Here is a 562,186-nt window from a genome sequence, read left to right as displayed (position 1 = left end):
GCCAGCTCACCACCCCCTTTTTTCAGACCGATATCACGACCAGTAAAGTATTCACTCTTTGAATCACTGCTAGAGTACCGATACCTCCAGTACTTTTGACATATAAAATTTGATATTTTAAAATGTTGAACCTCCCGTGTCCTGATTCTGGTTTTGTCTGGATTACATTTGGTTTTGTTTCCTTAGGCATCTTTTTTGCCTCCACCTGTTCTTGTCATCCGGGTCCCTTGTGTTAACAATCAGCTCCCTCAACCCTTTGTGTCTTGTCCACGTGTTGCTTGTCTGGTCAGTTTGCTCGTATTTTATTTCCCTGTTTTATGTCAGTCTTGTTCAGATCGTTTTGTCATGTTGCGTGATGGTAGTGGACCCACAAAAAAAGCAGGGAGGGAGGAGAAACAGGGTGTACTGCGCAAAACATATTCAACACAAATACTTACATGGGAACACTGGAAAAACTAAATCCAAAACACAAAGTCCTGAAAAGGCCAATAAATAAAAGAAACAAAGAAACAAAAACCTATGACAAAAGGACAAAACAATGTGACAGCAACAAAAACCAAAAAACACGACAGTAACACAAAACAGCGATCCGACCAAGACTGACAGAAACCAGGAAAATGCAAGCAAACTGACGACAAACAAGGAACCTCAGGACAAGACACATCGGGGTATGGGAGCTGATTGGTTAACACAAGGGACCCGAATGACAAGAAGAGTTGGGGACAAAAAAAAAGACAAACGAGGAAGCAAAACCACATGTAATCTCAACAAAATCAGATTCACGGGCACCTGGTGTTACGTGTAATTCCACTTTGCCTGCACTATTAGTTCATTAGTCTTTGAGTTGCCTGTTGGGGGTCAAGCCGCCTTCAGTCAATCAGTGTGGTGAAAAAGTTGACGATGGCATTTGATCGATGCACGGATCAATACCCGTAATTATCGCTTCATTTAAGAACTGCCACCGGGCTGGCTTTCCCGCAGCTCATTCGGAGTCCGTTATTCAGGAAGAGAAGGAGACGATGTGTCAATCCCTGACCCCCTCCTGTCTCCTTTCACTTTATCCTCCTCCCCCTGCACGTCACCATGACAACAGCCGCGGATGGTTCGACACGAGTAGAGGAGGAGGAAAGAGGGAGGTTGGGGGTGGGGGGGGGGGGCATGCGGATCTTAGACAGGTGTTGCTGCGCTTTGCGGATCGTCCGAGCGAGGTGCTCTTTAGGCAGCATGGAACCCGAGAGGACACCCGCACAACCCCGCAGTAGTTTGACACGCGCGCGGCCAGTTTGCCGTTCGACTTAAGGAATTTCGTTAGGCGGGAAAACACCGGATCGTCGCAATGGTGCACCACTCAGGCTCCATCCAGTCGTTCAAGCAGCAGAAAGGTGGGTTGCAAGTGCGGCCAATGCACGTCCTTTGCTGCTGGATTTCTCAGCTTTTGGAGACTTTTCTCCTCTTGCTCAGTACTTCATTTTTTATCATATCAACTTGTAGGCTAAAACATAAAGGACTCTGTGGCTTCAAAATCTTGTAGTCTCTAATCAAGACCCTTTCTCAACCACACTAGTTTTGTCTATAATATATTATTGCACGAATGCCCGAGGTGTACTGCAGGACAAGCATATTGAGAACATTTGGCGTGCTGTAGACTCAGAAAACGCACGACCTTTACGCACAATCCAATCAGTGCAAACAAAAGCATAATCCTGAGCTCACCGCTGGAAATTACAGGGGCACAAATTATTGTGATTATTTCTTTTTTTGGATAAAGAATTTAAGTTTTACTATCCCATGCCTATCAAATTCCTTTCTTCAAGATGCTGCATAAGTTTTTTCTACAAGAAAAGGATTTAAACAATGAACGACAAAAAACATCCTGGAAGGTTAATTTTACTCATTATTTATCAATCTAAACCTACATTTTATCTAATTTCTGTTGGATTTTCAATATGTAATGCTTGTAAAGTCTCCTAGCCAATCATAATGTTTCAAATATCACAAATGCATCATTGTGAAATCATAAGGGATGCTTTGGAGCAACAATTCAGACGAAAGTGACCTATAAAGGTCTCAATTGGAGATGTCAGTGCTTTGTTAGGAGTGAAAGAACATCCTGAACAGGAGTAAAAAAAAAGTTTGAATTGACGTGCACTCTCAGGCATAATATGCTAAAAGGTCAGTCCCATTTTTTGCTTTCTTTCATATAAGATGCTGTGTTCTTCCAGCCACACACTGGTTGTGACATTTCTCAAGCTTTTACAACAGGCTGTTAAAAGGCATGCGGTCAAATGGGAACTGCATTGTTTCAATGTATAGATTGACTCTGAATATGTTTATGGTTGCAGCAGGACCACACAAGACCTTACTCAGATGTTTTTTTAAATATGCATCTTCATAGATACTGCCTGACTTTTGTAATTTGGAACCATGTGAAAATTTAAACACGGGGAAAATCTTGCAATATTAACAAATGCATGAACTGGAGGATTTAGACCAATATTTTATTTGGTCCATGTGCAACCTTTCCACACAAAGTATATCACTGTAGTAGTCTTTGCAAATATCCTCCACGCAAACAAACACCTCCTTACTGTTACACAAATTAGTTTTCAATTTGTCATTCTCCATAGTAAAGTTTAGCTTTGGAAAGCAAGGTGTCGTGACATGAATATCTGAATATTTTTATGTCACATTAGAAAGGCAGTATAGATGATGCGGAAAGCTGACTTGAACTTTCACCTTCCACTCAATAGTTGAGTGACTGCTAAGTGCCCGATTAAAAATCTATGACAAAATAATTTCAGCTCACATCTAAGTAGCCATCAGACGGCATACCGTACTCGCATGGAAGCCTAAACATCATCACTCCAGGGCATTAAAAGGCTTACACGTGGAAATTATTTTGCTTAGAGATCCCTTCTATATTAGATCCCTATCATTACTTGGTCATTAAAATCTGAAACTATCCAAGGGTGGAAAAGCATCTCGCGAGTGCTATATATCTCTGCCTTTTTGTGGAACAGTGAAAAAGACAGTCGTGAGGTTGAACATTAAATAGGAATATCCTGAAGTGATTACCTTGATCCTGCAATTATTTTTTGAATTACCTCCATATGAACACAAACATGACGCACAGTCGTCTGCTATTGCCTGTTCATATTTCAGTGGATTTCAACCTTGAGGCATGTGAATCACAAACTCAGATTTCGTAACAACGTCAGCATTTTCACAGACATTTGCTATCTACTTGGTTATGCCAAGCACTGTGCTGGTCAACGCCATCGTGATTAGCAACAAAACCTACGCAGTACCAGCCGGATTGGGCCGAATTGTTCTTTATCAGAGCTCTGATCTCTGATTATTTTTTATCTATTTGCTCAGGAAGCTCTGACATATCATCCTACGCATATGAAATCACCCAATTTATTTGGAATTATATCAATGATGGCAGCACGTTGGATGATTGGTCAGATAATCTGCTTCACATTTCTGTGATTTGGGATTCAAATATTGTGTCTGTTTGAATGTCTTCCTGTGTAGTGTTTGAATGTTTTCCTTGTGCTTGTGTGGGATTTTCAGTTCACTGAATTTTCTGAATTGACCATAGGTGGGAATGTGGATGTTAATGGTTGTTTGTCGGATTAGATTGTTGTGTAACAACTCTCATGGAACTAATTAAATAAACTCTTTCACACCCGGAGAAAACACCACATGCAAACTCCACACGGAGTTTCCGGAGACGGAATCAAACCTGCCACCTCTTGTTATTCAGTAGCTCCTCAACTAAGAAATCATACACAGTAGTCCTTTATTAGTATAAAAACATTAGTGTGTGTGTGTGTGTGTGTGTGTGTGTGTGTGTGTGTGTGTGCGAAACTTCATTTGCACAGTCTGGAGTTGGCCACCTGTTATGTTATGCAAGCAGCAGATGCTTTTGTAGATGTAGACTTTGGGTTGAGGACAATTTAGGTTGAGGACGCTAGCTACTGTTGCACATCTAGCTCATTTGTGTTTATATTAGATGAACGGGTCTGTCGACATTTTTTGTCAACAATGAGTCTGTTTTTTTTTTTTTTCATTTTGTGAACAAATAATCAGTTTCCACACTTTGCAGCTTTAAGTAGCCACAACTCATAAATGCTCTTTGGAACCTTAAAAAAAATTGTGAATCCTCTTTATTTCCATCTACAAGCCATGTGAAGTCATACAAAACACAATCAGCACGGTTATGAAAAGACGACACGGTGCTGAAGAGATTTGGAAAGAAGGAGAACGTTTAAATCAGCTCCAATGATGCAATTCAGAGGTTGTGCCAGGATTGTCTCATACGTTCGAGACCGCAGCTAAAAAGTGACATCTGCTCTGAGGCGCGCTCACGGTCACCCTGCACGTGGACAGCAGACGAAATCTGCCATCTAGGACCTGAGGAAATTGCCTCTGTTCTCCGGGGAGGCTCTTGACTATTTCCCTTGTGACCCACAGGACTTCACCTTTGAATAAGGTCGCCATTGTTGTAATAGTTGGGCCAATGTTAAACCAACTTCCAAGCTCTCTTGTCTCCACGTCTGATGTTCATCGCGGTGCAATTTTGGAGACAAATGGCTCTTAGGGCAGTTTGGTCAGTGTGGATCTGGGCATGCTGAACATCCTCTTCACAGTGAAAACTTTCCTGAAAGGTAGTTTGGAACAGAATGATGAGCAAACAGATTGATAAAGAGCTCAAATAATACAATACCCTCATGGCAAAGATGAGATGCTTCCCAAATTGTCAGTTTGAGACACACTTCTGAAATAAATTTCCTCAAATTACAATATTACAAAAACTGGCTCCATACTGTACAGTTGCCAAACCTAGCACACTTTCTCTACAAGCACTAAGCTTAGAGGTAGAGACCGTGGTGAAAGCACTGGACAGGGTGATCATGATTGAATTTATTTTAGGCTCAATATGAGCTACAAAGACACTCTAAAAAGTCTGCCGCTGCAAGCTAATGAAGAGAATGGAATTTAAAAAAAACAAACTTAAGGGATGTCACATATTGCTGTTTCTAGCAAGAATTCTTATTGTTTATCAAGTTGTCCAAGTTGTTCATGGGAATTGCATTTAACCCACACATTAGTATTTTACGCTCTGCTTGTATCTATTGACCGTTAAATTTCATGAATTTTTCTCAAGTCTTAAGGTCTGTGATGATATCATTCTCAGATAGTCAAGATGAGATAAATACATTTATTTGTGTCATTTGCAATGCACGTTGATGTTCTATCAACCTTGTTAAGCCAAAACAAGGTAAGGAAAAATAAACTAAATTAAGGAAAGATAATTCTTTTAGATTTGTGCCATTCACAATACAGCAGCAAAGGGATTGTACAATTTTGTGGGGAAGTTGAGATATAGCAAAGAAATGCTAGCTCATTTAATTGCTAGCAAATTAACAGTGCTTTCATTAGAGGTGCTGCTGATGTTGTTGTTGTTGTGGTGTTGTGATTGTGTTTGTCCCCTCAATTCACATTTGAAAATATTTAGTCAGTGTCAGTCATGCCTCAGGTATGGTTGGCTTGTAAATTATTTTATGCTGAGTGGTGAGTAGACTAGAAAGTATCCAACACTATTTTAAAATTATTTGTATTTTATGTAGTACATTACTGCCCTTGTGAGTTACAACTTTCAGAGGAAAATGATGCATTTGGGTTCAGTCCTATTGGTTGTATCATCAGTTTGCCGTGCACTTGTGTAGTGCAAATCAGTCCATCTCTGCCACCCTTTATATGGTCTGCAAAATTAAGTGATTTGTGCTGATTATTCTCGGCTTAGGTACTGATCCTATTGATCTTCATGAATCCACGTCTATCTGTGAACTTTAATGCAGACCTGACAAGAGGATGAGACACACGCCCTCTCATTGCTTTGAAAACAGTTTTACACAAGTGAGCCTTGTAGCCTCACTCGAGTCTCGCCTGCAAACACACTGCAGCAGTTGCTTTGGTACACCTTTTCTGAGACTGCGTGTGTGTGTGTGTTTTATCTTTTATTGCCTGCTGTTTACAGCTGGGACCGTGTTTATTCTTGTTTGATGTATTTATGATGGCAATAAGATGGTAATCACCTTGGTTGTTAGCTCGCCTTGGGACATTTCTGCTCATGGTTTAGTGGGTCTCCAGCAGCAACTTTAGTGTTCTGCCTCAAACTTTTAGTGTTGTTTCATAGAAGTTTGCTGCTTTCAGGCTATTTTCTCCAAAGATGCACCACATCCAGTGGACATAAAAAGTCTACACACCCCTGTTTGCATGCCAGGTTTTTGTGATATTCAAAACGTAACCTATAACCCGTACAAAAGGGGAAGCAACTGAGATGATGTTGCACAAGTGTGCACGCCCGCTTAGAATTGGTGATGTGGCTGTGTTCAGAATTAACATATCACATTTAAACTCAACTTAAATAGGAGTCAGCGCCTGCCTGCCACCATGCCCTTGATTAACCCCAAATTTAGTTCAGGTGTTCTAGTAGGCTTTTCATGACTTATTTTGTTTTTTCATAGAAGCCTGAAGTTTTTGTGCGAACACTGACAGCTGTTTGGAACTGTTCCTAGTTCACTCCTCCTTGACTAAGGCCTAAAGCAAAACTGATGATGATCATGATCATGATGCTGCCACCACCTTGTTTCACTGTGGGTATGCTGTTCTTTTGGTGATGTTGTGTTTGCCCCGAATATAGCCATTGGAAGCATGGTGAAAAAGTTGTTGCTTGGTTTCATGGACTTTAGCACAGTTTCCCACATACATTCGGGTGAATTCAGTGGGGGGGGTTTTCTTTGTAAGACATGGCTGGCTTCCATCTTACCACCCTATCACCATTGCTCAGACATGCGAAGAAGACTGGAGATTGTTGTCACAGCTCATTCAGTGTTGCTGTCAGCCTCTTGGCAGCCGAATCAGTTTTCATCTCATCTTTTCATAAACTTTGAAGTTCATGTAATGTCACTGTTCTGCCATATATTCTGCACTTGATGACTATCTTCACTGTGTTTGTTTTGACGGTACATTTAATGCATTTGATTGCAGTCTTCTTGTGACTAATTACAGTCCCGTATTTTCACCACTAAAAGGCGCATTGGATTATAGGGCGCACCGCACTATAAGACGCAATCTACAATGCATCCACCAGATAGAGCTGGTTGGAAACGCCAACAGAACGATCAAATGTCAGTAAAACATATTCAATAAAGCAGCGACACAGTTCACTTAACCAACAGCAAGTTAGAACATTGACTCATTAACGTTGAACTCTCTTGCCGCTGCTCTATTTCCGTATTCAACTGCGTAACCAATCGCCTTAAGTTTGAACTCTGTATTGTCAGCATGTCTCGAGCAAGGAGACATTTTGGGGTTGAAATATTACTATAATGACCATACACAAGGCGCATCGGATTTTAAGGTGGTGCTGTGAGCTTTTAAGAAAATTTAAGAAGGCTATTAGGTGCGCCTTTTAGTGCGGAGAATACGGTATTTGAAACAGTGAGATTCTATGATGTTGTGAACGCTCTGCAGACCATGGCTTGTGCAGGAAGATGTGACTTACAGAAATGTTTGGAATAGCCAACTTTAACAGCTGATCTTTATTTGGGGTTAATCAGAGGCACTGAGTTGTGTGCTGACTCCCATTTAACATAACTTTGTATGTAATGTTAATTCTGAATACAGCCATATCTCCATTTGAAAGAGGGTGTGCACACTTCAGGGCGAAAACATTATTTCTGTTGGTTATTTTTACTCCTCCCCCCCCCCCCCCCAAATATATATATTTTTTGGATTGAGTTGTAGGCTACAGGTTATAGCTCCCATTAATGGTGGGAAAAGTGTTGAATTGATGTTCTCATTGTTCTCTCTTTTTTTTAAATATTACAAAAACCTGGCATTTGAACAGGGGTTTGTAGATGTTTTACATTCACTGTAGATAGAAGCCCAGAACAATAGTTCCACGTTTGAGTACATTTCATTGAGTACAAATCTTGCTGATGATGTCATCCTGTCTCAGAAGTTAATGACAGATGGTCTCACTTATTTTCAATTTAATGAAAGCAAGCATCTCAAATCAAGTACCGGTACTTTGAATCAGAAGAATTGGTGCCAACATGTAACGCACCCCTCTTTCACCTTTCATGCAGCCCACCACTCTGAGTCTAAATGATTTTGGCTTGGTAGTTTTTGTTAGATTTTGCTGAACAACAGGCATGAGTAAAGGATCCTTTCAGGGGATCTGAAATGCACTCAGGCAGGCAGAGCTGTCCATCTAATGTTTTTATGATGCACGCTTAGTTGAAAGCTGAGACACTAAAAGTGCTCTGAGCTCAACAGAGATGAATAATTAAAAGCATAGACACTGAGGCATGATGGGAAGCATCCCACTGACCTGAATTCTCTGTTTGTACTTTATCTGTGCAGATAATATCTTGATGCTTAATGCTTCAAACGGGAATGGTAGAACAATAAGACTCAGAGTTCCAGGCCTCTTAGCGTCTTAATTTAATGTTTACAACATTTTTGTGCTTCTGGTTGCTTTCTGAATGCTTGCAATTTTAATATAAAATCGAGAAATCACTCAAATAGGATTAGGGATCATATATATATATATATATATATATTTTTTTTTTTATGGCAGAAATGATCAACAAGACCATAAAGTAGATACAAGGCTCCCTTAGTTTATTTGAATGCCTCCTCATGAAAATATGCAGCAAAGCATATTCACAATGTTTATTCCTATATATTGTCATCCCTGTGCCTAAAAAATAATCCTTTTAATCTCACATTACAAGACTGACATGCGCAGGCTGCATAGAGAAGATCCAAATCCCAGATCACGACCTTCGTTCAGCTCCCCCTCGAATGAGTGTGAGTGGATTTTTTTTTTAATTTTTTTTTTAATCGCAGCGCATAAACTTGTGTTGCCATGTGCTGGTTGTGAGGTGTTGCTTCTTGCATTATTTTTATTGTTGTCTTGTATTCCTGCGTTTTCAGCTTGTCCTCCTTCTGGTACTGAAATCACTAAACACACATGGAGTCAAAGCACAAGATTAATTGAGCCAGCCCACAGTGAGATTAAACACTGTGTTTCACATTTCAAGAACCTTTTAAAATATTTTTTCTCAATGCACTCAATGTACACCGGTAACTCCATTTACTTTTCTGAGGTTGGGAGCAAAAATGAAAAACATTTCGACATTTCAAGCTCTTAAAATACAGTAGAGTGCTATTTTTCTTATCAAGATATTTTACACTTTTTTGTTGTTGTTTTTATTGTGGGACTGGAACTGAGTAATATCATTTCCATTCATTTCAATGGGTCACAGAACAATTTAAAGTTGTAGGTAAAGGCAGTCATGTTCATAGGTTGTGTGTGTTTGTGTGCGTGTTCGTGTGTGCTTATACATTTTTTACAACCCCAATAGCCGACGATGACTTTGTTATTTCCACAAGTTCTAGAATTTCCATGGAATCAATTTCACACAACAACAAACCTGTCCAATGTGTGGACCTATTTTTGACTTTGAGAATCCTTTTGGGATCACTGAGCCTCACCTTTGCAAGGCCATTAACTGGGCTCAGCTCTAATGTGTCATCTCAGACATAGAGAGCCTTGCAGAATATTCCAGCACCCGGAGCACATTTTATTGCAGCCTGCTGGGTGTATGTATGTGTTTATTGTGTGGGAGTTGCATGGAAATGAAGTCAGCACAATTCTCTGTTCCAGAATTGTGTGTCCAACATGCACGCTTGTAATCTTCGGGCCAATACTGAGGCACAAGTTACAAGATGGATCTTTTTGTTTTCCATTCAGAGTAACCAGGAGGCCATAAAGCAGGCTATTGCCGCATTTGTGTCTTTCTCACCAGGCCATTGCACATGTAAAGTAATTGCTGATATAGTTGTTACAATATGACTCTTTAACGAATGAGAGTTTAACAACCCGAAGCTCAGCAGTGATTTCAAATTGCGCAGATAATGAAAATGGAGAACCAATTAAACATTTGGAAGTGAACTGTGATAATGTGATGCCACCTTTCCTCAAGCAGCAACATTTATTCACTCAATTGTAGAGAGTACAAAGCTTAAAAAATGTGTTAATTCTTAAGAAGAGGCCTTGAATTGTCCAAATACTCATGAATGGGTGGAGCTCTGTTGCTCTGTCCCGATCGAAGTGTAACTTGCTTTGTTTGGTTTTTTTTATTCATGAAGTCTTCACTATGTGGTCAAAGGCATCCAAAAGTAATCCTCCTGGGGTTTTTTTCTTTAAATGTTCATCATGAAGTTTTTGTCAGAAGCTCCCAGTTTTCCTCATTCCACATCAGTGCGCTGCAGAGAAAATAATGAGCAGATCAGCGGGCCCCTGGGTCCTTGCGCTCAACATCTTAACCAAACTCCTTTCTCATGCCCCACCACTGGGGAATCCCACTGAGATCAGTAGCATCATCATTCAGCTTGTGGCTGCGGCAACGTCCCTGCATTGATTGCAGAGTGTATCAATGCATCTATCTGTGCAAGGTCACACAGAAAATTCCATGTCGGAGGTAAAACAATGTCGTGTTCCCATTATGAAGAGAGAGCTCAGTCTCATGAATAGATGCGTCAGGTGGCATACTGCCTTAACGGAAATGTTTTGGTTTCAGTGCGCCACTTTCCATTGCTGGACCTCCATTATGGTGATGAGCCTTTACACATTCCTGCTATTCATCTTTGCCCTTCAGTCTTGTTTAACAATCTTGTCATGTCACACTTAGTGCACTTGTGTAGCCACGCTGACATTGGAAATGACCTTAGCTGGTATTAATGTTATTAGAATTCTGTGAAGCCGACTTAACCACTATTAACATTGTGTATGTATGGAGTTCATTTTTGTGGGCCATCTACCTCTTTTATCTTGACATATTGAGCCGAGTGATTTGATGTCAGAGGAATGCTGATGCTTTCAATGTACCGCCTCCATGAAGGACGGATTCAACGTCATCATCACTTTTACAGTAGCTTATAAATGGATGCGGGGCATCTTTCCATCCCCCAACCCCCCCCCCCCCCCCTTCACTTCATTCCATTTTATCCTGGAAGAATTCTCTTCCAGGATTTTTCATCTTTGTGTTGTATCAGGGTGGACAATTGAAATGCTGAAGGGTGCCACAATTTTTCATGGTTATCATCATCACGTAACGGGACACATAGGACATATGACAAAAATGCTATTTTCGAAACAGAAAAAATAGGTGCTAAATACGTACTGTTAATATATTTTATTTTCATCATACATTTGTCAATGCATGTATAGATGAACTACTGCTCCAACCCAATAACAAAAGGTTTGAAGCAAACAGCAAAATAACCTCATATTGATATGATTTTTATCTTATTTTATTCCCCAGTGCAAATGGCTGTCTTGCATGCAAAGATGATGCAAAACAACACAATAGCAAGCCAACGTTCAATGCAAATCATTCCAAATCTGCAAAAATAAAATTAAGTCTCCTCATGTTCTGTATAGAGCAGTATAAGACCCGGTGTAAACTCAACTAAACTATGTATGCCACCTAGTGGTGATTGGCAATATTACAACTTAAAACTGCAGTCGATCTATATTCGCAGTTCGGCGTCTGCAAAATCGCAGTTTTTCTTCCGTCCCCCCCCCCCACCCCCAATATTTTTAATGTGGTTGTTTTGTTTTTTTCATTTGAGTTGAGGTTGTTACTGGCAACCAGTCCAAGTTGTACCCCACCACTCATTCAAAGTCTGCTGGGATACACTCCTGTTTAGCCATGACCCTAATGAGGAAAAAAGCCAAAGGAGAAGGTTGCATGGATTGATATTCAGGGTCAAACTTTACTGCAAAAGTTGCATTGAGAATATCTCCACATTGCAAATTGTTCTTTCGGAACACTGAACCCCCCAACCAGGGTCAAGCAATCTTAAATTAGATGTATCAGCATGCACGCCTTCATAGCTACTGCCCTCCTGCATTATGCATACACTTGAGCAATAATATACTGGTGCTATTCACCGAGAAAGCAAGAAAAATGTTGAACTCCATCACGCAATGACTTTCCTTCTCTGGCCTCTGCTCACAGCCCCTATACAGAAGTTTGTGATTTAGTTTTTCCAAAATCCTTTGTATATTGTCATCAAACAAACTGTATTGAAAACATAACCACTTTGGTGTGACAAGTTTTTCAGTGTGCATTGCGTACTGTATGATAAAATATGTAAATGAGCATTTAAGTGTTTCTGTATTTGCGCGTATGATTTATATGTCGTACAGAAGTCATTTTTGTATTTGCCGATGAAGCCCTTTGATTCATTCAAACATCGGACTTCTCAGCCGCAGTGGCCATTCGACATGCGACTGATATGTGTAATATAAGCCAACAGCCTTGCAATTCTCTTTTTATAGCCCTTCATTTTTTAGTGCCTGTTAACACTGGCAAAAAGTCATCATTCTTATTTATGTTTACTATTTGGGTTGTAGTAGCTCTGTTCAAAGGAATTACGTTGAAAAGTATTCCAAATGTTCCACCAGACTTTTACAGGTTAGAATTGTGCCAAATTTATGACACGTTCGACGGGTAGTGCAATTTAACGCAATTTTTACCTTAGACCAGGGGTGTCAAACTCATTTCACATTGTGGGCCACATACGTCCTCAGTAGATGTCAAGTAGGCTGGACCATTAAAATTATACAATTCTCTGCTATAAATAACCAAAGTAATATGTCTTTCCTTTGTTTTGGTGTAAAGAAGCACAAAAACACTAGGAAAATGTTGAAATGTAACGAACATATCTTTTACAAAACGTGTCATGAAGCACCTTAGATTTCCTTAGACAAATGTGCAATTTACTTTTAGCATGCACATATATGCATTGCAACTGGTCCCACTGATTGTACAAAGGCACAAAACTTTTACAAGTAATTGGTATTGAAAAATATAGTAATGCACTTAAAGATTAAGCTAGATTTGTAAAGAAAGGAATTTTTAAACCATTTGCTGTACACATATGCATATAAAATCAAAATTTAATCCCTGCCTACACCTTACAAAGTAAGGAGAGTGCTCTTAAATGTGTAAAGAATAAAGTATTCACATGTCCTTGATCCCGTCTGCTCTGTTGGGTCTGTCTCAGTGACAGACTGAGACCGCTGTTGTCTTCTTCTCTGATCAAAACAATGTTATCTTTTACTCTGATCAAAACAATATGCCCCCTGCAGGATACTGCATGAATTGCACCTTATTAAAAATATTCATTCCGTGACTTTTATGAATTTTGTCCCTTTTAAATTATCCCACGGGCCTGATTGAACCTCCTTGGGGGCCAGTTACGGCCTGCGGGCCGTATATTTGACACATCTGCCTTTGACCAAAGCCGAAATTATTATTTTTAAAGGAAGAAATGGGAGCAGATGACTTTAGATTGTCCAAGTGAATTGAAGGTTCTTCCAGAAGGGAAAGAATCAAATGATGTCAGTTTTCATCCAAGGCAATTTAGAGTAAGAGCACTTAAGAGTCATCCAGCTACAAATGGCTCTTCTTGTCTTCACACCGATGCTTGGGCACTCTTATTTTTGATTTAGCAAAGATTTACTGCCCACATTTGTTCACTGAGATGGATGAGCGCTCTTAACATAATCCCCGATGAAATTGTTTGAGCACTCTCAAAAAGTGGAGCCTTCCCCCCGCCCCCCTAATAAAATGCTTGACTCATGCTATGAGAAGACACGCACCACCCACTAAAAATAACTCGACCATCACGATCAGTATTAGAAAACCTTTGTTTCATTTGCCACACTTGCTTGGTAGAATTTTGTCACGTACCTATGGATAATTAAATGTAATCTTTCCGTGCATACTTTTGGAATGTGGGAGCAAGTCGTTGTCGATGAAGAAAACACGACAGTTTCAAGTTCAAATTGTATTGTATTGTTTACATTCACGTCAGGTTCCTTCCATTAAAAGTCCCCTCTCGGCTTTTCCAGGCATGCACACCAGCATCAGCGAGATCCTGAAGGAGAAAAGCCTGAAGCCATCCCGCCGCAGTCTGCCCTGCCTGGCCCAGAGTCAGACCCATCCCATCAACCTCAACCACTTCCTGTCTGTACCTCTGAGCCCGGAGCCCAAAGCCCAAGTGGAGGTTCTGAGTCAGAGCATCAGCACCTCCTGCAGCCTCCTGCCACCACAGACAGGTCAGTCTCATCACAGACAGGAATTACATCACCAGTCTGCATCACCATGTGTATGTGTGTATGTGCTGTAAACACTTGCATATTCACACCGAAAGATATGTTTACAGCATTGTAACAAGATTACAGTATGTCGCAAGTTAGTTAGCGGAATATCCACCATCTCTGATAATGTTCGCCAATCACACTCCACTCACGATTTTCCCATCCACCATTTTCAACACTTGATGGCCTTATTGGTATCCAAACACTTCAGCCTTAAAAATGGGTCCTTGTTAGAAGCATCTGTGAAGTGCAGTTTTACGATTGTTGACTTCTACTACCTGCAATTAACTCAGTTGCATCAGGTCCGTGACAAATATAATTAAAGGTTTTTATGCCTAATATAGTGTTGTGCCTGGGTGGCATGGTGTCGAGTGGTTAGCGCATCGACCTCACAGTGCAGAGGTTGTGGGTTCGATCCCGGCTCCGGCCTTCTTGTGTGGGGTTTGCATGTTCTCCCCGGGCTTGTGTGGGTTTTCTCCGGGTACTCCAGTTTCCTCCCACATTCCAAATACATGCATGGCAGGCTGATTGAATGCTCTAAATTGTCCCTAGGTGTGAGTGTGAGCGCGGATGGTTGTTCGTCGCTGTGTGCCCTGCGATTGGCTGGCAACCGGTTCAGGATGTCCCCCGCCTACTGCCCGAAGACGGCTGGGCTAGGCTCCAGCAACCCCCGTGACTTATGTGAGGATAAAGCGGATCAGAAAATGGATAGCATTGTGCCATCATTGCCTCAATACTTGTCTTATGCATACTGTGCGGCTGGCAGGACTGCAGACAACACAAGAAAAAGAAGAAAAAGACAATGCTGCAATGTAATGTGCAGCTTCAAGTTCATAAAGTGGTCCTGCACACCACCGTGTAGAAATATTCCTTTCTGAAAGGAGTCTTTCATTTGTTTCAGTGTGCATTTCTCCCTCAGCACAGTGACTGGTTAAGTTTAGAAAAAAAATTAATAATTGCTCCAAGACGTTACATGCCAGTATGCGCAAGATTCATTAACATAAAATGTCTGCATTGCGCATTGTAGTTTTGTGTGTCTGCTGTTTTTCCTCCCTGAAAAAAATCGTACCTAATTTTTCATCAACTAAAATTGATATTAAAACTAATAAAAACTCGATTAAAACAAAGCAAAAAAATAATACAAAAAAAGAAACACACCCGAAAAAACAGAATTTGAAAAGTAACAGTCAAAGCGAAAAAAAAAAAAAACTATCATGAGAAATCCCCAACTATTATATCCCTTCCTTGCATCAGATGTTTTGCAGATTCATTTATTGCCTTTTGTGTGTGCCTGTGTCCAGCAGAGGATGACAAGGATGAATACACAGAAGAGTCCGAGGCAACTGCTTGTGAAACCAGAATAGACGGGTCACTTCTGCCTCGAAAGCCCAGCACACGGGCTAAGCTCGAGGCCCGCACAGATTCCGTCAAGGTAACGTGTCCTCAGGTATCTGCATTCACGATGATAAACCCAAAAGCTGTTTCACCACTGTCTCATTACTTTTTAGCATTGCAAGCTCATTTTGATGATCTGATTGATTTGCAGGACAGGAATCCGTCAGATGCATCTGGACTCTTCTTTCGTGATGGGAAAAAGCGCATTGACTACATCCTGGTTTATAAGAAGTCCAGTCCACTGGTGGAGAAAAGGTGTACCTTTGAGAAGAATTTACGTGCTCAGGGTTTAATGCTGGAAAAGGAGGTGACAACCACTCTCAAAGATGAAAAAGAGGCAAAAAATACTCAGATTTACCACAATTTTTTTCCACATTAAGCCAACACTTCTGTATTTTCTCTGACTCTCAAAGCCTTCCTTGACGAACAATGACATCATGTTTGTCAAAGTCCACACTCCCTGGGACACACTTTGCAAGTATGCAGAGCAGATGAACATCCGGATGCCTTTCAGGTAACACAACAAGGGATTTGATTGCAGTGCATATTTTCTTTCACTGGCTGGAAGCTTCTTTAATGTACCTCTCTTTTTTCCTGTGGAAGGAAAAAATCCCACTTTACAGACTGGAAAAGCAAAACCTTGGGCAGGTAAGTCTTTCTTGCATCGGACTGGCGGCTGAATGGTTAAATGGCAATTAAAAAAATAGGCAAGTGTTGAAGAGACGCAGTAAATTGGGTTTTCTTTTCAGCATTGTAATGACAACATCAGCATACAAAGTGTTGAGAAAAGCCTTCCAAAATGCATCTGAGAATCAGGGATGAAATGCATTGTTATTTTGTCTTAACAATGATAGTGAATCAGACTGTCGAACAATGTCAAACACTGCCGAGAGGGACATGTCAAAAGTCCTTTTCATAGAACAATATTATCAGTCATCCACGGTGACGACGATTTTCCATTAAACTATCTAAAATCTTTCCATCAAACACCGACGAGTGGCAAGGGCTTATTTGCATACTATTTTTAGAAGGATGCAGTCGCGCTTTGAAGTGATGTTCAAGTGATGTCCAAGCTCCGCAACATGACTCCAAATTTCTCTGTCTTATCTCTCTGCAAGCAGACAGAAGCATTGCTGTGACAAGTCAACAGTGACGAGTTTTGTTTGGTTGGGTAAAACATTCCAATTTGAAAAAGAATGCATAACCTGAAAAATTGCAAAGATTTCATTTTGGTATCTGACATTACAGTGGAATTTCAAGTGGATTTATTCTATATTTTGGGCCATATCACTGGAAAATTGTCAAATTTATACTGAACTTTTCGTATAATTTCGCAAAGCCTCGCTGGGGTATGAATTTGCAGCATGAGGAATGATGGCCATTCGCTTTGGCTCACAGTCTTTTTCCAAAGCTGTTGCACTTAAACGAAAACTCAGACGTAAATATGTCTCTCAGTGTTTACAAATGGTCTGTCACTAACTCACTTCCCTGTAAGGCTAAACAAATGGACCATGTGCAGGAGGTGGCAACTTGCTGCATCCGTATCAATATTTGTATCTGAGTACCTGCTTTCTTCATAGCAGACATTAAGCTCGCGTTCACAAAGTCCTCATTTATATTCATCTAATCAATACCAGGGTGGCAGCATCGTTAAGTCATTTTACAACGCCTGAAGTTGAATGTGAGGTGGCTCAGAAGATTGCAATATGAGTCTGGACTCCCAAATGAAATCAGTTATGGACGGTGGAATGTCATAGAACCAAGAGGATGATAGGGCGTCCCTGATAGTGACATGTATTAATCACAACTGCCATAAGGTGTGTCATGAAAATAAATGGCTATATCAAATATTATTTGCAAGTCTTTTCATCGTAAGCTATGCTAGGCTTGCAAAGGTGGCCTGGCCTCTTCGCTATCAGGGGAAGTGTCAAACCAGAGATGGTCGCTTTACCCTATTTTGCCAGTCCGTCCGCGTCCTGGGTACCCTTCCGTCATCGTCCCTCCGTCCTTATTCATATCCAAATCGTCCTCCGTCCTCGTCCTTTTTAAAGCGCTTCCCCTCCAGTACGCCCCCCCCCCCCACCTCAGAAAAACAAAAAGCGTCCGTGCATGATGCAGTGGGAAAGAGGCAAGAGGCTGTAGGTAGCAATTGATACCCTACAGACGAGACAGCACTTACTTTGCTCCATACATTCGCGTAGCACTGCTGATCCCATCTTGAATGGCGCCTGTTGCGACAACCGCAAGCAAATATTATCATAGACAACATTTACATTACATATACAAAGATGCCGTCTTGAGTACGTCGATGCCGCAGTCGCATTGGATGTGGCAAAGTGAAGCAAACCGTCCCAGGGAAGGAATACCCATCCCAAAACATACGACACAAACTGATGTAACTCAGTCGACTGTTGCAACTAAGATATTTTTTTGTTTGTTTGTTTTTTGCAGAGCAGAAAGAATATTTGCCTCTCAGGATTCTTGTTTGCTACCACTTGTGTTTGAAAATTAGGTGTTGAAAGGGGTATAATTAATGGTTAATTTCATTCGCCTGTGCATGGCATTTAGCCCTGTGTGTTAGCATCCGGCTAGAGGATTTTCATAAAACAAAGGTTTGAGTAATTACATAACGTGATGACTGATTATGACTATGTTTAGTTTCGAAGAAGTTATACCATCATTCTATCAGTGTAGGTCAAATCAATACACTAGTTTCAAGGTCATGTTTACCGGCTCTATTGGCAGTTCATTTTTCTTGAAGTAAGTTATCCTCATTTCACTACTTCTTTTCCCTTTTGTTTTTTTTATACAATTTTTTTGCAGTGTATCTGTCGTGTAAATTGAGCTGTCAGGGCATGCCGGTGCTAAAGTGAAAGTTAATGATCCGCTTTATAATGTCCAAGTAGACAATCTTCACGTTAATCTGTGCCGTTAATCCCGTCCTGCTGTGCTCCATCTGCGCAGCCGCTTTCATCTGAGATGTCGTCAGATCAAGAGCTGGCTTCCCAGAAATCCTATGAAGCTGGACAAGGAGGCGCTGCCTGACCTGGAGGAGACCGACTGCTACACCGCCCCCTTCAGTCGAGCACGCATGCATCAGTAATACATTCCTTCTTTCAAATGATCATTCTAACTCATGAATACTCAATTCTTTTGCTGTCATCGAGAAGAACAGTATTCGTTAGCCATTTGGACTGCTTTCTCTTTCTCCCATCTTCCTGATTCAAAGCAGCACTCGTGTCACTCACCAATTTATCGCGACTGCATTCTCCTCAACAGACACTGACAGCAGTGCTACCGCAATTGGCGAGTGTTTCTGAGTCTTGCTCTGGTTGGCTATGCACAATCATTGTCATCGTCAATAAGCTTAAATTATATATTTTTTAATGGGATGGTGGGCCTGGGGGGTTGTTTTGTTTTTCCATCTTACTGCGCATGTATATGTACAATACAATACAATACAATAAGATGGACTTGTCCATTGCATGTGAAGATATCAGGAACACCCGAATTGATCATGATGGGTCCTCGCGTGGTGGGATGCCTCCAAGTGGCGCGAGGGGGGAACGCCGGGGCTCTTGGGCCCCAGTTGCGGCTAAATGCCCACCAGCCGGCGGGGGAGGAGGTGGGGCCTCACCGGAAGGTGAGGCGCCCAGGGCTCACCCCGCTGGAACGGAGGGAAGTGGGAGTAGCCGCCCCACAACCCTCCTTAAACAAAAATCAGGCGAGGGCCCTTCCGGGGCCCGCACTGAGTGTGAACCTCGCGGGGCACCAGCGAGAGTCGTACCGGGTGTGGGACCCGGGAGGGGGGGCAAGTCCCTGACGGGGGCCGATTGCCCAGGAAGGAAGGATCATGATGGGTTAAGCATTAGGCTTGCCAACTAGTAAGTCCACCCATTGAATTTTTTAGGGTTGTTGTGTATAAACAACGAATTAACCACATGCTGGCAGCGTGAAATTAGTTGACAATGGCCTCAGTTTGGATAATATTTGAATATTTCTCCAGTGACCGGTAATTAACGAATGGCAATTTTTTTTTTCCACCCAGCTTCACTATCAACAATAGAGAGGCATTCTTCTCCAACTCGACCAGAAGCAGAATCGTCCACCATGTCCTGCAACGCACTAAATATGAGGATGGAAAGTTGAAAATGGGTATGACGCCAACATTAATTTTGGTATTCACCGGCTTAAAATCAACACCAAGCATATGCAGCTTTAACAAATGCATTCAGCAACATATATTTTATTCTTTTCTGTTTTCTCTTATTGAATTTCTCTTATTCTGCCTGTGTTAAAGTCAATGAAACCACAAGACAGCTCCTAGGTGTGATTAATACTTAATGAAATCTTGATCGTGGTGCACCCTTGTGCATTGGGATTGTAATTTTGGTGTGACTTTATTTACAACACCATTTAAAACAAAATTGAGGGTTGGCTCCACTGATATTTAGTCAATATATCTTGTCATAAGCCTGCTGATGTCCGCTGTTATAAGGAAGTATTGTCAGTTTTACGAGCCCAATCCAGACCAATCACCATCGAGCGTCTTTTGGCAGTTTTTCAGGGTCACTCAGCATTTACCGTACTAGATGTACTGGGCACATTAGGTTCACCACTGATATTCTGCTTTTAGATATTTAATTAAAAATGCTGTTCAATAATGTGGAGCCATATGTCTTTATGACAAAAATGAATTATTGTTGTCCTATCACAAGCCGCTGTACTGATTATTGAGCAGTGGTTCTGAACCTTGTTAGAGGTACCGAACCCAACCAGTTTATATGCAGATTCACGGAACACTTTATTAGTGAAAAATTAAAATCAGTTTTGTTTTGTTTTTACAAATTCAAGACATTAAAAAACGCATTTATTAAAAAATGAAAAAAAAACATAAAATTTCAAGACATAAGTATATGTTTTTTTAAACTGCACAAAATGAACCAGCCAGTGATGGCCAAGCGGGCGCGTCATAACTAATTGACATGTTGAGTCGGATGTACCTTATCCTCCATGGCACTCGAACCCCTGAGTGTGATTCACTGAACCCCGAGGGTTCGATCGAACGCAGGTTAAGAACCACTGTTATAGAGGAATGCCTTTCTTGTGTGACAGCCAAAAAAGGCTTCGTCAATGAAGAGTTTCAACGGTTGCTACATGATTATTTAAAAAAAAGTCAATCCAATCTCCAATGAGGCAGGCAGGCCTTCCTCTTGATTTTGCTTGCTTTCCATCGAGGGAGGAACGCACACCGCATCAATGTGATTCACATAGTACAGTATCCTGAAATGTCCTATTTATTTCTGGATTTTACAATATGCATAAATGATGGCACGGCATCAAATAAAACCAGCGGCTAGCGGGTTATTCTCAAGTGCAGACAGCTGTTTAAAATTCATCTTGTTTAAACGCCTCTCATGCAAGTTTAAGACTTGCATATGCTAATAAATTGTTCCTGTAGAGGAGTAGCATTGTTTAAATACACAGCAGAGGCTCATTGTTTGACTGATTTCGACTGTAATCTGCAGGTATCAACCGCTTATTGGGCAACAACACATACGAGGCTGCCTTTCCTCCACACGAGGTAAGAAGTTTCGAATTTGTGCTGAAGAGTGTTACAAACTCCTGCTTATCTGTTCTGCTTTCTCATCAGGGTGGATACAAGAGCAGACATCCCATTAAGACGCATGGTGCCCAGAACCACAGGCACCTGCTTTATGAACGCTGGGCTCGCTGGGGGATCTGGTACAAGTACCAGCCTCTGGACCTCATCAGGTACTCTGCTTTTGGATGAGGTGACTCTTAGTTTCCCGCGCCTGAGATTGTGTGTCCTAATTATGAGGCGCAGCTTGGCTTTGAATACATTGAAGAAGTGAGAGACAAAGAGTAACCTAGTTTGCCTGCGTGCCCTGCTTCGTAGGATTTAATCGGTTGTGTGAATGCTTAGGCATTTACCAAACGCTGCAGGTTTTGAAAGTGCTTCAGTAAACTCCTGCAAAGTGGCATGAGAATGACACCTTGCCATCTGCATTAACCACACAAAACAAGAGTGCTTTCCTCACAGCCTTCCTCCTCCACAAAGTAATTCATGAGTTGGATTAAAAGCACAGTTGCCAAAAACAGAACAGTACCTCTTACTGCACACATGTCACAGAGAGAAGTCGGCAAAAAAGTCTGACGTGACAGCTAGCGTGGGGACTTGGACATTGCAGTGGTATGGCTGCTTTACTAGAGTGCCTCATTGACACAGCGACGAAAATCCCTGCAACCATGGGATATATTAAAGCCACTGGAGGCTTTAAGTGATATATTTTAGTTGGTCAAGCACGTAGAAATGTGGAGGAATAAGAAAAAGTTGTGTTCAATTCAATTCAATTCAAGATGCTACACAAACTAACATCCATTTTTCCAGGTCGTAGAGGATTTGATTGAAAGTTGACAACCTTTCACTCTAACAGCAGTGTACCCTGATTTTAAAGAATCAGTAGCTAGTTCACATTTAAAAACATAATAAACCAGCACAAACCTTTAGAAAATCGATGAGCAGCACGCGAATCCTCATTATTGGTTCTCATCACTGCATCGTATTGCACAACACATCCTCCTCACATCGCAGCTTCACTCTTAATAATCATACTCGATGACCCACTGTTGTAATAGCAGGCACTCTCTTCTCTTCTCTGCCGCTGTCAGGCGTTACTTTGGAGAGAAAATCGGTCTTTACTTTGCGTGGTTGGGTTGGTACACCGGCATGTTGATCCCCGCTGCTCTGGTTGGCGTGTTTGTCTTCCTCTACGGCCTCTTCACTATGGACTCCAGCCAAGTCAGGTCAGGTGACATCGCCTGGGGTTACTCCAGTGAGTGTGCACAGAGTTCATATGTTATGGTATTAAACTGAACTAACTACTTGTCCCTTCAGCAAAGAAATTTGTGAAGCGACCACAATCACGATGTGTCCAATGTGTGAGGAAACCTGCAAGCCGTGGAGGCTGAGTGACAGCTGTGTCTATGCAAAGGTCTGCTATTTTGTCTTCACGTGTCTTTGTTGAGTGACAATTTTAAAATGACATCGATGAAAATACAGTTGGCTCCCACCATGTGCACGTTACAGTGAATGTGCAAAGCCTTCACATTGCTTTTTCTATCATTTGCTGTTCTGTGACATTGTTTCTAAAGGGATTGCATTAACACACCATATAGCATAAGTGCAATTGATCTATTTATTCATTTAGGTGAGGGGCGAGGTTTTTCAAAATGTATTCAGACTAAATAACTAATAATGTGAATACTTACGGCGAGCCCAGTAAGCAATGTGGCAAAATGCCAAGGCCACTGTGGCCTCCGGGGGTGCCACAACATTGAGAAAATACATATACATATTATTAATTACAGTATACTCATACTAGTTATTACTATTAATGCCTAAAATGGAAAAATCAATGCCAAACTAATATCCACTAAGGATATTTATCATGAGAAGTGTAAATTGAGTGACATGTTATCTTGTGCATTAAAGACAATGCCATTCAGTTTAGAATGTTCGTTTCTGTAAACTGACGATGGGAGGATGTCATATTTAAAAAAATCTCGCCTGGGTGCCACGTTGGGTCGAGTTCAGGCATGACTTTAGGCCTGCACTGAAGGTGTGCGTCTGTCTCCAACCGCCCACTTGGACAGACCCAGTGTCTAGCCGGGGTCTGTTTTTCACTAATGTGAGACTGCCACGCCCGACACGAACTGGCCCTCTTATTTACCTTAATTGAGAAAAGAGAAATAAATCAATATGATGCATTGCAAAGAACCGTGCTATTCAGATCATTGGCAGGGCATTGCTCAGGAAGCAACAAAGAAATTAAAACTCTTCCATGACAGCATAATAAAACATGAGCATTATTATAAATGTGTTTACGCAGCCCTTCTATTAAATGTCGTTAAATGGCGTCGGATTAATGTGTCCAGTGAGTGTAAATATTAATATTGCTTGACAAGCCTGCGTGTGTGATGGAAACCTCTTTTGTGTGTCAAGGTGACCCATCTGTTTGACAATGGTGGCACTGTTTTCTTCGCTATCTTCATGGCTATTTGGGGTAGGTCCATGCTGTTTTTTTTTTTTTTTACATTCTCAGAATGTTCACTTTTTGGAATTCAATGATGCCAGTTCTCATACATTCACTGTATATCCACAATCTGCAGTGTAAATATGATCTATTTTCATTTACTCAGTATCCATATGATAATGACAACGGTATATTGCAGCTTTCCCAGCTATATCGTCATTGTGTTGTGAATTCTGAATGTTACTGCAGCTTCTGACCCTCATCCATATTTCTGCCAATGTGAAAAATAATAACCTGTTCCCAGAGGAACACTTGGCACATAGTGTTCTATGTTTGGGCTAAAGGAAGGCAGTCGAGTGCTGGAGAGCCCAGAGAGGTTCCGGCTTGCTGACTGCGGTCCCAGAATTCAGCATGCAGGCTTTTAGCAGGGTAGACCAACCTAGCCAGTATTGTTCCACATAGTGCACTTGAGGTCTGCTGTGTGTGTGTTTGTGTGTGTGTGTGCGTGTGTGTGTGTGGGTGTGTGTGTGTGTATAGGTGTGTATGTCTGTCTGTCTGTAAAACATTGTTTTCCCCAGGGAGACCAGTGTAGTGTGCTTTTGTGTCTCTTTAAAAAGTGGGTCAAGTTATATTAGACTTCAACATCTATAACAGCCGTCAAAGTTATTGCTTTGCATGCTTTTGTGCTTTTGAAGCCAACGTCGTTATGACACATGCTGGCTATGTCCGTAAGTACCCCTGAACGATCTAATGAAATCAAAACCTATGTGCAAAAATAACAGCACTCCATTTTGACTGACACTATAAGAGATTGAGACAGAGAGAGAGAGAGAGAGAAAGAGAGAGAGAGAGAGAGAGAGAGAGAGAGAGAGAGAGAGAGAGAGAGAGAGATAGATAGATAGATAGATAGATAGATAGATAGATAGATAGAACAAGAGGTTGTTCAAGGTTAATCAGGGGCACTGTAAATTTTGGCAGGTGTGCACTGACTCACATTTAACATGAATTTTATACCCAGTTATAAGAGAATGTGCACACTTGTGCAACCAAAAAAAATCCCAGTTAATTTGTAGTCTTCATCACATTAGTGAAGGAAAAAGTTTTGAAGTAATTTATCTTGGTGTCATTTTTTTTTTTATTACAAAAACCTTTGTTGATGGGTGTGTGGACTTTTCATAGGTCGGTATCAACGTATCAACAAACTTCAGTTGTCACGAACCAATTATTTTTGAACCTTTGTAAAGTGTAGCAATGCAACTGTCATTACACATTATGAGCAATTTCTTGCAATAACAAATGTTAAATGAATACCTCTCTGAGAGTCAAAAACATTGTTATTTTTGTAGAGGCGGGTGACGTTTCCCAACAACTCTTGCTTTGGATGTCATTGGAATGTGATAGAGTACCCCGTATTGCGGCTGCTGTGATTAAAAGCCCTAAATCACTAATCATTTCCCTTTTAAAGCCTTTGTCTTTCCGGGTGTGTCCTGACTAATCCATACCCCGACAGAAACATAGACATCATCACCGGTTTAGTGTGCTCGTACTATCACAATAGAGCATCGGAACAAAAGCAGCAGAGCCTCCATACGGAATTGTACCCATTGACCGTTTGAAAGTAAAAATGGATCTTTTTCCATCAAAGGAGATTTAGGATGAAACACTGGATGTTTTCTTCAGACAAACGACTGAAGAAATGTGAGCTGGAGGCTGTAATGAGCATCAGTAATGACTGCTTTGTGTTTGCGATGTTCCCTTTGATTCTGCCTGTAATTAGCAGTCAGGCTTGTGTTGTACCTCAAAGCTGATCAATAATGTGATGGATCCCCACAGCGACTGTCTTCTTGGAGTTCTGGAAGCGGAGGAGGGCTGAACTGACTTATGACTGGGATCTCATTGACTGGGAGGAGGAAGAGGTAGGTCAGCAAGAGCCTCAAATATAGATCCCCCTCGCGCCTTGCGGTTGCCTTTTATGATTTCGTCTTCATTTTTTTGTGCCGTGCCTCGTCTAAATATGACACCGCCATTGTGCTCTGCTAAAAGCATCTGCAGTTCAATAGTTCATAACCGGAATGTGTGTCATTCATCAGGAGGAGCTGCGGCCTCAATTTGAAGCCAAATATTCCAGAGTGGAGCGAGTCAATCCCATATCTGGCAAGCCCGAGCCTTTCCAGCCCCTCTCAGACAAACTCAGCCGGCTCATGGTGTCTGTGTCCGGAATCTTCTTCATGGTAAACCCTTTGATCCCTCAATAAGCTGCCCATTGGGGCTTTTCGACTGAACAGTGATTGTGTTATTTAATCTGTGTGCTGCTACTGAAGTGATCTGATGTGCCAGCTGTGGCATTACATCACCCTCTGCTGGACAAAATTTCATGGCACAACAGAATAAGAACCTTGATGTACAATCAATTGTACTTTACGCTATTCACAGGGCGCGATGTGTTTGTTTCTTGAGATCTTGTAGCCAACTTCACTTTGTGTAACAGATTCTATTTGTCAATTTTCGATTCAACAAATGTGGTGCGAGGGTGTTGCTTGTGAAATTGAGCTCAGCGTTCCCAAAACTGTCGTTAGTCACAGTTACTTTGTGATTTAACAAGGGGGCGGGGCAATTACTTTTTCACATTGGGACTGGTAGTTTTGGAATTTTTTTTAAATTAGCTTTATTAAATTAAATTGTCATTTAGAAACGGAATTTTAACAGATTTTTGATACATTTAGGTTCGTAAATTTTTTGCGCTGCCAAATTTGAAAGAATCTCCTGTTTTTTTTAATTTTGAAGCCATCTCCTTTTCTGTAAATGAAGATCAGCTCCAAATATCTGTTATCAGCCTCGGTATCCGCCCTGAAAAATGTAATGGGTTCATTGCTAATTTTAATAGCACTAACAGCCTATGATAATGTTCTCTGCTTAGATTTCGCTGGTCCTGACAGCCGTGTTCGCAGTGGTAGTTTTCCGTCTCATTGCCATGGAGAAGTTTGCATCCTTCAACTGGCATTTTGTGAAGAAGAACTGGCAGTTCGCCACCTCTGGCACCGGTGTCTGCATCAACTTCATGATCATCATGTCGCTCAACGTGGTAGGTGTCCAGACAGGCGCATCATCTGCTATGTTGACATATCGAAGGCCAGTGAATGTTCCGTGAAACGTTGATTTTATTCCCGTTTATTCCCGGAAATGTCACATCTGTGGCCAGAAAGTCTTGTTTTTGTGTGTCATTGCTGATTCTCCCCTTGCTGATGTTTGTCAGGTGTATGAAAAGGTGGCCTATCTGCTGACAAATCTAGGTGAGCACAACACACTTGCTAACAACTCTTGTCCCAGATTGTTGACAAGCCTTTATCCCCCCCCCCCTTGTCCACACCCTGTTATTCCCCCCCACAGAGCATCCAAGGACAGAGTCTGAATGGGAGAACAGTTTTGCTCTCAAAATGTTCCTCTTCCAATTTGTTAACTTGAACAGTTCCACGTTCTACATTGCATTCTTTCTGGGAAGGTAGGCCCGTTGCCATGAATCACGTTTCCTGTTTTTACAGTGGAGAAATGTTTCCAAATCCTATGTGTGTAGATCTTCCAGAACGCCCTTGCTTTCCCTTCTCAACGTATAGCTATACAAACAAAAATATTAAAGACCTCACGCTAGTGTTTGCATACGGCCGCACCTTTCCAGTGGAAAGTCCAAAAAAATGTTTCCGTTGGATGGACACTTGTGTAAATCTTCTGCATTTGACATGGTTCATGGGAATGCATGCTAATAGATGGGATTCATGCAAAAAAAAGGTATTTTATGTATGAAGTGGCGCCGTGACTGAGTGGTTAGCACGTTTGCCTCACAGGTTTAAGGGTCGGAGGTTTGAATCCAAGCTTCCACCTGTTGCCATTCATACAACAGAATAAATCAAGGCTTGCCGTAGTATGTCAGCTTCGTGGTTCCATTGTTGTGGCCCATATTTCACACCAAGTCAATTTGTGTGTTAAGGCAAGATCATCCAGATTTCCTATTCAGTCTTTTTGTGATGCTTTTGATTTAGTGGTGTGCCGTGAGATTCTTTTTTTTTTTTTTTTTTTAATGGCTCCATAAAGGTTGGGAAACATTGCCTTAGTACGCACATGAGCAGTAGGTTCAATATAATACACTGTGAGGTCCTGACTGGCATTGTAATCCACCATTCATTTTATACCTTGACATTTCGGTTGGAAAATGGAATTCCTTTATTTGATGTCACGCATATTTGCAAAGCCTCGAAATGTTTCAATCAAAGCTTTCATTTGACATAATTGAGTCTCTCCCACCCACGAGTTCATTAGTATTCCTCTAATTGAATTTCTCAGCTAATGTTGCCGGTCTTGATCTGTTTAGGTTCGCTGGCAGGCCTGGAAAATACAATAAACTCTTTAATCGGTGGCGACTGGAGGAGGTGAGTGCATGCATGCATCATCTTAAGTGGGTGATTATTTGTGCTGTGATTCAGCCCCCCCCCCCCCCACATGACTTCTGCTTTTTAATGATATCCTTGCATTGCATGGTCTGATTTGATTTGACAAAAAAAAAAAAATAAATCATCCATCCATTAGATAAGTGCCTAATTAAAATGATGAGGTCCCCCCCCCCCCCGTGATTTGAAATCATTTGGAATGCAAGGCATGAAACGGTAATATAATCAAATTTATTTCATTTATTTAATTATTATTCTTGTTTAAGTGTCACCCCAGTGGCTGCTTGATTGATCTGTGCCTGCAAATGGGTGTCATCATGTTTTTCAAACAAATCTGGAATAACTTCATGGAACTTGGTTATCCGTAAGTACCGGTAATATTTTTAATGTCATGATGTTTTGTTTTGTTTTTTTATTCTGATTTTTATTCAATTAATTGTACATCCTGATAGTCAAGTGTATGGTTTTAACCGTTGCACTGTTTTGCTGCATTGTCAAGATCTACCGGTAGTTGTTGCTGGGTTGAATCACTGCGTTTACCTGTCGTTACGTCAGTTTGCTGCAGAACTGGTGGTCCCGTAGGAAGATGAAGAAAGGCGGTGGCACCGCGGGGCAGAATGTGGAGAATAAAAGTCAGCTACCTCAATGGGACAGAGACTGGAATCTGCAGCCTATGAACGCGCACGGCCTTGTGGACGAGTACCTTGAAATGGGTGAATCATTGTACTTGTGCAACCGTGTTGTCATCAGTATTGATCTGGATGGAACAAATCCATATGGATTCAATACGTTTGTGTTACATAGTCAATGGATATCAATGTGAAATGCTCTTCCTGCATAGGTTTGCATGGGAACGCAATCTTTTTGGCCCCTACTAATCAACCATAGAACAATTTACATTGAAGCTGCTAAACCATTACAGTTTAAAAATGCGATCGAGCTATTAATTGAACATCACTTTTATTATTGCACACTTAAAACTGCTGGTTTAAAAGTAACTCAAATTGGGTGACTCATAGCTAACCCAGCACTGGGTCCAAAAGGGACATAGCCAATGCTGAATTATTTATACCCAGCACGTTGGGTTAAGGGCGGCCCGATTGGCCAGTGGTTAGCGCATCGACCTCACAGTGCAGAAGCACCGGGTTCAATTCAAGCTCCGGCTTCCATGTGTGGAGTTTGCATCTTCTCCCCGGGCCTGCGGGGGTTTTCTCCGGGTACTCCGGTTTCCTCTCACATTCCAAAAACATGCATGGCAGGCTGATTGAGCACTCTAAATTGTGCCTAGGTATGAGTGTGAGCGTGGATGGCTGTTCGTCTGTGTGTGCCCTGCAATTGGCTACCAATTCAGGGTGTACCCCGCCTATTGCCCGAAGACAGCTGGAATAGGCTCCAGCACCCACCGATAAACGGATCGGAAAATGGATGGATGGACGCCGGGTTAAGAATTTGACCCATGAAGTTGGGTCAGGATTTTAACCCAACAAGGGCTAAAAAAAATAAATTAAAAAAAAAAGGAAAAATGGGATAGTAGGTTATCAGTATTTCCATGGTTAAAAATCAACACAAATTTTTTACTATTTTCTATGAAGAAGACGCAACTTTCCCCCTGCCAGCTGTCGCCACAGCGAGTCACACTATTTGCACCGGATGCCCCTCCTCACACAGCCCACCCATGACCAGGATTTGAACCCAATCTTCATGCCATAAATCCGCGGTTTTATCCACTCAGCATTTTTGAAGAATGTTATTAAATTTACGTCAGTGCACACAAACTCCAAAATAGGGACCTGCTTCTGCTCTACAGCCAGCCCAAATCCAATCTTCAACCCAATCTGCCGAGTCAAAATTGCTAGCCCAAACTCGGGTAATAGTAACCCAATCTTCTCATAATCCGCAGTTAACCAGCGAGTGAGTTAGGAAAACGTTTTTTTTAGGTTGTATCACAATTATAGAAGAACCACATAAGAGCATGCAACTGTGCCGTGTTCATTATTTTCAAAAATAATTTTGATCTATTCACATGACAAAAATGTGAAATAACGTCATGAAATACATCATGCTCGCGAGTGTGACCATCGCTATGCGGACACGTTTGGCTTGTCAAACTCGGCTGGAACAGTTTTACTTTGACCAATCCATCAGAGGATGTTATTGTGGGCGAGCTAGCTGGCACATATGTGGCGAATTTCACATCTAAATGGTTAAAGAAACAGTCTTTTTGCCAATTTGTGAGTTAAATTGGCCTGTGGCCTTGAGAGGGGTTAGCTTGACTTGGCAGCAGATGTGGATGCAGTGCACGCAAAGAGAAATGCAACAAAATGAAGAGAATGGAATAGAATAGGCAAGTTCTCGGGACACATATTGGATTTGGAATTCAGCTTGTAAATGTGAGTCAGTGTTTCTGATAGACCAGCAAACAAGGCCAACTGGCCTTGATGAGAAAAAAAAAGGCATGCAGACACAGAAGAAGACAATTTACTCAGAAAAGCATCCTGTAAAAAGTCAATTTCCCAAAAGAATTGCTGCTCTATTAAATACAATATGAAATCAAAGTATTGTTTCCTCTCAGTCCTCCAGTTTGGCTTCACCACCATCTTTGTCGCCGCGTTCCCGTTGGCTCCGCTCCTGGCTCTGCTCAACAACATCATCGAGATCCGTCTCGACGCCTACAAGTTTGTCACCCAGTGGAGGAGACCCATGCCTGCCCGGGCCACAGATATCGGTGAGCTCGATCGCTGACTACCACTTTATTCGAAAAGCAATCATAAAGAACAATTCACAGTTTTGTAAATATACGCTGTTTGATGTCTGTGTTGCCCCCGGCATTTAAAATATTTATGACGTACCTTTCAGGTATCTGGCACGGGATCCTCGAAGGTATCGGCGTGCTCGCTGTCATCACCAACGCCTTTGTCATCGCCATCACCTCAGACTACATCCCTCGTTTTGTATATGCCTTCAAATACGGCCCCTGCATGGACAGGGCGTACCGCCACGATGATGAGTAGGATTTAAAAAAAAAAAAAGGATGTGAACCATAACCCAGCACTGTGACTGAACTTCAGGTGTGCTCAATGTCTCCTTTGGCCGTGTAGGTGTTTGCGAGGCTACATGAACAGCAGCCTGTCTGTGTTTGACATGAGCGTGCTGAAGAACAGCAGTGAGTCGGAATACTGCTGGTACCGAGACTACAGAGCTCCGCCCTGGAGCGAGGTGCCCTACGAGTTCACTCTGCAGTTCTGGCACGTCCTGGCTGCCAGACTGGCCTTCATCATTGTCTTTGAGGTATGGCGACTCTTCGTTTTCAGTTCAAGTCCATGTAAAGGGAAAATAAATAGCTCTTCTAAATCCGACAAACGACCGAGAACATTGTGAACAACCCTCACAAATGATTGGGCAAACGATATCTCCATCCAGGCATCCATTTTCTAAACCGCGTATCGTCACATGGGTCGCGGGCGCGCCGGAGAGCTATCCCGGCTGTCTTTGGGCAGTAGACGGGATACACCTTAAACCACACGCATTCAAATGAAATGCTCATTCGTGTAGACACCCGAGCTCGGAGTGTTGGCTTTCCATGCTCGTTACGTTCTGCACTGAAAAAAACAACAACTTGATTTTCGGTTGCACGGGATTAAGATAACACATATGATTTGTTTATTTTTGCGGAAAACACGCGAAGCTTACATTGGTACGCCACATTTTAATCACGTGCACATTCAAGTCAAGTCAATCCAAAGTATTTTTTTTTCCAGTGAACTGGGATGATGAGTGTGACCTCATATTGGTGAATGCTTTCCTCAGCACCTGGTGTTTGGCATCAAATCCTTCATTGCGTACCTCATTCCGGACATGCCCAAGGACCTTTGTGACCGGATGCGCAGGGAGAAGTACCTCATGCAGGAGATGATGTACGAGGCGGAGCTGGAGCACCTGCAGAAGGAGCGCAAGAAGAACGGACTGCGTTATCACCACGAGTGGCCTTAACTTTTTAAACCCTCACCTGTACACCCCCCCCCCACCCCCCAGCCCCCTTAAAAACGACATCCAGCCCTCCACGCCTGCCTGTTTAACCTTCAGCAGATTCACCAAAGACTACACATATGACACCCCCACCACTCTAAAGCTGCTTCACCCTGAACACTCCCTCCCTCGCCATCTGTTGCAGAGTTGGCGCCACCCTCGTGTTCCACCACCCTCCTCGGTCCATCGCCTGGCTTCCTGCGGCAGCTTCTTCCCACCTCAATCTCCCCACCCCCCTTCTGCTGTGTGTCATGGCCTCACTACCATCTGTAATGTTTACTATGCAGATGAAGGGCTGCAAGCGGTTCCCTTCGTCAGCCATCTTGCTCTCTCTCTCTCTCTCTCTCTCTTTGTGGCAGCTAGCACCTCGTCTGCTTGGACTCGCCGCATGTTTTTCCTTTTCTCGCCGAGCATCAGCAGAACCGCGATGGTTCGCGCTCATTTTCCAAATAGAACGGACGACGTTCCTGCAAAAGTGACTGTGCATATCGCCCTCAAAGCATGCTGAATACTCTTTGTGGCAAGATGTAAAGCAACAACACTCATCATGGAGAAATGTCCACGGCAGCCTAGAAAGTGCATGGTCGTGTTGTTGTTGTATCCCTTCTCGGTGCCTGGTTTGTGTGAGCTGTGGGCGTGCGTTTGTTTGTTGTACTACTGTTGAGCTTGACTGCCTTGAGTTCGCCGGATGTGAACTTTTCGCGATATGATTGTGCCTCCAGTTGTACGCCGACATCACTTGTGCCTGTTTGTGCTGCACATTCGCTTTCAAAGTGCAACGCGTCCTCTCTCCGACTCTTAACTTGCTCTGTTGAAGAAACTTTTAGACGCTCCCGAGCGAGTTTGTTTTGGACGTGACTCACACGCACTTAGGTACCCACTGCGGGTCTAATGGCTCTAAAACAACAGTGTCTGTTGATACATAGCTCCTATTATGAGCGACGTATGCACGACGGAGCTGCAAATCTGCTTTCCCCCACTTTCTACGCTCATGGCCTGTTTTTCATTTGTTATTGGAAGGGCTGGAGCATGGTTGAAACTTGGATGGTTTAGACATACCTGTGGCTTGGATGTTCACTGCACAAAGAACATCGATCCACTGTTGCTCCATCACGAAAAGAAAAGGGAAAAAAAGCACTTACACATTCATTCTCGAGCAAAGAATCTCAGCCAGCCGCGGTTTTAGCTCCGCTGTGACGCTAATTGTTCTAAAAGTTTCGAAATTTGGTCGCTCCAAAAAATAGTCGCCTGTCAACGTCTTGACCAATGCGCAACGACTTGGGAAAGAGGAGTGACACATTTTGAGGCAAAACCACAAGCAGTCAAATTACAAACCAAAATATACTGTCTAATTTCCAGTTAGAATACTGTATGTCTTTATACAAACATTTATATGTACAAAGCAAAACGGTCAACAAAATAACTAGGTCACGATGTTAATTGCTTTGCTGGTCAATTTCTCTTGCACAACTTCAGTTCCGGTGAGGGTTTTCGTCAACGGTGACTAAAACGTGACGAGACGTCTGTGAGTTGACGAGACGAGACTGGACAAAAATCTTCGTGGGTAGTCTGCCCGATGATCACAATGCTGCTGTTCATCGGAAGATAAGTTACAAGTTCTTTTGTGTGTGCGTGTGTGTGTCTGCGTATTTTTTGTTGTGCTCATTGAATATCGAATGCAAATCATGACGTTTTTGCGACTTTTTTGTTTTAATCTGTCGGAAAAACATTTATATTGCAGATGCAAGAACTAACTCTAGGCAAGTCCAAAATATTATTGTTGCTTTGAACCCTTTTTCTTTTCTCTTGTTATTTCAAGTAATAGGTAATCATTTTCTATTTTGACTGGAAATGAGATAAGTATGCATGTTCGGGTTTTGACTTTTACCTCAAAGTGTGTATTGACAGCTGCATTGGAGCCGAAACCCCAACAGACGTGATATTTTGAAGACAGATGGCCCACAATTTCCAAAATAAATGTTACATTTACACAAAGCAAACGAGGGACAAAAAGAAAACCAATACTGGTTCACAGCCCTTGGGAAAGAGATTTTGTACTGTTCATTTGTTTCTGTCAAGTAATCGAATGAAGTTGTCGTTCTATGTGTGGATAGGGTTCATAATGTCTTTATTAAAGTTCCTGGGGTTATTTTTTTTGGTTTGGTTTATTTATTTTTTTGTTGCTTTTTTGCTACTTGCACTCACCCACAGATGTCCTGTCTGCATTTCTCAGGTGTCCTCTGAATGTTTGCTGATGATCAACTTTTCATATTTTCCACAATGGTCCGTATGCTATGATGCACCCACCTCAGTCTTGTTTAGTTTTTTTTGTTTGTTTGTTCTTTGGGGGGGGGGGGGGTGTTATAAGGTAATCTTCATCATATTCCTTCTGACATTGAACGTCCATTCCAAAAACAAAAAAAAGGAACAACAAAAGATATTGCTTTCATGCTATTCTATCAGATAATTTCATTTTAAATCCCCCCCCCCCCCCCCCCCCCCACTAGAGAGAGACTCTAATCTTGAGGAAGCTAGTCCAGGTTCCCTGCTATGTGAAGATTGAAAATCTATGCATGTTGTAATCCTTGTACAGTCCAGTTTGCATGATTTCGTGCCTCCTTTGGGCAGCTCTAACATCAGTTAGTTTGTCTTTAAAAACATATCACAAACACAACATTTTTTCAACACCGAGGGTTTTGGAAAGCCCAGACAAGACTCATGTTTGATGGAGGCAGTGAATTTTATACAGGGCCGCTATTTTCTAGATCAAAAAACAAACACATGAACAGTTATTAAATCAAAGGTAAGTTTTACAAATCTAACCCGCCCCCCCTCCCCCTCCTAACTGTCATGGATGAGCTCCTTCACACAAGTATGACGCCTGCACAGTGAAAAGAACGGTGTTCCTAATGCCTCCTACTGCTGTTGGCAATAGCACAAAGCGAGTGTTGTAATGATTACTGAGAGCTTGACATTGCACTCTGAAAACTTTTGAGTGGAATTTACTTGAGAAGTGGATGCAGAGACACAGAAGTGTTAGCCCATGCATTTGGATGAGCGGTAGGATGTGACATGAGTGTATTCGTAACATGGTTTACTTTGTTCTTGTTTACATGTAAAAAAATAAATAAATATATATATACTGTATTGAAATGTATAAAAACAATGTAACATAAGGTAATTTGGATATCACTCTTTTCTGTAATAAACCATTGATTGTATCTTTTAAATTGAAATCTGGTGTGTTTATTGCTGTGTTCGTGTTGCTGATGCTGTGGGTGTCATTCATTCATTCATTTTGTGATCCGGCTACAAGGGTCGCGGGGGTGCTGGAGCTTCTCCCAGCTGTATTCGGGCAGTAGGCAGGGGGACACCCTGAACTGGTTGCCAGCCAATCGCAGGGCAAACATAGACGAACAGCCACTCACGCTCACAATCACACCTAGGGACAATTTCGAGTGCTCAATCAGCCTGCCATGCATGTTTTCGGAATGTGGAGTACCCGGAAAAACCCACGCAGGGAGAACATGCAAACTCAACACAGGAAGGCCGGAGCTGGGATCGAACCCAGGACCTCTGCACTGTGAGGTCGACGCACTAACCACTGGACCGCCGGGCAGTCCTTGCCTAACATGTATGCGGAAAAAAAAAAATCTGGATCGTGAGTGAGAGGTAATCCTGAACGAAGTGCCTCTCATACGTTCCCTACGGTTTGGTATCAATACACTAATACCGATACTGTATTGGTAGAAATCGTTTTTGCCCGATGTCTGAGTGTATGCCGTGAAAAATGTTGACATTTTCATTGGATTTGCTGAAGGCCCACAAGAACGAAGCCATTTAATAACCAAAATTATGCAAGAGGTGTGCATCTATAGAAGTGGTACAAATTGGTGTTGATCAAAACGAATTTTCTTCGGCTTTAGCTGAGGTGGTTGTCCCACCGACTGACGTTCTAGTAGTGCTATTCAGTGCTGCGTCTGCACAAAGATTTTGCGGATTATGTTTTATGGAGCAAAGTGATTTATTCCTTTGCTCCCTCTGCAATTATAAACCAATATTCCACTTTCTCCCCCCATATGTATGAGACCCTGTCGAAATCTTGTTTTTCTACGGCAAAACTACTCCTTGAGAAGGAATAATAGCTTTTCCGCTGTTGTTTTGAAATCCTGAAAAAAAATCTGCTGACATTTCTTGCATCTTGCAACAACGCGTTTTATTTACTTGCAAAGTTACTGTGTGTTCATGCAACAAAAAATCAGTTTACCTGCTGGCACAAAAAGACACTTCAGGGTCGTAAATGAAATCTTATCCTCTAGCTCATCCAGAGCAGCAAAAGTAGTTTGCCACAGGGAAAATGTAATCCTTTAAAGACTTTTCCATTTGAAAATGACAACCTGGACTAAAGCGAGCATGGAAATGAAGACAGACTTTAAGAACTTAAATCCACACTGTTACTGCAAAACCCAAAGATAATCTCCTACATGTCCATTAGACTCTAACAAAATTAGACGGTGACTACTGGGCTGGAAAATGGTGTATGATGTGTCTGCAAGTGTGATTGATGCCTCTTTTCACATAAAGCAGCAATTTGGAATTGCTGTACACAAATCCTGATTTAAAAATAGATAAATAACATCTACAGAGCAAAGTCCAGTTTTAACGTTTACGGGACAGACGACTTGTGTCACAGTGTGGTGTAACACACAAACATATTTAGTAGACATACTTTTAAAAGTTATAAGACTGTGTCAAGAAACACTTGAAGATACTTCTTCATGAGATTGAGAAGATTTGTCCAAAATGTGACTTTCTAAACATTTAGAATCCAGTTTAGTTCAGAAACTGTCAAACAAAGCTTTAGCGCATTGATCTATTAGAATTGACCCAACCAATCACGGCGCACCTGTTTTGTTGAGTTCGGTCATGTGACATTTGCAATCTGAGCCGTGATTGGTCGTCGCCAGTGCCCTGAGCAACTGTGATGTCATTTTCACAAAATGACAAAATGGCCGCCCCCTGCCATGGATGGAACCGATGGATTTTGCTGCTTAATTCATATTCCACAAACACAATGATAATCAGAATACCGTGTTGAGACCAACGGCGCCGCATCGAACATATTATGGTAAAGAACATTTTTAACTTTAACAGCTCTATGAGCATTTTTTCCCCCCATAAAAGCAGAGCTTTTCAAGCAGTCACGGCGGGATCCTGTTGGTGATTTTGAGTTTTCCAGCAGGTTGTAACTTTCCGCATGGCTATAAATGTACTTCATATGTGGGCCATGTTTTATCCATCAACGCTATTGTAAATTGTCCGAATTTTTCTCATTCTTCATAGCTGTAAGCCCATGTCACACACCGCTTTCCCTTTCATGCACCGACAAAGTTGTGAGGTCATGGTCGCCGGGAACGGATTATGATTGATACTACAGTACACGTATGGCACACATAAAGAGAGCAACTTAGCGGGAGAGCCCACGGCTATAAATCCAGCAAAAAGTCAAACATGAAAAGGCCGAGACGGTAGGAATGACCAATATGGGAGACAAGAGTCACAATGCTCGATTCTCTATCTCATCAAAAGGAACCGTTCCAGCGAATGCCTTTATTGCTCCGTAATGCTGAAATATGTTTCACATTAACGCATCCAATGTCTTCACCGACAAGGGAAACTCAATGAAATTTAATTAAAAGTTTCAAATAACATCACTCTTGGAACGACCCCTCCAATTAGACATGCTGATTTTGTCAACACAGCACAATGAAGACCCTGAGGTTGCTCTCAATTTCGAAAATGAAGTGTATGCCAAGAAGGGAAAACTTGTACAAACAAACCAAAAACAACTGGCTTGTAAATGTTGACAAGATGCTATTACCGAGTCAAGAAATTCATTGAGGACTATAACTTTAGTTATGACAGGCTTTAGGCGGCTTTTTTTGCTACATTTATTCCAGAAGACCAAGTCGCCTCCAAAATGGAAAGAGGGACAATATGCACTGGGGGCCGTACAAACTCACACTAAATGTGGTGAGTCTCTGGAGCTGTCCCAGTACTTGTCCAGTTTTATTAGAACTGGATATTGGTGAGTGTTTGGGGCCGACAAGCCTTTCTCTGCTGGCCTCAGCACTAACAGGAGCACTGACCTACATTTCCAAGCCAAAGTCTCATATTTGTTCGATGAAATTGTATTCAGGGGCAGTCAGGTCATTCAAACATAAACACAAAAGAGTTTCTTTCACCTTGTGCTGTGTGATTCAGTAATATTTGTCAGTTTTAGGATAAAGAATATATGCCTGTGAATATTGTCTTTCGACATACATGCGTTGCTGCACTGTTTTTGTTTTTTTGTTTGCTAATACAGTCAAACCTCGGTTTTCGTCCATAATCCGTTCCAGAAGGCTGTTTGAAAACCGAAATTGTTCGAAAACCGAAACCGCGCTCTTTTTAAAATAAAAATGTTTCCTGAACACGTCTGCTCACAATGGAAAGCAACACGAGGAAGCGTCACTTCCTCGCCTACCCGAGGAAGGGTCACTTCCTCGTGTAAGGAAGGTGAGAGGAGTCAAATGGTGCATTCAAGTGCACTCAGTTTGTTCGAGAACCGAAATTTGTTCGTCATCCGAGGCATAAAAAACTCGAAATTTTTGGTCGAGAACCGAGACGTTCGAAAACCGAGGTTTGACCGTACTATGCGATAGACCGTCTATGGCACTTCCCATCATGTGTTAGCATTAAGCTCTAAAAATACACAATGAGTATTTCTCTCTTTTGAAGTGTAGTTTGGCAGTAAATCTCAACTGGGAGTGGCATAAACAGCTTGAAGCCTCATTTTTTGAAAATTGGTTCAGGATGCCAAACTGCTGCTTGTGAAGTTCTGCTTGATTTCCATCTCCTCCCGATGTACGTGACGCATTTCTGTGCTGTGATCGAGCTCTTGATATCGTATTGATGGTGGTATTAAGAGGTGGATTAAGGCCCAGCTACCAATTGCAGCACCCGCCGCTGGAACTGGACAATGTTTCTTCATTAAAAGAAAAGCGACGAGCAACACTGCAGGCTTTTATTGATGGAGCGCATGCGCCGAGCGCTTACGAGGTCATGGTTTCTGCGAGCACCTTGGCAGGATGGATGTTGTTCACACGGCATAGAAATAAAGCACAGCTTAGCGAGGTAATCATGGAGGCCGCTGTGGTCGTAAGTATAAATCTCGCGGAGTCACAGAGGGCGAAGGAGTCAGAATTCAAGTCCACAATTCATCGTAGGGTTCAGCTTGTGTGTGTGGGGGTGGGGGGTCATAGTATTTGGACCAATACTGTTGTGTTTGGCCCCAGAAAACACTGGTTTGTTATTGTACTTTAAGAATGTAGCATCCAGCTAATAGCTCATTTAAATCAGAACAAATTTTAAAAACAATGTCAGTCTGAAGTAAACCAGTGTGGATGAAAAGTATTGCAACAGCAATTTTATCGGACCGGATCAACACCACTGAAGACTTTTCTGGGTGGAAAGCATCTCCTCACTGGTCTGGCTTCTGTTTACTTTATTCTGAAGTGCGTGCCCTTTCCCCAAATAGTTTCTATTCGCCTTTTCCCAGACATTTGTGAAGCAAGCCATCTGGCAGCTTCAGGTAAGAAAAATACTCAACACTTGGGTCAAATGTTTCACACCAATGACACATAACAGCGCAAACCATAAACTACCAGTACTGTGCATTTTCACCTCATTATTTTTGCAAAGCAGCTCTGTGGTTTCGAGGGAGAAATGAGGCTCACTTATGGGATGTTGTAAGGACCTAAGGATGAACAAAGGTGAATTGCCGCATGTGTGCGAGTGGTTTATTTTATGATATAAAGATACATTATAAGCAGTCGAACTGTTTAAATGATCTGCTTTTTGCAGCCACATTCAATAAATATGCACATTTGTGCACTTGTTTTTGACTGTGTGGGTAGGCAGACAAAGGGAGTGTTTCAGAATTCCGCGAAAAAGTACAACAAGATGAGTGTTGAATCACGACAGGGGAGCGACACCAGTATAATAAATATGTCTTTTGAGAAATGTGCACCCAGTCCTTCACTGGACTCCTCGGAGTGCACAATACACAACAGTAAATCTGTTTACTTCAGTATTCCCTCTAAAATTTCACTCACAAGTTCTCCTCTACCTTGCAAAATCAGTGTTAAATCTCAACTCATTTGCTGTTGTCCTAGCCCTGACTATGTCTAAATACTGATGCAGCAAAAAAATCCAAATCGATTTTGTTGAATTTGATCCGGGCACCGGCAGACATAATCTGAGCTCTGTGAATATTTGTGCTGGATGTCAAAAGTCTTTCATTCCTATATATGTGAACTCTGAATCCTTGTGCTATATATTTTTTAATCATCCCACTTTGTGACATGACTACGGGAAATGTGTTTGTGTGTGTGTGGGGGGGGGGGGGGGGGTTGCACACACGAATAAGGGTAGGAACGTTCTCAAAGGCCCACTTCATGACGCAGATGTGCATCCTCCCTGTGGAGGGTCTAGTGAGCAACTAGCATGCTAATATAAAGAGAACGAAAGGATTCGCTTTGAGTGGCAATGATCAAGATCAGCTGTGGTCACTCCCACAGCGGCGCAGCACGCCCTCTCACAGATTTGCCATCCTGTGCTCGTCTAGAGGCCATGCCCTGCGCAGGATTTATGCTGATCACTATCTGTGAGTTCAGAGGCATAATTACTTTGGGCATGCATTATGGCAGTGTAAGTGTTTGGAAAAAAATACATGGACGGGAACTACATCAAAATAGGTTCTTAGTCATACTATTTGTGGATGAAAAACAGATGCATCAGATATCTGACTGCAGTCTAAACAGAGCGATTCGATCCACTTTGTTGAAATGTGCAATAATCAATTGGGTATACCCAAACAACACACATATATCAAATCTAAAAGCTCTGAGGTACACTGGCACTAAATAAAACAATAGGCAGCCATTTCTGTGCTGGTGTTTACCTGCATATTGGGAATGCGCATGCAGGTTGTTTCAAGTGTGCAGTAAACGTGACCCCTAATATATCAGATCTGCGTCACTTGAAAGCCAATACGAGCCAGTATTTTTTTTAAATCAAAATTAGAATTTACATTGCAGTGTAAATCCAGCCAACTACTCTGTGTAAACACAACATTTAACGGTGAGCAGACTGTGTGGAAGGGTTAAGATAATGGATTGTGAATTCTGTCCAAATCAAATCATTGTTGACATGTAACAAGCACGAGGTCGCCTGTGAGTCAGAGGCGCGACTCCCACACAGCCTGCACCATCCTAGTCCTTCACCGGCGAGGAAAACCCTTCACCGCCGGCTGAAAGGTATCTGTCTCACAACAGTTTAAACACACATACACACAATATTAGGTATTAGATGATCAACAAAAACATCGCCCGCAACCTCACTGTGAATACACCAAATTCTGGCTCCTGTCCTTGTGCCGAAAGGCACTTTATTTATTCAGATGACACTAATGACGGTTGCCAAAGTCAGTGACAGTATTTATTCATCCACGCGTTTTCTGTAGCTCTTGGCCACAGTACGGTGAACTGGAGCCGAGCCCAGCTGTCTTTCGGTGAGATATTCAGATTCGTATTTTGAACAATTTAAAGCTAACATGTATGTTTTTGCAAGGCAAGGTGAAGCTGGAGTACCCAAGAAAATCCCGCAGTTGAGATACAGTAAGTACTCACACTCTGTAGTTTCAGTGTGTTAAAGAGAAAAATTGACTAGACCAGCGGCCCCCAACCACTGGTCCGCGGGTCATTTGGTGCCGAGCCACACAGAAAGAATAAATAACTTACATTCCTTCCGTTTTATTCATTTTGGAATCTGAAAGATTTTTTTATTTTGAAAACCGGATTCTATGTTATATCAGTCTACAGTATGCCACTCTTGACGCAGGTGAATGCGCGCTTCTCGGCCACTTGATGGGTTACCGCATAAAAAACAAACGTCCGAAAAAAGTTTTTTCGGGAAGGGGAAAAGGTGCCGCCAGGAGACAGAAGAGAAGCCTACGACTTTCAAGAAAGAGAAGGCCACATTTAATCGACAGTATCAGGAGTTCTATTTCAAATACGGCTTTATCTCAACAGGTGATTCACACACACCAAGCCTACTCTGCATAATAAGCAGCAATGGTGAGTCGTATTTTTCATGCACTTTTTATTTGCGGCGTATTTTATTTTGAAGGCACATTTAAACGTTACCATAGCGACCAGAGAATGTTGCGGCCAAATAGGATGTTCCTCATGTCATGATTTGTGTTTATTCTTGTGTTTCGAAAATACCACACTTTTCATGCAGGTCATATCATATTAAATTGATGTATCTATCCGCCCTTAAAGGCCGGTCCCTGAAAATATTGTCTGACATGAAATCGGTCCGTGGGGCAAAAAAGTTTGGGGACCTCTGGACTAGACTAGCAAAAGTGCTGATTATACTCTTTTTTATATATATATACACAGTATATATATACATATGTGAGGTGCGCCAGTGCTTTAAGGCGCACCTCACTCCGTATGCATCACTCCGTTTTACACATACAGTAAGTTAAAGTAAAAAGTAGAAATGAGTTTTACTGGAATAAACTTCTCCACACACAAAGTAGTCCCCTCTTTCACATTTATAGTGCTCGTACTGAGACGGAAACAAGCTAGCTACCGTTGGTTCAGTCTTTTGTACTATCAAAACATTGTCTTTCCATAGCTTTGCTAATGTTGCAAACTTGTTCACTCAAAAACTGTCACACTAGCTCACGATAAAAACTGGGAAAAAAAAATACACCTTCCCCTTTTTTTCATGTTCTGCTCATTTCCTTTTCATTTGAAGGCCCACTTCCTGTCAGCCATTTCTTGGGCCTCAGTTTGACATGACGGTTTTCACCTGTCCCCTTCTATGTTTAAGCAGCTCTGCTCAGATAGGTACTTATTGTTGCAGTACTCTACAGCATTTTGGAATTGGACTTTGGCCGACTTGTTTTCGCACCCTGTCGGTTTATCCAGCCTCTGCTTCTGTTTGCCACCAGACTGGATTTGTAAATCCCTCACTGACTTGGATTTGGATTGGCGTCTACTAGTTTTCCCCCCTGGCAAATCAGCAAGCACCACGGTACAAATCCCTGTCTGCCTCTCGTGTCACCTGCAGTTCTCCTCAGCCTTTGCCCGAGTGCCTCCTTGCCCTGTGCCAAACTGTTTCAAAGGACCTTTATCATCTTGTCGTTCCATCAGACGCACCTGTGCTGTCCTCATCTCAGCCATAGAGCCTGAAAATGTAAGTAGTCTCTTTTGACAAAGCAGTAGAAAGTGCCAATATCTGTTTTTAATTCTAAGGAATGAAAAATGTAAAAAGCCATCGGAATACCCCGGTAAAGTACAGACACCTGAGAAATCGACTTCAAGTATTTGTACTGGAAAATTAGTGCAAGTATGGGCAGGACATGCAAACTTCACACAGTGGCTGAGAAACAAACTCAGCACAGCTTTACTGTAAGGCAAATGTGCCTACCACTAGGGAACTGAGAGTGTTTGATGTTATTTTCAAAAGTTGTCCTCGACAACTACTACCCAACCAGTGTTTACTGATGACAAACCTGTAACTATAAGAAAGCATCTTATACGAAATGAACGCGCTTAAAAAGTGAATCAGTCCAAGTATTTCACCCAGTTCATGCAGTTTCAAAGTGCTATATCAAAGCTCCGACAAGACTGATTAGCCAAAAATCTCCTCTCTGCTTGACTAAACTTTATTTATTTTTTCTCGAGCTTATTACTTTTGAACTCCAGCCACCGACATTGCTGTTTTTGCTGCTCACTTGGGAGCCTACACTGGCGGCTGCCTTCAGGCCCAAAGCAAACAAACCCTGAAAAAAAAAAAAAAACCTCTCGTTAAAGACTACAGTTAACGGAAGATTGTTGTCACTCTCTAGCTTTTACAACCTGTGTCTTTACGCAGTGACTAAAGGGCAAAAAAAAAAAAAAAAAAAACACATGGCCGTATTCCATGATGTAATTGAACACATGTGGTCCAATGACTCGGCCTACTGACACGCTGACATGAAACACTCTCACTCTCTGCTTCCTACCCTGACAAGTTCAAACGCTGTTCAAACCAAGTATCTACAAGTTCATCGGCTGAACTTTATTAAATAATTGCATGTTTAGCCTTTGTTTCCTGGCTGGTTCTTTATTTTCATCCACTTCTTTTTTGAGTCTTTGGCCCTGTTTTTTTTTCCCCCCGACCGCTTTGTCAAAGGAAAGCTTTGCCGTTCTCGTGGGTGTTTTCATGTCCTCCTTCTCATTCAGTCATCCTCTTGCATCCTGACCCATTTGTTGTTGTCACGCACAAAATAACAAGAGAAGCTGAGGTTTCAGCACTGTGTGGCTCCTCAGTTATGGGGGAGAAAATCTCAAAGTTGACACTTGCAGTTTGTCAGTGAGAAATATGTTTGACATTATGGAAGTCCGGGAGGAAGGATATGGAAGAAAAAAAGTCATAGAATAATGTGGGATTCTTTTCTCAGGGGTAAGCAGTGGTTGAACTTGGATATGATGTCTTGAATGTCCATTTCCCTGTGGGTGGTCTCTTTTCATTCAGGCTTTTTTTTTCCCTTGCTGATTTCTGTTCTGATGTTATTGCTCCTGTCAGCAGTGCCTTAGACCGGAAAAAATATCAACCTAACTCATACCATATCCATCCAGTTTCATTGAGATTGTGGGCGAGGCAGTTTTGTAATGCATGACGTTAGCACAATGCATCAGGTCTCAATTTCGTGAATATCAAAGAATTAACCCTGCACATTTTTTTTGGTTTTGTTTTTTTGTCTTATTGCACCACTGAACGACGCTGAGTTCATTCAGCTTAAGTCCTTTTCATCTGATGTCTCTCCAGTCACTTCAAGTGTGCCCCAGGGCTCTGTGCTGGGGCTCCTGCTCTTTATCATCTACTGACTCCATTTTCCTGAATACAGAAAGGATAATGGATTAACTCTGCATTGCCGTTTTTGTTGGGGGGGGGGGGGGGGGGGTTTGCCTTAAGGTTTTCACGTTTGTGGTCGGAATCTGTACTTTGACCTTCTTTTTTAGTGTTTACATGTGCTCCCTATGTTTTTGTGCGGTTTCTCCAGGAACTCCGGCTTCTTCCCTCTTCCCAAAAACATGAATGTTGGGTTGATTGAATATCCTCATATGTGACTGTGTGATTGCAAATGGATGTCAGTCAATTAGAAGAGGGATTCAGCTCGCCCATAACCCCTAATGAGACCAAGCACTATAGTTAATGAAGGAACCAAACTTCTAGGGCAACTTAAAGCAATGGTATGAGTTAGCATTGAGCTTAGAATGTTGAAAGCAGAAAAAAACTGCCAAAGCCACAAAATTAATCTTGGCATAATTCATTGGTTGATCTTACCCATTTACTGTACTTATCTACTCGCACAGTAAGTGTTATTTCACTTTTCATTACAGTATTATTTCCTATGGGGAAACTGGTTGTACAGTGAATCCCAGCAATGCCTGTCCTGGACCTTTCAGGTTCAACAGTCAAATGCTGCACGCAAGACTGATAGCAGCACAAAGCCAACGGCATGGACTATTATTACTGGCTTTGTGTTCAAAGCTGACCATATGTTTCCACTTGTTGCTGACATGTATGACCACCCTGTGCTGATGTAATTATCCAGGCCAGGATATGCAGCAGATTGGATCATCACCCCCGGGGTGTGTCTATGATATAATCATGAGATAGAGTCACTGGGGTGCCACTCTTGCTTTTGTGGTAGGCCCGTGGTGGTGATCCACTTTAATTAAAGCCATCCTCAACACCGTTTAAAAACTGCTCCTGTGTGAACGTAACCCGACGGAGAGTTTCTTCTGAATGTGTTGATTCTGAATGAATGTGAAGAGTGAAATGAATGCTTCTAAGCCTTTTCTCCGCCACATTTTAGACATTAAGTCATAAAGTTATATGACACTTAAGAGGGAATTTATAATGCTTCTGCTTAATGTTTCTTTTTGGGCCCATGTACTAGTCAATAAATTGGTATCATGCACTTAGCCAATTTTATAACTAAATGTCATTTATTTTTCAGTACTGAGCACATATTGTAAATTGTGAATTAAGTTTGCCATCATGCTGCTTATTTCAGAATAATCCAATTTGGGTAGACTTCAAAGACAGCTGGGATATGCTCTAGCACGCCAGCGACCCTCATTTGGATAAGCGGTTCAGATAATGGCGGAATGAATGGCTTGTTTTGAGGTTACTGTGCACATGTTCAAACTAAAGATTGCAATCAATCAGTTAATCTATTTTTTTTTCTAATTCCCAACCTCACATCGGTGTGCCTTGAGAGATCATCGGTGTGTATTGGGAAAAATTATCCAATTTCACTTAATTGGTCAAAGAATGATTATTCACTTACTGCCCAAAAGACAGTAGTCAATTAGTGAGTTAAATGAGATGCTTATTTTAGTATAACGCATAGACAGTACAGCCTACTTTTGTGACTTTTTTTTTATAGTGTGGCGTGAGCTTATTCCACTGTAAATTGCTCGCATGTGCCTTGGCTCAAAAAAGGCTGCAAAACACTGATGTAATCAACAACCAACCCTTTCTGTAAATCAAAATTGCTCATTATTACCTTCGGAAAGTGATTATTTTGACGATGTATGAAGTTTTGCATTGCGCAAATGGTCATAACATGCTGAGTGTGCGAGTGAGTAGCAGCTTTGTGTGGTCAGCATGATGACCAGGGCCGACAAGGGGCCCCAGCTCAGTTTTACCATGCTGTGCCTTTAGGTGGGGAATGGGGGAAGCAGGGGGAGGCTGTGTAACATGAGCCCTGATGAAAACTCTGCGCCTGATCCCACTCCCAGCGCACATGCTGGGTTGTGGAGAGGAGGCGCACGATGAATCCTCTGTTGCTCATCGTGCTCACAAGTCTGCCCCTGAGCGCGGCGGTCTATGACGGACCTCTGCAAGCCGAGATCTCCAACGGCACTTTCCATCACTTCTACGTCCCGGACGGCGACTACGATGACACAGAAGACCCTGAAAAGTGCCAGATGGTCTTCAGATTCTCGGACGGTTCCCCGTGTTCCGTGGCCGAGGAGGAGAGTGACGCGCTGGTGCGGGAGGAGCTGATCCTCGCCCGGCTTCAGGCGGAGGACTCGGCGCGGCTACTAGAGAGCATCGGGCGGGTGGTAGCCAACGACCTGGACGGAGAGGACACCTACGGCCGCTTCCTCCGGAGAGAGATATCCCAGATCACAGAGGCTTTCTCCGGTGTGGACAAATCTCTGGAGGAGCTGGAGGTGAAGTTCAAGCAGAGCCAAGAGAGCGAGCTGAAGGAGGAACAACAACTGAGCGGCTTCGTGCTCAAGCAAGTGGGGGACGTCAGAGACGGCCTGAGGGACACGAAGGACATCTCGCTGGGGCTGAGGGACAAACAGGAACTTCTGTCTCTCATCGTTCGCAGCCACGGGAGTAGATTGAGTCACCTTAAAACACAATATCTTAATCCAGGATCATAGTCCCTTCATATCATTGGGAAGCATTCGTCTGTAAAGTTTTTGGAGATGTGTCATTCAATCGGACCAGCACGCGTATCAGCGCATTCCTCTGAGCCAAGGGGCAGGCTAAGGAAATCAGTGGTGTATATTGATTTCCGCAAGTTGTAAAGGCCCAGGGGGTCGTAAGAATCAGTACATTGTTAAGTTTTTATATGGACAAAGCTCTCAGTCCCATTTAAAATAACATTGAGTACAAGGCAACTGGCCTTTAATATTTCCGCATCTCTTTACGACACTCGAGCACAATCTGAGCTTTCTTGGCATGCTTCTCTGATGAATGGACATGTCATCAACAGTGCATGGTTTTCTTGAATGTACTTTATTTTTAGCATCCCAAAAGACAAGTGAGATCTATGGGGTTATAAAGATGCTCAATACAGGTCATAAAAATAAAAAAAACTATCTACTAGACTTTAACTGACATTTGCACCACCTCTATATAATATTTTTTTTGAAGTAAATTAATATGTCTGAAGCTAATTTTAATATAAATACTCCTCCATTGTCTTTTGCATGAACCCGCAAAGCTATAGAACTTTATTTTGTGTTATTTAGTTTTTCCGAAAGCAGTGGCAGACTTGAGTGTCCCTTCAAGTGGTCCATCTTAATTGCCATCTGGGTCCCGTCACTGCCTCCCAGCTCCATCTGGAAGCATTTCACTTTGATGATAAAATACTTTTATCGGAAGGAAAACGCTCTTTGGAGTCCATTTGTAACAGTGTGGGGTTTGTGTAAAATTATGATGATTATTATGTGCATTTTGTGAAGAACTGACTTTAAATTCCCAAAGCTCAAATGTCTTCCTCTATGGTGTTACGCAATATCAGGTGTTGGGAAAGTAATGTGTGACTTTTGTAGACTAAACACGATGCCATTAAATGTATATTGCAGAGGTATCTCCTGTATTCTATATTGAAACATATATTTGTTAATAAAAACGTAAGCTCACAGTGACTTTCCAAACCGCACGTATTTTTGGTCAATATGTCGGTGCTTAAACACATCGCATGCCTGCCAATGACTGTAATTGGTCATATATTTTCTGTCGCTGTCTGTTCCTGTCCGCAAAAGGCGCACAGCAATAAATGTGCCTGAGATGTTTTTTTTAGGGGGGCCAGATGTGCTGCCCGCCAATGGGCTTCAACTGGGTGTGATTTCCTCTGTCTGGTTTCCCTCACACTCCAGCTTCCCCTCTGGGACCCCTTTTTGAAAACAGCTCTGTTTAATACAGCAGCGCACCAATGTAGGCAAGGAGCACTGTCCGAAGAGGCAGGAGCTCAGCGTGCACAGAAACCTTATATGTCTACAAGGCATCGGAAATTTCAGGGGAGCAGCCCATGGTTCTGTTTTCACTAGGTTGCGGGAAAAAAAATCCACTGTGTATGTTAAACCTATAGAGGCTCACAAAAGCAACAAGGCTTTTTTTTTTTTTGTAGGGCGGAAGGGGAGGGGACATTAATTCTTCCGACAGAAGCATACTTTTTTTGGGGGGTGGATGGGATGGTTTGGAGCGAGGAGGCCTGCTGTTAAAAGAATGTATTCTCCACACTGACTTATTAAAAGCACAAACAAAGGCAGGTCAGGAATGTGATTCTGGTTCAGAGCTGACCTGAAACACTGAGTCCTCTCAGATGCGTACACAAGACTGACGTACTCGATGGAGCCATACTATTAGTCTATTAAATTAAGAATCTGATCTCTTCATGTTACCGGGCCACTTTGGGCAATTTTGTTCTTTTCAGGAACAGTTTTGGGAAGACGGCCCTTTGTCAGTGCAAAAAATCTAAGTGTATACATTCTCAAAACCGCTGGGCCAAAAGCAGGGGTGGGTAGAGTGGCCAAAAATTGTACTCAAGTAAGAGTACTGTTACTTTGGAATAATATGACTCAGTGAGACTCCAAATAATTCCTTGAGGAAGGGTAAATATGCAGTCAGTGGGGAAAAAAAACCTACTGGTAATTTCACTTGGAAACATATTTCAATATTCTGTGACCAAGACATTTAAAACATTCACAACAATACATGCATTGTGTCCAACAGAAGAAATATTTGCCTTATTCACCAAAATGACTGAATAACGAAACTTTCTCTTGACCAAGTTTATTCAGTACCTATGTTTTATGGTACCGAAGTTGCACTGCAAGCAAAGTGTGTGTGGGTGTGTGCAGGAGAGAGCCTACAGCATGTACACCAAAAGATGCCCAGTTGACAGTTTGGCTACGTAAGACCATAAAACTGTGAGCATATGTCAATCCAAAACAAGGAGCAACAATAGAAATATCTACAACCTACCTTGCAGAGGTTATTCCCCCAAAAATGGAAGTTGTTATCGCAGCAAAGGGGATCAGATTTTCACTTCCTGTCAGTGTCGAGGCCAGCTCTTCTGATAGATTTGTGATAGTGGGGTTTATTTTTGGAGATGGTGCATCTGCTCTAGTGTGCGACTGGCATGCCGCATTCATCGGGAATGAAAGGAGCCGCCTTGAGTTCCCATAATTGAAGTCAGCGGTGACCGCTCCCACGGCGGCGCAGCCCTCCCTCTGGCAGAGCCGCCAACCTGCGCTTCTCTGCAAAATTACCAAGATCGGGTGTTAACCGCCTCAAGAAGTTACGATATCCAGTGTGTCTGCATGCTATAAGTGCTTGCGCCATTCTCAATTTTTTACCTTATGCTTCTGTTCCTTCTTATACACTGTGCTCGATGAGGTTAAACGCGATAGTAATTGGATGTCTAAATACATTATTTCAAGGGTTTTATCAAGGCAAACGTTTTCATGAGCGCTATCGGGGTGGTGTAGAGGTTCACATAGCTGACTCTCCTGCTGCCTTTTGCGCTAATAAATCAGCCAGGATAGGCTCCAGCACTTGAACCGGATGTGCTCTGTAGATTAGATGAATCTGATGACTTGCTCTGATTGAAGCATAAAAAAGTGCTTCGACACGACTATTTTTAAAAGTACTTGTACACTACCATGGTTATCTGCCAGCTACAGTTCGTAAGCACTTTGCACTTTTTATGTGCAGGGAGGCAATAAAATTAGAAACTCAAATGCTCAAGGTGTAAATGAAGTGATAAGACCTCAGACAGAATTTACGATGTGATAATGATCTGTCTGATGATGATTTGCATCTGAGGAGGGTTCAGTTTAAAGCAATGAAACACAGTGATGAGAATCATTCCTTCACTTACAACAGGAACTCTTTTGGTATTATTAAATCATGCTATATGAAACAAAATACTCTTTAGGAGTTTGGATGAATCACTTTGGCATAAACATACTTTTTGGCTTTCATTCATCCGTTTATTCGTCTTTTTTCTATTGTCTTAATTGGAATGACAGGTGAACTGAAACCAAGATTTAAGATGCATAGGAAATCAAAATATTACGAGGGACTCGCCGTTGTGACCCGTAACAGAGGAAAATGTTGGTACCTCTACTTACGAACGTCTTTTCATACGAAATTTTCAAGTTATGAAACGTCTCAACAGGAAAATATTGCCTCTTGTTACGAAATAAGTGTCAAGATACGAAAGGTAAAAATACAGTATGGCCTGCAATCGCAGCTCCGAATTTTCCTGAATGCAACATAATTAGAGCTGCTCTGCCATTGGCTATTACCGAGCATCATCCTGGCATCCCATTGGCTAAGAGGGACCTCTACCGAATGTGTCTGTGTGTGTAGATAGATAGATAGATAGATAGATAGATAGATAGGTGTCTATGCAGCTACTCGTCATTTGCCCCGCGGGCCATGAGATGTTCCGATAGTTTTACGTAATTTTGAATCACCCACAAAAAGTGTTCACCAGTCGGGTGATCGCTCACTATGCTGATGTTGGCCTTGGACATTTTCGAAGGATTGTTAAAAGCCGACAAAATCAAAAGTCCTTGGATCAGTTCTTGACAAAACGCCAGGCAAAAAACACTTCTGAGAGAGAACTAAAGAGGGCAAAAAATGACGAGGACACAGTTAAAAGTTCAATGATCATCATTTTTATTCTTTACTCTATTTTTTGTTTTTTACATTATGCACAACTGTCATTTATTGCGCAATAATCTAATTGTAACATGTATTTGTTACATATTTTGATAGATTTGTATGCTTTAGGAAACATTTAGTTCAGATTTTTTGTAGAGAGGCATAACCTCTCTACTTACAAATTTTTCTAGTTAAGAAATTTCTTCCAGAACCAATTAATTTCGTAAGTAGAGGTACCACTGTAATATTTTTAAAGACGGCTAAATTGATAACGTGGTGAGCCAATTGTTAGTAGCTTTAACTCATCAATATGGTTCGTTTTTACCCCTTGTAGGCTCAAAATCTTGATCCAAGATGCTGGGTCGAACCCTTAATCCAATGCGCTGGGTATAAATAACACCGCTATGTCACCCAATTTGGGCTACTTTTGACCCAGTTGTACAAGTGAAAAAATACTTCTGCATGTGGTGTTGTACAGTTGTGCACCACCAAAATGCCTGAGGCCGTTTGTGATTTGGCCCTAACAGTTCTGATGCCTTGTTCTTGTGCTGCCTTGGATTTACTGCTACAAACAAGAAAATTTGCTGCCAACAGTTGCACCTTCATCTCAGAACAACACACAACAGAAAAAGTGGCTCATTCTAAGATGTAATTTATACTGGAATCTTACGACAGCGTGACTGCACTTTTAATGTGAATATGGTTTCGATGTACACAATTAAGGAGTCCGTTCTGTGGTTGCAGCTGCAAATAATCACTTAAAGATTTTAAATCTGCTTTCAGTCGCATAGTTGTAAGGCGGAGAAGATTGGGGCAAAGAATTCTCAGGAAAGCAGTAAAGTCAGCATTTGGATTTAATGTTAATCTCCGGTCAACATTGTGGACAAGTCGTTCCAGTTTTGTAACTGGTGTGCATCTCGTCAGTTATATACATGCAAGTGTCTGGTATGTGTTGCTCTGTTCCATGTTTTGATTAAGACTGCCAATAGAGAAGCAGAAGTGCATTGTGTCACTTTACTACCTCCGCCAGTTTCAGTTTTTTGAGGTCAATACAGAAGAGCTATCTCCTTTAAAAAAAAAAAAGTAATACCTCATTGAATTTAGCCATAGTTAAATCTACTTTTAGTCGAGGTATTTGTTGATTCATTAATAGTTTTTGTCACAAAAGGCACAGACACAAATATTTCTAAACCAATGGATGAAGGACAAGTATGCTCTTTTCTTCAAAAAATGGAATATGCTCACTGGATAGCCACAATAATAAACAAACATATTGTCAGAGAATCCATATTAGACAGTAGTGAAAGTGAGCATTTTTATCATCTTTGCCAAATATTTGATACAGTTGTGCTGGTGTGTGCGCCAGTATGTGCTCCACACAGAATGTTTTGCATGGCTGTTTTATTTTTGAAAAATACTCAGATGGTGAAGACAACCTCAAGAACAACAAAAACACATCAGTCAGACGCAGTTTGGACTTAATGTGCCCTATTTTCCCCTTGAATAAACACAAATACATTGGCATACATACGGTTAAAAAGGTACATGTACATAACTTGTGTTGAATGATGCATAATGATACGCGGTTGCCCTTTCAAATGTGACGTACATATCATATGTTTTCATATTTAATACAGTTTCCGGGTTGTGCTATTCTCTTTCTTTAGTTAGATGTTGGTTGGGTGTTAAGAAATGTGCTGAACTACAGTACTGTCCTCTTGGAGAGCAAGCAATAACACCGATCGGCTCGTCATGAGAGGGGTCATCTTCTGTCCAATATCCACCCCACCCCCCACCCCTACCCCCTGTGTTCTTGTGCTTTCTTTGTGCCACGATGCACACTGCAGAATTCCTGCACTGTCCTGGATGCAGGTCATCGTGTTGTCCGTTTCGGGTTAGCGTGGGCCCATCACACGCAGCCGTTCTCCTGCCGCGGCTTCTGGGCCACGGGGGTGTGCGGTGGGTAAAGGGAGGGGGCGAGTGTGCACAGGAACCCGGCCAGCAGAGTCAGTCCCAGTCCGCCCCACGCGCAGAACATAGACCAGCCATAGCCGTGGCTGATGTCCTCCGGTATTCCAAACATGTAGCGAGGGTAACGCGACAGTTCAAAGTTGATTCCCGCCACACATGTGCAGAGAGAGATGATGCAGCATGTTCCTGTCCACAGGAAGTGAAACACGTGACAGATTTTAAATAATTTTCCACTGTAAAATGAATGGAGTGCGATGCGTTCGGGAACTCTCAGGGCATATTCGTCAAACTCCCTCAAAGAAACACAACAATGAAAAACACACATAACACTTTCTTTCATTTTTATATATATATATATATATAAAACATCATCATAACAACAACCATCTTATTAATTTAATAGTAAGCTTTAAGTTTAATCGTAATCTTCGTGATCGTCGTAAAGTTTTCCACATAACAGCTAGCTAGCGCAAATCAGCTGCTAGCTAGCTTCAGGCTAAAGTTATCTGTTGTGCTAACATTTAATTCATGAGCTAATGTTTGTTAGCAGCTGTTAGGTTGCCAACATGCAAGATATTTTGGGCTGGTGAGCGTCAAATGTAAACGAATACAAAGACCATACTTTCTATGTGCGAAACGCAAACCATTTTGAAGCTGAGTGAAGAGGGAAAGTCTCTCAGAGCTTTAGCTCAAGCACTGAGCAGAGCCAATACAACAACTTGGAATGTCCTGGAAAAGAAAGAAACTACTGATGTACTGAGCACCGGACATCATACAGGTTGTCCAAGGGTATTACCAGCAATTGATCACAGAAACATTGTGAGAGCTGTGAAGAAACACCCAAAGACAACAGTCAGTGACATCATTGTTCACCTCCGCCCGGCAGGGTTGAAGGTATCACAATCTACTTCGAGAGAAGAAATACACAGGCCTAACCACAAGATGCAATACACTTATCGGTTACCAGCAGAACCAATCGGAAGGCCAGACTGAATTTTGCAACGAATGAGAGAGATGAGCAACAACGGTTTTGGAACAAAGCTTTTTATGGGCTGATGAAACCAAGATGAACCTCTACAAAATTGATAGAAAGGCCAAAGTATGAGGAAACACTGCTTGTGATCCAAAACACACAAGCTCATCCTTTAAGCATGGTGGGGGCAATGTCATGGCTTGGGCATGGATGGCTGCTTCTGGAATGGGCTCACTAGTCTTTAATGATGATGTAACTCATGAATTCTAGAATTCTGAAGTCTACAAAACCATTTTGTCTGGCAATTTAGAGAAAAATACAGTGCATCCAAACTAACCAGGAGAAGCTTCATCATGCAGCAACAAAATGACCCAAAACACACTGCCAACACAACAAAGGACTTCAGGGGAGAAAAGGACTGGCCAAGTTAATCACCGGCATCAGAGCATGCATTTCACCTCCTGAAGAGGAGACTCTGTGGTGAAAAGCCTCTGAAGGAGGCTGCACTAAAGGCCAGGAAAAAGCATTTCAAATGAAGAAAGTAACAGTTTGGTGAAGTCAGTGGGCCACCAAATATTAAATGTTACTCGCTTTATGTTCATATTAATAATGTCATTTCCAATACCTCTGTTCAATACTCCTGTGCTGTATAGGTAATATAAGTGTTATCTATTTTTTCTGTCTAATGCACTAGTGGTTTGAATTCCTGCCTCGCAGTCTTGGGTTCCAATCTTGCCTTGTTGGGCTATTTTCACCCTGAAAAAGACTTAAGCAAATCAGTTTCAGCTATTGGGCCGCATATAGGCTCGGTCAGACACTACAAATTATTTTTTTATGACAATTATTTTCGTGGGATGCTGTGAGGTTTTTCCAACGTAAAAAACGCACTCGGTGGCTGTTTTTGTTTTTGTGGGGAGGCCAGTGCTTGGATCCCTTTGAGTTTACTGCCCCCGTGAGGTCATTTAGGGTACTACGCTTACCTCCCATGAGGAAGAGCAGTCCGGCAACATACTGCATGAGATCATGTGCCTTCCAACAGCCCAGCACGCCAATGGTCCAGCCAAACAGGATAATGGATATGGCCATGCCGATAAAACTCACCGTCATCCTCTGGAGATCTGCAATAGAAGATCGAGCGCCGCTATTGACTGTTGTTGTTGCTGCTGATGCTGCTGCTGGTTTATTTTCCAGCACGTTTATGAGAAACGAAAGACTCACGTAGCGCGTGCCACTCATCCTGCCTGATCGTCTTGGTCAGGTTGATTGGCACGTTTCTGGGCAATGCCGATGAAGAGTAGTAGTATTTGATTGGCGTGCAACGTGCAACCAATCCTGTGGAAGCAAACCACACAAAAGAGAGAGGGGGTGTCACATAACATCCTTTACAAGATACGAGGAGGATGTACCCCCTCCCCCCCGTCCCTAAAAAAAAAACTTTCATCACCCACCCATCCATGGACGGTGGATGAGCCACCCACAGCAAGATGGAGAAGCGTATTGTTAAACACGCCAAGGCTTATGTGAATGCGCGTTGTTGTTATTTCATGTGGACCTGCGATTTATATTGGATTGCGCAATACGTTTATACGCATTTGACACGCTCGCACTCGCGCACATACACAAATATGACTACAGTAGCATACCTTTAAAGATTAAATCCTCCGTCTCCAGGTCAAATCCCATCCGGTGACACTTCCTCCACAGTCCGATGACGGTGGAGTTGAAATGCCGATTGCACAGCGACTCCATCGCGGAGGCTGGAGGCGCAAGGTGCCGCCGATTCCGCAGCCTCGGCATCCTCGCCTCCGACCCGGCGCTCGCTTTGGGAAGCATGCGCAGCGGGAGGTTGTTGTTTGAGATGTAGATGTAGCCCGGGTCGGTCCGCTTGTTTGAGTAATTCTTGCAGCGCTCGCGGTGCCTCCTGGCGTCTGTCTCGTACCAGTTGTCGGTGCCGATGGCCACAGCGATGAGGCCGAGGGCGCACAAGGCTAGGACGAGACCCGCCGCGGTTAAAGTCCTCATCGCAGCCATGTTCCTTCCATGCGGCTGCCGTGTTGAGAAATCCCCTCCGCCAGACAGGGGGGCCTCCTCAGGGAGTCCTGGTCAGGTAGGCAGCGAGCATCGCCGCATTGAGGATGGAGACGTGGAGGCCCGGATGCGATGTTTTGGTTGTCTGCTTCAGCCAGTCAAGCTCTTTCTCGCCCGGAGACTGGATTGGTCCCTGCAAAAATACAGTAAATACATACAAGAATACACCACTGGATGGCGCCAAAAATAACATATTGGCGTTCTCACAAACAGACGACAGTACAGTAGATTTGGTCGGTGTTTCTTTTCATGAACCACAGCCAGGAACGTATTTTACATTCAAAAGCAGAAAAAAGGTTACAAAAATATGTGGTGTCACAAAGATACAGAGGTAATCGGCCGATGAGTGGAACAGCATTTACATTACATTATTATTTCCGTCACTTTCCCTTCTTTGTTGGCATAGTTGGATGAACAGAGAAACACAAAATAAATGAGAACATCTGGACCACTTTGGTGGAATTGGATCATAACGGCACTTGTGCCGCAACAGTTCTTTTACAATGGCTGGATTCGACACTTAATGACACAATTTTGCTCAAGGGTGACGTTTGATTTTTTTTTTTTCAATGGACACACAGGCCAGGTAAGGTTAAAATTTGCAGAATAGTTCTGTTGTCATGATCTATTTTTGTTGTTTAGATTACATTATTTTTGTTTCATGTTATGTCTTGTTTCCCGTGTGCCTTTTTTTACGTTTTGCTTCTTAGGTTTTGTTGTCCCTTGTGTGAACCAATCAGCTCATGCGCAGTCCAAAAACAGTAAATCCAAAATGCTCAACTTGCTTAAAAATGAGAGTATGCCAACATTGTTAAATAATAATCATGATCATTTGTTAAAGTGATTTTTGAACAAATAAACAGAATGACCATCCATCATGAATGCAACCTCCAACGGTAGGCCCCCAAAACAAAAACAAGTTCCTTTTATTTTTATTGTTGTTTTGTTTCAATTCAATCCATCAACAGAGTGGAACAAACGTTTGGTTTTGTACATGTAGAAAGTGATCGAATGATGTATAGTTTAGAACATGTCTGTTTTCTTGTCATTTCTGTTACGTTGAATGAGAGACTATGAATGGATATTTTACATACAGAAAGCCCCCCTCCCCCCTCCACACACACACGCACAAACCTAAATATGTTAGAATGATGGAAGAGTGTGCACGGTTGTCTGTCTTTTTGTGTCAGTTCTGTGATTGACAGGCAATCAATCCAGATTGCTCCCTGCCGACATCAAGTGAGATTGGCTTCAGGCTATGGACAAGTAGTTTTGGATAATGACAGTAGAGCAATCCTTCATTTTTCAAGGACTATCCATCCATCATCCCCACACTTAGTCTGTTCATGGTCACGAGGAAGCTAAGATCCGTACAAATGTTTTTGAAATGTATCGGGAAGGAAAGCACGTGAGCGCAGGGAGAACATCTACAGCGTAAACTCCACACAAGAAGAAACGACTCGCCATAGATTCAAACACAGCACATAGCGTGACCTGTTGAGGCTCCAGTGCCTAAAGCCATCACTCCACATCAGCCAGTTCTAGTTTCCGTATTTTGGACTGGAATGGGTTTTCACCCAATCTCTTGATACCATACCAGGTGTGTGGATTCAATAACTGACTGAGCATGTGCGTCAAAGAAAGAAGACTAAGGGTGAGCAAAGCTAACTGCATCATTTGCTATGAGCTAAGAGGCACATGTATCAGTGCCCAGTGTACAAAAGCAGTACCGAGTGAAAGTGAAGAGTAAACAGATGCATTTAAAAATGGCCACAGATACAGACATTAAAGTCAAAGTGAAGACTTGCTCCTTCACTGAATGTGTTGATATAATGGAAAATACAACCGACGCAACCTTTTCAGCGAGTTTCATTCTCATGTTCAAAACTTCCTCATCTAAAACTATAATTCCAAACTAAAAGAGGAACAAACCTAATTCCAAACTTCGCTTTTTGTTTCATTGTCTACCAGTACACAAATAATACATCCTATTTAGTACTTTTTTTTTGGTGTTGATAGAAGAGAGAAAGAGATACTGAAATATGAATCATGATGAAGTGGACATACATGTAAATACTTGAGATATGTTGCTAAATTAGCCGCCGGTGGGGAAGCAGAGGTGGACATTTGAATTAGACAATTGGCTGTTGAGACCGTGGGCATGTGAGGTCACTCTCGGTTCCTGTTTGTCTGCTCAAGTTACTGTGTGCATGTCACATTGTCACGGAGGCAGCAGAAGACAAAGTTATCATTTATGAACTGCTTCAATAGTCAAATGATACACAATGGAAGGCTTTGTCATACCACCTGTAAGTGTTTATTCTTTTGTCGTTCTCTGTCCACACGCGTGCGGGAAACGGCTATTTCAGCTGTTCATTGCCTTTGCAGCGCACGAGGACTTTGTCTTTTTTTTTTGTATATAAGACTTGAGAATGTTATACATTATATACTGTAGGTAGGTAGGTTCTGTTCCATTCAGGCTTCAGAGACAGCTTTTTTGAAACTTTACATTGCTGTGTTATACATTTTGTCTGTATATTTCAGATAACACTTTTCAAGGCTTCGGAATGGATGCGAAATTCACATACAGTACGAGCAAAACTGCTGTATTTACACAGTTTGTAACACATGTAGTGCAAGCGGAGGTCACCACATGGCAGGCACATACTGTATGTTTGGTCATTGCAGCACTGATGAAACTACTTTCTATCTACGATCAATCTAATGAAGATTTTTTTGCACAATTGCATACTTCCTCTCACCAAAGGCCTCTGAGGAAATTATTCAAAGTGAGTCAGAGAGTTATCGAGCTCCGGCGGAGTTGTACCCTTACCTCACTAACGTGGGGGACGTTTATGAAGGTAAGACGATGATTTGAGACGATCGTCGCATGGCTCCGAGCCAAATGTGTGCTGATTCTTAGACTACAGATGGAGTTACCACTCAGAGCATATCCAGCCTGCAGACTTTGACCATTTTCCGTCGAGTCATTTAACAGAGCTTCAGTGTCTGGCTCCAGCACAAATTCAACCTTACTGTTACAGCGCTGACGGTCATCTTCACCTGGAGCCACCTCTCTCGTGTCTGCCACAAGTGAGGCCTGTTTTTTTTAATTGTCATTAGACTGTAGGTGCCGTTGTTTCCATTGTTTTTTGCTTTTTTGAATTATTATTATTATTATACTGGTCCAGGATCTGCATGGATGTGAACTGGAGATTTTACCTTTTCCGAGATTAGATTGTGTTGGCCAAAAGGCTTTGCAGTTTAGTTCAGTATCGTCCATCAAGCGGGTTTCGCAACATTTATTGAGCCAAGGCGTCCATTTTACAATAGAAAAATCTCACAGCATACCACCAAACACAAAGTATAAATGCCGAAATGATGACATCACCTCGATTTCCTCACAAATTGACATAATCAGTGAAAAAAGCGGACTTTTCGGCGGCCACTGCTTATTCTGTAGGACACACACTTGGTAATATATTTGAGTTTTCAGGCATGCGTAGTCCCCGAAAAACTCGATAGAGAATAACAATTAAAAAGTAGGGCCCAATTAATTGGCCATTCAATTTAAACGGTTGGTGTTAACGATTAAAATCGGCAAAAATCGGGGGGGGTTCTTTTTCTTTTTCTTTCTTTTTTTTTTTTACACATTACAACATCAGAAGATAAAGATAATGGCATTCCAACAAGGCTAGTAAAAATATATATTGGTTGAGCCCTAATAAAAACACTGATTCCAGGGCCATTGCATTGTCTGGTGTTCGGACTCTACAAAGAGAGAGAAAAAAAAATCTATATATATATATACAATTTTGTTAATCACTGAATTTTTAATATTAGCTTAGTTCAAGATGTGATTCATGCAGTGTGGGTGAGTGTATTTGATGACAGACCACTGCGTCAACATGACATTGCTGCTATTTTCACTCTCACATGACGCATTTACCCTATGAAATCTTGATAAGATGAAAGCACTCACACTAGGCTTTGCTACAAAAAAAAAAAGTTTGACTAAAGGAAAAAAAAGGTCCCACAGAGATTGCTGATTGAGTGAAATATTTTCCGGGAATGTTGAGCTAGCCTGATGGACATAAAAAAATATTGTCAATTGTTTCAAACTGACATTTGTGTCAAGGAAAACCACCAAATGAGATGTCATTTACTTACATCCTCTTTTTGCATGACTAAACAAACTCACAATTGGCCTATACTTCTTTGTATGAACCTACAACATGTTTACATTTTGTCTTGAAGATTCCAAACTACACTTCTTCACTGTACTATCAGTACCAAAGCCCAGTCTCGTCTGTCCAGTACTATTCTGAAGAGGAACAAAGAGGTGTCAGCCCCCCACTTGAGGTATCAGAAAGTGAGGACGCGTCTGAATACCACAATCTGCCCTCCATCAAGAGAGACACAAGTGAGGATCATACTCAGAAATTTTCACCGGCTCACCTGTTTTCTGGGGTTGGTCGGTCACACGTCATGCTCACGATACAGTACTGTCAATTTCAGCAGCCAGCAGGGGGCGGTACTGCATAAAATATCAGCATCCTTCGATGGAATATTAATCAGAATATCGTGTTTAGCCTAATGAGGGCACATAGAATTTATTGTATAGAAAAATGTGACTTGACTTTAAACGAAAGAAATTCAATAGTTCCTAAATGTGTGTCATCGTATTAATAATTAATCCATCATTGCACCGTAGATGCCAAGAGGAAAATCCGCTTGTATCAATTTCTCTTGGACTTGTTGAGAAGCGGCGACATGAGTGATTCCATCTGGTGGGTGGACCAGGAAAAGGGCATTTTCCAGTTCTCCACTAAACACAAAGAAGCCCTGGCCAGTCACTGGGGAGTCCAAAAAGGAAATCGCAAAAAAATGACCTACCAAAAAATGGCTCGTGCTCTGAGGAACTATGGTAAAACCGGTGAGATTCAAAAGGTGAAAAAGAAGCTGACTTACCAGTTCAGTGAAGAAGTTCTGAGGAACCTCTATTCACAACAGTACTGTAACTAATGAAGAAAATACCTCATGGAGAGTATAAAACAACGTTGTTTTATGGAGAATATAAAACAAAGTTGTTTTATACTCTCCATAAAACAACGTTGTTTTGTGGAAAACAACTGGAAAACAAAGTCGTTTTATACTCTCCATGAGGTATTGTGCGGTTTGCAATTTCATTACTATTTATTTGCTTCCTGTGCGACATTTGCTACATTTTCCAAATCGTTTAATTTCATCATTTGACGCCAGGGGACAAATAATGTAAATACATGAGTTTTGTGGCTCCAATCAATAAAGTTTTTAACCTTCATACATCAAGGGGGTCATGTGGTGGGCTGGTGTTCCTTGAAAATAAAGTTTGAGTGAAGATGCCTTTGAAAACAAAATAAAATGGATTGCAACCATGTATAACCATCCATTTATTTTCTCCAGCATTTTTTTTCTCATGAGGGTCACGGTGGAGCTGGAGCTTTTCCCAGCTGACTGTGGGTACACCCTGAATTTGTCGCTAGCTATTTACAGGCCACATATCAGCAAACAAACCGGAAGCAACTCATCAATGTGCATTGCAGTCAAGAGTGCACACGCACGCGGGCCCACACGCGCACACACACGCGCGCGCGCGCGCACACGCACACACACGATCAGATATTTAGTTCAATTTCATATTTACATGTATGTGTATGCTGTACGTATGTGTAACATACAGCACAGATGAAATTTCTTCCCTACATGCTGATATATTTAAAATAAACAAAATAAAGATTACATTCTTACTTAAACATTTAAACATGTAACACGTGAACTGAGGGCGGAAGTCTTTTGGAATGACGTCATCGTTCTCAGCCAATCAGAGTGCACGCGTCCTGTCGTGGCAAATTTCAAACATCAACTGGAATCGATAAACGAGCTGGTAGCCAAAAGGAGACGGTGGCCGATACCCACACTTACGAAAAGTGCTGCGGTTTGACACGAAATTACACGGTGTGGACGTTAGTTTTTGGGAATAGTCTGCTTTGGTAACATGAGAGTGAGGTAGGTATCTCATCTGTAATTAGTTCAAGTGCTGTCGTAGCAAAAGTAGCGAGTTGGGCCTTTTTATTTGACGACCGTATTGGGCTAACCTTGAGCCAATGTCGCTAATGGGCCCTCGTTAATGCTCGTGATTTTGAATCAAAATTCTTATTACAGCTCGGCTACCGCATCGTCAACATCGCGTCAATAGCTCATTGGTGTTAGCTTCGCCGTATAGTAGCGCTTTGTTCGCAACCTTTAGTGAGCCAAAGCACGTATTCGACACTCGAAAAATCTAACGGCACAACCAAACAAAAGTGTCACAAAAAAATAATAAATACATTAGTTTATGATGAGCTTGTCTCGATTTACTCGGTAAATCTGAGCCTGTTTAGTCGAACATCCCTCTATTATTCTGTTGTATGACTGGCAACATGTTTTAGTTTTTTCAAGTCAAAGAAATAACCGTCAAAGAATGTCAACATATAAGCAGGATCAGTGAAAATATAAGACAAACCAGCAAATGACAAAACGCAGAGTTAAAATAAAACATTCAAAGGAAATGGCGATTAGAAGCAACTTGCCACTTGCATGAGAAACACTCTGTTTGTCTACTTGTCTTGCAGTGAAGTCCATGCTGCGGAGTCTGTTGCCTACCTCAACAGAGCTCTGGGCAAGTTACGGGATATATGGGAAGAAATGGGAATTTCAGAGGATCAACGCCTCCAGAGAACTAATGTGGTTCACAGGCACATCAAAGTAAAATCACTGCAATAAGTGCTTGACAGTTTCTCTCGGTAGTTGATGGCTGACTGACTCTGTCTCTTTGTCTGCTATGTCTGGATTTTCATGTGCACTGCAGGGTATGCTGGACTTAATGATAGTTGAAGAAGAGGAGCTCAAAAAGCGAGTCATGAAAAACATTGAATCCTACCGCAAAGAACTTCATCTACTGTGCAGTGAACTTCAGATGCCCCCCTCTGAGGTACGTTATGATTGGTGGATTTTGTTTTGTTTGTTTGTTTGTTTGTTTATTGAACATAAAACATATATACAGTAATAATTTGACAGAAAATAAGGTAGATAAAAAAAGTAAAAAAAGAAATCAATCTTCATTCAACACAGTTATTATGTTCAAGGGAGTAGGAAGAAGTAAAAAACGTATCTAGTCCTACCCCGTTATGTGATTGTATCTAATAAATCATTTTTATATCAATCAGAAAAGAAAAAAGTAAGAAGAAAGAAGTCTCCATTAAGGCTCATACTTTACCCTTAACCGTGATATTTTTACAACTTTTGGTTTGTATCGGGATTATATACTTCCACACCTTGACACTCTTGTGTCAATTTTCTCTTGTATTCATAATGGATATTTATATACCTTTCTCTATTTATCAACTTAGTTCTGATTTATCAGTATATTTAATGTTTTGAATTTATCATTTTAACTCTGATTGATGTAGGTTGTTTGTACTATTTTTTTGAATTTGTTTTTGAACTCAGCAAGCGATTTACTCATTTTCAGGTCCGTTTCGAGATTATTCCACAGATTAACACCTTTGATAGATACACTTCTTTGCTTGATGTTTGTTCTTGTTTTGAGTTTTTTGAATAAGTTGGTACCTCTTAAATCATAGCTGCTTTCTCGAATTTCGAAAAACTTCTGAATGTTTTGGCAGAGCAGGTTATTGTGTGCTTTGTACATTAATTGGGCAATTTTAAAGTCAACCAGGTCATAAAATTTCATCGTATTTAATTTGATAAATAGTGGATTTGTGGGTTCCGTATATTTTGATCTATTAATAATTCGAATTGCTTTTTTTTGTAGGTTGAGAATAGGGAGTGTGTTTGTTTTGCAGGCATTTCCCCATATTTCCACACAGTAGGTCATATATGGTAATAATAATGAAGTGTATAATGTGTACAAAGATCTCTTATTTAGCACTTCCTTGGTTTTGTAGAGGATCCCTACGGTTTTGGCTATTTTTCTTTTTACGTTATCGATATGTGGCTTCCAACATAGTTTTGAGTCTATTACTAATCCGAGAAACTTGGTTTCATATGCTCTTTCTATCTCAATTGAGTTTACCATAATTTTAGCTTGGTGTTTGATTGGTCTTGTGCCAAAAACAATTAACTTCGATTTTTTCAGGTTAAGTGACAATTTATTTCTGTCGAACCAGTTTTTTAATTTGTTTAATTCGTTTTCTACGGTTGTCAGGAGCTGTTTCAGATTTATTCCAGAACAGTAGAAAGTTGTATCATCAGCAAATAGGACACATTTAAATTGTTTTGAGACCTTGCAGATATCATTTATATATAAGATGAATAGTTTTGGACCAAGCACTGACCCCTGAGGAACTCCGTGAGTGATTTTCAGTTGATTCGTTTTTTTATTGTTGAGTTGCACGTACTGATATCTGTTTTCTAAATAACTTTTTATCCATTTATAAGATACACCTCTAATGCCATATCTTTCTAGTTTTTTCAATAATATACTGTGATCTATTGTGTCAAAAGCTTTTTTTAGATCTAGGAAAACCCCAACAGTAAATTCTTTGTTGTCTATATTAGTGGCTATTGCTTCCACAAACTCCATAACTGCCATTGAGGTGGTCCGTTTTTCCCTGAAGCTATATTGATTCTCACTTAACAGCGCATGCTTTTGTATAAAGCTATCAAGTCTGCGAGAAAATAGTTTTTCTAATATTTTTGAAAATTGTGGTAGTAGTGATATTGGTCTATAATTTGTAAACCGATGTCTTTCTCCACTTTTATAGATTGGAATAACTTTAGCAATTTTCATTTTTGATGGAAAGATACCAGCTTTGAATGACAGGTTGCATATGTGCGTGAAAGGTCGCACTACATATTCTATAATCTGCTTTATTATTGTCATGTCAATATTAAAGCAATCAGTTGACTTTTTATTTTTAAAAGTTTTTATAATATTTGATACTTCTTCTTGTTTTACAGCAGTAAGGAACATCGTGGAGGAGTTTTTTTCTACATATCTATCTATTTCAAACAAGTTTGTTGGATCAGTAATTTGTTTTGCTAGGTTACTGCCGATGTTGACAAAATACTCATTAAATTCAGTTGCTATTTCTGCAGTTTTTTCCAAAATAGTATTTTTGCCTTTGATAAAATACTCTGGATAATCCATTTTTTTAGGACTATTTCTGATTACTTGGTTAAGTATCTTCCATATTTCTTGTGTGTTACTTTTATTCTGCTCTAATAGTGCATGGTAATGATCTCTTTTACTGGTTCTTATAATATTTACTAGTTTATTTTTATAGGTCTTATATTTTTTTCTGCTTCTTCAGTTCTCAATTTTAAAAACAATTTATATAAATTGTTTTTCTTTTTACATGCGTTTTCTATGCCTTTCGTTATCCATGGCTTACTTGGGTCTTTATACTTTTTGGAGACTTTAGTTAATGGAAAATGTTTATCATATAAGGAGATTATGGTAGACTGAAATACTTCAAACGCTGTATTTGGGTCTTCGTTTGAGTAGACCTCGGTCCAGTTTTGTTTTTCTAGGTCTTGCTTAAAGGCGTCGGTGGAGCGTTGGGTTCTTAGTCTTATTTCTGTTATGTGAGTTGTTGACTTAGCTTTTCTATCAAAATAATTATGAAAAACTGCAAAAACAGGTAGGTGGTCACTTATGTCATTAATGAGAAGTCCACTTTCCATTTTATGGTCAATCTTATTTATAAATATGTTATCTATTAATGTGGCCGTGTCAACTGTTATTCTGCTAGGTTTCAGGATTACTGGGAAAAAGCTGTTGCTGTACATAGTATTTATGAAGTCGGTTGTTTTTTTGTGTCCATTTGGGTTTAATAAGTCAATGTTAAAGTCACCACATATTATTCGTGTTTTCTTATCGTTGTTGTAACTGAGCATATCTGTTAGTTTTTTATTGAATGTGTCAATACATGATCCTGGTGTCCTATAGATGCAACTTATGATGATATTTGATGCCTTTTTATTATGTATTTCAATGGTTAGACATTCCATTAGGTTTTCTATTGTGTTTGTCAATCTCTCGATTTTACTGCATTTAAGTGCTTTGTCTACATATATTGCAACCCCCCCTCCTTTTTTGTTTTCCCTATTAGTTGCAAACATTTCATAACCTTCTATTTGCATTTCAGTTGTTTTATCTTCATCAAGCCAAGTTTCTGATATGGCAATTATTTTAAATTTATTGAATTTAGTCAGGTATTCTTTGATTTTTGTGAAGTTTTTATAGAGACTTCTACTGTTTAAGTGTATTACTGAAAGTGCATTTTCCAATTTTATATTAGTGTTGAATTGTTCATCCAGGTAATAGTCAGAGTTTGTTACCCTTTGTTTGTTCTGGAAGAAGTTGTTGTCTGGGTCCAAATTGTTCTCGGGATCGAATGGCTTATAGTCAATATCTTCAAAGGGTTGGAAGTCCATGTTTTTGGGATGTGAATTTCCCGCTCCCACGCGGTCGTCGTTGATTCCCTCGCTGTCGTCGCTCGCTCTCTCGCCGTCATCACTGGCTCCCTCGCGGTTGCTGGCTGGACGTCTCCTGGGTCCCTCGTGGTCGCTGGCTCCCTTGCGGTCGTCGCCGACTCCCTCACGCTCGCTGGCTGGCTGCCTCCTGGCTCCCTCAGGCTCGCTGTCTCCCGGCTCCCTCGCGATTTCAAAACATATCAATGTTTCCTCGCAATCACAACATGCATATTGGATTTCAATTGAGCCAGAGCTCTATCTAGTGGGCACACAGCGACAAAACAGCATTTGCTCTTTAATGTATCAACATTTCAACAGCAAAACTCCATCAGTTTGTGATTATTTTGGAGAGAGCTTATATCTGACTTTAAATTCAGCTGACTGATTAGTTATCAGTTGAACCCTAAGAATTAATGTTCTGTTTGTGGGTGTGTGTGGAGGAGGAAGAGGGCTGCACTATGTTGCAGCTGGAGAAGAACAACCGCACTCGTCTGGAGCAGATGAAAGAGCAGAAGAGGCAAAGAATGGACAACCTCAAAAGTCTTGTCGGCAAAGACCGCGAACTATGTGACATCATGTGCACCACCCCCTTCAGCATCGACCGCGAGTCAGTTCCATCCCTGAAGCAACTAGATGACTACCGTGCCCATGTTGATGCCCTCACCGAGGAAAAGGTGTCGATATTTTATTTTTTCAATTAATGGTTTGCTCGCACTTTTTTTTACTGGGCTTTTGTTTTCAGGACCGTCGTCACGAAGAATTTGTGAGTGTCAAGAAGGAGATAATCGCATGCATGGATGATCTGGAGCGTCAGGCTGAGACTGCTTTTGAAAAGGACGTGATGTACGAGAACGAGGAGGCCTTCTGTCTCTCCACTGACAACATCGGCGCGCTGAAACAACTCCTTAGCCAGGTGACTTCATTCGATCTGGATAAATTGGCCCATCAATGTCTTACATCATAACACCGGTGACCGTAACCTGTACCAGCTGCGAGAGCGCAAGGTGGAGAATGAGGTGCTGTGCACAGCGCTTCGCACTAAAGCTCGGGAACTGTGGGACAGGCTGAAGATCCCCCTGCAGGAGAGAGAGAATTTGTCCGAGCACATGATCAAGTCCAAGAAGAGCAACATTGAAGCAGTAAGAAATTGTAATCCATTAAAAAGAATGTCACCCTGCGGCAATGTGTCATATATACAATATATTTATGCTTGTATTCATTGGCTCTAGCTCCAGGCTGAGGTCCAGCGTCTTGAACTGCTCAAACTCCAGAGTATGAAAAGTGTCATAGAGGCCGTCAGGAATGAGATCTCGCTTTACTGGGAAACGTGCTTCTACAGTCAAGAACAGCGCCAGGCTTTTCTTCATTATCATGACGGTAACTAGATTTCCTTTGCTGGCGCAATCTTTCCTGCAACTATGCAATAAACACGTAGATATGCATGATAAAAGATATGGGGAGAGATGGAGTCGCTATGCATGCACGCTTATAGGCCACAATAATAGGCACACATGGACGATGTCATGTCAAGTGGATAGCTGGGTCACACGTTCCATCTGTACAATAATTCCCCCACTTTTCAAAGGGAATTGGGACGGAGCACTGCCGCGGATAATGCGAACTGCTGCCGCCGCATCCCAAATAAATAGTCTTATAATTGCCTATATGAAACTGTAAATCTGCCATAAGCTATGATCCCCAAACACTTAACTGGTCATGTTCTTTGAAACTCGTGCTCCTGGCTGCCTTACTAGCAGCGGGCACGGACCATCTCGGCCGCCTGGACGGCGTCCGTCTGTGACACGGAGCCCCATGTCTGGCTGGTTAAGAAGCTGATCTCGTTCAGCGAAGCTGGTCTGTTTAGCCGCCAAGCTGCATGCAGCGTTGTTAGCCACGGGAGCTAGCAGGAGCTAATATCCATGGCTGCCTCCCTGCCGACATGGAGTCTAGCAAAACCTTAGCGTTGCTAAATGTCTGGAATCTATGCCCGGTCTCTACCCAAATTCAAAATGCACTTTTTTCCTGTTGTATCACTTCTGATTCTTTTTTTGGGGGGGGTGAATTGTAGTGCTGACACATATTACATACAATTCTATTATTTCAGTGCCAATGTTCAGGCCTTCCAAGTGTCCCTTTTAATATGAGTGCCAAAGTATTAGGAAACACCTCCAAGTGTCTGTCAGTGCAATTCAAGCTACAACCACAATAATTGTGAAATGACATTGTCGATCAAAAAGAGAGGTGCCATTCCTTTTGTGTGCCTAATAGTTTCCGGTGGGTGGAGCAATTGTCAGTGTGTGTTTGTGCATGCAGAGGACTTCACCGAGGAGCTTCTCAACCTGCACGAGGCAGAAGTCAACACTTTGAAGAGCTACTTTGAAGACCATAAAGAACTGTTTGAAGGCGTCACAAAATGGCAGGAGAACTGGGCCGTGTATTTGGAACTGGAAGTGAGTACATCGCATATTTGGAAGGACTGTCGACATCTTTTGGGTGATGGTTGTTCATGTGGATGTCATTTCTCATTTCAGAGGAAAGCTAATGATATGTCCAGATTCAACAACAGAGGTGGGAACCTTTTGAAGGAGGAGAAGCAGCGAAGTGACCTGCAGAAAAGTTTGCCCAAGGTACTGTGTAAAAGTAGAACAAGTACAGATGCTTGGGGAAAAGTAGCAGAACTGATTCAACTCCTGCAAAAGTTAAACGCCTGAAATGTACTCGAGTCCAAAACTATAGATGATTTTTTCCCCATTATGAGACCACAATGGGTCTTGTTTTATGTCGAGAGGGAAGAAATTTCATCTGTGCTGTATGTTACACATACATACAGCACATTTGACAATAAAGTTGCATTCAATTAAATTCAAACAAGATCTCAACCGTGGGTGACTTTACCTCTCGCAACAGAGTAATGAGTTTGACGGCCTCAATGTACATGTTTTGTCAAATCAAATATTTCTGACTATTTTCTGTCGCCAGCTTGAAAAGACTCTGAAGGCCCAAATAGATTCTTGGGAGCAAGAGCAAGGCAAAGAGTTCTTTGTCAATGGACAGAAGTTTCTGGATTATGTGCAGCAGCAGTGGGAGCAGCACCACAGCGAGAAGGAGAAAGAGAAAATGGAACGGGTATGCGAAAGCTTGAACCAAACGTTTTGTCAAATCTTCATCGGCATGCGTTGTTTGTTTAATTTTTGTCATTTCTTTTTTCAGCAACTGAAGAAGAGTAGACAGACTCAGGAGGACATGTTGTACGGAACTGCTGTGAGGACGCCATCCAAAAGACGCATCGTCGGAAACGGCACGCCAGGCAAACAAAGAAAGGTCACTTTGTATTTCTGGCATGAATGATTGCGGTTAAGTGGAACCCAAAAAAAAATAAAAAAATGTATTGCTCTTATGTTTTCTGCAGATGGGAACGTCGACCATCTCCACGCCAGTCAGCTTCCTCGGTTCAGGCTTTGGGGGAACTATGTGCCAGTCTTCCATACAGAGGCCACCTCTGTCTGCCAGTAAGGTACGGTTCATTGCGGTTTGCTGTCACGTGACACAAGTTCTGCGCTGTGTTTGTGTACAACAGTCCTTTCAACTTGTAGGGTCTTGGCCTGCGAACCCCCGGGCACTCAAAGGTCACCCGCGCACTTGAGCGCAACAAGGAAAACCTTCCCCGAAATACTCCATGTGGTGCACTCAGGTCTCAGGATACTCAAGATTGCACCTTTAATGCCGTCGCTGGCTCCTATTCGGAATTTGCGGTAAATGCAGTTTAACATGTTGGTTTTGCACGTAACCGACACCTGTTATATGGTGGCAATGCTGGGACCCTAAATGGAAAAAACACTATTTCCCTTCAAGTTATGTTTCATAGTAGGGTTGGATGATAATGGACAAAATAATTATAACAATTATTTTGAATGAGATTTAAATCACGATTATTTAACCAATGAATTGGTTTCGAAACATTGCATACTTCAATTACTCAATTCTTTTTGTCCAGTATAAAAATGACCGTGTCAATTTCATGTGAAATTCAAGCCTCTTGAATTTCCATTCTGCTACATCCGCACCTTTTGATGCCTTGCATCTTTGCATTCGTTGAAGTCTTGAATTAGCATGAACTTATCTCTTTATCGTGGTTATTTTATCTTGCGTTATTTCCACAAGTCCTGGGACTTACTGAGCTCGACCTGAGATATCGGCTGTTCCTACGCCTGTTGACCTCTCGGGGGCAGTATTGTGCCGCTCAAGGATGGAGTATACGCGTAATGAGAACAGTGCGTTGCGATTGAATTGTTTGGGGGGGGGGGTTGGTCGCCCCCCCCCCCACACACACACAGATGGAGGAGTATTTCTACCTATGATTAGTGTTAGTTTACGCGTGTGTGTTTCCACTGAGTTTGTGTGTGAATAAAGAAATATTCCCATAGTCTATGCTAATTTCCCGTTGGGGATTGAATTGACCTTAGCATTAGCGCTCGCCATATTTTAAAAAGAAAGCATGTTTTGTATCTAAATACACAATATGGGCAATCATTTCTGTTGTTTAGTTTTACAGTCAACTCCGACTAGGTGTCGTTAATCGGTGTAATCACACTCAAGGGTAGCAGAATTACATGCTACAACCTTGTTAGTAAGCAACATTGGCAACTTGTAAACACATCAAGCGGTTCTGTGCATTACAATCCCTCCCGCCAACGAATATTTTTAAAGATCGGCAGCACTCCACATCAAAACCACGGTTTAAATTTCGATTAATCATCCAGCCCTACTTCAAAGTACTGCTGAAGTGTCAACGTAACACTCAACAAGCAAACTAGTTAATTGTCAGTGGTTGTTTTCTCCATATGTTGTCCTTCCGGTTGTGGCATTAAATAATGCTTCATTTATATTTAAATGAATCCAAACGTTCTCAAAAAGCACCAACTCATTTCTACCAACTTATTCTGAATAGGATGTCACGGTGTTGTCAGAAAAACATTTCATGCATGCTCCTGTTTACAAGAACTGAATGAACTTTGCTCTTTTGTCTCAGCGGGACTTGTCCAAGGCTTCCAAATCGAATGTGAAGTCCGGCCTGCTCAACTCTACTGTCAGTCAACAGTGACCAAAGTCTTCCAGCTCTGCTGTATGTGTGGAGAAACTTTTCTAATGCATTTTTTCCCCCCCAAACCAAAAATGTTAAATGCTTTCCAAATATACGAACATTTGGATTCTTCATTTTTACTCAGGCTTATTTCATTGTCACTCCTGGGGCGACGGTGTGTATTTTTGTGGCAGGTCAATGTGTGTGTGCACATGTATTGGCTTTTTAGTGTCCTTTTTTTATGCATTCCCTTTTTTTGTCACTTCACCTTTCTCAAATCTTTCTGTAAATAAATGTTTAAACTTACTTACGTCTTACTGTTTATTATGTTTTTTTTATAGCATCAGAGGTTTCAAATCTGGTCATCTCAGATGTTATAGTTCTCTACATCAGAAGTGTCAAACTTTTTTTTTTTTTTAAATCACAGGACACATCATAGTTATGACTGAAACATACATTACAGTAAATTTAAAATCACCCCATTGCACAATTACGTACACGATAGATGGCTGAATAGTTTTGGAATCAAAAGTCAAGGGAGTTTTTTTCATTTGACATTAACCAGGGATTTGTTCCACCCCCACCCCAAAAAAAAATCTAAATTACTTCAATGTAAAGACAAATTCAAAGCCAAATCAAACCTTCAGTCCGACACCAGTTGCCTACGTGTTCCGTTCAAGTCATGCGGGTCATGAGTTCTTCAAGAGCCCTTTCCCGATGATTTTCATGAACAAGCAGCACTTCTTTGATTGCGCTTTGTTGGAAGCCCATCTCGTTGAACTGAGTCAGGAGGAGCAGGAACTCGGCAGCCTGAAATCGGAATCGCAACCGTGACTGTCGGATCATTCCGGTTTTGTATTCACTGAAGGGATAAAAACCCAAGAGGGAAGCACCTTGCTCTCACAATTCTGGAACATCTCCAAGGCTTCCTCCACTTGAGCTTCATCGTAGCCCAACTCGCACAGATGATTGCAGGCTGTCAGGTATTTTAAGAGCTGTTAAAAGAGTGCTTTGTGTTTAATTCGGGGCTGTGAATGGAGTAGACATAACAAGCAGGGCCCAATCGATATGGATTTTTTTTTTTTTTAAGGCCGATGCCAATTATGATATTTGTCAGGAAAGCATTGATAGTTGATTAACCGGCCAATTATTTTCGAAAACATAATTTATAAATGGACTTATTTTTTGGTCCCCTAACACAGCAACAAAGAGAGAGTTTACTGGCAGAACATTTGACTGTTTTCCTCTTCTTTGTCCTGTATAATTTTTTCTAATTTACAACAGGGTCTTTTTCAAGGAACAAAAACAGACAAAAAAGTATCAAGTGATGAATTGGTATTTACGTACAATATGCAACACGTACAGATTCAATGCATGTCTATGAATACAAAGATGCAGTCTTTCCGTGTCATGTGGACACTATTGAGCAAGGTTAGATTACTTTTGGGATTTTCCTTATTTTGATTTCATTTTGACTTTTTGTTTTGAAAAGGCACTTAATTTTAATTCGTTTTCAAAGCAGATTTGTTAGTTTTTATTTTTTCAAAATTGCAGGGTTTCGTTTTTCTTTGTAAAAACCGAAGTATTTGTTGAGTGTTTTGTGTAGTAAAGTAAAGTAAACAATTTGCAAACAGCTGTTTCACCTTCCTTGGTCTGTCTGGGCATACAGAAATAAAATAAATATATGAATAAAAATTTCAAATGAACCTCGAAAGCTTATGTATGACAAAAATTCACACGGATTAAAAGAAAGGACACTTTCACTATTACTGTAGTTGTAGTTAATCATTGTAGGATGTAGTTTGTTAGTTTTAGTTCTTTTATAAGTATTTACGTTTTTTTTATTTTAAGTGCATGATTTTTTGAAATTTTCAATTTCCGTTGTCGTTCCAAGTTTTTGTTCACTTTAAGAATCTTGCTATTGAGAGCCAATCCAAGTGCCGTGTACAGTATTTATAGTCCACTTTGACAAAGCAACATTTTATGAACACCGATTTACAGAACAAATTTGCTGCAGCGACGACGGCGAGATATATTCTACCTTGTCTGGACTGTTGTATCCGGTCTTCTGCAGAGCCAAGATCGCCGTACGTAACGGGTACCCGTTGTCAGTGACGGCCTCCAGCAACTCCCTCTCTTCTTGGCTGAGAGCGGACAGGAGCTCCGTGGCTGAATCAAGGAAACCTCCGGTCCTGAAGGCCTGATGAGCATCCACATGAAGATGAACAATTACTTACACAACAATTACCACAACGCCGAGTGGTACCGAGGTATCTGAGATCTTATTTGCTTGCTTTTATGACTGAAGTACAGTTGAGAGTCTGTACGATTACCGTTTTGGCCCGAATATAAGACAGTGTTTATTGCATTGAAATAAGACTGAAAAAGTGGGGGTCGTTCTTATATTCGGGGTCTAGACAGTATACCCATTTACGACGTTAGATGGCGCCAGATATCAATGAAGCGAATGCTGAACTTGACTCCCCAGGCCAAAGTGAACCCCTGCCACGAAGAATAAAAATAAAAATAGCGGTAGCACGAAGAAGAAAAATAAAAAATAGCGGTAAGAAGGAAAAGAGAAGAAAATAATAGAAGAGATAACAGAAAATGGAGAAACGTAGTGACAATCTGGAGAAAAGTGGGTCAAAGATCGGCCAGGTTAACCGGCAGCTGAGGAGAAGTTATGATGTAATTTACATTTCAAAAACCATAAGCCATTCATTGACGAATGTGATTGCCCTTTAGATTTGATTGAGGCAAAATAACATGCTTTTTCTCTCAAATATATTGTTATAATCATTTGTTTCAGATGTACTGTAATTATTCTGTATAAAAATTAATTTGGTGTTCAAAAAGTATTTTTTTAAACTTGAGTCTTGAAAAAGAGGGGGTCGTCTTATAATCAGGGCCATCTTATATTCGGGCCAATACGGTAATACATTCACCTCTGTCCAGGAGTTGAATCAGTACTTCTATGAGAGCCACAGTCGTACCTTTGCCACGTCTTCAGGTAAGAGCGATTTTCGGAGGGAGGGTAAAAGAAGCCCACCTTTTGCCTGCGGTTTTTGATGACGGGGCCAGCGGAGGAGGGTCGTTGCTGCTGCAGCCTTCCAGGATGCGCCCCGGCTGATGAATTGTTTTGGGGGTGCAATCTGCCCATAGCACTCTGTGCACGCTGCCTCTTCATGGTGCCGCTGCGCTCAGCAGATGCCAAGGCACCTCTGTGACTATTCGCTGACAACTCGGCCCGGCGGCACAGAGCGGGAAGACCGAGGTGCACGTCTTTGACCCTGGAGGGGGCGGTGCTGCGGGGCCGCTCTCGACCAGCGGTGTGCTCCTGAGAACTGTCTTCAGGGGACGAGCCTTCGTTGTCCTCGCAGTAGCCGTCTTCTTCGCCCGAGTCGGATCTGTGGAAGCCGTGCGAGCATTGGTGCGACCAGTGGATGTCCGACGAGTTCAAGCTGCGACTGCGGCGACAAGGTTTGGAGGAGGTCCAAGGGTCGTTGGGCCCGTGAGGGGCTCGGCGGCGCTCATGAGGACTGCAGATCATCAGCCAGTAGGGAGGACAGGATGGAGCCTGGTCGGCGGGATGCTGGCCTGTTAATATTAGCTTCTCCAGATTGAAGCAGTACTGCACAAGGAAAACGTTGAAACATCGTCACCACAAAGCAAAAAGAGGGATACAGTTTTTAAAGTGATACCAGTTTTACCTTCTGTGTGTGTGTGTGTGTGTGTGTGTGTGTGCGCGTGTGTTTGTGTATATATATAGTCTGTTGGTCAGTGACACTAAAATAACTCTCTGCAGGTGTCAATCAAACGTGAGCACTATTCTATTTGAGGCGGTTATTGCGAATGTAAAATGGCTCGGGTATGCCCGGGAGCGAGACATGACCTGAGTTTCCTGCATTATCCGAAGACAGTCGGGCACAGAGATGTCAGGAGGCGTCATCAAGCACACATCCTGCCCCAGTGAACCCAGTGGCGTTCCAAATGGGATATCTTCCAGAGTGCTCATCGGCTCCCTCCAAAAATGTGAATTTTGGTCAGAACTGTGTTGGTGGAAAAACACAAATATGGGGACATTCTTGTGTGTACAAGGTCAATGTTTCAAAGTAGAGTTTTAAACTACCCAGTCAGCAAAGGCATCTGGCCCGAATTCGGCATGAAGCTGGCACAGCTGGCCTTGAGTCGGCACTGGCATAATGCATGTGGGCCGAACACGGCCCAGGAGCGGCAAAGGAGGCACTGGCTTGACTCTGGCAAACCAGATGAGGGCCAGTTGTGGAGTGAAGTATTTGGGCCAGAAATCAATTTACAACTCCGGCCCGTACATGGCCAGCCAGTATTGAGCCACCCTATAATGCAGTTTCAGATTTATTTTTTCAACACACAGCCTTGTTTTACAATTGCACACCGATGCGGAATTCCATTCATCACACACACACACACACACACACACACACACACACACACGCGCGCGAGGTTAAATCAGGCCCACAGGATAATTTAAAAATGAAAAAATGCATAAATATTTTTAGTAAGTTGCAATTTATTGAGTATCCGCTAGGGGACACTGTTTTGACCAGAGAAGAAGACAACAGAAGCCTCAGTCCATCACTGATACAGACCCATGTCAGCAGACGCTATCAATAGCACTCTCACATTTAATAGCACTCTCCTTAGTTTGTAAGGTGTAGGCAGGGATTACATTTAGATTTTACATGCACGTGTAAATGGTTTAAAACTTCCTTTCTTTATAAATCTTGTTTAATCAGAAAGTGCATTACTATATTTTTCAATCCCAATTACTTGTTGAAGTTTGTACAATCAATGGGATCAGTTGCAATGCATATATGTGAATGATAAAAGTAAATTGCACATTTGTTGAAAGAAATGTAAGGTGCTTCATGAAATGTTTTGTAAAAGACATGTTCATTAAATTTCAACATTTTCCAAATGTTCTTGTGCTTTGCCAAAACAAAGGAAAGACATATTGTTTTGGTTGTTTATAGCAAAGTATGGAATCATTTTAATGGTCCGGCCCACTTGACATCTACCGAGGCCGTATGTGGCCCACCATGTGAAATGAGTTTGACACCAGTGATGTATAGTAAGAAGTTTTTAGCCGAAAAAAACAACCATGTACAGAAAGGCATTTTAGCCGAAAAAAACGACCATGTGTAGTAAGGCGTTTTTAGCCGAAAACCCCCCCGACCATGTAAAGTAAGGTGTATTTTGGCCAAAACAAAAAAAGGACCATGTATAGTAGGGCGTTTTTCGACCAAAAAAAGACCATGTACAGTATTAGTAAGGCGTTTCAGCCGAAAAAAAAGACCATGTATAGTAAGGCGTTTTTCGACGATAAAAATGACTATGTATAGTAAGGTGTTTTGAGCCGGAAAAAAAACGACCATGTATAGTAAGGCGTTCTTAGACGAAAAAAAACGACCACGTATAGTAAGGTGTTTTTAGACGAAAAAAATGACCATGTATAGTTAGGCGTTTTTAGCCGAAAAAAACGACCATGTATAGTAGGGCGTTTTTCGACCAAAAAAAGACCATGTACAGTATAAGTAAGGCGTTTCAGCCGAAAAAAATGACCATGTATAGTAAGGCGTTTTTCGACGAAAGAAATGACCATGTATAGTAAGGTGTTTTGAGCCAAATAAAACGACCATGTATAGTAAGGCGTTTTTCGACGATAAAAATGACCATGTATAGTAAGGTGTTTTGAGCCCAAAAAAAAACGACCATGTATAGTAAGGCGTTTTTAGACGAAAAAAAACGACCACATATAGTAAGGTGTTTTTAGACGAAAAAAATGACCATGTATATATAGTAAGGCGTTTTTAGCCGAAAAAAAGGACGATAAATAGTAAGGCGTTTTTATCCGAAAGAAAACGACCATGTAAAGTAAGGCGTTTTTAGACCAAAAAAACAACCATGTATAGTAAGGCGTTTTTAGCCGAAAAAAGGGACCATGTTTAGTAAGGCATTTTAACTCGGGGAAAAAAAACGACCATGTGTAGTAAGGCGTTTTTAGCCGAAAAAAAGGACCATAAATAGGAAGGCATTTTAACCCGAAAAAAAACAACCATGTATAGGAGGGCATTTTAAGCCGAAAAAAAACCTACCATGTATAGGAAGGAGTTTTTAGCGGAAAAAAAAAAAACGACCATGCATAGGAAGGCGTTTTTAGCCAAAAAAAACAAACATGTATAGTAAGGCTTTTCAAATCCCCAAAAAACGACCATGTAGAGTAAGGCGTTTTTAGACAAAAAAAACCACCATGTATAGTAAGGCGTTTTTCGACAAAAATACGACCATGTATAGCAAGGCGTTTTTAGACAAAAAAAACGACCATGTATAGTAAGGCGTTTTTTGACGAAAAAAATGACCATGTATAGTAAGGTGTTTTTAGACCAAAAAACGACCATGTATAGTAAGGCGTTTTTAGCCGAAAAAAAGGACCATAAATAGGAAGGCGTTTTTAGCCGAAAAAAAAAAACGACCATGTATAGTAAGGCGTTTTTAGCCGAAAAAAAGGACCATGTTTAGTAAGGCATTTTAACTTGAAAAAAACCGACCATGTGTAGTAAGGCGTTTTTAGCCGAAAAAAACGACCATGTACGGTAAGGCATTTTTAGACCAAAAAAAGACCATGTATAGTAAGGCGTTTTTAGCCGAAAAAAAGGACCATAAATAGGAAGGCGTTTTTAGCCGAAAAAAAACGACCATGTTTATTAGTAAGGCATTTTTAGCCGAAAAAAAAACGACCATGTATCGTAAAGCATTTTAACCTGAAAAAAACAACCATGTATAGGAGGGCATTTTAAGCCGAAAAAAAACGACCATGTATAGGAAGGCGTTTTTCGCCGGAAAAAAACCCCCGACCATGGATAGGAAGGCGTTTTTAGCAAAAAAAAACAATCATGTATAGTAAGGCTTTTTTAGCCGAAAAAAAAAACCGACCATGGATAGGAAGGCGTTTTTAGCAAAAAAAAACCGATCATGTATAGTAAGGCTTTTTAACCACAAAAAAACGACGATGTAGAGTAAGGCGTTTTTAGCCGAAAAAAAAAGGCCATGTATTGTAAGGTGTTTTAACCCAAAAAAACGACCATGTACAGTAAGGCGTTTTTCGACAAAAATACGACCATGTATAGCAAGGCGTTTTTAGACCAAAAAAAGGACCATGTATAGTAAGGCATTTTTAGACAAAAAAAACTATCATGTATAGTAAGGCATTTTTCGACGAAAAAAATGACCATGTATAGTAAGGTGTTTTTAGCCCAAAAAAACAACCATTTACAGAAAGGTGTTTTTAGCCAAAAAGAACAACCATGTATAATAAGGCGTTTTTAGCCGAAAAAAACGACCATGTGTAGTAAGGTGTTTTTAGCCGAAAAAAACCCCCGACCATGTATAGTAAGGTGTTTTTAGCCAAAACAAAAAAAACGACCATATATAAAAAGGCGTTTTTAGACGAAAAAAACGACCATGTATAGTAAGGTGTTTTGAGCCGACAAAACCGACCATGTATAGTAAGGTGTTTTTAGCCGAAAAAAAGGACCATAAATAGTAAGGCGTTTTTCGCCGAAAAAAATGACCATGTATAGTAAGGTGTTTTTAACCAAAAAAAACCACCACGTATAGTAAGGTGTTTTTAGCCGAAAAAAACAACCACGTATAGAAAGCCGTTTTTAGCCGAAAAAAATGACTATGTATAGTAAGACGTTTTTAGCCGAAAAAAACGACCATGTATAGTAAGGCATTTCAACTAAAAAAAAAAACCGATCATGTATAGTAAGGCGTTTTTCGACGAAAATAACGACCATGTATAGCAAGGCGTTTTTAGACGAAAAAAAATGACCATGTATAGTAAGGCGTTTTTAGACGAAAAAAAATGACCATGTATAGTAAGGCGTTTTTAGACGAAAATAGCGACCATGTATAGCAAGGCGTTTTTAGACGAAAAAAAAACGACCATGTATAGTAAGGCGTTTTTAGCCGAAAAAAACGACCATGTGCACTTTGGCGTTTTTAGCCGTAAAAAAAACCCTGATAACACTTTACTATACATGGTCCTTTTTTTCCGATAAAAACGCCTTACAATACATTGTCGGGTTTTTTTCGGCTAAAAACGCCTTACGACACGTGGTCGTGATTTTTGGCTAAAAACGGCGAACTAGACATGTTCGTTTTTTTTTGTGTTAAAACGCCTTATTGTACATGGTCGTTTTTTTTGGGCTAAAAAGGCCTTACTAAACATAGTGGGGGGGTTTTCGACTAAAAAGGCCTTACTACACATGGTCGTTTTTTTCGGCTAAAAACGCCTTACGACACATGGTCATGATTTGTGGCTAAAAACGGCTGACTATATTCATGGTCGTTTTTTTTTCCGGCTAAAAACGCCTTACTATATACTTTACATGGTCATCTTTTTCGGCTAAAAACGCCTTACTATACATGGTTGTTTTTTTTCGGCTAAAAACGCCTTTCTATACATGGTTGTATTTTTTCGTGGAAAAACCTCTTACTATCCATGGTCGTTTTTTTTCGTCTAAAAACGCCTTACTATACATGGTCATTTTTTTCGGCTAAAAACGCCTGACTATACGTGGTTGTTTTTTTTGTCTAAAAACGCCTTCCTATACATGGTTGTTTTTTCGTTTAAAAACGCCTTACGATACATGGTCCTTTTTTCCCCGCTAAAAACGCCTTACTATTCATGGTCGTTTTTTTTCGGCGAAAAACCCCTTACTATACATGGTCGTTTTTTTTTCCGCTAAAAACGCCTTCCTATACATAGTCGTTTTTTTCGAGTTAAAATGCCTTACTATACATGGTCATTTTTTTCAGCTAAAAACGCCTTCCTATACATGGTCATTTTTTTCGAGTTAAAATGCCTTACTATACATGGTCGTTTTTTTTCGGCTCAAAACACCTTACTATACGTGGTCGTTTTTTTCGAGTTAAAATGCCTTACTATACATGATCATTTTTTTCGGCTAAAATCGCTTTACTATACATGGTTGTTCTTTTCGTCTAAAACGCCTTACTATACATGGTCGTTTTTTTCGGCTAAAAACACCTTACTATTCATGGTCGTTTTTTTTCGGCCAAAAACGCCTTACTATACATGGTCTTTTTTTTTTCGTTGAAAAACACCTTATTATACATGGTGTTTTTTTACGTCTAAAAACGCATTACTATACATGGTCGTTTTTTTTTCCAGCTAAAAACGGCTTACTATACATGGTCGTTTTTTTCGGCTAAAAAACGCCTTACTATACATGGTCGTTTTTTTCGGCTAAAAACACCTTACTATTCATGGTCGTTTTTTTTCGTCGAAAAACGCCTTACTACACATGGTCGTTTTTTTTCGGCCAAAAACGCCTTACTATACATGGTCTTTTTTTTTCGTTGAAAAACACCTTATTATACATGGTGTTTTTTTACGTCTAAAAACGCATTACTATACATGGTCGTTTTTTTTTTCAGCTAAAAACGCATTACTATACATGGTCGTTTTTTTTTTCCAGCTAAAAACGCCTTACTATACATGGTCGTTTTTTTCGGCTAAAAACACCTTACATGGTCGTTGTTTTTTTTGTTAAAACGCCTTACTATTCATGGTCGTATTTTTTGGCTAAAAACACCTTACTATTCATGGTCGTTTTTTTCGTCGAAAAACGCCTTACTACACATGGTCGTTTTTTTCGGCTAAAAACGCCTGACTATACATGGTCGTTTTTTTCGGCTAAAAACACCTGCTCGTTCGCGACCGACACATCACTTGTGAAAATGTAGGTGATTGAACAGTCAGAGGTGCTGCCAAAAAGAACCCTTTCTGCACTGAAATACAATTAAATTAATTTTGTTTCCGTTTGCTGCAATTCAAACCGGATACTTCATACTTGACCATAAAGTTAATTTAAAACTTAGTACCTCAATTCAAAAACAAAATCTGACATTGAAAAAAAACGTCGTTTTGTATTTGTAAGGCTGAATATGAAAATAAACAGAATTTAATTTTCAGTGTGGATCAAATACAGTTTCAAAGAAAAAAAAGTATCGTTTCAAATTCAGATTGTACAATTCAGATTCAGTTATTCAATATGATTCAGAGTAAAATATACAAATCCATCCATTATCTGAGACACTGACATTCAATTCACGTAATTCAAATTCAGTATAAACTATTTAAAAGTTATTCACGTTTAGTTTTTGGTGGCAAATATTCCGCCCCACAGCGTCACACCTAGTTTAGTTTTGGTTGTAAAGTGTCCTAGAGTGTCTTGAAAGACGCTTATAAATGAAATGTATTATTATTATTATTATTATAAGAAATTTCAGGGGTTATTTTTACTGACCATTCATTGTTCATGACATGTACAAATGTTTGTTTTCCTAACACACTGTCCATTCTTGTTTTCTTACAGTTCTTACAGCCGCTGTGAGACCTAACAGCCTAACATCTTGGGCCTCAAACCAGGAAATTGATGTCACATTTAAAAGATGGCTACATCTGGCTCCTGATCGGGGTGGTGACAGGAAGGAGAGCATGAGAAGAAAAGAGGACATGGAGAGCGCAACAATTTGATGGACAGAAAAATACCGTTCAAGAGTAAACTGTATCCCAATTTGGACTTTGTGTTCACTGTTAAATAAAGAAAAGTGCATTTTTACAGTGTATGTGGAGTTATATGTGAGGTTCACAAATTATGACAATAAACATTTTTATAACAGTCGTTTTTGAGACTTTTTTTTTTATGTGGGTCAAATATGGCTCATGAAAGATGTGGCTTAGTTGAGGTTGAATTCAGGCTGATATCAGGAACCTGTTCTGGCCCAGCGTCGGGCCGGAGTAGGGCCAGATATGGTTTTACAATGCGGCTCAGATCTGGGCCGAATGCGGCCCACATCATGGATGCCAGACGTGGGCCACTGCAGGACCGTCATTCGTTGAGGTATGTGGGCCGAGTGTAATGCCCCAGAGCTGGGCCAGACCAATTTTGCTGACTGGGTAGGGTTAGGGTTTTAAACTAATTAAGGGTTACAACGTACGGTTTTAATTTGAATTTCAAAATAGGGTTTTAAACTTGGGCTAGGCTAGGGTTTCAACGTAGTTTTAAATCAGGGTTAGGGTTTAAAATTCGTTTTTTTTTAACTGGTTTTGGGGTTTCAAATTAGGGTTTTCAACTGAGGTTGGAGTTTCAAATTAAGGTTTTTAACTTGGGTTTGGGTTTCAAAGTAGGGTTTAAAACTCGGGTTAGTGCTTAAAAATAAGGTTTTAAACTCGGATTCGTTTTTCAAAGTCGCCTTTTTAAACTCGGGTTTGGGTTTATGTTTGCTTTTCAGCACTTACCTCCGTCAGGTGTTTTGGCCTCAAACGGGATGAAGACGAACTGGCGAGTGTGTTCAGTGACTGGCGAACACCGGCGTGGTCACGTGGTCTAAACCTGACTAAACCGCATTAGCGCAGAGCTTGTTTACCAAATAACGTCACACAAAATTTGAAATCACGACCAGAAGGCTGAATGAGAGGTGTTTTTTTTCTTTTGTATAATAATTCCAAATATGGAAATTAGAATAAAAAGGGGCAGATACTCGCTCCACTATTGCACAGTAAAAGAGTTATTATTCGTTCACTTGTTACTTCTAACATTATTGCACAATCACACTTCCATTATGCATATTCAAAGCCGTTTTAAAATGGTACTGTGGTTGTTTTGATACAGATTTGAAGGTGGATTAAGGTTATATTTGAGGGAGAAAAACAAGGACACCACTTTCCGCAGATTAACAGATTACATCAAGGTGCCAACACACAAACGGAACACAATCTTCTGTCTGTCTGCCACACGCACAAGGTGAACCGTTGGAGCCCTGACATTTATGATCGCCTAACAACCACTAGCAAAAGCACTGACTTTCAATTCCATCCGAAATTATTATATTTAATCGCTCTACTTTATTTTCTTTAAAGGGTTTCCCATGGCGGTAGTGCTTCCAACAGGCTAGTGCATGTGGTTGTTATTTTTTTTTGTCCAACGATATTTCAGTATGCTGCCATTTCAATCTATTGTGCCCAAGGCTTTCAGAATCAGCAATGTCACCTTAAATATATTATTCATTCATTCATCTTCCGAACCGCTTGATCCTCACTAGGGTCGCGGGGGGGGGGTGCTGGAGCCTATCCCAGCTGTCTCCGGGCAGTAGGCGGGGGACACCCTGAATCGGTTGCCAGCCAATCGCAGGGCACACACAGACGAACAACCATCCACGGTCACGCTCACACCTCGGGACAATTTAGAGTGTTCAATCAGCCTGCCACGCATGTCTTTGGAATGTGGGAGGAAACCGGAGCACCCGGAGAAAACCCACACAGGCCCGGGGAGAACATGCAAACTCTACACAGGGAGGACGGAGCTGGAATCGAACCCGGTACCTCTGCACTGTGAAGCAGACGAAACCACTGGACTACCGGGCCACCCCTTAAATATATTAGTAATTTTTAAAGTTAATTTCGAATAGCCTGAATTTTTTTTTAAAAAAGTATATTTATTGTTTGGCCACATGACAGTCACATGCTGTTGATTTTGCATCGTAGACTATCAATTGTATCTATCTTTCTCTAAATGTGATGTATTAATGGTGTCATTAAAAGGATTAAATCCACACTTAAGACCCAGCCAAGTATCAAATTCACAGCCTGCCACAAATCAAACAGACACGAGAGGCTAAAGTGTATACAGATACATTTTATTTAAATTTTGAACAATGACATTGTATGTGGTGGGGTTCACAATGATGTTGTGTAACAGACAACAAAGAGAAAACGGTTTGGAAAAAAGAAAAAAAAGAAACTAGAAAACAGGGTCTAGTTTAATGATGCCAGAGCACATTTTAGACGTATAAGCAGTGTGGTTCAGTTGAAGAGCATCTTAATGAAAGACCACTCGATAGCAACAGAATATGACGTCACTAAAAGGTGGAGCAAAGAGAGACATAAAAATAACTATAAAGTCCTTTCGGGATATGTCCTTTCCAACTTTTTTTTTTGTGTGATGGAAAATCCAGATGACGTCAAGAGAAATAAACACATAAAACTTTAAATGTCATTGACTTACAGCCAGTTTGCTGAACAGCCCTTGAGTCTGAGATCAACACGTGTACGGACATACAGTATATTGTCTAAAAAGCGGGCTGAACACCAAACATGAACTCATAACCATTGTGGCTGCTTAAAAGCTCCCCATCACTTCTTGCGGGCTGTTTGTCGAGTTGCTCGTGTGACGTTTGCTTCACGCCTTGCACTCTTTTGCAAGGTTATCAAAATCGGTTTCCACATTACTGCCAAAAGCAGAGCGGCACATTGACAGCCGGACCATTTTGACAATGGTGGTAAAGGGGATATCGTCAAATGATTGACGTGTTTATGGAATATCAAGCCCTCTTGATAGAGGGCATCACTTGACATGCCCCTTCCTTTCATTCTTCTCATTTTTTTTTGGGGGGGGGGGGAGTATCTATTTGTTTTGCTTCCCTTGTACATGGCCCGTCAGTCACAAGAGAAACAAACAAAATTACCTTGCTAGAAACGCGCTCTCACAAATAAAAAAACGGATTATCTTTATATAGATAAAATGTTAACAATCACCAGAGATTGAAATAATAATATAAAGGTCCAACCTGCAAGTGCGCTGCGAGGCACGGACGCACCCATACAGACACACGCACACACAAAAACAGACAGACAGGACCCCAGGTTGTTACACTACTTGTTCATGATGACATAATTGTCAGGCACAAGCACCTTCATTATCCCCAATAAAATGTCCATATTTTTGTTTTGTGGGGCCTCAAAGAAAACCCCGAGCTGGTATCACAAAGGGCAGTAACAAACTGTCTTTAGGTGAAATGGATGACGTGGTTCAGTTGTTTGCGGCGTCCGCCTGTCGCGGCCAGTTCTCCTCGTCGATGCCAGAATCGTAGTCCTCTTCTGCCTGCTCCTTGGCCGGAGTCCTGCAACACACGTGAAGAGCCCGTTTTAGGTTTACGACATGCATTTAAAAAAAAATAATTATACTAATTGTATTGTAAGACTCTCAGAATCAGAATCATCTTTATTGGCCAAGTATGTAGAACACACAAGGAATTTGTCTCCAGTATAACTCCCATTCTTGTGACGCTAGCAGTGGGGAAAATACGCTGTAGAGAACGGTCAATCACTGCGAGATGACCGTCGCAACATTTCCAGTGAACACCTTCACACATGGAAAGAGACGCTGACCTGATGTATCTGGGCTGCGTCTTCCCTTGGACGACTTCTTTGTTCAACTCGACACCCATGATGTCAGAGTGCGGCACCTCAAACATTGGCTCCAGGAGGAGCTTTTCCTGTGGTGGAAAATAAAGAGGTTTTGAGTCAGGTGGGGGATTCGGTATTTTTATCTCCATTAGCAGTGCAATTATGGACTTTTCATTAATTTTTTTAAAGAGCTGATCACCCTAAAACTGATTCAGCATTATGAAACAACAAAATGTGTATGTGAGGTGCCGGTATTGTTTTTGTCCACTTGGGGTGACCATCCGCCATGAGTTAGTTTGGCTTTGCAATAGACACATTGCAGCCTACATTGAAAGTGTGACGTGATCAACTTCATAATTCCATCCTGCTTTTGATTATGCTTATTTCTATGAAAATAAAAGTCCCTTCATAAAATGTGGAGAAAGTAAAAACAACTCTCGGCCCATGCCCAAATTCTACACAAAACAATAATGAAATGGAATTGTTCACAGACAAACAAGTCTGAAGAAAAACGACGGAAACTCTTGACACACAAAATGCAGCATTACACACCATAATTGATCTGAGCCCACGAGCTCCAGTTTTTCTCTCCAGAGCCATGCGAGCGATGGCCTTCAAGGCATCTTGGGTCACGTTGAGTTCACACTGAAATCAAAAAGAATAGTTTTTGTTTGTTTAACACTTGGAAAAACATAACTAATCCTCCCAAAGCTGCTTCTTCCTTACTTTATCCATGCCGAAGAGCGCTTGGTACTGAGGCACCACAGCATTGCGCGGCTCCGTCAAGATACGGACGAGTGTTTCTTCATCCAGGCTGTGGAGCGGAACCACTACGGGAAGACGGCCTACAAACTCCGGGATCATTCCAAATTCAATCAGGTCTCTGGCTTCCACGTGCTTCAGCAGACGGTCCTTTTCCTCAATCTCGGCCACCGTGTCCGTCTCGCCGCTGGTGTTGGCCAAGTCTGCTGCAGCTGCTGCACGGCGACCTTTGCCCAGATTGGATGGGGTTCCAAAGCCTAAATACTGCAAGGAATGACAACGATAAAAGCAAATGCAAACAAGACCGCGTACGTCTGTGGACGGGCGTGTAAGAATTACCTTCTCGTTTTTTCTTCTGCTTATGATTCTATCAAGTCCATTAAAGGCACCGGAGGCAACAAACAGGATGTTAGTTGTGTCCACCTGCACCATCTCTCCTCGCAGCTTTCGGGAGTTTTTCTCAGGAACGTTGACAATTGTACCTTCTAAGAGTTTAAGCAACCCCTGACAGGAAGACAAAAAAAAAAAAAAAAAAAAAAGCCAAGTCAGCAAAAAAGACGGGCTGCTTCTTAATGTATGAGACACATTTAACATTAATGCGTGGTTCTTTGCATTTATTTTAGCACACTCCTAACGCATAGGACCACATTGATGTATATTTGATATTATTCAGTGAAATGCAGACTCATTTAGTGAACCTATTTGTTGGGTAGAAGAGGACCTTGAATAATAATATTTTATAGTAAATCACAATTGCACCCCCCACCCCAAAAAGAAAAAAAAAAACAACCATACACATTCAGCCCTACAACTACTCTTGCAGAGCTGCACTTGAATTTCTTACCTGCTGGACTCCTTCTCCTCCCACATCCCTCAGTTGATGGATGCCAGGCACACTGCCGATCTTGTCCACCTCATCCAGAAACACAATACCTGCACAGACAACCAACTTGGTCAACCGGTGTGTCTTTTTCTCAAAACTCCACTCGCGCGCATTGTATTTTCTGTAATAAGCCACGGTTGCTACCTGAACTTTTCATTTCATGGTGTAACTCACAAAACTAACCACTCTGGCCAAAACATTAGGAACACCTCCAAAGTCTTCCAGTGATTCTAAGTTGCTGAGGTGGTGAACTGCACAGCATCATACTGAGAACCGTTTGTCGTATTTTCCTCTAATGCAAATGAGACCGAAAGAATGTGTCTAGTGCGGCTGAGGCAGTGGTGTTAAACGCCATCGTTAAAGCAAGAAAAGAAATCTCACGCACCGCAGAACAGTCCGCAATCCAGTACTATGTAACTTTTAGAAGGACATCGATGCATTTACAGCACACGGGCTTTAATTACAGCTACAGCTTCGATATTACTTGAAACTCAATCAGGTTGTGGGCAGAGGGGTGTTGAAAAGTATACCTCCCCCGCCCCTTTTCCCCAGCCCGACCCACCTTGCTGCGCTTTCTCCACAGAGTAGTTGGCGTCCTGCAGCAGCTTGGCAATAACCGACTCGATGTCTTCTCCCACGTAACCGGCTTGAGTGAGAGTGGTGCAGTCGCATATCGCAAAGGGGACATCCAGGCAGCGAGCCAGCGTCTGTGCCAACAACGTTTTCCCTGTGAAAATACCGACCGGCAACATTTGTACGTTGAAGTTCTATTTCACGAGATTGTTGACTGCTGTGAAACATGACAAGCGGAGGAGCACTGCAAGTTGTGAAAATGTGGTACCTGAGCCAGTCGGACCAAGAAGTATGATGTTGCTCTTCTCCAGTTTAATGTCGGCATGTGTGGAGTCCAGGACCTCCCCGCCCCTTCGCTCTTGAGGCGCCTGCTGGCTGCTCTGCTGCTGCATGGAGGCTCCCAAAGCGTTGCCGTGGGGGCTGATCCCTGCGATCTGCAGCAACTCTGCAACCACAAAAACAAAAAACAAACAAAACAACATAGTGGTTACATTGAATGACAGATTGATTCCATTTCTGAGAAGAAATTTCACAGACGACAACAAGCGGCGAGGAGATTTCCAGTTAGCCCCGAAGCGGACTTCCAAGACAGCAAACACTGAAACGGCTCATTTCTTCAGTCGTTCAATATGAGCACTCATATAAAGTAGACCGAGACTCGAAATAAACCTGGCCGAGTCCGTGCCAGCGCGGATGTGTCGAGTGAGCGGTGCAGGAGTGTAAATAGCAAAGTGCAGATGTGAATGTAGGTCAGTGGGATACTTGATATTTTTTGTCTGCAGAGTATCTGGCACAGTTTTGAAATCTGGTGCGAGGGCGGTCAAGGCACAAAGCGCATGGCCAGCTGGCATAGAATTCGACACTGTTAGACGTGGGCTGCTAGCACACGCTCACTTGGATGTACAACTGAAACCGAAGGTTTCGCCATGCTTCTTGATCAGATGTACGTGATGTTGTGTATTTATTTTATTGGGAAAGAATGACTCTTCCAAATGATTTGTGTTTTTCTTCATGTGCTTTAGTGTGGTCAATGTATGTTATTTTAATACGTTTGTAAGCTACTTTTGCTTCGAAATGTCGTTAACTGTTGTGTTTGTGAATGCTTTTAGCTGCTGTGTCTTTACTTGTGTGAAGCACATTGAGTTGCCTCGTGTATGAAATGTTCTACACAAGTCAAAAAGCTTTGCCTTTTAAAAGTCCAGGTGTACAAATAAAATTCCTGTCCTCTAATCACCCCCTTACCTCTAATAAATCACATCTACTTTTTGCAACGTAAATTACATTTCCCAGCCAGTAATATGGAAATACCGTATGATGTCTGTGTAATGCATTGTACACTAATATTTGTTGTGAGGGACGTGCGTCTGCAACTGTCCGATGTTATCATCGTTTACATTTTACAAGTGCTCCGTTTAATCTTTTTGAGACAATGTTTGAAAGTTTCATAACACTTTTGTGTTACTCCCTGCCGCCCCTAAGATGTCCCCACAGAAGAATGATTTATTGTCATGATAAAGGGATAGCAAAATCAATATTAATCCGTGATTGGACAGAGATGCCGAAAAAGAATCAGGTCTGTAAGATTTTGGCATTTGTCCAATATATGGCAACGAAACAGCAAAACAATCAAATAAAAGCTATGTGCTGGACAGGAATGATGATGGCGGCCTGATCACTTACTTGTGAATCTGTATTCATCCTCTCGTCTTCTCATCTCTAGCTCTACAAGGAGAGGATCAAAGTGCTCACATCAATATGATCATTACCACTACACACGTTAGCAACACAGCGCCTACGATGCAGTTCAGACTATGTTACGTCATTATTGAACAAATGCCAAATTATACAGCCTCAACGAGGGAAGCAAAAATTACGCAACCGCCGCGATCACTTCGCCATTTTTACAAGTAGGCGGCAGTCAACTCTGCCCTTTCCGCAAAGCAACTAGTTCAAGTGAAACCTACCTCTTCAATTTCAGATACAGTAAGCTTTGCGTTCCTTAAATATCAACCCAGCAAAGGAAACATAACATTGGCAAGAATGCAGTACTGACCCCGAGGTGTCAGAGAGGGTTGCTTTTCCACCTCCACCTGCTGGCGACTGCCAGCGGGGATATTGTTGTAGATTCGCTTGTAGTGATTGTACACAGCCACGGCCAGCACCTTCTTAGCAAAGGACTGGCCCACGACATACTTGTCAAGGTAAGCGTATATCTGAGGGGTGAGGGGGGAATAATAAATTAGCATGAATGTATAATGGAATAAATCATGAGGATGGAATTGCCCTTATTTCATTCATTTGGTTTGCTTGTCACCTTCTTGGGGGGAGGGGGAGGTTTCTGTGCAAAAGCCAGTTTGACAGCTTCCGCAGCAGACTCGGGCTCCTTGTTTAGTCCCTTCTTGGAGTCCGTCTCAGACAATACCACAAAAAAGTGGTGGCATTTTTCACATTTGACGAATCGTGTTGATGCTAATAAATAAAAAAAAAAGACACCCAGACACACAGCGAATTAGACAAAAACAATATGACAAATGAAAATATGGCTCGAATATTGTAAAAGTAAAATAAATAAATACATCTATATCTTCATATCTATTTTTCAATGAAATGACTCAAAAGTGAGCAATAAAAGAAAAAATTCGATACTGAGCAGCTACAAAATTATGGGCGCAATCTAATTCGATTCAATCAATATAATATGAGATTTTCATTGACATCTTCACTTCTTAGTTTAACAATAGGTTCATAGTGCATTACATTTTAGCACAGGGGCTGTAATGTATGTCAAATCCTAAAAAGCATGCTTGCGGTTAGTGAGGTTGTCAGCCATGTCTTTTTACTTTTAATTGGAATGCTTTGAGGTCAGACCCCGGAAATTCACCGAGTATATTTATCCTATTTCCAAGAAGTCTGGAATGGAGCAACAGGTCATTGCCACAAGCTGAAATCACTTGCATACAGGTTATGCAATTACAGCAGAGCTCAAATACTGCAAATACACACCGATATTCCAAGTGTAATTCAAACTAGCGTCAATCATTATTTTACGGATCAGGTTAGAGAAATGTCTTTCTCCGAGCGGCTTCCTCCACGCAAGCCAATTTATGCTAGTGCCATGTTTACTCACAAACAAAGGTCTCCACGTGTGTGCAGGGGTCTCCACATTTGGGGCAACGGAGCTGGCTCCCTCCTTTGCCGGATCCTCCGGAACCCGAGGCCCTCTTCGCCTCACTGATGCTTTTCTGTGTAGACACGATATTGTGGTACTGTACATAACCACCCTCACCAACCATGTACAGAGCAGACGGCCATTACAAATAATATACGAGAAGGGATTCCAAAAGATTACCTTTCCACCATCGCTGCCGGTGTCCTTTGTGGTGCCATCCTTGGAGGCAAAGCAGATGGCAGTCTCAGAAAATGATCTCACCCACACGTGGGGCAGTAGATGAGCGTCCCTTGAACCATTACGACTCAGAGAATAAAACTGCAAGCGTGAGCAGGACAATCCTAGAGTGGAGATAGCAACAGACCCTTCGACTCAAAAGGTGCAATAAAAGGCAAAAGTCAACTTCTCCAAAATCTACAAAAAAGAGAAAAAAAAAGAAGGAAAAAGAAAGCCGTGATGGCCAGCCAAAGATTTCAAAAAAGAAAAAAAGCTACATTGAAACAGACTCTCCCAGCTGCTTCACATGCAGCCAAATCAATAAGAAATGCCATTATGCGTGTTCATCCACGGTTAGTTTCCTTCCATGAAAAATTATTGTTTCAATTTTCTAAGGAGAAATGATTTAATCTGAAGGTCATATTTTTCCCAAACTGCTACAATTCAATTCAGTGGACCCAAGGCGAGTCTGTAACTTCGCCAAATTAGTGACCAATCTCATGTGTTGAAAAGGCCTTGCTCATGCTGATGATGCCACGACAATGGCGCAACAAGCCTGATTTTTGAAAAACGATGATTTCAGAAATGCAAGGATTCTGCCTGATGCCAGCGATCGGTTTCAGATAAAATTATATTTATGGGCAATATCTGAAACTGCAAATTTTAATTTTATATTTTAGTCTTATTTTACATTCATGCTCATTTCAAAACGTATGTGACTTGCGAATTGGTCAACATTTGAGTAGTGTATTGTACTGAAGACTTAAGTAAATATTTGAGGGATTTTTTTTTCTTGAGTCTTTCTATTCTTAAATAACAGTAATCTTACTCGAGTACAATTTTGGGCTACTCAAGCAACCTATGGCCTTGGCCCAAAAGTAGGGTAACTGAATTAGACGATGACGGTGCAGCAACGAATGTCTGCCCGTGGCGTTACGGGGTACACGTCGTCAAAGTCATAATGTGTTTCGTTCTACAAATCATAAATAGAATAGAAATTACCTTGTGGCATTTGATTTCAATCGGTTTGCGTGTCAAACGCGTTACTTCAAGAAATACAGTGCGTTTTAGGCCGCTTGACATGTCAAAACAAACTGCCCTCTCTGTTATTAGCTTGAGACCTACTTTCCTCCTCCAACTTAGCAAAACAACAATTTCATGCAGCTTCAGCATTCCTTACCTCGATGAGCTGTATTCAGGAACAACCTTGCAGCCGAGCTACATGGGCAGGACATAACTCCTTTTTAATGTTAAAATCCTGAAAGCACATTTGTAGGCACAAAGTGGTTAAATGAACATTTTGCTGTCATCGGATCGATGGCGTGCAAAGCTAAAGCATTTCATAACTACGGCGTCACGGTTAGCATTAGCACATCAGGTCACTGGCAATAAAGACTGCAATGTACGTAGTTTGTCATTTCAACAACGTGGAAAACACTGACTGACTGGGATATGATTTTTAAATGTTGTCGTATACCGACATCTAGAATAAAGAGGCAAAAATATCGACACATAAACAACGCAGGAAGGCTAGGTTATGTCAGCAGGAGGTAACTAACATATGTTAGGCCTCAGCCAGCGTCACATTTGTCCCTCATCAAACGACTGTCTTGGAGAGGAAATCTGGCACAGTGACAGCTTTAAAAAATGACTGAACTATGCAATTTCGCAAAAAAATAACTAATGTAGCAGCACTGAAAGCCATTTCTGGTTCTACTCACGAGGAATGACGAAACCAGCTGTAGTCTTGACAGCTCCCTTGTTTGAAAAGAAATTGCTTAAATTCTCAATCGTTCACTGTGACAGGTCCACCTATGTCGACATACTAATATCGCAGTACCGATCGCGTGGAATGGAAAGCGTCGGCTTGTTGGGGCCACTGCTTCCCAGGTATGATGTAAGCGAGGTTATGAAGTAGGTCGGTTGCCCCGACTGCGACTGGCTAGCGAGATAGCTAACTAGCAAGCTCGCCTTCTTGCTTGCGCGTCGCAGCGATTTCGCTACGTAGAAAAATGACATGGAGTCTTGCGTATCCACTCTGTTTCAGATCTGCCGTGCTTGCTCAACACTCTGGAAGGAGGTGCTCTTCTTCGAGAGAGAAGCCAAATTTGACGAGATGTGTTTATGTGGTGGTTTTTATGCTCTGACGCTAGAGGGAGACAACGTCTAAATTTACGACACCACGAGGAGCCCCGTCATTGGTCCGAGCATCTGCCAATCATATTCTTGAAATCATGCATTTCCCCGCCTTCTTATGTCACCGGTCTCGACAATGGTCGACGTGTATGACTTTCTTCAGAACGTCAGACCGCGGTCATGTTTTTATTTCTAAAATAGATGTTCATAATTTAACTGTGTGTGTGTGTGCGTTTGTGTGTGTGTGTGTGTGACATTGTGCGGACATAATTATGTAAGATGTCAATAAATACATGATGTGACGAAGTTGTTTAAAAAATGTTTTTTAGACTTACTTCTTACAAACTATGATTTATGGGTTAAAACTAAATTCAAACGAGCGCGAGGGTACGTCAGTAGCAGAAGTTGATTACTTCGTGTTTATTTATAGGATTTGCATATTCATGTCCTATAATTTCCGTTTGGTTTTGATTAGTAGAAAGGATTGTTAAGAAGTTCCCTTCTTTAAAAAAGAGCTTTCAAAACTGCTGCCATTTCATCATAACGACAATTAGGTCTAAATGTTTACTTCCAGTTGCAGTGTGGTATTTCCCCAAGTGAATATTAATGATGCCATGCTCAGAGTTTTTTTCTGTGTACTTTATTATTATAATTAGTCTAAGTACAAATATTGACATGAATGCCACAGACACATTTGCTGACTTGAGTCAGGTGCCAAATGTAGATTTGGTGAGCCTACGTTGATTTGAATACATTTTTTCTCTGATTTCGATGCTTTTGAATACCAAAATATGCATTTTGATTTTGCGATTTATGGTTTGGAATGTTCCGGCTGACTTGTTTATATTCTCAAGATTAGCGCAACTAATAAAATTGTTCTTGGAAAAATGCCATGCCATTTAACCGTGTCCGCTTGAGTGCGTCAGTAAATGGTTGACAGAAAGGTACTGTGAACTTAAATTCACAATCACAAGCAAGAGAACAAGAGAACATCTATTTGAGTGTATTATTCAAGGTGACCAGTCCAAGATGTTCCCTTGCCCCAAGTCATCTGGGATAGGCTCCAGCTCCCCGTGCCCCAGACAGGATAAGCATTACTTACATACGACGAATAGAGGGCGCTGGCAACACATGCCACCCCTCGACCATATTCTAAACTTCTTATTTTAACTGTTTCTTTTTACGTTCTCACTATATATATATAAAATTGCTGCAGAACAACACTGAGTGTTCCAATCCTGTCACCTTCTACGACAACAAGCAAAGGAGGTTTTGGGGCCAACTTGGCAACGTTGGAAAACGCTGCAATGTGTTGATCAAGATCATGTATTCATGGTCACTGAGCTTAAATGATGTCTCCAACATCCACATTAATTCTCTTTTCCATTTTTCTACTTTACAATTTCAGCTATTATTTTCTGTCCTCCCTATGCAGTAACAGCAGCATGGACTGACGTATTACTCATTATTCTCATTTATTCTCCTTTTTGGAACAGTTAAATCCTCGCTCCCTTTGACACGGGTCAGTCTGACCCAGCTAATTAAGTTCCCCTTGAAAAGACTCCTCACTCCAAAGATTTGGGAAGCAGGCTTTCTTCCTTTCTTCCTTTCAAACAAAACGTAATATGCAGCAAGGCCACGTGAAGACAAATTGAAGAGCTTCGCTTTTTCATCCTTATTAATAAAAACACTTCTTTGGCGGGGTGGGGTGAGTTCTTTTTGAGGTTGTTTTGTGTCTCAGATGTGCTCTGCTCACTGCCCTGAACGCGTTGTGGTACTCAAGATGCCAAACTGCATGTGTTTCTAGGCAACAAGGAAGAAACTGAAAGCCTTTTAAAAAATAAATAAATAAAATAAAGGATTTAGTAACTCTGAAGGCATAGTGATTTATTTTGCTGGAGAGAGGAGCTCATCTTATAAAACAAGTGAAGGAAGCACTGCATCCCCTCAGACGGCACACCAACGTGGCAGCAGCATCAGTGGAGCGCAAAGGTGAGCAATGCAACTTAAATGAGAATTGTTTTATGAACTATATTGCGTTAAAGAAAAACAGTATAAAATGGCTTTTTTTTTAAAATTTACAGAGTGTGTTTTTTTTACTGTGTTATCTAGGAACACAAATTTAGACTTGTAAATTGTGACTATTAAAACTGCCGTTTGTTTTTTTTTTCCCTAAAATGTGATTTTATAAGTGAATGCCCTTTCATTGGCTGGCAACCGCGTTCAGGGTGTCACCCGCCTACTGCCCGAAGACAGCTGGGATAGGCTCCAGCACGCCCCGCGCCCCTTGTGAGGATGAATGTATTAGAAAATGGATGGAAAGATGGATGGATGTATATTTGAAGGGAAACATAAAGCATGCAACACAAAAACAAAACAAGGGCATAATTGTGCAGTTTAAATGATATGGGCTGACCCCAGTATGTTTTTTTTTCATCAATACATTATTATTGAACTATAGATTGACTCTAAAATTAACGATGTTCACTAGTTTGAAATTGCTGACATTTCTCAGCTTTGATGACAGGTCGTGTGATGTACTGTAAATCAGTCCTTCTCAAAGTTTTTACCATAGACCACCCCAAAAAAACACCTTAGCCTTCAAAGTTCCACAATCATGACCAACATTAAAATACAGCAGTCTAGTAGGCCTAGGTGTTCTTAAAAATGACAGTTTATTCATAAAAAGCATATTGGCAGGGGAAGTCAAGTAAAAAAAAAATCTATCCAATAATGTTAGTTCTAGTGACTCATCAAAACACGCTATTCTGATTAATATTGCAAATGTGACATTTGAATAAAGCAAAAAAAATCCACTTGTTATTATCCATCGCAGTGGGCCATCGCATTTTGCCATTTTCTCATGACTGAAAATGACAAAGGTGCCTTAGGTCTTAGCTTTCCACTGTCACATGACTGCTTAATTAATATTCCACAAAGCATCATTCAGAATGTCGTGTTTACACTAGTGGGGCCCCGTAGAACTTATAATTGGAAACAACTTTTATGACTTGATTTCCCCTTTTCTTGCATGTCACTAAAACATTCTCAACAGTTTAACTATTAATACTGCACGAAAATATAAGAGGGGAAACGATATTAAATAACGAACAATGAAAACATACTGCACATCAAAGTTTAAAATAAATTGTACCGGTACCGACATAAATGTTAAGTTCTCATAAAGAGTAAATTAAAAGCTAAACAACTGCACTGTATTTTAACAGTGATTCTAGTCGCTGTTTGTTGCTCTGTGGCCAAAACATTAGGTACCATCATGTCACTCCTGGAGGTTCTCACCAACAGCCACACGGTGGCTTACCCGGTGTCGGACGCTGTTGCTTTACTGCTTCTTCTTCTGTTGCTGCTGCTCCTCACTGCCTGGGAATGGACACATTGGTCAAACATACCAGGTAATGTCAATGTGCACTATGAGGAACATCATGTAAGTCATTGTGCACACCTCACAATCAGTTCAACAATGAATCCAAGTATGAATTACAGTAATCCTTTGCCTTCGCAGGGGTTACATTCCAAACCACCCACATGGTAGAGGGAAATTCGCAATATGAAACTATCCTCTTCCTGGGGCGTTTTTATCGCATTTAGGGAAATTCATTTTCTCCGTCTTTGAACACGCTTTTAAATTAAAAAAAAAAACAAATTTTAACAGAATACATTGCGAGAGAGTTGGTGAAACATTAAAATATTGTACAATGTATCAGTGTCCCGATCCTTCAATATGATTACATTTAACAAATCTCTTTTCTTCCGGTAAAAACAAACTTAGTTTCCCATCTCACAATACACAGCAACAATCATACCCCGAATTTTAGATTATAAATTTATCCCAGAGCTGGCTTTTTCTGTAGGAGCGAAAGGCAGGATTGAAAAAAATGATACAGCCACATTTAACAACCCTCAGCAAAAAGGCTGATCTGAAATACTTCCTTTTTTCATTCTTTTTCTGTCAAATTTACAGTGTGCCACCATCTAGCGGTAGAGAGTGGAATTACACCCAAAATAAATGTGCCAGGGAAAAAATCCTTTTAAACTATGCAAAAAAAAACACACACACAAAAAAAAAAACACAAACCCCAAACAACCTTTTGGAGGGAGAGATTACTGTATTCATATTTAGGGGATGTTCTTTTCACTATTCACATAATTGTGACCATGACAAGCACTATAGAAAGTTAAATCCGATGCAATTTTCCTCTCTTCCTTCAGGTCCGTCCTTTATGGCAGGACTCGGTCCGTATCTTTCCTATACTCGGTTTATCTGGACCGGCATTGGAACAGCGAGCAACTACTACAACAACAAATACGGCAGCATTGTGCGGGTGTGGATCGACAGCGAGGAGACCCTCATCATCAGCAGGCAAAGCCCCTCTAAGGTCAAACAGCTTTTTGCATGATGGCGTCATCAGTTACGCTTCTCTTGCAGGTCCTCTGCCATCTTTCATGTCCTGAGGAGCGCCCACTACGTGGCCAGATTTGGAAGTAAAAAAGGCTTGGAGTGTATTGGGATGGAAGGGAGGGGAATCATTTTTAACAGTGATGTGGAACTCTGGAAAAAAGTCAGAACTTATTTTTTGAAAGGTGAGGAATTCTTTGTGTGTGCGTCAAATTGGTTTTGTATACTTGAACTCAATAAAAAATGCTGTCAATGTGTTTGAGGAGAAACATTATCACAAACATAAATGAATAGAGGTGGCACGGAGCACAACTGATTAGCATTTCTGGCTCACAGTGCAGAGGTTGTGGGTTTGAATCCGGTGCCAGCCTTTGCATATTCATCCCGTGCCTGGGTGGGGGTTTTTTCCGGGTACTCCGGTTTCTTCCCACATTCCAAAAACATGCATAGCAGGTTAATGGAAGACTCTAAATTGTCCTTAGGGGCGATTGTGAGCGTAAAAGTTTGTTTGTCCAATTGTGCCCTGTGAATGAAACTATATTTAAAAAAAACTTTATGTGACTGAAAAAAGTACAGTACAGACATTTTTTTTAAAATCAACATCAAAAAGCATTGAGGGGCAAACTAAGCTATCTCTGATTAACATTTTCAGTTGACAAGTGTTATCCTCATACGGTTGTATATACCGGTACATAAAATTCAATGTAAGCATATGAAAAAAAAATCCTACTTAACATGTTTGAGCTTGTATGTCTTACACATTTTATGAATTGCCAGCCCTGACAGGACCCGGTCTTAAGAGGACAGCGTCCATCTGCGTGAGTTCCACAGCAGAACATTTGGATCACCTCCAGGACATGACAGACACCTCGGGACACGTGGACACTCTCAATCTGCTGAGAGCCATCGTGGTGGATATCTCCAACAAACTTTTCCTCAGGGTGCCTCTCAACGGTCAGATGAGACTATGCAGTCCTTCTTCAGAGTTTGATTGTCAAACTGCCAATACAAATGATCTTTGTGTATTTCAGAGAGGGACTTGCTGATGAAAATTCAAAACTATTTCAAGACTTGGCAAGCGGTTCTGATTAAGCCGGATATATTCTTCAAAATTGGATGGCTCTATGATAAACATAAAAAAGCAGCGTAAGATGAGCTCACACAACAACAACAAAAAAGAACAATCATATCTTGTGTGATACATAGAGCAGACTATCCTTTGAGGAATAGGAAATATTGACTCCGACTGTACTCATGATCATGCGCTTGACAGTTGTTTTGTTCCATCAACCAGCCAGGAGCTTCAAGACGCAATGGAGATGCTTCTTGACTTGAAAAGAAAGACTCTTCAAGAATCCGAGAAGCTGGATGACGAGCTGGATTTTGCAACGGAGCTTATCTTTGCTCAGGTGACTTATCACCTGTTCAATTGTCAGTGTCACATTTTTTTTTACAATTTATTGAACATCAAAAATTACTCCTATTTTATCTTTTTTTTTTTTTAAAAAAAAAGAACACTGACCCAATCTGATTGGAATGAACAGAACCAGGGGGAACTCTCTGGCGACGACGTGAGGCAATGTGTGCTGGAGATGGTGATCGCCGCTCCCGATACTCTCTCCATCAGCCTCTTCTTCATGCTGATGCTGCTCAAACACAATCCAGACACCGAGCACAGCCTGGTAGAGGAGATGGACGCCGTCATCAGTATGTTGTTTTATATATATACACACACACACACTCATATATATAGTGCTATTTGCAGGCCAGCAAATAGCAAAAATCGCTCACAAATAGCACTGTATAATATTATACAGTGCTATTTTCTCGTAAAAAACACACACATATTATAAAATTATTTATATGGGGGTGGGCGAGGGTTGGACTGATTTATTGGATCAGAGCCATTGTGCGTATGGTTGTCCCGATCCAATCACATGATCAGAAAACGGGGCTGATACACGTGATTTTCAGATGATGGGGATTGACTAAAAAAGATTGGATTTGTATATTTACTTCATTCCCAAAGTCAGGAATAAAAGTTTTTTTTATGTGATATGAATCACTGCTGACTTATAGCCTTTTAAAAAGGTATTATGTTGAGATATGAGCAGACAAGGCCTTCACCACTGCTATTGATGGATAACATGTAAAAATGAAATCCTTCACACTTTACCATTGCTGATGCAGGCGAAAGTGGAGCAGAAAATGTGGATTACGCACGTCTGAAAGTGCTGGAGATTTTCATCAATGAGTCGTTGAGGTACCATCCGGTGGTTGACTTCACCATGCGCAAAGCTCTGGAAGATGACGACATTGAAGGCATCAGCGTTAAAAAAGGAACAAACATCATTCTCAACATCGGTCTCATGCACAAGACGGAATTTTTCCCCAAACCCAAAGAATTCAACCTGCACAATTTTGACAAAACGGTCAGTCCGCCGGTACTCTATTCGAAAACGCATCATGGTTGAACCTCAACATAACGTCTCTTCTTTTACAAGGTTCCCAAACGGTTCTTCCAGCCGTTCGGATGCGGGCCTCGCTCCTGCGTGGGCAAGCACATTGCCATGGTGATGATGAAGGCCATCCTGGTTACACTCCTGTCTCGTTTCAGCGTGTGTCCGCGCCAAGGTTGCACCGTCAACAGCATCAAGCAGACCAACGACCTGTCGCAGCAGCCAGTGGAAGACGAGCACAGCCTGGCCATGCGCTTCACCCCGCGAGCAACCCAACATGAATACGCTCTTCACACTGACACTGTCGGCTCAGACTACTTGCTTTCAGCGTCTGGAAAAAGGTGCTAAATGTGTACCTTCTAATGGCTTGTCACTGAGGCATTTTAGGACACTTACAATTTGTAATCGTACACCTTTAGCAACAAAGCGTACTATCTAGATCAGGGATTAAAACAGTTTACTTACCGCACCTGATCAGTTTTAAATTGTAATAACCACTAGATGGCACACATCACTTGGTAGCACCTTTACCTGTTCATCTCCAGTAGAGAAGAAGAATGTCGAAGTTTGAATTAGCCATGATTGATTTTGCATCATAATGGAATCACTCAAGTTAAAGGAGACTTAACACAGAGCGCGCATTCATTGCTTACGGTGGCAGTGAGTGAACTCAACACGACTCACTTTACAACAAGCAGCAGTTTGGCAGATAAAAGAACACATCTTTTTTATAAAATGGCTTCAAATTCTTTTGTTACTCCAAGCTGAAGTTTACCGGCAAACTAAACACAGAACGAGAATTACACCACGTGTATCCAAAACAACCACATAAGTGCCTTTAAATCCGCTAGTTTAATGCTAATGCAATACTGACAGCAGATATTTTTTTATCCTTTGCGAAAAACATTACTGCAGTAACGAAATACTCGCAGTAGTTGTGTGAATCTTGGCTGTGACAGTATTGTACTGCCCCCCGGTGGCAAAGTTGCGCACACCAGAAGGAGCTGCAGTGAATTAATCCTGATGCACCAACTGTTGACTTCTTTCCATTCTATTTAATGATTTTACTGCATGTTTTTACTAAGTATAATATTCTAGAGTGCCATTTTCCTTTCCCATTAAAAGCACTTCAAAATGTTTGTTGTTTTTTTTGTGTCTTCTTTTTTTGGTGAGGCTAGAACAGACGACTGGAATTTCCTTTTATTTCAATGGGGAAAGATGATCTGAGATACAATGGGTTTTGTACAAACTCGTATTTCAAGGCACCCACCTACTGGAAATAGATAGACATTTGATATCAGATAGCACGAAATAAACAATAAAATCTCTTTAGGATTTCTTTAAATGTATTGTCTAATATTACAAATCAAATTTGGTTTAACACTTTCCCCTCGTTAATTTATTACAATCTAACAGAAATAATCCCATTTGTCATGTGACATCAGTGACATGAAAAATAGGTTTGAAATGTGACTGATTTTGTCCAATTTGTTTTTCTCATTCCTGTCTAGCATTACTATTCACATTTGTGTTAACTGAAACACAAAATGTATGACATGATCATTAATAATCAATATTTGCATGTACACACCATTCATGTGCAGAATGAAATAATGATGATGTCATCAGAATTATGGTGCACTTGATGAATTTATTGAAGTTATCGTATTTGCATCAGGCACTCTGGAATCTGAACTTCTACTTCCCTCTGTACCACGGGCACAAGCCAAACACGTCATCCTTGGCTTTAGAACATAAGGCTTCGGGTTTAAGGTTTGCTTTAGACACACTAAAATGCTTCACAAGTGACAACAAAACCAAAAAAATAAAATATTTTCTCTCAATTTGTACTAAATTAAAAAGGCTGACTGAATCTATTCATTCAAATTGAACTACCGGTAATTAATAAAGACTTTCAGTTAAGATAAAAAACCAATAAATATGTTTCTTCAACAATGCTTAAATACAAAAATATAAGAATTGCTCTTATCCACCTCTCACTCAATGACGACCGGCAAGGTGAGTGCGTAGATTAAAACAAGACATGGCATGAAAGGAAAATAAACACATCAGAGAAAGTTATCATCACTACATTTGAGACAAAACGTCAGCTTCATCTGAATCAGTTTGTCACGGCTTTACAACTTCAGCAATGGTGTCCTCAGTTGAAGAAATTGAACAAAGTGTAGAATTTTCCCTTCAAATGCTGCAACACATTTTAAGACCCACACAGCAAATTCCAAACAATGCTCCAGCAGTTTTGGTAAGCCAATACAAGCCCTTTCTTTCCTTTTCAATAATTCAGCATGGATGGATTCACCATTTTAAGACTCTTTTGTTGTCGTTATTGTGATGGTTCAATTCTTTGGATCCAGATCTTGAGCAAGTGATCAATTTAACTACTGTAAAAGGTTGGGGGGGGGGCGATCATATTTAACTAACGTGCAGTTGTTGGCCACATCATTAGGTACACTAGCATTCTCATGAGATACAACAGTTTGCAGTCTGCAACATGCTGAGGACTGTTTCTAGTACCGGTATTTTGCCCTCATGTATCTCGGTAATCATGTATTAGAATTGAAAGATTCTTATTTCTGTTATGAAGGAGTACCTAACGTTATGACCAGAAAGTTAATGATGGAGGTAATAATCATTGTAATAGAGATACCAGCCATTAAATACTCCCTTTTTGTTCTCTGCTGTTGTCAGAGGTGGCAAATCCAGATCCAGAAAGTAAAAACTCTGCCACAGTTTGGCTCCCAGAGCTCGTTTACTTGCCGGTTGAGTAAATGGCTAAGGCCAAACTGTGGCAGGGTTTTTACTTTCTGGACTTGTATTTGCTACCTCTTGCAGTTGTCCTGTGGTTCAGAGCTGACGCAGCTCAGTGGTGTCAATGGTTCAAACTTCCTGTAATGCTCTCTGACAGTGATAAAGCAGGCAGTCGGGCAGGTCTGGAACCGGAGAGCGCAACCATACGGCCAAAGTGCCACCATGCACCCGGCAGTGCATCAAACATGGCTGGTCACGGAGGAGCCGGCAAGCTACAATTCCTTCCATTCCTGTATGGGGCAAAACAAACAAACAAAAGGGTCTTATTGGAAGCAAAAAGGAATATTAAGATGTAAAAAGCTTGTCAAATGGAGCAATATATCTTTTGTAATATGGCGCTTTCACAACAGCTGCAGCTGTAACAAAGCAACTTGACAGAACACTTAACATGAAATCAAATCCGGTAATATAACACAACACATGGACAGTGATGCAATCGTAACCACTATTCCAGCACTTTTTGTTTGAAGCATTTATAGATGAAAGAGGAGAGAATCAAAGTGTCCTTTCACCAATGGGTCAGAGACATCACGCTCAAAACGTGCATGACGTCCCACACGTCTGCTACAAGCGAAGTTTAAAAGTAAAACAAGAAGCTGCAGTGTCCATTGTTGAATAAAGACGTTGGTTCACTTCTGCTGTCCCATGTAAACCCGCTTCATTTCCAAGCGCCGGCTCTCGATTCCAAATACCAATCCGCTCCTCTCTATTCATGCTCAGCATCCATTCAGCCGCACCAACGCAGACTGTCCAACAGTCGAATGTCCTGGCCAAAACGTGTCCACACGATGTACAACAAACACCATATGACAAAACAACAACAAAAGCAGAGCTCTTGGAGACAGGTCAACTACAGCGCCATTTTCAAAGGAACAGTATCCAATGTTACATTTTTGGGGAGGGGCAGGGGATCAGAATGACAGTAAGAGACTTAAGTAGTCACTTCACTAGTAATGATGACCCATCAGACGTAACACTGAATAGTGTCGTTACCTATGATGGCCACCACATGAAGGTGAAGTTTCCTCTCCAGCACATCCAACGTCGCTCTCAAAGAATCCTGGACGTCTGCTACGAGCGTCAGGTTCTGCTTTGTATCGTGCGAGAAGGCCAGCCACATGGTGCCGTACTCCTCCGTGGACAACTCCAAAGGCCTGAGCACAAAACGAATGAGTCTGACGAAGACAAGCAAATATTCACACTATGACGCACGGTAAAAAATGTTTCACCTGATGAAGGAGGGAAGCGGCAGTTTGTAAGAGAAGTGGGTTGTCTGAGGAGTTCTGTCAGGCATGTTGAAAGAAACCAGGCCGGATACTTCAAGATGAACTGAAGGCCTCTTGGCAGTCAAGGAGTACTGACACACTTCGACGTGGTGGCACCTCAACTCTTCTACTAGACTTTCAGAGAGACAGGACACCTGGGGGAAAAATATATATATTAAACTTTGATAAACTTTTAGCACAATGGATTCCAATGCAATGAAGAAGAAAAAAAAAGAGCACGGCTGAGCAAAAGCTGTTCCAGCCTTACAAAAAAAAACAAAAAAAAAAACAAGTAGAACAGCACTTTATATTGAACTACGTATATAAAAAAATATTATCATAAGACTTCAATAGAATGTAGAGACAGTTTGGGCTTCATGATGAAGTCATTGCAGCCCCTTCCGGTGTGCGTCGGGGGTCTAATAATACAGAAATAATAGTTTCACTCAACTACTGTGACTCAGTAATCGGCATGAATCATTTTCCACAGAGGATGAAGTACAGTGTATATATCTGTGAGTACTGTTATGTCTGTCTACATGTGTTGCGGCACTAGTTGAGTTCAAATATCCCTTCTTTAAAGCGTTATAACACGGCGATAACACAGAGACGTTATTCGTCAATTCTGTGTTAGCATTAAGCGAGTGTATTTAACTTATCCGGTTATTTAAGCTAGACAATGTGCAATTCCTTTGTTTTAGAAATATCTCCATTACCACAAACGGTTTTGGGAGAAAATTCACATATTTAAAATTGTCTCTTCACAAAGAATACTCAAGCTCCAAGGTGGATATTTTATATTTTCCAGCAGTCTTGAATATCAAAGTTTCATCCTAAATGTTGGGATGTATTAAGGAGAGTCAATTTCTAATTTACCTCAACATCTCCTGAGTCCACCTGCATAATGAACTGCTGTACATCAGAGTTGGAGGAGTTGGAAATAAAAACAAGCAGCACCAAAGTGTCGTCTTTGTGTACATGGCAGGCGGAGAGATCTACGCCGTGGCTGGAACACAGAGGAGTGAATTTGGAGTGGTTCGCTCCGATGCAGTCAGAAGGGAGATAAGAGGTGAGACACAAGTCTTTCATTCCCGCTGGTTCTTCCGTCTCACAAGATCCAGCAACGGTTAAACGGTTGTCCTTGATGAGACTGGGCTCAGGTCCCTGCACGTCGCACTCTGTGAACTCGCCCTCGGCGGCGCAGGTACCATTAGCCGCCGCGGAGCCCTGAGAACTTTCAGTCATCTGCGTACATGAGGGTAAGGACCTCTTTGGGTCCATGTTGGAGTTACACAGCAGGTTATCGACGCTGTTGGGAGGAGGAATGATAGAGTTGGATGTCTGCTTGCTGATCTCTGAGGAGGAGACCGGATCTTTAGCCTTTTTCCTCAACCTCTGATGTTTTGGCTCAGACTTTCCCATCTGTTTGGCGACAAAGAGTCATGAATAAAAAGTAGGGCTGAACATCAAATTCAAACCGACATCGCAATGTACTTGAGTGTAGTTTTCAAATTGGGAGGTGGAGGGGGGGGGGGGGGGAGTAGACATAGTACAAAGTAGGAATAGTAAAGGAAAAAAAACCTCCCAAAAATATTTTAAAAATATTGATGCAGGGGCCCATTGTAAATGTCGATAGGGAAGCATCATTTCTTTTTTTTTTTAATATTATTTTATAAGATCTGCGCTATATCATACGGAGCCTAAACCAGCGAAATGAAGTTGCTGTGTTTCTCTGCTCACCAAGGACGAAGATGTTTGGGAGCCCAGGCCGACAAACAATGAAGATGCCAGCTGCTGTTTTTCTTGATCCGCGACTGGCGGTGGGGTAGGATTCTGTCTGATGCCGACTTCCTCGATCTGGTCGGCTGAATGGACGGGACTGGGCACTTCAACCGCCGCAGATTCCCTCTGGGCCAGGTAGCCGTCCCTCCCCCACACTCGCTTCACTTTATCCAGCTTTAGAGTTGTACTAAGGTAGAGAGAAGACATCGCATTGATGCTTGTACTGATGCTACGTTAAATTTTGTCTTTTTGCATCTGCAATCCTTTTCTATGCTCTTTTTTTCTCTTTCAGACAATAGATTGATAACGGTAGATGGATGTCCCACATTGAGTCTTGGTTCTGTTCAAGGTTTGGTATTTTGATTTTCTCAAGAGCTCTCTTAAGTGCACTTTGGTTGGTGTTCAAACCGTAATGCTTTGTAGAAATCAAATGTGTTGTTTAAAAACTGTATCATCTGTAAAGTGCCTTGAAAGGTGTATCTGAGACATATAAAGATCAATTAAAAGAGGAATTTAAAAAGAAGGAAACATTTGAACGCAAAGGAGATGAGTTTTACAAACCCCGCTTTGTGTGAGTGGTCGGTACTGTCACCTGACAGACCAGAGCTCATTGAGGGCAAGGTGGGGGACTGTCTGCCGTCTAAGCTGCTCAAGGACATGCTGACAGGTAGCGACAGGCTGTAGGGCTCCATGCTGACAGCTGACGAAGGAATCAGAACGACGATATTCAGAACATGTCACATTGTCAATATGGGTTCAAGTTTGACCGAACCCTTTGCCTGAGCGAGTTCTTCCTGACGTTGGTGTGGAGACTTATAAGGAGCGGCACCAGCAGCCAGCGCTTCAGACACATACTCATCCAAAAATGACAAAGATGAATCAACCTGGTAACCCAGAAACCAAATTCAATGGTACACAACAACTGAAGTACTGGATCGCTGCGATATGATCACCAATTCCAAAATTACGAAATGTTACCTCCAGAGGCTCCGTGAAGGCATCTCGAGGTAGCACCCTGGCCCACAACTCAGGATTCAAGTGGAGGTTCTGTAGTTCCTGAGCCCTTTGCCTCAGCACTGTGTCCATGGAGCTGCAAAATGTTTCGGAAACTCCCTGAAGCACAGACATGGCCGCCTCGCCCTCACAGAGCTTCGTCATTGCCAAGAGGACCCAGCTCTTCGTTTCACTGCTGGCCTGCTTCAAGTCCAAAACATTGGCCAGAAGTCTCACAACAGTGGCAGGTTCCAGATCATCTCTCAAATGAGAATATTCTCCAAGGACCTGAAACACAAACACAAAACTGTTAGGATTTCTAACAATACTGTGGCCAGGTATACTGGAACTGTGACTGCTTGGTGACAATGAGGGCATGGGCAAAAAGAAGTTCATCACTCTTCAACATGTGCAACGTTCCTGCAGCTGCAGTTGCATGATGGCCATCTTAGAAATCGCACTCACCCAGCTGATGACCTGGAGGAAACGCTGAGGCAGCTTCTCAGGCTCTCCCTGTAGCAGTGACACATAGGAATCCACTGCAAATAGCCTCAACATCCTGTCTTGTTCCCCATCATCAAACCCTGGATCATTAGAAGACAGACACATTTGGGATGATGCAATAAAAAGAGAGGAAAATACTACAATAACACAAAAAGCTGTGTCACCTTCTGAGATCAGTTTGAGGAAGTTGTTGGGGATGTCGGGCTGCATCAAGTCTCCACCCAGTGAGAAGACAGTGTTCATTGTGGCAATGAACCACTTGTTGTCAGGTGCATATGTAGAATTTTTCATCGGAAAAATCAATGAAACCAACCGCAGGTATTTTTTTTCAACAGAGCCATTTTACCTGTCTAGCTAACTTATGACCTTAAAAGTAAAATTGCCGAAATTATTTTTGCATGTTTTGGGAAAATGAGAACAAACACAACCAGTTCAACAAACAAGTTCAGTTGCCTCGATTCAACCATTGACCTGGATGACTAAGAATCTATGCAAAAGATTAAAATTAAATAAATAAATAAACAAACATTTTATTGATTGATCCAATGACAGTAAGTTAAAAATGACTTGGGCAACTACATTCACCCAAAATGAAAAGCGTCCGTAAATTTACAGTAAAAGTAATGGTACATAAATATCAAAACGGTTTCAGATTCAGATTTGAGGTACAGTCATACCTCGTTTTTCGACCATAATCCGTTCCAGAAGGCTGTTCGAAAACTGAAACCACGCTCTTTAAAAAAAAAAAAAATCTTTATTGAACACGTCTGCTCACAATTGAACGCTACACGAGGAAGCGTCACTTCCTCGTGTAAGGAAGGCGAGAGGAGTCAAGTGGCGCATTCAAGTGCGCTCAGTTTGGTCAAGAACTGATTTTCGGTCGTAATCCGAGGCATAAAAAAACTCAAAATCTTTGGTCGAAAAACGATTTGGTCGAGAACAGAGACGTTCGAAAACCGCGGTTTGACTGTAATTGCAAACAATAATATTTCCTGCTTCCATCCACACCAACAAAGGATATTTTTCAGCCACTTCTGCCACCTTCCCCATCAGGTCAATGGTCGTGTAGTCGTCTTTACTGGCGCGCAGAAACTCCAGCAATTTCTCCACAATGACAGTGACATTCTTGCCGTTTGTGATCCGAAAGAGCAACTCCAGTGTCTGCGTGCAGACGAGAGAGGATATAAGGAGCTGAGAAAATCCAGATTATGAACCAGCGTCTGTCTCACCTCACGCTTGATGATGAGGTCGGGATGATCAAGGCATTCAATGATGGTCATCTGATGCTGCAGGGCCAGTTTAGGATCCTGCTGGACCACGTAGGTGAGCGCTTTCAAGCCTGCAGCCCCACCAAAACATTTTCTTTGGTCGACAGACTTATTTAAAAAAATAAAAATACCCTGCAGGTTGCCTACCTATATATTTCAGGTTAATCTTTGGCGACAGAATAAAGTTACCAATACATTTTGCAGCTTTTTCCAGGAGTTCATCCTTAGGATGAATTGTGTAAATACATTTCACACACTCGTACAATATTGCTGGGGAAAGATCAAAGAGGATGATGAAAGTGAAATTAGAAGTAGATGAAGCAACATTGAGAAACCCCATTATGATTTCGAATGTGTCACACCATAAGTGATGTTGTGGTTCATCTCGGCTCGTCGTAAAGACTCGTCAAGGACTTCGTACATTATCTCACTTGTGCTGTGTCGCACACACACAAAAAATAAAAATAAGTCAAAGGATGCTCAAATCCATTGAGACTCGGATTACTTACCTCTGGTCATCTTTCCCAAGCAAGGATAGAATCCTGAGTAGCTGGATTTGAAGCCAAGGAGAAGGAACACTATGATAGTTGTAATCCATTGGCAGTTTTCCACCCACCACTTGTTTCAAAATGGTGACAAAACTGCCTGTCAAGTCCTTGTAACGTTCTGGATTCTCCTAAATGAGGCAAAACAAACAAAAGGATAACAGATGTTGAGATAAATCAAACTAAAATATGTGTATTTTGTTTTATCATGTCACAGTCAAAGTTTTAACAACATAAGCAATGATGAAATACAAAAAAATAAAAATAAAAAAAGTACTTTGATCATCTGTAAGTAGATGTGCAGTGAGGCCGTCATAACACCCGGATCCTTGTCACACAAAGCTTTGCGAAACTTGTTGTGGATGTGCTGAACTTGATTGGGTGCAATTAGGTAAAATTTGTACAGTGCCAGGACTGCTTTTCGTCGAATGATTTCTCTGTACAAAAAAAACCCAAAAACGTTATCAGAAACGTAAATATGTCCAGACATGTTGGTTTTTATGACCAAATCTCACACAAACGTACCCCGACAAAAATTACGACTGAGATCTGATACAAGAGCCATGTTGGTTTATGGTCAGTGGATGCAAAAATGAAACCTAAAAAAATAAGCATTTCTTACTTCGGGTGAGTGAGCTTCTCTTCCACTAGAGAGAGGATCGCAGGTATCATATCTTTGGGGAACAACTGGCTAACAATAGTGAGGGCCATGCACACTTCAATGAGGTTTGTGCTCTGGAGATCCTGAATGCAGAGAGGGCATGGAAATCACTAATTCCATATTAAAACAAAAAATATCTTTATTTAAAACAAACCACAACACAACCAACCTTTAAGACGGTATTTACAAGGAGGAGGAGGAGCTCGTGACTTTCATTAAGAAACAAGGCCACGGTGAGGTAACCTGGAAATGACAGACAAAATATTTTTGAGGAAAAGCCAGCAAAAATGCAGTGACACCTTTACCCTGATTTCAAACCATTTGGAATACAACCCAAAATGTCTGGAATGTCGAAAGAATTAGCTCCACAGGTGGGGAATTGGAATTCCCCAATTACATTATTTTGCAGCTGAATCAGAGTCACTCCGCCGACAGAAGAAAAAAAAGAGAGCATCCAAACTGTTTCAACTGTCCCAATTTTTATTATTGGGAGAAAGGTATGCTCTAACTCAATGCAAATGACAACAATGATGAGTGAGGTATTACTTTTTTTTCCCTTTAAATAACGTGCACACAAACACACATACCAACTCTCTTGTCCAACGCGGTGCCTTGTTGAGCCAGCTTTATGGCATGAATGTAACAGAAGGAAGCCTTATAGCCCAACATTTCACAGTAGATGGCTCGCACCATGAGCTCCTTCATCTGCCTCTGATGCATGACACCAAAATTCAACATTACAGTTGAGCTCTTATTGTGCATGGGCAAAGAACAGATTTCATGACGCTAACCATGGATGTGTTAGGGGACGACACTTGATCTTTAATTGCGGCCAGTTCTTGTTGAATCAGCTTCTCTTCCTCCTGAACAGGATGAAAATATGGAGAAAAAAATTGTACTTTCCAAAATTCCAAATTATGTACCAGTATTACAATATAGCACTCGTAAAAAATAGTTTTATTAAAACAGTAGATCTGTAATCTCATAGCAGAATTTTTTTTCTCCGAAAAAATGAATTTGTCATCACAACACTCGTTCTTTTTCTCAAAAATAGTCAATTTTATTCCTCATGCATTTAACTGGCATTAAGATGATGAGGTGGTCAAATGTCTCTCCTGTAAGGGGATCCTGGACCCAAAGTTTGACAATGCTTTAACTAACCAATTTTAATCAACTGAGCCACTCAACATGTCTACATACATGGCAGAACTGATGCAGATATTTGACCTTATAGTAAGTTGAGCACGTTAATGTCTATTTGACTAGCTGTAATATAGTAAAGTTTTGGCGGATGACAAACTCACATGCTTGGATGTTAACTCTGTGATTCCTCTGATGAGGCTTGCCAATTTGGAGGTGGAAGATAGTTTGGCAGCGCCCGGTTGAGAGTCGAAAGACAGCAGGCTCGGCAGAGCTGTCAGGGTTTTCTCCACTACGTCGCTCATTTTGGCCCGCTCTGGAGCTGGCTTACTTTTTAAACGAATCGTTGAGGGGGGCGTCTATCCATCTCCGCCACGTTGTAACACACAGGCGGACAATAATACGCGTGAAATGCTTTAAAATAGCACGGGAAGAAAAATCCTAAAACCGCGGGCGGCCATTGTTGTGATTCCGGTAGGTCACTTCCGCTTTTTTGTGAAAACTTTATTGAGAACATGCAAATGACAAACAAATAAAAGATCACACCCCAGTGATATTCAAACGCAGTTTATTATTATGATAATTATGATAATATCTGATAAACAAGCAATTTATAACTGTACACTAAACTACAATAAAATAATTACAGTTAATGTGAAATTACAGCCTTTGGACAACTGCATGGAAATTAGTACATTCCATTCATTAGAATTTCGATTTCTAGTGTGGACCACACATATGTGACTGGATATGCACATTGATTGAGCCTCGATGGCTTACACGTGTAGAAACATAAAATTCATGGTGATGAAGAGAAACTTAATATGCCATAACTTCTCATTTTACTGTGCTTATTTCAAAAATATTGGCAGCTTAACTTTTTTTAATATTGAAAGATGCTTTCTGTGGGAACAGGTTATTCGACATTGATTCGCTTTCTTGCACGTCTACGACACTGTACTGTGTATTCATCAGCATTAGGCATACCAATAAAATCTTGGTAAAACAATTACCGGTAATAATTTACAAACAACGCCCTTTATGTGGCACATACAACACATCACTTCATTGTGTCACTTCTATCCTAGAATGCTATTCACTACAAGTGTTTTGTTTTGTTTTTTTCACCAAATACATTTCAACACTTTTTGTTGTCTATCTTAGGTCCTTCTGTGCAGTTTTATCCAATCATTTGGCTTAATTGTTCAGAGTGATATGTTAATCTAACCTGGCTGTGAGACTAAAGTACAAACAATGCTTTTGATATGTACAACCACAAAGCAAGTGTCCATTTCTGTGATTGTACACGAGCAAACAGAAAGGTCTTTGTGTCCGCAGGGCTTCTCGTCTGTCTGACTTTATTTCATCTGTGTCCAAGCCCTCAAGCCCAGATCTGAAACCAACAGCGCCGCCGGTTATAAAAGGAATTTGAGCAACGACAACACAAAAATACATGACGAGGGTCCTTTTCTTACCCGAAGAGTGTGGTCCCATGAGCCCGTGCAGAAGGCCGTCCCATCCGGGGACACCCGCAATGTGCTGACACGGTTCTCGTGTCCAAACAGAATTGACACCCGTGTTCCTTTGAGAACATCCCAGACATTAATGGTGTAGTCGTTGTAGCCACCAAAAAGAAGTCGGCCTAGGGGAAGCACACACACAAATAATTTTATCTTCAAGAGGCATTTGCTTTATGTACTTTGTACAAGCTAAATATAATTAGAAACAAAACTCACCACTAAGAGAGAAATCAACACTGGATACGCCGAATATGATGCTCTCTTTGGAATAGATTGCTACTTCTCTGTCTGCTCTTAAGTCATACAGGCGGCACTATAACAAAAGTGCCAATGTTTGAACAGGGCATCATGGCTAATAGGAATAATTGTGTAGGTGCATCACGATACATTCAAATATCATGGAATAATGCACATTGCAGTCAAAGTAAATACTCATATTACCTGGTTTCATTAAAAACATGAGAAAATACTTTTCAGATGATCATTTCCTATCCCAATTCTGTTGGGGTTCACAGGACGCAGGTAAATACGTTTTCTCGTTAGGATGAGAATTTATTTTTTTTCTCTCCATGTCACTTTAGGGGCTCAGTAAGATAGTGATCAAACCATCATATAATAATACTTACTGTGGCATCATCTGAGCCAGACGCAAATGCATCTCCGCTGGGATAGTAACTGTTTAGAGAGCCAGTGAGAGAGAGATGATATATTATCCAATATAATCGAACATAACGACATAATCTAATTGTATTCCAATGCGTTTGTGACTCACCGCACGCTGTTGATGTCAGATTCATGAGTTTCAAAGGACTGGATGCACTGTCCTGAACGCATGTCCCACACATTGGCCTTCTTATCGCAGCCCTACCAAAACAATGGCAGAAGGACCATGTTCAAAATAATGTCACATTATAATTTCATATCAATAACCAGTTCAGTCAAAACCACGAGAAGGCATGAAGATACTCTCTCACCCCTGAGACAAAAGTGTTCCCGGTCTCGGAGGGCGCCAAATCCAGGCACAGCACGTCTGCCGCATGGCCATGGAAACTCTGCAACAACTGGCCGCTCTCGACATCCCATAATGCACACGTCCCGTCCCCGCTGGAAGTTAGGATCTTCGAGACAAAGAGATGATGGACAATTATAACAGGGGTGAAATGTCGATGAGCTATAAATGGACGGCCTGCTTTGTTTGCGTAAAACGCCAAATGACCTGGACATGAACCCCCAATTGGCTGTATTGAATTATTAAACAAGTGAGAAAGCTTGACTGCCCGGAGCATAAAAGGCATTAACAACAACACACAAATGAGTTGAGTACAATAGTGCTGGCCTAAACACGATCAGAAGCACAGATTTACAATTTACATGAAATCGTCAGAATCTATTGGTGATGGAAATGGTCAGACCACTGAAGGCCCAGGTCGAAACACCCTTGCCCACCGATGGCTTTTACAGTATACTGGCAAGTCCGAATTTAGCAGCAAGAACAGCAACCAAACGGCTAGTCAGTCCCCCAACCAAATTTGCAGGTCCCCCAGAACAAAGACTGAATTGTTGTATGCTCTTTTTGGATGTGTTGCTGCTCCGTGTCTGTTAAAATAGCAGGTGTTTGAAGGCTAATGATTAGCATCACGTAAATGCTAATGCTTCAGACGATCATGTTAGCATTAAGATAGCGTAAACCACAGTAAACATCAAGTGGGAGGCGCATAAATAGAATTAGCTGGAGAACTAAGCGAGCAAAATAGTCATATAATTCTCACCTGCATGTCCGAGTTGGTGAAGCTACAAGCGGACAAGTAGTTTGTGTGCATGGCGACCGACTTTTTCTTTGCAGCCAGGTTCTCGTTTTTGTCCAGAGACAGAGGATACACTGAACATTTGTTGTCCAGGCCACTGGGATGGAACACAGAAGCAATTAAATACAAAATGAACTACAATAGTAGAAAATGTTTTTTAATATAATAATAAAAGTTGAAATCATGCATGGAGCGTGACGTTTTGCAGCCGAATTGGCGGCTGAAAACACTGAATATTTGATGCCGAATGTGGAATCTTTGAAGCTGAAAAGTGTACATTGAATACTTTGATGGTAATAAAATTAGGAATTTCACTGTTAGTACCGTATTTTCCACACTCAAAGGCGCACTGGATTATGAGGCGCACCTTCAATGAATGGCCTATTTTGTAATTTTTTTCGTATATTGGATCCACCGCATTATAAGGCGCAATCTACAATGCATCCACTAGATGAAGCTACGCTCAAGGAAATGCCAACAGAACACTACACTATACTACACCCTGATTTATATAGCGACGATCAGATGTCAGTAAAACATATTTAATAAAGCAGCGACACAGTTCGCTTAACCAACAGCAAGTTATAACATTGACTCGTTAACGTTGAACTCTCTTGCCTGCTCTATTTCCGTGGTCAACTGCGAAACCGATTGCCTTAAGTTTGAACTGTGCGTTGTAAGCATGTCTCGAGCAAGGAGCCATTTTGGGGATGACATATTACCGTAATGACCGTACACAAGGCGCATCGGATTTTAAGGCGCAGTGAGCTTTTAAGAGAATGGAAAGCTTTTAAGTGCGCCTTTTAGTGCGGAAAATACGGTAATACAGATTCAGAATATAATGGCACATTTAGAATACTTCTATACTGCATTAATTTTTAACATTTGTATCCAGATTTATCCCAACATTGAATAGGTTGTTGTGCATGTGTTTCACAAAAGCAAGCGCCTGCTATCTAATGACAACAAAAAACAGAGCCAAGTTGACGTGGCACTCACCCACAAGCTACAGCGCAGCCGGACGGGGCATAGGCGCAGGCCATGACCCAGGTGCAAGGCATCGTCACGGCATGCTCCTGATCCACATCAAAACAAACAAAGCTGCTTCAGAGAGGGACAGCAATCGGATCTTTTGAGTGGATGACTCCAAGAGAACAATCAACTACAACATGAAACCCTGCTTGGTACTCTTGGCCCACATGCTGGAACTACTCGCAATTTTAGAAGAGGTTTTAGACTCTGTGAAATACGCTTGTGCTTCTATTTTCTTCCTTTCATAACTTTGCTGCTATAAATTGGGGATTTCTCCGTTGTGAGACGAATAAAGGTTTTATTATTCTTATTATTCTTAAATTTAAGATGAATTAATTTTTTAAAAATTTACAAAATAAAGCAACACGTATTGTTGTTGTTGTTGTTTTTTGTGAGAGAACAGTTTCCATTGATCATATACACATAAAACATATCCACATTAGAATATTAAACGTTAGCATTTATATCTCTGTCAACTTCTTTCTTGTTTGGATTTGGTTTTCTTTTGCTTTTTGTTTGGACCTGGATGCAATTCAAGAATACATGGTAAAGTGGTTCATGTGGTACTATTGTTAGATATGTATTTTTTTTTTTTACCCCTATCACTGTATACTGTACTGCCCAAGCATTGTGGATGATGCATTTTCACACACGCATTACACAAATAAACATGATCAATGACAAAGCGAGACTGAAGAAAATGTATGCGGGTGTCGCATAGCACTCCACTACCGGTTATGGCATCATCTTTTCGATAAAACCAATCGATATTTACTGTATTTGGAAAGCACTTTTCTTCCAAACACTGCATCACTGAATAATTCTATTTCAAAGGCTTGAGAGCCAAAGAGCTGTTCAGGACAGCCGTTAAGGACGTCCATAGTGTTGAGCGCAGCACAAATAGGTCTTTATGTTTTATTCAGGGCGGCACGTTAAAAAGACGAGTAGTTACCGGTACCTTGTTGGTAGTGAAGGCATCCCACACGATCACTTTTCCGTCCTGCATGTTTAGAAAAAAAGCAGACAAGGTTTATGATCAATTAATATCAACTATATATAGCAATATACTCTATGCTTGTCACTGTCTGTCCCAGTATGTTCACATTTTTATTGAGCCAGAGGAAAGACGAAGTATTTTAAAGAAATGGAATCTCAACACACCACAAAACTAAATGCACCAATAGGTGGATACTGAGCTGGTGATGTTGTTTCAATTTACAAACAAATTTACTTAGTGTGTGCACGTGCTATGAATTATTCTGTCTAACAGTCGACCTCACAGTGCGGCTCCACCCTCCCTGTGTGGAGTTTGCATGTTCTCCCCGGGCCTGTGTGGGTTTTTACCGGGTACTCCAGTTTCCTCCCACATTCCAAAAACATGCATGGCAGGCGGATTGAACACTCAAAAAATTGTCCTTAGGTGTGACTGTGAGCGTGGATGGTTGTTCGTCTCTGTGTGCCATGCGATCGGCTGGCAACCGATATAGGGTGTCCCCCGCCTACTGCCCGGAGACGACTGGAATAGGCTCCAGCACCCCCGACTCCCCGACCCTTGTGAGGATAAAGCTGATCGGAAAATGGATGAATGGGAACCGGTGAAAGACACAGGTTAAGTATTACTTGTGCCATCTAGTGGAAGAACATTGAAATGTTCTGTCTGTCACATACGCTACTGGAAAAATTAGATGAACAAAAATGTATTTTTTTGCGAGTAAAATCATCTGTGGTGAGAAGTAATGAAGTAAAAATACTTTGTGATGGTATTTAAGCACTTTTTTTTAACTGTTACGTTCCACACGTACAATTGAAATCAGATATACGTAACTTCTAATCTTTACTTTGTCAAATAGGATAGTTACTTTTTTTCAGCTTCCACGAATGATGACAAGCTGTCAACAGATACAAACGGAGCGAGGTAAACTTAGGTTGAGATTGGGATTGTTTTTTTTTACTTGGGGTTCAATAAGACTGCCAAAACAGAGACAATGGCGACATCGAGAACCAGAGAGCATATCACGACAATGGCCCGAGAGATTCAGAGAATTTTTGGATGTTGTCAGGTGCAAGAATTATTGATGGGCAACATGTGTTTTGTGCCAGCCTAACAACCACTAGCATATGGCATTCAAAAATGCTGTATAATATTAAAAAACACAAATATGTTCAGTGATTTATTTCAGTTGTGATAGCATTAGCTAATTTAGCATTTGTTGTACGTCAATTTACGGTGTTAGCAAAGACATGCGAACATGTTTGGATCGCATCATGGACAGAATTAATGCTCGTTGGCTCCTGTGTTAAAATTGTGCTTAGTTATTTAAATTGGTTATGGAAGCGTACTGCTGACACACCAGAAAAAAGTTCACTATCACGTTATCATGTGAAACTTAACACATTAACACATGTTGTTAACACACATGTTGTGTTGAACCTGACAAGTTACCAACATTAAAACATGACACTTATCAGGTTATAATGTGAAACTTATCACATTTAAACTTGAAATATATACAGTATAACTAATCACGTTTTAACGTGAAATCCATCACATAACGTAATACTGAACTTATACTGTATCTTTCCTGGTCCGGCAGCAATACATTTCCGTATTGGTCAATGTGTAAAACAGAAAAAAAATTGTTTCGTTTGTACCTAAGAACAATAATAATAATAATGATTATTATTATAATAATGTGTCAAATTTATATGCACAACCAGACACACAAAGCGCTCACAGTACTTACATTATTCATGCACTCATGTATTCACACTCTGGTGACAGTAAACTACATTGCTTTGCCACATCTGCTCCAAGGGAGGCTGGCGGAAGTGTGGCTGCCAGAGTGCACCTACGGCGCCTTCGACCAGCACCACACATTCACACCCGAGTATACACAAGTGTGAGTGGTGAAGTGCTCAAGGACACAACAGTACCTGACTCGGAGAGAGTGGGAATCAAACAGTGGACAATCCGGTTACTGCATGACCTGCTCTTAACTCTGAGTCAGTACCATTGTGGAGTATGTACGAATTTACTTTTACTTAAGGTAAGTAAAGGAGACGAATAAGTACTTCTAGTGTTCCCAGTGGGTTGTTTTTTTTAGCCAAGTATCTGTAGTTGTACTAAAGTACAGTTAGTGAGTACTTGTGCCACTTCTTGGCCCAATTATGCAAAACTGGAAAATTCTTTGCAGCAATTCTGATGATCTATCAGTGCAAATGAGCAGCACAGGCGAGTGTGTGTGTGTGTGTGTTTTTGAGTGACCTGTGAAGAGCTGACGATCCTCCTCTTGTCCTTACACCAGTCCATGCACAGAACTTTGTTGCCATGTCCTTTCAGAGTTCTTCGCGTCTTCATGACAAACTGGCCCAGGCCCTCCACCTTCTCGGCCACTTGATGCACTGAACACACACACATTCACACCGATTGTGTATTACAGCAAATCTACTACAGTACTGATTATCATCCAGTGTAGGATTAAACCTGCGTTAGGCCTGAATCTAATGGATGAGTGCATTGCCTAATCTTTTTTTTTTTTTTTTTTGCTCGAACCAGCCCATGTCCTCAAAAAGCATCTCCCATGCAACGTGATGTAATCCAAATACATGTTTTGATATCTTCCTCTCTAACGTTGAGGTTGTTGCTACGCTGCAGATGGGATGTTTGGATGCTACGAGAGTGTCATGCAGATGCATGGAAGCACAGAGCTCGACAAATAGGGAAGCAGCAAAAACAAACCGAGCCTGTTCAATGTCAGGACACGCCGAGCCCAAGTGAAGAAAATACCGCTCACTGACTTTGTATGTAAAAAACGACTACGCTGGTGTTTTAGATGCAGAAAAACAAACATCCGCTCTGATTTGTCGGCGCTCGGGTGAATGGCGAGCGGCCTCTCCATTTTCCGTACTCACGCTCGACGTCGTGCAGCTTGGCTCTTTCCTCCTCCAGCTTCGACTTGAGCGACTCCGACTCGGTTTTCAGATGCACCAGAGTCTCGTTAAGCTGTACCTCCTGTGTCGCCATTTCAAGGAGCAGAGGGGATCTCATATATTTATACTTTATGCGGGGCCGCGATGGGCAGCGAAAAGGCTTAAAGCAGTAGCGCGCGCACACACACACACACACACACACACACACGCACAAAGCTAACAGCTGATGCTGTTCTCGTGACGTCACCGCGCCAAGACGCTACACGGTACTGTGGTCCAATCTCCAGGATGAGGAGAAGGAGGTCGGGGAAGGATGCTGTAGTTAACAGAAGGAACGGAGAGAGGAGGAAAAAGAGGGATGGAAGCTCCCGCAAGGATGCATTCTCAACAGCTGAATGAAATCCAAGATGGGTTAAATGTCCTTCTTGAGCACTCCGTAATGTTCCATGACGCTTCAGGTACACAACTACAATGTAATGCAGTGCGAAACCAGGGAATGTATGCAATTTTTTTCCGTCAGAGATTAAAGTAAAATTTTCTTCCCCCCCCCCCCCCTGCCCTCACCGATTCTGAATCTGCCCTCATAAAGTTTTCATTTTCATCCTCATCATCGTCATCATAATGAAAAATTGGGTAGGGTTAAATGGAAACGTCCAAAAATGGTGGAGGTCATATTTGGAGGAAAGAAATAATTTGTGATATGATGGGAAGTTTCGAATCTGATCGGATGGCCATGACATGTGGGGTCCCTCAAGAGTCAATCCTTGGAGCCCCTTTGTTCCGTCTTGCTTCAAAATGCCAGGCTGGATGTCGTGCTATGCACGTAGCTATACTTATCAACAAAAAAAGGAAAGCTTTTTTTTTTTAATCAGTGTCAAAAACACATTTAGGGATACATAAAATTTGATGTTGACCGGTGCAATTGATCATTTACATTATTATTAAGAGTACAGTCTTGTCATATTTGTTGGAATCATTTAGCTACTTTCCCCCTAATATTGGTCATTAATTTTATTCTCATTTTATTTCGTTAAGTAATTACTTGATTTGGATACTGTAAATACTATGGTGCCTCAAGATACAAGTGGTATAACATCAGCAAATGGAATGTAACAAATTCAACAGTTTTGGCTTATATTCAATGAAGGTTGTGCTGCTCTTTCAGGTGTGTACACACATTGGCCACCTGGGGACAGTATAATACAGGCATAAAGACACACGTGAAGATGAGTTTCACAATTGATTCAGTATGCTGCAGTAGTATTTGTCATTTTTCGCAAAAGATAAATAATATACCGGTACTGTATGCCAGTGCATAGTGTTATATTGTCTGCTTATATATGCTGCTCCGCCATTTAGGATCAAATATACGCTTATAGGGTTGACATTGTTTGTTATTCGTAATTATCATTTTGATACAACTCAGATAGGACAACTGGATCTCATTTGACTGTGCTGATGTGCTTCTGTTTCATGCTGTCATCTATATGCAAAGTCTTGTAACATGCAGAGAATTGATTTATAATAAATCCATTAAGAATCATATCCAGTAAATTGCATATTACTGAGAGACAAATATTGCACTTTCAAAGAATATGCATCAAAATACTTGCAGAGAGACTGGAAGAGTCTCAGATGTCGGCATAGAAGTGGACGTTCTTCGAACTTTATCGGTCAATTACTGAATCAAACACCTGCTGTGAATTTTGCGATTCAGCTCCTTGTCTGAGAACAGCAAGTTGTGCAAAAATTCTGAAACATTTCAACAGGTGGATTTAAAACATTGAGAGAAGGTCAAATTAGGTTCACCCGTACAAGTGATATTTCAGGTTCATCCTTAAATTGCATCCAAAGTCCAATTTTGTGTCTCAATTTTTTTGTGATTAGTATATACTGTATTTCCTACGATACAAACAGATGACAAATATCCAGAAGCCATGTGATTAAAGGTTCGGCCTAGGAATACAAAGTTGAAAGTCTCTCTGGGTCAGATCCATCCATCCATTTTCTGATTCGCTGGGTGCTGGAGCGTATCCTCGCCGTCTTCCAGCAGTAGGCGGGGACACCCTGAATCAGTTGTCAGCCAAACGCAGGGCACACAGAGACAATCAACCATCTATGCTCACACCTCAGGGGAATTTAGAGTGTTCAATCAGACTGCCATGCATGTTTTTGGAATGTGGGAGGAAACCGGAGTACCCGGAGAAAACCCACGCAGGCCCGGGGAGAACATGCAAACTCCACACAGGAAGGCCGAAGCCAGGATCAACCCCACAACCTCTGTACTGTCAGGTCGATGCGCTAAACACTCGACCACCGGGCCGCCCTTGGTCAGATCATGGTTAGGAATTCCAGGTGAAGGCTACTGGGAACCTGCAGCAGCTCCAAAGCCTGTGAGGACGCGCAGAAAGGAAACGTAACCGGGAAACGATAATGTGCATCCGTCATCAGCTGTGCAGCGCCGTCGTGATCTTGTCGAAGTGACTGTAACAAGGAGAACATTCAGACTTTTCAGATCCAGCATCCAGGACGTGACATCAGTTGTTTTAAAGTCACTAGATGGGAGCCCACCTGAACTTTGCGCACAAATGATGAAGCCACCCTCTTCTCAAAAAGGTCGACGGGTGTGTATGAATTCAGAATCTTGACGATCTGTGAGAAAATATTCAATTGACTCATTTGAGTTTGACAAACTTGAACAGAAATGGATGGTATACCTGAACTGTGTTGAGCTCAGTGCATTTCTCTGTGATGGCCTTAGCGTCGTCATCTGTGGACTTGCTGACTTGCAGCAGCCAGGCGGCCTCGATCAACGGCTTCAGAGTGTCGATAAAATGACAACTCTGGAAGTCTTTCTCCTGAAGCCACTCTTCCAGGTAGCTGATGTTGCATCTGGAAGAGCACAATTGCTGTCACGCTTACAGTAGTTGGTGGACACAGCACCCTGTTCTTGTGAGAATTTTTAAAACCTGACTTACAACACATATTTATTCCTTAGCTATAAACACACATTCAGATTTGTTCTTTCAGATTCTGTAATTTGTTTTTTTACTCTTTTATTGTTTCCAAATATCCATCCATCCATCCATCCATCCATTTTCTGATCCGCTTATCTTCACGCCGCAGGGCGTGCTGGAGCCTATCCCAGCTGTCTTCGGGCAGTAGGCGGGGGAAACCCTGAACCAGTTGCCAGCCAATCGCAGGGCACACAGAGACGAACAACCATCCGCGCTCACACTCACACCCAGGGGCAATTTTGAGTCTTCAATCAGCCTGTCATGAATGTTTTTGGAATGTGGGAGGAAACCGGAGTACCCGGAGAAAACCGACACAGGCACGGGGAGAACATGCAAACTCCACACAGGGAGGCTGGAGCTGGAATTGAACCCGGTACCTCTGCACTGTGAGGTCGACGCGCTAACCACTGACCCAACAAGCCGCCCGTTTCCAAATATTATTATGTTAGTTTGTCGTATGTTTGTTTGGTTTTGATGTACTGCATTTTGTTTCAAGGGTGTTTTTTTTCAAGTGCTCTATAAATAAACTGAAGTTGTGTTAGTGTAGATATTATTATATAAATAATAAATTATACATGGAAATAAAATTGAAAGCCTATCAGCGGAAATGAGGCACATTTCCCCCCCCCCCCCCCCCCATTTGCAGCCTTTGCAATTTGATAATTGCATTCCACTCTATTGCGATGTGGATTTGAATTTGATTACTTGCTCAGCCCAAGTTTACAAAGTGTGATGCAGCATTTCTGCGTTGTTTGTGGAGAGTCTTGTGGTAGCAGAGCTTTGAGCATGTGAACGCCGCAGTGCATGGACAAACATCCAGTTCATTTAAGATCGTGATTAACATCCATCCATCCATCCATTTTCCGAACCGCTTGATCCTCACTAGGGTCGCGGGGGGTGCTGGAGCCTATCCCAGCCATCTCCGGGCAGTAGGCGGGGGACACCCTGAATCAGTTGCCAGCCAATCGCAGGGCACACAGAGACGAACAACCATCCACGCCCACACTCACACCTAGGGACAATTTAGAGCGACCAATCAGCCTGCCATGCATGTTTTTGGAATGTGGGAGGAAACCGGAGCACCCGGAGAAAACCCACGCAGGCCCGGGGAGAACATGCAAACTCCACACAGGGAGGCCGGAGCTGGAAGCCGACGCGCTAACCACTGGACTACCGGGCCGCCCCTCGTTACATTTCACACAAATTTCCTGCACATACACAAACACAAACCTGATTTGCATTCCTTTTCTGCAGGAACACATGTCTTTTCGCAGTAGCAGGTTATTGAGGGTGGTCGCCCCGATGTGGAAGAGCAGTTGCTTGACCACCTGTTTAATGAGATGCGGCTCGGTGCCGTGCTGTGTCATGTTGCTGTAGAAGTGAGAGAGTCGCTGAATGATGAAGGAGATGGTGTAGGTCTCCGTGTCGTCGTTGTTTTTGCGAGAACGTTTAATGAAGCCCCTTAGTTTCATGCTGGAAATGCCCTGTAAGCTTTCATGCTCCAACATACCGGGCACTGCGGGGAGAAGCACAGTTAGTCGTACGAATTAATAAACAATTTTGTTTTTGTTTTGTTTTGTTGTTTTGCTTTGTCAGATACCAATCGCAGGGGTGAGAGCTCTTTCCATGGCGGCGATAAACTGGTGGTAGATGCAGATGGCCAAGTCGCTGACAACCTGCTGATGGTCTGACAAATCAAAGTTCTGCAAGCAGTTGTTCACCTGACGGGCGGTACTGTGCTTGCTGAACTCCTTTTGTGAATGACAGAATATGAGATATGAGGTATGAGGTGAAACAGATCTGCAGTTATCTGTAATACGGTTGACAAAAAGTGTTCCTTTACCACTTCTCCGCTGTATTGCTTAAGACAGTTGAGCAACTGGTACATGTTGGACAGCCAGAAGGACAATAAGGCCAAGTCATTCTGGTGAGTCTGAAATGGGAACATTCAGTTTATACTTTTATTCATTGGCTTCTCCATAGTAAGTCTAGCATCATGACAATACAGCACACAATATGTTGTCCAACAACTGTAAGGGAAAGCTAAAATTGTGCAATGAATCTAGAAACACATATTTGACAGAGTAGATCAGAATTGAAAAGAGCACACTTCAAACTCACCATGGTGACCTTTTTGACAGCACTAATAGTCGCATTCATAAAAGACCGGAGTTTGTCTTCGTTGTTCATGTAGTCAGCATGGCGTATGCACATGAAGAGAATGTAAGCTGGCAAAACAGGAATCATGTTGACCGCCACACCTTTGGGCTTCAGGTCTGCGAGAGACAAGAATGAATGACGGGTGACAAATGAATGAAAAAGAAAATCTGCACATTGTTACGGTCCAGTTTTTGGTTGGTTTGCCACAGTCAATCGGACTTTTGTGTGTCTTAGTAACGAAATGAAAATCTTGTCTCTTGTTTTTCGATGCTGATGTTATTTTTCTGACAGGACTTCCAGGTACCACTATTCACATGACATCACCGTGTTTATTTCTGCTATGTCAATATAGCGATGCAATTCATAAATGCATCTGTCTCTTATAGATGATTCATAAAAAATAATCCTGAATCTGGATCTCTTCAATGCTTGACTTTTACACATAAATAAAGAAAAAGAAAATACCTAAAATAAGGTTTTGAATGAGTCGAGGTTCATCCTGTGGGTTGTACTCCAACATTCCAAGATAGTGTTTGGGAACAGGTGAAGATGTTTTCTGGGCTGTGTGACACAAGAGATCATTGAAACCACAGTTGACCTGACTGTATTTATTCTACATGAAACCTGTAAACGAGAGGCAGGGTACCTTTTTGTGCTGTTTCAAGGCTTATCATTTGATTCTCTAATTGTTTAATGACTCTTTCCTTCTGGTCAAGTTGCTCCTCAAAGTCCTTTAAGAAAAGCAGAGCTTGAGGTACACTGGCCGGTACTGTAACCCGTCAGGTTTAACATCTAGTTACGTACCAAATTTCTAGAAGATAACTCGGCGGCTTCTAGTCTCAGTCGGATCTTGGCATCTCTCTCCATCTGCAGTTGCCTGCTCAGGTGATCAGTCTCCTCTTGAAGGTCTTTTATTTGACCTTGAAGAGTCGTCTTTGCCTCCTCCAGCACCTGAGTTTGATCCTCAAAGTTCCTGGAAGGAATCAAAAGAACGAAGTCAAGGATAGTGACAGGATGATCGAAACATCCGACTCCAATCTGAATATTTCACCTGCACTTTGAACTCTCTTCTTCCACCTTCTTTTGAAGAGTATTTTTAATCTCATCTGCTTTTTCTTGAAAAGTGCAACAAAAAAAAGTGAACAAAGTTACAAGCAAAAGCAAAATGTTCAATTCAAACAACCACTAGCCAGAATTAAACTCACCCTCTAACTCTTTTCTCTGCTCTTCTACAAGAACCTCACACTCATGTTTTTGTCTTTGCAGCTCTGAAATCTGAACTTTCAGCTCAGGTATTACCTGACAACATACAGATCAAGTGACCAAAAGACGACACAAAAATGATTTTGCATTCAATATATAATAATCTCAAAAGAACACTCAAACTTACGGCGTTTTCGCTGCTCAGCCGGATCACCTCTTGGCGAATGTTCTCATTCATGTTATTTTTCTCCGTAAAAAAAGTTTGCAGGCTGCTGTTCTCATTTTGAAGGTAATCCACTTTCAGTCTCAAGCCTTCTATTTGAGTCTCATAGATTTCCTTCTGCTCCTTGCGGTGGTTCTCCAGCGTTCTACCAAAAATAATGTCAAACAGGTCACACTGAGTACACCTTTTTTTCCTCACAGTGGCCATGTGGAAGGATGATGACTGTGGCAGTCACTAAACAGACCTGGTAGCTTTCTCGAGACCATTAAAGGCAGCCAGAAGGTCTTCAGCTTCATATGTCTTCTCAGAATAATCTGCAGTTATCCTTCAGGAGCACAATAACAGACAATTCAATGACATTATCCCAAAAAAAAACCAACCAAAAAAAAAAGAGAAAAAGGGAGAATTTAAATAATCAATTACCCCAGAAGCACCTCTTCTTTAACAACGCTTCCTGAGAGTACTTTTGAAATATCGTGCAGTTTAGCTGAAAAACAAACATTAGAATCACAACAATGCTGCATTTGTTTTGAATTCGAGATCTTGAAATATCAGCGATACCTCTCGCTTCTTCAGACTGCTGCTTCATCTTTCGGTCTATGGTTTGCTTTTGATTCTGGAGGTTGCTGAGGTCCCTGCGGAGCTCAGGAATGACCTTGACGTGCTTGGTGAGCTGGGCCACTTGATCCTGCAGGTCGGCGCTCATTTGTTCGCTGTCTTCCAACTTCATCTTAAGACTGACTCTCTCGTCCTTCAGCCTCCTGAGCTCTTCTTTCAGGATTGCCAGCTCCTTCTCGTGTTCCTCTCTCTGGATGTCAAGGTTGTTCTCAGCGATTCTGAAGAGAGGAAATCCCATTAGTCCTTAATTACTACTGCAACATATTACGAAAGGGTTTTTTGTTATCCTACTTTCGAAGCCTTGCTTGATTTTCTTTCTCTTCCAGTAGAGTCATCTTTATTTGATCAAACTTTTCTGTTGGACAATGTCAAATATTTGATACAAATACATAAAAGGATAGACTGTGTGGAATAGATGGACCCTTCGTACCTTGATGCTGTTTAGCGGAAGCTTCAAACGTTTTCTCCATGGTCTGTTTTTTAATGATTAACCCATCAACTTCACTTTGAAGATCAGTCAATTTCTGTAGCGCAAAGACAAGATGAATGATTTAAAGAGCAGAAAATTAAAATTGCGGCAGACATCATTGAGGAGCGCCCATTGACTAGCTTGCGCTTTTATGATGTTTTACCCCATTTACGTCAGGCATCTTAGCTCAGATACAAGTCAGTTTCCGCGTAGCTATAGAACAAGTTTTACAAAATCAGTTGTGAATTCCAGCCAGCGCGATGCTGAGAAGGATTCACCAACTAACCAGAGCTTGCTTGATCAACTACTATGGTTGGATAATTATCGAAAAGCTATTTATATTGATATCCTGGCACATCCACATTTAATAGGTGCTTCTTCATAGCGTCACGTGTTACTTTGCTGACATAATTTTATCAATATGACAGACAAAGTCCTTTTACTTCAACTGCCTAAGTTTGGGGAACTTCAGCCTTGGCTGGCACTCTGGGATAGCACCACTGATCTAACACAGTGTTACTATGTGGTTTTGGTACATTACATGTTTGTGTTTCACCTTTTGAACAGTGAGAGGCTCAGACCAGGCTCTGCTTTTACCACACTAAATTCGGACGTAAAGCCAGGCGACGTCAAGTACCCCGAAAGGTTCAGCCAAGGCCATAAGAAATTGGCTGCACCAGCAGGCTATATTTCACTCAGTCGCTTTTTCTTCAGTGCCTACAAATGCAGTGCTTTTGCAACTCCCAAATGAGGTCTTTAAATGCAAGTCAACTGAAATATTGTGAGGAATGAGGAATTTGCAGACACAAATGCTGCCCTTGCAAAAACCGATGCCGACCTGTAGATTCTAACACTCTTAAATTTGCTGTTGGGGCTGCCTAAAATAAATGTGTTGACATCACTTAGCAGCAACTTGCTTTCAGTTTACCATCAGGTATGAACTTGTAGGTAGGGTTGGACCTCGCCAACCGCCATTTTCGTTTCCTTCCAAAAACTGCAGAAGCTTTCATGCATTTCTGACTGCATGACAGATTGAAGTCATGATGCCAACAAGCACAAGTAGTAAGTAGCCGAGTGACTGGGCTGGAAGTGTATCAGTGTATTTATGGCTGGTAGACAGATGCTTGCGGAGCAAACTTCTGATGGAGGCTTTGCAGGAATGCAGTCAAGGTTCCGGTGACGACCCCGTTCCATCAGTCCTACTGAATGCAGGCGCAAGCTATTAATGCAGTCCATCGTTTATCACATCCTGGCAGGAAGTAGTCTCAGTTGTTAGTGCCACTTGTCCAGCACAGACTTTAAAAGGATGCTCAGCAAGCAGGGGTGATGTTGTTGTGTTATATTATTTTGTCATTTTATGTTAACTGTTCTTTTGATGGCGGCGTGGGCACCCGCAGCGGCTCCTCTTGTTGTCTTGTTATCTGGTTTCATCTGTGCTGTATGTTGCACATACAGCGCATTTGACAATAAAGTTGGACTTGACTTGATAAGGCTCCCTTGAATCTTGCGTGGTCTTGCACTTCACCAAAAGAGAACCTCCAGTCTTTGTTTGTGGTCATTGTCGAAAGGATAGGTGGCAAATACTTGGATTTCGGGTTGCCTGTCCCTGGTTGGGATGTCCGTCTTCTTTCTCAGAGGAGCTTGGTCATTCTCCTCAGAACAGTTGTCTTTGATTTTCACACAGGATGAGCCATTATGGGTGCTTCATTCACCCATGTTCGTACTTGATATTTGCATTGCTTGTATTTTTTGCTGTTTTGGATTGATGATTGCAGACACAATGTGCACAAAGGATTTGTGGACTGTGGGGCGCACACTGCAATGCTTTTGGCGTTAACATTGACGGTATATCGGTATTTAAAATGTAGTGGAATATGTTGAGTACTAACTGTTACTTTTTTGATTGCTTGTAGAAGGCTGAAGAAAAAAGCTCTAAAGATTTTAGGGATCTAGGCCAAATCCGATGTTGTCCAGTCACATTGAGTCTACAATCAAAACTGACTGACCAGAGAAGCATCTTCTTTGGCTTTCTTCTCTCTTGCTGCCAACGATGCCTTCTGGATAGCTGATTTTTCCAGCTGTGTCTCCAGAGCATGCAGCCTGTCCATGGCTTGTGAATGGGAGTTGGCCAAACTCGTCAGTCTTTCCACCAAACCGCAGTTCTCTTTACTCTGGGATTAAGGATCAGGGATTAGGTTACGTCTTCTCCAAGGGCTGGACGATGGGCCGTGAGACGACATTTACCTGCTCCTCATTCTTCTTTCGGAGCTGCTGTACCCTGAAGGACAGTTGAACCTGATGCACCAGTTGACGCATGGCTTTAAAACGTCGCCGAGCCAGCCATGCTCTGGCGTACTTCTGCAGCACCAACGCCTTGCGTGCTTCCACAAGCTGAGCGAAGACGATGATGCCGTTTAACGCCTAAGTTCGATTCCGTGGCTTGACAAATACTGCCAAGTAGGCTAAAGTTACAGACCTGGGAATAGGATTTACGGGCCAGCCAACCTCGTGTGAAAGCTTGGATGGTGATGATGGCCAAGCGTACCGTTTGATAGCTCTTCTGTATGCGGAAGCCTCTCCAGTACCTTTGAATGACCACTGCTGACCAGCCCTGCTTCAGGTTTGCTGCGCTCACCGCTTTACTGTGGTTTCACAAACGAAACAACACAAATTGTGTGGATATTTGACCTCAGAAACTCAAGATTTTGAGCCATTGCTGAAAGCTACTCACCGTACAGTCCTCTTGCCACGGACGTACTGTTGAATCAGGATGGCTGCCTGCCTCAAGCGTTGGTATTTCCTTCTCTGGTTCCACCCACGGACGTATTTCTGAATGGTAATGCAAGCCGCTCTCAGTCGGTCCAGACGCAGCTTTTCTAAATATGCGACTTGACCAGCTCGAAGGAAGATCTTTGTGCGACCAAACTTGTACTGGTTTGGGTCCTGAAAACAGAGCCGTGGAGAAAACACAACAAAGTGGTCAAGAGAGACATTTGTCAATTTGTCAATAGAGACAGAAACAACGAAGCCACCTGAATCAACCTCTGAAGCACATATTTGCATGTCTGTGTCTTGTCATCGAGGCTGGACTCCTCATTGGTCATTAGGACATTGTAGCGGCTGTAAAACTCAAAGTAGGTCCACCTGAAAACCAAACATATTTGCGTTGGATTCGGTGACATTTTGTCATTTACTGATATCTACCGGTAGTCAAAGCACCTTGAAGGGTAACTTTGGGCACTGATACGAATTGTTTCAAGCACTCCACAGGCCCGCAGCTGTTGCACCACCCTCCCGGAATCGTATCTGAAAATAAAAAATCACTTGCTCAAAAAAAAAAAAAAAAAGCTTCTAACTAGGAAATAGAGCTTTACTTATGTAAGTATTTACAAGTACTTACTCAAATGGCAGCTTTTCATCATTTGGCTTAATACAACGCACATAGTGAGGGGTCGTAGCATTCAGTGTCTCCATCAGCAGCGAGAGAGAGCTGCAGAACTACAATCACAATGTGTCAGCATAGACACAAAAACATGACCCAAACTACTAAGTCAACTTTGACATGTCTACCTTATCTCCAACTGAGGCCCTCAGCTGTTTATTGGCTGATTTCACACCAGGCTTGGCCGGCTTCACTTTGATACCTTTCATGTTCGGAACACTCTGCCCCTCCTCTTGAAAAAATTTGGCCAGAAAGGCGAACTGATGATAGGGACGAGAAGAAGAGAAATATGTTAGTCTGAGAAAAACAAAGGTTGCACTCTAAGATTTGTTGTTGATACGTACAGTATTCTTACGTTCATAAAACTTTGTTTACCTTACTGGCTTTCAAAACATCTACCAGTTCTTCATAAAGAGTATCTCGGTTCTTCTCAAGAAAACCTTTGCACTGATACTCCACCTGTTAAGCGGCAAGATGAAAGAAAAATAAATCATGGTACACTACACTCCTTTGATGAGTGTAGTGTACCAAATGTGTCCTATTTGGACACAACTCTTGATTAATTAATCAGGAATTTGACGAGTTATCTTGTGAATCTTAATTCTTTACCAAGACATTTGGGAAAAATGTATCCCTCCAATGTGTTTGGAAGACTTTGCGCAAGTTGCCTTTTGGCCCGAACACGACTGTATGCCAGTTCACAAAGCAAAGTCCATCAAGATATTCCTGAATGAATTTGGCGAGGAAGTACCCTCTCTCACCCTTTTTACAATAATTCTAATGCTCATCGTGTGGTGCAATAGGTGTGGATGTGTTCTGTACCTTGTCTGCAAAGTGTTGAATGATAAAGGTCTCATTTGACAGCTTAGGCAACTCAAACAAAGGATTGCTGTTCAGATAGTTGGACAGTTTTTGGAGCCAACTTTGATCGGTGCCTTGAGGAAACTAAAGAAAATAGCATATTTGTATTTGAGGACCAGTGATTGAAAAACTAAGCACCCATTAATCGTAGTGACTGAAAAGTCTTTTGTACCAAACACTCTTCATCAAGCAAGTCCAGGATTCCCATTTTGGCTTCAATCAAGTCAATGACTGGCTGATTGTCATAGAAATCTATTAACGTCCATGGAATGTCTTCTTTCATGTACTCCTCTTGTTCCAGTTTGAACACATGCTGGATAGAAAAAGAAAAACATGAATAGGTCCTCCATCAAGAGGAGTGTATCGGGTTTTGTGCTAGTTTGGGTGATACAAACCAAGTTAAACTGCTGCTGAAGCTTTTCATTGGCATAGTTGATACAAAACTGCTCAAAGCTGTTGATGTCAAACGTCTCAAAGCTGAGGAGCACATAATGAAAGTTGAGATGAAGAAATCATCAAAAGATAGAAAATCAGAAGAACGCTTTTTTCCCCCCTTACCCATAAATGTCCAGCACCCCTATGAAAGCATGTTGCTTCCCTGGGACCTGCAGTGCTTTGTTGATCCTGTTAATAACGCAGTTAAACAAATGAGCATAGGTTCGTTTGGCGAGAGCATCTCTGGAATTCACTGCACGGTCTTTGGGCAACGGTTTCACCACCGTCTCGGCCACCAGGACAAGCCTCCGATTGCACAGCCAACGCACTAAGTCGTCTGCACGCACAGCCAACAACTCACAGACGATGTGCAGATGTGAATCGCTGTTCTGAAAGTCAATAAAAAAGACAACAATTGTAAAACAGTTCACATCATTAGGTACACCCTCACAAACTGATCCAATGGAGAACAACATATACATTTTCAAAGATGATAAGCATGAATACAATTTTTAATTTGAATGCCATTTTGCTTATTGTAGTGGTTGTAGTTTAACAACTACTGTACAGAGGAGTAGTGGCCAAGGTTTAGAATTTTTAGAAATCCTTTTTTGAATTATGTGTGGCATTGGCTGACCAGTCTTAGTTGCGCTTACATCGGTGATTATACTGACCAATAGTAAAACGTGGGTGGGGGGTAGGATTGAAATGATATACAGGACAAACACAGTACATCAATAATAAAATGTTGAGTGTTGATTTTTGTGAAGAAAAAAGACACAGTACAAAATGAGTTCTTGCACTTAATGTCAGTTTCTTGTTCAGCAGTTTTGTGTGATCCTTTAATGGTATTTTTTTTCTAATACAGGCGAGCCCTTTCCACGGTGGGGGGATGGTATGTGGCTATTTTGGTGTTTACTTCAAACCCATTGTTGTTGGGTTAGGGTAGTAGATCTTTGATACATACCCTCAAAAATGTGCTATCAAAAATGATATGCAGTATCTTAAGAGAATGTATCTGGACATATACATGTATGTAAAACAGCATTGTTGTCGAACATCTGGTTAGGAAGTGCGTGGTCCTATGTGGACCCTCCGGAGCACTGGTGAAAAATTGTGGCCCCCTCCAGCATTTAAGTTGTCCAACCCTAGTCAAGGCCTACTAAAAGTAACTAAAATAAAACCAGGTTACTGGTCACTGTGTTTACCGTGAAAGTGCCATGTGGTTTCTTATTTTCGGTTAAAAAAGAAATTGTAGTGCAACAAACAAAACCACTTCAAAATATAAAATTACTTAAATAGTTGGCAATTAAAATCTCTCTTTAACGGTTAAAATCCAAAGCGCGCATATTTGTGAAGGCAGATTTCCAGCTTTTAATACAACTCTTGCGTTGGATTGTGCGGGTGTACCTTAATGTTGTCGCCGCGGTAAGGCCTAAAAAACAAACAAGACTCACAGAAATGGACGACCGATCATCCCCGGAGCTCTTAATTTCCACATTTCCCAGATGGAGAATGGCTGCAAGAACTTTGAAAACATCAGACTGAAAGTCCTCCTTCAGCCCTAAACAACCACAAAGAGGTCGTGTGAATATTATGCAGCACTGTTGTGCACTAATAAATTTGACTCCATCGAAAGCATGCTTTACCCAAAAGTGAAAAGGTCTGCTGAGTCTCCTCCATGCCTTTCCTGTCATCCACACCTTCAATTATGATATCGCCACCCATGCCTGTGTAGTGGAACTCATCTGCACTCACTGCAGAAAAAAACAAAAACAAAACCTAAACATTACATATATGGACAAACGTACAAAACTTAGAGATTCTGTCTCAAACCTTCACAAACGTACTCAGTTTCAGTGCCTTGAACTGTGGCAGATGCGCACAGGCGCACAGTTGGTAAAATATGTGATAGTTCCGCTCAGACTCAGCCTGAAAGCAACAACGTCACATATGTGAGACAGTAGGAGGATAATTAACCAGAATATCCAGTTGTTTACCTGGAAAACAACTCTGGATTTCTCCAACAGGTAAGTCCTCATGTTTGCACCAATTATTCGATACCTATTGTCAAAACTGATCTCAGTGAATTTCCCAAAACGGCTGCTGTTGTCGTTCCTGATCGTCTTTGCGTTCCCAATGGCCTGAGAGAAAGTCAAGCAAGTTTGATATATCAGCCATCATCACCGTGACATTGACTGAACATGACCAAAGCGTTTGTTACCTCTGTTATGGGATTGGATGCCAGAACCTTGTCTTCAACTTGGGTCTTGCTGCCAGATTTGCTGACAACAGCAAAATACCTCATAGCATACCGAGCGGACACTGTTTTACCAGCTCCAGACTCTCCACTGATGATGATGGATTGGTTCTTGTGGTTTCTGGTCAAGACAACAAAGAACTGTGAGAAAAAAAAAAACAATAATAATAACAATTTATATACATATATATATATACATATATATATATATATATATATATATATATATATATATGATCTGCAAACTTAGTTTTCATTGGCCTGTGTTTAATAACAATTTCAGTTTTTAATAATGGCTATGTATTCTTTCATAGTGGATCTCGACAGATGAATACATCCACATAAAAGTTGACCAGTTTCATATACTGTATTTACTTAAGGGCAACCAACACTCCACCATGTGTAAAACTCTTAAGACCCATTAAATTTGTTGTACCAATACGATAATCAATGTAACTGAGTGGAGAAGTGTGGCAAGAGTATCAGTAGTGGGGGAAAAAAAAACATACATTAAATACAAACAACATTTAAAACAATATAATCAAACAGATACAACCTGGTTAAACTTTTATGCACAGTACATTTTGTACTCTTCAAGCACAGTATAATTCAGTTGTATTTAACTTTTTACAGTAGAGCTATATGTAATGTGAATATTTTTACAAATATTTAAGTACAGTTTTTAATTACATTTTAAATGCAATAGTTTTCAGCCCATATCTCAGAGTTGTTAGGTGAGGACAATAGGGGTGTTCACACGGCACACATCTGCATCAGTGCTGCACATCTGCATCGGTGTAAGATATATCGCAACAAAATACGTAGGGTATTTTGTTGCGATATATCTTACACTGGTGCAAATTTTGTGGGGCGTTCACACGTAAGCAACACATTCAATACCCGTATGTAATCAACTCTTCTCATGTGTCGTAGCGAGTCTACCCCCGTAGCGTTCACACGTCCTATTTTATATCGGTGCTGCCCCGCAAACGAGCATTTACTCCGGAGTAAATTTTTAAACCACCTCCTTGAGCAGGGTTAAATTTGCTCCGATTTAAGCTGTTTTCAGGGGCTACACCGGTGTAACTTTGTACGCGTGAACACTCTATGGGTGCAGCCTCGGTGCTGCACCGGAGTAAAAGTTGCCGTGTGAACACCCCTAATTTGCAAGAAACATGAAGTCGACACATGATATGCCTTTGCGGGATATATAAAATGATGTTGTGGGCCGGATCTGGTCCCCGGGGCTTGGGTTTCACACCGGTGCTCTATTTAGATTCTCATGAAAAGTAATGTAATTTTTTTTTTGGGTGGGGGGTCTTGTTTTGTCATGTTATTCCATATTTTGCCAAGTTAGTTGATAACACATTTTGTTAAAATTCCTCGTCTGTGCTCTTGTTCACCTGGCCAGCTGTTTGTAAGCCTCCTCTGCCACTGCAAATATATGAGGATCCATGTTGCCCATGTTCTGACCAGAGTATGCGTGAATGATTGCATCTCCGTAGATATGAAGCTGCTTGTAGGGATTCAACGCCACCAGGATGATGCCTGCAGAGGGGAGACAAGACAAGCCAGGTGAAAACGACACCTCAGAGCTAACACAAGTGAAACAAAGCATTCCTTCTGCGCCTACCACAGTAGGTGTAGATGATTCTGGATTCCAGAAAGCGCACTTTAAGGTTGTGCAGGACAGCAGGTTCATGGAGGTAGCTGAGCGCAGTGAGATCATTCTCCCCAACTAAGATGTCCGGGTTGCGAAGAGGAGGGAGTTCTGGTGGCGACGAGTCAACGATGTACTTGTGCTCCTTTGAGAAAGAGATAAAGTTCATGTATGTGTCTAGTTATGTTATTCAACAACATGTGTTTATGAATGTTGTCAATTTCACTTACTGTGCTATTTTCCAGTAGCAGTTGTAAACAATCATCTCCATAATGGAAATCTCTCAGGATCTCTGCTGATTTCCACACATGTTCAGCATCTGGAATCCACACTCTGTTGTACTAGAGTGTAAATGCAAAGTTACACCTTAAAACATTTGTAACATGTCGATATTTCCCACTTTAAAGATTTTCCCTTTACTTGCACTTGCATAAGACTGAAAATAACATATTGGTTGTTGTGTGACAGTATATATACAGTGATAGTTAATTTGCCAGAGCATTTTTGCTTTCCAAAATGATTTACAAAGTAACCATATGTCTTTTTAGTAGTATTATAAACACATAATTTGCGACATGGCGTAATAATTTGTAGTTTTTTCTTACCCGCGTGTATAGCTGAATCAACGCCATGTTTTAGCGTTATTGTTGTAAACCCTAATGTCGAAAAAAATGTTTTCATCATCTAAATTGCACTTCCGAAGTGCCCGACATTTTTTGGTCCCTGGGTTAACTCAACTATTACAAAAAAAAAATCATAATTTAAGGTAGGAACGAAATAGCATGTCCGGTTGGCTTGTCAAAATAAGTGGAGAACTAATTTGATTTCATGTAAAATTGTTTTTCCTCCATTGGATTTATCAGCGTGCAATCGTATTTAATCGGCGTTCAATTCATGAATGGATTTTAAGTGTGGAATGGTTAGCAACTGAAATATTCTATTTGGCAATGCTTAATTTGTCTAATTTTATTTTGAAAAAGCAGAGTTTTACACCGCTGGGTAGTATCTTCTCCTCCTTGCTAGCTTGATTTTGCCTGCGGGAGCCTCTCACCTGTTGCTTCTGTGACATAAGACTCCACCCACCTGTCTTGTGACGCGCGCTCGTTTGTTCAAGGATCCAAAGCGAAAGAATCCGGATACAAATACCATAAAAGCTTCTTGGGAGATTAACAGAAAGTAACAGGAAGTTTAATTCAATTCACACGGGGACAAAAAGTACCTTCACGTGACCATATTGTAGTACCAAATGGCGATTTGTTTTCTATTTTTATGTATTTTCTTGTGTAAAGTTGGCTTAATAAATAATATGCTACAAACTTGAGAGATTTTGGTTTGAAGATTCAAAAAAAATTTTTTTCTCGTGTTTGGCCATAGACAAGCAGATCAGTTTTGGACTGTACGAACCTGTCTGATAACATTTGTCATGTTCATTTCCTGAATGAATGAGCCGATTTATAAAGTAATGCTTGTAATGACATAAATAAAAATGACAGCATGAGAACGACAATCATCAGAATGTCAGACAGACTTTTTTAAAAAACTTTTATATATTTAATAACTGGTTGTCATATTCAACATTTCAATTACAGTACTTTATGTTCAACCCTTTACAAAATTATGTAGTATCAATAATTATATTATTTCTCTTGTTTATTCACTAAACATATACTGCTAAGTCCCCAGAACATATTTCCTGAAACTGACTTTTTATATTTACTTGGCACGTGAATACAAAAGTTAGGTACAAATTGAAAACCACACATGATAAACAGCAAATCACTGTCAAAGGCTGGCTCTATATACGGTTGAGGAAATCCAAATTTAGGCTAGCAGGGATCTGGATGGTCTCCAGCGCCACAGAGGAGGGTGAGAAAGAAAGCGTGACAGAAAAGATTTTCTTGGCATCCATCATCAGTGTGGACGACTCCTCTCTGTCTTTCAAGATGTCCTATAAAGGTCCAAAAATGAACAGGTTAATAATTTGAGGACCATAAAAGAGCACAACACTTTTGCACACGTTTGGGTCACAGCAACTCACTTTAATGGTTGCGATGAATGTGGTTGTCACGCGCTCTTCAAACTCGATCACTGGTGTATAAAGTGTCAGCACTTTCACAATCTGTGAGGAAAAACACATGATGATCAAAACAATAGTGACGTATCACATTAAAAACATGGACTGATGAGGGACCTGTGCAGTCGTGAGGCCCGTGCACATGTTGCAAATAGCCTGAGCGTCGGCCTCAGTCTTCTTCTTGACCTGCAGCAACTGTGCGGCTTGTACGAGAGGTTCCAACATTTCTTTGGCGCCACAGTCGGCCATTTCCCTCTCCGCCAACCATTCCTCCAACTGCCACACATTGTACCTGAACACAGAGGCAACCAGGAAACAGATCAGGGTGTGTTCCACTGTGCACACATAAAAAGGTCAGACATTAATTGCAAACTATTGTCTATTTTGTGACCAGGTGGGTAGAGTAACCAAAAATAGTCCTTAAGTAGAAGTACAAAAACAACTCAAGTAGTCCTCCAAATAATTACTTGAGTGGGAGTAGAAAAAGAATTGCGTGAAAAAGAGCAAGGACAAGTGTTATGAAATGCTTTGCAAAATCCAACTTCACAGCCAGGGCTTTGGTCTGGCCTGGCCTCTTCAGAGAGCCTCATTGTTCATGAGTACACGCATTCCTCACAGAAATAAAGAAGAGCGACAACCTGGTAGTATATATTGAATACATGGATATATTTTTGTGGTGAAAACATGTAGTTATGTGTAGACATAAGAAAGTTGCTCAATGAGGAAGAATCAATTCTTCCAGATTATACAAGGGGTATTTGATTTGAGAGTTGAGCAGGGCGTAGCTTCAGCGCATTCAGTTGAAACTCCCACAGCGCAGCATTTGAAATCTATGAGAACATCTAGACCATTTCTAATTTTAAAGACTCATTTTACGTACCGATAATAATAGCTTTTCCTTTTTTTAAAAATCATTACTATTTTGGCACGGTTGTTGACACACATCTCTGTGGTGTGTCGAATTTTGAAAAAGGAACATGAATTACTCTTTGTGCATGTTTGTTTATGTTTAGTCCAAGTCATTAAGCCATGAAGGTTAACTTTTATTCCATACCCTGGGAAAGTAAACCGTACAATGGCATCTACAATCACAATTTCTCTCATCTGAGCATCCAGTCTTATTTGTGCATGTCTATCTCATGAGTGTATAGTTGAATTCTCTATTGTCCCTGAGAAATACAGTGTCAGCTTGGCTCTCCAATGTTTTATTGTGAAAATGTCAGCAGATAAAAGCAACGGGTCGCTACCTGATCTGCAGCCCTTTGCTCCATGAGCACATGTCCTTCCTGAGTAGCAGGTGGTTCAGGGTGACAGCACAAATGATGTAGAACTGCTGCCGGACCACCTGTTTAATGAGGCCAGAGTCCATCCCATGTTGCATCATGGTGGTGTGCCAGAGTCCAAGTTGCTGCAGGAGGACTTCCACCGTAACCGCGTCTTCCTCTGGGGAACCCGAGCTCTTTTTCCTCAGACCTGTTGGCTTGGAGCCCAGAACCCCCTGGATTGCCTCATGCTCCAACATGCTTGAAACTGCACATGTCAAACACGGTCAGACGGCTTCGGATAAATGCATACATGCATGTGGGATCCTTCACCTCACCTATGAGGGGCTGCAGGGTGTCCTCCATGCTTTTGATGAGCTGGCGGTAAATATGGATAGCTAGGTCTGCAAACACATTCTGGTACTCCGTCAGTTCAAAGTTGGTCAGGCAATGCTCGTTCTGCTTCGCAGTGTTATACGTCTTGAACGTCTGCAAAAGGGGTTTTGCAGAAATAGTCAAATGTGTTTTTCGGTGGAACTCAGCCGCCTCATAATGGACTCGTGCTTACTTCGTCTCCACTATACTGCTTCAGACAGTGAATTAGTCGACTCGTGTTGGATAACCAGAAAGACAACATGGCAAAATCCTTTCCTCGCTTCTATAGAAACAACACCAACAATAAAATATACAATCACTGGTGTCACATACAGGCAACAGCACAATTTCCCAAAAGGGTCTAATTACCGTATACACTTCTCACAAAAAGATAAGGGTGTTGGATGAAATTTTAGGCCGAACACAAAATGTGTCTTAATTTGACCTTCTCTAAACCTTCGAATGTAAATTCACAACAGCAACTTCTGTGCCTTTGTCTCACAATTTCAATGTTGATGCTGAAGATGTATCTGAAGACATTAATGTAACAATATCACAATCATATTGTAGGTATGTAAATTGAACTGCATTATACTTAGAGGTTACCATGCACATACAGCATTTTTCCAACAGATGGTCAAAAGTGAGCAATATTTTCTTTGTATTCTCTCTCTCTCTCTCATATACTGTATATCAGCCGACTAAATCGGCCAGCCCATTTTTTTGTTTTGTTTTTAATTAATCGGAATTTTATTTTGCCAAATATCCGGTACGCATCAACCTCAGAAAATCCAAACATGTTGGGCCTTGTTTTTACAGAATGAGTAAAATGCACACTTTCTTGAAAAAAAAGATTCACCTTTCTTGTAATGAGCAATCAGTTCTGGAGCTAATAAGGTCCTGCATCATAGCACATGCGTACTTAATGACGCGGACATTAATTTTTGATTATACTGAACCTTAATGACTCCTTTGATGCTGCAGAGCACAGAATTGAGCAGTGTGCTGGCTCGCTGATCGTCGTTAACCCTGTCAGCGTATCGCAGGCACATGAAGATGATGTAAGCAGGAAGGCCAGGAAGGAAGCTGACAGCGACACCACGGGCCTTCTGGTCTGAAATGAAAAGTTCCGGGCAGCACCATTAGGCACGGCACTTTCACATTCAGGCATTTCTACATGTTGCATGAAACAATCATGGACTCATGTAAGAAAAGTTTGCCATACCTAAAACCAAACTTTTAACAAGGCGGCTCTCTTCACCCTCTTTGTACTCCAACATTCCCTGGTACTCTCTCTCCTTGCGAGGTATGCTCACTGCTTTGGCAGAAGAATTTGTCTCAAGGGACGTTTTCCTTTGTTGAGCTTGAAAGGAACATGAAGAATCAGTGAATATACTGTTGACAGAGAGTATAGAACAGTGAAGCACCTGACGGCTTTAAGTTTTTACTCCCCATGTTTACGTTAAGTGTAAACTTTATTCCCCAAGAGCCCCCATGCACCCCCTGCAGTGGTATGGAATGTAAAATGGGTGCCTTGGCTCAATAAAAACACCAGCTCCACTACATACTGTTGTGCCCTATATAATAGCGAGATGGCCATTTTGCCGTGTGAATGTGTAGTGAGCGGAAGTTATCCCACAAATGCATCTTGAAAAGTAGTAAACAAACTACAGTAACTAGAAAAGCGATAGCAATACATCCCGTGACGCAAGGCGGCGACTAGCGTGAAAATATCTTGAATGCACTTAGAGCAACACATCACAACTCGGATGGAAATCGAGTGCTTTGTTTGAATGAATTTTTTGTAAGATTTTTTTTTTCAACATTTATGAAGGAGGATCCAAAGGTACATTATAATAATGTGACATCAACGAAATAACTGCACGCCTGAGTGGCAATCCAAAACTGATGAGTCAACTATGCAGTGCACTGTAACAGCCCGTGGCTTTCAGTTTGACAGGATTACCTTGAAACTCTTCTACTCTTTTCATGTAGAGCTGAAGGTCTTTTTTCAAATTGACAATAGTCTTGTCTTGTTTGTCCTGTTGCTCCATGAGCTCCTGCAAATATGTAGACATACTGGATTAGAGACAGGATAAACACAACTTCCATACACACCCAAGTGTAAAACCAAAGGACGGGAGAAATACAAATATTTATAAATAGGTTTACTTTTGAGATACTTTTTTTTTTCCTGTTTGGATCACAAACTGGCCGTAGCATTAGGTAGCCTTAACTACAAATCTGGCAGTAATAATGTTATAGATTGCGATTGTCCAACACTACACAGCGTTGTTAAAAAAAGAAAAACAGGTGGATATCTGTATATTTTAGAAATGTTTCACAGGTAGATGTACACTGTTAATTGTATTTTCCTAATATGAATAAATTACGTTGCGATTGTCCACAACTCTGTTTTTCTAATTTAACAAGCTTTATTATTTTAAGTAGAGTTGTACAACTTCAGTTTATGATATTGTGGTTACCTTATCGAGTCTCATGTGGGGCATTTCTGTACTGTTGCAAACTGCAACAATGCAATTAATGTTTAAAAACAGTTAAATCAAAACTGAACGTTATTTTCTTTCAAGAAACTGTAATATTTTTGATAGAGCTTTTAATTTGGATATGATTTAATAGTGTCTGCATGCTATTATTGTCTGTGTTATTAATTACACCACCATAAAAGGGATCATGACAGATCTGTCAAGAGCCAGAGGCTATACACACCAGATTTTCGTGGGTGAGACGGGTAATTTCGAGCTCCAGTCCCGCTTCAATGCGAGCGTCTTCAGGCAGGAGCAAAGTCTGAGCAAAAAGCTTCTCCTGCTGCTCCTTTTCTTGCTTGAGCGTGTTCACCTCCATCTGCAGTTTCTCATAACTTTCACTGTGCTGCCTTTGCAGCTTCTGCATTTGGCACTCCAGAAGCCTGGGATTTCAAGTCATAGCATCTAGTTACAGGGGCTGGATTTGCACTGCTTCAAGTGGCAATTCTGTTTTTTTTGTGGTACAAATTCAGATACAGGTATACGCCATGGCAGCCTAAATTGGGGGAGGGGGGGCTGAATGGAATCTGCTATCTACAGATTGGATTGAGGCCTCTTCCAGATATGGCATCGGATATCTGCCAACGCGAGTGCAGTGTAAATGCACCAAATGACTATATCTCGTCAACGCCAACTTGACATCAACAGAGTACACCGTTTGATAGTCAAATATATAACCCAGACAACACAAAAATACTAAAAACACCCACAGTTAATCTAAAATACAACAAAAGCACAGACAAATAAATATTGCGAAACATGCAAAATTAGATATGGGCCAATCATTGCATAAGCAAAATATTTCAACATAATTCAGGGGTGTTTTAACAGGGTCCGACCAGGATACCTAAACGGTATGTTTTAATATGTGCGAAAATCAGACGTTTCAGTATTAAATCAGCCCAGCAGTATAAATCCAGCCATGACGCATTAAGTACTTTGTAGTTCGATCAAATTAAACAACAACACCAAAAACACCTGTTGGTCTCCTTCACGCCTTCGTAAGCCAGCCACAGTTCTCCATCCTCATTCAGTGTATGGATGTCAGTGGACCTGCCAGGTAAAAACCATAAAAGACACTTGTTTACTAACATTTAAATGAAGATTAGGAGGTCTAGGTTTTTACCTGTCAATGTCTTGAAATGAGGGAACATCACTAAGGTCTAAATTCACCCCCTCTCCGAGCGCAGAGTCCTGCATGGGCAGTTGATAGAAAATATTAGCCCAATAGGAAAACTAATGAAGGAAATAACCAATATGTCAATTGTAGCATTTCAATCTGACCTTGTATTTCAAAGCCTCTTGGCGTACTATGTGTGACTGGAGAAGAAGCACTTCCTCTTTTCGCAATTCCAGCTCTTCGTTAGAAGAGTTGAGTTGCTCCAGCAATACGTTGTATGTGGTGGAGCCCACAGCAGGGGGCATCAGCTCGCTGTTCTCACTGGTTAAGGACTTGCGCAGTTCACTCAAGTCCTGCTTCAACTTCTTATTTTCAGACTGCAGCTCTTGGCGCTAATTGAAATTGTTTCATTGACAAAATGCAGGAAATTATACAGTATATACTGTAACTGTGCTTCTATTCTGATTATTATTATCATTATTTTAACCTTATGTTACGAATGTTGATAGTATAACTATTTGTGTATGACATTCCTTATTTGGGACAGTTATTCAGTGTTGTACCTTAAGCGTTTCCAAATCCAGTTCTGCTCTGCCAACAGTTATCTCCTCCTCCGAATCCTTCATTCAGAAATGACCAACAATAAAAATAGCTACTACACAGATGAAGGCATCACGTGACTAAAAGTGTTGAGAACATGCCTTGGCTTCTTCCTCGCTGGTTTCCTTCTCATCTAACTGCTGCTGTAGAAATTGTTTGTCCCTCTCTAGTTCTCTAACTCTTCTCTGGAGCTTGAGAATGAGTGGGAGGTCTACAGTAGAGGGAGTCTCATCCTATAATAACAGAGAAATCAACAATGCAGCCCAAGTAGACGTCGGCCATTGGCCATCTCCACACTTCAGGCTGGCATTGGGCTAAAAAAAAAATTCAGCTCGTTTATTTATTAACAATGTGACTAAATAAACAAAGGTAAAATTGAAAACCATGATGGGTTACAGATAATGTTTTGGATTTTTTTTGTCATGTTCAGTACATTACCGCTTTGTGAACTGAGCTGTACTGTCCATTGGTAGAGCCAATCATTGGACTGCATTCAGGCAAGTTACTGTCATAGCTCGAGTCCGGCCTTTTGCTTGGACTCTGTCAGGGGAAAAAAAAGTAGACAAAGCTGACTAAATTCGGTCCATCGTGAGAAACAAAACGCTCACAGAACATAAAAGAAAAAGCTGCCTCACAAGCCTATGTTCCAGTTCCTCCTTCAGGTCTTTATGCAGCTCCTGTAGGTGCAGGTGTTCACTCAGCAGGTTTTGGTACCGGGAGCGCTCTTCAGTTAACTCTCTCTGTAGTTTTTCAGTGCTTTCCACCTGGGCGTTAATTTCTGAGAACAACAGTTTTATTGTTTTTGGTCATTTAGAAACAATGAAACTTGAATTTGCATTTTACCTGTCAACTGTTCTTTTTGTTCCAGGATGAGCTTGTTAAGATTTTCCTTTTCATCAGTCAGCAAACCATTCTTCATATTAAGCTCCTCTACCACCTGAGCACATTGAGTCTCGTTAATAACGGCAACACAGGAGACAATAATGGGAAAATATATAAAGAAATAAAATCATAATAAGAACTTGTTCAATTGTTTTTGTTGTAAAACTCAGTGTCCCTGTTAAATGAACTTTAATGGCAAGCTAAAAATGTTGCTGATTTGTGAAATCCTCAGGCAACATTATTTCATTTCCATTTCTTATTCATTATTTTCGTAGTAGTAGTCATGTATTGCTGTTGTTAAGCATGCAAGCCGGGTTAAATATTAAGAAATATTAAGGAAACACATGCAATTTTTTTTTCCTTCCAACAAAACCGTATCAAAGTCATAGCAGCAGTACACAGCAGACTCAACATTGACATTTGGGTACACAAACGACGACATAACATCCATGAAGACAAACTACTAAAATAAGAGAAAAGGAGGACGCTCGCCTCTTGTGTCTGCTTCTTGTAGACGCTGTTCTGATCTTCCAGCACTTCCTTTTCACTACGAGTGCTCTCGAGCTCACGCTGAAGAAAGGTGAGCTGCTCCATTAGTGAAGGGAGCCTTTCTGCCTTGGCTTTGGCCTTCTGCTCGGATCTCTGAAGGTTTTCTATCTCTCTGCAGTGTTGCTCTCTCTCCATATCTCGGGTCTTGGTCGCGGCATTTAGTCTCTCGCTGAGCTCTCTGACGTCTTTGTGCTGCGGGGGCATGCAAACACATGGTGTGCATGTGATGCGACAACGCCCGGCTACAATGTTTTAAGGCAAGCTGGCTCGGTTTTTCTAATGGTCCAACATCCATACTTCACACATATTTAACATTCAGGGTGGTAACACAAGGAAATGAGACATTATGGCAGCTACTGCGAGTACTAACACGAAAATCAATCCATTTCTTTATTCCTAATTTCATGCACTTAATTGAATTAGTATGAGTAATTTCTGCAAATTCCAACATGCAATTGGATAAATTAGTCTTATACAAAGGACATGATACAGACAGAGGAAGACGAAGGTTAAGATACCATCTCACTTCCGTAGAACTGCTGAGGCGCCTTTGAGCAAGGCATTAAAAACATGACACTCCTTGTACATTTCCTCGATCACTCTGTGATTGTTACATGAAGCACGTCATAAAGGCTGAAAAGTGAACTTTAAAATTGTTCTTCTCCCATAGTTACCATCATGGGTCTAGCTCAAGGTTCACATGAGATACTACATAATACCAACATACCCAGCAACACAATTCTCTCACCTGCGCATCTAGCTTGTGTTGCAACTGCATAATTTTGTTCTCCATGCCAACGTTGAGATTCTTGAGACGCTCCACTGAGCGCGCCTCAACTTTGAGCTTCTTTAATTCCCTTTTGGCCAGTAGGCGTCGCACACAGCACTGCAGCAGGATGACATTTGCTCGAGTACGTCGATAACGCTGCCTGGCTAGCCAGCCTTTCACCCACTTTTGGATGACCAAAGCCTTTTGGTCGTACAAAATCTGTGAAGAGATCAATATTGGATCATCAATGCAAGATTAAAAAAAAATGAGGAGCAGTTTTTGCAGGGTGATCTCAGTGCCCTGAAGCAAGGGTTTTATTAAACAACAAAAATAGAGCAATAGAACGGGGAGGTTGAACATAGGTAGGGCTGCAGTGATCCAATATTCCAGGATTCTGTTGAAAATTCTATAGCATTGGGAAAGAGAGGTGGGGGGGGGGGGGGGCACAACTTTTTCAACACGTGAGCTAATTATGAAATGACCAAGTCTAAATGATCGACCTTGTTAACTTCAAAATTATACTTGGAATTCTTTAGATGTACAATATGTACTGGTGTCCCTTCCACAATTGAGTGAAGCCATACTGCACAATACAACTTGCGTGCGCACACTTCCCAATTCACATCCGTCATGGTGGAATGGTACAGGGACTTCTTCATGTTTTTAATCAATGGCCAGGCCTGAACATGTGCCCGAGCATGCCGCCCGCTCCCGTTTGGCCAGCCCACTCTGCAGCCAGCCTGAGATGCCGCACCACGGAACTGATCGCAAATTACAAAAAAATAAACAAATAAAAACTCTCACTTTCCATGGAAATAAATACTTGGCTTAGTTGGTCCCCGAATCATTTTTATAATTTGTTACTAAGTTTAGTGTGGACAAAACAAAATACAGAGTTTTGCCAGTGAGGGCCCTTGTGTGCGCATGCAACAGGCGTATGACAGGCTGCCCTGCTTGTCAATCAAGTGACACATTTTACATCAGTTGATAGTGAAAGTGTCCTTTTGGGGTTTTTTTCTTTTTTTTAGCTCATTCACTGCATATGACAGGCAGCTATATAAATAGCACAAAATTGGGAGGGGTGGCTGTGATTGAGTTAATCCCACGCATTCGACTGACACTCCCTTCGCAAGCTACTGGTCGCGATTGGCATAATGGGGCAATTTCCAACAAATGTATCCATTTAAACTTTGCATTTATTGTATCAAAAACAGAAGCCCTTAAGAAAACAGCTTTTGTGGAACTTGACTTCAGCAGCTAGCATTTTATCACACAACATAATATTGTAAGTTCATGGCTTTACGCTTGAGCTTAGACCAGCTAACTCGGAACAAGAAAAAATATTTATACTAGTACATGGTTTGTAAGTGTTCAAACAATTGAAGAAACCTTGAGGGGAAACAGTTGGCATGATAAACTAACTCTTAAATATTGGCTCATGTTCTCATCTATTTCAGTTAGTCTTTAGATGATTAGAAGGATTCGTGGACTCTATCTTGTCTGACATACACACAGTGTGATTAGCGGTTTGTGCATCCATGAAGAATGCAGCTAGGAGCCACGAGAACTAATGTGTTTTGCACAACACATTGACATTACATATGTCGCGGTAATGTGCTTCAGTTCAGCGCAAAGACAGACTCACAAATGAGCGTGGCTTATTCCCCAGTTATGCGGGACCTACTGGGGCTGCCATGCTCCCCACCTCCCGAGTATCGCACAGAGAGTAAAACTCTTGGGTCATGGAAGCCACTGATAATTTTTTTTTTTTTTAATATTCGAAACAACCATAACATGTTAAAGGTTTAACGAGTTAGCATTCAGTGATTTCCGTAACATTTGGGCTCCGTGTTTTGCCACAAAAAATCTTGGCGCATTCGCAGTGTTGAGTTTCATTGTTTGTTTGAGGTATAGAATGTGAATTTTCACTCGCATACTGTGATGCAAAACTCGTTATTCCGACCCTTGTAAATGAATCCACATAAAGGAGAAGCGCAAGACACTTCAGCAAAGGGAATTAAAAATGAATAGGACTTCTGGTTGGTCTCTCCTTTGCAGTGATAACACCTTTTACTTTTCTGGGAAGACAAAATATTTTGGAGCGTCTGAAGCAATTTTTCAGATCACAGTTGTTGGATGCGAGTTCCTGAATTTACACTAATATGAGCCTCAACTGCCAATTCGCATCATATTTTGAAGAAGATATGTCAATAAAGCTCAGTTAGAAATAATGGTTGCTGACATTACCTTATAGTACAGCTTTCTGGCTGCATACGCCCTGAAGAAGGACTGAATGACAACGGATGCAGAGCGCAGCTTTTGGCATCGTCTTCTGGCCGCCCACATTCGGACATTACGTTGAATGACAACAGCTGCTTTTGTCCTCCGCAGAAAGCGAACATAACTGGAGGGGGTGGGGTGGGGGGGGGCATTTGTAATGTTAGTGGTCAAATGTATTCTCCTACTGTTCACGAACCTGTCTGCTCACCAGCGTGCCTGATGACCCCGCACATGTCTTTGAATAGTGACGGCAGACTGCTTCATCCTCAGGAATTTTTTACGTGCCAGCCAACAGCGGATTGTCTTCTGGATGCTGACACAAGCTCTTCGTAACTGTTCAGATCGCAGCTTTTCCAAGTAGGCCACCTGGCCAGCTCTGAAGAAGATCTTGTTTTTACCACACTGATACAGATTCTGGTCCTGACAACAAAATCACAATGGAACATAATCAATATCGACATACTGTAGTTACGACTGAGGTTCTGCCTATAATTCATACCTCGATGAGCTTTTTTAGGAGATTTTGGCAGGTCTGTTTTACATCAGAAAGCACATCCTTTTGCTTCATAAGGACCCGGTAACGACAGAAGAATTCCTGATAGGTCCATCTGCAACATTCACAAACTTACAATATGTTTAACATGAATATATAAACATTTAGTGGGGTGTATTCAACATCTCTTGTCTCATTTTCACAGAGGCGCCCGCGGAGATGCTACCTTGAAGGGAATCCAGCTGCCGAGATCCGTATCGTTTCTAAGATGCCACACGCTCGCAGCTGCTGGACTGCCCTCACAGGGTCCAAGCTTTATTAAATAGAACATGTTAAATCAAACCAGAGAGTGAGGAGAGTAAAATCATCGCCTTCTCCTTTACCTGAATGGCACTTTATGGTCATTTGGTTTAATGCACCGTACATAGTGAGGAGTCGTAGCATTCAGCGTGTCCATCAGCAAATGTAGGGACTGTCGAAACTGTAACAGAGGTGATGACCATGAAATAAAATCAAAAGACTGACAAATATTACAGGTGGCCACGATAAATATTGTATTTTACCTAACAAAAAGCAACCACTTTAGAAATGTTTCATAAACAAGTTTTGTTTTGTTGTTTGTTATACTCGTGAAAGACAGTAAAAGAGAGACTGCGAATGTGCTTTATTATTACTAGTAAAGTTAAAATTGTAGTGATCACCTGTTTCTGATCTCACCTGCAGCCCCACAGTCTTCTTATTAGCTCTCTGTGACTGACCAGATCTCCCCGTCATGCTGGTGGCGGGTCTGTTGGTGGAGCTTGTTGCCTTTTCATTTCCCACAAACAGTTTCAGCAAGAAATCAAACTGAGAACAAGTGAGAAGTCGTTTATGTCAGTGGCCACCAGGCGGCAATGTTTTGATTAAAAGTACAAGGTGAAGTGTGCATTATTTCCTCCAAAAGAGCTGGCACAACAATTCCAGGGTGTGTGCACATAATAACATCAAGTATGAGTTTCCAACTGGATTCTAAGTTGAATGGGTACTGACAATGACTTCCTTTAAATAACATCCATTATGACTGTAAAAGGAAATTCTTCTATTGTTCCGTACGGGGTTTATTTTGTGTGTTCTGTTGCATTATTGTTATTTTGTGTGTTCTGTCAAGCGCTTTGTGACACCTGCAGCTGTTGTGAAAGTGCTCTACAAATCAAAAAGTATTGTATGGTAACGCGGTGGTCACAAATTTCACCTTGCTCTTCTGTAACACGTGTATTTGCTCTTCATTGACGGTGTCCTTGTTTTTCTCCAGGAAACCGTCACACTGGTACTCCACCTATGGCAAAAAGTGATGGTGGGGAAAAAATGAGCAAAGGTCATAATCATCATGCTGCTGAAGCTGGGTGACAGAACTGTGTTGCTAATACAGTACAACCGATGGTGAAAAGAAGTACAAGTTGTTGGCATTGGCATTAAAACTGAAGGTAATTCTTTCTTCACACACACTTTGCATGAGAACATATGAGTCATCCGTGCTTCCATTTCAACACTGTTTGTTCTGCAAGGGGAAATGATGCACTGCGTGGAAAACATTTTATAATGACGTGAGATTCTGTTAAGGTGGCAAAAATATGCATGGATGAGAACTGGCCAGGACTTAAAGTGCTTTTCAAAAAGAAAAATAAATTCATTCAACTTTGTTTAGATATGAAAACTTAAGCATTAGCTACCTTATCCGCAAAGTGGTGAACGACGAAAGCTCTGTTCGATAACCTCGGTTTGTCAAAGTGAGCGTTCTGCTTCAACAGGTTGTTGTACATTTTCTGACACCACGTGTCATCGGAGCCTTGCGGCATCTAAGGAAACAGGAAGAAGTGACCCATTAGCTCACCCTGCCTTTTATTCAAAATAACATGTAGGCTCAGCCAGTGGAAAGTTGTGGTAAACACTTTCAGCTTGAATGAGGTAAATTTAGGCTCGACCGGAACATTCCTACGAAAAAAATGACTCTAAAAAGCACAGAACAACAAATTAGAATCTAAAGATGTGCAATTGAGATATTGTTAAATTGCTGCCAAATGTGCTCATCAAATTACAGATGGAACTTGATTTTGCATTAAACATGTAATTTAAGATTCTGCATAAGCTAAGCAAATTCTCAAAAGAAATCTCCCATTATAAAAGAAGAGGATTCATATTTTAATTGCAATGTGTGGATTCTCACCAAATTATTACTGCTAATCATTGAAAAACAAACCAAACAAAACAAAACAATGATACTATGCGTCATGTAATACAGAAAACAAGCAAACAAAAAGATGACAAGACACACTGCAATAATCTCCCTGGCGGAGGTAAAGAGCAGCATTTTACTTTGCACTCCTCATCCAGAAGGTCGAGGATGCCCAATTTTGCCTCGATGAGATTGATGCACGGCTGGTTGTCGTAGAAGTCAATCAGGGTCCATGGAATCTCCTCCTTCATGTACTCTTCTTGTTCCAGTTTGAAGACATGCTGTAGGCATAAATAGTGACAGTGCTTCACACGCAAGGTTATTATTAGAAAATACAGCGTATAGAACAATAAAGGTACCAGGTTGAATTGCTGTTGGAGTTTCTCATTGGCATAGTTGATACAAAACTGTTCAAAGCTATTGGTATCAAATGTTTCAAACCTGGGGAAAGAATAAATGGAAAAATGAAAATAAAAGGACAAAGTTCTATTGCCAAAACAAGATGATGACAACATACCCATAAATGTCCAGAACACCAATGAATGAGTGTTGTTTAACTGCTGATTTGAGCACATTATTGATACAGCCAACAATCCAGCTGAAGAGCCGAGCATAAATGTGCTTGGCGAGTGCGTCTCGGCCATTGACCGCATTCGTCTTGGAGACGCCTTTGACGTATGTTTCTGTGGTTGTCTGGAGTTTCCTGTGGCAGAGCCAGTGGGCCATTTCTTCACAGGGCACCCCCATCAAGTCACAGAACACCACCAAGTGAAAATTGTCTGGCTGAAAATACACAAGGTAAAAACAGAAGCAACCTAAAAGCAGTGATGGGCGAGTACCGAAATTTGTAAGCTTATAAACTAAATTAATTTGGGTGGTATGGTGACTTTCTCCATTACGGTAGTTCATGCATATACTTAAATTTACACATCTTCCTACTTTCATTGACTTGAAAACTGCATGTTGCTATTATTTACGACATTCATAAGGTATTTCCCCATTGCGGGACAAATAAAGGATATCTTATATTTTTCCTGTTTAATGCAGTCCAGGCAACATCGTGCTTACTTGTACTATACAAAATGCTAGACTCAACTGTTGCCCACTTTTTAATAATTGTATGTCCCTTTATTTTGTAATATGAAATTTATTTTTCCTCTCGAGAATTGAATTTTATCTTTCAGCTATTAGATTTTTTTTTCTCATTTTGAGTATCGCATGTAAAAAAAAAATAAAAAAATTTAAAAGTCATTATCAGCTGATATAAAATACACTGTGTTCAGTTTTTCAGCCCAGCCCTATTTTCCAACTTCAGTATGATAGTTAACATTTAACTGTATTATTTTGCACTTCAGTTTATTTGGAACAAAGACTAAACAGAGATGTCCGTTTTATTTTACACTTCAGAGTGACTGTTGTATCCTTTTTGTCAGAAATAAACAAAAGGTGTTTCCTTAAAATGATTTGTCATTGGTTTAGTAGAAATTTGATGGATCAAAGTACTCAACAGTTCAGCACTCATACTGGTATCGGTTTGGAATAAAAAGTGGTATCGAACATCCCGACCTAAAAGAAAATCCCCCTTGTAACTTACCGGTACTTGAAACGAACTTACCGAAATGCTGCTTCTGTCACCGGAATGATCCTTAACATCCACATTGCTAAGATGAAGAATAGCTGCCAGAATCTGGTAGATTTCCATCTGATGGCTTTCACCGATTCCTAAAAAAGACAGCGGAAACGTGTACATAACACTGCACCAATAATCTTTTTTGGTACAGAAACACTGTCAGAAAGGTAAACAAAATCAGAATACTGTAATTGGTTACAGTAATGCTAAATTTTGGTGTGTGCAAATTGCCAGATCAAACTTTTAACCATTGGATTAAATTTGAAATGTATAAAAAAAATTTTAAAAAAGATAAATTTTGAAAGGAAACATTTTAACAGATTTGTAGCCATCACACACACAAAATGTTAAGACTCACCTAATAGTGAAAAAGCTCTCCTTGTGCTGCACATATCTTTGACATCATCCACTCCATCAATAACTGGATAATGACCCTGGTTAGTGTAGTGGAAATCATCTGCATCACCTTGATGCCGCAGACAAATCAGTCATAAACATCGATACAATGACGAGCTTTTTAAGGAACCATTTCAAATACTAATCAAGTTACGATGTTTCTAAATTTACAACACTTACCTAATTTGAAGTCTTTAAACTCTGGTAAATGTGAGGAGGCGCACAGCTGATAAAATATATGATAGTTCCTTTCTTCATGGGCCTGAAGGTAAAGCAGACATGCATATTTCCTTATTCACGTCGCAGAAAAGAGAAAATGTAGGTTAGGGGTATAGGGGGTAATGCTTATGTCATGATCAACATGAAAAGTACCTGAAAAACAACTCTTGATTTTTCCAATAAATATGTCCTCATGTGAGCTCCGATGATACGATGCTTCTTATCAAACCCGATCTCAATGTACTTCCCGAAGCGGCTGCTATTGTCATTCCTCGTCGTTTTGGCATTCCCAAGAGCCTAAAAGTATTACACTGAAGCCTCTAAATAACATTTACGACTGGACACGACAACACATTTCATTAGTCAAGCTTGCAACGTATACAGAAAGGCTCTTATTGGATCTCATTGTATGACTGTCAAAATGTAACTAACAGAATATGACAATAATCAATATACATGTATGTATTGTGCAGTGTTGAACATCACCTCTATGATGGGATTGGAGGCCAGGACTCTCTCCTCGATATCAGCCTCACCAGAGGAGCCGCTGACCGTAGCAAAGTAACGCATGGCATACTTAGCAGAGACGGTTTTGCCAGCTCCTGACTCTCCACTCACTATTATGGATTGGTTCTGTTGGTCTCTGCATAAAGATATGAGACATAATGAGTATGAAGAAGATGAATGACCACCATCTCGGTTGGTCCTGAGTCTACAGATTCTATTTGAAGAACACCTGGCCATCTGTTTGTAAGCTTCCTCAGCCACTGCAAATATGTGGGGGTCCATGTCGGCCATGTCCTGCCCATGGTAGGCATGGATGATGTCAGCTTCATAGATGGACAGACTCTCATATGGATTAACGGCAACAAGAACAATGCCTAGAGAATGCAGAAAAGATCTCAGTGTAGATGACAATTAGCATTCAAGCTACAAAATATGGCTCACTGCCTGGAAGGTCAATGGGAATTCTCTATAATAGGTGAAATGTGTTTTTAAATAAAATAAATAAAGTTTGGCAATGTGTGACCTTGGGCCTGCAGTGCCTCACATCAAACATCATGACAGAATTCCTCAAACGCAAACGCAGGCCCACACGCATACCCACTTGTAACAATGGGAAAATTGTGACCTCTGCTGTTCTTATTGAGAAATCGTGTTTAGGCTCCACATATTGCATCATCTTTTATTAAATCACAAACATAGCGCAATTGTCCAGAACAAAGCAGATTAGCCTCTCCCCTAAAGATATATTATCATAAAAAGTGAGAAAACGGAAAACAAATTAAGGAGAGTGTGGATGTTTGAGAGGCCAGTGGCAATGATCGCTCTACACATTGACTGCACTTATGGCAATTCAGGGACAGAGACTGTTAACCTTTCGCTTTTTAGCCACAGGTACGTATGACAGAAATATAGCTTTGTATGACAGTGGGCCCCGCATACTTGTGTTTCAGCACACATGGATTTACATACTAACATTTTTTAAAAATATTTTTAAATGTTTTTGGGTTCTTTGTTTTTGGGGAGTGTTTTGTTTTGGGGGTTTTTCCCCACATTTCTTGTGGAAAACACATAATGAATGTTTATCAGATTGCTTTAGCTTGTGTGCGTGTTCCTTTAAGAGCGACCTGCACCAAAATAATTGTCATCATACGCCTCAAGTCAGAGCGTACAGTGAGCAGGACTCCAAAGTCTACAGTGACAGCGATAGTGCGAGTGAGTCAAGATGACGCTCATTACCACAGTATGTGTAAATCAGCTTGGAGTCGATGAAGCGCACTTTGATGTTGTGTAAGACGGCCGGTTCATTAAGGTAGCTGAGAGCCGTGAGGTCATTTTCCCCCACCAGGATGTTGGGGTTCCTTAGAGGTGGAAGGTTGTTTGTATGAGGATCTACTTTATATTCCAACTCCTACAAACACACAAGAGACTGTTAGGAGCAAATCAGGATTGAAAACAGTGGCCAAAGAAATATTAAACACTACAAGAGAGGGTGATTTACAAGTACCATGCAACTGTCTTGTGCAAGATAAGTTTGCCTTAAGTCACTCCACCTGCATGCCTCAACTTGGCCCAAATTCCTTCAATCACTGTGTTCATCCATTTCTGCCTTTCTCGAGTGGTGCATACATTGTTTTTACACTTTGTTCATTACTCTCACAGTTGAGTGTACGGTTCTGTGAAAAGGTATTTGCCCCCTTCCCGATTTCTGTGTTGTTTATCACACACAAAAGGTTTCACAGTTCATCATATCAAATTTAATCGCGCAGGCACAACCCAAGGAAATTCCCAAGGGAGCAAATACTTTTTCAGAGCACTGCATATAGAGAAAATTTCTGTGACTTACAGTGCCATCATCCAGGAGGAGAAATAATGTCTTGGTGGCAGTCGCATAATCTTTGACTAGCTTTGCTGACTTCCACACTTCCACGGGGTCCGGGAGCCATACACGGGCATTCTGGTGGGTAAGTATGGGAGAAACCAATTCACAAGCATTCAACCTTAATTCCAGTTACAAAGTATTGTACAAAAACAGCCAATACCAGAATGGGCGGTCAAATCACAAACAAGAGATGGCAAAAGTATTCACACCCTGTACAGATATGAGTTAAAAACAAAGAATACGGTAGGTTGAAATCAGAAGTCCTGATTTAATTTCTGTACTTGAAAAAAGGTTTTTCAAAACATTAGAAGTATACATAAGCACAAGTGATTTTTATTTTCAAAAAATACCAAATTTGCTCAACTTCCTTGCACACGAATGTGTTGCATAGCTTTGCTCAAATTGTGAACCGACTTGAGTAGCAAAAAATGCTGTATTAGATCCTGAGATTGAACTAAAAATCCACCTTGTGGTTTTCAGTTCATACCATTTTCTAGGCTAGAAATTTGAAGCAATCAAATGAAATGCAGTAATTATGGCAGTAATTGTGTGCCTTCTTGCGTCGCATGACGACATATACTCACACCGCTATGCAAATTAAAATGGCTTAAAAAAAATAAACGGAACCCCGAAACAACGCATCGTAGATTTCAATGAGTGAAAAAAAATCATAATCATGACATAGTGGAATGCATTGAGAACAAAACAACATACGCATGATTCAACTCAAAATCATCGTGCCATGCAGGTCTGAATTCAGAATCATAATCACAATGCTCTCCCAGACCTCGATCAGAGAATCAGTCAACTCCTGAACATTCTGCAAATGTGGCATTGGTGGATGGAACGTAATGATGTCCCAGTTGTTCTTAATTGGATTCAGGTCTAGGGAACATGGCAGACCATTCTATAACATCAGTGTCTTCATAATGTAGGAACTTCTTATACACTCGAGCCACATGAGATTGAGCAATGTACCCAGGGCCCTCATTATCAGCATATGACTGAGGACTCTCTTCTGGTACCTAATGGTAGTCGGGGTACCGCTGGATAACACATGGAGACCAGTGCGCACTGACGTGCCATCCTGGATGAGCTGCACCACCTGAGCAACTTCTGTGAGTTGTTGACACTGTCTCATAATACCTCTCGAGATGAGAGAACTAGCAAAATGCAAAAGTTAGCAAAATAACTAAATAAATTAATCGGCCAGAAAGGATGAGGACAGGGAAAAGGTCTGCGGTGACCACCTGCAGAACCATTTCTTTGTAGTTTTCTTCCAAACTGTCTCCCATTTTCAGATGTTGGAAACATAACAGGTGAAAGTGATTCACAATCGATGGCTGCCGAACTGCCGACTCGCTGACATTCCCATTAGTGTAATTGAGAGATTGATTCATTGTGTTCTTTAAATGTTCCCTTCGTTTTCTTGATCGTTTTTAGCTGTTAGTGCGCCGTTCGTAACCTCGAAGCACAAATTATGTCAGAACCGTCGTAACCAAAGGACCTCAATGGATTAAGCGCTTGAAACGAGTACAGTCACTTCGAGTATAACGTTCCGGTGGCGTTATTTTAAGTGCCCCGACAGATAAAAATAAAACGAAGTAGAATTTAATATCTACGTATGCGTATAACGTGGGGGTTAAAGGAAAGTACAGATGGTGAGAGAAGACAGTTGACTGATAAATTTAGAAATGAAAGCTTACCTTGGTGTACAGCTCTGAACCCGCCATGACGAGTTGTGAAACTTAAAAGCAAACCCAGCAAAACTTCGTCTCCGAGCAGCACAGCAGCCTCCACTTGTCGAGACACAGTCACCGCAGCCACCACCTTGCCTTTACTTCAAAGTAAATGGAAGCGTGTGGGGCGGTCTGAAAGTGAGATTGTGGCGCTGACAGCAGTGTGGTTGAAATGTATCCATTTAAAATAACATACTATTAAAACGTATTCAATATTTTTTTAAATCCCGACAGTGTAGCTTGAAGTCATGTCGAACAAACTGTTGACAGTCAAGTCACAGTTGGTCAAATTACCTCCATGCATCTTAAAGTTTGAAATTAGCGTCCAATACTGGAAGGCATAAATTCCACTATCGGGAAAATAAAGACACGATTTCACGCAAGTACGGTCAGATCATGGTCGTGGAATTCAATATTAATGCCTCCTAATCTGAATTTGAGGCTAAAACGCAGGTTAACAACGTTGCATATTGAGGAAAGGAAAAAAAAATATCACGTGAGCGCCCCTTGGTGGCGAACCAGGGAACTCAAAACCAAGAGGCCATAGAAATCTAACAAAAATAAACTTGAACGTCATACAATTTTTCCTACATTACAGTAAAATATTTTTACTACATTTTACTGACATCCTACACTTAAATAAACACACCTAGATTGGACTTCTACCTAAATTGTGCATCCAGTACATCACCCGTATTGACTGTCAAGTACAAAAACAGCCAAAAGGAATATTATGCAAAATTTATTTTATTTACACAACAAATGGCACAGTGTGTTTGCACATACACACCCCACTCCACATACAGTACATAGTTTATTAGTTTCCTTCCTTAAAATCCTAAACCATTCAAGTGCAACAGTGACATGACTCTTCTGGCAGCAAATATTGCTCAAGAAAAACAGTATACTTCAATTAAGGCCATTTCAAGAGGTTGGATGATGAGCCCGTTCTTCAAGTCTTCGGAGACCACTGTCAGAAACCCATTAAAACACAACTGTATGCAATCAGACCTGACATTATACACCGAGGTGTGAGAAGATTTGATGCATCAATAGAACAAAGGGATGACTCCATGTGAGCATTTTTCCTTAAAAGGTTAAACCGAGGGACATATCCAAATGCAAAAATGACTATTTTACCCAATATTAAGTCACTGGCTTCTTAGCAAGAGTTTCGGCAACAAAATTATTTTTGTCAATAACAAACAAGGCTCTACACACTGCTTTCCTCCTGCACCCTGTATTTTTCAAAAGTGAAATATTATACCAAAATGAGGTAGCACTAATTTTTAAGTGTGAAATCGCATGCAAGCAAGTAATGGTTCTTCTTTAAGAGCATTTTAGAATTCCAACTTGCTGGATCTGACTTTTAAATTCCTTTCTCACATGTTTGGTTTGAACTTTGAAAAGAACACACAGAAGTGAAAAGAGAGCAGAAGGTAGGTAGGTGGGTTTGACTCAGTGGTGGGAATGGTAACAAAGCCCTGAACAGCAGAGCAATCAGCCAGCCAGTTTGCTTGCCACAATAGAAGTCTTTCTCTGAGGCAAATCCTGAGGCGTTGGGATGTGACCGCCAGTGATCTCGGACTTCTCAGACAGGGCTGATGGCAACTGCTTATTCTTCATTTTGGCCTTGGCCATGTTGTAGTCGCCAGAATCAAAATACTTTGGCTGGGTGAACAAAAATCAAGACTCAATATATTGATTAAATAAGATAGGGGTTCAACCATGATACCAACCCCTTTCTGAAGTCTTTTTCTCAGGAAATCCGATCCCCCGGGTTTGGCTCCAAGACCGGCGTACCTGGCCTTTAATTTGGCCTCTTCTGTTTTCTCTGGACTAATAACCGTATCATCCATTTCCTGTCGAAACAACGTACAGTCATACTTCTACACAGTTGGCAATATGGTGACCATTGGTCATAGTTTTTTTTTTTTTTTAACATAAAACGACGTTTGGCTTCACAACATTTAGCGTATACTCTGTTCCTTGGCAAATAAAAGCCCACAAAATTGAACCGTTAGATGTAAAGGTGACGTCAATTCTGACAAGGAGCCTCAATTGTTTCATACTCAAAAGAAACTGGATACATTGCACGAGGCAACCCATTTTACCAGCCAAACACATTCAACGTGTAGCGCTTACTTTCACGTTTCGAGCACAATTGGAAATCTCAGTATATAAATTGGAAGTGTGTTGTCACGGTGTTGAGGTTTGCACTTTTACTGGAAGTAAAAATGACTAACTTGGTGATAGCATCCCTTCGATTACACTGGCCGAGAGAAGCTAAATGCTAACTAGCCTAGTGCAAACCACTAACCCCTGAACAAGATTTTTTATGCTAGCCAAGTTAAGATCTTCTTCACACACATAAAAAAAGAGACAATTCACCCGTTCTTCCAACGTCCTCGTTCCTTCAGCCTCATCGGACATTTTACTCTTATTTAAGACGTGGCCTGCTGTTCAAAAACCCAGACAGACGTCCGACCCGGAGTGGGATGAAGTGTCCCTTCACAAGCAGCAGCAGCAGAGATACAAGTAGCTTTATGTGCTGTGGGCTGCTAAATTGCGCAATCGAGCCCGGATACTCCACTGACCCGAGTGGGCCCGAATCGACGCCTTTTATCTCGTCTTCCCGACTTCCGTTGTTTACATTGGACATTCTGATAACCTGTACAATTCTGCAAAACTGTCACCTTTGTCTTCAAGGTAGTTGTGGAGTTTATACTGTACTATTATGATTAATCGTCATCTGCGGAAGCCTTCCCTTCAAAAATATGCGCAATTGTACGCAGTACTGCATTCTTTATTTACATAAACTATTCACAAAGTAAGGGATCTTCGGCTTTCGAGTGGAATGAACCTCAAGTGCACGATAACCGCTGTAGGTGAACTTCATATGGCCTTCTCAAACGTTTTCAAGCACATGTCCAGTTGTTCAATGTTTCACTGGTTTTTACACAAATTGCAGTTTCAAAACACGAGCTGAATTGAAAAATTCAGGTTTTGTCAAGGACGTCAATATCTATGACTTTCTAGGAATTTCCCAGTCTTTCTGTATCTCTATTGCAACCTTACCTGATGATGACATTCTAAATTCAGTGACCAATTCTATTCAACAATTGTTAGGTGTCATCATGGACTGATGGATGTAAAAATATGAACATTATGATGAAGATTACTTTTTAAATATAAATTCAAAAACTGCATTTTTTTTTTTAGTGAAAAGTGTTTATTCTGTCATCTGTTGTCTTTTCTGCAGTAATGCAAGTCATTATATGAACACACACACAAAGGCCTCTGCAGAGGTCTTAAGTGGCAACCAGCTAGCGTACAGCACCAAATCCATTGCGAGTCCGTCGTGAAGAATTTATTGTGTAGATGTGCTGGTTACCAAACCACAGGAGAGTCTACTGAAAATTCGGTCAAAGTAAATGCCACACAAAACCAACACATTTAAATGTCCTCATCTCCCATGTCCACATCCTCTTGTAATTTCTGCACCATTTTCTCTTCCATTTGTTTGGGTTTTCCTGTAACAACAAACAAAAGATTTGTCTCCATTTTACTACACGTAACTTTCAGGAGTGACTCTAGGTTTTATTTTAAAAAAAATAAAAATCAAACAGCTTTCAACACTACGTCCGAATATGTACCTGCATGTGGTGCTTTGATGAGGTGAATATTCTTCTTCACTTCCTTGATGGCCTCTTCCTTCTCCAACTCTTTGCCCTTCTTTAATCTGCAAAATGGAGACCAAACAATTCTATCCAAATCTACCATATTTATTCAATAGAAATAGTAGTTGGATAAGAACAAGAGGAAAAAAACAGACAGAAAGAGCTGACATTGAAGAAACTGCCCACCTGTTCATGATAAATCTTGCTTGCCGTTTCAGTTTAATTTCTTCCACCTTCTTCATTGCTTTCACTGCAAAAATGACACACACTTGTCAATTTGAGCAAACAATAGACAAAACACTGTTGCTAAATGAAAAAAAAAAAGATTAAAAAAATGAAAAGCATGGTCATTTTTCTGTTTTTCTTAGTAGCACAGTCCAGTGTAAACAATCAACAGCACATCTGTACAATCTCATGTGATTTTACAGGAAAGCTGTATAAACAAATAACATGGCCATTATTTAGATAAATTTTCCCTTTGTAAGTCATTCAATTGCACAGAAGTAATTAAGTACCGGTAAGCTTGATCTAGTCAGTTATTTTATTTTACCGGTACGGTAGTTATTTTTCCTCCACATATTTGTAACAGGTACTTTAGTCAATTGTGAATGTGTTTAGCCTCTTTTGCATGTTCTCACCAACTCAGAATTTCTTCCCACAAACAATTTGTACCATACCTGTCTTATCCCACATCTCCCGGTTATATTTAACAGGAATATTTCTGCGTTTCTCGAACTCCAAAGAGTTATCCTGAAAGACAAACAATGAATGATGATAGAATCATGCAAAACTCATACAGCATATTTTGAAATATTTTTTACTTACCACTGTCAATTCCTTTCCAGCTGCCTTTCGGAATGCTTTGGTCCATCTGGTCTTTCTGGGGTTACGCTTCTTCTTGAAATTCTTATGGCATTTTGATTTGCAGAACCTGAATGTCTACAATTGTGTGCGGGAAGATAGTCAGAAAAACAAACTGCACTAAAATAACAATTTTGAAAAAAAATCGCATAAAATCCTAAGTGAAACCAATCTCCTGATTCCATAAGCAAATAATACATTTACTTAAAAACAGCAATACAAGGAACTTCGATTGATAAAAATAACAAGAAATTATTGAGAATTTGTTGTTACACACTCTATAGATTGAAATATCATAGAAAACATTTATTTTAGTGGGTCAAATAAAGTGACGCTCTCATAATCTTTATTTGTTCCATAGTCTTTTCATGTGGACGATAATAGTTTACAGCTGATGAAAACCCAAAGTTGACAGCTCAAAAAAATTGAACATTAGATTATATTAATCACTTTGGTCGTCCTTCCTCGAGCTCACACGGCTCCAACTGCCCCAGTATAGTTCAGTTGTATTTAACGTTTTCATAAAATTACATTTCCATTAAAATTTTAAACTTCATATATTCTGTCTCATTTTGATGAACATCTTGGCCGACCACGCCACTGTATTTTAACAGTCATGATGTTGATGCTTGGATAGCCAAGTATTTTTTGAGTGAGTACTTCGTGCCGTGTACAGCGGGACCTCAGTTTACGACGGTGTTGCGTTTCTATGGCTACGATGTAACTAGGATGTGTCCGTAGTCGGAGCGCCGTTTGTTATCTAAAAGCATTATATTAATTTTTCTTTTTAGGCTGTCAGTGTGGATTCCACGTGTCAACCACTGGGTGGCGCACTATCTCCATGTAAAAGGCCAAAACTGAAGAGCCTGCGCGAGTTAAATCCCTGGGTCCGTTCACGACTAATCAAAAGTAACCCGCGGCAAGCGCAAACCATAACTACTCACATGCACGCACACCTAAGAAAAACGTCAACGTAAAGACATGCTCGAGTCCATCTCCTCGGCGTCATTTTTTTAAAACAGCCACTCGAATTCCACGTGAGCACGTTAGATTCGGGTTTAGTATTGGCCGGCCACATGACGGGCCAACAGGACGTTCGATTGGCAAATTACTTGACTATTGACGAACAAAAGTATATCATACCTTGCAGTCATTTCGTACAAACATAACTCCATGTCCTGGGTACACCGGACCCGAGCAGAAATAACACTTTTCGATGCGCATCTTCACAGCAAAGCTGCTGCGTTCTACGCGTGACAACAACAAGGCCGGACGTTCAGCTCGACTTCCGCTTTGGTGAGCACTGAAAGTGTGACTTCAAAATATACTGCCCCCCGCTGTCCATACACCTAAATAGTTGACAAGTCAAATTATGTCATATCATGAAAATACAACAAATGCAAATATTTTTATGTAAAATATTTAAACATCCTGTATTTGTTTTTGTTTTTGGGGGTTTGGGGTGGTCCTGGAAGTCCGAAAAATGTTCATCAAGAATACAACATAGTTTATTAACTATGAAGGGGGTGAGGGCAATCAAAAATCACAGGGGTCTCAAACTCACGGCCCGGGGGCCATTCGCAGCCCACGGGAAAATTTAAGATTAAGATTAAGATATCCTTTATTTGTCCCGCAATGGGGAAATTACAGTCAGAATTCAGAAAGGAAACAACTGGGCAGGGAGAGGGAAAAAAAACCCCACGGGAAACCAAAAATCACCTGTGAAGTCCGGTTGTTGAGTGGTTAGCGCGTCGACCTCACAGTGGAGAGGTGCCGGGTTCAATTGCAGCTCCGGCCACCCTGTGTGGAGTTGGAGTCTATCTCAAAAGTCTTTGGGCAAAAGAAATGTTACACACAGCACTGGTTACAATGAATAACACTTGAGGAAACCTTTTCTTGCTCATCATGATGAATTTAAGTTCACGTTAACTTTGCTCTCAAAAGAGTTACTAACTCACTCAAGCAGACAATGAAACAGCAAGGTGGTTTTCCAAGAACAATTTTATTTATCATTCATTTGCGACAATGTTGAGAGTATCAAAAAGTCGGTTGCAACATTCCACCCCATAAAATACTTTGCTTTGTTGCACTCTTTGGGCTAAAATAAGTATTTTGGTATTCAAAAGCATGGAAATAAGAGAAAACATAATTTAAAATGACAATCAAGACTACTCACTATAAATCTACATTTGGCACCTGAGTCAAGTCGGCAAATTTGTCTGTGGCATTCATGTCAACATTTGTAATTATAGTAATGAACACAGAAACACTGAGCACGACATCAGCAATGTTAACTTGGGGAAATACCACAATGAAAATGGAGCATGTAATTACCAATATTTAAACGACCATCTAAAATGAAAAATTGTAACCAAATTCTCATTTAGGTGAAATCAGATCAGTACAAAAAAAATAAAAAATTAAGAACTTCGTAAAATGCCTTTCTACTAATCAAAACCGATTATAGCATATTTAAATTCAAATTATGTAAATGAACCCAAAGAAAATCACTAAATTAGAGACTTAAAGCTTCTTTGGTTAAGATAATTTGTATTACAACATATCAAAATTGATTATGTTGCTCTTCACACACATTGGGCTTCCATTTTGATAGTCAGAATCCACACCGGGACAGCAATATCACGGAGGCATTGATAACAATTCCCAATACATCACATGGGGTGAGGTTGCTGTGGAAGGTCAACGTTAAATGATGTACGCCCAAGGAATAAATACCATCATCTATCACTGACAAGACACACAGGATCAATCGATCGTGTCCACCTCATATTGCCGAGGATCAACTGAATGAAAAGCCACACCCAAGTGAGGAAGCAGACAACTCTTTGGATAATAGCATCGGCGTCACCGCTGCACTTAGCATTGGTCTCAAAGGCAAATGGAACACAAGCCACGGGGACTTGCGCTAAAGCTTTCACCAGACTAAAAGTTTACACCGAGAAAAGCATTCAAACCATTCGGAGAATTTTACATCAATGGCACGTAACAGTATTTTTGGCAAAGACACCCTTCATGTACATGGACCATATTTTTGGTTGTCTATTCTGACCAACTCTTTGGATACTAATGTTCCTGTCTTTGGAACAAGTATGGAAGGCCCTTTCAGTGTTAAGGCCGTGTTAAAGCTTTGAGTTCAGTACATTGAAAATGTCCAGCATCTCATACAACACAAATAGTTTGACAATATCTAATGCACTTGTTTTTTCTGTTCCAATGCACAAAAAACGTTGGTGGGGTGGGGACAACCAATGGGAACGAAAAGCTCTTTCAACCGCCAAAATCTGAACAAGATGTGGTTTCAAACACGGTTTGGAGGTAGCCATGGAGAGACAAAAACTGAGGTAGACAATCAAGCTCCAGTGGAAAAACAAATTAAATATGACCAAATGTATCACAGCACATTCTTGAAAACATTCATCATGGGTGAGCTTTGGTTTAGGACAGATAATGTCACAAAGACCAACAGGTAGAATGTTAAAAAAAAGAAAACAAAAGAATATGTTGGAACCAACATTTACACCAAATCCTGAGGTAGATCTGAAGAAAATGCTCATTTCCTCCTTCACAGCAGCTGACTTCCTGTTCTTTTGTGCCACAGGAAATAAGCAGAGGGCTCAAACCAGGAAGCAAACGAGGTAGAAACGGTCATTCTTGGAGCCGGTTGATAAATGGAGTGCTAGCTGCGGTCCGAGGCGCAGCGTGACCGAGCGGTGTCCAGCGCTGAGAGATGGTAGCAAACGTATTTCTCGTTTTCCACTTGCAAAGATGGCTTTGGCTCAGCTACAGCTGCATCATGAGGTTGCTCGAAAGATTTGGGTCCAGAGCTTTGGCTGGTCGACGGATTGCTGATCTCCTCATTGCTTTCCTCGGTGGAGTAGTGTCCCGAGTCTCCCGTCCCTTGGCTGCTCTCACTGCTTTGCGAGCTCTCAGTGGGAAAAGGTCCGAAGATGATCTCACGAGATGATGGAGGCAGAGGCGCAGCGCCTAAATGCTCCTCATACCGCAGAATGGTTTTGCCAGTCTCATACAAGCGGACCCTCCCCTCAACCTTCAGACAAGAACAAATAGACCTCAAATTAAAAACTTTTTTGTAAGACGGAAAGTGATGAAGTCACATTACATCAATCTCTGTTGGTGTGTTGACATCCTTGTTGAAGAGAGGCCACCTCTTGCTTTGATTTTTAGGCATGACAGGACCAGCAGTATTTATTCCCATATTAGATCCACCCTGAAACACATGAATGTACATTATAATTCTGCTTTTGAAATAACAACATATTTCAATGCTTTTTGTTGTTCCTCGTCTCACTTTGGCATCGATGAAGTTGGTACTCATCATTGGTATAAGAGCCTCAGCGTTCTCGACTTGGCGCTCGTGAGGCAAAGAAAGCCCTTCACCGGGTGGCACAGCAACAACTTTATGGCTGGATGATTTTCTAGAGCAAAACGGTACACGATAGAAATGCCAGTTAGAGAGAGAAAGTAACCATTTTGTAATTTGACAGTGACACAACAATTGAGTACCTTGGTCTCCCTTTACTGATGAGGATCAAGGCACACATAACAATACAGGCCAAGGCAATGCTCACTCCAACAATGATTCCAGTCATGGATCTCTGGTCTATGTGGTACAGACCATCAGAGAAGACTGAAAAATCAACAAGACAGTAAACTACGACTGAACAGAAAGACAACTTTAAGAATACAGTGGAGTATAATGCCGCAGGATGCAGTGTCACACATGATCGTAGACGCGTTGTGGTGCTTTCTGATCATTCTCATTCTAACTTTTTTTGGACAATAAAGTTGTACTTGACTTGAACGTCTAAGTTATAAATGTAAGTAATGAATACAGAACTCACATGAAATCTGCTGTTTCGACAACATGCAATCACAAACCGATGACACCTACCCGCGGTGTGCTGAAATCTATCCGAGTGCCAGGCGTTTCTGTTGCGTTGGATATTTCCACGTTTCATAGCCAGCTCAACGACATCTGAGAAAGGCCCGTCCCCCACCTGGTTGGAGGCAGAGATCTTCACCAGGTAGACGTTCCCTGGTTCGAGCTTCTCCAGAAGAGCCATCGTATGGCTTCCTGTTAATGGTAGAAGATGCCGACATTAGGGGGGTGTAATACAAAAACGGAGAGCTGAGGAAGGCTCCAATGATAGTGAGGTGGAGCACACAGGCTTATAAATATTACATTAAAAAAAACGTTACTGGAAGTCAGCATCAATTAGACAGCGAACAAGAGAGCAAAGCACACCTCACTTTCAGGTGAGTTGTGTGGCTAGTTTTGCCACATATCAATGTTATTGCATACTCGAACCATGTCTGAAAATATGTCTCTTGCTGTAGAAACGTTTCTGTGGTGCACTGCTCACCCTCTCTTTGAATTATTTGCCAGCGTCCAGCCATCCAGGATGTTTGGGAAGCGTAGAGGATAGTATAGTGTGTGACCACCACATTGGGCTCTGTGGGCTCCTTCCAGGATACCAATGCTGTGTCATCCTCAATCACAGTTAGTTTCACTCCCATAGGTGGTCGTCTGGGAGCTGGGGACAAAGCCACAATGAATAATTACATATACAGTACATGAAGAAATGATTGAGGCATTTAAATAAAAGGTTTATGTGTACATTATAAATATTAAAGGAAAAAAATCCAATTGACTATGTATTTGGGTGGCAAATTGATCACCTGCTGGTTGTGTGCGATGGTAAACCACATGGCTCCAAGGACTCGACATCTGATCCACATGAAGGCGTACCACAAACTCATAGCGAGTGTTTGGATCCAAATTTTGCACTGTTATATTCTCTTTGGTACTGCGGAAAAGAAACAACATTGTTAACCTCAAATCCAGAACACTTTATTATCTTCAGCAAACACCGTACAGACTGTAACACGACACAGTGCACAAAAAGTTTATTTAACACAAAGGTTTTGGAATGCTATCTTACGTTTGGAGGTAGCGAACGGCAGAAGCATTGTGCGTGCCCACAATCGTGTAGCGGACAGTATAGCTGATGGCCTTTCCAGAGAGGAAAGTAGGACGGCTCCAACGTAAAGACACTTCAGAGGAATTGCTGGCCAAGACAGTCACATGATCTGGAGATGGCGGGTAGGCTGCCATTTGGTCTCGAGCAGCTTTATATGGCCAAAGAAATAACATGAGTACAAAAGTAAGCAAATGAGATTTCAAAGCAGAAATGGACTCACAGACACATCCCGGGGTACTGATGGCTTGGTCTGTCTCATAGCCGTCTCCATCTTGACTCAGAGCCAGGATCTTGATACGATATCTTCGCCTAGGATCTAAAAGACAAACAATTCATTTTATTTCAGCCGTTGGTCCCAAAAGATTACCATGAACAACCCAAACTGGAGGCAAACAAATAGCATTAAACGAAATAAAACTGACAAGGGTATGTTCATGGTAACAAGGCTAAAACAAAAATCAGAACTAATAATCTAAATGATTAGTTCTACTACGCTAAGCTTTGAGTTGGCAGATATTGATAGTACTGAGCTATTGGGAATTGCACACACCGCTCACCCCACAGTCTCAATTGTAACTGCACAAGCAAGTTGGCATGCAATGCAGATGAGTCAGTAATCAGTAGAATTTTGTTTGTCTGGAGGGTAAACTGTGGACCAAAAAACTTGACGTGCTAGAAAAAAAAAAACTGACTGGAATCAGCATGAGAAGTTTAGTTTTATCAGCATCAAATTTGAACTCAACAGAATTTTTTTTTCTTCAAATTGTTCCCCAGTGTTATTCGTTGCCATCTAACAAGAGCATGAGAAAGATCAACCAACCCCTTAAAATATGTTCGTATGATCAAGAGTCAAACTTGCCTACAATTCTAAATATAAAACTAAAAAAATCCAATTATTCAAATCCAATATGTACAATTAAACATTGTTGCATGATCCTTTGTAATTAAAAGTACACATTTCAAGACGCCAAAAAGATCAGAGTCTTTGATATGTTTTTAACCTATACAGCGACCGTTGTCTGGGCTCCTAAATCAGGACATTTTAGCATGTGTTAAGATTAGTTTTATGCCTTCTAGTGTGAAAGGTCAGCTTATGGGTATTGACCATGGAAGGCGGGTGTCCAGGTCTGTTGTGGGGGTTGGGCCACAGGGTAGCCTTCAGCTGCTGGGAGCCGAGCCCCATGGGACCGGGGATGGGGGTGACTCGGGTCACCGGGTCAGGCCAAGATAGAACAGACGGAATCTGGGCGCAGGACTTTCGGATGGGAGAGGGGCCCCTTTTGTTTCCCCTCTCATACTCTTCCTTGTTGTAGTCTTCAACTTGGAGCAAGCGTGGCTCAAAAGCAAGAGTTGTGCACATCAGCTAGAGTTCGAGCCTGTTTCCATTTAAGAAGGGGATAAATATCAGTCTTTCCCATTTCAGCATATAAAATAAAAAGAGGAATCACACAGCTTTGCTTGGTGATTCACAGAAAGCTGAATTATACTTGACTCAGTATTACTCAGCTCCGGTTCATATTGATTATTGGAGGGGTTTTTTTTTTACATGGACAGCACGAAAAAGCCATGGGGGCAGGGTACTAATCCAAGACTGCTGTCTCATGGCTAAAGGTCAGTGGTCCTGTCCAGTTCTGACCAATCCCAGGGGTCTGTTGTGTGTGTGTGTGTATCACGGTCCAGCTAAAAGGGGGAGGCGGTCAAAATCTGGTAAGGCAGGTCTGGCCCTGAGCTCAACACAATAGCCAGGGGTAATTATGCAAGTCAGTTGATGGGAAACGGTGGTGGGAGGGACATCTGGACACTGACCTCTAACCTGGGAGCCTGATCCCACTCAATACTGCACGCAAACTGGAGCGGTCAGCTCACATTGATCTGTGTTGCGGGTGCGAATGCAAATGCGGCACCCAACGGGCCCACTGAGGGTGGATAAAGCACACACCAGACGTATGCTAATGTTATCATCAGCATCGTCGTTCACTCTTACCAAGGCCGCTTATGATGTAGGTGTAGGTCTGAGCCTGCAGCTGGATGACGGGCTGTTCTGGTTGGCTTTCCTCATGGTAACGCAGGCGATAGCCAAGGACAGCCTCCATCTCCGGGGCGGTTTGCCAGCGCGCCACAATGGAAGTGCAGTTCAGCGGCTCAAGTTGGAGAATAGGGGCCGAAGGCACTGAAAGGGCACAGAGGGAAGCCATGAGATCAATACAAATTCACGACTGGAAGACCACAAACAATACTAATACTTTGAACCACACATCAAAGGAACTGGACGGAGTGCAGGCAACGGCTGCAATGCAGCATGATCACGAACTACTTTTAAAAATATGAGGGCAAAGTGGCTTCATGTAGCACTGTTGGGCAGTTCATCAACACAAATGTATATAAGGCCATAATGGAAAAACCAAGCTGGGCAGAAGACACCAGGATGTGAAAAGAGGCTATTCTTCACCCCCCCAACACAGACGCCTGAGGGCCTCTCTTTATGACCCGTGACTGAGGCCGCGCTTACACCACTGACAGCGCAGGGCAAAGGTTCCCGAGTAACCAACACAAAAGCTACAGGATAATGCTACAAGAACAAACTCTAGACATTAGATGGCCCTGAAGAAGGACCCCCAAAAAGTAGAGATGGGATTGTTTTGTTCTTTTACTCTGTACGCCATGCAAGGAAACCTTAACGTGATAACAAAACATTACATAAAAGTAGTGACATAGAACTTCTAGAACTGCATTTCTAATTCAATTAGGGAGCATCTTCCAAGACAATGTAACTTTGTGAGAAACGTTTGAGGAAGGCCCTTTTCTGTTGCAGCATGAGTCAGAGTGAGCTCCACAAAGATGTGCTTGGATGAGTTTTCTGCGGAAAGACTTGAGACCCTTGACCTCAACCCCATCAAACACCTTTTGGATGAACAAGAAAAGAGACTGTGAGATTCCTCTCCAAAATAAATAACCTCTAACTCAGGGGTAGGGGAAAGTGCGGTTCCTCGAGAGCGATATCCTGCCTGTTTCAGATGTCTCTCTACTTCAACACACCTGGTTCAAATGATCAGCTCATCGGCAAGCTCTGTCGAGGACCGAAAGGATCATGAACAACTAACCTCACAAATGCTCTATGAAGCTCTAAGATGTATGCAACAGGTGCAGAACTAAACCATAACTTTGTGACATTTCGCCCCCCCCATCTCCTGCTTATTTACCTTTGAGACTGGAAGTCTTCGGTGTGCGGTGGGATGTCCACGCTGAGGGCTCACACCAACCCATGCGGGTGGCTGCAGCCATGCGGAGCAGGTAGATGGTGTCTGGCTGGAGGCCTTCCAGGAGATACTCGGTGCTGTTCTGAGGCAGCTCCACAGAGATGACTGTGCTGTCTGCAGCCGTGCGGTACGACAGCCTGTACGCCGACACACGACCGCGGCTGACTTTCGAGGGAAGCTGCTGCCAGCTCACCTGGATATCTGTTGAGTTGTGGCTCATCAAACGTAGTTCTGGTGTACGCAGAGGCACTGAAAAATAGTGTGGAACTATATGAACATACTGGTCTGACTATAAACAGTCCCATTTGTATTTCCTACGAATACAAAATGCATGTTTGAAGAGTAAAACTAGCAATGGTAAATGACGAAATCCCCGTTCCTTATTGCCACGCTAAAGGTGCTCTGGAGACACATGATTTACATTCACCTTAACTCAACTGTCAGAGTGATTGATTGCAAGGAATGCTGGGAGTTTCAAAGCTCACCATCCTCCAGGGTGTGTTGACTGACTTGATCAGACATACGACTGGCTCCCATTGGCATGTAAGCCACGATGTAGAAGCTGTAATTCCTAGCCGGCTCAAGGTCATCGATAATGTAGCTGGTTGTGTCGTTGCCGATCACAACTTGGTATTCTTCGTTGTTCAGACCTGACAAGCAGTGAATCGGAGAGCAGGTTAGGTTTGTCAATTGCAAGAAAAATAAACACTAAAAGTTTGATGCTTTAAAAAAAAAAAGTCTGACGGTGATTCTTTTGTCAAACTATCACAAAATTGTAACGATTTGACATCATATTTACTATTCTCATGGGTCTTTCTGGTAACGATTGCCTTTTATGTACCTCGATATGTTAAATATTATACTAAGACAGCGGTGGCCAACCAGTCAGAGACTAAGAGTCAATTTTTTTACTGTGTTACTGCAAAGAGCCACATCTTACACATGGGCATCCCATCAGTGATCTGATTGGTTGGCCTCTATGTCAATCAAGTAACGGGATTGATGATAGGCTGACGTAGTACGTTCTGTGTATTTAGTGCCTTTGTTTGATAGGCAGCGCCACTGCCGAATGTGTTTTTGACGCTTGTCGTGTGAAAGCCCGGGAGCCGCATTGAACCAGCCAAAGAGCCGCATGCGGCTCCCGAGCCGCAGGTTGGCCACCCCTGTACTAATAAATAACTCAGTACGATGCAGTACAGTTCAACACAACAGCAAACAACAATCACACCTACATTGTCCAATGTATGTAGAGTATATATTGTCCTGTATTGTATTACTGTCCAATGCCTGTTGTGTATTGTATACTGTATGTATTGTTCAATGTATGTAGCGGCATGGGGGGCCTGTCCTCCAAGACAAGTTTCTCCTATGGGAGACCAAATAAAAAGTCAAATCAAATCAAATCAAACAAGAATGAACAGATTTACTATTTTTTATAATATCTTTCAATTACTCTTTAGAACTCATCAGATTTTGCCAGTGTGACCAATGGAGTGGCCTGTGAGAATATGTATACTGCACAAGAAAAGTGTGACGACCATACAGCTACTGTATATACGATTCTAAAAGATATCCAATACTTTTCAGTACATATGAGAGATGTTTAGTCCACAGTGGGTTTCTAAGCCTATTAGGTAAAGTACCGGTAATCATTTCAATGGAGTATTTCCATTCCCTCCTCTCTGAATAGCAACAAAACGGCAGCTTGCCAAGGACAGCGACTCACATAAGGCACTCATCAACTTGAGCATTTTTCTCAGATAGAGAAACGCACATCTTCACAGTCTTGGTGGTCTCACCTTCAGCCTTCATATAATGAATAGAGTAGGCGATGACTCTGTCTGCATTATAGAGCGGTCTCTCCCACGCCAGCAAAATGGCCGAGCTTGAGATGGTCTCGGCGTGGATGTTCCTGGGAGCGCTGGGCCTGTCCTCTGACATAACAACAATAAGGCGAGCTAAAGACAGCACAGAACCTTGTTCACTCTCTGCTATGCACTGATAGATGGCATCGTCCTCTGCGATGATCTGGGTAATCACCAATTTACTGTGGAGAAAAAAAAACACAATCAATACAAGGCTGAAACCCTTGAGTCAATTTGTGTAATAAATCTGTTTGGAATACCTGTTGTACATCTTAATTCGCCCATTTAAATGAACCTCTTCGCCATTCTTTAGCCAGCTAATGCGGGGTCGGGGGACGCCTTCGGCTTGGCAAATAAACCGGGCAGTGCCGGCTCTCGGGCGGGTCTGGCTCTCGGGCCTCTCAACAATAGCTGGCGGCACTGAAACAGTGATTGACAAGAAATGGGTTAGGTTCCACAAATATCTTGCATCTTATTTTTACACAGCAAGCCAAATCACAAGATTGCAATATAATTGAGTATACCTTGGACAGTGAGGTTGGCAGCAGCTATGGTGTAATTGCGGGTTCCAGGGGTGGTGGCTCTGCAGAGGTAGACTCCACTGTGCTTCGAGTTGACGTCGGTTATAACCAGGTTCCCATTGCCCAACACTTTTGCTTTGTATACATCAATGGGTTTACTATCAGCGCGGCTCCATGAAATGATGGGCCAGGGGTTTCCGGTGGCTAAGCACTCTAGCACCACGGTTTGGTGCAGAGAAACAGTCAAGTTCTGAGGTCCGGCGATGATTTTGGGCCTCTGGCGGGTTTTAGCGCCCACACCTTCTAATAAAAGAAGGAACTTTTTTTTAAAAACACATCGGCCATTAAAAATGATTAAACCACGTTAGTGTAGTCTTTTCACCTTGACTGACTGTCAGCTTTGCCTCTCGACTCTTCTGTCGACTTCCGATGTTAGTTGCAACACATCGGTACTGCCCGGCATCCTTCAGTTGTACGTTGTGGATCTGAAGGACTCCATTGGGCAAAACTGTAATTCTGCACATAAACAAATTAGCACATGGGTCAAACTAGGGGGATAGAACAGAGTTTAGTACACTATGATGTATGCCTAACGGCCAAGTGCTTTGGTACTTTTCAAAGTAACATGACTGCATGTGAAATGACTCAAGGTCAATTGTAAGTACCGGTCTGTTTGTAGCGGCAGTGTGCTTTGGTTAAACTCCCAGGTGATGGTGGCAGGGGGTCTGGATGTGACTGCACATGAGAATCGGGCCACCGAGCCCGCGGTCACCTCCATAGGCAATGGCTGTAACAAAAACTCTGAAATACCTGAATAGAAATAGAAAAGACAAATCAACACACACACAAAAAAAGTGTGATATATATATTTGTATTAGGCAGAACATGCAAAGCGCTGATGGATAACAATTGTTTCTGGGTGAGCAACTCATCATCGTGACCCTGTAATTAAATGAAATCCCATTTTTGCTTTTGCACAGATGAGCTCTGAGTTGATATGCTGACCAGGATCAATAGAAGAATGACACGAGAAGTTGCATCTAAAAAAAAAACTATTGATTAATTACAATATACTCTAGTAGGGATAAAGTCGTACACATGGTCCTTAGTTCAGAGATAATGCGGGTCTTTTAGTCAGCTAAGATTCTACATAAAATATTGAAGTACAGAAACATTTTGTGTAAATGTGGCTTGAAACTGATAGTTAGGCTGAATTTTCATTGTGTGGTCAATACACTCCACGTGAGGCCTTTCCATAAACTCTAACAAACACACAACTCCTAATCTGCATTGATGTGAAGGGCCCTCTTTAAAATATCACCAATGACCTTAACTCATTAAGGTGATAACTCTTACGCTCATCCCCCCTGCACACAAGAAACAAGTCAATATCATGTTAAAGAAAATCAATACCCCTTAATCCCCACTGAAACTCCACATTAAAATCAAAAGTTTTGGGAACACCAAATTTAAGAGGAACCATGTCATTTACAACCTAATCTCATCTATCATGCACATAGAAAGACGGGCACGTTTTAAGACATATACAGTATGTGGTGGATCACCTTAATTGGGCCCCGAGTGCTTTTACAGTGTGTTTTTTGTTCTTAAAAACTAGTGCCTTTAATTACACGACCCGAGGTTTAAAACAATTGGCAAAAAGTTGTGTTACAAATATGTTATCAAATTTAGGAGAAACTGGGAGGGGGCAGTGAATGCTAATCTGCTAATATGGTCTGCTGAAAGAAGAAAATCAATGTCTAGGTCAAAAAGCACAAAGGTTTCTCTTAAGAGGTCAAAGCTAAATTCAACCCCATGTCTGTTGAATCAAATCTAAGCCTACAAGCAGGACTGAACGTTATGGCATAATTAATTTGTATCCAAAAGGTTATCCTGCCTTTCTTATCTTCCTTGCATCTTATATCATTTGGTAGAACATAAAAGGTGGACATTTTAACATTCTGACAGCCTGTGTTCTACCAGGAATTATGATGAAAGTGTTGATCAGGTTGGACGCGAGCAAAAAGCCTCCCTGAATGGTTTTAGAAGGCCAACATCGCTCACGGTGGTATTTGGGCATGTTCATTCACAAGAGAAAGTGTCCCACATTGAACAAAAGGCCTCTGCCTGACAGGGCAACACAGGGGTCAATCCAATGAAAGGGATCGTGTCCTGGGAGCGAACGCAGCAGGCCAGCCCAGTCACAGCAGCCATGTGACATCACAAAGTCCTTCTCTGCTGACCTCTGAACCCCAGGACCTCTGGACAGAAGGCAAGCAGCGAAGGGGGCCCATCCTCCAACTCCACGCCTACAGATGACCAAAACCTTTAACCCCTTCTCTCACAAAAGACTCTACGCTGGACTCAACTTGTCTTTTGGGGTGGGTTTATGTGGTCTTTTATTTTAATTTTTTTGGAACTAGTAATAGGGTACTAATTCTCTTAAAAGAGACAATGACGATAAAGACATCAGCATAGGAAATGCAATATACTGGTACTTACAAGTTTATAGTTGCAGTTTTTTTCCCTGTAAGTGAGCTCATAATTTGTGTTGGTAAACATGGCAAAATATTGGTGTCGAAAGTTACCCTAAACTTCCTGTATTCAATGTCAACATCAGTATATTTATGCTAGCCATGCTGGTTTCCATTACATTTGCTAGGGATATGCTTCCTCAGACAAATGAACAACATCCACGGTAGATCAGGCCCATTGAACAGACACAGCTGTCCTATCCACTGATATGTGCACAAACAAATGCGCTCAAAACCTAGTCTTTTCTTCTGGGGTGGTCAGGGGTACTCCAAACAAAGCCGAAAAGCCAAACGGCCTTTCAGAGATTCCTCTGTGTAGCGGACCATTCAGCGATTACACAGAGCCAAAGCCTATGGGGACAATGCAATGCCACTGACCAAACGAAGGCTATGGGTAATTTTGTGGGGGGTGGGGGTGGGGTATATTTAGACTTTGGACTCCATCTATTTTTTTTCATTAAAAAAAATATAAACCTCAAACAGACCTTATTCTGACCAATTCGAACTACTTTGACTTTGTGGGGCTTTTCCTAATTATTGCTGAAAGAAAAAGGGAGAGATACATCTGCTTCCCATCTCCAGGTTAATAACCCATAAACTTGCCATGGTGACACAATAAACTGAATATTGCCTCATACTACTCTCAATGCAGTTTTTAAGAGCCCAATACTTACTTGCGATAGTCAGGCGTGATCTTTGGCTAAGTATGGCTCCAAATTTGTTCTTGGAGAGGCACTGATAGAATCCTTCATCTGACTCCTCCTTGGTATGCTTTATCTTTGGTATGTACAAGGAGCCGTTTGGTAAAAGCTGGATGTGTTCACTTTCTGCCAATTGAACACCGTTTTTCAGCCACTTGATGGCGACGGGAGGATGCCCGTGAGCCTGGCAGTCCAAGACAGCAGGGTCCTTTGGTAAAACGGTCACATCACTGGGCTCAGTGATGAACGACAACTCACTGAAACATAAAACACCTGTAGGGGGAGAAAGCAATATTAGGGACGGATTGATAATGCTTCAGGATTACAAGCCTTATCAAGCATGCGCATATATAATAATAATAATAATAATTTTGTAATTTCCCCATTGCGGGACAAATAAAGGATATCTTAAAGATATATATATATATAACTCAAATCTACCACACTGCAATAAAATACAATATGTCTACAGATGGTACATTAGGTATCATGATGTATGTATCATGTTAAAAAAGGCAATAAAATGACCCATGTAATAGCATGGACAACATAAATGCAGATAAACATGACGAGTCCCAGTTTTACATCAAAGAAAATAAAACAGTAATACAAATAATGTAATTTTCTTGTGATGTGATCGTGCACAACAATATTCATAATGATGCTGTTTCCAGTGTGAAAATGTAGCACCTAAATATTTCAGTGTCTGTTATGCCTTACTAAAATAAATGTCAAATGAACGATGTCTCGGTAGAAAGAAAGAAATACAGTAACGAAGGAAAGAGAGAAAGAAAGAAAGAAAAACATACATTTATTGCATTACAACTGGAGTGAATAAGAATGTTAGGGTGATATCAGAAAAGCATAGAAATATTGCTGTGGAATATGGTCATAAACAAAAGCAAGTTCTTTCAGCTAGCTCTCATTCAAAAGCACATGTCACGTCAGCTTCGGTCAACAAGGATGGACACAACTATCAAGCAACAAGACACTTACTTGGTGAATACAGAAAGTAAACCAAAAACAGCAAGTCTTTCATCTTAAACTTCGCCATTTATCCACAGTGCAGTCTCATTTTCGCCCGAAAGCGAACCTCCACGTTCCTACGTATGGCTTGGAGGTGCCCCAATCACTAAATCGCTCCAAGCAGAGCAACTCCAGCAGTACCGAGGTGCAGGGGGGCGCCCCCACCCTCCAGTTTACTCTCTCACGCATGCGCAGACTACGTGGTCAGAAATTCAACTAATTCAGGTAGCGACATTACATAGAAATAGCACTGATTGTACCTTACAAAAAGCTGTTTCTGATGTTTTGCACCCTTTGTGTACATAGATAACGTGACCAAAATATCACAGACACCTCTCGGTAGAGTTTTATACCACTGCAAACAATGGATCATCATAAAGATATTGAGTGTGAATGTATCATCGCTCAAAAACAAGAGATGGCTTGTGTGTGTCGAAACGTATTTTATACTCTGATTTATAAAGTGATTTTACTTTTTTTCCTCGCACATCGGGTTTTGAGCTATTTCCATATTTTATTTTGAAGTACAGTGCCTCCCATCCAGACTACATCCTCAAATTAGAGCGAAAGTGATTTAATTTATTTAGATATTGTTGCACCGTGTCGTCATTCGTCACACAAGTGTGTGACCGTGTGTGTGCGTGTGTGTCTATGTATGTTCGGGGTAATAGGTTAGCGGCATACCTGGTTCACACTCCTTACCAGTAAGTGGCGGTAATGCACCTGAACGTTTCTTGCCAATCGCCATACAACTCCATAAGAAGTAGACAAATGTTAGCATGTTACTTGCTAACATGCTGGCTATATTACCCGACAAGAAAATGCAGTTTTTTGCCAGCAGTTGGTAAATAAATATACAGTTTTTTAGTCGCCTTTATTTAACTGTCATCGTCGATATTCATCTTTAACTGCAGCAGGTGAGTATTTTAACTGCATACGAAATGTGGCGAACGTGGTGTTAGCACGGTGGCTAAGATAACTTGTCAACATTGCATACGGATTACAGTATTTCAAAGGAATACGACGTTGAACTATATTGGTGCTTATTATCACAGAAATCGACCATTAATACCATCACGCCAATGTTTAGCTCATTGGAGATTCGGCGTGGCAAGTTGTTGATATTTGTCTTCTTTTTGTTTTAGGCAGGGATGGCAGTCGAAAAGTTCGTTTCAAAGACACTCGAACTTCTTCAAGAAGAGAGGGAAGCTGAAATAGAGGAAACCAGGTTTGTGAAGAGAATTTAATGGAAACACTCCACCTGCCTTATCTTCCCTAATTAAAATACATCACATTTACTTAAGTGTTTTTAAGTACATTTTTATTTCCGTTTTTCCCCCAGCATGGTAGGTTAGTGCAGTGGTTCCCAAACTTTTTTGCTATACACAGTGGATGGATTATTTTGTTTTCTGCACTCAGGGTGTGGAAGGAGAACATATCACTCAAGGAGCTTCAAAACAAAGGAGTGTGCCTGTTAAAACTTCAAATCGGAAGTCAGTCCACAGGCATGTACGGTCGAACAGTTGTTGTCCTCGAGCCAAGAAAGCATCTTGGCCTCTCATCTCTTCCAAGCAATAGCTTTGGACCTGGTAAAATGGAAGAAAAAAACCCCATTGCTTTTTATCTATGATTTTGAAACTCTGGTTGACTTCTTGTATCCTTTGTCACAGGGGATATAGTTGGTTTATATGACTCTGGGGGATGCAGTGAGACCTCTCAGATCAGCACAGGCATTGTGACACGGGTCAGCCAAATCTCAATAAGTGTGGCTTTTGATGATTCAAAGGATGGGCTCAGTTTTGATGCACAGGCTCTATACAGTCTCTTAAAGTTGGCAAATGATGTAACATATAAGCGAATGAAAAGGTAAGCAGTGCATTTTTATTGTACATTTAAAATGTCAACTATGTAGCTGTGTGACATATGAACATTTTTTGTACTGGCAGGGCTTTAGATAGGTTAAATGGATACAACAATGGACAATCTGCAAATCTGATCAATGTTCTCTTTGGGGAAGCCAAACCTTCTTCTCATTCCCAACCATGTAAGTGACAACAGACTTAGTTTGAGACCTACGCATGTCCTTCTTGTACATGAAATTCCAATCACACAAATTACAAATGACAAGGGTATGATTGGCAGAATATTGAGCTTGCACATTGAGATCCAAAACAAGCTATATTTAACTTATCTGCGAAATAAAAGCAACATTTGTGATAGAGCTGTTGAATTGTTTGTGTCAATGATGCATCTTCTTTAGAGAAAACCTTTGACTTGGTGTTGTTTTCCATTAGATGAGGTCAAATTCTTTAACTCCAACCTGGATGATTCCCAGAGAGAAGCGGTGACCTTTGCGTTGTCTCAGAGAGAGTTGGCAGTGATTCATGGACCTCCAGGCACTGGGAAAACCACCACAGTAGTGGAGATCATTCTGCAAGCTGTCAAACAAGGCCAAAAGGTGCAACAAAAAAACTGCCTACAGTTGTCGTAACAAGGATATCAACTGGTTGTGGCTTGTAAAGCATCTCACATGAGCCAGAATATCGTTTTTTTTTTTTTTTTGTGCAGGTCTTATGCTGTGCCCCTTCAAATGTGGCAGTGGACAATTTAGTGGAGAGTTTAGCCCGGTGCAAGGCAAAAGTTCTGAGGCTCGGTCACCCAGCCAGACTTCTGGAGTCTATACAGAAGCATTCGCTGGATGCCATCCTTGCCAAGAGTGACAACGCCAACATAATTGCTGACATCCGAAGGGATATTGACAAAGCTTTTGTAAGTAGGTCTTCACAAGTCCCTTACAGGCATGTGAGCCACCTTGCCGACGATTGTGGTGGATGTAAAGCTGAACCTTGAGTTTGGTGGGCAGGCTTCAGATTTATCGCCACTTGAGTGAAGTTAAAAACTAAAAATTAAAAAAACACAGCCGATGCAATATAGCTGTGCATTGACAATCACACACAAATACTGTCCATCATTTGAACACTCGCAAGCAGTTACCCAAAACTCTTACCCAGACATTCATGCACAGACGACCTCGATTTGTATGTGTAATCCTTTCATTTTGGAATGAAGAAGAACAACGAGAAAGGAGAGCGGGGCAACTTCTGGAGGGAAATAGGCGAGCTGAGAAAAGAGCTGAAAACCAGGGAAGCCACGGCCATCGGCCAGATTCTAAAAAGCGCTGACGTTGTGTTGTCAACCAACACAGGTTAGTCAAAGTCTTCAAATAGCCAGATAGCAAATGTCACCTGGGTGTCATTGTGACGATGAGCAGAAGCCGTTCATCCGCATCTGCAGGTGCGTGTGATGACGGGCCTCTGAAGTTCCTGCCAGCCGAGCATTTTGATTGGATGGTGATTGATGAGTGCGCGCAGTCGCTGGAGAGCAGCTGCTGGATTGGTCTGCTCCAAGCTCGCAAATGCATTCTGTCAGGAGACTACAAGCAGTTACCACCTACTATCAAATCACAAGTGTAAACATTGTTTTTTCTCAATATTGGACATTTTCAAATCTATCATAAGGGTTTTTTTTTTCTATCCTTGATATGATCCATATTGTTCTTCCATGGTTCCTGCAGGGCGGCTTCAAAAGGCTTGTCTCTTAGTCTAATGGAGAGACTCATCCAGATGTATGGAGACTCAGTTGTGCGGATGCTAACAGTTCAGTACCGCATGAACAGTGCCATCATGGAATGGGCCTCCAAAGAGATGTACCACGGAAGACTGACAGCACACAGTTCAGTGGAGGCACACTTATTAAAGTAAGAATCAGCTCAGTTAGAAAAATAAAACACAAAAATAGAAATAAGTACCGTACTTAAATAAATGTCACAAACAGAGATCTCCCCGGGGTCACCTGTGTCGAAGAAACCAGCACACCTCTTTTTCTCATCGACACGGCTGGCTGTGGTCTGACAGAAATGGAGGTGGCAGATGAGCAATCCAAAGGCAACCAAGGTTAGGTCTTCTTACCTAATTGTACTTCAAAAGCATAATTACGTCACTGATGGTGTAAACTGTAAAACACGTTTGAATCAAATATGTGTTTTGACAGTATGTTCACTGTACTATTTTAGTTACGTTTTTTTTTTCTCCAGAATTTCAAAATTAAAATTAGATTTTTAAAAAACTCTTATTTGGATTTTTGGACCATTTAAAATCTTTCCGACTCTAAATTGTTCAGCCACACTCTACCAAAAAAAATAACCAAAATTTAAAAATTCAAAATAAAAGCCCAAAACAAAGATTTTTTTAAAAAAGACTTCTAATCTTCAAATTTTTGGACCGATTCAAACCATTCCAAATTTGAACTGTTCAGTACATCTCGACCACATTCCTTTATTCAAAGAAAAAAAAAAGCACAAACATAATTTCGTGTTGGTGTGATCTTTGAACATGTCATCTTTTTCCCAGGTGAGGTTGAAATCATAGCATTGCACATTAACGCCTTGACTGAAGCTGGGGTGAATGCCAAAGACATAGCTGTTATTGCCCCATACAATTTGCAGGTAAGTTAGTTGGTTCGGAAGCTGGATTTGAAATTATCATAATTGGACTTTTGTCAGGTCAACCTTTATCTTGGCTTCGATCAGATTGTGAAAGTTTAACAAATGTTTTGGGCTGCAAGTTTACTGCTTAACACCTGATAATATTTTTAATGCTTCTGCCTCTGTGAAGGTCGACCTCCTGCGTCAGAAACTTTCTGCAAGGCATCCAGCGCTAGAAATCAAGTCAGTGGATGGCTTTCAAGGCAGAGAGAAAGAAGCTGTGGTTTTGTCTTTAGTCCGGTCCAATCGGAAAGGTACGGTACATTTTCAGTTTTGGTGTTGGTGCTATGGCAACATATCTGCCAAATTCAGTCTGATTTGAACAATGTTCATACCTCCTGAATGCAGGTGAAGTTGGTTTTCTGGCAGAAGACAGAAGGATAAACGTTGCTGTCACACGTGCGAGACGTCATGTGGCCATCGTGTGTGACACCCAGACGGTTCAAAATCACGTTTTCCTCAAGACGCTGGTCCACCACGTCACTGAGTACGGGGAGGTCCGAACAGCATTTGAATACCTACAGGACATTGTCCCGCAGAATTACGTCCGTGACCACAAAGACACAAAACCTGACACTTCGACAACGCAGAAGCCCGAGGGAAAGAAACCCAAACCGGTTCCCAAGAAATCAAGTGGAAGTAGCACGCAGGCTAATAAACGCAATAATCCCATAAAGGTATGTGTATCGGTGCTCGCTGAGGAGGAACAGAAAAGGAACCGACAAAGTGAGATCAGAGAGATGGTGGAGAACTTTATGAAGAATCTCGGTAAGAGTGAACTCGAATTCCCGCCGTCGTTCAACTCCCACGACCGCCTGCTGGTGCACCAGATCGCCGAAGAGCTCGGCCTCACGCACCAGAGTAAAGGCGAGGGGAAAGACAGGTGCATTACCGTCTCCAGGCCAACAGCTCAAGAGCAGGCGGAAAGAGAAGAAAGTGAGGGAGCAGCTACTTCCCAGCAGCAGGACACTCCTCAACACCCCCCAAAAGAATCTCCATTAGATTTAAAAAGTTTACACGTAGAGCGAATGCAGAGGGAACAGCAGAAAAGGGAAGATCATGCTCGACAAAAGAAGCAGCAGAGCTCAGTCGCCACAAAGAAGTCCACTGGCGCTAAAGGTTAGCATTGCAAACATCTGCATTTGTACCTTGCCAAATTTGTGTCGACTGTGTTTTTGCGCTCTCCCAGGAAAGAAGACGACCAAAGCAGGCGCCTGCGAAATTGCGGCGGCCGCTTCCCCGGGCGATGACCTTGACGCCCTCATCAGCGCTGTGGTGAAGGCAGACAGCGTCTGCAGTTTTGCCAAGTGTAAAGCCTCCGTGCTAACACTTGGACAGCTTTGTCTTTTCTGCAACAGGCAATATTGTCTCAGTCACCACATACCAGAGGTAAGGCAGCAGGAAGACTCAAACCTTGACAAGTAGACTTGTTATGGTTTGATGTTTCATCAAACCATAACAGTTATGGTCTAAAACGTTGAATCACATTTCTTCTGCGCCGTATTTTCATCATTCCATGAAATGACGGCAAAGTAAAAGCCAGATGCACCTTACTCACATGCTACGCATGTCAAGCTTATTTGTTCCGGCCTTCGAATATTTGTATCATTTCAGGTGCACGGCTGTGGAGATAAAGCCAAGACTCACGCTCGAATGAGAATAAGCAAGGAGGGGGTTCTGTACGCCGGCAGCGGGACAAAAGACAAATCCATGGACCCCAATAAGAAAGCTTATCTACACAGGAAACTGGACTCTAAACTCAAAGATATGGCGACACAGAGGAAAACAAAAAACAATGAGAAGGATGGGTAACAATTCTGAAATAAAGTGGTGTTAGTCCTGCCAAAAATTTTCATTTTTTTTCCTCCCCCTCTTTTTATTTTGTAAACAAGATACAATACATCGAACTGGGTACATTCATTGACATTAAAAGAAAATAGAACAGGAGAAGCAGAAAACGTAACGTACAGTACGCAAGCACATTTGTGTCGCAAAGACAAAGCAAAGCTGGTGGATCACGGGGACAACTGCAGACGTACCATGACAAGAAAGGCGTCACCTTCACACTGTTAATGTTCACCTTATAGCCTTAAGTTTGCCAAGATCTTTTGATATTACGAAAAAGTCAGCTCTGACTGGTAACGCCCATCTTCTTGCAAGCTGTAGGACACCAAAATCCCATCTTTTTTTTCCATCTGCATATGTGAACCATAATTAAGAGAAGTCAGAGTTGAGAGGTAGTTCATTCTTACGATGATGTCAGCAGTGGAGGAATGTAAAAAGCAAAAAATACCTCCACCGTTGTGCTGAAGAGAACTCATCTGTTTTGGTTTTATCTTCCATACATCGCGAATAATGAGACATTTTAGTTTTCACTGTGAAATGTGATCATGCAGCATCAGTGATAAAATAGCTGCATGAAATATTCTGCCTTTACAAAGATAATATTGCTGCGGTTTGACACTGCAAGAAACTACAGAGGTATTTTTCTAAAATATTGAGTGAAAAATGAATGTAACAAATACATGGTTTCTGTTAAATACTGCAGTCATATTACAGGGACTGTATGTGCTCACGTAAATACACAACTAGATTTTATCACGTGTGTGTGTTTGGCATTCTTAGTCAATCAAACATGCAACGTCTGACATGCGGAGTTCTCAATTCTACAAAAGCTCAGCATTCTTCCCCGTTTTCCAAATGACTAATTAATGGCTATTTACAAAAAAACATTCAAATAAATACATGAAAGCAACCATCAGATTCCCTGTTCAGTCATCTTTGTCCCTCACTACTGGTGTCAGAGATTTGGACAGAAAAAGGAATTTCTATGAAGAACACATTGTGCATTGATCCGGCTCCTTAATGTCAAGGAGTAAACAGCTGCGTATTCATATTTTGAAAGACATCAGAGTCTTGTTAAGTTCAAAAACACCTCCCCTTATTTAAAATGTTTACATTACTGTATGTACAAGAATAGAATATCATGCAAACAAAAGTGGCTGAATAAAACCTTAATATGCATAAAGTGTAAAGAACAGCAAGAGAACCTCTTATCCTTATTGTACATTTCCGATGCATAGACTAAGCATGAGTTCATAAATATGTCCTGTGTACGGTCCAAATGCTTTGCTACTTCCTCTCACCCTTGCAACCAAAGTCCAAATACTCCAGCCTGGATTAAAATGTAGCAAATGGCATTTTTACCTACCCCGTTCTCTTAACTCACTTCCATACTGATGTCAGTCAAGAAGATGAGAGAGTCCTCATAATGGGGAGGCCTGCTTCTGTTCAGCAGCCGCCCCAGCACAGAGCCACGAATTACAACCTCGTCAAAGATCGTCATCTCTTCCCCCGAGGCTGCCCGCTTCTGTCAAGGCCGATTGGCAGCATGTGAGGCATCAGTGCACCGTGTTTGGAGATTGATTGGTCAAACATGGTGGCTAAATCACACGAATCCTGGTTTCATAGAGTTCTTGAAACACTTGGGACAACCTTTTGTCCCGTTAGTCTGCAGACACCTGGAAGAATAAAAAACATTGTGCTTAAAAGTGCTCCCATAGATGAACGGGAACAGTGACTCGACTCCATGGTTATTATAATTAATGAAATAATGAAAACGTAAACTGAAAAAACAAATTCCAACCTCGAGTCATTTTTTTTCAAAAGTGATAGCTAACTGAACTTTGTAAAGCTATCTATAATTGTAGCCAAAACTGTTCTGTGTCATCTCTGTCAATTAATTTCAAACATCAACTTAAACTAATAAAAACAAACAAATCTGCTCTAAAAACTGGTTGAATTTCATTTAATTTGGAAAAACAAAATGATAACCAACTATTATGAAAAATCTCAAACGATGATAGCTTTGATCGATACCCATTTGATGTGGAAAATGTGTGAACACAGGGTCCATTTAAAACGAAATACTAAAACTATTAACTCATTCAGTACCAGCCAATTCTGGACCAAGTCTGGAAAGACGTTTAAAAACGTCTTTGGGAGTGAATGAGTTAAAAACAAAATGAAAACATCTTTTTAAAAATAACCAACCTGCTCTGAGAAGTAATTAAAACCAATTGAATTTTTAAAACAAAAATCAGAACAAACTACAATGAAGAATCCAAATGTATAACTCTGGTCGACACTCACTTCAGGTGGAAAATGTGGGAACAGGGCAAGGCCTGCAGCTTTTGGTCCCTGTCCCCGATGGACTCGCCGCACATGCCGCAGTAGAGCTCCAGCTCCTCCACGCACTGCAGGAACTTCACCACCTGCTCACGCAGCTCCGCCTGTCTGCCCTGACTCCTGTAGATGCCCTCCCTCAGGCAATGGGCCTTCAGCGTGCACAGCTTGATGCGCAAACACAACAAGGTCATCGGTGGAATATGGGTCCTGCCATCCATGTTTTACGTTGCGCGCGAGGATCATCACAAACCTTGTTTCCCATTCCATCTGCCAGGGCCTGTGCTCGCTCTAAAGAATCCAGGGCCTGGAGAATAAAATATAAGAGACGATATTCATTCATTTCGATTCAGTGGGATTACGATTCAATTTGATATGGTGTGGCTCAAGCCGAAAGGGTCTGATCTAATGAATTTCTTGTTGTCCTTTTACAGACAAATGGCTCAACGTATCGGTAAATGTGTTTTTTACAAAACGAATCTAAACGTATAAGGACGTACTTTAAAATGGAACGATTCCATTCGGTTTGATACGATCAGATATGAGAAGATTCAAATCTTTTTTGTTAAGCTCCGAATATACAAATAAATATACATACATAAACGCTAGCTTCGGGCCGAGACCTCCTCTTCACGATTTGAAACTTTTTTTTTCCACAAATCTATACTGTTGGATGTTTTTTGACCAATCTTAAGTGTTGAAAATCCTAATGACTAAACAATGGTGCCGTTTTTGGGGTCTCCTGAAAGTGATTTTGAAGGTACAAGGATCCTACCTGAGGCTAGCGAGACATAATGGTCATCATGGTTTGGGATTTTAACAATTTGTACAGGCGTACCTAATGTTTTGTCCAGTGCACCTATCTGTTACACGTTTCGTTTTATACCAAAACGAGACAGCTAATTAGCTGCCGCGCTATAACTACATTTATGTTACTGGTAAATTCAGCACCTTCACATATTCCTTCAGCAGAAGCCAACACTTTGCCACTGCCAGCTGCACGTGGGCTTGTCCAAGTCGATTCCCAATCTCAGTCATGATACCCAATGCCGACTCGTAACGAGGGAATGCTTTCTGAAAGGTTTAAAAAAGATACAATTAAGTTCGACTGGTTCGGTCAAAGCTCATTTGTCAGATCAGGGGAAAAACGAGCGATAACTACTTACATCAAAGTCACGCCTATAGCGGTGTATGTCTGCAAAGTTCAGCAAGCACAGAGCCTGCAGAGGGCGGTCACCATGCTGCAGAGCAATTTTCATCGATTCCTATCGGAGGAAAACATTGCGAGAGGTGATAACTCCATCACTTAGTTCGACTACAACATCAAAAGGTTCCGAGAATGGGGAAATCACTGCATGTAAGTGGCAAGGCCGAAAACCCACGTTGCACGCCTGCATCAAAAATCGACATCAATATGTAAAGTGTATCACAACACGGCTCGGAAATACTTCAGACAGCCAATGTCAGTAAATGCAATCTGGCGCTACATCCGTAAGTGCAACTTAAAACTCTACTACACAAAGCAAAAGCCATTTCATCAACAACATTCGGAAATGCTGTCGGGTTTTCTGGGCCCAAGCTCATCTAAAATGGATTGATGCAAAGTGGAAAAGTGTTCTGCGGTCTGATGAGTCCACATTTCAAATTGTTGGACTGACACAAAGGTCAAAAGACAGCAGCTGTGATGGTATGGGGCTGTTTTAATGCCCGAGGCATGGGTAACTTACACATCTGTGAAAAGACAATTAATGCTGACAGGATTTGGAGAACCATATGCTACCATCCAAGCAATATGGACGCCCCTGCTTATTTCAGTAAGACAAACCACATTATACATGTGTAAAACAGCGTGGGTACTAGAATGGCCTGCCTGCAGTCCAAACCCGTCTCCCATTGAAAATGTGTGGCGTATTATGAAGTGTAAAATGGGGCAATGGAGACCCCAGACTGTTGAACAGCTGAAGTTCTACATCAAGCAAGAATGAGAAAAGAATTCCACTTACTAAGCTTAAAAAATGAGTGTCCTGAGTTGCCAAACATTTACACCATTTTTGTTAAAAAAAAAAAAGGTGATCTAACACAGTGGTAAACTTGTCCATGTTGCAGATTTTTTGAAACGTGCTGCAGCCATAAAATTCAAAGTTCATGATTATTTGTGAAAAACAAAGTTTATCAATTTGAAGATTTGAAGATATATTTGTCTTTTTTGAGTGTATTCAATTAAATAAGGGTTGAACATGATTTGCAAAATCATTGTCTTCCGTTTTTATTTATGTTTCACACAACATCCCAACTTCATTGGAATTCGGTTTGTACGTACACCACCAGCATGTTTTCAAACGACTCCTGTGAGATATTTTTGAGCTCACCTTCAAGCACCCTCCAGTACACACATATTCTAAATATCACTGGATGTGTAAATTGGATGGCGAAATGCATTTGGCAAATGTAATAAATCTGAAAAGCATCCTGCTATTTTGTTACATTTGCATGCCAAGTCAATGACATCAATTTATTCCCTGCACCCTTCCCACAGCACATAATTAGAACAGAGAGCCAAAGGCCCTCTCTTCATTAACACTTTAAATCAGTGCTTCGATGGGCATATTTTGGTGGAGGTCTAAGGTCTAGTACAAGACAACAACTGGTGCTCGCACCTGTTGGCAACTGAGCGTCTACTGTATGTACAGCTTTGGCATCAGGAAGGCCAAAGACCTCACTTTACCATAAGCAGTCGTAGGAAGAACAGACTTCCTTACCAAACTTTAAGTCAATGTGAAGTGAATATAATAATCTTGTAAATTTGACAAACCCCAGAGAAGACACACACCAAGGGTCCACAGTACCTCGCAGCATTCCATGGCGTCCGGAAGGCGCTCCAGCTTCCTGTAGGCCACCGACATGTGGTACTGACTCATGGCTCGATATTTGAGGCTCCAACCTTTTCCATAGTCGTTGACGAGCTCAGCTGCTTTGCAGGGGAAGAACAGGGCTTTCTCGTAGTCCTATCGGTACACATTTTCAATGAATAAGAGAAGTCGTAATATGGCTGCGTCCAAATAAAGAAGCCCAAACTGTGCACTTTTTTTTGGACGTGGGCATAAAATAACACGCGAGTGCATTCTCCGCATGCCACATGGTCACAATGCCATTGAAACCAATACGCCACGGGAAGCTGGGGGATTACGCTTACAAATCTCTGATGTCAAGGGTACGCCATCACGCCCTCCCAGCCCCAGAGCAGGTCCTCATGACTAACAATGCCCACTATTGGATGAGCTAACAGTTGGTCATGTTTGTTTGGATGCTCCACGGTGTTATCATGCTCTACAAATACACATCGGTGGACCGAGTGATTGCACAATCAAGTCACACGTGCCACTCAATGTCAATGGGCTGCGGCTGCTATTTAGCCTCGCCATAAGAGAACCAATGCTTAAAGCCAAATAGAGGCCAGCATGCGCCTTACCCCCCCCCCCCCCCAAAAAAAACAAACAAACACACACACACACAAATACCAGATTTTAAAAGAATACACGATTGCATAAAAATGTGAGCTATTTCTCCAATTCTAATGCAGTGGAACCTCCAAAAGTCTTAACGGGTATCTGGCATGTATCTTCCATTTAAAGTTGGTGATATCAGAGTCAAACAAACAAACCTATTTATGTGACGTGTTCTGTTGTATCATTGTTATTTCATGTTCAATGTTCTGTAAAGCGCTTTGTTACATTTCCAGCAATTGTGAAAGCTCAATCAAAGTAAAGATGTATTGTATTGCATGCATATATGCAACTTATATTTATACTGTGTACATTTTTTCTGAAACATTTATTTTTTTTGTGCATGCAACACTTTTTTCCCCCCCCAATTTTGCTGCTTTAGACTGCAAATTTCCCCAGTGTGGGACAAATAAAGGTTATCTTATCTTATTGTATAGGTTAGGGTTGTGCGCCTCTCTAATAGAACAGTAATGGACAGTCTTCAATATACTGTAACACAAGTGCGTGACTTGTCTTTTGTGTTACCTTCAGATGGACGTAAATGTTTCCCAGACTGCAGCAGACTCTGCACTCCAGCATCTTGTCATCATTGTTGTGTGCGTAGCGCAGGGCCTTCTCGTAGCTCTCCAGAGCTTGCTGGAAGAGGCTGAGGCCCAGGAAAGCGTTGCCCATGCTGAGACATACCTGCCCGTTGAGCTGCAGGCTGACCGTGGTGCCTTGCATGTTTAAGCAGGTCTTACAATACGAGACCGTTTTGTGGAAGTCGCACAGCTTCTCGTTGCTACGCGCCAAGTTCAGGTAACCCTCGGTCAGGTAATCCGGGTCCTCCATTTCTCTGGCTGTGTCAATTTGATCCAAGGCATACTGAGAAGAATGTGCCATATAATGACGTGAACATGGCTTTAAATTGATTCTTCAATTCAGCGAGAAGTGAGTGGCGCTTGACTAAGGCTGATTATGTCAACAAGACACTGCACACCCACTATCGGATTGCAGGACACTTATTTACTCTGCATTGAGTGCAAGCCACACATGGAAGTGGTGCTAAGAAGGTATCACCTTTGATCTGGTACCATTTAAAAACATCTTGCGCATCGTGGAAATGCACAATTAGTGCACTGAGTCGTCCCGATGACACAATGATGATGTTCAGAGGTATGCTCTCTTGAAATTATGTCATATGAGCAGATTGTCGATTGCATAACACGGATTACAAACGAACATCAGTAAATGTTTTTCAGCGCGACTCAATTGACACGTTAACAATTAGTTGTCAGTGTTGGGCAGTCTTACCTTGAGCATATCTTTATATTTTCCCATTTCTGAATGAGCCGTGATCAAGCATCCCAAAACCCGAAACTTCCCTCCAGGGTCCGAAGTTTTCTCCAACACTTTTGTCCACACCTGCAGAGCTTTGTCAGTCTGATTGGACTGGTACAGTTTCAGTCCTTTCTCTATCTGTTGCTTAGTTTGGTCCTGGCCCATCTCTGTATTGAGGTGCCTCATAAAAAAAGTCATTTGTTTAGGCCACGGGACTTCGACGGGGCAGCAAGAAACAAAAACTCCGCCATGCTGAACACTGAAGATCCCCTGAAGATGATCCCCTGAGAGCTCGGTGCCAGAAAGCCTAACACATCCAGGTCTCTCAACTCGGGCTGCAGCGGGACGGAAAGGAAACTGGATCCAACGAAGTCGAGACCATTATCACCAGTGGCTTCGTGGTAAACCCAAGGGCCAGGCAAATATCTTCCCCATTTAACTCTGCAATAATCCCTCCTGAGCATGAAGCGTTTCAAAGTTCTTCCTCGGATTTCCGTCTGAAAAACTCCAAAGAAACACGTTTCCTAGCCGAGGGCTAACAGTGATATCCCAGAATATCTACTCCCTCCACACCCGAGCAAAAGGAATTCTCAGCACCCCTCTGTCCAACCCCCTCCACCTTCCTTGTAGTGCTGGCGCTACAGCAGATGGCCTTGTCACTCCAAACCATGTGTCCCTTCAGGAATTCTGCTCTGTCCTCAGCAAGCGGCTCCAAGGTCACCAGAGCTCCTAGCGATCCACCTTCACACGAAATACTGATGTCAGCCAGTCATTTACCATCATACTCCTCAGGATCGCCAACACAACAAAGAATATCCGACCCCCACGTTGATCAATGGAGTGAGGTGCTAGTTTTATTTCCCAGGGTTCCCAGATTCCACATGTGAGACGGTGATCTTGGAAGTCTAGAAACGGGAGTCCCTATGGAGGCGCATATGTGCTCCCAGAAAGCCCCACCACTCATCTCAGCGTCAGCAACTGACGCTTAGAATAGTTCACAAAGTCTGACATGTAACTGGGCTTGGGTTTCAACTGCACAGTCTCCTGCAGCACATCTATGGGATCAAAGTTGTGGCCTCGGAGTGGCTTTCTCTCCTTCGTCTCCTTTTGTCCAGCAAGGACAGAACCACCTCCGCCCCTCGCCTCTAACGGCCACTAAAAGGTAGAGTTTCCAGTTAAAAAAAAAAAAAAAATCACTTTTGGTCAATCTGGCCTGATGGTAGTACATCAAGAAAATGACCTGTGAGAAAATCAGCCTCTTCTACATCTGGGATTTTGAAGAAACCACCATATTCCAATGATACAGCTTCACGCTTGATTAGCTTGGGCTTCAGGAGCTAAGTAAACTACGCTATGTTGGAATATCCACATCTAGAAAAACAAGTATGCACATATGCACCCCACGGGGCATAGAAGACCAACAGAAAAAAAGCAGAGGAAGGGACCTCAGGAGCGACGCAGAATTAGCAATGTCTATGCTCGACAGGTTTGTATGTTACCTTGTTTTGATTTTAACTGAATACACATTCCCTAAAAATGTATATAAATTTAAACCAACAACATTTAGCGGTATAGTAAACACTGTGTTACCAAAAAAAAAAATAGCCACGCTATCAATGTAACAGCCATGGCTAACATCTGCTCATTGACAATGCTAATGCTAGCTTAGTATCGTTCATGATGCTCTTTTCTTGAAGCTGGGTTCTCTGTGAGTAGTTAGCACGGATATGTACTTCAATCGTACATCAGAAAGGTGAGAGAACAAACAAATCTGGTCAGCAGTTTTAAAACTGTAAACTCCCCATTTAACAATTTGGACACAGTGAAACCTCATTTATCAGATCCACAAGCAGTGGCTAAGATATGTTGTTTATCAAGACCATATACTACACCCTTTTTATATACTTTTATATACCACGCCCAACATACTTGAAGCACATAGAACGTGCTTACATCTATGAAAACACACTCTGTAAACACATTCTGAATGTATTTGAACGCAAAACAAGTACAGAAAATCCTGCATATTGTCCTGTCCGTATGTTAGATAGATTTGCCTTTAAGAGGCGGGGCCTGGTGGAGTATCTTGTGTCATCAGCAAGTTGGCATGAGCTCTGGCTGACAGCAGTCAGCATAACAGTAAGTAAACTGTACAAAAAAAAAAAAAAAAGATGATTTAATCTTTGAAAAATATATTTCTTTGCACTTGTCAAATGTATGTATTCTATTTTGTTAATTGTACCATCATATGAACTCATGCTTTCTGATATCATAGCATTATGATAACTAGACAGACAAAACGTGGTGGACGTCAGTTCCGTCAAAAGGAAAGATATAACTTTCTATTTAGGTTTGTACTATATACTATATGATAAGAAAAATAGTTAGGCACTTCCTTGCAACAGCCAGCCTACTTGTATTCAAACTGTCTCTCTGCATGCAAGTTTCTATTAAATTGTATCTCTCAAAATTTCTAAAAAAGTGTTTGTCGTGTTTCTTGTCTATTAAGGGTTCACATTATTCCCGTGACACTGAAAAATATGCGGGATGCAAACGGTGAACCTTAATAGAAGTGGAGTAATGCGGAATTGCCAAAGGCATCCCTAATAAAACATCAGTGGAGACAGGCGCTTCACAAAAGCTCCAAGGCAAGAAAAGTTGAATTTAAAAAGCGTCATTAAGTCGGTACAGCGATATATTTGACCTGAAACACAGTACATTAAAAAAATACTTTTGTAAGACAAACACATATGAAAAGTTTAAAAAAACAACAACAACAACACCTGTTATATGTATGCATATTAATATTTGACACTTAAGGAGCCTCTGAAACATTTCTTTCCAATAAACTGTACAGTTGTAAAAGGTTTATACCGGTACTTGATGTTAAGTGCATGCGTGTGTGTGAATAAACATACGGGTTGCGCATCACTGGCTACGCCATCGCGACATATTGTATGACTCCTCGTCAAACACAACCACAATGAGACAAGCGCTCATACAAATAGCTGGATTGGTTATATAAACAGTGAAACTGGTTGAGTAAAAACACTACAGGCTGTCTAAGTCGGGATAAGAGCATTTAAAAAGTCCAAAAGTCATCTGTGCTAGGTTTGAGGTGCCCCCGAACAGGAAAAAAAAATTATGTGGCTCACCAAAATGTGAAGTCTTGTTCACTGTAATGGGTTCAATTAATTGGTCAAGACAAAAATGTGTACGACAGTAATGAATGGTACCAGAAGGCCTGGCTCACCACCACTCATCTTTTTCCACGCTTGCCTTTATGGACCCTGTTTGTGAACTGGTGCACGCTGGGAAAAAGAGCTTTCCACCAAACTTGCCGCAAAGTTACAAAGTTTCAATTGTCCAAAATGTCCAAGCCCATAACAGCATTTGATTGATGAGGCGTGTCTCAACAGTTGTGTCTGTTTTTATATGTACATTCAGAGCAAGGAAGAGGAAACGTTAGGCCAAAACAAATTGCCAGTTTGTCAGGAGGATTTTTAGCCCTCTGATAACGGAGACGACAGACGTCGCCGGGTTGAACTTCAAGGTGTTCGCGTCGCCTTTCTTACACTTGTCCCGAAAAACGTAGATGCAGCCGTTACAGCTGGCCACTTTCCACAACGACGGCACGCAGCTCCACGCTTCAGGGAAACGCAGGCGAGTGAAGCTCTCCAGCAAGGGATTGTAACAAACTAGCGAGTCTCCTTCCGCTACAATGAAGATGACGTCCATATGGACGGCGGCATGCATGCACCCGGCAAACGGCAGCATGTACGGCTTAATGTGACAGTTCTGGGATGCTGTGTCAAAACACTGAATGAGGCGCGACGGCTTGGTGAAAAAGTCCATGTCGTTCTCCTCGCCGCCGAGCAAATAAATTGTACCTCCCAAGTTGACGCCAGCGGCTCCTGAAACCGCCGTGTCCAGCTGGCTGGTCTCCGTCCACATGTTGTCCTTCACCGTGTAGAAGATGACGGCGTTGGACAGAGTGTCCTGCAGCGTCTTCCCGCCGAGAGAGTAGATGGCGTCTTTGCTGGAAACTGACACCATGGTGTGGTGGAGGCGGTCCCTAGGCAGCGGCGCGCAGCGCTCCCAATCCATGGTGTGCATGTTGCACTTCCACATGCGCCGCGGGATCGAGCCGCCCACCACGTAGAGGTCACCTCCGTGCTTACAAGCGGCGGTGATCTGGTGGCAGAGGCTGTTCTGGCCGCTGACGCTGATAGCGTCGTCCTCGTCGCAGTGAAGAGACACGGCCAGGGAGTGAGTCCTTGTGTCCTCTTTGCCGATCAAATAAATGTGAACGTTCTCACCGATTTCCTGAGGCCGCAGGAAGAAATAGACTCAGAAACAGAAGCTGACAACTAGGGGCCTGAGCGATGAATCAAACGATATTAGGCCTTTTCAAAACAAGCAATTGGCTGGGAGTTTTGCTGATTTGATCATTTTTTGAGGCAATAAACAAGATGGGGCTGAATCTAACAATAATCTAAAAACAGTCACGTGATGAGTGTTTTTATGAAATGTGCTGAAATTGTACCTTAAGATTTTCTTGGAGAATACAAGCAAACTCTTCTCTTTCCACTTTGTTGTGATTTATCCATGACTCAATGGCCAGAGTTGGATTCTGTGAACTTGGAACTCCATCTAGCGAAAAAAATACAACCACTTTGTTAGTACAACATTAATTTGAAGATGTTGTCTTTCTCTTGAAAAAAAAAAGTTGATTCTGTAGGTCCATACTATTAATGTAATTTGATACAACACACACTTGTAATTAATGAACTTCAATGTTTCGAAAAACACATTGTGGATTGTGGCAGAGCAAGAAGCAGTACTACCTTTGATAATGTCTAAGAGCAGACAGAGCGGCAGATTGAGGAACTCCTCAGTCAGATGAAGTTGGGCTAAGTGGATTTTAGCACAATGTTTGGCAGATGTGTACAACTCCTGGTCACTGTGCCTGTCTGCAAGCCACATCACCTGGACAAGGACATCATGATAAACCTTTTTTTTTTTTTTTTTTTAACATATCATAACAACTGGGGCCTGACCGTGAAACCAATGCGGCAATTTAATCTGCTGATACTTGCCCTTTTCAAAATAATCAAAATCAATCCCGATAGGTCAGGCCCTGATTTCAACACATGCGGAACACCAACATACCTGGAGACAATTCTTGACCTCCACAGTCCGCGAGAGAAAGCGAGAACATTCCTCAAAAAGAGCCGTTAACTGGTACATATCTGCCATCTCGTAGGTGTCCTGCAGCTCCTCCACCCTCAGTTTAATGGTCCCGTGGTAGATGTAGTCAACCAGCAGCTGGAAAACAGCAGCGCTTACATCCTTCAGTTCGATACAGCGGTTGTGGGACTCTTTGAGGTTGGAGGTGAACATGGAGCGGAAAAAACTGCTCTGCGCCGACAGCACGAGTCGGTGCAGGTGGAACTCTTTGCCGTCCACCGTGATGGTGACGTCGGCAAACAGGCCGTCTTCCAGGCACAGGTCCATGATGCTTTTCACCACTCGGCTGGAGTGGGAGCGGTCGGTGAAGGTGTACCCCTGGAAGTAGTTCTCTTCTCCCCCGACACTGAGGCCCCCCTCCTCACTGGACTCCATCTCGCCTGGCTGGGAGAAAAATGTATTCAGTATTCCCAATACTACTTTCCCAGCTTCATTTTGATTGATGAGATAATTCTGTACATGATCTGTGCGCATGACAGAAAACAGTGAACGCAAAACGCAGAAAATTTAGGTTTGTACTATATACTATATGATAAGAAAAATAGTGAGGCACTTCCTTGCAGCAGCCAGCCTACATGTATTCAAACTGTCTCTCTGCATGCAAGTTTCTATTAAATTGTATCTCTCAAAATTTCTAAAAAAGTGTTTGTTGTGTTTCTTGTCTATTAAGGGTTCACATTATTCCCGTGACACTGAAAAATATGCGGGATGCAAACGGTGAACCTTAATAGAAGTGGAGTAATGCGGAATTGCCAAAGGCATCCCTAATAAAACATCAGTGGAGACCGGCGCTTCACAAAAGCTCCAAGGCAATAAAAGTTGAATTTAAAAAGCGTCATTAAGTCGCTACAGCGATATATTTGACCTGAAACACAGTACATTAAAAAAAAAGAAACATTTGTAAGACAAACACATATGAAAAGTTAAAAAAAACAACAACACCTGTTATATGTATGCATATTAATATTTGCCACTTAAGGAGCCTCTAAGATAATGTGGTTCCAAATAAAGGGCGATGAGCACAATGCAAGTAAAGCTAACTCAATTAGGTTCGTGACATGATAAACAGTAAGATCTACTTTTCGATCAACTAACCTCCCAGGATCTACCCTTACCGGCACCGCACACGTACCCGCACACGTACACGTACACGTACGCGTACACGTACACGCACGCGTACACTTACACGCACGCGGACACGTACACGCACACGTACACGTACACGCACGCGCACGTCATGATGAGAAACAGCCTGAAACTGAGTCATGCGACGCACTTTTGCAGCCTGTTAACTATCGTAGCTCAGACGTACCGTTTTAAAGTGCTTCCCTGGGCCCTCCTAGATTCCTATTCTTTGCCCGTGCCCCCGGTGAATTGTACACGAAGCAAACTCTGAATGAGAATAATATTTAGATGCTATGTGAAATGCCAGTGATGCTAACATTAGCCGTTTTGTACAGAAGATCGCTTTAGCGCATGTTAGCACAGCTCCGTGCTGTCAGTTGGCGTTTATTTAAAAACGTTTTAAACAAGATATTACCTAGGAATAATATTAAATCAGCACAATCACCCTGAACCACTGTAGCATGAAGAAACAACGAAACTGCTCACCGGAAGTAAATAAACTTTACAACAGTCAGCTGATCATCGTTCTCTTCTGTTTTATGTTTCTAGCTAACGTAAGTACGCTACCGCCCCCCATAGGCCAGAAGTATATTGCAGGAACATACTCGAGCTATGTCATGGATTTAATATAATCTACATTTGCGTAAAAGCACATTTGGTGGTTTAATTGCTTGTATCACATTTGTTCGGGATAGAAATATATTAATAAATTTTTACTCTGTGATTTAAAAGGTGACATTTTGGAGCGACCGGCAGCATAGCTCAGTGATAACCTGCTCCTCTTTCAGCCCAGGCGTTGGGGTTTCAATTCCCGGCCTTTGCAACTTTGTGTACTTGACCAAGATACGAAACGTCGGGTTGCTCATGTAACTGTCATCAGTAGTAAACCCCTTTGCGTACCAAAGGTAGAAATACCAGGGCCTTTATCAGTGACAGTCCATTTACCATACAACAAAAAAAAAATCTACTAACCCAATTCCAAATTGTTTGATCTAAACAAATAAAACCCATAAAATTCCTGTTATAAAAGGCCGTGCGCCCTTTGCTAACCACATTAAGAGTTGTTTATTGTTTCCAGTTTTTCTTTTGTCATGTTTATATGCAACAACATGTCCAAGCTCTCCAACCCCCCAAATATTCAAGTTTATTCAACAACAAAGCACCGGCAAGATCAAACCGATTTATCTATCTTGATACACAGGGTGAGGAAACAATTTGAGAATGGTACTTTTTAAAAGTAAAGATGTGATTTGGTTGGGCTAAATCCAAACCAATCTTCCATTTTTTGGCTCCACTATGACCCATACTGTATATACTAATATACTTACTGTATTTGAAAAATAAAAAGTCAAGGGAGTTACTTAGCCTCTATTAACTGCTAACTACCCTGATTACTTCTGCAGGATTAAAACACATTGGATCAGAAAGAGTAAGATCCAGAATATTGCTGTTTCACATCACGGCCATCTGGCTTTGGATTCCATTTTCCAGCAGGGAAAAAAATGCGTGGTATTTGACAGTGTTGTCTCTGCCTACTCACGAATGGACAGACGAGAGAGAAGAAGGATGCAGTCGTGTCATGCTGGAAACGAAGAATGAAGATGAAACTCCAATTAAGAATTTGGCAGCTGGTCATTATGTGGATGTGTTTCAAACAGGCACTGCAAGGTAAGTTGGAGCAGATCGGAGCTGCGACGGAGACTGAATTTAGTCCCATAATAAGACTGAGTTGATAAACATTCAATGAAACTGTCCACGCTGAAGACATTTTATATTTTAACTTTGTAGTTTAATTTGCATGGCAAACCCCAATTTTTGGTATTTGAGCGTGACTGGTTTAGACAATATAAATAGCAACTTTTCATACACGCACTACCAGTTTTATGTTTTGGAAAATTGATATATGTGTTTGAAATTAATCTCTAGATGCATCTGCAGGTAAAAGTCCAACTCGCTCGACAGTTGTTGATCCAAACCTGATGTTCGAGGTACCGTTGCCATGCTACAGTTCAGTGAATATAATTTACAACACTCTGGTTCCATTTAAGACAAGTTGTTTCGAAATCCCTTCTTGCAGTTTTTGCTGGGCGGTGTAGAACTCAACCAGGACAGCAATATTGTCCTGCTTGATGAGGAGATGGCATCAATGAGGCCTGGGCGGGCCTTCCTCTCTCGGATCAATAACAACATTCCTCGGAGTTTGAGTTCCATGCAGCAGATGGTGGATGTGCTGAAGAGTCGGAGGAAGGAGCCGATGACTCAGGATCTGTTTGAGAGTCTCGTCTTGAGCATGGTGCGCTCGGCATATAAGACTGGGAACCAGCGACGACCCGGGGACCGGGAGGCCTGGGGCGAAATGCTCCTGCAGCTCGCAAATCTCACAGTGCATGAGTTACGTGGAAGTTATCTCCTCAGTTACATGTAAAACTAGAAGTGATGTGCACATGTGCAGCAATAAACAATTCATATTGATGCAACAAACTTGGCTTTTATCCTTTCGCTACAATTATCATCTAATCATAGAATCATATTCATATTTACAGTATCATCCATAGTAAGAAAACAAGTAAAAGATATATATATATACTGTATATAAAAATAAAATTCCTCGTCTCACCCTCCCTCGGGTGGTGTCCGTCCCTCATTCAGCTCGGGTCCTCTGCCAGAGGCCAGGAAGCTTGAGGGTTCCGCGCAGTATCCTTGCTGTATGTGTATATATATATATATATATATATATATATATATATGACTCCGGTTTCCTCCCACATTCCAAAAACATGCATGGCAGGCTGATTGACCGCTCTAAATTGTCCCTAGGTGTGAATGTGAGCGTGGATGGTTGTTTGTCTCTGTGTGCCCTGCGATTGGCTGGCAACCGATTCAGGGTGTCCCCCGCCTACTGCCCGAAGACAGCTGGGATAGGCTCCAGCACCCCCCGCGACCCTAGTGAGGATCAAGCGGTTCGGAAAATGGATGGATGGATATATATATATATATATATATATATATATATATATATATATATATATATATATATATAATCCTTGATTAATTGTTCACCCATAAATCGTAGTCGCTCCTTCCATTGATTATTATGGGGAATGTGAGGTTACTCTCCATTAAAACGGACAAACTAACGGCTGTTAGAAAATGGCAGTTGTTTGTTTGCATTCAATCTTCAGCTGTTTCAGCTAACGCAGGTGAAGTCATGCATGCTGAGTTTTTATTCGTTTTTTTTCTTTAAAATGCTTTTTTTTGGTTTAGTTTTTATTGTTTTTAGTATTTGTTTTAGCTATTTTTTTTAAATATATGGAGTATTTGTCAAGTGCAAGATTGAAAAAAAAGGTCACAAAGTATTGTGTAATAAAGTAAACGACAATTGATGAAGATGAAAATTAAGTAATTGTTTTGCTGTAGTTTAAGTTAGGTTTCATTTTTTTAAAAAAACAACTTTTTTTTTTTTTTTAATTTCGTTAACATTTCAGTTTTGGTTATTTTGTTTGTTTTCGTCAAGTAAGGCAGCCTTGATAATGTGAATTCATGTTGTTAAATGTTTCTGAAAACCACTGGTTCACCGTGCCCTCACCTGCAATGATCCAAAACTGAAAAGAAAAAAATATATATTGTATTTACTATTTTCCAACAATAAACCAATTTGATTAGAAGTTATGGCCCAGAGGCAACGAAGTCACACTGCACAACATCTGCTCCGACCACGGAAGCCGCTAATTATCGGAAGATATCGACGCCTATGAGTCAGCTGCCTAATTAATTCTGATATTGATCCATCCAGCCACCATTGCCTTTTGACAATTAGGTCCTGGCCTTCATTCACCGGCACAATAGGCTCCAGCTATGAGACCAGCCCCTTCACACGTGCACGCACACACACACCCACACACACACACACACACACACACACGCACGCACACACGCACACACACACACACACTCACACACTACATACACTTTGAGTGGACACATCTCCCTCTAAATGTGTATAAAGTTTATGAAATTTATTTCGATCTTTCGATCTGGACGACATTTGTGATCCTGCAACTCCATTTTGTACATGCATCAGCCACAACATTAGTTTGGCCTACACAGCTTTTATGTCATCAATATGTCCTTATCAAAAGCACTTCGTCGTCATGAAAATATAACTGCAGAAATGTGAATGATCACTGTGCTTTATTTTAATTGTTATTTTTTTATAATGTTTGATAATGATTATTCATTAATCCAAAACTACATGACCAGAAAATCACAACATCCCATTATGTTGTGTTGTATTATTGTTATTTTATGTTAAAAGGCGTTTTGTTACAGCTGCAACATAAAGGTGTATTGTATTGTGTTGCATATTAGTGTTCTTTGTTTCACTATTCAATTGTACAGGCGTTGCTAATTTTGTGGCTGGTGACAGTCGACAATGGAAATATGGTTTTGCTTGCTGCATCATAAATATTGGATGAATCTGTACAATATTATTTTGACTGCATCCCAGGATAAGCAATTCATCAAATTCAAATCGACATCGCAATGTAGGAGAATACAATTTTCAAACTGCAAAGGCTGAAATTTGAAAAATAAAATACCATGTTTTATTTTTTGGTCGCTCGGTAGGCCTCATATCTATCAATCTATAAAACAATTTTTCAAAATCGTTCACCCATACTCCATTCCACCTAGTGTTTGCAAAATTTGCAAAAATGAAGACAAGATTGGTTGTGTCTTGGCCGATAAGGTGAAATAAACCGAGCCACACATTGCATTGGTCGCCTGGCCTTTTGATTCCATCAGAAAAGGGATGCTAATATTCCAGTGAAATCTCTCGACTCATGCTGCCAAACGTGGTGGCCTGCGTGTGGAGGTCATCAAACAAGAAAGGCCGAGCTGCTAACCGGCCCTGATCAGTGAGGTTAAGGCACATTAACATGAATGAATATTGCCGGGGCCTGGGAAAGCAGCGGAGAGGAGTGGCCAGCTGAGCTCTGATTGGTCGGACCTTGTTTCTCGGATGGGCCAGCACCCCGTGACCTTGGGTGTCATTTGTAGCCCTGATGAACTCTGACCTTATGCTAAGAGGCGGATGGAGAGGTTTGATTGGTAATTTATTACCGCTACACCGGTTGGCTACAACATTAGAGCAACCTTGTTCTGGAAGAATTATTATCTTTATCAAGCCAGACGCCGCTCTTGCATTGAAACCGGAAAAGAAAAATGTGTCCATAATATTGTGGTCAATCCCACCACGGTGCAATCATACAATTTGGTGTGAATGTACAGCAAAACAAAACAAACAGCACTCAAAACACCAAAACATTCTTTAAAAAAAGTTTATTGGCTTTTAAAACCACTTTTAAAAATCTCACCAGTGAGTACTTTCCATTGAAAAAAAAAAAGAAGAAACAATGCTTTTGCAATATTAACAAGCTACTGTACATTAAGCAGTACACCAAACAACATCACAGAGGAGGGTATATACAGTATATATATATATATACATATATATATATATATATATATAAATAGGCATATACTTTTTTCTTCTACTGGTAGACATGAATTAAAGAGTCAAACAGAATTGGAGCCGGGTCAGTCAAAAGGTAAAATCACTGCTTGATGGAGCTCAGAAGAGGTGCATTTCCTTCAATACAAATTCAAATATCAGTGCCTTTATGAAAAAAAAAAATACTACAGGAACATGTCTTCACAACTGAACTTTGAGACATATGTTGAAAAAAAAAACATATCGGAAAAACAGTCATCAACGTAAGACAACAAAAGTTAACTTAGTAAACAGCAAACGACAGAAGTAGCTGACAAAACTGGTCCCGCCTGTCTGGTTAACAGAACCTGCCCACATCACAGCAGACAGTGGTCACCGAGAATATACAAAGTACAACAGAAGACATCACACATGCGTGCGTACAATCATTTAGCAACACAATGAGCACGTTGGTTTTTAAAGGTTTCTCCTAACGTTTTTTTTTTTTACACCCACCCCCACCTCAATGCTTCATATTCTCATGTATGAGAATGCGTAAGAAATGTGTATCTCACTGAGATTAATGCACATTTTGCTACAAGACAATTAGTCAATTTCTGACAGTTGATTTCCTTATGCAGCTTGTCATAAAAAATATTGGATTTTCTTTTTTTTTTTTATGTTGCGGGCGTCCATCGTTACATTTGTCCGTTAAGACGTGGCAAAGGTGTGTGTCGTAAAAATTTAGTGCAATAATGAGAACCTTCGAAGTTTGTGGAAACACGAGCGAATGGGTTTTCTTATCCAGTGTTTGCTGAAAGGCTTTGTCGCAAAAAATGTTTACAACCAGCTAACAGTATCACAATATTTTTTTACGCCCCTCCCCCCCTCTGCCCCTCCTGTTCAGAGCACAGGCCCCTTTCTGCATCTCCTCCTCAAAAAGTCAAATAAAATCAGCAAGCGAAGACCAGACAGCATTACTTTTACGACACTCTAAGCCAGAAATGTAACACACAACATACAGTATCTTGCCGACTATACATCTGTTAAGCTTTTTTTTTTTCCTTTTATATGACACATACTTAGCTATAATAATGGCCATAATATAGTGTCCGAATACATCAAATCTCTATGTATCTATCCTATTTACAAAAGGAGCTTCAACATGACTTGTACAACAATGACAATTGCCAAAAACTCAAGTAAGCTTCCTGACTGTATCACATAGAGGCGTGGTTTCAACATGCTTTTTGCACACCCATGGTTACTTGTTGGCTTGTGGCCACTTCCCTAATATACATACTATACATAGAATTGATCTCATTTCATCCTTTTTTCTTAGATGCAATAAAAGGGTTCGATGTTATCACTCCTGCTGATTTTAACTCGGAGTGACCACGTGTAAATAATCTCTTTTCCCAAATCTTTGGTATGGAAATAAGGCGCACATTTCATTCCAGATGACATCAATGCGTGATTTCTGCCTCTTGAATTTTGACGCTTAGCCTTCTCCAAACCGTTGATTTTTTTTTTTCCTTTTTATTCAAACATGCAAAAAACAAAACAAAACAAACATGAAAACCAAATGAGGGAAAGCGTGCCTGCCATTGGTTCTGTGACGTTATATCAAATTCCTCTAAATGCAGTTAAGGTCACGCACAGTGTAATGGCTAACCTGTACAAAAAAAACCCAAAATCATCTATGCTTTAACACTGCGAAACAAACCGATTGAAGGAATAGTGCTGAAAATATCAAGAGTTAACAGCTGCCTTGATATGACAAAGACGCTCTGGATGGTTCAATCTTAACATGAGTCTATGTACAGTCTCTCTAAAGATGGCATAAGGCCTTGGACAGAAGGAATAAGGCAGCCAGTTGATTCCTTTCAATGTTTAGTCCGACAAGTGGCCTGAAATCCCATCGTGTCCCTACCGTTTCATCCACTCCCTTTAGAAGTTTTTCAACAGTACGAGATTAGGCTTTTGAGAAAGAAAAAATGTCAACCATGCTCAGGCGTCAATCAGTTCTCCACTGATTTGGTTTGTGATAAAGTAGAAAGAACTTGTCAAAAATTCAGCACCTGGTAGCCCGAGTCGCTACCCGTTTTAATATTTAGATATGGCAGGCAAACGTCAAACAACCGACACTACCACCCTATTTTTATCTACATTTGGTTGAACTGCACACACGGAAAAATAGTTTACAACATTTTTGGTGATGTCAGATTGTGCCAAATCTTATATCCGTCTCACTTCCTAGTGTTTGTTCAATATTGCATTATTGAATTTGTTCGAACATGGAAGATGTATTTTTCTCGAAATGCTCACACATCACTGCATGCTGAGCCACTTAAATCTCTCCTTTATTTCCAAGGCTTTCATTTTTGATTGTAGACGGGGGGGGGGGGGGGGGTGAAGGGACGGCGAGAAATGGGAACCAAGGAGAAGGTTAACGAAACATCAGCAGAAAGAGAGAGAGAGAGAGAGAGAGAGAGAGAAGGGTAAGCCTGGCACTTTTTTTTTAACAGAACCAACGGCAAAAGTCCTTACAAGTCCCAACAAACTAGTTTCAAAAACAGAGATACTAAATACGCACCAAACAAACGCGTGACACAGAACAGGACTGGTAGAGCATCAAAGGTAAGATCAGCCCAGCATCTCGACTGTAGTCGGCTGGTCTTTGCTCTCCAGCCAGTCGAAGCCAGAGTTCACAGTATCACTGCATATCTGCTGAAAGAGCGGGTCGTTCTTCAGTTCTTCCAGTGTCGAGTCTTCATATTGTTCCTGCTGCTGATTGGGGTCAAAAAGCAGATTGGTGTCCAAGGTGTTAAGGTCAGTGATGCTACTGGACAGATCTGTGGTCAGTCGGATGTCGTTTGAAAAGTCGGACGCCACCGCGTTCAGTTCCGAGGCCACCTGGCCCACCAGCTGGGAGCTGGGGTTGAGGGTGTCATCCCCCAACAAGTCCTTGACGGTATTGTTGAAATCCAGTCGCTGCTGCTCATCCTCCACCTCCTGCTGCGTCTGCACGGGGATCTCCCGGAGCTGCTGTTGCTGCTCTGGCTCACCGGCGCCCTCTTGTGCTTGGTTGTCCGCAGCGGGGAAGCTCACTTGCTCCCCGCCGGCGTGGGCGAGGTAGCCGTGCTGCTGGAGCTCAAAGGCGGCCGGGCTGGAGGTGACGGGCAGCGAGGTCTGGTGCGACGTTCCCACGGCGAAGGCCGGAGTTGTCTCCAGGATTTGTGTGAGATTCATGCGTGCCGTATAGTTAGACGGGAGGTTGTTCACCCCCAGCCCGCGGACAGATTCGTCGCCGTCGGCCTCCATCTTGCTGAGAAGGACGTTGGTGATTTTGGCGGTGTTACTTGAGCCCTGCACAGGCAATAACTCACTCTGCATCATGATGTTCAGCGGTACGGACTGGCTGCGTTGGACCATGCTGTGGACGGAACTGACAGATTGGCTGTTGGACAGAATGTTGAGCACTTCAGAAGTGATGGCCGAGTTAAAGGGTGAGATGATGGCCAGGGTGGCGCTGGAGGTATTGGTGGTGGCGGCGGCGGTGGTGGGGGTCTGAAGGCCGGTGTTGCCGCTGGAGTTCCTCTGGCGCACGGCGGGGCTGACGCTGCGGCAGCGGAAAGTGCCAGACGCAGAGGTGGTCGGTGCCTTGTTGTCCAGTGGGGCCGGCACGGCAAAACTCTCCTGTTTAGTGGGAGTGGCCACAGCAGTTACTTGCTGCTGTGGCTGCACGGGGGTGATGGGCGTCAAAGGGCCGAAATGAGCCGAATCCGGCCTGGACTGAGGTTGAAATGACTGGCCGGGAATTGCAAAAGCGTGCGGCTTACGAAACTGGTCATCCACCAGGTCTTGGTAGCTAGGTAGGATACCGATGCTATGGTTGGACAAGGGGCCGGCTGAATTGTTGTTGTAGCGGTTGTTGATCCACTCCAGTTTGGCCTTGTCGGGGTGTGTCGCCATGGGCCTCTGCATGGGCTTCACGGGGCTGCTGGACACGATGCTGGCGTCATGGTAACCGGTGATGCTGGAGTTGATGGGCGTGAAGGCAAAAGGATTTCTGCACTCCACCGGGCTCGGGGGCACGCTGCTGCTGCAGTTGGACAGCGGCGTACTGATAGGGGTGTGGCGACCGAGCGCGCCGTCTACAGGGGTGACGGGAGCCATTCGGGAGCAGGGACTCTCTCTTGTCAAGCTGTGGCTAAGGGTCATCTCAGAGGTAGGGGTGGGCGTCGGGGTCGGCGTGGGAGTCGGCGTGGGGGTTTGGACTGGAGTGGTGCTGCTGTGGGCTGAATGGTAGAAAGTCGTGCCAGCCTGGTGCGCGTTGAGGGCGGAATTCTGGCTGCCGGCCGGCTGGCCTTGGAGAGAAACATCCACGCAGCTGCCGAAAAGACCCTTCAGCTTCATCTGCTCCTCCATCTGGACCAGTTCCTCAACGATACTGTCCTGGGTCATGTCGTCGTCGTTGAACGGGAAGTAGTCCATGTTGGGCTGAGAGCCGGCAAAGTCAACCATCTCCTGCGCAAGGACGAGCTGGCCTGGGGTGTCAGAGGGTTGGGCTATAATACAAAGCTGGTCTGTAGGAGCTTGCTTGTGTTCTGCTGGTATCTGCGAGTGTTTCCGGAGCTCGTCAAGCTGATCCTCCTCCCATATTGTGCTCTTTAGTTCGCCCGTCACAGAGGGATTGTGTGCTCCTGAGTTGGTTTGGTTGGCACGCGCGTCCGTGGTGATTTGCTGTAACAAGGCCTGGTCGGACGTTCCCGCCGCTTCGCTGATGACGTCGGCGCTGAGGGAACGGTCTTCCCGTTTCACCATCAAGGCCTGCGGTTTGACAACAGTCGGGGAGCCCTGGATGTGCGTGATGGGCGAGTCGGAGAGCGCCAGGATCTGCGTCGGGCCGACAGGGGCGGGTTTCGCGGTCACTTTGCATGGGGCGCTTTCCGGTCGGGCTGGAGTTCCTGGTCGCGGGATCCTTTTCACTGCGGCACCGATTCCAGCTTTGGGATTGTCAGCTGCAGCAGGCGGCTGCTGAGATATAAAAACTCTCTTTACAGGAATAACATGAGACTCTCCAGTAGGGCCTGTGCGCTTTCTGGGACTCTTGGCATCTGTGCAGGGGTCTTTTGAAGCCGGAATACTGATAGAGGAACCACTGGCTGACACGGTGCCAATGGAGGTGTGATTATCAACAGTCAAGTACAAGGTGCTGTCATGGCAGTTACTGTTATTGCTGTCCTGAATTCCAGCTACCGCTACCGAGGTCGAATGGGATATGGAGTCACTCCTCATCCTCGGGACCTTGTCTGGTCCTGGAGAACACTTAACAGAGAAGCTTGGCTCACTAGCAGCCCTGCACTTTGCCACTCTCTCTTCAATGCCAGACTTCTCTGCACCGGCGACAGTGTTAGTGTAGCTTCCAGCTTCAGTCACTTTCATGTCAGTGGAGGGGGTCAAACTGGAGGCAACAGCTCTGACCGCAGCAGTCAGGCCTGCACCTTGTGACTCATCTAAGGTGGAAGTCGCGCCCGAGGCGGAGCGCACGACGGTGCTGCTGCTGGTCGTGCTGCTGCTGCTGCCGCTGCTGCTGCTGGGAGCTAACGCGATGGCTGTCATCTTGACCACGTTAACCGAGCTGACATGGGGAGTGGGCATCACAGTTTTGATGGGGCTGTTGGTAATGAGCAGGGTAGGAGGGGACCGAAGTGTGATGGCACTGGTGGCGGAGGGCTTGGGTAGGATTTGAGCGTACCGGGTGCCGTGCCGTGCCAACCGATCCCCCACGGGACTTGCTGGGATATTCTGCGGGGTTTTGGGGGACTGCTTAAGTGACTGGGTGACCACTAAGTTTACAGGTAGCACTTTTCCCTCGGTTGTTCCGACAGGGCCTGGAGAAGTCATTAGCTGCCTGCTTCTCTGTACCTGGGAGAACAACAAAACACAGTGGTTTCTTGATTTACTTCATTTTCCGTGCTTATTTTGACATGCTTGCATTCAGCGAAACCAAATACAGTGAAACTCCTGTACAACGAAATCATGTTTGCAGCAAGAAATTTTTCACAACAGGGGTTTTTTCACTGTAGCCAATTTGATCTCAGATGTAAACACACACACAAATGTATGGATAATGTATTTTATTTTGCTCCCTCCGTCTTTCATTTTGATCACTTTTACCCTCTCTTCCAGCGTCAGAGCTCTTCTTGTCTTAACTGCTTGACATCCAAAGGTCAGTTTTGTTGCCGTTTTAGCAATGCAACGTTCTTGCTGCGTCTGAAACTAACAATAACAAATACTTCCTGGACTACTGCGCATGTGTAAACCAGTGTGGTGGTTGCTCTTGGTGTTTCCGAACGAAGCAGTAGAGGTCGCTGTTGGATTAGACTTAGTTGTAGTGAGTCTCGTCGCGAGGCAAGAGCAGAGAAAAAGATTTCGTATAATGCAACAGGGTTTTTTTTCATTGTATGGGGGGCAGGAGAGTGGGAATGTTGTTAATGCATGAAGATTTTTCTCACACGAGGGGGTATTTTCACCCATGTAGGTTTCGTTGTAGAGGAGTTTCACTATATAAGCCTATTTTACTGCCGTTTCTCCTCTCTCTGGCGAGCGAGCATATGGACCAAAGTTTTGCATTTGGTTGTAGGTGACGGTAATGAACTGTTCGGCTCATTTCCCCAACGGTTACCTACCGTGACTGGGCTGGGCACAGCTGCTACTACGATGCCTATGGTGGGCTGAGGAGACAACAGAGCGGGGCTGCCACAGGGGAGGGTCGGGCCGGGGGTGCTGGCCTCCGTTCGTTTGACTTGCGCATCGCTGGGTAAAGGAGAGTGGAGCTTCTGTTCTTGCTGCTTCTTCTGGATCTTTCGCTGCAGTTGCTGCTTTGCATCAACAGAGGGCGAGGGCAGGGTCTTCACCTGGGGCTGGAAGGAGTTGGCCTCGGCTGTGGGCACAAACGCAGAGGCTGGTGTTGGCGTCTTCATGCCTAGGGGAAAAAATTGTGAATAGTGAAAGAATTAAGAACAGACAATCAAGTCTTCTCACAGAGAATAGCTCATGTTTTAACATTAACATTCCGCTTGAACTACATCTAATTTAGCAAAGCACAATGTAGATGTGGGCTTGAGACACAACGGAGCAGACACGCTACGGCATTATATAATAGAATAACATGAACTCATTCAATCCCAGCCATTTTCACTGGAGCAACCCCCTCAATCCCAGCGTTTTACTGGATTTTGACTGATCTTGCAAGGCCCACAGAATATTTGGTTCTAATGCTATATAAACATGGAAAATAAAGTTTGGACTCTCTTCTTTCAGCAGAAAAAAACCCAATTGTTTCTATCTTTTTCCATTCTTCAGCAATCGGCATTACAAAATGGCTAAATTTCATGGAAATGGCGATTCCTGGGCAAAAAACGGAGAAAAAGAGCTTTTTGTAAAAGCATGCATTTCAATCACGTGAGGCCACTGCCACCTACTGGTCACTTTTTTTTAGATGATTTACAATGCAAACCGCTTATTCTCATTCACAGACTGTATCAGACCCTCCACCTCCCTATGACGCAAAAAAAAAGACATAGACGTACAAGTACGTCTTGTGGAATGAAAGAGTTAACAATCTTTTTTTTTTAATCTGCAGTATCCTTATTTACAAAAATTGCACCATAGTCCGTTTTAAGAGACATTAAACAGTTTGAATGCGGTAAAACGGTCACGATAAGAACAAACGAGGAATAGCATGAACACTTTGAAGCACTGAGCAATTCCAAATCAGATCACAGCTATTCAAATTCAAAGCCAATGTTCCATAAAAAAAATGGCAGTACAAAAAAAGCAGGTCGGCTCTTTCGTACCTGTTGTGGGTGTTCCCGTCATAACAGTGAGCGCAGCCATGGACTTGGTACCGATGTAGTGGCTATTCAGCAGGAAACGCGCCAGATCCTCCACGTTGTCGAACTGACGACTTAAGACCTTTTGGGCCCACTCGCATACCAAACCACAGGCTGCTGATCTCATTTCATCCTCAGCACTCGGGGACTGTCCGGCCGGCTCCATCAGTTCACACTGAAATGGAAAAAGAGAAGACAAGAGGTGAGTGAAGGTACACGACACGCTATTTGTGCATTGATATCGAAGAACGTACCCCATCGCCTGACTTCTGCAGATCCAAGTTGGGTAATGACGGCATGTGAACAAAAGCTTTCTTTCTTAAACCGCTATAACAATATGTCAGAAGGAGTTAAGGTTTGCAAAATGGTTTCATTTAGTTGATGTGATTTTTGTTCTGAAATTCTACTTGTCTCTACCCCATTCCCTTTTTCTCTCTTTAGTCCAAGCAAGCTGCGACCTATTGGGAAAAATCTGACCTCTAAAACAGAAAAGGGTTGAATAAAACCTCCATGTCCAAGTGTGAGCAGAGCAAAATTGGTTGTCAGTGCCCTCAGGTGGTCAAATTATGTACTGAACTGTTTTTTTTTGGGTGTGTGTGTGACTTGTCTCTCAACCACTAATTCATCTTAAGTACATCTGATTGATTACGAAAGTCATTCATCCTGAAATGTAACCAAATTAATTGGAATCAGTGCTCCAACTAATTTTACAGCATTTGGAGGTGAAGCAGCTGGGAAAATCGTTCAAAGGATATTTGGATTTTCCTCTCATCCCGAGTCGACGTGCCTTCATGTTGGGAAAGACATTCTTCATGATCTTCCCAAAGTCTGCTGCACTCAATGGATTGTAGCCGAGATTGTCACAATAGCTCCTGGAAAAAGATCAAAAGCAGTATTTTCAGGAAAAAAAAGTCTTTCATTAGACCTGGCAGTGTTCAAAGTAAAAAAAAACAGTAACTTGGTGCCAGTTGTTCAATAAATGTAATCTGGACCAAAATGGAAATCACTTTTTTTTTTTTGCTTTCCGAGATCACTCATTCATATATTTTGTAGTCTGTTTTACTTTTATACATTGATACACCAGAGACACCATTTTGAAGATGACCAAATACAATACCAGCAATATAAAGAACAACAGATAGAAGAGCCAACATGGGTCACTTTCTTGTGGGGGTTTTTTTTTTTTTTTTTTTTTAAATTTTGAGACAAAACACAAAAATAACATGAACACCCAATTCTATTGATCATGTTTTTGGAACACTCATGTCTTAAATCTAGAGGGGAAAAAAAAGGTTAAATGTTTTCAACATTCTGAGAAAATCACAGTGAGCCATTTTTAGAAGAGGCGTCATCCTTGGGGGCTACCTGGCGCCCGCGGGCAACTTGCTGGTGACCACTGCCCTACTCTATATTTGTGTTGTAAACCGCACTGAGGGTGAAGGAGAAGGGGAGCCTTGCTCAAGGGCACCTCAAGAGTAATCAGGAGGTAGACTAGCATCTCTCCAATCTGCCATTTTTATTTTGTTCTGTTTCAAGTGCTCTTGTCATTTTAATACTGTTTTCTGGTGGACATACTGTTGGCTTTGATCTTTTATTTAAATTCCGTTCTTGCCTCTGCTAACAAAATGAAAAGTAACTCATGAGCAGTGTGAACCAGACATTTGCCATTTAAAAAAAAAGAAAAAAAAGTGAATAACGTGGTGTGGTGCCACATCGGCTCCGATCCTCCAAACCACACTCACTTGTATTCATCGTACACTTCCTGTTTGGGGAGGGACGTCTCTGGGTGCTCTTCTAGGTGATTCCGTATCCAGTTGAATGCGTACATCTGCTGAGTGCGACTCGATGACATGGAACTCTGATCGCTGCCGTGGTGCAAGAGGAGAAAGCAGAAATGGTCAGGCCGTGTCCTCCACTGGGACGCATCATTTCTTGTGAAGACAGAAACTTGAATACCATAATCCAGGAGTGGACGACCCCCTCTCATTCTCAGTCCAATTGGGCACAATTTGGGGGTTGGGGTGATGAATAGATATGGGGAAACAAATGAAACACAGACAGCTAGGTATAGCAAAAGTCTACATCGATCAATGTTTGAGATCATAACACAGCTGTTTTTTTTCTTGGAGCGTCTGTGATGTAGCAGAGGATCGTTTTAGACAAGGAATGAGACAGCAGCGCCAAAAATGTCATCATGAGCCAAGCAGACAAGGATGCATCAGCGAGAAAAATGGAAACCTCGAATTGAGTGTTCTTGTTGGTGTGAAAATCGAAGGGCTACCTTTTATCATTGCCGCTGCTGGGACCAGAAGGCAACTTAAGGTAGAGGTAGAGCTTTTCGATGTCTGTAAACTTCTCAACATCTTGCTGTGAAGAAAAACAACAAAACAAAAAAAACAAAGAAATGACAACGCTGATCAGATCAATGCGGCCGTGACTCGAGTAAGAATAATTGCTTGAAAATGATTTTTTCAATAGATGTTGTACTGAATGGTCACAGAAGACAGTCCGGGTGCGATTGTCACTCAGGTTATTATAGTTCACAAAAACTAATAAAATAACTAAGGCTAAAATGGAAAAAAAAAAACACTTATGTCAGGGGTCACCAATCTTTCTGAAGCTGGGAGCTACTTCTTGGGTACTGATTAATGTTATTGATTTTTAAAGATACCTCACCGGTGATGGGGTATTGTGGTTTCCTCAGAATATTGTAGAGTTGAACATTTGGAAATTCACTTGTAAAAATCAAGTGTTGCATTTCGATATTTGTTTCCTGCTTTGCTGAATCACTGATAATGGACGTCCCTCTACATAGAGTATAGATATAAGAGTAACATATCAGTCAAGGTAATTTGAGGAAATAAATATGTATCTCAGGGTTCCAAGGAGTAACTCTCAGTTTCCAAAAAGTTAGTGAACCATGTGATTTCTTGCAGCCAACCATGGCAACGAAAGGTATTGACAAGTAAAAAATATGTAGCTATTGTTTTATAATGCTTATTCCTCAGTTTTGGAAACCACCACTATATTAGGTCCACATCTGTATTGTTTGTATCGTGAATTTGCGGACCAGGGTGGCACAAATCCTTTCAACAATTTTATTTTGCTTCAAAAGCCAAACATTTTGATTTGGGGACTCAATGTAATTATGCTAACCTACAAAAAATATATATCCAGGTATGTCTATTCTGAATCTGAATAATAGGCAAATAGTTATAAATACACCGGATTGACCGATTTCTAGCTACTTTGCGACTTTGGAGTCAAGAATATTTTAAACCATCCATCCATCCTTCCAATTTACATATCCGCTTATCCTCATGAGGGATCGCGGGCGTGCTTGGAGCCTCTTCCAGCTGTCTTCGGGCAGTAGGCGGGTTACACCCTGAACTGGTTGTATTTGATAACATGTTTATTTATTTTGTTCATTGATGTAAGTTGTAGTGATCAACTGTAGTTTCTGTGGGTGTGTGCAAAACAAATTCAGAGAGCTCATTCATGTTTGCCCAAGTAGCTCAGCTCACGGGGATGTCGGCATCTGTGCAAAACCATTTTATGCTATGTCATCATTTATTGAGCCAATATTTGTCAAGAGTGATGATCATGGCTGCTATTTTTTATTACTTCCAAAGGAGGTTTAAAATGAAATAAACACCATGTGGCACAATTTGTGCTTTGTTGTGTGCTTAACAAGGACTCATCCTGCCAACCTGAATCTGTCAAAAACTTGACACCCTTGCCGAGTTCAACAACAGCCTCCTTCAATAAAATAAGACAAATACCTTCTTATGTAGCTTTGATATGACGTGTAAGTGTGAACAAAACCAATCACACGGTTGTAATTTACACATTGAAGGGTGTTCTTTAAAATATTCGAAGATCAGGTATTTGATCGGCAGTGTGTTCTAGTAATGATTTTGAAAAATGCACCCCTCCAACTATTACGATTATGACATGTAATGTTCAATTATATAGTTTTTTGCTTGCTTGAAAAACAAGTACAGAAGACACAAAACAAACCAACTAATAATGAACAAACAACTGGTTTTAATTTTTAGGTAATCAACATATTTATACTGAACCCTTTCAGGGACAGCGGTTACTACAGTGGACAGGTTATCATCTTATCAGGTTACAGGTTAGCATTGTTGGTGTATGAAAGAGTTAAATATAAACTGCGCATAGCAGCACACTATTTTCCTTAGAAGAAACATTAATGACATTTTACAGAAATCTCTGGCCATAGATTTTGGTCTATGAGACAAAATTAAGCTGATGTTTATTTTTGGTTTGTTTTTCCGGATTCCAGCATTTGAGATTTTAAAATTGCATTCTACTACATTGCGACATCAATTTCAATTTGATTAATAGTTCAGCCCTTTTGTCGGCAAAACGCGGTACCTCAAAAGTGAAATAAGCTGGATGTCATACGACTTGAGATACCCTCTGACTGTGCTGGGCTTATGGGGTTTTTTTTCCCCTTAACAACACTCCAAGGATGAGCCTTTTTAAGTTTAACGAATTAAGACTGAATGTTGTCAATACAAGGGGACTTATTATGTAAAATTGGCTTTTTAACGGATTGTAAACTAATACTTGAGTCCCTGGAGTGCCTGCCCACCCATCAAGCGTGAAATTAAACAACCGACTAAATCTTTTGTTATCTGGCTATTTCTGAAAATGAGCATTTGAGTGAGACACTTTCCACTTATGCCTCATCGTTACATAACAGGTGGCAAAAAAAACAATCAAGTCCACAGCATATTCTCTCCGTGATCAGTTTGACTGTCCAAAGATTCAAGAGCCACTTGCCCTTTTCCCCGCCGTGACGAGGTGCTATAAAATGGTCACACCTGTATGTGGACAGTTTCACGAAAGGACTTTCCTCGCTTCATTCCCCGCACTCTTTCTACCTGGGTTTCTCCATGACGTACTGTACACGCACGCACTCACGGCCGACAATGAGGTGCTCCAAAACAGCCAGGTCAGAGCACTATCAAAAGGGAAGATGTATTTTTGTTGTGTAGATGTAGCTAGGTAGCTAACTGCATGTTGCAATTTTGCTGGATGACCGCAGATGCGAACAAAGTGCTCAAATTTTGATATGTGGATGCAGGAGGACTCCAAAGTGGGTTACTTGGCACCATTTTAGTCACACTTATAAAAGCTTTTTCTGCTTAGGCACTTTGGTGTCATTTTCAGTCAATAGCAAGTGCCAAAATGGCCGCCTCTTGAGATGGACAAAAACGAGTGGACTTTGGTGCTTAATTCATATTTCACAAACACAATATTAACCAGAATAACATGTTAAAACTAGCGGGGGTGCATAGAACATATTACATTAAGGAAAAATTTAAACTTAACTTCCCACTTTAAATCTCTTAATTGACCTTTCAGGTTTTTTTGGGGGGTGGGGGGAGTTATAACATTGTACTATTAATAGTGGTGAACTTTTGACACACAGTACTGTACGATGAGTTACAAAACACTACTTATAAATTTTGTGCTTAATAGTGGTTTTGTCATGGCAAGTGTTTGACTCTGGAGAACATTAATTGGATTTCCATTATTTCCAATGGGAAAATTTCTTTTGAAAATACAAAGAAACACACACACACACACACGCACACACACACACAAATGAAATGTACCAGCATCCTGGTACAGATGTGCCTTTGATTTGAGATAATCTGCTGTTGTGTTTGCAACAATATGCAGGGAAGCAATCATGTGGCATTGTGGGTACTCACCAATATGCTGTCCACTTTTGATTGTACAGATTTGCTGCAACAAAAGAGACAACAAAATAAATCTTGGATTGCAACAACTCAGCGTTTTCACATTGTCATTTTACTTTGTGCTCCATACATCTTACAGACTAACATTATCGTTATAGTCCAAACATTAATATACTGTAACAACTAGCAGGCCACATTCTCAAAGGTGAGCAAACTACAAATATGACGAATCAATGGTGAGCACGTTTATGCACTTAAATAAAACAGAATGATGCACTGTTCATAAAAAAACTCTCTCTCACTCTTTCTCTCTCTCTATATATTCTATTCTAACCATAATAATTTATAAATAAACAATGTAACCAAATAATTAGGTCATTGCTCGTGAATCTCAACATTTACAGCATCAAGTCCACTCACAGAGATCATGTGGGTTTATTTTTTTCAATGTTTGGGAGCACCTAATGAAGAGTCCAATAAGTGCACACAATCAGTTCATGAGCTGAACACAACGTATCATTCTTGCAGTGTGACATCTTGAAAATGCACAACTCCAAAAAAAACGGAATACCCATTCTTCTTCTAATATCTACTTATAAACAACCATTTGTGTGCAGAGCCAGAAAATAGTTTTGTCTCACTGAGGGTGTTAACAGCAGACAGGCCTGTCTCAAATAACCCTCTGAAGTATATTCAAGAATGTTCAGTTATTGTATGTCATGGTTAACTAGAAAAATAAATACTGTGTATCAATAATATGAGCCCAATAGAAGAAATGCAGTGGTGAAACAAACAACAGGAGGGTTGTACCGTTGTGAATTAACTGCCCTTTATTCTGCGCCGGTGTTCACACAAGCCACACTCCGGGACAGTGTGACGACATCTACGGCTTCTAATGTTTTGACCCTTTTGGCTCTCGATGTGACGATAAAGACAATCTTTAAAGTGAGCATATTTATTTGCAAAGCAGATGTCTGTGTTCTGATAGCAATTAACGTTTTTTTTCCAATATCTTTATGGATCTGAAGGATGACTTCAGACCTAGAAGGGAGTGCATTGATGAACGTGTTCAATTCTGAAGCTGATCAAATTTGGATTTTTGGGGGGAGGCACCTTGGCAGAAGTTCGCACATTTTCTTTTGTCATATATTTCGAATGTCTTACAAGCATGACAGGTATGCGCATGAGCAACAAATGACAAGCAGAATTCTTGCATCTCTGAAATCATCGCATTTCCAGAAAAAAAAAAGTATGTTTATTGAGTTACTGACAGTGCATGGTCAAAAAGAGAAAGCCTCATTTCAACACAATAACAGACTCACGTAGGGACTCACCAACTGTATTGATTTGTGGAAAAATATGAAATTTACTAAATTTGGACATGGGAGGTTTTTGCCCGACGGCAGCAAAATACAAGAAAAAATATTTCTTAAAACAAACCAACCTTAAATATCAAAAATCATGGCAAAATGCGGTAGATTAAATATTTATTCTGATCAGGCAGTTGCATTTCACTTGTTACATGCATGTTTCCTCCTTAAAATCTTAATAAGGTATTATAAACCTATTGGTAAGATTTTACAACAGATAATGAGTAGGTTTAGTTTAAAATAGGACATACCATACTTCTTTGGGTGCAGCAATATAAAGAGGCAGTTTTAAGACGGCAGTGCTTTTTGCACACTGAAGAAAATCTTGCATACGCAACGTTTCTGTTCTACTGGAAGATAATTTTGCTATGACTACATTCCTCATTTCACCAACTTCTATTTCTCTCATTGATTGAAACTCAGTTTTTGCGATGGAGAAACATTGAACACTGTCCCCTTCCGTGACTACATAATGACGGAATCAGGGAGTATTACTATGTACTACACCTCTACACGGTGGTAATTAAAAGGCCTCATACGTGGCACGCAAATCTCGTTGAAGAGATGTTTTATTCCAGATGTTGCACTTGGCTGTGACACCTGTCACCGGCCCCATGGGTGGACTGTCATCGGTAACATGGGCCTCCCGTGGCTCCATGCTAATGATGCGAGCTACTACTACTGACGAAAGCGACGCGGAGGTGTATTTTTGCACGCAAACATCCAGCAGCCAGTGGAGCTCCACTCTCTGTCGTCTCATTTCCGTGCGAACTGTGCCAACACGCGTTGTTTATTCGGGGCGCTTTGTTCAGCTAGTAGATGCGCTAATGACGGAGCTAGCGAGGAAAAAAAACACCAGGACACCGCAGCTACGTCGGGCTTCATTCCCATCCTTACCAAATTGAATTCTTGATTTTAAACTGTAACGCGTTCGCTTCGGGCCCCTGGAGTCCCGGCACCAGCGCTGGAAGAGAGCCGAGTCCCGAGGCAGGCTTCTGGTCAGCTTGTTGTTGATCATCAGCCATCACGGTCGGAGGGGTGGTGGGGGAGCTTTAACAAGCAGGCCGCATCCCCGGCAGAGCACAGCGCCGCACCGGACCCACCGCACCGCTGGCTGGGGTGGCCTCAGGTAGCTAGGGTAGCCCGCCGCGGAGCATGGTGCCTACAAACACTGGGCAGCAGGAGGAGGGGGGGAGCCAAAGGAAAAGAAGGAGAAAATACGGAGGTCGGCCATGCACCAGGCATTTCGCAGAGGTCCCTCCGCTCCCTCCAATAGCACGCCTGCAGCAGCCAGCGGCAGCCGAGGACGAGCAGCCTGCGTCAGGTTGCACGCTGGTAGCCAAGGCCTACCGGAAACGTTTCTGATTCACGCTTTCAAAATAAGTCCAGTACAATGATGGGTGGACAGCACCAGATAGTTAGCTCGATAGTTATCCTGAAAGCAATACTTGAGTAAGTAGAAGTATTTGAAACAGAAAATAATTGTGGAAGACGTAAATGTAATCTCGTACTACATTACTTATAGTGAATCCCAAAGCAGTGTCACGTGCGAGGTGGTGGTGGACCCCAAAAAGCAGGCAGGAGAGAGGAGCAGGGTGAACTTGACGAATTGTATTTAAAACAAAGAAAACTAAATCCAAAAGAAAGTCCAAAGTAACAAACAAAAACCATGACTTAAACCAAAACGATCAATAACCAAAACACTACCAGAACAAACATGACAGCAGCAAAGGAACAGCAAACAAACGAACATGACAGTAGCAAGCGCAAACGGCAACAAACGAACATGACAGTAGCAAAGAGCAAACACACAAAAAGCAACGAACAAGCATGACAGTAGCCAAAAGCAACACAATGACCCGACAATGAGTGGTCGGGCTGGGAGTCCTTTTAAAGCACTGATTACCTAATGACCAACAGGTGTGCAGCTGCAGGGGGAGCCCTACAGTGCCACCCGTTGGTCCCAAACCGAATCATGACAAGCAGGGTTCACTCACATTTATGAGTGCTACTTTTTGGGTACTGATGAATGCAAAGGGCTGTGTCTACGAGTTAGACATCCACTTCTGAAGTAAGTTATTTGTGGGTAAATTATCTCCTTATGGTTGTTGTGCTCGCGAGCTTGTCTCCATGAACGCTATGCTCTGGTCATGTGCTACAATATTGATCTTTGAACTATACATTAAAAAAAAAAAGTCTTTTCCAGATTTACACCTATACAAGTATGATTTTAAAAAATAGCACCACCAAGAAATTACATGTAGCTTACTGGTGAGCTATTTTTAGACCAGGCACGCAGTCGACTCATGTACAGTACTCCTTGGGGTTGACCGTGTTGGTGACCGCTATCTTAAAGTCTCTCAAATGTGTTTAATTTTCTGGTTTACTTCCATAGTCTTCGATCACATGATCAATAATTGGTGATGTGAGGTACAAGTGAATTCAAAATAAGATCATTGTAAAGTTACCTGCAGTTAGATAGCACTAGCAGGCTGATTAGCCACTTAGCGCCACAGCTACCCTGCAAGCGATATTTGGCCAGGTACAAGTATCTTAACTGAAAATTACGGAAGTATATTGATGCCACACCAGAAACGTCAACATCACATTTCATTGTAAAGTGATAAATTTCACATGTGAATGGAGTAAGTTATGTCTAAACGTGGTAAGTTTGGTTTCGGCCTTCGAAAAAACAAATCAAAGCAATTTAGTCTGGTTCAGGTCATTTGCAGATGCCAATGTAGGTATCTTTTTTTTTTTTTAATCTTAAATCTTTTTAAACGACTCTTTTAATTTGAATAAAATCAGTATGATAGAAAATCAGTGTAATTACATTGCTATAAAAACTTGAAAAAAAATGGACTCAACCAGAAGTCAAACATCACATTTTAATGTGATAACTTCTCATGTTAAAACATGAAACTTTGCGGCTCTGTCTTGGCAGCTCCTCTTCATTACGTACCTCATTCCAATTTTCAATATCTTCTGCAAATACGTCTGTTTTCACTGCTATGGAAAAACCAACTCTTCCGCTCTCCTTCATATCTCACAGACTGTCTTGCTGAACTAAAATCTTAGATCAGAGAAAACTTTCTTAAATTTAATAGCAACAAATTCGTCTAGTTGAGTCAAAATATTCAATCACCAAAACAAACTGTTTCATTGCAGTTGACAATTGCACCATTTGGGAGTCTTGGTGTCATCGTCGACAGCACTGCAACATCACGCAGGCCACATGTTACTATCTCCATAATATAGATCTCCCCTCCCTCACTCCCCATTCCAAATCCCACCACCAACTCCAACTGCTCCAGAATGCTGCTTGAGTCATAAACAGAACCTGCTTCGTCCACCACATCACACCAGTCTCACACCAGCCCCTCTTGGCTACTTCTTACATTTTAATTACATTTCAAAATCCTTTTGCTCTCTTTCAAGGCCATTCATAACTCGCCATTCATAACTCACACTCAAGTGCAATTTACAGCAAAGCGGTGACATTTATGATTTTAACACATAAAACCGTTAACAAATAACGAACCATGTACTTTGAAAATGCAAACCGGAATTCGGCATTGCTTCCTCTGGAGGCTGACGTTATTTGTTCAGTGTATTATCGTGATTGACCAATAGAGGCGCTGTTGTAGGTAGCGCTTTAATCAGATAGTGACAATGACAGCCCAATAAACGGACAGAATGAAATATGAAATCAAATCATTTCAATATCGTATGAGCTGGCGGGGAGCATAATTCCAATCTGAGCCCCCCCCCCCTGTCTACTTGTGACCATGCAGTCTGGGGGTAAAAAGTTGAAAACAAAACAAAATGGGCGAAATTCACAATCACAACACTCTGTTTTCCTCCACATGTGTAATCTGAGTCACAGTATTAAAAAATAAAACCTAGGTAAGATAAACTGGAATAAAACTGATACATGGGTCACATCTGTTAAGCTACTTTGAGTAAAAAAAATGCACTTAAAAAAACGCATATTAAGAGTCAGTGTAAGAGAGCAATGCATTAAACATACAGTCTACAGAGGTCACTGGGGAAACATTTGAGTGCAAGCTCAGAATGAAGTCAGTAGGCCAATAAAAACAAGCCCGAAGTACATGACTTATTTTATAGTGCCATCTGTTGATAGACGCGGGTAGTGTTACTGCGCACACATGAAACATAATGCATGACAGCACTGGGGTGGTAGGCAAGCAGCAGTATGTAACTGTGAAATAGCAAGAACATGAGGGAATATATTATAAATCCCTTGCATCACATTGCTCATCTTCAATTCCATTTTTAGTTTAGTTTCTTGTCATGTTTGTGTTGTGTGTGCAGGTCAGACTGCTTTGATGGTCACTCACTGATGGCAAAAGAAGTGGATGGTGGCAAAACTCGGTAACATGCTGGCGCTGCATCGGGTGACACAGTAGGAGGGGTTTGGGTCCAAAAACAAGGCCATACAGGTGCATCTAAAATGTCAGGTGTTTGAGATATATTCATTTTTTGTTTTCAGGTTTGACTTATAAAAACGTGCGAAATATGGATATTTTATCTTCTAGACAATGTTCTCACCTTTCTGAGTGTAAAATAACGCTGATATATTTTACTATGCGTTATGATTTATAGCTATGGCGTTTCAGAAAAAAATCCCAACTCTTTCTGAACATACAGTAAATATGACTCATAATATATTGCATAGATTATGATGATGATGAAAATCTGACAGGCTAGAGAAAAACTAGAGCAGATTAGAAATCAGCCCAGAAAAACAAAATCATCCAGAGATGTTTACCTTCATCTCTGATTATTATTATTTTTTTTTTTGTTGTAAAGAGTTTTTGTCTTCTTAGAGTTTTAATTATCATTTTACTGTAGAATGTTGAGGTTCTGATTATGTGATGACATTTGCTGGTTTGTGGATTTAACTTCTTTGACATTCAAAACCAAATATAATCGACTTCGAAATTCAAAACAAAATATTCTTTTTGGTTGAAAATGTTTAATCTTTATCTTGACCAGTGGCACCCCCCGCAGGAAAACTGACTTTTCTTTGTCAGGCTATTTTGGAATGTTGGGCCTCATAAGACCCTGGCCTTTCAGTTATGTATTTGAGAAGAAAGAGTCTTTTTATGATTCCCCACATTCCTCCGATCTCCAAACGTCTGCACATGACAAAAGCGACACTGTTAGCATGTACAGTAGCACCCACATGTAGCCGTCTGAAATGTGTTGTGCATGTGTGCGAGCCTTTGTCGCAGAGGCGTGTTTTAGGTGCGCCGTAAAGCAATCAAGGAGTGATTTAGCGCAGGATTTCTGGTGTGCATTCACAAAGTCCGAACCGCTCACTTTGTTGAAAAAAAACAACAACAAAAAACGAGATGATGCGGAACCTTGACATATGGCAACCACGGGGTCAACTATTCTCGATATTAATACCTTTTATGTGATGGAACACTTCCTGTGTGTGCTCTAGACTTCACAGTATTTGGATCATTCCAGAATTGGAGGACATGTGTCTGGAGTACCCCCTGAATTACCATTTTACTCCCCTTGCATTGAGCATCAAATATTATTGCATTTTCTAAATATTATTTCTTTCATTGCTGTGTCTTGCAACTGTGGCAACACTTGTTTGGTTCAAAGAAGAGGGAAGCAGTGAATCACATGATGCGCTGGACTTGACATCATCAAACAATTTTCCAAAAGAATGGATGGAGCAAAGATATGTCCTCTCTCCTAATTTTTTACAAAACATTTTTATAAAATAGTTGGCCTTGATTGAATGTCCCACTCTACCTCGTGCAATCCTGCTGTGCTTATGATCAGAATAAGACAATTCATTTAAATGTTTTTTCTTTCCTTATTTACATAAGTACTATTTGTCCTCTTGGTTAGCAGTAAAAGAGAGCTAAAAAGCTAGCTTCTACTCTTGAGAGAAAGCTAACATGACATCCGGATTTGTAACTCCCCTTACCTGCAACTCTGTTACTGTGATTACAATGACACTAAACAAATCAGGTATGTATTGCTCTAAGATGAGTTAATCAAGCCGTTGATAGTTTATTACCTACCACTGATGAATATGTCACATAAAATCAGAAATGTTGAAGGTTTGTTTTTCAAGAATTTTGAAGCCAAAATGTCCTCCGATTCTGCAAATAACCCATTTCTTCCCCCTCTTATATGTGCAGTGGCCAGACTTGGATCTGTCTGATTTTCACAAGGTGTCACACTCGTTTGTCCAACCTTGTTGACTTGTGAACAACACTGGAGGTGTGAAGCCATGACACTTCTTCTGAATCTCAAGAAAATGTGTCCCCCCCCCCCCCCCCTTATTCTCGTTTGGTCATTGTTTTCTTACTCTATTTTTGACCTTGTGTCGCTGCCTATTCTGGACTGATTTATGTTACTGTCAATCTCCTGTCACTTCCCATTTGGGTCGAAAGGTCGCATCTCAGGGTTCTTGCCCTTGCTCCTTCTTCCAAATATGGAGATTTACACAAGACTTCTCTCAATGTGGCCGCCATGTTTGCGTCGGTAACATGGCAACGTCTCGCCGTATCTCATGAGTGCAGCCTGTCTGGCCTTCAGACAGCAGATAGACATCGGCGGCAATCGCGTTCATTGCACTTGTGATTTTAAGAGAAACAGATCATCCAATAAGGCAAGCAACAACCCAAGAAAACTACAGTGCTGTACTTTCACTGTCTGATGTATTTTCATTACCCCCCCCTCAATGGTTACCATTACAACATTTGTAGTTTTTTAAAATAGCATGGCCTCATTAGGGCCACGGATAAGCTGGAGACTATTTAAATTTGAAACTGTGTTATTGAAGCTCGATAACAGTCTGTCAATAGCACACTAACCTTAGTAATCGTCTTCAGCTGACTCAAACTCCAAATCGTGACTGTGTTTCCATCTTGAAAACGCGAATCTCGCTCCTTCCTCGTGTGTTTAAGAATTATGATATGGACACGTGAGATGATGCATATGTGAGGTTGAAGACTCCTTCAAGGGCTCTCTATTTTCAAGCTCTAAATACCAGTTTCCATTACATGTCCCGTGATGTATATTAATTTTTTGAATGACTTTAGTGAGTACTAGCGTGTTAGAAATCGGGCATATATCTGTATTTTATTATTCTTTCAATATCTGTTGTGTTGTTGGATGCACCATACATGCGTGAGGTGGCTATTAAAGCTAAGGGGACAAAAACTAAGGCTTTATTGCACGGCAAAACACACGTCTCAAGTAAAATACAATGTGTGTTTTGAGAGCTCACATAACAGTGCGTTCCCAGCCGCGTTGATTGAACATCAAGCAGGTCACACGATAGACAGAGACCTAAAGCCACCCGTCTTCCCGTCATAGGTTCACCGCTGAATGTGGGCCAGCGAGGTCACGACGGCGCAGAGGTGGATGAGTCTAGCTCGCACGTGCGCTTTCATGGCAGCTCCAATCCTCTTACAACCCCCTCTTCTTAAAGCACTCAGGCCAGACTGCAATATCTGCTCACCACGTTGGTGTCTTATCCCAAAGCCACCGCAGATCCTCAGCACAGAGTCACGCCAGCAGGTATCAAACATTGACTCCTGTCCTTCCTTTCCGACAACAGGGCCTCACGGAGCCTTCATTCGGAGACACCAGTTTCATGCACTTTGACTAATGATCACATCCAGTTTTTCCTGAGCATAACCAAAAATGTACCCCCTGACCCCCTTCTCCAGGGAAAAGAGGATGCTGAGGGAAGAACTGAACTGTCACTTTCCAAGCTCAAACAGAGACCAAGATTGCTAAATTTATCTAGTCTGGTTAATTTTAAAACATACGGAGATGAACAACCATCCGCGCTCACACTTACACCTAGTGACAATTTTGAGTGTTCAATCAGCCTGCCATGCACGTTTTTGGAATGTGGGAGGAAACCGGAATACCCGGAGAAAACCCACGCAGGCCCGGGGAGAACATGCAAACTCCACACAGGGAGGCCGGAGCTGGAATTGCTGGAATTGAACCCTGGTTCCTCTGCACTGTGAGGTCGACGCGCTAACCACTGGACCACCGGGCCGCATTTGCAGTAATATTCAACCAAAAAAACCCTGTCAGTCCTTCCTTCCTTCCAACCATCTTTGTACCATACTTTCCTTCATCTCTTCCTTCTTTGCAACCTTTCATTCATCCATGCTTTATCCCATGCTTCCTTCCATCCATCCATTCGTCACCAGTAAATCACAGGACCTGTATAGACAAACAACCATCCACGCATATTCCACTTATAGGCAGAGAAAAGCAAAGGTGGTTGAGCTATTATTTTTTTCTGGTCAAAATGTTTTGCGGCAAGGCTTTCCAGTAATCAATTCATTTATTATCAATTAATTAAAAAAAATATATATATATACATCCTGAAAGGAAATTGAAGGCAAGCCTGTGACTAAATTCGCAATAATGATGTCATACTGGTATAACCAGTAAATTGACATCATTAATCAAGTAAATAACTCTGACAATATTTGGGGTTTTGAACTCAATTAGTGTGGGGGCCACTGGGGATAGAGTCTGAATGTGTCCGAGCCGCATCAATTCCACCAAATAGGGTTGCAAAAAAGCAACCCTTTTTTGCATTTCCAACCCCTCATCAAGCCTGCTTGAGTAATTAGTGAGTTATTCATAAAAATGCATCCGTGTTTTTCAGATACACAGGTATATTCACAAACATACAGAATAAATTCCACAAATACCGGAACACGTAAAAATCACAAATATGTGATTTTAACCCTGGAGAACCCACGGGGTCAAATTTGACCCCTATAAATTTTGCTACTCAAATACCACCCTTAAATCCCAAAGGGTCAAATTTGGCCCTAATCCAAAATTAGGATTAAAGCACTGAATATTTTAAAAAACATATATTTTGGTGTTCAGTGAACATATAGCAGTCATTTAATGTATAATTCATCATTTTCCAAAGAAGAAAAAGGTTCTTGGGTTCTCCAGGGTTCACTCAGAAAATATGTATTTACTGACGTTAGTCCTGGAACCTTTCAGACACACGTTTTTTTTGGAGGACCAGATGACACACAGGTAGAAACATGGGAGTGCCTTCAGTTGTCACTCAAACACGCCATGCTACCCCTGATCATTATTCTTGGCTCTCCGCGGAAGGGCGGATGGGAAAATTGTGATGTCATCAACCTTGGCGCAACGGGATGCTGGAGCACGCTGGCCCTCAGGGTGCCACGTTCGGTGCCACGTTTGGTGTTTGTGCCCTGTAGATGGTGAAATCAACGGTCCGGTGCTGCCCGCCTGCGCTGCACCTGCGTCCCAGCATGCTGATTGATCAGTCTGGTCATGTGGAATGTCACCATCTGCTCCCCAGTCCCACTCACCCCTTCTTGTGTGAATGCCAATCACTTGCAGGAAGATACTTATTTAAGCCATGTCAAACCAGGCGCATGACGAAGAGCATCGTGCCAACTGCAACTTGTGCATAGTGTGCACAATATCTCACAAAAAGAGGAACAAAGAATCCTTTTTTAAAATTGTGCTGTAGAAGCGATTGCGCATCTGTGAAATTATTCTAAAAGGCTGCGACAGCCTGCCAAAATTCGACAATCTGTGGTGGTCATAATGGCAGGATTGTGGGAATGTGCTTTTATCTGTCGTCCTTAAACAGGTTTAATCCAATTTAACTGAATGTTAAGCTCTGCGCCGTCTTTTTTTTTCTTACCCCCTCCTCTCCTCTCAGATGCTCTTTTTTTTCCGGCCTCATAATGGCCAGCGACATAATCATGGGGCCATCAGGAGTGACATTCTTCAATGTAGAGCGTCATAACCAATGACATTTCAGCCATGGGAAAATAAAGATATGCAAATTTGAACTCATTAACATTTGGATTACCTGTTTGAATAATCGCACCCCCTGACAAGACCGCAATTAGCTAAGATTGATGCAAAGTTCAGGGTTAGGGGACTGTATATATTTGCTCTTGGATCATTTATCCGCAGGGTTCGGGTATGTGTGTGCGCGCCGACTATCTAAGATGAGAAAACTGATCTCTGTCAGTGGAAAAGGTCACGAGGTAGCTGCTGGTGTTCTTGGCTCGGTTTGATGAGGAGGAAAAACTCGATTTTAAATTGATGGTGGACACGACTCGTTCTGTTTTTAAACAACAAATCAAAATCCAAGTACTCCTTCGTAATTAAGTGGAATGAGAAAGATGGAGAGCTTGACCTGCTAACCCAGTTAACACTTGCGTGAAGAGTCAGGATTAGAATTTGTGGTCGACACAGCTCACCTCCTGACGAGATTGAGATCAACGCGGCACAGTTTGATTTCAGTCAATAGTGCTGGCCGACAAAGTGCTCTTTCATGTTACCCTGAAGGTTAGTCGTGGATCTTAAGCACAGCCAGTCCCTTGAATGAAAAACACTTTGAGGACGGATGCCAACCCACAACCTCGGAACTGTGAGGCAGTTGCGCTACAAATGAAAAACTGCAAGCATGGGCGTGCCTTCTTGTGCTATTCATAGTGACATGTTGCTATTATGCTGCGCTAAATGAGTTCATTACGCACCGTTGGTGATCTTGAAACATTGCATTTTGGCACCATCAAAAACTACAGGAGAGTAGAACCTAAAAGGGTCGAGCATGATTTATTCTGTGGCGCTGGTCCAAACTATTCCCTTATAGAATACAACTGAAGCAGAATTATTCTCTTTTTAAATCCGACTGCCCCCACTACACCGATTGAATTAATCGTACCAGTAATGTTTGAAGTGAGGTTTTAACATGTGTAACTGCATTCGTGTTTTAAAATCGCTGAAACAAATCTGAAATAAAATCTCACTCGAGACTCTTTGATTCCGCATGAAGACAATTTAATTTGATTAAGCTTGTCTTTAGTCAATGTTGGAGCAACTTAATATTATTGTGTTTAGTCAACAACATTTAAATTGAAACCTTTATAGTACCACCTCAAGTACCACCTTATTTTTTTTCCCTATAAATCAAAGAAGATACCCAAAAAACACAAATGAGTAGATATAAAAACACATCCAGCTCAGGATGGTACTGAACACAGTCAATATGCTTATTTTGTTGACTATTTCATTGTGTTTTGTTGTTTTCAATTGATTTACAACAGGGGTGTCAAACTCAATTTTGTCGCGGGCCACATTGTAGTTATGGTTTCCCTTGCAGGGCCATTGTGAATTTTGGGAAACCATATAAATGTTTAATCGCCTCCACATAGTACATGCACAGCGCAGAATAAATTGATGGATAACTAGTTTTAAAATCAGATGTCAAGAATAATGACAATTATTGACAATGACAATTTGAAATTTTGGTTAAGACTTTAGCAAGCACCATGAAAACTTGACATGCTTTTTTTTTTGCTTTCGTGGGCCACGTAAAATGATATGGCGGGCCAGATCTGGCCCCTGGGCCTTGACTTTGACACCTGTGAATTACAAGAATGTGTGTGGCAGCTCGAAATGTGATGATCTCTTTAAAATTCAATAGCATTACATTATTGGTGTAGTATAAAATCCCATGAATAACTTGACCATTTTGGAAGGTCGGCGGGGGGGTGTCAAAAAAAAAAAGATCCCAAATAGAGGTAGAATATTACAATGGCGGCTTAATAAGAAACAAAAAAAAAAATGACCGGAGGCAACTCGTGGTTGTTAAAATAAAATTTAATTACATATTTATAGCGCATTTCATATACACACAATATAAATCAATATGCATCACATATTGTGATTAAAAGTACACTTTTAATCACACACACGCACACTTTTAAACGCTGTAAAATTTCAAAGCAAAGTAAAAAAAACTTTTAAAAATAGCTTACTATAAAAGCATACAGTTTGAGAACAAGATTTTCGAAAACATCATTTTGAAAATAATTTGAAACTCCTTAATTATAGGTAATATTTAAAAGCATTGACACTTTATTTGTATATTTTGAATCTTTATCCATATTCAATTTAAAAATCAAGGATACCGAGTAATACACAAGTACAGAAAAGAAAAAAAAAGCTTTTTAAGGATGAGTTTGGGGAGCGAATTATACACGGGTGCGTGTGATTCATGAGATTTTACGGTATGATGATAGTCATTTGAATGCTAAAGTGTATTTATTAGCATAGGAATTTCCAAGTAAATGTGTCAGCTTTTATGGGGAGACATGTCAGCGTACGTTATCGCATCGGACTTCGGGTTTAACTTCCTCGCGGAAGTTTGCGTGTTAATGTGCCACCCATTTGCCGCTCACCTAGACAGAGTGAAGGACCTTCAACCCGGCCCCCACACGTGCCTACAACCTTGATTCTATTTGTAAATGTGGGTCAGACAAGGCTGTGTTATCCCCCGTTTACCTGTCTAAAAGGGGCTAATCTTTATGTCGTAATCGCTGCTTTCTGCTCTAAGGGCGGCTCGCTCCGTCTTGATTTTATGCAAACACTTTGCGACTTGCAGAGTAACTCATAAGGACATTGTGACATTTTGCCATCGATGCTATGATTTAACGCAACATACTTTTGTCCTAACATTATTCTATAATTATAATCTTATCAACCCCCCCGTTGTGTTTTTCCGGCAGCAAGAGTAGGATTTAACGTCTTCCTTAACCCTTTCATGAAGAATAATAATAACTTACAGCAGGATTTTTTTCTCAAGTGTTTTTATTAGTCTTTAGGCATGAAAAAAAAATAATGGCAGTGGATGGCAAAACACATAAGGGTCCATTGTAGTGGTTGATGCACAATTGTGACATTAAGATAAATTAATATAAGAGAAAACAAATTGTGAATAGCTGTCCACTCTAGTAAAGGGATAAAAACACTTTTTATGTACGATTCAATACTGCAGAAGTAAATGTCGTCACAGTGATCTCTGTACAGTATTTTGTATAAGTTTTCCATGCTAATAAGAAATGTCGGAACACAAATGTTTATGTACACTGTGCCCCAAGTGAGTTTGCAACTCGAATTTGAGTGAAATGAACATTTACGATAGAATTTTTCTGTGGAGATTTTTGCAGATTCAAATTTGTTTCTCTCTGTTTAGATGTTTAGATCACTGATATCAGGCATTCACATGTCTGATATTTGGTTTCCCAAATTGAAATGACTTCAGGCTATTGCTTCAATCAGTCTCAGTTTTCATGCATAAGGGGGGGGGGGCGGGGGGGATCTTTTTGTTGATAAAGAGCATGCCCTAGTCCAATGCCTTGCCAAAGGATTGAAAAAAAATTGACATTTTAAGAACCTTTTACTCAAAATCAACAAATTATGATTCAAAGTTTCAGCCAAGAAAATGCATTGCATTAAAAGACTAACTCCAGTATTTATCTCTAAAGTGACCAAAACTCTCTATTCAGGATCCACCAACACCTTGCAATAGTGCTTTAAAGTAATAATAATAAGAATACATTTTATTTATAAGCGCCTTTCAAGACACCCAAGGACACTTTACAATAACAAAAAATGTGTACAGTATTTACGGTTCAGATTTGATAAAGGAGCCAAGATAAGAATGTTGATCATGTGTAGGTGGGGAATTCCCTCACTATGACACAATTCATTATTTTTATGAATTTCACAGGGAACAATTTAGTGTGAATCGAACTATTGCGCCACACGAATGCACACCGAAGCGAAATTCATTTGTGAACGTTGCAATGGAAGTCTGTGGGAAGGGGGGGGGGGGGGGGGCGGAGGTGGGACCGCTGATCATTGTCCTAACCGTGCATCAACTGAAGTAATAACATCCTCTCTTGGCCACCCCTCTTTACTCCTTGTTATGGTCCAGCCCTTATTTGCATACGTCGTCTGTGGGTAGCTGCACGACCAGCAGGGGTAGATTAGGCGAGGGAAGTGCCAAGAGGACCGTATACACATGAGTCGAGGCACCGACGGACGAAACTGACACTGTGTGGACTGTACTGTGAAAAAGCAGCAGAGTTATGTACTGTGCTCATCCTGTCTCAGGCGCGGGAAGCAACTCACTGATGTATTGCTACAACATGAAGCCCGTGAGTACAATTCTTGTGTGCATCTTTACCTGGGGAGAGTCATTTGGAATCGCGTGTGTGTGATGCTTGTGTACTTTAGTGTACTGTTGTGTTTTAGTATTGCCTTTCACAAGACCTTTGTTTTGTTGCAGTATGAGTGTGTGTGTGTGTGTGTGTGTGTACTCATATATCTAACTATCTATCTATCTATCTATCTATCTATCTATATGAGCACATATATATACAGGTGTATATATACTGTGTATATATATATATATATATATATATATATATATATATACTGTATATATATGTGTATATATACACATATAATTGTTTTACTTCTCAACTTCAAGCGCACAATCTCCACTACTGAAAGTAAACTGTGAAAACATTTGCCAGTCCCATACATATCACAGCGCACTTGTGGCGTTGTTTTTTGCATGTTGACCAACTTGTGTTTGAAATGCACACTGGCAGTGCTCCTGCTTCCTGTTAGCTAAGGCAGCAGCCTGGCAAGCAGAGCAAGCATCTTGACATGAAGCAGATTTCTCGCTATTTCTATTTGATTTAGGCGGTCCCTCCATTGCTTCAGCCATTATCAAAGGCAGCTTTGATCTCGCTGAGACTAACCATATCCAGACATCATGGATCACAGAGGCAGAAAATTGGTTGCATGTGGCTTCATGAGGAGCCCCCCTCAAGTGCAAGTTGATATGACTCTCATCTAACATGATAATGTGATACCATAGCAAAACCAAGTAGTACAGTACTTGGTTGTTTACTAGTTTCCATTTTGTTGAACCCAGTATGGGGCACTTATTGTTGATGAGAAAGAGTTGGAAATGAAAAGTGTAACCTGAAATATACAATTTAAAATAAAAAAAAACGTTTCTAATTGAAGACATTTGAAAATTTGAGATGAGCCTTATTTTGTACTGTTATGTATATTGCTATAATTATGAATTACCAAATATTGCTACTCATAGGTGTAATTGTCACTACTAAAAAAGGACAGCAGCAAACTGATGACGACTGTAAATCTATTCCAAGCAGTGATAAGAACACACGCTGTTGTATTATTGTTATTTTATGTTAAATGTTCTGCAAAGCGCTTTGTTACAGCGGCAGCTGTTGTGAAAGTGCAATATAACGAAAAATGTAGTTTGGTTTCATTGTCTTAGAGCAAGGTGTGTAGCGTTCATTTAAGTTACCAAATATTGTTAGCCTATTAACATACGGTCATTGTCAATTAATTTTTTTAACCGATAAAACTAATTCACCCAGCATCAAGCATAAAGTTGCCTCAATTCAACCTTTGTGCATTACCATGACCTAGATGACTGAGAATCTGCACAAACATAAAGAAAAAACACAATTTTCAGCAAACCACATTAGTCCTTTTTTTGAAATTACTATTGCTACAATAAGTTTAAAATTACTGAAGCAGATATGCTGTTAAGCTAACAATATGGTTCCTTACCTTACTACGAACTAAGATGAAATACACTTTTGCAAACTATATGTTGACAACAAGCAAACATACTTTCATACTAATCCTTTCCTACTTCAGGCCTTTAATTGCCGCAGAAAAAGAAAAAAAAGAGTCCCTTATCGTTTGTGATTGCCATGATTGATGGTTTCTAAATCAATGCTACGCTAAAAGAGGATACCATGGTGACGGCCCTCCTCTCCAGCGGGGGCCAGCGAAGGCGTGCTGAGGCGGGGGTGTGACCATTATTAACGGGTCGCCTACTATGCTGATGGTAAGGAGGACAATTGGCTTTATCCTTCGCCATATGCTGCCCATGGCGGCTCAGACGGGCCCAGTGTCGGCAGGGGCTCCTCTGTTTGGCCTGGCCCGCAATCACCATGGGACTCATGCCAACCAGGGTCACGGCTCTGTGTGTATATACGTGCGCGCGTGTATGTCTGTGTTGTTGCCCAAGCGTGCTCAGGAGAGTCTTTAATAGCCTGCTTTACAGGACTTGTCGTCCGGGTAACTGACACCCCATTGATGCTGCGCAGCGAGTTTTATTTTCATTTCCTGGGCCACATCAAAGCACTGGAGGGAGGTGCAGGTGCAGCCCAGACCTCTCGATGTGTGTTGTGTGAGTGAGGAAGTGTGTGTGTGTTACGTGTGCGCACATGTGTGTAGTCCTGCAGCATAGTAAAAACGCAACACAAGTGGAAGCTTAGATGAATTCTGCTTTGCAATTAATTTCTCCTTGGATGAAAAAAGGTTCAACAAGGTCAGACCAGTTCTTGTGGTTTTCTCGTTGAGGCCTGTAACTCGGTTTCATTAAGAAGGGAATTGTATCTCAGCACTCAGAATCCGGCAGAACCGATCACTATTAGGGCAGGGATTTCTCATGCTGAATGGTTCTTAAATCCGGGTGAGGAGGTGCACGGATCTGGAGCTTATGGATTATCGCAACTGCTCTAAGTGTGCGTCAGCTCTCTGCTTTGTTTTGAATAGACTGTTGCTTCCGATCCGAGTATGCACGCAGCAATGTGGCAGTTTGTGTGACCAGGTTTACATTTCCCAACTTGAACACGCTGTCCTTTTTTTTTAGACTTATGGGCAGTCCCCGGGTAGTGACGACTTCAGCCAGAACTCATCCTTACATCCGTCTAGCAAGGCCTCCAGCAATGTGTTTGCCAGCACATTTTTGGGTAAGCAAACTGATGACAACTGTAAATCTATTCCAAGCAGTGATAAGAACAAATGCTGTTTTTATCTCTCTCTCTCTCTCTCTCTCTCTCTCTCTCTCTCTCTCTCTCTCTCTCTCTCTCTCTCTCTCTCTCTCTCTCTCTCTCATATATATATATATATATATATATATATATATAGAGAGAGTTTCAGTTTTACTTCTTTATTATTTGCTTTGACTTGAGACACAAGCGCTTCATGGTGGCAATGACTCATCTCACTTGCCAACAAGCAGCAGTTTGTCAGATGCAATAATACAATACAATATACAACACAAAATCTTTATTTATGTTGCGCTTTCACAATTCTTCAAAAAAGAGGCCTCGGTCTGTTTGATGTAACTCCCAGTTGATGTTTATTGTTAAACAAAGCATCAAACGAAGAGAACTACAACTTGTTTATTTAAAATAACTAAACGAGCTTAACCTTTTGGTCTGTTAGCTCAATGCTAACGCTAAATAGCATTAACGTAGTAAAGCAGTGAATTCCAAATCACAATTAAACTGGAATTAATTGCCCAGCCCTAACATATGATATATCGAAAACACTACATTTTCTGTTGATTACAAAGATAATTACGTTTTGAAAACAAAAGAGTCTGTGAATGTAATAAACAACGCTTCATTAACATGACATCCGTGCAGGGGTGCGTGCTCTCGAGTTTTATGTCTACTCCAGTGCAACATGCAACATATTGTCATCCATTTCAGAGGGCACAAGCAATTTTCCTGACATCTGGAGTGCAGTAAACGGACTGAACCAGCATGGCTATGAAGGTGCACTGGGAGTAACCAGCAGCCACCAAACGCAGGCGGGGAACTACAGCAGTCTGCAGCCGCACGGCCACCTGGTGAGATTTACATCATGGATCACGTATTGACTTTTACAACCTGGCACTTCAACTGTGTGTATGTTGTTGTTGTTTTTTTTCCTGTTTAGGACTACTCTCCACACTCGGTGATTGCAACAGACATGAACAGAGGTCTTCCTCCCATGTCCACGTTTCACCACAACAATGCATCATCACATGCTCCGTCGATCAACACAACAGACAATTCCACAGGTGAGGCAATGGAAGGATCGTCAAGAGAGCAACTAGCGCTCAAGGTCCTCCTCCAAGGTTGCACAAAAAATAAAAGGAAGAAATAGAAGAGGTTAAAGACAAAGCAAATATAAGTTATAATGTCTGGTTCCAGGTTGAAGCTAATAATTTTTATTCCGGGAATTCAAAATTAGTAAAAAAAATCAGGGCTCGCTAACCGTTTTAAAGCTGACATTTAATTCTTGGCTTCAAATTAGTGCAAAAGCTTGCAGGCAGGTTCTCTTTTTGGCGCTTGTCGGCTTGTGCCTTTGAACTTTATTTTCACCATTTGGAACGTGTGCCATGTTTTAGATTAGTTCATTACTCTCACCACATTAGGTAGCAAGACGTAAAACATAAAGATTATAAGGACCGGCGTTGCATTCTGTAGCAGGGTTCAGTTTTAATTTGAAGTTAAAATGTCAAACAATCATTTCTTGCATCAAAATATTGTATTCTCACCCTTCCACAAAGTTTCATGGAAACTGTGTGTCGTTTTTCATAATACCGCTAAATAACAGTCATTTTCAAAAGGACTTTTTCATACAGCTCTCATTAGATTGTGCTTGTGGTCATTTAGCCACACACACAGCATTTAAACACATTCTGATTTCTGTCAGTCTCAGGAAACCACACAAATGTGCCAGGAGGCTCACAGACTGGCGATACATTGGGCAAAGCGCTGGCGTCTGTAAGTATGCATCACCACAGTCCCGTTGCATCAATTCATTTGTTCTCCGTTACAATCAAACATTCAAAACAAGACATAAAATTAAAGCGAGGGCCACAGGGGTGCAATGCAAACAGGAAAAATAGATCTTTCCTGGCAATCGCAGGCGAGTGGACATCAGCAAAGGGCTACTACTCTCACACTTTTTATTAGCTGCTGACTAGTAATATGAACACAATTGATGAGTTAGTTTGGGTTATGAGGCTGCTCTAACAGCTGCCGGTGGAGAAATGACAAGTGCCTTTAAAATGATCCATGCCTTCATCACACTCCTTCTCCTCCTCCTCTCTCTTTTTCCTCCCTACACGTCTGCTGCCAGATTTATTCCCCCGATCGCACCAGCAGCAGCTTCCCTTCCAGCTCGTCCACTCCTGTGAGGTCCCCGTCGCCTTTGCCAAACGCCAGCGAACCCGCAGGTAACCTACCGTGCGGCTAAAATCTGCTACTCCCAGTGGGACAGTGATTATTTTGTGTACCATTTTTACTCATCTGTGTTTGTGTATTTTTAATCTCTCTTTGCTTTGCACACAGGAACCAATATGTGGCCCCGCAACTCTGTACAGACACCTGTGTCGCCACATTATGAGTCCTCACTTATATCCATGGTAAGACCTGATTACATAGTTGAAGCTAGATCACCATAAAGTGCCTTTGAGAGTTCCAAATCACACCACAAAAAAAAAAAGAAGAGATTTTTCCATCAAACTTGACATTCATTGCACAACGTGCTTTATAAATACATATTCATCGTGGTCCCACAATTTTTAAGTATAAATTACCTGCAAGCAGACACTATACACACCCAAACAACAAAATGTGTCAAATTGCCGACAGGGTGGATAATGACACAGTGAAGATTTTGGGCTAATGTTAGCATTTAGGAGAACATATAGTGGAGCCTGGGTTTGCAATGTGATTCTGTTATCAAACTGACTGTGAACTGTTAAAGAAATATATTTTGAATTTTGCAAAGTTTTTTTTTAATGTCCCTTGATAATATTCTATGACAGAGTGGACATGTTAGGCTTGAGAAAAAAAACAAACATCCAATGGTAGGAGGGGGGGGGGTGAAACTGTATAAAATGAAAGAAACACATTTTAAGAAAATGTTACTAATATGTTATTATGCATGACACACTCACTGGACACAACTTTGAATGATTAAAAAAAATGCCTTTGGAAATATAATGATGCACTTTTTTCATACAAGTTGTCAGTGTTTATAATTTAGCACTGTGTTTATTATTGTCCTTTCTGTATTATTAAGAAGAAACATAAACCGTCAAAATGTACCTAATGAATTGGTCATTGAGTATAAGCTGTTGTCTGAATCCAACTTTTATTATGAGTAGAACACCCATGAAACAGATATATTAAACAGAAAATAATGATACCTAGCATGATAGCATCTGCCATTTAATTGAATTCCCAGGGCTGTCATTTATAGTCGATAAAATATTTCATCCATACATATAAAAATTTAGTAAAACCTATCAAAAGCGGGGCACTGTGTTACATTATTGTGTTCATTGTGTTCGAGTTTTTTCACCATGCTAAGCTAAGGTCATGTAAGCAAGGGTAAGCTAAAGTTAAGCTAGGCTAAACTAAGCAGAGAGAGAGAGAGAGAGAGAGAGAGAGAGATGACACAGTAATGTTTTTTTTAAGCTCAGATAAAAGCCATGATTTAACAAATACTGTTCCCCTATAAGTCTCAGGTAGAGGACAGACTGGACAGATTGGACGATGTCATCCACGTTTTAAGGAACCACGCCGTCGGTCCTATGCCCAGCCTGCCCGCTGACATCCACAGCCTGCTGAACCAGAACCTCCTCGGCCGGCCAAACCCTGCCAGCACACTCCCGCTCACATGCCACACCCCAACTATGGTTAGACTTTGAAGCATTTTAGCATGGAGCTGCGTGTATGCAAATGTCATCTCGTGTTTGTGTGTGCTGTTCAGCTTGTGGACTTTTCCACTCTGTTGTTATCAGCAAAATAGGAAACAGAATACAATGGGCCAGAGCAGGGACACGTCACTTTTGTGTCAGAAGTGTACTGAATGTGCGGGGTGATGGGGTCTGCCTCAGATATGGCGTGTTTTTCCCTTTTAGCCGAGTGGGAGGATTTAGGCCTAGCTCGAGGGATAGTATATTCTAATCCCCTGGGGGAGTGCGATATTACATTTCATACTTTGGATGTGTCGATTAGGAATGAATCATTCCTGAAGAGAATTACTGGTGTAATAGAAAGTGTGTAGCAGTTTTAAGGGGAGGATTAAGATCGGGTCTGTATGGGAAAGTGATCCACTCAGGAGGATGTTGGGTATGAAGAAGCAGATGTTGGTTTTAAGCGCTGCGCTGTAGCATCATTTACCGTAATTATTTAACAGATTCTCACGTGTCATACTAACTGAACACACACTGTAAATATTGGCCGTATCTCATCGACTTCTTTGTGCGGCGCAAAGGTTGAGGCTGTCACCATGAACAACAACCATTCAGCCTTCCAGGGGCGCACACAAAATGGACACCCGTACCCCGCGAGACAAGGGACCACTCTGGAGCCGATGTCGGGAGGATGCAGAGGTGACTCAATGGCAGATGTTTTTTAGCATGATGCATTTACTGTTATTCAAGCGATGATGGCGATTAGCTGCCAAACTGATGTCACAGTGTATAATGATCCCTCTTCCTTTGCAGGGAGTTTGGGAATTCCAGGAAATGCGGAGCTGAAAATTGAAAGCATTGAGAGGGAAGACATGATGCACACCAGCCACAGTTCCGACAGTCAAAGGTCAGATGAGGAGAGTGAACTCAAGATGCATGGAGACAACGGCACGAGGGACAGGTAGACCCTAATGCTCTCACTTGACAACATGATTTCCCCTGCACTAATACTATAATACAGGCGGCTTATTAAGACACACAAAAAAATCACTTTGTTTAGACATTTACCGGCACATAGGGTTTATAAAAAACATATAGAATCCCAGATTTGTCACTTATTATGCATCACTTATTTTAAATAAAAGTCTAACATTCAGTTAGAAACAGAGTTAAAGATGCCTGAAAGCAAAGTAAAGAAATGTTAAAAATAGCTTTACTAAAATTACTAAAAGTGCATACGGTGCAAGAACAAGATTTTCAAAAATATGATTTTAAAAATACTTTGTAAGACTTTCATCAGGGGTAATAGGAAACAAGCATTGTTTTAAACGTGGATTTAAACATTATTTGCACTTTTTTGGTTTTGAATCTTTATTCATTCATATTATTTACGTTGATAATAATGTACAACAGCAAATCGGGTCAAATCAAATGTTTTTTAGGGTTGATTTTTGGGGGAGCATACTATACACGGGCGCCTGTTATTCACAGGAGTTTATGGTAGTTTGAGTTACCTTGCCTAGCATAATTTATTACGAAGGCTGACAGATTAGATTGACATGGCAGCACATGCAGGCTGAAATCTAATTGGACAAAAAAATATATATAAGGATGTGGTGCAAACAAGAGAAATGCTCCGAAATTAGGAGGACAGACTGTTGGGAATAAATAGAAACGATTTCATGGAACGTGTTAGGATTTAGGTTGGAAAAGTATAGGTCTGTTCTTCTCAATGGCCGGTAGAGGGCAGTAAAATCCTCATAAAATCCCATCACCTCCCCTGACTCTTTTTCCCTGATTGAATTTAACATTCATTCTCCTCTCCCATATCGTCCAATGCTGAAGTATCCACGAGGACGAAGATCTAAGTCCGGAGCAGAAGGCCGAGCGTGAGCGCGAGAGGAGGATGGCCAATAACGCTCGGGAGCGTCTGCGCGTACGCGACATCAACGAGGCGTTCAAGGAGCTGGGTCACATGTGTCAGCTGCACCTGAAGAGCGAGAAGCCGCAGACCAAGTTGCTGGTGCTGCACCAGGCCGTGGCCGTCATCCTCAGCCTGGAACAACAAGTCAGAGGTGAGAGCCAAACGCAGACCATCACAAACGCTCGCCGACAGCTGCCTTTTTCCTCAAATGAACCACTGCTCCTCCCTCAGAGAGGAACCTCAACCCGAAAGCTGCGTGTCTGAGGAGGAGAGAGGAAGAGAAGGTGTCTGCTGTCATGACAGATCCGCAGTCCATGCATGTCGCATTTCATCCAGGTCTTACCGATCCTGCAAACCCAATGGGCCATCTCTGAGGCTCCAAGCGGTCAACAATTCCAATTTACCAATTTGGACTTCATGCTTCCAAATTGATCTTTATGAGGATATATTTATATTAACATTTGGTTGTTAACACAGTCTGAAAGGAGCTCTAAATTGTGTATGGGAGGATATACTGTATCATACACTACACACAAAAGAAAGTTGGGCATAATTGGGTTTTGGGGTTGAATTTCAAGATGAAACTAAAATGCACTTTAGCCTACAGATGAACGTAATTTGACCTCTAAACATTTCAATGCACATCTCACCAACCAGTGGCGGTCCGAGGTCTCATCACACTTAGTGAGAGCCCCTTTAGCCACCCCACCACACACACTACCAACTCACTCTGCACACACTGATGAATTGAACATCCATCCATTTTCTGTACCGCTTTATCCTCACAAGGGTTGTGGGCATGCTGGAGCCTATCCCAGCTGTCTTCAGGCATGAGGCGGGGTGCACCCTGAACTGGTTGCCATTCAATCACGGGGCACACACAGATGAACAACCATTCACGCTCACAACCACGCCTAGGGACAATTTAGAGTGTTCCATTAACCTGCAACGCATGTTTTTGGAATGTGGGAGGAAACCGGAGAACCCGGAGGAAACCCACGCAGGCATGGGGAGAACATACAAACTCCACACAGGAAGGCCGGAGCCGTAATCAAATCCTACACCTCTACCCTGTGAGACCGATGTTCTAACGAGTCATCCACGTGCCGCCTTGAATTGAAAACACACTATTATAAATATGCTGCTTTGGAAACAAGGAATACAGAATCATCAAAATATATTTCGAATTAAGGAAGCAGACTTACAAAAACACAAAGGGAGTTCAACTGCAGTAAGTTTGGCTTTGTTTCCTAGCATGCTTGCTTTCTTTGTTCAGGATTGCCCGAATTAAATTATTTCAAAAGTGTTGCCGTCTGCAACTCTCCGACAGAGAGCGACTCCAGATGGGGGGCGCAAAAAGAAAACCACTTCACGCAGATTTCTTTTTTTGTGGGAATGCTGCCTTGTGTTGCAACACATAATTCACATACCCAGAGCTGCCAGTGACTCTAACTGTTCAATGCTTTAGTGACTTTTGTCATTCTGCTTCATGTTAGACGCACGTGTAAAAAGTACTGAAACATTTCGAACAGTTGGACATTGAAAAGTTTAGCGAGGGACAAAATCAGCAAAATAAGTTCACATGTAAAGTATATCGTGCATTTTAGGTTCACCCAAAAAGCTGAATATTCTTTCATTTTTGTGAGTAGTGTATTGTATGTGAGTGTGTTTTGATTGAACCAGCCAATAAATACTTAACTCTGGGTCTCTGGCTAAATGAAGAGCATCAGAGACTCATGATGCAGTTGAACAATCATCCCCTCGCTTCTCCAACACAATTCTAACTTTGTGCCTAATAGTTTACTTCTGAAAGACAAATGCATTGTAACTTGGAGATGTTTTGTATAGTTGGCCCATTCTGTGAATGAACACATCTCCAAGAATGTTTTAATTAGCATCTTATCTATTGAAGCTTTTCTTTTATTTGTATTTTTAGCACTGTTACGAACAACACTGGTGGGCAAAAACAAAACATTTGTCACTCACATCATTCCTTTTCAGATCTAGCCAAATGTGTGTGTGTGTGGTGGTGGTGGGGGGGGGTGCATGTTTAGGACATTTTTTTTCCTCCCTAAGTTATGTAAGTTATCTTTTATACAAATGTCTGTAAATGCTTTTGTCACACTTGATTTTACAAAGGAAACTTCGGTGCAGTTTTAGACACATTTCATGTTTTGAGCAATATGCTTATGTAGAATGCTGTTTACTGCTTTTTTGAACAAATCTCAAAAAGTCATAAAAAGTTCTGCTATTATAAAATGTACAGTTTGTGTACAGTTCAAAGTAGCCTATTGGCTTGTGTCTGCATATAGCAATACAGTACGTTTTTCTTGTTCTTCTTGTCTTTTTTCTGCTAATATCTGTAATTTCTGTCTTCTTGTGGTTTAACAATCTCACACCAATTACTATTTGTCAAATTGAGCTCTAAACTACGCCTTTTATATTTAATTCAGTTTCAATTCATCAATTGAGCACCTAAAATTAGAGGAGCTGTCATTGAAAGCAGAATCACAGCAAAAAATTGGGTTGGACCGATACATCTGAGAAAATAATTTGTAAACAAAATTTAGAATATCAAATTAAATGCTGAAGGTGTTTAACTGGAGCTACACAGATTTCTGACCGGACTATCGCATTTCGTAGCTCCGTTGTAGCGCCGTCTGCAAGAATTTCCCGAATATCTCCTTTTGTCACGTGACAATGGGATGTCGGACACCGCGGCGTTGGTGAACGCCTCATTGGGCAGAGGCAGGACAGCGGGACAGTTTGGAGGAAGAGGAGGACCGCACTCCGATTCACTCACTTTCACACTCACAGCGGGTATGTTTCTTTCTTTATGACGATTTTCCTCCTTTATATTGCGAAGAACGGAAGAATAACAAGGAAAGGCTTCAACCCTTTCTTTGCCGTGCTCGTGGTGAGTTTACTGAACCTCGGTAAAGATATTTTCCCCCCTCATCTCTTTGAAGCTCTTCGCTTTCTGTGGCAGACAGCCTCTCCGTTTTAATGTCGGAGTCCCGTCCAGGCAGCAACCTTGCTGTGCCCTCTCAGAACGATATGCAGGCATTACTTGCTGTTTACTTATAATGTGTTATTTTACCTGTGGAACATGGTAACTGGCTAATGCTAACATAAAAGCTGTAAGTATGCCCCGAAGAATAATTACAATGGTTGATTTGAATGACAAATATCTTGCTTTCCTGATAAATCAGTGTAAAATTCCAGAATAAAACTTTCTACTTTTATTTTGCCTTCCTGATATACGAAATTCCACAAGGACACATGCGTTTTACGTACCTTATGTTGTAAACTAGTACGCTTTGAGGGAAAACTACGTTTTCATATGCTAAAGGTGGATTTTCCCAAACTGGCAACCAAAAGGTTTTTACCTCAAAGGTTACAAATGATAAAGCCACCAGTTTACATCCATCAATTTTGCACTCCCAATCACAAGGGTTGCGGGCGTACTGGCGCCTATCCCAACTGTCTTCGGCAGAAGGCGAGGGACACCCTGAACTGCCTGAACTGTTGCCAGCCAATGCCACCAGTTTCTAAAAAGTGTAAACATTTAACATTTACAAACAGTTATGCTTTGTAATAAATCTATCTCAGACATACATCAATCAAGCGAGATCAAAATGATGATTCACCGAAGACAATAATGCTGTCAGGGAGGTATGAATTTCATCCATATTGTCTTCCGGCAGAAAGCGGGGTACACCCTGAACTGGTCGCCAGACAATCGCAGAGCACACATAGACGAACCATCCATGCTCATACTCACACAAAGGGGCAATTTAGAGTGATCCGTTAACCTGCAATGCATGTTTTTGGAATGTGGAAGGAAACTGGAGGCATGGGGAGAACATGCAAAGCCCACACGAGAAGGCCGGAGCCGGCCGGAATCAAACCTACATGACACGATTTACCAAAAATAATGCAACCAGAAACATATTAAATTGACTATACCACATCCTTATTAATATGGTCATTGATTGCAGTGGTGCATAGAATGCACTCTTATACTAAAAAAAAAAAAAAATTCTAATATTGTTGTTACCTTTTTCATCTTCTCCGACAAAGACATGATAAATCCTATGGCCAATACTCAAAACACATCTGTAAATGGCTCAAATTTTTAAATCGAATGCAATAATGATGACAATGGCTCCAGTGTTGACATCTCTCTTGACAAATATTGCTCCTTTATACCATGAAGTGGGTGACGACACCCCACAAACCTCAGCCAGTTGTAGTTGTAATTCAATTGGCTCAGTGTTGTTGGTACAATACGGCAGTGTCATTAACACACAGAGTGAGTTGTCTGCAAAATCAAGCTGTTGTCCATGTATGTCTTCATGTTGGCTCGTGAGTCCAGCTGTGTGTGAATGTGAGAGAGGAGATCCTTGGATGGCACTATGTCACCGTGTCCTACTTGCACTGCAACTCTAATGTTGTGTAAACATCTGTGTACGCCTTCCCATGCTGGATCAGCGTTCAACAGGGTTATAACATTCTGGGCCTGATTTGGGAACTCTGTCAAATTTTCCATGGTGAACTCAATCAAACCTGCCAAAAGGCAAGGCTGATTGAGAATAATGTGGACAATTGTGAAAAAAAATAGTCAGTGGCTCCCATCCTTACACTTGCCTGCAATTTGGAATCTTTGTAATTCAGAGCATCTGTTTCCCCCTTAGTTCTGTTAATGCAGCCGGAGCCACAATGGCCGGACTAGGTGGCTCCCCGGAAATGAGGATGCAGAAGACTTATATCGATGCGCACAACCCCAGAGGCGGCCATGACAGTTTCTTTGGAGTTCGGGTGCAGGTTCAAGGGATTAAAGGTCAGCCCTTTGTAGTTCTGAACAGTTCTGGTGAAGAAAGCCACAGAGAAGTATCAGTCGTCACTCACCAGACTGGCTACACACCGGGCATGGTGAAGAGGTCCGTGGATGGGACTAGCTCCTTGTCCGAGTTTCATTACCAGAAACACCCAGAGATCCTGAGACCGTACGACCCCAGAAGCAACAACCTCAACCATCTCAACCCTTCGCAAACCCTTCCTGGGAAAACAGGGGATCGGACCAAAGCCCGGATTCCGCTTCCAGCCGAAGGCCCGACAGACGACCAGAACACGCCTCCTTTGGACAGACACCTCCCTGCAAGGTCCCTAAACTCAGTGGACTCTGAACCCTTCATGTCTGTCGGCAAGCTAATCACCCAGTTCAACAGTAGCCAGCGTAGAGGAAGGGGCGGCCCCAGAAGTCGTCTGGACCCGGAAGAAACGAGACGATCACGTAGCGTGGACAGCGGCCGAGCTTCCGACTCGTCTTCCTCTTCATCCAGCAGGACGTCGTCTTTGAAGGGGGGAAGCAGCGGTGTGACCTCTGGCGAGGTGTATCCTCCGGGGTCAGCCAGGGCTCGGCTGCTGGGTGGAGAGGCCAACAAGAGAGAAGAGAACAAACCCGGCATGCAGTTTAAAGATCATCATGCCATTGACATGGCAGCGAAAGTACTTCACAGAACAAAGGAATCGTCGCAGGGCACTTGCGTAGATGGAGCAAAGGAAAGAGACACTCAGGTAAAGTCATGTCCTCACAGACGCGGTTCTCATTTCAAAGGTTCTATTTCTCTAACCAGGTCACTCCTGATCTTCTGAAAGGACAGCAGGTATCGGTCGACCCGAATGAAGACGCAGCGAAGCAAATGCTCTTCACCTACCTCAAGGAAGGGTGAGTGAACACATAAAATAACTGGAACGGGGATAGGCAACCGTTTTTTTGCCAGCACTACTCGGGGGTCACATTGGGCCTTCGCTTCTTAACCAGATGTGTGACAAAAATGCTTGAAAAAGTTTAAATAAGGACCAAAGTTGTATTTCTTTCATTCAACTGTACAAAAGAGTGTTGTTCTATATTTCTATGCTCAAATTCATACAATAGATGCACTTATCCCCCCTCCCCCCTGTGCAAAGGGCTCACTTGCGTTCAAATTTCCATTCATAGATGGCACAAAACTGCTGAACAGCAAACCAACATTAATTGCAAGAATTCATTTTGTACACGTTTTCATCAAAATTAATTCACTCAAAGATTTTTTTTATATGTTGCTCCGTTTGTCATTCAAAATCCCCCAATATAATAAACTCACTCATTCAACTGTATAACATTGCAGCAAAGAGCTATAAAGTTAGTCCCCTTTGCAACGTGGATACATCGGCCATCCGTGACAACAGGCGCTTGTCCAACTCTGCAACCAGACATGTGTCAGTAACAATCATAAGCGTTAAATAAAATCCGTGTTTTTGGCGGACATACAGTATATGTAGTAACTCCTCAACGAACTGTCAACGGTTCTTGTGAACAAAACAACTCCGGTTTGTGAACTTTTGAGATTGGTGTTGCAGTGGCAACTTAGGGTTGAAGCCTCAACAAAACAACATTTGATGGATTAGTTTGATGATAGAATAAAGTGTACGATTTTTTTTAAACTTTTACCTATTGTGATAGTGTGATAACAGAGTTACCGGCACAGCTGCTCACACATCCACTCACACACGGAGTCAATCAGGAATGCAGAGCGTGATCTTGCTTCTCCAGATATAACCTGGAATGTCTTAAACGATCTATCACCTCTTTTGACACGAGCTCCAGACAGAATCCTGCGGCAGGCTGAGTGAAGTTTGGCCGACGTCTTCATCTCTGCGCCGTCAAAGCAACAAGATAAAAATGTTTATAAAACATTTGTCTTTCTTCTTAGGACGACTGACGAAGTCTCCGTCACACGGAGGAAAGTCAACCTGCTGCTTGAAAGGATCAACAGACTGAAGTGGAAAACGGCTGAGAATGTGGAGGAGGAGGTGAAAGTGAACGGAGGAGTGAAAATGCACTCCATTGCAGCTCACTCTTGACTCATGTAGCATGTTTGAATGGAACTTTCACCTTCTGTAGGATCAGACAGTAGAGATGAAGCAGCTGCTGGAGAAACAGGAAGCACTGGAGTCACAAGTGTATGACTTGACGCGAAAATTGGAAACCGAGATGAAGGTTTTGTGTCGCTTTTGCCCGACTCAGTGTGCCCACATTTCTAAAACCTTCATCTTGAGACGGTTGGTTTTGTGCCCCAGAATGAAAAGACACTTGCCAAAGCCTGCGAGAAGGCCCGGACGGAGAAGAAGAAGCTGCAGGAAGAGTTGTCCGAGAGTCAGGCCGAGGTCACCAACCTCAGAAACAAACTGATGGAAATCGAGTCGCAACTTAAGTCGACCAAAGACGAGTGAGCATATCGCATTCATTGTGTTGGATCTCATTAGATTGTACAGCTTTACCGAATATTCCGACCGATGAGTTTATAGCGGCACTCCCATTTTGTCCCTTATCGTCTACCCGTGTTAAAACTGTAACTCTTACAGTGTACTGTACGTTGTGCATTTCACAGGTTGACTGAGATGATTGCAGACAGGGAGCGTTCTAAAATGCAGATGAAGGACCTCCAGCAGCAGCTCTCCGAGATGCACGATGAACTGGACCAATCCAAGAAGGCAGAAATGATAAACGCGGAGAAAGAAGTCCTTCTGAAGGTAAGCGTTCTGTCTCCCAATTCTACACAAGCGACTCAACCGGACAAGCCGATAGTGGGTGAGGAACACGTGTCACGGTCTCAGGATATGGCCCAGCTGCGTGCAGACTTTCAGGAGATGCTCTTGGTGAAAGAGGAGCGTGAGGAGCTTCTCCAGCAGCAGGAGAAAGAGCTCAGCGACTTGAAGGGCGCCATCAAAGATGAAGTGGAGACCCACGATAAATACATTGCCGCTCTGAAGGAAGAATATGAATTTGAACTTCGGCATCTGCTGAGAGATTTGGAGAAGACGAGAGAGGTAAGTTCCAAGGCATATTCTTCATTGTTCTTTTTTCACACCGTCTTCACTTTTCCTTTGAACTTAGAGTAACGGTGTGCTGGGCCGAGAAAAAGTGGAGGCGTTGGAGGAGGGCGGTGCAGCCAAGGGGAAGGTGCAGGAGTTGAGTCAGCAAAGAGATCAACTCAAGGCAAAAGTGCAGGAGCTGGGCAGCAAGGTGGATCAGCTGAGCCGAGCCGTTCAGGAGTCGAAAGGGTCGGAGAGACTGCAGGAGCAACGCGTGAAGCAGCTGGAGGTTCGTTGACGGATTAAAAAAAAAAAAAAACGATATCATCCTGGATGGAAGTCATGGTGGGCTAGTGGTTAGCATATCTGCTTCACAGTTCTGAAGTTCTGTGTGTGTGTAGGTTTTCCACATAGCTTAATGTTTTGTTTGTGTTTGTTAAAAAAAAACATGGGAATAGGATCTTGACAAAATAATTCCATAATAAATGGCAATATTGAGGGGGGGGAAATCGATTATTTTTCAAACTGTTTTTTAAACTCTATTAGAATATTCAAATTAGACATCGCAGCTATTCTCATTTGCAGGTGACAAATGAAGTGGAGGTGTGCTTCTGCTCACTAATTGTTTTTGTTTCCTTATGGTGGCCTGGATGAAATGATGTCATGCGGCCTTTGGTTTTCCTGTTGTTTGTTTGCTCGAAAAGAGGGAAAAGCAGCAGTTGGAGGAAGCACTGCAGGATGTGAGGAGAAATGAAGAGGAAATGTGTCAGTCCAACCGCTCGCTGCTGGCTCGTCTGGAGGAAGTGCAAGTAAAAAAAAAAAAAGGAAAACAGAATTGGAGGAAAGTATCTTGACATGGATATCAAAGTTACACTCTTGGTTGTTGTAGAGTAAGCTGACCAAACTCAACCACGAGCACAGGGACATGAAAGAGAAGCTCAGGGTGGAGCGGAAACAAATTGAGGAGTTGTGGAAGAGCAAAAGTGAGCTGGAGGATGAGAGAAGGCTGCAGGACAGGACAGTGGAACAACTTCAGAGAAAGGTATGAGCCTCCCCGCCTCTTTCTATTGCTCACGGGGGCGGGACCGACTAAACCTTAATGGGGGAGTTTCACCTCTCTGCTTGGAAATCTGCCCGCTCAGATGAATAGCATCATGGAAGACTGCGAGGCATCTACAGATGTTCTTCAGAGCCAAGTCGACGAGGCCAAAGAGAGGAGTCAGAGGGAGTTGGCCGACCTGCGCAGACAGCTGCAGGAAAAAGGAGCTGAGCTGGAGAAATCCCGACTAGCAGCCAAAAAGCTTCAGGATGAGGTGTGGCCCTCCTCGCAAATCATTTTGCTGACTCGTCAGAACGAAGGGTCACATGTCAAAGTCACTGATAAAATAGACCAAAGGGAATTTCGGAGCTACAGTGAGATGCCAAGGAACACTCCCAACAGTCGAAAGTAGTCAGAAGTACACTATCACTTCTTTCACGTTCCTCTACTTTCCTAATCTTCATGTTTATTCTGCGCTCAGCTGCTTCCTCTGGAGGAAGATCTGCGGAGGTGTCACAGGGAGCAGCAGGAGGCCCAGTCCAGGGCCCGGCAGCTGGAGCAAAGAGTGGATGAGCTGGAGGAGAGGAACGCCACCACGGTGGATGAGCGCGAGCGGCACGTCAAACTCCTAGAGGTTAACATATGCCTCAAGCCTCCTTTTTTGAAGAATTGTTTGCTCTCTTGCCAAACTGCTGCTTGTCGCAAAGTGAGTTGACTTGAGGATCTCATGCAGTACAGTGCTAGAATCAAAATTATAAACATCCATCTCACCATCATCTGATTCGCTTTCCCTCACGAGGGTCGCGGCTATGCTGGAACCGATCCCAGCGATCTGCATGCAGTAGACGGGGGACACCCTAACCGGTTGCTAGCCAATTGTAGGGCACACAGAGACGAACAACCGTTCGCGCTCACAATAACACTTAGGGACACGTTAGAGATTATTCCATTCGCCTGCCGTGCATGTTTTTGGAATGTGCGTGGAAACCTGAGTACCCAAAGAAAACCCACGCAGGCACGGGGAGAGCATGCAAATTCCACACAGGAACGCCTGGTCCGGAATCGAACCCTGCACCTCTGCATTGTGAAGCAGGCGTGCTGACCAGTTGCTCACCGTGCCGCTCAACTATAAACAAAATTGATATAAGACAAAACTCATTCAAAACTGTCATTCTGCAAAAGTAGAATCAAGGAAATTCTTTTTGGCTTTTAAGGACCTTTTGTGCAAAAAGCTCCTTTAGTTCTAAATTTTAAGTGTAGAGTCGGCCTATTTATGTTTCTGGTGGGAAATGAGGAATATCCGTGACCTGGATGAATTAGAATCTACGTCGACAAAAATGGCATTATTGTGCTTGTAATGGTTCACTTTTGTGACAACTCTCAACTAATTACATGCCGAAGAACCCTTGAAGTCATTCATACATACATGAGCAGACCTTATATTACCCCCCGATCACATGCCGTGGGGCGTCAATGTGTCCCAGCGCCACTATTTGTCTTTGCCTTGTCCCTGGGAGCTATGAGGGTGCCAAACGGCGCCACTGCAGCAGCGTCTCACAGCTCGGCACTGTTTGTTTTGCTGATGACAAAACATTACACAGTGACATCAGTGTGTTGACACTGCGCGTCGAGCGAGGAAAGCCGACTGTTTAGTGGGAAAAGTTCTCCGACCTGTCTGAGTGCAACACAAACACTGGAACATTGTACAATCGCCGACGCCTCGATCTCTTGTTTTAAAAACATTTTATAACCAGCTGGAATTTAGCTCTGATCATGAATTGAGCAGCCATATTGTATCTGTGTTCTTAACATAAAATACATTTTAAAAAATGAGACGAAGATCAATAATTTCAGTCATTTTTTAAAATTGGACTTTTTTTTTTCGAAGCCTGCTAGAACAGCTGAACTTAAGTTGAGGTGATTTAGAGGCATTGCAAATGGTGGCAGGTGTGTGCTGACAATCGCATTTAACTCATTCAGTAGCAGCCAATTCTGAACCAAGTCTGAAAAGACGTTTAAAAACGTCTTTGGGAGTGAATGAATTAACGTAATATGCATATGGAAGGGTGAATTCTGACCACAACCACATCCCCAATTGTAAGATGGAGTACACAATTATGCAACCACTTTATCTCATATGTTTTTTGGGACTTCACCTCCCGGGATCGGAAATATTTCTTTTTATGTTTTTCCAGCTGCACCGTTTATATGTCCCATTATTGGCATAATTGTTTTTTTTTTATTTTTTATCTTGGTTTTTTTTTTTTTTTTTTTTTTAGGATATATTTCCTGATTTTTCGGGGGAGGCTTTCTTCTGTTGTCATGTGTTCATTTGTAAGAAAAAAAATCTCAACAAAAATCTGATCTGATCTGATCATACGCAAATATAACTCAAGCAAATACATTTAAAAATCACAACTGACAATAATTTAAATACTCATATTAGTATAATGAACTGACAAAAGGATCTGAAAATAACCCATAACACTAAAATAAAATGTTTTTCCCACTCTCTTTTCCTTCTCAGGGCCGCATCGGTCAGCTAGAGGAAGACGTTAACGATGAGCGCAGCACTGCTGACCGCCTGATGGAGCGATTAGACAAAACCAAAGAGCAGGCAGGTTTACATACCTCCAAATAGAACACTGAGCTTTTTTATTTGGATAGATTCAGTCAAAGGTCAATTGAATTATTATCACAAGTTGTGCTTTTACCACAAACAGATGTGCTGCATACTCAGATTTCCCCACAGCTCTCCAGTCGTCCCCTAAAAAGTTTTTGTTTCATTGTGCTCACTTTGTAGCCACACTGACGTACGCCTTCACTCCTCACGTCATATGTTTCTTATTACCTTAGTCAGCATGGGATTTTTTCTTTTTTTTTGTTTGCTCAAATAGGCCACTGTTAGAAGCAAAGTGCTGCGGACTAATTGACACAAAACACTATTTTGGATTGAGTGCAAAGACACAAAACAGCAAACTATTGTGTGTGTGGTGATTCATTTTCCCTTCACTGGGCCTCTGCAGAGACAAGAGGCCACGAAGACTAGACAGCATTTCCTCTTCCTCTAATGAAGTCCATTTAAACTGAAAGTGACCTTTTTTTTTTTGTCAATATGGGAGGTAGGACAAACCCATCCAGTCGATTTAAGGGATATTTCAATCTGCTTTGATTGACACTGTCATTGCAGATCTATCTAGCTATCCAGCCAGCTAAGAGTAAGCTGAAATATATTGTAAAAGCGTGTGCCGTCAGAGCCTACATATTTATCTCTTCTACATTTTATTTATTTTATTTTATTTTTTTTGCAATATTGCACTAGACAGTGTTTAATTGCAATGTGATGTGATTGCATGGGGCCAAATTGTACATTTTGATATGTCGGCCTATGTGATGTGTGCCAGGTGGATCAGATGAGGAGTGAGTTGATGCAGGAAAGAGCAGTCAGGCAAGACCTGGAGTGTGACAACACGAGTCTGGAAAGACAGGTAGGGCGAACCCATCATTCAAAGAAGGATATACCACGTATCTGTTGTGTGGTCTTTTGTAGGTGATGTCAAATGATGAGGCGTAGAAAGCAGAACACTTGGCATGTTGGAACTGAGAGATGGCTCCGGCTGTAAGGATTCTGTGCAGTTCTTCCATGCGAAACTCATGCGACCTTTCTTTTATGGACCATAGCGGAGTAGAAAATGGCCTACCTCCAAACTGTTCTTGGAAGCATCGATGTTTCTATTCGTCATTGATGCGTTTAATGATTTAGTGGTGTCTCCTCATTATTTTGACCAGACTCTGACCTGGACTGGCCATCTAGCATTTAATTTAATTTGCCTCATTTGTGACATTCCTTTCTTTCATTTCCTGCATCAGAATAAAGACCTGAAGAGCAGAGTGACTCATTTAGAAGGATCACAGAGGACCAACCAAGATTCTCTCATTTCCAAACTCAATAGTCGCATCCAAGAACTTGAGGAGCGGTTGCAAGGGGAGGAAAGGTAAGCGCGCCATTAACTGAACAATTCCACCCATCCATCTTCTAATCCGCTTATTCTCACAAGGGTTGCGGGTGTGCTGGGGCCCATCCCACCTTTCTTCGGGCAGTAGGCGAGGTACACCATGGCCTTGTTGCCAACCAATCGCAGGGCACACAGAGACAGACGGACAACCGTCCGCGCTCATACTCACACCTAGGGACAACTTAGAGTGCTCCGTTAACCTGCCATGCATGTTTTTGGACTGTGGGAGGAAACCGGACTACCCGGAAAAAACCCACTCAGGCACGGGAAGAACATGCAAACTCCACACGGGAAGGCCCGGAGCCAGAATTGAACCCTCCACCTCTGCACTGTGAGGTCGATGCGCTAACCTAACACCCACCGGGTCGCCGCCCTTCATGAAGCAAAAGTAGAATTGATAAAGCCACAATTTTGTTTGCGTTTATTGCGATCTGATTTTGAAAGTCAGAAACATTTGAGACCTTGAGAAAAAAAAATCCTCACATATTAAATTGCAATTGCAAGATTGAGGGGAAAACAAATAACAATGACTGTCGATTATATGTAACTACGGTTACCTAAAAACATATTACAGTCAAAACAGCGAAAGGCTATTTAATCCCACAATGTAAAGTAATACCAAGGACATTTTTTCCATATTAGTTGTGTGGTGATCCCCCCCTTGCGGTATCACTTTCCCTACGCTTGCAAGGCTGCGAGCATCACAGTGGGAGGGTGTAACATTACAGGAAGCTGCAGCTGATCTCTTGGCGCATCTCCTCTCAGGGACAACAACAATTTACAGCAAGCCAACCGCAAACTGGAGCGCAAGGTGAAGGAGATGAAGATGCAGGCCGACGAGGATCACGCCAACCTGCAGACGCACAGGGACCAGGTAGGTAGAACCCGCGTCGCCATCTGTCACCCTCGCCTCCTGACCGTCCGCGATCTGACTTGTTGCACACGACGCAGTTGACTCAGAGACTGAAGACGGCCAAGAGGCAGATGGACGAGGCCGAGGAGGAGATCGAGCGCCTGGAGCACGCCAAGAAGAAGCTGCAGAGAGAGCTGGAGGAGCAGCTCGAGGCCAACGAGCATCTTCACGGCCAAATTGACACCATGAGGAAAGACATGAGGTGAATGAATGCTTCCTTTTGGATTACGCACAAATGACAAAGTACGGCTTAACTTTGTGATTCCTTTGTCTTCTTATTTTCATCACCAGGCGCAAACGGAAATCGGCTCCTGTCATTAAAGTGGCGGAGGATGGCGACGGCCTGGATGACACTGGTTCGGATTAACTGGATAAAATAATTCACATCACGTTTGGACGTTTTTTTTATTTTTTCAGAAATTCCAGTAACAACTCATTTTACCCTGGCATTGTGTTCACACTGACCTCTAGTGGCGTTGTTGTTAACTACGTCATGTGGCAACAAAAGCCATAGTGCTCACGATGTGGACTACAGTATTAACAAATACCAGCGATCCGTTTTCTATTGCAGTTCTCAAATTTAGCACAAACTCAATCCCGTCAAACACATTTGGGATGAATTAAACTAGAAATTATGAGCAAGGCCTTTTCTCAGGTCCAATATCAGTGATTTCACAAATGTTCCTCTGGATCAGTGGTTCTTAACCTTGTTCGAGGTACCGAACCCAGCCAATTCATATGCACGTTCATCGAACCCTTCATTCGTGAAAATTAAAAATGTGATTTTTTTTTACAAATTCAAGACATAAAAAAACCCCCCACATTTATTAAAAACAGAAAAAAGTAAATTACATGGCCTAATTATAGTTTTTTAAATTTGTATATCGTATCACGACAGTCACAGGTGACGACTGAGCGAACTAAATTTCCTGCAGCACTGATTGGCCAAGCAATGTAATGTGATCATCTACAGCCAGCAATGGCCAAGCGGGTGTGTCAAAACTAATCGACACGTTGAGTCAGGTGTGTCTTAACCTCCATGGCAGAGGCTCCGTCGAACCCCTGAGACCGATTCACCGAACCCCCAGGGTTCGATTGATAAGTAAGTTCTGTGCACTGACCCCCTGTTTAAATACGTTTGCCCACATTGTGTATGTTCATTTATATTCTGTTCCATTAAGGTTGATCGGAAATATCTCCCCAACTAATGGTTCCTTGTACTGTACTTTTCAAAATATGTATTGATGTTTATAAACCTCCAGAAACTCCATACCAAAAAAATAAATAAAAATAAAAATCCTACAGTGTCTTGTCCATGCCACCGCAATCATGCATCACAATAGCAACCACGTGTCAATCACAGTGCCTGGAAACTTGTCGATGGGTGTACGAGCGAATCAATCCTGCGTGATGAATGGCTGCTCTGGGGCAGAGGTGGAGATCTGACATGACATCCACTTCTCAGAAGTTCACGCAGCAGAACGTTGAGACACTTCCATCACGGTCAGCTCAGCGACAAAACTTTGAAACAACAGAAGGATGAGGAAACATTGTGCGATCAAACATGGAATACTGAAGGAATTCCTGGCAGAATTTCTCGGGACCTTTGTTCTGGTTGTAAGTAGACTTAGAATTACTTTTATTATTTTTTCTTTTTTTTTCCATATTCTCTCACTTAATTAGACATTTCAATACAATATGAGAGCCATAAAAGAAAATACTGTATGCATTTGTAAATATGCTGTTTTGACTGACACTGTCAGAGATATTTGTTTATTTGTTTGCAATTTGTGGTTTTAGTTTGCAAATGTAGAATTGGACTGTATCTTACCGAAAGCTGTTTTAAATATTTTGCCAGTTTAGCTGACATACCAACCTATTAATAATCATAATAATAAAAAACATTGATGAATGCAGAGCATTTATTATCTTTTTAAAGGCAGATTTTTTTTAGCTCTCGTTATATAGTGTGGGTGTACCTAATAAATTGCCTAGTGGGTGGCATGATGTGTGTATATATATATATATATATATTTATTTATATATACATATATATATATATACTGTGTATATATATATACAGTATATATACACACACACACACACCTGTGCATCCATACCCATCATGCTACCCACTAGGCAATTTATTAGCTCTGTGTTTTAGGTATATTATGTGTTGTTGTTCTGTGTTTCAGTTGTTTGGTTGTGGCTCGGTGGCCCAGACGGTCCTCAGTCGAAACTCTTTGGGTGAGCCACTCACCGTGCACATCGGTTTCTCTGTAGGACTGATGATGGCAGCTTACATAGCTGGTGGAGTATCAGGTAAATATGATTATACCACGCATGAAAAATTGCCAGACTGAAACGGACAGGAAGGATGTCCAGTGGATGTTTGCGACAGTTGGGTGTTTTTCATATATGGTCAGATTTAAAACAATTGGGCACGGGAATTTGTAATTGGAATAGCGTCACAGGTGAATTGGAGCCCACCCAAGTAGACTTTATGTCAGTGACGGGGTACACCCTAAAATGGTCAGCAGCCAATGGGAGGGCCCATATTAACAAATGTATGTATGGTCTCCCGTGCAGCTATGTGTCACCTCCGTGATTCTACTGCGCTCCCGTCCAGCAGAAACGTGCTATCTCTACGGCAGTCAATGAGTGTGCGCTGTCCATTGATTTGGTAGTCTCATGGCGCAGCCTCTCCGCGGTCGTCCATAACCCGGGGCGCTGAATGTCCTGCAAACATCGATCGCGGGCCCACGTCCGCGCATCTCTGGCAAACATTGGCTTCGAAACGTGACCGTGATCGTTTGAGCAGCAAAACTAAATGGCATGCGTGAAGCCATAGCATTTTATTTCTTTAAAAGAAAGTAGGCGCTGCTATGGTGGTAATTTATGGCCAGTAACATGTCTGACAGTCTGTTGTTCTTCAACCAATCCCTACGTTAGCCCCTGGAGGGCTGCTTTCCTTCTGCTGTCCCTCGTAAATGTGACAACCTCCCTAATGATGGAGAGGATATCATGCCAACCTAAGGGAGGCCATTGGGGACATCAATCAGTATTATCTCCCACACACAACTCAAACACTACTGAAAAAATACACACTACAGAGTTTTTTTTTCTCCAAATATATACACTACTGATAGAGCTCGGACTCACACCCAAAATCCATATTTGCTATTTGTTCATCATTTAAATAGCAAGTCCTGAAGTCAAATGAGTCACTTTGCCGAAAAACACACCATAGACCAAAAAAATGAAAACTCCAATTTGATCATAATGTAAATTGAGTGCACTTATATAGCGCCTTAGCTACATCATATGCTGTCCAAACCACTTTACCAAGCCTCATATTCACTTTTTTCAAAACATATATAAAGAGACGTGCTAACGCGGATGCATCAACCTACAGAAAGGCCTAGATGGGCTTTATTGACTGATTATTTAAAGTTTACAGTAATGTAATGTTCATTAGCTGGCGAAACAATATGTCCCCCGCCTACTGCCTGAAGACGGCTGGGATAGGCTCCAGCACCTGCCGCGATCAGAAAATGGATGGATGGATGGAATGTAGTCCTGATTTAAGGGCCTTTGGACCCATCATACCAGCGGCAGTTCTCTCTCATTTTCGCCTTTATCCTCCACCCCAGGGGGCCACGTGAATCCTGCTGTGTCTCTGGCCATGGTGATCCTTGGCAAACTGAAGATCTGGAAGTTTCCTTTCTACGTCATCGCTCAGTTTCTTGGCGCGTTTGCTGGCGCTGCTGCAGTATTTGGATTATACTATGGTGAGCATACGATCGTTTTAAGAATGAATTTCTGGCTGTGTTTCACAGTTTTATATTTGACGTCAGAAAATTCTGACAGCAGGACAACAAACCAAAAAGTCACTAAATATTCCCTCATTATACCTTGAGTGGTACTCGTCGTCTCGTATTTTTATTTTTTTTGCTTTGTATCATTAGCCATCTTTTGAGAAACAAACTAACCTCTCACCCTAACCCTAACTCTAACTCTATCCCTAACCCCCGAATCCTCAAACCCCAACACTAAACCTCACCTTCATGCTAACCCTAACCCCTAACCCCTGACCACTAACCCCTGGGGTTAGGATTAGGGGTTATGTTTAGGGTTAGGGTTAGCATTAGGGGGTTAGGGTTCGGGTCAGGGTTAGGGTTAGGGTTTAGATTTAGGATTAGAGGTAGGGTAAGGGGTTTGGGGTTACGGTTAGGGGGTAGGGTTAATGATTCAATGATTTGTTGTTTACGATGATACTAATGCAGCGTGTTATACCGGAGACAAATTCCTTGTGTGTTGTGTGTTCTACATACTTGGCCAATAAAGATGATTCTGATGATTCTGAAGGATACGGGGGTTCAAGAGTTCGGCGATAGGGTTAGGGTTAAATGTTAGGGTTACGGTTAGGTTAGGTTAGGTTAGGTTAGGGTTACGGGTTGAGGTTAGGGGTTATGGTTAGGGTTGGAGTTAGTGTTAGAGGTTAGGGTGAGGGTTAGATTTGGTTTATTTTCTTTCTCGAGGGTTATTTCGTTGCTTTTTATTCAAATGTATCCTCTGGGTTATCTGAAATGGAAGACCATGTAATCGTCGGAACGACAGTCGCTGGCATGGATAGTTGAACAAGAAACATAATTTTTACGAAATTAATCATAATTTTTAGATCAGTTAAGTAAAATTGGACAATTCCTCGCAACACACTTGATGATCACTCGTGGCACAATCACTGCTTTGTATAACCACCAACTGTCCACTTGAAATTTTGATCTTTGTCAAGAACTCTCTGAACCCCTCACAGATGCTTTCATGGACTTCACCAGCGGGATATTGTCAGTGACGGGAATAAATGCAACCGGACACATTTTCGCATCCTACCCGGCGAGACACCTGTCGATTCTCGGCGGATTCATCGATCAGGTAAACTCAACTCACAATGGCCCAATCATTCTGCTGCTCATCCCATTCAGGCTCGAAATACAGGAAAATCTCGGAAATGTCTGCGATGTGAAATTGATTGCCCCATTTAGTTAGATAATGACCCCCTCTTTCGCTTTGCTTGGCTTTGGGTTTAATGAGCCGAGTCATCGGAAGGTCAGACCTACTATGCTCAACACCACTTCCAGTCTGCTAAATCTGTGCATTGATCCAAAAACATGTTAGGGCTAAAAATGTGTTGAAGTGAGGTTTAGGTAATTGGGTCAATAGGTTGGGGTTCGGGTTTTGGGCCCGACAGTAGTTTGTTTGAACACTCACAACGCTCACAAATTTGTATTTGTATGTAAAATAAAAAATTCTCGAGGAAATAATTTGGAAGGAAAATAAATCTGATTCCTCACCCATCAACTCCAGCCATTATTATTGAACGTAAAGGCAATGTTTTGTGGATTATTTTAAGTAACATTAATTTAACATCCTTCAGTTGTCAAACATACTCTGTATATAGATACTTGTGAAAAGAAACAAACCACAGTTATAAAAATAAAAATGCCAAAAGTGGTCTAAATCTTATCTTACAACTTGCCAAGTAATTAGGTAAAGCTAACAGAGTAGAATTTGTTTCATTCAAATTAGCCATTGCTCTGTGACTCAGCAAATTTTAGCTAGCTATGTGTCCACACATTTTTTTTCATCTTAATTTCTATTTTTATTATTTCTTTAGAAAATGTAGTTTACTTTATCATAATTTATCTGAATAAAAAAAGAAAAAACGCACGTACGTGGTAGGATCCTAAAAAAATGGAGACAAAAAGTTTGCTCGTTTTGCTCCTGTAAGTACTCTCGAAAAGACTAAAATCACATCTGGAAAGTGAATTCATGGAAACATTTTTTTTTCTTTTGAGGCCAAACTGTAACTGACTCCAGACTAATAGAGTGAAATGGGGTCGATGACTCACAATAACGTTTCTGAAAACCACAGTTTCCATTTATGTTTGCAGTATTTATATTTGCAGACACATGAATCAAATCTTACCAAAAATGAAGGCGCATTTCTGTTTATTTCAATTTTTACAATAAGCATCCTCATTACATGTCTGGGGAAAAAAAGGAATATTATGATACTTCTAATGTTATTTGAAGGACTTGACAACAATAAAGTGCAGCCACGAGTGACGTTATTGCTCTCCTTGCAGGTGGTGGGCACCGGCATGCTTGTTCTGTGCATTTTGGCCATCATTGACGGAGGAAACATCGGCGCTCCGAAAGGTGTGGAGCCACTGGCTATCGGATTGATCATCATGGCCATCGGGGTGTCGATGGGATTGAACTGTGGCTACCCCTTGAATCCTGCCAGGGATCTCGGGCCGAGACTGTTCACTGCTGTGGCTGGATGGGGAATGGACGTCTTCAGGTGACCGCGTGGCACATTTGGGATTTAACTACAGGGGTGACTTTTTTTTGCGATACAAACCATCTTTTGACCATTTTTTTGATTAACTTGTGAGCAGAAATTTGAGACAAAAAAACCCACATGTCCCACTCTGATGAGATAAAGAAAGCACAGCAATCTCCTCAGCCTGAAGTCCATCTCAAATCATCATGGAGATGCACTCATGGATGAGCCGAAACTCCCTCAGATCTTGTGGTGCCAATATCAAAGTATGGACCGAGTTCCTTTAATTTTTGAGCTGCTTTTCATGTCTTCCTCCTTATCTTAAGTAAGGCCTAGGCTTTTTATTGTAAGAATGACAAAAAAAAAACAAAAAACAAACAAACTGTGTGTCCAAACCAGTGGTGAAAGGCATCAGCCTACATCCTGTTGGCTCACAAAGCAACCAGCACAAAAATAGGAACGGCGGTCCTGTGCTATAGACTATGCTGGGTCCCACAAAAAAAATAAAATAAAAATCTGTGTGTCAGGACCAGGGCAATGCAAGACAAAATCTTTCTTAATTTTTTCTCAACACAATGCATCTACCCTGAATATGTGAAGACATTTTGTTTGTTTGTTGTTGTTGTTGTTGTTTTTAAATAATGTTTTTCATCTGTTCAATAATGTAGTCAATCATAAGATTAATATTAGTCCTCCATCAACCACACTTGACTGGTTAGTGGACAAACAAACATCCATCCATCCGTTTTCTGATCCACTTCATCCCCACAAGAGTCGCGGGGCGTGCTGTAGCCTATCCCAGCTGTCTTCGAGCCGTAGGCGGGGGCCACCCTGAACCAATCGCAGGGCACACAGAGACAAACAACCATCCGTGCTCACACTCACACCTAGGGACAATTTTGAGTGTTCACTCAGGAAACCGGAGTACCCGCAGAAAACCCACGCAGGAAAGGAGAGAACATGCAAAGCCCACACAGGAAGGCCAGAGCTGGAATTGAACCCGGTACCTCTGCGCTGTGAGGTCAACGTGCTAACCACTGGCCGCCCACAAACACATTGATTGAAATAAATGATTAGGCAACAAACATTGATGGCTTATTATATAATGTCACATGCACTCAACAGACGTCATTGATTGTTGTTGTCGTTGTTGATCCAACATGGTTCCATGACACTGTCCAAAATATCAACCTGCCATTTGTTTCTATGCAGCACGGCAGGATACTGGTGGTGGATCCCAGTGGCAGGTCCCATGGTTGGGGCCGTGGTCGCGGCCGTCCTGTACTACCTGCTCATCGAGCTTCACCATCCCCACGCCGAAGCCGATAAGCCTCACGAGGAGGAGGGCGACGAAGAGGAGGAGGAAGAGGAGGAGGACGAAGACTGCAGTCTGAAGGACAAATATGAGATGATCACCATGAGTTAAACTGTTGAACTCACCGAGTATCTCTTCTTGTCAAAACAAGAAGAGAAACTGGATAATCGGCTCGTGTTGAAACGTGACTTTATGGTAACGTAATGACCATTTTGAATGGATGAGTTGTAAATATTGTATTGTGAGATATTAGGTACAATGGCAAGCATGATTATCTCCTTCACAATTGCTCCGGTTATATTACAATAGATTAAGTATTTGTACTTTTATTTGTTTTATTGGTGTTTTATTTTCTTGAGCAAACCAGATTCCTCTTGTTTATTTAAATTAAAATTTCTACAAACCACGTCGCTGTATTTTACATCTTTATCGGTTATTTTGTGTAATCTGGTGAGTTACGTTCCAGACTACCAAACAAATTCATTTTTTCCAAACGAACAAACATATAATGTCAAATTATACATCAATAATCATGCTCAAAGATGTAAATTACAAAAGGAACTGACAGCAGTCACTCTCTGTTGGCATAAAAAGCACCCAGTCAGCAAAGGCATCTGGCCCGGATTCGGAATGAAGCTGGCACACCTGGCCTTGAGTCGGCACTGGCATAATGCATGTGGGCCGAACACGGCCCAGGAGTGGCAAAGGAGGCACTGGCTTGACTCTGGCAAACCAGATGAGGGCCAGTTGTGGAGTGAAGTATTTGGGCCAGAAATCAATTTACAACTCCGGCCCGTATATGGCCAGCCAGTATTGAGCCACCCTTAAAAAACCCCGACCATGTATAGTAAGGCGTTTTAAGACGAAAAAAACAACCACGTATAGTAAGGCGTTTTTAGACGAAAAAAACAACCATGTAAAGTAGGGCGTTTTTCAACCAAAAAAAGACCATGTATAAGTAGGCGTTTTTAGCCGAAAAACCCCCGACCATGTATAGTAAGGCGTTTTTAGACGAAAAAAACGACCATGGATAGTAAGGCGTTTTTAGACAAAAAAAACGACCATGTAAAGTAGGGCATTTTTCAACCAAAATAATGCCTTTTTTCGGCTAAAAATGCCTTACTATACATGGTTGTTTTTTTTCGTTGAAAAACGCCTCACTATACATGGTCGTTTTTTTTCGGCTAAAAACGCCTTTCTATACATGGTCGTTTTTTTGGGTTAAAACACCTTACTATCCATGGTCGTTTTTTTTCGGCTAAAAACGCCTTACTAAACATGGTCGGGGTTTTTTCGGCTAAAAACGCCTTACTATACATGGTCGTTATTTTCGGGTTACAACGCCTTACTATACATGGTCATTTTTTTGGGCGAAAAACGCCTTACTATACATGGTCGTTATTTTCGGGTTACAACGCCTTACTATACATGGTCATTTTTTTGGGCGAAAAACGCCTTACTATACATGGTCGTTATTTTCGGGTTACAACGCCTTACTATACATGGTCATTTTTTTGGGCGAAAAACGCCTTACTATACATGGTCGTTATTTTCGGGTTACAACGCCTTACTATACATGGTCATTTTTTTGGGCGAAAAACGCCTTACTATACATGGTCGTTTTTTTCGGGTTAATATGCCTTACTATACACGGTCGTTTTTTTTCTGCTAAAAACGCCTTACTATACATGGTCGTTTTTTTTGGGCTAAAAACGCCTTACTATACTTTTACACAGTGTAAAAAGAAAAAAAATTGTGTTTTACCATTTAGTGACCAACATTGGAATTACATACTCCCACATTTGAAAAACATGCATGTTCATGTCACTGACTCAAGTTGAGGTTCCCAAATATGCTTCACTGGCCCACAAGTCAATTTGGTGATTCAGGGTCATCCTGACAACAGCTTTCAACAGCTGATGTAGCTAATCAAGCTACACTATGAACTGTCATGTTTACATTTTCTGATAAATTAATACAATTCACATTGAACATAGTCTTCATATAAACTGATCAATAACTAACAATACATACATGCGTGTGTATGTTCCATTTAAAGCCGACATAGAATCAGGGGCCTGCTGTAAACAGACGGACAAATTAGCATGTGTGAAATTGTGTTGTCAACAGCACAGGAACAGCTTGTGACAAATGAATCCCATTCAATATGCAACGTTTGTAGAAGCGAAATGATCACTGCAGGTGCAGAAATGTGTTTGATGAATACATTTGTGTCCCTTGTGTGAAATGAAAAAAAAAATACTTCACATTCCATAACTTGATTATCTTGCCTGCTTTATTTGGTATATTGAAGTTATATAAGTTATGAGGGATGGGCAGAATTTTGGAATAGCCTTCATGTCTGGACTGCGGTGCAACAGATGGCACTGTTGCCTGCGTCCTTGTATCGCAAACTGTTTCTGTAATTTTTAGTTAATAAACGAAGGAAACCCTTGAAAATCTACAGAGAGCAGCTGACAGTAAACAGTAGTCTATTTATTGAATGAGTCGTTTAATTAATGCATTTCATGTACTCCAAAAAAATTACATTTCTTTGCACAATACAATTGATTTTTTTTTGTTTTGGTTTTTTTTTGTAAAAATGTTCAAAGTGAACAAAAATTTCCAATACTGTATAAAACACAGTGAACATTAAAATCAGACAGTAGTATTACTTTTTAATCGTGTTCTTTCGGCCTACATCACCTACAACAATTCAAAATCAATTTGGACATTGCAGTGCACGTTTATCTAAAACCTTTTTTTTGTTTTAAACCAGGACTACGAAATGAAAAGTAAATTTACAGGCATTATTCTTCTGCTCTTCTAGCCAAACCATGCCACAGGATAACAAAGACTAAAATGAGAATGTCACATTAAATCCATCACACTCAAATGTTTTTTATATCATTGATGACAGTGGAGAAAAAGTATCATAAGCAAACTCCAATTGAACTAGCACATACAAGAACAGAAATAACTTAAGAGGTTTGCCACATATGAACATCTTTGAATTGGAATAAAATAACTATAATTAAAAAAAAATCAACAGATGTATCAAAATGTAATTTTCAGTTTTCAATGAAATGCAAATTTTCAAAGTACTGTACAAGTTTACATCTTAGATTCTGAAGCCAGGAATGACCAAAAAAAAAAAAATCCACTTTTTTTTTTGTACAGACATGACACACGCCTGATTCATCCATCATGTGACATTAACTGTGACACTTTTCCTCATCCCATCCACAGCAAAACATGGCATCATTCAGGACATTAGAGTAAGACATTAGAGTGGTGATTCGAACTGCATGCACTCCAAACGGAATAATGCCAAGATAAATTCAGGCCTGTAGGCAAAAAAAATAATGCATGAAATATAGAATGCAGGGGCAGCCCGGTAGTCCAGTGGTTAGCACGTCGGCTTCACAGTGCAGAGGTACCGGGTTCGATTCCAGCTCCGGCCTCCCTTTGTGGAGTTTGCATGTTCTCCCCGGGCCTGCGTGGGTTTTCTCCGGGTACTCCGGTTTCCTCCCACATTCCAAAAAAACATGCATGGCAGGCTGATTGGACGCTCTAAATTGTCCCTAGGTGTGAGTGTGGGCGTGGATGGTTGTTCGTCTCTGTGTGCCCTGCGATTGGCTGGCAACTGATTCAGGGTGTCCCCCGCCTACTGCCCGAAGACGGCTGGGATAGGCTCCAGCACACCCCGCGACCCTAGTGAGGATCAAGCGGTTCGGAAAATGGATGAATGGATGGATATAGAATGCAAAAAATGATGTGCTTTATTGTTAGTGTCAAGCGAATACTGAACCATGCCCAGACGACAAGATCACGTGTTATTTTGTGAAAGGGAAAGAATGCCTGAGGTGAAACGTGTCCTTCAAACGAAGCCTGCCAGTGCTTTCGGACATCACAACCAATGCAAACTGAGAAAGTGTGAGTCCAGGGTGGTGACATAGCAAAGTCAAACTGTGTGAAAATCTGCCTCAACAGGCCTTGCTTCCTTTTATTTTCACATTAAAAGTTGTCAGCGTTGTGTTGAGACACATATTACGGACCAACGTCAATCAAGAATACTCACATTGAATTAATGCCTCTGCATGCCCACAAAAGTTCTTAAGATTTCCTATATGAGCAACAGAATGATAAGCCTCCTCTTTTTTTTTTCTTTTCTTAAAAATATGTCCACAGAGTCATTTTTAAACTTATTTCCACACGCATTTCACTAATGCTCACTTAAACTAAACTGCAACTTTCCCTTCTCCTCAGCTTCAATTAGTGGTTATTCATTCTTCATATAGCTAAATTAAATTGGTAAAAGACAACAACAAAATAAATAAAAGATAAGCAGAGCGATCGTTCCCTTACGCGACACAAGCAACATGTTAGCAAGAAATAAAACAATGGAGAGACGACCTTGGGGAGGGGAAAAAAGGATATGGTGACTTTGTTCAATTTGAGAAACAAGGAAACAAGCTACCCAATGTGAATGAGCTCCACCTGATTGGACGACTGTAGAGATGACCCGACGGCATCAGATGGCCGGCGACAACATCCGAGGAACTCCTGGCGACCGTCATGCCTTCATTTATGTGTTAAAAGTCCTGAGAGCGCTAACCCAAAAATTAAAAAAAAACAGGAAGAGAGTGAAGAATTACACATTTACAGTAGAAGAAATAGTTCCTTTTCACTTATGATACACTAAATATGTACAGTCACATGCAGGAGACTGACTGTCTGCACAAGAGACCGGAGCATGTGTTCTTCGCCATTTTGGGACGTGTGGAAATCACAAAAGTGGCGCCAATCCCCCGCCGAGTGTCTCGCCTCATTCTCGAGCGTGGCAAGAACGGCGCAAGAAAAGCACGCAACGACTCACCGGCAGCCACGGGGCATGTCACTCGAGACGACATCGCAAGAGAACGGAAACAAAATGACTAAAGTTGACCAAAGCTACAGATGATTCCTTAACTCCTTGGCACTCCTTTGAAATGAACCAAAATAAGATGATGATGGCAAAAAAAAAAAAAAAAAAAAAAAAAGCTAGATTGCGTGCCGATTGAGTCCCTGGATTTTTCTCTTCTTTTCGTGTCTAAGATGGAGGATGCGGTGGTGACTAGCCACCGTGTCAGGCTTTTCTTTGGATGGAGTGACGCTTTTAAGTTTCCCACTGTAGGCACAAGGAGGAGCCAAGGCATTGGAAGGGGGTGGCAGGGGGATTGCGTGGGGGGTGGGGTGGTCTCAGCGTCTCATCTGCCCCATCTGATAGTTCTCCCTAGGCTGACGGTGGTGTCGCTGGTGTTGCTGCTGGGCCTGCCGCTGAGGCTGCCTCTGGGCCTGCCGTGGACCACCGTGTCCGCCGTGCTGGGACTGATGCTGCACCTGGGAGCTTGCGTGCTGCTGCGCTCGCCGCCTCTTCAAAGTGCCTGTTGGAGACAACGACACCAAGGACACACGCGTTGAGACATGTGAGATAGGAATGAGGGGATTCATTAACAGAGACCCCAAATTGAATTCATTCACTAACAGATTGCACCTGACCAATATGGATTTTTTTTAAGATTATGCCAATTCTGGTATTTGGCAGGGAAAAGAAATCAGCCAATTATTGTTTGGGGGTGGGGTGGAGTACCGCTCTAGCCCACCGTCATATAGTGTTCCACAGGGTTCAATTGTGGGGCCCCTGCTGTTTTCATTATATTTGCTACCTTTGGGTTCCATATTATTTCCTTTCACTACTATGTTGATGACAGACAGATCAATGTCTGGTGCTGTCTACTGTTTTTATGTTATTAATTTATTGTTTTAACTGTCTTTGTTATTATGTGTCTAATTCTTACTCCACATGCAGAATTTTATATGCATCCATGGTTGTTTTAAAGTGCTCTACAAATAAAGTTGAGTTGACAGTTGAGTTAAGTTATGCCTCGTGAATTAAGTTATTTCAGTAACACAAGCAAAATTACTTTCCTCCACTTTTTGCTGTGTAGGTGCAATTTGCGAACATATTACAAAACTATGTACGTAACAAAGAGCCTCAAGTAAAAACTGATTTAAAAATTCTCCTCTTATTGTCGATTACTCTTGCTTTGGTTCGGAATGTGGAGGAGATCTGCTCAGGGCAGGAGCGGTGGGTTGCAAGGCTGTGGGCCACCCCAAAAATCATGAAAAATCGCAAGCCGTTTGTCTTATCACCTTTAATCTGTATTATAAACAAATAAATAAATAACCAATACATAAAATCCCCATTAAAATAACTATCATAGAAAATGATAGATTGACTGATTTGATTGGTTTTACGTATTGATCCCCATGTAAAATCACAACTTCCATTTGATAATTATGACATGAACTTAAATGGCTGTTACACCTACTTTCACACTGTGTATGAGCAACATACCCCATAATAAACAAATAAATCAATAAATATATATATATTTAAAAATAACAGTGATATAAATAAAAAAATAAATCTGTTTCGTCAAACAGTCCGAACTCACCTGGAAGTGGTTTAGGGGGAGGAAGCTTGGGGTTACTGCTGGGTGTATGTACGCTACAGATCTTAATGAAGCCTGCCATGAGCATGATGAGAGCGATGCCCATCAGTAACACTGCCCACCAGTGGGCCTGGAAATAAAATCAAGCAAACACAAACCCTGAGTGGTGCACAAAACAAATCATTCTTCTGTTGTCTAATAACAGCTAGTTCTGTTTACAGAATGCAAGTAATTGCACATATTAAGTTTTATGCTAGTTCTAGGGTCATCCATTTTTAAGAATGACATTCAGTTGCAATGAAAAGGCATTTGTTGTGTTCAATTATGCCTCGACACAGTGAAACAAGAGCATGTTGTCTACATTTTACAGGAAATTCAATAAATATACACCACATAAGGACACTGCACAAACATTTCAAAGAACGCAAAAAGGAAAATGTGTCAATCAGAGGCCGTGAGCGAGTGAAGCTTTTCAGAAAAGTTACAAAATCTATATCATGTAAAATATGTTGCTGAAATTCTGATTTATATTTAACATGGAGCCTATTTATTCAATTTGGTGAGTGAGGACAGCGGCTTGTATTCAGTTTAATCACAAGTGCATCAAAAATCTGTATCAAAGTAAATTCTACATACCACAATCCACTCTGCAATGTTCTCGTAGAGCTCGGGGTTAAAAATGGCCTTCTTGAGTCGAGCCAGCGGGCCGTCCGCATCCACCAGACGACACTTCATGAACACGTCGCAGTAACCCTTGAAGTCATTGCAGGGCGAGCCGGCCGGCAGCGTGGTCACCTTCTTATTGAAGAAACGAGCCAGACGCTCCGAGCCCGTACTGCTGCATGTGTTGGGATTCACTGGAGGGATTGAGGCCCAGTCAATTAGGACCTCGGCACATGAGATGCCAACCTCCAAGGCACATATTCAGTACATGACTCACTCTTCTCCATACAGCACACGTGACAAAGCTCCGTCTCATCCGTTCCTTCTTGGCTGGCGCACGTGCACGCTTCGAGTCCGTACTTCTCACAGATGGAGCCGGAGCAGCCCTGTGGGCGAGGACACGTAACGATGGTTCTGAGTCTGCATGTCTTCTTTTCTATGAGGCCGGCTGTTTGCGAGTTGCGAGTCACTCACCCCGTTCAGGCAGACTTGAGTCTCGCCGTGACACGCGGTGAAGTTGGCTTTTGGTTCAGACGACGGGCACTGGGGGCTCACTCCGTTGCACATGCCCTGATGAGCGCACTCTGACTCGTCCCTGCACTTCTCATTTCGCCCCTTGTAGCCGCACTCAGGGGTGCAACAGGGTCCCTGGCTGGGACTGCGAGCAAGAGAGCAAGATGTTGGCTGAAAAAGATCTCAAACGAAGGTCTGGCAATTAGAAGCAGATACATCTTTGCAATGTACCTGCAGACTTTGTTGGGCTTTAATTTGCACTTCTTGTTATCAGCCTGGTTGGCGTCATAGCAGCACTGGTCCCTGCACTGATCACTGTAGCCACAGTCACACTCCTCTCCTGGCTCCACGAGGCCATTTCCGCAGATGGGCTGACCAGACTCTGGCGTACAAAGATGAAATTTGTTGCTTACGTCAAACAACTCCCCCAACAATCTAATTTATCTTTTTCTGTGACTAATCATCCACTTTCACTTAAATGGTCTAATAATTGTTCATTCACGACAAATATACTTTGGCTTAGTTTGATAAAATTCCTGGACACTTTTCTAATTATGCAATAAGAAGTGTACAACATTGTCACGTTGTATGTATCGGACAGCAACATTTGACTATTACCAATGAGTGAATTGCACCGTCAACAATTTTGGAATCTAACTATTTGCAAACGTCCTGGTCTTGTTCTTGATATAAATTTGAACTATTGAAATGTTGGTTAATGTACACTGTTCTCTACTGAACAAATACATCATCAAATCAAATCAAATGAGTGTAGGCCACTATGTAGGACAGTGACTTACAGTGATAGGCAGAACAATTAAATGTTCGTCCACTAGATGGCACTTAACTGGTGTATCCACTCTGGACACTTGTTTGGTATTGTGTCATGAGATTTTTTTTCCATCATTAAAATTTCTCTTGTTCAATAATTATATCAACTCCTTGGTTATTTTGCATACACGTTTAGCATGATGGTTATTGTACTGTATATAACAAGAGTGTTTGGCGCCAAATGGCATATTTGGGGGGCTCAAGTCTTTGTCTACAAGCACAGGTCAATAAATCAAAATAGCTTATAAACATAGATTAATTATGATTCAGTTACCATAACAAACGTAGGCAAAAAATGTTGATCATTCAACATAAAGATAATCATGCCGAAATTCCAAGAAGGTGGACAATTTTAAATGGAAAAAAGGTAACTAAATGATTATTCAGTTGCCAAAGATATCGATTAATTTGGTAATCAATGATTCGTTGCACATCTATAGTATGTGATAAATATTCATTAAACGCACACAAAAACGTTTTGGGGGTGACCAATTCCCAGATGAGTTTCCATATTCATTTTCTTTTGGGTTCGTTTCTATTGTAATATTCTATTTTCTTGAGATGGCGAATTATGTGGGCTTTCCTTACCTCTAAATTGTTTGCTAATTACTAAAACCATGGGAGAAAAAAAATCTTGAAATATTTGACTCACTGTCTACAGTGAATCTCTAAACCTTTCAGTTTTTGAACTACAGAAGTAAAAAGTTGTACAAGATATTCCAAAATTATTGAGATGTACACGACTAGAATATATTTTTGGTAAAAAGGTCTGCAACCTTAGACAGAATAAAACTTAGACGTATTTATTCTCATGGCTGCTAACATTTGCAATGTTGTTATTTACAATTTGTCGAAAACAAAAACACTCTCCGTCCGATATTTAGAAAGAAACCAAATGAGGCCATTAAAAAAAAAAATAGCACCGCACTAATGCTAATATTCATTTAAAAGCCATTAGCATTTAAAATGTTTGTGTTTTTCTAGCCGCATATGTGAATTTGCTGACGGTGTGCTACATACCAACAAAACAGTTGCTCCTTTTTTTCTCCAGCACCTGGCTGATGTTGCGCACGCTACAGATGGAGAACTTGTTGTTGTTCAGCTTGTCTCCCGACGTAGCTCTCGCATACATGATGTAATTGCCTTTCTCCTTTTTGTCTTGGCTCTTGGATTCACCCGGGGTGCACTCTGACCCAGAGTCATGCTGTGTATGAGCAAGAAAAAAAAACAAAGGTCAAAAGAAGATCAGGAGACAAAGATGGCCACGCTCCATTTACTCCTTCTTGCTTGTGATTGAATGTAGTATGAGTTACTCACTGGAGAGCCAAAGTTGTGCCCCACTTCATGTGCAAAGGTGATATGGGAGACTTTGGGAGGTACGTGGGAGGCGTAGTTCTGAACAGTGATAATGCCTGTGTTGAGAGACTTCTTCTTCCCGTCGGAGTACAACTTGCTTTTTTCACAGATCCCTCCAGAACTCCCTGACGATGATAAGCACATTTTTTAAACAAGCCTCCTTCCAAAGCATGCGTGACATGCTATGAGATAAGAAAACAAGATTTTACATCGTATCATGTGTTTCATCTTTTTTGATGTTTGACTCTGGTTCCCGTAACAACCCCAGTCAGTTGCGGTATCAAACGCTCCCGAGATGTTTTTATTGATTTATTTGATTTGATTTTAGCGGCAATGGTACATTTCTCACAATCTTTATGAGCCAAGAATTCTTGACCATTGGCCATGGTTAAAAGATGCAAAGATTTATAAATCACAATTGTCTATCCCCAAGGACAAAAAAAAGGCAACATTTTTTACAATGTGTTCTATCGGCCTCCCCTAATGTGGTCAATATTGTGTAATGGAAGAAGTATTAAACAGATTAAAGCATTTTCATCCTTGTCGGCGGTTGGCATTTTGGTTTTATGTCTCCCTCTGCTGCTGACTGAAATTGATGTCAAACTGCCCTCGGGCTCACATTGCGAAAACAGATGGTTGAATTCTTATTCCACAAACGCAATAATAATCACCATACCATGCTGAGGACACGTACAACAGATTATTGCAAAGGATTTTTTCCCCCCTTTAAAACCATGTTTACAGTCACTGCACAGTGACGAAAGCTCCGCATTACCTGATGGGGCTCCCACCCAGGCCAAACCCAAGACGCCATCGTCAAAGTCTCTGTCGGTGAAAACGTAAGCCAAACAGTAGTCATCGTGGTTCTGTTCCGAGTTTAGCTCCAGGAACTTCTCCACGCCGATGTTACCAAAGCGAAATGGGTTGGACTTGTCCCGCTCATCACTGGTGGTGTTTATCTGTGTGGGAGGAAGAGAGCTTGTTTATAGGAAACGCTATGACTGAGGATTTTCAGCACAAGGAAAAGGGGTAATAAAAAAAAAAAAAAGCACCTCACCCTGATCCGTTTCACCATGAAACTGATGTTGCGAATCCCTAAGAAGTCTGTGCCCTGATAGATGGCATTAATGGCCTTGACGTGACTGGAGATCTGAAATTGGAAGACAACAACATACAAACACATTAAGCAGAAGAATTTGATTAAATGTCCTGTATATTTTAATTTCGGGTAGATTTTAATCTCTGTCTCCTATTTGGACACAAAAAAAATAGCTTTTTCTGACACCTTCTCTACGGTGTGCACGTCAGTCAGCTATTCCACGGAAGAATGGTCAAATTGAGAATGTTTAGAATTTGATTTTTTTTTTATATGACGTGCATCGTATGGCAACTCACTGAGGAATATTAGCCCTATAAAAATGACAATTGACCGTTTAGTTTCCCCCATTGTCGCTACAAGGACTTATCCTTATCCCCTAACCCTACGCTGTGCAAATATGCAATATGCAAATATGCAATTCTTCAGAAAAAGAGCCTTCAAGCTTTTTGCCGCAACTCCCAGTTGAACTTTACTGTCAAATAAAACATAAAACCACGAGAACAACAAAAAGTGTCTTAAAAACTAGACGTGTCAAAATTCATCTATTAATCAACAACTAATCAAAAGTAAAGCCACACTTAAAATGATCCACCTGCAGTGAAGATTTTTGGGGGTGGGGGGGGGGGCTGAGGTGGAATAATGGCATTTTGATTGATTTCAATGGGGGACAATGTGAATTGAACTCATGGCACTCACGGCACCTCTCTAAATCCCGATGGGATACATGTACTGAATGGAACTAAATGCAGGGGCCTGAGTCTCTAAGAAATGTGTCGCTGACACTTGGCTTACACATATATGGGGAGCGTCAGTTTAGATTTACGTGCGTAGCTGCACTGCAGACGAACTGAAAACGTGTTTGCCGTTAGGATTGGTATGATTTTGCATGGGGTTCATGATTGTGTATCGAGTGGCCGTTGCTATCAAGTGTGACGAAACAGCTTCAAACAAAGACAGCTCGATGTGTTGATTAGCGTGCAGAAGGCGCAAACAGCAACTGTCGAGAGTCATCATTGCGCATTACACAAACAGAAGTGTGTGTATGTGTGGCAACCGCATCCTTAATCCCACGCGGGTTTATGTGTCTCGGTGCATCTCACCTGAGCAATGACAGCCTCTCTTGTCTTGTAATACTTGTAGAAGAGGTGATCCGTTTGGATGAAGAGCTGGCACGTGTTCTTCTCAGCCTGCGCCATTCTCTTCTTTCTCAGCATCACAGATTCATTAAGGACCGCTTGACTGTGAAGTGCCTGGTGTGCGGGAGGAGGAAATAGACTGGCGTTAAATTAAACATAGTGTACTGTAAGGGCATTTACAACCAAACAGCGGCTGAATAAATCATGTCTGATATTTCGGGCTTCTAGTTTTAAAAGTACAGAATGTTCATACAACATGCATTGCTTCTGTATGTTATGCATGAAAGGAAGAGGAAGAAATAATGATGAGTGCATTTCACAAAAAAATATTCAAACACACTGTGTGGATTGAGGACGATGACATGAAGTCTTTCATGAAGACCATATAATAAGCTATTGATATCCAGTACAAGCGATGTAGCCGATATTCTGCAGTTTGGCAGATGGTTATCAATAGTTCCAAAAAGAGGCTTCAAGTTGTATATTCACAATGTTATTGTCAAACTAAACACAAAACAAATAAAATTGCACATTGTGTATTTAAAAACAACCAAAATTAATTGGCCTGAGGAAATTCCACTTGGTTATTGTTGGGATGCCGCAACCCTTAGGGCAATGGATATTTGAACACAAATGGTGGAGCCACATGCAAAATGAAAATGTAACAAATATTAGTAGGCCTGGATTTTTTTTTTTTATCCTCGGCCAAATACAACTAATATTATAGCAGTTTACCGAGTCAACTTACTTGTTGAACTCTTCCTCGTACAGTATATCGATGCATTTCTGCGTTATATTGCGCTCACACCAGAAGGAGCCGTACAATGAATGAATCATATGCGCAAACTGTTAAAACCTTTTTTCTTATTTAATTATGTTATTAAAAAACACGGTGCATATATTTTGGTTGTTTTTCTGTGAGATGGCAACAAATTCATGGCATTTCCAGTCAACTCGGTCGATGTGAATTAAAGCAGTGCATTCCTATCATTTGTAAGGCTGAATATTTGATTGAACTCTTGGATATGATTTGATCACGTGGTCATACTGTAAATTTCCCAGGCCCCGTTTGCCAATGGGATAAACATATCAGATTTATCGCTTTCCTCTCTGCGAAACACTTGCAACTGCAAGCGTGTGGTGAAGTCCACCTTGGACGGCTCTTCTACAGCGGACGCTTGGTACGTCTTCATCTTCTCGAACACCGAGCTATCAGCACAGCCGCCCTCCGGGCCGTACTTGTGAGGATAGTCTGAGTGAAAGAGGCCGACACAACACTGTCAAGATTATGGAGACAACGTTAGCTACTTAACCCCCTGAGTCACTCTGTGATGCTATTCAGGATCAGCTAATGGGTTGTCTTACATGCCACCGGAGATTCGGTCGCATTGTACGCTTACTTTATTGACTAATTCCTCTCATATTTACACATAGGCTTTATGTAAAAGGTGATTACAAATTAAACGAGTGCTGCTCACTATCCCTACTGAGGTTGTACAGACAGCTTTAATGAGTCGGTACCCTGAGAGAAAGATCATGTTACTCAGCTAATGAGCACCCTGGATAGCCCTGCTCTTCAGGGGGTGGCGGCGGGGTTCACGCCAATCGGCCTGCATCAGCTCAGCGAGATTAACTTTACACTTTCGGATCACACGTACGCATATGCAATCAGTAAATTAGACAGAACCACTTCATGCGAGGCCCGTTTGAGCAATCGTGAGCTTGCAGTTGTCAAGGACTCACCTATGTCGTCCTCGTGGTACATGACAGAGTGGAAAGGCACGTCTTTGCCCTCCAGGTATCGCTCAGTGGGCTCCACGTAGTAGTTGCCGTGGTAACTCTGAATGAAGCCCTCAAATTTACCATCCACGATGGAGCCATGAGCAAGTGTACCTTTCTCACCTGGGGAGACATATTACAGACAGCGACATTTATTATTACAGACTGAGGAACAGCAAGAAAACAGACCGCAGCAGCTCAGTGGAGAATATAACTGAAACATGCTTAACAATTCAACTTGCTTTATCCTGAAACCAACCCCAGGCCTGAATCTGTTTTCCACACCATTAACTATATAATTTTCTACAGAATGTTCGAATTGTTATGACTATTTTTGGGGAGGTTTGTGCTCATGACTCCTTCTCTTCTCAGCATCTTTTTTGAGGCTGGTCCGCACAGAGCACTTTCCTTTAGGGGAGACTTTTCTCACCGTATATTTCTCCAGTGTAGATGTGAGAGGTATCATATGTCGACTCTTCTCCTGAAACTTCCACCTTCAAGTCTGGTGTGAACAAACTGGTATCTCTCTTCATGCGTAAATTAAAATGCCTGAAATAAAGTAAAGAGAGAACATGAACAAAACAACTTCATCCGCATATTTATAGCAATGATGTAAAATATTTGAGATTTTGCAGAGGTGTGCGCTTAATTTCGCCTCACTTAAGGAGAGTGACAACATTTGAGCAGTCTTTGAGGAAGAGAGGGAATACAAATGAGAGTGGGAAAGTGAGACCATGGCTCTTGTAGAGTTTTTATTCCTAAAGGAGGGGAGAAATAAAAAGTAAACATTGGCTTTCTTTGGCCATTCACAAGCGCTCTTGGTTAGCTGGTGTTAAGCACCCAAGCGGAGTAAAATGAAATACTGAAAAGCAGACTTGGGCTTGTTACCACCATGAAGCAAAGTGACTCATCTCCACTCCCCAGTTTTGTTTTAATTTGACATCTTGCAAGAAAAATCTGTCAGAATAAGAATTACATGTCCCGCTATCATTTTTAAATCAGGCAGCGGCACTCTGAATATACACAAACCAATATGTAAAAACATATTGGAATATTCCATGTGTGAACTTTAAAAACACATCCTGTGGTTGTAAATGTATCGCAATAATGGGAATGTTCAAAGGGACCATTGTGTGCCTATCTTTGCCGAGGACAATTCAAACAGGAAAAGCAACTGACAAAATCTTTGCTTTTCAAGGAAACAGGCGTCTTCCTTCCGTGTTCTGCACGGCTCTTATCATTCCCCCACCTATTAAGCAGCGTCTGAGGTTGGCAACAGCAGGCTCCGCTCCACGCAGGAGGATAAACAGTCATTGCCGAGCTCAGAGCCAGATGGCCGTGGAGAGTGTGGTGGACGGACGCGCTCATTAAAAAAAATAAATAAAAATGCACCTCGTCATACCCCCCCCCCCCAAAAAAAGAAATAAACATCAACATATTAGGTTTAACATAAATACTTTTTCCCCATGTATGCCTCTAATTGTGTCAATAATTTCCAATCTACAATGTATTGTAATTACCCATCTCACAGGTTCAGTGTCAAGAAATGGGAGACAATGACATCAATTTGAGGAAATGAAAAGAAGACAATTCGCCAAATTAGAGGAACAGATTCAAGCTTTTCATCGGACACTCCCAGTTGTTTACTGTAAAAATTGTTCTTTCAAACACCAAAATGTTCAACCTGACCATATCATTTAACAAAAAGCCCGTAAGGGTAATGCCAACAGAGGCGAATGAAAATAAGCACAGATGTTATGGTAATTATAAATCTCTAATGAACTGCTTTATGGAACCTAACACTAGTGTGAAAAAGCATAACCCCATATTTGAGTAATCATGCTTTAATTTATTAACAAAATAGTGTAGCTAGTTCCAGAGCAGGCAGAGGCATTGAGCTGCTTCGAATCCAACATAACGAGATCTAATACAAGGTTCTTCGATCAAAATAACTGCCTTGAAAAATATTTGGAAAGCTTTGCTTTAATTGACATCACCATAATTGTATTTATGATGCATACTAACGCTATTATTGGTCATCATTTTAAATGCAGATGACAGCGGCAGGATTAACCGATAGATTTGCTCTCAATTAAAGGCTATCTCGGCCCAAACAAACGCGTTATTTCGCCGTGGCAAGATTAAAGGCGATAATGTTTTGACGTGTCACAAAACAAAATTGGCACCCAGTCAGCTTGCTCTGATGTCATCGTGGATACGGCTCACGGTCCCGAAGCAATAGGGCAGAGTTTGCACCCTTTTCACTGCACCATAGCGGCTCGATTCTACCTGCTTCAGTTTGAGGTAATCAGTTTTCCATCACTACTTCCTCAGTAGTCACAGGATGGCATATTAGCTAAAAGACACGAAAAAAAAAACACCTTGAGACTACTGCAGCAAAGAAGAGACTGGAGAGTACAACACTGCAGCATCTAAAGCTGAAACTGGGTAAGATATCATTAGGATGTTATTTTTGTCATTCCTAGCCATGTGTATTCGAATCTTCCAATGATACGAGGACAACTAATCTGTTCCACCAATGAGGGGCCGGCAGTAGTAGTGACTCTTGCGGTGTTGTGTTGTCAATGTTCAATGGAGAAGGGACAACAATGTGGTATCTGGAGGTCGCTATGGCAGTCGGCCAGATTGGGATGCATTCTAGTCCCGAATTCATGTATTTTTGGCATTGCAGCTTGGAACACTGCTCAACTTTATGCTGTTTTCATTTTCGACGGACCTTACTATTGTGTTAGCACGAAACTAGTGTTAACTACTTCAATAAAAACAAACCAGTCAAGCACAATAAACAAGTAACAGCTCTACATAAGTGTTTGCAGTTTTTAAAATGAATGGATGAAGTGAATAAAAAGCATAGAGCATGTCACAATCATCGGCAATGATCCAGCAATTAATTTGGATACGTTATTGTCAAAGTTCACCGCGCTCCATTGCTCCCTGAGCTTGCAATGATTGACGACAGCTCAAGTCCACTCTTACTTTAATCCTTTTGGTTTTGCAACTGAGCAACAGCAGCTCTCAGGAGTCACACCCAATTTCCGAGGTGAATCATAGCGCTTGATAAAAGCTTGCACTTCACATTTACCATTTCACAGTTGCGCCGCTGACAACATAAGAGCCAAAGCTTTGTGGAGACAGGAAATCATAAAATTATTTTATACTGGACTGATATGATAAAGCTACCAAAGAAAGAATCAGAAATGTGCCACCGAGACAACCTTCAGCCATTGAGCATGTCAAGGATGGAAGTAACCGAGGCGAATTACCTTTCCCCATATACTTTAAAAGTGTGCTGATACTTCCAATGAAATGTAAACAATATGGGTATATATGTTTGTCAAAACAGGGAAAAAACAACATGCATAAGTAGGAATTAAAAACATTGAACACAAAAACATTTGGATTCCATTTCAAAGTTGACCAACCTTCCATGAGCGTGAAAATCTAAATGAAGAAACTGGTCTTCATGAGAAATTGCCCTTTTAGCCCTCTGGTGGTTGCTGTGGACCTGCTCTGTGTCATAAGAAAGGCCTTCATAGTGCCGGATGTACTTGTTGAGGGGATTCCGGTAGTGTCCTGGATGGGGGTAAACAGGAAGACATACAGTATAGCAAATTTCTGAAAGTAGACGCTTTTAAAATATTGAAAGCAGTAGTAATCTCAAGTCTATTCGTCAGTATCACGAAAAGACGCCTTTGGGACTTCCGTTCCGTTATTCACAGAAGAAAAGTTGACATTTTCCATTGAAGCTCATTTTCGGTGCATTACGTAGTTGTTGCGCAACAGTAAAATGTGCAAACAGCAAATTAACTGAGCTTTCTGACAGGGTGTGGACAATGACAGGGTGGACACTTTTGGCTCAGGTGTGAGAACATTACCAGCATGGTTTAGTTTGTAAGCTGACTGTGTATGGTTTATAAGAAATATATTTAAATTCTTGAGAGGTTTTTTTCTCAAATGATATTTTGCAATGCCAGAATGGATATGTTAATCTTGACAACAGCCAGCTACACAAATTAAATGATGAAAATTATGAATCGTGTGTAAATAAATCCTCGGCCACTAGCCACAGGTTCAGCCTCCATTGAAGAAAAAAAATGGTGATTGTATGCCATGAAAAACAGAGCGTTTCCTTAACGCTTAGTGGACAACAATTCTGCATTATTCTGAAAACAGAACATACATAATCACATGACTCATTTGATCAAATAACTTATTGAGACAAGTTCAAAGATGAAAAATGCACTTGGTTTTCATGTACATTTTTCATCTATTACGATTTAACCATAATTGATTAGAAAAAAACCAGACAACAAACAAGATGGCATGCATGTATCTCGCTAAAAAGGAACTGCCTTCCTGGCTGTGCTCAACAACCCCAAGTGTCACAGTGTAATTATTTCTCCACATGAAGAGTGGATGGTGGGCACGAAGGAGAATGGTGCTCGAGCACCTCTACCTGTTTTGTCCCACTGCTTCACACTCCAAAAAGCAGCCTGAATTCCATTTGCACAAAACAAGACCACAAGGCGGAATTGTGCTGCACAAAATGACAGCAATGCAACCCTTTGCAGAGCACTACATTGGATTTACAGGGTTATATAGATGGCAACATGCAGGAGGTATTTTCAGTAAATGTGATTCTCTGTAATTACGCCTGAGAGGCGGAATTTCCATCATCAGGAGTAACAATGGAAAGAGCTAGTTCACTGCTCATGTGCATTATGAAAAATGCAGGTGTTGACATTAAATTTTTCATTGAGGTGAGTATGAGAAGTAAAAACTGTGACTACTCTGGAATATTCTAATATCTACAAGCAAGAAACATTTATACTACTTCTGTGAACAGTACATCACTTTGGAATTTTTGCATTAAAGTTCACAAAAACCACAAACAATTTGAAGAATTGTTTTTTGTTGTCTGTGTAAGTCATAGTTATCCACAAAGATTAAGTTCAGGCAACATCAACGCTTATTTGTTGACTTTTTAATATATATTTTTTAACTGACACTGCAAGTGACTCCCAAGTGCTGCCCGGGCATGTATCAAATGTTTTACGACATAAACAAACACACACCAGCAGTATATATGTATGACAAATAATATAAAGATAAACATTGTTTCAATTATACGTATGTCGTTTGCCTGATAGCATCATAGCCTAAGCCATTTGTAATTTACTGTCACAAAACAACAACAACAACAACAGCGATGTGATTACGAAAAATTGTTTTTGTCTGTGTGTAACTCATGCTTATTGATAAAGACTGAGTTGAGGCAACTGGACACCTTCTTGTTTGTTGAATCTATTTGTTTTAACATTTTAAAAAAATGACACTATGTAGTTGACTCCCTGTGCTGCAAAGTCATGTAGCAAGTGTATGACATAATCAGTCAGACACCAGCAGTATATTAAAACATTGAACCATGAAAAATAATCGAAGATGAATCCCGTTAAATGTATGTCGTTGGCCCTTTAAGCATAATAACCCAAGTCTTTTTTAGCTTACTGTATGTTCTCTTAAGTGTGTGTGTAAGTCGTGTTTATCCACAAACAGAGCTGAGGCAAATACACTCTTCTAGTTGAATTTTTTTTAAACGTAAAAAAATAAAGGGCAGTATGTACTGTAGTTGACTCCTCAGTGCTGCATAATCATGTAGCAAGTGTTTTACGACACAATTAACAAGAGTAGAATATTAGAACACTTAAAACAGGAAAAATAAGCGAAAATGAACATCGTTTTCAATAGAATATCACCCTAAACTTGATTTATGTAGTCGCGTATTGCGTTAGCTGTAGAGTAATATTCCTTTGAGTGTGAGCACTTGAGACAAAAATACAAACTTCACCACAACTTACGTGGGAATTGTTAAAATGGAACGTGACTGTTGTTTAAAAAAAAGGATATTGTATAATGACTTTGGCGGCGATTGTGTACATGTAACAGAAAGAGTGAGCTCTACGGTAGCATAAAGCTAACGGTATATTGAAGGCAGCCAGTCAGCATCTCCCGTATTCTCACAACAATGGACGTCGGCGAGATGAGTACAGAATTACAACATACACCTGACGAAAAGAAGGGTGACAACACGCACAGGGACAAGATAAACTTCGTTATTTTTCAACGCGTCTCTCGATTCCGTGCAAGACTTTCCGCCGTATCTCGTTTTCGGGCGAGACCACGGCGAAAAGGGTGCAGTCCCCCGTCACAAAGCAGGCCCCGCTGATCCCGAACCTTAGCCGTTAAGCTAGCTTAGCTAGGCAGTCTTTCAGCAAGCCCCTTATCCACATCTTTTATCCGCGTAGTTTCCCGCCCCCCTCCCACGAAAACGCGTCGCTCACCTTGAGTGTCGTGCAGCAGGTAAGCAAAGAGGACAAGTTTCAGGAGAAGCATATCGGTTAGCTCCATTGTTAAAGCATTGATGCCGTTTGCACTTTATTGTCCTAGTTAGATAGGCGCAGACGCCCTGTGTGTTTATTGCAGCTTCCACTGGTCGCCCCCTCGCTTTTGCGCGCTGACGTCACGCGCAGCGCAGTTGCTATCCCTTCCCCCGAATGCCATCCAGCATCCCGGACACTTCCATTAGGTACACCGAAACACACTCACTACATCGAATGTAATTTCACCCTTTATGAAGACAACAGTGCAGTTTTGAGTGACACTGTAAATTTAAATGAGATGATTTTTGCTGTGGTTTGAGATTACAGTACGGGGGATAGGAACCGGGCAGGAAAAGCAAAAATCCACGTAGCCTCTTGACGTCCAAAATGCATTGAAAAAAAGATACATTTTTAAAAATAAAACAATTATTGAAAAAAAACTCAGATAAACCTCCAATAAGTGTTTTCCGAAAATTTAGGGTTGCCCCCCTCAAAAAATATATATATATATATATATATATATATATATATATATACTGTATATAAAAAAAGAACTATTCTGCGAATAGTTGAAAACGCAGTTGCTGAAAAAGAACCCGGTGCCTTGAGAGCTTTGTGAGTGAACTAAATAAAATCACTCGTACATCAATCGGCACTCTCCCCACTACGTCTGGTGTGTTCTCCTGCTCTGTGCCAAATCCTCTGTCTGCCTACACGCAGGCAGCCCAGCCCATTTGCGCTGCCTGTCATGCTCGTTGCCTAGTAACGGGCTCACCGCACATTTTGAGCAGTTCTGTTCAGTGTTTCACATCACTGCTTTGAAATACAAAGAGCTACTCAGTGACGCAAGGAGTAAGAAGTACTCTTGGCAGAAGTCGGTTGTTTAGCCCTGATCTAACATCAAGGAACACATGAAGGAGTTGAAGAAGAGGTTGTTTTGCACTTTTCCCCATTTTTTTCATCTTTTCATTTGGGTTCACACAAGTGTTTAATATTATTATAGTTATCTTTATTTTAGTCAAAGTGTCCCCAGACAGGCTTTGTTACAGCTGTTACAGCATTCTACAGTAGATACGTGTAATACAGCAGCTCAAATCCAGCCTAGTTTAGTCTATTCAGCCGTGAACATGTCTACACAAAAATTTACAAGTGTTTCCTTTTTTTCTTAAGTAAATTTGTCCCCAGTTGGTAGGCTATTTAATTGAACTATTGTCCTCTTTCAGTAATAGTGTCCCCAGACAGGCTGTCTTTAATTTACAGCACTTTATATGCATACAATACAGTAGGTCAGGTCTATATACTCAAGTTCAGGCTAATAAGTGTTTCATAATTCTTAAGTGTTAAAAAACAAATATTTGCTTTAATTTACAGCAGTTTTTAATTATTGGCTATGCTCAGGTTCAGGTGACTTCAGTCTATAGAAAAAGAACAATGTTCATTGCTAATAAAGGACTTAAACTTTAAGTACAGTACGTCTAAATGCTTTCTTGACTTCTCCTTCCTTACTGACCTCCAAGTGACCCTCGGGCCCAGAGGCAAATATGATATGTTAAATAATGTCAATTCAATCAAAGCATTTAGTTTTTTCATATAAAAATACAGGTAATTCTATGCATTTCAAGGTTTTGGGGAGCTAAACCCTAATTTCTTTCATCCATGTGGTTTTGCTGCACCGCCATGAAGGGTGTCCCTTATTTCCAGATCTGAAAGGTGGAAACATATGCTATTAATAATGTCATAATTTCTTTGACATCTGTGTTGGTATTTGTTTCAAGCTGAAATATCTCACAATGTCAGAACAGGAAAAACACCAGCAGCTTTGTGTGAGCTGTGTTTATCTCGAGCTGAAAGCTTTTTGTCATCCAGGCTGTTTTGAGTGATGATGCTCCTTTTTGTCGGAAGCAGTAGTTTCCTAGATAAATAATGGCACTAGGTAGCACATTATCCTCCACTTTCACCCTGCAATTCATCCAGCTGAGATAAGCAGCACAGTGTAGATTAACAAAATAGAAAAAGGCATTGAGGCATTTTATTTCAGTTTGTGATTGTTTCTTGAATCACTTTGGTCTGCAGTTTTTTTCTTTTTTATTCCACACAGGATCCTCTTGGTCCGGTGGCCACCACATGACACACCTCCACATCCGCACCCAGTTTTTGCAGCTCATCCAGCCAGATCTGTTGCTTCTGGGACAGACGATCATTCGGACCCTTCACCTCCACCAGCTAAAACAGCAAACGTCACTGACTTGAAGCAATCAGGAATCCCAGTTTTTACAACTATTATTCACAATTCAGCATTTATACATGCATGGTGTGGAAGACCCCACCTTGTAAGTGTTATCACATGTATTCCATACGACAAGGTCAGGCAAACCTCCACGAGAGTGCCTGAAGTCTTTTGCCATCCGTGCTGTAACTCCTGCTAAGAAGGCTCCACCCAAGCATGACACGAGAGACTGCCAAATAAACACCACGGATTCAATTATCAATGCCGTGACACACAATATCCTTTTGTGAGCGCAGAAGTAGACTCGCATTCGCAATGCGTGACTTTAGGACATTTGAAAGCAAATTACCTGGGCTTGACTCAGCGAGGAAAATAGCTCCCAGTTGGCACATGAACACACTTTACCCTTTTGGGAAGTCCATACATCCTCCAACATAACGTGCAAGGCTTCTACAGAAGCTTCACTAATTAATTGTACACGGTAATCCACTGCTTCTTTTCGGTTCTCATAGAAACAATCAGTGTGAAAGTCCAGTGGGCATGCCTGTGACAGAAACAGAAAAGATGCCCAGATAGTCTCGAAACATTATTGCTTGTTTGTGCATATTATACCTGGTAAAGATTTCGGAAAACATCTGGTATGCCGTCCATAAAAATGATGTCCCACATCAGAAGGGCAAAAAGTGTTGAAAATGTTGAGCCCTCTCCATGGATTCCTGTGAAATTATAACAAACTTTTTTTTTCACTTTTGTTGTTGTTGTTTAAGCAAATGTTTCTCCCACCAGCCGCTCACTCTTCCTTCCTATTATGGTGCACCCGCAGAATTGGACGTGGTGCCACCCCGTCGGCTGCAAAGTCTGCACTCAACAGGTGCTCAAGTCTGCGCTCAAACCCCCCCCCCCCCAGCCCCTCCACCACCAACCTCCTATGTGCTCGTGTTGTGTCGTGCATTAATGTACACCTGTTTGCGAGATTCTTCCCCCCCAATCCATCTTGTGCTCCCCTAACAGGATCTCAGTACGTTTTTTCCCCCTCCCCCTCCATGATATTTATTTTTCATCTGAGAAAATGGGCCGCTGTAAAATGTGACCCCGCCCGCGGACTCCTGTTCTGCATCCCCCGTGTTGGTCATTGTTTTTCTATGTTTCTGTGATGGGTCATGTCTGTTCCGTCATTACAATCTGTGGTAAAATGACAATAAAGCTATTCTGATTCTCTGATTCTTATTGTTCTAAATCCTAAAGCCTATGTCGTGCTGATGCTTACCTTGGTCAAAGCCTTGCTGGCGGTAATGTGCTAAAGACAGGTCTTCCACAGAGCATATTACAGTGCCATCAGTACAATCGTCCATATTTGATGGTACGAGAAACCGCGATTTCCCCATGCCCCCTTCATGGGGGAACAGTTGTCCTCGGATGGTCACCTGCAGACAACGATCCAAAGTTCCAAACATGTTAATGACAGGTTTTAACATGTACTTTCACCGATATAGTGAAATAATACCCACATGTCTGACATCCTGGACATCGACAGTGGGCAGATCTCTGAGCTGCAGACGGTACTTCTTGAAGCTGGCAGACTCTCTCATCCGAGAAGCTCTCTGGTAGAGGGACAGCTTATGTCCCGTTCGCACGAAAGGGTCAGACAAACCATCTCTAATAGCACAGATAGCCTGCGGGGCATTTGAGGTGACAACTCAAACAGCAGCGTGACAATTAACAAGGTTTTTTAAAGAAAATGAAGCATCAACTACATGCACTGACTTCTTCTGTTTTTTTGAGGTGCTGTTGAAGGTTCAGGGCCAGTCTGTCCCACCAGCGCCCTCGATTGTCACGACAATAAACATCCTGCAGAAGTAAGCACCGCAACTCGTCGACAGCCTCCTAGGATATTAAAAAAACAACAACAACTTTGCTAGCCACAGCACATGATAGATAAGTTAAAAAAATACTTGATCAAATGAAACAACCTCATAACGACGTAGCCTCTGTAAGATCTCCACGCCTCTTGATAATATCCGCGTGTAGGCCCATCCCGTGGTGAAGCCGCGTAGGAACACTGGGAGCTCCTTTTGGTGACTAGCAAAAACGCAACATGGCAAGTTTGCCACAATGACAATGGGCGCTAAGTACACTTGCACAACATGATGAAATTAAATATAAGCTGTATCAAAATTTGTTTTTCTAGTATTTTATACCGTTGTACAGGACTTACACTGAGAAATGTTTCTAATATTTTGGTAGCTAATTTAGCTATGAGAAGGGCTAAATAGTAAATGCTGAATTTCTGCACCACTGCAAACTCGGGCTGAAAGGTAATAACCATCATATGGTTCAATGAATAACTTTCTGAAAGTGTATTCGATCTCATTGGACTGTGTAGATTAAAAGTCAACAACATGGTAACCCTTTTGCATTTATCAGTATTCAGTAGCTTTTTAAAAAGGTTGACATCACCTCTGGTGTACATGTTGTGGCAAGTGAGCACATGGCATTCAAACAAGTTTATCAAATTAGCCACCAAAATAACCTCACTGAAGAGTTCAAGATTACTTTTTCCCATCAGATCTTAAACAATGCTGGTCCAACCTGAGGTCACAATTCATCTTCAGGTCCTGCCATTCATTCTTGGCTGTTGTATACAGGTCCAGAGCCTCTTCCCAATGACCAGCTTGCATAGCCAAGGTCACCTCTTGCAAGGCTCGGATAGATGCTTCATACCTGAGAGGATTCCCACAGCAATGAGAAATGAACGGTCACACTCAAACTACCTGGGACCACACAATTGACTCACTTGATGAGGTCGTCTCTCTCCCGGTACACCTTTGCCATGCGCTGCACTGTGTAATCTGGGAAGGCCAGACGCCCTGAATTGACTAGCAGGATGGTATAAAGCTGGCTCTGCCCAGCTGCTGCCATCTCCTCCTCATCCATCGTGTCTGTCAGGGAGAAGAGCAGAAGGATGCGAGAAAAAACAGCCCGAGGAGCGCTGTGCAGACGCACACAGGAACCTGCGAGCTGTTTCGCCCTGTAGGAGTAGAACGAAAGTGATGACATCATGATTTCGGTTCAACTATGGCAGACTGTATTAGGTTATCTCACCTTTTCAAGATGACAGCTCCGATGTTGTTTTGAGCAGGGCGCAGGGAGAAGAGAGACTTCTGCTTGCTCAGCCGCAGGAGCCCGTCTACTAGCTGTTGTTTTTGAGTTCCTGAACTGCCGAGATGAAAAGTCTTCGCCAGCGTCTTGAGGTCGGGGGCTGGCAAGAGGTCAAAGGCTTCTTCTATGTTGCATAGGTCATTCTCTTAAAACAAAACAAAACCAAGAGCAATTTTAATACACCTACAGGAAGTAAAGATGAAAAAATGTTTGGACTGCTTCCACCCCCCTGGTAGACTTTCTACAACATGCTGGGGGATGTCTCTTCTCTTCCAGGAGAACATTTGTGAATTCAGAGGTCAGTGATATCAGCACAAACATTGACCTGGCTCACCATATCTCTTCTCATTCTTCCCAAATGCGTTTGTGGTACCACAGCAAATCGTAATCATATCTTGAGCAGTAATAACAATTACCTGTCTGCAGAAGACCCCCTTGCACCAACTCCTGAGCAACAGGACCCAAATCACTACTTATTTCTTCATAGTCCAGTTTCTCCACTTGAATCCACTTTAGTTTCCGCTGAAACAGTCTCACATATAACTTCTGTGCCATGACTTCAAAAGACAGGGACAAATATTTGTTAGAAACAAGGTGTTGCAGAGGATTTGTTATATTTCAGCATACCTGAGAGCTTCTCAAAGGCTTGCACGAGCGTCATGTCATCCTGGTTGAACAGGGCTCTGTCGTCCTCGTTCTCTAGCACGGCCTGCAGGACAGTCTGGAAATTGCGTAGGTAGTAGGGCAGTCTTTGAGGGGGTGAGGTGTTGCCTGTTTTCTCAGGCACACACACTGTATGTAAATTGCTATTGTCTAAGATTGAAAGGGGGTCGTCATCCGCAGGAGAGGGCACTTTGGGTTTAAATTCAACACCATCTACTGTCTCTTTACCAAACGATACTTCTGTCGAACTGCTTACTTCGTGTTTTGGTTTCTTTCTTAAATTAGACACCCTACCTTTGACAGGTGTCTCCTTCTTTCTTTTAATGAGGTTGGAGGAAGAGGAGAAGGACACTTTTAGCCCAGTCTCCATTTTAAAGTCTTTTCCCAAACTTCCTGCTGTTGCTGTACATATCCCAGCATTGGTCGTTAACTCTATGGTTCTTTTTGAATCTCCGTTGGTTCCTGAAGCCTGGCTGGCAAGATTTTCTGTCTGTGAGGTGCTAACATCATCCAAGGTGTCTTTATTCGGATCAGAAAATGCATGTTTAACACCTGAGTGTGTTCTATCATTTGTCTTTTCACATGATCTAGATAACTTGGCAGAGAGACTTCCAAGTTCGAGCTTTCTGACTACAGTCTTGCTGCTTATCTCTTGAGAGACATTCGGAGATGTTCTCGTCTTGAAATAAGGACTTCTCTTAGTTTCTTCTTTCAGCTCCGGATCCAGCTGTGGGGACTTGGAGCAAGTCCTGCTCGGTGACACGTCATTACTTGCTGATGAGGCGCTGCTGTCTGTTCTCTCAAAGTTCTTGCACTGCAAATCGATGTGTTCATTGATCCCAAATCTGGGAACCGTCTGACCACAAAGTGGGCAGGACAGTTTGCAAGGCTGCGGGTTGCTAAAGAACGATGTGATCGGTGTCGTGTTGACAGCGTGAGCGCTGCTCCTCTTCTTGTTCTTGGATAACGACAAACCCCGCCTGGCTTTGTGGTTGTCTCCTTTACCTGTCATGGTCGAAAATTAAACAAAAGTGAAAAATAAGGTTTCGGGCATATTTTCCGACAACTTTACGTGACGTACTCGCTGCTAACTCGCAAATTTCAAGACAGCGTCGATGCTAATTTAGCCCCAAAAGGGGATCTGACAGGGTTAAAGACGCGCAGTCAATGTGCGCCTGCAACAGAAGTTAACGCAATGTCAACAAATAATCACAATTACAAAAAATACTTAGTGGAAGAGCCCGAACAGGTACTGTCCTCCGATTTTAGCAAAAGTGCTGCACAACAAAACAAACCCGTCTGTCAGACTAAACAAGCAGAAGAAGGAAAGAATTTCAGACCATAGGAATCGAGCCCAAACGCATCGATATGTTTACCCCCCTCCCGTGTATTGCTTGAAATATTTCGACTTTTATTTATGGAAGCTCGTTTTCGCAAGCAATAATAATTTTAAGGAAAAGTACAATTTTGTAATTTCCTTTTTCGGGGAAACGGGACACAATTCACATTGTTTTACTGCTGTTTAATAATAATAATAATAATTTAATATAATAAGTATAATCATCATTGTTGTTATTCTTCATTTCTTCTTCTTCTTCTTCTTATTATTATTATTATTTGTAACGGTTTTCACCATTGAGTCTTAAAGTGCTCCTGGTCAAAAATCATTTTGAAAGCATAATGTAAAATACAATAAAAATGTTTAGTTTACTGTGAGCAGTCAAAGGCTGTCATGGAAGTTCACTTTTAGATACTCAGGGAGACCAATTCTACACATAGCCCAAGCGTTGTTATCGTTGGACAGAGTATCATTATTAGGAAATAGTGTGTCGTAATTATGATTTCGTATCTCGTTATTATATTATTATACATGTGCAATTGAATATGACGAAATTTGATAAAATAATGCATAGTGCCCCTTACCACAATTTATTCATTTATCTATCGATTTATTTATTTGTTTCTTTTTTACTTTGCCTGTTTTTTTTTAAACTGCAGGAACCGGCTCCATAGTCATAAGTACTGTTTGACTGTTGTAGCTACTGTTTGTTGATTTTTCTGAAACTGGAGACAACTATACCAATTAGACTACATCATTTACGGTCATAGAATTAACCACTTTGTATCTGTTTTTTGTGCAATTATTGAAATATTAAATTATGCAACGTTAAATTATATCACGTGTGTGTTCTGCATAATGTCAACGTTGGGTGACTTGCTGTGATCACGTGACACAGACCGTATCTTCTATATACAGGTTCCTGGGTTGCTGTACGTGTGCGGGTTTTATTAAAAAAAAAACTCACCACCCTGGATGGTAATTTGATCGGAACAACACACGCTTGCTTCAAAAAGGGAGGACAACCGACCCTACCGATGACAGTAAGTGCGCTCTTGGATGTTTACAATTATATTTGGGTGTCGGCCTCCGCTGATTTGATAAGAGACAAAGCTGGACGTGCTCATCTGGTAGCACATCAGTGTGTCAACATGGTGCAGTCTTGAAATCAAGGTCGATGTGCAGTTTTTCCTGAGAAGAATTAGTTCGATTGATGAACGCTAATAAGTGCTTTTCGGGTCTCATCCACATGCACAAACACGTCTCTACAATATTCAAATGTCGTATAATGCGGCGTTCACTCCATGGCGGAGCGACCACAACAAGCATCCCCTGCAGTTGCGGCAAAAGTTCGCCATAAAAGCGTTTTTGAAATAGCTCAAGGGCAGAGCGAACTACTCACACGCTTTTTGTAATGCGCGTTTTGGCTTTTTAATTTGCTTTTCAGCACCATGGAGAGATCAATTGAAATGGGAGGATCCCTCTCTCGTGATCGGATTCGATAATCGTGATTTCATCATATTTGATCAGAATAAAATACGTGTGGGGGGGGCTAATTAGGAGTAATCATTGCCCTCATTTTAATAATCTCGTCTACAATCTGAAGACCCATGTTATTGTGGTGTGTCATACACTGTGCCTGTTGCCATTGCTTTAGTTTTGCGCACAAGTAGGTGTCAAATCATGTGATAAAGCCATTTATAGCCTCAGTATCTAATTACACTTTACATTTATGATTATGCCTAATAGTTAAGGAAAATGAGTCGATTTGAAGTTTTTATGCAGTGAAACTACATAATTCAACTGTCTTTTATTTTGGCAGAACGGTGCACCAATGGATAGTATGTCCTCCTCACAATTCTGAGGTATGAAGTTCAAATCTTGGCAATATGGCCTTCCTGCCTGTGTGGAATTTCCATGTTCTCTATGTGCTTGTCGAATTTTGATTTCACCATTCATTCTTTAAGCAAAAACAAAAGGGATTGATATTAGGTTCATTGACATTCTAAATCACAAGTGTTAAACTTTCATATAGCCTGTGAAAACAAATCTTGTGCATCAACTTCTGATTCTTGCTAACATCTCCCAAAATTTCAGATTTTCAGATATAGTGCATTAAAATCTAGAGCTTTTCAGCATTTACTTTTCTTACCAAGCCACTTTTTACAGTAACTTGAACAACTGTTATCCTTGACATCTAATTTCAAAATGAGTTATTCATCAATTTATTGTGAAAAAATATATGTATATATAAAAAAAATATATATATACAGTATATAATATATATATATACTGTATATACAGAGAGAGAGAGAGAGTGAGAGAGAGAGATAGAGAGAGAGAGAGAGAGAGATGGAGATTATCTACAATTAATTATCTTGAAAAGGTCGAATTAAATGAATGAAACTTGATGCAGTTTTTACATTGGATGACATTATCTTTTGCACAGAGTGTACCTAATGTTGCATGTATGGGGGGGGACACTTGTAATTTCCTGTACAGCTTGCAGCCATGGCAGAAAGAGATTGCAGTATGGAAATTTATGAATCAAATGTCATTCACAAAGAGTGCTTTTCACGGTACATAAGACAAGAATCTCAGAGAGCTTTGTTGTTGTTTTTTTTATGTTCACAGGGTTGAGAGCATGAATTAATGAGCCAGTAATGGCTCGTGGAAATAGGCAAGACAGAATTTCCTGGAGGAGCTAAGCAGAACCAAGCAAAATCAGAAGAATTTGGTGAGGGGGTGGCTGTCCGTACAATCATCCTCGACATTGAAGGATGATATCAACGACCAGCTGACTCCTGCCAAGCACTCCCATATGAGTCGCGAACCAAGAGGCAAAGACATGGAGGACACATGCTCTGAATATGACAACGTGGGCTCTGACGTGGAGCAGGATTATGACGAGGTGCTGCATTTAAAGAGGGAGGGCGGCATGGACATGAAGTACCTCAAGCAATATTGCCCAGAGGATGGAGGCTATGTGAAGAACATAGGTCGTAAAAACGCAAACGAGGGCAACGGTACCGCTGACCAGTTCACAGCCATGTCTTGTCAAAGCACAGTAAGACGTAATGGATCACAACCAGACGCTAAGCCCCGCAAGGCAAGCCGTCCCTTGAGGTCTCGCTGCACCCCGGTTGCAAGGGAGGCAGGGGAAGGGGAAGAAGTTGGAAAGGGCCTGGAGAATAGGCTCTTCTTTTGTGACGGGGATGAAATAGAGCAAGTGTTGGATGGGGCCAGATTTATAGAAGATTTAAAAGACATAGAAGCCAGTGATCAAAGACAGGGTGTCCCTTACCAGGACAATGAAAGGATAAGAAAGGGCCGTGAAGAGAGAGACAGAGAAGACAACAGCACAATTACAAGAAACTATACCATACCGGGAGCAAACAGAAATTGCGAGTCATCTCACATGAGTTTGAAGGAAAGACAAGGGAAAGGACGAGGGAGGAGGGCAGCTGGACAGGATATTGAAAAGATTACCAGTGGGGTTAAAGCTTGCACGACCAACAAAAATGAACGAGTGAAGACATCATCCAAGGAAAACAGAAAGGCTCCTGTGCGGACCAAAGCGAAATCCAGCAAGCAACACCCATCCCCTCGTCATTCACACGGCCAAGCACCTATAGACAGCCAGAAGGCCCAACCTCAAAGAGAGGCTGCTTCTGTTCCCAGACCCAGCGCCTCATGCAACACCCAGGAGAGTGAGCCGAGGGTTGTCAAGCCGTCCCCAGCTCTCTGTCACACGCCTGTGCAAGAGCAAATGCCCCCTGGGAAGAGTCAGAGCCAGCCACAGAAAGTCCAGCAGGTTAGTAAGAGTCATTTGGAATGAGATGAAATGCAATAAAGTAGAATCGAATGGGGTTCAAATGAATGGAATGGAATGGAATTTATTCAATGAAATTCACTTAGCAGTTACAACCTGTCAATGGCGCCAAAGGGCACCTCAATTGTCTTTGATGAAAAGGAAAACATAAAGGACCGGTGAGCGGAAAAAAAAAAACATTCCTAAACTTTGTTCCCATATAGGAGGGGCCCAGTATGAGAGTGGGGAAAAAGACCTCTTACAACAGCCACATGAGTAAGAGACATCAACAACAAGATTCAAATATTTGCATGTTTTTTCCAATGGCAGGAAGAGAAGGCAAGCCCCATCGTAATGCAGGAGCAAGTTCCCGAACAGCTGAGGAGGCCTCAAAGTCCAGATCTCCTCCCAGATGATGAGAGTTCATCCCCCAAGGTTAAAACATCAAATACTTAAAAAAAAAAAAATCTCAAAATTCGTCACTTGGGTGTTTTTAGAACCGTCCAGTGGATACAGAAAGTGTACAAACCTTTACGTAAATACCAGAATATGTAAACCATAGCAATCTGTACAATCATTTTAATGCATAGATAAAGCTTGTGTGTACATGGAAATAATATTCGCACATGTATGCACACAGTGTGCTTTTCTCCATATATAGTGCAGTTCTGTGATCATTCTGAGACCTTTTCACAACAGTAGGAAATATCACAATAGTTAAGTGCACACAATCGTATATCAGTTAACTGATATAATTAATGGGATCTATCCATCCATTATCCGAGCCGCTTTATCCTCATGAGGGTCGCAGGCGACTGTTAAGCACGCTCGCATCACAGTGCAGAGGTCTGGGGTTCAATTCCGGCCCCGGCCTGCGACCCGTGTGAAGATAAGTAGCTCTGATGATAGATGGGTGGATACCTTTGAAGAATTCACCGTCTAATTTTTTTTGCTGCTTTTCAATGTTGTTGTCCATTCGATTGGTTATTCACAACCTGAGTATCTTTGGATATGATAACTGGTTTATTTATTATTTTTGTATTTCCTTATATAGGATGGGATTTTAGCCTGAGATAACATTATTCATTTTTTGAAATTTAAACTCTCACTATTGAGACTGGCAGTATGCACAGATAATCTCTACACTTAATTTATGAATAATATTAGATAACTGACTAAAATCAACATTTTCTTTCCAAAGAAAACACAAGAAGCTGCTTCATTCCCCAGTTTTGAAGACGGTAAGTTTTTCTGAATAATCGTAAACTGTGTATATCAATACACATCTTGGCACCTTTGTAAGTCTTACACTGGAAGCTTTTTTTTTTCTTTGTGGCTATTTCACAAAGTCCCAGGTCCCTGTGAGCCAGAAGATCTTATCGATGGGATCATCTTTGCCGCTAACTACCTTGGCTGCACTCAAGTACTCTCTGACAAGAATCCATCCAAGTCTGTCCGCATGTCGCAGGCCCATGAAGCCGTCAGTCGTATTAAGGTAGCCAACCTCTTTGGTGATGCATCCCTGTTTGAACTTGGATTTGTTTTGAGACCACTGGTCAAGTTACCACTTAAAGAGGTTTCTATTTCTACCACATGATGGCGCTGTACTTATTTTAATTAGCTGACTTTTTCATGTAAAAGAGCCAAGATGAAGACTCCCAAATGATGACTGAAGTCGACCTATTTATTTCCACTAAAACGGTCAAAGTGCTCAACGCTGACACACAGGTGAGGAAGAGTGTGTGCCGCATCGGCTTCAATCTTTGTTTGACTTGTCATGCCGAAAATTAATTCTTTTGTTCCTTCCAGGACACAATGATGGACAGCGCCTTGCGTACCATCTCCTATATCGCTGACATTGGCAGCATTGTGGTTCTGATGGCACGCAGACGCTTGTCTCAGGCGTCAACGGAGGATTTCGCCGAATCTGTGGAGTCGAGTGGCGAAGGGACTAGTCAGTACGGCATGATCTGCTATGTCTTTGAGTCCGAGGATGTAAGTAGTCATTCGTATAGTTACTGTAAATGAAATGATTCATCAGACATTGGGTTGCATTCATTCAGAAGTACGGTAGCAGAGAAGGGCACAAAGACAGGTCTAGTAAAGCTTGCTTTGAAAGGTATGATGCAGAAGAACTTTGGCGCGAACTGATTTTGATCCCATCAAAAACCTTTGGAATAAACTTGGACACAGATCCCCACGGATACACTCCCCAAATGATTCCATTATAGTGATCCCTTGAGATATGAGTGAGCCAACTTCGACACACAAGCCATTGTTTGACTGATTTGGGATACGAACACTGTAGGGTGGCAGTGAACTCAACTCACCTCACAACAAGCAGCAGTTGGACAGATAGTAATCAATTCTTCAAAAAAGAACACGTTTCAAGCTGTTTCTTGCTACTCACAGTTGAGGTTTACTGACCAATTAAACATAAAACAGAATTACACATAGTGTATTTAACACAATCATATAACTTTGTTTTACAGACTTCTAGCTTAATGCTAGCACTTAATGTAGATGAATAGCATCTTTTTGGAGGTGTTGTAACCCCTAAAGCAAGGTATCATTGAACACAAATGATGGTGTAACACAGGCTGACACATACTATCATAATACTACCAAGTAAATATTATTTGACAAATGTTATTGCCTTCAGAGGAGCTGAAACCGTCTCCATGTACAGTGCAGTGGCTCACCGCTATTCGCAGGGGATAAGGACACAATGGGACGGAACCGCAAAAATTCACAAATAATTGACTTAGAAAATGTGTATAAGCAAGGGATTGGCTAAAATGAAAGTGAAGTAAAAAAATGGCAACAACTGTTTAATTTCTTTACATTGTATTACATGAGTCCATGACTGTTTGTATTTTAATAAGTACAACATTACATAGTGCTATTTTTCTTGTTATAGAAACACGTTACAAACATTTTAGTTGGATTTCTTTCAGAGGCTAGAACACATTAATGGCATTTGCATTCATTGGGGAAAGATAATTTGGAATGCAAGTGTTTACGGAATGAATTAAACTTGTATCTCGAGGCGCCACTCTCTTTGAATATCTCTTGTTGTTGTCAACGGTGATGTCATTTTTGCTGAGTCATATCCCACCTCGCACAGGCCCAGCTCATCGCACAGTCCATTGGTCAGGCCTTCAGCGTGGCCTATCGAGAATTCCTGCGAGCCAACGGCATCAATCCGACAGACTTAAGTCAGAAACAATACAGCGACATCATCAACTCCCAGGAAATGTACCACGATGACCTCATCCATTTCTCCAACTCGGACAACTGTAAAGAGGTTTGTGCTAAATGACGATTCTTGTGAATCTATGATGAGCAGATGGGAAAATTTGAATACATCTTATGTGTTGTAGTTGTGTGTAGAGAAGCAGAAAGGGGAGAACCTCGGGGTGGTGATTGTCGAGTCGGGCTGGGGCTCCATTCTGCCCACTGTCATCCTCGCCGGAATGCTGAACAGCGGCCCAGCAGCACGCTCTGGCAAACTCAGTGTTGGTGATCAGATTATGTCCATCAATGACACCAGCCTAGTAGGGCTGCCTCTCGCCACCTGCCAGGGCATCATCAAGGTACGAAGTTCTCTTCAGTCACACTTGATATTTGGCTTTACAGTATTGTTCTATTCTGGACTTTCATGCAGATTTTTTAGTTCGCATGTAATGCACCAGTGATAACCTGTCCGAGATTGATGGGCAACCAGTTCAAGGTGTAGTCCAGCCAGTTAGGCCCTTGACTTTCTGAATGACAAATAGGATTGAATGGGAAGACAGAGAGATGAATGAGTCTGATATGACAGCGTAGTGATGGGAAAACTGAAGCTTCAAAAATGAAGCTGAAGCTTCATGAACCAGATGTATTTTTTGACTCCTTTAGGTGGCAATCTGCTCAACATTGGGCTAAAAGCACAATGACTTGCCATTTTATGTCATGTTATGTCATTTTTGATACCGCTTATCCTGTACAGGGGAGGGAGGGGTATCCCAGCCTACTTCAGGTGAGAGGCGGACTACACCCTGATTGGTTAATCCATCCATCCATCCATTTTCCGAACCGCTTGATCCTCACTAGGGTCGCGGGGGGTGCTGGAGCCTATCCCAGCTGTCTTCGGGCAGTAGGCGGGGGACACCCTGAATCGGTTGCCAGTCAATCGCATGATTGGTTAATGATTTCACAAATTAATTATATACCGCCCTAACCCTCGAGTGAGGAAGACATCACCTGTGTAGATATTAACTTATCCTGAGAACCATCTAAGATGTGCATAGCCAGTCTAAAGAGTTTGCATTGTCCACACAATGTCTTTTATAGTACTTCTTTCAGTTAACCCACGTCCACTTGCCTTATATTCTCTTTTTTCTGGTATCTTCCAGGGTTTGAAGAATCAACTGAAAGTAAAGATGAGTATCGTAAGCTGTCCTCCTGTCACCACTGTCCTCATCAAGCGGCCCGATCTTAAGTTCCAGCTTGGCTTCAGTGTTCAAAATGGCATAGTGAGTGTCCAGCAAAAAAGAAATCAATCAATTATGGGGTGAGAAACAGACATGCCAACATGATACAAAGTTTTATTGAGATAGATCTTTTTCTTATTTTCAGATCTGCAGCCTAATGCGAGGCGGGATCGCCGAGAGAGGCGGCGTTCGCGTTGGACATCGAATCATAGAGATAAACGGTCAAAGCGTGGTTGCGATGCCACATGAAAAAATCGTGCAGACTCTGTCCGTGTCAGTGGGTGAGGTAAGAGATCTGTCATCTGCAGGAGTACCATTACAATCTTCCCCTCACTGTTTTGCAGTCTTTATGCTCACATAAACAAACTGGTTGCTAGCAGCATTTGAACATCTGCTGTGTGCCATCTGCTCCAAATGCAGCATTGCAGAGTCAGATTTATTTAAAAAAAAAAAAGTATCATCATCATCATCACTACTCATTCTCCTTATTTGTTGTCTTTTGTATTGTCTCTAAACAAACAAAGTCTGACATCTTGGAACGGATTTATGACATCTTGAGCATTTTTATGATGGAAAAAATGGTATGGCACAAGCCACTTGAAACCAAGAAAATTACAATATACTCTCTTTATTGATATTTATTTTTATTTAATTCATCTCTTATAAATACTGTAGCACACTTTGTGATACATTATTAATTGAACAACAAGCCAGAGTAAGCAGAAAAAAAACAAGCAAGCAAAGGGAGAACATGCAGACACTACACAGGAGGGGCCGTGCTGAGATTCAAACTCAGTACTTCTTGACTGTGGGGCAGATGTGCTAGCCACGCTCCCTGCTGTTGGAAATCAATCAGTTTTGAGTATTTGTATTTTAATTAGCTCAAAATTGTTTTATGTAAAGTCCCTGTAATGTCCTCTAAATTTGACACCACATACAAGAGAGCTGTTAAATGGATGCTAGCTGAGCTATTAGGCACTGTGATGTCATTTTCAGTTGACAGCAGGTGGCAAAATGACCGCCTCTTGATATGGACAAAACCGGTGGATTTTCCTAATAATTCACATTCCACAAATGCATTAATCAGAATACTGTGTTCAGACTAGCGAGGCTGCACTGAACATGTTATAGGAAAGTACATTTTTGACTTGACTTCTGCTTTAAGTTTTTATATAGTCGGGGAGGGGTGATTCATGCATGCTTTAGCCACGCCCCAAAAAATCGGGTAAATTTCTGTGTACACGGTCTTTAATCGATTTTTTTTTGTGTGTGCACTGCCTAGTTTTCTCAGTTCTCACACTCACATCCTTTGCATCCATTTTTGTGACAAAGTATTTTCTGTCCGGTGGGGTGGGGGGGATTAAATTGGAACGATGACTGCGTATTCATTCACATTATTCTTTAAATTTGCATCAGATCAACATGAAGACGATGCCCGCTGTGATGTTCAGACTGCTCACAGGACAAGAGACGCCATCCTACATCTGAAGACTCGGCATTGATTACTGATGAGCAAAGTTTTATTTTTCTATCATTTTAGTATTGTTTGGAGGGCCCTTGCTGCAATGTTGTAAAGAGGGTCCGGTTCTCATTTCAAGTTTAATCTTGAATTATATTCTCATAATGGCCTTACAATGTGAAGTCTGTCGTGCTGTGTGTGAGTGTGGAAGACAAGTAGCTTAATGGTCACTTTTATTTTCCTATGAAAAGAAGTGCATTTATATTTTAGTTAGTCATTTTTATAGTGTCGATGTAATTCTACTGTACAAACTACGGGTTACTCGTGGACTGGATTGGGAAGGAAATATTACTCCGCCTACATTATATGCATGGTTTGACGACAAATTACAGACCAAGAATTCATGCCGTTACAGTAAGTATTACACATGTACTGTATTACGCTGTATAAAGCCACTAAATTACTTATATTATGGAGACGCTGAAGGCCAAAGACACCCCTTCATTTTAAAATGCAGTTTTAAGAGATAACCTTTCCAGAGCGTACAAGAATGTACATTACGGAATGAATGTAATAATGTAACACAAATAATACAATCTCATTGCTTCATTTTTGTTTTTTGCTTTCATTTTTTTATTGAAGTGCCATTAAAAAAAGACAGAAAACCCACAAGTCTATATGTCATAAAGCACATTTACCAAATATAGTCGTTTGGTGTTAATTTGACCTCTTTTCCTTAATCCATTGAATTTGAGCTCACAAACTGCCCATGTCAAAAGTTGACCAAGAATTTGGATCGTGGCTGTCTGAATAACGACTTCTATGTTTTGCAAGGGTAGATACTCTTGCTTGAATATCATAAGAAATATGGTGTACTGTATTTCACCAGCAGGAACTACATATTTTTAATATTAGTGTTAGTAATACGAATAATAATATAGGCCAAAGCCAGACGAAAAAAAGTCCAGTGTTTATTAACAGTGCAGTGCATGGATCCCATACAAAATAAATTTGTATTTACATATACAGTACAATTAAATCACCATACACAAAAAAAAAACATGGGCATTTGACGCAGACACAAGTGACATTCAACATTCTCTCTGTAACACATTCGGTAGATCCTCAAGTATTGAATGCGAAAATTGCTGAGAGGGACTCATCCATGCTCCTAAAAAATGCAAACAAAAGGATGTTATATGTTATCAATTAGTGAGTTCTTTCTTCATGAATGAAATGATGATTGACACTGAGTGGTATTACATGAAACAATGATCAACAGTAGTTGTAATTTGCAGAGATGTAGAACTGCACTTTATCATTATTGATTGCTGCTTGTTTTTTTCAACTGTATATTGTTAACTTTTCACTCAGTTAAGTGCAAAAACAAATTTGCAACCCCCCCCCCCAAAAGTAATTGAAGATGTTCATACTATTTCTTTCATGATCTAAATTTATAGTTGCTCAGTGAAATTTTAGACAAATCTCCATATAATGCGAGGGTGTTTTTCCAAAAATGTGTTCAATAATATCAGGGATATTCAAAAAGTCATTAATTTCAAAAAATGAAAATTTTGAATATATTTTTCATCAATGTCTTGAAGGTCCGCCACACATCAAGCAACCTAACCAAATGCTCTCAAAGTGTGGCGTAGTGTGTCGGGTTCAGCCGCTAGTTTTCATGAGTGGCTGACTGTCGACCAATAGTTTTGCTCTCACTTAAAATTGGAATCCCAGGTGGATGGCTTCATAAACGTTGCAGATGTAACAGCTGTTTTGCAATAAAACTTATCTATACTTATAATTTTATATGTACATGTGGGTAAAAGGTGAAGCGTGTAGAGTCTCTGTCACTGAAATGCAATCAGCGAATGGAATCAACTGCCTGTCAAATATCCACACTCTCCCCTACCTTTCGCCTGTTGCCTCATTTTTGACTGATTGTATCACTAAAGGTGCCAAGTAAATCAGCTTCTTCTTTGACAACGGTGCCGTGTTGTTTATAGTTCAAAAAACAAAATGGGGCGCCTCAAAATATTTTTTTCTGGACACGTGGAATTCTGTTGCGTTTTCAAATGTCAAGTCAAACTGATATTATCAGATGATCAATGTACGAACTGAATGTACAGGATACTGACCACTGTGACCTCGGTGAGTGTGCATGGTGAGACAGTTACGCCATCAAGGAAGGCTGAATTCGGGTATGTCTCTCCATAAGAAATGTCCTCATCTTCACAACTGTCAGCAGCCACACTGAAAGCCTCCTTCATCTTCTCAGGTGCCGTAAAGTTCAATATCACTACCAGAACCCCAATGACGGTGCACAGCACACCTAGGAAGGATTTCAGCTTAGTCGAGTTCAAACAGATGTCATGAAATCTGTAATCAAGACATTTATCAATTACCGGTTGCCAGAGCCAGCCAGAATGAAAGGCTATAATCCACTTCAAAAGAGACGGTTCCAATGGAGAAAACACAGTTGGGCGCATGCATGATGGTGGTGAAGGTGGCCGCTGAGATGAAGATGAAGGCGGCTGTAGCCAACATCATGTAGGCGGCATATAAAATAACTGGCATGGAGAAGAGGATGTTGGCCAGCATCCAGCAGCAAAATGCCATCCTGGTTGGAATAGTCAGTTAATTTCTGTAGCATTTAAACATTTCTAGACCGCAAGTCCATAATTACATACCAGAGAGTTGCAGATGCATAGCGCCCAGAGTGTCTGTAGTGAAAGATGATGCCGCACGGGCTGCTGAGAGAGAATTTCTCTGCGATGTATAGGATGGGGTTCGGGAGGCCTTTCTCCAAAGCTTCCTTATAATCGTCCTCAGTAGTGTCATGCCAGGAAAACATCTCATTGTAGTCTATAGTCTCGTTCAATTGAATAACAGGATTGCCTGCAGAGCAGCGTGGTGATTGCAACGTTTGGGTTAGTGGTAGTGGACCGTAATTTGTTGATGGTGTAATATCAGAATAGCATTTACCACCTCACTTTTATTCTCGTGACACCTGCAACGCACTTCTCTTCTTTTTCAACGAAAAAAATCAACAGAATCCACCAGCATCTGGGCTCCTCTGTACCTTTCCCCTCCTCTGACCTTCTCACCCCTTGCAGACTGTTCTCTTCTTTTGAACTCCCCCATCTCTCATTAATTTCAGACCTCATCATTAAATCCAAGACTTCCTCCTGTCAGCTCGATCCCCTCCCCACAGTTCTGGTCAAATCCTGCCTACCCTCTCTGCTTCCCTTCATCTCAGCCATTATCCATTCCTCTCTGTCGACTGGAATTGTTCCTGTGCTCTTCAAAACTGCAGCTGTCACCCCAATCCTGAAAAAACCCGGTTCAGATCCCAATGACTTCAATAACCTACGCCCCATTTCCCATCTTCCCTTCATTTCGAAAATTCTGGAGAAAACTGTCGCCTCTCAGCTCCACTCCCACCTCACCGACAATAGTCTTTATGAACAATTCCAGTCCGGCTTCCGTCCCCGTCACAGTACTGAAACAGCCCTCATAAAAATCACAAACAATCTTCTCATGGCAGCAGACTCTGGCCTAATCTCCATCCTCATCCTCCTTGACCTGAGTGCAGCCTTCGACACAATCTCTCACCCCATCCTCCTCAACAGACTCTCTACCATAGGCATCACCAACACCCCTCTACGTTGGTTCCACTCATATCTCACTGGCCGCTCTCAGTTCATTCAACTTGATTCTTTTACTTCACAATCCCTCCCCGTCTCTTCTGGTGTTCCCCAGGGTTCTGTCCTAGGTCCGCTCCTTTTCATTGTCTACCTCCTTCCGCTCGGAAACATTTTCCGCAAATTTAGCTTACACTTTCACTGCTTTGCGGATGACACCCAGCTCTACCTCTCCAGCAAACCCGACGCTTCTCTCCCACCCTCATCCCTCTCTCACTGTCTCTCAGAAATCAAATCTTGGTTCACCCATAATTTCCTCAAGCTAAACAGCAATAAAACTGAACTCCTACTCGTCGGTACCAAATCCACTCTAAACAAAGCCGACAGTTTCTCCCTCATAATTGATAATGCCACTATATCTCCTTCCCCCCAGGTGAAGAGTCTGGGTGTCATCCTTGACAGTTCACTATCCTTTCACTCCCACATCAATAACATTACCCGGTCCGCTCATTTCCACCTTCGCAATATAAACCGCCTCCGTCCCTCACTCACTCCTCACACCACTGCTATCCTTGTTCACAGTCTCGTCACTTCCCGTATTGACTACTGTAACTCACTCCTCCTCTTCGGTGTCCATCAAAAATTCCTCCATAAACTTCAACTTGTTCAGAATTCAGCAGCCCGGATCATCACGAGAACCCCCTCCTTCCATCATATCACCCCCATCCTCCGACAGCTCCACTGGCTTCCTGGCAAACTTAGAATCAACTTCAAATTTCTTCTCTATACATTCAAAGCCATCCATAACCTTGCGCCCCCCTATCTGTCAGATCTTCTTCAAATCTCCATTCCCTCTCGCTCACTCAGGTCCTCATCCTCCCTCCACCTTTTTCTACCCTCTGCCCGTCTCAGTACAATGGGGTGCAGAGCCTTCAGTCGCTCTGCCCCCAAACTCTGGAACTCACTCCTCCCAACATTCGTAATATTGACTCTCTTTCCATATTCAAAACCCAGCTCAAAACCCACCTATTCAGACTTGCGTACCCGCCTTAAATCTTTCTTTCTTTGTCTATTATTTTATCTGTGTTTTACTATTGCTCTTGGTTGTACAGTGTCCTTGAGTGTTATGAAAGGCGCTTGCAAATGTGATGTATTATTATTATTATTTGTGCTTCCTTTTCAACATGACTGGCTATGGAAAAACATACCTTGGGCATTACTGCCACCTAGGGGATTTCACAGCACATATCACTTATCAGTACTGTAGTGAGTCTCAAAAGTGTTGTGCAAGTATCCCTAGTGGTACATGTGCCGCCTTTAGTGATGGACGAAAGAATCACAGAATCAAATGTGCAGACTGTGCAAGTTTAAGTGGCTCAAACTTTTTTAGTTCTGCTTTTTAATCCAGTGAAGTGCATTTGTTAAATACAGTTCAGTTGTATTTAACCTTTTAGTACAACACACTTGCATTTAATCTTTTAGAGGTGTTTTAATTTTCCTAACATTGATAGATGTAATATTTGAATTAAACTAATGCGTAACGTATTTTAGGAATTTGACCCATTTTTTTATTTACTGCATTGCTAAAGTTCCAAGATGTGCATAATGATCCAGTGGTTTACAACAGCTTAAAAATTGACATTTTATGATGATCATTTGGGGGAACAACCGGTAAGTTTTTTTTTTAGGTTGTACTTAGTGTAAACCGTTTGAGAATCATATCTGTACACTAATCTCTAGACTGTATATGTTACACTTTGAAAAGTGTTTAAACGGATCAAAGCATAAACTTCTTAGATTGCTGTAAATTGGGAATTTCTCCATTGTCAGAAAAATAAAGGTTTTCTAATCTTTTCTTATTTTATAATCCAAGTGGTAAAATAACCAGGCTGGTTTCCTATCATCTCATATGCTGCTCACATGGCCGTGAGGCCTTCTGTACACTCTGCCTGCTATGACACGTGGTACAATAATTACCAAACATTATTGTACTGCATTTTGAATGTTTATCTTCTAGACTGTTTTCCAATGTAAGTTCTAATGGAATTGAACTTCATTTCAAGTTTTGTGTTCAATATTCATAATGAGTCCAACAGGATTCCTTCAGGGCTCATTTGGATTCAACTAATGTCTCCTTTATCGATGATGGAGAGAGGTAATCGATTGTTATTTTTTGATGGGTGGAAGAGCCCCTATTCTTTGGCCCATCCCTGAGAAGACCGCTCAAATAAACATTTATTTTGGACATTATCGACTGTAAGTGATGCGATTTATTGCTTTTTTTTTACACCTGCCAAAACATTATTTTAAAATGATGCTGTAACTCACCTCTCAGTGTAACATTAATGCCATACAGGCCAACATGTAAGCCAACATCAGCGTGAACCATTGCACTGCTGAAAGACTTGTAGGTTGTGTTTGTGGTTATACAGGCCTCAGCCCAGTTGTCAGTAAAGTTGAGTGCTGCAGGAAAAGAAAGGTGAGAAAAAGAATTCAATGGGAGATTTAAAAAAAAAAAGGGGTTGTGGAAAAAGTGCTGCACTCACCCACGATGACAGCGCCAATAAACAAGCTCAGGATGATCCTCAACAGCCAGAACAGCCGCTGAAAGACATCCAGTGAAAATTGTTTAAAGTCATTGCTGATTTTTAATGCGCTGGACTAATTTGAGAGACTTGCACTCACCGACTTTCCTCGAATTCCAGGCAGAATGAGAAGTAGACAGAGTGTAATGACAAGGAAACATATGATAACGGTGAGCAAGTGGCCACTGAAGATGAAGGACGTCCTTTGAATATGGTAGAATGGATAAATGTTATCGTAAAAAGCCATATCGGCTTCGACTCTTGTGGCTGCAGACAGAAATTAACACACGTTGCAAGGGTGGGGGGCGCGCTAATAAAAATGTGAAAATATTAGATTCTTGCTGTGTCCAGACCTGAATCTTGGAAGAGGAGTGAAGCAGCAAGTGTAACTCACGAGGAAACAGTCACCTCATTTATACACAAGGAACAGGATGGTTTGACTGGGAAAAAGTGGGAAAAGGGTGGGATTCAGAGCAATTGACCAAACCCATTTCAGAATTCCAGGTCACATGTTTTTGATAAAGCAGACACTTCACCACCTCTCATCTGCTCCTGCCTCTACCTCTTGCACTCACTACCTTTCAACCTCCACACAGGTAACCATGACTCTTTCACACTCTCTTTTACAAATACAGTACATGAACACATTGCAATGATTTCCAAACACTGTGATGAGAAAAATGATCCAAGTTCACTTAAGTGCTCCAGAAATTATTTACTACAAGTAATGTGCCTTAATAAGTACTGTGCATATCACTAAGTACATTTTCTAGCAAACTGGGACAAGACTTTATACTTTTATATTATACTTTTTGTGCCGTTTTGTTGAGTTGTATGCAGTGAGATTTGATTAATTTAAAATATGTACCATGCTCCTTAATGGGTGGCAAAAAGTCCGATTTTTTTTCTTTTAAGAGAAAATGATGGAATATTTTGCTATCTTTAATACAATCTCGAATCTTAATAGGCAAAAAGGGGTAAATTGAAGATTTCTTTGTAAATAAAACATTCTCATTAGGACAAAATGATCTAAGACCTTACATAATATGCAACTTGATAGATGAGCTGTTACAGTGATAAAAAATTAAGCATGTTGAATAACATTTTCCTTTGACCCCGCATAGCAAATCGTGTTCAATAGCAACAGAATAGCCTTATACAGTGGGAGAAAAACAAACACACAATAAAAATATATGATATTATATGGTGTGGATTCCGACCGAGGCCCACGTACTTACCCATCACAAAGTTGCACAAAAAAATCGCCGTAAAAGGGGAATGCGAATAAATGTACAATTATTTTCACTTTATCTCAACTTTTCAGAAGTCATCCACGGCTCTTGGCTGCAGACTGAGCTAAGGAACCTCTCTGCATCAATGGATTTGCGTAAGCGGGTTTGGAGTGTTTGTGAAGTGCTCGGTTTGCTGCTCATCGTCGGTGAGTGGACGACCAGGTGAAACAAGTTTGAGCCCTGAGTGGACAAGGTCGGTAGTAAAACGGCTTTTGGGTATATTTGAACAGATTCGCGGTGTGAAATCACATGGGAAGTTCCTCGCTTTGACGGTTGGTACAACAGTTTGGGATGTCCCAAACGTGGAGCAGTGGGTGAGTTTCAAAAACTAACTAAAATAATTTTTATGATTTTTTTTTTTAATGAGGAAGCTAGCTAGCGTCGACCGAAGCATGTTATGTTATCAAAACACGTCCCATAGTTTTGCCAATAGAGTCGTCAGACACTCTACACATTTAACATTATGACAAGCACGATCTATCCAATTTAAAAATGCAGGCATTGGAAACCCGAGCAAACTAGACAAAAACAGAAAGCTAGAAAGCTGAGAGGCTATGGCCAATTGGAAACGGACAATTAAACAAAAAACAACACTGAACCTCATGGTCTGAATGAAAAACAGATTTGACGTTCAAACATCTCCCCTGTTGGTCAAAAGGTTTATAAAAACCCTTCTTTTTTTTTACATTATGTTTGTAATCGTTTCACCTCTGTGATGACTTTCACTTTATTAATAAAAATTCTAACATATTTCTAATTTTATGGCTGAAGTGTGAAGTGACAAAGGGTGTTTATGTAAATGTTGTGTGTGAGGTTCTAACTTGGCATCGATGTCTGTATTTCTGCAGGCTCACACCTTGTGCGGTTGGTGCCCGCCAACTTCCGGGATGGCGTCTACCAAGTAGAGAATGAGCCCGAGCTGCCCAATCCACGAAGCCTGAGCCGTACTGTCAGCGTCGGCCCCTCCGGGTTGCCCTCCACGCGAAACCACACTGTGTTATCTTTGTTTTTTGGTAAATGCACTCTAATTGAGTCTCTCCCTTTTCTCACTGATTTCTGGACATTTCTGTTATCATTCTCTGTGTGTGCTTTCATTTTATTTTGACTTAACTATTTCCTGCCCATCATCGCTTGGATGGCAAATTACTTTTTGTTTGTTCAGCTACATTACACTGACAAGGAAATTTGGGGCAATTATTTATTCAAACAAGGAAACAAGAGTGTCAAGGAAGTACTGAGATGTTTCCTTGCACAATAATCCCACATTAGATATGGAAATCAATAACAGAGTAATATTTGTCTGGATTATTTTCAGAGCAGCATAGTTGTGTTATGATCAGTATACAGATCTAAATATTCTTCTACCTTTTACTTAACAAATGATTTACTTTTCAGGTTATCACATTGCGTATGAGATTATGAACTCAAGGACTCCTGGGTGCCCACCTGAATTCATGAACATTCCAGTGCCTAAAGGTGACCCTGTTTTTGACCCAAATGCCACCGGTGAAGTTCTGCTGCCTTTTCAGAGAGGACCATGGGACAAAGACACAGGCCAGAGTCCCGGCAACCCTCGTACACAGGTGATACTGGAACTCATAAGGGGTATCGGCTTCACATTCACGCTCTCATTGAATGAGGGTCAACACACACCATTTAAAGAGCCTCTGAATAACCCCAAATAAAGTTCGGGTGTTCTAGTAGGCTTTTCCCCTCATGTCCTTGCACTCTAGCAGGAGCCTGAAGGTTTTATGCTTCCACTGATTGGTGTTTTTAACTGTTCATAATTATTTGAAGGTCAACCTGGTCACAGCTTGGATTGATGGTAGCTCCATCTATGGCCCCTGCAATTCCTGGTCAGACTCACTGAGAAGCTTTTCTAATGGGCTGCTAGCCTCCGGTTTGGAAAAGAACATGCCGAGGCAGGCGACCAGTCACAGTCTCATGTGGAGCGCAGCTGACCCTACAACAGGTGATCATGGACCTGAGGGCCTCTATGGTAAAATGTGCTTTTACTTTTCACATCACGCTACACAAAAAGAAATTGTTTTGTGCATTTATTTCATGCCGGTTACCTTAGATCAGGGTGATAAGTCTGAGGCCCTGGCTATGATGGATTTTATTGAATTGAGCAAAAGTTGTTTTGTCATAAATGCATGGTGGGTGGGGAGGAAGCTACTCTATTGTTACGCACTTGAAACAAACATCAGCATCAACTTTCTGTCAATTGGTGTTCGTATACTGTATTGTCATATTGCAGTACAGTACTTGTGTGACATCATCGATTACGGTGAATTTGAGGTCACTTTTCTGTATTCATTGGTAAATTTGTAAATGTAATGAAATGAACCAAAATAACTCAATCTTGTGTATCCAGAGTTGGGAAATGCTTGGGGCAATGAGAATGTGTTCACAGCAGCAGAAGGGATCATCTGGTTTCGTTACCACAACTATTTAGCCTCTAAATTGCGTGTGGAGCACCCACAGTGGTCTGACGAGGAGTTGTTTCAAAACGCCAGGAAGACAGTTGTGGCCACATTCCAGGTAGAAGGAAAAGTCTTGATCTAATCCTTTCTTGACGCAAGAGTTGCGCCAATTTTTTTCTTTGATCAGACAAAACAATGTCAACTGTGTGCAGCATTTACAACATTATAAAATCCAATAATGTTTTCTCTCTAAAAAAAACCAAAAACAGAATATCGCCCTTTACGAATGGCTGCCAGCATACCTGGGAGACAGGACTCTTCCGATTTACCCAGGTAAGAATCAGATTAAAACCAAAAACAGAGTGTGTGCAACCACTCTTACAGAGTTAAAACACTCGGTGCTCATAACATTTATTCATACTCTAAGTTTAAATATGATTATGATTTATTTGTGCAGGATATCAAAAATTTGTTGATCCAGCTATTTCCCCTGAGTTTGAGACTGCCGCTATGAGATTAGGTATCACTATGGCTCCACCCGGTGTTTATATGAGGTATTTATATTTTTTACAATTCTTTTTTTATATTATCATGGAACCATCCACTTTCGAAAATCGCATTTGACTGATCAGGTGTTAATCACTCATTGTCAGTTAAAACCAACATATCATACGGTACATGTTCTAACATGCTAACTGGTAGCAGTGCTAGCTAGTGTTCCTCTCAACCTCAAATTGTTGCCTGTTATTTCTTCATGTTCAATGGCTGCTTTGTTTTATACAGAAACAGAACCTGCCATTTCCGAAAAATCATCAACACTGATGGCAGTTTATCATCAGCCTTGCGACTTTGTAACAGCTTTTGGAAACGTCAGGTATATACAGTGACACACTGCTAAAGCTATCCTCAATTTACAGTGGTGCCAGTGGCCCAACATACAAGTTTTTTCAAGAGCCGTAAGTGTGTTGTTTTTTTTTTTGTTTTGGCCTTTTTTTTTTAAATGAAAAAAAAAAGAGGCCGTTGTATTGGGACAGTTAACCCAATTCAGCTCATTTCACAACAATGCATCGTTGCATAGTGAACAACTCTCCAGCAAAGCTTCGAGCTGTTTGATATCACTCCCAGTTAAGATTTATAGTCAAAATAAACTTAAATAAGAGAAGTACACATTTTGTATTTTTAAATAAACACATAAATCACATCCACTCGCTCAATGCTGATATATTTTATTACAATATGTTTTTTCAGTGAAATATTGCAGTACTATATTTTTAGCTAAAAAGCTCTGACAAAGGTTCTGGAATATAGTTATGTATTTTTTTATATAATTACTTATAGGCTGTTAAAGTAGGGTCAGCTACTTTTTGTTTATGCTCGTGTCATTTTGTCAACAGGCGGTGAATGTGAACACAAGCCGGGATGTGGATGACCTCATCATGGGCATGGCCTCTCAGATTGCAGAGGAAGTTGACCACATTGTTGTGGAGGACCTAAGAGGTGATGCACCCTGAAAAACGCCATATCATAAGAGCACAAATCAAATAAGACAGTTTAATCCAACCCCGACAGACTTCATGTACGGACCTCTTAAGTTCACACGCACAGATCTGGTCGCGCTGACTGTCCAGAGAGGACGAGACTTTGGCCTTCGCAGTTACGCGGAAATCAGACAAGCTTTGGATTTGCCTCCTGTAAAGACATTTGAAGACATTAGTCCTCACATCAACAAGAGTAACCCACAGGTAAAATTCACATTTGTCCCTTTATAGACGACAAGCCAATCTAGGCAACAAGCAATTCGTCTTGTTTCACAGTTGCTTCGAGAAGTTGCACAAATTTATGGTGGAGACATCTCCAAACTAGAGCTCTTCCCTGGAGGACTGCTCGAGTCAATGGGTGGTCCAGGTCCAGTTTTTTCCGCCATAATCTTGGACCAGTTTGAACGCATAAGAAATGGCGATCGCTTCTGGTTTGAGAACAAACAGAATGGGTGAGTTCCTCCCATTAGGATCTACATGCTCAAATGATCTCACCCATGCTGTGTGTAGTCACTGATGGTGTCGTGGTTTCCTGATTTATTCTTAAATTTCGCTTTCTCAGTTTGTTCTCAGATGACGACATCCAAAGGATCCGCAACGTGACTTTCTACGACATCCTTGTTGCGGTCACGAATGCTGAGAATTCAGATTTGCAAAGCAATGTATTCTTCTGGAACAGTGGTAAACTGAGATTTTCAATCTAGGAATCAATCAATTTCAGTCAAATGACTGAATATGTAAGAATGATCTCACTGCTGGCCCTAGGCAACCCTTGTCCTCAACCCACACAGCTCAAATCATCAATGCTTCATCCTTGCACCGATGCCACCAAACTCAATTACTTTGATGGGAGCAGAGTTGGCTTTGGGATATGTATTATCACTCTGTTCCTCTTTCCTCTTGGTCAGTATCATCTCTAATACATTCACCTCTTTCTGTTATTGCACTGTCTCGATATTGATCATCAAAATGCCCTCACAGTAAGTTATTTCGTGGCCTGTATGGTGGCGTATCACCGAAAGTCCCACTACAGGAAATTCCAGAAAAGAGGAAACCCCATTGGAAAAGTAGAGAGCAACGTTTCAGGATTCGCTGGTAAGAATATCAAGGGCCTCTCTCTCACTGGCAGAGACATTGCAGCAACTGATCATTCGAGTCATGAAACAAAAAACTGCTTGTGCTCTTACTAAGGTGATATTGCTCGAAAGTTGCTGCAACATTTTGTGCATATGTACAGTAAAAGTATACAGTATGCAGTACTGTACAGTACTTCAAAAGTATTTTTATTTCCAGGCTTAAAATAACAGGTGCTCTATCCTGAGTTATTTAACACTTCTACAAGTTAACACCATATCGTGGACAGAAATAATCTCTGCAATGAACATCTCGGAGAAGTCTCCAAAATCTGCTGGGGATTTGAAAAAAAATCTCCAAATTGTCTCCACCAAAGAACTGAACATGTTTGAATATACAGTACTGTGATTCCCTGATGACCCTGTTAAGCGCCAGGAGATTTCTCGGAGACTCAAATCGACATCAGGTCGTCAACTAGTCTTCAGGCCATTGAGATTGGCAGTTTATTCAGATTTCCAGAGCTGTTAGTGACAGAGTCTCATAGCCATTTTTTCCCTTCCTTAGCCTCTGAGTGGCAGAACCATAAAAAGCCTCTGCATTCCGTCGCTGTCGAGGTCACAGAGGAGAAGAAGCTGCAGATATGGGACAGATCTGGAGCTGCTCTCCGCTGCTTGAATCTTGACACGCAGCATTGCATTGATGTGCTCGTCTCGAACGACCGCCATCAGAAAGCTGTGCTGCTCAAAGTGCCGAAAGAATACGACCTGGTTAGTACCCTGAATGAGTGAGCATCGGAATACTGTTGAAAGTTTTCACTGTCATGTCCGAATATTCTTCAACAATTATCACCTAGGATTCCCATTTGCCATTCCAGGTGCTGTTTTTCGATGATGAGAGCAAACGTGCCGCATTCCTCAAGTGTCTACACAAGGAGGTGACTGCCAAGAGGCATGGGGTTAAATTGAGGAAGATGAGTGAAAAGGAGCTTCTGAAGGAGGCATTAACAGGAGAGCAAAGGGCACAGATTGTGGAAACATTCATCCGACACGCTTTCTCCAAGGTAAGTTCGATAGCGACCGAGATAACCAGATATCTATTTAGCTAAATACCTAGCTAGCTAGCTAGGTATCCCTTAGCAAAAAGTAATTTATTCAAGTATACTACAAGTAAATATTATATTTTGATGAACTTCACAGAAGTCTGCTTTAGTATACTGGTACTTGGCTTGTACTGAAAAGTATAAAGACAGATAGTATACTTTTAAAACTTAATTTGTTCCAATTAAGCATGAAGGAGTACACTATCTACTTACACTCAAGTCTACTTTATAACGTATATTTCAACAGATACAACTTTTTCGTAAGGGATGGTTTAATGATGCACTCTTCTTGTCTGGCTCAGGTTTTGGAAATCGAGAAGTGCGATGCCGGGGACATGAGTGGTGTTTCCTGTAAAAAAGCCAAAGAGGTTCTGCAATGCGAGTTGACAGCTACAGAGTTTGCAGATGCACTGGGCCTCAAACCTGACTCCTTATTTGTGAACTCCATGTTCACACTGGCTGACAAAGACGGCAATGGTTACCTCTGCTTTCAGGAGTTTCTTGATGTCGTTGTCATTCTTATGAATGGTAAACCACATGGCACTGAAACATTCCCAGCGAACTGAGTATTATCCACCAGTATTTTGATAATGCGATCAAACGGTTAAAAACATTTTGTTTACAAAGATAATAAGGCTTTTGAACATACTGCCACTCTTGGGTGGAATCTTAAAAATCATATCATATGCATCATGTATGATTGAACTCCAATATCAACACAACCGCAAAATCATGTTCAATTTAATATGTCCCCCCAAAAAAATACTCTCAATATGTTGTCTTTTATTAAAACAATCGTCCAAATCAAAGTCTGTGCTCACTCTGACCTCCTTCACGAGCCAATCGTACGTCACAAAAGCAAATAGTTGTCGTTACACCATCTTCCCAAATGCTTTGTCAGAAGTCCCAGAGCCATAAGTAATACAATAACTACAAGTAGCTTGCCGAAGAGTGCAACAGGCCTAAATGAATTTTATTTTTTATTAAATCTTCTGTAAATCGCTTTGTTACAACTGCAGCTGTTGTCAAAGTGCTTCAGAAATAAAGATGTATTACATGCAATCTTGAGGCAACATCAAGTCCCACAAAGTGAGGAAAATGCATTATATGACACAAGTTAATAATAATTTGAAAACTTCATGTTTCCAAATTGTTTAATAGATTTTTAAAGCTATTTTTCATCACTCTTATTCGGTTAATATTGTGTAAAAATAACAGATGGCGTGGGTACAGACCATTAGCATCGATTTGTGAAAAAACATGAACTTGACCATATTTGAACATATGAGGTTTCCGGCAACAGCAACATTGTTTGTCCTCACATGCTGGGGTAAGGTCGCCAAAATATTACAAATGACTGGAAACACTCCCAACATGTCACAGTGCAATTCTAAACTCCACCAAGAGTATGCACTCATTCTGATTCGCATTGTGGATTTGGCATCGTTCAGAAGCTTCTAGTGTGAGAGAGCATCCATGTTTGCACAGGAACCTCTGAGGAAAAGTCCAAGCTGATGTTCACCATGAATGACATCAGCGGAACTGGTTTTTTATCAAAAGAAGACTTTTCCAGGATGCTACGGTTTGTATTTTATTTAATCTTACAAAAGTAGTTCTCTTCAGATAATATTTAGCTGTTGGCCTTTCGATTCACTTTAAGGTCATTTATTGAAATCTCCAACGGCGCGTTGTCAAAGTGTCAGATGGACGACGCCATCAGAGCCATGATGCAGGCAGCGGGGTTTGATAACAAAGAAAACATCACGTGGGAAGACTTCCATTTCCTTCTGCGGGACCATGACAAGGAGCTGCAGTTTGCCCAGCTCAGTGTCAAAGGTTGAAGGTTTTATTTTGCTTTTTCCTCAATCTTCAAACCTCATGACGATTGATGAACCGATTGTGTTGTCAATGCAGGGGTGGAAAATCAAGGAAAGAAATTGTTGAATCGAGACCAGAGAGTTTCTTTCATCTGCCAAATGAGAAGGTAAGCAACAGCAATTCAGAAAACGTACATAGCTGGTTTGAATATTTTGACACTCTCATGACCTGAAGGGGAAGCATCCGTCGTGCATGACCACCAGCCATGTCCTTATAACCAAGACTTTGCATACTGCACCATGCCTCAAGTGTATGATTCCATTCCCAGCACATGATTTTTATTGTTGATTACAGCAGCGACAATACAGATGGACAGGATATCCGCAGACGGAAAAAGTGGGTGCACATTTTCTTATCGATAACCAACGACAAATAGTACAGTGGTGCCTTGAGATATATGTTGCTGGGCTTCTCAGTTTTTGGAGACCTGAGCCATCATTCAGCCTATTTTTTCCACTTCATGGTGGCAGTGAACTCAAAACGAATCTCTCGACAATAAGTAGCAGTTTCGCAGAAGTGAATAATTCTCCTTGTGTGTTTAAAACAAATGGATAGTCCGCTAGCTTAATGCTAACATCAGCGTCAGTTGTTCACTCAATTATGAGAATATAAGATAAGAAAACCTTTATTAGTCTCGCAATGGAGAAATTCCCAATTCACAGCAGCAAAGTTATCAAAGGAAGAAGTAGAACAACAAAATATAGGAGCTGCTGTGGCAGCCACTCTATGAAAAATAAATAGGGATATAAACATCTAATAAATATCGATGTGTCGCTGATGGTGTAGTGTAGTTAATTCCTTTGTATATGTCTCAAGGCACTACTGTATTTCGAATTATTGAAAAAAAAACCGGTGGTGGTAGTAATTCATGCGATTCTATACAGGCTTGGCCTCAATACTCCCAAAGTGTACGTAAAGCCCAAGCGTGACTACTACCTAAGAAGCCCCGTCCGGCAGAAGATCCAACACTTCAAACGATTCATTGAGAACCACCGACGGCATATTGTCTGCGTCATCGTGGTTTACGGCATAACAGCCGGCGTGGCGCTGGAGAGATGTTACTGTAAGGATTAATCAGATATTCTGTGCTGCTGATGTATCGTGAGCTCTAAGTCATTCCAAATGTGCTCCTCAGACTACAGTTTGCAGGCCACATCAACAGGCATGCCTGAGACTTCAGTAGTGGGCGTGGTAGTTTCCCGTGGCTCAGCGGCTGCCGTTTCGTTTCTGTTTCCCTACATGCTCCTCACCGTGTGTCGCAACCTCATCACAATGTGCAGAGAGACCTTCCTCAACAGATACATTCCCTTTGATTCCGCCATCGACCTTCATCGCTCCATGGCCGTGACTGCCATCGTACTCACAGGTTGCCGGGCAGTATACTGGATGATCTACAGTACATGACGCACAAAAAGTTCGGACTATCTGGCTTTTGCCTGACCGTGTTAGACAACATCAAATTCTAGTAAAAGTACTGCAATAGTGAACAGATAGACATGTGCATACAAAGTTCAAAGAAAATCAAGTTAAGGTCATCTGGAAAGTAAATCTTAGGTTCATCATAAAAGGTCACCCCAAAGCCGAATATTCCCAACTTTTCGTCAGTATAAAATCATTTTATTTTCATATACTTTGACCAATAATGTAAGGAAAATCTCTTTCTCTCTGTGTGTATACAGCATTTTTTTATGCCGCCTTTTTTATTATGTGGAAAATGCTGAAACAGCCATGCTTTGAGTCCTATTTTCAAAAAGTTGAGTCCAAAGGCGATCCTTATTGACAGAGCATAGCTATTCCCAAACATAGCTTTATACAGTATATATTTTTTTCTTGTTGTTCGAATGATCAAATCTGCCACTCATGCAAATACTCATATCATTAAAATGAATTGATGTTCAAAAGTAAATTCAGTAAGTTGTGTTTATGATGTTATGACCTGTATATTTACGTTGCACTAAATGTACTTTTTTTTGTTGTTTTTTTTGTAGTTGCTCACAGCTTGGGTCATGTGATCAACATCTACATCTTCTCCATCAGTGATCTCAACATCCTGGCTTGTTTGTTCCCAAAGGTTTTGACTAACAATGGGTAATGTTTTTAACTTTTTGTCACCCACATGTCTCGATGAGTTGATGGGGTGAATGCTGAGAATCATATCATTTTGCTCAAGGACAACTTTTGATTTTTAAAACACAGTATATGGACGAGGTCGTTCGTCGATGAGCTAAAAAATAAATAAATAAAACAGAACTCTTTTTTTTTTTTCGCCCACTCATTTTTATGTTATCCTTTAAGATGTGTTTGGTCATGATGTATTTTTAAAAATGAATAAAATGACCTCATTTATGAAGCATCTTTTCAGATTGTACAGATGCCCCTTGAGATTTATATACATAAATTGTGATGGACAGTGTATCTACTAAATTATTTTCCACTTTGGATTGGTGACAGGATCCTCAAGCATCATTGAGGAAACTGGTTTTTAATTTAGTCCTTTTTCCCATGATAGGTCAGAACTTCCTCTCAAGTGGTCATGGTGGTTCTTTCAAACTGTTCCAGGTATTCTCTTGTGGTCGATTCTGATGTCACAGAATGGGTTTTTCTTGTGGCATTGTGCTATGACTCCATACTTTGCCCATGTTGTTCTCAGGTCTCACTGGTGTGCTGCTTCTGTTCACTTTGGCATTCATTTACGTTTTTGCCTCTCGCTATTTCCGCCGCATCAGTTTCCAAGGTTTCTGGATCACTCATAACCTTTATGTCCTCGTGTATATTTTGGTAAGCGATTTTATCTCCCACCTGATAAATGCACAATATGTCCCTCTTGTCAGTAGTTTTTAATAGCTGAATCATATTTCCATGTGTGATGTTGTGATTCTGGCATGTTGACATCCCACAGACAATCATTCATGGGAGCTTTGGCCTGCTTCAAGAGCCACGTTTCTACATCTTCCTCATCCCACCCGCACTGCTCTTCCTGTTGGACAAATTAATCAGCCTGAGCAGGAAAAAGGTGGAGATTTCTGTAATCACAGCGCAGCTGCTGCCTTCAGGTGACCTTCAGTCTGTTATGTAATGCCAATTTGACTTCCTTCGTTGGTGACGCAAGAGTTTGGGACCCTCTCTTTCTCCCACTGATATTGATTATTGATGATTCACTGTTGAACTTGCATTTTTTAAAAATATAATATATATATCAACATTAGACAATGAGAACAGACTATTATTTTATTTTACACTCTTCTCATCCTCAATACTGACCCACCCACTGCCAAAATAAGAACTACTGTACAACACTTGGCTCTGTTGACTGCTAATCGCCCCCTAGTGGTCACAGTGCTCCAAGCAGGTGCTTTGTTGGTTTATGCCTCTGAACTCCAATTAAACTGCACCAATAATCAATTGTGTCTGAACTAAACTCACCCCTCGCAGGCGTAACTCATCTGGAGTTCAAGCGACCACAAGGCTTTGTATATCGTTCCGGCCAGTGGGTCCACATTGCGTGCCTGAGGTTGGGCACAGATGAGTACCACCCGTTCACGCTGACCTCAGCCCCTCACGAGGAGACCCTCAGTCTGCACATCAGGGCTGTAGGGCCTTGGACTAGCCAGCTCAGAGAGCTCTACAGTGAGGAAAGTCTGATTGAGCTTGGAGCCTATCCAAAGGTAAGACATAAGTACCTCTTTCTTACTTTTGGAATTTGGTCTTCAAAACAATATCTTTTCTTTCTAAAGTCCTTCTAAAAATCCCTACAGTCTTCGAACAAGTGCTGTGGGAAATGTCTTGAGATCAGTAGATTTTCTGTTCTGGCTTTTCTTTATTTTATTTTTTTCACGTGTGTATGGAGGTAGTATTTCTTCTTCATAATATGCTTGCGAAACAGAGCTCTGTCACATTTGTTTCGAGCCTAAATTTCATCACTGACTTAAAAACAAACATGTTTCTCCAACATAACCATGAGCGCTTTGCACTGCTCCCTTTACTGCAGCTGTATCTGGATGGCCCGTTTGGAGAGGGACATCAGGAATGGACTGATTTTGAGGTGTCTGTTTTGGTGGGAGGAGGCATCGGTGTCACTCCATTTGCCTCCATCCTCAAGGATCTGGTGTTCAAGTCCTCCATCAGGTCAAGGATTCAGTGTCAAAAGGTATGCCTCTCTCTAATAATATGGATTCATCATTCAATACGTCCTTGTGGACGTGCTTACGAAAGTTGTGGAATGCGAGTCGTGCGACTTGACACGGGTCAAACTGGAGTCACCGATTTTAGAACAAGACTCTCAGTAGATCCAAACAATCAAATTTAAATCCACATCATATTTATGTAGTGTCTAGATAAGATCAGTGCTTAACAGATGCACATGTTTACATATCATTGCTTCTTGAAACAAGAAAAGTTTAAGTGATAAAGCCACAGATTTCATTCCATTGTTGTAATCTGATTTCCTGATTTATGTTTACACTAAACTTGTTTGTTAGAATTTTGTGCAGTTGTGAACACTTAAGACGTCAAACTGTTTCGTACATTAACTCTAATTGAAGTAGATGAACTGTCTGTCATATTAATTCAGGGTTCATTTTTCCTTATTTTAGTCTGAGGTTAACCTCTATGACCAAAACATTTGTGTAATACGTCTGATAGTTCTACAATGCGGATGAATTTATTTCTTGTTTGCTTAAAAAAAATGCAGAGGAAGCAGACGTTGGATTTATTTATTTTTTTGAGTTTTCAAATTTGTTCAGTCTCAACTCGGTCATATTTTTTCATCCTCTATAAATAAATAAGATATATTGTATTTCTGCAGCTTAGTGAGTAGTTGCTGCAATACATTTTTGATGATGCACAAACTATTACATTCTTTACATTCTATTTGTCATTAGTGTAATTATTATCCAGCACAGACTGCTATGTTGCGTAAACGTTTTTTTTTTTTTTTTTTTTCTAATTTGAGGGTTCCAAACTTTAAGTCATGAGACTTATGACTTGCACACTTACAGGGTACTTACCGGTACTTCCTATTCGTATGTAACACGTTTTTCAGGTGTACTTCATTTGGGTGACACGGACGCAGCGTCAGTTTGAGTGGGTGTCAGATATCATCAGGGAGGTGGAGGAGATGGACTCACTGGAGCTGGTGTCAGTTCACACTTATATCACGCAGGTGGCCCAGAAGTTTGACCTGCGCACCACCATGCTGGTGAGTTAACATACAATTTTTGCAATCGACAAATGGCTTCCTGTGTGGCGTTTGCATGTTCAATACAAATTTGGGTTGGATATGAGGATAGTATTTCTTGTTTTGTTTTGTTTTGTTTTTTTATGTGTGAGCAGTACATATGCGAGCGTCACTTCCAGAAAATATGGAGCCGCAGCCTGTTCACCGGCCTGAGGTCTGTAACCCATTTTGGCCGGCCGCCTTTCGTGTCCTTTTTCAGCTCGCTGCAGGAAGTTCATCCAAAGGTCAGGAGCGCAGGAGTGAACCTATTTCGTTGCCGCAATAGAATACCGTATGTGTGAATACGTGTTATGAACTGTAGGTGTCCAAGATTGGCGTGTTCAGCTGTGGACCACCGGGACTGACTAAAAATGTGGAGAAAGCCTGTCAGCACATGAACAAGAGGGATCAGGCATTGTTCATGCACCACTTTGAGAATTTTTAAATGAAGTCCTCTGATTCAGGGTCAGTTAAAAAAGGTCTTTTATTGTTCAGTATTTCATCGTCTGAATGAAATGTAATCTACGTTTTTGATCAACAAGCAGGTTCCCAAATAACAGTGCCAATAGTTTTGTATTGGTCATTTCTGCTGTGTTCTCAGTCTTTATAGCAATAAGTACAACTGCTCAAAAAAATAAAGGGAACACTAAAATAACTAGATCGGAATGAATGAAATATTCAAATTAAATATTGTGTTCTTTACATAGCTGAATATGCTGAAAATAAAATCACACAATGATCAATGGAAATCACATTTATTGACCCATGGATGTCTGGATTTGGAGTCACACTCAAAAGTAAAGTGCAAAAGCACATTACAGGCTGTTCCAACTTTGATGTAATTATTAAATTCGGACACTGCACAAGAAGTACAATTAAAATCATGATCCCTGCTAATTATTGATGTACCGGTAATTAGTTGCAATGCTCGTAAAAAGAATAAAAAAGTTGCATGACGATTTGAAGCGAAAAGTGATGTAATGCTTCTCTCCCTTTGCAAAACATTTGCCCTCTAACAAGCATTTATAGGGTTAAAATTCAGAATTTGAATGTAGTTTAAATTGTCATAACCATGGCTGATACAAATTTAACAAAACAGTGAAACTAAAAAAAAAACACATACACACAAAAACATTTGTTACTTTATTCATTTATCGAAAAAAGCCACTTGACAGTTTTCTCTCGTGGCCAAAAAGCAATAAATAAATAAAATGTTGGTATGCCTTCTGCTTGAAATCAAATTGGGCTCCTGTCAGTTAAGATGTAGAACATCTCTTGAGCTACATTACCATCAATAACAAAGACAGGTCTGAGGATTGTGAATTACGTTGTGTATGTCTGCTCAGTCTGTTAGCCGTTTGCATCGGTGTATTTAAGAGTCTGATAATCTTCTTAGTATTGGTAAGTACCCAGCTAGAAGTCAGCTACTGTCCAGATTGTCTCGTCCTCACTCGGACAACAACAACAACAACAAAGTGTGCTTCTGTGAAACATGGTGGCTTCTCCGGCATGAAATATGCACCTCCCTTCCTTTGGGAAGTGTGCTGAGAAGGCTGTTGAAGAGATACTGGAGGGCCTGCTCAACTTGAGGATGTTTGGCAGCGGGAAGAAGAAGTGGTTTACGAGGAAGCGCAAGACGCAATATCATCAGCAGCAGAGGTCCGCCAGGAGGCCGTGCGCCAAGCAGAAGAAGTGGTGGGCCGCTAAGATCCTCAAACAGCACAGGCAGAAACTCCTGAGCGAGCTGGACGTCAACGCCGTGCTACCCTACTTGGTCTACGATAAGGTGTTCTCGCTTGGGGAGTACAAGGAAATCCTGGGACAAGAGTCCAACAAGAGGTGCGCTGAGGTATTCCTGGACCGTCTATCTTCCAAAGGACCCGCTGCATTCTGCTCTTTCTGCTCGGTTCTGGAGGAGACGTGTCCCCACCTGCTCACTTGCTTTCTCCTGGATGGTGAAGGTATGTTCATCACATCACATGTGCAAAGAATCAATTGGAAGTCTATGTTGTTTCAACATCACAAGTGCCTTTCTCTTTCATTTACAGCACAGAAACCAAAATGGTCTAAGAATCATATCAATAAAATTTACATATCTAGAGCAGGAAATTACTTTGTATTAATCCAGTAGACTGAGAGCCGGTAAAATATAGCCTCTTAAACCGGGGATGGCTGAGGGGATTACTGAGTCAACAGCCTTTGTAACAAGCCCCTGACGGCATATGGCCGACGTGTCTGCAGTCTGCAGCACTTAGTCTGTCTGTGGCATACAAACGTCCTCATCAATTTGATACTCCTGAGCGCCCTCAACTAGAATTTCACCTTTCCAGTGTACTGCAGAAGTACTTACCATTAGACCACCGTGCTACTTATAGCAGTGGTGTTGGAACTCGGGTCTATTGTCTGGAAGTGAAACACACCGCTGCGAAAAGAGTGACATACTCAACATTATCATTCTGTCGATAGCGGGTGTAACTGTGAAACTATCGGAGAAACTTTGTCTGTGAACCAACGTAACATTCCGGTGCACTTCAAACCTGTCAACAACTTGAGTGTACTGTATTGGTGTTAGGTTTAGGGTGAGGTTCACAATATACTGTAGAGCAGGGGTTTGACTCATTTTTGCTGCAGGCCATCTTTTAGTTATCATTTCCCTTTGTGGGCTGGGGCCGTTATGACGGAAACCATATAAAGAAGTCACGGATACCGGTTTATTCAACTATTGTTGAAGTTACTGTCATGAAGGGTTTGGTAACAAGACAATGCTTACAATAGCCAGCTATTATTTATTACATATGAGAATTTCAAATGTTGGTAGAGATTTTAGCAAGCATCATGGAAGCTGGCATGTTTGATTTGCTTTTGCGGGCCACAGAAAATGAATTGGCAGGCCAAATCTGGCCCCCGGGTCTTGAGTTTGACACCTGTGAGGTAGAGTGTCTGATTAGCCATTTTTTTGGGATGTGTGTGGAAACTGGCACGGGAGAGCTCCACACACTGGCACAGGAGAGCTCCACACAGGAAGGCCGGAGCCCGGATTCAAACCCTGGACCTCTGTACTGTGAGGCAGACGTGCTAACTTGGATGGTGGTCCTGTATGGGCTTTTGAGGCTGCACATACAACATATTTATCACTTTTATTTAGGGGTGTGCCGATCTGGGTTTTATGCGGCAGATTCAGATAACAGTCATCCATGATTGAGATCTGTTGATACAGACTCTCTAGTTGGCTGCAGGCTGTAAAGTACGAGCTGCGCCTGATCACTTTTTATGGTCGCGGTCGCAATCAAAGCCATATACTAATCAGCTACTTTTTCAGGGATATCATCCGAGCACAATTGATCACAGCACCACCGCATTTATTCAACTATAAAAAGAGAGTAACGGTCAAGGAAGACACCGTTTGCCTCAGACAGAGTGCTTGGGCGAAAATTAAAGAGAAGAGTGGCACTAATTGAGAGGCCTACAAGGTGGCAGGTTGAATGTTGTGTCCTGACTTGTTTGCTTTAATTAGAATGAATGCATTAAAGCCATGTAAATTCAGACAACTTGGCCGATGGATCAATCTGCTCTAACAGATGGCCCTCCGGCAGGGGGAGAGAAAGGGGGGCTCCCCGTGCACGCAAACAGTCCTGGAGCAGAACATCTGTGCTCGCCTCCCGTGTACACTGACCCTGTGTTTGACTCGAGGTAAGCTTGTGCCTACCTTTCATTCTCTCCATTTGGCAAGTCCCTTTTTTGCCATCATTTTGTGGCGTGTAAGATGCATTCGGGAATAACATCACTCGTAGTTAGCCCACATGTATGTATCGTCATCTTTATCGCTGTAATTTATGTATTTTCTGAAAATGCCTTTCTTGTGCATCGTGATTCGCTCAAAGGGCCTTACAGAGAGGGGTCACAGCTCCACGTGTTGCTTTGATAGCCTGAAAATTGCATTTTCATAAAATCTTTGAGCTGATTTTAGAGCGGGGGAGGAGATGGAGCCCAGAATGCGCTTATATTACCAAAATAATGTTCTTTGATAATGCCTCAGAACTGTGAGGCAGACGTGCCGACCGCTAGATGAGCAGTTCACAAACTTTCTGGGTCCACACCACAACAGGAAACATGACATGAAGGGACAGGAAGGGGAGAGAGCTGATTGGCTGATGCAAGGAACGGGGCTATCTAAATATACCTAGACTACAGTGCTACCCTTGACAGAAACTAGCAAAGAGCAATCACATAACAATTTAAAAATGTGAATGTGTGTCTTTGCTTACCTTGCTATATACTGAAAAATTTTTGAATGAATATGGGTGGGCTCAATTTATGCTACAAAATAAAAGTCAGAGCGCCCACACTCAAGCCTTTTGAGCTTGCGTCAGAGTTGCGGGATGACGTAGTTCTGCGTGAGTGTGAACCCCGGAGAGTACCCTTGGCCCAGCTGCAATAGAAGGAGGAGGGGTGAGGCTGCATGGGTTCTGCGTGGATGTGTGTGTGTTTCTACGTGTGCGTGAGGTGGGGCAGGCGGGTGGCGATGAGTTTAAAGCAACGGGACAGACGACCTGATATGCTCTCCAAACCGTTAAGGAGGCCTCTTTAATGTGTGACAGCTCAGTCAGCATTGAGACTGCAAGCCCAGCAGTGTGGCCCTGGGCGCACATACACACGCACACACACATGACAAAATGACAACGACACACACGTTGCAGTGCATTGAGCAGAGAATGGTCACAGAGCCGCCCAACAACACGCAGACCACTTGCAATGTAAGTCCTCTTGAAATTATTTGTGAGTTGACACAATATGATGATTTTCCTTGGTCACACTCCAACTGCTGGAGTTGGCACCTCAAAAGGTTGCACATGATTTGTTTTTCTTCTTTTTATTTATTTATTGGGGGACCAGACTTTATTTTACGTGCATTAATCAATGCAAGAGAATCAGCAGTCAGTCAAGGTCGAGTAAACGTATATTGAGGCTGAAAAATGGCATAATCGTTTGTTTATTCAATCTAAGAGGAAGTAGGACACAAAGCGCCTCAAGGCTTTGTGGTTTGGTGCCAGCGTGTCCCTCTGTGGCAGAGTCAGGCTCGTCGGCGGCCATGCTTGTTAAGAAACAATGTCGTCCTCGCGGTATGGTGCACCTTTGCACAAAGTCATTTGTATTGTCGATGATATCACTTTGTACATCGCAAGCCAAGGAGGAGACTGTCAGATGTGCCGGTTCGAGTGGACTCAAGCTGGTTTTGTTTATTTTGAGAGAGGTGCTGAATCAAAGTGAGCATGCGAGCAGCTGATTACATGTCTGGGCTGAAAGTGCACAAAACCTCCCCGTGCAAAGAGCACCGCGGGAACAGATGTGAAATTGACTGAATGCAGTTAAGTGCCGTCAGCTGAAATATTGCTTTAGTCAACTTTTTTTTTTAATTCGCTGAGGTGCAGAATACAGTCATCTCATCTGAGCAGAAATGAATCTGCTGATTTAAGTGCACTTCAAATGAATGATTAAACACAATTTGAATAGATGTGTGGGAAGCCTTTTCTAATACCACAGGCAGATTTTATATAAAATGATCAATGTGTCACTCTGAGTTTCTTTTTTTTAATTCCAGTTTCTGTAACATGTACAGAAATTTTTTTTTTGATTAGAAACCTCATAATCCATGTTTTTAAAAAAATATTCTCCGTCTATTTGTCATCTAACATAGATCGATAGAATTGCTTGAATTGATTTTCCGGGTCCTAATCAAATGCGCCACATTAGCTTACCTGATAGAGTCCCTTCCTAGCTGTGACGTCACGCATATTCTTCTCTTTGACTTGCATACATTTAATCTGTGCTATATGTTACACATACAGTACATTTGACAAAGTTTATCCAATTATGTATGTATCTAAATTACACCTTTTCCAGTGGTTCAATTGGCTAACTTTTGTTCTTTCGTTTTGTTAGTGTAGAAATATTCAGCCATTTTCTAAATGCTAGAGGTAGGGATGGCCCGTATGCATCCAGAAAAACAAGCATTCACATTCACACCTATGGACAATTTAGAGTCTTCGCTGAACCTAATATGCATGTTTTTAGATTGTGGGAGGATGCTAGTGCAACTTAACAAAACCTGGGACTCACAAGGAGAGCCAGACACAAGATTCGAACCCCAAACATGTTGCCACCATCCTGCCTATTGTAAAATATAGAATAGATGAAATATAAAATGGATTTGGCTTGTTAGCATGCCCATGCTGACATTATCTCACAATGTACATCAATAATCATGCTCAAAGATATCTATTATAAATGAACCTCTAGCCGTCGCTTTCTGTAGGTGTACAAAGCAGGATTACAGAGGATGATGGTCAATAATTCACTAATCAACAAAAACTAGGCTGTGTTCAAATACTTCATGTTCCGTTCTTCTTCTTTCAAATTGACACCGTCTCAAGCTAGATAAGTGTGCCCCCATTTAGAGTTCAAAAATGGAATTACATGCAATATAAATAATACTAACTCTGCAAAAATATCTACAAAATCAGCAAGCCACCGACCTGGAACCTGCAATGGAAGGGAGACTTACTGGACATCTTCGTAATAAAGAAAAACAGCGCCGTCTAGTGGCTGAGTGCCCTTTTCCTGCCTCTAATGTAGAATAAATCACTTTTTCTTCCAGAACGTTCTTTAGAAGTGATTCTCTGATGTGTGTGTGTGTGTGTGTGAGCTCAGACCCGAGGCTTTCTGTATATGTGAGGCAACGGTGATGATGTCACTTCTTCATCCATAAGTGGACAAAATGAGCCTCTGGCAGTTTGGGGAGGCGGAGCCCAGGAGAGATGAAATGAAGCTGTGAGGTTGATGATGATTCACCTCACAGCACATACAGAAAGAAAGCACTGCGACAGCACCGAGGTGTGACTGTGTGCACGCGAGTGTATATTTCATCCTGCTCGCTGCCATCCACTTGGTGCAGTGCTTTTAATGTGAAGTGTACTTTGTCTGTGAACTTCCTCTTTTGTTTGTTGGAATACTAATAAATCACAGGGTTACAGCAGCGGAGGCTCTCAGGGCCCCGGGCCAGGTTTTCCTCCTCTGGGAGCAGCCGGCGAGTGCCACAAACCAGCGTTGGATGTTGCTGCATGCAATAAAGTGAATGAGGCAGTGGGGGGACATGAGAAAGAAGGGCAGCCCCGGCTGGCCTATTTACTGGCTGAGGAAAAAGAGCAATTGAATGTGTTGTGAGTGCCAGCACGAGCATGTGGACAACGTAAGACATCAGCGGTGGTTGAGGAAGTTAATGATTAGCCAGGCTGTGTCATTACTGCATGGATGCAGAGAGAGGGGGGTGCCAGTGTGAAATCCGCTGCTGCAGTGGTATGCGGTGGGCTTTAAACTGCAGCACATCCGCTGACCCCCAACCGCCTCTACACTTTCACACTGACACACCCAAAAGACAGTCATTATGGATTGTGTTCACTCCATCGACCTGAGAGGGGTTTCCAACATGGCGCCTATCTCATGGAGCTAAATACATACCATGTTTCTGTATATAGTGGCCAAGTGCATTTATTTACGCAGCCACAGACAGTATTTGATGTTTAGTTGAGGGTGTGTATATTTAAAGTCCATGTAAAGTGAAAATAAATGTCTTCTAAATTTTACGCATCACAGAGAAGAGATTTTTTTAAAATAAATGGCAAGTCCAGAGGATGCACTAAAACCATGTTGCTCAACTGTCAACAGTCAGTCAAATATCATCCTCGACCTGGACAAAAATGTACGTTACTTTGTCTAGCATCATTCTTTATGCCTACATATGCTACATGTTTGAGCCGAGTCAGATGTTCTGCGCTCCAGTGAGGAGACACCCGCTCTTCCACAACAACAGAGTCTAGACCGATTGACCTACTCTTATGCCCACAACATGACCAGTGAATCACGCTATTGATTGAGTAATAACCCAATTGCGGTCGCGTGGCAAGTGGCATTAGCAAAAGGTTGCCATGAACAACAAAGGTAATTTGAGGTTCTGGACAAAATGAATTATTGAAGACATGGCACTTTTTGCGCACTGTCAGACTTGCAAGAATAGATCACACTAAAATTATTCATCATCTCCAGAGCCGTGTGAGTTTTAAAAGAATGAATAAATGTTTTAAAGTCTGCCGCTAAATGTTTGCATGTTAAACCTCCAATGATGAAATATGAAATCATCAAACGGGCTCAGTATCGGTGACCAAATGGTTTGTGTGGTTTCATAAATACAAGTCAACATCATTTAGTAATCACTGTCTTCTGATGTTAATTTCGCGCTGGCAGAAGTTTTTCACATTGAGTCAAGGGGGAGGGGGTTGTGAAAATTAAGTGCTGAACAAGCTGAGATCATTTTAAATGACGAAAAATTTAAATTATGAATCAGTGGTGGACCCGGTAGAGACAATATAAATGCAAAACAATCCACTCCAGTGTTTGTGGTTAACCTTAAGAGAAGCAAACTCAACCATAAAGGGAAAAAAAACTGTCAGCATAAAATCCATTATCTAGGAATTTGCTAATGAAGATCCACAGATGTGGTTGAATGCTGTGGAAAATGTCATGGGGGTGGTCCGTTTCGTCACGTTACGGCTTTGAAAAGGAGCTGTGTGGAGGTTGTGCGCCTGCTGGCATCGAAAAGCTTCAGAGGTGGATATTCTACAGTATATAAGTGTAGGATCACAACTTTAGCCTTTTAAACACTCGACTAAATCTAACAGCTAATCATATGACATAAAGTGAATACTACCAGTCGAGTTAACGTGTGATGGCCATCGATACAAAATGGAGACAGACTGTGATTTAATGTTGTGATGCCGGCGCCACTTAGCACAAAAAACAAAACAGAAACAAAACTGTTGTTGTAGTCAAAAGGCCAAGGATGAGAAATCCAAGTCTGTCCCTCGGCGCCAGCCAATTGGCGTTGAAAATGGCATAGATGGGCTAACGAAGGGCATTTATGTGGCGGTGTTGTAACTCTTTAAGGAACAGATATTTGAACACAAATGGTACAGCAACACATATAGACAGATAAAATAAAAATATTCACAGGCATATATTCTTATAAATGCAGTAGTTGTTTTTATGCATGACTGTATTACGCTACCACCCAGTGGCCAGGTTGCACATAAAGAGAACTATCTATGATGTAAAAACTGTTCAGTTCTTTCCAATTTATTTAATTATGTTATTACTATATGTTTTAATAGAGAGTAGTGTGCTGCTATTTAGTACTGTTGTCCATTTAAAAAAACACATTACAAAATCTTTTGTTGTTATTTGAAGGGATCTGGAAGCATTTCCATTCATGTGGTCACAGAATGAAATCAACTCTTTTCTCAAAACAATACTGCAATATTGATTGATTAACCTATTATACTAAATAAGCTTTCTGAAGAATTAATTTTATTAATGAACTTTTGTGGTGAGTTCGCCAGTCACATGCAAAATGGAGGCGTAGTGGGGGTGGCTCAGCGACACAAGCCATCCACCTAATTTTGAGGGGGGGGCATCCACAGCAGTCCAAACCCCCACCTATCCATCAAAAAAAAAATATATATATATATGTACAGTATATATACTGTATATGGTTACCCAAATGTCTTTTGCTGGGCAATACACTTCACTCATCTCGGCCTCCCCACCAACATTTTTTTGGAAGGGGGGCACGGGGGGGGGGGCGGGGGGGCATCATCATCATGCACTCGCCAGTGAGGATTGCTATTAAATCTATGCCTCATGGTGTTTTACGTCAAGCAGAGTCTGATGGGTATCTGTTCTTCTGGCCACTATGGAGCGGAAGTAGAAGAAAGTGACAGGATGATCATTCGCTCAAAAAAGTTAGCTTACACCTCAACAATAGTTCCACCCCCACCTCCCGTTATTTCTGAAATGATGGCTACGCCCCTGACTACTACTACTACTGAGCATCTCCAAAATGAGTACCTCCTCCCTCGCCATCCTCCCCCGCCCCCTTCCTGCCTCGCACACTCGCGCACACACACGCGCGCGCACACACACACACGGACACGGACACGGACACTTGGACGCTGCAGCGTTTTTAAGAGTGTGTTGACGAGGGAGGAGGCATGAGGAAGCCGATCACGTCCGGAGCGTGTTAGGAGGAGAGAGAGGACGCGCGCACGTTGACACGTTAGAAAAAAAAAAGGGGGGGGGGGAGAATAAACTGGCGATCGGTTGGAAGGGCGGTGCGTTTCGGTGCGAGTGTCATTGCAGACATGGGTCGCCGCGGCACGACACCTTGCCTTGAGCTCCTTGGGGGGTGTTTTCGCTGTCAGTCCTTCGGCTCTGCAAATGGCGATGTGCTGCTGATGCTACCGCTGCCGAGCCCGGGAGACGCAGCCAAGGCGGCGGATGCCAGGGAATAATAATAAGACTCATATATGATCACCTGCGCTTTCCTTTGCCTGGGATTTTCCGTAGCGGTGGACGGTACCATGGTGAATTACCAGAAATACATTACTGTGATGCAGCTGGCTCTGGGGGTGACCGCCTCCAACAAAGAACATTGTCTTCCACCCAGGAAGCGAATGTGGTGAGTAAGAATCCGGGGAGGGTGAGGATGCAGGTGGAGGTTTGGGGGAAGAGGGATGGGGGGTGTACACTAATCAAAGCTGTTTTTTAAGGGGTCCAAAACACAATAGTGATTTTTGTCACTGCAGCCAATCTGTAACCATCTCACTACAATGCATGCTGGGAGCTAGTGTGTATGTGTGTGTGTGTGTGTGTGTGTGCGTGTGCGTGTGTGTGTGTGCGTGTGTTCTTCCTCCTAAAGTTGAGTAGACAGTGCAGTGTTTCCCAACCTTTATTGAGCCAAAGCAAATATTTTCCAAATATTATCTCGTAGGACACCATTATTCAAGAAGGCCACAAAAACCGGATGCACAGATTATTTATGTACCGTCTGCCATCTAGTGGAAGAGGATTTCATTGTTCTACCTGTCGCGACACGTCACTGGCATAGATTGATGAATTTATGTAATTTGTTGTAAATCGGGGTTGAACACTCAACCGTTTTTGTATTCGAATATAATATGATGAAAGTCAAGGTGAAGTTGATTAATTCCAGACATTGTTGATTCTTTTAAATTTATTAGTTTTTTTTGTTCGTAACAGGCGCCCCATACGCTTTTTTTACACCAAGAGCCAGTTTCACGTAAACACACAATTACATATCGCTGGCGTTGGGCCGACTCCTCCTATGTCAAAATTTGATTAGCTTCTTTATTTATTTTTTTACAAATCTATATTATTGTTCAGTCCAACATGTGGGTGTTATTTATTTATTTATTTGGGACCAATTTTGCTAGCATCTGACGATGCCGTGTTGATGGTTAAACCAATATGCTGTTTTGGGGGTCTGTTGAAAAGTGATGATTTTGGAAGTACGAGAAATCCACCCGACGGTAGCGATATACAATTCACCATCATGTGAATAGTTATTGTCATTAGTCAAAGCCAGCCGGTCTCATCTCATGTTCCTTATAGCACAGAGTGTTTTCAGACAGCATATCATTGCCAGGCTCATTAATTTCTCTGAAAATGACAAACCGCACTGTTTCGATTTCACTTGATATTAGGCCTGCATAATTTACAGAGAAGTGCTAATGGTCTTATTTTGGGTGAAATATTTCCACACCCTTGCAGCACAGTACAGCCGTATGCCGTACTGTGACAAGTGTTTCGACAGTGTCCTAAAACGACATGAGTGTCATGATGTTGGTGTGTTGTACCTTATAATTTCTATGATGAATGAAGTTCTTGTTTGTGCACATTTTCTTTGCACTTTATTGGACACTGGCGACAAAAATAGACCTCTGGTGGATGCCCGGAGCTCTTGCCCTGTCTCACACCCCTTTTTCATCCCCCTGCTGAGAAATTAAGAATATATTGCCATTTAACCTCACAGTGCAGAGGTACCGGGTTCAATTCCAGCTCCAGCCTCCCTGTGTGGCGTTTGCATGTTCTCCCCGGGCCTGCGTGGGTTTTCTCCGGGTACTCCGATTTCCTCCCACATTCCAAAAACATGCATGGGAGGCTGATTGAACACTCTAAATTGTCCCGAGGTGTGAGTGTGAGTGCGGATGGTTGTTCGTCTCTGTGTATCTGCGATTGGCTGGCAATCGGTTAAGGGTGTCCCGCGCCTACTGCCCAAAGACGGTTGGGATAGGCTCCAGCACCCCCTGCGGCCCTTGCGAGGATAAAGTGGATCAGAAAATGGATGGATGGATAATCTTTTGAACGTGCAATGTTACCATATAGCAGATTTTTTTTAATATCACACAAACACCTTTTTGCTTTGTCACTGATAACACCAAACTGAGCATTAGACTTTTTTTTCTATTAAATATTTTTAAATGCTTAGCGTGTGTTTACCTACAGCATGATTTTTTTTTTACGGTTTCATAAAAAAAAAAAAGGTGAAGGTTTCATATTTTTTTGGTTTATATCCCTCCATGGAAAAAGTTTGGACATCCCTGAATTAAGTGAAATTGGAAAAATTTCCCATGGCTCACTGATTGGAAATCACTTCACATCTCAAACTCCATGTGAGTCAACGTGAATGTAAAATGTTCATACATCCCTTTCCTTTTCTGTGTTGTGTTTCCTTCATTATGATAAAGCAACATAAGGCATGAAACGTGGCACTCTGCTGTTTTTATTCCCACATGTACACCCCCCATTAAACATGTCCTCTGTACTCTCAGCATGTTTGTGTCTTGTCTTTCCACCACTTTGGGTCCTCATTACTCAAAACTGCAGTGATCACCTCCTCTCGCTCTCTCCCCCTGCTATGGCCTTGTGTTTACTTAAAAAGAACACACATTTCCTCTGTTTTTTTTTTCCTCTCGGGACGGAGTACCAAGGCCAGGACGTGTGTGTGGTCTGCTTAATTACTCTTATCATCTAGTTCAAAATCAAAGATGCTTAATTAGGTGTTGGCTCCATGGAAGTGAAATAGCAGGTGGCCCTCACCAACAATTGGCTACCGCAATTGTCAGAGGCAAACCGAAGCACAATGCGTGAAACAAGAGTAATACTGACTATCGGGCTTGCTGTAGAAAGGTTAGGTCCACACATCGGACATTTCATTTGGCACCCCAATCTAATGAGTTTTACATTGTCTGGACAAATCGGTGGTGACTCGAATTGAGATGTGAATTAGCCTTTTAAAATGAGTGCTGAATCAGAATTTTCAAATTCGAGTCAGAACAAGCATTGTCGCCACTATTGTCATCGAGGAATGTTTGGACGTATGTACTGTATGTTTATGCTACATTTGAGAGCAACGACCGGAGGCCTTTGCGTGTGTCGGGGAATACTGGTTTTAGCTAGCTAATAATCATTAAATTCAACTGTTAAGCAGTCAGTCAATAAAGCCCAGCTAGGCAGTGTATGTCTTTGCTATTTCACTCCTGGCATCTCAGAGCAGCATACAAAGGGCATTTGGCCACTTGGATGCTGGCCGGACCAGAGACAACAGGTTAGCTTAGTGCTAGCTAGCTGGTACGATCCATCATTTTAAACCTGTATCTGTGTGTGTGTGTGTGTGTGTGTGTGTGTGTGTGTGTGTGTGTGTGTGTGTGTGTGTGTGTGTGTGTGTGTGTGTGTGTAAAAGAGATCTGAGTCCTCCTGGCAAGTAATGGGAGGGCTTGATTTTAATCCATGTGAATCATTTTGATTTGCTTTTTTTTACATAACAAGCACTGAATAAATAAAGTTTGATTCATTGATGCAATTAGTACAATGAGTTCTGCTTTAGTGAGTAGCACAACTCTGGCTTGAAGCGCAGTGTAAATCTGTGCAGGGGCAGCCTAGACTTTGTTTTGGTATTTTCACAGACCCACACAGTTTGGCACAGTTTAAACGAGTGTTTTGCTGGCGTGACCTGCGATAGGCTGCAGCACGCCCGCGACTCTCGTGAGGAAAAGTAGATTAGAAAATGAATGGATGGATGGATGTTTTCCTGAGCATGTATAACTAAAAACATAGATCTCAGTGGTTTAATAAGTGTGAGTGTGAAAATTCTATATTCAGTAGGCTATCCTGACACAGGCCTATGACTTGTAAATGTACTGTAAAGTAATTAAATCACCATTATACAGTAACCCGCTATATATATTTATGTCGTAAATGTCGCACACAAACATGCACTGTTGCTATCACAGCAGTCAAGGGTGTTATCAGTGGCAGCTATTCATCTTATTGCCTAATCATATCCATTGTATGATCTCAACTGCTGCCTGGGGATAAGATGAGGGCTTTTTTCAGATGCCTTTCATGTCTCCCCTGTTATTGTTTGTGATGATTCACGTATCTTCCCACCAAGCATCTAATTTTATTTTAGGGAAGCCAGGCACAAAGGGCTGAATTTTTCATGCAAGCGCACGAAGGGCTCTGATCTCGTTAGATTGAAGATTTGTTACGGCGAGAGTGACAGAGAGAGGTCGCGCCAACCGATGTCAGGTGTCATGAAAGTTATGGGGTTCTGTAGCGTTCAAAGAATAATGAGCTATTTTAGTACACTACTGATTTTTTTAGAGAATCAGGGACTCCTCGTTGCAACTGATCATTATGGTAAATCTCCCTGGTCCTTTATGACATCACTATTTGAGCGAAATGTGTGGTTTCCATCCATTTCCACCACTTAAGTGTTTTGCATCACACCGTATCTGCTTCCTTAACGTCAAGGTCATGTCATTGTTTACAGCGCGACCTTTCAAAATAATCTGCATGCCACGTTCCCTTGTACTCAACCACCGCTAATAATGGATTTTGGATGGTGATGTTGATTTTTTTTCAAGAGATCTCTACTTAGCATTGGTAAATATTTCAGTTAATTTGCCGAATTGCTTTGTATTCTGAGATTGCACTCCAGTGTGACGCCGCTTGCAGCGAGGAAATTGTTTAGAGTTTAAGAGATTTCGTGAGAGAATTGAATCACAGGAACAAATAAGATCTGCAATGTCTTTTCTCAGGGATATGACACACTTGGAAAAAAAAGCACCATTTAGTAATATTAATGATAATAATCATAATCATGGGTTTTAATATTTGATGGCTCAATACCCATTTCTATTATTAGAAATTGTTCTTCAAAACAAAGCTTCAAGCTGTTTATTGCCACTCTCAAGTGAAAGTTACTGTTGTCAGTTGCCCCCATGAGAGATGCTCTGCAGCCTCGTCAGGGAAAAAGTATCCACAGTGGAATTCCTACACCCTGGATCTTGGGATACTTGCAAGCAATGTTGTATCCAAATGAAATTCTGATACGCTAAACTTGAGTTTGACTGTTTAACACAAAAAATAGGATGTACAGAAGTATGATGGAGAAGATACAACATACACACTATCACTGCTGTACTGAGTAGTCAATAGTAAGTCCATCTTAAACTGTCCCCAGGTGGCCAAGCAGCATTCAAGAGAAATTGTATGACAACTGAAGGAGAAAGTAGGGATGGGCGAGTATCGTACCAGGCATCGGTATTGGGCTGATTCTCTGCCTTATTTCAAGGTGTCGATACTCGCAACAGCGGTCGATAAGTACTGGCCGCCCTGTTATGGCCGTTTTATAATCGGGAGCTGAAGGCATATGCTATTAAGATGCATTTTATGTAAATGCATCTTAAGTAAGAAAAAGAACGTTGCCATTCATTTCATGCAATTTTAAGGGAAAATGTTGTCATATATAGGTCTTTTTTTTCTTTTTTAAATTATCTGTAATTCTTTTGCATAGTGGCACGGTGGTCGACTGGTTAGCATGTCCACCTCACAGTGCAGAGGTGCAGGGTTCAAATCTGGGTTCTTGCCTTCCTGTGTGGAGTTTGCATGTTCTCCCCGTGCTTGCGTGGCTTTTCTCCGGATACTCCGGTTTCCTCCCACATTCTATAAAAATGCATAGCAAGTTAATGGAACGCTCTAAATTGTCCCTAGGTGTGTTCGTGAGCACGAATGGTTGTCTGTCAATGTGTGCCCTGTGAATGGCTGGCAACCAGTTCAGGCTGCCGACTGCCCAAAGACAGCTGAGATAGGCCCGTGACCGCCCGCCCGTGACCCTTATGAGGATCAGCGGATTAGAAAATGGATGGATGGATAGATCTTTTGGGGGTAAATTTTCCTTTCTAACTGTATTTAATTATCTCATTACTTTGTTTTTTTATCAAGTGTAATATAGCTGGGGCCCTCCTATATATTCCGTTATTGGTGCCTTTATTGACTCATAATGCACCTACATTCTATATTCAATGCCAACTCTTATCTCCTACCTTAAAGATGGGATAAAACACACTTGGAGACAAAAGTATTTATAAAAACATGCGTACATGAATGCATTATGTAACATCTGATTGAAACAATGCCCATGGGTCAATAGAGTCAAAGCCTCCACTTCCTGCTAAGACAATCTTGTCAAGTCTCTCCACTTGATCTTGTTGACAAGACCGGGCTGCTATTTAAATGGATTGGACATAGTCTGTTCATTAATACCATCGCTTGGAATGCACTCGTCTAGCCAAAAATAAAGAAATCAAATAGAAATGTGCACTGATTTGCTCTAAAACTAAGACTGGTAATGGCGAACACATGCTCTTACCATGAGACAAGACACCTCATTCCAGCAGCACAATGAAGCACCATTTGTTTATTTAGTAAGTGCTTTGGTCAGCTTGCGAGTGAAAGCAGGGTCCGTCTGTGTGTTTCTGACATTTTTGTACAAAAAAGGTCATCTGTACTTCCCGCTCGGCAGCTGGGGAAAGAAATGCAAAATTTATTATTTGCAAGTCGCTATTGTTGTGATCCACATTTTCTTTTCATTCTCGTGTGACATGAACTCTGAATAAGCTTGTGGGTCTACAGTTGAGGGTGATTCCAGGTCAAGCGGTGCATAATGACATCATGTCTCAAAAATATCAATGACTCCGCCATGTACATGTAAAATAGGGCATAGCAAATGTTATGAATGTTCAATGCCAGCTTTTTTTTCAGACCAATGCCAATATGAATACAGTACTGTATTCATTTTTGAGTGGTGATAATGATACTGTGTACTGATACCACTCATACTTGTGATACATACAATTTCAGTTAACACAATGACGGATAATTCTGGGGACTTTTCATTCTTCCTGATGCATATGAAAACGCCAGTACAAGGGGGATATACTCAATTTCAGAATTTTTTTGGGTGGCATGATTACACGATGCTTTGAAATAAAGGTCTGCAATGTGTACTACACCATCCCTGGTAAATAGACTTTGGATGTGGGATAAATGTCAAAATGTGTTTTGTGTAATTCATATTCCATGGTCTATTCCAATATGAATAGTCCACGCTCATATTTTGGACACACAAGACACATTGTTGCAGCCCTTTTCCACAAATCATATTGATTGATTTCTCCTTTTAGATCAATGCAGTCCTTCAGGCATTAACTCTTGTGTGTCACTTTTGGAACTGGGAAAAAGTATTGACTATTCATGTAAAAAGTAAATTCAAATTTAGACTTCCAAGCTACTATTCAGAGTGAGTCATTATGTCATTCATGATTTAAATTGATTATAAGAGCATGTGACATCACTGACACGTGAGCTTTTTCAATGAAGAAACGGCAGGCTCATATTATCTGATCCCATTTTTAAGTCTTTACATAATTTCAGCCTTAATTCTTCCCTATTCCCCGGTCAAATGGTCGCCGCCGCTTCCTGTCCCGCTCATCTCTCTCAGCGTGTGGTGCTGAGATTTACACGTCCCTCTGCCCCAATGCCGTGTGTATGTGTGTGTGCGCCATGTGCTCCCCCGAAATTAGCGGAGGCACGACTCTGCTTGCCTTTGATAAAGACTGAATAGCTGCAGCTCGCTATATTAGGATTAGTCTTTGCAAACAGATGTTCCTCTTGCCTGCAGTCTTAAAACCAGATTCCCTCCCCCTGCACACAGCCAAAGATTAGCATTAACCTGACTAAATGAACTTTACACTCTGTTGCAAGCCTGCAGGGATAATACAACAAGTCGTATGCATTTATGTAACGTTTGCCTTTATTTTTAACATCTGCCTCACCAAAGAAGAGGATGAGCGTGTACTTTTAGCGATGATCGCGTGTGTCTCGTGTCCGTGCCGCTCTTCCGAATCATGATCGCTCAGCAAATTGTTACATTAGCAGTGGCAAAGATGTGAGGAATGAAGCGGAACGTTGTCTATTGACCTGCTGATTAAGCAGTAGCCGTTATTCCCCGAACTAATCGCACCCGATTGCTCCTGCAGGACGACTGACAAGAGAGGGGCAACAGAGAAGCTGCGGTGTGTGCAGCAGCTGTTTAATGCCAAGTGTGTCCCTGCTCCTTTCTTTGTAACAGCGTCAGGCGCATGCTAAACTTTATTAGCGCCCTCCATCATTACACTCTAAGATGGACAGTGCACATCTCCTTATTGATCTGTTTTCTTTTGAAGCTGATTCCTTCCTCTTTGTTCTTATGAGCTGCATAGAAGGACCCAGACGCTAATGTAGTCGTGATCACAGGGCCAAGGCGAGCTTTCATGTGTGGCGCACCTTCCAAATATCAAGTACTTTTCAGCAGCGGTAGGAATTGGTCACATGTATGTACAAGTTATAAGTACATTATTTTTGTTCAGTATAGGGCTGGGCGTAATGATACCACAGTTGGATTTTACTGTAAAATCAAACACACTCCGAAAATAAATACACACATCACGTTATTAAATACAAAACATACTTTATTTTGCAAATATCGCTAATGCTAATGCTAGCAGTGAATTCGCATTAAGAGGCTAATGGAAAATTAGCATTGAGTTGCAGGGGTGCTATTCCTTTGAATAACAAATATTCACACATAAATGCTATAGGAACATGCGCAAGCAAGTTTTTTTTTTGGAGTCTGTGAAAAAGGATTTTATGAAAGGATATTAATGAATTTCAATTGCAAGTTTCTTCTTCTAATATTTTTCTGTGTTACTAGTGTTATGGGAGGTTCTATGCTCCGAAGCTCTTCCTTCATGCCCCTCAAAAAAAAGGTCTTTCTTACATATTGCCACAGCCTCAGTGATTTTTATTTTTTTGTGATACAAGACCACAGATATTAAATTGCATTGTAGTTTAGATGACGTGACATCACAGCGGCAAAGATATATTGAAGTAATTAATTACCTTCGCCAAAGAGATTATAGTTAGCATCTCCCCGGCTTGTTTGTCTGACTGTCAGCAGGATTATACAAAAACTAGCAGGCAGCTTGATTTTCATAAATCCTGACAGGGCTGAGCATGAGTAATGGAGGAAACGGTCGCATTTTGAGCGGATCCAAACCACAGCGCACATCCAGGAATTATCTTTAGCGAGACATTTTGATGGAATGTTTACAGGCTTTAAGCGATATCACAAAGTGCGGCAAGGTGAAGAGCCCCTTTTAAAATTACTCATTCAGTCTTGACATACTGCATATAAAGAGGGGCGTGAAAATAGGGGCATTTTTAGGGATGTTATTTGAAAAAAAAACCCTGAAAACGTAAAATAGTTAGTGTATGTCTATTTTACAAACAAATTAATCATACACCAACCTATTATATACTGTACTATGTATAATATATCATATAGGGTCTCCAATACACATATATGCCATGTATGTATTATTAACGTTGTGATGGGTACATTTAATCTTAGGGGGAGGGGGTTTAAATTGTATTGAGTTGAATTACTTTTCAGATTACATTTTATGTGCAAGTATAAATGAGCATCATTTTTTTAACCTTATGCTAGACATGCATAGAGGATATTGTTCAAATGTAGCTAAGGGAGCACAAATGTCACATTTTATGCACTCCGTCATAAGTCAAATGGAAAAAAAAAACCAGGATCAATTTGTGATAATGAAGAGTAAATCAAATGACAATGGAGATTTATTTCTTTGCACATTATATCTGAGTGGACCAGTTGTTGAACCGTGTAACATTCTGCTCTTTTGTGGCCTCGAGTTTTTTGGCTGCAATCCATTTCCGAATCAACATCCAGAAAATGAGTTTGTGAATGCATAGGACAGCTCCGGGGCTGAGACAGAGTCCAAGCAGCTTTTTTTCATGTTCATGTTTGCAATCTTGTTTCGCAGAACAATCTGAGCTCGACTGTATTTGACTGCACGACTTCTTTTCCATCCAGTAAGCACCTTATCTGCCTCAAGGCAATATTGAATTAATGCAGAGAGAAAAGTGGAAGCGATGTTGTCTTTGCTCGTGCTCCGTTATTTCCTTTCTCTTATAATTTCTCATGCTGAGCCTCCAAATCCTGGAAGCTCTTCTGGGTCTTGTTGCTAATGGATATCTGGTCTGTGATACCATGACACTGTAGAAAAAATAATATGGTATATAATTACTAAAACTGCAGGTTTTTGTGAGAATGTATATCAAATTGAAGGCATAGGTCATATTTATTATGTATGACTGTCAAGTCATAATGAATGAATATGTCAAAAAGTAATTTTCTTGTTGAAAGTTGCAAACTTTAAGTTCAAGTACAGGTTCTTGTGTACAAAAAAGCATAACAGAAATACTGATTCCAAGAAAAATAAGGACAAGACTCAAACGTGCTTCCTCACAAAAGTCAAAAGGAATGTTTATTGTCAATGATATACAACAACCATTTTGCTAAAGCTGGGAAAAAACTTGCATATATGTAGTTCCCCCCTTTTATTAACTTCCAAAGTGCTCGTATTGAAAAATATACTGGACACGCTATAGAAACGATGTGTGCCGTTAGTTTTGCTAACGTTGTAAAAATGTCATTCATTTGCATTTGGCAGAGGTCATCAGACTCTAACCTAGGGGTGTCAAACTCATTTTTGTCGCGGGGCACTTTGGAGTTACATCTTCCATTGGAGGGCCGTTACGACAGTGAACCCGAATAAATGTTGAATCATTACATCATATTATTACTTGTACACATACGCACACACAAACACACGCACACACACAAAAGATGGCTCACTATTTTTTAAATTAGTCAAGTATTTGTTCAGTTAGTGTTCAAGTGAGTGTAAACCAGGTCACAAAGTTATTGCAAAATGTCACCGTTATTTTTTTGCATATGACAATTTGAGGTTTCGGGACAGATTGAAGCGAGGGTGATGGAAGTTGATTTGCTTTTGCGGGCCACATAAAATGAGGTGGCGGGCCGGATCTGGCCCCCGGGCCTTGACTTTGACACCTGTGCTCTAACCCCTCAGAACCTTCTTTTTGTCGACTGTACGTGGGTCTCCAGCAGTGCTGCGCTAGGTTTGAGGAGAAAGCCATTTGTGAAGGGTAAAACCTTTCCTACGACGACTGTCTTCTCACCATGACCCAGCTTCAGTTTGGTCAAACAAAGCCGCTATGTGTGTGAAGCTGCAGTGATTCCTGAGAGTGAATCGGTTCCCCTGCAGGGTCTTTGTGACATTAAATCCCGACGATAGATTTATTTTAAATGTCAGTTTAACCAGCAGGGTGGGCTGGAGTACTGTGCCCTTTGGACGAGCAAGAACGTCCCCACTGTGTTGTTTTCCCTTTCGGTAGCCTAAGGCCAGTTGTCCTGCTGTGATACAAAATGTATGGGATTGCTTTTTATGGTGCTCTGATGGAGGACTGTTGTTTTTATTTGTCCCTATGACCTCAGGATACACCCCAGCCCGACCGCTGGCTCCGTCACAGCCGCCTCTTCTGCGAGCACCGTTCAGGGCAAGCCGTCACTCCGCCGCATCAAGGGCCGAATTCACAGGAGCAAGAGCCTGGACAGCATCGACCTCCTGGACTCCAATGTAAGTAAACGAAGCCGGGATATTAAAATGTACCATGATAGCGTTGATTTATGTTTGTTGCAGTAAATGAATGTGTGTTATGTAATTTATCACTAGTTTGTACGTGTGTGTTGCATTTCACAGCCCATGCGATTGACTGGCGATCAGTCCAGGGTGTATCCTACCTCTCGCTCAAAAACAGCTGAGGTAGACACTAGTTATCTGTGACAATGAAGAGCATAATTGGTAGAGCTATTTAACACACTCCACTATAAAAGCCCAAAGTCCCCCCCCCCCCCACAGACAGAAATGAAAACTAGAGATTCACATGATGTCAGAAATTATAGTTTACCATTAAAGTGGTATTATGCTATCAAACATTTGCATGAAAGCTATTACAGTGGTGTGTAAAAACCCTACGTTTTATCCAGACTAACAACTATTACACTTTTGTTTTGGTCTACGGGGACCTCAAATACACATTTGAGGATCTTTATTTTGTTTTGTCCCAGCAGATGACACTGTAGAAAAAAAAACATAAATAAAAATACTTTTAATGCAAATGTTGCTGTACTTTCTAGTTGGTGCCAGATGGAAGCATTGCGCACAGAAGGTGTAAACCTCGGGGGGATAATTTGCGGTTGACAACCAAGCTAACTCTGAATTCAGCTCAACGCTCCACCTCATTAAAGTACATAAAGTAGAAGGCGGGGGAAAAAAACAGAGCTGTTTGAATTATTGATACCAGCATTGGTCAGCAATCGTGTTGAGGCCTTTGAGGATTTAAATGACTGTAAAATAAAAGATTAAAACCAGCAGTCAGCAACAAACTGCTTAAAACCGTGTTTGGAGTGATTGTGAATTGAAAAAAAAATGTTACAGTATTTCTAATACCACTTCGAGCGTTTATCGTCCCTCCCTGTAGTTTAGTAGTGGTGTGATGTGTGTGTAACAGTGTCAGAGCTTAAATCTGCTCTCTGACATGTTGATTTATTGAAATATCATAGCACTTATATTCTGACACCATACATTATTGATGTAAGAAAAACCCAACTCAGAACTATTGAGCAAAAAGGTTATTATGAGTATTCCCATTAAGCATTGTTAGGATATAATGGAGCTGAATGCTTTTAGCCTTTCATGTGTACTTAGCGAACATGAGGCCTTTTCTGAATGGGAAAGATGTAGTGGTCACAGTGTATTCTCGTTTTAGAACCCTTTAAGTGATGGTGGAGCAACACATGTAGACAGATATAGCAGTACGCACATATATTCTTTATCCTCTTCAAACAATGACTGTAAAGATCTGTGGTTTTGTTGAGTTTGGTTTGATTTTGATTTATTTTTCTTTCATGTTGTCGTATTTTCCTGCGTCCCGTTTTCATGTCATGTTGTTAGGTTTTCATCCCCACATTTTCCTTCCCACCTTTTCTCGTCAGCCCTGCTAATCGGATTCCTCCAGCCACTCGTGTCTTGTCCAGGTGTGCCTCATTGTGTCGTCATTTTGCTTGTTTTTAGTTCGCTGCTTTCTTTCAGTCTGTCGCTTCATGTGTTGCGGCAAGTTACCTTCCCCGAGTCATGTCAGGATGTTGTTATAAAGAGGGGCATGAAAATAGGGACAGTTATTTAAAAAATATATATATTTAAAAGAATCAAGTGTATGTTTTTAAAATATAAAACAACACTACAGCTCTTTGTTTGTGAAATAAGATGACATCCACCTTGCATTTCCGCAGAGCTCCAAATCACTCAGCCTCCACCTCGATCAAACCCACCAAAATCACGTTACACTACCTGCACCACAACTTAGACCTGTTTTCATCTGGTCTAAATTCTAGTGTACTTTCTGTCACCGAATTGTCCGATTGACCAGGGTGTGGAAATGAAAATGCCCTCTGTCCACCGAAACGCCCTGCATGGTGCATTGTCCCAAACACAATGAACTAGACTTGCCCCGGTACAAAAAAGATACACCACTTTTTACACCGAGCACATGTGCAGTGTTTTTAGTTATGAGTTTAACCACAAAACTAATTAAAATGTATCTCAAGGCACGACTGAATTCCAAATTGAAGTGTAGAGGCTCCAATGTATTCTGAGGAGGAGACACACCACACTGTAGCCATTTGTCTTTACATCCTGCAACTCACTGGACCCTTCAAGACGCCACTATTTCACCTGAGACTGAAGACTCATTTTAGGGCTTTTTTTTCCTTGGTGTAATTCTCAATTCAGTTCTCGTGTGTGTGTGTGTGTGTGTGTGTGGGAGGGGGTTGGGCGGGGGCATGCAAGAGGAAAAGTTGCTGACATGGCCAAACTCAAATGCAGCTGATGGAAGGAGCGGTCCACCTCACAGTGAGTGATGAGACTGCAGGATGCTGAGCTTGAGGAGCAGACCTCATTGTTTGCTATCACAACACATAAAGACATGAATTGAATTGAATTTTGCAATTTGCTGGCTATTAGAAGACATGTCGGGAGTGTTTTAATTGGAAGATTTAATTGGGCAATATTAACTCTTTGAAAATCGGCAAAGACCTTTTTTTTTTTTTGAGGGTGGGAACACATTAATACATTACAACATAAGACAAAGATAATGGCATTCAAACATTCCCTGCCCTCTCCAGTCATCCAAAAAATATATATATAATCTCATTTTCCTCTCTCTTATAAAGTCAAAAAAAGAATTACTGACTGACTGACTACTGTTGGTATTGTAAAACAATCAACTGTTCTGACTGAATTTCATATCTTTGTTGTGGTTAGCATTATATATATATATATATATATATATATTGGAATCGGCATCAAAAAAATTCAAGCCCTAGTTTTTAATAAGGCTGGTGAATGTCTTGTTTGTGAATGTGAGGTATGAATCAACGTAGGCACATAACTCCCATCAAGTATAAAATAATCAATAGCAGTTGAATACTTTGGTTTAGATCGATTGCTTTTTTTTTTTTAATTATTAATTTTCTCTCTTGATAGCCTAGGGAGGTCTTTGGCGCCTGACCCACTCCTGCTGTCATTTGTGTTGGCAAGCGGTGCGTGTGTTCACGAAGAGCTTGAATCAGATTTTAATGCTAAGGCTGCAGAAAATACATCACAGGGGGAAACCACCGTCTTTTATGCACCAGATGCCTTTGTATTTGCTGTTATTTGAAAACAGCAGCATAAACTGTGCTATTGGGCGCTTCTGGGTAATGCATTTGTATTGTGACGTGGGTTTTTTTCTGGATTCCACTAATATGACAACTATCAATAGGTACATTCTCTCTCTCTCTCTCTCATATATACTGTATGTATATATATATATATATATATATCCATCCATCCATTTTCCGAACCGCTTGATCCTCACTAGGGTCGCGGGGGGTGCTGGAGCCTATCCCAGCCATCTCCGGGCAGTAGGCGGGGGACACCCTGAATCAGTTGTCAGCCAATCGCAGGGCACACAGAGACGAACAACCATCCACGCCCACACTCACACCTAGGGACAATTTAGAGCGTCCAATCAGCCTGACATGCATGTTTTTGGAATGTGGGAGGAAACCGGAGCACCCGGAGAAAACCCACGCAGGCCCGGGGAGAACATGCAAACTCCACACAGGGAGGCCGGAGCTGGAATCGAACCCGGTACCTCTTCACTGTGAAGTCGACGTGCTAACCACTGGACTACCGGGCCTATATATATATATATATATATATATATATATATATATATATATATATATATATATATATATGTGTGTGGTCAGCTGTAAGCGCATTTTTGCTATATTTTCATGTTATCTGTTGACATGCTTATAATGCCACCACATAACGCTTTTTGTGAGCTTTGCATTTGTTTGGAAGCAACAACTTCACTGAATTTCTGAAGGAAAAGCGGCAGTATGTGGTTGTTTCAAATACATGTGTAATTCTCTTTGTCTTGTAATCTTTTTTTTTTTTTTTTGCTGCCAAGTCAATGAAAAAAAATTATTTCAGCTGCTTGAAACTTGAAAAAAATCAACTCAGGTCATTTTTATCTCAAGGCATCAATGTATGCGCTCAATTTGTCATGGTCTCTTGTCACTAATGCCTGCTCTAATGTTCTGCTTTAAGTGCATCATAGCTGCAATGGTCAGATGAAGCGATCCCCTCTAAATTACCATCCAAAAAAGCCCAATGTAAGCATTTATTCACCGCTCAGTCAGAGTCAGAAAGTGCTGCAGATGCATTTGCGGGGAGTGCGGCTGCAGCCGACCGAGCCAATCTGCATATTCAAGACTCGTCGGACGGAGGTTTTCCCATGTGATGAAGGTGTGTGAGGGTGAATCTGAGTGTGACGTGCCATGCACAAGGATTGTGGAAAGCAAGAGGGGAGGAGCTGGGAGCACCGGGAGGAGGTGGGAGCGAGAGATTTCTCTAGAGGAGGCTTTATTGAAAGGTGGGAGCGAGGGAGGGAGCAAGGGGGACATTCTGTGATTGAAGGAGCGCATGATTTTCTCGAGGTGAGACAGGACTGTTGCGTAAGAACAGTCAGAGAATGGATGTGGGGGTTTTTTTCATGAGCGCAGAGGGATGGTTGGAGGGTCGGTATGTTTAAAAAAAAAAAGAAAGAAAATAGGCGGAGTTGGCCATCCGTGATGCATGCAAAGGTTGCGTGTGGGAGCTCAGGCTGCTCGGAGGGGACGGCAGATGTTGCTAACGTTTCTGGAGGCTACGACTCAGGGGCAAGGCCTGTCTATTATGTGTCCTCCGATGGGACATATGGCAGGTCACTGAAGGCACTCCGTGTGCTTACAATACCGTCCATCATGTCACAATATGTTGACTTTACAGCATTCTTTACATGCGATTTGAATAAAGCAATGATGGAACGCACCTTCGGATTCAGAAGGGGTTCTTTTTTCTTTACTGCATGTCTTGCAAATTTTCTCCAGATTGACTTTTAAAAGTGATATAGTCTGCCTCATATTCATTCATTTATTCCCAACTGGTATTTCACTACATTTCATAAATTTTCTCTCGGCCACCCTGCCTTGAGTACATTTGAATGTTGGATTTTATTTTTTTTATTTTTATTTTTTACCCAATCAGATTTCAGCCTCTGCGTGTTGCCATGCTACTCTAGTCTGCCCATGGTCTTCAGAATTGCCATTGTACTTACTGGTTCATGTTACTTAAATCGTAATACCAATACGTCAAATTAAATCCGTTCTCTGATTGGCTGTTCCGAGCAAAACTTGTTCCACCCAAATTCGACTGTCAGAAACTTCTTTTCTTCTCTTGCACACCTTAAATAATCAGCATCTCTGGTTCTTTGAATCATTTGTCATGTGTTGGACCAACATTGATTCTGAACAGCACCCGATGATGTACGTGGCACAGTTGTGTCCTGTTGTTTCGTTTTTGTATATTATTGGTGGTTTCTGTAAATTGACATGATAACGAACGGTAGTGTTGTTTTTTTTAAAGTGGAGGTACTGTACGGAAATGTGGACATTGCTGTTTTTTTTTAAATGCCCCAACAGTCATGAAAACAATGTATATGTTAATTAATAATGAATGAATGGTTATTCATTTTGTCAGGTTACTGCAAATGAACCCTTTGTACAGCGACATATAAATTGTTAGAGAAAGGGCGAAAAAAAATTGGCACTAGACAGTGAGTACTGTAGTTTTCCTTGTTCGTAAACTGCTTAAGTGGTTATTGCGCAGCCAATGTAGTACGTTTTTTTTATACTGTATTTAAATGCATAAATATGGACATTTAAGATCATTTCTGAATTTGCTTTCCCAAGTACAGGAATCTCGTCCATAGTTTATTCCTTCAAGGATTGAGCCAGAGGATTATAACCAGGGGAGCCTTCCCTTGTCGGGGGCAGATTGGAGACAAATGCGGCATTCTCATTTGTTTTCACGGTCAGGATTTTGTTTCTCATACACAACAAATCATGATATTAGAGAAGACAAGAAACCACATAAATCCCAAACAACTGTATTGTCTTACACGGTTGATTTATAACAACATGGCAGAGCTCATCAGATTGGTGGGAATGTGGCGCTAAAACAACATCACGTAATATGTTCCATTACCCACACGAGCATGCTTCTACTTCTGTCCCACAACATCCTCTTATTCTGATTTGAGATTTTCAACAAGTGCTCCTTGATTTTAACAGTCCAACAGATCCCATTTGAGCACTCAAGTGTCAGGTCAAGTGAAGGGCAAGCAGCTGGATGACGTAATGTTTGTGGGAATGAAGATGGTGGTCACGGTGGGCAAGTTGAGCGTGACGAGTGAAGCACGAGGAAGGTTGTGCTAAGACCACCTAATCAATCACTGCGCTTGATGCTCAGTCATTGCTCCTCTGTGGATTACGATGGGTTGATGATCATGACACGAACGCACTTTTTGCTGCGGTCAAATAAAGAAGCATAAATCTTTTCATGTTGGTTTGACAACCAATCCATAAAATGAAATATACTGTAAATGTCATATCATTTCATGGGTAATCGTTGGCATGAATATGATATACAATACTTTGCAAAAGATTTGTTCTATCGATGCTTTAATGAGCATATACTGTCTTGACTAGTTACTTCTGAATGCCTTAATTAGAAAAGAACCAAGAAAACATTCAAAACATAAAAAAAGTACAATTGGCTACATTGACAAATAATTTGGCTAGTGACCCTGCATTAAATATTATTTAATCAAAGAAAATATAATAAGATCAAAATATATTTTTTAAGTATTTGGTAATAGTTTGCATCCCTCCAATGAAAAAAAAGTGGAATGATTTGGAAAAATTTGATTCGATGCACTCACATTTTTTACCTCAAAACAACTTTGCCAATACAAAGCGCGTGCGTCCATGCTGTGCATTCTCAAGGCATGTCTCCTTTGTTGCTACTGAGAGTGTACATCATGCAGCGTGCATGTGTCGCTGGACATGTGTGTTGATGCCTAAGGAGGCAACCATATGCTGTTTAGACGCAGGAGCTCCCATCCTGTTAGACCAGCGGGGAAGGAAGCCCGACTCCTCGCTGCGTTGCTTCACACGACTTTGATTGTGCACTGTGTTGAAATCACGCAAATCGCCTTCGCCCCTTTTCATGCATGTTTTCCCACCGCTCCACCTTCAAATAGATTTGCTCTCTTGATATGGGGCAGCCCGCAGGACATCTTATATATCAGCGCAAGTCCTGCAGAGGGCAGAGTTTTACTTACACGATGCTGAAGAGCACCCTGAGATGTCTACATGGCACAGGCGATGTCTTAAAGGACGTTCAGCCATAAAGGCATGATAGTGTCCTAATACTATATAATTCATTCTCAATAAAATGGGTGTAAAGTGTCCAAGAAATAGAAATTTAAACGACAGAGTCTTGGCAGGAATCTTGCTCCGGTTGGATTTTGGATTCATAAATTATTTAATACAGTCTACATTTTTTTTTTGCCGACTTATACTTTCTTCTTTCTGCAGTATATTTGCTTTTTTTTTTCTTCCAAATTTACTATTCTTATTACTTACCATGGCCTGCCACAATGCCGCTGACCACCAAAATGAGGCATTTTCCACAGAAATAAAAGCCGATAAGCAAATGAAAGCCACCCCAGTGGCAATTTAAAAGTGTAGTTAACATCAGGCGGCTGTTTCACTAACAATAGATTTTAGGAGTCTTCCCAATGAGTCTTCCTGTATTTTATGATGAGGGTCTCAGTAAACGTAGTCAGTAAATATACATAATCGATCTCCTGTCATTATTTACAGCTGTCAGTTAATTAATTGCCGCTTTGAAAGTTGTTATTCACCCCTAAGGAACTGAGCATCATGTTAAATTCATGCGCTACGTGGCCTTGTTGGTTGATGTGTTCGGAACCAAAACAACTCAACGCAACCTTTTCCTTTCTGGAGACCTCAATGGCCATCCATGCATTGACATTAACTGATTGGAATTGTTGTTATTAGCTTAGCAAGGATAAACATACTTTGGGTGATTGCTTCTTTGTTAGCGCACATGAGGCCCTGGTTGGATCGGCTGAGATTTTATTTGGGATGTCTGCACTCACAGCATAGGCTGGTGTCACATGATCCTCAGGCTGCCGATGTGAGGTTTTGTCAAGTCACCTGATCAGTCCGAGCTGTCAGCTGTTGCTTTCTGGGGAGGGGGGGGGGGGGGGATTATAGGTCACATCTGGGAGAAGACTAAAGTCGTCGATGCATTGCTTCTGAATTTAGCTTTGAAATGCATGAGTCACTAAATCTGGATTTGTGCTTTCAAATGTCGTCACGTTTTGATGATGTTCGCTTTGCATTTGCTTTATCAACCATCATTTGGCATGATCAGCAACGAATGATATTTTATAAAGACAATTAGCACCTGCTAAGCTTTGAATAGCTTCAATGTAGTGCCTCGTTTCACAAGCTGTGTACCATAGTTGTGTCTAACTTCCCTGGTTCCAATGTACAGTCAGGTTCATAAATATTGGGACATCCACACGCTCCTCATCTGTTTTGGCTCTAAACATGACCACAGCGGATTTGAAATGAAACAAAACAATATTGTGCTTTAACTGCAGATGCTTCACTTTAATTTGAGGCTCTTCACATCCAAATCAGGTGGAGTGTAGGGATTACAACGTGTATGTATGTCTCCCGTGTTGAAGGGAGGACAAAAAAAATTAAGAATCAGAAATCAGACGTTCACTTTTTAATACCTGGTTGGAAATATTTTAGTCAGTTACAGCCTGTAGTCATTGAGGATGGCTATCGTCTCTGGTGATGCTCTGCCAGGCCTCTTAATGTAAATGTCTTCAGTTCCTTCTTGTTCTTGATTCATTTTCTTGGTGTATGATTTGCATTCCATTCGCACGGCCGTAACCGGAATAACCCAGTATTGGACATCGCTCAACTGCTCTGCACTTTAACATCGTATCTCGAGACAAAGGGAATTACTCAAACTGTGCACTTCTGTCAATTAGTAGAATACACAACACTACATATCGAGAAATTTTTATTTGTGCAGCTGGAGTGTAATCTATTGATTTGAAATGTGATTGAAAGGTGTGTTGATTTATTAATTTCTTTTTGTTTTGTTTTGAAGAGCACTCAAATGCTTTAAAATCCAATATTGGATCGACTTAGACGAAAAGGCTGGCCACCAAGACCAAGACGTGTTTCCGCTGCATTTTCACAGCTGTTCGTCCTCAACGCCAAGGGCACGTTTCATCTTCCGACCCACAGAGTCACCGTTTGATAAGTGCTTTTTTTATTGCTGACTTTACAAGGCGGCTTATGCTTCCTAGATCGTGGACCCCTATCTGTTTCTCAGCGTGGGATGCATTATGAAGGCTTGAGAAAGACATTTTCGCCCTGAAGTTACAGGCTTGTGTGTCAAGCCAGGAGGGTGATTTTGATGCAAGAGGTCAAACATCGAGCAAGGACAACAGAGAAATGTACTCAGGCCAAAAGCGCACCTATATGTGGTTGATATATTGTACGCCAAGTTACTGTATCTTGCATTTTTACTACTTCTACGTCACAAATGGACAGATGCATTTATTTCCCCCTGCCGCAGTGCTATGTTTAAACAGCGGCCATGTTATTCGATAGCCGCACCCATTCGAGCTCATAGGTAGCCACACCAATCTTTGCTTAGCGCGCTGTTTTCTTGACCTGTGCCGCGAGGAGGTGACACGTTCACCATCGGGGGCAGCACGCTCAAAAAGCCGACATGCGGAGAATTTTTAATTTGCCCCCTTATTTTTTTTCCGCTCGTGCAATTCGGCCCAGCAAGTTTGGGTTGGGATCTAAATGGTGATGCAGAGAGAGGCTAACGTTGTGTTTGCACGGCATGTGAAACTCCCTCTGTGCTGTCAGAGCCAGTGAGGCAGTGTGTAGCTTGAGCAGAGGGTATTTCAAGGGCTTCAAGAGAGGAAAGATAAAGCGGCGTTAAGCTCACGTCAAAGCTGTGCAGACTCTGAAAAGTTTGCTTTTATGCATTTCCACAGGGCACTTTCTGCTCCAGTACTTCGGCTGTGCTGCATGATAACAGATGATCATTTTGAGCCATTGGTCTTGCACAGTGACACTATCCCCCTCCGTGGCCCAAGGTGTGCCTATTCAAACTGCTGAAGGGTGCAGACCGAAAGACATGAATTATGCTCCCTTCCAATATAGCCATTGTGATTTAATAGGCGACTATTTTTTGGGGGGTCCTTTTGCCAGGTGTTTTTAACAAACGCAAGCAATACATTAATCTGCATTACAATATTACACAGACATGTAATAGAATAGAAAAGAATAGAAAAGTGCTGACAGAAGCGATTTTCTGTTGTCGACCGAACCGTCACTAAAAGCAAAGACAAAGGGCAGTTTGGGGAGGGGAAGCAGGAGAAGCAGCAGAAATCATATACAGTACATATTTGTGTGTGTGTGTGTGTGTGTGTAAAGTGGTCCAAACTGTAAACAAGTAAAATTGTGTGTTGTTACCTTTCTAAACGTTTTTTTACTGGCAGTCCTAAAATAGCGTTGACAAAGTATAATTTATAGCCATGACGGAAGCGCAGTTAAAATAACAATGATGGTGTGATGGCGTAGCGACTGATGGACTGGGCCAGCCTGACTAATGATGGACTGATGACGACGGACGAGCAGGCCGGTCGCTTGTGAATGATGTTTACCGACGCACTTGCCCCCCCCCCCCCCCCCCCCCGTTATGAAATGTTCACGACGGTAACTTCCAATCAAATGCGGCGTAAACATAAATCAGTAAGTCGTACGTTAGATTACAATAATGCAAACACATTTGTGGCTTTATGACTTCAACTTTTCATGTTTCATGGAACAATGATATGTAAACATAGGCCGTACTTTTTAAGCACTGAACGTATCTAGAGACTGTATGAATATAATGCTTATATAAAAAAAAATAATAATAATAAATCCTACTGACCTACTGAAATGAACTATGATTTTTTTGTCAGGTTGGTCCAATTTGACACTCAAGAATAAAACACAAGGAGGAGACAGGAGACTCAATTCAGGTACCAGGAGGGAACGAGGAGAAGCGTTCGGTTTCAGTTCTCCGCACGTAACCCTAACGATCTCCCCTCTCACCTCCTCATTTATTGGGAAAGCTACTACATAGGTGTGTCCAACCTAAAGGGTGGGGGCTGTTGAACACACACTGAACTTGTTTGACTATGTGTGTGTATGTGAGTGCAAATTACGTACATGTGTGCAATTGTCACAAAAAGATCACGCCGCAGCTGGTGTTGATGGCTCCATTCACCGTTCACCCTTGCTCACTGTTTAGTCTTAACACTTATCTCTTCCCAACCACGTCCTCGGAAAGGTGGTTGCGTCCCTAAACTTCCACACAGTGCACCAAGCATTCTTGATTATAAAAGTGAGTATATAATGGATAGAATGTGAGTACATAATAAAGAATGTATCTTTATTAAAAGCAGAAGCGTTCTTCATTGCAGGCATAGTCAATTAATGATTGCAAGCATAAGCGTTCTTCTTTGCAAGCATAATCAATTTATCATGTCAGGCATAAGCGAATGTATGATGACTAAAAAGAATCAATCCAACATTTTTCTCCAAAGTGCATTCTCCTACATTGCCATGTCTTTTGGAATTTGAATAACTGTGCAACCCTACTTGTACATTATATCCTTGTGTTGATCCTATGTTGTTTCTCCACAGGATATCAAAAAGACTGCCTTTTGTTTATCAAATTCAAATGACCTTGGCCAACTCGCATTCTTCCCTCCAAGACAACCCCCCCCCCCCCCCCCACCCTTCGCTCCTTGTTATCCTCCAGTGAAGTCTCCGGCAAGTCTGCTTACGTCAGCAACATTGCAGGACCTTTGTGCTCCCCCAGCATTAGATTCAACTGCTGCTACGCCCCCACCCCCCAGGTGCTCACATTAGTGCCAGAGGTAGAGGTTACGGGAGCGGTCATTCAATTTCCAATTGTGATAAAAAAAAAACAATAGTGGGTGCTGCAGAGAAAGGGGTACGGTACTTCTGGAGATGCCGCTCCAGTACGTAAAAGGAAGGTTTGGTGCAGTGCACAATTTACATTTCACTGTATATTGATTAAATCTTTATACGGCACGGAAAGCTGTATTATGCACCGTGACAGTGGGGTGGATTTTAGAGCTGTCATCTCTGCATGTAATTACATCTCCATCTGAAACATACATGAAAAACTGCATTGAATAAAAGCCAAAATTTTTCATTGTACTGAGATTTCATTCAGTATTCATGTGCGTCCAACACATAAGAAAAATCAGCAGATGTTGATGCTTCATTGTATGCACTGTAAAAAATAACCCAAATTGGGTGCTGGGTGTGAAAGGGAACGAGCCAATGCTGGGTTATTCATACCCCATGCATTGAGTTGAGGATTTGATCGAGCACATTGGGTCAGATTTTGATCCAACAATAGGGGAAAAACTATGAAATTGGCTAACAGCTTCTCAGTATAACGGCGATTAAAAATTCTATTTGCACTTCTTGACATAGCTCAACCATTTTGTCAAGGCGTGTGACCTGCAATGGCTGGGAATCAGCATTGTGCCTTGCTAAGGGACCTGACTGGATGTTACCTACCCTGACCAGGATTTGAACTGAAATGATCACGTCTAAAGACAGCAGCGTTACCCAGCGGAAATGTTACATTCAATTTAAAAGTGCTTAGTGTTGAAAATGGCTGCCAGGTTCAGCAGTTCACCCCATCTCCAAACCCCCTCCACCCCTCCAAAATAAAAAAATAAATCCCCAAATCCAATACTCAACCCAATCTGCTGGTTAAAAAGAATTAACCCATCTATGGGTAAAAGCTTTTTCTTAATTCATTCTCCGTAACGCTTCTCCTCGAAATCCGCAGCTACCCCAGCGAGTGGGATAGAACAAGCCAGCATTTTTTAATGTGTGTTTGCGCTTACCTTTATGATACCAAGAACAGATGCTGGACAAGTTTACACGAGTAAATAAAGCGCAAGCTTGTTTTGGCACGAGAGCAACATTGCGCCATTATCATGACAAACTTGATATATGCTCTGCCTCCCGTACATCAATTTATAAGATCTCTAATTAGGAGGCTTAGAAACATGATTCCTAAACGTAATGCAACATCTTAGGTATGTGTCTTTCAGAGGCAGCTCTTCTTATCCACCTCTGATAGGTCACATTTGGTAAAGCACTTCCTTTATGTGCATAATATTGAAGTCATTCTCAGGAAAATTGATTCTGTTTATGAATCACTTGCTTGATTATGTCATCAGACAAATATTTATTCTTTTTTGGCATAGTAATATAATAATCACGTAATCTCTGAATTTGGTATGATTCTTAAAATAAAGAGCCTACGATACGGACATCATAAACAGGGTATCACAAAAATGTCATCCAAATATTTAAAAAAAAAATCAAGCTTTACAGTACATCCCACTAAAAATATCAGTTCTTAAGCTTGCGAAAACTTTGTGTGTGGGTGCCAGTCAAGAAAATCTGTCCCTTATCTGTTGGTACACTGGCAAGTGGTTATATTAGAGAGCTTTTATGACTGGAATGACCTGGGCGGAACTATCTATGAAGAAATTTACATTCATTTCAATATGTCCTAAAGATTTTGATATGTAAATGTTTTATTTTTCAACAACCTCATTAGTTTGCCTAGGACGATGATACTACCAACTGTATCATCACATGTCCCGCAGGAAGTTTCACTTCATGTGTGAAAAACTATACATTATCTGTAGGCCGATGGGGGAGGGTTGTCTTTATTTACGTCTTTTTTACACCGAGTCGTCATTCGCGGAGGTAGAAAAAAACGAGACTATTTTGACCACTTAAGGAATTGCAAACAGAGATATGTTTTTAAAAATAGGAAGTAGAATGTCGTCAGAAAACTTGGAACGATCTGTATTTTGATACAGAGTACCGCGTATGGATGCTGTTGTAAAACAGCTCGAGCTGGATGCATCCGCATCCATTCGTTTTCATACCAATAGAAGACGTGATTATTATTATTATTTTTTTTTTTTCATAAGGTAGATAAAAAAAGAAAGAAATCAATCTTCATACAACACAGTTATTATGTTCAAGGGAGTAGGAAGAAGTAAAAAACGTATCTAGTCCTACCCCGTTATGTGATTGTATCTAATAAATCATTTTTATATCAATCAGAAAAGAAAAAAGTAAGAAGAAAGAAGTCTCCATTAAGGCTCATACTTTACCCTTAACCGTGATATTTTTACAACTTTTGGTTTGTATCGGGATTATATACTTCCACACCCTGACACTCTTGTGTCAATTTTCTCTTGTATTCATAATGGATATTTATATACCTTTCTCTATTTATCAACTTAGTTCTGATTTATCATTATATTTAATGTTTTGAATTTATCATTTTAACTCTGATTGATGTAGGTTGTTTGTACTATTTTTTTGAATTTGTTTTTGAACTCAGCAAGCGATTTACTCATTTTCAGGTCCGTTTCGAGATTATTCCACAGATTAACACCTTTGATAGATACACTTCTTTGCTTGATGTTTGTTCTTGTTTTGAGTTTTTTGAATAAGTTGGTACCTCTTAAATCATAGCTGCTTTCTCGAATTTCGAAAAACTTCTGAATGTTTTGGCAGAGCAGGTTATTGTGTGCTTTGTACATTAATTGGGCGATTTTAAAGTCAACCAGGTCATAAAATTTCATCGTATTTAATTTGATAAATAGTGGATTTGTGGGTTCCGTATATTTTGATCTATTAATAATTCGAATTGCTTTTTTTTGTAGGTTGAGAATAGGGAGTGTGTTTGTTTTGCAGGCATTTCCCCATATTTCCACACAGTAGGTCATATATGGTAATAATAATGAAGTGTATAATGTGTACAAAGATCTCTTATTTAGCACTTCCTTGGTTTTGTAGAGGATCCCTACGGTTTTGGCTATTTTTCTTTTTACGTTATCGATATGTGGCTTCCAACATAGTTTTGAGTCTATTACTAATCCGAGAAACTTGGTTTCATACGCTCTTTCTATCTCAATTGAGTTTACCATAATTTTAGCTTGGTGTTTGATTGGTCTTGTGCCAAAAACAATTAACTTCGATTTTTTCAGGTTAAGTGACAATTTATTTCTGTCGAACCAGTTTTTTAATTTGTTTAATTCGTTTTCTACGGTTGTCAGGAGCTGTTTCAGATTTATTCCAGAACAGTAGAAAGTTGTATCATCAGCAAATAGGACACATTTAAATTGTTTTGAGACCTTGCAGATATCATTTATATATAAGATGAATAGTTTTGGACCAAGCACTGACCCCTGAGGAACTCCGTGAGTGATTTTTAGTTGATTCGTTTTTTTATTGTTGAGTTGCACGTACTGATATCTGTTTTCTAAATAACTTTTTATCCATTTATAAGCTACACCTCTAATGCCATATCTTTCTAGTTTTTTCAATAATATACTGTGATCTATTGTGTCAAAAGCTTTTTTTAGATCTAGGAAAACCCCAACAGTAAATTCTTTGTTGTCTATATTAGTGGCTAATGCTTCCACAAACTCCATAACTGCCATTGAGGTGGTCCGTTTTTCCCTGAAGCCATATTGATTCTCACTTAACAGCGCATGCTTTTGTATAAAGCTATCAAGTCTGCGAGAAAATAGTTTTTCTAATATTTTTGAAAATTGTGGTAGTAGTGATATTGGTCTATAATTTGTAAACCGATGTCTTTCTCCACTTTTATAGATTGGAATAACTTTAGCAATTTTCATTTTTGATGGAAAGATACCAGCTTTGAATGACAGGTTGCATATGTGCGTGAAAGGTCGCACTACATATTCTATAATCTGCTTTATTATTGTCATGTCAATATTAAAGCAATCAGTTGACTTTTTATTTTTAAAAGTTTTTATAATATTTGATACTTCTTCTTGTTTTACAGCAGTAAGGAACATCGTGGAGGAGTTTTTTTCTACATATCTATCTATTTCAAACAAGTTTGTTGGATCAGGAATTTGTTTTGCTAGGTTACTGCCGATGTTGACAAAATACTCATTAAATTCAGTTGCTATTTCTGCAGTTTTTTCCAAAATAGTATTTTTGCCTTTGATAAAATACTCTGGATAATACATTTTTTTAGGACTATTTCTGATTACTTGGTTAAGTATCTTCCATATTTCTTGTGTGTTACTTTTATTCTGCTCTAATAGTGCATGATAATGATCTCTTTTACTGGTTCTTATAATATTTACTAGTTTATTTTTATAGGTCTTATATTTTTTTCTGCTTCTTCAGTTCTCAATTTTAAAAACAATTTATATAAATTGTTTTTCTTTTTACATGCGTTTTCTATGCCTTTCGTTATCCATGGCTTACTTGGGTCTTTATACTTTTTGGAGACTTTAGTTAATGGAAAATGTTTATCATATAAAGAGATTATGGTAGACTGAAATACTGAAATTCTAAACCTTGCTATTAGAATTCCAAGCCCTCTGCGCAGCTCTCAAACTAGAATGACGCAGGGGTGATGCTGCTGCTGCCGCTTCTGCTGCTGTACTGCAGCTGCCGTGAACAGCCTCCCCCTGCATCCCAGTTTACATCACCCCCCACGAATTTGCCCGAATGGTTTGTTCCAAGCCAACCTGTCACTGTCACCGAGTCGGGCAAGCCAGCCGAAGTGTGCGTGCGGAGGGGGTAGAAAGGGAGGTTGGAAGGCATCATCCACTGCCTGCCTGCCATTGCAGTGCGGCGGCTGCTGCTGCTCAGGAGATACGCAAAGGGGACCTTTACTTCCCGTTGTATATTTTTTTCCTTGGGTAGAACCACGCCACACGGACCGTTGTTTTTCCCAAGGTGAATATGTTTGTGGATGTATCCGTTGTTTTGGCCCCTTCCGCCGCCGGAGGGGCAAGGATGCATGCCCGCTGCCAATGGGTACGAGCGAGCAAAAACGGTGCAAGTGGAGGTAACTTGGCGACCCCAGTGAGAGTAAACTGCATTTACGCGCTATGATAAGCGGGTTAGCCGTTCAACCCGCTTCGCCGACAGACTACATGGCAGATGCTCCTCCGTGTATGTGTGCTGTTATACTAGTCTCGTGTGCCATAAAATGTCATTCGGTCAAGCTGTCATCTGGCGAAGCGCTCATGCAGGTAACCGTTAGCTTGGAGCAGCTAGCCTAGCTGCTACCACAAAATGTCGGCCAGCAAAGGGGGCTTGACTTGACCAACGAAAGGAAGAGAGAGAGAAAACGTTTGGGAAGTGTCGTACCGTAAGCGCGTGACGCAAGGAAATGTTGACGATTCCCGAAATGACGTTGGTCTTTGAAGTTTACGGCCAGAGATCGAACACATGCTCGCATTGTTTAGGTGGTCGTACAGTAACCCCCACGAGGGTCTTTGGGCACAGCTAGTTAGCAGTTTGCTAAGATTAGCTCGTTAACTGCCGCGCTTGTCTCTGTCAGCGTGTTCCGTTACTTGTAAAGCATACAGCATCACAGGCAGCTGCCACACTGAACGTTGTTGCTGTTGCATCAGGTGGGGGTCAGAGCTCGAGCCGAGCCAGCGGACACCAGCCGTCACCTGTTGAATATTGGCAATCATCGTTACAGGTTAAACTCTTTGTCAATTTGCTACAAACTTATAGTGTTCACTTCATAGGTAACTGGTATCAATTGCCTTTTATCGTTAGCCCTGGATAATATATTTCAATGAACATCATCTTCAATATTGTCAAGTAATGATCCTTTGCATTTTATTAGCTTTTGTTTCAAAATCCGTTCTCAAAATCTGGTAAAAGTAACTGAACTACGGCGAATCTGTTTTATCATGGGAAATATGTTCCAGACTCACCCTGAGTAGGTGAAAAAAATGTGATCGAGAGACCTACATAGTTGCAGCTAATTTTAATCATAATCACAGTTTTGGCTGCCCCCAAGTGAATACATCAAATTTCCATGATATTTACATATATACTGCAGTCTCTGCTGCCTATCTAAGCACTTTCTCAACCACTAGTCAGCCAACCAACAGGGGGCGTCTGCATGGTTAAGGCTTTATTAAGATCCCTAAATTGCACCATGTGGCAGAATGCCAAAGTGATTCGGTGGACTCATGTGAATGAGTAATCAAGAGATGAAAGTATGGCAATAATTGGAGATGAGGACCACAATGGTGAGGAGCTAGTGCTTCAAAAGGGATCATCAGCTTTTGTCTGATCTTGATTTGGATTCAGTGTAAGTGACGTTAAAAAAGATAAGTGAATGAGTTAGCCCTTGGTAAATTTTCAGTTCTTGAATAAGTTGTATTTAGTTATTTATCATTGTAAAACGATAATCCATTTATTTTAATCTTTCATTTTGCACTGAAAATTGTTGAAGTAGCGTGTTTTAAAAAATATTTTCACTAACATTTTGAGTAGTTGTGAATGATAATCGTCTGATGGATATGTATTCGTTGTTAAAGCTGTCAACCAGCTTTTTCTTCCCCTGAACACTTGATTCCAGGTGATATGAGTTGGACACAGATAATACGCGAAGGTACTGGAGCCTAAAGTAAAACATTTTTATGCCTGATTCAGTTCCCTGACCGTGAGTATGATTAATAACTGCTGATGTAAAATCTCATTTAATGGTATGTGACTTGAACTAATGAGATGGTAGATCTACACAATTCCGTGGACGAAGCAAAATGCAAATGGTATATCCACCAATGAATCAATTGTAGCACTGACTTTAAAACACAGACAAGCCTTTCTACTTTAACCTACACGCTATTGAGAGTCTACAAGCAAGCCAAAACATCCAGAAATAGCCCACATTGACATAGGAAGAGTGCACGAACTGCCGATATCTGCTTCAGTTGAACTCACAGTTGTCTTGGAAATAATTCGGTGTAGGCATGGAATGCATCTAGCAAGATGGCTATGTTGCCGCTTCAAGGGCTGCCATTCATGCTGGCCTGTACATGATGTCTCCCTGAGCCGTCATACAATACATGCTGATTTGTACTGTATAGCGCTTTCACAACAGCGGCAGCTGTAACAAGGCGCTTAACAAAACAGTTAACAAAGTAAAATAATAAACACAACACATAACATAAAACACGGACAGTCGTGCAGTCCTAACCACTTTTCCGTCACACACTTTGTTGTTTGAAGCAGTTTGAGATGAAAGGACAGTCATGGGAGCAGCAGTCGTTTTGAGTCATTGTGGTTTCTGCAGGACACGCTCATGTTGTAATTTGCTGACATAAGTCCAATTTAACATTCATTGACATCTAATAAACCATTTGGCACGAGAATCCGTTCAAGATAGTTTATACATACACTCTGTCCTCTTACATCCACATCAAAGCAGTTTTCTTTGCTCTTATGAAACTGAACATCAAGCAAAGCTTGTGAGCTCTTTGATTCCCTGAAAAGTAGTGGCTTTGGAGATGCGAGCATTCGGCCTGAGCGCAACGATAGAGAGTAGCCTAATGTTTGAGGAGCTTAACGGTTGTTCAATTCACTGACCCCAAAATATCAAGAACAGTATGATTCAAAAGGTTCACCCTTCATCTTGCATCTCGATTTCAACAAATCTCCCACAAAACATAACTGCAAACAAAAACATAATTAATTCAGGGAGCGTCGATAGCTTTTTCTTTGGATTTTTGTACCCGTCCAAAAGTTGTATCAGTCACGCATGATGAACACGTCAGCGCGTCTGTCATACCTCACGGGACCTAACTTGAGCCAACATCAAAGGACCGGCCCAGGAAGGGATTGAGTTGTTTGACTTTTAAGATTTCCTAGCCCATTACATTTGTGGTTCGATGAACACAGAAGCTTGCCTGTTACTCAAGTCATTCGGAAATCCTTAGTTAAAACACATGGGGTGTTATCCGTTCTTCACCTATCAACACACGCCTCCCTCTGGGTGATGCGCAATCAAGCTTTTGTCATGAGTGCTTTTTACTGGCAGTTTTGTCCTTGTCTCACACACTATCCCACACGCTGTGATAGACGAGACAGGGTTGCAGGTCAGCAGCTCCACTTATCAGCACATTCCTGCCCTCCTGGGCTCCGTGTGGGCTCCTGATAACTTCCACTGTGCTTGATTGAGTGCTGGAGCTGATTTCCTGCTCTGTGGCTCTGGTCAGGATCAACAGTTCCAGCCGTTGGTTGGGTGGTGTCGTAAATATTCAAGGGGGGATCTCAGGCTGCAATTGGCTTTAGTTAAGATATCCTTTATTTGTCCCAGACTGGGGAAATTTACATTGTCTATCTAGTCGACCCCCCGCTATTGTAGTAAATACTCTCCTGTTTCTGTAGTGCCCCGCCAAGGTTAATTTAGTATCGTTGTGTTAAATCAAAAGAAATCATTTTCTACTTTGAAAAAAAAAAATCAACATTTTTGCATATTTTCACATTATGGACAAATAACTGGATCATAATTTATGTTTATGCATTTTCTACACAGTCAATTTGAAATAATATCCAGTTTTTGAATAAAGGGGCATCCCTTTATTCAAAATGATCCTGTCGATCATTGATTAATTTGGCGATTAATAAGAAAAGTAAGAATAAGAAATTAATCTGGCGATTAATCGATGGTTGAACCAATTGTTGCTTGCAACCTTACATTCATTGTACAATTTTCAAAGAAAAACATGCGTTGGGGTTATCCTGGAACAAATGTAACTATCTTGTTTATAATGTCGAAACATTTTTGGGGGGAAAAATCAGCAAATATGCACATCTGCGGGTGCTGAATCAAGAGTTATGTAGCGGTCAACTGTGTTTGTATTTGAAATCTTAATTTTGAGTAAATTCGTGGAACAAACTGTTTTGATTGCAATACTGAAACTAGCATGGCAAGTCAGTTTTATACTATTTCAAAATCTACAGTTCTGTACAAATATGTACTGATGTGTGTAAATTTCATTGATTAAATATGTGCTTGAATACCTAATGCTAAAAACGAGCACTTTTTCCCCATAATGCCAAGTCAGTACCGCAGGGCATTCTGGGAAAGATTGCTCTGGTTTTAGTGTTTTGCCAACGTTTTACCAATACGTTCCAAACAATTCACCAAACGCTTTCAAACGACTGTCAATATGTTTAATTGACATAGTCCAGTCAAACATGTTTACTCCTCAGTAGCCATTCCATGTTAAAGCGTGTTACAGAAAACGAGAAACTTCGTTTTCGGATATGTTCGATGGTGGATTTGACATCAGTCATAACTTTTCTTTGCTTGTGAGTAATAGAACTAAAAGCCGTCAAACCCTTTCATTTAGATTTTTGCCAAGATTTCTGTATGCGCTCCTCACTATGGTTAGCTAACGCCATTATCTTCTAGCTAGTAACATTCGTGGTGTGTGAGCTGTGCTAACGTTTTCGTCATCCCATTCTGGATGGGTCTTATAGCCATACCTGGTTCAGGACAACTGGATTTGCAACGTTTCTGGAGTGGACCTCTCCCTGAGCCACAGTTAAGTGGCTAAAGTAGACTTTAGTGGTGGCAGTAAGAATTCACATAAGACATAAATAACAGGATGATAATAAGTTAGCTTCGTAATAAACAGACAATAATTGTTAGTCTGTTTAAAATCAGGTTTCAACATATAAAGCGAGGTTATCTTTTAAAGGTGTTTTGTTCCACGCGACGTTGTCACCGATAACGATATTGTATGGGCCTTGTTTTTTTTCCCACCATCTGTTGTATAAACATCTTTAGCACAATTTATACAAAATATATATTTTGTTCCCTTTTTATACAAAATATACATTTTGTTCCCTTTTTAAACTTTAAGGATGTTTTATACTTACTTATCTTTGCTTCTGCTGGATCATGCTTAGTGACAGCTCCGCTTTATCCTGCGAGGCAAATCAAATCTCTGATACCTTAGTCCAAGAAATTATTGAAAAAAAAGACATCATGTTTTCTGTACCGCCCATCAACCATTCTGACTTATGTTGTATGCGAGTACAATAGAGTGCTCATCCGTTTATGTTTGGTGTTGTTTTCTGTCATCTTATTTAGCTACATATTGGTGTCGAAGATGGGGGGGGGGGGACAACTCACTTTGGTGAAGTGTCGTGATATCACCGACAGGCAGCATACTGTCATTTTTATGTTGTCAGCCTTTATGATGCCACTCTTTAATTGAGACGGAACCTTTTGCGTTATGATCTACCTCATGTTATGGTTGTTCAAGTATGTCTATCAGGAATATGAAGACCAAGCTGCTCAAGGCGTTTCTGTGGTCCGCTGTTGACTCAGTGGGTTGTCCTCGAAGCTTTCGGGTCATGTTATGCGCAATGAAACATTGCGCCATGAATGCCTGATACAGCACAGGCGTAATGTACAGTCCCATAATGTCACTGGCTGTGACACCTGTCTTCTCAATGTGACCGGGAACGGCAGCTGCATTGAAACGAGGAAGAATAACGTCAGCATTCAATAACCCCTTCCAACATGTACTGAGCTATATTTTTCCCGTAAATGGTGAGGAATTAAAAACTCCTTTCGCTCCTTTTGTCGAGGGTCAAATGCAAAGAAATTTTTTCACATTTCTCTTTAGCTTGTTTTACAAAGAACTGCTCGGTTTACTGTGAATCAAAAGTAACTCGTCAACTTTTCACATCACTGTTGAATTATCTTTTTTGTTCTGGCTGCAGATGACAAACGGCACCGAACAAACACACACTTTTTTTGGACTGTTTATAGCTGACTTTTTGTGATGTCGCTGTCATGCTTAATATGAGCTCTGTATGTAAATGCTAGACAGAAATAGACTGGAGTAATAGAATGCCGCTTGCTGCGACTTAAAACGCAACATGGACCAACAAGGCAATTTGAGGGTTAAATCCGATACAGCAGTTTACACTGCGGATGGATGTTCCAGAGCACAGAGGAGTCCCGTGCTATAGTTGAACTGCAGATCCCACACAGATCGCTGCCAAGCCCGAGTGGATTTGCTTCAATCCCATGAGCGTGTGAACAGTTGCACGGAGGGATCCAATTTGAAGAAGGATGTTCAGAAAAGACGTCTCTTGCCTCTGTATGAGAGGCAAAGGAAGCGTTTGCAATGTAGCGCCATGAAGCGTAATCTGAGGTTACAATGAGCATTGTCCCAAAGACAATATTCTCATCCAGCATGTTCTAGCACACCACTGATGGATGGGACGTTGGTTTTTTTTCTAGCAATGTTATAGAAGTGATCATTTGACACTTTATAAAATTTAATCTGTAGAAATAAAGCATTGAATATAGATTTTTTTTGCGTGTTTCCTACCTTGTTAAAACATTGTAAATATTGTGAGAACCTGTCTTTATTTTAAGTGTCTTTGCAGTGATGAATATCATTTAAAATTAAATAACATGATTTTCAGTAATTCAGGATTTTTTTTTCTTCAGTTTAGAATTGTGTTTGAAATTATTCGCAGGCTTTTGCATTGTTCAGTAGCCAAGAATTTGGGTTCGGTTTCAAAAGGGTTTGCCCTTTCTCCAAACCATACAAACTCACCCGATCGACTATGCTAAGAGCGTTTTGGGAACTTGCACTCTTGATTTTAATGTTTCAAAATTAAGCATCCAATTTGTGGCTTGTTAGGTGCATGTTGAGGTCCACACAGATTAGAAGTTTTATTAATGAACAATAAATGTAGTTGAATATCAACTTTTTTCTGATGTCTGTGCAATCAGAGTGGTTGTGAGGAATTGGCTAATCATTTAGATTTATTGTTAATTTTCGTCCAAATTGAATTTAAAAAGCTATTCATAATCAAAATGCTTTTTCCAAGATACTATTAGAATAATTGTTTATGGATTCAACACAGTTCATCATCAAAAAAAAAAAAATTTTTTTTTTTTGTGTATCAGCTATCTTGCTGACATGCATTTTTTACACTGATGAGATGCCATGGTAGCAAAAAGAGGAATTATTTTACTAAAGAGGCAATGCTTCATCAGTCATTTAGAATTGGTTCTTGTTGGAGCGTTAATAAACATGCTTTTACAAAGTATGATGAAAGATTGTTGAAGCCAAAGTGAGTAACACGGAAGAGATCACGACACTGCAAATAGGCCAGTGTTAAAAGTTCAGGAACTGTGTTAAAAAGTAATAATATAGCCTGTGTTGTTGATACGTTGTTAAAATGATGTGTAAACTCCATTCGGCCCTGCTTGGTGTATATTTGAAATTGAAACCACAGCCAGATGAATTCACACCAGTAGATTTGAAGTGTAAATTTGTTTGTGGGGAACTGCTGAGTTCACAAAATCAACAATAACAAAAATAACTATCTGATTCAGATCATCGGAAAGTCTTAGGTTTATTTTCCCTGACCCCATTTTTTGATAATTTTTTTTAAAATCAAGGCAATCTGCCTGGATGTACCAAGATCCTACATACTGCAGGAGTTTGTTTACATGTTCAGCGACGCAGGCTAATTTCTCTTTGGTAACAACACCTTTATTCATGTCATGTTCAGGGATAGTTTTGTTGTTACATTACTAATGGAAAAAAATTGATTGAAATGGAAAATGAGATTTTTCAACCCAAAAAAAATAAAAATCAGGCATTTTATTTTATGGGCCAATATTTTCCAGCCCTACTCCCAGCTGTGTGTTCCATCTGTGTGACGGTCCATCTGTGTTGTACCTGCTCCCAAGTTGCTTGGTCGTAATCCCCCAAGCATGGCCTGAGCGTCTCCTTCGAGCTGCCAGCATTGGCCGTGCCTTGTGGCATGAGGCTTGTGTTGGCACCAGTTGTTTGTGCTCAGGCAGGACAAAAACACATCAGTCGGTGGGGCAACTGAACAACCATCTGTACAGGAGCTCTTTTAAATGTTTTTATAATCACAACTCAAATGATGCTGGGATGTCATTTTGTCCTGCCATTATGTTTTTATTGCAATTTCGCCAGTCGCAACAACATTGCAACCCACCAGATCCAGTCGATTTTTTTTTTTTTAATTGCGAGAAGCGAATCAGTTGATGGATGGATGTGATGAACAAACATCTTGAGTATGTGACTCAATGGGTGCCAGACCAGTTTGCGGAGGTCCGCTGTATAGAAAATGAGTTCTAAAGAAATATCATTTGACTTATTTCAAATGATTCACAATAGTACACAAAAATGACTTTTGTTTTGGCACAAAACTGAATGCGGTCCTTTCACATTTGTAGCCGCCTGCACCAGCTACTGTAACCCCCAAAGTAAGATGTTTCAAAAGTTTGTTTACCCACTCTTTCTTGCCTGTTCACTTTTGTTCATTTAAAAAGTACAAAGGCATTTTGGTATGTAAATCCAATTGTCTTCCTGCCAAGCACTGTAAATGTCAGCCCACTAAAAAGAAGAAAAAAAACCCACCACAGTGGTCCCTGTGTGTTACCGCAGCAACAAGCGCTGCAGGAGGAAAACGTCAAACTGCATGCCTTCAAAGGGGAATGTGTGCGTCAAAGGGAGAAAAGAAGGGGGGGGGGGTGAGACAAAAAAGCAAATAAAGCACTTTAGATTTGTTTTCCCTGCATTTTGCGGGGCTTTCCCTTCATTCGGATCAATTTGTAGCTTTAGAACCAAATGTACAGTATATTTCTTGCAAAACCGAGAAAAACTTTCAATGTTGACCAAAAATGAGATACACGTTGTCTGCCTTGACACGGAGTATTGCTATTTGACTTGTTTGCATCTGTGTTTCCATGGCGGCTGACCAATTGGCCATAATCGTAAATTAGACCTCCTTAAAGAGTCCCAATTGGAATTCTATCTTTTCTGCAGTCTTGTTAATATTCAGATGTATTTTACCCCTCTACTCAAGTGCTGCAGTGTACTTTGTGTAAAAGGACTGGGGGATGGGGTGCGCGAGTGGTGATCTCATTCAAACTTGCTCACTCCTCTTGTGTCGAGTCCCGCCATGAGCTGCCTGAGGAGTTAATGACTGCGGCTGCCAGGCCAAGAATGTGCGGGGCCACTTGTGGCGATTTATGCCTTTGCGTCCCATTTAGGGTCTTGTTACCCAAATCGTTAGCCGGTTGCCATGTTAAACACAAGTAGACATGATGCTGCTGTACACGGAAGTCATCTATATATGCAGGGACGTATGAAATATTCTCCTCTATTAGGTTGACAGACAAGCAATCATTTTACATCCATCTTTTACTACCCTCTAGACTTGATAATGTTTTAGGAGCGGCCATTAAACATGTGGAGGTGACATGATGTAGGAGCACAGATCAAGAATGAGCAGCGGAGGCGCTGAGGACAAGGTCGCTCTAACAGCTGAAGGAGTTGACCTTCATCTCCTCCTCTCAGGGGGTTGCTGTGACCAAGGCTGTGCTTTAATGTCATTGACTCGATTAGTGTGGCCTTATTTTATCTTTGGACCAAGCAAGAATACAGTAGACGTGGCATCGAATAAGAGAGTATCCTGACACGTTGGAGCAATAGTCGGTGAGGATGTTGTGTGTCAGTTTGCTTAGTCATCCATGCGAGCAATATTGGTTGGTTGTGATGTCACTCGCTGTGCATATAACGTTACATATTGTCGTTACTATACGTATACTGTCACCGGAGGCACTGATTTAGAAAAAGCGCAAACAGTTGAGGAAACTTCTTTGTCGACCTACGTTGGGGGAAGAGAGTTGTCGAGATGCATTGCTTTGTTTCACCTGCGGCCCTTGTGAAAGCGCTATATGAATAAAATCGAGTTGGGTTCCAGTGAACAAAGATAATTGTTTTTGTCACGACAAAGAAATAATCTTGTGAATTGTATTTTCCCCAAAGTCTATCAAAATTCTCCTCAAAGTCTATCGAGGACATCTTGTGTTTATCTCACTGTGATCTTCTGTGTGTGTCTTGTAGAGCGCAGCAATGGAGGAGACCGTCATTTGGGAACAGCACACTGTAACACTGCACAGGGTGAGTATTCAAAGATAGTCTTTACAAATTAAGATCTTTCTTGGAAAACTCTGTCCTGGTTATTTCTCTTTTTTTTTTGTCTCTAGAACACAAGAATGTGTATGAAACCAAAATGCGGATGAATCCTTTTTGTGACACATTTTCATGAAGCCTTTTGCATAACGACCCATTGATTAAATAAAGCACGACCAAAATGAGTAAAAGCATGTTATCAACCTAATAACAATGATTCTAACGTATTACACTGGGGAACAGATGAATTTTTGTTGAGTTAGCTTTCTGTTTGCGGATATTGATAGTACTGACCTATTGGGAGCCGCACATAGCTCTCACTGCACGGTCTGAGTTGTGACTGCACAAAAAAAGTTGCCACAATCTTAATCGTATTCAGCTCTTCTTACTAGAGTCTTACAACTGCTCATCAAGGGAATTTTGCTTATTTCCGGGTTAAGCTGTAAAGAAAGAAAACTTGACATGCTAGATATTTTGGAATCCCCTTTCCAATTTCAGTTTTAGTCGGCATAAAAATTTTACAACAGATTTTTTTTTTTCTCAAAACTGTTGCCCAGTGTTAAATATTGCATTAGTCTGGTTGCAGCTCATCCTTAATGGCTTGGGCTTGGGAACTAGAGAGTCACAGTTTGGATTTGTAACCAGTTGGTAGAGAGATGCCGTTCTGCGTCTTGACATCTGCCCAGGTGCTTTGAGTAAAGTGCTGAAGGCCCCCGGACTCGACTCAAGGGTGCAATTAGCATCATCGCACTGATATTACTCCATGCATGCTTGCATTTTGTGTGGTCTACACTGAACCACTGGTCTAATCTCTGTGGACTGAATATTTCCCCGTGGGGGATCTTAATTGTGATAACAAATTATATCAGTGTAAATAAATGACCTCTGTCATGTATTTATTTTAAAATACAGGCACCAGGGTTTGGTTTCGGGATAGCCATATCAGGAGGCCGAGATAACCCTCATTTTCAGAGTGGCGAAACCTCCATTGTCATCTCAGATGTGCTGAAAGGTGGCCCGGCTGAAGGGCTACTCCAGTAAGTTCTTCAACTATCATTGGCAGCGCACTCTGATCAGTTCCACATTTTCCACCTTGCTCTTGAACAAGTCCAGCATGTCTCCTCTTCTTATAGGGAAAATGACCGAGTTGTCATGGTCAATGCCGTGTCCATGGATAATGTGGAACACGCCTATGCAGTCCAGCAGCTTCGTAAAAGTGGGAAAATTGCCAAAATTGTAAGTTAAATTGTGTTATTCAATGTTGGGAAATAGTATCTTTCTGTCAGTAATTCAAAAATAGAAAATGGACGTCCCCTGAGCTGACTTTAATCAATGTGATTGAGTCATGTCTCTGTAACCAGTACTTCCTCGCATCTTATTTACTTTGAGCAGACAATCAGACGGAAGAGGAAAGTTCACGTCCCATTGGGTCGCCTTGGGGAGCGGGAAACGATGTCGGAGCATGATGAGGAAGAGGACAGCTACGATGAAGAGATATACGAGACGCGGAGTGGACGTAGTGGCGCCTACAGCAGTATGGGCGGAGCCATGGGAAGGCGCAGCGGCCGGAGCTGCAGCCGAAGGGACAGGGAACGTGAACGCAGTGGCTCACGGGAGAGAAGTCTTTCACCGCGGTCGGATCGCCGCTCACACAACCTGCCTCCTCGCCCTGCTAAGGTCACGCTGGTGAAATCGCGCAAAAATGAAGGTGAGGCTCACAAAGTCGGGATGGAAGAGAGGACGATAATTAGTCCCAACTGTTAATCCAGGAACATCTCCTCCCACTTTATTTCCCTCTGGGTCAGATTCAAAATCTTCCAAGTCAATTTTGGTCAACTTCCAGGGAAGACAAAACTTGCCAGCCACAGCAGAATCCAAGTTACTCAAATCTTAGTAAAAAGAGAAGCGGAATTAATCTTTTTTTAATCTTCACTGTTAATCCTGGCGGAAGCAGCATCCGAGCGTAGTGTTGCGCCATGCTGTTTTGTCAACTCTGTGCTAACCTTGTCTTTGTTGTTTTGTTTGTTTACCAAGCAGAGTATGGCCTGCGCTTGGCCAGCCACATCTTCGTCAAGGACATCTCCCCCGAGAGCCTAGCAGCCAGGGATGGCAACATCCAGGAGGGCGACGTTGTACTGAAGGTGAGGGCAGGCTGGTGGGGAAACATCAAATAGTGCAAAAATCTATGAAGCAACTGATTATGTTGCACGATGTTCTTTTTGTGATGGTGAGGAGAAATAAGGAGTGCTAATGTAGTGGAATTGAAAAGTAGCAGCCACTGTTTTTTTAAATATATATATATTTTTTAACTGCTGTTTTGTGCTCTCAAATGTTGCATAACAGCATTTAGCTGGTGCGCTTCCAGAACCTCCACTGGTTTTGCACGACACATAAAATAGCACGATGTGCAGAACAGGCATTTATTTATTTCAAACTGTAACTGTTCTCAATCAATTGTTCCGTCAACTCTCTTGTCTCTCAACATCAGAATAAAGTTTTGGTTTTTTCAACCTATTCAACCTTTCGAATACATCACTCTACACTCTCCATCTCGCTGTCTGCCTGGGCAGTCAAAGAAATCAAAAATAAGATCTGTAATTTAAAAAAAAAAAAAGCATGCTTACCCAAAATAAGTGCTACAGAGACACTCACCACTGTTAATGGGATGCCTTACAATTTTACAGCAATTTAAGACATGCTTCTCTGAGAATATTAGTCAAGACAAAGAATTAACGTCGCTACAGTTCTTTTATTGGATCTTACTGGCCTGTATTCCGAATGAAGTCTCTGGGTTGATTTCACTCTGAAAAGGACGACCAGTGTTGCCGTTGATCTGCATCCAATCACGGCTATTAAATATGGTACTTAAGTGGCAAACTATGGCTTTAAAAATGTCTGGTTGAGGGGAAATGGTTGCCATATCATAGATCATCTAACCACCTGTCGTCTGATTCTCATAGATCAATGGCACCGTGACCGAGAACCTCTCCTTGATCGATGCCAAGAAGCTGATAGAAAGGTCAAAGGGCAAGCTAAAAATGGTTGTTCAGAGGGATGACAGGGCGACCTTGCTGAACATCCCTGACCTCGATGACAGCATTCCTTCAGCCAATGCCTCCGACAGAGACGGTGAGATTGCTGCTAAGTGTGAACTGCTCACCGGCTGCGGGCGCTTAACGGTGTGTGTGCGTGCGTGCGTGTGTGATATCAGACATTTCAGATATCCATTCTCTGGCATCCGACCATTCCAATCGATCGCACGACAGACTCCGTAGCAGCCGCTCCCGCTCTCCAGACAGACGATCGGAACCCTCAGACCACTCCAGACACTCGCCACCTCAAATCAGCAATGGCAGGTGAAGATCTGCAATCCACAAAAACTTGCATCATCGCATGCATAATTTTGTAAATAGGAATATGTTTATTGGGGTCATTTTTGTATCACTACATAAATCTATTTTGATACCAAACAATAGTGACTCATGAAAAATTAAAATGTTTTGTTCAGAGGAAAACCCAACAGTTAACTGTAAACTTTTTTTTCCCTTCTAAAACATCATCCCATGGTACTAACCTCAAGTTGTTATTTTCACACAGGAAGAATTATTGATAAGCTTTTGCAACTTTTCTTTCCTGGCAGAGTTCTTTTTTAAAAAAAAGTTTCTTACAAATTTGCATCACATTTGTAAAATGTAACCATTAGTGGGAAGATATGAAAATAATAAAATGCATCACTATAAACTTTATCTCCCCCCCCTTTTGTGGCCAGTTGGAGAATACCGTAAATTGATGGTTCATGTAAATTGTAACTACAGTAATTAGTTGAAAAGCTAGTGTTATTTAGTACAATTGTGTAAATCTTGCGAATTTAATGGAAAGCACAGAGTCAGAGAAGTAGATCCACATTATTATTTTGGGGACAAACTTTAAACACACGGATATTTCCAACAAAGAAATCTTTTCAAGCAATGCACTTTGCATTTGAGAGTATTGCAACAAGGATCTGCATCTATTTTGTGCACAGTATTTTAAACCTTACAAAAAGTTGCATATTTCTATAAGTGTATTATTGCTCCCTTCATCATTCAGCGAAACAGACTGGAGTGGTCACAAAATTTAAATCAAAAGTAAAACAAGACACTTTAGTGACGTTATTGAAACAGTTAATCTCGATTAATGTGAAGAATATTTTACCCGGTATTTCTGGTGGGGGGATGTTTTGCGGCATTGCCTTGTATATGCGATTGTTATATTGGACTTAAGTGACATGAGTAATGTCGCTGAATAAACACTTGGACCGAAAATGCGGCTACGAAAGCAGTGAATTCAAAAGGCCAAAGCTGTTGACATCCCTCAGCAACATGGCAGCAACACGGCATTCTTCCAGCATTGTGGTAAACAAAGTGGCATGTTGTGTTGTGTCATTCCTGATTATTTGAACCTGATGCTGACATTTGTAATAAACGGCTCTTTTTGCAGTAGGCTTCGAGGCATACAGTAAGGTCTTACCAATCTACAGGCTGTTAAGTGTCTGCATGGTCACCTTGAAGAAGGAAGATAAAGATGCTCTATAAATAGAACATATGAAAGAGGAAAGTTGTGACCTCAGATTCATGCTGTTCAGTTGTCCTCTTTTTATTTTTCCTGTTCCTTTCTGGGGGTTCTCCATAAATTTAGTTCTTGGTGTAGTACAACCCCGTTTGTTCTTCTTTTTACCAAAGATGATGCCTCTATTACCTCAAGACTCTTACAGTGCAGCATTTGATGGTGACCTGAACAAATCCATCTCTTTTCGACCGCAGTCACAGAAGTCGAGATGAAGAGCGGCTATCAAAAGGGGCTTCAACACCAGCAAAGCTTTCGGAGGAAATTCCTCTGCCCAAGCCGAAAGAGCCAGCTCTCACTAGAGATGAGAAACTACTTCCGCCGCTCCCAGGTCAGATAGTCGAGCGTCAGCAGTTGAACCCAACTTTTCTTGATGTGTTTCCTGGGTCATATGCAACACAACAGCCCTGACTAAGAAATCTTTACAGTTGGTTTTTTTTTTTTTTTTTTTCCCCCCTGATTGTTTTAAATACCGGTACATGAATTCCAAGAAAAAGTTCAGCTTCAAATGCCTGCCGAGCCAGGGTTAACTTGCCTGGAGCCAAGTGAAAATAAACCATATGATCCTATTTAGTCTGACGTCTCATTTCCAGCCTGCAGCTCCCCGCTTCCTCTCTGATTGTCCTCTCCGCTCAGGACTCCCAATTTCCAATCCAAATTCACAGTGTCCCGCTAAGGCCGCATTTTCAGCCGCATGACGTCACTTGCGGTGCTCCTCGACCCCACGTGCTTTCCAAATTCTAGAAATACAGTTCGCAGGCATAATATGAATTTGGACACCATGTTCGGTTGATGGCGGAAGTGACGTCATGCAGCCTTCGCAGGACCCGACCTGTGAATTTGGACCACTGTGTGTGCCTTCTGTGTTTGTAACAATTATTGCGCGAGTTTCTTTTAAATGTATACCTCTTGTTTTGATGATGCTCATCTGTCTCAGAGCCGAAGCCAGTGTACGCCCAGCCCGGACAGCCAGACGTGGACCTGCCTGTCAGCCCCTCTGATGCCCCTGTGCCAAGTGTTGCTCACGATGACGGCATCCTTAGGTATTTTTAATCGTATTCATTTTAGGCTGCGTCCCAAATGTCGCCTCCAATAAGAAGAAAATGCTCAGTTTTAAATGAGACTACAAGGAGCGGGTTGGAGTTTTAAACTATAAAGCAAAAGTGACTGTAATCTCTGTGGCCATCTGCAAAAGCAGGTGACCGTACTTGACGAGAAGCAAAGGAGGGCAGCATTTGCAGGAAATATTTTTTTTTTGGTTAACAACACAAAGTTGAAGAAAATACAAAGTAGGGCAGCGTTCAGAAATCCACTCGTCATTCGCTTTGCTTTGAAAAAAGCAAAAATTCCATTCAAGTTGATCCATGTCTAATAAAGTCTGACTGTTTTCTTTGTCCTCCATCCTCAGGCCAAGCATGAAGCTGGTCAAGTTCAAAAAAGGTGAGAGTGTGGGTCTGCGGCTCGCAGGAGGGAATGATGTTGGCATCTTTGTTGCTGGAGTGCTGGAGGATAGCCCGGCCGCGAAGGAGGGCCTGGAGGAGGGTGACCAAATTCTCAGGGTACTTTTCTTTGTATCCCAAATTAAAGTGTTTTAAGGTGAAGGGTTCTTGAAAAGTCAGTTATTTTATTGAACATTTTTCACTTTTCTGAACGTGAACAAAAGGGAGTGCCAAATTGCTCTACGCAGTTTTGGCTTATTGTGCATGCAGTTGAAGCTCTCCCTTTTTATTCTTCTTCATGTACAATGCTTGCTCCAAAATTCCTGTACCTCTGGGCCAGTCTCTTGGCAATGACTTTGGAAGCGCACAGCCAATTAAAAAAAAAAAACTATTTCCTTTGACTGTGTGTACCATTTCCATACATCTCTTTTTGTACACCTCCTTTCTTTGAGAAATGGTTTGCATTCTTACACTCCACCAAAAAAATGTACGTTTCCCTGGCAATATGGAGTACAGAGAGATCTAGGAACCCATAATTTACAGATGTCTACCCTTCACCATGCTTTCAGTTGTGAGATAGCCCTACGATTGAACTTAAAAGCACCAAAAAGGTGGAACATTTTTTAGGAATAAAAGCACCAGGCCTAACATGGTTTGCCTAATTGCAGGTAAACAACGTAGATTTTGCAAACATAATCCGAGAGGAGGCAGTGCTGTTCCTCCTGGATCTTCCTAAAGGTGAAGAGGTCACCATTTTGGCTCAAAAGAAGAAAGATGGTAAGTCAAGAAAATGACTTTAGTATCATCAGTCTCATCATTCCAAATGTAAATCAGGTTATTGCTCTTTTCATTTATTTATTCATGAATTTAGTTCTTTTTTTTCTTTTTTAGTCTATCGGCGGATTGTGGAGTCTGATGTGGGTGACTCCTTTTACATCCGGACCCACTTTGAGTACGAGAAGGAATCTCCATACGGGTTAAGCTTTAACAAGGGCGAGGTGTTCCGTGTGGTGGATACCCTCTACAATGGCAAGTTGGGTTCCTGGCTCGCTATTCGCATTGGCAAGAACCACCAGGAGGTGGAGAGGGGCATCATCCCCAACAAAAACAGGTGACCTCATCCTCAAAAAACAGATAACACAAGCCACAAGCTTCTTGACAAAAGACACTTCAAAAAATATACAGTTTGTGTTTAGTAATCTTTATGTTCCGTCTTGTTTATTCATTCAGATTTTAGTTAACTTGATTTAGTCACAAATGGGGCAAAATATACAGTATGATGCTTGTCAATACATCGCAATGTGGTCGTCCAATCGTGCCGACTACATTGTTAATGTGCTGTTAAAGTAATACTTGAATCCAAACATTTCTTTGTAGAGGAAGATCTTGATGCAGCTCCGGTATCTGGTGATCTCATTCGATTATGCAGGGTAACCTGAAGTGTCTGGTTTATGTCGGATTTAGAAGGAAGTTTGATCATCAAAAAAAAAAAAGACTTGCAGAATAAATGGAGCGTATTTGGACATTGCGTCTTGTTATTTATTTTAAATCTGTCATTTCCTTGAAATGCTCTTGGTTGCTGGCAGTATTGAGATTAGCGTTGCCAAGCTTATGACACATCCATTACTTTGTGCGTCAAGTGTTATCTGCCTTCCTGCGATATGTCGACAGAGCGGAGCAGCTCTCCAGCGTGCAATACACACTCCCCAAAACAGCCGGCGGCGACAGGGCCGACTTCTGGAGGTTCCGTGGTCTTCGAAGTTCAAAGAGGAACCTCAGGAAGAGCCGAGAAGATCTTTCCTCTCAGCCAGTCCAGACAAAGTTCCCAGCCTACGAGAGGGTTGTATTGAGAGAAGGTGAAACATTTGACCGCACACGTGTCAACATTACATCATGTGAGTTGTACATCATTACTTCATGAGTTGTACAATTTAATTTGTTATGTGTGATTGTAGCTGGTTTCTTAAGACCTGTTGTGATATTTGGACCTATTGCCGATGTTGCACGGGAAAAACTCGCCAGAGAAGAGCCAGATCTTTTTGAGCTTGCAAGTACGTTTACATATCATGTTTGGGACATCAGTACAACATGCACAAGGTATGGTTTGTGGCTTTAATTGTTTATATTCCTTTCAGAGAGCGAGCCCAGAGATGCAGGTACCGACCAGCGCAGTTCAGGAATTATTCGTCTTCACACCATCAAACAAATCATAGATAGAGTGAGCTCTCTGTTTTTATATTTTATTTTTTGGTTGTTGAATTGGATATCCACAATACATTCTTCTTATTTAATCACCCCAATGCATCATCTCATCATCTGTGCCTTCTTCAAGGACAAACACGCAGTGCTGGACATCACCCCGAATGCTGTGGACAGGCTGAACTATGCTCAGTGGTACCCAATCGTAGTCTTCCTAAATCCCGACAACAAGCAGGGTGTGAAGAACATGAGGACAAGGCTGTGTCCGGAGTCCCGGAAAAGTGCCAGGAAGCTGTACGAACGAGCCATCAAGCTGAGGAAGAATAATCATCACCTGTTCACCAGTGAGTGGCCACGGAATATTAAGAGGCACTAAAAAGCTGAGTTATTTCCTTTTCATTAATGAGCCCCAAATTCTCTTTTATAGCCACCATTAACTTGAACAACATGAATGACGGTTGGTACGGAGCTCTTAAGGAGACCATCCAGCAGCAACAGAACCAGCTGGTGTGGGTGTCTGAGGGAAAGGTGAGCAATGGGCGCCTTGGATTTTGGAAATCAGTCACGCTTACAATGCAGTGCGAATCATTAGCCTAAGGGTAAATGGTTTCTTCTCAGGCGGATGGCACCACGGAAGATGACTTGGATATCCACGACGACCGTCTGTCCTACCTGTCAGCTCCAGGGAGCGAGTACTCCATGTACAGCACGGACAGCCGCCACACATCGGACTACGAAGACACGGACACAGAGGGCGGAGCCTACACGGACCAGGAGCTCGACGAGACCTTGAATGACGAGGTGGGTCTGCCCACGGAGCCCGCCATCACGCGGTCTTCCGAACCTGTGAGGGAAGATCCACCCGTCATTCAGGACACCCCTGGTTACCCCGGATACCAGCACCCGGTGCCACCTGATCCAACTAATCGTATCGACCCCACTGGCTTCAAGATGCCATCTCCGCAGCAGGTACTGTTCCTCGCCCTTTAAACCACCATAGTTTGTGCGCGCACCTCTGTGAATTGATGTACTGTTTAGACAGTAACTCTGAAATAGAGGTTAATTCCTTTTTGTCATCTTGGTTGTTGGCTAAGGCCATGTCCACACAAACAATTCACTTTTTCACTTCTCCTCATTCAAACTTTGTTTTGGTCTGAAAATACTTTTTGGTAATGTTTTTGTTTTTGTTGCCGCAACGTTGTGTGTCCTAGGTCATCTGTTATGTTCAGTTCTTTATTCATTTCTCTGTGAGTAAAAGACTAGTTCTTTGAATGATGATACAACATGGTCAAATCTCATCATCCATCACTGGACGCCATTTGTGTATTGTGCATTTATATTGCTCACTGTATTGGCAGCAATGGCATTACAGGTAGGAGTTTTATACCCTGTCTCGGGGGTCTTCAGTTGTGTTCCTCAAGGGCCACATCTGTACAGGCAGGAGAATAACCCTTGAAGAACAGGATTGAATACCCCTGCCCTGCCTTTTATTTATTTATTTATTTATTTTTAGGAGAGCACGTGACAGGGTTTTTTTTTTGTTTGTTTGTTCGTTTGTTTTCTTTTTTTCCCCCAAACAGCATAGTTGTGGACAAATATTTTTGAGAAGAAAAACATTTTGGGGGCACTCAATGGGCAATACACATTTTCAAAATATCTGTAAGTGTGGACATTGCCTCAATATTACCTCAATACAATATTTAGAAGCTACTTGTATAGTGTCTGATCAAAGCAGACATTTGCAAGAGCCTCGACTGGCTCACTTGGTGTGAGAAGAGATATCAGGGTGTTAGATTTCGCTTTTCTTTGTGTGCCCTTGGCAAGCTGTGTTTGTAAATGTCTTTTAACAATATTCACAGCAAGAGGAGGCTTCTCTGCCCATGCTCTCCTTGCCTGCAGCGGTGGTAGCGCCCCCTGCTGTTGAGCAGCCTGTACAGCTAGAGGGTTTGCACCTAGAGGAGCCCCCTGCTGCAGCCGCAGCTCCTCAGGCTGACTCACTTAGCAGCCCCAGTCCTGCCCCTGAGCATTTTCAGCCCCCACCACCACCACATGAACCCCACCCGTCTGGACCGCCTGGTCCAGAACCAAAGGTACCCGCTGTTTACCACCACCCACTTGGATCGAGCCTGGGCCACAGTCTGCTGTTTTAACTGCCTGTCTTCTCGCACATGCTTTCCACTCGCTCTCTGCATGAATTGCCCACACTGTGTGCCTCACTGAGCCCACTGTGTGCCTCTGGCTCCCAGAGAATGTGTGACATACTCGTCCACATGTACAATGGTGAGACCTGGGAGACCAGAAGGACTGGTAAATCTGAGTCTTTGGCCAGGGTGAAGACCATCCACAACCAGCCCTAACTGTTGCCTTTAACTTCCTTTGCATGGCTCCAAAATATTTTTTGGGTTCCTTTAGCGCTAACTCTCTTGCGTAGATGAAAAATGAGCACTTAGAGTGGCATTATTGTAGATGTGTCGTGTTGTAGTGCCAGTAGGTTGACTGACTGAATGTTGAATTGCATGATGAAAGCTAACCTGCAGACAGTACTCTTGATAATGATTTCCACCAAACAACTCTCCCTATGGAACAAAGTACTCACCTCCGTTCACTGCATTATTTTAATGTTCACATGCTTCGTTCTGAGCAGATGGCCATCAATGAACCCTCTTCCATAGGTGGGGCTTTAACTCCACTTGCTGTCTACAGGCTACACATCATATGTTTGATATGTGGCCTTTCAGAAATGAAATTGTCTTCACGATGAAACTTTTTTTTTAAACCACCAAAAAAAAAATCACACAAGAAATATGGATGAGCGTCATTCTTGAAAGGCATCTTGTCAAACGGGCATTCAGAACAATTTTGTAACCAAATTGCTTGTATAATTTGCACTTTGACAAATGCCATTAGTTAATTTGGAAAGTATGACTGTATGCTCACTTTCATGAATTTTACTTTTACATTTTGAAGTATTCTGCTGATTCATTTTTATTTGTTGTTGGGGATATCCTTCCCCGGCATTCTGTCTTGAAATACGATGGTGCTTAAAAGTGTGGGATCATCACCATGCGTTGCGTAACAAACACGTTCATTTCATATCGTCTCTTCACAGATGTACAAAAAAGACCTGTACAATATGGAGGAACCTGTGCGAATGAACCACGGCCTGAAGCAGTCTATGAGCTACAGTCACCAGCTATCATACCAGGACAAGCAGCCATACCGAGAATACGACCACCCGCCTTACGGTTACGATGGAGGCGGCTACACAGAACCAAAGTCTCACAACGCTGACTCTCACATGCACTACGACAACCGTGTGCCTCATTACAACGAACACTGGTCCCCCTACGACCAGCAGACCTCGCCCTCCCAGCCCACGGGCTACCAGCCGGCCCACCAGCAACACATCGGCTACAACCACCGCTCGCCGCACGAGGATCGCCCAAATAGGGACTACAGCCCTCCTCAGCCTCGATATGAAGACCCTCTTCCTGTGGGATACGATAGCAGAGCACGCCACACTAAGCCTGGGCCAATTCGTTACGATGATCTGCCTCCACCACCGCCACCTGTAAGCTACGATGCCCGCTCTCCTTATGAGGCAGATACTCTCAGCTTTCCCATCAACTCGCCTCGGTCTCCAGAAGCGCCAAAGCAGTATTACGGTGACTCTGGTCTAAGGCCATCCTACATTCCTGGTCCACACCGTGGCTTCAAGGCAGGGATGCATGAGCCTGTGATGAACTGTGAACCACCAATTCTTCCTCCGAAAACAGAGGCCCTCACATCCCCTGGTGAGCCAGCAGTCACTCCTGGATCCAAACCCTTGCCACCCCTCCAACGGGAAGACCCGGAGGAGGACCCAGCCATGAAACCGCAGTCAGTCCTCAACAGAGTAAAGATGTTTGAAAATAAACGGTCCGTTTCGATGGACAGGGCGAAGGAAGGAGAATCGTCAGTTCTCAGGGTACCTAGCTCTTAAATTACCGTATTTTCCGCAGTATAGGGCGCACCAAAAAGTCTTACATTTTCTTAAAAGCTCACCAAGCGCCTTAAAATCCGGTGCGTCTTGTGTATGGTCATTACGGTAAAATGTCGACCCCAAGATGGCTCCTTGCTGGAGACATGCTTACAATGTTATAACTTGCTGTTGGTTCAGTGAACTGTATTGCTGCTTTATTAAATAGGTTTTTGTTGCGGCTCCGAAAAAAGGACAGTTGTGGTGTTGTTTTTTTAAAACAGTCTCAACAAATGCGGGTACGTCTTTGTCCGTCTCCGTGCCTTCTCTTCTTCAGTTCCACTCGAGAGGAAAAACGTAAACTAACGATTACTTCAATGAAACTACGAAAATTGAAAATAATACATCAGAACTGAAAAGCAAGCAAGGTTATCACAAAATAAATTCTATCACCCCCTACAGAATTTATATTGTGACTTCATCATATTGTGAATACACAACAAAGGAATAACGACTACTGACATCGTTCTGTAGGAGGTATGATCAAGGAAATGCATTTTTTCTGAGGCGGTCATGAACGCCTCTCGAGTTGAATGGAAGAAGAGAAGGCACGGGGACGGACAAAGACGCACCTGTATTTGTTGAAAAAAGGAGAGCTGTGGTTTTATTTTATTTTTTTAAAACACAGACTTTATTAAGGGTTTTCACAGTCTCAACAAATACCGGTACTGTACGTCTTTGTCCGTCTCCGTGCCTTCTCTTCTTCCGTTCCACTTGAGAGGCGTTCATGGCCGCCTCCGAAAAACATAAATTAATGATTACTTCAATGAAACTATGACGAAAATCAAGCGAGAAAATACATAATAAATTCTGTAGGTGGGATATATAATTTCTTTTGTGATTTCCTCACTTTTTTTTGATTTTCTGTTTTGATGCATTATTTTCAATTTTCGTAGTTTCATTTATGTGCAGTAATAGTTAATTTACGTTTTTCAGAGGCGGTCATGAACTCCTCTCGAGTTGAATGGAAGGAGCATAGCACCATCTAGTGGAGGCATTGTAGATTGCGCCTCATAATGCGATGCGTCCAATGTATGGAAAAAAAATGACAAAATAACCATTCATTGAAGGTGCGCCTCATAATCCAATGCACCTTTTAGTGCGGAAAATACGGTACATAAAACTGAGCAACATCTGCTATTCTCTCATAAAGTAACAATATTGCCGTCACTTTTAAAAACTTTTGGCTTCTCTTTCTCTTTCAGCCAGCAGATATTCCCAAACCTTCAAATGCACCTGGTCCGGTGCTCAAGGCAAATTCGCTCAGTAACCTGGAGCAGGAAAGATCCTCCTACAGGTATGTTGACATTATTACAGCACCCTTCAGAAAAGGTGACCGAAAAGGTGGCTATTGGCACTTGCGCCATGTTTTTTCCTGCTCGCAATGCATTGTGGTCTAATATTAACCTATTGATCGAATATTGATGGACACTACTTTTCCAAGTGCATTGTGGGTAATTATGAGTGCCCTCCATTTATCCTACAAAATGACATGACACCCTTAATTTAATTAATAGTGCCCTAAATGGGGAATAGTTTACACACTTGGACAAGGACATTGTTTGAGCCCCATCTAGTGGAGTCCAGTAGCTGTGCAGCCAAAGAAATTCAAGGTGTAAACCAGACAAGACAGGCATCCTGGGTCTTCTTCATTTGCATTAGAATTTTAATAAAAGGAAATGTCCGCACAAAACTCCACATGAAATGATGCCTTATTGTTGTGTGCCTCATTTTTAGGGCTCCTGAGCCACAGAGGCCTCACACTAAACCACTTGATGATGTAATACGTACCAATCACTATGACCTGGATGAGGACGAGGAGTACTACAGGAAGCAGTTGTCCTACTTTGATCGTCGGAGCTTTGACAGCAAAGCCATGGGCCTCCCCAATCCTGGCATCAATCGCTTCCACGATCTGGCCAAACCAGCTCAACTGTTGTACCCGTACAACAGGTAGAACCAGACACCTTTTGTCACCACTTTCAAAAACCAAAACCAAAAAAAAACATTCCTGCTTTTCTTCTGCCTTTCAACAGCAATCACTTGTGTTTTTATTCATTCTTCATCCACTTTTATGTTCACCTAAATTAGGGTGGAGTCTGTCGAGAAAGTGAGTCCGGGGGATAAACGATATGATCCCCTTACTCAGATTAGCCCTTCTTCTCAGTACGGACCCCCGGGCTCTGCCATCCCACCCAATACACTGCCCAAACTCAGCCTGTCTGATGGTAAGCTATCTGCAGCAATATTCACTATTTGTCATATTTTGTTAGCATTATTATGCAACAGTATTTGCCAGTGTGTTGATTTCAGCTGCTTCATATTAACTTCTTTCTACACACGTCTCCTCGATGTGCGCTTCACACGCATCTTCAATTGCTGTTGTTCAAATGGAGATACAATTTGTTCACAACTACATTAGGCATTGTGCAGTGGATATAGAAAGGTGACACACGCCTGACTGAGACCAGGATAAATGATCAATACTGGTAACATCATGACACCTAACCTAAAAAACATGGTATGTGCACTCCAACTGTATCTAAAATCCTCTCGAATAAATAAAATCATATAATTTTTTTTTTAAAGAATTCCCATTCTACTGACCACACTGCTCTTTTCATGAAAAACATTCCCTTGGTGCGATTTAAGTCAAGTTTTTAGGGCTGTTGGTAATTTTGATGTGTCGCCTGAGAGAACCTCTCAGAATTTTGGCTCCTGCCAGTTTATCACTGTTATTTTTAACTGAAACCAGTCAGCCAATTGGAGAATCAATGCGCTCTCCAAGGAGCAGACTGAGTTCAGGTCCTGAGATATGTTGAGAAATAGTCAAGGTGTGCTGTTTTACTTGAATTTGAAAGCATTTTTTGACCGGATTTTCTCAAGGTGATTTTACACAAAAACATAAAAAAGCCGTTTGTTTCCAACACATCATCCAGTTTAATATTACAATACAGTGTAATACAAACGTCTCTTGACTAACTTATTGACAGGATCTTTGATTTAGTATATGTGGATGTAAGGATAAGTTCAAGGATGGCTGGATATAAATTTGGGTGTAATTCTGTGATTGGTTCTATTTTCTCCAGTGAACTCCATACCCGAGCCGCTGAGCCCGCCCAATCCGAAACCAGACCTGGCAGCTCTCAGACCCGTTTGCAGGGATGAACCCACACCCATTGGCTATCTGCCCCCAAGGGCCCTTCCCGACAAGTCCCCGGTCAACGGCACGGATACGGCTCCCCCGAAGACCATCGGTGCTCCCGTTCCCACCGGTTACAATCGCTACGTCCCCAAGCCGTACACCAGCTCAGCACGACCGTTCGAGCGCAAGTTCGAGAGCCCCAAATTCAACCACAACCTGCTGCCCAATGACGCACAGGTGAAGACGGAGCTCCTCGGCAAGCCCGGCGTGGTGAGCAACAGCGGGGGAAAGCCGCAGCTTTCGCCTCAGCCTCTGGACCATGACAGCGGTCTGGACACCTTCACTCGCACCATGGACAACAGACCCAAATACCAGCACAATAACATCAACGCCATCCCCAAAGCCATTCCTGTCAGGTAATTCTCACTCGGTTTCTTTTTTTCCACAGTGAGGTCACTGTGCTGCTCTTAACGTGCATTGTTCCGCACCAAACGCCACCCTGATTGATGACACTGACCCCTGCCGCAGCCCCGGCGCGCTGGACGATGACGACGAGGACGAAGGGCACACGGTGGTGGCCACCGCCCGAGGCATCTTCAACTGCAACGGAGGGGTCCTGAGCTCCATCGAGACGGGCGTCAGCATCATCATCCCCCAGGGTGCTATCCCGGAGAACGTGGAGCAGGAGATTTACTTCAAGGTGTGCCGCGACAACAGCATCCTGCCCCCGCTCGACAAGGAGAAAGGTCAGTCTCACTTGGAAGTTTGCCGTCCCAACTGCAAGTAGAGCTTCGAAGCGCGCCGGCAAGATGGCCCTCTTCAGTTTTGTGTACCGTATTGGCTCGAATATAAGACGGTGTTTTTTGCATTGAAATAAGACTGAAAAAGTGGGGGTCGTCTTATATTCGGGGTCTAGACATTATACCCATTCACGCCGCTAGATGACGCCAGATATCATTGAAGCGAATGCTGAACTTGACTCCCCAGGCCAAAGTGAACCCCTGCCACGAAGAATAAAAATAAAAATAGCGGTAGCACGAAGAAGAAAAATAAAAAATAGCGTTAAGAAGGAAAAGAGAAGAAAATAATAGAAGAGATAACAGAAAATGGAGAAGCGCAGTGACAATCTGGAGAAAAGTGGGTCGAAGATCGGCCAGGTTAACAGGCAGCTGAGGAGAAGTTATGATGTAATTTACATTTCAAAAACCAGAAGCCATTCATTTACGAATGTGATTGCACTTTAAATTTGAATGAGGCAAAACAACAGGCTTTTTCTCTCAAATATATTGTTATAATCATTTGTTTCAGATGTACTGTAATTATTTTCTGTATAAAAATGAATTTGGTGTTCAAAAAGTCTTTTTTCAAACTTGAGTCTTGAAAAAGAGGGGCTCGTCTTATAATCAGGGCCGTCTTATATTCGGGCCAATACGGTACTTCATTTCCAGCACTCTTTGAGGGACAGTTTGGCTTTTCAACAATGCTCTCTTCCTTTTTTTTAATGCTCAATCCTCGCTAATAGGAAGCATCACCACTTACTTTGTTTTACAAGCTGTACGCTGATAACTTTACATCGTAACGGCGTACTTGCGTACAATGGATTTTAGCATCTTCGCCGATTTTTAAAACTGGAGAGACCACACAACAAGGGAAGAAAATCATCACGCGTGTCTTGAGATGACCCACACAGCACGACAACAAACGCCACGCAAAAGTTTAGTTGTTCTATAGAAAGAGTGACTTGTGAATGCCGGTGCGTGTCCACACAGGGGAAACGCTGCTAAGCCCGCTGGTGATGTGCGGCCCTCACGGACTCAAGTTCCTCAAGCCGGTGGAGCTGCGCTTACCTCACTGTGCGTCTATGACCCCTGATGGTTGGTCTTTTGCTCTAAAATCCTCCGACTCCTCGTCGGGTACGCTGTCCTCGCTCTTTTTGTCCTTGTTGGATGTGTAGGCTGTAGGATTTGAATGATTGTAGAGGAGAGTGTGTTCACTTTCTTTTCCACATTCCTCATTCCTTCACCATTGGACCAGGCTGCTTTGTATTTGTATTATTTCCTAATTTTCATGAAATAAGCCAGGATTTATTATTTGGTCCCTCCCACAGAGTAACAATTAATGTGCTAATTGAAGGAATGCTCTTTTTCATCTTGCTGGCAGGCCAAGTTTTTCTTTTTGAACAAAAGTTTTTCTTTGCCACAGTCTAACTTCTCAACATTTCTCAGATTTTACAAAACCCACAAATGTTTGCTGTATGGCAAATGCGAATCTGATAATGATGTGGGGGGGGTAAATTAATGAATAATAAATATCAATTTAACAGCAATTCTACTCCTTGCAGTGCAACAGTGTCAGCATCAGGTGTGCTATTAACATAATCCCATCTCGTTTAGAATATTTTTATACTCAAATTTAAAACCCAGCAGTTAGAAATGATGGAAGGTGTTTTTAAAAAAATCCAATGTCCACTTTCACGTTTGTCTCCACTCTTTTTTTGTCTTTTATCACATTATTCATTTCCAATTCCCTACTTTTCAAAAATTAGCATAGATGATAAAGTCACTATAAACTTCAACCAACCGCTACTTGAACACACACAGCGCCAACATATACAAAACAGAGCATGCAACAATATTAACTAGTAAATTATTCTCTCTGCTCTGTGGGAACAGGCAACTGTTATTGGACCTTACAGTAGTTGCAGACCTTCTCTGCCTCTTCTTGCACTTAATTACGCTACATCCTTTGCAGTCGGGCTCAGTGCTGTGGTACTAGAATCACGGTAGTATACTTGGCTCATAATGTTAAAAAAAAAAAGTTAAAAACAAGATTTTAAAAATTTGTAATAATAATAATAAATTGTATTTATAATCTGCAATGTCTTGGTCTAACGCCTTTTTAAAAGCATGTGCGAAAATTAGCACATGCTTCACTGAGCATTCTGCGGGTCCTCAAGTATAATCATAAACTAGATTTTGAGGACTAAGTCGCCCTCCCCCCAGCTTGTAAATGTGTCACTGGCTAAAAGATGTCGCTCAGTAAAAAGCCAACCGTCTGTTAAGCCTTCAGAGTGGCTTCTACGCCCTAGCAACACTTGACTAATCGAATAACTCTTTGCCTCACATTGGAGGAGAAAAACATTCAAATCATTGTGTCGTTATTTCGTCTTTAAGTTTTGCTGTTGTTCTACTTTGAGACACTCAGACCACAAACTTAACAAGCAACAACTCGAAAAGGAGATTGTTTTTGAATTCATCTCATTGTTTAATTTCTCCATCGCCATACTGTACATGAAATGTGTTTGGGCTGGGAATAAAAATGGTTCATGTCAGAATTATCCTTTAAATCAGCCATGGGGAACCTGTTTTGTGTTACTTCAGTTTCATCTCGGGCCTTCCAGTAAATATCACTACATAAAAATGAAAAGATGCAATAATCAAACAAACGTTTAGAATGCATTATAAGCATTTGGAGTTGATACTTTTGAGGGCTTTTTCATACATGTGGGGGGGGGGGTATTTTTTGAGAATTACATGTTGGGCCTGACGAATCATATTGGGCCAGAGGTTCCCCACTTTAGATTTCAAGAAGGGGTTCTCAAACTGGGGTCCACCAGCTGTACGCTTGGGGCCTTACACATGGTAGTTATTTTTTATTTTGGAGGGGGGTGGGGGGTTTCATTGGAAAAATATCTTCCTTGTAAGGGTCGCTGGACGGAAAACATTTGAGAACCTCTCATTTAAACGCTCATATATGTGGAAGCGTATTGCTGCCTCGTCGGGGGGGATTCAAGTCAGTATTGCGTCATATTATCGTAAACATGATTGATTGGATTGATTGATAAGTGAGACTTTGTCATTCAGTCCAAATTATGACCTTAAATTGTGATATTGAATTTTTGAGTTTCTGGTGTGGCAGCAATACGCTTCCGTAAATGTTATTAAATGTTTATTCATTTATTTCGTTATTCATTTAGTTAGTTTTCTTTTATATTGTGTGCATTTCGTGCAGGTGACCCGAAAAGCTGGCAGAACAAATCTCTCCCCGGAGACCCAAACTACCTAGTGGGTGCAAACTGTGTTTCTGTGCTCATCGACCACTTCTGAAGAGGGCGACAGCTGGTCTGTTCCTGAATGTGAAAGAAAAGGTGGGGGGGGGGGGCGTCTGTTGCCTCCACCAAGGCCAAAGGGTGGAGGAGCATACAGCGTTCACCTCAAGGGGTGAATCCAACACTCTCACGTTGTTTACCAGCCCCGCACTAAACAAACAAAAAAAATCAACACCACAACCGTGAGGACAGTCAGCAGAGTCCAGCTGTTCTGTTTTTTGGGTGGGGGTGGGGTAACTTTCCCGGTGCTTTTAAGGCTTGCAAAAAAAGAAAAACAAAAAAAAAACAGAACTTTTGGACAGTGAGACTGAAATGGGAGTGCATGATGGTGCCACAGACTTGAATATTCTCATCTTGACATTTTTAGCGATGATTTGTAAAATGTCAGGGGCCTCACTTATCAACGCTGCGTATGGGCAAAATGCACAAAACGTACGCAACCTTCTGCGCAAAATTTGTGTCCTATCAAAAAAAAAAAAACACTTGACAGATGGGGGAAAAAAATGTAGTGTATTATGCGTCTCGCACGTCCACTGCATCAAGCAGCAACTTTAGATTATATGTACAGTTTTTGCACTTTGTGTACAATTTTATGTTCATGTTTTGTTGGTACTTTATTTTTTTTTTTTTAATGATACTGCTCATGCCTTTTAAAGTGCCCCTCGGGGATTGGATGACATTGCGGGTGGGGTTCAAGAGCCCCTTTCTAGGAGCCCTCGCCTAGCGCGCCCAACTCTAGAGGAAGAAATAAAGGACACATGAAACCACTTTTAGTTTTGCCTTTGCACTTTTTTTTTCTGTCAGCCACCTCGCTGTCTGTTGATGTTGTAAATTGGTTGCACGTGATTGAAATGTGGTCAAATGATGTCATTTCCCCCTCTTAACCTAGAAAATAAGAAAAGAAAATGTCAGTTTTACCACTACCACATTTTAAGCATATGCAACCTAGCTATACAAATTAAAGGGCAACGATGTTCTTTGCAATAATGTTTTCTGTGCCCCCACTAGTCTAAACATGAATATTGCATTCGTGGGATAAGAATGAATCCGATTCATCCATCTGTTTTTATTCATTTCGATGCGATGCTGTCCGCTGTTGACATTGGCGTCAAAGGTGCCCTCGGGCTTGCATTGCGAACTTCATGTCTCACCTGTTCCCTGCAATGCAAGGGCAATTGAAGTCGACAGCAGAGGCGGTATAACGCAAAAATCGCCGGCCCGCTAGGACCCATCAAAATTGCCGTAAATCATTTCCTACGAACACGATATTAATCAGAATATCACAATGAGACTAGTGAGGGGGAAATAGAATATATTGCAAAGAATTTTTTATCACCCATTGCAGCGGCATTTGCTTTCTCAATGGTGGACCGTATTTGTGTGAGCCGGATGTGTGCGTCCCCCATTTTAGTAGTCACAACATTGTCAATGTGATTTTTTTTGGAAGGGAGTTGGGCTTCTACTTAAGTCCGGCTACTTATTTTATATCTCCGTCTTCCTCCCTGTCATGTTTTATTGTTGTTGTTCATTTGTATGCCAGCAAGGTCACAAAACAGTATTTATTCCCTTCCTTGTTTCCACCCGGTTCACAAGCCGTACGATTTCGGCACGGCCCATTTCAATTCGCGTGTGGTGCTATTTGGTTGACTTTGTGCATACAAACGCAAGCGCGACACACTTAGGAAGTATTAGTTTGCGCATGTGCGGGTTGATAGGTCAATTTTTTTGGGTGTGGGGGGGGGGTCATACGCCATTTCAGCATTTGTGTGTGTGTACCCTGTTCGAAAGAATCCTACGCGCTCTTTGAAAAGTGAGAACCCAGATGATGATGTTTAATATTACTGAGGGTTTTTTTTCCTGCAAAGTGTTACCCCCAAAGGGCAAAGTGGGCATACACCAAAGCATTTTGTTTGCGGTTGGTGCGGCTGTGAAGGATCTCTGGAGACTTGCTTGACGTGGCTTGATGCCACAGAATAATGCAGACAGAAACATAGTTCACTCTTAGCATCTATGACGCCCCTCTCTGCTGAACTGAAAGTGATGATGACTGATGATTTTTTTTTTTGTAGAAAATCTTTTACCATAGATCAAATATACTGACTTGATCTGACAAATTCCTGCTGTCTAGGGATCTATGCATGTGCTATGACTCAGGTCCAGATGCCTGCTATCACTTCTTCACATGAGAAACCATCCAACACTGCGAGCAATGATGCCTTATCTGCATATATATATACATATATATATATATATATATATATATATATATATAAAAGAGAGAATCCATCCGGCACTCTGGTCACAGTTGACACAAAGTTGTCTTTTTTTCCCCTTTTTTTTTTGTCCCCTCACCCCACCCCGACCCCTCTCTCCTAATCGGAATCTTGATTCTAGCACACGTGAAGAATAGATGCCGATGAAATGAAAGGTCTTGCTTTCTTTTCCTGCTATGCATACGAAGTGTGACAATGCGCAGAAAAGGAAGTGGCTGTACATACCGCTAGCATATGGCCTTGGTTCTCTGTAAATCAACTTTTGTATATCTTTATTGTTTTGTATAAAAGAGAAAAAAATGTTTGTTTGGGGGGGGGGGACAAGGAAAAGACAGCGAAGAAGTTACATTGGTTATGTTTGTACACCGGTTAAACCCCCCCCCGAGCCTTGGAACTGACTCGCGCAGTAATAAGTCTGACTTTTCTACGTACTGCATAAATACAAGACCTAAGGCATTTTTAACCGTATGAAAAGTTTTTATTCTTATTTACAAAACAAAAATAGACAAGTGCTTGATTTAAATGGTTTTAAAAGTTGCGCTCAAAGGGTTTAGGGGAACGACAACTGGTCCCTTCCTTTATTTGTGATACTGGATGCTTTATTGTGTGCCCTGAAATGTATTTTTCTACTAATAGATGATTTATTATGGCACATCAGTACTATTTCCTTTTGATATGATAACACTTCAATGCAACACTAGTTTTTTTTCTCCATGTTTTGAGCATTCTTTTTATTTATTTGGATTTCTTTTGTTTAAAAGTTTTTCTCCCTCCGCAACATTTCTTTTTTTTTTTTTTAATGTATACCACTGTATTAATAAATAAATTCATTTTTAAAGTAAACTACTCTGTGGGCTGAGGTGTCTTGTCAAATTATGTATTTATCTCATGAAGTGCTTATTTTGTTGTTAGCTGCATAGCAAACTAGGCACGTTCTCCATCAAATTGGGATTTAGAGAGAGTGCAAATTTCCACATAGTGTGGAACATCGACTATTTATGTTGATGAAATTGAGTAATTCTCTTAAAGGAGTCCCAGGTTAAAGCAAAAATCTTTCAAGTCGCTATATTATGATACCATATTTTTAATATGATAGAACAGCTTTTTTTGTAAGAATCTAGTCAGAATATCATGTGCATGATGTCGTAACTTTCTCAAGAAGAAAATATTTTTTAACTCGATACAAGTCAACATGATTTTTTAGAAGACTTAAAAAAAACAAGCATGTTAGTATTGTACAGTATGTATTTTGAGGAGTGTCATAATTTGATAAGAAATTTTGATTTTAAAAAATACAGTCACAATAATCCGAGGAGAGTCATAGTTTCATTTGACAGATTGCCAACAATGCAAAGAGAATGTTACAAGATATACATTGTAATTGTGTGAGGAAAAAAAAATATTTCTAATTTTATGTGGAAAGAATTGTGTATTTCCAAGAATTTGCTGTAGTGCAAGTAGCACAGGGATACCACAAGTAAATTACGAGACTGAAGATGTAAAAAAAAAAGTTGGAAATGTGTAAATATGGGAAAAAAATCACATTTTCAAGAATAAAATAAAAATACAATTTCACACTTTTAATATCACAAGATAACAGTTATCAAATGTCTTCTAATACTGGTTATTTAAAATGTATTCATTTTTATTTATGACTGATTTTTGTTCTCACTCAACTTATTTGTTGTATGAATTGATTGTACATGACCTGGAGTGCCCTGAAAACCGCCATTTAATAAAATGAACTCTTATTAAGTAATTGTACATATGCATTTATTTTAGTTAACTCATTACAAACTAAATTACAAATAATTCCATTTCAAAATTACCATGAATGTATTCAGAAAATATTTTCCCGACATATTTTTTTTCCCCTCACCTACGAATGAATGCGCGCCTGTTTTCCTCCCCCCGCCAAACTTAACAGTACTTTCCTTCACGCTTTTTCCTGACCGGTGACATCATCAAACATAACCTTTAAACGTGATCATAACATCAGTTCAAAGGCGATTTGATGATAACTCCCACCGGATTGGAGAAACATTAAACATTGCTACAAAGTTCAACATCCAAAGGTTAAGCACGTTAATCAACACACGCACACAAAGGCATCATTCTCATACAATATTTCATGTTTTGAAATGCTACAGTTGATTTCATCCATCTAAGTGGCAGCGCACTGGAGTGTACTGTGCTTTCTGTGCTTGTTCGGGGTTGGAAATAAAATACAATAGTCTTGTGTGGGAATGTTAGTGCATCCCTGAGATGAGTTGTTGGAAGCAGCGGACTTGCCTTGTAAACAAAATGCCTTTGCACTATTGAAGAGTTCAACACTCTCGTGTTAGAGTTTAATCATGCCGCTGCTAATGGCGCTGTACACCTCCGTGGTCATGGGAGCGAACGTCCGTTTGGCTGCGTTGAGGTAGTATAACGGATCACTGATGAGGGCTGGGTTGAAGCCTTCTTCCACCAACCTGGTTTTCTTCAGCTTAAATGTGCCCGTCTTCTCCAAGGAAGGCTGAAAGACACGTAATATATATATAAATACAATGGTACCTCTACTTTCGAACGTCGCTTCGTACGAAATTTTCAAGTTACAAAACGTTTCAACAGGAAAATATTGCTTCTTGTTACGAAAGAAATTTCAAGATACGAAAGGTAAAAATGCAGTATGGCTTGCGACCGAAAGGTAAAAATGCAGTATGGTTTCGAGTTTCCTGAACACAACACAGATGCGATTGGCAGCCAATCGCAGGGCACACAGAGACGAACAACCATCCGCGCTCACACTCACACCTAGGGACAATTTTGAGTGTTCAATCAGCCTGCCATGCATGTTTTTGGAATGTGGGAGGAAACCAGAGTACCCGTAGAAAAACCGCGCAACTGTGAGGTTGACGCGCCACTTGACCTAAAAAAAACGCTTAATGGTTTTTTTTTCTTCAGTTTTTAGACATGAAGCATTCTTGTCTAAAAACTGGAGAAAAAAAAAACGGTCATCTCTCTTATCTCAACTTTTGCCCACTTCAACCTCTGAAAAATTTCGAACAATCACCACAATATTTGGGTTTTTATGGATGCCAAGCGAAAACACACCAAAATAATGATAGATATTTATTCATGATATATTTTTTAATTATTTGGTGGATTAATCGCTAATCGCCATTTTAATCTGCCAAACATCGGAATCGACCTAAAAAAATAAATCCATATCCCTCGTGTCCTGACGTTTATGCTATGTAAACGATGCTTCCAAGCAACTTGACGCCTTACCTGGATCCTGATGAATCGCGGGCGCGCGTATGCCGGCAGGTAGTTGACGGTCTGATTGTAGGCGCCGGCGCTGTCGAAGTCTTCTCCTTCTTTCAAAGTGATCGCCGCCATGCCCACACGCCCCTCATTCCCTATCACGGCAAAAACAGATTACAATCCATGCTATGTTTCCGTCTATTCTTACATACGAGTCGTTGATGCCTTACCTTCGACCTTAACACCGTAAACATTGGCCTCTAAAATGCAAGGCGCCATGGTGAGAACGTCAGCGACTTCTGACGTGGCCACGTTCTCGCCCTTCCATCTGTTCGGAAAAAAATCATTTTCACTGGGCAAGAGGAAAATTATGAATGAGCCTTCTGCCTAGCAACAGTACCAATGTGACCAACAATCAAAATCCGTATAGCTAGAATTTTTGGACATTTTATCATGAATTTTTTAAAAAACTGTGTTGTGTGATTTAGATGCAGCAGAGAAACTTGACCCTTTATCGGGCTTCGAGGCTCCACACAGTTTACTGTATTTTTTTAATGAACCACAAAAACATGGCATGATTATCAAGGAAGAAGCAGACGAAAATGGGCGAGAACAATGCGATTTTGTGGATATGTGAGAGGCCGTTGGCGATGATTGATCACCCTATTCACTGAATGTACCCATGCATTTCCGTGACACAGACTCTCCTTGCTTTGCTTTTGAGCCGAAGGTACATATATTATAACTAATAAACTCTGACCCCACTTTAAAACCCTACTTTGAAACCCAAATCCCATCTTGAAACCTTACTTTGGAACCTTAAACCACCTTTTAATCCCTTCTTTGAAACTGTAACCCTGTATTGAAACCCTAATTTGAAACTCTAAATCCTACATTGAAACTTTACCAAACCTATTTTGAAACCGTAACAGGATTTTGAAAACCTAACCCGAATTGGAAACAAACATTTGGAATCCTACTTTGATAACCTCCTTTGAAACCCAAACCCGATCTCAAAGCCCTATCTCTATATTTTAACCCTACTTTGAAACCCTAATAGAACGTTGAAACCCAAATATGTTGAAACCCTTCTTTGAAATGAACTGTACTTTGAAACCCTAATGTGAAACTCTAAACCTACTTTGAAACCCTAACCCTATTTTAATTCTATTTGAAACCCTACTTTGAAACCCTTACTAGAGTTTGAAATTCTAATTCCAAACCATATTAAGAAATCCTGACCCTATTTTTAAATACTCCATAAAACCCTGGTACTGTCGTTCAGTATGTAATTAGAAATACTGTATACTGTCTTCCCAAGCACAATCAATGAAAATGACATGATGGAAAAGTAAAGCGTGAGGACTTGCCTAAAAGTGTCACCCACTCGATCCTGAAAGTAGACAAAGTTGTCCTCGTCAAAGCGCAGCAAATCTCCCGTGTTGAAGTACAAGTCGCCTTTTTTCAACACGTTGCGTAGCCTCTTCTGCTCCGTCTGCTGGTCGTTGCCCGCGTAGCCCACGAAGGGCGACCGCCGAGTCACCTTCCCCACCAGGAGGCCCGTCTCACCTGGCAGACGGTCACGCAACATGTAGCGAGCGCCGACATAAAAGGTCTACGCGGCCTTTTGAAATGTTCAAGAACCAAACATTCAAGATGACTGGTGGACATGACATGTTTTAAAAGTGTGTGCGCTTCCCACCTGTGGCTGCCTCGACGCAAAGACCCTGTGAGTTTCGGACAGGCTCCTCCTTCTCAATGTCAAACTTGATCAACATGTATGGGAAGATTAACTGGAGAGAGAAATTGACATTTGAGGATGTTTCTTGGACAAAGCTCGAGGACAACGATGGTCTTGTGTTGATGATAATATTGTTCAACAAAATAAAGGAGAGGGGCCGGCAGAGTGATATGAGAGCGCTAGAAAAAAAAATAGATCAACCAACAGGAAATTTTAATTGGAAAAATAACAATGTTTTTCCTACCCTGTGTAAAAAATTGATTCGTCCCACAGCGCCGACCTTGGAAGTGTAGTTAATAAATCCGATGTTTCCCTCCGTAGCTGCGTACAGCTCCTTTACTTTAATGTCACCGAAGCGTCTCAGAAACTCAGACCAGATGTCAGCGCGGACGCCGTTGCCTATTGCGATCCGTACTTTGTGCTCCTTCTCATTGTCCCTCTGCAAGACGGAACAACGTCCACACTCAGTCAGACCTTCAGAGATTGAGATCATCTCGGGAGACGAGAAGGACTTGTGGAATGGATCTGACCTTGAGCGTGTTGCAGAGGTAACGCATGGTCTCGCCGATATACTGAATCACGGTCACGTTGTGCTCCCTGCAGTCATCCCAGAACTGAGAAGCGGAGAACTTCCTCTTCAGCACGACTGTTATACCTGCCGCCCACATCAACACTCACTTCAATACAAAAAAATCCAAACTTAGAGGTGGTGTGCACACTGGGATTCACAATAAAGTGGTAGCTCTACTTACAAAATTAATTGGTTCTGGAAGAAATTCCATAACAAGAAAATTTCGTAAGTGGAGACGCATTTTATATATAAAAGCCCTAATCCGTTCTAAGCCCCCTCCAAAATTCAGACATAAATGTTTTCGAATGCATAAAAATGCATCAAAATATGCAACAAATACATCTTACAATTAGATTATTGCACAATAATGAGTTTTGCATCATGTAAAAAACAAAGGATAAAGAATAAAAATGATGGTCATTTTATTTTTAACTGTGTCCTCGTCGTTTTTTGCCCTCTTTAGTTCATGTTCTCTCTCAGAAGTCGTTTTTGTCTGATCCAAGGACGTTTGCTTTTGTCGGGCTTTTAACAATCCTTTGAAAATGTACAAGGTAAACATCAGCATAGCGAGCGATCGCCCGACTGGTGATTCACATTTACGTAAAACTGTCGGAATGGCGAATGACGAGGACGCTGCATAAACACATACCGATCTATCTACACACATAGACACATATGGTAGCGGTCTCTCTTAGCCAATGGGATGCCAGGAAGATGCTAGGTCATAGCCAATGGCAGAGCAGCTATAATTATGTTGCGTTCAGGAAACTCGGAGCCGCGAGTAGCAGCCCATACTGTATTTTTACCTTTCGTATCGTGAAATTTCTTTCATAACAAGAGGCAACATTTTCCTGTTGAGGCGTTTCGTAACTTGAAAATTTCGTATAAAGAGGCGTTCGTAAGTAGAGGTGTGTATATATATGTATGTGTGTGTGTGTGTGTCAACTAGAAAAGGTCATTACCTCTCTCGATGCAGCCCGCTAACCCGATGAGGAAGCCTGAGCTGTGGTAGAGCGGCAGGTTGATGTAGAAGACGTCGTCTCTTGTGACGCCGCACAGTGACTGAAGGAAGGATGCGGCCCACATCCTCTCGTGCGTGATTATCGCCGCTTTGGGCAAACCTATTGCGGACAGGAGAAATATCAATAACAGTGTCAGAACCTTGCTGGAGGGTGGAAGGTGGACTTAAAGGAGCAGAACACAGAGCTAACACTACTTTTAGATGCGTAACAGGGGCTTCACGCTAGCATGACTGTTTTAGAGCGCCTCATTGTCACACTGTGTAAAAATGCCTCCACAACCGGGTGGAATATATTCGAGCGACCGGAGACTTTAATTGTATATATTTTCATGGCTCAAACATGTGTCGACCTAAGAAGGAAGACTTTAATCAAAGTATTTTTGTTCTTTTTTTTTCCTGTAAAACTCTGAAACACACTCAAAAATGCATCATGAGTCACATCACCACCAAGGGTCAAGGATTTGAACAGAACAGGATTTTGTGGACGTTGTCCGGTTTATACCAGTGGTTCCTGACGTGTAGATGTACAAAGCAGTGCTCCTGTAGGTAACATTGGCTCTGAGGTCTCTGGACAGAGGTTGGTCCGAGGCCTTGGAGATCTTGTCGGCCAAGAAATCGACACCCTGAACATTACGCGTCTCTGATAGGAAGTACACGCTGACCCCCTGCTCTCTCAGGGCAGGTAAGACTTCCTCCACGGCATCCTGTAGCTCTGTCAACACACACACACACACACACACACACACACACACACACACACACACACACACACACACACACACACATTTTTATGTCACTGAATGATCAGAATACCCATTCCAAGCTTTCCAAGAAGGAAACATTTCTTCCTGAAAAACAACAGACAAGAAATAAACAAACGGCAAACATAGCATGCCAGCAGTCTATTTTCAAATTATTCCTGAAAAACAAGTATGAGCGAGTTCCCATGCCAGGTATCCGTATCCGTTATTGTTTTAAGGTATCTGGGTCTTCATGGAAGCTACTGGTCACAGCCACTGATACTGAAGGCAAAAAAACTAAGATCTGACGAGTAAGTCCTGCTTGGCAGCAGTTAGCACTGTAGCGTGCTAGTTTTCCACATGGCCATGAATTATCATCTGCATCAATTGTCATAGTGTTAAACAAAATGTTATATATCAAAAGTCAACTTGTTAGTATCTTAAAGGGAGAAGTACTGCCGCTCGTTCCTGCCGACTGCTGTCAGGCTGCTGAAAACCTGGACTCACCACCCAGTCGGCAAAGGCATCTGGCCCGGATTCGGCATGAAGCGGGCACAGCTGGCCTTGAGTCGGCACTGGCATAATGCATGTGGGCCGAACACGGCCCAGGAGTGGCAAAGGAGGCACTGGCTTGACTCTGGCAAACCAGATGAGGGCCAGTTGTGGAGTGAAGTATTTGGGCCAGAAATCAATTTACAACTCCGGCCCTTATATGGCCAGCCAGTATTGAGCCATTAAATTTCAACATTTTCCAAATGTTCTTGTGCTTCTTTAAACCAAAACAAAGGAAAGACATTGTTTTGGTTGTTTATAGCAAAGTATGGTATCATTTTAATGGTCCGGCCCACTTGACATCTACCGAGGCCGTATGTGGCCCACCATGTGAAATGAGTTTGACACCAGTGATGTATAGTAAGGCGTTTTTAGACGAAAAAAACCACCATGTATAGTGGGGCGTTTTTCGACCAAAAAAAGACCATGTATAATTAAAGGCATTTTTAGCCCAAAAAAACCGACCATGTATAATAAGGCGTTTTTAGACGAAAAACACGACCATGTATAGTAGGGCGTTTTTTGACCAAAAAAAGACCATGTATAAGTAAGGCGTTTTTAGCCCAAGAAAAAGACCATGTATAGGAAGGCGTTTTTCGACGAAAAAAATGACCATGTATAGTAAGGCGTTTTTCGACGAAAAAAATGACCATGTATAGTAAGGTGTTTTGAGCCGAAAAAAACCCCGACCATGTATATATAGTAAGGCGTTTTTAGACGAAAAAAACGACCACGTATAGTAAGGTGTTTTAGCCGAAAAAAACGACCACGTATAGAAAGGCGTTTTTAGCCGAAAAAAACGACCATGTATCTAGTAAGGCGTTTTTCGCCGAATTTTTAGACAAAGGGGTTTTTAGGCGTTTTAACTAAAAAAAAAAACCCACCATGTATAGGAAGGTGTTTTTAGCCGAAAAAACTACCATGTATAGTCAGGCATTTTAACCCGAAAAAAACGACCATGTATAGGAGGGCATTTTAAGCCGGAAAAAAACGAACATATATAGGAAGCCGTTTTTAGCCGAAAAAAAAACGACCATGAATAGTAAGGCGTTTTGACTAAAAAAAAAAAAAAACGACCATGTATAGAAAGGTGTTTTTAGCCAAAAAAACAACCATGTATACTAAGGCGTTTTTAGCCGAAAAAAAAAGACCATGTATAGTAAAGCGTTTTTAGCCGAAAAAAACGACCACGTATAGTAAGGTGTTTTTAGCCGAAAAAAACGACCATGTATAGTTAGGTGTTTTAACCCAAAAAAACGACCATGTATAGTAAGGCGTTTTTCGACGAAAATAACAACTATGTATAATAAGGCGTTTTTAGCCCAAAAAAAAAAACAACCTTGTGCAGTAAGGCGTATTTAGCTGAAAAAAAACGACCATGTATAACAAGGCGTTTTTAGCCGAAAAAAACGACCATGTATAGTAAGGCGTTTTTAGCCGAAAAAAACGACCATGTATAGTTAGGTGTTTTAACCCAAAAAAACGACCATGTATAGTAAGGCGTTTTTCGATGAAAATAACGACTATGTATAATAAGGCGTTTTTAGCCCAAAAAAAACAACCGTGTGCAGTAAGGCGTATTTAGCTGAAAAAAAACGACCATGTATAGCAAGGCGTTTGAATGCCTTACTATTCATGGTCATTTTTTTTTTCGTCCAAAAACGAAAAAACGCCTGACATGGTTGTTTTTTTTCGGCTAAAAACACCTTACTACACACGGTTGGGGTTTTTTCGGCTAAAAACGCCTTTTTGTACATGGTCGTTTTTTTTCAGCTAAAAACGCCTTACTATTATACATGGTCGTTTTTTTTTCAGCTAAAAATACCTTACTATACATGGTCATTTTTGTTTTTGTTAAAACGCCTTACTGTTCATGGTTGTTTTTTTCGGCTCAAAACACCTTACTATACGTGGTCGTTTTTTTCGGCTAAAAACACCTTCCTATACATGGTCGTTTTTTTCGGCTAAAAACACCTTACTATACATGGTTGTTTTTTTTCGCAAAAAACGCCTTACTCTACATGGCCGGGGGGTTTTTTGGGCTAAAAACGCCTTACTATATATATATGGTCGTTTTTTTCGTCGAAAATCGCCTGACTATACATGGTTGTTTTTTTTCTGATAAAAACGCTTTACTACATGGTTTTTACTACGCTTTTTACTACGCTTTTTTACATGGTCGTTTTTTTCGGGCTAAAACACCGAACTACACATGGGCGTTTTTTCGGCTAAAAACGCACCCTTTAAGAATGTTGAAAAGGTAATACTTTTACCGTTCGATAGCTCAGCTGGTAGAGCGGAGGACTGTAGTGGCGCATACAGACATTTTGAGTTCGCTGGTTCAAATCTGGCTTGAAGGACTGACGACATAGAGAGGAAGGTCTCATTCTTGCGATTATGCACTCCCTTTATAAAGCCTTTAAGCACTTCTAAAATTTGAAACTTGTACCCTTTGATAGCTCAGCTGGTAGAGCGGAGGACTGTAGTGGCGCACATAGACATCCTTAGGTCGCTGGTTCAAATCCAGCTCGAAGGGTTGATGACACAGAGGTGAAAAATGCCTTAATATACGTGGTCGTTTTTTTCGTCAAAAATCGCCTTATTATACATGGTCGTTTTTTTCGGCTCAAAACGCCTTACTATACATGGTCGTTTTTTTCGTCGAAAACCCCCTTACTATACATGGTCAGTTTTTTCGGCTAAAAACGCCTTAAGATACATGGTCGTTTTTTTCGTCGAAAATCGCCTTCCTATACATGGTCGTTTTTTTTCGGCTCAAAACGCCTTACGATACATGGTCGTTTTTTTCGGCTAAAAACGCCTTACTATAAATGTTTTTTTTTTCAGCTAAAAATGCCTTACTATACATGGTCGTTGTTTTTCTCAAAAAACGCCTTACTATACGTGGTCGTTTTTTTCGGGTTAAAACGCCTTACTATACACGGTCTGGGTTTTTTTCGCTAAAAACGCGTTATGATACAGGGTCGTTTTTTTCGTCGAAAATCGCCTTACTATACATGGTTGTTTTTTTTCAGCTAAAAACGCCTTACTATATATGGTCGTTTTTTTCGCAAAAAACGCCTTACTATACATGGCCGGTTTTTTTTGGGCTCAAAACGCCTTCCTGTACATGGTCACTTTTTTCGGCTAAAAACGCGTTACGATACATGGTCGTTTTTTTCGGCTCAAAACGCTTTACTATACATGGTCCTTTTTTTCGTCTAAAAACGCCTTACTATACATGGTTGTTTTTTTTCAGCTAAAAACGCCTTACTATCCATGGTCGTTTTTTTTCGTTGAAAATCCCCTTACTATACATGGTCACTTTTTTCGGCTAAAAACGCCTTAAGATACATGGTCGTTTTTTTCGTCGAAAATCGCCTTCCTATACATGGTCGTTTTTTTCAGCTAAAAACGTCTTACTATACATGGTCGTTTTTTTCGGCTAAAAACGCCTTACTATACATGGTCGTTTTTTTTTTCAGCTAAAAACGACTTACTATACATGGTGGGGGGGTTTTCGGCTCAAAACGCCTCACTATACATGGTCATTTTTTTCGGTTTAAAACGCCTTACTATACATTGTCGGTTTTTTCGGCTAAAAACGCCTTACTATACATGGTCGTTTTTTTCAGCTAAAAACGCCTTACTATACATAGTCGTTTTTTTTTCGGCTCAAAACGCCTTACTATACGTGGTCATTTTTTTCGGGTTAAAACGCCTTCCTATACATGGTCATTTTTTTCGGGTTAAAACGCCTTACTATACATTGTCGTTCTTTTCGGCTAAAAACGCTTTACTATACATGGTCGTTTTTTTCAGCTAAAAACGCCTTACTATAAAAAAAAATTCTCAAAAAATGCCTTACTATACGTGGTCGTTTTTTTCGGGTTAAAACGCCTTACAATACACGGTCGGGGTTTTTTTCGCTAAAAACGCCTTACTATACATGGTCGTTTTTTTCAGCTAAAAACACCTTACTATACATGGTCGTTTTTTTCGCAAAAAACGCCTTACTATACATGGTCGTTTTTTTCGTCTCAAAACGCCTTACTATACATAGTCCTTTTTTTCATCTAAAAATGGCTTACTATACATGGTTGTTTTTTTTACAGCTAAAAACGCCTTACTATATATGGTAGGTTTTTTTCAGCTAAAAACGCCTTATTATACATGGTCTTTTTTTACGTCTAAAAATGCATTACTATACATGGTCGTTTTTTTTCCGGCTAAAAACGCCTGACTATACATGGTCTTTTTTTTCGTCACAAAACGCCTTACTATACATGGTCGTTTTTTTCGGCGAAAAAACGCCTTACTATACATGGTCATTTTTTCGGTTAAAAACGCCTTACTATACATGGTCATTTTTTTCGGCTAAAAGCGCCTTACTATACGTGATCCTTTTTTTTCGGCTCAAAACGCCTTCCTATTCATGGTCGTTTTTTTCGTCGAAAAACGCCTTACTACACATGGTTGTTTTTTTTGGGCTAAAAACGCCTTACTGTACTTGGTCAGTTTTTTTTCAGCTAAAAACGCCTTACTATACATGGTCGTTTTTTTCGGCTAAAAACACCTTACTATACATGGTCTTTTTTTTGTTGTTGTTAAAACGCCTTACTATTCATGGTCGTTTTTTTTCGGCTAAAAACACCTTCCTATTCATGGTCGTTTTTTTCGTTGAAAAACGCCTTACTACACATGGTTGTTTTTTTCGGCTAAAAACGCTATACATGGTCGTTTTTTTTCGGCTAAAAACGGCTCATCGTTCATTTCAAAGAACGGCTCTTTGTACCGGCTCGTTCGCGATCGACACATCACTTGTGAAAATGTAGGTGATTGAACAGTCAAAGGTGCTGCCAAAAATAACTCTTTCTGCACTGAAATACAATGAAATTAATTTTGATTCCGTTTGCTGCAATACAAACCGGATACTTCATACTTGACCATAAAGTTAATTTAAAAATTAGTTTTCAAATTCAGATTGTACAATTCAGATTCAGTTATTCAATATGATTCAGAGTAAAATATACAAATCCATCCATTATCCGAGCTGCTGACCTTCAATTCACGTAATTCAAATTCAGTATAAACTATTTAAAAGTTATTCACGTTTAGTTTTTGGTGGCAAATATTCCGCCCCACAGCGTCACGCAAAAGTTTTGGTTGTAAAGTGTCCTAGAGTGTCTTGAAAGACGCTTATAAATGAAATGTATTATTATTATTATTATTATAAGAAATTTCAGGGGTTATTTTTACTGACCATTCATTGTTCATGACATGTACAAATGTTTGTTTTCCTAAAACACTGTCCATTCTTGTTTTCTTACAGTTCTTACAGCCGCTGTGAGACCTAACAGCCTAACATCTTGGGCCTCAGACCAGGAAATTCATGTCACAATCAAAAGATGGCTTCATCTGGCTCCTGATCGGGGTGGTGACAGGAAGGAGAGCATGAGAAGAAAAGAGGACATGGAGAGCGCAACAATTTGATGGACAGAAAAATACCGTTCAAGAGTAAACTGTATCCCAATTTGGACTTTGTGTTCACTGTTAAATAAAGAAAAGTGCATTTTTACAGTGTATGTGGAGTTATATGTGAGGTTCACAAATTATGACAATAAACATATTTTTATAACAGTCGTTTTTGAGACTTTTTTTTAATGTGGGTCAAATATGGCTCATGAAAGATGTGGCTTAGTTGAGGTTGAATTCTGGCTGATATCAGGAACCTGTTCTGGCCCAGCGTCAGGCCGGAGTAGGGCCAGATATGGTTTTACAATGCGGCTCAGATCTGGGCCGAATGCGGCCCACATCATGGATGCCAGACGTGGGCCACTGCAGGACCGTCATTCATTGAGGTATGTGGGCCGAGTGTACTGCCGTGTCTGCCCCAGAGCTGGGCCAGACCAATTTTGCTGACTGGGCACCCACTCACCCATTGTAAATAACACAGACACTTTGCATATGCAAAGAATACAGATATGCTTTCTCTTCTGCAAAAATTACCGAGTCGCAGTAGTTGAGTGAAGCTCTTCTTAATTTTTATGCATCAGGCACGTGCACAAACATTTTGCATGTCAGGTGCTCAAGCAGTCATTAAAAGGCACCCATCGCCAAAGTTATCCATACTGCTAAGTAGGGTTGTGCATCGAGAATCAAGAATCAAGTGGAACCGGGACTAACATTCTAGTTCTCCAGGAAGTGTTCATTTTTTTAAATGTCAGTGGTTAATTTAATTCCTTCTTCGCCGCATGTAAGTTGCCAAAGGCTGAGATCAAAAGTGAAAAACAGAACTGTCTCCAACTCAGCGCAACACCTGTCATAAAATATCGTGTAAAGGAGGTTGCGATGTTTCATAAACTGCTGAGATAAGATGTACATTTTCCTTGTGTTATATCTTTTTATTTCCAAATAGTTACTGAAAGAGTTTTAATATACAGAGCCTGGTGACACAGCGCTCTGTTTCAGGTTATTATTAATCATCATCGTCATCATCATCATCATAATTCAGCGCTACAGAAGGAGCGTCAGTGAAAAAAAGACTGAAAACCACTGTGCGAAAACAGTGCAAGTGTACCTAATGAAGTGTCCCACGCATGTCACGAAACTCACCTACCGACGTCACAAGCACTTTGGCCCCGCAGCAGGAGAAACAGTGCAGCAGTGACTTAGCTCGGATATTGAAATTAAGCAGGGCAACCGGACAACCCAGTTTGGCGAGTCCCAGCCAGGTCCAGACAAGGTTGGGCTCGTTGCCCAGAAAGAGCGCCACCGTGTCCCCTTCTCGCAGGTGCGCCTCCTGCCTCAGCACCCGGGCCACTCGGTTGCTGCGCCGGTCCACTTCCCCGTAGGAGAAGCGCTCCCCCTCGAAGTGCAGGAAGGTCTTAGCCGGGTGTCTCCGGGCCGCCGCCAGAAAGGCGTCCAAGACGGCGTGGAACGGCTTGCTCCTCTTATACATGATGAGCCTGGCGGCGAGCAGGAGGCTGCGCAGGATGTACACGCAGTCGTCAAGCCAATATGGGAAGCGAGTCCTGAGGATGAGCACCAAGCCGCCCACGACCGTCAGCCAGATGAACATCGCGAATCGGAGGAGCTGCCAAGCAGCGCGCTGACGACTGAGGTACAGTCTTGTATTGTGCGAGTGAGCGTGGAACATCGGTGCCAAAGTTCAGCGTTACACGCCTACTTCCCGCCTATTTTCGAGGTGTCAGATCACTTACCACGCCCACTCGAGAAAATTGCCGCGCGTTTTTCCGCCCTTTCCTTCCTTTTAACAGCCGGCCCGTGGCCAATCCAGCTCAATTTCAGGGGCCCCTAATATTATCACCGAACATGTTGTTGCTGCACCATTTGTTTTCAATATGTCGTCTGAAAGGCTAAGACACCACATCATAGATGCTAATTAGCATTAAGCTAGCTGAATGAAAGGCTAAGCTATGGTGGTTTTTAATTAAATACATCGGATATAATTCTTAGTCTTATATTTAGTTTTACAGTAAAAAAAAATGGGTGTGACAATAACATATTTAAGCTTTCTTTTTGAAGAACTCTTCACTTTTTGCCCCCCTAATTCACTTTTAAATTGAACTTAAACTAATGTTTAAAAAGTCAAGCTAATATAATGATGATCTAACTGAAAAGAAGCACCAAGACGACAGAATGTTTTAAAAAAAAAGGATTTTAATATTGATGGTGTGATGTGGTGAGCAAAACACCACTTCCTCTTCTCATATTCATACACCAATTTGTCAGCAAGGGGTTATTCCAGGTGCCTTTTTGTTGCAAATATTGCACATATCGTCATGTGATAAGAAAAAAAAGGTTTGAAAATATTAATATTGTCGTGGAGCGGGAAGTTGTCATAAATCTGCAGGAGGAAGACAAGGAAGAGTAATGGTAAGTTGAGAAACTGAGCCTTGTTTGTCTGATGATTAATGGAGGGAGGGAGGGCGAGCTCATACGCACAAACACACGAGCTTTAAAATTTGCGCGCAGGCGCACACACACACGCACAGACACGCATGCACAAAAAAGTGTTATATTTTGATTTTGCCTGATAAAACTGCATGGACTATATCCATTGTAAGTGGAACAAATTTCTTCTCCCTATCGTCCAGAAAATAAAGTGGATCTGGTATAGCAGAGGGGTTGAAGCCTTCCTTAACCAGCCCCGCCTTCATAAGCTTGAACGTTCCCGTGACATCCAAGGAGCTCTGCCATGAAAGTGGAATTTAATATTATTTGCAAATACGCCTCATTTGGTAACCAGATGCTTTGAATACCTGAATCCTTATAAAACGTGGCCTGGCATAGGCTGGCAAGAAGCTTTCAAGGTGCTTGAAGATGCCTTCGGAATCAAATGTATGTCCATCTTTTAGAGCTATGGCCGCCATGCCTATTCTGCCCTCGTTGCCTGTGAACCGAAAAAAAATACATGTACAGTTTACTTATTTGCTCAATAAAAGAACCGTTGGCCGTTGTTATATACTGGAAATACTGTATACTGCGTATGCATGCATGAGTACAGGGTCGGAGTGGAACTCATTTTCAGCCCAGATCGCTCGACTTCTACGCTACCAACATACATCTCTTTGCCTCACTCAGAAGGCAATGCTGATGAATGTTAATTACTGTATAAGGTTTTATAATTAAATATTTAAGTAAATATGTGTACTGCCGTTGTCGTTGTCTCAAATTTGTTAAGTATAATCACTGTTTACATATTTTAAACATGCTGCTACCCACATACACTTACACAAAAATTCCTAGGGGGGAGTTCACGGTTTATTTATATATATATATATATATATATATATATATATATATATATATATATATATATATATATATATATACACACACACACACACACACACACACACACACCTGATTTGCACTGTCTTTTTAAGTCATCCACTGCGGTTTGGAAAACATGTTAGTGGCAGGACAGGTTGATCCACGTGAAATTCGTGACTGCTTTTACGAAATGTTGCTTCCTGCTGTGAGTCACAGTGAAGCCGCAGCAACGTGTTCAAAAATACATGATGATGACGAAATGATGAAAAGTAAACATGCAACCTCACAGACAATATCAGGAACATCATTTGGATCATTTGGATCTTCTTCAGCATTCTTATGCATTAAAATGTAGGGTAACGCTCATGTAGTTGGTGTCTGTGCTATGTTGGTGCAGCTTGCTGATTGCAAACTGCACCACGGTCTCTTTTTCACGTTGTGACACGTTCAACCGGCGCATCTCACTTCAAGAAGACGACTCCACACGGGGGCGCAAATTCCCAAGACAAAAATCAAGGATTGATAAATCATGCCTTTAAATAGAAAACTATTTCAAATGAGCATTTTAGGGGGAAGGGAGTGGGGCAGCAATCACGGAAAACTTACAATCAAGTCAACTTAATTAAATTGCTTATTCCTTGGCATTCATTTCCATTTTCGCTATATGTGTCCGAGTACATATTTCATGTTTTCTCAAGGATTGTACAGCATGTGATTGGCGCAACAATTACCTGGCACTTCCACACCGTACACGGTGGCCTCAGTGATGTAGTCCACCTGAGTGATAACATCAGCCACTTCATTGGTGGAAACATTCTCTCCCTTCCACCTGTTGCTCAAAAAAAAAAAATCAGTTTGTGCATACTCAGCTCCAATGAAGGAAGGAGGAAACTCACCTGAAAGTGTCGCCAATGCGGTCATGAAAGTAAACGAAGCCGTCTTTGTCGATGAGCATCAAGTCACCGGTGTCGAAGAAGACATCGCCTTTCTTTAAGACATCGTGCAGCTTCTTTTTTTCGGTCTGCTGCAGGTCTCTTGCATAGCCCAAAAATGGTGCCCTTGCAGATATCTCAGCCACCAAAAGGCCTGGCTCGCCTGGCAAATTGACAGTAAAATAAAAAAAATTGAAAAAAAAGGTACTGGAAAATAATACGGTGCACTAGGGAAGGCCAAGCACCGATACCAGATATCGATATCGGGCCGATACAAGCCTTATTTGAAGGTATCGGGTACTCGTTGAGGCTTCCGATAGCAGCCGTCAATACTCAAGGCAAAATAAAAATAAAAAGCGGACATCAAGTAAGTTGCCGCGATACCGCGGCATTTTGAAGTGTTAGCGAATCATCATCTGGATCAGGAAAAAAAGTCTTTGATTGCCTTTAAAGTAGTTTTAATTAAGTGCTCTCTGGTAATTGCTGTGGGAGTGAGACACCTTTAGGAACCTGGATGCAAAGACCCGTTGAATCCCTCAGAAGTTTTCCCTGTTCCACATCATACTTGATCAGAGCGAAGGGAAAACGCCACTGGAAAAAGACAAAGCTAATGGATTAAGAAGTCGAGCTAAACAAAAAGCACGGAATGAAGTCGAGACTCACTTTATGCAAGAAGTTGTCTCGTCCTACCGCTCCGATCTTTCCAGAGTAATTCATGAAAATGATGTTACCCTCTGTTGCTCCGTAAAGCTCCACGATTTGAACGTTTCCGAAGCGGTTTAAGAAATCTCTCCAAACGTTGGCTCTGATGCCGTTGCCGATTGCGATTCTGACTTTGTGGTTTCGGTCGTTGGGTTTCTATCAGAAAAATAAAGATATTGTTATGACTCCATAGTATGAGTGCCTGCCAAAACTTTTAAGACCCGGTCAAGTTAGTTCATTCTTTCCAAAATATATTCTACATGTTATTAACCCTTTCATGCACCCCATAACCTGATAACATGATAAGCTGTCCACTGTCGTAACCGCTGTCCCTGAAAGGGTGAAAGTTCATTGCTGAAAACATGCAAAGGCTGAGTGTAGCGAATACATTTTTTCCTCCACTAACTCCTAAAACAAAACTCTCTCCTACAAATAAAAAATAAAATAAAAGAAAATAAAAGTGTGGGATGAAGAGGCGGGCTGATGGTCGACTGGTTATTGCAGGGGTGTCAAACTCATTTTTGTCATGGGCCACATTTTAGTTACCGTTTCCCTTGAAGGATCATTATGACTGAAACCATACGAAAAAGTCAATTTATTCAACTATTGTTTAAGCTACTGTCATGAGGGGTTTGGAAACAAGAAAATGCTAACAACATGTCTCTTATTTATTACATATGAGAATTTTAAATGTTGGTAGAGATTTTAGCAAGTACCATGGAAGTTGACATGTTTGATTTGCTTTCACGGACCACATAAAATGATATGGCGGGCCATATCTGGCCCCCGGGCTTTGAGTTTGACACCTGTGGGTTCGTACATCGGCCTCATAGTGCCGAGGTGCAGGGCTTGATTCCGGCTCCGGCCTTCCTGTGTGGAGTTTACATGATCTCCCTGTGCCTGCGTGGGTTTTCTCCGGGTACTCCGGATTCCTCCCACATTTCAAAAATATGCGTGGCAGGTTAATGGAACACTCTAATTTGGCTGTAGGTGTGAGTGTCAGCGCGGATGGTTGTTCGTCTATGTGTGCCCTGCTGGCAAACAGTTCAGCTGGAATAGGTTCCAGTGCGCCTGTGACCCTTGTGAAGATAATCGGATCAGAAAATGGATAGAAGAATGGGTTGAAGAGTAGTGAGCCTACCTTTGGTGTGTTACAGAGAAAACGCATTATTTCACCAATGTACTGTATGGCAGTCACATTGTATTTCCTGCAGTCATCCCAGAACTGCGATGAAGAGAATTTACTCTTCAGGGCAACTGTGATACCTGAGTACATGACACAAAAGAAGACATTTTGTTGAGTACATTAACACCAGTTTTGTCTCACTGCTTAATAGACTTGCATGAAGTCAAGAAACAAATTAATAATATGCACAAGTGAATATTTGTTCTTTTACGAAAACGTTCACAGCTTGGGAACATGTCATACCACATGAAAGTCACACCGTACATTTCGGCCCCATCCACTTCAAAGTTGCACATTGAAAATAAATAATATTCTCTTAGGACTCCTGTTTGAATAAATGGATGGTGCATACCTAAGTCGATGGCTCCTGTCAATCCAGCAAGTCCCGCACTATGATAGAGAGGGAGGCTGACGTACAGCACATCGTCCGATTTCAATCCGCAGGAGCGGAGAACCATAACGAAGCGCCACAGTTTGGTATGAGATATCACAGCTGCCTTCGGGAAACCTGTTCAGTCAAACAAGTTAGAAGAAGTGACTCTTGGAATATCAGCAATCCGATTTGGCTCACCTGTTGTCCCTGATGTATACACGTAGAAGGCAAGACTGTGCATGTTCAAATGCGATCTCAAATCTTGGGCAAGAGGTTCAGAGGACATATTTCGCATCTTGTCAATGAAGCCGTGTATGCCCGAACTTTTTTTTTTGCTCCCCAATGAGAACACAGTCACCTGCCTCTCCAGAAGCTCTGGGAGCACCTCCTCCACCGCCCCCTCCAAGTCTGGAGATATAAAAAAAGCCTTGAGAAAGTAGCCCACTACACATGCATACTGATAACACTGGCAAATGACAAATTTTAATCAGAGATGGCTTATTAATGTGTCACTGACAACTAGAAAAATCTCAGATTTTAAAAAATGGTGTAAAAATTAACCAGTTTAATCGGGCCAAATTTGAGGATTTACTTTCGACTCCTGATCAAGGTTTCATTCCCCGGTTTAGGGCCAGCGGTGAAATAAGTGGAACTCATTTGAAGCATGCAAGGGCAATGACAGTGTCATTTACAAAGTTTCTCATATTTTCATGGGGAATCTCTGGAATGGTTGAGCAACTCAGTGACAAAACACCAAGGAGGCTAAAATTTGCGTGAATCATTGACAATGTCTAATCTACTGTGGGAAATGTTTAATTCAACTAAAATAGTTTTTCAAAGAAATGGGCGTGTGAACATTTATCATTTTCCTTTGAAACTTGAAAAAAGGGGAAATGAAAGAAACGCATTTGTCACAGCTTGTCAAGTATTCCCTTAAATCCGATCTGCCCTATTTCAAATTTTGTCAGTCATTGTCAGATTACATAAAACAGCCTTCACATTTAAAGGTACTCATTGGTGTAAACCTCCTTTCTGGAAAAAAATGCTTTTTTTGGGAGAAAACCCCGCGTACAAACCTGGTTTTGTCTTGTGCAATGTTTTTTTTTTTTTTTTTGTTAGGGACACCCAAAACAAAATCTCTTGATTTTGGTCTGTATGTTCAGAGTACTGAACATGGACAGCCTTACTTGTTCCATATTAATCTGATTATGAAATCAACCAATCAGATTCTAATTCTAAATCCCAATTGGAAGGAAATACTGTATTGCACTACAGTATTTGCTTCATGATGAACTTTTGCTATGTGGCGGAGTACAGTACTCTCACCCCACCGCATAACAGTAAACATTTGTATAACCGCGACTATTTACATAAGTATTAACTTTCAATATGTAAACAGTACCACTTAAACAAGAAAAGGAATCAATATCCAGAATAACAAAGAGCAGGTTGTTTGATTACAAATTAATGTGTATGTAAATTAATTTACGCATATTTGTGCTAAACTGGTTTTCACCATTTCAGCTTTCCTAATATTTTGAGTTTTGTTAGGTCCGATTACGAGTTGCTCCTCCCCAATTCGATAAAAACTTGAACGCCTTCGTTCACATTAGCGATTTTCCGGTGCAAATGCGTAATGTAATTAGCTAACTTTCTCAGCCTACAACCAAGAACGCATCTGCCATCCGCTTAGTCCCACTGGCGTTTGAGCGCCTCGTCGTTGGCGAAGTGCGTTTTATGATTCACTACCCTTGGAGAAGGGCAGCGCATGGACACACATGCACCGATTTGGTTTTGGTTGACATTTCACCTTCAGCCACTAGCAGGACTTGAGCGCCGCTGCATTTGAAGCAGTGCAGGAGAGACTTGGACCTGATGTTAGTGTTGAGTAGAGCCGCCGAACATCCGATCTTGAACACAGCCAACCAGAGCCACACGAACATGGGCTCGTTGGTCACAAAGAAAGTCACCGTGTCGCCTTGCTTCACCAAGCCGTTTTGCAGGAGCGCCCTCGCGGCTTGGTTGCTCAGCCGATCGGCGTCCTGGTACGTGAACGTCTCATCTTTGAAGAGGAGGAACGGCTTGTTCGGCTGCTTTTTTACCCTCTCCAAAAAGCAGTCCACGATGGTGTAATTGTTCTGGATGTAGTGGGAAACTCTCTGTCGTATTCGCAGATTTGTCACGATGTATTTGACATCCTGGTATAAGTAAGGGAAGCGGAAAAAAAGGCAAATTGTAAAGGCTGCGAGGATCACCCACAAAATCATGTTTAAAACGAATCACTGTCCGTCTGAGGAAGAATGTCTGCATTAACCTCAGGAGCACAATTTATCCAAAATTTATCGTCATCATATACATCGTCGTTGGGCTGGTTGGATCCGTTTGCAGCTGTGGGTGGAGCAAAGTGAGGCCCATGCAGCAGTCACAACAGAACTTCGGATTTCATAAGCGTCCACTGAGTCAATGATTACCGAAAAAACCCATAAGAGTAAACGAGTCCGTCATGTAATATTTTACACAAAGTAAAGCTTGCTAGTTAGAGTCACAGCAATATGTCGCAGTTTAAAACTGTGGTCCTCATTTGATTTTTAAACTACTGTCTGCTCAAAGCATTCAGTACATTGACCCAAGACTTTCGCAACAAGAACCTCTGACCCGAATACTGTACAGTACTTAGTTTTCTAAGTACCACCACCCCACTGTCGACTATTACACATACTTCTTCATGCGTAATCTGTTCATTTACAGTCTGCATGCTGCCTTTAAATATCATCGTGACGACTTTGTATGCATGATCATTTGAAATTTCAGCACAATTTTATCTAGATTACTTTAATCCAGTGTGGGGGTTTTTGGCAGCCATTTTCGTAATATCTTTGGTTGACAAAAATTCAAAAAATTGTTTTGTCTAGTTTTAGTCAATGAATACTCAAAAAGGTTTTAAAAAAACAGACTAACAAGGTTTCCACCCAATAGCAAATACTTTCTGATCTACTAAGGATAATGCATTACACTCAGATAAAGCGGTAACACTGGAGTCAATGTTCATTTCTCCTAAATAGAGAGGGCTTTTGATTGTTAGTTTTTTTTTTAAATCGACATAATTTTGACAGGAAAACCTCCGTAGCTTGGTGTAATATGATTCATTCATTTATTAAAATAAAATCAAGACTGTAATAAAGCAATCGTTAACTTGATATCTTATAAAGAAAATTCTGTGATTGCATAAAATACAAACATAATTGTAACTCGGCCTGCAAATTTTGACCTCTGCGGAAACAAAGTAAACCAAAAGTTAAATATGTAAACATTTGAGGAAGAACACCCTCTTTCTGAATTTGAATTGAAATGTAGACTCCCGACAGTCTTTCGCACACATTTATAAAACCAAGTACAACTCGCCAGCGTCATTTTGGTTGGTTCAACGGGCTGTCAAAGCCACTGTCCTGCTGACGTCTCAATTCTGAAAACAAAGCCCCGGTATGCACTCCCCTCTGCTTCTCTCCTTCTGAACCCGGTGTTGGCTCTCTGTGTGTGTTAATCTTGGCTTTGGGGGCAGATGTTTGTGTCCGAGTCCGAGTCTCCTGGGCGATGTCATTATAAACCGTCAGGTCGGACGTATCCGGGGTGAGATGATCAAACTCGCCAAAGTCAGCGACGGACACTGAGAAGGGCTTCACCGATTCTACTTTCCTTCCCGAGAAGGACACTTGAGGGATGTGGAGGCTGTCTGAGTCACTGCTGGTCAGGCTCCAGTTGGTGCGTCTCTCATCCCTGACTGGAAGCTCCTGCGCCAGAGAAGGGTTGTTTGGCCGATCCGCATGGTACTCTGGTCGTCCTCCTTGCAGGTACGCCTCCCTGCTCTTGCTCCTCAAGGGAGCAAGGCACGAAGTGGCCACTTTGTGAGGGTAGACTTGCGCTTCTGCTGAGGACTCACATGTTCCAGCGTCCTGCTTGCTCACACATTTAATCCGCGCCAGAGTCGTTTTTTGCTCCGAATCCGACATCTTCTCCCTGTGGGTTCTGTCTTCTGATAAAGTTGAAGGATTCTTCCAAAAAATTGTGTTACTTGTTGGGCAGGGGCCAGTGGTGGACCCATCCATCGTGCAAGCTGTCAACACAAAAAAGTCTCAGAATTCAAGGTTAACAAAAAAAAAAAAAAAAAAGTAAAGTGGAGCAGAACACTTACTGGGTAAGCTGTGATTCTTTGCAGCTTTATTTTTGACAGGTGTTTCCAGTACTTTAGCCATGGCTGCCAATTTGCTGGCAGCATTCATTATTTTCTTTTCTGCCCTGCAGAAGATGTCAAGATCAGCACGATTAAATTAGGTGGCGGGGAGTAACTATGGCAAAATACTTAGTTACTGTACTTAAGTAGATTTTTTGGTGTCTGAACTTTGAGTATTTTCTCTGATGACTTGTTACTTTTAATTTGTACATTTGAAAACCAATTTCTGTTCATTCTACTCCTATGTCAAAATGGGCTTTTTACTTTTCAACCTCTACAAATGATGACACAATGTGAACAAAAAATAATAATAATGAAATAAAATAAAAAAGAGGTAAACTGTGGTTGAGATTTTGCGTGATTGAGGATTTTTTTTCAAGCTACAGTGGTAAAAACATTTAGCCTCGGTGCATTAAGGACAACAACGCAAATGATTCGGAGAAACAAAACCTTTCCCATGCTTAGCCTTATTGTAGAGAACTACCGGTATTTGTTGTTATCAACTCCAAGAATGATTCACGGCGAAGGTGTTGCGTCTTGTCCCAGCCAAAACCCATCAGCTTGTCCTTCAAAAATTCTTCTTTTTTTTTTTACTTCTCAATATGAGCACACACACTAAGTACATTTCAGAGTGTGTACTTATTGTATTTACTCAAGCATTTCTCCTTTAGATTTTTTTTAAACAGAAGTATCAGCGCTTCTTAAGTACAGAGTATGAAGGAAGGACAATTACTGTATTTAACAAAAAAAATGCCGTCTTACCCCGTAGTCTTCCCGCCATCCTCTAACAATTCCTGCAGGCAGGTCAGGTAATAGCGTCGCATTTTGCGGGCGGTGTCCTGCCTCTCCCGTTGTACTTCCGTGCGGATCATCTCAGCCGCTCGCTCACGGCTCTCCTGGAGGTAACGCAGCATATCTCCTGTAAAATGACAAAACCTCTAGTAAATGCTGCTTTATATCATCAATCCATTCATTTTCTATGCCGCCTGGCCCGGAGCTGGAGCCCATTCCAGCTGATACACTGGACAAGGCACATACTGTTTATATTCGTGTATAATTATTTTGAAAAGCTGCTCCATCAAATAATTGAGGATTTTTCAGGATTTTGGGGTGGGCTGTGAGCCTACCCGTAACCCACGAGAAGTGATCAGACCTTGCACATGTCTACAAAAAGTACAATTTGAATTCACAGACCTCTTATTTTTTCGACAGTCGTCAAGTATTGCTGCTTCATTTCTTCCAGGCCCTCTTGAAGACTTTGTTGATGGTTTGAACTGCTGAAAATGATAAACATCACTCTTCATTTCCACACACACAAAAAAAAAGCAAATTTAAAACACGTGAGTGAAAAACAAATCAATTCCGTTTGGTGCATTTACCATCTCTCCAAATCCAACATAACACACAAACAAATGTAGCCACTAAGTTCTACATTAAATACATTTAACGGTCAATTGTTGTGGTTGAAGTTGGTGTGTGTGTGTGGGGGGGGGGGCGGGGGGGGGGGGGGTAAAATTGATCGTATAGGGCAAATCATGCAATCACAATAAACATTTCTAAATCAATAAAGCTCTTCTACTGGATTTCATTAGATTGCACTGATGTACTGAATAAAGTGTCCAGAAAGTGAGACAAATTCCTACACACCTATTGGATATATGTCAGTAAGGTGTGGATTCACAAACAGGTTGTTATTGTTTTAATGTGTGGCTTTTGGTCGACTGCCAAAGCAAACGCTCAGCAAGCTTCGTTCTCAGTCAAGTCGTTTTATGTCTTAAAATCTACTAAAGGTTGTTGAAGTCGAAATATTTATCCCAAAAATATAACTATTTGGCATTCTAATAATGACATTGCTATAATAAAAATAATAACTAAAATAACCAGTCTTTAAAACCATCACAAACCCAGCAGCTTCTTTGCTTCGCTTCATTTCCTCCAGTTGGAGCCGATGTTCCTCATTTGCCTTTTGTAATCTGCCCTCATGTTCGTCTACAATAAACAAAACGGATTAACACAACAGACGGTGTGAAATGATGAAACGACACTTAGTCAAGCATTACCTTGGAATTTCTGCATGGTCATTTTGTGTTCTCGGACGCTGTGCTGGAACTGACGGCAAGCTTTTTCCAAGTGCTTCTGAAGCTCCTGGTTCTTCTTCTGCAGCTTACTGGCCGTGTCTGCGCAATCCTTCCTGCTGCAAACCTGCCCTCCAATCTGGGCTAAAGTGCCTGCGCGGGACAGAATCCAGCATCACGTAAAATTCTTGACAAAATGGATGCCTGAATGCTGAAAGCGATGATGATTTTCATACTTTGCATTTTGCCGATTTCTTTTTCGTGCTGCTGTTGTGTTTCTCGTAACACACAGCTCAACTGAGCCTCACTTATCTATGGGAAAGAAAAAGAAATAAATCTGTAACGGTAAAGCAGCTGAGGCCATTCTTCCATTTCAGTATAAGCTGACTGTTAGCTGCCGATGGAACAGTGAATGAATGCATGATTAAAAAAAAAAACATACTTTCTTCCAGTCCTTCTTGGCCTGGCACACAGCTCTGTCAACAATGTCTATGCAGCAAGTTTGAATCACGTCCGTTAAACCGCCCTCCGACATGCGGCCTGTCCCGCTCTCCCTCAGGCTCTGCTGGTCAGTCCTGGAACTCCCGAGAAGCTGCGCCTGGACCTCTGCCAGAGCAGTCTGAAGTTCCGCGAGGAAGTCTTCCCTCATCTGTTGTCTCTGGGCTTGTTCCTTCTCAGCCTGCTGACATTTCCACTCATCCTCTCGGGCCCTCACGATCCGCTGAAGCTTGGTCTCCATCTGTTGGAGCATTTCCTTCTTTTGGAGGTCAGCCTCCTCTCTGGCTTGCAGCAAAGCCAACTCCTGCTTCTTATGCTGCTCCTGTAGTTTGTTTTGGTACATTTGCTCACTGCGAGTTTGGACAACAGAGATCTCTTGCTGTTTGTCTCTCTTCCAGGCCACTCTGGCTCCGGCTAGTTCAGCTTTCAACAACGTTGCTTGCTCCCTTCTTAACTGCTCCAGCTGACACTGGAGACCCACCACCTTCTGTTGGAGCTCCTCCGACGTCCCACAGCTTTGAGCTTTTAGACGTCCTTCTTGCTGCTTGTGCCACTGCTCCTCTGCTGTCCTCAGAGACTGTGATACCTGGCACATTTGCACATGTGTTTTCGATTTGTGTTTGCGATTCGCTTTTTTTGTTTGTTTAGTTATTTGTTTTGTGATTTGCATGGCCTCAAAGATGAAAATGTCCTTCACCTGTTGTTCCACGTATTGTTTTTGCAGCTCTTCCCAGTTCTCTCTCTCTCTTTGGAGAGAGGCTTGGTATTCTGGTAATGAAGTCAAATCCTCAATCCAGCGGTTATAGGCTCTGGTCACTGCCCCTTCAACCTTTAAAAAGCACATTTCTGTTCACTTGCAAAACGTACACGGTCACACATTCATGAATGACTTCAGCAAAGCTTAGTAAAGACAGACTGTAAAATGACAGTATCAACCTTATAGGCCAAGTCCTCGAGATGTTTGTCCTGAGTTTCCTTCAGGACTTGTTTCTTGGCTTCTTCCACTACTTGGCGTTGGACTTTGTCAGCTTCCACTTGCAGCTGTTGTCTCTGGGCACAGAGCCTGGAGTCCAACTCTTCAACGGTAATCATCAAACCGTTTACTGCCGCCTCCTCCGTCTGACAGGTTACCTGAGAGGTCGCGGAGTGTTTTTCTCGCCTGGCTTCCTCCAGCCTCAGGGTCCAAGTCTTCTCCATCTGCACGGAATCAGAACTAAACAAAATGGCCGCGTACTAGTTGCGACCGCAGCGCCGACAGAGATCCACAGTCATACCTGACGGTGCGCTTCATCCCAAGCAACCTTGGCCAAGGCTACCTGAGAGTTCACCTGCTGCTGGATCTCAGCTTCCTGCTCCTTCGACCAGAGAGCCTTGAGCTGGGCTACGGAAGCCCGATGCTGCGCCTCAAGCTCAGTCCTTAGTTTCTCCACATCTGTGCTGCTCTCTTCGCTTTTCTTTTGCTAAGCAAGTGTATGAGAGAAAATGTAAATCTCTACCTGCGGTCTAAAAAGTTATGCACTGTTCATTTGTTTCGTGAAGCAGATTTCATGTAGACTGTGAATTAGCGTCAGTACGATGCCTCCAAACAATTAAAAAAAACAAAACACTGCACATCAATTCAGTTTAGTTTGTTAATGCAGTATTGTCTTTATTTTTGTCCTGCTTGTCTTTCTTGAAAATGACATTAAAAAAGGACTCTTAAAGCATTTTAAGCAATGTCATGTTTAGTACCGCGCTCAACTGGTATGTGTTCATTTGAAGTTGGCTAGACCATTACTTGCTTATCAAATGGCTAAATAAGCAGAAATAAGTCGTAGAAATAAATTGTGTAGGTGTACCAAATAAAGAAGTCACGAGGACAATCAGATGTTTTCCCATTAAGCCCATCTCAAAGGAGCAGCGGAATTTTGATATTGAAGATATCTGCCTGGGTATACCTCATTTTCCTTCCTCAGTGCATCCTCCCTGGCTGCATTTTTTATGCTTTCCTCCAGGATTTCCTTTTCCTTGCAGACAGAAATGTAACACTTTTGCACAGCCAACACGTTGTCACTGGCCTCAGACAGCTGAGTGCTGGGTTAAGAAAGAATGCAGAGTGAGCTGCGCGTTTCAACACAGTTTCAAACCTTGGAGTGAGCCAATGGGGACGTACTTTAGGCGTTGGATGTGTTGCTCGTGTTGTGCTGTCAGATGTTCAACGTGAGCGTCGTGTTTCAGCATGAGCTCCGTCCTGACTCGGTTCACCACGTCATCCCGATGCTGCTGATTTATCCGCTCGGATCTTCATGAAGAGACGGACACCATCAATGGGGCGATTCAAAGAGTAAACATTTCATTTCCTCCTTTGCGTCTTACCGTTGAGCAGCAACCTGCTTCTCTTGGTCCAGCTCCTGGATCATCTCTCTCATCTTGTCGCAGAGTTCCAAGTTGGAAGACCGGAGCTTCTCCTCACTCTGCTGCAGCTCATCAATTTTCTTTTGTAGCACCTAGAATTGTAAAAACAACAACGGCAATCGAGCTCCTTATTTTGATTGAATCAACACAACCGAGACATTTGAAAAATTATTTGGTGACGAACCTCCACTTGATCCTTGTCTTCCTGGAGTTTCACTAACCCGTTCTGGTCCTCTCCATTCAAGTATGGCTTTATCTGGCAGGACTGTCTAACCTATGGACAAGCAAGCTTACTTAACAGTTTGATCATTCATTTCAGTGTCGAACTTTTAATCACAATGCACACCAACGAGCTGAGATTGGCTTCATCTAATTGAGTCTGCAGCTCGTTCACTCGGGTCCGACTCCGTTTTAGTTCCTCCTGCAGATGACTGATCTTCTGCCGTTTTGCCTTTAAATTCCCCAAACAGCGCTGCATCTCCCCTCGCAAAGCCTCATCCTGAGGCAATTTGGAGTCTGACAGGGTGGCTAAGGCCACACTGTTCAAGCAGAAGAAGAAAATTATTTGAGAGAGTATTTCATGAGGAAAAACCTATGAGGACACGTGCTAACATTAATTGTTTGAACATGTACCTGTGGAGCGAACCATTTCTGAAAGTGGTTTTCTTCAAGCCTAACGCCAAACAGGATTCTGAAAGTTGGGTCTGGCAGTCACTGTTGGGATCCAATGCAATAACGCCATGTTTTAATGCAGATTCATATAGCGTAATCTGCTCCTTCAAGTCGGCAAGATCTTCCTTCGGGGTTAAAAAAAAAAAAAACGATGAGAAAACAAACATATTTAAATGTGTCTTTTTAACCCAAAAATGACACAGGCATGACAAACCTGTAAGACTCTGTTCATATCTTCACTTAAGACCTTGGCTGTTTGGGCCTGCTTGAGTTTGATCTGGATTTGACTCATTTCCTGCACAGAATCTGAGGGATAAATAGAAATCAGGGTAAAGCGGGGTACATTATCGGTGTCGACGTGTAGGGCAACTTTGGCTCACTAGTCTGCAACAGCTTGGCACATTGCTGCTGACTCTCCTCCAGACGTTGAGTGAGAGCACCGACCACTTTGGCTCGCTCGAGTTGCTCTTCTTCTCTTTGCCGCTCCAACTGTTTGACCTGCTCACGGAACCTCTGACTAGTCTCCATCTGAAAGCATGTCATGATGAGAAAAGCAGGCAGATTACTGGATAAACAGCCAAAAGAAATGTATTAAGATATAAGGAATGTCTCCTCTTTGACTAGATAGCACCAAACTGAGGGACTGAATGGATTACAGCAGTGTTTCTTAACCTTGTCAGAGGTACGGAACCCAACCAGTTCATATGCACATTCATCGAACCCTTCATTAGTGAAAAAAATATATATACAGTGTGTGTGTGTGTGTGTGTATATATATATATTTTATAAGTTCAACACCTACAAAAAAAAAGTGTTTAAAAATGTTTACAACATACTATCACAACAGTCACACGTTGACTACGAACTAAATTTCCTGCTGCACTGATTGGACAGGAAATGTAATGTGATCATCTGCGGCCAGTGATGGCCAAGCGGGCGTGTCATAACGAATTGACATGTTGAGTCAGGTGTGTCTTAACCTTCATTGCAGAGGCTCTGTCGAACCCCTGAGACCGATTCACCGAACCCCTAGGGTTCGATCGAACCCAGGTTAAGCACCACTGGATTACAGTATCCAAAAACAGATTGATCATGGCAAAGCTCAAGAAGTAAAATATGAGAAAATAAAATATTAAGACACACTTACAACCCGCTTAGCTCCCTCTATGCTTTTCTACATGAATAGGCAACTGAAAAAGTCTTCCCAGAAGACCAACTCCAGATGTTCATCCCTTGACTCCGGCTCAATACTGTATTCTCCACTATTTTCACCATCTGTAACTCAGATTTTTCGGTATCCAAATATTCCAAGGAGTGTGTGTATATGTTTAATTGTTATCCAATCTTGGTCTAATTGCGGCACACTGTATGTGGGCTGGACACCGCAAACTCATCTAATCGTGAGTTTAAATTTTTATGCAAACTGAACTCAATCCTATTTAAATTTTCCGACTCGTGAACCAGAACAATATGGCTTGCAAGAAGGGTCTGATACCTTTCAGTGTTCACTAAGCGCAGTTTATATGTATGGCTGGAAAAGAGGCCTGAGTTAAACCAAAAGTTAAGCAAATGGATAAAAAGCTAAATCCCAAACCTGTTCGTCCAGAGCTTGAGACTTAGCGTCAAGCTGCTGCTGTAAAACCAACAGTGCGGCCTCATGTTGCTCCTTGATGACGGTAACATCCCTGTCGTGCTGCTTGCGTGCTTTGGACAGAGTGTCAGACCGACACAGCTCCAACACTTGCTGCTTCATGGCGTCAACAGCGGCCTCGGCCAACATCTGCTTCGTTATGTTCTGAAATCATTATTACGACTTCATATCAAAGATCTCTGACAATCTGAGCAGTAAACTACACCACTCCATTGAATGAACTATACAAATTAAAACCAAGGTAGAGCTACTGGTTGCAGTTTTTTTTTTTAAAGCAATACCTTTCTTCAATTTAACAACACAGCAGACAGAAATGCACTATTGACAGCTCATATGGCTTACCTCGTGGTCTCTATCCTTTTGGGTACATATTTGATGCTCCATCACCTTCACTTTGCTTTGCATTTTAACCAACTGCTCTTTGGCCTCGTCCAGGAGTCGACTCGACTCCTTGGAACTCGCAGCAAAGCCGTCTCTCTCGTCTATGCATAAATAAATCAAGACTTAATGGTCGATAAGTGCCCTGATAGAATCTGCAGACAGTTTGATGCATATTGGCTATCAAACTGGGAACATGCGATTAAAAACAAATAAATAAATAAATTATTTGGGTGCATGCAACATCAATTTTAAGTTCTTTCTTCTCAGGGACAAAACATAAAAGGTTCAAGTGATGAACAAAAACCTTAACATTTCTAATCATAACATCATCACAAATTCAACCCCTCCTTTTCAAATTAAAGACTTCAAAGGAAAAAATACCTTTAACAATTGCCAACTGGTGCTCAAGGTATCTCGTATTGCGTTTTGAATCCTCGAGCTTTTGCTCCAAGTCCTCGATTTGCCTGTGTTGAGCCTTGTTTAATATCTGCAGTTGGACAAGCTGTTCTTTCTCCGCAGTTTCTACAAGACAGCAGAAAGGAACGTTAGTCACTGAATCTTAAAACGATGTGGAAAGCTTGTAAACTACCCAACCTAAAAGGGTTGAACTACCTCCCTTTGCATCCTTGATTAAAAGTATAACGCATAAAGTATACACGTAGGATGCCTGGCATTTCCAAAGAGTGACATTCAAAACAGCTGCAGAGAGTGAAGTGTTTTGCCAACCTCCAGACACGGTTACTCAACATTCATGAAACGTACGCTGTGTTGAGTCAAGGAATTCTCTTTGTAGTTGATCAAACGGTTGATCTTGACGCATGGCCTGGGAGCTCAACATCTGACGTGGAGGAAGGTGAGGATTGTAGCTGGCCGTGCAATCATCCCCACGTCGCTCCGCAGCTCCAGACTTTATAGATTCAAAAATAGCAAACAAAGGAAACCTTATGTTTAATTTTAAAATACATCTATGTCAATATTAATATTCAAGTATGATCACTTGTCTGGTGAGCAACACGTCCCATACGATAGAAGACAGAATCAGCCATACCTTAAAACGCACTCCGGGATTATTGCAGTCACCGTAGTCGCAATCATCACTAGCTCCTCCTTCATTATAGTCTACAATGTTGCTAGTACCAGGGTGTTGCTCGTATGGATCACTTGTGGAAAAATCATTGGCCTCTGGAGATTGTTCTGTTCCTTTGCTGTTGCACGTGTAGTCTTCCTGGGTGAAGTGCGAATCTTGTGAATGCTGGTTCCACATGCGAGCTGGAGGTTGAGTGTGAGCATGATGCTGGTGACCATTTATCTGAACGCCTCCATTCATATAGGTAAAACCGTGGGGTTGTTGACCGTAGTCTGCCTCATAGCTCTTTAATAAAGAGACATCAAGAATATGGTAGTTATATTTCGATTGAAATGAAGAGACAAAACAATGTCAGATAGTTAAAAAAAAAAAAACATACCTGCTCATCAGATGTTGCCCTGGGATGATCTGACCGCTGACGAGTCCATTTGGAAGGTGGGCTGTATAGAGACACCAAAGAAACAGAACTTTGCCAATCTACATATTAAGTACTACAGATAGGCATTTCACTTTTCATTTCATTTTTTTACATTTTGTCCATCCATCGATCTATGCCAGCAAAGTATTGAGACAGCATCCATCCATCCATCCATCCATCTTCTACCGCTTATCCGGGGCCGGGTCGCGGGGGCAACAGCTTTAGCAGGGAAGCCCAGACTTCCCTCTCCCTAGCTACTTCTTCCAGCTCTCCCTGGGGGATCCCGAGGCGTTCCCAGGCCAGCTGGGTGACATAGTCACTCCAGCGTGTCCTGGGTCTTCCCCGGGGTCTCCTCCCGGTGGGACATGCCCGGAACACCTCACCAGGGAGGCGTTCAGGAGGCATCCGAATCAGATGCCCAAGCCACCTCATCTGGCTCCTCTCGATGTGGAGGAGAAGCGGCTCGACTCTGAGCCCCTCCCGGATGACCGAGCTTCTCACCTTATCTCTAAGGGAGAGCCCGGACACCCTGCGGAGAAAACTCATTTCGGCCGCTTGTATCCGGGATCTCGTTCTTTCGGTCACGACCCATAGCTCGTGACCATAGATGAGGGTTGGAACGTAGATCGACCGGTAAATTGAGAGCTTCGCCCTTTGGCTCAGCTCCTTCTTCACCACGACAGACCGATACAACGTCCGCATCACAGCAGACGCTGCACCGATCCGCCTGTCGATCTCTCGCTCCCTCCTGCCCTCACTCGTGAACAAGACCCCAAGATACTTAAACTCCTCCACTTGGGGCAAGATCTCTCCCCCGACCCGGAGGGGGCACTCCACCCTTTTCCGACTGAGGACCATGGTTTCAGATTTGGAGGTGCTGATTTTCATCCCAACCGCTTCACACTCAGCTGCGAAACGCTCCAGTGAGAGTTGGAGAGCCCCGTTTGAAGGAGCCAACAGCACCACATCATCTGCAAAAAGCAGGGATGCAATACTGAGGCCACCAAAACGGACGCCCTCAACGCTTCGGCTGCGCCTAGAAATTCTGTCCATAAAGATTATGAACAGAATCGGCGACAAAGGGCAGCCTTGGCGGAGTCCTACCCTCACTGGAAACGATTCCGACTTACTGCCGGCAATGCGAACCAAACTCTGACATCGGTGGTATAGTGACCGAATAGCCCGTATCAGGGGGTTCGGTACCCCATACCCACGAAGCACCCCCCACAGAACTCCCCGAGGGACACGGTCAAACGCCTTCTCCAAGTCCACAAAACACATGTAGACTGGTTGGGCGAATTCCCACATACCCTCGAGGACCCTGCTAAGGGTGTAGAGCTGGTCCACTGTTCCACGGCCGGGACGAAAACCACACTGCTCCTCCTCAATCTGAGGCTCGACTTCCTGACGGACCCTCCTCTCCAGCACCCCTGAATAGACCTTACCAGGGAGGCTGAGGAGTGTGATCCCTCTGTATTTGGAACACACCCTCCGGTCCCCCCTTTTAAAAAGAGGGACTACCACCCCGGTCTGCCAATCCAGAGGCACTCTCCCCGTTGACCACGCGATGTTGCAGAGGCGTGTCAACCAGGACAGCCCCACAACATCCAGAGCCTTGAGGAACTCCGGGCGGATCTCATCCACCCCTGGGGCCCTGCCACCGAGGAGCTTTTTAACCACATCGGTGACTTCAACCACAGAGATAGGAGAGCCCACCTCAGGGTCCTCAGACTCTGCTTCCTCCAAGGAAGACGTGTTGGTGGAGTTGAGGAGGTCTTCGAAGTACTCTGCCCACCGGTTCACAACGTCCCGAGTCGAAGTCAGCAGCGCCCCATCCCCACTGTACACAGTGTTAGTGGTGCACTGCTTCCCCCTCCTGAGACGTCGGATGGTGGACCAGAATTTCCTCGAAGCCGTCCGGGAGTCGGCTTCCATGGCCTCACCGAACTCTTCCCACGCTCGGGTTTTTGCCTCGGCGACCACCGAAGCTGCGTTCCGCTTGGCCAGTCGATACCCGTCAGCTGCCTCTGGGGTCCCACAGGCCATAAAGGCTCGATAGGACTCCTTCTTCAGCTTGACGGCATCCCTTACTGCTGGTGTCCACCAGCGAGTACGAGGGTTGCCGCCACGACAGGCACCAACCACCTTACGGCCACAACTCAGATTGGCCGCCTCAACAATAGAGGCACGGAACATGGTCCACTCGGACTCAATGTCCCCCGTCTCCCCCGGAACATGGGAAAAGCTCTGTCGGAGGTGGGAGTTGAAACTCCTTCTGACAGGGGATTCTGCCAGACGCTCCCAACAAACCCTCACAATACGTTTGGGTCTGCCAGGACGGACCGGCATCTTCCCCCACCATCGGAGCCTACTCACCACCAGGTGGTGATCAGTTGACAGCTCCGCCCCTCTCTTCACCCGAGTGTCCAAAACATGCGGCCGCAAATCCGATGATACAACCACAAGGTCGATCATCGAACTACGGCCTAGGGTGTCCTGGTGCCAAGTGCACATATGGACACCCTTATGTTTGAACAAGGTGTTCGTTATGGACAATCCGTGGCGAGCACAGAAGTCCAATAACAAAACACCACTCGAGTTCTGATCGGGGGGGCCGTTCCTCCCAATCACGCCCCTCCAGGTCTCACTGTCATTGCCCACGTGAGCATTGAAGTCCCCCAGCAGAACAAGGGAGTCCCCAGCAGGAGTACTCTCCAGCACACCCTCCAAGGACTCCAAAAAGGGTGGGTATGCTGAGCTGCCGTTTGGTGCATATGCACAAACAACAGTCAGGACCCGTCCCCCCACCCGAAGGCGGAGGGAAGCAACCCTCTCGTCTACCGGTGTGAACCCCAATGTACAGGCACTGAGCCGGGGGGCAATGAGTATGCCCACACCTGCTCTGCGCCTCTCACCATGAGCAACTCCAGAGTGGAAGAGAGTCCAACCCCTCTCGAGAGAACTAGTACCAGAACCCAGGCTGTGTGTGGAGGCAAGTCCGACTATATCCAGTCGGAACTTCTCTACCTCACACACCAGCTCGGGCTCCTTCCCTGCCAGAGAGGTGACATTCCATGTCCCAAGAGCTAGCTTCTGCAGCCGAGGATCGGACCGCCAGGGTCCCCGCCTTTGGCTGCCGCCCAGCTCGCATTGCACCCGACCCCTTTGACCCCTCCCACGGGTGGTGAGACCATGAGAAGGGGGACCCACGTTGCCTCTTCGGGCTGAGCCCGGCCGGGCCCCATGGGTGTAGGCCCGGCCACCAGGCGCTCGCCAACGAGCCCCACCTCCAGGCCTGGCTCCAGAGGGGGGCCCCGGTGACCCGCGTCCGGGCAAGGGAAACTGAGATCCTTTAATTTTTTTTATCATAAGGGGTCTTGGAGCCGTGCTTTGTCTGGTCCCTCACCTAGAACCTGTTTGCCATGGGTGACCCTGCCAGGGGCATAAAGCCCCAGACAACTTAGCTCCTAGGATCATTGGGACACACAAACCCCTCCACCACGGTAAGGTGACGGCTCACGGAGAGGATTGAGACAGCAATAACAATTAATTGCTCTTCAATTACCGGTAGATGGCAGAAGGTACAATAAAGCTGTTGCCATTCATACAACACCAAATATTATGTGTTCCTGTCACTATTTCCTCTTGGTTTTCAATTTAAGATTTCACACCGTGAGACAATTTGTGAGTAAAGTGAGACAAGATCATCATTTTTTTTTCAGTATTTCTGTTTGGTGGTATGCTGTTTAATTTTTCGTATATAATAAAAGCGTACCTTGTCTTAATGTTTGAAAACAATGCCATAGACCACAAACCTGCTTGAGGCTTGATCAATACCACCTCTGATGGTTGCAGATGAGTAATGCACTCCATTTGCCTCAATTGCGTCAAGAATAATCAACAATCAACTCCACCATGGACAGTTTGATTACTATGCTCATCCCAAGTAGGAACAACACTAGGATTTGGCAGAGAGCATCTAATTCCTGCATGTTACCTGGTTCCAGGATTTTTCTTGCTGCAGGTGGAGGATTCGAGGTCTATGCAGGAGGAGTCTCGGCTATCCTCCAGCATGTCATCTGGAAGGTCTGCGAGGAGCTTGTGGAGCTACAAAAAAAAAAAAGAAAAAAAGTCAAGGCAACAAATCGTTGCCGCGCGTTTTGGCTGCCGCTGCTCAACCCGGATTGTTTTGTGTTTTTTGTTATTGTAAAGTGCCCTTGGGTGTCTTGAAAGGCGCTTATAAATAAAATGTATTATTATTATTATTAAGTCCCCCACAGCCAAGGGCGATAAAGTAATACAGAGAGGAAAAAATGCAATGTCAAATTTACTGCACAAAGTCTCCATTAAACAAGTTTAAAAACCTGCAAATGACAAATTCGAGAAGTATCACTTCGTAGAAGCTGTCCACCATTTACACAATAATTTAAATCATCCATTTTGAAATGACTCTCTTTTTAATAAATGGTCTTCAAATATTTATAGAAAAGTATATGTGTATTGACATCAGAATATAACAACATTTGCAGTAGTATGCTTTTGGTCACAAAAAAGCAATGTATTGTCTCTATGTCAGTCAGATTTTGCTCTCTGCAATACAGTAACAAGTATACAAGTATATTCTTTCTATGTCACAAACAGCCTTAACATTAACATGCTTACTTTATTGAAGTGATTGGACAAATAAAAACAGCTGAACTTACTTCCCATAAGGACCGTTGAATGGTCTTTAAATCCTCCATTGTGTCCTCAACCAAAGGACCCATATTATTTTCACATTTACACATTTAGCAAAAGAACGTGTCCACTTCAAGAGTGAATCCAATTCATAACGTCCTAACCAATTTCACCAGAGGAAAGAGATTTTTAAAAAACATCCAAAGACTCCATGGCATGTCGTCGACTCCCAGCACAACTGTTTTTATTCAAACGAACTCAGTTGTTTGAACAAAACATATAGCACAGCTAAATGGAGCAGAAACATTCCACTTAGTAGCAGGAAATATTTTCCACTTGATCGGATAGGCTATAAAACGTAGACTCCATTGGTAATAGCGAATAGTAGATGATTAATAGATTCCCAAAGTCCAGTTAGTTTTGTTGTTGCAGCCCACAGGAATATAATTATTCGTGCTTACGCTTAAGTACAAGAGGCATTGTGACCGAACAAGTAATAGTAAGAAAGTAGGTTAACGTCGACTACATTCAGTGACACACCAGGAAGAAGCCAATCGGGCCAATAGCAAAACAAAGCAACATATTGTGGGGATGAGTCATAACAACAACCCTGCATTCCAGTCAAACTGTGAAAGTGTTTTGCTATTGCTCAAATAGTTCCCAAACAAGGACACGCATTTGAAGTCCTCACCGAATCGTAATATTGTGGAATGGAATGATTATGTTTGTGCTATGAAAAAAAATAATGAAAATTCCTCTCATCATCTGATGCTGGTCGTTCTTTAAAAGAGACTCGATTGAGAGTGAATGTTCCATTTAGTCGCACAAATAATGTGCGTTGTGTTGTACCTCTTGTTCTCTTGCATAGTCGTCTTTGTCGTATTCTTCTTCATCGTCCTGGGCTTGGAGGGCAGCGCTGTCAAAATCTATAGACATGACGGTGTCTGCTGCACAGGAGAAATGAGTCCAAAATGACTACCTCGGTATTTATTGTACTTTTATCAAATATACGAGCATAGAAATCGCCTAAAACTCAAAGTAAATTGTTGGGCAAAAGTTGGAATAATGTAGGATGTGCCAGTGAATACAAAAAGACAAATTGCTTACCTTTAGGCACACGCCGTAGACAGATTTTCACGTGGTTATTCCTATCTATAAATTGACGTTACTGTTGTGAAATGCTCGCCACATTGTTGTTTACAGTGCAGCGAGACTAGCTAACCAGCCTCAACGGAGCCACTTCAGCTTCCTTTAGTATTACAGAACAAGACTTAAAATACGAACGGGTCATGTTTTTAAAAAAAATCCACGCATATCTTACTTGATGGGGCGTGATTATTAACGCAGCCGCTGTTAGTTTAACGCCACATTTGTTGTCATTTGGCCCAACACTTCGTCGTAAGCTATAAAAGCTAGCAGTGGCTAACCGGTTGCTCGCTCGTCCTCGCCCACTTTGAAAAGTCGCGCGCACTGCTCCCGCCAATGAAACCGATTTTGGAACATGTCTGATGTGCGTTAACACGCGCATATTGAACCAACTTACAGTCACAGCGCATTTTTACATTGCTTGGAAATCAAATTCCTTTAAAAATCACATTAATAAGAATCATGTAAATTTTTCTCCCCCAAATAGACGAAACTGGGGAGCTGACCATGTCTCCATGGTAACACGTATTTGGAATTATGGGTAGTGTAGTCCTATTGTTGACCATGCTTGCTCAGTACCATTGGGCAGTCCCGCCTGCGTCACCATTAGCGTTTCCGTATTTGTATCGCTCAGTCTTACTGTTTCAGGGTCAGTTTTGATGTCAGTTCGAATGCGTCGGCGTTAAACTCACGGCTAACTACTGACTCTGATTCAGCTGAATCAGCAGCCTGTCAGCTGATCGCTACCAGGATGCCAGGCAGGACTCTGAGCTGTTACGCGTGACAGAAGGGTACATTCCTGGTGATTTCATCTAAAAATGGCCACTAATCCTCCCAAGTTGAACGTTTCGGTTATTGATGACGAAAGGTGAGTTTCTACAGGTACATCGAGGAGTTAAGGCATGAAGGGAGTGACTTAGTTCTTGGCTTCTGAGCGTAATGTTTCTTTCTGTAGGCTGCAAAACTTGAAGAACACTTTTGAAAGACAGTATGGAAGATCAGCTCTCTTCTATGCATGTGCACCTGGAAGAGTCAATCTCATCGGTAACTAACTGAATGTGTATTTGGTAGCGGATACAGACTGTGTAATTACAATGGCGAATGGACTCTATTGGATAATGTACTGTATATAATAAAAACAAAAGTTGGGATTGTCACTAGTTGTATTTCTTACATGCGTATTCGTGTATTATTGGGTAAAAATATTAATTATGTTCTTTTCTACTATGTGTCAATTTTCCCCACGCAACAGGAGAGCACATTGATTATTGCGGCTTCTCTGTGCTTCCGATGGCTATCGAACAGAATATCTTCGCCGCTGTCTCACTAAGTAATTCAGGGTCAATCCAACTGGCCAATATAAATCCTCTCTACAAGTAAGACTTTATTTTTTTCCTTATGTAATATGTACATGACTGTATAAGCATCTTGTATGTATATGCAGTATGTGTATATATTTATATACAGGATACACGGGGGGGGGGGGTGTTTGTGTGTGTGTTGTGTTTATTCTGCAGGAATATCACTGTGTCCTGTTCAGAGGAAATAGTGATTGACAGAGATAACCCCAAGTGGTATTATTATTTCTTATGTGGAGTTAAAGGCATTCAGGTAGGACATGAACCTTTATGATCAGACTGTCCCGTTTGCAAAACTCAAGGTCCATATTTCATAAGTATATTATTAAACCTTTTCTGTTCTCAACAGGAGAAGTTTGGGATCACGCGTTTACCGGGAATGGTGTGTGTCATTGATGGAAACGTTCCACCAAGCTCGGGCCTGTCCAGTTCCAGTGCCCTGGTTTGTTGTGCTGGACTCGTAACAATGGAGGCAAATCAGAAGTCCCTCTCCAAGGTACCGGTAATCCTAAATCTAATAATTCCAAAATTTTGATGATAACCATCAGAACTGCTTAATGAACATATTCCTGATCTCACTCTGCATTTCAGGTAGCTCTCGCAGAGATATGTGCCAAATGTGAGTGCTACATCGGCACTGAGGGAGGAGGCATGGACCAATCCATCTCCTTCCTGGCAGAGAAAGGAACCGTATGTAACATGTTTTTTTAAAAGTAATATTTTAACATTCTTAGTCATGCAAGAATAAAAATAGATTAAATATTCACTATTATGCATAAAACACAGCAGGCCCACGACACAGTATACTGAATTTATTGTGTGTGATGTACCCTCCAACAGGCCAAATTGATTGATTTTGAGCCTTTGAGGGCCACTGATGTCCGACTCCCTGACGGTGTTGTGTTTGTGATATCCAACTGCTGTGTGGAAATGAATAAAGCAGCATCTTCACATTTCAACATCCGTGTGGTGGAGTGTCGGATCGCGACAAAGGTATCAAGTCAAAGGAGAGTCCAAAGTGTAATTTATTTATTAAGAATCTGAAAAACTTCCAAGATAAATGCGATTTTTCACATGTACAAATCAAACAAAAGGGATGAATGAATTTTATATTGCCTATGATGTTGTGAACACAGATGCTGGCCCAAGCCAAAGGATTGAACCAGAAAGGGTTTCTGAAGTTGGCCCAGGTGCAGAAGGAGATGAATGCATCTCTGGAGGACATGTTGGTTCTGGTGGAGGAAGTGCTACATCCTGAACCGTACAGCCGAGAGGAGATCTGCAAGGTTCTGGGCATCACCTCCCAGCAACTCTCCACAGAGTTGCTCAGCGCAAATACTCAACACGGTGAGAAAATAAACAGCAGGAACACTGCAACAAAGACACGAAGAAGTGAGGATGTGATTTTTATTTCTTTTTTTGGGGCGTGGGGTGGGGGTGTCACTCCCAGTAAGTAATTTCAAGCTGTACCAGCGAGCCAAGCATGTATACAGCGAAGCTGCACGTGTGCTACGCTTCAAAAACGTGTGTGATTGTGCACCTACCAAGTCCATCCAGTTACTGGGTGACCTGATGAACCAGAGCCACATGAGCTGCAGAGATCTTTATGAGTGCAGCTGCCCTGAACTGGACCAACTGGTGGACATTTGCCTGTGAGTACAAAGTCTCACTTCATCCCAAAAATTCTGGCTCAACTTTAAGATACAACTAAGCTCTGAGTGAGAATTTTTCTACAGGAAATATACATATACCGGTGACTTTATTCATCAAAATCGAGGATTTCTTTTTTAAAGACATATTGTTGCATGCTTTTTTTGTATTGGATATTCTGAGATATTGCTGATGTGAAACGAATGAAGCATCAGTCAATCAGCAATGTATGGCCCCTATCATTATAAAAGCGGCATGGATTCAACGTATTGTTTTGTGTTTTTTGTTATTGTAAAGTGTCCTTGGGTGTCTTGAAAGGCGCTTATAAATAAAATCTATTATTATTATTATTATTATTATCTTTCTTTGTTTCCCATACTGACAGGAAATCGGGTGCTGCTGGCTCCCGTCTGACAGGAGCAGGTTGGGGCGGCTGCGCTGTGTCTATGGTTCCCAGTGACAAAGTTGAGTCATTCTTACAAGCAGTGAGGGAAGCCTATTATCTTCCTGATCCACGAAGAGCAGCAATGGAAAAACAAAGTTTGTTTGTATCAAAGCCTGGAGGAGGTGCTGCAATTTATGTAGCGGAATGACATGTATTGTTTTTGTCATAAACGTAATCTAAAATATACAGTTTTCGCTGGGACCAAAATAAGCATGAAAACGCTAAGGTTGCAAAATTTCAGAGAAAAATCTGAATTTAGGAAAATAAAGGGCAACTTTTTGTGCTCGTATATTTTTGCAATGGATAATGTGTGTGTCGCTACCTTTGTCATACTCATTACATTTTTTTTTACAATTCACTCTCTTCTCGTTTGTTTTGAAGATCAAAAGATGGCTTGCACTTCAAGATGTATTTGTGTTGTTGTTGTTGTTATGTGACCTCTGGCCACCTAAATATTAGGCTGCAGAACCAAGAACCAGGTGGATCAATCTCCAACATATAGCCGCCCCAAAGCGATAGCTTCTTAAGAATCAAGCTACATTTTGCAAACTGGAGACGAGACAAGAGGAGCAACAAGAACATCCAGTCATAAGGAATAAACGTTTTTAATTACAGTATATCCCATGTGATGTATGCTACGTTCTTAATTAAAGTACACTGAAGTGTATTCTTTGGTGGGGAAAAGTTTGTGCTCGCAGGCAAGGTCCTTTGCACTATAGGTAAGTTATCTCCCACCCAAGTTAATAAAAAATATGTAAAGTTCTTTATTTTTCAAAGAAAATGCCCAATTACAATTTTGAATTTCATTATTAGTAAGTTAAGTTAATTAGAGTTGGGTTTACTCGAATGTGTCTTTAAATTTGAATACAGCCATATCCCCAGTTATAAAAGTATGTGCATTCTTATGCAACCACATTATTTCAGATGTTTAGCTACCATTCTGAAAATATGTCTCTCTTTTCAATCGAGTTGTACATGTTAAAGGTCTATTTTTCATGGTCTATCTTGCGCTCAATTTTTAATATCACGTAAAAAAAAATGCATTTGAAAAGGGGAGTCTAGGCTTTTCCTATCCAATGTAAAACAACATTGTACAACAGAGAAACGTTAAAACGTTGAGAATTCCTTAGAGGAACTTCAGTGAGGCAGAGGCGCAAGAAATTCACATTCCCAGAATGCTTAGCGTCTATAGGCTTTGAACCGGATATCCGCCTTTTTATCCCGTTTTCTCAACAACGTGGTGTGCACTATACGGACAAAATAGTTGCATTTTGTTGTTGCGTTTTTCTGTGTCTTTTCCTGACTGTCGACATGTTCCTGCAGTATTACCAAGACGAGAATGGAGACAGAGTCTACACTTTGGCGGTAGCGCTTTGTTGTTTTTCCGTCATATTATTAGCGTGGTAGCATTTTCCTGTCAACCTCCCTTTGAGCCTGCTTACGATAGCACTAGTTTCGGTACATCAAACTGAGTTTTGTCAAATATTTGGGCTACCTCAGTCACATTGAAGTCAACTGTTAGGGACTTCTCAATATGATGCGTTACGGCACGACAGTTCTGTGAACTACAACCACAATGATGACCATTGAGCTAAAGTCTTAAATGAGTCATAATTGGATGATCTGTGTAATCATATTAAAGCAGAAAAAAATACTGCTATCAACAAAGATGTGTTTTAACCTCTTAAAGTTTAAATCCTAATATTTGCTCCATGAAATTGTTTTAAATGACCCTCAACATTTTCTTTTCATTTGGTAGAATTTTTCCTGGCTGCAATGTGGGCGTTAGATTTGTGCTCTAATTAAATCCAATAAAAATATGGAAACGTGTGTGTGTATACGTGTATTAAACTGGCTTTTTTCCCCATCCCCTATTGATAGAAAGTGGCACCTAACAAGCGGCCCACCAGCTCGGCCCACCCAGCCCGCTTCTCTCCAGATGACAAGTTCTCACGACACCGAGTGACCCTGAAGAAACGATTCGGACTTCTGCTCACCCAACAGCCTCGACCTATTCTCTGAATGCAATCCCACCAACATTTGGAGGGATGCCTGAAATGCATGAAAGAGAAGGAAACATATGAGATTGCAACATGCCAGGACTTGTCCAGAATTCCTCTCCTAAAAGTGTGTTGTACGATGTTCACATCGCAATGCTTTTTTGCAATGATTGTTTTTTTTTAAATACATTTGGTTTTGTGTTAAATCTATCCAGTAAACATGAAGAGATAAGAGCACCTGTAATAAACATGATACAACAAAAATCTACCGGGTAGTTGTTATTAACAGGATTAGTTATTTGCCTCAGCTGTGTAAACAGCCTCTGTTCAAACAAGGTTAAACAATGTTCTAGATGGATAAAAACAGTACTTTAAATATTTTTTCCATCCGCGGGGCGGGGGGGGGGGGGGTTGTCACAGACAACAGCAATATTGACAACACAAACACTCCTGTTAGCATAGTGCCGACAAAAAGAGCAGCATTGAGGACGGATTAAAAAATGGAGAATTCAAATCTGAAGAAAAAAAAATCTGTTGCCTGTTTTTAAACAATTTTTACTATTCGACATTCTGGTATCACATGGAAGACGAGTGATTATAATTTTTGTATGATTGATTAGTATTTTTGCACTGGAACATAAGGACCCAGTCGCAACTCCGGTTGTCGGCATTTCCCACCGTTGATGTGGTGGCATCGCATCTCATTGGTCAACAGCTTCAAGGGGCGTGACCCTGCTGCCCGTCAATCAGTGGAGTGTGTTGAAAGTTCATTTCGAAACTCGCTCTTCTTTAGCTCGACCAGATAATCCCTATTTACACGTTTTCCACCAACTGAGCGTAGCAGAAGGCACCTTTCGTTTATGTCAATGTAAGTATGATACAAGCTTTTTTTAGTTGACCTCCAATGTGTGAAAACGTACACTGCGTGTTTGCCGTAATAAGTGCTATTGCGCTTTAACCCGAGGTTGACGTAAACAACAGGAGGCGGCAAACATAATGTTGAAATGTGATCGTTTTTTTAAAATGTTATGTCTTGAATGATGCTGCCACCCGCGCCTGTCACATTCGTTGACGCGTGGCTAATTTCTAGCAAGAACAATGAGTACTGTAGTTGCATTTTGAGGACCAAAATGCAGTTGTCTAATAAGGCTCATCCTTAGTGACATTTTGCCCTTGTCTTCCTTGGCATAGGATGGCCGCTTTGTGTCGTTCTGTGGGTTTTTGCGCCGCTCATCTACACACAACCAGTCGTTCCTCTGCCAAACAGCATTACAAAATGTTGGTGCTAGGTGGAGGAAGTGGAGGAATTGCAATGAGTGCACGCATGAAGAGGATGTTGGGAGCTGAGAACGTGGCTGTAGTGGAGCCCAGTGAGGCAAGCACACCTCATGACGCAAAAGATTCATTCTTCTGACTTGTGCACCGTGATCCAAATGCTATTTGACTCTTCAGATGCACTACTATCAGCCTCTGTGGACTCTGGTTGGTGCGGGTGCTAAAACTGTTGCTTCATCAGGAAGGCCCACATCAAGCGTTATACCATCTGGTGTCAGACTGGTGAAATCTAAAGTTGAGGAAATAAACCCGGATACAAACACTGTCCGCACTGATGACGGAACTGAGGTATGTTTGCCTTATTCGACCTGACCGTATGTGTTTAAGGCTATAAAGATTTTACCGTACAACTGTTATATTTAATGATGTGACCTTCGCTCCCAATTGCAGATGTCATATGATTATCTGATTGTAGCGCTTGGTTTGCAGCTTCACTTTGAGAAGGTGAGGATGTGCTTTATTTCTTTAGCTTTTAGCTGCATCTCACCCACCTTGTTTTCATCCTCTAGATTAAAGGGCTTCCTGAGGGATTTGAGCATCCAAAGATTGGATCCAACTATTCTGTTGAAACTGTGGAGAAAACTTGGGCAGCTTTACAGGCCTTCAAAGAAGGCAACGCTGTGTTCTCCTTCCCAAACACGCCAGTTAAATGTGCTGGAGCGCCACAAAAGATAATGTACCTCTCAGATGCTTTCCTCAGAAAAGTATGGGAATTTTGCACATTACTAAAATGCTATCACTGTTTCCCAAGATTAATATTTCATGTGTTTTTTTTGTGAAGACAGCAAAGAGGGCAAAGGCCAATATCGTTTACAACACATCGCTTCCTGTAATTTTTGGGGTGAAGAAATATGCTGACTCACTTTGGGACATCGTGAAGCAACGTGATATCAAAGTCAACCTGAGGCAGAACCTGATTGAAGTGCGCGCGGATAAACAAGAAGCTGTGTTTGAGAATCTTGACAAACCGGGCGAGATTACAGTCTTTCAGGTAACGCTTTTCAAGACAACAGTGCCACAATTCACTTTAGTTTACACATTTGTAAGCAGAGTGGATTAATTTTTAAACTTAAATGCCGTTGAGGCTGCATGGCATTTATAACATCTCCCTCAAAGTTCTGAGGTTCAGTTTTCGTGCGATTTGTGACAAGGCCCAACGCTAACATTCAAATGTAGTTAACCATTATGAAAACAATAAAACACTCAGTCTTAACTTCAAAGGAGTTTGGCAACAAACTTTGTGACGACAGGTAGGTTTTGGCAACTTCTGGTGTAAATTCTTCCCTTAACCAGCGCGCCTGAGGACACTTTGTCTTTGCTTGTCCACCCTTTTGGTTTGCCAGTTGGAATTTACATTTCTTAAGTGGAATGCTACTTCATAAAAACAACAAGAAGGGACGTTTCAACCAAAACCCCAGTACCTTATTAACAATTTGTCCTTTTTTTCCTATTTTAGTACGATATGCTTCATGTCACCCCACCCATGGGACCCAACGCTGTGATAAAAGGCAGTCTGCTGGCTGATGAGGCTGGCTGGTTGGATGTCGACAAGGAAAACCTTCAACACAAGCGGTACCCAAACGTGTTCGGCATTGGAGACTGTACAAACTTACCGACTTCAAAGACGGCTGCTGCTGTCGGTAAGTCAAGATTTGGTGTGAAATGTGGCAGCACCGTACTGCTGGCTCCGAGTCATGTTTGTTTTACTGATTTTTGCAAAAGTGATTACAGTGTAATTTGTTCACATAGTGTTAAAACAGACTTCACACTGAACAACTGAGCTTGACAACACAAAAATTACTCGATATAGGTTTTATCATAGCTTCCTGCTTACATGCATTTAAGATATGGCTTGACTGTGATATTTCCATCGACGTGCCACGAATGGAAGTCAACATCTGTTTTCTCATTTCAGCCGCACAGTCTGCAATTCTGAACAGAACCATCAAAAAGATATTGAAAAATGAAAAACCAGATAAAAAGGTAATGAATTACTCCGTGTGATTACATCATTTCAGGATGTGGATGGACTCTATTCAACCAGTTAGCGTTGCGATAAATGTTGTTTTCAACATATACCTTGCTCTCGGTATAGTACGATGGCTACACATCATGTCCACTGGTGACCAGCTACAACACGGTCATTCTGGCCGAGTTTGACTACAACGGTCAACCACTGGAAACATTCCCCATCAACCAAGCCAAGGAAAGGAGGCTCATGTACCACATGAAAGCTGATGTGATGCCGCATCTCTACTGGCATGGGCTCCTCAGGTATGTTCTTACATCACCAGATAACACGAGCTGCTTCCAATTATATATCTGTGATGTTGTATCTCATTCAGGGGCCTATGGGGCGGACCAGAACCATTCAGGAAACTCCTGCATCTTGGAATGAAATGATTGCGGATGATGAATCATCAGTGGGCATATTTGAAAAGCCGCTTTTCCTGAACAGGATATATGTAAGCTTGAGCTTTTATACGAGCAAAGAATAAAATGGCGTTTCTTGTTTGTATTCAGCTTCTCTTAAAGCGAGCGTGGTATGCTAAATGAAGAAAATAATTCCCTCACCAAAGGAGTTCACTTGCTAAGCATCAGCTGCTTTGTTTAAAGCCAAAACAAATATATTGGCGAGAAGACTCGCGTACCACAGCATTAGGTACACTTGTGTAATCTAATTGGCCCCTTCCTTTACAGTAAGATAATAAATGTGATTGACACAAGCATTGATTCAGTAATTAAGGAATACTGTACAATAGTAAACAATAACGTTGAATTTTGTTAAATTATTACTCATCTGACATGGTTGTCGCAAGAATCAAATGACATACAATGCATTGTAAATGTCTTTAATTTTATTGCTATTAATGTGACAATTAGTTCTGTTCACTGGATCCCCCCTATGTAAACTTCATTATAATTCTTTCTCATTGTCATCAGTTGAAATGGCTTTTGTTGCACTGTACAACCAGCTCTCCGTAAGGCTTTTGGTCTGAAATTGGCTGTGGGAAAATAAATTTTTTTCACAGTTTAACTCGCAATGTGAGGATTTTTCCAAGTTGTGTAATTGTACGCTGACGTCAAACATTGGTCATTTTTGCTTAATCACAGTCAGTCTTGCTTGTATGTCGCAATGTGTATCCAATCATTTCTATGTGAACGAAGGCTAAAAGTCTGCCACTGTTTTTAGTCTGCTCTGAAATAATGCAGTTTCAGAAAGTGATTTAAAGGTGACATTTTTGTTGGAGTCCAAACAAATGAGAAATATTTTCAAATTGCCTTCTGGAAAAAATAACGGTGATCACCTGTCATTCACAGTACTAACACCTAAAAGAGGCAGACGAGCATGAACTTCATTCATGCCTGCGGGCTGTTTAGATGGCTGCAAAAGATACTTGTACCTTTAAGTTAGTGTAGAGGAACATCTGGTGTATAAAATGAAATGCGATTCTGGAAGGACTTGGTCTTTGGAACCGGAGGATTACAGTTGAAGTCTCACTGTGGACAAATGCAGAATGGCAACAAAGTCTTCCTGTCCTCTTTGGATGTGTCGTTGAGCAAGTCGACCCAGCTCAGCTATCATAGTAATCTTCGTGCACACTTTTCACTCTGACATCTCTTTATGCACGCCGACACGTGTGTGATTTGGATCTTTGTTAGTTTTGCAACACATGTAAAGAGCAGTCTGGGAATTGTATTTCCCCTTGAGGGATTATAGTAGGTAAAATAACACATTAAAATGATCTCTTATTTTATATATCATGTTGTTTATTGTTTTTAAAAGCCTGGTGCGAAAGCAAAAAGTCAAGTATCTCCATATTCGGGACCAAAACAAGAGCAATGTGTGCCAAGGTGACTGTGACATGGAGCAGAAAATGGAGTTGACAATCACAAATCACACAAAAAATGGAAAAAAAGGACATTAAAGATGACGAGTGTTGTTCTGAATATTTTCATGTTCTCCTTTGACACCAATTTTAACTAGGAAGTACATCGTACAATGCAGGCAGACAAAAAAGGCTGTTAATTGTAAATGTGCTAAAAGGGCTGCTAAAAAATTGACAACGAGCTGGATTTTGCTCCACGGCCCATAGTTTGGACACCCCTGACAAATTAGAGTATTACTTGGTTCAAACCACTGTTCCACAAGCGATATAAGAGGTGTCATGTTGGGATAATTTTGTAAAAAAAAAAAAAGACAATGTGGATGTGCTTTTTTTTCTCTTTAATGCATGGTAATCCGATCGGGACTCGGCATCAGCAGATCCAAATGTGATCCGGTCATGCCTACACTAAACAATTAAAGAAAATTGAAACAAATTAGAACAGTGAAAATGTGTGTTGGGCTGAAATAAGATTGCTGTTTTCCTGTGAGTGGACGGTGGACCCCCAAGTAGTCGCGGCGGAGGGACGGGAATAGCGAAAATCTGCGTCAATTGAAATGCTTTGGGGGTGAAAAGTAGCGCCCTCCCCCCCCTAAAAATATTCAGAAAACTTAATAAGCTTTCAGTATGTATTTTCCACGAAAATTTGGGTTTGCTCTGCTCCCCTCAACAAAAGAAATATGAAAAAAAATATTGGGGGGGGGGGGAAATCAGTGGATAGGTGAAGCTGGGTGTGCCATTGTGCCTCGTTTCGTTCAGATTAATCTTTTATTTTGGTGGTACGTATTTCTTCCTTTCGGTTTCTCCTCGTGTTTTTGTAACTGCTGTCTAAAGCGGACACTGGTGGAAGCCGTGTCGAGAGTGCGCTCGAGGACATCTTCCCTGTGGACTCACGCCACGTTGGTTCGTTCGCGCGCGCGACTGTCGCATTCTCGCGCGTACTCGCGCATGTTTGTGATGAGGAGGAGGCGGGAAATGGCGTCTGCAGACATGGCCGATCTGTGACTACAAACTACCGACAGCGACAGACGCCACTGGGCGAGAGCAAGCACTCCGACCTCAGGCGGGGGCTGTCAGGCAGATTCCCAGCCGCAGAGCTGAAAACGCCGCTGGACGTTTTGGAAGGGCTTCGTCCATTTTCTGTGAGTACAAGGACGGCGTCAACATGTGTAAGCGGAGTAGTGTTTGTCCCCCTCAGCTTAGCTTGCGTGCTAGCAAGCTGCTAGCCAGCAAAGGGGGCGTAGTCTAATGGCTGAAAATAGTCGTGGAAGGAAACAAAACAACGCCAGAGCGTTGCGTTGAGAAATCTTGCTGATTTGACTGCCAATTCAAGGAGCTTGTAAAAAGCACGGTTGGAAGTGCTCCGTTATTCAAAATGTCATCGTTTGCCTCGCGGTTTGTTAGCCTTGAAGCTAACCGTGGCTAAACGAGTGACGGAACTGACCGGAGGTACCTGGCAACGTTGACATATTGACGGACGAACATTGAAAATAAGTCGGGTATTGTCGCGGTCCCGTCGACGCTCCACTGGCGTTGATTGTACGCGTCAAGTTAAGACAGCGGCGGGGCTAGCGTAAACCATCGCTGACGTCTCTGGTGTCCGATTGTTTTATGGTGTAGGTATTTGGCGGTGCTGTTAAAAGCACATTTAAGAAGACGTTAGGCCAGGTGGTCGCAACTTAAAGTGACCACACATAACACTAGGCACAATTCGCATATCTATGAACAGAATTTATCCTCCAAGTTTAGTGATGGAGACACGAGGGAGCAACATGAGGCAGTGTTGACATCGGCTGCGTCGCAATGGAACCAGACACTAAAGTCATTCTGTCCCAAGCGTTTTTTTTCATAATTGAACTTATGCTTCATTTAATATTAGAAATAAGACGAACATGTGTTTCCATAAAAACACCTGGCTTTTAATACGGATTTTCATAATATTTATAAATTCAGATTTTACTTAAATAAAATAGTTGTTAGAGCCTTTTTGTAATCTCTTTGGGGGGCGGGGGTGCTCCATGTCCATTGGTATGCAAAGTGTTGCAAAAAAAAAAAAGATTCACTTGAAATAACCGAGTAACTGTCATACGCATGCAAAATTAAATGGGTTTTTATTTTGTGCACCTCAACAACCTTTGCAATTTCAAACACAATAGCAAACTTTGTTAAATTAATATACTGTATACATGAAAATGTTAGTCACTAACAGCACACGCTTCTAAGGCAATGGTTTCCCCCCCAAACTGTAAGTAAAACGTTCGATACCTCTTGTCAGATCCTTCTATGTGATGCTGGAGCATGATGCGGCTGAGAGCGCGTAAAGCACCTCAGCAGCCCACCTTAGGCCGTCGAGCCCCAACGTCCCAGGTGAAAAGGAAACGCTGTGCAGTGGAGGCGCACCCATTGAGAGCCCGAGGCAGAATGCCGAAGAATGAAACGGGCCTCTTGTCCACCATCAAGAAGTTTATCCGGGGTGACCCTGTCAAGGTAGGCTTCACAATACACACAACTGATTTGTAATGATGCTTTCAGATATTATACTGATTAGTAATGTCTTCTGAACCCTGTAGAGAATGAGTAATAAACAGTCATGCTTATTTAATGTTTTATTTCTTCATAATAGTGTTCTATACATTCTTTCATTTTAGTCACGTACAAATAAATAAAAGGTAAACGGAAATTAGTTTTTGGGCTGGAACGAATTGATGACATTTCCATTCATTCCAATGGGAATTATCTCGTTTTACAAGTCTTTCTGGTGACAAACAGGGTCACGGAACAAATTCAAATCATAACCCAAGGTTCCACATTTTTTTCAACATACCACAGCTCTGAAGTGTTGCAGAAGCTTGAACGTTGAACTTGAATGAATCGAAAAAGGGTTTGTCTCATTGCGCTCCTGTTTTTAATCCTTGGTAGGTGGAGCCAGATATTCCTGCCAAGAGGAGTCGCATTGATTGCAGCGGTAAAAGCGATCTCATCACTTCAGCACCACAAACACGAGGCCTTGCCAACAAAACCGTCTCTCGAGTTTGCCGAAAAAGTCCAATTAAAGGTACATCATCATCACATTTAACCTCTCCATTAATTCTGCCATGGAGCAATACTTGGTAACTCTATTCCCCCCTGTTGAATATATTTTTTTCTTGATTTAGATCCAATAACATGCAGCGGCAAACCCCTAAAACCAAATGGCAAACTCGAAGCTTCAGTTGAGGCGGCGAGCAGTCCTCCACACACCACCCTCCTCGGAACTATCCTCTCTCCCGTTTTCAACTTTTTCTCACCAGCGACCAAAATTGGTAAAACCACACACAAGTCCTTGAATTACCTGCTTGCATAATTTTTCACTTGAGTGGGCACTGTTTGTATGTAAGGAAGCATTAAAAAGTGCATTTTCCGCAAGGTCTGAAAAATGTTGGTATCCTTTATTTAGCTACGCCTGGTTCAGACTCTCCAGGCCAAGCCATGGAGGCAGAGGAGATAATGAAGCAGCTTGACATCGAGCAGGCCAAGGAAATGCCCAGCAGCACGCTCACGTCCTCGGAGGGCATCACCGCTTGTCACGGCAGCCCGCCGTTGCCGCAGAGGCTTCAAATGAGCGCCGACTCCACCGTGGAGGATGGCGAGATTGTGACTGAAAGCGACATGCCCTCGTTAACAGGTACCACCAACTCGGACTCACTGAGGCACTCTCACGTCAATGCATGTAATTCACTGCTCGGGAGCCGTGCACAAGGGTGAAGAATTTGTCAGTTCTCCAGGTGAACTGGAAATGCTTAATTTACGTGCTTCAACAACCAATTACCTGGCTGGATATTTTAATCGGCTAATATTCTGTGAGTGGCACCAAAAAAAGCTGTGGGGGGGCTTGAATACATGAACACACTACAACATAAAACATTTAAACATTCCACCTCCCCGAATAGTTTCATCATCTCTTGTACATTGAAACCTCTTCACCTTTACATGTTGCCTTCAAACACATATCATAACGCTACATAATGTCTATCTTTTCTGCCTCCAACAGCTCCTCCTGGTTGTTTGCCAGATGGCAGCTATCCACACACGATACCCTCCGCCCCCGCAGAGCCGTCGTACGAGGAAGACTGGGAAGTGTTTGACCCGTAAGTGTGCACGCACACACTGGCACGTGCATAATTAATAAGCTGTTAAGCAAAATAGCAGATAAATATCAAAGTGGAGGTCCCCGGGCGAAGTGGGGGAAATGTTATACTCGTAAATCACATGAGGAGAGAATGATTGCTGAATTCAAAAAATTATATACTGTATATAAAATAAAATAAAATAACATACCAACCACAAGAGGGCAGCAAAACCAATTTACAGAGTACATGTTAAGATTCAACTGAATTTGTCACCTGATTATCTTACTCAAGTACACATGTCAACAACAAAGTAGACTCCATTGGCTATTGCTGGTAGTAGCTGCATCACTTGCGAAGCAGAAATATACTTGATGCTTTGCAGGTACTTCTTCATCAAGCACGTGCCACCATTGACAGAAGAGCAGCTGACACGCAAACCAGCACTACCTTTGAAGACACGCAGCACGCCTGAGTTTTCGCTCGTCCTCGATTTGGTAAATAGCCAAGAGCCTCTTTTGCTCTTGGGGTCCTCTTAGAAGGAGAGCGGATGAGTTTTTGATCAGGTTTTCATTGTGTACTTTTTTTTTTCCAGGATGAAACTTTAGTTCACTGCAGTTTGAACGAACTGGAAGATGCCGCGCTGACGTTCCCTGTGCTCTTTCAGGACGTAATATACCAGGTAAGAACTCTAGACTGGTCATGTGTGGACATATTATTTCTTGTTGTTGTTAGTAAGCGTTCTCCTTGTTTTTTTTTTTTGTTTTTTTTTGACATAGGTGTATGTGCGATTAAGGCCGTTTTTCCGGGAGTTTCTCGAGCGCATGTCTCAAATGTATGAGGTAAGTTTTTTTCGGGTTTTTTTTCCCCACACCTCACAGCAGGACACTTGCTTCACTCGAGTTGCTCTTGTTTGAATTCTCGCATTATTTCAGATTATTCTCTTCACGGCGTCCAAGAAAGTGTACGCCGACAAGTTGCTCAACATCCTTGATCCCAAAAAGCAGCTGGTCAGGTCAGTGAAGTATCCCCCCCCCCCCCCCCCCCAAATATTTGTGGACAAAAGTATTGAGAAGTAAAAATTTTAAATTTTGGGATGGTGGGGGCGAAAAAGACTCAAAAGTGGTGTGTCTTCCTAATTTTTCTCAATTGCGAACATATCTTTGTTTTTAGACACCGTCTGTTTCGTGAGCACTGTGTGTGTGTCCAAGGAAATTATATAAAAGACCTCAACATTTTGGGACGAGATCTTTCCAAGACAATAATAATTGACAACTCACCTCAAGCCTTCGCCTATCAGGTAACAACTAGGACTCCTTAATTGTATGTCAGTGAATGTGCTGTTTGTCCTAAAGCAAGGTACGAAATCAGTGTCAGCAAAAGTCAAAATGAAATAAAAACTACGAAGGAAAAATCCACTCACCAAGCAAATAACCCTATCAGATGTCGGTTATAATAGGAAATGATTTGATTAACCGCTATTTGTAATTTGTATATAAACATTCTATTGTATATTGAAGATGTTTAAAGTCCCTGTAAAGTGAAATTAAATGCTTCTCAAAGCGCATTGTTACCAACCTTTTTTCTTTTTTTTTGTCATCAGCTCTCCAATGGGATCCCAATCGAGAGCTGGTTCGTGGATAGAAATGACAGCGAGCTTCTCAAGTTGGTTCCTTTCCTCGAGAAGCTGGTGGAGCTGGTAAGAGTTGCCGCTCAGCATCGTGTCCAGTGAACCCCACTTTTTACGCGGGATTACTTTGGTTTGGCCGATAATTTCAAGAGAGATGAGCAAGACAAAAGTAGTTCTTTGCCTCCATCATGTGGCATATAACGGTAATTACAAATTCTTGTGTGCGGATGTCATTCTGGAGTTTGGCACCAATCGTGGGGGTTCACTGGACTTGATTCCACCCCTCCCCCTTCCCCCTTGCATTGACGTCATGTTGATTTTGTGTCAGAACGACGACGTCCGACCGCACATCAGAGAGCGCTTTCGCTTGCACGACCTCTTGCCTTCAGACTGAGCAGCTGGCATCCGCAACAACGGGAAACCCCGCCCCCTCCCCTCCACACGGAAGGATGAATTCAATGGATTTCTCGATAAACTCCATATTGACATTATTGATTTTTCTTTAAAAAAAAAAAAAAAAGAGAGAAAAGGATGCAAAAGAAAAAGTGAAATGGATGTTTTTATCCAGAGACACTAATATTGTGACTGATATGCTTGCTGCAGCGGGCTAGCTTCTATGGAGGTGTTTTGTCTGCCATTTGGGATCGACAAAACTGAATGTGTTTGTGTTCGGCCAGTCAGACTTGTATTATAGTTACTATTTTCTTGTATATACATGTACAGATTGTGTTTGGGGTTTTTTCCCTTCAAAGTTTTTAAGTCTTATGTTGAGATTTTAGTTTGGATACTTTGGTTTTGTTTTTTAAGAAAAGGATTATATTAGTGTATTATGGTTGCAGTATGCCTGCTTTACTTCTGTGATGCTTTACTCCATTACATGCAGTTGTCAGTTTAAAAGGTGCAGTTAAAAAAAAAAGGTTCTTAATGTTTTAAGGTTCCGTAATGTAAGATAGACTAGACTCTTAAATGAATACAAAGCCATAATGGCCACTCCCTCATTTTGGAGATTTCTATTTGCCACCTTGTTCGACAAAGGGCTTTGACATCCAGCCCATTTGTAAGATGATTCCACACCCGTCAGATTTCTAAACAGGTGAACTAACGCCTCAGTTTGAGGAGAGGGAAAAAAAAGACTTAACACCAGCCATTGCTTTGGATTCCTGTTTTCTGGGACATCTGTTGGCGTTACAAACAAGTTTTATTGACTCTTGAATGATCAATCATGTTGTATTCAGTGTTATTCAATGGTTTTCCATGAAAATAAATATGTTTTTATAGGACTCTGTCTGCATACATGTACAGGTAGATGACACACTGCATTTGTGATTTGCACATCTGCCTCACAGTTCTGAGGTTCCAGATTCAAATGTCAGCTTCAGTGATGCTTGCTTTTTTTTTTGGTTTTTCTAACACATTCACTCCACACTCAGATGTTTTTAGCGTGTCTGCTGAGTGTGCTGAACCCACATCACCCCCAAATGTCACTCAAAAATTGTTTCTTATCCCTATATATTTGAGCCATGAAAATATATCCACTTAAAGACTATGTCAAGTCAAGTACAACTTTGTCAAATGTGCTGTATACAGCACAGATGAAATGTGGGCTAGAATATATCCCAATGGGTTGTCTCGTTGGGCATTGCACACTGCCACAATGAGGCACTCTAAAACAGCCACACCAGCCCGAAGCCCCATTCTCACCCGTGCTGTCCACTTAAGTTTGTTTCTTCCTTTCTACTCAATCTCTGACGTAAGTGCACTCTCAGCCGACAATGAGGGACTCTAAAGCGGCCACGAAAAAGCATTTGTAGTGTCTGCATTGCTAGCTAGCTAACTGCATGTTGCAATTGGATTCTGATGTAGCCATTGATGACAAGTTTCCCAAAGTCATTATTTCCTTTTCAATGAGCGAATAATGCATGTCTGTGGAATGAGTCAGTAGCAATTTTAAAGGTGAATTTGCGCCCCCTTGTGGAGTCACCCTCTTACAAAGGGTGTGTGTGTGCGGGGGGGGGGGGGGGGTAATTCTTGAGAATGATGGGAAATTATAAACGTGAAGAGAAAAGATCAAAACTATCAGGTGCGCAATTTTAAGAAAAAAAGGAAAGACGAGGAGGAGAACGCCTCCATGCTAGTTAAATACCATTTACAATATATCTTCAATTTCCAAAGATCACACACATCAGCTGAATACATTTTATTTTGATTACATTAAAGGATTTGATTACAATAGGCTCTGGCTGTTAGTTTTCAGTACAAGTTGGAAATTACTACATAATACAGGCATACTTGCAAGCCGACTTAGCAGAAACTCTTCTGCAATCGCCAACCAATAGTTACAATCAATCCAAGTCTTTGATCAACAGTAGAATACAAAATCCGCACCGTAATAAAAACATCTAAAACATACTCTGAAAATTATTCAGCAGCGAGCAACTTTTTGATTCTGTAACTCCCCTTTTGATAGAATACCCTTGACATTTCACTCTATAACGAAGGTATCCAATCTTTTTCGTCCGAGGACTACATAAAAGAAATAGAAAAATGACACTTTTTTTCTACTTTTCGAATACAGGAAAGCCAATCCAGCAATTATACATTGTTCGTATATACTGTAATGATTACCGTACGTATATAATGTAGCTATTTACACCAACAGTTCATTGACGTACTATTTTTCGGCTATCTGTACTTTACTGCAGTATTTAATTTTTCTGACGACTCAACTTTTACTTGGTCCAATTGAAAATATCTATCAGTACTTTCTTAGTTAGAATAGCCTTTGCAGGTGTAACAATGTTAACGTCAACAGAAAAAAGGAAGCGCGGCAACATCGATGGAGTCCAGGGAGCATTAACGACAACGCAAAAGAGGAGCAGGAAAGTCCCATCCATGCCCTAAAGAAAATCCAACTACTGTATGATTCTTGTAAGACTAAAAAAAACCCCAAGAGATTCTGGCGTGAATAAAGACATACGGGTAGCCGTATAAGCGCAACTGCTAGCCAAACTAGCTAGCTATCAAACGTAGCTATAGGACTGATAGTAAGACTATTATTTCATGTCAATTTTTGACTATGTACTTCTTCTACCTTTTTCTTTCTTTTTTCCCCCCACAAGTATCTTTACTTTTATTTAAGGAGAGTGAGAGTACCTTTGCTTTTGCGTTTTGGCAACTATTGTTGAACCTCGAAGGTCGGCGCACCGGAATGGCACCGACAACAATCTTGTGGTTTGTTCAGATTTCGAAACACTTTTCCCCCATAGGAATTAACAGAAAGCGGTCATGCGTTCCAAGATCAAACTTTCATAAAAGAACAAGTTGCACTTTAACATTCTCAACTCTCATGTAAAGGTAACCACTGTATTAAAAAAAAAAAAACATAACAAATTGTGTCCTCCAACACTTAACTTGCCCTTGTGATTTACACTGCAGGGATATTTTTCAAAAAAATGTTGCTCACAACCACAGGGGGATTCGACTTTAAAAGTTCCACCGTCACTATTAGAATGTGAAGGAGTACTTAAAAAGAAATAAAATCAGGATGATACATGATCTCATCATTAGTTCCTTTTTTTAAACTTGTGTAGATAACACACCTTACTGCATTTTTTGCTGATGATGACAATGGGAAACAAACAAAATCAAAATGTGCAGTCAAAGTGCCGAGGCCTTCGGGTCACAGTGAGGAAGGCACAGTGGATGAAGAGCGAGTCAGTATTCGTGCGGTCGGTCAACTGAACCGTCTGTTCCAAAAGGACGTGAACGTGTTGGAGTTGAACGTGCCGATAAATATGAGCAGCAGAAGGTAGAGACTCATCATGACCGCAAAGTGGTGTCTGAAGAACCATGAGGTGTTGCGAGAACGTCTGTGATTAGGAAACACAGCAACAGACCACAGTGATCATGCCACATGAAGCAGATTGAAATAAATATGATCCTAAATATTGGAACTTTGTTTTTCTGTGGCGGCTATGTACCTCTGTAGTTTACAGTCGTGTGCAATTCCAGTTATGTTTCTAATACGTAGCGCATGTCATATTGCAAAGTCAGACCATGAAAATATTATAGACATCTCTGTGTACACATTTTATATTATTTGTAACCTTTGGCATGTAGCTTCGTACCTGGCCGTGTGTCTCCTCTGAGAGTAAACCAGCAGGTACTTGACACGTAAAAGCTGATTGTTTGTGACCACAAAGTATTTTTCCGGCACGTCCCCTCCTTCGCTGTTTTTGGCCCTCGAGCGCTGACGGTCGACAATTTCTGAGTCTGACACAGGTGAGACGAGCGTGCGAGGTTATGAAGCTTCACGCTGGACTTTGCAACTCGGCATTTGCGGCCCGATGCGGCGCCGACACACCTTTTCGCTTCACCTGGCACTTGACGTCCGGGTGATCGATGACTTCGCACAAGGCGATGCAGCTGAGCATCGGACCCAGGAGGCTTTCCTGCCAACCGCTGCTGTGGGGGCTGTAGAGCACAGCCAAGCTGAGGTCACTGGTGAGGTAGGTCCCTTCCCCAAACACGGAGTTCTGCTTGCGACATACAAAACGCAAACAAACTTCAGCTGGAGTTGACGGTTAAGGATGATCAATTTCTAAACTAAAAAAAAAAAAAAAAAAGACTACTGATTCAACCCCTTCACTTGAATAAAAGTTGAGCACGGATGCTCTGAGACGGGAGCCCGAGCGGTAAATGAGGCCATCGATTAATCGGGCTGACTACAAGGCATCACACAAAAATCAACATGGGTCAGTGTGTATTCAAATTAGTCCCGTTTTTTTTTTTCCTACATGGAGATTTTGTGGTTCTGTTACTGTGTGTCTGTGCTGCACTCTGGCAGAGTGGAAGTAAGCAGATTTTGTAAAAAAACAAACCAAAAAACCCCAAACACATTTTAGTGCTCCAAGGCGATAACATCCTCACGGAAATACGCTGTGAGCACTTCAAGAAGCGCATTCAAGTTGTTTCACCTATGTTGAAAAGACCTTATTACAGTGTTTCAAAGTTGTGTTGGTAGCACCGTTCTCAAATGAAAATTAATGCAACTGTTGGTTCCCACGTCCCATATTTTGAAATATAAAACTAATGTAAAGCTTAAAAGTTACTGTCCTTATGTTTACAGTGTTATAAATTAAAGCTTATTTTAATTTAGAGGAGCTCTGCTTCTTTTTCTTGAATCATATTTTTGATATGAGACAATGTTATTTCATATATTGGCCAATAAATTCATTATTTTCCTGATCTATCGCAAAATTCAATCGTGCTCAACCACAAACTGTTGCGCTTTTGGAGCGTCTCTGCAAGATGGTCAAGAACTTGGAGAAACTGGAATCCGTGCTCAAATATTGACTGAAATCACGGATTTGGCTGATGGACGCCACTAAAGAGACATAAGCCACGGACTCAATGCTGTCTTAAATTCTTGGGCAGCCTGCTACCAAAACAACATCTGCTATCTCAACCTTCCCCTGATGAAAGTATGCACGGAAGCTAGTCCCCCACCATCACCTCCTCCTTCATACATTCCCTTGTTTCACCGTCTTCATTGTTTATGTCTTGTGACCTGTTGTAACTGTCATATGCTTGTGCAGGAGTTTTTTGCCTAACTCAAATTATCCATCCTCAAAATGAGGGTCGTTCGAGCGTGGATTTTTTTCTCCCCCTCTCCCTCCCTTGTTTCTTTCTGACTTTCGGGTTGAGTGAACGCTGGCGCGTTTTGGCTGCCGCTGCTCAACCCGTTTTGTTTTCCGTTTTTTGTTATTGTAAAGTGTCCTTGGGTGTCTTGAAATAAATAAAATGTATTATTATTATTATTATTATTGTCCAACATATCTGTATCAGCATTTTTAAAGATTCCTCCAATATTAACATCTATCTTAATTGGTAAGGATTACTTCAGTGTTTTGAAATTTTATATATATATTTTTTAGGGGGAAATGTTTTCTTTACAATATGTTCTACCCGACCCACTTGTCTAATTACAGCAGTCAAATTAATATTTGTGTTTGTGGAATATGAATTAATCAGCAAAATCCACCTGTTTTCATCCATCTCAAGCGGTGGTCATTATGTGATAAAATGCTGTGAATGAGAAAATAAAAGTTTTCTAATAGCAGAGAGAAATGAAAAGCAACATTTACTGTTATGTTTCACTTTAAAATGCTTTTGTAACCAATGAATCAAATCTTTTTCAAGAGCTGCAAGTGTTCCAAATCTGAGTCAAAACAGACAGCTGACTCACCTCGAGTCAAGCGCAAGTGGAAGCCGAATGCCTCACTGACCTTGTTGAGGTGACAGTGGAGCCCGTTGTGGATGATCGAGTGAAAGTTCTCCAGGCGACTCCCATGGAAAGCATAGAAGACATCCCGGTCCTCTCTCATCCGTTCAAAGCGCGCGTTCAATTGGTCGCAATATTCCAGCTCGAACAGGAAGTCCGGCGCAGGGGCAGAAACGCCGTCGCTTTGCGTCAGGGTACAAAGTTTGGCGTACTGGTAGAGTGTGAGAGAACGGATACAAGAGACCGAGTAAATGGGAGAAAAAGCCATCGTGTGCATTTGCGGTAAACGGTTTGTACCTCATCCTTCTGTAGTGTCTTGACAGCAAAGCTCTTGGAAGAGAGGATCCAATGCGCAAGGGCCATATGGTGCTCTCTTTCTCCTGGTCGCAACCGTACTAACTCTCTCACACTGGGGAAGGAGTTCACATCTGCCAACTAGACACAAACAATTTGTTTTCCCTTTCATGGAGAAGATCACTAAAATGAAAATACACTGGCAAACAACATGGATGGATGGATATCCTCTAGGGCTGATCAATCGTGAAAAATGATCTAATTCCAATTGCAATTTAATGTTTTTTTTAACTAAACAAACACAAGCAATAAATGAACAACGTCACAAAATTCTAACAAACAAGCATAGCGTAAATATAAGATCACAACAAATGCACAAACGAATCTGTGGCTTTGTCTCCTCAGCTTTTCATGTTTCATAACATGCGGACTGCAATACTTAAATGACCATTTTAATTGAAAGTCTCTCAACTCTACATTGAGCTTGTTTTGGGGATGTGGGAGGAAGTCAAAACTAATCATGTACACCTTACCAGTGCATCAAAATCTTTACTGTCCTTGTGTATATATCGAGGAGGGAAAGGGCGAAGCAAAGAATCCTTCTTGTAGTTTTGGGCAGCAGCAATAAACAGGCTGCAGCGCAGATCGGCCGCCACAGGATCTCTGTGAAGGCAGGAGCACACCAGCTCTCGGACCACCTCCAGCGGGTGTGGCGGCTGCATTCCCGGCACTGCAAAGACAGGCAACCCAAATAGATGTTAACAGAATGGCAAAATGGGATTGAGCCAAGATGTAGGTGCTGTTGGACAGAATCTGCTGGTATGGCTGGATGAATGGCAGGAGGAGCTGAATATGAGCAGAGAGGAGTGTCATCAACGTGCAGCTGGAGGTGAGCGTAAGATAAGGAGCTTGGAAGTGGGACTAGAAAATTGAACCATTCTTTCTTTCTGCAGGATATTGGGCTTTCAAGTGAAATTTCAGGATTAATCCAAAATGCACAACTATCATTCCTGTTCAACTTATTTGACCGTCTCTAAACTTTTGAATGCACATGTTCAATGTTTCAATACCTTCAAACAACTTATTGTGATCTAACAAGGGCAAAATTCACATTTCATCAGAGAACAGCTTCCACCTCTTGATCACATCGCAGTTTTACATCAAACAACACATTCACTTCGTATCTGTGATCACCAGTGCGAAGCACTGTCTATGGATATGCTCGCAGATTTGCAAGAAATCGCTGTCATGAGGTTAAAAGGCGTTAATGGTTGGCTTTAGCTTTTAATGCTAACGGCTAATGCTAGCTGTCACAAAAGTGTCAATATGCAAATACATTGACGATGTAAACAACACTATCGACTCACTGTTGAAGATGTATGTCGTTTAATATACTCGGGTGGTACCTAGACCGATTTCCCCTAAAATACGAAAGTTGAATATCTTCAAGTCGCCTTACCTCAAATTCGCTCAACTCATAAGAGGCAGCCCAAGACTAGGAAAAGCTGACACGAGCCAATGGCACTGTTGCGTTCAATGACTCCCGGGAAAAATAATACAGAATAGCCTCGAATGAAGCCTGAAATTCAAACCAAAACTATCCCATCGGTCATTCTGAAAATATAAAAATTAATTATCTCCATTAAGATTTTTGTATTTGACAATTTCATACATGTGATGTGCGACAATAGCTTTCACCGCGGTCAAAAATAATGAAACATATTGCTGCAGCCCTTTTCGACACCTTTGTAAGACCACAACTCGTTTAATTTCTCCGGCCAGTTGTAGCTACATTTCATACAGTATACATAAAAGTGAAGCTTGTAGGAAGGAAGCCATGCTTTATTTTATTAAATAACGAGTACAAGCATTATATATATTTTTTTCCCGATCATAGATACTTTGAAACAATGCAATTAAAACTAACTGCTTGGAGTTTTGTCCATAAAATGAAAATACATTTTTTTTATTTCATCCCCAAATATGTTTTTCATGTTCATACGTAAATTTAAATTTTTGTGTAAATTGGAAGTGATAAATAAAGTTGAGAATAGACAGAAAAAACCCCACGCCAAAAACCAAACATTTTCTCCGAACCATTATCGCTCCTGAATATCGGTACGTAGGCTTCCGCTCCTAAATATCGGTACGTAGGCTTCTTTATTAACTTAAAATATTTTAAACTAAATTAATCTTTTTGGTTGGAATATTTTGTCAACTTTCACTTTACAAAGAAATCCGCTCGCTAGATTGTTTTTTGTTTATTTATTTGTTTGTTTGTTAACTATTTAGCTCACTCGTTCGCAGATAGCGCTTGGACATTATGTGACGTAACTGACAAGCAGCCAGTTGGATTTGATTGTGTAATCATCTCCAAAGGAAACTGCTGTTGATTCAACAGCCCTGCTTTCGTGATTGGTTGATTCTGTTCAGTAGCAAGTCCGGTGTTTGCCCAGGCGGGCTAAAATCGTGAGCGAGATGAGTGAGTGAGTTTATTAAAAAAAAAAAAAAAAAAGACCCCCACATCACGTGATCACCTCCTCCTCCCAAACCATCATTCGAAGCCCAACGGTACATTTCTTTGGCGGATTTATCCGTTTCAAAGCGTGCATTTGGACGAAGATTCATCTCTAAGATGCTTTTCAAACAAAAACGTGGAATTCTAGCAACTCACTAAACGCAAGGTAAGTCGATTTATGCACATATTTCCATTCATACACTCCGTTGAAAAGGGTTGAAATCCAACCGGATTCCGTAGCCTCGCTGTCCGGGGGAAGAAGCGCGGATGCACCCGTGACGTGACGCACAGGGTGAAGGACGGCGCTTCTCAATCGCCCGGCATCGAGATGCACGGTGTCCCACTGCAGTACCATTGCCCTCGTCATCTTAGCTAAAAAAGTTTTTTGAATGCATTCCGGACCACAACGTATCCAACCACCTTCCCCAAAAAAGATTACGTTTGCGCAGAGAGAGCTTTAATATTCGGCGACAGAAAGATGCCCTTCGTGGCATCCACCATGCTATGCACCACCATGTCCTCTATAACCCGTCAACATGTAGCGTTTTTTGTTGTCTACGAGTATTGTGCAATACGTGAGTCCGGTTGGCCTGTATGTATCACCATTCTTCCCGTTTCAGTCCACAAGGCCACGTTGCTCCAATCTGTCATCTACAATATATAACACAGCCTTCCTATCGGCTCACTTTCCATTCATTCTGCTGCACAAATAACACGGAAAGAGACTTTATTATGGGTGGATGCCACTGGTATGACTGGGTAGCGCCTCTCACCTATTTGTATGGGGGTGGAAAATCTGTCACAAGAAGGCCTGTGCATGTCATATTCTCTCCCTCTCTATCTCTTTCTTTTAGTACTTTTGTTTTTAAGACAGATGATCTAAAAGCTATTCTTTGCAAGCGGAAGAAAATATACAGCTCTCATCATGGCAGGTATGCTAATACACCTTTACCAGTCAGGATTAAAACATCGGGAATATAATGTTCCCATACAACAGCCTTTTTGCATTGTAGACTGCTTTACTCAAGTATAGTTTTGCAATCCTAGAGAACAACTTCCCTCCCCTGCCTCGATTCATCCCCCTCAAGCCGTGCTTTTACCAAGATTTCAATGAGATCCCTGACCAGCGTCGCACCATGTGCAAGCGGCTCTACTACTTGTGGATCCGTAAGTGTTCCTGCTTGACGTTTGTGTTGTGTATGTCATAAGCTGTTCTAGCCAAACACCTGTTTTACCCAAAACATCGTCCAAGACCAGAGTGACGGCTCTCATTGCTGTTTGGAATCCAGATATTTCACATAAATATTGATTGAAATATAGTTTCGATAGATAGAGATAATCAATAGATTCATGACCTCAACCCTCACGAGGATAAGCGGTTCAGATAATGGCTGGATGGAATTGTGGTGAAAGGGAGATTTAATGAAGTCAAACCAAAAAAAAAAATCGGGACTTGACTATCATTCTTTCTGTGGCAGTGAATAGTGCCACACTGGCTGTTAATCTGATTGGCTGCCTGGCATGGATGTGTGGCGGAGGCGGGGCCACTAATTTCGGAATGGCTTTCCTGTGGCTCATCCTATTCACTCCTTGCTCATACGTGTGCTGGTTCAGGCCTATCTACAAGGCCTTCAAGTAAGTCGCTTCCACTTAAACGCATGACATCATTAAAAAAAAAAAAATATATATATATATATATATATATATATATATATATATATAATACATTAAAAAGCGCTTGTTTCTAATGTGCAAATGTTTCCTTCGCTCAGGACGGACAGCTCATTCAACTTCATGGCGTTCTTTTTCGTCTTCATGGCCCAGGTTGTGATCAGTATTATCCAGACTGTTGGCATTCCGGGTTGGGGAGTATGGTAAGCTTTTCAGATCAATTTAGCTGCCTAATAGGTTGTATTGTATTATACAACTTGCCAGACACATTTTTTTTTAATGTACCGAGACACCTGTACGATATAATGTAGGGATAGCCAAAATTTGAAGACTTTAAATTGTCCATCAGTGTTAAGGGGAGTGTCGATGAATGTTTGGGTGTTTTCCTGCGATTGGTTCGAGACCATTTCAAGGTATACCCTGCCTCTTGTCCAATGTTTGCTGGGCTTGGGACGGGCCCCAGGGGTACATCCTGGACTGTTGCCCAGCAAATCAAAAGACATATATAATTGACAAACCATATCTCACAACTGATATTCACACCTATTGTCAAGCCGGAGTCTTTAATTACCTAAAGTATGTTTTGGGAATTGGGGAGGCTAAGCTGAGATTTGAACCTGGAACCCCAGAACAGTTAGACATGCAACGTGGAATGAGCACTTCAAATGCCTGTAAAATCCTCGAACATATACATCCAGGAAAAAACAAACAAACAATTGATTACTCGAATACATGACCTATTTTGCTGCCCACGCTGCTCTTCAAATGATTTGTCCTATTTAAGTGGAGTCCTTAGAGTAACTGACGCAGTTTGAAACTGAACGTCTATTTTGATGTGGCCACTTGAGAACGCCTCAGAATTTCGGCGTGTACGAACTTTTTGGTGGGTAATTTTGACCGAAACTTGTCAGCTAATCGAAGAAGGCGTTGCCCAAGTTTTTTTTTTTTTGGACCAGATTTTCCATTAGTAATATCACAGAAATATATATTTTTTACAATACAAAAGCTCAGTTTCCATCGATTTTGAAAATGTTTGTTGCGTTGTACTCAAGTTGAAGTGGCCATTCCAACCAGACTCTTCATTTTTCTGCGGTGCTCGATATTATTTTGAGGTTCATCGCAATTCACAGTCGCTGATGGTATAGTGGCACCTGAATTTGGAGGTGGCAATGTGGATTAATTTCCCACGGGTGACTGTGTGAACGGTTTTATGTCTATGCTGTATGTACCTTCGGCTAGGGGGTCGAGTAGTTAGCGCGTCGACCTCACAGTGCAGAGGTCGTGGGTTCGATCCCGACTCCGGCCTTCCTGTGTGGAGTTTACATGTTCTCCCCGTGCCTGTGTGGGTTTTCCCCAGGTACTCTGGTTTCCTCCCACATTCCAAAAACATATATGGCAGGTTAATGGAACACTCTAAATTGTCCCTAGATGTGAGTGCGGATGTTTGTTCGTCTTTGTGTGCCCTGCGATTGGCGGGCAACCAGTTCAGGGTGTCCCTCGCCTACTGCCTGAAGACAGCTGGGATAGGCACCAGCACGCCGCACGAACTTTGTGAGGATAAAGCGGTTCATAAAATAAATAAATGGATGGATGGATGGATGGAGGCTGCTGATAACGGCCACCGATATTTAAAGAAAAGAAAATATACATATATACAGTATATATATATATATATATATGACATCAAGAGTAAGTTCTTCTTGCGACAGTGCATCAGTTTGGCATATTGGCAAATTATCATCATCTGCATCAGAAAGAAAATATTTTGTTCACAATTTTGCCATTATGTTCACTGAACTTTCATACAGGTTTATCAAAACTATTACATATTGGTACTCAGTATTGGTGAGTACCCAAAGAGTGAATATTCATACTGGTAATGGTCTGATAAAAAGTGGTATCCCTACTAAATACTGTATGTCAAACACATGACCTCTTTTGTTGTGTCTGTCAGTGGCTGGCTGGCTACCATCACGTTCTTCAGCACCAACATCGGCTCCGCCGTGGTCATGTTGATCCCTACTATCATGTTTACCGCAGTGGCGATGCTCTCCTTCATCGCCCTCTCAAAGGTTACACACACACACACACACACACACACACACACACACACACACACACACACACACACACACACACACACACACACACACACACACACACACAGTTGAAGTCGCAGTACAAAATCCCTCTTCCATTTTTGGTTATTTACATGCCATCTCGTTCAGGTGCATAACTTCTACCGCGGCAGTGGTGGCAGTCTGGGGAAAGCCCAGGAGGAGTGGGCCACCGGGGCCTGGAAGAACCCCCACGTCCAGCAGGCGGCTCAGCAGGCTGCAATGGGGGCAGCCCAGGGAGCCATGCAGCAGAACCAGTACTCCGCAGCGCCCACCTATAACTATGATGACCCCATGTAAGACAAGTCAAGGGGGGTGCTTGTTCTTCTGTAGAAGAGATACAAAAAGGGATGAATTAAGAACACAACTCATAATTAGGTGCCCTCTGTTCACAAAGCTGAGAAGCAGAATAATGTAGTGGCGAGTGTTTGGTGCAAACGTACTGTACATTTATTGAACATCAGTGTGAATAAGTTACTTTTTTTCTATCAGTGAAGAGGGATTCGATCACTCCCTGTTTTACGTCTTCACGGCATCAACACTGGCATTTAATATGTATCTAAAATGTCTGCAACATCTAGCGTCTTTCCTTTTTTTTTTTTTACTTTATTTAATTTCCAAACAGCCGAACAAGTGCCACTACATTGATAACGTGCGGATTGTTTTACTTAGCTCATCTTAGTATAGCAAGTCTAAGACCAGGAACACCAGCGAGTTAATGCGCACATGTTCTTACACAAGAGTGTTTAAAACCACAATATGACAGTCTTATGCTAAGCCGCATAAATAAAAACTACTGGTCTGAATTTTAACACCAATTTTGTCAACTTTGGATCTTGTTTTCTTATGCTAAGCTAACGATGTAAAGCTATCTCGTATTCTTTACGGCTGGGGAACTATTGAAATATTAACAACAACCAACTTTACGATATTAACGCTTAAGACTCCCTTATCCTTATTAAGTCAAATATACATTTTAGTATCTTAATCTTGGTATGCGAGATGGAATCATTTGCGCCAGTCTTTTTCATTTGTCAGAGGCCAGTTAGACCCTTTTGATTTCTAATCATTGTGTCATTAATCAGTATCAGGTTGTAGTTTCCTTACTATAATAATGAAATCTTTATGGTACAGACTGGTTGTGTAAAAGCACAAACCATTTGTTGGAAGGGCCCGTTAACCTCCTTTACAGCGGACTGTTGGCTTTAAGATCATATTCTTAATTATCTCAGTTTTCCCGCTTTCCCTCTCAAGACGCTTGCTGTAAAAATTGGGCTGCAGAGTTGCAGTTGAGTGGATAAACATTCCAAATCGGTGTCTTGAATCTGAAAGTTGAGCATACAATGGGAATAGTCGATGTTGTTGGTGGTAATAGCAGTGTGTGATCAGTTTACCCTCTCTGACAAATTCCCCTTCTTCCTGTAAATGCTAAAAAAACAAAAAAGCCTCCATTTTTCTCCAAGTTCTGGGTGTCAGAATCGTCATTCTGTGGCTGTCTGTGTTTTTCCACCAGTAGGTGTACTGTGATGTTTCTCATGAAGAAAATACAATATGAATCTCAATGAGGTGAAAGTTGGAGCTGTCAGTGGAGGTCACAAATCCAAATGTCTTCTAGATTCCCTCGTTGGTTATTATCAGTGACACCGTAGTAGATTTGAAAGAAATGTACAAAACATATGTAACTGACTGCTTGTTATTTCCAATATGTGACTTGTCTGATTGTGATGACGTTGTATTCAATATGCAGTTTGTTTAACCTTTCCGTTATTTTATGTGTATTTGTTGCTGTCTGGATGAGTTTCAAGTACATGTTCATGTTTTTTTTCCTCCCTTTTTTTTTGGTTAAATATGAATTTTGGTGCTCAGTGAAAACCATGACTGTCCAGCAATTTGAGGAGAGCAATAGCCAAATGCTTTAACCCGTACAATTAGTTGATCTCCTGTGTTTTGATTTTTGATGGAGAATGGAACTGCTCTCAAAATGAAAACCACTAATGTAATTTCAGTGTTTTCGTTACATGTCCTCTGGCTAATTTATCACTGATAGAGTGTAACAGTACAGGCTCAGATGTTCGTCATTGCACAATGGAGTGCAAAAAAGTGAAGTGTGAGCTTGTCGCGCACACTGTGGCTGACACTCTCCATCTCATCGTGCTGTATTCAAGCTTCCAAAAAGCCATTTCCTCCACTGTTTCCCGTGTGTACCATTTGCTGTTTGATATGTAAAATCATGTACTATAGCTTAAATAAGTATGAATATAAAATAAGTTGTGGAAGTGCATAAAACATCGTGGATAAAGAAACATTCATTTGAGGTGGATTTGAGGAGGTTGTGTCTCCATGAGGGAGATGCACAAATAGTTTTTGTGGATTACTTTTATATTATTTGGTCCTACCATCATATTAAACAGTTATTGCTGCAATTTTCAGTTGGAATACCTGTTTTCTATGCACACAAATTCAATTATCTTCCAATGTGTGTGCTCTGTTAATTAAATTGCATGTTTGAAAATATTCAAGGCTTTGTGGATTCATCGACTAAAAAGCGTCATTGTAACCAAGATAGCAAACATATTTCATAACTACCACACTTGATTTGCCATTTCTTGGACAACAAAATTTCCTCACGAATGACTTTTAGTATTTTCTCACGTGCACGTTTGTCTCCTTCGATTTTCCGTAGCAAAAAAATAAGGATGTTTGGTTATCTTAGTCTACACAGTGTTAATCTGTAATGGTGTACATTGAGTTCTTGAATTTTAAAACTGCATACGCGAAATCAGTAAGACAGTCATAATCGTAAAATTCTTTATTCATAAACTTGATGCAAGTTTACAAATTACTGTACATGGTCAAAATGTCTTCAAATGAAAAAAAAAAAAAGAAAGAAAACCAAAGCAAGCAATTCATGCCAGACGCCATCATCTTCTGTTTGTTGGTTTAGAAAGATTCAACTTTTTGACTCAGTCCAGTTAAGAGTAGTGTGCAAGTCCATTCACCACTGCATGACTTTCAATCTTAAATTATCTCTCATTTCACCCCTTGGAGCAGAATTTTGGCATCTGCCGGTAGGCTGCCACACCAGCGGATCACGATCCTCTGAGGTGACACACCTGGACACTTTTGTGGATGTGACACCATGAAAGACAAAGAAACAATGCCACCAGACCAGAGCTGCATTGCGGTGATTCAGAGGAAAATGCTTCATTCGACATTTATGAATCACTTGCTGTGAAATTACACCGGGACTGATGGTGACTAACCATCCTTTGTGTTACTTTAGACCCATGAAAATTGTTCCTGAAATGTGAGCAGATTAGTCAGTGTCTCCTTTAAAACGTGTGCAGGTTACTTCAAGTGTGATTTGTTGCCGTGATGATGGCCAAGTTAAGCCAAATATTGCATTTTTACACTACCAGCAATCCTTTCATTTCTCATGCCAAAAGCAACACACAAGCACATCTGCATATCGTAGCAATAAAGGACAGCCAGCGTACCCCCCCCCCCCCTCCCCCCACTGCGGGTAAACCCAACTGTCATGTAACAAGGTTGTGGTTGGGAACTCAACTGGGAAGGTGCAAACCACTACAATCAAGGTATGTCAGGACAAACAAATTGCACTATTACTAACCCAACAACTTTTGTTTACTCTGTGAGGACGATTCCAGTGTGACTCTCGTGAAATGGCGTGGGGGAAAAAAATATATTTACAGCCAATACAACTGAGTGTCACACTGCAAACCGTAAACCACATCAACCCCGCGGCTGTAACTATGAGAACTCTGGCAGGGATGATGTGCGGACAGGCATAAGGCAAAAAGAGCTCCTCAACGTTTGTATTTCTGCTGGAACACATCATGATGTTTCTTAAAAAGCATCATGTTTATCAACAATGAGCAGATTCTAAAGTCCCCCACCCCCCAGACGATAGCCCATCTCCTTTTGTGTCTTCTGGATCCAAAACTTTCTTTTAAAAGATAGAGTGGCAGGTCATTTCAATTTAAAGTTAACCATCCAAACTATGACAACTGGCTCATTTATTGTCTGGGATGCTCATATAAAATAAACATTTGCTAGATAGTTTGAAAACAATAACTGTGTACCTGTTCATGAAAATCAACAATATCAATATAAACATGTGAGTCGACATGCCACTCCAAGGGCTTCAGAAAGACTTTTAAAACTCTTATTTAAAGTCCACTTTGTCAAAAGCAGCTAAGGAAACATCCCCCCCTCCCACACACACACATTCGAACTGGAGAAAAGACAATCGAAGAGATACGATCAGGGCAGGCGACGCCCTAACATCATACGAAGGAATACTTGTCAGCTGAACCAACAGATGGGTCTGCAAGAAACGTGATGCACTCCCAGCAAGTCAGACGGGGGAAAAATACTCCAAAGAAAATGAGACATGTTGACCCATGTTCCGAGTGGATTGTGATTGCCGCCGCTTATCCATCCTCTTTTGGGGGTGTGTACCAGCCTGGGAAGAAAAACAAACCAGCAAACACATCAATAGTGTGTCCGAATAGGTGCGTGAGGACTAATCCCCAAAAAGGTATCAACATCTACGTACCGTTCTTTTCATGTATCTGCACAAGGGATTTGTATGACTGCTGTGCTCTGGCAAGATTGTATTGGTTCTATGAGACAAAAACACAGCATTTGACAGGCTTTTATTGAAATTTGATGTGGTGGCTAACTTCCCAAAAATGACCGGACTGATGGATTTCTGTAACTCAGGAATTTTTGATTGTCTTCCACTTCCAGTTCCATCACTTCAAACTTAATTGTGTGTTTGCAGTACTCTCCTAACTAGTACATACTACTCGGTCTGTCACGATAATAACCGGATCGACTTAATCTTCGAAAAATGAAATGGACACGATAGTTTTAGACTTGATAAATTGTGATCTACCTCCGTGTTTGTTTATATGCGTCATTTATATTACGTCATTTATTTACATTTCCTCCCGTCAGTGATCTTGACAAACACAGTTAATTGCCCCTAAACGTTATACCAGCAGCTTGAAAAAAAAATAATACAGAAACGATACTATCGTTTAACGTGATAGTTATTGTGGGGTTAATGTGACAGGCTTAAGTGCAAAAGGCTCTCTTAAATGCGGCAGTATGTCTCCCTTTAACACCCGTTTCCCCCCAAAAAAAACACACAGACTGTAGAGTGTAGAGGGAGCAAACACACAATTCAGCGCCCGCTATTCAAGATCACGCTTCATGTGTGTGGTCTCTCACATTTTAAAAACGGTTATGATGTGAACTCATTCACTCCCAAAGACGTTTTTAAACATCTTTTCAGACTTGGTCCAGAATTGTCTGGTACTGAATGAGTTAACATTGGTGTACCCCACTGAAATTCACATCATCATAATCCTTAAGCTGTTGATGGGAGCCTGCAAGCATGACCAAAGACTCTTAAACATTAATAGCAGTAATTGAGTATGCAAGACTGGGTCACCTTATTCGCCCCAAACTGAACTCTGGCCTTTCCTTTCACTAGAGTTGCATTTATCTGCATGATTACAGATTCTATGGAATAGGCACTGCTCCAGCCCTGCGACGCAAAGGGGAGAGAGAGAGAGAGAGAGAGAGAGAGAGAGAGAGAGAGAGAGAAAGAGAAAGAGAAAGAGAAAACAAAAAGCAAAGTTGTTCATCTCCGGGAAATCATAGTTGTGTCGTGAGACAAACTCATTTACACACCTGCTTTGTGAGAAGTTCCATACACAAGGCTCCGCCTCCCAGAACATAACTGGAATCATAACAAGAACACAAAACAGTTCAGGGAATAATTTCTGAAAAATCAAATTGAATGCGGACGGGACAGGAGTGAATGAGCACACACTCACCCTCCGGAGAGCACAGGGGCGACAACCCGCACAAACGGTGGGTCAAAAGGAAAATTATCCTGTCATATCAAAGGGGGGAAAAAAATTTTGACACAAATCTTACATCTGAAAAGAGAAATTTGACGCATCTGATGACACAACTTACTTTATAAGAGAAATTGAGCAAAATATAGTCCACTCCTTCCTTTTCTTTTAAGACCTGTAAATCACTGTGCAGCTGACTATCTGGATCTACCCTGCAATTAAGACCAAAAAAAAATAAAAATCAAATCATCCAAGCACACGACACATACGCGGAACATAATGTCAGGGAGTGAGGAGTCTTCTCCACTTACGTCCTTAACTTGACGTGCCAGTCATAAAGGCTGTCATTGACTAGTTCCACTGAATAAATACCTGAGGAATGACAAACACGCAGTTTTGAGAAGTGGATACATGACATGATTACTAAAGGCAGGCAAATTGTTGGTGAAGTGCTCCTTGAATGTTGTGTAAACACGCATACTTGCAAACACTTCAAACTGTCCAAACAGGAAAGAGCTCCTGCCAGAATGAAAGTAACAGGAGCAACTATTTATAACACTGTTGATGTCGCATCGCAAATGCTGGTCAGAATCTAATCGGCATAAAACAATAGTGGATTATGTTAATTAGTCCTAAAAACTGTAAATACTGTATATAAGTGAAACACATGTGAATAGGACACCACACAGTTGACAGTACAGATGTTCGAATCGCGATTTAGACCGGCGTGTAACGATTTGTTTTCGCATTGACTCAATTTGTGGTTGCCGATTCGTTTTAAGGACGATATTGGTTCATTTCAAATGAAACAATTCAGCTTCTTGAAATCAAGTCACTAACTTCTTAGCCCGAAATCCAATCGGTCTGACTGTGAAATAAATAGTGGGATACTGGAGAGTATCGGTGAGATTTCCTAGATGCCTGTTTAAAATGAATTATGGTCAATTATAAAGATTTTCTTGATGCTCTTGTATTGCTTTGCAAAAAACAGAAGAAAAAAGGTGGAAAACAGTAAATTATTATTTACATTCTTTCGGCTACGATTTTACTGGTTCGACGAGAACAAAAAGGAAAAGAGATGCTTAAATGAATTACAATTATAAGGTTAAAAGGAGGGGTCGGGGGAGTCACTGGGGGGAAAAAAAATCTTGAACCCAAAAGGTTGAGAATCTCTTGCCCCAACGTCAGCAGGGACACACAACCCCAATGATGGATGGGTCTGGGTGGATGGGTCTGTCATTCATGTTTAGAAGAATCAAGTAAATTTTCGAGGCTTTCTTTAATAGTGTGAGGTGCCTCAAATACGCTCAGTCGCTTTCTCGGTTACATGTCCCCTTAATGTGATTCAACATGGGCTGAACATTGGATCTTTAGTGGATCTACTGTGAGCCGTTTCTGGTGAAGATGTGTGGTCTAGCGAAAGCCAGAGTAAATGAGTTTAAAGTCACCTGTCTTGTAACTCTGTGATCTGTAGATCTCCCTGAGTTCCTTCATGAGGCGGTCCGACGCCTGCACAGAGCCAGAGACTGCGCCCTGAAAAATACACAAGTGGGTTACATCAATGCTGAGAACACCTTAACAGCAAACGAACGACAGTCATGGCCTTATACATCCTTATAAATACATTTAGTACTATCTTCTTTTGGCAAAATTTCCTAAAAATATTCATCAATCCTGAGACCCCCAAATAAATAAATTTAAAAATGAAGGCCAGATTACAGAATACTTGTACCATTGATAAATCATTATATTGTTATGAGTTTTTGCCACCCAATGACAATTCTGAAAAATGTCCATCATGAGATTCTCTGTCCTGTCAAAACTGCAAAGTTGGACAACTCATGAAAATGTTTTAGCCACCATATTGTTAACGAGAATCTCCATTTGCAGTCAGTACCATCTTCAATGCACAAATTTCCACTTCTGACCACAAGTCACTTTATCCTCTCATACGTTGCCTGCAAATGTCAATTTTTAAATTCATTTGCTATACTTTAAAAACGGCACCCACAGTTGGGACAAAATCACCCTGACTGTCGTCGTTGTTCTGCCCGTGACTACCTATGCACTTTTGAAGTGATTGATGTGTCATGTGTTGCCGCTCCGGTGTTTAGTGTCCGTTAAAGATAGGCCCTTTATTTCGTTGCCACTTTGAAAGGGATACGAGTTGTAGTTAAAAGGAGCAAGGATGCTCGTCCTTCCTGGCTCGTGGAAAAGAGTTTAACTGTTTTGCCTCATCATGGAAGCAACACATTGCCAACAAATGCGTATGCACAAATAATGAGGGATCAGCTACAAATTTAACCCCCTCCCCCCCGAAAAAAATGAATAAAATTACCTGAGATGCACAACATAATGAAAGTAATCATTTAGAAAATCAGTAATAATCATTTTCACACATTGGCTAAGATGCATCATAAGGGAAACAGGGGTGAGGTTTATACAAGTTAGAAAACACGAACAGAAAAATGAACACCTACATTCAAGTGGTCTTGTCTCTGATTTTTACGGATCTTCTCCAAAATAGCCAGGTGTTCTTTTTCAATCCCGTCATCTTCGGACTTTTTGCCATCCACCGGCTCTTCTTCTTTCATGTCGTAATGGTCCAAGTCTTGGTCCAGGTCAATGTCCTGCTGCCACAGTGGATCAGTGGTGTTAAGGTAAAAGGGTTAATAAAACTGGAAACGTTGACAATTTCCCTTAATGCACCTCTCCCATTTCTTCCTCCTCGTCCTCCTCTGACGTCACCTCATCAGAAGGTCCGTGCTGTAATGTTGTGCAACATTGTTACAAGAGCGGGGATAGTTTCAGCACAGTAAAATATCTACACATTTAGTACTTACCTTTCTCTCCTGGAGAATGGGGCCAGCAGGCAGAGGCTGGTCGAGCATTTCGACATCGGGATGCTGAGGCAGGTTGTAAAGTCGACATAGGTCACAAATGAGACGCTTCAACTGCTGAAGGAGCTGCACAGAAAAGAAAAGAACCTTTAGGTTCAAAATTTCCCCACTCAGGAGCAATATATGAGCAGGTAGAGTCATGAGCAGATTTACCAACGTGCTTCCTTTTCTCACATCCTCCAAGCGCTCCAACACTTCCGCCAGACTCGGATCATCGGAGTCGACAAACCATATTGGGGACGTTGAGGGGTAAGACTCCTGCAACAAAGGAAGCTAGTGTGTTAAAACAGTTGACAAGATAACAGATCAAGACCATTTTTTTTCTCCATGACGGCATTATTTAATTTTTAAAAATCCTGTATTAAGGAATGCAGCACCTCGTCATCTTGATCTATGATGTGGTTAGCGCCAGCATCTCTAACTCAAGCATATTAAAGGAATGGATCCAAAGTCAGCCGCATGATTGCGAGGTGGCATACCACGTCCAAATTTTCATATAGATATTAGAAGAATTGACATACTTACTAACGGTGTTCGTATGAGTTTGAATTGGGAGCAGGTTATCATGAATATTGATAAGGGAAAAATGACGATTATTGGTTTCTGCTGCTTTACATTCAACCATTTTGAAAGTTGAGTTCATTTTGATACCTAACCTGGAGACAACGGTTCATAAAAAAAGAAACTGGAGATCAGAACATGTATTCATTCATCTTTCCCCATATGAATATCTTTGGTAACCATGGCATCCCTTTATGACCAAACATCTTTTAATGGCTACTTGCAATGGGATTATGGGTGCAACGATTGGTCAATTAATCGACAACTAATCGACTATCAAATTGATTTATTACTTTAATATTGATGAATCGTTAGAAACCGTGTTCAACTTAATATTGTCAAAACAAGTGATGTGATAAAACTAGTCCTTTTGGTCATGCTTAGTCTATTGTCAAGATCATCTTGAACATTTTGGATGTGTCCTTGAAATGTCTGTCTACACTTTTGTTTTTCCAATCAAGGCTGAGAGAGTGGATCACTGCATATTAAATATTTAAACATACATTTTGTAATCATATTATTATGTGCAGTTGGGTGTTGTCAAGCTTAACATATCCACACTGCTATCACTTGATTTAAAAGGCTCTCAGAAATCCAAAATATACTTAAAACACACAGACAGGTTGCTAAATCATGTTGCTAAACTATGGTTGACCTGGTGTTCATTAAATGCTAACATTAGCCAAAAATGTCCACTTTGTCCAACCTGTCAGCAAACTCACCTACTTTGCTGTCTGTAAGTACGCTGGATGCTTGCAGTTTGTTTATAAAACATTTATAACAGACAAACATCTATATAATACAAAGAACACGAAGTTCAATGGTTGTTTCAACAGAGATTCAACAGATGTCATCCACTCTTCGAATCCCTTCACTGACATTGTTCAGTGATACAAACGCGTGACATCCAAACAACCTTATTCTCAATATATTATGAATGTTTAAATGACAGAGAGGGACAGCCAACGGCCTGCGTTACTTCAAAAAATATGCATTGGCCTGGAGAGTCCGTATGATAGCTCAAAGACCCTAAATAGGGTTAATACGTGTAAATATGACATACAGCGCCAATGCTTGTACATTGGGGACAGTGTTGACTGCTACGACAGGTAAACGTCTGTGATGTCGCGCAAATGAATCAGCTCGCGCCGTGGATTAAAGGACGATGTTGTGATCAAGTTAACTGCGAGGCTTTGCGGTCAAAAGTGGTGGCAAGAGTAAAGCGAATATTTGGGCTAACAAGGAAAGCTAGCCTTCACGTTACTTTCAGTCGGAGCGAATTAGCAAAAAGCTATTGCAGCGTCGTTTCACTGGACGCTTCCTGAAAGTTAATTTCACGACTATAGAGCCTTGTTGCGGGTGAAAGGAACACAGTCGCCGAGGTCAAAACAGCGTAAAACAGTCCACTAGGTCGGGTTGAGCCCGCGGAACCCAGAGCACGAAACAAAGTGTGTGCTGAGTGACAAGTCTTGTGTTGGGCTAGCTTCATACGCAGGCAGAGCTGGCCCCGAGGACCCACCGTGATGTTGCAGTGAATGATCAGCAGCTTCTCTCCTGTTACGTTAAACTGGCAACTGAGTTCGTCGGGTTTCCAGTCTATGATTCGAAATCTTTCGTGGTTTGGGTCAAAGATTGACTCGAGAAACTTCAATTCGGCCTTCAGCCCCGACACCGACATCTTGTACTCATCTCAAAGCAAGCAGGCCGCTGGCGGAGGGGAAGTCTGGGCGGAATGCAGTCGAGTCGGCTCTGCGGATCTCGCATGTTAGCGTGAGAACAACAACAAAAGGGCTGCGGGTTTAACGTCGAGTCCCAAGATAAAAGATGACAACGTTCTCAACAATATACATGCACGATGCATCAAGGAGTTAAAGAAAAAAAAATATGTTCTTTTATGTAATCCCGACAAAAATACCCCCATCAATTAGATTTTTTTTCATGAATTTTGAAGTTAATTTTTCAGTTTCATTCTTCTTTATCAAGTAGTGGGAAAGGTAGACACGTTGTACTTAAGTAGTAAGTAAATATACTGGTGTAAAAGCAAAAGTACTGCTTCAACAACTTTAAAGTAAAAAAAAAGTACGAACTGAAATGCGGGCAGGTGCACAGATATTTTAGGGGACAGGTGCTCAATGAAGCTCCCCACAAAGGGCACCCATCGCTCAATTTATTCATAGATAAATCAAAATAAATCTGTTTGTTTTGGTGGGGTTTCTCTCTCTCAATCAACACAGTCAATCGAATAACGAAGTAAATTTAGGAAAGCTGTAGTTAAGTTGGCAGGTTTTTGTTGTATACAGAAACCCTCTAACCCATTTTAATATACTCATATTTATATATTATATTTATATTTATTTATATACTTGTATTTTACTTTCTCCCTTTCATAATTTTGCTGCTGTAAATTGGGAATTTCTCCATTGTGAGACAAATCAAGGTTTTCTTATCTTGAATAAATGAGACCGAAGGAAAATCACCCTCCCCCCAAAAAAATCCACTATTTATCTGTAACCTGTGCAACTCAGTTGAAAAAAAATTGAAAGGGGAAGTGAAGACGAACAAGTGAGATAACACGTTTCCACAAGTGCACACACCTTGTAAACAGAGATGTGGCTGTGTTCACAAATAACACATGTAAAAACAAGTCGTGGTCAGCACACACCTACCTGCCGCGAGTGATGGGCAGATAAAACCTGAATCTTTGAAGCTCTCCATCCGAACTGGTTCACAAAAAAAAATCGTGTGCGCGTCTTGCCTCTAGATGGCGGAAGAGATCAATGACTGTCTCAAAGGGGGGGGGGGGCTATCAATCAGTTCAGGGTGTATCCCGCCTATTGCCCGAAGTCAAACGGGATGGGCTCTAGCACGCCCGCGACCCCCGTGAGGAAAGTTTTCCTGAAAAATGGCTGGATGGATGAAGAGATTTTGAGGCGTCCAGTGAGCGGAGCCACTCAGTGCCGCGTGCCTCGCGTGTTGCCCCTAGATGGCGGAATAGATTCATGAATTTCTACAGAAGAGCGACTAATTGCCAAGTCATCGACCATTCTTTGAGCAAAACAAAGTCCCCCCCCAGGTTGCTTATGCGCGAGTGCGCGCATTATCCCTTGGCCTGGGCATAGTTCAGTCCTCAAACGTCATGCATGCTGACTGGTGCTGAGCCCGTCCCAGCTACTTTGCTTTTGCAAACAAAACACCTGGCTTTACAAATGCTGCTTCCAAGGATTGCCCTCTGACATACATGACCTTGGGTAAGTCTTTTTCTTTTTAATTGAAAATACAATGTAAACTGTATGCTATACATATATAAATATATCTCAATTCATATAAAATAATAGAAAGCTTCCCACATTTCAGTACTTAAATTTATAAACTAAAAACTGATGCATTATACACGTGCTTTAGAGTGTAAATGCAAGGCTCGGGTGCCAGATTTGACACGATTTCTTGCTAAAATCTGGACCAAAAATTCCAATTGTCATATGTAATCATTTAAACAGTCTTGAGCTATTGCAAGCATAGATTTTGTTTCCAAACCTCTTTTTACAGTCACTTGAACAATTATCCCTGACCTTTGATTTCAAAATAAGTTACCGGTAACCATAAATTTTTTTTTATGTCCATGTAATTCTGTGATGAAGGAATTGACAGATACATAGAGGGGCAAAGAAGATAATTTATAAATATGTTTGAATATTGTTGCAGGGTTTTTGAACATGAATGTGCCAACCAGACTAACAGTAGTTCGTTTCTTTGTTTTCATATATTTTCAAGGTCTCTCATGGGCATCACAATGACACAGTCGGACATGATCACCTTTACTCTGCTGTTGATTCAACTACCGTGTGTATTTGGAGGCAAAATATTGGTGTACCCTTTAGACGGCAGCCACTGGTTAAACATGAATGGAGTCATCGAGGAACTTCACGCCAAAGGCCACGAGGTCACAGTGGTGCGGCCATCCGATAGCTGGTACATTCCAGAAAAGTCTCCTCATTACAACTCTGTCACCTTAGATGGTCAGGATGGCTTTAAGGACCATTATGAATCATTTGTGTTTCAACAAGTGGAAATGAGACTTCAGGGGAGGGGTCTATCTCTTCTGCCTCGCATTTGGAATAACATTCAGATTCGGTTCTGGGTTATAACTCAATTTTCTTTATTCTACAAGAAGCATTGTAAGACAGTAGTTCAGATGTTTGAAAATAAAACTCAGATGCAGGCATTTCATAACGCCAAGTACGACGTCATGTTGACTGATCCCACCATAGGTGGAGGGGCACTGCTTGCACGCCATCTCGACGTTCCCCTCATTTACAATGCCAGATGGACTTTCCTAGGTGAAGCTCATGACCTCATTGCCCCATCCCCTCTGTCGTATACACCCCATCTCACAGCCCAGTTGACAGATAAGATGACTTTCCCTCAAAGAATCTTGAATGTTGTATCCTACATCGTGAGTGGCTTGTCAAGGTTTTACATTTCAGAACGTCACTACAAACCGATAGTGAGGCGCTACTTTGGTCCCGATGTGGATTATACGACATTTTTTGTGGATGCTGACATGTGGCTTTTGAGAAACGATTTTGTCTTTGAATTTCCCCGACCCACGATGCCGAATATCGTCTACATGGGTGGATTTCAGTGTAAGCCTCCAAAGCAGCTCCCTGCGGATCTCGAGGAGTTTGTCCAGAGTTCTGGAGATCACGGCGTTGTGATGATGACCTTGGGCACTCTGATCGCAAAGCTTCCGCAAGATGTCACCGAAGAAATTGCTGCGGCTTTTGCACAGCTACCTCAGAAAGTCATCTGGCGGTATGTGGGACAAAAGCCAGCCAACCTGGGCAACAACACTTTACTGGTTGACTGGCTACCACAGAATGACCTCTTGGCGCATCCTAAAACAAGAGTATTTGTCTGTCACGGCGGCAACAACGGGATTCAAGAAGCAATTTACTATGGCATTCCAATCGTAGGACTTCCATTATTTTTGGATCAGCACGATAATCTCAACAGGATACGAGGAAGGGGAGCAGCAGTAAATGTGGATATCGCCACGGTGGACAGGCACATCTTTGTAGACGCACTCGTGACAGTTCTTCACAACTCATCTTACAGGGAAAACATGCAAAGGCTCTCACGCCTGCAACGGGATCAGCCAATCACACCGATGGAGCAGGCGGTGTTTTGGATCGAATATGTTATAAGGCATAAAGGAGCTGAGCATTTGAAGGCACAATCCAACAAAATGTCCTCGGTTGTTTACCACTCGATTGACGTCATTGTAGCTTTGCTAACAGTAGTTTTGCTTCTCGTGTTCACCTGCCTTTTCGTTTTAAGATTGATGTGCAGAATATGTTTTCATGAGAAAAAAAAGAAACGCGAATAATCATTTTTTCTTCAGCTATCGCTTTTAGATAATGTCGCATTACTTTTAAAGACACTGACTTTCAAGAGCCAACTGGATGAATTCAGTTACTTTAATTGTTTTTGAAGATTGCTTGAATGAAAAAGTAAAATGTTTCCAAAATGAGACAAGAGCAAAATTGAAAAATTATCACCATGACATTCATTTTGATTAACTTTTAACTGTTAACTATTTATCCCGTTATTCTCTATGCTCCTTACATTTTTAAAAATTCTCTATATTTGAGTTATATCTCAGCCAAATGGTTTGACATGTGTATGTGTTGTGTTTTGTAAATTCTCAATAAAGCCCATGTCATTTTTAACTTTCCATTACCAAATTGATAACAATACTAATGTGTTTGCTAAGATTTTTTTTCTTGAAATTTGGAAAATGCTCAAATTCAATTTCAGTAGCCATGCTATTAGACTACTGGTAATTATATTATCTTAAAAGGTAATAAAGAGTTGATGATAGCAACAGTTTTGAGTCTGAAACTGATCATTTCTATTTCCACCATTTCCTTCACGATGAATTGATTCTAACTACCATACAAACAAATTGGAGGTTACTGACCATCCCAGAATGGATTGTGCCCTGCACTTTCAAAACTGCATACAGGACAAGACAATTTGATTAATTATATACCCTTGTCACTGCATCTTCAAAGATTAATTTTTGACAAAGCATGGGGCTACAACTTTGGACTCAGTGATGCCATTGTCCACTGATATTCATAAAAAAAAAGCAATGATTCATATGCAATAACTTTATTTTCTGTCGGCGCTATGGCCACACTCGAACGCAGTCTAAGGGGCGCTTGATATCTGTTCCGAGGGAAATAGGATTAAACCTCTATTTAAGATACTGGCGCTGTTGAGGCTTAGTTGGCCTGAGAAGTTGACCTAAAGCACAGTAATTAAACCAGACATCTTTACAAATGGCACTGGCAGTGCTTCAATTATAGCAGAGGTAGGGAACTCCGGTTCCTCGAGAGCCATATCCGGCCTGTTTTCGACACACCTGATTCGTTCATTGTTGATCATCGTTTTAGGCCTCTACAGAGCTTGCTGATGAGCTGATCATTCGAATCAGGTGTGTTGAAGTCAAGAGGGATCTGAAACAGGCAGGATATGGCTCCCGAGGAACCGGAGTGCGCAAATTGTGGAATACCATAAACACTTCATTCAACAAGGTCAGTCAGTATAACACATTATGTATCTATCTATCTGTCTATCTATGTCTGTCACTGACTTTTTCCCCCATACATATATACGCTAGACTGTTGTTCCAATTAATTCAATGTTATCTTTGTTGAAAAAGAAATCTAATATGTAGAGGTTGTTAATACATATAGTTTATGAGCACCTGTCTTGATGAAGCAGGACAAATTTCTTCCACCACATTCTTTTGCTTACGGCTCACAATTTTCAGTTTCAGACTAAAAACTTATAGTAGGAAAGACGTTTTAGAGTTTTAATGGAGTAACGGCATGCAACCGTTATCTGGATCGTTCACTTGTGTAAGGTAGAAATCTCAAATGTTTTGGATCAGTCTTTCTTAGGTTCTGTGAAGCGCTTCGTTGCAACTGTTTCACTGGATGAAGTGACACAACCGGAAACAGGAAACTTTGCCCATGTTGTATGGCTTCTGCTCATTGACGTTTTTAGTTTTCTTTCTGCATAATCCGCTGCAAACACTACTGTAGCGGTCGCCAAAAGTTTCTGCGTCTCTGCAGGCAGTTTGTAGGTTTCTACCAAGCGCATGAAGGGGTTGGGGGGAAAAATGCCCCAAAACTAGTTGTAATGTTGCAAATAGTGATGCTGCAAAATTCACAGTTTTTGTAAAATCTAACATTGTGCTGTGACTACAAAAACTATAACTTCTCTTTAATATGTGTTCAGTTGTATTATTGTTATTTCATGTTAAATATTGTCAAAGGCTCTTTGTTACAGCTGCAGCTGTTGTGAAAGCGCGATATAAATCAAGATGTATTGTTTTATATTAAACGTGAGCAGTTAGTTTTCCAGGTTTTTTCCCCCTTGATTTTCTGTCTTCTGGTATAAAGGTAGAAGGGGTCGATCGACTGACTATTACCTTTAAAAAGGTAACTTGTTTATACTGTCTCAAAACTGCTAAATCAGCGAACAGTTTAATTAGCACAACGAATGGCACCTCGTATTAAATCTGTGAAATTAGATGGTAGGTTAATTAGCTAAAACATTGCCAAGCTAAATTGAATCCCGCACCTTTGAGATCTCGCGAGATTTGACATAAAACGGCGTAGCTGCAAGGTGTTTCTTTGCTGCAGAAGGAGGGAGACGCCACGGAGCAGGTCGTCAGCGGTAATACTGAAGGCTCCCACTAGTCGAACCACCCGGCGTCACTTCCCTCTTCCCACTGGAGCGTGTGGAGGTGCGAGCCTCCTTGGTGATTCCTCCTCGCGCCATCATATATCGCGCGGGTCACCTTAACGCTCACGCGCCGGTATTTTCCTTCGCCGAAGGTGATACCTGGAAAACGCCGAGCCGAAACCATGTCCCTCCCGGTGCTGATATTCGGAGTCCTGATGGTGCACACAGTCTCCTCGCAAAACGGTAAGAAATGAGCTACCCTGGTGTATGATTAACTTAGTGCTAATGTGGCAGCTTTTCAGCGGGCGACGTCGCCTTCTTGTCAGGCATTTCAATTTGATGTACCGTAATTTACAGTGTGCCCGTGGCAAATCCCCACTAAGGTTTTTGGCTGCCACGGAGATGAACGGATGCATACGATATTTTTCAAATGGTGGGGGCTGTTTTGCATGCAAAGCGCCTGAACCGAGAGGTCGATAAAATATTAATAAAGTAAAATCTGTGGAGGCTGAAGTGGGCCACACAAAGGCGTGTTTGATGTACCCCCCAAATGTCCTTTAATTGTGTGGAGCTGAATACTGAAACGTCAAGGACAAGTGCTGCTCAGGAGCTTTCAGGAGAAGTGGTGAGGTGGGGATTCTGTCACATTGAAGTTTTATACACACACGCGTAGATGTATGGACCTCAGAAGTGAAGCTCTGTAAATAGCATCAGTCCATTTTGCTGCATGCTTCTATTTTTAGTGCATTGATGCTGCACTGGGATCCGTGTCTTTAATGTCCTCTCACTACAATGAATCTGTTAACTCTTTGCTGAGATGTACTGCAGAAGCTCATTGATTTTCCTCGTTCAGACCTACTTGTCCGGATGACCCCATGCTCATGAATCTGGTCTCATCCCACCACCAGCAAACGGATTAGGGCAGCTCGAGGTTAGGCATCCAAACTTAAAGTGCGTGTCTTTGCATGGAGTCGAGGGAGAATTCAGCACCTGACCCATACTATTGCACAAGACAGTGATTTAGTGTTTTTTTAATGGTTTGTGAAGGTATAGTCTGCTTTCTTGGCACACTTCAAAGTATATACATTTATATTCTGTGACCATCCTTGTGAGGAGGCTGACCTGACTGCAATAAGGTATGACACCAACAAGAACAGCCATTTTGAGTTAGCTCATGACAGAAACGCAAGTTGGCTATCTAGATATCTGTAAGTGGATCTGACCCATATGTAGTTTGTTGTTGCTGAATATTTACCAGGTCTGGTTCAAGCAGGGAAGGGCTGAGACATGTCACATTATCCCAAATTCACACTCTGGCAAAACAAAAGAGACCTTAAAATGGCTGCCCACATAAGTGAATAGATGCAATGTTGTAAACATTTTTTATAATAAATACTCAGTAAACTTAGGACACTTAAATAAACTCTGTCAGATAAAGATGGTATGCATATTTAAAATGGGGAAAAAAAAGGTTTTGACATCTTGGGTGTAGTTCTACTTGATGTTAACTGCCACCACTCTAATTGCCCCACGGGGATAAATAAAGTTTTCTGAATTTGAATCTGAACCATACAGTGCACCAATCTTGAATTTTTGCTCGCAAATCAAAGCAAAATAACCCACCAAAAGATGGCTCGTATCTCAAAACTTGAGTTTGCAAACTATTTTATGCAACACACATAAAACATCATTATTCAGATACTGTATAAACTTGACAAATGGTGTGCAGTGACCGCATGACTCGCGTGGCGCGTTTGACACATCTGAGGTGGCAGGGTCCCGTCTCAGCAGTTCTGTTAAGGGCTGAGCAGCTAGTTTTATAGTTCAGAGCAAGGGACCAAATCCTTGTCCTCCTATGTACAGCAAATGAGTGATGTCATAGCAGCTCACCATTGTGTAACCCTACAATGACTTTAACAAAAAAGAGAAATGTACCATTGAACAAAGTACAGTGCTGTGTGAGCCTAAAACATTGTTTTGGCCAAAAAATGAGTTCCAAGGAGAGGCACTGGCGCAATTTGCGTAGCCTGGCTGACTGTCCATCTTCTTGTATTGTTGCTGTGGAGCGCTCCTATGGAAACGAGGGGTACGGGGTTCTATCGCCTTGCACCCCCACAGTCCCCGGAGACTTGGAGAAGCAGCTTCTATAAATCTCCTCTCAATCTCATGTAGGCCTATAGAGCACTCCTGTGAGTGTCGCACCGCTCCTCCTCCACTTAGTGTGTGGACTCAATCACTTGTTTCACAATTATTGAATTTAGCTCACAGACATTTCTGTGATGGCACACTTTGCTCAGTGGTGGCAGTCTATTAGCGAATGATCATTTTTCACCAGCGTTTTCAAACCGTTAAGATATTTTCATCACATGGGATAAAGAAAAAATGACAAGGTCACTCTGAGGGCGTTTGCATATGAGTTCTGCCCTAAATGTGGATACGTGATGTCAGTAATTGAACACGACCAAGCGAGCCCAGCCTTGTGGGGACCTCACAGCACAATGGAATAAGAACGTCCCGGGAATAGGTCTTGTAACGGCTTCGTCAGTTATGAGTTTGACTTTATTGTTGCCATAAATGTTGATATTTTATTGTTCATTTCAATTTACTTGTTTTGTTTCTTTTATTTTCCCCCATTGACACCCCACAACTGTATTCTTTTTCTCGTCCATGCTTGCCCCTTCTAAACTGCCACTGCCAGCGGGCTTTGTGAAATCACCTCTGTCTGAAACCAAGCTCACGGGCGACACCTTTGAGCTTTTCTGTGACGTAGTGGGAAACCCCACTCCTGAAATCCAGTGGTGGTACTCTGAGATCAATCGAGCAGATTCCTTCAGGCAGCTATGGGACGGCGCCCGCAAGCGGCGGGTGTCCATCAGCACAGTCTATGGTGTCGATGCAGTTAGTGTGCTGGGAGTATCCTATCTCACGCTGGACGACATCGGGACGTACGAGTGCAGAGCCAGCAACGACCCAAGACGCAACGACCTGCACATAAATCCCGCCACCACCTGGGTCCGCGCACAGGCTACGATAACGGTGCTGCAGAGTGAGTGGTCAGTGTGGTGGAAACATCCTCCCCTCCTCCTGAGAGAAACCGAATTGAACAGTTCCTGTGTGATTCAGCCTCCCTCCCGACATCTTTAGAGGACCACTAACTGCCTTTGTAGGTCCCGCCTCCGTAGCGTCCTCATAGCACTGAAAAATAATGCACCGCCGTTTGTGTTGATGTTCTCTTTTCAAGCAGATCTATCCGCTGTCCATGGATCCACAGCACCTACAGAACCCTTTATCTTTCCCGTGCTTTATCTTTCATTGGCTCCCAATTTACAGATTCCTCTTTAAAATGGTTGGATTTTACACAAAATGCCATTTGAGTTGTCTAACTTCTGTGGGATAGTTAACCCAAACTCAATCTCATGAGGGCAGGAAAAATACAAGCCTCAAATGTTTATCTCATGGAAACAATTTAATTCAGTACAAACAAACCTCAAATGTCTGGATGTGATTTCAAGACTTATTTTTGAATGCACATTAAGCGGTTCACCAGTGTGTCCATGTACAAACAAGATAATCAGGATTAGTCTGAATACAAATGCCTAAATTAGGATTTTTGCATGCTTTCGAGCACAAAGCTTCCCCAAGCAGAATTGTGGCGTTTACCTTTGAGTCCCTCTTTGAAGCTATTTCATTGCAGATCTCACTTATAGGATACAGAATCTGAATGCTATTTTAAGTACATATAAAAGCAGTTTCAGAATCACAGTGCGCTCAAATTTACTCTGTCACCACAATTTTACCAGATATTCATTCTACAGCCTTGAATGTACCAAATGTTGGCACTTTTTTTTTTTTTGTACATTTTGAGTGCCCATCTGAGGCCTCAGTCATATTTTTCAAGTCGCCATCATAACTCCCATTCAGAGTCAGCTCCACGTCTGTCTAGTGGGCTAATCTGTGTCTTTCTTCCAGAGCCGTCAATCGCTGCCTCCGAGCACACGTCCCTTCCCATGGAAGGCCACAGTCCACCTCTCACTCTGCAGTGCAACTTGAGCAGCAGCGACTATGCCGTCCTGGAGAGCTACTGGATGAAAAATGGGGAGGAGATCCCAGAAACACGCAGTGCCAATCGGAACATGGAGTACAAGTAAGCGTCTCCTCAACTTAAGTGTGCGCATATGTTACACGAGAGGTTTAGTGACATACTGTGAGTTCACTTGCAGGCTGAATAAACCGAGAGGAGATGACGCTAGTGTGTACATGTGCGTCTTCACCTTTGAGATGTCTCCTGCTGCCAACACCACGATTGAAGTTAAAGGTCTGTGCTGGTTTGTGAGCCGCAAACCTTCTTCGATTCTTTTTTTCTTTTTTCTTTTTTTTTTTTTCTCCCCAAGGCCACATTGCTTATACCAATAAAACTGGCGCAAGGCAGCCTCAAGAACGAGCAGGCTTGTCAGGGCAAGGGGAAGGACCTGCGATTTACTCACGGGAAGCCGCAGCCCTTGACACCTCCGTCCAAACAGTGGCCAGCTCAGTGGCAGCAGATGGTGTCTTGTTTGTGTGATACACAGGGATTATGTCTCAACAACAGAATCGAATTGCACACACTCCCGTGGAGGGAAATTAGCATCACATGAGAAAATGATTGTGGTGTTTTACGGGAATGGCATTACTGGGCTATGTGTTGACATTGAAATATACTGTAGGTCGCTCATAGCGTTGCCGTTTTTGGGTTCTCCTGAAATGTGATGATTTTGGGGGTGCAAGGATGTACGGTAAAGTATTCCATATTCCATCTCTCAAATTGAATGGCAGCATTGTAACAAGACCGGCACAATGTTGGTTTTAATGTGTACATATTTTTTGAAAGCAGATCTTATTGTGTTCTTTGATCTTGTATTATCTATTTTTCTTTTAGCCGCTCCTGAGATTACGGGCCACAAGCGCAGTGAAAATAAGAATGAGGGCCAGCGTGCTTTACTCTACTGTAAATCTGTGGGCTACCCTAATCCAATATGGACCTGGCGTAAACTTGAAAACGGCATATATAGGGTATGATACGTCTCTTTGTGTGACTTTCTGGACATAGTATACAGTCATACCTCAGTTTTCGACCATAATCCGTTCCAGAAGGCGTCACTTCTTCGTGTAAGGAAGTTGAGAGGAGTCGGTGGCACATTCGGGTTTGCTCAGTTTGGTCGAAAACCGATTCTCGGTCATAATCCGAGGCGTAAAAATCTCAAATTTTCTGGTCAAAAACCGATTTGGTTGAGAACAGAGACGTTTGAAAACTGAGCTATGACTGTACTTTGTTTTTATTTCAGTAGGATGAGATAAATTCTGTTCATTAGAAGCCTGATTCGGTTGTTGTTTTTAGTGCTTGATCAGCAACAAATTTGCCCAGATTTTGAGAGTAATTAACTTGTCTTAGCTGTGTGTTTAATGCACTGCATGTTTGCACTGAGGGGGATTGAGAGGAAGAAATTTCATCTATGCGGCATGTAATACATAAAGTATATTTGACAAAGATAACCTTTATTTGTCCCACACTGGGGAAATTTGCAGTCTACAGCAGCAAAAAAAAGGGTTTCATTGCACAAAATAACTGTTTCAGAAAAAAACTACACAGTTCAATATAAAATATAGCATTAGCAATCGTATACAGTATTATGCTGTACAGCACTACTATATTTCCAACAATAAAAAAGATTCTATTTTCAGGACAGAATGTGAAGGCGGCTGTATAGCATGTTTGATGACAGGTGTTAGAGCAATATTTAAAAAAAAATTTTTTTTATTGTTTTGCAAAGGCACATTGACAGGTTAAAAAAAATCAGAATTTGTTTAGCTTTTCAAAAGAATTGCAACTAGATTCGCAGGTTATACTTAAATAAAAAATTGAACTACAAACCTGTAAAAGGAGCACTTCACAGTTCAATAATCTATTCACAATTTGGACGGCTTGATTAAAACTCTGTATGCTTTAAAAAAAACACACACACACACACACAACAGCAATATTGCGCTATTACATGGATGTGACCGTCTCGATTTTGATTTGATAGGAAATCGACAACTCATCCGGACGCTTCTCCATCAGCAGCAAAGACAATTACACCGAGCTCATCATCACCAATTTGGACATTAATTTGGACCCAGGCGAGTACCAGTGCAACGCCACCAATTTGATTGGCAGCAGTGACGAGAGGTCCGTTCTGAGAGTCCGCAGCCATTTGGCCCCCTTATGGCCTCTTTTGGGGGTGTTGGCTGAGATCATCATCCTGATCGTCATCATCGTTGTTTATGAGAAGCGCAAGAAGCCTGAGGATTTACAAGACGGTGAGTCACCAACCCTTTCGAGCTCTGTTTGCTATTTTAATCCTATTTATCGTGCCGGCGTTTTAAATTCTTGTGTACAAGCGAGGAGAAAGGATTGTCATGGAATTATAGAAAAAAAAAAAGCATGATAAAGCACCAATTATTTTTAGGAATAGAACGATATAAAATGCACCAAGAGGGTCCGAGCGTGTGTGAGCATTCCTAGCTTTCCTTTCCCTGCTGATGGGATCGTTGCTGATGGTAATAATGTATGTCGCTGCAGTGTCTCTGCCGCAGAGCAGTTTGCGTGCCGCACAGCGATGCAGGAAAGTGGGATGCTTCCCATCACACACGCACACACTTGGCGAGGCCAGTGTGCGCTCTGCACTCATCACAAGCCCTCGACGCGTTCTCGGGATATTCCTTCACCGGAAAGACCAACTTGGTCACTTGACATGGCTGCGGCAGCATTCAAAAATTCAGTCGCACGGGGTTATATTCAAAGGCAGACACTGTCGCTGAAGGTTGCACCTTGTCAGGACAGTTTCATGCCTTTAATATTCATGAGAAATGGGAGACTGTGTTGTCGCGGAGATGGACGTTCTCAATGATTAATCGTGTCTCGGGACCTTTTCACGCGGCTAGTTGCTGTACGCGCAAGCAATAGATACAGTCACTGTGAAATTCTGCAAATGCCAACGTGGGATTTTCACACCCTACCGAGGCCTTCAGTCTTCTGCCGGATGTTAAATTATGCATCCATGGTATTTTGTCAACCTTTTACTTTCAAACTGGAGTTTTGATATTGCCATATGGAGGAGTGATTCCTCTCTGACTTGCAGCGACCGAACGTCATCACCTTTTCATGAAGATTCATTAGTTGAAACGCATTTGAAAAAAGTAGAAATATTGTCTTTTTATATTTCGTTTAGACATATCCGATGAACGTTGCTCGCGTGAAGCAGGAATCCGAATTGGCGCGTCAATTGTTCATCATGAATATTGTAACTGCATTGCCTTAAATTAGGCCAGCTTCTTCTGCTGAATATTTTATTATCGTTATCTTCCTTTTTCCAATTGCCCAACCTAACGCTGTATTTGGTAAGTGTGAGACTGCATGCTTTAGCCTCATCCTCTCTCACTTCACAGGATAGAATTTGGAGAACTTTTGTGCTCAAATGATGCAGTGCCTTGATTTTGACGCATTCGACGCACCCCTTCTTGCACATTGAAACCTTTTTACTTGTTTTGAGTCCATATTACTGTCATTGTTTCACATTCCCTCAGTAATCACCGAGGGCAAGTATTGCTGACACCTTTTTAGCAACGTTACTTGTCTATGCATGAAAATCGTATTGTTGCAAGTTTACCCTACATTTCATTTGTCTGTGAAATTTGATATTGTGCCGCACTGGACTACGTTCTGATAGTAACGTGACAAGGCTGCATTTTAGTTGTTTCATTGCTCATGAATGAAATGTGAATTGAAAACTTTATAACAATCTACCATCTGAAATACGCTTAGGCTGTGGACATGGAAAAAAAAAACCTTCAGTCCTTCATTTCCTTTTATTTGCACATCTCATTTTTGATCTTCATATTTCCCCTCGCTGCTTCAGATGATGACCCGGCAGGACCAGTGTAAGTATGAACATTTTCTCTGTAGAGCTTTGAGTAAACTTCAAAACGGAACTGTTGCTAGGCTAAGATGAAGTTCAGTGTAAAATCTTGACCTTTTTTGGTGGGGGGGGGGGTGAAACAGGGAAGTCTCGACGTTGCCGTATGGTGATATTGACCTAGAAACTTTGCATGTATTGTACCCGTTTTCCAACAAAGGGCTGTGCGATAATGACAGAGGGTAATGTGACGATCATAGCGTTTTTCCACTTGGAGGAAGCGTTCCATCCTGGCACGTGACCAAATTGCATGCATTCTCTTTGAAGATGAGCAGAATATATCAACATGGAGGAAAACGAACAGGGTGACATGAGTGACTTTTTTTGCAAGGCGCATCGGATTCTGTGAAACCATTCATTTCAGAAAATCTGTTATGGCGCAATACACCTACATGGGGACATAACCTTGTCATATCAAACAGCTTGAGGGAGGCATGCAGAAGACAAATTGTGCCGCAGTATAGCTTTCTATCAATTCCTTCACATATTATCGGTGAGATGTCATGAAGTTTAACAGAACATGTTGCTTTTGCAACACAGAAGTGTTGGTGTTTGACTGCACGGCATTGTCTCAACTGTGATCTGCTGGTGTCATTTACTCCTATCTAAAGGAAAACCAATTCGACCAACAACCACAAAGACAAGAACCTGCGCCAGAGGAATACAAATTGAGCCGCCTGTCTACAGAGTGAGTAGTCAATTATTAAAAGGACCAAACCGTCCGCCTGATGATAAATACGTATTACGAGCCCATAGGGACACATTACACAATGACCCAACGTGTGAAGTTAGCACAGAATCATGACGTGTGGCAGGCTTACCCTGAGATGTGTTTTCATTTCATTTGCAGGTTACTTTTCACATGCATTGACCACTTGAAGGTAAACAACAAATGGAATCGATGCCAGCTGTTGCTCGAATATTTCTGCCATTCAAAGTGTGGTTGAATGAGGCATGCCTTATGATTTTTTTTTTCTGGTGTTTTCTGGCGCGAGATGCTCTTATTCATTCATATCCTGAGGGGATTGTTACCATCAACCATTGTTACTGCATGCAAACAGTGGCGTGTGTGATTTAGTTGCCCTGCCCCTCTTATTCGCTACTTTTACACTTTTACTACTTAGAAAATAATTGCATGCGAGATGTCGGCCCGCGACTCGAGACAGCTTTTTCTTCTGTATATTTATTTATTTTTTTCCTCTCAAAGCGACTTCAATGAGATAATCTATACATTTCTGGAGAGAAAATGATCACCTTTCAGCAATGTAGAAAATGACGCCATCATCAGATATGGCGGTTTTGTACGGTTTTATCATGCGGCTGCATATCAATTACCCAAGATTCATCATATTAACACTACATTTCAAGGGCTTTGCAACGTCCCTCTAAGATTCCATTTATGTATGTATGTACGAATCACTAGAGCTATGTACTGATGATAAATAGTATGATGCACTTAAATGTTGACAATAATGGGAACCTGTACAAACCTATTTTATGAAATCTGTAACTATCATTCTAACATTGTTTTGTCATGACAGTGTGTATTGTACAGCATGGCTTTTCTCCTATGCAACTAATATCCATACAAAACATTGCAGCTTTTGATTTTTTTTTTTTCTTTCTGTGACAAAGCTTTAAACTATAGTAGGATCATCTATAGGGCATAGACGTTGTAGTACACTGCTGCATGGTTTCTGTACAGCGGATGGGATTGGACAGCCTGCTACACAAATTCTCGAGTCATTTTTAAGAATAAACATTTGAAAGAAAAAAAAACACTGGCTTTGATCTGGTTTCTTTGCCTAACCAGCAAAAAAAGGGCCACTAGCAACGCCGAACAGGAGGATTTTTGTATTACAGCGCACTCTAGTGGCTGCAACGGGTCAGTGGAAGTCAACGATGACTGATATCAAGAAGAGCAAAATGGTGCTTGAGTCAAATAAATAAATCTACTCTTAGGCCTGCCTACTGTAATAGAATGAATATACTTTGTTATATTTTTATATGTAAATTTGAATTGCCGAATCTAAACAACAGTCACTTTCCCTTCTGGTTATCCTGATGGAGTCTCTCAAATCACAACTTTTAACCAGAAGTCATAACCCCTCTTTTTTTTTTTTTTAGTTTCCCCAACTATCGACAGAAGTTCCCGCGATTGTTTTTTTTAAATTGTATTTTAAAGCCCTAAATTAGATGCGGACAGATTGAAGAGGTGACGATGAAAGCCCCCTGGATGAAAGTCCGGGGATCAAGATGTATTATCCCTTTGGGATTATGGATAAATAGAGATGAAAAGTCAAACATCCATTATAAGAGTGGTGAGCATGCATACAGGTCGTCAGCGCACTTAACGCACACGTGTGCAGTTGTGGAGTAGACCTCATTCAAATTTGGAGCTCTTTCTGTTCGCAAAGAGGTACCTGCAGTCTGAATAACATCGCCACAATAAATTCGCCTTTATACACCGTACGTCTACACAGGCAAAATATTGAAACCTTAAAGGGGAAGGACGGTTGAGTACTGTAAGTACATACTAGATTTTTTTTGGTGCGGGGTGGGGGGGGGGGGGGTGTTCCACTTTATTCTGGAACCTTCATTCAACTTGCAGTCAGTGGGGGCAAGATGTATCAACTTCAACAAAAAAAAGGGGGGGGGCAGAAAAAGGGACAACACAACCGTGACACAAAGAAAATCAAAACACAATCTCACTTTCATGGCTTTTGTCTAAGTAAAGGGATGGCGTTCTTGTTTAAAGCTTGTAATTGACGGTGTGTTTTTTTTCTCCCCAGAATGATCAGTGCAGCATCGGTCTGTTGCTCACATTTTCAGCTGCACTCTGACAAACAGCTGTCGACGCAGCACACGTGGCACAGAATTAGATGATTAAAGATCGAGTGATCTGCTTAAATATGGAGGATTTGTTGGCAGTTTGTAAGAGACTCTATCCATTCAGTGGCACACGCCTAAAGCTGCACTATGGCCAAATTAATCTTGCCCGGTACAGTATTTTGAAATCCAAAATAAAGCAAAGAAATGGGATTCCAATTCTCCAAATCTAACTACACACACGGACTTTGACGACTGATGATTATTAGTTACCTTTTGCGCACTACTGACCGATTTAAGTTTCGTATCGCATTCAACTCGTGCAATTTGACATTATTGCTGAATTAAAGGGGGAGTAGCAATCTTTTTAAGAATGTTGGGGAACCGTGAAAGACCACTGCAAACCATTATGGGATGCTGGTTCGCCTAAGATTTGTTCATATTTTGAAACTATTATTTCTCATAAAAGATCAAAATAATGTGAACAAAGTCAAACTTTACAAGCAATTTTATAGTGACAGCTCATCCTCAAATAATGTGTCTGCAGAGACAAATCTTGTGAACATTTTCCTCACGTTTGCTACTATAAAGTTGCTCCAGTGTCTCTTCACCAACAATTTGCTGCCTGCCATCCGTTAATTTAGTGATTCTCAACCATGGTGCTGTGAGAGAGCAGCGATACAATTTCACCTCATTTGTACTATTTATAAATTCTATTTTTCTTTGATCTATCTGTGCCACCCACGTATTGTGAGAGCCAGAACATAGAAATGGTTTTCCACGAGATGTACAATTAATAGTTACAGCTGCATGTGTGTGTTAATGAAATAGGTCTAGATTTTATTAAGGGCCGTTACTATTGAATATTTTTTAAGTCAATTTTTAGTTCGCAAAAATGTCATTTTGCATCTGTGTATTACAAAATCACTTTTCCCCCCCGGATTACTTTTTGTCAACTAATTATTGTTGTTTATTTGGTATTTAGTGATTATCGAGCAATATCACATGAGAGGGTTTGATGTTGTAACCTCGCCAAACGTTTTGAAAACTGATCCAATTACTGGTTGGGTCTTTGCTTTCCAAAATAAAAGCAGGTGTTTTCTAAATGTCCTGCTTTCATGAATGATGACAGAACTCAGAATAATTACTGTTGACTGGCTGAAATCAGACCGGTGGGACAGTTTTAAATTGAACAATAGTTCTAAACGATGACTCAAATATTTGTTGATTAATTATATTGTCGATAAATTCATTAATAGGTCAATTTTGACACCCCTAGATTAGACCTTTAAGTAATTTTTTTTCACAATACTATACTTTTTATATTTTTTTGTTAGGTAGTGTGTCGTGAACAATGCCAATATGCACCTTTGTTCAATAAAGGTTAAGAAACAGTAGATTGTGCAAATGTACCTCATGTGGAGGCGTTTGATGGATCAGGGGCGTCAGGAAGCATGTGCCATGTGCGTGCATGCGTGCCACCACCTTGTTGCTGACACCGCGCATTTATCCCGTAGGGGGGTGGAGACCATGCTTTGTCATTGAGGAGCTCAGCAGCAGCAGTTGTAACATTCTTTCAGTCCTCCCGCACTTCCGATGCTCAGCACGCTGCATCCCGATGCAGTCTCGTCGACACGCTGTGGATCGACACGCTGTGGTTCGACACGCTTTTCCCCCCTTGCCTCCTACACACACGGCGGACTTTGATTGTTGACGCATCTCCAATGTTTGGACCCGGGCTGGCGTGGCAAAGCGAAGGCACGTCCCAAGTGTCAAATACGGACCCGTCCTGCCGATGCGCCTCCTCCGCGTTTTGCTTTCGGTGGCACTCCAAATGCATGACACCTTTATGATTCACCCCCCTGCTCCTTCCCGCTGTGCTCCGCTCCTGTAAACAAATGGAAAGGTTCCAGTGTTCCATGCGCAAGCGGCTCTACAGCCTGCCGCCAAACATCGGGCAAAGACCTTTTGCGGTGGACGAAGGAGACAGCGGCGACAAGGACACGAAGAGGAAAAGTATTTTGCTGAGACACTTGTCCTCTTTGTCTCCCGCAAGCAGTTGCAGGAGCATCGAGGAGGGCTGCACGAATGCCGCCGGGAAGACCAACTTGAACGGGGACTGTCGCCGTTTCAGGGGCAGCGTCTCTTCCATCAGCGGGCGTCATCTTACCGGGTCAGATGCGGCGGAGCAGCGCCGCCTCATCCCGGAAGCGGACGCGGGTGTCGGGGACGGTTCCCCCGGAGAGCGCGGCCCGGCGACGGGGGTTCTGAGCGACGCGGCGGCCGGTCAGTCGTCCGTGTTTGACCAGACGAGTTTCATCAAGTTGGAAGGTACCGAGCAAATTATCCCCGAGGATGAGCGGCTCTACCAAGCCGGATTCATGCATCGGCAGTTTGGGGCGATGCTCCAACCGGGAGTCAACAAGTTCTCTCTGCGGATGTTGGGCAGTGAGAGGGCTGTGGAGCACGAAAGGGAGCGTGTCAAATCTGCTGGATTCTGGATTATACACCCATACAGTGATTTTAGGTAATTCATGCGCAGTCCCTGAAAGTTTTACACATCTTCTGGAATTACAAATACACCTGTCGTTACAGTCTATCAAGTATAAGAAGTGTATTAAAATTAATGCATTGCTCAAAACATAATGCTTTGCATTGGTTGAAATACGAAAACGGATCATGCTTTTATTATTGTTGTGCTAGTGTGGTATAGAGCTGCACTGGTTCAGACTTAAATGAAGGCGAACAACATTTTAGACAGAGCCCAGTGTAGTTTTCCATCACTGAAAACCACAATAACAGCACATTATCCAATTAATTCCGCACGGCTGGCGTTCTTATACCATTGTGATCACTTTAAAAGCAGAGTTCCAGTCATTAGGTTGTGTCAGTTTCACTAATGGCTTGGCAAGTGATCAGTGTTTGTGTTTCCCCGGTCACAAAATGTCACAATCAGATGGGCGAGCTAATACAGCGATTGTGCTACAATAATCCGACTGTCTAGAAAAGTGTCATCATTTCTGAAAATGACCATCGACTGAAGACTTGATCACACATACTGTAAAGGCCACTCTCGAGGGTAATCAATTCATGCCCGCTAAATGAGCTAAATAGGATCCAAAACATCTGAAAAGCACAATCGCATTCGATCAACTCTGGCTCCGCGGGAACATTTATCCCGGGTTATCCAACCAAACAGTTTTCCCTAAAATGAAATGTTTGTATCAAACATTCAAATTGCAATCCAATTGTTTTTGCGGCAGTCTTACACACTTGATAAATTTCGGCATGCCATCATGATCCTGTTTTGACATCTGACCTGGAAACTCGGCCATCCCTACTTTGTTGTACAGAAATGTGTGTCACTGCTGTTTTTCCACCACTCATCTGAATTACCCTTTTTTTTTAATACATATATATAATTTAGTGAGACCAGTGGATTAGATTAGAGGGAATGCAGCAGGAGCTTGGAAATGGGGTAATCAAAATAGGGTAACATGACCATCCAAGATATTAGAAGCACACATCAGGCGGGATTATTACAGCACAATTAGTTTAATGGAGTGGAGATGTGGATGGGGCCCGGTGCCACCCGCAACACGCTGACATTAGACGGACAGAAAGAGAGAGATTGGAATGGAATCAAGACACCCAGCTGTTTGCTCTGTGCTGTGTGCTAGGTGTCATGGCATCACGCTAGAGTGGTACATTAGGACATGCAGCCTACCCAACAAAACGCCCCCCCCCCCCCACCCCTGCCCCACTCACACTTTTTAGTGCACACTCTGAATGTTGCAATCGCTGCTGTATTGTTGCTTTTCTGCTCATGCAATTTAGTTTTCCCGTCATAGAAATAATGCAAAACGCTTCTCTCACCATATAAGCCATTTTATAGCACGATAACATGAGACCACGATTTGGTTTCAGTTATTCTCCAAAACCTTATATGACGCACTATGACCGCTTGTCTTTTCTGACATTAAACAGACCTGTGCCAAATGGGTTAGTAGTCCTACTGCTGCTATCTGAAATAATCAAATGTAAACGGAAGTAGCCCACATATTTTTGCACAAATGTACTGTAAATGTCAGTGTAACCCTTTCAGGGACAGCGGTTACGATAGTGGACAGCTTATCACGTTATCAGGTTACAGGGTCCATGAAAGGGTTAAATAATAGGCTTAAAAAAAATGTTTCTGACATAAATTGATTAAAAAAATACATTAAAAAGATGAGCTTGACTGTAATATAATTTTAAGAACATTTATTGCACAGATCTCAAAAGTCACAATCAAAACTCAGAAAAGTATTGTGAAAACAAATGAGTAATACATGCATCAATTTTTGGAATAATTTTTATCCTAAAAATTAATATCCTTTTAACTTTCTTATTTTTTATTGACAGAATATTCAATTTTGCAGTTCAATAACATTTCTTTTGTCAGTACAAAAATGAATTGATATACTTTCAATCTTTTATAACACTCCTCACGGGTGACTTACGGAACACGGGACCATTTCTTATTAACTGTGTGTGTAGTATTATTTTCAATTAAATTTTTTTCTCAAGACACTTATTACATTTCCTGCTCTTTTGCTGTTCATGTTTGCACACGCAGTTCCGGCGGGACCTATGTGGAATGTACTCTCACTCAAGCACTTAATTCGGTCTTTCACTCACGATAATATTGCGTTATTTTAGGAAGTTTCATAATTTCCTCTGATAATTACTCCTCGTCATCCCTTTGTAAAGACGATACTTGAAAGAAGTTTTGTTTATTCTCGCAGTGGAGGCGAGTTGATGGAGGCTGCGATTCATTAGTTAGGGTCGAACCCACAACGGGTTGAGCAGGCTGTCGTCGACGCTCGTTGCTAAACTTGCCATCGCTAGCTCGCCGTTACGCCGTCTTGCTTCGACCTGCCGTTTTACCGGGCTGCAGGTAGCATAAGCAGACCAACAAACCTTTTTGGGATGGTCATCACCATTGAGGAAAGAAATACTTAGAAATAGGGTCTCAGTTTTGTCATCCGTTGTGTTTTGCTGAGGCTCAAAATGCAAACTGCTTTCTAGTTTGAAGGTGTACCCAGCATGCCTTGATTGCCTTTTTTTTTAAAGTTCTTACTAATTACGGTTTTGTTGTTGTTAGTTTATTCTTTCCTAAGGCAGTAGTAGTTGTTATTATTATTCATTTCATTGTCTCTTAGATTTAATTTTGCACGTAGGATGACTGTTTATGCGACTCACTTCCTCATGTCTTCCAGTTGATGGCAGTTGTGTGGTACAAGAAACTTTAGTCAAAACTGTGGTTCACCAAATCAAGCGTCCTCCGATAATTTTATTACATGCAGCAGAAGACGATAGACAAATGACACGTCATATTACCCTGTACTTCATCGGAATGTGAAAAACATTCTTTGTTAGCATCCATTATTTATCTGTTTTCTATAATGCTTGTTCTCATTTGGGTCGGGGTATGCTGGAGCCAATTCCAGCTATATTTGGCTCAAACGTAGGCAACACCCTGAACTGATCTCCAGTCAGTTGCAGTGAACTTAAAGACAAAGAATAATTCACTCTCGTGGAAACTTTAGACTGCACTTCACCAAACATGCTTGTTTTTGGAATGCGGGAAGAGGGAGAACACGCAAACGCCACACAGGAAGTTCTAAGTCAACATTTGTACCTGACTCTCAAATGTCAGGCAAATGTGTGAACCATCAAATTACTGCGCAGCTCCATTTTTCTGCCAACATAGAAATGAAAGCACCCAAAAAACAAAATACCGTATTTTTCGGATTATACGTCGCTCCGGATTATAAATCGCACCAGCCAAAAAATGCATAATTAAGAAGGAAAAAACATATATAAATCGCACTTGAGTATAAGTCGCATTTTGGGGGGAACCTTATTTGATAAAATTCAACACCAAAAACATACACGTCGTCTTGAAAGGCAATTTAAAATACTAATAAAATAGAGAACAACAGGCTGAATAAGTGTACGGTATACTAACGTTACATGACTGACATGCCTGGTAATGTCAGTAACGACGTAACGTATTAAGTTATTCAGATAACTCTAGCATAAAGAACATGCTAACAAGTTTACCAAACTATCAGTTTCACTCCAAAGCACGAAATCCAATGAAATCTTCATCCTCGGTGTCACTTTTAAACAACTCCCCCAATTTGGGAGGTAGACGATGCGCCGCTTCCTCTTCTACGTCGCTTACGTCAGACTCATCGTCGATTTATCAACACAGGCCGAGAGCGCCCTCTTGTGGTTTAATGTGAAAATAACATGTGAAATGACATCATCGGGTGTTAATAATTTCACACATAAGTCGCTCCAGAGTATAAATCGCACCCCCGGCCAAACAATGAAAAAAACTGCGACTTATAGTCCGGAAAATACGGTAAGTACAGTAAAAAGCAAGAAAATAGTACAATGGGTGAATTGATTCGACCAAAGTCGCCATTTTGCTAATATGACTTAATATCCAAATGTAGTAGGCTCACACACGCATCCATCACGGCCGTGCCCTTTTTCAACCGCCGTGTCTTGAATGGCTGCTGTCTTTTATTATGACTGCGGTGGATATAGCAGCAGACGCTCTTTACTCGCTCGCATGGTAATACGATGGTGGGCCTGAGCCTCAGTCAGTACAGGTGTGTGTTAAGCCACCGAGCTGATGCAGGCTGTTGCGCTTCAGCTGCAGTCTGGCAACAAGAGATAAGCATCTCCAGTACAAATGTGATCCCTTTTTATTTCAGCTGTCCCTAATTGATCTAAGCTCCTTTCACCATTTTGTAAGCCTTTTTGTGTTCACTTTGCTTATAACTCCTCTCTCTTTGTGCTCTCGTGCTTTTTAACCGAGTTGCACTCTGACCCAAATCGTGCAAGATTCCTCTCCGCAGAGGTGCGCCGTCCCCACAACTGCGAGCTTTATTTTGAGGCAGGTGGCAGGATTGCACCAGCTCGTTGCCTGATCTCTGTGGCTCGAATGCTGCGTGCACAGTCAGCCGATGAGCCAAGAGGAGGCTCCGTAAAAGGGGGGACGGTAATGCACTGTCCCCTGCACACTTAATTTTTTGTGTGGTCCAGCTGTTCCGATGTTCTGCAGAGCAGTGACGTGTGCACAGCTCTAATGCTAACTACTCAACATCTGGCTGATGGGAGCTGACTTCTGGAGTTGACATGGATTCCCAGGAGATAACGGTGGATTTAGCCAGAGAGGGGATGAGCAATTAGGACCACTGTGTCACTGCAGCCACAACGGGCAGATGACGGGAGTAATGCAAATGCTTTGTTTAACAGACAACTGAAGGAAGTAATGGAAAGAGGAGCAATCTTAGCATCTTGCACATGAATCCAAAACTATCAAGAGTTTGCCAATAGGAACAGTAATATCTTAATATCATAGTACACAATATTAATTTTTTTGTGGGGGGGGGGTAGCCATCAGAGTTAGTGTTAGAGTGCTGCACACGCACACACAAAGACACACACACACACACATATAGGCACCTCTGCCTGCGCACAGTGCTCCGCTTTACACTGCTGCAGAGTCTAATTTGTATTTGGAGCACTCAGGAGACACTAACGATGTGAAAACATTCATCTGCGCTTTTTTGTTCTTCATGTATTGCCAACTTATCAAATGTTTTTCAAACGTGGGAGATTGCCGGAGAGCAAGCAGAAACGACCAAACCGAGATTGGCTAACCAGCTCCACCTAGCCCGATTTGTATCAACGCCATGAAAGTTTATACGTACATCATCATTATTGTCTTTAATTTGAAATCTTCCCTCAACAACAAGAGACACAATCACATTTTCGTAAAACCTCAAACATGACACATTTGATTTGATTTTGTCATATTTTCATTGCTGGTGGATGGTTACCTGACAGTTGTGTGAAGTTGGTCTCGTTATTTTCTTGTAAGTGTTCCGAGCCCATGAGATGAAACAAACCAATCTTAATTCATATCAAGTGAACCTTATCACACAACCAGCTTCGGCCTACAAGCTTCCCACCTGTACCCAGCACATGATTACAGCCTCACCAAAACACAGTTTCCCCTTAGGTCTTCTTTTTCTCCTGTTATCATCATTACGGATCGATTTGCTGCCATCATGAGCACTCTCCTCCTCATCGCAAGCTGCTGATACGTATTCAGGCATAGATTACAGTGACGCCTGTTGACAGGAGGGCGGAAGCCTCATTTAATCAGCTCTGTTTAAAGTGAATCCTGCACCCATCAATGTTCATCCCTCGTCAAACAAGTTGGTCTTGAGGATACGGCGTGTTAGTGTGCCCTCACATGTCACAAGTGCCTTTAGGGGGTGGGAGCCGTCTTTGGGGGCTGTTGATTTGCTCTCGCCGCCGCTGGCGCAAGTGAGCAGGTGTGTCAGGCCGCTGGTTGATCAATTCGGGGTTAATTAGTTGTCCAGGATGGATTGCGCGTGCGCTCGCTCCGCTCGAGATTGTATTCACGTGGAGGTTTTCCTCGGCTTGGCTGAGATGCATTGGACTGATTATTGCTGTGCTTAGTGCCGCATTTAGATTGAAATCACTCTTTCTAAAAGGTCCTTCATACATCAGCTACTTCAAGGAGAAATTTAATGCAGCGTGCAAAAACAAAAGGCCGTGTAGATATGATGACCAGAATCAATTGGCCACGCAGCTCGAGACAGAACAGAACGCGCCGGTGCTGATTCCTGGAGCGGTGAGTCAGGTGTGGAAAATCTATATTTTCTTATGGGAGCAAATCAGATGGACTTTTAGTCTCCATCCTCGTGCCCTGAAGCGCAGTGTTGGACAAAAATAGAGGCAGCACATTCTCAGAGATATTCAGCAGGATATGATGCAGAAGTTGAGCAAAGTTCGACCATGTAAGCTGAAAGTATTTTTCAACAGCATACGCGTTGCTTCACCGGTCGTGGCTATGTGCGAAACACCACTGCTTGAGTAATAATTTGCCAAAATCGGATACAGTCTTGTAGCAAGTGTATCTGTTAACCCCTTGACTTTCTTAATTTGTATTTTTTCAAGCCTAGCTTAATTATCAACAATGATTCCATAACCACTGTGCCATGGAACATTAGCTAGAGCAGTTTTGCCGGTCGGCGAGATTATCCAATTTGACTTCATTGGTCCCAAAATATTTACAACAAATAACTTATTTGTTCATTTTTCTATTTCAGCCCACAATTGAATGCGCTTCAACTAAAAAACAGAAAGTGCAAGAAACCTGGAATGTGTCAGATCGCAAACTCCAAACTACAAACTATACATTTTCCCCATCAGTGTGTGCCTGACGATCAGCCAACCAAAACAAATACTGCTCCGCTTGCTTCGTTTGGTGTCCGAGAAGAGCCGAGAGTTCTGGCAGGAAAACCTGGGGCCGCCTTACCATGACAATGAGCTAGCTCACAATGCCATGAGCATCTGACAGTTCCTGGCTGAGAAGAGCATCACCGTGCTGGAGCAATTTCTCTAATTACCCAACCTGCCTCCTTGTGAATTTTTTTTTTTACCTCCTTCCCAAGTTTAAGAAAGTTATGAAGGGGACAACAAGAAGACGCGATGACAGCCGTAGAGCACAGGTGTCAAAGTCAAGGCCCGGGGGCCAGATCTGGCCCGTTACACCATTTTATGTGGCCTGCAAAAGCAAATCAAGCATGTCAAGTTCCATGATGCTTGCTAAAGTCTGAACCAAAATTTCAAATTGGCATATGTAATCCACAATAACAGTCATTCTTCTTGACTTCTGATTGTAAAACTAGTTATTCATCAATTTGCGGAGGGTATTAAACATTTATATGGTTTCCCAAAATTCATAACGGCCCTCCAAGGGAAACCGTAACTACAATGTGGCCCGCGACAAAAACGAGTTTCACACCCCTGCCATAGAGGATCCCGGAAGAATCCTTTTGAGGCATGCATGATAATGTGGCATGCAGAGAAGGCTAGGAAATGTGTTTGAGGGGAAAATTTCACATTTGTAGCTTCAATTTGAAATATATCTTTTGTGACGGAAGTCACAACGTAATGGCCAGATTTCAAATCAAATTCAAATTCAAAACATTTCAATTCCCGACTACATTTGGGTGTAAATTGAGACAAGATCTTCATTATTTCAGTTTGAATACTTTTTGTGCCATCTTTGTGAGATTTTCCTTTTGTAAAACACATCCTTTGTCTCAGCAAAAGTTGCCAAACTCGGAACAATATGACACTGTTCAATTCAGTGCCATTACTTTCCATGCCTCACACCATAGGAAGCAGTTCTTGGATCTGCTACAGAAGTCATATCTAATTTGTCGATGAAATGTATACTGCACTAGCTTTGTGGATTCACTGTCTCAGTTATACTGAATAGCATTGAAGTTTTTGAAAATACATATGTACTATGAAACTAAAAGTTTCCACTTGTTTATCTCTCCCTCGGTCTGAAATCAAATCTTGAAGAATTACAAAACCTTGAAATCATCTATCTGACTCGCAAAAGTTCAACGCATCGTTTTCCCTGCTGCCAATAATAATGTGTTCAAACGGTTTCCCACGTGGGCTGCGTGGGTTTTTCTGTCTGTTTTAGATTCTACTGGGATCTGACCATGCTGCTTCTGATGGTGGGAAACCTCATCATCATCCCTGTGGGCATCACCTTCTTTAAGGACGAGCACACGCCGCCCTGGATCGTCTTCAACGTCGTCTCGGACACTTTTTTCCTGATGGACCTGGTCCTCAACTTTCGCACGGGTATCGTCAAAGAGGACAACACGGAGATCATTCTGGACCCGCAAAAGATCAAGATCAAGTACTTGAAGAGCTGGTTTGTGGTGGATTTCATCTCCTCTATACCCGTGGACTACATCTTTCTCATCGTAGAGACTCGCATTGACTCGGATTTTTACAAGACTGCGCGAGCGCTGAGGATCGTGCGCTTCACCAAAATCCTCAGTCTGCTTCGCCTGCTACGCCTCTCCAGACTCATCCGCTACATCCATCAGTGGGAGGAGGTACACTGAACACAAATTGACTGTAATGAATGATAAACTGTATTTCCCCCCTCACCTACCGATTAGTTAGTTACACCCAGCGGTGCTGTAAAGGAGGGAAAAGTAGAGCCCGGACTGAGATTGTTTTCTTGAGCTCCGAGTCCCTCGCTACGCCACTGTGTGTGCACCCGCACTATAATGAGACCCCCACCCCTCCTCCACGAAAAAAATGTTGACATCAGTCTGAGACTGTTGATAATATTAGTATGAAGTGCCTTTGGTGTCCTCATCAGAATCACAATGTTATCACCAACTGTGACAAAATAATGAAGCTCAAGCATTTTATTGTATGTGGCCAAACATTTTCACACATGCCAGTACATTGCTAAGTCTCTTAAGATCGGTTTTCTTCATTTTCCCTATTTTATTTTTCATCAGGTACACAGTATGTGATTTTTGGCATGTCCCACACATTATGGCACAGGTGTCAAAGTCAAGACCCGGGGGCCAGATCTGGCCCGCCAGATCATTTTATATGGACCGCGAAAGCAAATCAAGCATGTCAAGTTCCATGATGCTTGCTAAAGTCTGAACCAAAATTTCAAATTGTCGTATGTAATCCACAATAACAGTCATTATTCTTGACTTCTGATTTAAAAAGTAGTTATTAATCAATTTGTTGTGCGCTGTGCATGTAATATGTGGAGAGGATTAAACATTTATATGGTTTCCCAAAATTCATAGCAGCACTCCAAGGGAACCCTAACTACAATGTGGCCCGCGACAAAAATGAGTTTGACCCCCCTGCATTATGGGATAGGTGCATAGTCAATATTTACATATTTTGTAATTTTTTAAATGATACGATGTGTATCACTCGATGTTGTCAAATTTACCATTTCGAATCTGTCATCATGAAATATCAAAGGATTAAATATCTCATCTGAAAAAAATATTTGCTAAACATTACACAGTCAGCTTGCGAATTGAATCATTAAGTAAAGGTCCACAATGTGATCATAAAATGATAACGTTAGCTTAAATTGAACACACACACACACAAAAAGTGCAGATAGTCGAGCAATATGTATTTCGAGCAACAACTCTACTTAATACAAATGAATATGAAGTTCACTGGAAAATCTCTGATTTTTATTTGTGAAATGAGGAAGACTCAGTCTTTTTATTTTGGCACAATTGTCCCTGTTAGTGCAGCAGTGCAAAACTGCAATAGAGATTACATTTGCCTCTTATGTATTGTTATTGCCATAGGTCAATTTCGGAAATTCTTTACAATATAAAGTATTTTTTAAACATTAATAAGTCAATATTGTATGTCGAGTACTCTCTTGAGACTTAAAAACAAACTAGCACATTTATTTCAGAATAATTTTCCCCAACACCTTTCAATTCACATACTTATCGTCAGGCTGCATTTCCAATGAGACAATAATATTGGTGGCAGGTTATTACGCAATAATGGACTAGCCTTTTGTTCTCTACAGAAGATTAAGAGCACTATGGTCCGTTATAGGACAACTGTCGCCATTGGCATACAGAGAAAAGAACAGACTCCATTTTGCAAATCCTCTCATTGCATGAGTGAGAATTCCAATTTCATAGATTTATTTACGAAGAGATATTCATCACATTGTTTCACGTCCATTAATGATGATAATCTGTGTGTGTGTCTCAGGTTTTCCATATGACCTATGACCTGGCCAGTGCTATGGTGCGTATCATGAACCTGATTGGTATGATGCTGCTGCTGTGTCACTGGGATGGCTGTCTGCAATTTCTGGTTCCCATGCTTCAGGACTTCCCTCCCGATTGTTGGGTCACTCGAAATAAGATGGTGGTAGGTTTGTTGTTTTTATTCACGAGCTTCTCAGACCAAGCACGTTGACAGAAAAAAAAGGATTGTGATGCATACCGGTGACAGGCTGTCATTTTGTACCTGGTCCTTAAGTTGTGACCTACCTAATTTTTATATTACTGTATGGAGCAGCTACATACTTTGAAGTTTTGCTCGTGCCAACTATAACCCGAGGACATAAAATGCTGACATCATAATTTTCCCCCTCCAGAATGACACGTGGGGTCAGCAATATTCTTACGCTCTCTTCAAAGCCATGAGCCACATGCTGTGCATCGGTTACGGGCTGTACCCGCCCATAGGAATGGCCGACGTGTGGCTCACCATCCTCAGCATGATTGTGGGCGCAACCTGCTTTGCCATGTTTGTGGGGCACGCCACTGCCCTCATTCAGTCACTGGACTCCTCCAGGAGGCAGTACCAAGAAAAGGTAGGAGGCCACTAGTCGGCAATGCACCGCAATGACTTTTCAGGTCAAAGAGATGAAATATTGAGGATGGATGTGACACCGCAGTTTTTGCGGTGATGGGTATGTGCGTGGCTTACACTGACCTCTACACAACAGAGAAATACACTCACTGGACACTCTTTTGGTCATTAAAAGTGACTTTAATCTGCTATAATAGTCATCATTCTTTGCAGAGAATAGAAAATCTATGCCTTTGATATATTGGGTATAGTATTTCCCATTATGTGTGAGCATTTACGGATTTAAATGTAAAGTTATGTTTGTTTTCAATACACAACATATTTCTCTCACCCCTTTGCTCTAGTTTGCCAGTAAACTTCAACTGGGAGTGGCAATAAACAGCTTGAAGCCTCTTTTTCGAAAGAGTTTTTCACTATCTGCCAAACTATGAATGAAGTCATATCTGGGCGTAAAAAAAAAAAGTGGTCACTCGTATCTCAACGCAGAAACGGTCGGCAGATAGTGAAAGGTAGACCTACAGCAGAACAAAAACAAATATAGGTCGGATCCATTTTCCATCCGTGGTGTTTTGCAGCAAGAGTACATGGTTGAAGGACACAGTAGTTAATAACATTAGCCGCAGCCTACAGAGCACCGCTTGTATTTGTCAGATGGGGCAGAAGCCCGAACCTACACCCTGGACAAGGTTTCACAGATGGCCTGACCGTTCCTGAGCCAACGCATCAAACAGATTAATTATCATATTACATTTGTCATGACTTTGCGTTTCGCTTTTGGATTATCATTGCTGCTTGTCTTCATATTTGTCTCATCGTATTTCGATTGTGGTCGCAGTACAAACAGGTGGAGCAGTACATGTCCTTCCACAAGCTGCCCGCGGACATGCGTCAGAGAATCCATGACTACTACGAGCACCGCTACCAGGGCAAGATGTTTGACGAAGAGAGCATTTTGGAGGAGCTGAATGAACCGCTGCGAGAGGTCAGAAGTAATCTGCTTTGGGGATTTTCACCTCCTGTATGACTGCTACTGGGTCCTAAATACAGTATGTTGATTGCATTGGAAATGTCATCACATCAAATGTAAAGCTGGGCCTTGACAGTTGACATTCACTTTCACCACCACTATCACCATGTGGACTGTCTCAATATTTGAAATGTCCTTTAACTTTGGTGGGAAATATACAGAAAAATAAATAAAAAAGTATATTTATGATTTTGCGGCCTGGTGGTGCAGTGGTTAGCACGTCAACCTCACAGTGCAGAGGTACCGGGTTCAATTCCAGCTCTGGTCGTGGGTTCGATCTCGGTTCCCGCCTTCCTGTGTGGAGTTTGCATGTTCTCCCCGGGCCTGCGTGGGTTTTCTCCGGGTACTCCAGTTTCCTCCCACATTCTAAAAACATGCATGGCAGGCTGATTGAGCACTCTAAACTGTCCCTAGGTGTGAGTGTGAGCATGGATGGTTGTTCATCTGTGTGTGCCCTGTGATTGGCTAGCAACCGGTTCAGGGTGTCCCCCACCTACTGCCTACACCCCCAGCACCCTCCGCGACCCGTGTGAAGATAAGCAGATCGGAAAATGAATGGATGGTTCGATTTTCTTCTTCCCATTTTGTTTTGCGTGGTTTTGTCTGAATAAAAAATAGCAACAATAATATTAATAATAATTTTGTTTGTTTTTTCTCCTTCTTTCTGCCTACATTCTTGCTGCTGGAGGCTGTAAATTTCCCCAGTGTGGGACAAATAAAGGATATCTTATCTTATCTTAATTTAATTATTTTTACTTGGTGCACCTGAACTGATAAACTAAACAGTGATCCCGATGGCTCTAAATGGCCTGCACACAATCTTTTCACCATATTTACAATCATGCAATCTTATTAGTAGATGCAAGAGCTCATTAAGCGAGTGCTACTATTCACGCAGCTTTCATAATGACTGCAAACGTATGAACTGTACGGCACGCAAATGCCTCGCCGATTATGCCTCCGTCGGGAGAGCAGAAGCAACAAAAGCACTCGCACTCCGTAGTCAAGTCAAATTTATTTATATAGCCCTTAATCAAAAAAAAAAGTCTCAAAGGAATTCATACACCCGCAGTTCACAAATAGTAACGACATCCCCTGATCTTAACCCGACAGGCGGGCAAGGAAAAAAAAAAAAGTGGAAAAATGAGAAACCTTGAGAAGGGGCCACACATGGGGGAATCTCACTTCCAGGATGATCAGGCTGCAATGGATGCCGATTGGGCAAAATTTTAACACGATGTGGTGCAATAGTATATTAGTTCGAATAGTGCAAGTGTCCATGTAGTACTCTGTACTTAAGTAAAAATATAAAAGTACACATTCTGAAATGTAAGTACAAAAGTAAAAGCGATTTCCTTTAACTGTCAGTTGTATGCTTCTTTGGGTAGCTTTGTAGCAAGGAAAAAACAACAACAACAACCTTGTTGTTGTTATTCTTTGATTGACTTAATGCTCATACCGAGAATAAAAGCCACCATGTAGAAAGTACAGATATCTGTTTTCAAATGTAGGGAGTAAAAATAAATGGCAGTCAGAAAATATATGTTCTTATTGTAAATATACTGTATTCTTACTCATCAAGTACAGTGTCCAACTATTTGTACCGCTTGACTTCCCACCGCTACTGCAGGAGATCATCAACTTTAACTGCCGTAAACTCGTGGCCTCCATGCCTCTGTTTGCCAACGCCGATCCCAACTTTGTCACCTCCATGCTGACCAAACTGCGCTTTGAGGTCTTCCAGACAGCCGACTACATCATCAGAGAGGGAACCATCGGCAAGAAAATGTACTTCATCCAGCATGGGGTTGTCAGCGTCCTGACCAAAAACAGCCAAGACACCAAGCTGTCAGATGGCTCTTATTTCGGAGGTAATCTCCCCCCACACAACGGGCCGTTTAATGCATACTAATACAACCCCTGGCTGGCAGCGGTTCACTGATGTGAAGAAGTGGTAATAGTCTGCCTTGTTCTGATTTATTTTGCTCAGGCACTCAGCAGATTAACTTCCCGCGCACTATTGCGGCTCGGAAAAAAATTGTCCACATCATCTCCTTAAAAGGGGCTCGGGACTAAGAGTGGCAGAGATTGTTTGATCTCTTCTTCCATCTGTGGGGTTTCCCCCTTTTTTATCACAATATTCTAGAGCTGAATTGTATATATTTGCTTATATGTTTTGATGCGATGGGACATACTGTATCAATGACGGTTTCACTATTTCATCAGTCAGGTACAATTTGATAAAACCTAATAAGTCTAAGTTAAGCCTTTTAGAGTGAATCCATGTCACCGGTGGTCAAATTGCAAGTGAAAATGTGTTTGGACAAATACACGGACGATGAATTCTGTCAGCAGTCCCATGTGTTCATCTGACAAGAATATATTAAATCAATATTCAGGACAGCAAAATGAGAACGTGAGAGACCGTGTGTGTTTGTGTCTATATATCCTCAATATGTCTACCCTTAAAAATATGTCGAATCCCCCCCGCCCCCTTCCCCCAAATGGCGCTTTATTTAATTTTTCTGATCTGGCACGACAGATTAGGTCAGGACAAACTGTAAGCTGCAGAAATTGCATTAAGTGCTCCATCTGTGGAGTTCAGAGGCAGCGCTCTTCGTTTTCATCAGCGACCTCTTGCTGAAACCTTTTTGCCAAATTTATTTGATTTTGTTTCCGGAATGAGCAAACACTTCGATATTTTCTCTTTTTATATTTTTATCCTTTTTTTATGAATCATCTCCAAAACTGTATTTACATGATAAAAAATGTCCTAATATTTTTAAGAATAATCAAACACCAAATTTTTATCAGTCACTACAGTATATAAATTGCATCAGTCAAAAAATGCAGTAGAAAAAAAAAAGCCTTTGAGTCACCCTGAAGTATAAGATGCTTTTTTTTGGGAGGAAATTTAATTTACAGAAATCAAGACCAAGAACAGTGGAGCTCAAACTTGAACCCAAAATAGAACCAGATGGCGAATGCATTAAACACACTGTACCTTTAAGTTGGGTGAATAATATATTTTTCTCACCCTCCCTGCAGAGATTTGCCTGTTGACCCGAGGCAGAAGGACCGCTAGTGTGCGAGCAGAGAACTACTGTCGCCTCTACTCTCTGTCGGTGGACAACTTCAACGAGGTACTGGAAGAATATCCAATGATGAGGAGAGCGTTCGAGACGGTGGCCCTCGACCGGCTGGACCGCATCGGTGAGAACTTTGGGGATAAAAATTCCAGTGCATTTAAGGCTTTTGACCCTTATGCTATGGTAATTTAGAAGCTGCCATGCAGTCCTTATATTGATCAGGAGTGATATTTTGACTTATTGTATGATTTGTTTTTTCCCCATGATTTGTTTTTTGTTTATATATATATATATATATATATATATATATACTGTATATATATAATTTAAATATATAATTTTTTTGCTTTGTGTTGCAAGCCAAAAAGGTGTGGTACGAACAAGCTTCAGATATGCTTCCAGTTTAGCCAAGTGTGGGAAAGAAAGGGAGCAATGACTTCAATGCTCTCTCCTGTCCCAAAAACACCACAGTGTGTTTAATAAGTTTTAAAAAATCACTCTGTAGTGTAAAATGTAAACATGAAAACCATAATAAAAGCAATTAGAGGCTGCCCGTTTGAAACACACCGAGGTCATCTCCAGCCATGCATTTCTAATTCTTCTTCCTCTTTTAACAACAGGGAAGAGAAACTCCGTTCTTCAGCATAAAGTCCAACATCACCAAAGTTCTGGCACGTTAAACCTCCAAGAGAGCGAGATCATCCAAAGGATAGTGCAGCATGACCGAGACATGGCCCAGTGCACGCGACTGAACCAGACCAGCAACACACAGATCTTGAACATCCCACCCGCACCTTCGTCACCCACCCCGGTCATCTGGGCCCCTCTTGTTCAGGGTCCGCTCCAGGCCGCTGCCGCCACCACGCCATTGGCACTGGCTTTGGCTCACCATTCCCAGCTGCCCCACATCCTCTTTCATCATCCTCTCATCCCTGGCTCCCTAAAAGACCCAATCAGCCATCCAAAAAGAACCCACCCTGGAGCACTGCCATCTAGCGTCTGTAGCTCAGTGGCCAATTCTCCCGTGGGTTCGACTAAATTCCGCACAGAGGTTGAGACTCCCACTCTGGCCTCCATCACAGCACCACATCTCTCCACAGGGCCCTCGCCTACTCTGACATCCCAGCCCATCTTCACCAGCAGTCTGCAGCCCCTGGCCCCTCCCACTCAGGCGACCCACCATCCTCCCCACTCGGGCTTGGCCTCAGTCTTCCCCATCAGCCAAGCCGCCGTCTCCTGCACTTGCACTGCTCAACTCCACCCACAGCCCTTCCACGGAGCCATGACCACCCCGCCCCATCCGATCAGTTTGCTCCAGCAGGAGGAGATGGTAGGGCTCGCGGGGAAATTCCCGGCCCCCTCCTCTTACTCCATAAGTCCTCTGATCTCCAGCTCTGTCAGCCCGATTCTAAGCCAGCTGCAGCAGAGCTCTCATGCCATCACACAGCAGATGGGGTCATGTCATGGCAGCGCAGGGAGGATCACCAGCAGTCTGAACTTCCCACATTTTCCCATCATCACCAGCACACAGTCCTTCGGTAGGACATCTGCAGGCAGAGGCGGGGCCGCAGAGTCTCTGGCGCAGCACAGCCTGGCGGGGCTCCATTCGGTTTTCTTGCCGCAGGTTCTTCCCGAGCAGTCCGCCCTCGCTTCCCTGACGCAGTACGGCTCAGCGGAAGCTTCGCCTTGCTACACTCCTCCTCTCCACAGTCCCGGCTTACAGAGCCCTGTGAAGGGAAGGACAGTTTACCAAAGCGAGCCACCCGGGCCCAAGAACTCTCACAACCCTCTTATAGTTCAGACCTCGTGCCCAGCCAAGGTGGCATTTACCATCAGGGAGAGCAGCGACTCACCAGCCGAGCTCTTTACGCAGGAAATAAAGACCATCTCAGGCTCTTACAGTTCTTTACACCACACACAAGACAAACTTTTGGCGATCACCTCAGGGGGGGCAACAAGCTCCTTCTCCTCCCCTGACGCATCCACTAAACCCCAGGCCACGATTGCGGGTCACACCACCGCTGTCACCTGGACATATTCAGGACTTCAACCTCAGAACCAGTTTCTAGCTGTAAATTCTAAAAGGTTAGAGAGCCAACACAACCAGTCTAAACTTCCCTCAAGCTTGTGAGGCTCAGACGCACCCTCCTTTCATCAACACAACTCAAGACTCTCCACTCGTGCATCTCTTTTTACTCCCCACTTTGCTCCTTTGAACATAGGAGGGTGTGTGATTCTTATCTGATTGTGGATTTCCACCACAGAATGTATGGCTTACTGGTAAGAATGAACTGTTTCTAGAGCATATTTCTCCTTAAAATAGAGCAATAAAGCCCATTTTGTGGGTAAATAGCACCTTATGGAAATAAGAATTTATCAATTTATCTATGAAGTGTACACACAAAATGTGATTCTTCCAGCTGTTTAGCCCTGTTTTCTTCGCTACCTTTTGTCTTCACTTATTTACAGCTTTGTCAAGTTTGATGAAACCGACAAAAAATATTGTTCTTAAAAAAAAGTGTCCCCTCTTCTCAGCTATGAATGCAAAGTTAGTCTAAAGACAACCCAAGGGGCATCGTTGGACTCAAACTTGCTCATGGTGGATGCTAGATGTTGACAAGGATCCATCGAATGCACATACTGTATGGAATTCTCAGCACATACGTGGGGTAGACACTTTCCAGGTTGGTGACCAGATGATCTTATCTCTGCTTGCTGTTTGTGGATGATGTTTGACTTTCAGGGCTTTTGGGGACAAATTTGCAACTACAATGATGAACAAGTACATTCAAATTTGGAAGCCATGGTTCGTGGAAAAAAATGAATTACCCCATGTGGGTTAGGAGGGAAGTCCTACCTCAGATGGAGGGCGTCAAAGTCTTGTAATGAAAGATGTCAAATGTGTCCTGAGCTCGACTGATAGATTGAGGATGCGGTCTATGTACCGGTGTGTCCTCGTGAGGAGAGATTTGAGTCCACCGGCGAAGCTCGCTATTTACCTGTCAATCTACATTTCCCCTTTCACCGTTGGTCATAAGATTTAGGTAGCGACCAAAAAGAGAGAGAAAGTGTAGGTACAAATGTCTGAAAGAGGTTTCCTATGCATGGTGTCCCAGCATATTCGGGAGGAGCAGTGTGGTTTTCGCCTGGCCGTGGGACAGTGGACAGACCCCCTCAGCAGGGTTCTGGCACTTTGCCCAGCCAACCTACTTATGCTTTGTGAACTTGTAGAAGGTTTCACCCATGTCCTGTAGAGGATCCTGTGGGAGTATGGAGTCCAGAACGCCATAATATGGGCTGTTCAGTCCCTGTAAGACCAGTATCAGCGTTTGGTCAGCATTCCAGACAGTTAACAGTATTTCCAGTTAGGGTTGGACTCTGTCAAAGCTGCCCTTTATCATTGATTCTATTCATAACATTTATGGATAGAATGCTTTTTGCAAATGAAGTGATTCTGTTGGCTCTGTCAAGTTGGGATTTTCATCTCACACTGAAGCTGTGGTGATTCTCTCAATCTTTGGGTCGTGACCGAAAGAGCAAGATCACGGACACAAGCGGACGAATTAGATTTCCTCCGCATTGGTGTCTGGTCTCTCCCTTAGAGATAGAGTTATCCTGGAGGGGTTCGGGGTAAGCTGGCGCTTCTCTTTATCAAGAGTAGCCAGATGAGGAGACTCGGACATCTGCGCCTCCTGGCCGCCTTCCGGGTGAGGTGTTCTGAGTACTCGCCAATATCAGGCCCCGGACACGCAAGGCCTCAGAACCCGCTGTAGAGACTGTCTCTTGACTGGCATGGGAACGTCTCTGGATTCTCCTGGAAGAGCTGGCGCAAGTGGCTGAGGTTAGGAAAGTCAGATCTTCTCTGCTTAGGATCTTTCCGCCGCAACCTGACCTCGGATAAGTGGAAGAAACTGTGTGGATGGTGTCCGAGCTCAACCTTAGTGAGAGAACTCCAACATCTGTGTAAATGATTATTCAAATCACTCCTGGAGGTCGCCATGACCAACCAACCATGAGGAGATCCTACAAGAGAACTCTGATGTCCTGGAGAGATTGTCTGTCACAGCGATCCGAGAATGCCATTTGGCCCTTTTGAGGGAAGGAGGGAAGGTGTTGACCAGTGACAAGTCTGGACACCTCTGCTTAGACTGCCCTTGCAAAGAAACTGGATAAATGGATGTTCTTATTTGTCTGTATGTCTTCCAAATTGTTTCAGCAACACTGCACAGCAGAACGGGGCACACAAATCTGATCATGTTTGTCAAAGTAGTGAATGTAATGTTTTTCTACCTGGGTGGACCATGTAGGTCATCAGGAAGATTATCCTGAGTGAAAGAGGCGGCATGGTTGTCACTTTGTTGTCCTATTGCAACCTTTTTCAGAGGACAGTTGGGACATCTAAGCCATGCTTTTTGTATATCCGCTCTTTTATGGCCATGAACGAGTACTGTGAATTGTTGGGATGTAATTAGGAGCGACACGGCAAATGTGAATGTTTCTTGCACCAGTCAAAGGGCTAAAAGCAATTACTTGGGAAATGTGATGAACAACAAACACCGATGGGTCACATTGCTATACATTGACCTCTTTTTCATTGTATCTCATCGAATCACATCACGAACCGAATCCTCTTTTGTGTTAATAACTCCATGTTGCTTAATGGCACCTTGCTGTCAAGAACTCGCGATCAGTCATGGCTGGGCATCCTCGGCGTCGATTAGCTGCCTGGTTTGTGGATCTTGAGGATGAGTCCTGTTGCGACTGTGTGACGCTTTGGGTCACTAAGCAGCCTCTGCTGGTGGACTCGATCAATCCCTCATTACTATTCTCCTCCAAGCCCATAACACCAGAGGCATGAGTGCAGCTTGACTCGAAGGTTACCGTGGGTGCAAGGTGTGCATTTTCCTCTGAAGGTCAGTCATCCATTTCTATATTCAATATTCATTGTTGTTTTTGATGCCTTTGACGTCGGAGGATTTCATCTCTTATGTGCATAGAGTATGTGAGCTCTATCTTATTATTTTCAGTATGGAATCCAATGCAATAAATGATTAGCTGCTCAATGATGCTTGTTCTTACTGTTGCCTTATTTACAGAAGCAGAATATGACACCATGAAGTTTTTAAATACATGATTACATCAGGTATGCTAGACTTTATATTCCATATTAACAAACCCTGAATTCCAGAAAAAAAGCCAACTTTTTGTTCATATCACATGGGATGATATCACTTCATATCTCAAGGCACCACTGTACATCTATCTCAACACTGAGTGATAAAATTGCACATGATATTGCACCGCATTGATCATTGGAGAAGAAACACAAATCAAGAGTTCTTTTTATTAGCTCTTATCATAAATCTTGGTCACTATGCCGTAGATGATTTTTTTTTCACAAATAGAAAGGACAATTTACCATACTCCTGTGAGATTCATTGCAACAGTTGGTTACTAGAAGGACCATCAATTACAGTAAATCACCAATAGGTATGCTGTGTTTAGGGCGATCGATTTGTTTCGGAAATCACACATGACAGAAGAATGTCAGCAGCACAATTTAGACAATTCATTTTGTACATGACCGAAAAAAATAATTGGGCATCTTTTCGGCTGAGTGGCCTGCGTTGAGGAAAAGGATGTTTGCATGTGAGGAGTTACACAGCATGAGGGAGCAGATCAATATTGTCCTTAGATGGAGCTCAAGGCACGAGGACCACCCTCATGGTGTTGGTGTAACCGGAACCTGGACGCCAGCCGGTCACAACGAGGGCTACGTCACCACTCTTGAAGAACTTCTGGTGCTTGCCTGCACAGGTAACGACAACATCCAGATTTCGCTAACAAAGCACTAACAAGTCTTATGATCACAACATGCTTGTCTTTTGGTGACTCCGAAAGTCAGCAGGGTCTAAAACGCTTTTTGGCCACCAGTACTCAGCAGTGGCCTACGCGTGGAAGTTAAAGAGGCTCCCTCTATAGAAATGTTAAAATCTTGACCTGAGACGCATTTCTATTTAATGTGATTAAACGACACCTAAAATGCAAAAAGTCTCATTCCCTGACATCTGGATTTTGGCCTGTTTTACAGCCGCTTCTCCTGCCCCACCCCCCACACATTTCTTTTCTTTTTTTTTACCCTTAAATGAGTTTTCTCAAAGTGTTTCCTTGCCCAGATGAAGGGTCTAGACCAGGGGATGTCATTGATTTTTGTGGACTTGATTTATACAGCAGTCTTACTCATTAAATACTGCATTCCATTATAATATATTCACATGCCCACATATCCATTTTCGACACGGCTTACCCTCTCCAAGGAGAGCCACGGCAGTGTGACCCACATTCCTAATTACTGTACAGGCAAGAGAAGGAGTCATCAATAAGGTTGTACTAATTTTTTTTTAAATCATAGTAGAGTAGTAATAAATTACAACTAAGCTGTACCGGGTTGTGCTCTGCTTGTCAAAAGTACAGTACCGACGTGCATACCTCATTTTGGCAGGAGTGACAGTCCCATCAAGGGTTATGAAAAGCGTGGACAATTAGCTTGGCAATGCCATAAGCACAAAGCTCGAAAGGATTGTGTCATGTCCATTCAAATCAACGTCTGATTAATGGCGCGGGCTCTCGTGTGGTACAACTACACGTCTCTCGAATATGCAATTTTTGGTCCAGTGTATAGTTGTGTTTTGTTTTGTTTTTTGTCAAGCCCTTCTGCAACAGCATCCAATCATAACGGAGGTTAAAAACAAAAAAAGGAAGGAATGAGGACTTCCATGCACTTCCTCCTCCACTGTCGTCTATATAGCCATTCCGTTTTGAGACAGTATTTAATACTCTAATATAAAATGGCAACTTTTCACGATAATCTCATTGAAGATTTCTATTGCCCATCCCTAGGTGCCACTGTCCTCTACTCCAGTAGTCCCCAACCGCCAGTCCACGGACCGGTACTGGGCTGCACAGAAAGAATAAATAACTTAAATTCCAACAACTTACTTTTTATTTATTTCGGAATCTGAAAGATGTTTTATTTTGAAAATTTACCGGATTCTCTATTACATCTGTCTGCAGTATGTCACTTGACACAGACGCGCTTCTCGGTCACGTGATAGGTTACCGCTAAAATGAAACCCAGGAGCTAGCAAAATGAATAAAAAACAAACGTCTTTGAAAGGTTTTTTTTCGGGAAGGGGAAAAGGCCCAGCCAGGAGACAGAAGAGGAGCCTACGACTTTCAAGAAAGAGAAGGCTACATTTAATAGTCCTACTTAAAATACGGATTTATCTCAATGGGAGATTCCCACGCACGTAGCCCACTCTGCGTAATATGCAGCGATGGTGAGTTATTTTTAATGCACTTTGTATTTGCGGTGTATCTTATTTTGAAGGCAACGAGAGAGTGTTGCGGCCACATAGGACGTTCCTCGTATCATGATTCGTGTTTATTATCATGTTTAGAAAATACCACAGTTTTCATGTCATATCATATTATTTTGTTGTATTTATCTGCCACACCTTAAGGGCCAGCCCCTGAAAATATTGTCTGAGATTAAACCGGTCTGTGGGGGAAAAAAAGGTTGGAGATCCCCGCTGCTATACTCTACTTCATTAAAATGTTTCGGTTACAAGCATGCTTCTTTGTTACTCACCAACTTCCAGGGCAAAGTTGACTCGCAGGTCGACGTCCTCGGCCCAGACGTCGTTGGCGGGTTTGGTGTAGAGCACGGGGTAAATACCGCGGTAGAGGTGAGCCTGGCGCGCCGCCTGACCGCAACGGGTCACGGCGATGATGGGTGCACGGGGCCTGTACCTGGATAGCATGTGAGCAGACCTGCACGAGCACAAACCAAGTTCCCAAAAAATTTGAACACTTTGAAATGTAGTTACAAAAAGAACAGTTGATTGGAAGTATTCTATATGGAAATATACCTCCTCTGTGGCAATTATTATTTATAGACATGGCAATACACGGGCGTTGGGTTCGATTGAGTGACTGGAAGAATATTGTGGCTGTCAGAAGTAAACATCATTGCAATAAAGTAGATGAATAATTTGAACCCTTTCAAAAGAGCCTCAACCTCAAACTCAATTCAATTACAATTTTCCCAGCAGAAGCAGTGATAAGTCTTTGACAGTCCAACAATTAGATATTCATCTCATACCTGTTTATATTCCCCAACGTTTACATTTTGTCAAAATGAGCCCAGCGGGAAATGTGACATCAATTTGACGTTGAATATTGGATTTTGATGTCATTTTGATGTTGGATTGACATCAGATGCCCACCGGGAATTTAATGTTCAAATTGTGTTTAATGTCACTACTTTTTTTTCCTATCCAGTCCAGTAAATATTTTAATTTCAGTTGTATGGTATTTAACTACTATTATATACATTTGCATTCAATCTTCAATCTCATTTTTATTGAACCCCAATGTGCAAATATCTTTTAACTGTAACGTCATGCAAGTACAGTATTTTTATTTTCCTGTATTTTAGTGCAGTGTTTATGTTCAAACAATGCATAATGTTTGGATGGCCTCCAACAATGTTAAATACAATTTTTAAGGGAAAAAAACCCCCCTCTGACTTGTTTTTGAAGACTGAGGCCAACTATGCTAAATGTATTTTAAAGTTGGCCATATGGTAAATATTGTTTGAGCTGGCATTTGGTGGAAAAAATTGGAAAACTAGTGCTCATTGTCCTACATTTGTGAGTGATAAATTTGTTTTCTCATTCACATGAGAACATTTGTACTGAATGTAGAATAGCTACTATAAATTCAACATCCCTTTTGGGTTTGACTGTTGTTTTCATGTTGACGAGTAATCAAAGTATTTTCTCTGTCGCCGCTACACGCTCCTAAAAAGCGAGGCGCTATTTGTCAGTCAGCATTTCATCACTGGCCAGGAAGTGGACAGGAGGCATTTGGAGCTTTTCGGGGCACGCTGACATCTGGGAACAACTTGCTGACAGCAGTGAGGCTGAATCAAATTGAAAAGTTGCAAAGTGAAACAATGAAGGAAAAAAATGCGATAAAGCTCTGCGGAGATGAGAGGGCCTCAACACAACATGATCTTGCATGTGTAGTGGAGCACGTTGATGAGGGCCATAGAAATGCAACTGGAAATGTTGGCGGCGTGGGGGAAAAAGTGGTGGACGATCCAGAAAAAATGGCTAAAAGACTTTCTTCAACGTATGAGCAATTTAACAGTTTTTTTTACTCTCTCTCTTTTTGTCCTCTTTAATTCACCTCATTATCTTTCTCATCCTGAGATAATGTTTGTATGTATTGCTTTAATTTGTAAGTCAACTACATAGAGTGTATGGGGGGGGGGAATATATTCAAAACAGTTGACATTGTACCTGCCCAACTAGTTCTCCAGCAACTGTAAATGGTAGTAAGAAATGCTGATGTGTGATGTTCTATCAATCATAAGCACTTCACTACCCATGAAAAAACAGCTGCCTGTATCACATGCTTTTTTGAGGATGAACTCCTTCGTGCGAGGAATGAACAGGGAGTTAAAATTATCGTTTAAAATGTCAGGGTTCAGCTCCCAAAAGGTCAGAAGTGGCTCACTCCACTCGAGCCAGGGGCTGGGGGGGGGGCTTTGCTGTGGGAGGCACGGACGGATGGGGTAGGTACGATTCTGACCTGCCGGTTTTGGTGAGCACAATAATGGCGCTGGCGCAGCACTTGAAGGACGCCTCCACTGTACCGATGGCGACGGTTTCCGTGGGGTCGCGGGTCAGGTGGGAGGTGCGACGCAGCTCTTCGAACATCTGCCTGTGGAACATGGCGGCCTCGGCTTCACGGGCGATCTGAACATGGGGATGGGGGTGGTTGCGAGAAGTGGGAGAAAAACATTTTCTCTCACACCAATTCAATTTGAACTCTTATCACGATATTTTTGCTGACCATTATCACACCGTCAGTACCTAATATTGAGCCATGCCTCATGGCACGCTGGTTGGGAATCATAGTCCCGACCCTTATAGGCCCCGATGACCCCTCACCTGATGCTGTGTGCGGACTGCCTCCAGGGGGTAGTCCCCCTTGGCCGTTTCCCCGCTCAGCATGATGCAGTCATTGCCGTCCAGCACGGCATTGGCGACGTCGCTGGCCTCGGCTCGGGTCGGACGAGGCTTCTTGGTCATGCTCTCCAGCATCTGAAGGCCAACAACAACATGTCATATCACGAACCCAACAAAAAGGAGAGAGACAGCTCTCACCGCCGCGCTGACAGACCTGCGTGGCGCAGACGATGGGCTTGCCCACCCTGTTGCACCTGCCGGTCATCATCTTCTGGGCGATGAACACCTTTTCCGTTGGGATTTCAATACCTAGATCTCCGCGGGCGACCATGATACCGTCGCTGGCCTCCAGGATCTCATCGAATCTGCAATTGAACATTGAAAAGTCTCGTTGGGAAGCTGCGGATTATTCCAGTTGATTTACAAATTAGGATGAAAGGCAGACATATAAGGTTAAGGAAGGGCCATTTCGACCGTCTATCCGGGACAAAAAAAAACATTGGGTACCACAAAACCGTTTTGACATCAAAAGTGAGGATAAAACTATATATTGTTTTTTTCTGTTTTTTTTAAAAAATCCATATATGTCGGATTTATGAAAGCAATGAACTACTCCAGATAGCCAGCACAAAATGTAATTTGTGCATGTAAGGGAAACCTTTTGAACAATGAAAAAAGACGCATTCAAAGAAATATTTCTGTGTCTATTTGAGTCATCATATTCATGAAATTCAAGTCACGTTTGAATCATCCACCCGGAAACCAAAAATCATTTGTCACCTTGAATTAAAAAGTACTACTTCACTTAACATTGCAAAATAGTTGCAATTATAATATTTATTGTATGTGCTTAATGTGATTTTTGCTCCTGAAAATCAGCGTACAATGTCGGCACATCAGGATCGCAGACGTCACCGCCATTTCACACGTGATAGTAAACAGTCATGTGTGAGATGCAAGCAGTGTTTGTTTTTAATCTAGTTCATGAAGCATTAACTCTTCTGCTTTCATCACAAACATTTCTTCAATGTATCAAGTGTTTGCGTTCTCGTGGTCGAACAGCTTCATATATTTGAGCACCAGATGTCAAGGTATCAATTTACCTGCGCACTCCCTCGTGGTTCTCCAGCTTGCTGATGATTTTGATGTCCTTGCCTTTCTCGCCCAGGGCTTTCCTGACGGCATGAACGTCGGCGGCCTTGCGGATGAACGAGGCAAAGACCATGTCGACGCCCTGCTCCACACCAAACTTCAGGTCGTCAAGGTCTTTCTCGGACAGGGCAGGGAGGTCGACGGCAGCGCCGGGCAGGTTGACGCCTTTCTTGCTGCCCAACATTCCACCGTTTTCAATCTCGCACATCAGGTAGTCGTGACCTTCGATGCAAAGACTTCACTCAGTAAACCGATGTTTACCTTACACTATTTATGTCGCAGCATGTTGTCTTCTGTGAAATAAGTAAGGAGTAGAAACTAAGTAAAGATAGATTGATTGCTTCTCATCTCTGCTGGTACAGTACCTTGATAAGAAAGTCAGTCCCTCAAACTAATCTTTGGTCCTACCAAGGTTATTACAGTTGAAGAAAACTAGCAAAATACCGTGGTCGACTGGTTAGCACATCGACTGGGTTCAATTCTGGCTCCGGCCTTCCTGTGTGGCGTTTGCATGTTCTCCCCGTGCCTGCATGGGTTTTCTCTGGGGACTTCGGTTTCCTCCCACATTCCAAAAACATGCACGGCAGGCGTATGTAATACGCTCTAAAGCAGGGGTGTCAAATATGCGGCCCGCGGGCCGGAACCGGGCCCCCCGGCGAGGTTCGGTCAGGCCCGCAGGATAATTTAAAAGTAAAAAAAAATACATAAAAGACACGGAATTTATATTTTTAATAAGATGCAATTCATGGATTATCCGCTATTATCCGATTTTCCCCTTAGTTTGTTAAATGTAGGCAGGGATTACATTTAGATTTTACATGCACATGTGTAAATGGTTTAAAAATTCCTTTCTTTATAAATTTCGTTTAATCTTAAAATGCATTAATATATTTTTCAATAACAATTACTTGTTAAAGTTTTGTACAATCAGTGGGATCAGTTGGAATGCATATATGTGAATGATAAAAGTAAATCACACATTTGTCTAACGAAATCTAAGGTGTTTCATTACATGTTTTGTAACGTTTTTCTAATGTTCTTGTGCTTCACTATACCAAAAACAAAAGAAAGACATGATATTTTGGTTATTTATAGCAGAATATGGTATCATTTTAATGGTCTACAGCCCACTTTACATCTACCGAGGCTGTACGCGGCCCAAAATGTGAAATGAGTTTGACCACCCTGCTCTAAAGTGTCCCTAGGTGTGATTGTGATCGCGAATGGTTGTTTGTCTATGTGTACCCTGCGATTGGCTGGCAACCATTTCGGGGTGTCCCCCGCCTACAGCCCGAAGACGGCTGGGATAGGCTCCAGCACGCCCGCGCCCCTCATGAAGATATGCAGATTAGAAAGCAGATTGATGGATGTTTATAGAACGACCACACTATAATTGTAGCAAAAATGACCTTCATTTTCGTCATCGTCAATCAATTTCTACAATTTATGTGTTATTGTATGGTTGTTGGTTGGGAATTGTAGTTTGTTGCTCTATTACACAATACTGAGTGACTTTTTTAAAATTTTGTTCTCAAAAAATACATACAAAACATACAAAAACCAAAAACCAATGCTAAAACTAAATAAATCTAAAAGTAAAATAATTTTGACCAAATAAAAACTAATTAACCATTCAAAAAAAACAACTTGAAATAATTGAAATTTGAAAAATGAAATCAAAATGACCTACCTGAAATAGTTTAAGAGCAAATCTTAAACTATTTTAACCCTGGCTCTTACCGATTTCTGTGACCTTGAGGGAAATCAGCCCGTCATCGACGTAGATGTGGCTTCCGCTCTGAACGACCTTGGTGATGTTTTTGTAGTCGAGCCACAGTATCTCCTCATCACAGTTCTCCTTGTAACTGTCATCAAGAGTCAGCTTGATGGTGTCGCCTTTCTTCAGCTCGACCTCAGCGGTGCCACTCTGAGCAACAAGAACAAGAGCACATTGATGACCTTCATTCTCGTGTCATTTGTGCAAATCCAATGCCGGTACACTGATGGCTGTGGTGATTCTTTAGCAAGAAAAACTTACACCCCTGATGAGCCCTGTCCTGATTTCTGGTCCCTTGGTGTCCAAAGCGATGGCCACTGGCCTATAGCTGAGTGAGCCTGCTCCAAAGCTTTCAGTTGCTTCACGGACATTCTTGATGGTCTCGGCATGGTACTGGGACATAAGTTGAAAACAAGGAAAACCGATGAAACAAAATTCATTTTCGTACCACAAACTGCTCTTTTAAAAGGTGTTTCTCTTTTTGGGGGAGCTTTGAATTGAACAGTGATTTGACTAATTGATGGGGTAGATCAATCTTTTTTCACCTCAGGCAGGTGGAAAGGGTGAATCGTTTTCTTACGCAGCAGCACTTTAAAAAAAAGTAATCGATGACTTCATCACATCTTGACTGGATTTTTGTGTCACACGATACTTTGGAGTCAGCCGGTTTTGTAAGTGTCTCGTTTTTAAATTATATTATGCTTAACTGTCCTGTGTTTTGTTAAGTTTTATATTTATGTACATCGCTTTATTTCAGCTCCTTTTGTTTTTAAAGTCCTCCAGAAATGAAACTGCGTTAAGGTGAGTTTTTCATCGTCTCTGCATGTTATGCCTCAGGAATGGGCAGCTGGTGGCCTGTGGACCACACCCTGAGTCCCCCCCCCCCGCTTTTTTTTCTTTACAAACACTCAAAATTATTCAAAAAATGTGAATATGCAAGAGTCGACTATAGTTTTAAGTTGTAATGTTACCAATGACCGCTAGAGGTCAGACATGCCTTAGATGCATTCACACTGTGTCTTATACTTCCCAAAACTCCAACCTGAGTAGGTCTAATCATTTTTGGTTGGATGTGAAGTGATAAACAGTACGTCAATGATTTTAAAATTTTCACTGAGTTGATTTTTTGTGAAAACATGTACAAATTGACTTCTTGGATTTTTATGTTGGTTACTTGTTTAGCAGTTTTGTGCCCTTCTTGAATGGTAATTTTTTTTTTAAGCAAGAGGGTCATTTGCACTGAGAAAAATTTACAGTGTGTGTGTGGTTATTTTTTGTTGTTTACTTCAAACCCTTGGTTGTTGGGTTAGGATAGTGGATCTTTTATACATGTATTGAAAACTGTCTTATAAAAAATGAAATATCCCGACACGTATTTTGCACACGTACGTATTTTGTCCATATTTAAAGTGGAATTCATACATCCGGTTAGGAAGTAGCCCAGATGAAAAATTGTGGCCCCCTCCCTCCAGCATTTACGTTGCCTATCCCTCTCATACAAATTCCAAATGCCACCACCAAAGGGTGCAAGTGATGGCAAATAGAATATGATGATGACTGCCTTAGAATGATAAAAGGAACTTTGCAGTATGGGAACGTGAAGCATGCATCACTGTCATGGCTGCTCAGTAAAATACCGTGAAAGCTCACATAACCAGGCAAAGTTTTACATATTTTTATTATCAGCAAAGGCCCAATTCTCCGATGTTTTTGAAATATTAGATTGTCAACCAATAAGTAAATTGTATTTACTGTAGTATGACAATATATTGGTGTCTAATTCTGCACTTTAACAAACGGAATCTAGATAACCATGGACAGTGTGTCGCTTTCTTGTTACAAGCTGCGAAGAGGTGTAAATCCAGAACGACAACTGCGACACCAATTTTAGCTCGTGACGCAGTTCAGGTTCACTGTCCCAAAACAGCTGCTTGAGGTGTTAGAAGAATATTTCCTCCAAGGTTTGTGTACATGTGTGTGTGTGTGTACAATTGGATGCTCAGCGGGCATCAACGTAATTTGCGCAACTGTTAGAGAAGTTGCAAGAGCTCGTCTAAATAACCTATTCTGTTATTAAAATGTTAACGACTTATCCTATGAGGAATGTGCTGACACGATGTGTTCTCAGTGGTGCAGTATGTTGAAAATACTGAGGAGAGGAAGACGACAAATGAAGAGAATAACGTCAAGGTTACTTCCAGTGGGGCCACACACCCCACATGCCTCCATATAAACTCTCTGGATCTCCAACTATTAATAGCTGCACTGACAAGTGACCAGGCCGAGGTCAATTTCATTTTGTCCTTCCCAAAACAATTCGTGCATCCACTTTGCTTTCATGTTTCTCCGACTACAACCACAAACTGTACACTAACAAGCCACAACATTAGGAAGACCTGTGAGAAAAACAAATGCCTTTACACTCATACAATATATTTTACAGTCTGTCAATTGCAACCGCTAATTTTTGTTTTTGTTTTAGTGCGAGGCCAAGAAGAGAGACCTTGTTCCTGACTCTCCTGCTGATATCGTATCATCACTTTGATGTAAGACAAAGTTGCGTGTGGGGGGGGGGGGGTGCACAGTCGCATGAGCAAGAGAACTGTTCATGTGACATATGACCTCGCCTAAGGAGATATTTAAACGTCTTAGCAGGAGCCATCCTGGCTGTAAGCATGCAAGTTTTTATTAATTTGGCCGTCCTTCTTTCTTCGACTAAATGATACATTGCACAAACCATGATATTTTTTTTCTCCACGTTACCCTTTGTTTAACTTTTAAAGAGTACCACGTGAAGGTTCTTACTGCACCTAGTCCACTCAGGTGACAGTGAATGCAAAGAAGTATGACCTTTGTGAAAGGTGATGGGTCAACGGGGGACGTGTTTTTTTTTTTTTTTTTTTTTGCCAACTCACTGGCCTCGTTGCAACATTCATGCCAAATCACTAGCTGCCACACAGATGGAGTACAAGCAACTCGATCCTATTACAGGCTGTGACAGGTCACATGACGATCATGACTTCTGCCGACTGTAAAGGGTAAAGTCACTTTCAGTCGCTCCCATAGGGTGAGCGCGCGCTGCTGCCGCGCCATAACATGGAGCGTATTTCTTACACTCTGCGTCCATTGCAAAATAAATGCACTGTACCGATATGTTTTTGGATGGTTAGTTAGTCAGTCAATCAGTCTTGCGGACGAGGCTGACATTTTGTTCCACGGGCTACAAATTCTGCCTAGCAACAATTAACTCTGCCAAGATTTTTTTTTTCTTGAAATAGTTCAACGATATTATTGTGTTTTTTTTTATTATGTGATTCAAATGCCTCATCGATCCTTTCACTGTAATTGATAAGACTTTTTAGGTTTTCATACGCAAAGCCCGCTTCAATACTGACATCGTAATGGAAAAAGCGTCACTCGGGTCATTTTCCCCTTCGTGTGACGCTGCTGCAAGAGCATCCAGCTCTCGCTATTGTGGGTCATGCACAATCGGTGTCATCGTGACAAAGGTTGAAACTTTTGGTAGCTTCGATAAAAATGGGTTTGTTTTCTTCTTAACTTCAACTTCTCGCCGCTCCACTGGGATCATTGCTTTAACGTCCGCACGACGTACCGACAAGTTTCCGTCTTCCTGACTCAAGTCTGCACATGCTCAGTAAGAAGATGGAATAATCCATTGCAATCAGAAGGGAGGGGATGAGGGCGACGATGATTGATAGATGAATCATTTTGATGTTTTTGAGTTTGTGAAATAAGACTGAAACAATCATTTCTTTTAATCAAAGAAAACATTTAGTTTTTATGAATTTCCCCAGGTAAATGCCTTTGCTTGCCTAACGGTAAATCCGCCACTGAGTTTGCCTCATGGGGGACAAGTATGTCTCAATTACTTCCATACTTACTGTTTTTCATTTGATACTTTTCTAATTACGGCCTGTAAGTGTTTTTAATGCAAATATTTAATGTAAGGGTTAGTGCGTTGACCTCACAGTGCAGAGGTCATGGGTTCGATCCCGGTTCCCACCTTCCTGTGTGGAGTTTGCATGTTCTCCCCGGGTCTGCTTGGGTTTTCTCCGGGTACTCCGGTTTCCTCTCACATTCCAAAAACATGCATGACAGGCTGATTGAACACTCCTAATTGTCCCTCGGTGTGAGTGTGAGCGCGGGTGGTTGTTCGTCTCTGTGCGCCCTGCGATTGGCTGGCAACCGGTTCAGGGTGTCCCCCGCCTACTGCCTGAAGACAGCTGGGATAGGCTCCAGCACGCCTCGCGACCCTTGTGCAGACAAAGCGGATCGGAAAATGGATGGATGGATATTTACTGTAATAATAACTTTACAACTGTGTAATGTAAATTAGCGGTAGACGACGGCGCCTTTCCCCTGAAGTACACATACAGGTTATGTCGCCAACCCCGAGAACACCCTACACAAACCCCAATGCACTCACTTCATGTGTGCCATGCGAGAAATTCATTCTTGCAATGTTCATCCCGGCCTTGATCATCTCCTTGGCCATTGCCACAGACCGAGAGGCAGGCCCTGCACGATAACATTTTTACAAGCGATATCAAAGTCAAAGACATCAAGTGGGGTCACTCGAACTGACTTTCATGGACTTGGCATTTGTGTCTGCGTGTATTTCTGACCGATTGTGCAGATGATGCCAGTGTTGCGGGACACAGCGGGTTCCGAGTCGATGTCCAGCAGGCACATGTGCTCGATGAAGGTGTCGGCCATGGCGGCGTGCAGCTGCTGGGTGTGGATGACGGAGGACTCCTTAGACTTCGACATGATTGGTGCCTTCGGGATTACGACTGCAGAAAGAGGTCAGAGGAAGTGATTGATTTCTCATTGATAACAATGACAGGCATTCATTTTAGTCCAATTGGAGACCTCCTGAAAGTAGATTCCAGTGCTAATGTAGTTTACTTCAACCGCAATAATCAAACATCCTTTTAAATTAATTCCGCTTTGACAGTGCCAATCTAAATACTTGGTTACTATGGTAACCCTATGAAAACCACTTGCTCTGATGTCGTCGCTATTGCGTGGAAACCTCATCCTGCACCGTATGTACAAATATGGTCAATTTTATACTTACTCCTCGTGTGGTCTGTTATTTTTATAAATTACATTGGGGAACACAATTTTTTGTTGAATTAGGTGTGACACCTTTTTGGACAAATTTTTGATCTCCGTGTTTCTCTATCACGTCAAGGTTTGGAGTGATAAAATATGAAATAAATCGACTTTCTTAGCCAGTTGTTTTTGTTTTGTTTTGTCACTCATGGCTCTTAGACCTTTGAAAGAGAGCCTGCGAAGTTGATGTAAGTCTTCATCTTGTCTTAGATTTTCAATTGTAACAATGTGGTCTTGATAAGCCATCCATCCATCCATTGGAGATGCGAGGATTCTGCCTGACAGTAGGGCATCACATTTTTAGGATTTTATTTTATTTTTCTTTGCTGATTGGCTCAAATAAATCATAGTCTACTAATCTGCTGCCTTAGGGTGATGCCATTTTAAATGTTCCCAAATATGGTTCCTGACAAAGAGATGCTTGCCAATAACATGCAAGAAAATCTCAGCAGGGTCTATATTTACACTTATAGTCATGTGAAAATAGTAAGCAATAGAAAAGGAAAAAAAAAACAAAAGAAATCAATGGCCGAGGTGGACCGATGCCCAGTGAGACAAGTTTTCGTGCGAGCTGATTAAACATCTCATGTGCGTAAAGCAACAAGGACAGCAAAGCGCCTGCCTGGCTGCACTCTCCACATTCCACTGCGAGTTCATGTGGAGCTGAAGAAGAGGAGGATCAGGTCACTTTTGACACAAGGTTGAAGCACGGTCACAAAGGGGACTCTGCCTCGTACTGTTGAGGAGCCAGACTTCACGACTGTTGGCGTATCCTCGAGGCATGATGAACCAAGTCAGTGCTTGGAAACACCAAGCGTGCTCGGACCCCATTCTCACTCCCAGCACTGGCCAAAAATAACCATCTAGGAGTATTTCTGGACAGTTGACTATGGGGTTATTTTTCTGTCTTTACACATTTGAATTTATGTAATCATCAAAATGTCACTGCGCAAAAGTCAACTATGGTAGGTTTATTGATCTTATATCATCAAATCAGATGTAAATATTAATGGCTGGAGTAGCGTTTCGTGTGCACTTGTAACTGTGTACTTGTAATTAAACGGGTGTTTCTCAATAAATTCGAATAGTGTGGAAATTTTATTTCAAATTGCAATGAGGCATTCAGCAGATTAAAATGTATTGTTTTAATCAGTTAGTATATTTAAATTTACAGCTAACAGAAAACCCAATTCGCCATCTCAAGAAATTGCAGTTTTGAATAAGAAACTAGCAAAATGATTTTTTAACAGACAAGTTAGACAGGAACTGATCTGGGAATATGTTTGATCAATCAATATGTTTTTTGACTTTTTTTATTGAATTACTGAAATAATTTAAACATTGCTACGATGTTGTAATTTACTTAGATGCACCTAAATAAAGCAAAATGTACCTCGGAGCAACGTAACGTATGTAAAATGCATACAATTAAAGCAAAATTGAAGCAGGAGCGAATTGATTTTTTTTTTTTTACAAAGTTAAAATGAATATCATTTAAAACGTAGTGGTGCCAAATGTCCGTATAATAAACAAAATGTTTATGAAATTAGAGATTAGTACCAATAAGTACCAAAATGGAACATGAAGGAGAAAAATATAGTCCATTGTGTAGATAAATTACAAGAAAGTTTGGGAGAGTTAATGATGATGATTTTTTTTTTCGCAGACTATGAGCAAAACGTTGAACTGTTTGTCCTACACACACACTTTGTATGTGCACTCACCTTCGAGATGAACTTTGCAGGGAACCAAAGCGCCACTCGACTGACAGCGGCGGCTGGTTTTATGCTCCTTGGTTGACCGGAACTACTTTCCTGCCACCAAGAGAATGAAATGCGCTACAGAGGTGTTGTTCGTCTGGTTGGTCAGAATCACTCCACCGTTCCGAGTAGACATGCAAACGCACACACAAACTATTGCCAATTTTATGTCTTAGCATACTCGCACAAGAGGAGTATTTCAATTCACTTCTGTTTCAAAATTCCCAAATGATAAGATTATTCATATCATTTATTTACAATTTTTAACCAAAAAATACTGTATGTGTTTTTACAGGGCTCTAATTATGATGCAGTTTGACGACTCTTGAAGCGTTCTTGGTTGAGATGATTTCAAATCATGTATTTTTTTAGCCCATTTTTTTCTTTAACCAAACTGCGAAACCAACGTTGACCAGGTTATTATCCAACGAGTAAACCTATATCCAAGTCCTTCTCGTAGCAGCAGTATCCTCTAGTGGCTGATTAGTGGAAGTGGATAAATCTCCCAGCATCAAAACATGCAACAGAGTTTAACGGTTTCTGTAAAGTATTGCACATCATCCGTCCACCCATCCATCTATCTATCCATCCATCCATCCAATCAGTATCTGAATTGCTTCTCGTCACGAGAATCGCGGGCGTGTTGGAGCCTATCCCAGCTGACCTATCCCAGGAGGCGGCGTACACCCAGCCTGAACTGGTTGCCAGCCAATCGCACACATCGACAGTCAACGATTCATCTTTGTATTGCAGTTCAAGAAAACTTGAAATCCTCAAGATGTGTTTCGATTCCTCAAGAAACACGGTGCAATTGCAAAAGGGTTCCATAGTCATCAATTATTGGAGTTTTAACTTGATTTGCGATAATGGTTGCTGGAAATGGGCCTTTGTTGTCAGTAAAAAGTGCTTTATTTAAAAATGAATAATAATTCTAAGTGATGCCTAACTTTTGAATGGTCATGTATAGTATTTCAAAATGTCCACATTTGAGATTTTTCAAACAATTATTTGAAATGACGCAATGATCAAAAATGTCAAGTCAAGTCAAGTCAACAGTATTTATAGAGCACTTTCAAACAGCCATCGCTGCATACAAAGTGCTGTACATGGAGCAATTTAACATGCACAATAAACAGTAAGACAAATCGGTAATAAAGGCGGTAGAAAGCACCAAACAGTAAAACCAAGAACAAATCTAAGTATGTGTAAATGTATTTAAGCTTCCCACTTTATTTCACAACACATTATTCTGTCTATTTCAATTCTATCAATGAACCTTTCACAGGAAATAATAAGCAGAAAAAAGCATGCCACTCCCAAACACTATTTTAAGTGGATTACAGTACACTGTGAAAAGCACTTAATGAGAGTGCACATATGGTTTGTACGAAGGCCTCGCAAGTGTGTAATCTGACCAGACTGTGGAGCAGCAGGTGGCTGCTCACAGGGGTTAACTGCTGATTAAGGTCAGACTGGAGATGCACACATTCAGACGGGGCAAAAAAAAAAAAAAAAAGCTTAAAATTGGCCAGATTTTGTCCGAAAAGCCATCACAGCACTCGGCTTTAAGTGTGGAGGCTGGAGAATGTGACTAGTGTTGTTGTGTTTGACAGGACAGAAAACAGCATGTTACAGGTGTCAGCCTCTCCTAATGGAGATCACATGAGGGCATCGACGACCTGCATCTTATCGTGCTTCTCGAGTGCACGACGGAACATGTGGAACATCCTGCTGTTTAGATCGCCAAGAGGACATCTAGAGTCACACTACTAACCGAGCCATCAAACAGGGATCGTGGTTTTTTTTCACCTCCAACTGGATCTCTGGATATAATCACAGTTTCATCAAATAAAAAATACGAATGCTCCCGGTTTCCCCGTGAGAGGAGGTAAGTGGTAACATTATGAATAGCCCATTCTGAACAAAAAAATGTAAATTACAGCAGTGAGAGGAAATGATCTATTTCAGTGTTTCTTTCCTTTCCTTAGCCGCAGAAGAGTAAAAGATTGTCCGCTGTTGATTGAGAAGTGCAAAATTGCTGCACATGGTGAGTCCAAATTATTTCTAAGGTATTTCATATGCAAAAGACACAGTTTGTAATAGACACATTTAAAATTTTACTCTGCTACACGACACAATCTACAGTACTTGGCTCCACTACAAGAGCTCTGGACAGGATTCTGCCTTTCTAAAGCTATAATGATGCTCCCTATTGATTGACACGGTCAGAAGGGTATTGATTCAACTGGCCGTTAATCATTGTTGTTGATGTTACAGTAACAGTAATGTACCAGATACTTCCAGGCTACTATTAGCTTTCTTGCTAACTATATATATCTACAGTGGTGTGTATGTATATATATACATATACACACACACACACACACACACACACAGTGATTGCTTTTTTAAAAATGCTATTATTTTTTTTCTAAATCACACTTATATTGCTGCTTGTTTGGAAATGTCAGCGTTTGGGGGAAAAGAGAAGAAAAGAAGTGAAGAGATTTGGAGTGCAGGACCAAACCAGTAGCGTTCATGGAGACAAGCTATTGGGATGATTTACCCCCCAATAATTACACCAAATGCCAAACGTGTCATTTTAGAAGTGTGTGTCCAATTTCTAGTCCTTCGCATAAATCAGTACCCAAAAAGTAGCTCTCAGTTTCAACGTTCTAGTCCCAAAATATTCATTTTAAGTTAATCGGAGACTTCATATTGCCCATAGGTGTGAATATGACTGTTTGTCACCTACCTAGAGAGGATAAGCAATATAGAAAGTGAACGGACGGCTGAATTCTTTTCCTATTCAACTGTTCAGGAAGCTGAGTGGCAGCAGTGGAGTGAAAGTGAGGAAGACATCGCCTCAGAGGAAGAAGAGACAACATATGTAAACATCACTTTGATTGTCCTTAAGCGGCTTATGTAGGAATAAGTAACTGCTGTCTCATCTTGAAGAACAGAAATGATGTGATCGCTTCTTCTTGTCCCAGCAGGAGTGCTGTGTCAACGGCCAGAGCTGCCATCCACGACTGAATAGTGACATTGAGATAGTCAGGAGCCTGTATTCACACAATTCAGTCACCGTCGGGTAAACATTGAAAGAAAAATCAATCATGTTTCCACTTAAAACTTTTCTGCCTTTTAAACTCCTGCGTACATTCTGCGCTTTTCAGGGAATATCAATCAATTGATCAAGTGGATGTTGATCTGAACATTAGTGCCAATATTTTGAATGTAAGTTCAAAACTCATTTTCTTTCCAATTCAAAACATAATGCAGACTTCCATTTGCTGTGCTGCGAACCACACACGTTGTTTGGTGTCCGTAGGAGGACGTGGCTAAGGCCTGGGGAGTTAATATATCAGAGCCCATCGTTGTCCGCATGCACTTCTCTTTGTCTCAATATCTCGATGGGCCCGGTGAGATTCTGCACTGCTCCTATTACAATCTATCTGACATCAGCGTTCTTCCGTGATGACGACCATACACGATTTCTCACCGTAGAACCATCGGTGGAAGTCTTTCAGCCATCTAATAGACACCATTTCAATCTTGGAAAGCAACTGCAAAGGTAGGAGCATCATTTTATGTTCACATATTCTGTCAGAAAGACTAAGCTTGTAATATTGGCGCGCAGCGTTTTAGCCATCTTCATCTCCCGGGAGTGGAACCATTTGACGAATGAGAACATGATAGTGAGACAGAGGAGAAGACACAGCTGGTTCAGGCCTGGTGGAACTATGAAGAAATTCCGTGCAAGACTCAGCATCTGGCTGCCACTCTCGAGGTAAATAGCGTCCAGTATCTGATGTTGCTGCATGTTCCAGGCTTTTCTGATCACCTCTCCCCCTTAGATCAAACACACTCCAAGATCGCAGCCTGAGGGGAAGGATTATTTTGCCCCCCATGAAACTGAACCATTTCGTCAATCACACGACATCCTATAACATCAAGAATCCATCAGGAGAACTCTTCACTTACACACCTAGTGGAAAGGTCGGTTCTGCCTCTTGAAGATATCCAAGACATTGACGGTTTAAAAAAAAAAAAAATGGGTGAGGCCTAACCAGTGACATAATTTTTGTGATCTTTGCCTCGCTTATAAATAAAATGCATTATTATTATTATTCATATAAATTAAAGAAGCAGGGTGGCTGAAGTGCAGTCAGGGCCTCCAAGGACTTCCTTGCTGGCCTGAACACAATCAGAAACACTGCCGTACATTTACAACTTACCTGAAATAGAAATAATGTATTTCCAACAGTCACTTTTATATTGTTAAATGTAAAACTGCTATAATGGTGGCCCGCTGGTCCAGTGGTTGGCGCGTCGACATCTCAGTGCCGAGGTCGTGCTTTCGATCCCGGCTTCCTATGTGGAGTTTGCATGTTCTCCCCGGGCCTGCGTGGGTTTTCTGCGGGTACTCCGGTTTCCTCCCACATTCCAAAAACAGGCATGGTAGGCTGATTGAGCACTCTAAATTGTCCCTAGGTGTGAAGTGTGAGCGCGGATGCTTGTTCGTCTCTGTGTGCCCTGCGATTGGCTGGCAACCGGTTCAGGGTGTCCCCCGCCAACTGCCCGAAGAAAGCTGGGATAGGCTCCAGCACCCTTCGCGACCCTTGTGGGGATGAAGCGGATCGGAAAATGAATGAATGAATAAAACTGCTATATTGTAGTGAATGCTCCTGTGACTTGAATCTGAATTTTATTTGGGTATCTTCTTCCACAGAGGGTTGCTGTGTCAGGCGTGAAGTCGTCAGCTCAGCTCAGCACCAAACAGCTGATAGAGCTGCTGTTCTTCTCTCAGGCCATAGGGCACTGTAAGACCACCCCGACTCGGCATCATGGCTTCTTGGTGCAGGTAAAGCAAATTAAAGCATGTGGGGGAAGGCAACTCTACACTTGCTTCTGTCATATTGCGTGAGACGTTCATGTTTGGAATGAATTTGCAATCTGGTTGGTTGAAGAGTCAGTCCCACTGTCCAAAATAATTGAAGTTACATCTGCCAGCACTAATTGTAAACATCTCGGGCAGATTAGATTCACACGATAACACATACAAATGAAATCAAACCGGATTCCACTTTGATGTGCGCACAGGTTATGAGGTACGCAGAGCAGAGAATACCCACATTGAATGATTACTGCGTGATTTGCGACGAGAAGCATGTTTTCCAGAATGGTCCCATGTTGAAGGTAAGCCTTTGCAAACATTAAGCTGCACTGAAACAAATTAATAAGAATTCCCTTATTTGAATTGCAAGCCTGCCGTTTGCACCAGGGAACTGTGCGTCTTTTCCTTTCACACCATGGGAGCGATGTCAGGCGCCACAGAGGAGGTGGCCACCGGTGCAGAGGTCAATAACGCACCCCGTCGTTGTTTTCACATCAACTTGGGATGATCCGTTTTCAAAAGGATTTTTGCTCCACAGGTGGTCGACTTGCTGGTGGCAATGTGTCGGTCAGCTCTGCAGTCGTCACGTAAAAGCATCATATTTGAACCGTACCCATCTGTCGTTGATCCAAAGAACCCCAAAATGCTGGCCTTTAGTCCAAAGGTATCACCAGAACTCGGCTGATATTGACGCTTTGATCTGAAGATTCGGTGCATTTCGTCAGTGCATTTTTTGTTTCATCACAGAGAAAGAGCTATGAAAGGTTGGAAAAAGCTCTGGACAGTGTCCTGCTGGTTAGGAGCATGACACAGGTCAATCCTTCACTCCTGTCATTAATTTCACATGTTTGGCTTTGTTTTGACTTTGTGATCATTGTCACGCAGGGTTCATATTCTGAAATCAAAAAGCAGATGGACAAGATAGACCCTCTCGCCCTTCCTTTACTGCAATGGTAAGACGCAAAGCATATTGAGCTTCACTCTCGTCGATTTAACAATGTATGTATTTCCTACGTTAGTGGTATACAGTTTGCATTATGGTGAGGAATGTATAAAATACGGGGTGCTTTGAAAAACTGACATCATTTGAAATAGAAACGTCTGACAAATTGTGCAAATGAAGTCCATCCATCCATCCATTTTCCGAACCGCTTGATCCACAGTGGGGTCGCGGGGGGTGCTAGAGCCTATCCCAGCTGTCTTCGGGCAGTAGGCGGGGGACACCCTGAATCGGTTGCCAGCCAATCGCAGGGCACACAGAGACGAACAACCATCCACGCTCACATTCACACCTAGGGACAATTTAGAGCGTTCAATCAGCCTGCCATGCATGTCTTTGGAATGAGGGAGGAAACCGGAGCACCCGGAGAAAACCCACGCAGGCCCGGGGAGAATATGCAAACTCCACACAGCGAGGCCGGAGCTGGAATTGAACCCGGTACCTCTGCACTGTGAAGTCGACGTGCTAACCACTGGACTACCGGGCTGCCCGCAAATGAAGTCATCTGGAAGATTTCTTGTCAACGTTCCAACAATACAGTGGTGCCTTTAAATTTATATTTGAGACAGATAAAACTTACAGGCATATTCTTTATCCTCAGCCAAAAGCGATTGATAATAGAGACGCTTACTGAGCCACTTAGTTGTGAAACTATTATTTCTTGACTATACTTCCCCCCTAGTGGCCACTCCAGAAATAGCCACAATGAATTAATCATGATCCACAAAGGTTTTCATTTTTTACATTCTATTACCTTGTTATAACTACATGTGTGAAAGTAAAATATAATGCACGGCAACACCACAAAAAAGTCTCCCATAGTTTCAATCAAAACCAGGCATGATTGTCTTTGTAAATCTAACCATATGGTGCAAGCGTACTTAATGTTCTGACCGCTTCGAGGATCAAACATGGCCCATCAGAGTGAGTCTATTCTCTTTGTTCGTATGTTTGACATCAGGATTTTATCGAGCAACAGATCTCACATTGTCAAGCTTCCCGCCACCAGGGTAGGACAGTGCAGTCTTTCACTTTCAGTAGCAGTACATGTGGCTAGTGTAGCGGCCCCGGGTTAGAAAATATAGCAGATGACGTTGAAGTGTTGTGCTTACGCCGTGTCTCTCTTTTCTTTGCTCGCTGCACAATAGCAACTGTCATTTATGCACACGCCTCACCAATTCCTGCTCATCAGCAGCCCCCCGACCAAAGAGGCTCGTTTTCAAACTGCACGCAAACTCTACGGCAGCACCTTTGCCTTCCAGTGAGAACATTGGTGGTCATTCTTTCACATCGATGGAACACATAGGTCCTGATTCATCTAATCATCACAATAATTTTTTTTTTGCTTTCCACAGCGGTTCCCATATTGAAAACTGGCATTCCATTTTAAGAAATGGACTTGTGAATGCCTCCAATACTAAATTCCAGGTAAGGGGATGACGATTCTTAAACTTTATCTGATGGACTCGGGTTCACCAGCACCGTGTCGATCTTTCGGCATTGTGATTTCCTCGGGATGTTTGTTGGAGACGTGATTATTTGCACATGTAAACGCGCACAGCGATAGAAATGAAGAGTTGCAAATTGATATCTGTTTCCTGCCATGTTCAATCATTTATTCATATATATGATCAGTGTCTTAACATTGTGTGATTTCAGATGTATGTACCCCTTCACATTAATCAGTACTCAAGAAGTAGCTCTAAGTTTCAAAAGTCTGATAACGTTTCAGCGTTGTTGGTCGTTCCACTTGTTTCTTTTGAAAAGATGCATGGAGCTGCGTACGGCAAAGGGATCTATTTAAGCCCAATCTCAAGCATATCGTTTGGATATTCTGGTATGATTTCACCTACGTTCATAAAAAAATACAAATAAAATTGAAGTCCTTCTTTAGATTCCTGTAAGGTGTGCTCTTTTCTGTTCAGACATGGGCAAGGGACAACACCAGATACCCACGAAAGAAGAACTCCTGAAGAAATGTAATCGGATAAATAGAATCCAACAAGTAAATCACTCTTTATTCATTTTTAATTTTCAAAGATGTCCATCCTGACATTTCATATTATATTATCTCATTGCTGTAGGAGCTCCCTTGCAGGTTTCTTCAAAGTAGGAACCTAAACTGTGCCGCACTTTGTGAGGGTACGTATGAGCAAAATCATTTGAAATTGTTCGCGACACTTTCTCATAAATCGGGTTTGCTCCCTGGGTTTTCTTTTCACAGTCATCACGTCAACGGATCTTAAAAAGCACGGGAACATCTGGGTGTGTCCCATACCCGACCACGTGTGCACACGTTTCCTCTTTGTGTAAGAACAACCAAACGCAAACTCTTTTGTCCAGATTGACTGACACACTGCTCAATGCTTGCACTGTCTTTCTGTGCCTCAGGTATGAAAATGGTTGTGTGGGAGATGTCCACATCAACACTCAAGAAGAAGAGATCCAGAGTCAAATTTTAGAGGTCATTGCAACCAAGCCCAGCTGAAAAAAAGTACTACAAATCATGGAGGACATGGAAAAGTGTCATTACACAACATGAAGTAGCATTTTTCCACAGAGGTCTTGTTTTGAGAGAAAAAAAATTGTCTAAACTAGAATTGAAAGATTTCTTTGGTTTTTAAAATTTGAATTAAGTTACAAATGTTTTTTTTCTAAGTATGAATATTTCAAATTGTTCTTTCGTGTGTTTGGTGTTCAAAAAGGCAATCACAACTTCAAAGCAGCGAAAATCAACAAGAACAACTAGAGGGCCGAGTAATCGCCTTTAAAAATGATCACATGTTCAAGATGATGCTTGCTTTTATTTCTTATAAAATACACAAAGTCAATCATAAAGCTGCGCTCATTGTTCATTTCAGCAAATAACCGGAGATGCATCCCATCCCGTGAGGCGGAATGGCAACATTATAACACTATTGTGCTTCCATATGAGCCCCACAGCTGCCTCCCCAATTTTCTCCCGCCAGCATTGTTGACATCTGAGGACAAAGCTGTTTGTTTTCTTTTTTTGGGGGGTGGGGGGTTGTTTTACAGACAAAAAAAAAAAAAAACATAGCTGCTCCAAGGTTTAAATGTTCTTATTAATTTACAGGAGGCCCAAAGTGTCCCACGTTTTCTGGGTCAGCCCAGCAGGCGACTTAACTGACTAAAAGGAGGACAAATGTCTGTATTAGCCCAAAGGAAGACATTTCTTAAATACCATACGGCCCCTTGTAAAGGGCGCAAAGGACAAGTAAAGCCATCGAGGATGTAACTCTCTTATTTATTAAAACAGGAACATCAAATTGTTATTTGAGTTAAAACAAGTGCATCCGTGCATCTCATCAAATGATGTGTATTCAGCCGCTTTTTTCAAGCAACCGCATTGAAGCTTCAGGGTCTCGCCAAAGTTGCTTGTCAACCCGATAAATGACATTAACGATGGAATTCAATGAGGCAAAAATGTTGCATGTGCCTTTAAGAGCTTTTTGTGCCACTGCACTGTCGGAGCCTCACGTGTGGTTGTGGGCATCAGCTGTCCTCGTTGTTGAATGGCGCAAGGACCTCTTTTCTTTCACGTTAGAGGGATTCGACAAAGAAAGTCCTTTTTACTACTCCTTTGCAGTCATCTGAGAATGAAAGAATTGACAGAAAACGAAAGTTTGGATTACGAAGCTGTTTGATTCTGGGGAACTCTTTCAGAAAGCGCACCAATTATTTAAAGAATTCATTCCTCTTTTTACCTTTTTTTTTTTTTTTTTTTTTAAAGAATGGCAGAGGCCATGGCTCAGAAGGTGTGTCCAAGTACTTCACTCAACCCAGCCATCCAATCTTTACCTCCTATACTCGGTCTGAACAACTTCAGGAGAGTCAGGCGCACGGAGGACAGCGGTCCCTATCCCATCCCTGGACTCGCCACAGACTTTCTCCACATGCGAGTGAGAGAAGGAAGCAAGATCCGCAATTTGCTGCGGTTCGCGACAGCTCGCATGCGAGGCGAGGGAAAAGACAGCCACGGGCGGTCAACGAGACAGGTTGTCTTCACTGGCTCAGAAAGAGGGGTCACCAAAACCATCACCTGCGTGGAGATCCTCAAACGGAAAGTAGAAGGACTCCACCAGGTGTCCAAGCTCTACTACAAGACCGTGGATGAAGTCTGGGAAGCGTCACAACACGGAGCGCCAGATGTAACCATGCAGAGGACGGTCCCTGCCATTTGTATCTTGCTCTCCAAAGACCCTCTCAATCCCCACGAGCCCGGATACCAGCCTCCCCACTCAGTTAGCACTCCCACAGAGGATACAGGGATGTGCGGAGCGACGCTCTGGCCGCCTCATTGCCCCACGGTAGCCAAGAGATTCTGCCGGGAGGACGAGAGCAAATGTGTTACATGATCTCCCAAACGGAGCCTCCAAACAGATTTCTGCTTTCAGCATGTTGGAGGTTCATTTGTCAAAATATGTAGACATTCATCTCCGAAAATGCTCCTATTACCAGAGCTGTGTAAAGTCCTTGAACTCCTTCTTGAGAATTATTATCGAACAAGCGATATATCTTCAAGTTTTTACTGTTAGTGGTAACAGCATTAATCTGTATTTAATAATATAAATGACTATTTTGACCGCTTCATCTTCATGATGAAAGCCGTCACTCGTGTGACTCTCCACTTCATCTTGGCTGACACTGATAGCAGTGCTGACTCTTGTTGTCGATTTTGCCCATTCAGTGTCAGCGTGGAAAAAGAATGAAATCTTTGGAAGCTTCAATAAAAACAGTTTCTTGTCCTCTCAACCTTTCGTCTTCTCTGCTCTACTGGAATAACTTGATTTTCTCACGGCTTGCCAACAAGTGTATTTTTATTTATTTATTTTTTAGATATACAGTGATCCCTCGCTATTTCGCGGTTCGTTTATCGTGGCTTCAGTGCATCGTGGATTTTTTCAAACATATTCATATTCATTAAAAAAAATTCACATACATGGAGTACAGTACTGTATATGTTGCTCTATGTGACTCACTGTTGTTTTGCTGACTTTCGCAGCTTCTCGTGGACCGTTTGCGGACTTAAAAAAAAATATATATGTTAATTGGTCGCTACTTTGCGGATTTTTGTTAATCACGGGTGGTTTTGGTCCCCATTAACAGCGATAGGGATTATTGTATACAATTGATACACTGCTGTGGTTAAAAACTCTTACTGGTGGAACGTCATATCATTTAAAACAATCATCATTCCTTTTACAGTCCCTTTTACAGTTTGTATACCACACACACACACACACACACACACACACACACACACACAATGGCCTCAAAATCTGATTTATCAGCAATCGGTTCTATAGCCCCTCATGATCTTTTTTGAATTGGAAGGATTTCACTGTAATAGTCTGCCATCAGATTAAAACCCAGAAACATTAACTAACATTGAAAATGAATGTGAGCAAAGCTGCTTACTATCTCCGTATGGATGTGAAGCATATTATCGTATTATTTTCTATAAATCCAGGACTAGATATTAACATTAAAAGGAAATGGAGAAGTAACACAGAGGGCTAACACTTGTGTTTTACATACATGAGTGTGTAGTACAACAAAGTATTACAATGGAACAAGGAATGAATGGAATTATTTATTTGCAAAATTAAAAAGAAAACAAATGATGTGTGATCAGACATTGTTCAAGTACTGTCCTACGGGAACGCAAAGGTTTTGTTCTTCCATGTCACTTTAGGCCTCGGGGTTCCGTGCTGATCACCCCCCCCCCCCCCCCCCCCAATCTCTATACACAACCAGAGGTTTGCCACAGTTGATACGTTGGTAACATGACATATTCGTAAATAGGTGTTAAATTAACACTAAATATCAGTTATAACTTTTATTTTCTGGAATGTCCAATTAATCAAACGTAAAAAAGAAGAGGTGATAAATTTACTTCGGTGTGCCTGCAAACTTGATTGATACGTCATCAATCATCCCCTCTCTCACTGATTGGTTGATTTCTTAACATCCTATTAGAGGTACAAGATGCTGCAAGAGAAAGCTTTTTTTTCATCGGACAAGACGTTTTTTTTTTAAACTGCGAACTCCCCTTTCAAGACTTTTAGGAGGGGGCTTGGAGCTTTTACACACTAAATATCTCTATTGTTGCACTACAAGTATACAGCGTGTCAGCACTTGTAGTTCGAGGTCAATTTGGCGGGGTGGGGGGGGGGGGTTGCACATGCGCATCAGGAACTGATGACGTCTGAGTCTGGCTAAGCGGCGTTGACTGAGCTTCCTGGTAGGTTAACTGACCGGTCGGTCGCAGCTTGGCTGTCCTGCATCATGTTGAGAGCAGCCGTCCGCCTGTCTTTCTCCGGTGTTCGGAGTTTGACACGTACAAAAGCGGTTTGCCAAGGTACTTGTCACCAATATTTGCTCGGCGTTGTTACTTTAGGAGCTGAGGAAGGTGTTCGTGACCGGTGGCGGACACATCGGTGTACCCTCGCTGCTCCCGTGCTAGCTAACGTTAACACGTGTAACGATCGTTTACAAATATTTAATTACGCCTGTCAATGTTTTATGCGATAGAGTACAGATTCAAACTATGAACAGCCGTTTCACACATGGGCGTGGTGGCCTGTTAACGCCTGTTTGGGTAGCTTGTTTCGGTGTGTGTCCTTGCCGTGACCCAGTTGAAAGTGTCATGCTCGGGGCCTAGTGGTAGTGCCGCTAATGCTAACGCGTTGAGCGAACAGAGTTCAAATCCATTTTTGCCACCGGGTTGTCCAAAATGTTTATATGACGTCTTAGTGTGCTATTGACACGCGTATTTGGCTAGTGTTGAATTTTATAAATGTGATATTTTAATTTGTCGGCCTCTAGCTCTTGTGACCAGGACGCCCGTAGCCATATATTGATCAATTCCATTGTCAGACGTTCTTTATTCCAAAGTAGAAACTGTTGTATTTTTAAAACTATGTAAGACTTTACTGTTTCTGTTTTACTAGTTGTCTGTCGTTCGCTGTGGACAGCGTGCCTTTCAGTTTTACGTACAGTGCATTAAATTGAGATTATTTTTATCACTGTCTTCTATCAGGTGCGTTGGCCTCAAGGTGCTATTCACATGGGAAACAGGAGACCGACGAGGAGTTCGATGCACGCTGGGTAACCTACTTCAACAAGCAAGACATTGATGCGTGGGAACTGCGAAAAGGTAACCTCATCGCCAGGGTCAGGAGAGTTACTTTTAAATGTACCTGTACTCCAATTCAGGTACTTGTAACCTGTTAAGCAATGTGGTTTGATTTACGAACTGTCCCACAAAGCAACACCTCACTTTGACAGACATGCATGGATCGATGTATCGGTAGACACGCACTTCATTCATTGCATGAGAGAAAAGAGATTTGCTTTCTCCATGTTATTGTTATAAACAGTGATACTGGGAAAAGAGGATGAAAGGGCACACATTAAGCTTATGAAGGCAACATTTGTTGCCAGTAGCCCCCCATTTACCGCCCCAATCTCACCTACACACATGCACACACTGCGAAAAAACACTTTCGTACCAGTGGCAAATTTAGCCTGCTTCCACAATCACTGTTTGACAAGACAACAACAACAAGACACCGCTTACTTTTTAAAACTGTAATCATAAGATAAGAAAACCTTTTAGTCTCGCAATGGAGAAATTCCAGATTCACAGCAGCAAAGTTATGAAAGGAAGAAGTAGAACAACAAAATGTAGGAGCTGCTGGAAAGGCAGCCACTCACGCGGCGCCATTTTTGAAGTCAAAATAACAAAAATAACACAACACAACACATAGGGCACAGACAGTCGTGCAATCTTCACCACTTTTCTGCATACACTTTGTTCTCTGAAGCAGTTATAGATGAAAGAGGAGAGGATCAAAGTGTCCTTTCACCAGTGGATCAGAGACGTCATGCTGAAAATGTGCACACGTATGCTACAAGCTAAGTTTTGAAAGCAAACACGAAGCTGTAGCGTCCATTGACAAAAAAGAGATTGGCTCACATCTCCTGTCCCATGTAAATCCACTTCAATTCCAAGCCACGACTCCCAGTTCCACATCCGCATCGGCGCTTCGCGCTAACGCTCCTTTCTTCTCATCGTCGGCTCCTCGTAATCATGCTTCTATTACTGCGTCAATTTAAGGTTGTCTACATTCACATTGCAGGGCATGATGCCCATTTCTATGTGTTTATTTATTGTTAAATCCTATCGGTTTGTTGTCATTCACTTTACAAAAACAAACGTGACTCCTAATGTGAAGGGAACTCATCTGTGATGTGTGACGAGCATGCACACCAAACATGATGTTGAGTGCACACACACCAAAAAAAAAAAGGTAATGTTTAAGAATACATTATGGAAGTAAATATGGTCCTGCATGTAGTGTGGCTCATGTTAGATTGACAAAGGAGCATGGTGGGTAGAGGTAGGAATATTTTCAGGAAATGAGATGACGCTCTTCAATCTCATTTTATGGAGAGTTGGCGACGTCTGCTAAAGATTACATCACGTCATTGCCGCACTTAATTGAAGCGTCTGCATGACTAAATTACTACTATCACCACTTTATAGCTTCATATTTTAAGTGGGATCAAATGTAAAGTAACACTGTTACTCAAACAACTTCGCAGATCCACAGACAATTGTCAGAAGTCTCCCGAGCACTTCCCACGCCAGTGCAGAGTGCATGTTTGGCTTTTGATGATTTCCAGGTCGGATGTGAAGGGAGTGGTGCTCCCACTGAAGACGCATTGCATACGTATCCGATTTAAATCCGCATACAAATGAGGGTTGGGTTTGGAAAAATCGGAATTGTACTGTTCACATTGCATGAAAAAAATCGGATATACTGTATGTCGCTTATGGGTTGAAAAATCTGACTTGACCTGCAGTGTGAACATAGCCTAAATGATCTACTGTGGTATATTCAATCTCATTTCAAGATATGTCAAAATAGAGCAATAGAGAATGACACACCTGCAAATTCATTGTGCCAAACCGTCGATTGAGGAAGAGCCATGGCACTTTTTAAGGAAATATCAGCCATCCATTTTCTATGGTCCTTGCCCTTTCACACGTGTTCCAATTTAATTATATTGATCATTTTGTGTCACATTAAAAAATGTGCATTCCATCTGCCAATGGAAATGTTTCAACTATCACGTTTATATCAATAATGTGTCTTTCAGGGATGAACACGTTGATTGGTTACGATCTGGTACCTGAGCCAAAGATTCTTGAGGCAGCGCTGCGAGCTTGTCGGAGGTTAAACGACTTGGCCAGTGCAATTCGAATTCTCGAAGCGGTTAAGGTGAGAAGACACGTGCCAGTGACCATCTTCTCTTTAGTTGATTGATTATTGAGCATCTCTTGCCGGTTGACTCCTCAAGGATAAAGCTGGCCCACACAAAGAGATCTACCCATACCTTCTTCAAGAACTTAGGCCAACATTAGACGAGCTCGGAATCTCTACACCTGAAGAGCTCGGTATCGACAAAGTCTGAGTAAGTTATCTGAGCCGACGTTTTCTTGACTTGTATCGCTAGAGGTCAGTCTCCTGCAATGCGGTTTGTTTATCTTCCAGATCAAGTGGAATTGGAAGTCCGAAGAACGCAGAATCTCGTCTATCTACGTTTGCCTCATCCGTCTGATATTTAAGTTTGCCTTTATTGAGTTCTTTTGCTTGTAAAATATTGATGAACCTAATAAAGGACAATTTATCTGTAGTGTTTGTCACAAAATTTTCAGAATACTGTTTTAAAAGAAAATGTTGAGTACTTAAGGAAGCAATAGATTCGTTATGAGTTGCTTCAAGAGAGGCTGCACTTGTTTGGAAGTGCTTATGTGAAGTTCACTTGTCGCCACCAGAGGCCAGCATTTTCACTTTATTAAAAAGCCATTCAACTGCTTTTGTGGGTTTTTTCATTTCAGGGACAATGTTCAATGCAGAGATTTAAATAAACATGTTCAAATGGCACGTTGGTTTTACAGTGTAATCAATTCAACACGTGAATTAAAGAATCAAATCAATAATATACCATCATCTGATGTGATATATTGTTGGTAGTTATTGGCGATTCATGTTAAATGTTGTTAAAGCAAAAATAGGAATAAATGAGACCTCTGTCAACAAACTGCACTTTTTTGCACTACTTTGTGTAACATGGTCATGACATCCCAAAAATGGATCTGTCACATTTGGTGTACATAATTCTTTCGGAAGAGATTGAAGATAATTTAACAAACATACAAAGGATATATTTTTAAAAATCTACACAACTCTTCAAATGATTTTTTTTCTGGTGTGAGATTTGAAAAATTAGACCAAGATTCAGCTCTTCTAAACCTTTTCCACTATTATGTGATATTTGTTTAACGTATTCAAATGTTTTGCCAATCGAACGGCTGTAAATTTTGCTTTCATCAACCAATCAGAGGACGGTAAAAGGCTGACATCATCGAGGGTGCCTCGCCCTGTGACGTAAAATTTGAAATCTGATTGGTTAAAGAAACACCCGTCTTTCCATTTTCTGCTTATCGCCTTATCCTCACAAGGCTCGGGGGGGGGCGTGCTGGAGCCTATCCCAGCTGTCTTCGGGGTACGCTCCGAACTGGTTGCCAGCCAATCGCACGGCACACATAAACAAACAACCATTCACGCTCACAATCACACCTACGGACAATTTAGAGCAGTGGTTCTTAACCTGGGTTCGATCTAACCCTTGGGGTTCGGTGAATCGGTCTCAGGGGTTTGACGGAGCCTCTGCCATGGAGGTTAAGAAGACACACCAGACTCACATGTCAATTAGTTATGACACGCCCGCTTGGCCATCGCTGGCTGCAGTGTAGATGATCGCATTACATTGCTTGTCCAATCAGTGCAGCGGGAAATTGAGTTCGCTCAGTAGTCACCGTGTGACTGTCATGATAGTACGTTATACAATTTTAAAAAACTATACTTATGCCATGCAATTTTATTCACTGTTTTTCTGTTTTTAATAAATGTGTTTTTTCATGTCTTGAATTTGTAAAAATTTGTAAATATATATATACTGTATATATATTTTCTTTTCACTAATGAAGGGTTCGGTGCATATGAACGGGTTGGGTACCTCTAACAAGGTTAAGAAACACTGATTTAGAGTGTTCCATTCACCTGCCACCCATATTTTTTGGAATGTGGGAGGAACCGGAGAAAAGACGCACAGGAAGACGGGAGCCGGAATCGAACCCAGGATCGCAGCACTCCAAGGCCGATATGCTAATCAGTCGTCTACCGAGCTGTGACAGAAACAACAACTACCAATTTACAAAGCTCTTAGCATTTATTGCCAAAAACATCCACAGCCAATGGAAACATAACAAAATGAAGCGAATAGACTGTTTGGATTAAATTAATACATTTGCATTGAAGTATTAGAATTTAGGTTGTAAATGTAGCGCAGCGAAGATCATAGTCAGAGTTGCTTGCACTATTATTGTAAAAATACAATAGACCTCATTGGCAACTGTTCTTTTAAGCATTCCCGCACCTTTAGGTTGCTGTTGGAGCCTGCAAGGAAATCCGCGTTTACGAGCGGTAGGCGGACCTCATTCATTCATTCATTTACGCAAGTTGGGGGTGTAAAAAAAAAGACAACCCAAGATGTTTGTAGTTTCCGAGCTCTATGACCACGCAGCTGTTCGTGACCCCACCTCCTGCTCTTCATCCTCCTCCCCTCCTGCTCAACTCCACACGGCTTGTTCTCCTAAAACAAGAAGTGCCCAAGCAACCAGGTCACTCTGGTTCCGAGCAATCTTTCTCGTCCGAAAAGCTCGTGCAATGCGATTCGTTCGCGCGGATCCCAAGAAGAAGGAACAAGTCGATCGGAGATGATGGATTACTCTAAGAGCCAAATGGTGAGTGTCGACGACCGCTCGGTCGAGGCTCACCACTCGTGTTTGCTTATCCCCGACAAAGCGCTGCAGGCCACATATCTGCTCGCTTACCTCACCCTTGGTTGCTTTTAACCCGCTAACCCACAGCGACACACTTGGTTTAACCATTATCTTTTATATGCTCCCTTTAATTAGCTGGTTTGATTAAATCGAACATCGGCCGAGGTAGATTGCTTCCCATTTCAAGACAGGACACATACATTTACGTTTAGAAAGTTTCCTGTCTTGTGTATGCATTTGTCATATTTTAAATCGTAGACCACTTGCTTTTTAAAGAAACACCTAGGTCTATGGTATTCTATAATTTGATGCCTCAATGTGGGAACGGTTAGGTTTAAAATGATCACATCAAAGGAAATAACTGTACAATTTCATTGTATCTAAAAATAATTACCTATCTATCTATCTAGCTATCACATGAATGCTCTTTCTTCCCTTAACACAAAACGTGATGCGGTATCTATTGACTACCTTTCATTGCTCGATTAAAAAAAAAAACAACAACAACCAAACACTAATTCCAGCATTTGCTTTATGTTATGTGTTTGAGTTTTTTTAGACCACTCTGCACAAAGGTTTGCTATCCTCCAATTTGATGCCCCTCTGTGGAAAGGTTTCCCCATAAAAGAATGAAGCCATTTTAGATGAATGAACACATAAATGTGCCCCTGTAACTTGTGCTTTAGGCCACCCTACATCAGTTGCACATTAAAAAGATATTCCAATGTTTTATAGCTGGAAATGCTTTCCTTTTTTATTATTGGCTAGCTAATTTCAGACAAACGGTACAAAGCTAGCCATAGCTCTCAATTTCAAATGTGTGATACCTTCCCTTTATTTAACATTCTGTTGCTTCCAATGATAACATTTTCTATAAATCATGATTTAATTGGTTACAAGAAGACATAAGGTACACGCAACATTAAAAATGATAAGAGGCCTGATAGCCTCAGTAATATGCTAATACTGTGTTTAGATAGCTATCATCTCTTTATCGTTCTCTTAGACGAGAATTATTTTGTTACTTGACCCTCAATGACAAAAACTGTATTTATTTACAATTGAATCAAATTCAAGTCATGGTATTATGTATGTGTCAGTCCAGCTTATCTGAGGAGGGCAGCTCCACAAGATGCCCCCAGCCCAGTCCTGCCGGCCTGAAGCTGGAGGCGTTGATGGAGCACCTCCAGAGACAGCAAGTAGCCAAACAGGACATGAACCTTCAAGAGAAACACCTCCTTCAAGCTCAGCTCCTCTTTGCCCAACACGCTGCTACTGCTGCGAGGGCACAGCCGGGCTCCAGGCCGGACCTATTCAGCAAAGCGGATGGACTCACTCAGCATGCTATGAACATCCATCTAAGCCGAGTTAATACGGGGGAAGAGCAGGATGACGATGATGGTGAGGATGACGACGATGGTGACTCTGATGAGGAGGAAATGGGGGCGGATACGGAGGACAGCGAGTCTCATAAGGAAGCCAAGAAGCTCAGACTGCAGCAGGTTATGGGCCCTCCTTTCAACTCTTGCCCCGGGCTTCAACCAGCAGCCGGCAAGTCGTCTCCTCCTCCTCCGCCTCCTGTTGCCATAAAACAGGAGCAGGAAGAGAAGGAGGTGTTGTCTCCTGTCGGTGCACCTGCCTTCAACGGCTTCACGGACTGGGCCTACGACGAGCCTCTGAAACAAGTAAGCATCCTCTATGTTAAGTTGAACATCTGCAACACCCCACCCCTCCCACCGTGAGCGCTTTCTTTTGCTGCTGAGAGAAGAAACGTGGCTCTTTTGGCAAATCTCCCAAAGTTTAATAGTTCTCAATTACCCTTCACAGCGGAGAACGTCTACTACACTTCTCTCATGCGCTCTTGACAAAATGCCACCAGCCTGGCTTATTCCCCTTGGCTGCCATCCAAACCACAGGACTGTAACCCGGTAGCAATATGTGTGTTTTCACTGACAAGGCTCAATGGTGGTTTGGAGACCTGGTGGCCTTAATTTTAAAACACTCCTTGCTATCTCATGGAAGAACATTTACTAAGTCAACCTGCCACTATCCACCCCTTTCATAGATAGATGAACAAAAAAATAATGATTACTTTAGAGCAGACTAAATTAGCAAAAATGTCTTCCGGTGTGTATTGTTTTCTAGTTAACAGAAGCCAATTTAAAAAAGCCCTCATCTCCCCTTGCGTGGGGCCCCTACGTCAATACAATTCATTCTGACTAATGAAGCCAGTAGCCCGAGGGGCCGCCAGGCTGATGCCTCACAGCATGCGACTGTAAAGTTTACTTCTTGAAGCACAGCTTCAGTGAAGCAGAAGTGTTGGTCAAATACTTTGACACGCTCCTCTCTCACATACTTCTGTTTAATTTTATTTACCGATTCAGTTCACCAGCCCATTGTGTTAATTGCTTGAGTTAAAGAAAAAAAATCTTTATCCATGACTGTTTACACCCCTAAACAACTGGTTGCTAACGTAGCACTGCATAATTTAGTTGTCTCCTAGCAACACTACATGGCACTGTAATTCACATGCAACTAATCAATACATAATGGCAATGAGAACGCAAGTCCTTTCTTCAGCACACCACTCAGGGCTGTGTTAAAAACACCACTATCTGTTTAAGGGAACACATAAAACTGTGCTGTTAAAAATGCATCGTGGAATTGTTAAATGTTTTTGGGACAGTTTAATTCTCCCCTTTGCTTGACGCGTCACAGCCCATTCAGAGTCATGTCAAACTGTGATTTTTCACACGGTCTTTATATGTGAGGTGTGGGCTGTCACCTGCAAGTGAAAATCCTCAGATCTAGATTCACTTTTGGATCCCATTCCTTTGGCTCACCAGATTTAAATGCAGCGCTGATTGTTGTTAGAAATGTTGTGGCCATTGGTTTTAGCAGCCGCCAGCAAAATAAAAAAACATTTGATAATAATGGCTGCACGCTTTAGTTCATTTTTGTCTTCTTAGCCCTCTCGGTCATTGTTTTAAAAGAGGCGTCTTTGGCAATACAATAAAAGATTCCCAACGCTGGACACTCATTGTTCGCCCATTGTGTGCAGCCTCACTACAGTAAAGGCCTTCATTGGCACTTTGCAAGGGGGTGAAGATCCCCCATTTGCTCAGCAAGGGGTCGGATAAATGATCTTGACTTGTAAGGGCAGAATAATTTGATTTGGATTAAAATTTTAGTACCCCCCCCCCCCGCTGTGCCATTGAAAGGCTACATTTTCACTTTTGCTCTGTTGAATGATTTTATAATGAGGCCTTAAAGAATTAATTAAAAATGAAGGGTGGGGCTGGAAAATGAAGCCTCAAATACTGCCATATAAAAATCCATATAGAAGTACAACTGGTGTTTAGCAAAAGATAGCCTTTACCGCTAGTCAAAAGTAGAGTTTTTTAGTTGAAATAAAAGAAACCTTTTGCTGACCTACATACTGAGCACTATCAGCATTCCCAGGGTTAGTTGTGTGAAAGCTCTGTGAGCAATTAACTGCCAGCTCTTTTGTTAATAGAGCCACAGTAGGTCTCACTTGCTCATCAATAAGGGGGGGGAAGGGTTTTATTTCCATTTGATGGTGAAAGGACTGGGATGTTTATCTACCTTCACGTCAATAGAGTTTCTACGCCGGGGGAGTAGAAGGCCCTTTTATTAGAAATTCTAAGCCCAGCTATTACATGTGTCAAAAGCTACCCCAGGGTGAGGTTTGGGTGAGAGGAGGCTGCAGACAATCATTTTGTTGAAGCTACATGGGAAGACATTTCGTAAATAATACCTCGTAGAGATAGCAGGGTGTGAACATGGGCACTTTGAAGTAAAACCATATGAAACTGTGTTCTTGTCATTTTTTTTAATCCTAAAACTTAAAAAAAATAAGAAATCTTAAATGATCATTGGGGTGGACTGTGGAGGTTGCTCGAATTTGGGCTGAACAATTAATCAAATTCAGAGCAACGTAATAATGAGGTAGAGTTCAGTTTTCAAATCGCAAAGTCTGTAATTTTGAAAACGTAAGAAAACAAAAAAAACCTAAGAAAAAAAAACAATGAGGTGAATTGTGTATTACCCAGATATTAAGATGCAATAGATACGTAGCTCCATAGCTCATGATGGTCCTTCTCCAACAAAGCAGTACAATGATTGAGCTAAACAAAATGAGCCAAGTTAAATGTAAATAATGTTACTGTTTTTGCTCATTATCATCTAATAAACACACAGACTTTCGCCAATGACTATTTTGCTGCACAGCTTTCGCAGAACAAGAAAATGTACTTTTGCAACATTTCTCTGACATGAGTTGGGTTCAAAAGCACCAATGTATTAGTTTCCAAGCTATTTTTACCACTTTCAATTGGTTAGTATTGCCTAAAAATAACACACAAAGAAAAGTATGAATCTGACCATATTTGGGCATATGTATATTTCATGGATTTATTCATTTACATTGAGTGTAGATAAGTTTTAAGTTAAGGGGAAGGCAAGTCAAAATATTTTCTTTGTAGAATGTCTATGTGACCCTACTAGTGTAAACATGATATTCTGATTAATATTGCGGCCATTTTGTCACTAGCTGCTGGCGACTGAAAATGACATCACACTTGCTCAGGGCTCAGGTAACAACCAATCACGCCACACCTGTTTTCTAAGTTTGGTCATGTGACATTGGAAGACTGAGTTGTGATTGGTCATTACCTGATGAAGCCTGAGCAGCTGTGATGTCATTTTCAATTGACAGAAAGTGGCAAAATTTTGCTGCTTAATTCATATTCCACAAATGCAAAATATAAATCAGAAACCATCTTGTTCGGCAAGCTTTTGACTTGACTTCCCCTCTAACAAGTACAGTCCACATGTTTACATACCTTTTTTTTAATCATGGAAAATGAATAGTTGAAGTGGTAAAGCCACAGATTTGTTTGCATTATCATCTGATTCATTACTTTCTAACTTAATGTTTGTGCGACACTTGTTTGGCAAGGCAAGGCAGCTGTATTTGTATAGCACATTGCATACACAAGTCAATGTACTTCACACGACATGGACACACGACACCTAAAGGCATTCGGAAGAATTATCGAGTTGTTGTAGTCAAGACCTAAAATTAAATTTGTGGTTCTGCTTAATTTGTCAGGTCTTATCCAAAGATACAAGTGTTAATTTGCCTTAATTGCAGGGCACAGGTGTCAAACACAAGGCACAGGGGCCATATCTGGCCCACCACAAAATTGCACTTTGTCTTCATTTTCAATAATGTTGACATTTCAGCCATGTTTTGTTCACAATCCCCCTTAAAATAAATCTTAAAATATTTGAACAGGTTTTCCTGATGCCTGAATTCAAACGTTTTGTTGGGTAACTGTAATATGAGGCAATGCTACATTTTATTTGGTTTCACGTTCATAATGGCCATCTGAAGGAAACCACCCAACAAAAATGAGTGTGACACCCCTGTTGTAGAGTAAGCCTAACCCATAAGACCAAATTTTGTTAAAAAAAAAATACATAGAAGGAGGGCCTTGAAAAAAAATGAATCGGACACTAAATTGCGATCACATAATTTAGAGGGGGAGTGCGTGAATCACAAATTGTTTTCAAAATCATTCAAATCTTACGAATTGCATGTCTTTATTCCAAAATCTGCTGCATCCAGGGGACAAGCCGTCGTCGAAAACTCGTGGCCTGGCCCGGGTCCATGTGAGCAAGAATTGTTTGAACAACTGCTTTTCCTAAGATGCCACCGTTTAAAACAATTTTTCCAGACTGTTATCATGTAAACGCCCCCTTAGTTGAAGCGACGGTGGAAAAATCAACGAAATAATTCCACATTGAGTCAAAAGAGGCGAATGTGAGTGCTGTTTTTACTGTAAACAGAAGGGGAGTTGTAGTTGATGGTATTTTTGTTGTTTTGGTTCCCATGTGCTTTATAGCTGAGAGTGTGAAATGTTGTTATGGGACCGTTCCTTGAACCATGGTTTGGGTTGTGAAGCAAAAACAACGGAGATGTTACAATCACAATCAGAGCAATGAGCAAAACATTCCATTATTTTGATGAAGCACAAGTGTGATAAATGGACAAGACGATCCCGTCGGGAACAAGCACATGTTGTGTTGTCTAAAACACACCCTTGTTTTAGGACAAAACATCAAATTGAACTGAATCGTATGCCGACAAGCCGACCGGTAACAGTTGTGGTGACAACAGTGACGTCAAACGGTGACTTTTGGATGCACCATGCACACGGCACAAACTCCCTTTTGCCGAGCTGTTTCATAGTGCTATCATCTCACTGCTGTGCACGCATGTCTGCGGCACAATAACATCTCAGCAGGCTTTTCTGCACGGTTGCACACTCACTCACATTTTAACCTTTAACTGTCACATTAAGTAGGAGCTCATGGAGCAATAACATGTCACATTAAACTACCTCATAACAATGGGGCCTTCTCCCTCATCTCCCTTCTCACTGGCCACAGCGCTGAGCAAACTCTCCCCCTTTACTTGATGTATTATGTATACACACCAGAGCAATACAGGCACCCTTTCTGTTAGGGGAACTGGGGGGGGGGGGGGGGTGTAAGGAAGGGGGAGTAATGTCTTTGGTGGTGTGCAAGGAACTGTTAACACAAACACACATATGACAAAAGATTCATGCCCTCCTAATTAATTTAATGCTTTTCCCGCCATTGGACATGTGTGTTTCATGTTGTATCTCTATACTAATTTGAAGTTCATTTTTGTGTGCGTCCAATGCAAAATATGTATTTTATGAACAAATGTATTTGTTAAATATTTTTATGCTTTAGAAAGCATTTATGTCTGAATTTGGGGGGGGGGGGGTGGGTTGGAACAGATTAGGGCATTTACATGGAAAACACATCTCTACTTTCAAATTTTTCGAGTTAAGAAATTTCGTCCAGAACCAATTGATTTTGTAAGTAGATGGACCACTGTATTATGCATTCTAATTTTTAAATTTAATGATCAATTATTCTGTAATCTGTATTTTTTTTTTCCTGTCCAAAATTGCCACCTCCTTCCAAAAAATCTATATTGGTACTTATAGTGCATACTAAACATGAATCTAAATATTATCAGCACATATTTTTCTGCATCTTAATGGCCATTTGAGAGGATAGAGATGGCTGTAAATTGCACAGAATGACACTCTGTCATGCATCTCCTTTGCTTTCTCCCCATACCAACTGAAAAATGTTCTACCGGCCTTAAATCGGCAACATTCTGGCGCGTTAATGTAATTTTGAAAAGGCCACGTATCAACCGGTTGATTATTGGGCCCTTCTCTCTTCGTACACACAGAGAGCTCCCATCTGGGCTGAGGAGAACGAAGGAGGAAGAGGCAGAGCAGAACCATCCAGGGACTTTGCAAAGGTCAGTCAATTCACTGGAGGTCCCTTTTCTGGTTTTGACGAGAAATGATGCTTAATGAGCTTTTGCATTTGTGATATAGCTTTACGAACTGGACAACGACCCCCAGCGCAAGGAATTTCTTGATGATCTGTTTGTCTTCATGCAAAAACGAGGTCAGATTCTCATTTCCAATTCTTTTTGTAATGTGTTTTTTTTGTTTGTTTGTTTTTTTAAGATGCTTAGAATTCTGGAAACGTTTCCAAGCATATGTTATGTTTTAGTAGATAGCAATGTTCGGGGCTATTATTAGTCGACTTTTACTTCATGTGTAACTAACTAAGAGATGCTAATTAAAATGTTAACACCCAGTCAAGCTGGAACTACAGTTCGAAGATGTTTCTCAGCATTACATTTTTGTGTGACATAAATCACATTTTCTCAACTGATACCGTTGTCCAAAGCCATCCATTCAGTCATTTGATGGGTTATCCCATTTGAGGGTTTTATTTATTCAAGTATCCACACAGTATGTGCTTGGATATACAGTATATTTCATACACAGTTCAAGCCGATAAAGACCTTTCAGAACAAATAAGTCAGCCCAGCGAAGAGGTCACCCGCAGGCCGACCGTGCATGTGTTCACGCTTAGCCCAAACTAATCTTATTTCTACAACTTGTATTTAGCCTTCTTCATTAACTGGCTTTACGACAGCGGCTCAGGCTCTGCGGAGTTAGCTGTCAACCCCGTGATTGGCAACCACTGCTGCTTTCCCAGAACCACCCCCCACGCTTGCTCAAATCGATTCTCAAACAAAGCAGTTGCTGTGGAATTACCCCCCCCCCCCCCCATCCATCTGAAATAAACCTCCTGAGAAGAGTCTATGCAGGGAGATTGCATGTGCTGAGCCTTTTGGTTTATTTTTTTTTCAACCTGCTATTAATCTCTGGCCTGAAAGTGAGCAAAGCAGACCTTGTCCATGTCGACCTGATCTTTTAATAGCTCGTTTCTCCCCTTTAATTATTATTATTTTTTTGCAAATCACTCATTGCTGCAATTTGGAAAAAAAATTGATGTCATTGTAGTTGGTGTTTTGCCTCCTTCAGGGACGCCTGTGAACCGCATCCCCATTATGGCCAAACAAGTGCTGGACCTGTACAAACTTTATAAGCTTGTGACAGAGAAGGGAGGCCTGGTGGAGGTCATCAACAAGAAGATTTGGAGGGAGATCACCAGAGGTCTCAACCTCCCGACGTCCATTACCAGCGCGGCTTTCACTCTGCGCACGCAGTAAGTGTCTGAAACTATGACAGCGGATAATGTCAAGGTTTATTATTACCCGAACGGTCTCAAAACCATCCGGATGGTACACTTGCTCATGATAAGGCACACGGTGTCCCTTCCATGCCTTGGCAGTCCCAGTTTATCTAATGATAACGCAAATCATTTATTACTCCCGGAATGGGGACATTTATATGTTATAACCGCAAAGAGCAAAGTCAGAACGCTGTAGGTGCAAAGCAAAATCCCAGCAAACTTAGGTATGTTAAAAAAAAATTGGGCATTTTAACGTTGATAACACATAGAAATATTGCCCAGTTAGCATTTAACAAACAATTTGCAGGAGAGAACATAATTTCTGGTTCATCGAGTGTGTTGGGCAAGTTACTTATTATCGTGTTTATTTTTTTTTTTAATCGTCTCTGAAGTGAAATGTGTAGTCACTAAAACTGTGTAAGTACATTTAGTAGTTTTCTGGAGCGCATTATTAATCCAGTAACGGGCATTCGTGTGGCACTGGTCCAGATGTCTTGATGCTTTTACTGCTACAGATTTGTATCGCCACATCCATCCGTCCATTCATTATCTATAGCACTTGTCCTCATTCAGGTCACGAGCTAGCTACAGCCTATCCCAGCTTCCAACTCCGCACAGGTATGCTGGAGCTAATATTTGAACCCAGGACCTCAGAACTATGAGGCAGACGAGCGTCTTTAAAAAATTAATTATATTTTATAAATACAGGGGACGCACTAGAGCAAGAAATCCAAATCAAAGGGGGAAAAAAAGAGTTTAATTAAATATGATTTTTATTTTTTTAGGTACATGAAGTACCTGTATCCTTTTGAGTGTGAAAAGAAGGGTCTGAGTTCTCCAGGGGAGCTGCAGGCGGCCATCGACAGTAACCGTAGAGAAGGTCGGCGTCCCAGCTACACCAACAGCCTGTATCGCTATTCGCCCTCTCCAAACTCTGCTCCGCACAACCTCCTCTCATCGCCCACGATGCAGACCTCCACCTCTGGACACAACACTTCCAGTCAGTCAATCAGCCCAAATGTGAAGAAAAATCCAGGTATGATAAGCACCTTTTTGTTTTCCCTTTTCCTCAATCCGTTCTCACTTTTGTTTTAAACGGGCATTCTGCACAATGGTCCAGATGAGGCTTCAACTCCAGTGATTCCCAGCCGGCTGCCCATGGCACTGGCACTCGGGCAGCAACAGCAGCAGCCGCCGCAGCAGCAACAACATCATCAACAGCAGCAGTTGGCTCAAGCAGCCACTCTGGAGCATCTACGTGAGAGGCTGGAGCGTGGCGTAGGGGGCGCTCTTGCTGACGGGCCAGAGAAGAAAATGATGCGTCTGGCAGAGGAGCAGCAGCGCCTCATGCAGCAGGCGCTCCAGCAAAACCTCCTGGCGATGGCCTCCCACTTCAATCCCCTGAATTTCAAGCTCAACAATGGTCATGGTGAGTGGTCCTCGCCGCTAGCATTCATGGACCTCATGGGAGGCGGCCATTTAAGGGAAATGTTTGACTTGGTTTCCCACAGAGAGCAAACAGGATTTGTCCCTGAGCATCTCCACCAATGGAGCGGCCAGTATTAGTGTTTCTGTGGAAGTCAATGGCACCCTGTACTCCGGTAAGTTGTTTAAAGATGAATGAACATGTATACCCTATATATACAGAAACTATTAACGCAATCAAATGTGTTACATTTTCCAGACCAGTAATCAGATTAAATTTACTTCACCGTGTGCTACTATTTTTTTTGTCATTTTCCTTTAGTAAAAAATAAATAAAATAAAATAAATCAAGTTTTTGCTTTCCTGAGGAGTGACGGCGCATATACGCTAAGTCCCCAGTTTCAGCTAGCCGCGCGCACGCTCGCACACACACACACACACACACACAGGAAAAGACAGCTGCACGATGTGTATGGTAGTGTATGTGGGATTACATTTGACATATACACAATCAACTCTGTCAATCTTCATGACTTTACAAATAAAGAGCCAAGTGTGTATGGTCTTAAACAGCACTCAACTCACCCTGCGGCAAGTCTTGCTCATAGGACATATTTGAAGTAACTTGTAAATATGTGTACAGTGTTGATATAGTTGTTTATGCACATTAAATACAACAACAGTGTACAACCATCAAACCTTTTGTGTTCATTTTCTTTACATTGCCAAATGCGTTGGGAAAACTACTTCTTGCTGCATTTGTGCTGCGAACATCAACGACTGGTTTATAAACCCTTCATTCTCAAACATTACTGTTAAAAATGCCCTTCCAATAAAATACTGGCAAAACCATGTCATTTTTGCTGATGTCACCAGCTTCTGATTTTAACTTGTAATGTAATTATCCAATTTCGTTTTTGTGTTTGTTTGTTTTTATTTTTAAATCAAGTAATCAGTAAGTTGCTTTTTCAAGTTAAAACTCATTTGATAGTTCATACTTAGATTTATTTCAAACACAGGGGGTCGAGTTAATGCGAAATAGCTGGAAAAGCTAATGCGCACGAAAACAATGACGTAGCCATGATGTCATTCCATTGCGGAAGGTTCCAGCACTCGCTGTGCTACTCGCAGCCACTAGGAGGCCTACCTGCGCTTGACATGGGAGGGTTGCCCTAATACGCTGGACTCACTTGCGCTTGTCTTTGGCAACAGGAACCCTGTTTGCTCAGAAGTCCGGCCCGCCAGTGGTTTCGCAGGCTGTCACTCCAGCAGGGACGAGCGGTTTCAGTGCCTTCTCCTCCTCTCACAGCCCCTCATCTTCATCCTCCACCTCCTCAAAGGGACCAAATTAAAGATCAGTTGTTCTTGTTTTTTTTTTTACTCCATTCTCACCCTAGTCATGGAGCAGTATAAATTATAGGAGCTCTAAAGTCAGGCAAGAATTGTTTGAAATATGTCTGCCACTAGGTCTAATGTATTGTTCTTTCAGTCTATCGGCCTTGACACACTTGGATGTTTTTTTTTATGATACGTTTGCTTGTTAGTTTGCGTTCATGTTGTCAAGCGCGTGGCCTCGGAAAGCTTTGAAACGTAATTTGCTAATCTTAGTTCCTGATGTAAGCTTTTTTTGAATCGTAGTGATGTTCACATGTTGAAGTGTCTTTAGTGCTGAGAGAGAATCAAAGCTGTTTTTGCGACCTCTTTAGCTAGTTTGTCATCCTGTTCTTCTGCCTATAGAACAGCGATGTTGCCAAAGTGAATGAAGACCAAAAAAGCCTTAGCTCAGTGTCGTAGTTCTGTTTCGTGACCAGTGCATATGATTTAAGTCGACAGGTGGCTGGTTATTGCGAGTAGAGTTTTCATGGCAACCTTCAGGGAAATGTATACATTTCAGGTACCGCGGGACCTTTTGTATTTAGAAGGATTTTTAAGAAACATTTGCTGGTTGGAGTTTTTATTTGTGTTTTATTTTCTTTATTTAATTATTGTAGTTCTGCCTGGAACATATCTGCTGGGAGTCATTTGTGTAGGAGAGATGCCATACTTACCTCATTTGATCAAATGTTTTTTTGGGGGGGACTTTCTGAACTCAGGAATGTCCATTGGACCCATAACTGTGCTGTGATGTATTTTTGTACAGGCGACGAATGTATCATTATTGACCTCACGTTGGACTGAACCAGTGCTACCTCAATCCTTGAAAGAAATATGCAATTCTTAAAGCAGCGGGAGCTGATGTAGCCATCTGCTGACGTGTACTGTAAGTGGACAATCAAGAAAAATTGCAAACAAGATGTTACGGAGAACTTGACAAGTGTGAACACCAAGGCCCTGTTTTGGTCTTTGACAACATATTAGTTGGATGTACGGTCATGTGGAATAAAATAATCGTGTGCTGTCCAATTGTTCTCCCCCGTCCCACCTCCTTAACCAAACAAATTAACTTGAGCATTTTTTTTCAGGAAAGGCCCAATTTTCGTATGTCTAAAAGATTTAACCTTGGACAATTGTCATGTGGTGTGTTAACAAAAAAATCGAATAAATACTTGCCGGTGGGCAAGGTGGTTTATGGCTGAGGTGTTATGTATGCTCACCGTCATGGTTTTCGACGGATCATGCGATCAAAGAATATACTTATAGCAGCAAAGTCAAAGTCACAAAAAAAAAAGGTTTAGTTCAATATATACACATTCACACAGAATTAAAAGAAAGTGGAAAATTAAATCAAGTTTACACTAACACTTGAACCATTGAAATCTACACAATGGATATCTGATGCAGCAAATAGAAGGTCGCTGGGGTCAAAGTACAAATTATGTCAATGTTTTCAGTGCCCAGACAATTTTTAACCAATCATTCACAAACCTTCTGTGTAATATACTCCCATGTCACATTAACAGACAAACTGATGCATTTTAAAAGATAACTGGGCCAAGGTAACCGAGTTCAAAGTTTCAACCGGTATGTGTACCGGAATTTATTTCTTTTTCCAAAGCAAGATCTCTCTCTCTCTCTCATAACCAACGAGGTTGGGTTCAGAGGTTATTCTGGTGCATTTTCTAGAAAAGTTAGGGAAATAAACATTTATTTACTAACTACTATTATGAATGTACTAAGTTTACTTCAGAAAAGCTGTACATTTAAGGTATGCAATTTCTTCATAACTTTGTAAATATTGTATATCATTGATTCATATTTTGAAGTCATTTCTGGGTTTACTCTTCAAGCATGTGTGTTTCAAACTGCTGCTTTACCGGTGAGGTGATCTGTTGTGTAATCTTTTTCAAGACATCATCAGATCAAAAACTGAATCCAGCAAATTAAATGGAATGGTGTCGTGTGATGCTGGTGACCCAACTTTGAAGTCAGTAAGCCAATTTTGAACAGTTCTTCCAAAAAGAAGCTTCAAGCTGTTCACTGCCACGCCCAGTTGAACTTTAACGTCAAACTAAGCATCAAGAAGAGATTTGGACATTTAAAAGAACCACATAACTTTGCCAAAGAAAAGTCATCATAGCTCGAGGCCAACAAACATTGCAAAGCGCCGTAGACTGGCTACCAAATACACAAACGGTGTAGCAACACATGTAGACATGTGTCTACACAAAGGCAGATTTTCTTTATCCTCTGCAGAAAAAAAACAACCCTTACTGCAGCCTACAGAAGACTGAATCACAGTATGTCTGTATTATGTTGCCCCCCCATGTGGCCAAGGCAGAGCTAAATAATTAATAATCATGCATAAACTGTCTAAAACATTACATTCTATGTAATTACACAGAATGAATTAAACTTGCATCTCAATGCTGCAAGAACGAACCGACAGCAAAACAAATGAACTCCGCAGCGAAGATTTCATGGGCAGTGGGGATGAGGTCGCGGGGACGGATTGTGGGATTTATTGTCGGGATAGGTTATTACGCGGTGATGCTGCTGGATCGACAGCTGGTACGGTGTCAGCTAGGAAAGAAGCATACAGACTCTATGAGAGGCATTATGAGATGGAGGTCACCGCCCATAGACCCCACCCTCTGGTTCGCAATAATACTGGCATACCCACTCTTGATGAGGAACTGACTGGCCTAGTTTGATCAGGAGCAACTATGATAATCTTTTGTTTTTGTGCGCTTTTATTCCCAAGGAAGCCTTACATTGTATAGTAGTGGGATATCCTACTTTGTTTTGCTTTATCTTCACTTTTGCACAAACCTGTCATGTTGGCTCAGCCAATCAAGATGCTTTGACAGGAGCTGTTGGAAGCTGAAGCTGAGGACGTTTCCGTGCCTTGCCAAAACGCATTTGCGTCGGTAACTGCGGTTGGCTAGCAAGTTTGACGGTGGGCGTCATGCCTTATCACGACGAGGAGTATCCGGGCCAGCCTCTGTGGCAGTCTGTGGTGCTGTTTTGTTGTAAGGGTATGATCGAGGTCATCATGGTCATCCTCTTCTTCTGGCTTCTTCTACAGGTGCTCTTCACGAAACAACTTGAAGGTAAAGCCAAGAAGTTTCCAAACACATTCGGCCGTCTTTTGTCCCAAAACATTTGTGCTTTGTCTGTCTACAGTTCACCTTCAAGTTCTCCTTCTGGTTGGACTGATCACTTTCTGTCTAAGCTTGCTCCTGGGATGTGTTCTATGCTGGTGGCAGAGTCACATTTGTTGTGATGAAGACAATCAGAGTGTGACATCAATTGAACCTGTGACCATAGAGCGCTGCGTGCCCTCGTCGGCGGCGCCCTCGTCATCATCCAGGCTTCACTATGAAGAGTTGGACGGAGATACGCTGGACTACCCGTCCACGTTCACCAGCCCGAGCCCTTTTGAGGGGGAATTTACCTCCTGGTCTTTCTCCAATAAAGCCCAGAAAGAGCAACCCAAAACGTTTTTCTCATTGCGCCGCCTCAGCAATCCACCTCTTTATAAACACATAGACAATAGCAATACAACGCTGCATTCTTTCCCCAAACTTCTATCCAAGGCTCTGCAGAGACGCTGCACTGTGGCTGGCGACAGGATATACCAGGAGGGCGGTAGGCTCAGCAGAAACTCAGACAGCACACCTGAGGAACCAATCCCATTGGTGTCATTGGATTACGGCTCTTCTACCAACTGTAAACTGTCAACACCAACGAGGCCCCATCTCAATTTTACAATGCTCTTTTCACCAGATAGACGGACCCTGACAATCACGATCCTCAGCCTCACAGGGTCATCTCACAAGTTGGATGATGTGTCGGTGCAGGCCTGCCTTCCACCCCTCCATCCCGATTTCGTGCAAGCGCCGATCCGGAGCGGCCCTAGCCGAGTCCTGGTTTTAAACGTGAACTCTGCAGAGGAGCTCCAAAGGTGCACCCTAAGAATAGCTTTGTACACTCAGGATGCACAAGAACTGACAGGCACCGCATTGGGGGTGCTCCAGGCTGAATGTGGAGGAAGAAACTGGAATGCAAGCCAAGAGATTCACGTTACCAAAGAGCTCCTTTCAAACAAATGGACGGGCAAAAAGGTTGTAGGCTCCATAGAAGAATTATGTTGGTTCTCACTGGACAAAAACCTTTTGCCTACAAAAGTCTTTTATTCACGATATTTTGTGTTGTTTTGGCATTTGTCAAATCGGCTCTCATTAGCAGACTACTCATGTAATATAACATTTCGCCTTTAGGGAGCGCTAGACCTTAGTACAGCCTCTGGAGCGCAGAAGACAAAATAAGATACTTAGATTTCTGGGAAAATACGGGCACCACGATATTGTCAGTGAATGCCCTCATTACAAGGTCGCTCCACCCAGAGTGTGTACATTTCATGAAGGTGTAAGTTGATAAGAGAATCTGCGCAACCAAAAAAAGTGTGCCAACAGTGTACATTGGAGAGAAAATGCCCTAAATAGAACACCTGTCTTCTTTTTCACTACTGTATGACGTTTGTATGCGCTTTACCTTTGAGATTCCAGCCTCCTGACTTCTATTTATTTTTTTAGATATGACTCAGGACCCATTGCTCAGTGTTTTTTATTTTTTCATCCTAAGATCGGAGGAAATTTTGGATAAAAATGTGGTTCATACCCCCATCACTCGTAAGCGCCGGGCAAACTTCATAACATTCCTCTACCATCAATTGACAATGGCTTCTTTACAGTGAAAGAACAATATCAGTTGGTGGTGCTAATTAAGATATCCTTTATTTGTCCCACACTGGGGAAATTTACAGTCTACAGCAGCAAGATTGTGTGTAGAAAGAAGAAAAAAAACCAAACACCGTTCGCAGTGCTATTTACAATTATTTAATTTAATTATTTAATTTAATAAGATAAGATAAAATAAGTATCTTATTGCTGGCTTGCCAAAAGCCAAGAGACGCCGCAGAAAAGGAACAAAGAAAAGACAAAATATTAGATTGTGCTCACAATAAATTTTTCTTAGGAGAAAAAAAAATCAAGTTACAAAAATAAATGTTGGTGTTTTTTGTGTTGTTTTGTTTTGTTTTTAACTCATGGTACATTTCCTTCTCTGCAGAATGCGATCTACCAGAATGTACAGATGTGTAAGGGGCTTAGCGGTCCTCCACAGATCTTCATTCTGCTGCATTATAACCCTCACACACATCGCATCAAGGTGGCCGTCCTGAGGGCCGACAACCTGGAGAACCTCGTTCACACATCAACCGCACCAGGTAGAACCGGTCTGGCCGTCTGAACTTGACACCCCCGTGTCCCCCTGACACCGTGCATTGGAGACGTTATGTAAACTGCAGCGGTCGGGATAACCTTGCATCGGGGAGAGGGAAAATATTTCCCCTTTGCTTTTAATGTTCAGGGGATTATGAGATGTTTTACAGGACCTGAATGAAGTGGGAGCTCATCTCTTTTTAAATGACATTGTGGTTTAATCCTTTACTAGTCACAATCCTCATGGTAAAGTGTTTCAATCTCTAGTGTACCTCTAATCTTTATTTGCATTAGCTTGTCTAGGCATTATGTTCAGGGCAGTGAGCAGCCATTATCATCTCAATTTCACATGCAGGATGTCACGTAGTTCCGATTAGAAGATGCTCAGCTTGTAGATCTACATGTAGGTCTAATGGATATTTACACAGTGGTTAGCGCGTCAACCTCCGGGTTCAATTCCAGCTCCGGCCTCCCTGTGTGAAGTTTACATGTTCTCTCTGGGCATGCGTGGGTTTTCTCCGGGTAGTCCGGTTTCCTCCCACATTCCAAAAACATGCATGGCAGGCTGATTGAACACTCTAAATTGTTCCTCGGTGTGAGTGTGAGCGCGGGTGGTTGTTCGTCTCTGTGTGCCCTGCGATTGGCTGGCAACCGGTTCAAAGTGTCCCCCGCCGACTGCCCGAAAACAGCTGGGATCGGCTCCAGCACCCCCCTCGACCCTTGTGAGGATAAGCGGATCGGAAAATGGATGGATGGATGGATGGATGGATGGATGGAGATTTCCACAACAAAACAGAATTGTGTGCATAATAACTGTAGTATGTATAAAACATAGGTAATATTTTTATTGGATCAACTTAAATAATTTTGTGTTGAAATCACAAAACAGCAATGTGTGGAACAAATTAACATCACACTGTGAAGTCTTTATTTATTTATTTATTTTAAAGCTTCCAAGGATTGTTCAAATTATTAAAACTGTAATGCCTAAAAATTTGATGACATAAAAAAAAGTCAAGCTTTTATTTTGGGGAGATTTTAAAAACAAATGCAGGTCGATGAATGCATAAGCACTAAACGTGAGGGAGTAAGTTATTGTGTCATTATCCCCCTCATCGTTGACAATCGGTGTTTGTGCACAGACTACCAGGTGGTGATCAAGCTGCATCACGAGGAACTCACAATCAGCAGCAGAGAAACAAAAGGAGCCTCATTTGCTGTGTGGAACTCCTACTTCCTCTTTGACCTCCCACCAGGAGACATTAGTCAATTACCACTCATGTTGGAGTTTAAGATCATGCAAGTACGATTCTTTTTTGACACTCTTACTGGCCTACAATGAACATGAATCTTTTACGATCGGTCCTTTATATTTGAAATGGCCGCTGAAGGGATTCAATATCCTCCTTTCCCTCGTAACAGAGTCATGCGCGGTCGCAAAGCCAAGTCCTCGGTCGAGTCCTCATCGGCGCTGAAGCTGCTGATGCTGGGCGTGCTCACTGGAGGGACACGTGCAGTCTGCAAGGGGAGCAGTCACGCTGGCACATGGTTCAACCAGAACCTTCATAGAAACATATCAAACCAGGCAAGATGTATTGTATATGATGTCCATCCAATGTACTAAATGCCAATCGGTCACTTTTGCCATGAAGTGCCCGCGCCTTCAGAACAACTCGCCTTATTTTGATATCTCAGCATGTGTGTAGTGCGTGTGAAAATACAACAAATGCATTCACAAACACGTCTTTGCTAATGTGCATGCAGCCACGGAAAAGGAATTAAATACAACAATAACGTCAAACAGAAAAGAGAAATCAATTTTTTGGGTGTCTTTTAATTCATCTCATGTAATAAAACATGCTACCTTCAACAGTTATGAACCTGAATTATATTTGAATATTCATTACACGTTTCTTTAGCTGTGGGTTGGTGTACAAGAGATTAAATTGTAATTTATGGTAAAAAAAAAATCTCTCTCAAAGATAATATGGTTTCACAAGTGTGAACGGCATTTTAAAACTGGCTTTGTCTAGAATGAACCAATCGCATTCAA

General features: G+C 41.7%; 47 protein-coding genes, 1 long non-coding RNA gene, 1 other non-coding gene and 1 pseudogene across 96 annotated transcripts in view; 28 read left to right on the top strand and 22 right to left on the bottom strand.

The window, feature by feature from the left end:
- The first annotated feature begins 1,157 nt into the window (after nt 1–1,157).
- On the top strand, nt 1,158–34,328 carry ano3 (anoctamin 3). 4 transcript variants are annotated; one of them, XM_086109355.1, is made up of 25 exons: nt 1,158–1,382; nt 14,009–14,215; nt 15,562–15,704; nt 15,804–15,959; nt 16,066–16,166; nt 16,256–16,300; nt 18,617–18,751; nt 19,701–19,807; nt 21,181–21,236; nt 21,306–21,427; nt 22,346–22,480; nt 22,572–22,668; nt 23,679–23,739; nt 25,543–25,625; nt 25,800–25,940; nt 26,627–26,791; nt 26,963–26,999; nt 27,097–27,208; nt 28,073–28,130; nt 28,415–28,512; nt 28,704–28,861; nt 30,721–30,873; nt 31,005–31,155; nt 31,247–31,436; nt 31,956–34,328. In XM_086109355.1, the coding sequence occupies exons 1-25, from the start codon at nt 1,337–1,339 to the stop codon at nt 32,136–32,138; spliced, it is 2,940 nt and encodes a 979-aa protein (XP_085965481.1). In that variant the 5' UTR covers nt 1,158–1,336; the 3' UTR covers nt 32,139–34,328. The 4 variants fall into 4 exon arrangements, with proteins under 4 accessions (XP_085965481.1, XP_085965482.1, XP_085965480.1 ...); XM_086109356.1 differs by having other exon boundaries at nt 15,559–15,689; XM_086109354.1 differs by having other exon boundaries at nt 15,559–15,704.
- A 12,727-nt stretch (nt 34,329–47,055) lies between these two features.
- On the top strand, nt 47,056–48,747 carry fibina (fin bud initiation factor a). The gene has a single exon (XM_086109223.1). It carries the CDS (start codon nt 47,120–47,122, stop codon nt 47,741–47,743), a length of 624 nt encoding a protein of 207 aa, XP_085965349.1. The 5' UTR covers nt 47,056–47,119; the 3' UTR covers nt 47,744–48,747.
- Nucleotides 48,748–53,148: 4,401 nt separating this feature from the next.
- On the bottom strand, nt 53,149–56,927 carry tmem276a (transmembrane protein 276a). The gene is made up of 4 exons (XM_086110074.1): nt 56,352–56,927; nt 55,927–56,040; nt 55,689–55,826; nt 53,149–53,921 (listed from the first exon to the last, which is right to left on the bottom strand). Exons 1-4 carry the CDS (start codon nt 56,737–56,739, stop codon nt 53,674–53,676), a joined length of 888 nt encoding a protein of 295 aa, XP_085966200.1. The 5' UTR covers nt 56,740–56,927; the 3' UTR covers nt 53,149–53,673.
- Nucleotides 56,928–58,969: 2,042 nt separating this feature from the next.
- On the top strand, nt 58,970–62,225 carry spi1a (Spi-1 proto-oncogene a). The gene is made up of 5 exons (XM_086110172.1): nt 58,970–59,105; nt 59,564–59,657; nt 59,720–59,889; nt 61,054–61,219; nt 61,511–62,225. The coding sequence occupies exons 1-5, from the start codon at nt 59,082–59,084 to the stop codon at nt 61,819–61,821; spliced, it is 765 nt and encodes a 254-aa protein (XP_085966298.1). The 5' UTR covers nt 58,970–59,081; the 3' UTR covers nt 61,822–62,225.
- A 482-nt stretch (nt 62,226–62,707) lies between these two features.
- Nucleotides 62,708–72,703, top strand: LOC147206300 (protein regulator of cytokinesis 1-like). Of its 5 annotated transcripts, none has more exons than XM_086109590.1 (14): nt 62,708–62,844; nt 63,450–63,582; nt 63,686–63,808; nt 67,761–67,991; nt 68,060–68,230; nt 68,307–68,456; nt 68,547–68,694; nt 69,631–69,767; nt 69,849–69,944; nt 70,297–70,443; nt 70,528–70,638; nt 70,727–70,831; nt 70,911–71,069; nt 72,347–72,703. In XM_086109590.1, exons 1-14 carry the CDS (start codon nt 62,834–62,836, stop codon nt 72,416–72,418), a joined length of 1,794 nt encoding a protein of 597 aa, XP_085965716.1. In that variant the 5' UTR covers nt 62,708–62,833; the 3' UTR covers nt 72,419–72,703. The 5 variants fall into 5 exon arrangements, with proteins under 5 accessions (XP_085965716.1, XP_085965719.1, XP_085965717.1 ...); XM_086109593.1 differs by having other exon boundaries at nt 67,758–67,991; nt 70,944–71,008; XM_086109591.1 differs by having other exon boundaries at nt 67,758–67,991; nt 70,944–71,069.
- Nucleotide 72,704: 1 nt separating this feature from the next.
- LOC147206299 (uncharacterized) lies at nt 72,705–83,857 on the bottom strand. 2 transcript variants are annotated; one of them, XM_086109594.1, is made up of 7 exons: nt 83,769–83,803; nt 76,527–76,752; nt 76,290–76,446; nt 75,447–76,028; nt 74,439–74,597; nt 73,291–73,392; nt 72,705–73,207 (listed from the first exon to the last, which is right to left on the bottom strand). In XM_086109594.1, exons 2-7 carry the CDS (start codon nt 76,559–76,561, stop codon nt 73,073–73,075), a joined length of 1,170 nt encoding a protein of 389 aa, XP_085965720.1. In that variant the 5' UTR covers nt 76,562–76,752; nt 83,769–83,803; the 3' UTR covers nt 72,705–73,072. The 2 variants fall into 2 exon arrangements, with proteins under 2 accessions (XP_085965720.1, XP_085965721.1); XM_086109595.1 differs by lacking the exon at nt 76,527–76,752 and having other exon boundaries at nt 83,769–83,857.
- A 1,287-nt stretch (nt 83,858–85,144) lies between these two features.
- Nucleotides 85,145–94,433, bottom strand: clpxb (caseinolytic mitochondrial matrix peptidase chaperone subunit Xb). Of its 2 annotated transcripts, XM_086109481.1 has the most exons (15): nt 94,039–94,432; nt 93,498–93,575; nt 92,282–92,442; nt 92,060–92,174; nt 91,247–91,401; nt 90,986–91,145; nt 90,613–90,654; nt 89,201–89,377; nt 88,922–89,086; nt 88,321–88,409; nt 87,816–87,980; nt 87,441–87,740; nt 87,267–87,359; nt 86,697–86,803; nt 85,145–86,428 (listed from the first exon to the last, which is right to left on the bottom strand). In XM_086109481.1, the coding sequence occupies exons 2-15, from the start codon at nt 93,550–93,552 to the stop codon at nt 86,338–86,340; spliced, it is 1,875 nt and encodes a 624-aa protein (XP_085965607.1). In that variant the 5' UTR covers nt 93,553–93,575; nt 94,039–94,432; the 3' UTR covers nt 85,145–86,337. The 2 variants fall into 2 exon arrangements, with proteins under 2 accessions (XP_085965607.1, XP_085965608.1); XM_086109482.1 differs by lacking the exon at nt 90,613–90,654 and having other exon boundaries at nt 94,039–94,433.
- Nucleotides 94,434–97,729: 3,296 nt separating this feature from the next.
- On the top strand, nt 97,730–102,466 carry cyp19a1b (cytochrome P450, family 19, subfamily A, polypeptide 1b). The gene is made up of 9 exons (XM_086108319.1): nt 97,730–97,866; nt 98,684–98,834; nt 98,901–99,055; nt 99,648–99,824; nt 99,902–100,016; nt 100,165–100,279; nt 100,415–100,577; nt 101,061–101,302; nt 101,375–102,466. The coding sequence occupies exons 1-9, from the start codon at nt 97,731–97,733 to the stop codon at nt 101,675–101,677; spliced, it is 1,557 nt and encodes a 518-aa protein (XP_085964445.1). The 5' UTR covers nt 97,730; the 3' UTR covers nt 101,678–102,466.
- Nucleotides 102,467–102,960: 494 nt separating this feature from the next.
- ap4e1 (adaptor related protein complex 4 subunit epsilon 1) lies at nt 102,961–112,776 on the bottom strand. The gene is made up of 21 exons (XM_086109767.1): nt 112,481–112,776; nt 111,968–112,039; nt 111,764–111,887; nt 111,346–111,419; nt 111,138–111,259; nt 110,793–110,952; nt 110,480–110,646; nt 110,333–110,406; nt 110,118–110,240; nt 109,932–110,041; nt 109,724–109,863; nt 108,867–108,979; nt 108,664–108,782; nt 108,184–108,486; nt 107,978–108,089; nt 107,767–107,905; nt 107,164–107,392; nt 106,300–106,845; nt 105,388–105,578; nt 105,152–105,312; nt 102,961–104,388 (listed from the first exon to the last, which is right to left on the bottom strand). Exons 1-21 carry the CDS (start codon nt 112,619–112,621, stop codon nt 104,228–104,230), a joined length of 3,381 nt encoding a protein of 1,126 aa, XP_085965893.1. The 5' UTR covers nt 112,622–112,776; the 3' UTR covers nt 102,961–104,227.
- Nucleotides 112,777–112,867: 91 nt separating this feature from the next.
- On the bottom strand, nt 112,868–120,970 carry gnb5a (guanine nucleotide binding protein (G protein), beta 5a). Of its 2 annotated transcripts, XM_086109711.1 has the most exons (11): nt 120,586–120,970; nt 119,939–120,075; nt 117,632–117,673; nt 116,641–116,717; nt 115,606–115,738; nt 114,811–114,954; nt 114,609–114,700; nt 114,463–114,511; nt 114,053–114,149; nt 113,792–113,958; nt 113,538–113,709 (listed from the first exon to the last, which is right to left on the bottom strand). In XM_086109711.1, exons 1-11 carry the CDS (start codon nt 120,719–120,721, stop codon nt 113,698–113,700), a joined length of 1,086 nt encoding a protein of 361 aa, XP_085965837.1. In that variant the 5' UTR covers nt 120,722–120,970; the 3' UTR covers nt 113,538–113,697. The 2 variants fall into 2 exon arrangements, with proteins under 2 accessions (XP_085965838.1, XP_085965837.1); XM_086109712.1 differs by lacking the exon at nt 114,053–114,149 and having other exon boundaries at nt 112,868–113,709; nt 120,586–120,969.
- A 482-nt stretch (nt 120,971–121,452) lies between these two features.
- Nucleotides 121,453–137,689, bottom strand: myo5c (myosin VC). Its single transcript, XM_086108267.1, has 40 exons — nt 137,557–137,689; nt 137,182–137,292; nt 136,925–137,096; nt 136,695–136,839; nt 135,256–135,412; nt 135,032–135,175; nt 134,882–134,963; nt 134,681–134,788; nt 134,489–134,595; nt 133,155–133,420; nt 132,992–133,073; nt 132,769–132,909; nt 132,558–132,680; nt 132,111–132,194; nt 131,864–131,995; nt 131,694–131,791; nt 131,513–131,599; nt 131,326–131,437; nt 131,025–131,236; nt 130,770–130,935; nt 130,538–130,684; nt 130,300–130,464; nt 128,255–128,348; nt 128,116–128,179; nt 127,768–128,042; nt 127,630–127,693; nt 127,451–127,531; nt 127,171–127,351; nt 126,986–127,079; nt 126,832–126,895; nt 126,585–126,753; nt 126,427–126,511; nt 126,246–126,341; nt 125,742–125,896; nt 125,464–125,553; nt 125,221–125,371; nt 124,851–125,136; nt 123,321–123,495; nt 123,175–123,255; nt 121,453–123,087 (listed from the first exon to the last, which is right to left on the bottom strand). The coding sequence occupies exons 1-40, from the start codon at nt 137,581–137,583 to the stop codon at nt 122,935–122,937; spliced, it is 5,226 nt and encodes a 1,741-aa protein (XP_085964393.1). The 5' UTR covers nt 137,584–137,689; the 3' UTR covers nt 121,453–122,934.
- A 796-nt stretch (nt 137,690–138,485) lies between these two features.
- Nucleotides 138,486–158,585, bottom strand: LOC147206293 (unconventional myosin-Va-like). Its single transcript, XM_086108266.1, has 40 exons — nt 158,451–158,585; nt 156,709–156,819; nt 156,102–156,273; nt 155,095–155,239; nt 154,845–155,001; nt 154,512–154,655; nt 154,320–154,401; nt 154,102–154,209; nt 153,729–153,835; nt 152,631–152,896; nt 152,473–152,554; nt 152,254–152,394; nt 151,611–151,736; nt 151,133–151,216; nt 150,619–150,747; nt 150,285–150,382; nt 150,128–150,214; nt 149,908–150,016; nt 149,617–149,828; nt 149,376–149,532; nt 147,108–147,347; nt 146,303–146,551; nt 145,772–145,865; nt 145,564–145,706; nt 145,367–145,468; nt 145,030–145,161; nt 144,892–144,948; nt 144,493–144,720; nt 144,335–144,402; nt 144,187–144,261; nt 143,393–143,591; nt 142,629–142,722; nt 141,888–142,025; nt 141,622–141,776; nt 140,856–140,945; nt 140,626–140,776; nt 140,273–140,555; nt 139,143–139,317; nt 138,990–139,070; nt 138,486–138,899 (listed from the first exon to the last, which is right to left on the bottom strand). The coding sequence occupies exons 1-40, from the start codon at nt 158,475–158,477 to the stop codon at nt 138,747–138,749; spliced, it is 5,451 nt and encodes a 1,816-aa protein (XP_085964392.1). The 5' UTR covers nt 158,478–158,585; the 3' UTR covers nt 138,486–138,746.
- A 627-nt stretch (nt 158,586–159,212) lies between these two features.
- On the bottom strand, nt 159,213–161,082 carry LOC147206292 (cAMP-regulated phosphoprotein 19-A-like). Of its 2 annotated transcripts, none has more exons than XM_086110173.1 (3): nt 160,854–161,082; nt 160,223–160,345; nt 159,213–160,154 (listed from the first exon to the last, which is right to left on the bottom strand). In XM_086110173.1, exons 1-3 carry the CDS (start codon nt 160,914–160,916, stop codon nt 159,984–159,986), a joined length of 357 nt encoding a protein of 118 aa, XP_085966299.1. In that variant the 5' UTR covers nt 160,917–161,082; the 3' UTR covers nt 159,213–159,983. The 2 variants fall into 2 exon arrangements, with proteins under 2 accessions (XP_085966299.1, XP_085966300.1); XM_086110174.1 differs by having other exon boundaries at nt 160,875–161,074.
- Nucleotides 161,083–161,692: 610 nt separating this feature from the next.
- Nucleotides 161,693–164,310, bottom strand: rsl24d1 (ribosomal L24 domain containing 1). The gene is made up of 6 exons (XM_086110178.1): nt 164,168–164,310; nt 162,989–163,102; nt 162,841–162,913; nt 162,350–162,413; nt 162,140–162,225; nt 161,693–162,016 (listed from the first exon to the last, which is right to left on the bottom strand). The coding sequence occupies exons 1-6, from the start codon at nt 164,246–164,248 to the stop codon at nt 161,940–161,942; spliced, it is 495 nt and encodes a 164-aa protein (XP_085966304.1). The 5' UTR covers nt 164,249–164,310; the 3' UTR covers nt 161,693–161,939.
- Nucleotides 164,311–165,078: 768 nt separating this feature from the next.
- Nucleotides 165,079–179,033, bottom strand: LOC147206290 (protogenin B-like). Of its 2 annotated transcripts, none has more exons than XM_086109051.1 (19): nt 178,922–179,033; nt 177,899–178,198; nt 175,356–175,500; nt 175,073–175,206; nt 174,694–174,993; nt 174,430–174,589; nt 174,104–174,351; nt 172,790–172,954; nt 172,248–172,553; nt 171,032–171,217; nt 169,268–169,363; nt 169,009–169,195; nt 168,746–168,873; nt 168,430–168,600; nt 167,958–168,140; nt 167,570–167,693; nt 167,355–167,481; nt 167,166–167,273; nt 165,079–167,093 (listed from the first exon to the last, which is right to left on the bottom strand). In XM_086109051.1, exons 1-19 carry the CDS (start codon nt 178,977–178,979, stop codon nt 166,722–166,724), a joined length of 3,498 nt encoding a protein of 1,165 aa, XP_085965177.1. In that variant the 5' UTR covers nt 178,980–179,033; the 3' UTR covers nt 165,079–166,721. The 2 variants fall into 2 exon arrangements, with proteins under 2 accessions (XP_085965177.1, XP_085965178.1); XM_086109052.1 differs by having other exon boundaries at nt 174,694–174,990.
- Nucleotides 179,034–179,578: 545 nt separating this feature from the next.
- On the top strand, nt 179,579–185,349 carry ighmbp2 (immunoglobulin mu DNA binding protein 2). 3 transcript variants are annotated; one of them, XM_086109704.1, is made up of 16 exons: nt 179,579–179,655; nt 180,097–180,179; nt 180,371–180,540; nt 180,622–180,817; nt 180,898–180,995; nt 181,246–181,409; nt 181,520–181,720; nt 182,021–182,156; nt 182,246–182,420; nt 182,526–182,708; nt 182,786–182,904; nt 183,361–183,455; nt 183,625–183,748; nt 183,843–184,613; nt 184,684–184,883; nt 185,109–185,349. In XM_086109704.1, exons 2-16 carry the CDS (start codon nt 180,103–180,105, stop codon nt 185,304–185,306), a joined length of 2,907 nt encoding a protein of 968 aa, XP_085965830.1. In that variant the 5' UTR covers nt 179,579–179,655; nt 180,097–180,102; the 3' UTR covers nt 185,307–185,349. The 3 variants fall into 3 exon arrangements, with proteins under 3 accessions (XP_085965830.1, XP_085965831.1, XP_085965829.1); XM_086109705.1 differs by lacking the exon at nt 179,579–179,655 and adding an exon at nt 179,681–179,868 and having other exon boundaries at nt 182,024–182,156; XM_086109703.1 differs by lacking the exon at nt 179,579–179,655 and adding an exon at nt 179,681–179,868.
- Nucleotides 185,350–185,367: 18 nt separating this feature from the next.
- Nucleotides 185,368–192,861, bottom strand: rapsn (receptor-associated protein of the synapse, 43kD). The gene is made up of 8 exons (XM_086109706.1): nt 192,476–192,861; nt 191,708–192,046; nt 190,526–190,684; nt 188,846–188,944; nt 188,631–188,753; nt 187,933–187,986; nt 187,647–187,846; nt 185,368–187,015 (listed from the first exon to the last, which is right to left on the bottom strand). Exons 1-8 carry the CDS (start codon nt 192,698–192,700, stop codon nt 186,943–186,945), a joined length of 1,272 nt encoding a protein of 423 aa, XP_085965832.1. The 5' UTR covers nt 192,701–192,861; the 3' UTR covers nt 185,368–186,942.
- A 2,278-nt stretch (nt 192,862–195,139) lies between these two features.
- kbtbd4 (kelch repeat and BTB (POZ) domain containing 4) lies at nt 195,140–199,396 on the bottom strand. 4 transcript variants are annotated; one of them, XM_086110211.1, is made up of 5 exons: nt 199,364–199,396; nt 197,675–198,136; nt 197,350–197,491; nt 197,049–197,155; nt 195,140–196,828 (listed from the first exon to the last, which is right to left on the bottom strand). In XM_086110211.1, exons 2-5 carry the CDS (start codon nt 198,125–198,127, stop codon nt 195,968–195,970), a joined length of 1,563 nt encoding a protein of 520 aa, XP_085966337.1. In that variant the 5' UTR covers nt 198,128–198,136; nt 199,364–199,396; the 3' UTR covers nt 195,140–195,967. The 4 variants fall into 4 exon arrangements, with proteins under 4 accessions (XP_085966337.1, XP_085966334.1, XP_085966336.1 ...); XM_086110208.1 differs by having other exon boundaries at nt 199,065–199,374; XM_086110210.1 differs by having other exon boundaries at nt 197,675–198,132; nt 199,065–199,374.
- Nucleotides 199,397–200,472: 1,076 nt separating this feature from the next.
- LOC147206286 (protein FAM180A) lies at nt 200,473–201,302 on the top strand. Its single transcript, XM_086110225.1, has 3 exons — nt 200,473–200,545; nt 200,804–200,865; nt 200,955–201,302. The coding sequence occupies exons 1-3, from the start codon at nt 200,473–200,475 to the stop codon at nt 201,300–201,302; spliced, it is 483 nt and encodes a 160-aa protein (XP_085966351.1).
- Nucleotides 201,303–204,202: 2,900 nt separating this feature from the next.
- Nucleotides 204,203–221,161, bottom strand: rfx7b (regulatory factor X7b). Of its 2 annotated transcripts, none has more exons than XM_086109330.1 (10): nt 220,275–221,161; nt 218,020–218,053; nt 214,551–214,636; nt 214,226–214,330; nt 214,012–214,134; nt 213,025–213,141; nt 212,524–212,608; nt 212,234–212,444; nt 211,064–211,359; nt 204,203–210,299 (listed from the first exon to the last, which is right to left on the bottom strand). In XM_086109330.1, the coding sequence occupies exons 1-10, from the start codon at nt 220,400–220,402 to the stop codon at nt 207,015–207,017; spliced, it is 4,470 nt and encodes a 1,489-aa protein (XP_085965456.1). In that variant the 5' UTR covers nt 220,403–221,161; the 3' UTR covers nt 204,203–207,014. The 2 variants fall into 2 exon arrangements, with proteins under 2 accessions (XP_085965456.1, XP_085965455.1); XM_086109329.1 differs by having other exon boundaries at nt 214,226–214,265; nt 214,552–214,636; nt 220,275–221,160.
- Nucleotides 221,162–233,230: 12,069 nt separating this feature from the next.
- On the top strand, nt 233,231–244,070 carry LOC147206284 (transcription factor 12-like). Of its 2 annotated transcripts, none has more exons than XM_086108351.1 (12): nt 233,231–233,422; nt 235,978–236,077; nt 236,825–236,964; nt 237,054–237,177; nt 237,822–237,886; nt 238,245–238,341; nt 238,457–238,530; nt 239,635–239,811; nt 240,393–240,510; nt 240,625–240,772; nt 241,657–241,886; nt 241,967–244,070. In XM_086108351.1, exons 1-12 carry the CDS (start codon nt 233,354–233,356, stop codon nt 242,107–242,109), a joined length of 1,485 nt encoding a protein of 494 aa, XP_085964477.1. In that variant the 5' UTR covers nt 233,231–233,353; the 3' UTR covers nt 242,110–244,070. The 2 variants fall into 2 exon arrangements, with proteins under 2 accessions (XP_085964477.1, XP_085964476.1); XM_086108350.1 differs by having other exon boundaries at nt 237,816–237,886.
- Nucleotides 244,071–244,172: 102 nt separating this feature from the next.
- Nucleotides 244,173–256,863, top strand: LOC147206283 (cingulin-like protein 1). Of its 4 annotated transcripts, none has more exons than XM_086108349.1 (19): nt 244,173–244,555; nt 246,447–247,315; nt 247,375–247,466; nt 248,494–248,593; nt 248,685–248,780; nt 248,861–249,009; nt 249,172–249,313; nt 249,398–249,610; nt 249,678–249,884; nt 250,300–250,404; nt 250,485–250,637; nt 250,738–250,908; nt 251,116–251,268; nt 253,162–253,251; nt 254,039–254,122; nt 254,505–254,629; nt 255,416–255,524; nt 255,602–255,765; nt 255,855–256,863. In XM_086108349.1, the coding sequence occupies exons 1-19, from the start codon at nt 244,441–244,443 to the stop codon at nt 255,928–255,930; spliced, it is 3,213 nt and encodes a 1,070-aa protein (XP_085964475.1). In that variant the 5' UTR covers nt 244,173–244,440; the 3' UTR covers nt 255,931–256,863. The 4 variants fall into 4 exon arrangements, with proteins under 4 accessions (XP_085964475.1, XP_085964474.1, XP_085964472.1 ...); XM_086108348.1 differs by having other exon boundaries at nt 244,470–244,555; nt 246,433–247,315; nt 247,402–247,466; XM_086108346.1 differs by having other exon boundaries at nt 244,470–244,555; nt 246,433–247,315.
- A 78-nt stretch (nt 256,864–256,941) lies between these two features.
- aqp9a (aquaporin 9a) lies at nt 256,942–263,633 on the top strand. Of its 2 annotated transcripts, none has more exons than XM_086108353.1 (6): nt 256,942–257,180; nt 257,759–257,885; nt 259,217–259,354; nt 260,380–260,498; nt 261,713–261,930; nt 263,125–263,633. In XM_086108353.1, exons 1-6 carry the CDS (start codon nt 257,103–257,105, stop codon nt 263,336–263,338), a joined length of 894 nt encoding a protein of 297 aa, XP_085964479.1. In that variant the 5' UTR covers nt 256,942–257,102; the 3' UTR covers nt 263,339–263,633. The 2 variants fall into 2 exon arrangements, with proteins under 2 accessions (XP_085964479.1, XP_085964478.1); XM_086108352.1 differs by having other exon boundaries at nt 260,359–260,498.
- Nucleotides 263,634–265,888: 2,255 nt separating this feature from the next.
- On the bottom strand, nt 265,889–283,632 carry LOC147206281 (disintegrin and metalloproteinase domain-containing protein 10-like). 2 transcript variants are annotated; one of them, XM_086109303.1, is made up of 16 exons: nt 283,464–283,632; nt 280,545–280,695; nt 277,532–277,650; nt 277,066–277,224; nt 276,474–276,574; nt 275,287–275,436; nt 274,145–274,237; nt 273,863–274,046; nt 273,049–273,212; nt 272,752–272,935; nt 271,132–271,282; nt 270,862–271,045; nt 270,665–270,773; nt 270,361–270,581; nt 269,728–269,854; nt 265,889–268,653 (listed from the first exon to the last, which is right to left on the bottom strand). In XM_086109303.1, the coding sequence occupies exons 1-16, from the start codon at nt 283,528–283,530 to the stop codon at nt 268,469–268,471; spliced, it is 2,349 nt and encodes a 782-aa protein (XP_085965429.1). In that variant the 5' UTR covers nt 283,531–283,632; the 3' UTR covers nt 265,889–268,468. The 2 variants fall into 2 exon arrangements, with proteins under 2 accessions (XP_085965429.1, XP_085965431.1); XM_086109305.1 differs by lacking the exons at nt 280,545–280,695; nt 283,464–283,632 and adding an exon at nt 277,762–278,464.
- A 1,877-nt stretch (nt 283,633–285,509) lies between these two features.
- Nucleotides 285,510–290,862, bottom strand: fan1 (FANCD2 and FANCI associated nuclease 1). The gene is made up of 13 exons (XM_086109098.1): nt 289,516–290,862; nt 289,305–289,445; nt 288,832–289,033; nt 288,524–288,757; nt 288,319–288,450; nt 287,700–287,808; nt 287,494–287,613; nt 287,238–287,402; nt 286,997–287,153; nt 286,342–286,445; nt 286,079–286,273; nt 285,830–285,958; nt 285,510–285,725 (listed from the first exon to the last, which is right to left on the bottom strand). The coding sequence occupies exons 1-13, from the start codon at nt 290,561–290,563 to the stop codon at nt 285,588–285,590; spliced, it is 2,874 nt and encodes a 957-aa protein (XP_085965224.1). The 5' UTR covers nt 290,564–290,862; the 3' UTR covers nt 285,510–285,587.
- A 953-nt stretch (nt 290,863–291,815) lies between these two features.
- Nucleotides 291,816–301,244, top strand: apba2a (amyloid beta (A4) precursor protein-binding, family A, member 2a). 2 transcript variants are annotated; one of them, XM_086109100.1, is made up of 13 exons: nt 291,816–291,933; nt 292,713–292,755; nt 293,525–294,704; nt 295,032–295,136; nt 295,903–295,942; nt 296,057–296,196; nt 296,343–296,429; nt 296,511–296,696; nt 297,829–298,008; nt 298,085–298,297; nt 299,099–299,218; nt 299,322–299,462; nt 300,593–301,244. In XM_086109100.1, exons 3-13 carry the CDS (start codon nt 293,712–293,714, stop codon nt 300,662–300,664), a joined length of 2,277 nt encoding a protein of 758 aa, XP_085965226.1. In that variant the 5' UTR covers nt 291,816–291,933; nt 292,713–292,755; nt 293,525–293,711; the 3' UTR covers nt 300,665–301,244. The 2 variants fall into 2 exon arrangements, with proteins under 2 accessions (XP_085965226.1, XP_085965225.1); XM_086109099.1 differs by having other exon boundaries at nt 296,051–296,196.
- A 435-nt stretch (nt 301,245–301,679) lies between these two features.
- Nucleotides 301,680–307,161, bottom strand: duoxa (dual oxidase maturation factor). Its single transcript, XM_086109101.1, has 7 exons — nt 306,965–307,161; nt 306,826–306,883; nt 306,608–306,742; nt 303,326–303,533; nt 303,041–303,255; nt 302,774–302,967; nt 301,680–301,806 (listed from the first exon to the last, which is right to left on the bottom strand). The coding sequence occupies exons 1-7, from the start codon at nt 307,109–307,111 to the stop codon at nt 301,795–301,797; spliced, it is 969 nt and encodes a 322-aa protein (XP_085965227.1). The 5' UTR covers nt 307,112–307,161; the 3' UTR covers nt 301,680–301,794.
- A 959-nt stretch (nt 307,162–308,120) lies between these two features.
- On the top strand, nt 308,121–322,129 carry duox (dual oxidase). The gene is made up of 33 exons (XM_086110060.1): nt 308,121–308,302; nt 308,387–308,470; nt 309,005–309,169; nt 309,552–309,739; nt 309,954–310,155; nt 310,534–310,700; nt 310,852–310,915; nt 311,040–311,136; nt 311,366–311,456; nt 311,977–312,079; nt 312,152–312,324; nt 312,397–312,572; nt 312,683–312,801; nt 312,886–313,023; nt 313,102–313,215; nt 313,759–313,961; nt 314,069–314,254; nt 314,596–314,821; nt 315,782–315,875; nt 315,954–316,129; nt 316,208–316,277; nt 316,466–316,507; nt 317,056–317,234; nt 317,307–317,537; nt 318,160–318,259; nt 318,681–318,730; nt 318,822–318,949; nt 319,071–319,224; nt 319,604–319,836; nt 320,160–320,318; nt 321,213–321,368; nt 321,503–321,631; nt 321,709–322,129. The coding sequence occupies exons 1-33, from the start codon at nt 308,143–308,145 to the stop codon at nt 321,829–321,831; spliced, it is 4,680 nt and encodes a 1,559-aa protein (XP_085966186.1). The 5' UTR covers nt 308,121–308,142; the 3' UTR covers nt 321,832–322,129.
- A 685-nt stretch (nt 322,130–322,814) lies between these two features.
- tjp1b (tight junction protein 1b) lies at nt 322,815–392,754 on the top strand. Of its 9 annotated transcripts, none has more exons than XM_086108752.1 (30): nt 322,815–323,347; nt 324,965–325,076; nt 343,072–343,213; nt 370,056–370,112; nt 371,037–371,161; nt 371,258–371,360; nt 371,517–371,832; nt 372,162–372,265; nt 373,085–373,253; nt 373,336–373,480; nt 374,927–375,060; nt 375,667–375,772; nt 376,138–376,288; nt 376,837–376,945; nt 377,060–377,279; nt 377,840–378,024; nt 378,124–378,219; nt 378,304–378,386; nt 378,501–378,711; nt 378,795–378,895; nt 378,986–379,336; nt 380,227–380,457; nt 381,477–382,334; nt 383,591–383,682; nt 384,123–384,338; nt 384,477–384,613; nt 385,475–385,946; nt 386,059–386,276; nt 387,300–387,383; nt 389,542–392,754. In XM_086108752.1, exons 1-30 carry the CDS (start codon nt 322,903–322,905, stop codon nt 389,634–389,636), a joined length of 5,868 nt encoding a protein of 1,955 aa, XP_085964878.1. In that variant the 5' UTR covers nt 322,815–322,902; the 3' UTR covers nt 389,637–392,754. The 9 variants fall into 9 exon arrangements, with proteins under 9 accessions (XP_085964878.1, XP_085964873.1, XP_085964871.1 ...); XM_086108747.1 differs by having other exon boundaries at nt 372,159–372,265; XM_086108745.1 differs by having other exon boundaries at nt 322,816–323,347; nt 387,300–387,443.
- Nucleotides 392,755–393,138: 384 nt separating this feature from the next.
- On the bottom strand, nt 393,139–406,929 carry LOC147206274 (long-chain fatty acid transport protein 2-like). 2 transcript variants are annotated; one of them, XM_086108756.1, is made up of 11 exons: nt 406,401–406,929; nt 402,059–402,145; nt 398,996–399,205; nt 398,435–398,593; nt 397,432–397,556; nt 397,146–397,340; nt 396,863–396,953; nt 396,531–396,729; nt 395,391–395,488; nt 395,185–395,315; nt 393,139–394,429 (listed from the first exon to the last, which is right to left on the bottom strand). In XM_086108756.1, exons 1-11 carry the CDS (start codon nt 406,864–406,866, stop codon nt 394,253–394,255), a joined length of 1,938 nt encoding a protein of 645 aa, XP_085964882.1. In that variant the 5' UTR covers nt 406,867–406,929; the 3' UTR covers nt 393,139–394,252. The 2 variants fall into 2 exon arrangements, with proteins under 2 accessions (XP_085964882.1, XP_085964884.1); XM_086108758.1 differs by lacking the exon at nt 402,059–402,145.
- trnay-gua (transfer RNA tyrosine (anticodon GUA)) lies at nt 402,235–402,321 on the top strand. Its single transcript is given in 2 exon segments — nt 402,235–402,271; nt 402,286–402,321. It is a non-coding gene; the product is annotated as a tRNA-Tyr (tRNA).
- Nucleotides 406,807–408,282, top strand: LOC147206273 (uncharacterized). Its single transcript, XR_015100662.1, has 2 exons — nt 406,807–406,908; nt 407,906–408,282. It is a non-coding gene; the product is annotated as an uncharacterized LOC147206273 (long non-coding RNA).
- Nucleotides 407,449–414,287, bottom strand: LOC147206272 (long-chain fatty acid transport protein 2-like). The gene is made up of 10 exons (XM_086108759.1): nt 413,588–414,287; nt 411,976–412,185; nt 411,757–411,912; nt 411,360–411,484; nt 410,180–410,374; nt 410,017–410,107; nt 409,481–409,679; nt 409,316–409,413; nt 408,071–408,201; nt 407,449–408,001 (listed from the first exon to the last, which is right to left on the bottom strand). The coding sequence occupies exons 1-10, from the start codon at nt 414,042–414,044 to the stop codon at nt 407,825–407,827; spliced, it is 1,839 nt and encodes a 612-aa protein (XP_085964885.1). The 5' UTR covers nt 414,045–414,287; the 3' UTR covers nt 407,449–407,824.
- A 618-nt stretch (nt 414,288–414,905) lies between these two features.
- cep152 (centrosomal protein 152) lies at nt 414,906–431,258 on the bottom strand. Of its 3 annotated transcripts, none has more exons than XM_086108753.1 (28): nt 430,966–431,258; nt 430,708–430,805; nt 429,179–429,288; nt 425,143–425,203; nt 424,725–425,048; nt 424,439–424,583; nt 424,058–424,198; nt 423,638–423,777; nt 423,239–423,439; nt 422,025–422,172; nt 421,859–421,950; nt 421,606–421,769; nt 421,319–421,511; nt 421,157–421,246; nt 420,934–421,064; nt 420,731–420,859; nt 420,516–420,651; nt 419,853–420,038; nt 419,515–419,775; nt 419,276–419,407; nt 418,523–419,164; nt 418,317–418,392; nt 418,066–418,233; nt 417,910–417,994; nt 417,200–417,282; nt 416,768–416,924; nt 415,967–416,070; nt 414,906–415,888 (listed from the first exon to the last, which is right to left on the bottom strand). In XM_086108753.1, the coding sequence occupies exons 2-28, from the start codon at nt 430,792–430,794 to the stop codon at nt 415,185–415,187; spliced, it is 4,890 nt and encodes a 1,629-aa protein (XP_085964879.1). In that variant the 5' UTR covers nt 430,795–430,805; nt 430,966–431,258; the 3' UTR covers nt 414,906–415,184. The 3 variants fall into 3 exon arrangements, with proteins under 3 accessions (XP_085964879.1, XP_085964881.1, XP_085964880.1); XM_086108755.1 differs by having other exon boundaries at nt 417,200–417,279; XM_086108754.1 differs by lacking the exons at nt 430,708–430,805; nt 430,966–431,258 and adding an exon at nt 429,885–430,350.
- Nucleotides 431,259–431,640: 382 nt separating this feature from the next.
- Nucleotides 431,641–435,124, top strand: galk2 (galactokinase 2). The gene is made up of 10 exons (XM_086109904.1): nt 431,641–431,872; nt 431,960–432,048; nt 432,257–432,380; nt 432,522–432,615; nt 432,712–432,858; nt 432,954–433,052; nt 433,203–433,355; nt 433,499–433,709; nt 433,813–434,014; nt 434,398–435,124. The coding sequence occupies exons 1-10, from the start codon at nt 431,823–431,825 to the stop codon at nt 434,603–434,605; spliced, it is 1,377 nt and encodes a 458-aa protein (XP_085966030.1). The 5' UTR covers nt 431,641–431,822; the 3' UTR covers nt 434,606–435,124.
- A 529-nt stretch (nt 435,125–435,653) lies between these two features.
- On the top strand, nt 435,654–436,725 carry nop10 (NOP10 ribonucleoprotein homolog (yeast)). Its single transcript, XM_086109905.1, has 2 exons — nt 435,654–435,822; nt 436,339–436,725. The coding sequence occupies exons 1-2, from the start codon at nt 435,769–435,771 to the stop codon at nt 436,477–436,479; spliced, it is 195 nt and encodes a 64-aa protein (XP_085966031.1). The 5' UTR covers nt 435,654–435,768; the 3' UTR covers nt 436,480–436,725.
- A 445-nt stretch (nt 436,726–437,170) lies between these two features.
- Nucleotides 437,171–441,552, top strand: sqor (sulfide quinone oxidoreductase). The gene is made up of 10 exons (XM_086109284.1): nt 437,171–437,325; nt 437,649–437,832; nt 437,910–438,080; nt 438,183–438,236; nt 438,302–438,496; nt 438,574–438,783; nt 439,249–439,432; nt 439,708–439,775; nt 439,888–440,066; nt 440,138–441,552. Exons 1-10 carry the CDS (start codon nt 437,318–437,320, stop codon nt 440,193–440,195), a joined length of 1,311 nt encoding a protein of 436 aa, XP_085965410.1. The 5' UTR covers nt 437,171–437,317; the 3' UTR covers nt 440,196–441,552.
- Nucleotides 441,553–442,505: 953 nt separating this feature from the next.
- On the top strand, nt 442,506–448,695 carry ctdspl2a (CTD (carboxy-terminal domain, RNA polymerase II, polypeptide A) small phosphatase like 2a). The gene is made up of 13 exons (XM_086109283.1): nt 442,506–442,821; nt 443,955–444,166; nt 444,599–444,734; nt 444,835–444,981; nt 445,116–445,343; nt 445,710–445,806; nt 446,171–446,282; nt 446,381–446,467; nt 446,565–446,627; nt 446,721–446,800; nt 446,959–447,085; nt 447,389–447,484; nt 447,744–448,695. Exons 2-13 carry the CDS (start codon nt 443,978–443,980, stop codon nt 447,807–447,809), a joined length of 1,428 nt encoding a protein of 475 aa, XP_085965409.1. The 5' UTR covers nt 442,506–442,821; nt 443,955–443,977; the 3' UTR covers nt 447,810–448,695.
- A 902-nt stretch (nt 448,696–449,597) lies between these two features.
- Nucleotides 449,598–455,515, bottom strand: parp16 (poly (ADP-ribose) polymerase family, member 16). Of its 4 annotated transcripts, none has more exons than XM_086109852.1 (7): nt 455,452–455,515; nt 454,526–454,722; nt 453,996–454,133; nt 453,703–453,909; nt 451,779–451,953; nt 451,543–451,687; nt 449,598–451,284 (listed from the first exon to the last, which is right to left on the bottom strand). In XM_086109852.1, the coding sequence occupies exons 2-7, from the start codon at nt 454,712–454,714 to the stop codon at nt 451,149–451,151; spliced, it is 990 nt and encodes a 329-aa protein (XP_085965978.1). In that variant the 5' UTR covers nt 454,715–454,722; nt 455,452–455,515; the 3' UTR covers nt 449,598–451,148. The 4 variants fall into 4 exon arrangements, with proteins under 4 accessions (XP_085965978.1, XP_085965976.1, XP_085965979.1 ...); XM_086109850.1 differs by having other exon boundaries at nt 455,360–455,462; XM_086109853.1 differs by having other exon boundaries at nt 451,792–451,953; nt 455,360–455,462.
- A 979-nt stretch (nt 455,516–456,494) lies between these two features.
- scamp5a (secretory carrier membrane protein 5a) lies at nt 456,495–462,812 on the top strand. Of its 2 annotated transcripts, XM_086109932.1 has the most exons (7): nt 456,495–456,676; nt 457,365–457,442; nt 457,558–457,677; nt 457,989–458,145; nt 458,283–458,384; nt 460,136–460,253; nt 460,410–462,812. In XM_086109932.1, exons 2-7 carry the CDS (start codon nt 457,436–457,438, stop codon nt 460,596–460,598), a joined length of 693 nt encoding a protein of 230 aa, XP_085966058.1. In that variant the 5' UTR covers nt 456,495–456,676; nt 457,365–457,435; the 3' UTR covers nt 460,599–462,812. The 2 variants fall into 2 exon arrangements, with proteins under 2 accessions (XP_085966058.1, XP_085966059.1); XM_086109933.1 differs by lacking the exon at nt 457,365–457,442 and having other exon boundaries at nt 456,496–456,676.
- Nucleotides 462,813–463,092: 280 nt separating this feature from the next.
- On the bottom strand, nt 463,093–471,450 carry LOC147206264 (ubiquitin-conjugating enzyme E2 Q2-like). 2 transcript variants are annotated; one of them, XM_086109931.1, is made up of 13 exons: nt 471,173–471,450; nt 469,246–469,350; nt 469,036–469,158; nt 468,902–468,958; nt 468,673–468,822; nt 467,641–467,725; nt 466,504–466,564; nt 466,314–466,404; nt 466,169–466,227; nt 466,023–466,071; nt 465,781–465,876; nt 464,878–464,944; nt 463,093–464,784 (listed from the first exon to the last, which is right to left on the bottom strand). In XM_086109931.1, exons 1-13 carry the CDS (start codon nt 471,329–471,331, stop codon nt 464,753–464,755), a joined length of 1,134 nt encoding a protein of 377 aa, XP_085966057.1. In that variant the 5' UTR covers nt 471,332–471,450; the 3' UTR covers nt 463,093–464,752. The 2 variants fall into 2 exon arrangements, with proteins under 2 accessions (XP_085966057.1, XP_085966056.1); XM_086109930.1 differs by having other exon boundaries at nt 468,673–468,825; nt 471,173–471,448.
- A 12-nt stretch (nt 471,451–471,462) lies between these two features.
- On the top strand, nt 471,463–475,542 carry LOC147206263 (UDP-glucuronosyltransferase 2C1 pseudogene; annotated as a pseudogene). The gene is made up of 2 exons (XR_015100784.1): nt 471,463–472,901; nt 473,425–475,542. The product of XR_015100784.1 is annotated as a UDP-glucuronosyltransferase 2C1 pseudogene (transcript).
- Nucleotides 475,543–477,334: 1,792 nt separating this feature from the next.
- Nucleotides 477,335–487,183, top strand: LOC147206262 (neuroplastin-like). Of its 6 annotated transcripts, none has more exons than XM_086109924.1 (10): nt 477,335–477,472; nt 477,564–477,654; nt 480,110–480,457; nt 481,381–481,555; nt 481,632–481,726; nt 482,327–482,460; nt 483,474–483,747; nt 485,346–485,367; nt 486,014–486,090; nt 486,253–487,183. In XM_086109924.1, the coding sequence occupies exons 2-9, from the start codon at nt 477,594–477,596 to the stop codon at nt 486,072–486,074; spliced, it is 1,170 nt and encodes a 389-aa protein (XP_085966050.1). In that variant the 5' UTR covers nt 477,335–477,472; nt 477,564–477,593; the 3' UTR covers nt 486,075–486,090; nt 486,253–487,183. The 6 variants fall into 6 exon arrangements, with proteins under 6 accessions (XP_085966050.1, XP_085966053.1, XP_085966049.1 ...); XM_086109925.1 differs by having other exon boundaries at nt 477,380–477,487; XM_086109927.1 differs by lacking the exon at nt 480,110–480,457.
- Nucleotides 487,184–489,160: 1,977 nt separating this feature from the next.
- Nucleotides 489,161–510,721, top strand: LOC147206261 (potassium/sodium hyperpolarization-activated cyclic nucleotide-gated channel 3-like). The gene is made up of 8 exons (XM_086108894.1): nt 489,161–490,758; nt 498,832–499,255; nt 500,931–501,092; nt 501,322–501,540; nt 502,375–502,521; nt 504,197–504,437; nt 505,615–505,779; nt 506,276–510,721. The coding sequence occupies exons 1-8, from the start codon at nt 490,130–490,132 to the stop codon at nt 507,784–507,786; spliced, it is 3,498 nt and encodes a 1,165-aa protein (XP_085965020.1). The 5' UTR covers nt 489,161–490,129; the 3' UTR covers nt 507,787–510,721.
- Nucleotides 510,722–510,985: 264 nt separating this feature from the next.
- Nucleotides 510,986–525,616, bottom strand: LOC147206260 (pyruvate kinase PKM-like). The gene is made up of 11 exons (XM_086108895.1): nt 525,488–525,616; nt 523,271–523,438; nt 523,072–523,163; nt 518,886–519,017; nt 518,588–518,774; nt 516,799–517,069; nt 515,910–516,060; nt 515,678–515,830; nt 515,316–515,482; nt 513,307–513,488; nt 510,986–511,464 (listed from the first exon to the last, which is right to left on the bottom strand). Exons 2-11 carry the CDS (start codon nt 523,413–523,415, stop codon nt 511,358–511,360), a joined length of 1,587 nt encoding a protein of 528 aa, XP_085965021.1. The 5' UTR covers nt 523,416–523,438; nt 525,488–525,616; the 3' UTR covers nt 510,986–511,357.
- A 1,409-nt stretch (nt 525,617–527,025) lies between these two features.
- On the top strand, nt 527,026–535,159 carry LOC147206259 (protein mono-ADP-ribosyltransferase PARP6-like). The gene is made up of 23 exons (XM_086109785.1): nt 527,026–527,411; nt 527,512–527,570; nt 528,345–528,413; nt 528,520–528,614; nt 528,700–528,760; nt 528,855–528,945; nt 529,031–529,097; nt 529,164–529,313; nt 529,381–529,522; nt 530,256–530,387; nt 530,627–530,722; nt 530,791–530,883; nt 530,959–531,084; nt 531,168–531,233; nt 531,306–531,373; nt 532,382–532,430; nt 532,569–532,681; nt 532,776–532,848; nt 533,188–533,257; nt 533,346–533,425; nt 533,505–533,562; nt 533,645–533,729; nt 533,812–535,159. The coding sequence occupies exons 2-23, from the start codon at nt 527,568–527,570 to the stop codon at nt 533,906–533,908; spliced, it is 1,884 nt and encodes a 627-aa protein (XP_085965911.1). The 5' UTR covers nt 527,026–527,411; nt 527,512–527,567; the 3' UTR covers nt 533,909–535,159.
- Nucleotides 535,160–535,172: 13 nt separating this feature from the next.
- LOC147206258 (ribonuclease P protein subunit p25-like protein) lies at nt 535,173–536,193 on the top strand. The gene has a single exon (XM_086109787.1). It carries the CDS (start codon nt 535,173–535,175, stop codon nt 535,794–535,796), a length of 624 nt encoding a protein of 207 aa, XP_085965913.1. The 3' UTR covers nt 535,797–536,193.
- A 1,461-nt stretch (nt 536,194–537,654) lies between these two features.
- On the top strand, nt 537,655–541,397 carry cox5aa (cytochrome c oxidase subunit 5Aa). The gene is made up of 5 exons (XM_086110010.1): nt 537,655–537,802; nt 538,484–538,600; nt 540,610–540,731; nt 540,811–540,924; nt 541,005–541,397. The coding sequence occupies exons 1-4, from the start codon at nt 537,730–537,732 to the stop codon at nt 540,922–540,924; spliced, it is 426 nt and encodes a 141-aa protein (XP_085966136.1). The 5' UTR covers nt 537,655–537,729; the 3' UTR covers nt 541,005–541,397.
- A 1,715-nt stretch (nt 541,398–543,112) lies between these two features.
- Nucleotides 543,113–556,042, top strand: LOC147206256 (AT-rich interactive domain-containing protein 3B-like). The gene is made up of 9 exons (XM_086109738.1): nt 543,113–543,319; nt 544,459–545,043; nt 550,680–550,751; nt 550,831–550,903; nt 551,836–552,019; nt 552,832–553,082; nt 553,167–553,475; nt 553,558–553,647; nt 554,684–556,042. Exons 1-9 carry the CDS (start codon nt 543,293–543,295, stop codon nt 554,821–554,823), a joined length of 1,731 nt encoding a protein of 576 aa, XP_085965864.1. The 5' UTR covers nt 543,113–543,292; the 3' UTR covers nt 554,824–556,042.
- Nucleotides 556,043–557,345: 1,303 nt separating this feature from the next.
- The window catches only part of LOC147206255 (uncharacterized), a 4,900-nt gene continuing 59 nt past the window's right edge, over nt 557,346–562,186 (top strand). Inside the window, exons 1-5 of the mRNA XM_086109343.1 lie at nt 557,346–557,961; nt 558,035–558,975; nt 559,982–560,138; nt 561,276–561,436; nt 561,556–562,186. The exon at nt 561,556–562,186 is cut by the window's right edge and continues 59 nt beyond it. Coding sequence (XP_085965469.1) covers nt 557,817–557,961; nt 558,035–558,975; nt 559,982–560,138; nt 561,276–561,436; nt 561,556–561,702 — 1,551 coding nt within the window. The 5' untranslated portion in view covers nt 557,346–557,816 and the 3' untranslated portion in view covers nt 561,703–562,186. The remainder of the gene's footprint in view (nt 557,962–558,034; nt 558,976–559,981; nt 560,139–561,275; nt 561,437–561,555) is intronic.

This window comes from Hippocampus guttulatus, chromosome 4, assembly GCF_054856545.1.
Source record: "Hippocampus guttulatus isolate MCC_2025c chromosome 4, RoL_Hgut_1.0, whole genome shotgun sequence".
Classification (NCBI taxonomy): Eukaryota; Metazoa; Chordata; class Actinopteri; order Syngnathiformes; family Syngnathidae; genus Hippocampus; species Hippocampus guttulatus.
Note: the sequence above shows the minus strand (reverse complement) of the source record. Positions and strands in the feature narration are given on the sequence as shown.

Coding starts and splice junctions, on each gene's coding strand:
- ano3 (XM_086109353.1), top strand. CDS start 1,337: ATGGTGCACCACTCAGGCTCCATCCAGTCGTTCAAGCAGCAGAAAG. Junction 28,131..28,414: donor ATCGGTGGCGACTGGAGGAG/GTGAGTGCATGC, acceptor TTCTTGTTTAAG/TGTCACCCCAGTGGCTGCTT. Junction 31,156..31,246: donor GCGTACCGCCACGATGATGA/GTAGGATTTAAA, acceptor TTGGCCGTGTAG/GTGTTTGCGAGGCTACATGA.
- fibina (XM_086109223.1), top strand. CDS start 47,120: ATGAATCCTCTGTTGCTCATCGTGCTCACAAGTCTGCCCCTGAGCGCG.
- tmem276a (XM_086110074.1), bottom strand. CDS start 56,739: ATGGCTGCGATGAGGACTTTAACCGCGGCGGGTCTCGTCCTAGCCTTG. Junction 56,041..56,351: donor GGAGGATTTAATCTTTAAAG/GTATGCTACTGT, acceptor TTGCTTCCACAG/GATTGGTTGCACGTTGCACG. Junction 55,827..55,926: donor GGATGAGTGGCACGCGCTAC/GTGAGTCTTTCG, acceptor CTTCTATTGCAG/ATCTCCAGAGGATGACGGTG.
- spi1a (XM_086110172.1), top strand. CDS start 59,082: ATGGAAGGCTTTGTCATACCACCT. Junction 59,106..59,563: donor AAGGCTTTGTCATACCACCT/GTAAGTGTTTAT, acceptor CTCTCACCAAAG/GCCTCTGAGGAAATTATTCA. Junction 59,890..61,053: donor CTCTCTCGTGTCTGCCACAA/GTGAGGCCTGTT, acceptor TTTGTCTTGAAG/ATTCCAAACTACACTTCTTC.
- LOC147206300 (XM_086109588.1), top strand. Junction 68,457..68,546: donor AGAAGAGCAACATTGAAGCA/GTAAGAAATTGT, acceptor CATTGGCTCTAG/CTCCAGGCTGAGGTCCAGCG. Junction 68,695..69,630: donor TTTTCTTCATTATCATGACG/GTAACTAGATTT, acceptor TTGTGCATGCAG/AGGACTTCACCGAGGAGCTT.
- LOC147206299 (XM_086109594.1), bottom strand. CDS start 76,561: ATGCCGAATTCGGGCCAGATGCCTTTGCTGACTGG. Junction 76,447..76,526: donor CAGATGCCTTTGCTGACTGG/GTAGTTTAAAAC, acceptor CCACCAACACAG/TTCTGACCAAAATTCACATT. Junction 73,208..73,290: donor TCCAGAATTGTGAGAGCAAG/GTGCTTCCCTCT, acceptor TTCCGATTTCAG/GCTGCCGAGTTCCTGCTCCT.
- clpxb (XM_086109481.1), bottom strand. CDS start 93,552: ATGTCCTGCCCATGTAGCTCGGCTGCAAGGTTGTTCCTGAATACAGCT. Junction 92,175..92,281: donor CCGGCAGCGATGGTGGAAAG/GTAATCTTTTGG, acceptor GTGTCTACACAG/AAAAGCATCAGTGAGGCGAA. Junction 90,655..90,985: donor ACCCTCTCTGACACCTCGGG/GTCAGTACTGCA, acceptor CTCTCCTTGTAG/AGCTAGAGATGAGAAGACGA.
- cyp19a1b (XM_086108319.1), top strand. CDS start 97,731: ATGTCACTCCTGGAGGTTCTCACCAACAGCCACACGGTGGCTTACCCG. Junction 100,017..100,164: donor GATAAACATAAAAAAGCAGC/GTAAGATGAGCT, acceptor TCCATCAACCAG/CCAGGAGCTTCAAGACGCAA. Junction 100,280..100,414: donor CGGAGCTTATCTTTGCTCAG/GTGACTTATCAC, acceptor TGGAATGAACAG/AACCAGGGGGAACTCTCTGG.
- ap4e1 (XM_086109767.1), bottom strand. CDS start 112,621: ATGAGCGACGTAGTGGAGAAAACCCTGACAGCTCTGCCGAGCCTGCTG. Junction 111,420..111,763: donor CGCGTTGGACAAGAGAGTTG/GTATGTGTGTTT, acceptor TGTCATTTCCAG/GTTACCTCACCGTGGCCTTG. Junction 111,260..111,345: donor TTGTAAATACCGTCTTAAAG/GTTGGTTGTGTT, acceptor CTCTGCATTCAG/GATCTCCAGAGCACAAACCT.
- gnb5a (XM_086109712.1), bottom strand. CDS start 120,721: ATGAGATCCCCTCTGCTCCTTGAAATGGCGACACAGGAGGTACAGCTT. Junction 120,076..120,585: donor CAAGCTGCACGACGTCGAGC/GTGAGTACGGAA, acceptor GTGTGTGTTCAG/TGCATCAAGTGGCCGAGAAG. Junction 117,674..119,938: donor GGATCGTCAGCTCTTCACAG/GTCACTCAAAAA, acceptor CTAAACATGCAG/GACGGAAAAGTGATCGTGTG.
- myo5c (XM_086108267.1), bottom strand. CDS start 137,583: ATGGCGTTGATTCAGCTATACACGCGG. Junction 128,349..130,299: donor CCAAAGAAGATGCTTCTCTG/GTCAGTCAGTTT, acceptor TTTGCGCTACAG/AAATTGACTGATCTTCAAAG. Junction 127,532..127,629: donor AAAGAAGAGGTGCTTCTGGG/GTAATTGATTAT, acceptor GTGCTCCTGAAG/GATAACTGCAGATTATTCTG.
- LOC147206293 (XM_086108266.1), bottom strand. CDS start 158,477: ATGGCGGGTTCAGAGCTGTACACCAAG. Junction 154,402..154,511: donor AATCAAGAGTTGTTTTTCAG/GTACTTTTCATG, acceptor CTTTACCTTCAG/GCCCATGAAGAAAGGAACTA. Junction 150,017..150,127: donor GCAGCTGGATTCCCTTCAAG/GTAGCATCTCCG, acceptor TGAATGTTGCAG/ATGGACCTATCAGGAATTCT.
- LOC147206292 (XM_086110173.1), bottom strand. CDS start 160,916: ATGTCCGATGAGGCTGAAGGAACGAGGACGTTGGAAGAACGGGTGAAT. Junction 160,346..160,853: donor TGAATTGTCTCTTTTTTTAT/GTGTGTGAAGAA, acceptor TTGTTTCGACAG/GAAATGGATGATACGGTTAT. Junction 160,155..160,222: donor GAAAAAGACTTCAGAAAGGG/GTTGGTATCATG, acceptor TTGTTCACCCAG/CCAAAGTATTTTGATTCTGG.
- rsl24d1 (XM_086110178.1), bottom strand. CDS start 164,248: ATGCGCATCGAAAAGTGTTATTTCTGCTCGGGTCCGGTGTACCCAGGA. Junction 163,103..164,167: donor TTGTACGAAATGACTGCAAG/GTATGATATACT, acceptor ACACAATTGTAG/ACATTCAGGTTCTGCAAATC. Junction 162,017..162,139: donor CATCAAAGCACCACATGCAG/GTACATATTCGG, acceptor TTGTTGTTACAG/GAAAACCCAAACAAATGGAA.
- LOC147206290 (XM_086109051.1), bottom strand. CDS start 178,979: ATGGCGAAGTTTAAGATGAAAGACTTGCTGTTTTTGGTTTACTTTCTG. Junction 172,554..172,789: donor TCAACACACCCTGGAGGATG/GTGAGCTTTGAA, acceptor ACTATTTTTCAG/TGCCTCTGCGTACACCAGAA. Junction 167,482..167,569: donor ATCAGTAAAGGGAGACCAAG/GTACTCAATTGT, acceptor GTTTTGCTCTAG/AAAATCATCCAGCCATAAAG.
- ighmbp2 (XM_086109704.1), top strand. CDS start 180,103: ATGGCAGTCGAAAAGTTCGTTTCAAAGACACTCGAACTTCTTCAAGAA. Junction 181,410..181,519: donor CTGTCAAACAAGGCCAAAAG/GTGCAACAAAAA, acceptor TTTTTTGTGCAG/GTCTTATGCTGTGCCCCTTC. Junction 181,721..182,020: donor GGGATATTGACAAAGCTTTT/GTAAGTAGGTCT, acceptor TTTGGAATGAAG/AAGAACAACGAGAAAGGAGA.
- rapsn (XM_086109706.1), bottom strand. CDS start 192,700: ATGACTTTTTTTATGAGGCACCTCAATACAGAGATGGGCCAGGACCAA. Junction 188,945..190,525: donor ACGCCATGGAATGCTGCGAG/GTACTGTGGACC, acceptor TTCCTCCGATAG/GAATCGATGAAAATTGCTCT. Junction 187,016..187,646: donor TCCCACATTTTCCACCTGAA/GTGAGTGTCGAC, acceptor TTATTCTTCCAG/GTGTCTGCAGACTAACGGGA.
- kbtbd4 (XM_086110211.1), bottom strand. CDS start 198,127: ATGGAGTCCAGTGAGGAGGGGGGCCTCAGTGTCGGGGGAGAAGAGAAC. Junction 197,156..197,349: donor GCTCTTAGACATTATCAAAG/GTAGTACTGCTT, acceptor TTTTTTCGCTAG/ATGGAGTTCCAAGTTCACAG. Junction 196,829..197,048: donor TTCTCCAAGAAAATCTTAAG/GTACAATTTCAG, acceptor CTGCGGCCTCAG/GAAATCGGTGAGAACGTTCA.
- LOC147206286 (XM_086110225.1), top strand. CDS start 200,473: ATGAAGATGAAACTCCAATTAAGAATTTGGCAGCTGGTCATTATGTGG. Junction 200,546..200,803: donor TTTCAAACAGGCACTGCAAG/GTAAGTTGGAGC, acceptor ATTAATCTCTAG/ATGCATCTGCAGGTAAAAGT. Junction 200,866..200,954: donor ATCCAAACCTGATGTTCGAG/GTACCGTTGCCA, acceptor CCCTTCTTGCAG/TTTTTGCTGGGCGGTGTAGA.
- rfx7b (XM_086109330.1), bottom strand. CDS start 220,402: ATGGCTGATGATCAACAACAAGCTGACCAGAAGCCTGCCTCGGGACTC. Junction 212,609..213,024: donor GGGATGAGAGGAAAATCCAA/ATATCCTTTGAA, acceptor ACTCCTTCTGAC/ATATTGTTATAGCGGTTTAA. Junction 211,360..212,233: donor GACGGGAACACCCACAACAG/GTACGAAAGAGC, acceptor TTTTTCCCCTAG/GCATGAAGACGCCAACACCA.
- LOC147206284 (XM_086108350.1), top strand. CDS start 233,354: ATGTACTGTGCTCATCCTGTCTCAGGCGCGGGAAGCAACTCACTGATG. Junction 240,773..241,656: donor GACAACGGCACGAGGGACAG/GTAGACCCTAAT, acceptor CCAATGCTGAAG/TATCCACGAGGACGAAGATC. Junction 241,887..241,966: donor CCTGGAACAACAAGTCAGAG/GTGAGAGCCAAA, acceptor CTCCTCCCTCAG/AGAGGAACCTCAACCCGAAA.
- LOC147206283 (XM_086108349.1), top strand. CDS start 244,441: ATGTCGGACACCGCGGCGTTGGTGAACGCCTCATTGGGCAGAGGCAGG. Junction 254,123..254,504: donor ACACGAGTCTGGAAAGACAG/GTAGGGCGAACC, acceptor TTCCTGCATCAG/AATAAAGACCTGAAGAGCAG. Junction 254,630..255,415: donor CGGTTGCAAGGGGAGGAAAG/GTAAGCGCGCCA, acceptor ATCTCCTCTCAG/GGACAACAACAATTTACAGC.
- aqp9a (XM_086108352.1), top strand. CDS start 257,103: ATGAGGAAACATTGTGCGATCAAACATGGAATACTGAAGGAATTCCTG. Junction 257,181..257,758: donor TCGGGACCTTTGTTCTGGTT/GTAAGTAGACTT, acceptor TCTGTGTTTCAG/TTGTTTGGTTGTGGCTCGGT. Junction 261,931..263,124: donor TGGGGAATGGACGTCTTCAG/GTGACCGCGTGG, acceptor GTTTCTATGCAG/CACGGCAGGATACTGGTGGT.
- LOC147206281 (XM_086109303.1), bottom strand. CDS start 283,530: ATGGAGCTAACCGATATGCTTCTCCTGAAACTTGTCCTCTTTGCTTAC. Junction 277,651..280,544: donor GATTTTCACGCTCATGGAAG/GTTGGTCAACTT, acceptor ACTTTATTTCAG/GCATTTTAATTTACGCATGA. Junction 270,582..270,664: donor CGTGTGCTGTATGGAGAAGA/GTGAGTCATGTA, acceptor CAATCCCTCCAG/TGAATCCCAACACATGCAGC.
- fan1 (XM_086109098.1), bottom strand. CDS start 290,563: ATGACAGGTAAAGGAGACAACCACAAAGCCAGGCGGGGTTTGTCGTTA. Junction 287,403..287,493: donor ACCTCAAAAAAACAGAAGAA/GTCAGTGCATGT, acceptor AATGCCCCGCAG/GCTATCTGTGCTATTAGAGA. Junction 286,274..286,341: donor TTTTCCGAAATCTTTACCAG/GTATAATATGCA, acceptor TTTCTGTCACAG/GCATGCCCACTGGACTTTCA.
- apba2a (XM_086109099.1), top strand. CDS start 293,712: ATGAGTCGCGAACCAAGAGGCAAAGACATGGAGGACACATGCTCTGAA. Junction 294,705..295,031: donor AGCCACAGAAAGTCCAGCAG/GTTAGTAAGAGT, acceptor TTCCAATGGCAG/GAAGAGAAGGCAAGCCCCAT. Junction 296,697..297,828: donor ATGTCTTTGAGTCCGAGGAT/GTAAGTAGTCAT, acceptor CACCTCGCACAG/GCCCAGCTCATCGCACAGTC.
- duoxa (XM_086109101.1), bottom strand. CDS start 307,111: ATGGCTTTTTACGATAACATTTATCCATTCTACCATATTCAAAGGACG. Junction 303,534..306,607: donor CATTAATGTTACACTGAGAG/GTGAGTTACAGC, acceptor GCTGCTCTGCAG/GCAATCCTGTTATTCAATTG. Junction 303,256..303,325: donor TATGCATCTGCAACTCTCTG/GTATGTAATTAT, acceptor TATTCCAACCAG/GATGGCATTTTGCTGCTGGA.
- duox (XM_086110060.1), top strand. CDS start 308,143: ATGCGAATAAATGTACAATTATTTTCACTTTATCTCAACTTTTCAGAA. Junction 310,156..310,533: donor TGGACCTGAGGGCCTCTATG/GTAAAATGTGCT, acceptor TTGTGTATCCAG/AGTTGGGAAATGCTTGGGGC. Junction 316,130..316,207: donor TGCCCAGCTCAGTGTCAAAG/GTTGAAGGTTTT, acceptor TTGTCAATGCAG/GGGTGGAAAATCAAGGAAAG.
- tjp1b (XM_086108744.1), top strand. CDS start 322,903: ATGCACCTCCCTTCCTTTGGGAAGTGTGCTGAGAAGGCTGTTGAAGAG. Junction 323,348..324,964: donor CTTTCTCCTGGATGGTGAAG/GTATGTTCATCA, acceptor CTGCTCTAACAG/ATGGCCCTCCGGCAGGGGGA. Junction 384,614..385,474: donor CAAACTCAGCCTGTCTGATG/GTAAGCTATCTG, acceptor TATTTTCTCCAG/TGAACTCCATACCCGAGCCG.
- LOC147206274 (XM_086108756.1), bottom strand. CDS start 406,866: ATGTTCATCTGGCTGACGGTCGTGGGCGGCTTGGTGCTCATCCTCAGG. Junction 397,341..397,431: donor ACCTCTGCAACACGCTCAAG/GTCAGATCCATT, acceptor TCCGTCTTGCAG/AGGGACAATGAGAAGGAGCA. Junction 395,489..396,530: donor CGAGTGGGTGACACTTTTAG/GCAAGTCCTCAC, acceptor TTTTCCGAACAG/ATGGAAGGGCGAGAACGTGG.
- LOC147206272 (XM_086108759.1), bottom strand. CDS start 414,044: ATGATTTTGTGGGTGATCCTCGCAGCCTTTACAATTTGCCTTTTTTTC. Junction 412,186..413,587: donor AGTCCTGCTAGTGGCTGAAG/GTGAAATGTCAA, acceptor TTATATCTCCAG/ACTTGGAGGGGGCGGTGGAG. Junction 408,202..409,315: donor GTACGGTGTGGAAGTGCCAG/GTAATTGTTGCG, acceptor TTCGGTTCACAG/GCAACGAGGGCAGAATAGGC.
- cep152 (XM_086108753.1), bottom strand. CDS start 430,794: ATGTCTATAGATTTTGACAGCGCTGCCCTCCAAGCCCAGGACGATGAA. Junction 421,951..422,024: donor TGCCAAGCTGTTGCAGACTA/GTGAGCCAAAGT, acceptor TTTATCCCTCAG/ATTCTGTGCAGGAAATGAGT. Junction 417,283..417,909: donor CGAAGCAAAGAAGCTGCTGG/GTTTGTGATGGT, acceptor TATCATTTTCAG/CAGTTCAAACCATCAACAAA.
- galk2 (XM_086109904.1), top strand. CDS start 431,823: ATGGCCACTAATCCTCCCAAGTTGAACGTTTCGGTTATTGATGACGAA. Junction 432,616..432,711: donor GTGGAGTTAAAGGCATTCAG/GTAGGACATGAA, acceptor TGTTCTCAACAG/GAGAAGTTTGGGATCACGCG. Junction 433,710..433,812: donor CAGCGCAAATACTCAACACG/GTGAGAAAATAA, acceptor TGTCACTCCCAG/TAAGTAATTTCAAGCTGTAC.
- nop10 (XM_086109905.1), top strand. CDS start 435,769: ATGTTCCTGCAGTATTACCAAGACGAGAATGGAGACAGAGTCTACACT. Junction 435,823..436,338: donor ACAGAGTCTACACTTTGGCG/GTAGCGCTTTGT, acceptor CCCTATTGATAG/AAAGTGGCACCTAACAAGCG.
- sqor (XM_086109284.1), top strand. Junction 438,497..438,573: donor CAGATGCTTTCCTCAGAAAA/GTATGGGAATTT, acceptor TTTTTTGTGAAG/ACAGCAAAGAGGGCAAAGGC. Junction 439,776..439,887: donor ATGAAAAACCAGATAAAAAG/GTAATGAATTAC, acceptor CTCTCGGTATAG/TACGATGGCTACACATCATG.
- ctdspl2a (XM_086109283.1), top strand. CDS start 443,978: ATGATGCGGCTGAGAGCGCGTAAAGCACCTCAGCAGCCCACCTTAGGC. Junction 444,167..444,598: donor TCCGGGGTGACCCTGTCAAG/GTAGGCTTCACA, acceptor AATCCTTGGTAG/GTGGAGCCAGATATTCCTGC. Junction 446,283..446,380: donor TTTCGCTCGTCCTCGATTTG/GTAAATAGCCAA, acceptor TTTTTTTTCCAG/GATGAAACTTTAGTTCACTG.
- parp16 (XM_086109850.1), bottom strand. Junction 451,954..453,702: donor TCCACTGTCACCTCAACAAG/GTCAGTGAGGCA, acceptor GTATGTCGCAAG/CAGAACTCCGTGTTTGGGGA. Junction 451,688..451,778: donor GTGCCAGGTGAAGCGAAAAG/GTGTGTCGGCGC, acceptor CACCTGTGTCAG/ACTCAGAAATTGTCGACCGT.
- scamp5a (XM_086109932.1), top strand. Junction 457,678..457,988: donor GCTCTACTACTTGTGGATCC/GTAAGTGTTCCT, acceptor TTTCTGTGGCAG/TGAATAGTGCCACACTGGCT. Junction 458,385..460,135: donor ATTCCGGGTTGGGGAGTATG/GTAAGCTTTTCA, acceptor TGTGTCTGTCAG/TGGCTGGCTGGCTACCATCA.
- LOC147206264 (XM_086109930.1), bottom strand. CDS start 471,331: ATGTCGGTGTCGGGGCTGAAGGCCGAATTGAAGTTTCTCGAGTCAATC. Junction 468,959..469,035: donor CCATTCTCCAGGAGAGAAAG/GTAAGTACTAAA, acceptor ACAACATTACAG/CACGGACCTTCTGATGAGGT. Junction 467,726..468,672: donor AGAGACAAGACCACTTGAAT/GTAGGTGTTCAT, acceptor TGTATTTTTCAG/GGCGCAGTCTCTGGCTCTGT.
- LOC147206262 (XM_086109924.1), top strand. CDS start 477,594: ATGTCCCTCCCGGTGCTGATATTCGGAGTCCTGATGGTGCACACAGTC. Junction 480,458..481,380: donor TACGATAACGGTGCTGCAGA/GTGAGTGGTCAG, acceptor TCTTTCTTCCAG/AGCCGTCAATCGCTGCCTCC. Junction 483,748..485,345: donor GCCTGAGGATTTACAAGACG/GTGAGTCACCAA, acceptor TCGCTGCTTCAG/ATGATGACCCGGCAGGACCA.
- LOC147206261 (XM_086108894.1), top strand. CDS start 490,130: ATGGAAAGGTTCCAGTGTTCCATGCGCAAGCGGCTCTACAGCCTGCCG. Junction 499,256..500,930: donor ACATCCATCAGTGGGAGGAG/GTACACTGAACA, acceptor TGTGTGTCTCAG/GTTTTCCATATGACCTATGA. Junction 501,093..501,321: donor TCACTCGAAATAAGATGGTG/GTAGGTTTGTTG, acceptor TTCCCCCTCCAG/AATGACACGTGGGGTCAGCA.
- LOC147206260 (XM_086108895.1), bottom strand. CDS start 523,415: ATGTCGAAGTCTAAGGAGTCCTCCGTCATCCACACCCAGCAGCTGCAC. Junction 518,775..518,885: donor GGACAGGGCTCATCAGGGGT/GTAAGTTTTTCT, acceptor CTTGTTGCTCAG/AGTGGCACCGCTGAGGTCGA. Junction 511,465..513,306: donor CAACTTTGCCCTGGAAGTTG/GTGAGTAACAAA, acceptor TTACCTGTGCAG/GCAAGCACCAGAAGTTCTTC.
- LOC147206259 (XM_086109785.1), top strand. Junction 529,523..530,255: donor CTTACACACCTAGTGGAAAG/GTCGGTTCTGCC, acceptor CTTCTTCCACAG/AGGGTTGCTGTGTCAGGCGT. Junction 531,085..531,167: donor TGCTGGCCTTTAGTCCAAAG/GTATCACCAGAA, acceptor GTTTCATCACAG/AGAAAGAGCTATGAAAGGTT.
- LOC147206258 (XM_086109787.1), top strand. CDS start 535,173: ATGGCAGAGGCCATGGCTCAGAAGGTGTGTCCAAGTACTTCACTCAAC.
- cox5aa (XM_086110010.1), top strand. CDS start 537,730: ATGTTGAGAGCAGCCGTCCGCCTGTCTTTCTCCGGTGTTCGGAGTTTG. Junction 537,803..538,483: donor TACAAAAGCGGTTTGCCAAG/GTACTTGTCACC, acceptor GTCTTCTATCAG/GTGCGTTGGCCTCAAGGTGC. Junction 538,601..540,609: donor TGCGTGGGAACTGCGAAAAG/GTAACCTCATCG, acceptor TGTGTCTTTCAG/GGATGAACACGTTGATTGGT.
- LOC147206256 (XM_086109738.1), top strand. CDS start 543,293: ATGATGGATTACTCTAAGAGCCAAATG. Junction 552,020..552,831: donor GCTTTCACTCTGCGCACGCA/GTAAGTGTCTGA, acceptor TTATTTTTTTAG/GTACATGAAGTACCTGTATC. Junction 553,083..553,166: donor AAATGTGAAGAAAAATCCAG/GTATGATAAGCA, acceptor ACAATGGTCCAG/ATGAGGCTTCAACTCCAGTG.